The 447,500-nt window shown below is 45.8% G+C and overlaps 20 protein-coding genes across 56 annotated transcripts in view; 6 read left to right on the top strand and 14 right to left on the bottom strand.

Moving 5' to 3' along the window:
• Positions 1-6,033: 6,033 nt before the first annotated feature.
• Positions 6,034-75,812, bottom strand: Prkar2a (protein kinase cAMP-dependent type II regulatory subunit alpha). 4 transcript variants are annotated; one of them, XM_059268702.1, is made up of 11 exons: positions 75,348-75,812; positions 45,304-45,339; positions 41,698-41,750; positions 36,680-36,763; positions 27,961-28,067; positions 25,992-26,145; positions 19,010-19,111; positions 18,785-18,859; positions 13,736-13,801; positions 7,310-7,451; positions 6,034-6,482 (listed from the first exon to the last, which is right to left on the bottom strand). In XM_059268702.1, the coding sequence occupies exons 1-11, from the start codon at positions 75,598-75,600 to the stop codon at positions 6,349-6,351; spliced, it is 1,206 nt and encodes a 401-aa protein (XP_059124685.1). In that variant the 5' UTR covers positions 75,601-75,812; the 3' UTR covers positions 6,034-6,348. The 4 variants fall into 4 exon arrangements, with proteins under 4 accessions (XP_059124685.1, XP_059124684.1, XP_059124686.1 ...); XM_059268701.1 differs by having other exon boundaries at positions 45,304-45,342; positions 75,348-75,811; XM_059268703.1 differs by lacking the exon at positions 75,348-75,812 and adding an exon at positions 65,040-65,219 and having other exon boundaries at positions 45,304-45,342.
• Positions 75,813-83,935: 8,123 nt separating this feature from the next.
• Slc25a20 (solute carrier family 25 member 20) lies at positions 83,936-102,502 on the bottom strand. Its single transcript, XM_059268700.1, has 9 exons — positions 102,230-102,502; positions 97,443-97,535; positions 95,566-95,693; positions 90,798-90,888; positions 88,710-88,827; positions 86,781-86,853; positions 86,330-86,439; positions 85,412-85,536; positions 83,936-84,746 (listed from the first exon to the last, which is right to left on the bottom strand). Exons 1-9 carry the CDS (start codon positions 102,332-102,334, stop codon positions 84,684-84,686), a joined length of 906 nt encoding a protein of 301 aa, XP_059124683.1. The 5' UTR covers positions 102,335-102,502; the 3' UTR covers positions 83,936-84,683.
• A 13,547-nt stretch (positions 102,503-116,049) lies between these two features.
• On the top strand, positions 116,050-168,031 carry Arih2 (ariadne RBR E3 ubiquitin protein ligase 2). 9 transcript variants are annotated; one of them, XM_059268686.1, is made up of 16 exons: positions 116,050-116,214; positions 119,037-119,098; positions 120,646-120,993; positions 150,414-150,481; positions 153,370-153,433; positions 153,979-154,129; positions 155,450-155,571; positions 157,167-157,276; positions 159,267-159,384; positions 160,633-160,683; positions 160,776-160,797; positions 163,748-163,899; positions 164,243-164,386; positions 165,316-165,384; positions 167,191-167,328; positions 167,541-168,031. In XM_059268686.1, exons 3-16 carry the CDS (start codon positions 120,742-120,744, stop codon positions 167,610-167,612), a joined length of 1,533 nt encoding a protein of 510 aa, XP_059124669.1. In that variant the 5' UTR covers positions 116,050-116,214; positions 119,037-119,098; positions 120,646-120,741; the 3' UTR covers positions 167,613-168,031. The 9 variants fall into 9 exon arrangements, with proteins under 9 accessions (XP_059124669.1, XP_059124675.1, XP_059124671.1 ...); XM_059268692.1 differs by having other exon boundaries at positions 116,051-116,214; positions 167,245-167,328; XM_059268688.1 differs by lacking the exon at positions 116,050-116,214 and adding an exon at positions 116,320-116,421.
• A 7,939-nt stretch (positions 168,032-175,970) lies between these two features.
• Positions 175,971-193,481, top strand: P4htm (prolyl 4-hydroxylase, transmembrane). The gene is made up of 9 exons (XM_059268695.1): positions 175,971-176,331; positions 176,554-176,635; positions 187,924-188,114; positions 188,897-188,993; positions 189,987-190,149; positions 191,489-191,674; positions 192,276-192,366; positions 192,540-192,663; positions 193,052-193,481. The coding sequence occupies exons 1-9, from the start codon at positions 175,975-175,977 to the stop codon at positions 193,270-193,272; spliced, it is 1,512 nt and encodes a 503-aa protein (XP_059124678.1). The 5' UTR covers positions 175,971-175,974; the 3' UTR covers positions 193,273-193,481.
• Positions 193,482-193,655: 174 nt separating this feature from the next.
• On the top strand, positions 193,656-200,100 carry Wdr6 (WD repeat domain 6). Of its 2 annotated transcripts, none has more exons than XM_059268673.1 (6): positions 193,656-193,867; positions 195,827-198,308; positions 198,421-198,510; positions 198,593-198,709; positions 198,796-198,914; positions 198,991-200,100. In XM_059268673.1, exons 1-6 carry the CDS (start codon positions 193,768-193,770, stop codon positions 199,452-199,454), a joined length of 3,372 nt encoding a protein of 1,123 aa, XP_059124656.1. In that variant the 5' UTR covers positions 193,656-193,767; the 3' UTR covers positions 199,455-200,100. The 2 variants fall into 2 exon arrangements, with proteins under 2 accessions (XP_059124656.1, XP_059124657.1); XM_059268674.1 differs by lacking the exon at positions 193,656-193,867 and adding an exon at positions 193,913-194,693.
• Positions 199,634-204,910, bottom strand: Dalrd3 (DALR anticodon binding domain containing 3). 4 transcript variants are annotated; one of them, XM_059268685.1, is made up of 12 exons: positions 204,225-204,910; positions 203,803-203,930; positions 201,972-202,267; positions 201,617-201,870; positions 201,462-201,541; positions 201,257-201,385; positions 200,907-200,980; positions 200,748-200,809; positions 200,558-200,640; positions 200,297-200,473; positions 200,111-200,221; positions 199,634-200,020 (listed from the first exon to the last, which is right to left on the bottom strand). In XM_059268685.1, the coding sequence occupies exons 2-12, from the start codon at positions 203,806-203,808 to the stop codon at positions 199,805-199,807; spliced, it is 1,488 nt and encodes a 495-aa protein (XP_059124668.1). In that variant the 5' UTR covers positions 203,809-203,930; positions 204,225-204,910; the 3' UTR covers positions 199,634-199,804. The 4 variants fall into 4 exon arrangements, with proteins under 4 accessions (XP_059124668.1, XP_059124665.1, XP_059124667.1 ...); XM_059268682.1 differs by lacking the exons at positions 203,803-203,930; positions 204,225-204,910 and adding an exon at positions 202,345-202,537 and having other exon boundaries at positions 199,634-199,856; positions 199,952-200,020; XM_059268684.1 differs by lacking the exon at positions 204,225-204,910 and having other exon boundaries at positions 203,803-204,059.
• Positions 204,376-206,615, top strand: Ndufaf3 (NADH:ubiquinone oxidoreductase complex assembly factor 3). The gene is made up of 5 exons (XM_059268696.1): positions 204,376-205,586; positions 205,698-205,893; positions 206,043-206,109; positions 206,182-206,282; positions 206,363-206,615. Exons 1-5 carry the CDS (start codon positions 205,510-205,512, stop codon positions 206,477-206,479), a joined length of 558 nt encoding a protein of 185 aa, XP_059124679.1. The 5' UTR covers positions 204,376-205,509; the 3' UTR covers positions 206,480-206,615.
• A 668-nt stretch (positions 206,616-207,283) lies between these two features.
• Positions 207,284-212,274, bottom strand: Impdh2 (inosine monophosphate dehydrogenase 2). Of its 2 annotated transcripts, XM_059268680.1 has the most exons (15): positions 212,080-212,274; positions 211,623-211,671; positions 210,975-211,076; positions 210,802-210,876; positions 210,352-210,558; positions 209,796-209,883; positions 209,526-209,725; positions 209,358-209,448; positions 209,172-209,267; positions 208,880-208,951; positions 208,087-208,230; positions 207,857-208,001; positions 207,623-207,766; positions 207,455-207,538; positions 207,284-207,365 (listed from the first exon to the last, which is right to left on the bottom strand). In XM_059268680.1, the coding sequence occupies exons 1-15, from the start codon at positions 212,175-212,177 to the stop codon at positions 207,344-207,346; spliced, it is 1,617 nt and encodes a 538-aa protein (XP_059124663.1). In that variant the 5' UTR covers positions 212,178-212,274; the 3' UTR covers positions 207,284-207,343. The 2 variants fall into 2 exon arrangements, with proteins under 2 accessions (XP_059124663.1, XP_059124662.1); XM_059268679.1 differs by lacking the exon at positions 208,880-208,951 and having other exon boundaries at positions 212,080-212,269.
• Positions 212,275-212,717: 443 nt separating this feature from the next.
• On the bottom strand, positions 212,718-252,506 carry Qrich1 (glutamine rich 1). Of its 4 annotated transcripts, none has more exons than XM_059268677.1 (11): positions 252,342-252,506; positions 250,795-250,854; positions 236,683-237,012; positions 233,080-234,111; positions 225,258-225,435; positions 224,537-224,691; positions 222,310-222,424; positions 216,380-216,488; positions 215,879-216,030; positions 215,326-215,416; positions 212,718-213,514 (listed from the first exon to the last, which is right to left on the bottom strand). In XM_059268677.1, exons 3-11 carry the CDS (start codon positions 236,989-236,991, stop codon positions 213,322-213,324), a joined length of 2,334 nt encoding a protein of 777 aa, XP_059124660.1. In that variant the 5' UTR covers positions 236,992-237,012; positions 250,795-250,854; positions 252,342-252,506; the 3' UTR covers positions 212,718-213,321. The 4 variants fall into 4 exon arrangements, with proteins under 4 accessions (XP_059124660.1, XP_059124659.1, XP_059124658.1 ...); XM_059268676.1 differs by lacking the exon at positions 252,342-252,506 and adding an exon at positions 251,621-251,889; XM_059268675.1 differs by lacking the exon at positions 250,795-250,854.
• A 1,090-nt stretch (positions 252,507-253,596) lies between these two features.
• On the bottom strand, positions 253,597-261,290 carry Qars1 (glutaminyl-tRNA synthetase 1). The gene is made up of 24 exons (XM_059268699.1): positions 260,813-261,290; positions 260,474-260,621; positions 260,009-260,118; positions 259,783-259,858; positions 259,495-259,559; positions 258,823-258,876; positions 258,622-258,682; positions 258,212-258,283; positions 258,012-258,097; positions 257,762-257,848; positions 256,828-256,927; positions 256,634-256,712; positions 256,437-256,545; positions 256,208-256,338; positions 255,997-256,089; positions 255,614-255,751; positions 255,441-255,528; positions 255,213-255,356; positions 255,006-255,110; positions 254,733-254,825; positions 254,484-254,611; positions 254,324-254,390; positions 254,125-254,250; positions 253,597-253,739 (listed from the first exon to the last, which is right to left on the bottom strand). The coding sequence occupies exons 1-24, from the start codon at positions 260,966-260,968 to the stop codon at positions 253,689-253,691; spliced, it is 2,367 nt and encodes a 788-aa protein (XP_059124682.1). The 5' UTR covers positions 260,969-261,290; the 3' UTR covers positions 253,597-253,688.
• Positions 261,291-266,240: 4,950 nt separating this feature from the next.
• On the bottom strand, positions 266,241-278,091 carry Usp19 (ubiquitin specific peptidase 19). Of its 10 annotated transcripts, none has more exons than XM_059268668.1 (27): positions 277,934-278,089; positions 276,254-276,513; positions 276,034-276,066; positions 275,765-275,893; positions 275,544-275,677; positions 275,161-275,466; positions 274,818-275,034; positions 274,534-274,690; positions 274,365-274,436; positions 274,128-274,243; positions 273,810-274,030; positions 273,310-273,505; positions 273,098-273,231; positions 272,825-272,983; positions 272,633-272,743; positions 272,047-272,157; positions 271,826-271,927; positions 270,565-270,705; positions 270,358-270,476; positions 269,983-270,120; positions 269,572-269,885; positions 269,366-269,476; positions 269,061-269,277; positions 268,830-268,982; positions 268,579-268,739; positions 268,316-268,494; positions 266,241-266,725 (listed from the first exon to the last, which is right to left on the bottom strand). In XM_059268668.1, the coding sequence occupies exons 2-27, from the start codon at positions 276,375-276,377 to the stop codon at positions 266,609-266,611; spliced, it is 3,972 nt and encodes a 1,323-aa protein (XP_059124651.1). In that variant the 5' UTR covers positions 276,378-276,513; positions 277,934-278,089; the 3' UTR covers positions 266,241-266,608. The 10 variants fall into 10 exon arrangements, with proteins under 10 accessions (XP_059124651.1, XP_059124654.1, XP_059124653.1 ...); XM_059268671.1 differs by having other exon boundaries at positions 273,810-274,024; XM_059268670.1 differs by having other exon boundaries at positions 275,161-275,463.
• A 195-nt stretch (positions 278,092-278,286) lies between these two features.
• Lamb2 (laminin subunit beta 2) lies at positions 278,287-290,507 on the bottom strand. The gene is made up of 33 exons (XM_059268698.1): positions 290,398-290,507; positions 290,209-290,294; positions 289,903-290,075; positions 289,674-289,809; positions 289,518-289,591; positions 288,925-289,113; positions 288,761-288,824; positions 288,325-288,527; positions 288,112-288,232; positions 287,615-287,803; positions 287,262-287,441; positions 287,028-287,140; positions 286,714-286,793; positions 286,502-286,634; positions 286,150-286,308; positions 285,946-286,073; positions 283,637-283,754; positions 283,259-283,451; positions 283,040-283,183; positions 282,636-282,867; positions 282,396-282,559; positions 282,090-282,314; positions 281,784-282,001; positions 281,602-281,698; positions 281,144-281,516; positions 280,685-280,869; positions 280,370-280,611; positions 279,945-280,293; positions 279,444-279,651; positions 279,225-279,366; positions 278,868-279,044; positions 278,615-278,774; positions 278,287-278,537 (listed from the first exon to the last, which is right to left on the bottom strand). The coding sequence occupies exons 2-33, from the start codon at positions 290,291-290,293 to the stop codon at positions 278,401-278,403; spliced, it is 5,391 nt and encodes a 1,796-aa protein (XP_059124681.1). The 5' UTR covers position 290,294; positions 290,398-290,507; the 3' UTR covers positions 278,287-278,400.
• A 20,337-nt stretch (positions 290,508-310,844) lies between these two features.
• Positions 310,845-314,999, bottom strand: Ccdc71 (coiled-coil domain containing 71). Of its 2 annotated transcripts, none has more exons than XM_059267115.1 (2): positions 314,937-314,999; positions 310,845-312,491 (listed from the first exon to the last, which is right to left on the bottom strand). In XM_059267115.1, exon 2 carries the CDS (start codon positions 312,437-312,439, stop codon positions 311,126-311,128), a length of 1,314 nt encoding a protein of 437 aa, XP_059123098.1. In that variant the 5' UTR covers positions 312,440-312,491; positions 314,937-314,999; the 3' UTR covers positions 310,845-311,125. The 2 variants fall into 2 exon arrangements, with proteins under 2 accessions (XP_059123098.1, XP_059123097.1); XM_059267114.1 differs by lacking the exon at positions 314,937-314,999 and adding an exon at positions 313,457-313,810.
• Positions 315,000-321,525: 6,526 nt separating this feature from the next.
• Klhdc8b (kelch domain containing 8B) lies at positions 321,526-327,461 on the top strand. Its single transcript, XM_059268661.1, has 6 exons — positions 321,526-323,084; positions 324,048-324,559; positions 325,635-325,799; positions 326,149-326,373; positions 326,503-326,604; positions 326,970-327,461. Exons 2-6 carry the CDS (start codon positions 324,184-324,186, stop codon positions 327,164-327,166), a joined length of 1,065 nt encoding a protein of 354 aa, XP_059124644.1. The 5' UTR covers positions 321,526-323,084; positions 324,048-324,183; the 3' UTR covers positions 327,167-327,461.
• Positions 327,462-328,538: 1,077 nt separating this feature from the next.
• Positions 328,539-343,807, bottom strand: C7H3orf84 (chromosome 7 C3orf84 homolog). Of its 3 annotated transcripts, XM_059268657.1 has the most exons (4): positions 343,511-343,755; positions 341,612-341,725; positions 329,342-329,398; positions 328,539-328,956 (listed from the first exon to the last, which is right to left on the bottom strand). In XM_059268657.1, the coding sequence occupies exons 1-4, from the start codon at positions 343,535-343,537 to the stop codon at positions 328,546-328,548; spliced, it is 609 nt and encodes a 202-aa protein (XP_059124640.1). In that variant the 5' UTR covers positions 343,538-343,755; the 3' UTR covers positions 328,539-328,545. The 3 variants fall into 3 exon arrangements, with proteins under 3 accessions (XP_059124640.1, XP_059124643.1, XP_059124641.1); XM_059268660.1 differs by lacking the exon at positions 341,612-341,725 and having other exon boundaries at positions 343,511-343,807; XM_059268658.1 differs by lacking the exons at positions 341,612-341,725; positions 343,511-343,755 and adding an exon at positions 340,955-341,543.
• Positions 343,808-352,880: 9,073 nt separating this feature from the next.
• Iho1 (interactor of HORMAD1 1) lies at positions 352,881-375,064 on the top strand. The gene is made up of 8 exons (XM_059267113.1): positions 352,881-352,986; positions 354,697-354,762; positions 358,511-358,685; positions 363,838-364,001; positions 369,282-369,330; positions 369,735-369,822; positions 371,489-371,592; positions 373,137-375,064. Exons 2-8 carry the CDS (start codon positions 354,707-354,709, stop codon positions 374,235-374,237), a joined length of 1,737 nt encoding a protein of 578 aa, XP_059123096.1. The 5' UTR covers positions 352,881-352,986; positions 354,697-354,706; the 3' UTR covers positions 374,238-375,064.
• Positions 375,065-385,528: 10,464 nt separating this feature from the next.
• C7H3orf62 (chromosome 7 C3orf62 homolog) lies at positions 385,529-391,398 on the bottom strand. 4 transcript variants are annotated; one of them, XM_059268656.1, is made up of 4 exons: positions 391,293-391,398; positions 390,095-390,499; positions 388,112-388,203; positions 385,529-386,005 (listed from the first exon to the last, which is right to left on the bottom strand). In XM_059268656.1, the coding sequence occupies exons 2-4, from the start codon at positions 390,493-390,495 to the stop codon at positions 385,740-385,742; spliced, it is 759 nt and encodes a 252-aa protein (XP_059124639.1). In that variant the 5' UTR covers positions 390,496-390,499; positions 391,293-391,398; the 3' UTR covers positions 385,529-385,739. The 4 variants fall into 4 exon arrangements, with proteins under 4 accessions (XP_059124639.1, XP_059124637.1, XP_059124638.1 ...); XM_059268654.1 differs by lacking the exon at positions 391,293-391,398 and adding an exon at positions 390,924-391,020; XM_059268655.1 differs by lacking the exon at positions 391,293-391,398 and adding an exon at positions 390,821-390,901.
• Positions 391,399-391,575: 177 nt separating this feature from the next.
• Usp4 (ubiquitin specific peptidase 4) lies at positions 391,576-429,340 on the bottom strand. 2 transcript variants are annotated; one of them, XM_059268651.1, is made up of 22 exons: positions 429,160-429,340; positions 426,162-426,289; positions 421,913-422,043; positions 419,657-419,783; positions 415,032-415,177; positions 414,841-414,902; positions 411,637-411,777; positions 410,741-410,858; positions 409,503-409,676; positions 406,609-406,767; positions 405,071-405,295; positions 404,127-404,210; positions 403,404-403,498; positions 401,820-402,011; positions 401,066-401,154; positions 398,998-399,222; positions 397,852-397,922; positions 397,145-397,263; positions 396,037-396,186; positions 394,793-394,896; positions 392,814-392,902; positions 391,576-392,183 (listed from the first exon to the last, which is right to left on the bottom strand). In XM_059268651.1, the coding sequence occupies exons 1-22, from the start codon at positions 429,258-429,260 to the stop codon at positions 392,019-392,021; spliced, it is 2,895 nt and encodes a 964-aa protein (XP_059124634.1). In that variant the 5' UTR covers positions 429,261-429,340; the 3' UTR covers positions 391,576-392,018. The 2 variants fall into 2 exon arrangements, with proteins under 2 accessions (XP_059124634.1, XP_059124635.1); XM_059268652.1 differs by lacking the exon at positions 411,637-411,777.
• An 8,159-nt stretch (positions 429,341-437,499) lies between these two features.
• On the bottom strand, positions 437,500-438,608 carry Gpx1 (glutathione peroxidase 1). Its single transcript, XM_059267112.1, has 2 exons — positions 438,288-438,608; positions 437,500-438,065 (listed from the first exon to the last, which is right to left on the bottom strand). The coding sequence occupies exons 1-2, from the start codon at positions 438,531-438,533 to the stop codon at positions 437,706-437,708; spliced, it is 606 nt and encodes a 201-aa protein (XP_059123095.1). The 5' UTR covers positions 438,534-438,608; the 3' UTR covers positions 437,500-437,705.
• Positions 438,609-439,945: 1,337 nt separating this feature from the next.
• Rhoa (ras homolog family member A) overlaps positions 439,946-447,500 on the bottom strand; it is a 32,897-nt gene continuing 25,342 nt past the window's right edge. For both annotated transcript variants that reach the window (XM_059268650.1, XM_059268648.1), the window contains 3 exons: positions 444,957-445,077; positions 442,484-442,614; positions 439,946-441,212 (listed from right to left, as the gene is read on the bottom strand). In XM_059268650.1, the coding sequence (XP_059124633.1) occupies positions 441,039-441,212; positions 442,484-442,614; positions 444,957-445,077 (426 nt within the window). In that variant the 3' untranslated portion in view covers positions 439,946-441,038. The remainder of the gene's footprint in view (positions 441,213-442,483; positions 442,615-444,956; positions 445,078-447,500) is intronic.

Here is a 447,500-nt window from a genome sequence, read left to right as displayed (position 1 = left end):
TTTCACTTGGATCGGCTGCCGTTCTCGGGTTGGAGGCCAAGAGCCCACGGCAGCCCAGGGATAGTCTGACCCCTGCTGACAGAGGTGGGACGCTGCAGCGCTGACGCTGACTTCCCTGATGGCCACACAAAACAGACAGACAGGAAACATTTTCTTGCCACCCCGTCTTAACAGAAGAAACTCAGGCCCAAAACACATCTCTGGCCAACCTTCCCCATGTTTCAAGGGACACGAAGATGAGAATTTCTAGAGCCCATCCTCTCACCAACATAACCTTTTCTTTTGCCTCCCCCGGGAGGCAGCTGAAGCCAGAATCACGTGATATGAGGGAGAAGGAGGGGGCGTTGTATGCGCTGTATCCCTTTGTTTAAAAAGAGGCAAGATGGTCTACATAGCAAGTTCCAGGTCAGTCAGGGTTAGATAGTGAGACCCTATCTCAATAAAGACAGACAGAAAACAGGTAGTTGCTTGGGATGCCCGAGTGCCACCCTGGCCCTGCCCTCTCCTTGCCTCTTCACACTCATACCGTCTTACGTAAATGCGGCCTTGTGTCCACGGGTGGTCAACGATTGTTTTTGTTTTCAAAGCAGCCTGGACTTTCTGTTCCTCCCACTATAATAGTGTTCCCCGAGTGCTGGGGTTATTTACATTCTCATAACTTACTGACTAAAGTGGACTGAAAGAACTAAGTGACCCCTAATTTGAATCTTGCTTCTTTGAGAGGAGCTATTATCTACGCAGTTTTGGGGCAGACAATATGCAATTTCTTGGGTCTCTCAGTCTTGAGTCCTTTAATCCAGGCCTCCCAAATTGCTTCCAGAATGATCTACGGTCTTTCTAAATGTAGCCATGACTTCCTTGCTTCAAAGCATGACTTCTCCTCTTTGCCTATTCAGGTTCCGTGGGCCAAGAAGCTGCACATGAGGTGACTTTGGCTGGTCCTTCAGCTGCACCCGATTTCAACCGTTTACGTGAGCCAGAACAATTATATTAAAAGATATTATATAACAACAACAACAACAAAAAGAATAATAGCTACCGGGCGGTGGTGGCGCGCCTTTAATCCCAGCACTCGGGAGGCAGAGCCACAGATCGAGGCGATCCTGGTCTACAGAGTGAGTTCCAGGGCACCGACTCGGAAAAAGAGAGGAGAGAGAGAGAGGAGAGAGAGAGAGAGAGAGAGAGAGAGAGAGGAGAGAGCAAGTGACTTTGCTTCATGGTCCAAGGCAGTAGACACTAGAAGCATCATCCTTGAAGTGGAAGGCCACAGTTACTGTTCATAGGAGTCCAAAATATAGGCAATGAACTCCAACAGCCCTGGTAGAAAAGTCTACAATCCCACAGTACTGTTGGTTGGAATCCCAAGGGCTGTTAAGGACATCATTCACAATTGGACATTTCAACCCAGATCATGGCAATTTTCATCTGAATTCAGAACTGAATAGCCATTATGTTCATAACATATTCTAAAATGTTGTTATAAAACTCATTAGGATTATTGAGATAGTCAAATTTGATGGGATAAATTTTTAGCCTCTTGGTTCAACATACTAACACAAAAAGCAGAGTCTGAATGTGATATGCTCTCTTCAGGCTGACTGTGGAGATATTGACATCCATCTGAAGCTTCTTGAAACATAGACATCACCACCCAAACCACAAAAATGAAACATTTAATTTTTGACATATCTTTATTATTTGGGAATTTCACATCACTTCCCAGTCCTCCCAGGTCTGCCTCTTACTCTTGTGACCCCCATAAATTTTTTTATTTTTTTGACACAGAGTTTCTCTGTGTAGCCCTGGCTGTTCTGGAACTCACTCTGTAGACCAGGCTGACCTCAAACTCAGAGATCTGCCTGCCTCTGCCTTCCAAGCGTTGAGATTAAGGGCATATGCCACCATTTTATTTTAAAGCCTTGAAACATGGCCATTTTGGCTCTAAGAGGGTCAGCTGTCAGTTCCTCAGGACCTAGATAGGCAATTCATATGTCCCTATCACCAGGCCCTTTTGGTCAGGCATCTAGATCTGTGCATGAAGATGATACCTAGTTAGCTTCCTTCGTTCTCTGGGAAAGACACAAGTACAGTAGACTGTCGCCCTTACTAGTCTAGCTATAGTAGTACAAAGAAGTGAGATCCTGGCAGACAGGAAATGATTCCTGTTATCACTGGTATCTTCTGGGCAAGGGGTGTGATGGGTCCCCTTGCTCTTATCTATAGCAATGAACCCTGTTGTGATGGTTCATTTTATGTGTCCACTTGATTGGGTTATGGGATATTTTGTCAACCATTATTATGGGTGTTCTCATGAGTATTTATGTTTTAGATGAGATTGGCATTTTACTTGGTAAACTGAATAAATCACTTTGACCTGTCTAATGTGGTTAGGCCTTATCTGACCAGTTCAGTTTGAAGGCCTGAGTAAAACAAAAGGGCTGGGCTAGGGATATAGCTCAGTGGTAGAGCATTTTCCTAACACAAACAAGGCTCTGGCTTTGCATCCTTGAAGCAGGAGACCTTTCCTTCTGGCCTTTAACCTGGCACATGGCTCTGCTGTCAGCCTCACACCGACGCATCAGCTTTTCACAGCTCTTGAGCCTGTTGACCTTTAGACAAGAACCATAGCACTGGCTGTCCCTGGTTCTCAGGCCTCTGAACTGAAGACCAGAACTAAACCACATATTCCTCTTGGTCTCCAAGTTGATGACTCATCCTGCAGGTCTTCAGATTTGCCTCAATAATCATGTGAACCAATCCCTTACAGTACCCCCCAGAATCCATCCCTCCCTACCCCCTTACCCACCCCCTACCTTATTGATTGCTTCTGTGTAGAACCTAATAATTACAACAAATGCCCAGGTCTTCTCCCTAGTTTTCAAGGGTCCTATTCATCCCAACAATATATCTGCCAGATAAGTGCTGAGATGGCTTGGGACCCTTAAAAGAGAAGACAAATATGTAACACAAGACCACACCAAAAGTCATCCATGATTTGTCAGCCTTTATTAATCAAGAGAGAAGCCGAGCCCTAGAGTTTCCTTTAAAAAATAAAACAAAACAAAAACCCTCAACCTTGTTTTTAGCAAACAATGATTCTTAGTGGCTTGTAATTTTATGTTCAATACCATAGATCAAGAATTGTTTGCTTTCCAATCACATATATTCTTGAGATTAAAACACAAGTGTAAAACAAATAAGATTCACCCCAACAATTTAAAAAATAATTCCAATTGAAAGACATTTCAAACACCATGTATAGAACTCAGGACCAAAAGATGACCTTAGAATATTTTTACCTTTGAGGTAGCACAATAATGCTTAGTTGGATTTTGTATTACAATGAATTAAAAACCAAACAGCAACAACAAAAAACGGAGGAATCTAACCTTTGCTCAAGGTGGGCTAAACGGTTTTCTGCAAATCCCCCACGAGGTGAGCGAGAGTTTTCATTCTTTTGTTTGTTGAAGTATAAAGATAGCCCTGCAGTGTTAATAGGAAACCCCTGGGAAGGCTACTTCCCATCAAATAGACATTAGAATCACGGAGGAACGTCAGCAGTCAAGACAGGAGGTAATCGGAGCGAAAAATCAAAACAACCTGTAACTTGGTGAGATTGGCTTACAAATGTGTATCAAAAACAAAAATTCCAATATCAACTGACTGAGAAAGATAAAAGATGACATTCATGGGTCCTTTTCTTTCTCTGTGCAAAATGCTTTCATCTTTTTAAAATGAAGGCTGTGACACGCCAAAAAATGCTGTGTGCCCAGGGCACCAGGGTGACAGCGGCACCTAATGGCTCCACCACCATGAGCAGGGAATGCAATGGGGATAAATGCAACCTCTCCAGCTGGAGAGCTTTTTTTTTTTTGCCACTTTGCTGCTGAACTTGCTCACTACACTGCTCAAAAAAAAAAAAAAAAGCCCAATACCAATACCCATTTCTGAGACTCTATATCAGGGACATCAAATTCTTTATGAAGACTGAACTCAGAGGACAAGAACACAAGAGCCCATCCTGCAGAGACAGAAGAGTGAGTGGGCGAGGCTGGAGACAGGAAGGAAGGAGAATCTTGCAGGTGGACCTCAAGGCTCTGAGGACTACTCTATCAGCCAAAGTCAGGGAAGCCAGAGCTCTAATCCTCAGGACAGGTGCAAACAGAGGGATCTGACAGTCTGCCCCCCCCCCCCCCCCCCCCCCCCCCCCCCCCCCGGCTCAACTGTCAGCTGTAGGGGTTGCTGGCACAACAGGAACACTGCGACCTTGAGTAACACCTGGTCTGTCACCTTTGATTCTCTAAGCTGCAGAGAACTGAACACTGTCAGGTCCTGGCACTATGGTAACTGCTCACACTAGCTCCTTTAATGTCTCCTTCTGCAGACTGGATGAATCTCTCCCATGCCCCTGTCACAGGGGGCACACTGCAGTGAGGCTTCAATCAGTAAGTGAGCAGAACTTACACCTGATGACTTCTACTCTGTAAAAGAACAGCCATCAGTGAGGCAGGAAGGGTGATAAGGGGGCTCTGAAGATTAGACTGGGATGTCTGAGGGCAGGCTGAGAAAGCCCACCCCTAGCAGCCTACAGCAATAACTCTGGCATGAGATTCAAGCCAGCCCTAACCCATGCTGGCATGGAGGCTGGAGTGGGGGTTCAGAGTTCTTCTAAGGTCTAGGGGCTGGACTTTTGGGCTACTCCTGAGCCCAATGCACCTCTTACCTTTGCAAGAATCAGGTATTGTTCAGTCAAAGTACAGGTCTGATTTATTTAATAAAGCAATACCGTAGAAAAGGACCTTAGGAAAATTCAGGATCACCACAAGGGTTTTCCAGTGCTAGCTGCCTGCTTTGGAGTAGTAGTTACAACTGTACAATTCCCAGAGCTGTAACCTAGGCTACTTAGGGCGGTCTGAAGAGTCCTGCTTTACTTCATGGAACACAAGAGAGTGAGTAGTTACCAAAATTGTGGTGACTCGTCTACTCTGGACATTTTTGGCTACAGTGACCATGGCAAAAGCTGAGAGAGACAGTTAGAAAGGCCTTCACAGTAAGTCTATGTTTATAAATGGTAACCTTTCTGTGGTGATTACAGTGCTAGAGGTCAAACCCAGGGCCTTGCACATGCTACATAAGAGCTTTGCCCCTGAGCCATGCCCACCCCCTTCCCCAATGATACCAAGTTCTGAAAACAGATATTTAGGACAAATGTCTGAGTCAGCTGACAAACTCCATGTATATGAACATGTCCAAGGTGAATTTCCTAAATAGAGAAATAATTTCCTTAAAAAAAAAATAGCTTCCTTTTTAGGAGTCTAAACTTGGAGGATTACTAGCCCAGCTAGGCAACAGTGCTGAGGCAGGAAGGGCCCTCTGTGCAGCACACCTCCCGTCACCCACTGCCACTAACCAGGCCAGCAACTGCCGACAAGGCATGGTGAGGCTTGCTCAGGAACTATTCAGGTCAGAAAAAGCGATGACACCTCCAGACCCTGGCTCCTTGTATCAGCACCATGCTCTAACCAGCTGACCTAACCAGCTACCCCTGGCTCTTTAGAAATGGACAGCAATTTGTTTATGCAAACTGCACAGAGGTTAAACAAAACAAAACTTACTAAAACAAACAACAAAACCCCTAACCCAAAAATCTTCCTGGCTCTCTACTACCGGCAAGAGTGCTGAGTCCAAGTCTCCTGCTAATGGGAGTCTAAGGAACCAGCCGGTCCGCTTTGCGCAGACCTCCTGGGCCCTCAGTGGGGCTTGTTCTGACATCACTGTGGGCTTGGACACAGCTATATGGGATGGCACAGACCTCCACTCTAACTGCTCCCACCCTCCACTGGGAAAGCAAAAGCAGCAACTGTGAACACACTGGACTTGCTCAAAAGACAAATGAGGAGACTGAAGGCTGTACCATGCCCTCCCTTGAGGAGGACTGTGGAGGTGTCTACAGTTATTCAACAGGTTTCTGCAGACCTTAGGTAACTTTCAGAGCAACATTAGCAGCAAGAGAGAAAAGGAGGATGTTTACACTTTGGACTTTGTATCAGGCACTTCAATTGCTGGAGAGACATGCCATTCTAAACCAAAGATGTGAAAACTGGGTTGAGTAACTGTTACATAAGTGGTCTACTGATGGGCTTTCAGAAGCAAAGTGGAGGTGTGGGCGGAGCCTCTGTCCATCTTTCAGTGCTGACTTTCAAGATTTCTAAATGCCCTTAACCACAGCAATGGCAACGGCGGGGACAACAGCAGGAACGCTTCTGTTGTGTCTGTTTTCTGTGTGTGTTCTGTGGCTGACTGGAAGGTGTTGGTGTCACACTGAGAAGGCTCTGAGATCCATCACATCTACTGCCCAGGGTCCAGCAGATCTAAGTTGGAGCCAAACATCTTCACCAGCTGCTCTTCGTAGTGTGAGATGTTCCTCTTCATGATGTCCATGCACGGTCCCAGAAGCCTCTCAAATGCTTGAACATCCATAACTGCATTGTTAAAAAAAAAAAGGTGTGGGAGAGAATGATTTGCTTACACGAACAATTAAGCACTCTCCTGCATGTCACCCTTTTTCTAAACAAACTATTTACTCATGTTCCAGGAGATGAAATTTTAGGATACTGGAAAGGGATGCTTCTGTATGAATGCAGCAGGACTGCATCTACGTTGAAGATTAACGGTGGGCATATAGCACCTGCCTGTCTTACTCAGGGTTGTACTGACTGCTCAGAACTGACTGCTAGGGTAAAGCTTAGTGGCACAGCATGTGCTAAGAATGTACAAGGTTCTAAGTTTCAATGCCCAACACCTCCCCCACCAAAGAAAGCTTTGTTGTAAGATCTCAATTACACAAACTATCCAACCTAGATCTGAATGGGTCAGCAGAATAAGTCAAGGCTTGTTAACAGAAAAAAAAGAAAAACAACCCTGAAACCCCTGTATATTAGAAAAAAATTAGTAATGCACAAAGAATTTTCATTTTTAAAGTTTTTATTAGCACATATGAATCATACATAATAATGGTTTTCATTATGGCATCTTCAAACTTCTATAACTTTGATCATACTCACCCCACCCTATCTCTTGTCCCACTCACACTTCTACATACCCCTCCTCTTCCCAGCCAGTTCCCTGCTACTCTTCTAATCTCATGCCTTTTTTGGGGGAGAGGGGGAAGATAAAGTTTAATTAGGATTACGTCATGGATAACTTATCAGTGGCTACCTTATGAAGAAAATCTCCCCCTCCCCCAGCAACTATTAACTGTCTAAGGTTGGGGATGGCTTGTAAGCCCTTCACAAAGAACTCTTCTTACCTAAGCATTTGACATCTCCAACCGCATAGGCAGAAGCAGCTCTGGGTTTGTTGGTGACCAGTGCAAGCTCTCCAAAGTACTGCCCCTTATGGCAGTGGGCAATCTCAACCTCCTGGTTCCCACCATTCTTGTTCGTTTTAGTCTACAAGAGGTAAAGAATATGATCCAGGCTGATTCTAAGATCACAGCTGGGCATGTCCAGTTGCACACACTTAAATTCCTTTCTCAGAAAGTTCAACAAAATTACTAAGGCATTCTCTTTGCAGAAACTCTTATCTGTCCCCTGTAAACTCAAGAGACAAAAGTCTGGGGTCTGGTATAACTGAAGGGCTGTTTTACTTGGGGCTCCACCTAAGCCCTAACACATATTAGATAATGGCTAACCATGAGCTGGTCAAGCCCAACATTTTCTGTGGAGACTACAAATTCTTCTGGGAGATGTGACTGAAGCACAGTTGGAATACAACAAGGTCTTCTGCTAATTCTTCCTAATAATGATTCTTCTATTAGTGATGAGCCAAAGTGCAAGACTCTATGTTGGTCGAGACTGTGAGACTGTCTTGTATTGTTCTTTATAGTGACATTTCTTCTAAAGCACTATTTACACTTACAGTAGTACTGCACCTCCATCCTTAAGAAGTTGACTATACCCTTTAAACATGGTGCTATATTGTATTTACTTACTGCCCTGGGTTTCATATTTCTTACAAATCCATCTGATAAATAAGGCAGTAACAATAAATTATGAGAGTCAGTCTCAGTCTCTAAGGACCACTAATGTTACAGGCAGAAAGAGAATTCCCTCACTCTACCCTCGCCTTTTGCTTTTAAGACAGAGTTTCACTTTGTAGCTCTGGCTAACCTGGAACTAGTTATGTAGACCAGGCTGGGCCTGCCTCTGCCTCTTGAGTGCTGGGAATATAGGAGTGTGCTACCATGACTAGATAGTTCTGTTATTTTTTCAAATTATTTATTTATTTATATGTGATGTATGAGTGTTCTGCATGTATACCTGCATGCCACAAGAGGGCATCAGATTCTATTGTAGATGGTTATGAATCACCATGTGGGAATTGAACTCAGGACCTCTGGAGGGGCAGCCAGTGCTCTTAATCACTGAGCCATCTCCCCAGCCTCCTTTGTTATTTTTGAAACAGATTTTCCCCCCAGTTTTTGAAAATACTTTATTTTTATGTGTGTGTGTGTGTGTGTCTGTCTGTCTGTGTGTATGCCATGTAGGTGCATGTGCCCATGAAGTCCAGAAGAGGGTGCCAGATCTCTTGGAGCTGAGTTACAGGAAGTTATGAGCCATCCCAATGTGGGTTCTGGGAACCAAACTTGGGTCCTCTGGAAAAGCAGTATATGCTCTTTAACTGCTGAGCCACCTCTCTGTTCTCTTAAAGGGTGTGTGTTTTGTGTGTGTTTACTTCCTGATTTTGTGTGTGTGTGTGTGTGTGTGTGTGTGTGTGTGTGTGTGTGTGTGTGAACCTGCTGGCTTGTATGTAAGAATGTTCAGGTTCTCATGTAGTCCAGATGTGAGTGAGTGTCAGATCCCCTGGAACTGGAGTTCCAGGTGACTGTGATCTACCTGATATGAGTGCTGGGAACTGATCCTGGGAACTTTCTCAGCAAGAATAATGAACATTCTTAACTGCTGAACCATTACTCCAGCACCTTAAAAAATGTTTGTTGTTGTTGTTTGAGTAGTCCTGGCTGTCCTGGAACTCACTCTGTAGCCCAGGCTGGCCTCAGACTCACAGAGATCTGCCTGCCTCTGCCTCCCAGTGCTGGGATTAAAGGCATGCAATGCACCACCACTGCCTGGAGGATTTTTTTTTTTTTTTTCCGAGACAGGGTTTCTCTGTGTGGCTTTGCGCCTTTCCTGGAACTCACTTGGTAGCCCAGGCTGGCCTCGAACTCACAGAGATCCGCCTGGCTCTGCCTCCTGAGTGCTGGGATTAAAGGCGTGCGCCACCACCGCCTGGCCAGCCTGGAGGATTTTTTAAAAAATGTTATTTTTGGGACTGGGGATTTAGCTCAGTAGTAGAGCACTTGCCTAGCAAGCTCAAGGCCCTGGGTTCGGTCCTCTGCCCCAGCAGTCAGTGCTCCTAATTGCAGATGCATCCCTCCACCCCTAAAGGGAATTTTTGAGTATATCCTTTATTTATGTGTGTATGTGAAGGTATGTGGATCTGTATAGCCTGGTGTTGTGTCCCTGTGTATGCAGCACCCGCTGTCCTTGTCTACCACTTTTACCCATTCCTTTTCTGAAGCAGGGCTTTTCCCTGCACCTGGGGCTTAGTTATTCCCTAGGTTGGAGGAAAATAAGCCTCTGAGACCCTCCTGTCTCTACCCACCTTGGAGCTGTAGCTACAGGCATTTTAGAGGATGCCTGGCTTGTTATGTGGGTGCTGGCATGCAATCTGGTCCTTAGGATTGTAGAACAAGTACTCTTAACTCTTGAGCCATTTCTCTGGCCCCAATTCTTTCTTTAAAAAATTTTACACTCTTTTATTTTTGTGTTTGTATATGTGTGGGCATGCACATGCCACAGCACTGGTGTGGTAGTCAGAGGACTGTTTGTGACAATCAGTTCTTTCTTTCTACCAGGTGGATTCTGGGAATCAAACTCAGGTTATCAGACTATGGAACAATCACCTTGACCCAATAAGCCATCTGGCTGGGTCTTCTTTGTTGGTGGTGTCACTGTTTTTCAAAATACTGTAGTTTTAATTATGTGTATGTGGGCTTGTGCATAGGAATGTAGGTGTCCACAGAGGCCAGAAAGGGAACAGATTCCCTGGAGCTGTCATGAGTGGGTGCTGAAAACCAAACTCAGATCCTTTGCAAGAGCAGTATCTTTAACTGTAGAGCTCATCTCTCCAGCCCTGTGGAAATTAAAAACTGACACTCTTGTGTTTAGCCTTTTCATCCCTCTACACGTCTGCCTTGACCTGTTAGCTTTGAAGCTGGTCTGCTGTTCCAGGTGAACCAATGTAACCTTTCTTATTTATTTTATTGTAATCTTTATTTATTTCAGACAGGGTTTCTCCACATAGACCTGGCTGGATTGGAATGTACTATGTAAACCAGGCTGGCCTTGAACTTAGAGATCTACCTGACTCTGCCTCCCAAGTGCTATGATGAAAAGTGTGTATCACCACCCCCAGCTTTTCTTTTGTTTTTCTTTTTGATACAGAATGTCATGTAGCCAAGGCTGGTCTCAAATTCTTTATGTAGCTGAGGAAGACCTGAACTTCTGATCACTCTGCTCCCACCTCCTAAGTGCTGGGATTACAGGCATGCTCCACACCTGGCTTCTGTTTCCAACTTCTGAAGCATCCTTTGGCACTGCAGACATATTGCTACCCACTTAGTCCTCTCTCCAGGACAGCACTTAGGCACCATCACACACAACAGCTCCCTTACAATGTAAAGTCTGATTTGGTAGGTCTAAGGCAGAGCCCAAGGCTTTGAATTTCTGATAAGCTCCCTGACTCCCCAGGACCACAATGCTGCTGGTCCCACTCATCAAACTATATTGTGATGACAGACAGTGCAGTGAACACTGGAGAAATGGACAAATAGGTATCAGCAGTTCAAAAACTGCAACTAAAAGAATACAGAAGTTTCAAACTACTGTTTTATGTGAAATAATAGCTCTATTTAAAAAAACCTTACTGTGCTACATTATTGTGTGTGTGCCAGAGGCCATTAAGAATATACAGTAGATGACAACTGATATTCACCAAGCCAACCTATCAGATCACTAATTCTCTTATGGGGCGCCCCCACTTGGCAAAGAATATGGGGGTCACTGACTCTGAATCTGTTTGCTTCTGTCTGTAATTTCTCTCATGTACCACTACATTTCTTCCCTAAGAACTGCTATGGGTGTTTTCCCACTGCCTGTGTGTTTATCTCATGTAGATATTCCATCTATTGGGCACACTTATAGCTGTGGATGGTCAGGAAGATGATTTATGCTTAAGCTATATAATTTTGATGAATAAAAATACTAGGATATTTTTCATACTCAGACTGACATAGGAAAATTCTCAACTACAAAGACAGCCTTTTACACATTTAGCTAAGCCTTCAGAACAAATTCAAAACAGACTAGCTTCCCCTGCAGAGAATACACCAGGACAAATTCCCAAGTGTCTGTTGAACCAAGGTCATGCACAGAGCAACTTTAGTAGACATAATTTTCTCAGCAATTGGCTTTCTGCAAGTACTCCTAGGCTCAAGATTCAGCCAACTAACTGTTTATTGCGTAGGTCCTGAATTTCAATGTCACTTTCCATGATATCTCTCAGGCTTACGTGCCTCCCACCTGCTCACCAAGGAGCTTGGCTAATAGCTAAGTGTTGCTGCTCATTCACTGGCTGGTCAGCTTGACCTCCCTAGCCTGAGAGAAACTGTGTGATTCCTTATGTGATTATCAGAATGGCTCTGTCTCTTATTATTTACTCAAGAAATGCTTTGTGACCCTGAAAATGTAACTTATATTTGTCCAGAGTTTTTGCTGTGGAGACAGAGATGTGTATGTAGGGCAGAGAGGTGAGTGAGTGATGTAGAAGAGAAATGCAAGTTATGAGTGAAGAAATGTAACAGGGTGGAGAGAAGTGTGTGTATGAGAGAGCTGTGTGAAAAGAGATGAAACTATGTATAAAGATGTGTGGAGAATGTATCTGTGTGGAAACAGAGATTTTTAGAGAAAAATTTTTCAAGATGAAGTAAAAGAGAAAGTTACCATCAAAAAGCAAATGTTTCCTTATTTTTCCCTCAGATAGAAAAGTCTAGCCATTGCTGCATTTGTGGATTTTTTTTTTTGCATACCCTGGGTGCTGCCTGGAGGCTGGCCCTCCAGCAGAAGTTTCAAACTACTGTTTTATATAAAATGATAGTTCTATTTAAAGAAACCTTACTGTGTTGCATTATTATTATTGTGTGTGCACACATGTTCTACACTGCATATGTGGGATCAGAGGTTGATTTGTAGAAGCTGGTTCTCTCCTTCTACCATGTGGGTCCTGTGGTCAAACTCAGACTGCTAAGTTATCTCAACAGCTGGACAGCTCTATTTTTTTTTTTAAGATTCATTTATTATATATATAGTGTTCTGTCTACATGTATCACCAGAAGAGGGCACCAGATCTCATTGTAGATGGTTGTGAGCCACTATGTGGTTGCTGGGATTTGAACTCAGGACCTCTGGAAGGGCAGCCAGCAGCCAGTGCTCTTAACCTCTGAGCCATCTCTCCAGCTCCTGACAGGTCTATTTTAAATTAAGAATTAAGGTATGATTTAGACAGTAATAAACATAAGTGGTTTGTTTTTCATCTATTAATTGGAAATAGAAGTTTATTTTGTATACTGCATGGCGTCAAGCTGGGCAGTAATAAAAGCACTGCCTTCAGTTTTTTGTTTGTTTGTTTGTTTTGAGGCAGGATCTTACTTACAGTCTAGACTATTGTTGAATTCATGGTCTTTCTGCCTCCACATCCTCCCTGCCAATAGCTTAAACCTTTACTAAATATATTTTGCAATAGATTTCATACTAGATTTAGTATATATATAACTTACTATTTCAACAAATTCATATTCTCAAAAAAAATAAAAAAAGAAATGGATATTTGGTTATGATGGATTTACTGCTAAGAATTACTCCTCCCAGGTTGGAGATGTAGCTTAGCTGCTAGAATGCTTGGAGCCCTTGGTTTTATCCCTGACAGCAGATAAAACTGTGCATGATGGCACATGCCTATAATCATAAGCTTATGCCTATATATGACTATAATCATAAGGGAGGTGGAGTCAAGGGATCACAAGTTCAAAGTCACCCTCAGTTATATACATAGCTGAATTTGAAGCCAGCCCGGACCACATAAAATTGTCTCAAAAAAAAAAAAGAAAGAAAGAAAAGTATTCTTCCCACCTATAGGTCATTAATTATCAACATCTCTCTATCCACAAATGACCTAATAGGAATGTAATGGAAACTTCCTCCAGCAGTTTTTTTTTTTTCCCTTTTCTTTTTTTTTCTTCTTTCTTTTTCTTTCTTTTTTTTTTTTAGACAGGGTTTCTGTGTGTAGTTTTGGTGCCTCTCCTGGATCTCACTCTGTAGACCAGGCTGGCCTTGAACTCACAGAGATCTGCCTGCCTCTGCCTCCCGGACTAAAGGCATGAACCACTGCCTCCCAGCCCCCTAGCAGTGTTCGATGCTTTCTTTACATCCAACCTCATATATACCTATTATACAGTGTTCCTGTATTTATTAGTGTTTTTACATTTTTCTTATTTATAGGTCAATATCCCTCATCTCACTAATTATATGACAGAGACAAAATCAGGATAAGAAAAAATATACTAAATCTTTATTAGTGGTAGTCACACTCCTGGCATAGCACCACCCAAACTCACCTTGCTTTTAATCAAGATGCTCACTTCCCCGGACTCTATAATATAAAAGCTGTCAGCCTTTTCACCCTGAAAAAGAGGAGCTTAGGTCAGAGTCACATATAACACTGAAGACTGTCAGCCCCATCTGACTTCAGGTCTCTATCTCCAACTCAAGAAGTAGATCAATGGCTAACAAATTCATAACAAATTAGAGGATCCTGATCATTAAGGACATTAACCCAATTATGACTGACACATCTCCTACCTCTTAAGTCTTTATATTTATCTCCAAGAATATGACCAGGTCACCAACTACACAGCATTGTTGTTCTGACTGGCTATATCTGTGTGCAAAAACCCATTCCAGGGACCAGTAAACAAGAATACTGCAAATTGTGTCAAGGTAAGTCCTGGAGTGTGAAAATGTGGTAGTTTGAATGTAACTGGCCCCTATAAGCTCATAAGGAATGACACTATTGGGGGGTGTGGCCTTGTTGAAGGAAGTGTGTCATTGTGGAGGAAAGCTTTGAGGTCTCTTGCTTAAGCTTCGCTCATTGTCACAGACCACTTGCTGTAGCCTGCAAGATGTAGGACTCTCAGCTACTTCACCAGCACCATGTCTGCCTGAGTATCATCATGGCTCCCTGCCATGATGGTAATGGACTGAACCTCTGAACTGTAAGTGAGCCACCCCAGTGAAATGCTTTCCTTTATAAGAGCTACCATGGTCATGGTGTCTCTTCACAGCAGTAAAACACAGACTAAGACAGAAGTCTAGGAATACTCTTGATCAACAAACACAGCCTTCAAGAAGAGACTGCGGAGGAAGCTCAAGCATGGCAAGCCAAGCACAACGACCTGAGTTCAATTCTCAGAGCCTGTATTTGAGGTAGGAGGAGCAAGGTGTGGTGTTGCCCATGTGAAAGCTTGGTGCAGGCCAGGCAGACACAGGTAGATCCAGCAAGTCCCAGGCCAGGGAGAGGCCTTGCTTATGTGGTTTGTTTGTTTTTCTGTCGGGTTTTTGTTTTTGTTTTTGTTTTTTTTAATTTTTCAAGACAGAGTTTCTCCATGTAACAGTCCTACCTCGATCTGTAGATCAGGCTGGCCTCGAACTCACAGAGATCCGTTTGTCTCTGCCTCCCAAGTGCTGGGATTAAAGGCGTGCGCCACTACTGCCTGGCTCTGTCTGTTTTTTGAGACAGGTTTCTCTGTGTAGCCTTGATGTCTAGGAACTAGCTTTGTAGAGACCAGGCTGGCCTTGGACTCAGAGATGTGCCTGCCTCTGCCTTCTGAGTGTTAGGATTAAAGGCATGTGTCACCACATCCAGGAAGACCTTGGTGGGTTTTGTTGTTTTATTTTTTTTTCTTTAAAGTAGATTGCATATGATGAATGATACTCGAGGTTGTCCGTCCCCCACAAATACACAAAGGACAGCATGGGTCTCTCTCTGCCTTGACACAGTAGGTGCTTTGACACCATCTTTCTGAACTTTAGGTTTTCCCTTTGCTTGGTTTACTATTAAACTACCTGGCTGAACCACCCATCCAAGTAATTCAACAAATAATGTACTGTGTTCTCACTGTGTGCAGGCATTGTCCTAGGGACATGAGGGACATGTCAGTGGATCAAACAAACTAACCAAGAAATATGATGATCAGTAGATGATACAGCTGTGTTGGAGGATGGCAAGTGCTACAGGAAAGGACAGACGTGAACCATGGGCTTTCAAACACTGGTAGAGGGACTAGCTACTGTGTTCAAACCATGGACAATTGAATAGTAATCATGTGCTATCTATCAGTTGGTTGTTTTGTTTTGAGACCAGTCTGGCTACAGAGATCTGGCTGGCCCAGAACTCATTATGTATGCCAGGTTAGTCTGTCTCAACCTTTCATCAGCCCTCTTTCCTCTGCCTCCCCAGTGCACTACCACACATTCATCTTGGTATGGATTGGACAGACTTCCTAATTCTGACTGACCACTTCACACCCCAAACGGCGGGATAACTTGCCTGTGTTAACCTAGTCCCAGACTGGGCTTGATGGCTCATGCCTATAATCACAGCACTCAGACAGCTGAGGTAGAAGGATTGCTGTGAGTTTGAGGCCAGCTTAGGCTACAGAGCAATACCCTGTCAAAACCTAAAAGAAGAGTGTTGTATTATAGTTTGGATGGAAATGTCTCCCAAAGGCTCACATGTTTGAACACTTGGCCCCCAACTGGTAACACTTTCTTGGGAAGTTACTAGGAGTGGGACTAGGAGAGTTACAGTCCAGCCCTGCTTTCCGTCTGTTCCTTGATTACTGTCTTTACTGTGAGGGACCAGCTACCACAGCCCAACTAGCTCCTTCGCTGTGATGAACTGACACTCCCTGAAACTGTGAGCCAGAATAAACCTCCATTCCCTCTCTTCAGGAAGTTGCTTCCGTCAGAAATTTGGTCACAGAGATGAGCAAGAGAACTAACAATCTGAGCAAAGGAGGCACATGATTATAAGGAAGGAAAGAGAATACCGGTCTGCACACATGCTAGTGGAATTTCAGATACAATTCAACTCCAGGTCAACAGTGTGAGATGAAAGAGATAAGCTCCTAGGGATGAGCCACCATACCCAGCCTCACTGGTTATCATTTTTTTTTCTTGTTTTTTTTTTCAAGACAAGGTTTCTCTGTGTAGCCCTGGTTGTCCTGGAACTCACTCTGTAGACCAGGCTGGCCTCAAACTCAGACATCCACCTGCCTCTGCCTCTGAGATTAAAGGCTTGCATCACTGCCTGGCTCTCGCTAGTATTCTTATGCAGATGGCATGCATGTCATACACTGTAGTGCTGATGTGCAATAATGTGGAGAATGATTTAAATGCTATGCCTCAAGCAGAACAAATGTGTTTTTAATATATATAGTCCCTTGCCTTAATAAGTATGTAATATAAATGTAAGCAAACTTTTACTTTATAAACAACAAAGTAAACATGAACATTTCATGGAGTTTGTATTTTGTACATTCAAGGCAACGACTGAGTTTCAAACAACCTGTAAAAGAAGTTGCACTTACTCTTTAGGCCCAGCGATATTTCCTCTAGGAAATGACATGGTTTAATTACTTCCTTTTCTATACTCTCACTTTTCTCACATGCATTATCACAGAGTTTATCACTCCAGTCTTGTTTATCCTAATCTTAATTATATAAGGGAACCTAGAAAGCAAAGCCATTCAGAGATGTAACCTCGAATGAACATCATACTTCTGTTGGTGTTTTCTCTCTTCTAGTGAGGCTTTCTCCTTCTCTTTCATCCTAAGTTTGACTAGCTCCCAAGCTCTGCTGGGGCCAGTTCTAGGCCTTGGATCCACTCTGATCCAAAACTCCTCCTCAGCCCAGCTGTGTTAGGGCAGACAGCGCCCAGCTCAGCTCAGCCCCTCGGTGCTCTTGTCAGACCCACCGGCAGGGAAGTGTGTGTCTGGAAAAGTTCCTCAGACTGTTTACATGTAATTAAAACACAAATACAGCAGACAGAGGGAATTATCACGTAATATTTTTAAAAGACATTTTAGTTAGACTGTAGTGGCATACATCTTTAAGCCCAGCATTCAGGAAGCAGAAGCAGGTGGATCTCTGAATTCAAAGCCAGCCTGGTCTACAAAACAAGTTCCAGGACAGCCAGAGCTGTTATACAGGGAAACCCTGTCTTGAAAAACCAAGAAATTGCTATGTAGCTGAGAGTGACCCTCAACTCCTGGCCCACTGGCCTCCACTTCCTAAGTGCTGGGACTCCAGGCATGTACCAGTGTGCCCACTTTTCAGTCTTTCTTTAATTATAATGGTCCAGTTCACTGTATGATGATCTTACATTATCCAAAAATAACTGATGAAAAAGATACAAAGGATAAATCAAGACATCGCATAGATCGGATTATCACGAATGCTGAAGATTCTAGTGTCACATCATCAAAAGGCTGCTTTTATGTCAGCAGAGACAACAGAGAGCATAGGCCCCCAGTTTTCTCTGGATTCCTTTTTTTAAAGATTTATTATTTATTATGTATACAGTGTTCTGCCTGCATGTATCCCTGCGGGCCAGAAGAAGGCATCCTATCTCATTAGGGATGGTTGTGAGCTACCATGTGGTTGCTGGGAATTGAACTCAGGACCTCTGGAAGAGCAGCCAGTACTCTTAACTGCTGAGCCATCTCTCCAGCACATGAATTCTTTTTTTAAAAGATTTATTATTTATTATGTATACAGTGTTCTGCCTGCATGTTTGCCTGCAGGCCAGAAGAGGGCGCCAGATCTCATTACAGATGGTTGTGAGCCACTATGTGGGTGCTGGGAATTGAACTCAGGACCTCTGGAAGAGCAGTCAGTGCTCTATAACCTCTGAGCCACCTCTCCAGCCCTTTCTCTGGATTCCAACAAAAGGAATGGAAGTCTGAGCCTGGTGGTACATGCCTGCAATTACAGTGACTCAGGGAGCTTCTGAGTTTAGGACAACTTGATAATACCCTGTCTCGAAACACAAATAGAAAAAGGGCTGAGGATGCAGTTGCAGAAGACTTGCTTAGCAGTTGCAGAAGACTTGCTGAGCGGTGAGTTCAATTCCCAGTACTTCAATGGAAAAAGGGCAAGAGATCTCCATGTATCAGGGAGATAGACATCAAGGAACTTCAGAGGTCTTTGTAGGCAACACAGCTTCCAATAGTGGACGACATGTTTGTTTGCTTTTTTTTTTTTTTTTTTTTTTGGAGATAGGGTTTCTCTACATAGTTCTGATTAACCTGGAACTTTCTATGTAGACCAGATTGCCCTCAAACTCACAGAGCCCTCCTGTCTCTCTTTCCTGAGTACCGGGATTGAAGCTATGTGCCACCACTGCCCAGCTAAGTCTTTGTTTTCTATTGGAGTCAGAGTAATACAATGTGACCCAGGCTGGTCTTGAACTTATGAACCTACTCTTTTGGCCTCTGAAGTACTGTCATTGCAGGTGTGCATTACCATACTCTGCCCACAAGTGATACACTGTTCCTTTAGATGATGACTCCCAGGAAAGGAGCTGTGTGAGACCCCCAACTCACCTGAGTGATTATTCGTTCTCCATCCTTATAGATCTTTTCTCCGATCACATCCACAATCTTCATTCGTTCTGACATCTATATAACACAGTTATATAGTATAAGGAAAAAAACCTTGATTGAATGTCATTGTTACAGAACTAGGTTAGAACGGTATTATTTGAAAACCTAAGAGCAGTTTTAAAGCTTTTCCTAAGTCATATAAACAGACTCTTGCTCAAACTTTACCTCTAGTGATTTAAAGAGTGGCACAGACTCAATAAATGATTCAAACATCTTCCTCTTTTTTGCATTGTTTTTCACTATGATTCTTCTAAAAGTCACCCGATCCTACAAGAAAAAAAAAATAGGGAAATTCTAGTACATGTCTGTGTAAGAAAGTATCTATGGTTTAAATAGCTGAACCACTGCAGACACTAGAGACCTATGGAAGTCAGTGTATCCACAGGGTTTAATAATGCTGGGAAAAAAAAATCTCTAACCTGTGCTAGGCAGAAGCCTCCAAAACTGTGGCTTGTTGTGTTCAGTGAGTGCCATCTATGGGCCATGAATAGAACACAAACAAAACTCCCATTAAATACCTGGTACTCATAGTCATTATTCAATTCCAAAGACACCCTTCAGAAAAGGCAGAAGTAAAAGCAAATAATCAGGTTGTTCTTGCCCTCCAGGGATTTGCAACTGTAATGAGGAGACAACACAAAATATACAGAGCCCATGTCGTAATCAATACTTAGGAGGCTGAGGCAGGAAGCCACTCTGGGCTACATGGTGAGTTCTGGGTCAGCCCGGATGATAGTGAGACCCTATTTCAAACAAAAACAAAAACAAAGTATAAAATATATAAGAATTTTTGCAATTGATATACGCTAGGGGAAATATATATAGGGATTTTAAGTGTTTAGTTCAAGATAGCAATTGACCTGAAATGTACTAGGTCAAAGTACAGAAAGCAAATGCTACAATCATTTCCAGGATGGATTCCAGGCCATGGCAGTGTAAGCCTATGATCTTAGCCACTCAGAAAGGTAAAACAGAAGAGTCTAAAGTACTAGGCCCATCGCAGCAACTTAGTTCTGTCTCACAATAAAATAAAATGGTTTTGGAGTGTGGCTCAGTGATAGAGCACTTGTCTAGAATGCAGGACACCCTCTGTTCAATCTCCAGTGCTATCAAAAAAAAATTTTAAGTCTTTTTTTTTTTTTTCCTTTTTCGAGACAAGGTTTCTCTGTGTAGAGAATGGATGTCCTGGCACTCACTATGTAGACCAGGCTGGCCTTGAACTCAGAGATCCACCTGCCTCTGCCTCTGCCTCTGCCTCCTGAGTGCTGGTATTAAAGGTGTGCACTACCACTGCTTAGCTAAATTTTAAGTCTTAAAAACAGAATTTCTAAGTGGGAAAGAATAATCACAGTAGGTGATGAAAGATAGTTTTGCAGGAAAAATACATATTTGCTAGGGACCTAAGGGAGGGGTAAGAGTTAAATGAATGAAAAGACAGGAGGATAGATAGGTAGGCACTCAAGATGGCAATCGGTATGTAAAAGAGCCGTGGAGGTGGGTGGTGGCGGCATACGCCTTTAGATCTCTGTGAGCTCGGTTTCATTTACCTAATCAGCAGAGTCACTTACACTCCCAGCACGGGGGATGGTGGGCTCTTCATCCTCCACTGCCCTAAACCACAGCATACTATTTTACAGCTCTCTGGCATTTAGTTAAGTTGGTCTCCATTTTCTTCACCACCTGCTTGCTTGACAGGAGCTCCTCAGTCTGACTGCTCTCATGGGTTGTTGCATCATCGGTCACTGATTTCTGAATTCTAAGGTTAAGTAAGAATTTATCACATAATAGGCTACTTTCATACTTTGGAATATTATGCCATTATCTTTGGAATTCAATTTCTGTATATTTTCTGGGCCAATCTAGGCCAAGAATATTGTAGAAAGAGGGCAATTAAGACTGAGAAACTGCTGCCAGGTATGATGGCACATGCCTTTAATCCCAGCACTTGGGAGCCAGAGGCAGATAGATCTCTATGAGTTTGAGACCAGCCAATACTACATAGTGAAATCCTATCGCAAAAGAAAAAAAAAAGACTGAGAAAAATGATAATTATGAAGTTCCCTTCTTTATGTCTGGATGTTGTTTAAAAAACAGCATTTTATAATTACGTATGTTACTAAATCATTACAATTACACAAGTAAACTGTATTTCTAGCTGTTAAGAATTGATACTTTCTTCAGTGATTTATGCATTGTGGTTCCAGTCCCACCAATGTATTTATGTATTTGTTGACAAGGTCTTGTGTAAGCCGGGCTGCTCTTGAACTCACCCTGTGACCCGAGAATGTGCTATTATTACCTGTTTTTTGTGGGTTTTTTTTTGTTGTTGTTGTTGGTTTGGTTTTAAAGAATTAATTAATTTTTGTTTTATGTGCATTGGTGTTTTGCGTGTGTGTGTGTGTGTGTGTGTGTGTGTGTGTGTGTGTGTGTGAAGGTGTCAAAATTCCTGGAGCTGGAATTATAGACAGTTGTGAGCTGCCATGTGGGTGCTGGGAATTGAACTCAGGTCCTCTGGAAGAGCAGCCAGTGTACTTAACCACTGAGTCATCTCTCCAGCCCCACCATGTCTGGTTTTATGCAGTGCTGGGGTCTGAATCCAGGACTCCCTGTATTCCACCAACTAGGCTACATCCCAGCCTAGTCTGATCTTCGATCCTCCGTATATATGCTTTTATACTTCCCATAATTCTCATTTTATGCTGTATAAGGCCAGTTCTTGCGGTTGTGAATAGCATAAAAAACCCCAAGATGCCCACCTAAATTTGAGTAGCAGCCAACAGAACAGTAAAGAGGAAACTCCCACAGGCAGTAAGTGTACAAGAGGGCAAAGAGCCCTGATGTTCAAATGAGAAAAGGAATGTTACTTTCACTCATGATTGCCAGGAATCCATCCTCTGACTAAGTGTGATGGCCAGAGAGACAGTTGCTCATTTAAGCGGGAATGTAGAATCCAAAGGAAGAAACTGTGGCCTTGCTTCATCCTCAGCAGGCATTTAGAAACTCTTGCCTTTGAACCTTCTGAAAGTTCAATTTCTGGAAATAGGACTGAAGCTTCAAGATAGATCCAGCTTGCAAAGTAACCAAATGAAGCAGGAGACAGGCAGAGGCCCAGAGGCATCTTCACAGGTCCCTAGCCCATATCAGGAGAAGAGAATGGAGTGGTCTCAAGCAGGAGGGCAGGGCAGGGATCCTACAGGAGGATGCCTTAGCACCAGAGGTCTGGTGCTGCTCTCTGGGCATCTAACTTGTGCAAGGCTCAGACACAGCCACTTGTCTTACGTCCATAACTCTCATGTCAAACCAAAAGATGGATTATTTTATAGCCCATTATATTTTGAAATAATTTGCATCGAGACTTTCTTTTTCACTTATATTATTTTTAAAATTTATATTACTTATATTAAGAGTGTGTTATGTAATTTTCAAATGTTTGGAGAATTTCATTATCTCTATTATGACTAGAGAATACATACTGATTTCAATATTTGATTTGTTAAGATTAATTTTACATTCCAGGATCAGATCTATTGTGGTGGCCATCCATGTTCTTGAAAAGAATACATAATCTGCTGTGTGTCTTCTATAAATCTTAATTAGATCCTGCTGGTTCATATAGTTAAGCTCTTCTATGTCCTCACTGGTTTTCTGGCAAGTAGTCCTGTCAGTGTTGAGGGCCAGTCTGCATCATTTGTAATGTGGATCTGTCTAGATCTCCTATTAGTTTTACTTACTTGGAAGCTGCTGTTGTTCATTGTACACATATTGAGGAATGCTCTGCCTTCCTGGTAGACTGTACCTTTCATTATTGTGTAGTATTTGCTCTTCTTTGTCCTTGTAATTTTCTTTGTTCTGTTGTCCAATATCAATATGATTATTCCTTTTTTATTGAGATTTACATGATATAAAAAAATATATCTTTCTTTTTTAAAGATTATTTATCATATATACAGTATTTCTGCCTGCATGTATGCCTGCACACCAGAAGAGGGCACCAGATCTCATTATAGATGGTTGTGAGCCACCATGTGGTTGCTGGGAATTGAACTCAGGACCTATGGAAGAGCAGCCTGCTGTGGAATAATCCCTTTGTACACTGTGAAGATTTATTGCTGTGATTGGTTTAATAAAAAAGCTGACTGGCCAATAGCTGGACAGGATAAGGTTAGGTGGGAGAACCAGACTAAGGACACAAGGAAGAAGGGTGGAGTCAGAGCGTTGCCAGCCAGATGCAGAGGAAACAGGAGATGAATATGCCATGCTAATAAAGGTACCGCCACGTGGAAGAGGGTAGATAAGAAATATGGGTTAATTTAAAATGTAAGAGCTAGTTAGTAATAAGCCTGAGCTATTGGCCAAGCATTTGTAATTAATATTAAGTGTATGTGTGTTTATTTGGGAGCCGGCAGTCCCAACAAAAACTCCGTATACAAATTTGGTGCCCAAATGTCCAGCACCTACATCCACATGAGACCTGAGAAAGGTTAAAAAAGAGTTCTAGGACTAGAGAGATGGCTCAGAAGTTAAGAGCACTGGCTGTTCTTCCAGAGGTCCTGAGTTCAATTCCCAGCAACCACATGATGGCTCACAACCATCTGTAACGAGATCTGGCGCCCTCTCCTGGCATGCAGGCATACACGGAGGCAGAATGTTGTATACATAATAAATAAATAAATCTCTTAAAAAATAAAAAATAAAAGGGGGGGGTTCTAAACACACAAAAATGGAGCCAAACTCAGCTTCCTAGTCTCATGTCTCTCATACTAGCAGCAGTACAGAGATGCATCTCCTGGCAGTTGCCAACATACCATAAGCTAAGCCACATAGTGGGTTCCCACAGTCTCTCACATGGGCCACAATACACAGGCATCTCCCAGCCACTGCCTTTGGGCTTGAGACTCCAGAGCAAGCCTTGCCAGCATGCCATAAACTAAGCCTCAGGGTGGGTTTAAGTTTTGCTCATGCAGACAGAAAAGATTATAGATACACAGTAAAGACATATCCAGATGGAAAAAAACAACAACTCTAAACAGGTTATAGTGTGTTTTAAAATGTACATAGGCTTGGAAGAGAAAAGAGAAGGTATAGACAGTCATAGAAAAAGAAAGTTTTAGGGGTTGGGGATTTAGCTCAGTGGTAGAGTGCTTGCCTAGCAAGCTCAAGGCCCTGGGTTCAGTCCTCAGCTCTGGGGCGGGGGTAGGGGGGTGGGGGGGAAGAAAGTTTAACAATAGTAAAATCCTTATAAAAGGAATAAAGTAATGAAAAGGTATAATAAGCCATGTAAAGATGGGAACTACACAGAGAGTCTGGATCCTGTATGTTTTTGTGTTGTCTCTGAATTGTTTGACTGCTGAGGAAGGAGCAATAACTGCTAAGAGGCATTGGATTATGAAAGCTGCTAAATTAAACCAACCTATATATTTTAAAAATATCTTGACTTCAAAATGGAAGTCAAAAGATATGTTGCTTTGGGGGAGAGGTTATGCTTTTATTTCCACAGGAAATGTGAAGCTGTGGATTCATTCTGGGTTAAAGAAAATCAGGTTCGGTCAGGGAAGACCCCCCTGAAATCCTGGCTACCGGCATAAAACAAAACAAAACAAAAACCTAGAAGAACTACAAGACATATAAGGTATATTTTACCTGCTCAAAAAAAAAAAAAAAACAAAAACAAAAACACCCAAAACCAAAAAACAACAAAACAAAAACAAAAACAAAAACAAAACAAACAAAAACAAAAAGTCATCTTTAACTGACTTGTGCTGACTTGTGTACACCACATATTCCATATTTGTAATGCATGTTACCTTTAAAAGTTTATGTAGGGGCTGGAGTGATGGCTCAGTGGTTAAGAGCACCAACTGCTCTACCAGAGGACCCGGGTTCAATTCCCAGCACCCACATGGCAGCTCACAACTGTCTGTAACTCCAAGATCTGACACCCTCACACAGGCATGCATGCATACACCAGTGCACATAAAATAAAGATAAATTATTTAAAAAAAAAAAAAAAAAAGAAAAGTTTATGTATTTTCAGAACAAAGGAACCAAACACCAATAAAAATGGATGGCCCAGCTGACCTAGCATTTCAAAATGTCTCTATTACAGTCTCCTCAAAACTGTGCATCCAAACAGCTTCAAGGCTGCTGGCTGAGATGGTCCAGTCTCAGGGACTACTCCAGTCAGGACTTCACTGTTATCCCAACTTTCTTAAGGTTTCTCCAAAGATACCAGTGCCCCCAGAAAATAGTCTAAAGAACAATGCCCACATTCCCAAAATATTGGCTATGGATATTTGTAATCATTTAAGAGGGGTTGGTTACAAGTTGTTATTGGTAATGGTCAGGAAAAAAAAAAAAAGCTGAACAAAGGAGATTAGATTCAGGGATCTTGTTCTTTAATCCCAGCACTCAGGAGGCAGAGGCAGGCAGATCTCTTGAGTTTGAGGCCAGCCTGGTCTACAGAGTGAGTCCCAGGACAGCCAGGGCTACACAGAGAAACCCTGTCTTGAAAAACAACAACAAAAGTGAAATATGGAATTTGTATTATAAGATATTTGTGAAGGAAGAGTTACAGATTATGGACATGTAACTTAATACAAAGAGAAATGAGATAAACAGTGGATAATATGATATAAGAACCACAGTAGTGTTTTACTTAAAGCAAAATTCCATTTCCCTGAATATGGTCATTAGCATTCCTGAACTAAGTCTATGGGACATGGGCGTAGACAAAACGACAAGTGAGTGACTGACCACAAAGCAAACTGCTATATATCACCAGAGGTGGAAAGTGCTAACTAGCAAAGGGTTTCCTAACACCACCGTCACTGCTACTGCTCCTCCTCTTCCTCCTCTTTTGTGTGTACATGTGAATTAGTGATAGAATCTCACTCTGTAGCCTGCCCTCTTGGACTACTTAATACAGAGTTCTCTCTCTAATTGCCTAATACAAACATGCAAAAATGTAGCAAGAGCTCTGTCACTACAAGGTTACAGACCACTCATATTTCCGTAACTTAAAAGATTTGTTGCCAAGTCATTGAGGAAAATGGAAAAATACATTTACATGAGACCTTTTACGGCATATTTTTCAGATAACTGGCTATAAAAGACAGTTAACACTATACCATGCATTTCTCTCACTCACCAATCCCCAAAGGGAGCCTTCTGAGGTGGCGACAATGGTAGCAGCTCTCGGGGTATTGTACATCAGAGCTAGTTCTCCAAAACTGCCACGGTTGTCATACTGACCAACAGAACGTGTTTGATTATCTTTTGTTACTAAAATGTCATAGGTTCCCCTAGAAGAATGACAAGAAATAATTAATTACTTCTGATCAAGGTTTAAGACTGACTGATACATACAAAACACAAGGGGGCGGGGCAGAGCTGGGGACATTTTGCCTAGCACGCAGGAGGCCCTGAGTTTGATCTCAGATCTAGATAAACCAGGCACAGGGGTGCATGTCTAGAATTAGAGCACTCAGGTGTTAGAGACAGGAGGATCAGAAATTCAAGATCATCCTCAGCGACACAGTGAGTTTAAGGGGATACATAACATCCTGCCTCAAAAGGGAATAACCAACATAATTTCGCGAAAATATACAAATGATTTTTGCATTTGATTTTGTTTTGTTCTTAATTTTATGTGTATGGGTGTTTTGCACCATGTACATGCAGTGCCAAGGAAGCCAGAAGAGGCCGTCCAATTCTTTGGAGTTGGAGTTACAGATGGTTGTGAGTCACCATGTGGGTTTTGGGAATTGAAACCGTACTCTGGAGGAGCAGCCAGTGCTCTTAACTGTTGAGCCATGTCTCCAGCCCTGCATTTCACTTTGTATACTTTTGCCGATTATACTAGCTAGGGCTTCCGGCACAGTACTGACCAGAAATCGAGAGCACAGGTACCCTTCCTCAACATCAGTCTTTCCTGGGCCATGGAGGGAGAATAGGGTCTTTCAGCCTAGCCCAGGCTGGCCTTGAAGTCCTAACCTGTGGCCTTAGGTTCTTGAGTGCTTATAGGGATAAGCCACTATATCTTATCTGATAAACAGTTTATTACAAAAAGATGTTACATTTTATCAAGTATTCTGTGGAAAGTATTGACTGTAAAGTATTTCTTTCATGGTTTGTTGGAAACAAGGATAGAACTGATTAAAATAATGACACAACCTTCTACCTACTAGTTGCAAATTATTGCTCAAGAAAAGTACTCAGAAATGACTAACATTTAGAGAGACAGGCATGCTCAACACACCACAGAAGCAAACAAACTTTTCAGAGTTTCTGTAGACAGCTAACAACACATTAACAAGTGACTTAAAGAGATCATTTGAGGGCTTTGATGACTCAGCTGGTAAAGCCCTTGCATGCTGGGTGATGGTGCATGCCTTTAACCCCAGCACTTTGGAGGCAAAGGTAGGTGGATCTCTGTGAGTTCGAAGCCAGCCTGGTATACAGATCGAGTTCTGGACAGCCAGGGCTACACAGAGAAACCTTGTCTCAACAAACACACAAAAACAAGCAAACATCAGTTAGGGAGGCATGTACTTGGGCAGATCCCCAAACTTGCTGGTTGGCTCTCTTATACTAATCATGGAGCTCCTGACCAATGAGAAGGCCTGTTTCAATTAAATTAGACGGCACCTGAGTAACAGCATTTGAGGTTGTCCTCTTACTTCCGAACACTGGTGCAGCCACACTAAGGTACGTGGAATCACAAACACATATGAATACAGATGCACAAGTAAGTCCCTATGAAACCATTCCAAAAGAGAGAAAGATACTGAAAAGATGTGTGGGGCTACCCATCAGACAACATTAATAACAGCCAAAGTTACAAAAAAACAATTATTCTGGGGCTGGAGAGATGGCTCAGAGGTTCAGAGCACTAGTGGCTCTTCCAGAGGCCCAGGGTTTGCTTCCCAGAACCCACATGGTGACTCAACCATTTGTAACTCCAGTCCCAGGTATCCAATGCCCTCTTCTTGCTTCAATGGGCACTAGGTATACATGTGATGCACAGACATACACACAGGCAAAACACCCATACACATTAAAAAAAAAAAAAAGGAATCCAAGGAAGTGTGGCCAAGTAATCATAAAGCATCTCCTACCGTTCTATGACATAAAAGTTGTCTCCATCATCTCCTTGATCGATGACATGCTCGTCAGGTTTGACTATCTTTTCAAACATGGCATCGAGAACTTCAGAAAGCTGCTCCTAAGGTACACACAAAGAGAACAGATGGCTTTTACATTTACTGAGAAAATGCAATCATCAGCTGGGCATGGTGGTGCACGCCTTTAATGCCGGCACTGGGGAGAAGAAACAATTGCCAAGTCCTTCTCTGTTTTTTTGACAGGGTCTTACTATACAGCCCAGGCGGGCTTGGAACTCTTTTATTTTATTTTTTTGATTTTTCAAGATGGTTTCTCTATGTAGCTCTGGCTGTTCTGGAACTTACTCTGTAGATCAAGCTGACCTTGAACTCATGAGATTTGCCTGCTTCTGCCTCCCAAGTTCTGGAATTAAAGGCATATGTCACCACACCCAGTGAGTTTGGTTGGAATTTTTGATCATTCTGTTAGCCTCTTGAGTCTGGCTTGCCAATTCTTTTGAGTGAGTACTATCTTGAAAAAGCTAACTCATTTGACAGAGAATCAATATCCAAAATATATAGAGAACTTAAAAGAAAAAAAAAAAGAAAGAAAGAAAAACCACCAGGGCTGAGGGCAAAGCTCTGTCACAGATCACTTGCCTAGCATGTGCAAGACCCTAGGTTCAATCCCCTTCATGTCAAAAAAGAAAAATTAAACAAAACAAACAAACAAAACCTCTTAGAAGCCCAAAATTATGTTAAAAAATGAAGAAGGGTAGTTAAGTTTTAAAGAAACAGGTAAATGATCTGAAGAGATATTTATTAAAAGAAGTACAAAGCCAAGTAAAGTTTAACACACCTTTAATCCTAGCACTTGGGAAGCAGAGGCAGAGGCAGGTGGATCTCTTGTGAGTTCTGGACAGCCAGCCAGCCAGCCAGCCAGCCAGTGTTAAGTAATAGAAAAACCCTGTCTCAAAAAAAAAGGGGGAGGGGGAATACAGAGAAGGCTAGGGCTAGGGCTCAGTTGGTAGTGTAATCGCTCCTTTAATTCCAGCTCTGGAGAAAGAGAAACAGAAGTATCAGCAGTTCACCATGATCTAGGCAGAATTCAAGGCCAGACTAAGATATTTGTATGGGATCTTGTCTAAAAAAGAAAAGAAAAAGAAAGAAAAGAAATTGGGAGAGCCTCAATATCAACATCCTTAGTCATCAGGAAAATGCAAACCAAAACCACATTTAGACTTCATGCCATCCTAATTAGAATGGTTATTACAAAAAATGAACAAATGCTGGTGAGGATAGGAAGAAAAAGGAACCCATGAGCACTGGTGGTAGGAATGTAAATTAGTAGAGCCATTATGGAAAACAGTATGTAGGCTCCTCAGAAGACTAAAAATAAAACTGCATATGATCCAGTTATACCACTATTGGGTATTCACCAAAAGGAAATGAAGTCAGCAGACAAAAAAAAATACATATTCATTTTTATGTTACTATTCGTAAGAGCCAAAATATGAAATCAGCATATATGCCTATCAATATGTGAGAGGGAGTAGAAAATATGGAACCTACACAATGAGGTAAATAAAGAAAAATGTAATGTTGTTTGTAGGAAATAGATAGAAATGGACAGTATCATATTAAATGAAGACAGACAGACACAGAAGGACAAGTGGTGGGGTGATATATTGTGTACCCTAATAAAATTTGCCTGAAGATCAGAGAACAGAATAAGCCACTAGATTAAACATAGAGGCCAGGCAGTGGTGGCACACATCTTTAATCCTAGCACTCAGGAGGCGGAGAGCCATCTGGATCTCTGTGAGTTCAAAGCCACCCTGGACTACATGAGATTGACTCAGTCTAGGAGAGAAACAGAGCCAGGCAGTAGTGGTACACAGCTTTAATCCCAGTACTTGGGAGTCACACACCTTTAATCCCAGCACTACAAGTAAGTAATATGGTTGGGCAGAAAAAGGTATATAAAGTATAAGGAGACAGAAACTAAGCCTTTTTTTTTTTCAGGTGAAGCCTTTTTCGGCTGGACCCCTTTTAGCTGAGGACTCAGAGACATTCAGTTAGAGGATTTGTGGAATTGACGAGGTGAGAAGTGGCTGTGGCTTGTTCCTTTTTCTCTCTGATCTTTCAGCATTTATCCCAATATCTGGCTCTGGGTTTTTTATTATAAAACCATTTTAAAATTCACATAACAAAGTGGTCATGTTCTCTCTTACATGTGAAAACTGAACAACAAAAAAGATAACCTGAAAATGAAGAAGGACTATCGACTATTAGGAAAGGAAAAGTTGAACAGCAGAAAGGAGGTTAGGGAAGGTTGGAAGAAACATTTACATATATGGAAATGTCACAGTGAAACCCACTAATTTTCATAATTAACATATGATAATCATTATTTTAAAAATAAAAGGTTTCCAACAACTTTTACAAAAATTGATTATCTAAATCATGGTTCCAGTTTCCCTAGTTGCACCCAAAGTGTCACCTACCTGGATGGCTCCAGTACACTGTATGTAAGACCATGTGCTGTCACTTTCCTAAAGATGTGGACATTCCTAAGATTACCTATTCTAAAGAGCAGACAGCCTTGGAGGTTATCTTGTAGAGTAGTATGTTTACCTCTGAGTAGGCCAGCACAGCACTAACCTCTAAAAAAGGTTTAGTTTCTACCTCATCAATTTTTATAACTAAAGGAGGCAAATCTAAGGAGAACATTTTACCACACAATGTTACTTAAAAAGTGGTATCTAATGGACAGGTAATACAGCTTCACTTACGTGTAACACATGTAAATACATACTTACCAACACTATATGTCATAACCAGAAAGCAATTAAATGAATAAATAAAATAAAAAGGAAACAACGGGCTGGAGAGATTGCTCAGTGGTTAAGAAAAATGGCTGCTCTTCCAGAGGTCCTGAGTTCAATTCCCAGCAACCACATGGTGGCTCACAACCATCTGTAATGAGATCTGGCGCCCTCTTCTGGCCTGTAGGCATACATGCAGACAGAACACTGTGTCCATATTAAGTAAATAAAAACTTTTTTGGAAAAAAGGTAACAACAGTACTAAATTCTGACCAAATACTTTTCTCAGCCTCGAACTGTAGTCCCTCTGTTAGACAGGAAGATTAATATTGGGGCAAGGAGCCGGGCGGTGGTGGCGCACGCCTTTAATCCCAGCACTCGGGAGGCAGAGCCAGGAGGATCTCTGTGAGTTCGAGGCCAGCCTGGTCTACCAAGTGAGTTCCAGGAAAGGCGCAAAGCTACACAGAGAAACCCTGTCTCGAAAAACAAACAAACAAACAAAAAAAAAAAAAAAAATATTGGGGCAAGGAACAAAAAAATACCAGACTTACACTGAGGTTAAAAACAGGGAAATCGGACCAGTGGTGGCGGTGGCGGTGGTGGTGGTGGTGGTGCACGTCTTTAATCCCAGCACTTGGGAGGCAGAGCCAGGCAGATCTCTGTGAGTTCGAGGCCAGCCTGGTCTACAAAGTGAGTTCCAGGACAAGCACCAAAACTACATGGAGAAACCCTGTCTCGAAGAAAAAAACAAACAAATAAAAAACCCCAAAACCCAGGGATATCAGAAATTTAAGGTCATTCTTGGCTACTTAGAGAGCTCAAGGGCAGTCTGGCCTACATGACACCATGTCTCCAAACAAACAAACAAACAAACAAACAAACAAACAAACAAAAAGAGGGTGGGGGGACTGGAGAGATGGCTCAGTCAGCCTGAGTCTTATTCCCAAAAAAACGTATTTAGAAAAAGTACATAGCATCTAAAGAATAACACCTAAAGCTTCCCTCTGGCCTCTACATTCTCATGCATCCCTCCTCAACATGCACGCACACGTGCGCGCGCACGCGCGCCCACACACACACACACACACACACACACACACACACACACACACACACACCAGCTTAGTTAGGTTCAATTCTCAGGACCAGAATGTAAAAAACAAACAAACAAAAAGCACCTTTAACTTAGAATGGAATGATTTTATTTTTGTGAAATTCCATATAATTTCTGTCAGAGTGACTATGCTTCCTAAAATAAAATGCCAAAAGCCATCTTTAATTCTGAAGTTCCATGGCTGTTGAATACCGTACAAACTGACAGAGACTTAAAAAGAATGCTTGCTACTGTGTGCCATCCACTCTCATGTGAAACATAGATCAACATTCCCTGAAATTTTCTGGTTAAATACTGCCAAGAAAAAGGAAAAAAAAATCTCAAAAGAGAGAAAATACTGGCAAAACATTCAAATGTTCACGTATAATCCAAACTAAGGGACATCTTAGGCCTGGTCTGAGGGAGGGTCTTGTTCTGAGCAGCTCCTCTTGGAACCTGCATTCTCTAGAAACTGGAATGAGGTGTCTGGGAAAGGGGACATTTTACACTGGAGGGGACAAAACTAAGGGAACAAAATGACATCACCACAATCAAATACATTATGTGCCTTGACTGAGAAACAGAACCAAGAGCTGGGAATATAGTTTAGTTGTAGAGTGCTTGCCCAGCATGCACTAGGCCATGAGTTCAATCCCCAGTATCACCAAAAGAACATTATTAATTTTTAGGCTGGGTGTGGTGGCATATGCCTGTAATCCCAGCCCTTGAGGTCATTCTCAATTACACAGGGAATCTAAGTCCAGCCTGGGCTACATGAAACCAAAAACCCCACAAAACAAAATAAAAAATGTACAATTAAGGAAATATTTTTGTTCTTGGAAAAAGTACCCCAAATATCATGTAATGGAAAGTCATAAAGTCTTACATATGGATAAAGGGCTCAGAACAAAACTCCCTCTGTCTCCCTCTGTACACAAACCTACACATGAGGAGAACAGTAAATGATGGAACATGGTAACTGGTCAGTACAGTTCAAAGGCATATGGGGGCTGAGTAGTTGGCTCAACAGGTGAGGGTGCTTAGGTGCGCAAACAAGAGGCCTTGAGTTCAAATCCCTAGTCCCTACACAAAAAGCTAAGGGTGAAAGGTGAAAACGGAGAACTTCGGAGGCTTCATGTCAGGCTCCTGAGAGACTAAGTGAGTAAGGCTGAGAGTGACAAGCAGGACACCTAACATCCTCTCTGGTCTCACACGGGCATAAGCTATATGTAGACATCACACACACAGTGTTTTAAAGGTGATTTTATTATAAATTTGAAATTTAAAGAATTGTGTGTACATTTGTACTTGGGAATGTGTGTACATACATGTGGAGGCCAGAGTCTGACACTGAGTGTATATTTTCTCCACTTTTCCTTACTTTATTTTTTGGGTCAGAGTCTCTCACTCAGCCCAGAGCTCACTGATTGGCTAGACTGGGAGGTCAGTGAGCTCTGAGAATCTGAAGGCTTCCACTCCCACTGTGCTTCAGTTATAAATGTATGGAACCATGTTGAGCTTTTTATCTGGGTGCTGGGGATCCAAACTCAGGTCCTCCTATTTGTATAGCTACTAAGTTATCTTCCTGGCAGTAAGTGTGTAAAAATAGGCAATTTGCCAGGCATGGCGGCACATGCCTTTAATCCCAGCACTGGGGAGGCAGAGACAGGCAGAGGCAGGCAGATCTCTGTGAGTTTGAGGCCAGCAAGTCTATATAGTGAGTTCTAGGCCAGCCAGTACTATGTAAAGAGACCCTGTCTCAAAAAACCAAAACAATAATACTAATGTTAATAGTTCATGCTGTAGAATTCTATTTATGTATAATTATAAAATAAATGAAACTAAGCAATTGTGAAATAAATCAAAACAGTAGTTGCCTCCAAAATGGGAAGGGGCAGCATTAATTATGGAAAGACATGAGTAGTACATTTTGAGGTTGAGGACAATGTTATGTATCTGATTAAAGATTACCTGTGCATGCAATCTTATCAGACCTGAATGTATACTTAAGATTAGTGCATTTCACCACCAGGTCTGATAGTGCAGGCCTAAAATCTCAGCTCCTAGGGAGATGAAGGTATGAAGATCCTCAAGGACTACCTGGGCTAGAGGGAGCTCAAGGCCAGCCTGGGCAACAGAGATCCTGTCTCAAAATAAAAAAAATAAGGCTCAAGGATGGGCTTGGCAGTACACACAGAGACATCATGTGTGAGTTTAAGCCTATCCTACTCTACAAATTGAACTTCAGGCCAGTCAGGAAACCTAAAGCACTTCCTAGCATCCTAGCATGTGTGAGGTCCTAGGTTCGACTCCTAGTACTGTGTAAGGAAAACAAATAGACTCGAACCATAAGTTAATGACATGCACATCAGAGCATTCAGGTCAAAGTGTGCTGATGTCAGACAGCAGAGCTAAAGCTGTAACAGAAATGATTACTGTTTGGCTCTTTAGGAAAAATTATGCTGACCCCTTTGGCAAGAGATGGGTAGATATATGTAGCAGAGCAAGTACAGCTAGATATATTTTGTTGTAAGGTTGAATACGGAATATGAATATAAAAATGGGAAAAAATGGGGCTGAGGAAATGGCTCAGTGGGTGTACTATTTTCCCCTCAAGTGTAGAGACCAGCACCCATGTAGAAATGTGAGGTGGGTGTGGCAGCTCACTTATAATCCCAGTGCCCATGAGGCTGAGATAGGGGACCTCTGGGGCAAGCTGAATAGTTACAACAGGCAAACTAGCAAGCTCTGGGTTCAAGTGAGAGACCCCACCTCAATATATAAAGTGGACAGTGACGAGGACAATACCTAGCATCAACCTCTGGCCCACACCAAAACACATGTGAACATGCACACCATGCACACACAACATGCTCAAAAACAAACAACAAAAAAAATTTTAATGTAAGAAAAATATAACAATATAAAATACCAGATTCCTTCTCTTCTTCCTTCCCTCCCTATTCATTTTCTTTCTTTTATTCTTCCAACAGGGTCTTGCTGTGCAGTCCAGATCAGCCTCAAATTTGAGATCCTCCTGTCTCAGGCTCCTGAGTGCTGGCATATGTTCTCGCCATGCCCAGATCAATTATTTTTCAGTAAGAAAATGGTAAAAGTGTTTCTAACACTGGGAAATAAAACTTTGTACAAATGTGCCAGTACAAAATTGACACATGGCTTTATTAACAATAAAAAAGGAAGTCCCCTCTCCACTGACATGGCTGGGTCTTCCAGGGAAAACAGCTATCACCCAACTGTAGTCCACATAAACAAGATGCCCCTTCAGGTCATTGTCTTTGTTTTATTCAATCTTGGACTAATAAGCTCTGAATAAAGTTGTGGGTAATCCTATAAGCCACATGACTACTAACAGACAGGTTGACAAATACCAGAAACGGTTGACTCCCTTTAGTCAGGAGCTCAGGCTGTAGAGATACTCAGTCTTTCCTGAGGGCTCAGTAGTATGGGAATTCTAATCCCAATCTTCCTGCCTCTGAACAGTCTGAGATTCCCAGAAATAGGTCTATTATCTCAGTCATTCATGCTGCTTGGCCCTCAAAGCAGAGGAGAAAGCAGAAACGGAGGATTCCCTACTGCTATAGACAGAATGTTAAAAAATTGGGGCTGTGAAGATGGCTTGGTGGGTAAAGTAGTTGCCACAAAAGCATGAAGACCTGAGTTTGAATCCCCAGCACCTGCATAAAAGCCAGGCACAGAAATGCCTCTATAATCCCAGCAGTAGGTGGGCAGAGACAGGTTGATTCCCAGTACTCACTAGAAGACAGTCTAGCTAATTGATAACCAGTGAATTCCATAAGAAATCTTGTCTCAAAAAATAAAGTGGAGGGCCAATGATATGGCTCAGAAAGTAAGGGCATTTGCTAACAATCTGATGACTTAAATTTGATTCCCAGGATTCCACATTGCAGAAGGAGAGAACTGATTTCTATAAATTGTCCTTTGACCTCCACATGTGTACTATGATACATGTACACACATACACAGAGAAAGAGAGACAGACAGACAGACACTTGGCCACACATCCTGTGTCAAACCCTACAGATACACAAGATACAAGAGGAGTCCCATATGCGAAACATGAGAAACAATCACACACTTGTGTGGATTAGTTGCTATGGTGACAAGAACAACATCGCCGCATCTCTAGGGAAATCAATCCCTTTGTCAAATAAATTCAGACTCTCCAATCAAAGCCAGGGTCATGCTACCTTGGCTTTTCTTGGCAGCATAACTAAATTACATAGTTTCTAAATTACTGGTATTACTAAAGGCATTTAAAAGCCACATCAGTAGGTGTGGTAGTGTATGACTTTAATCTCAGCATTCAGGAGGTGGGAGCAGATGGATCTCTCTGAGTGTGAGGCTAGCCTAGTCTACACAGGGAGTTCCAGTGCTAGCCAAGGCTACATAAAAAAACAAAAACAAAAACATCTTTTTTTTTTTTTTTTTAAGGTTTTTTTGAGACAGGGTTTCTCTATGTAGCTCTGGCTGTTCTGGAACTCTTTCTGTAGACCAGGATGACCTCGAATTCAGAGATCCGCCGGCCTCTGCCTCCTGGGTGCTGGGACTAAAGGCGTGCTCAACCACCTCCCAGCAAGATTCTGTCTTAAAACCGTATCTTCATTATAGTGATCAACAGAATAAAAGCAAATACACAAATTTTGTAAATAGACAAATCTGAAGATACATGCCTAATTGAACTGTGACTAACATGTTAAAAACGGCTTAAATGCCAAATAGGGAAATAGCTAAACTATCATTATAACAAAAATATATTTAAAATCAATGTTACCTGATCAAGGTTTTTGAAAAGAAGAATATCTTTGCAAGCTTCCTGAAGCCTGCATCTCTGCTCATCAGTTTTGGGATGAATCACCTGTCAAATGAAATAAAGCCAAGACAATTATTTGATTCCATTTGAAAATCACCCATTTAAAAATTAATGTATTTCTTTTTCCTAAAAAGTGAGGGGGGAAAAGATGATTAAAAAAAGCAAAATATGTGTGTGTGTGTGTGTGTGTGTGTGTTTTAAACAATTCTAATTTTACAAATCCAGCAAGCAATGTGGGAGGCAATGTGAGAAGCATTGTTGGAGCTACCTGCTGTCTGTGTGGCTGGCAATCATCAGCTATCCCCTGGAAGCCTCCAGATTCTCATCTGGACAGTAGAGGGTTATAAACTGTTCCTTCAATAAATACTGTTCATCTCCTCAGTTCCAGACACTCTCAGCTCTGGAGACAACAGTGAGCACATACTCTAAACACATAAAATACATTGGAGACTGACAAGATTAAGGACAAACAGTAGGCAAGTGAGGTGAGCACGAGAGTCTGTGTAGTCTGGCTCGGCGAGGCCCCCTGAGGAAGTGACAGCTGCACTAAGGCCTCAAGCAGTACAACCTGAGAGAGCAGGTGGCCAGACGGCTGTGGCAGGAGCCAGGACCTTCTGGTGGGAGGAGGAGGAGCAGATGTGACAGCTAACTGGGAGAGATGAGACTGATGCAGACAGGGAAGATCAGGACAGGCCGGTTGCAGGAGGGATGTCCAAACTCAGAGGACACTATACATAGGTCATAGAATAAATGGAACTTTCTCTAACAACTTGGGAGTGGTTTGAGGTTATCAATTCAGGAAGAGATCTAATATTTGAAGGACCACAAGGCTGTTAAATTAGGGTTAGGATTAGGATTACAGTTAGGCCTAGAGGAAGCTGGGAAGCATACAATATTGTTTGGACCAGGTGGTAACTATGAAGTTGGGGGATATTTGATCACACTGTAAACCCCCAGTTTGCATTTGCATTTATTAAATAAAATTAATCTTGGGTCAGGAGGCTGAGTTAACAACTAGCTATCAGAAAGTACTAGTAACCACAGAGCATCAGAAGGCTGAAGAGATAAAGACACACCGGGAGAATGGAGGGGTTTTAAGTGGGGTGGCTTTGGCGGAGTGGAAGGACGGGCTTTTGGGGAGCCACCAGCAAGGAGAGAAGGTCAGCTAGTTGCTACTCAATCTTTCTGAGCTGGCAGGTTTTCACCCCAGCCTTTGGGTCTCAAGTTTTATTTATAAGTAGAACCATAAAGATTTAGTAAAAGCTACCTTTATCGGCAGTGGCAGAAGCAGGCTGGTAACTGTGGAGTCAAAATTGTTGGTTGTAATAGCAGTAGATTAAGGTGCAGCCACTGTGCCCAAGATAAAACAACACCAAGAAGTAGAGAAGTTTGGATAGATTTTGAAGACAGAGTACACTAAACTCACTGAAAAATTAGATGAAGTGATTTAAAAAAAAAAAAAAAAAAGGCAAGAAGAGTTAAGGATGACTCCAAATGAACAATACTGCTCTGATTTACGACGGGAAAAACTGTGGGTAGTAAATATTTTTGAAATTATCTTTATTTTTAATTATGTGTATGTGTGGGTCAGTGTATGGGTGGGTGCATGTGAGCGCAAGTGCCTACAAAGGCCAGAGGTGCCCAATCACCCACAGCTGGAATTATAAGGTGGTGGAGAACCACTTGATGTGGGTTCTGGGAATTGAATGTAGGTTCTCTGCAAGAGCAGCAGGTTCTCTTAACTACTGATCCATCTCTCCAGCCTAGAAAGAGTACTTTCAAAGAAAATAATCAGAGGAGTTCATGCTGTCTACTGACATCTACATAGAGATGGTAGTTAACAACAGCTATATAAGCTACAGTTCACACACCAACAATTAATAACAGTAATAGTGGTATTTACAAACTAGCTGTCATATGAATTAAATAATATATGTAAAGTCTCTAAAACAGTACCTTAAATTCATTTAGTAGGTGCTTTACAACTATTACCATTATTATAGACAAAAATGTTTACTCAACTAAAAAGAAATATTACAACCTAACATTGATATTATGATTGAGAGACCTATTATGCTACTTCCTAAGCATGATTTTTACCAAAAATAAATATATTAAATTTGTAATATGAGGGGATGGTTCAGCAGGTAAAGATGCTTGCTGTGGTAGCCTGGCAATCTGAGTTCAATCTCCAGAACCCACACACAGGTGGAAAGAGGGAACTAATACCATACATTTGCAATAGGAAATTAGAGAAAATGTGTTTAAAATTTGAAAAGTCATCAAGAGTTTTACAATATCCAGAGTTAATTTTTTTTCAAGTCTGCACACCTCTTAATAATCACTCAATGGTAGCACTTTATTTTTATTTTTATTTTTTTATTTTTTATTTATTTATTTATTTATTTTGTTTTTCGAGACAGGGTTTCTCTGTGTAGCTTTGCGCCTTTCCTGGGACTCACTTGGTAGCCCAGGCTGGCCTCGAACTCACAGAGATCCGCCTGCCTCTGCCTCCTGAGTGCTGGGATTAAAGGCGTGCGCCACCACCGCCCAGCTAGCACTTTATTTTTAATTGTTTATTCATTTTTTTTTTTGAGACAAGGTCTCACAATGTATCCTTGACTGGCCTGGAATCTCTTATGTAGGGAAGGCTGGCCTCAAATTCACAGATATCTGACTGTCCCTGCTACCAGAGTTCTGGGATTAAAGGTGTGTGCATCACCACATCTGGCACAAATTATTACAGTGTTTCAGAAATCCTTCATAGGTTACTTATTTTAAAGTATGCATGACCACAGAAGTGTCTTTTATAACCCCACTCATGTAAACACAAAAGCTCATAAATGTTAATTGTTTAAGAATTGTAAGATGGGGGGGGGGCTGCTGGGGCTGGAGAGATGGCTCAGGAGTTAAAAGCACTGGCTATTCTTCCAGAGAATTTGAGTTCAATCCCCAGCACCCACATGGCAACTCAAAACTCCAGTCCTAGGGGATCTGATGCCCTCTTCTGTTCTTTGTTAGCACCAGGCAGACATGTAGTGTACAGACATACATGCAAACTAAACACTCATACATAATTAAAAACAAAACTGGGAGCTGGAGAAATGGGTCCAAGGTTAAGAGCATTTGTTTCTCTTTCAGAGGATCTGGGTTTGGTTCCCAGCACCCACATGGTAGTTCACAACAGCCTGTAATTCCAGTTCCAGGGGATCCAATGCCTTCTTTTGATCTCCACAGGAACCAGGCAGGCATGTGGTATATATATATGAACATTCATATACATAAAAGTAAATAAGTCTAAAAACCTGAACTTTAAATCAATCAACCAGTGGTGGTGCACACCTTTAATCCCAGCACTCGGGAGGCAGAGGCAGGCAGATCTTGAGGCCAGCCTGGTCTACAGAGTGTCAGGTCTACAGAGTGCCAGGACAGCTAGAACTACACAGAGAAACCGTCTCAAAAAACAAACAGAAAACATAGTCAACTAGGATGCTATCACAACCATGGTTACAATCTAGGTTATACTCTTTTAGGTGTAAGTCTCTGCAGAGATATACAAACAGACAAATGCATTAATTATTTTAGTTTACAAAATTAATTATAAAATCAAGAAGCACCTCATTTAAACATATATGCTGTTGTATTTTAAAAACAACCCGGGAAGGAGTCACACCATACAATAGGGCCCACATAGGAGGTTTATGGAGGGGAAGGGGAGAGAGAAGGGGCAGACAAGGGGCAGACAAGGGGCAGGGACCAGTCCCTGGGGACGAGGAAGGAAAAAAGAAAGGAGAGAGAGACAGGAGTGTACAAGACCTGCCTATTATAAGGAAATATAGGGAATGCACACAGGGGGTGCTCTTAGTGGCTGTAGCTGAGGTGTATCCTGTCAGGACCCCAAGGGCAGGCCAGTACAGAGGCCTAAATGTTAACAAATGCAATAGCATTAAATCCTGTTCTATATAGTTCTCTTACTTTGAATATGACATAATTTAGCCGTAGGTGATAATCCTTGATTAAAGAGTCACTTTAGTTTTTTCCATTGTTCACTATTACAACAATGTAATGATCTCCATTTGAATCCTTGGGAAGAATTCTGCCTAGAACCTGCTCTGTCAGGTTCTTCTCACCAAACCCTCAACTGGGGCTAGTTTCAATGTACTGTATAAAAATGACATCCCACAGAAACTATTTTCATTCATCCATCCATCCATCCATTCATTCATTTAGTTTTTTTTTTTTTTTTTTTTTTTTTAAAGATTTATTAATTTATTATGTATATAGTATTCTGCCTGCATGTGTCCCTGCAGGCCAGAAGAGGGCAACAGATCTCATTACAAGTGGTTATGAGCCACCATGTGGTTGCTGGGAATTGAACTCAGGACCTCTGGAAGAGCAGTCAGTGCTCTTAACTACTGAGCCATCTCTCCAGCCCCATTTAGTTTTTTTGAGAAAGGATTTCTCTGTGTAACAGCCCTGGTTGTGCTGGAGCTCACTCTGTAGACCAGGCTGGCCTCACAGATCTGCCTGCCTCTGCCTCCCGAGTGCTGGGATTAAAGGCATGTGCCATCATGCCCAGCTAAAATTTACTTTTATCAGTCACAAAACATCTTTGGTATTTTTCATACAAACTATGTTTTTGTTCTTTCTCTTCCTTCCTCTGCTCGCCAATTCCCCTTTCTTCCCTCCCCCCCACTTGACCTCTGCACCCTCAGTAACCTTTTCGTTTGCATGCCACAGATGTCCTTTTGCCCTCCTTCTTAACCTTTCTCTATACCCCTCACTCCTCATGGTTGCCTGTTTAGCTTTATAGTCTCTACACACATCCACACAGGCATACAGACATTAGAAGTTAGGGTCTGCCTATGAGAGAAATGTAATTCACACATCTTCCACCATCAGTGATGAAGCTGAGGTAGACAGCAGAAGAGCTCAGTAGGAAACACAATTCTACACAACACCTTAGCCTCAGTTCTTACCCTTGGGTCATTGTCTTCCTCCTCTTCATCAGGGTTATAGGCTTCTGCACAGACTAAATTTGGAGAGAGAGAAAAAAGGAAGTTATAAAATATGTGATTTTAGGAAAAAAAGAAGTATGGGGTGTCATGTGTATGCCAGAGAGTGTCTTTCACATCCACTCTACACCTTATTTATCTATTTGTCTATATGTATGTGAGACAGGGTCTCATTATGAAGCTCTGGATGACCTGGACCTCACTATGTAGACCAAGATGGCCTCCTCAGTGCTGGTACTTAAGTCGTGCACCATTACCCCAGGCCTCCACCTGATTTTTTGAAATGGCCTCTAACTGAATCTGGAGCTCACAGACTCAGTTAGGCTGACTGACCAGTGAACTGCATGAGTCCACTTGGCCTCCACCTCTCCCAGCACTGAGATTATAGATGTGTGCTGCTACTCTTAAACTTTTACGTAAGTGCTAGGGATCCTCAAACTTGCATTACAAGCATGTCCCAGGCTAGCCATCTCCCCAACTCTCTTCCTCTTTTTATAAGGTCTTATTTTCTTATGACCTTAATAACCTCTTTAAAGACCATTTTTTCAATGTAATTTTCAATGTAATTTTTTCAGTGTAATCATACTGATATGGCTTCAATGTATAGATTTGGTGGGGAGGCATAATCCAGTTTATCATTGGATTTCTAAATTACATTAAGCAACTGTTAGTGACATTTCAGTTTAAGATAACTATGGGAAAAAATACAGCATACTATTTTAATACACTATAAGCATGTAAGTCTTACAAGGCAGTACCATTTAGTAAAGAGCATTATCACTTAGGAATAAGTGATTGACACAGTACCAGATTCCCAGTAAACTAGCCTGTCATCACCAGTCAGAATACTCACTACACAGACACACAGATTCTAACACAGATTTCTGCTTAATGTACTTTGAAGCTTTAACATACATATAAGAAGTCTAAGTTTTCCCTTTTCCTTTTATTTATTTATTTATTTATTTATTTATTTATTTATTTATTTATTTATTTTTTTCGAGACAGGGTTTCTCTGTGCAGCTTTGCGCCTTTCCTGGAACGCACTTGGTAGTCCAGGCTGGCCTCGAACTCACAGAGATCCACCTGGCTCTGCCTCCCAAGTGCTGGGATTAAAGGCATGCACCGCCGCTGCCACCACCACCACCCGGCTCCTTTTATTTTTGATGAATAAAATTTTGAAACTGGTAGACTTATATATTTCAAAGACAGTTAACATTAATTTTTGCACTCCATCAAGAAAGGAGCACTGTGGTGGAGAGATGGCTCCGCAGTTAGGAGCAATGGCTGCTTTTCCACAGGATCCAGGTTCAATTCCCAGCACCTACATGGCAGCTCACAGCTGTCTGTAACTCCAGTTCCAGGGGAACCAACTCCAAAACACAGATATACATGCAGGCAAAACACGAATGCACATAAAATAAAAATAAATTAAAAGAAAGAAAGAAGCACTTAGAGCAGGTATGGTAGTGTATTCTTACATTTCAGAACCTAGAAGGCTGCCATAAATTCAAGAGCAGCCTAGGCTACATAGCAAGAACCTGTCTCAAAAACAAAACAAAACAGTGCTTTAAAGTTTCATGAATTCTTCCTATGCTACATACTGAGTTCCTGTCTCTATGGTAATATTTTATTTGTGCTGCAATGTGATTTTATTTGTATGTTAATAAAGTTGCCTAGAGATCAGAGGTCATAGCCATTAAGCAGAAGTCCGGCAGTGGTAGCACATGCCCTTAATCCAATCACATGGCAGGCAGAGTCTCTGTGTGGTCAAGGACATAGCCAAGCAAGGTGACCTGAACTTTTAATCCCAGTACCAACTATAGAGACCTGGAGGTCTGTATAGACAGACAGTGATGAGTAAATCATGTGGTTGGGTTTAGAGCCAATGAGAAGGCAGAACAGAAAGGCAATAAGAAGACAAGTCACACAGGAAGAAGCTCTCTCTCTCTCTCTCTCTGGGGGAAGCAACGACAGCAGCTGCGAGGTGGTCAGATAAAGTAGTCGTGGCTCTTGCTCTGATCTCTTGGCTTTTAACTCTGTATTTGGCTCTGTGTTTCTTATTTAATAAGACCGTTTAGAATTTTGTCTACATGTCTCAAATAAATAAAACCAAAGAAAAATACCAGCAACAAAAAACTTATTAAAAAAATAATTTGGGGAGCTGGAGAGATGGCTCAGTAGTTAAATGTACTGGCTGCTCTTCCAGAGGACCCAGGTTCAGTTCCTACCGTCCACATGGCAGCTCACTCACAACTGTCTGTAACTCCAGTTCCAGGGGACCCAACACCCTCTTCTGGCCATCTCAGAAACAGGCGTGCATGTGATTCACAGACATGCATGTGGACAAAACACTCATAAAAATGAAATAAAATAAATAAATAATTCTTTTGGGGTGTGTGTGTGTGTGGAGGAGGGACTGGCTTTCAAGACAGGATTTCTCTGTGAAGCCCTGGCTGTCCTGGAATTCACTGTAGACCAGGCTGGCCTCAGACTAACAGAGATCCACCTACCTCTGCCTCCCAGTGTTGGGATTAAAGGTGTGGGCTAGCACCACCCAACATTAAATATTTTAAAAATAATAACAATTTGGAACTTTGATTTCCAGAATCATACACATCCATCCCATCCCAGCACACCCAAAAAAGTGCCTTGCAGGAGTCTTTCTCTCCAAATGCCTTGCTGTGTGTGGTTCTTCACCTCATAAAAAGTATTTTATATCTGTTGGAAAAAATAATATAACTTGGACCACAATACATAACAAAAAATGTTATCAAGCTAGTCCCATAAAGAAAACAAAAAACTAGAAAGCTGGGGATTTAGCTCAGTTGGTAGAGTACAAAGTTCCATCTCCAACACCAAATAAATGGTAGCACATGCCTATAATCCAAGCACTCTGTATGTGTGAAAGAGGATCCTAAGATCAAGGTCATCCTTGGACACACAGGGTAGTCAAGGGAAGCCTGGGGCATGTAAGACCCTGACTCAAAAAGGGGAGGGGAGGGAATACAAACACAAATAGATTTTCTGTATTCTGAAAGCATTCATTTTTGTGAACGACTACAAGAACATCAAATATAATGAGCTGAAGTTCTATTCTTGAAATCGTACTACAAAAGAGGCATATTCGGGATACCTTGTCCCTGCAGCCTTATCCGTATACGGCCTCTAAAAAGAGAAAAGGCCGAGACAACGTTCAGTCTCTCATCAGAGAACACCACTTTCCACGCTGTAACTAAAGACTATAACTCAAGTGACTCAAAAACTCACGAAAAATTTTAGTGGCAGCATAATTTAGGATGCTAAAAATAGCAACATGAAAAATCACTTTTGGGAATGATTTTTATTTGTAAATATAGAAAAATATTATGACACAGATGCAAAAAGACAAATTATAAGAATATAATACATATTTACTTAAAGAAATCACAGGTAGTTTTACTTTAGTGTAATAAATATATATAATATTGTTAGTTTATCTTTTCAGGTTGGAAATGAATTTATGTTCACTTAAGATATTTCTATCTTAAAATAGAAATTTAGTAGTATGTCATAAAAGAGAGCACATACCTGATACTCGTCTAGTAAACCTGCCAGGAGCCGGAACTGCTAAAAAAAAAAAGAAAGTCAACATTTAGTCATCATCATTGTGTCACATGCCCCCCCCTTTTTTTTTTTTTGCAAAGCCCTCTGATAACAGAACTAACCACCCACAATCACCAGTGGGTTAGTCCATGCTCTTCCATATTTGACCACAAATTATTGTTACTCAACATGATCATATAAAAACAATATAGAAAATACTTCCCCGCTGGCAGTAGCACACACCTTTAATCCCATCACTCAGGAGGCAGAAGCAGGCAGATCACTCTGAGTTCAAGGCCAGCCTGGTCCACAGAGCGAGATCCAGGAAAGCCGGGGCTACACAGAGAAACCCTGTCTCAAAAAAACGAAAACAGAAGAGAAAGGAGAAGGAGGAAAGGGAGGGAAAATACTTCCCTAAAAAGAAAAGCTCCTTATAACTTCAATGCACCAGAGGGCCTGAGTTTGGTTCCCAAAACCCGGGTTAGACAGCTCACAAGACTGTCCTCTTCTGGTTTCTTCCATAGGCACCTATGTATGTATACATAGTAATTGTAGCCAGGGATAAGCTGGAACTTATCCTTACATATACTCACACATAGACACACACATACACATAATTCAAATTTTCTTGAGATTTTACTTTTTATGTGTATAGCTGTTTTGCCTGAATGTATATCATCTATGCATCATGTGGGTACCTGATGGCCACAGAGGCCAGAAGCGGATGACACTGGACCCTCTGGTACTGGAGTTACAGTTTGAGGCATCATTGTGGTTGCTAGGAACTGAACTCAGGTTCTCTGAAAGAGCTGTCAGTGCTCTTAACCACTGTGCCATCTCTCTAGTCCCAATTTAAAATCAATCTCAGTGGGCAAAGGTGTTTGCTACCAAGCCTGATAATCTGAATTCCATTCCTATAACCTATACAGTGGAAAGAGAACTCTTGGAAGTTGTCCTCTGACCTCCATACACATGCTGTGACACGTTTGCCCCCCACTGCTGTGGGATGGTCTGTATGTCAAATGTGTTGCTTTGATTGGTCAATAAATAAAACACTGATTGGCCAGTAGCCAGGCAGGAGGTATAGGCGGGACTAACAGAGAGGAGAATTGAGAGAAGAAGAAGGCGGAGGGAGACACTGCCAGCTGCCACCATGACAAGCAGCATGTGAAGATGCCAGTAAGCCATGAGCCACGTGGCAAGGTATAGATTTATAGAAATGGGTTAATTTAAGATATAAGAATAGTTAGCAAGAAGCCTGCCACGGCCATACAGTTTGTAACCAATGTAAGTCTCTGTGTTTACTTGGTTGGGTCTGAGCGGCTGTGGGACTAGCGGGTGAGAGAGATTTGTCCTGACTGTGGGCCAGACAGGAAAACTCAAGCTACACCCCACAATAGATCTGACACCCTTCTCTGTCCTCTGCAGGCACCAGGTACACATGTGGTACACACACATACAGACAGGCAAAATACCCATACACATAAAATGATTAAAATATACCCTGGTATGGTAGTACATGCATGTAAACCCAGTATTTGAGAAACTGAGGCAGGAGTATTACAAGTTTGAAGCCAGCCTGGGTTATATACCAAGATTCTATCTACAACAACAAAACCAAACAAACAAGGCACAGACCTGTAACTAAGGGGTAGGAGCACTTGTCCTACATCTGTGAAACCCTGAGTTCAATATTTAGCATGAGGGGAAATGGAGGTAAAGAATGGAAAAACACATTAAAAAAACAAATAAAAACCTTCCCATTCTCTAAAAGGAAAAAACTGGGGTCTGGAGATACAGTTTAGCTGGCAGAGTGCTTGTACAGCATGTGTGAAGTCCTAGGTTTGATCAGCAACACCTCCTAAACAGGCATGTACCTCATGCTTATAATTCTAGTATTCAGGAGGATGAGAAGTTCTAGGTTATCCTTAGCTACACATTGAGTTCCAGGACAACTTGAGCTATACTGAGATATCTCATGGATCTTTCTGGCCCACCTCTGCTGCATCGCTGTGGATGAGGATGAGAAGATTGTGGGCTATGTCCTGGCTAAAGTGAAGGAGGACCTGATGCTGTTTCCTCATGGACATATTACCCAATTGATCATAAAGCATTCAGAGATACACTGGCCTGACCCAGAAGCTGATGGACCAGACCTTAGAAGCCACAATTAAAAAATTTAGTGCTAGCACAACAGAGCTGACCCTATTGACAGGGGTATGGGTAAACGTGAGCATGGGAGATCTGGCTGCACCCCTCATCTGCCATATGGTGGTGTGGGTGGAGGAGAGATGCTCCCCGACTCCTATCCCCACCCAGCGCTGCCTGTGACAGGTGGAAGAGCTGGCTGTGCCCCTCACCAGCTGCAGCACTCAGGAGAGTGGCCCCTGCACCTCACCTGGGCAACACAGTACAGCTGGCCCTGATGACCCAGGTGTAGGAGAGCCAATCCTGAGGGCATGAAAGCAGGAGAAGTGGCCCTGCCCCTTGCTCATTGCAGCAAGGGGTGAACTAGCCAGGGCAATGCAGGAGAGCTCACCCTGGTGGTGAGGATGGGAGAGAGCTGGCGGGTTGACCAATCCTGTAACTACCTAGATGTAGTGGGTAGCCATTCCAGCTTTGATCTGGAAGTTCCAACCCTCATTGAGACTTCGGCAACTGTCACGCCTACAAGGCGGGGCCAAGGGAGGCGCCTGGAGACCTGATATCTGGATGGGCTGTGCTCTCGCTCGGTTCCGGGACCTTGGACGGTGAAGGGGGGCCAAGCAGAGCTCCAGAGAACACCGCTAGACTGTGATACACTTTCCCCAAACCCCGCGACCTACCGATCCCTTAACTTGTAAGTTACGCCATTAAATAAATCTCCTTTTAACTACGTGGAGTGGCCTTAATAATTTCACCAATATCACTCTTTAAGATTCCTGCTACACCTAGGCCCAGAACCAGGCTTATGAATTGGCCCACTCTAACATACACCCCATCTATGAACTGCTGGAGCATTTGAAGCATACTGGCTGTTCAAAAACAAACAAAAACCTTCCCCACTCTGTAAAAAGAGAAAAAGGGTCCTGCAGACACAAAGTTGCAGGATCTCCATGACACAGGGCAACAACAGGATATTCAAGAAAAGTCCCAGTGAGGGCCCAGAATCAATAGTGTAGCAGACACCAGAGGCCCTGAACCAGACCAATGGCTCTTTGCAATGAACACTTGCAAGCAAAGATAAACGGACAAAGGGGTTAACTGTGTGACTCATACAGCTTCCATGACGAGATTTTTCCTTCTTTTTTTTTCTCTCTTAAATTTTTTTTTTTTTTTTGGGGGGAGGGAGGGTTGCAAGGGCAGAGGGTGGATATGAAGGGACAGAGAAATGAATGAGATCGTGATGCATGTGTGGAAGACACAAAGAATGAATAAAAAGGTTAAAAAAAAATTAGTGTTGGGCCAGATGTAATGGCATGTACCTTTAGTCCCAACTCTAGGGAATTTGCAGAGGCAGGTAGTTATCTATGAGTTCAAGGCCAGCGGGGTCTGCAAAGTTAGTTCCATGCCATCCAGGGCTACACAGTGAGAGACTGTCTCAAAACAAACAAAAACCTTTAGTGCCAAGTACATATCCTTGCATGTCAGGAATAGCAAACAAGTTTGGCGTCCAACATGGAGGCTTGAATATCCAAACATAGGGCCTGAGAAAGCTAAGAAAAGTTCTGGACAAGGAGCCGGATGTGGATTTCTAGTCCTGCAGTCTCTCAGGCAGGCTGATGTTTGGCTTACAGAGACTCAGCTCCCTTCTGCTGCTTGCAGGCTCGAGCTAGCCAGCACCATGTGCCAGCAGTATGTGCCAGCGCCATGCGCTAAGCTGAGCTGCCCAGTGGCAGTTTAAGATTTGTCTCACTAGGCCAGAGAACACTTCGGATGCTTAGTAAAGCCAGGTCTAGATACCAAAAACCTCTAAAAATGAACAGTATGTTTAAAAATGTGCTTAGATGCTGAAGAAAGAAAAGAAAATGAGTATAGAAAGTCACAGAAAAAAATACTTGAGACTGGACAGATGGCTCAGAGGTTAAGAGGACTGGCTACTCTTCCAGAGGAGCCAGGTTCAATTCCCAGCACCCACATGGCAGCTCATAACTGTCTCTGTAACTCCAGTTCCAGGGGACTTGACATCCATGGCAAAACAGCAATGAAAAAAAAATTTTTTTTTTTAAAGATTTATTTATTTATTATGTTTACAGTGTTCTGTTTGCATGTATCCCTGCAAGCCAGAAGAGGGCACCAGATCTCATTATAGATGGCTGTGAGCCACCATGTGGTTGCTGGGAATTGAACTCAGGACCTCTGAAAGAGCAGCCAGTGCTCTTAACCTCTGAGCCATCTCTCCAGCCCGAAAAAAAATTTTTTTATTAAATTAAAAAAAAAAACAGTATCAGAAAAAAATAGTTTAAAAATAATAAAGTATTTAAAGGCTGGGCAGTAGTGGTGCATGCCTTTAATCCTAGCACTTAGGAGGCAGAGGCAGGTGGATCTCAATGAGTTCAAGGCCAGCCTGGTCTACAAACCGAGTTCCAGGACAGCTAGGACTGTTACACAGAGAAACCCCATCTCAAAAAAAAAAAAAAAAAAATCAATAAAGTATTTCAAGAGAGAGTAAAGTAATAATAATAATTTTTTTAAGCCATATAAAGATGGGAAATACACGGGGTATTTGGATCCTGGCAAAGATAGCCACTAGGTAAGAAACTGCCGTTCCCTCAACTGCTGACAGCATGCTGTCCAAACTGGACAAGGAAGACACAAAAGAAGGCAACTGCCGAACTTTGCCAGGACAAGGCAGGACAGTCCTTCAAAATTCCTGCTTCACAGAAAAGTCTGTCAGATATTCTATGCCCACAGGCTGAAGATGGATGCCCCAGAGTTTCAGAGGAGCCTTGGATGACTGTCCAGGCAGTCAGATGTCTCTGTCGTTTCTATAGTTTTGGAAGTTGTTTGCTCTGCACTTCCTGTTTACTTAAATAATATTGTATCTTTATCGGGTCTCTGATGGGTTGAAGATGAGATAGTTATAATTACAGTTTTCCTTGCTATCAAACTCAGAAAAGAAACTTAGATAAGAGATGTAAATTTTATAAGGTTGAGAAACATAAAAACTTAAGAAAATGTTTTAAGGTCTAAAAGGGTATTTTTTAGGATGGTAATACATTATAATAAAAAATGGTTTAGATATAAAACATTGGATTCATCAAGATAGAATAAGTAATGAGTAATTTCTCCAAATTTACTAAATATAAATGGACTGGACATTGTGAATGTAATCCTTAAAACTTGATAATTCTTACTGTATATACTTTTATTATGTTAGAGTTAAAATCTTTCCTTTTTATTTAGACAAAAAGGAGGAAATATTGTGGGATATTTGTACACTGTGAAGAGGTATTGCTGTGGTTGGTGTAATAAAAAGTTGAATGGCCAATAGCTAGGCAGAAGAGATGGGCGAGACTTCCAGGCAGAGAGAGGAAAAGGATAAATGGAGGCACTCAGGGGACACCAAACAAGTCAGACACACAGAAGGGGAGAGGTAAAAGCCATGTGGTAGAACACAGATTTAAAAATATGGGTTAAGTTACAAGAGCTAGTGAGACAAGGTTAAGCTAAGACCGAGCTTTCATAATTAAAAAGTCTCCTCTTTGTCATTATTTGGGAACTCCCGTCCCAAAGAAAAGTCCCACTACACAAGTGGTCTTGCACTGTATTGGTTTCTTCTCTACTGCTAATGATCAAACACCCTGACAAAACCAACTGTAATGGAGAATGGTTCACTTAGCTACAGTCCCAGGTTACAGTCCATGGTGGTGGAGAAGTCAAGGCAGGAACTTAAAGCAACTAGTCACATCCACAGTCAAGACTGGCGAGTGAGAAACCATGCATGTGTGTATTCAGCTCACTTTCCTCTTCATTTTTAAATACAGTCCAAGATACAAACCCAGGAAATAGTGCAACCCACTTTTAGGCTGGGTCTTCCTACATCAATCAAAGCACTGAGGATTAGTCCCCTGCAGGCCGATATGGTCTAGACAATTCCTCCTTTAGACTCTTCCCAGGTGATTCTTGTTGTCAAGTTGACAATCAAAACAAACCATCACATTCTACACCCTTAACTTTCAGGTGGCAGATAAGCAGATACCAGTAAGTGCTGAAGATGGTAGATATGTGGTGCTCTCCAGAAAGAGTCAGGAGGCCCAGGGCAGGACACTTCTTGCTCAGAAAAGGCTTGTCCACAGGAAATTTGCCAATCCATGAGCCCTGATGTCCAAGATGCTTAAAAGACTTGGATACATGACCTAGAACCTGCTTGAGCATTGAAGGTCCTCCTGTCTCAGCTACATCCTGGCCTGTCTGTTCTGCAGTCTCCACTCTGGGTTCATCTTATCGACCTGAAGGCTGTTCATTCTCAGCCCTCAACAACCACCTTCCCCATGACCTACTGTGATTGTGAAGGAACACCTGGAGACAAGAGCCAAGGAGCTTAAGGCCAGCCATGACAGAGCTTTTCTCAGTCTGTCCACACCATACTGCCACTGAATTTTCTGCACTAGTTCTATGTTGGGTTGTGATTGACCTGAAAGGTTGTCTCCTTCAATGCCAAAGAGGAAGCAAGGAAAATACCAGAAGGTCCCAGCTTTCAGGCTTTGGCATACTCATCTATGTCTTCATCTGTGAGGGACTGTAAGGACCATCAAGTCAGACCTCATGGTCCCTTCTAATTCTTTTCTGGTGAAAATTATCAATTTCTTCTTGCTTTCCCTGCAAACTCTCATTGTATCCTTCTTCCCTACTCAATTGACAAGTATTTTTCCCCTTCTCAGTGGGAGAAGATGGTAAGTTGGTGTTTCTACTCCAAGAGCAGAACTTGTGGAATATCTAATGTCCCTGTTTCTGTCCATTTTCCCCCTGAAATGGAGTAACCTGCCATTTACTGAGGATTGCTAGTGCTCATATGCAATACTATGAGTGTTATTAATAATATACTGAATCAGATGGGCAGTGGTGGCACACACTTTAATCCCAGCACTCAGGAGGCAGAGGCAGGCAAGTCTCTTGAGTTTGAGCCAGCCTGGTCTACAGAGCAAGTTCCAGGATAGCCAAGGCTATACAGAGAAACCCAGTCTCAAAAAAACAAAAACAAATAATAATAATAAATTGAATCCTACTGGTAGCTACCTCTCAGTTAGGCAGTATCATTTTTGTTTCCCAGATGAGGAAACTGACACAAAAAAGCAAAATAAGTACAAGGAACTGTACTCAAGTCTGGCTTGAATTCAAAGCCAAAGCTCTTTTCATTCTCTTATTGCTGTACTGTGCATTTTATTTGCATAACAAAACAAATTTAACAAAAAGAATCAGCAGTTTTAGAATGTTCTGGGTTGGCTTGATATTGAAAGGTGTATGTCAATTGCAAATGTTTACATAAATCTTCAATTTTAATCACCTTTTAGTCTTCTGCCTTCATAAAAAAAAGAGTGCTTGAACCTCTGCAGAAAAAGTCAGATAAATCCAGAACTATCATTATTTACTTTTTGTTGTTGGTTTTTGACCCAGGGTTTCATGTAGCCAAGGCTAGCCTTGAACTCCTGATTTTCCTGCCTCCCCTCCCAAAAATTGGGAATATAGGCATTCACCACTATAACCACCTTTTTTTTTTTTCTTTTCCAAGACAGGGTTTCTCTGTGTAGCCCTGGCTGTCCTGGAACTAGCTCTGTAGACCAAGCTGGCCTTGAGTGCACAGAGATCACCTGCCTCTGTCTCCTGAGTGCCGGGACTAAAGTCTTGCTCCATCACCACCCAGCTATAACCAGCTCTTAGTGTTCACCTATTCACTGAATGTGAATTACCAAAGCACATAACAAATGTTTACATTTTTATGAAAACTAGCTATACATGGACTTAAGTCTAGTCATCTAACATTAACTGTCTGGGGACAAGTGATAACTCTGTGCTCTGTAATCAAAACCAGCCCCACTAATTAAAAATCTACCCCAGCACAGAACCTGGAGAGATGGCTCATAGTTAAGAGTTCTTGCATTTAAAAAAAAAAAAAAAGAAGAAAAGAAAAGAAAGAAAGAAAGGAAAAAGAAAAGAAAAGAAAAAACATACACACACATACAAAGTCAGCCTGGGCTACAGAGTGAGTTCCAGGAAAGGCTCCAAAGCTACACAGAAACTCTGTCGCAAAAAAACAAAAACAGAGCTCTTGCTTTTCTTCCCAGCACCTGGCAGCTCACCCATCTGTAATCCAGTTCCAGAGGATCTGACGCCCTCTTTCAGCTTCCAGAGGCACTGCATGCATGTGGTGCACACACATATACAGGCAAAACACTCATACACATAAAATAAAATTTAAAAATCTACCTGAGCACATTCAAAGAATGTGCTGTCTATTGATAAATGATTGTCTGAGGCCGACAATAGGTTTTCTGAGCCCCTCTCCCCATAATAAGTTTCTCTACCCATGCAGTAAGCCATATCAAGTCAAACTGAAAAAGTCTAACAGGTATCATTGAGTAGAGTGTAACCCCTGGGAGGATTCACTGGTCCCAGAGACGAAGGTCAGAGAAGTCTCCTCCCTGAACTAAGGCAGGGAGATTTTATACACTGTAGGTGAGGGGGGATGACATGTCCTCCACAAGCTGGGTTTGTGCCCAAGTATGGTTAAAAAAAAAAACCAACCTAAGTGCTGTGGGATGTTCTGTATGGCAAATGTGTTGCTGATTGGTCAATAAATAAAACACTGATTGGCCATTGGCTAGGCAGGAAGTATAGGCGGGACAAGGAGGAGAATAAAGCTGGGAAGTGGAAGGCTGAGTCAGAGAGACACTGTCAGCCGCCATGATGAGAAACAGCATGTGAAGATGCCGGTAAGCCACGAGCCATGTGGCAAGGTATAGATTAATGGAAATGGATTAATTTAAGCTGTAAGAACAGTTAGTAAGAGGCCTGCCACAGCCATACAGTTTGTAATCAATGTAAGTCTCTGTGTTTACTTGGTCAGGTCTGAGCGGCTGTGGGACTGGCAGGCGAGAGAGATTTGCCCTGACTGTGGGCCAGGCAGGAAAACTCGAGCTACACCTAAGTATGATCAAATACTGAGCACTTAGGCGGGGACTTGGTGGTTGGCAGCATAAGGGGAGGAAGTTGCAATAGTCACCAAAAATGTGGAACTGGGCCTTTTGGCACCTTTCCTTTGTTTGAAGACTCTCTGTGCAGGCAGGGTTTGGAAAGAGAGAGACAGGAATGGGGTTTCCAGGACAATATAGGGGTTAACCAGATGATCCAACCTAAAGGCTGATATAGGTTTCTTCTCTATTAAGAAGGATTTATCAAAGCTGGGCAGTGGTGGTGAACACCTTTAATCCCAGCACACAGGAGGCAGAGGCAAGAGCCTCAAGGAATAAACAAAAAAGAAGGATTTGTCCTTTTTTTTTTTTTTTTTTTTTTGGTTTTTGAGACAGGGTTTCTCTGTGTAACAGCCCTGGCTGTCCTAGAACTAGCTGTATAGATCAGGCTGGTCTCAAACTAAGTGCTGGGATTAAAGGCTATGCCACCACCACCAGCCAAATCTGAAGCTGTTTTTCTCTATCCCTTCAAGCATGTTTACCTCTTTATTTTAAAATATTAGAGCTTCCTACCAGTCACATCTAAGGCAGTATATAATCTTACTGATGAAACACTCCACCTTTTCCTTGAGCACTACTTTCCTGCTAACAGCTCAGCAGATACAAGTAGAAGCAGCCTCAGCTTACTTGAGTGGTTTTTCTCCAGCATCAGACACATTGCCTCTAGTAGACTAGGCGCAGTAGGAAGAATTTTAGAAATTTCTTTGGTAGTGTTATTTTATAAAACTATTGGCTGCTTTTCTTGTTACTAGGAGACAACAAAATTATAGCAACCTAATTTCAGTTATATCTTTTTAGATAGTGAAAGTAGATCATTGTCAGAAAAAAATTAAATCGCAAACTCTAGCTCATTAATGATTGTTACAAAAAATAAAATTTGAATGTTATTTTCCACGTTTTCATTCATTTACACTACATGGCTGGATTTCCCCCATCTTTGCAGGTTCATTCTCTTCTTATGGTCCTTTGGTGCTGGGTGTTCTAAGAATCATGTCTGTCAGTCAGAGGCCATCTTCTCAGCCCTAGAAGATCTCAATAATGCTCAATTTCAAACACTGGCTCACTCTTATACCTCTCATGTCTGTTATTTTCCACGTTTTCATTCATTTACACTACATGGCTGGATTTCCCCCATCTTTGCAGGTTCATTCTCTTCTTATGGTCCTTTGGTGCTGGGTGTTCTAGGAATCATGTCTGTCAGTCAGAGGCCATCTTCTCAGCCCTAGAAGATCTCAATAATGCTCAATTTCAAACACTGGCTCACTCTTATACCTCTCATGTCTGTCCTGTGAGATCCAGACAAGAATATCCAACTGCTACTCATCATTCTTGTGTATCTCAGAGACCTCAAACCTATATATACATCTACCATCAAACACAGCGTCTCTTTCATCCTTCCTAAGTTGACTTCACATTTTTTTTTTTTTTTTTTTTTTTGGTTTTTCGAGACAGGGTTTCTCTGTGTAGCTTTGCGCCTTTCCTGGGACTCACTTGGTAGCCCAGGCTGGCCTCGAACTCACAGAGATCCGCCTGCCTCTGCCTCCCGAATGCTGGGATTAAAGGCGTGTGCCACCACCGCCCGGCTGACTTCACATTTTTTATTGAAAGAACACAGCTGTCAATCCAAAGCACAAGCTGGGAGTACAAATGTCCTCTTTGATTCCTCTCATATTCACTATCCAATCTGTCCCTAAGACCTGGCCATGTAAGCCTTCTACATCTGCCCTGAAGTCATCACCAATACTCTCTCTTCAAACTCACTCAAACATCAACAACCCTACATTACATCGACAGTCACTAAATGATACATTACCTGCATCTGCTTCTGACTCTCTCTAACCTTTTCCCAGGCAGCTATAAAAGTGATCTTTTCTAACCAGAGTCCTCATCACTTCACATCTTATAATTTAAAATTCTTCAGTAACATTTCCACAGTTCTAAGAATGAAAACAAAACTGCCAATCTTTCCTTCCTCTCTGCATTTGGCAACTGTACTGGCCCTTTTGCCATTTCATCTTGATTCAAGGTCTTCTAGAACGGTTTTCTCACCACTTTGCGGAGTGTCTTAGTCACTGTTCTATTGCTGTGAAGAGACACCAAGTAGACCAAATGAACTCATATTTTTGTTTGTGAGCCTAGCCATTAATGGCTGAGCCATCTCTCCAGCCCTACCAAGTCAACTCTTAAAGGAAAACATTTAAGGGACTTGCTTACAGTTTAAGAGGCTGAGTTCATTATCATCATGACAGGAAGAATAGCAGCACACATGGCACTGGAGGAGTAGCCAAAAGCTATATCCTAATCTGTCAGCTGCAGGAAAGAGAACTGGGCCTGGCATGGGCTTATGAAACCTCAAAACCCACCTCCAGTGAGACACTTTCTCCAACAAGTCCACAGCTCCTCCAACGAGACCACACCTCCTAATCCTTCTCAAACAGTGCCACTCCCTGATGATTAAGCATTCAAATATATGAGCCTATGTGGGACATTCTTATTCAAACTACCACAATGAGTGAACACCTATGGAAGCCTTTGAAACTAAGAGTTTTCTCTATCAGAGTCATTGAAAGGAAGCTTTAACTGACTTTCCAAATGAGGTCATATTCCTGTCATAGGCTCTGAGAAACCAAGTCCTTCCCTTCAGAGCAGTGACCTAAGTCATTTATTTGGTTGATCATGGTCTCCCTTCCTGACTATAATTGCACCGAAGAATGAAATTAGGTCTATCTTTGCTTGCCCATGTAGTCTCAAAGTCTGATACACTATATAAGTTTGTGTGTGTTTGTGTGTATGTGTGTGTTCATGAATGCATATGAGGGGATGGAAAACAAAAATTCTACAGTGTGTGTATGAAGGTCAGAGGACAACTTTGTGGAATTGGTTCTCTGCTTACATCTTTATCTAGGTTCTGAAGATCAAACTGTGGTCACTAGGCTTAATGACAAGCACATTTACCCCTTGAGCCATTGTTACTACACAGCTTTTGTATAGATCTGTTCAATATATTCACAAACATGTATCAAAATATTCATCTTTGGGGTAGGATATGACTTACTATTTCCAACCAAAAGTTAGCTAAACCCATGGATACAGAGGGCTAGCTTTAAAAAGAAGCTAATTTTACTGGGCGTGGTGACTCATGACTTTAATCTCAGGACTCTGGAGGTGATCTCTGTGAGTTCAAGGCCAGCCTGGTCTACAAAGTGATTCCAGGACAGTCAGGGTTACACAGAGAAACCCTGTCTAAAAAAGCCAAAAACAAAACATCAACAACAAAAAAACCAAAAGCATAAAATGTTCTACTTATGTGACAGTAACTATTGGTGTAAAAACCAAAAACAACCAACAGTATGGCTGCTCACTAGTTAAAGATGTGCCTCGGTGTAGAGTGCTTGCCTCATATATATCAGTCTCCAGAACTAAGAAACAACAACAAAAAACTCCACACAAAACCTCCCTATTGGCCTGGTTTAAAGCATTGTTTTCTCTAGTAACCCAATCTGCAGCTGCCACTCTACTATCTGAGGATATTGTTTATAACATTTCTATTTGTAATGTGCTTTTAATACAGAAATCCTCTTTTCTATCCTCAAAAAACGTTTTTTGGTTCTGAAATATACATGAATATTTTAAACTCAGAACATGTAAACACAGCTGTCTTCTATAAAGAGCAAAAAATGTGTCTAATCTTATGCTAGCCATACTGGTCAAACTGGACAAAATACTCTCTGTACACTAAAACACAAAACTAAAGAGACACAGACTAGAAAACTGGAGCTTGGTGGGGTGTAAGACTACAGTCCCATGCATTCAAGATGCTGAGGCAAGAGGATTAGAAGTTCAAACCCTGTTTGGGCTACCAACAGAATACAAGGCCAGTCTGGGCAAGTCAGTAAGATACTATCTCAATATAAAGTGGAAGAGACTGGAACTTGCCAGGCAGAGGTGGTGCACGCCTTTAATCCCAGCACTCGGGAGGCAGAGCCAGGCAGATCTCTGTAAGTTCGAGGCCAGCCTGGTCTACAGAGTGAGCTCCAGGACAGGCACCAAAACTACACAGAGAAATCCTGACTCAGGAAAAGAGGGGGGGGGGGACGACTGGAACTCAGATAACTACCCTTAACATCAAATAACTAGGCAGTAGTCAAGCCAGGACTTATCTGACAACTGAGGAAAAAGTAAGGATATAATTAAATTACATGCTCACATACACATGCATGTGTGTGTTCTGGGTTTTGTTTCTGAGACAGGGTTTCTCTATGTAGTCCTGGCTGTCCTGAAGCTCTCTATGTACACAAGGCTGACCTCAAACTCACAGAAATCCTCCTGCCTATGCCTCTTGAGTGCTGAGATTAAAGGCAGGAGCCATCATGCCCAGATTCATTTCATATTCTTAAATAAAAATAAATTCTACCACTCTATTATTTTAATTATGGATCCAAAGCAAATTAAAATGCCCCCAACTACTTCTGCTTGCTCTCATAGGATGAGACGCTCTCACAGTCAGGAAGGCTCTTGCTCTCTCATGTTCCAGCCCAGTAGAATAAGCATCTGCTCAACTAAAGCAGCTTGTCACAGCAATATGTCTGCCCACCCTGCAGCACCACCCCCTTCCTCTCCTTCAAACTAGACTACTGTGGCTGTGCTGGAGAAGCGACTGCCCTCTCTGTCTTTCAGGCCCCGTGAGTAGTCACTCCCAATGGTGGCTGCCCACTTCTAGCTTAGAGACACGACAGTGCCCACGATCCACACTGGGAAGACTATACACACGGCCACAGTAAGGTAACACTGCAGAATGGGAACCTGACCCAAGCTAAGCCAGTCACAGGTCTGCCCTGGAACATAGCAAGTAGGGGACAGAAAAGCTTGCTCTCCAGCTTGGACCAAAAACTACAAAAAGAGCCGGATCTATGTGAGTTCAGGGCAAGCCTGGTCTACATAGTTGGTTCCAGGACAACCAGGACTACACAGAGAGACCCTGTCTCAAAAACTAAATGTAAAAAACAAAACAAAACAAACAAAAACAAAAAGCACTGAGGAGCAAGTAGAAATTTTCCACAAGGAAGAGAAAGTTCATAAATGTTTATCGCAGAAAGAAAATGCAGTTATAGCATCACTAAGGGAATACAATACCCAGAGGAAAGACCAGTAACATGCTAATGTAACAGCCCTAATAAGACATGAAGAAACAGTTAACAAGACCAGAAAAAAAAGAACACATTAGTAATCATTTGAAGTTCCCCTTTTCAAAGACTGCCCTAAAAAGGAAAACCTTTGTCATCAAATCCCTTCTGTAAAAAAAAAAATAATAATAAATAAGTCCAAAGGAGTTTGGTTCAATGGTTTAGTACTTGCCTAAAATGCACAAGGCCTTGGGTTTAATCCCCAGTGTTGAAAAATACATTTTTAAAATAAAATCTCTTGTGCAGAAATGACTACCATGAACACTTTTTCAAATAGCAAGTATTTGCCAACTACCTAGAAAGGAGTAAGACAAAAGTGGATTTCAGTATGAAGTCTGAGCCATCAGCTTGGGTTCAAATCCCAGAACCACCTCAATTACTTATAGACTGTGGGGAGTGGAGAAAGCCCTGAATGAATGTGTATTGTCAAAGCGGGCTAGGCCATGTCATAGACCAATACCTCAGACCCATGGGAAACTGGTAAAGCCTTCCCCATTCGCCAGGCTCAGAACTGGCAAAGCCTTTCTCTGGTCCAAGTGTGAATGTTGACAGACTGTGCAAACACAAGTGTTTATGAACAACTGATGAGTGTGTGTAAAAACAAGTAAGCGCAGCTTCTTCCTCCTGGATGTCTGCAGCCTGAGACTTCTGGGCTGCAGAGAACAGCTGATGCTCCTGACTGTGCTGCACATCAACCCTGGGGCTCCACCAGTGTGCACAGCACAGCCAGCCCAGCTCTTCTGTCCCTGTGCCTGACTTTCTTCATCCCCTCGTCACCCCCAGTCAGGTCAAGGTGCCAAGCTGTGTGGGTTGTAGAAGCAGACCTTCACGAGTCATTTAACCTCTGAGTCTCAATGTCCTCACCTATAAAAACAGGATAATAATAGCACCTACCTTAGACGGTTGTTGTCTGGCAGAAAAAGGATCTTTGAACTGGTTGATTCATTTAAAAAAAAGGAAAGTCAGAAAGAGAGGAAGAAAGGAAAGCAGCTCACAGAGCAGTAGGAGGGACATGGGAGGGAGAAGGCAGACTTCAAGGACGAAGGATGGGTGTACAGAAAGGCAAAGAAACACGAAAAGACAAGCTTCACACATGACTTCTGTCCTCTTCAGACTCACATTCCCACTGTTGGCTGAATGTCAGCTGCAATTCTAGCCCTGAGAGCTGGGCCTACAATTCAACAAGTCCAGAATAGAACTAATCAACTTTACAACTCCTGATTCTTCTGGTTCCTTTCTGGGGCAGTGCTACCAAAGTCTCCTACCACCGTTTTAATTACCCCTCCTAGCCTCCTAAATGCATGGCCTGTTATGTCACAATGGGTCAGGATGGAGACAGAACACTTCTGGACCTAAGTACAGAACTTGACTCTGTCAGGGCAGAAGCAAGGTGTAGTATGGGCTAGGGGTTAAGTTGGAAGTGAAAACTCTAACTCTAAGAACAAAACTTAGCAGGCTCCAAAGAATCATTTTCTGCTGCAGGGTGAAGACCAACTCTGCATCAGGCTTTCCCACTGCATGGAGAATCTAGGAGAATAACTCTTGTTATCTATTCCCACTCCCTTCTGGCTACTGGTTATTTTGCCGATCCCCACTCTGTTTTGTTTGGTTTGATTTTTTATTCATTTTATATGGATAGGTGTTTTGTCTGCATGTATGTCTATGTACCACATATGTGCCTGGAATTCCAGAACTTAGAAAGTGGAGGCAGGAGGATCAGTAAGTAGTTCAAGGCCAGCCTGGGCTACCTGAGACATGTTGCGGGATATTTGATCACACTGTGTGGAAAAGCGCCTTCTGATTGGTTTAATTGGTTTAATAAAGAGCTGAATGGCCAATAGCTAGTCAGGAAAGAATAGATGGGACTTCTGGGGAGAGAGAGGAACTAGAGATAAATCTAGGCATTTGACAAAAGATGCCAGGCGAGACTCGAAGCAAGTCGGACATACAGAATGGAAGAGAGGTAAAAGCCACATGGCAGAACACAGATAAATATAAACAGGTTAATTTAAGTTATAAGAGCTAGTTGGGAACAAGCTTAAGCTAAAGGCCAAGTTTTCATAATTAATTGTAAGTCTCCGTGTAATGTTCAGGCTGGCAGTCCAAAGAAAATCTCACAAGAAAGCTTACTACAGAGACAATATCTCAAAAAAAAAAAAAAAAAGAATAAAAATAGAGCTGGGAATTGTAACACAGGCCTATACTCACAGCACTTCAGAGGCAAGACAAGCAAATCACCACAAGTTCAAAGCCAGCCTGTCTCCAAAACAAGTTCCAGGCTAGGTCTGCTAGGGCCTGTCTCAAAAAACAAAACAAAATATATAACTGGGAGTGTAGTTCAGTGGTAAGGTATATGCTTAGTGTATGTCAGACTTGGGATTCAATTCCCAACATGAAAACAAAAGAATGAAGTTTGGTGGCTGTGTTAGAGCCAGGATACAAAGCCAGATCTATGTCTTTCTTTTATGTAAGTCAATATTTAGTGATTTTAATTAGTTAGCAGGGTATAAACATATATGTAACTATTAAGTATTTACTTTCTGAGCCAAACTTGGCCTCCAATACTTAGGAGGGCTAAGGGTCGTCTGAGTTGCAGAGTAAAACGATTTTTAAAAAAAAAATCTAAGGTTTGGGGATTTAGCTCAGAGGTAGAGCACTTGCCTAGCAAAAGGTGGTGGCGCACACCTTTAATCCCAGCACTCGTGAGGCAGAGGCAGGCAGATATCTGTGGGTTCAAGGCCAGCCTGGTCTACAAAGTGAGTTCCAGGACAGCCAAGGTTACACAGAGAAACTCTGTCTCAAAAAACTAAAATAAATGAATAAATAAATTTTCACAGGGCTGAAGAGATAGCTCAACAGTCAAAAGCACTTGTTGCTCTTACAGAGGCCTCATGTTCAATTCCCAGCACCCCCATGGAGGGTCACAGCCACCTGTAACTTCAATTTCAGGGGATTTCATGCCCTCTTCTAGCCTCCATAGGCTTGCATGCATGAACATATGTGGTACGGTACATATACATACATGTAGGCAAAACAATCACATACATAAAATAAAAATAAATCTAGCATTATTGTTATATTATTACTATTTTATTATTATTTTGGTTTCTTTGTGTAGCCCTGGCTATTCTGGAACATGCTCTGATGACCAGGCTGGCGTTGAACTCAGAGACCTGCTTGCCTCTGCCTCCCACTGCTAGGATTAAGGGTGTGCAACACCATCACCAGGCATAAAAGTAAATCTTAAGAAAATAGAATTTTATGACAGGAGTGGTGGCACATATCTTTAATCCTAGCACTCTAGAGTGAAGAAGCTGGTGGATCTCTGTGAGTTTGAGGCCAGCCTGGTCTACATAGTAAACTCTAGACCAGCCAAGACTACACAGTGAGATCCCATCTCAAGAATTAAAAGAAAATAAATTTCACATTTTTAAATTAAGGCATGAGTCACATCATATGCACTAGTAATTCAAAGGAAATGACACATCAAGCTAATTAGTAAATCTGAATCATTCAATTACATGCAGGTCCCTAGGCACACATGTATTCACGATACTTCAGTACTCTCAACTTTTAGAATGGTACAAATATGTAGAATGATTTCATTTAAATAACTCAATCACCGCCTTCTTAAAACACCTCTGAGAACTTGTATCACACACTGCTGTTCTCCAGTGGGAGGACGGAGAACTCGGGAGCTTGTTAAATGCATACCGTGTGACAGCCGCTCTTCTCGAGAGGTTGTTCAGGAGTTCCTAGCAGGATACGCCTGGCATTTATAAAAACCAAATAGATTATCTATCATCTTTTTTGCTTTTTAAGGGGAAAAATATACTGTTAAAACTACAACAAGTTACATGTCAGTAGTTCTTAACTTTCTCTGCCCATGACAGTCACAATCAACTAGGAACCTGTAAAGTACACTGATACTTGAGTTTATCCTTTTTCCAATTTCCCCTTTAAACCATGCTTGGATAAGAAGACCAATTCCTTTGTTGTTGTTGTGGATTTTTCAAACAGGATCTCTCTATGTAGCTCTGGCTGTCCTGGAACTCCCTATGTACACCAGGCTGACTTTCAACCCCATAGAGATCTACCTGCTGAGATTAGGCATGCACCATAATGTCTGTTTTTTTGTTCGTTTTGGTTTTTTGTTTTTGTTTTGTATTTGGTTTTGTTTGTTTGCTTTTTTTTTCAAGACAGGGTTTCTCTGTGTAACCCTGGCTGTCCTGGAACTCACTCTGTAGAACAGGCTGGCCTCAAACTCACTCAGATCTGCCTGCTTCTGCCTCCCAAGTGCTAGGATTAAAGGTGTGTGCCACTATCACCCAGATGACTTTTTTTTTAAAGGTCCAAAAACTAAAACCACTGCTATCCATTAGAAAGGTAAGAAATGAAAGTTGTAAGGTAGAAACAGCCAGTCTTCTGTGAATATATCTTGCTCTGTAGATTTGACTTCAGAACCATTTAAATATTTTATACAATTTTAACATTAAATATAAAAATAATCCATAGAGTATTTATAATCCCAGCACTTGAAAGGTAGGGCAGGAGCAGCTTGAGGTCAGACTGGCCTACATAGCCATTTCCAGACCAGCCAGGGCTATATAAGTTTAAAACTCTATCTCCAAAAAACAGAAAACACGGTGGATCTGGGGAAATCAGTAAAGTATTGTGCTCAGGCCTGTGGGTTTTTGATTGTTTGTGTTTTGTCTTTTTGTTTTTTTCAAGACATTTTCTCTATGTAACCTTGGCTATCCTGGAATTCATTATGTAGACAGGCTAGCCTCAGACTCACAGAGATCTACCTGCCTCTGCCTCCCAAGTGCTGGGATTAAAGGAGTCAGCCACGGCCACAGGTTTAAACTGTTTTTTAATCCCACTGTTAAAATTATGACTCTGAGATTGCTATCATGTGACTTAAAATTGTGTGTCACTGCCCTCTCCCCTGCCCTCCTAATCAAGTCTTTTACTGATCCTTTCCTACTCAAGCACACTTGAAGTGAGGATAGTAATAAGTGGGGCTTTGAGCTGCTTAAAAAAAAAGAGCACTTTGGGATGTTGAGGCTTTTTGGAGACTTTTTTGGTGAGGCAGAATGCAGGGCATGGAACCCATGGTTTAGGTGGGCAAGCTAACCCTTAGTCTGTAAGAACACTATACTCTTCAAGTTTGTAAATGGGCCGCAGGAGACCCTGTTTCAAAACAAAACAAAACCAAAAACAACAAAGGCCTATGTCCAAGATGGCGGTGGCAGTATTTGCGTCCCAGGTTTCTGGGCTGTTAGGCCGGTTCCGCCCAGGGTGGAGTGGTCCACGTGGAATGGCGCCCACAGCCGGGAACCTCAGCTTGCCTGTTCAATGTCCTCACCTACATCACGGTGCCCAGTGGGGTGGGAGTGAGTGCGCTCAAAGTTTTCCTGAAGTTGCACCACCATGGAGGGTTTGAAAGATCCAAGTTCATCGCCAACACCCATCTCCACAACAGGACCAAGCCCTTTCTCTGGGGAAATGATAATCATTCCCTCTTCGATAACCCTCAGGTAAATCCGTTTCTAACCGGATATGAGGACAAATCAGGGAACCTGGACCATCACCTAGGCAACAGGGCCACAGCACTGGTTTGTACCATTACTCTGCATGTGGGCCGGAAAAGTGTATGGGACACTCGTGGGTTTTGTTTGTTTTATATCAAATGATGACCATCATAACTATTTTGTATCCTTTTCCTTGTGGGAGGAGTAGCTTAAATAAAAAACTTAAAGTCAAAAAACAAAACACTACTTTTTAAAAAAATTTTAAACAAGTTTATGTAAAGAGGTTTGATTGGAAGAGAAAACTAGGGCTCATTTTCAGAGAAATTTACCCCAACTCAGGAACAAATTGCCCTACATGTAACAGCTATGTCCCCCCCAAAAAAAGGTACAAAATTTTCTTCCTTTTATGATGATAAATGACAAGTGAACATGGTTTATAAAGATTTTTTAGCCGGGCGGTGGTGGCTCAAGCTTTTAACCCCAGCACTCGGGAAGCAGAGGCAGGCGGATCTCTGTGAGTTCGAGGCCAGCTTGGTCTACACAGCAAGTTCCAGGACAGGATCCAAAGCTACACAGAGAAACCCTGTCTCGAGAAAAGAAAAAAAAAAAAAAAAAAAAAGGATTTTTTTTTTTTTAGTTGAACAAAATAACGTAGTGGAATATAAAAAGAACTGACTTAACACTCCACTAATGGAAGAGGAGATCTTTTCAGAGAACTGGTATTTTGCCCCATATCATATCCATTTGATGTCAACCAGACACAACATTGCCCGTGTAATTTTAAAAAAGAAAAGTGGGGCCGGGTGGTGGTGGCGCACGCCTTTAATCCCAGCACTCGGGAGGCAGAGCCAGGCGGATCTCTGTGAGTTCGAGGCCAGCCTGGGCTACCAAGTGAGTTCCAGGAGAGGCACAAAGCTACACAGAGAAACCCTGTCTCGAAAAACCAAAAAAAAAAATAAAATAAAATAAAAATAAAAAAGAAAAGTGGAGAGCTAGTAAGATGGTTCAGCAGGTTAAAAAAAAAAAAATTAAAACCCTGAACAGATACATGGTGGCATGCACTTTTAATGCCAGCTGTCAGAAGGCAGAAGCAGATGAATCTCTGTGAGTTAGAGGCTAGCCTGGTCTACATAGAAAGTTCCAAGATGGCCAGAGCTATTGGTAATAACTGGGGCTTTGTATTGCTAAATTATTAGTGAATCCTTGTCTCAAAAAAGAAAATGCACACACACACACACCCCAAACAAACAAACAAATTAAACAGCTGTGTGTAGTAGCACATGCCTATAATCCCAGTGCTTGGGAGGCAGAAGCAAGAAGATCAAGAATTCAGTGCTAGCTTAGGATACATGAGACTCAGGTTTCAAAACAAAACAAAACCAACAACCTCTCTCCCCTGAATGAATGAATGAATGAATGAATGAATGAATTCAGGTTACTCTAACTAGAATGGACCAAAGGCTATGAATACTGTTCTCTGGTACTATCTATCCTCTTGGCTCACATCTGGACTCCAATTTAATAATCCCTAATTACTATAGGGATTGGAGAGATGGCTCAGCAGTTAAGAGCACTTGTTGCTCTTGCAGAAGACACAGATTTGATTCCCAACACCCATATGGCAGCTCATAACCTTCTATAACTTCAGTTCCAGGGGTTCTGATGCCCTTTTGGTCTCCTTGGGCACTGCATGAATGTTGTACAAAGACATGTAAGTAGGCTAAACACTCATATACATAAACCATTATAGAACATACACACAAACTAAGGGCTGGGAATATAATTTGGTGGTATGGCATTGGCTGGCACACTTGAGGTCCTGAGTTCAATACCCAGCACTGAAAACAACCCCAGTATACCTCAATACAATCCAAGGCTACCTAACCAGTGTTAGCTTCAAACTCAAAGGTATCATGATGGTGAATTTCACTGTCAACCTGACTGGAATGACCTAGAAGACAACTCCAGAGGGGTTTAAGTAAGGAGAAGAGACTTACTCTAAACAGAGGTGGAAGAGTAAATAGACTAGGGCTCCAAAGTGACTAAAGAAAGAAAAAGGAGGGACCCAAATGAGCACCAGCATTCTTCTATTCCTGCTGACTAGGGACAGTGTGACCCCTGCCTTCACCATGATGATGGGCTGTACCCTCAGACTGTGAGCCAACAGACCCTTCCTCCCTTAAGTAGCTTTGTACCATGGTGGTCACCAGGCCACTGAAATGTATTTCAGCTAGACATAAATTCAGAGGTTTCCTGGATCCCTCAAGGACTGATAGTCACAAAGAACTAAAAACAGTGCTGACTTTATAATTAGGATGTTTCGCTTTCTTTTAGTAAAGAATCCAAGTCAAGACTAGCCAAATGAAGGGACACACACTAGAACTGGGAAGGTCTCAAACACAAGCTTCTCTACCCTTTCTGCACAGAGTCAGGGCACATCACCCTCCTGGCACAACAATGTGTTCATCACCAAGGAAGAACCAGAAAAATTTATGTTTAGAGTTTTTTATTGGGTTGTCAATAACTGACTCATTACTGACTTCAATTCCTTTGTTCTACCCAGAATTAGACTACCTAACCTAGACTTGGTAGCACACACTTGTTATTCCAGCATGCTGGCTGAAGCATTGTGGTCATGAGATGGAGGCCAGCCTGAGTTACATACGGAGCTCATTCCAGGGCAGCCTGAACTATATAAAGATAGATGCTAAAAAAAAAAAAAAAAAAAAAAAAGCCGGGCGGTGGTGGCACACGCCTTTAATCCCAGCACTCGGGAGGCAGAGCCAGGCGAATCTCTGTGAGTTCGAGGCCAGCCTGGGCTACCAAGTGAGTTCCAGGAGAGGCACAAAGCTACACAGAGAAACCCTGTCTCGAAAAACAAAAACAAAAACAAAAACAAAAACAAAAACAAAAAGCAACAACGAAGAAGAGAGTGTGGTAATGGTGGTGGGACATTAAGGCTGTCTAAAAAAATCAACTCTCATAGCTAATTTTTCTGGGGCCAAGCCCTTGATCTGAGTAATCTTTATATCATAAATCTTGATATATATCATAAATCAAGATATATGATCTTGGATCATATATCTTGATCCAAGGGCTCAAGAACATTGAACACATCTATAACCATGAAGAAAATTTTGAATTTCAAAAGCAGAATTCTCTTTGAAAGAAAAATAAGAGTGTGTGTCTGTGAACATACCTTATGAGAGAAAGAGAGAGGGCAAAACATTAAGAAGGGCTGAGAATGTAGCTCAGTGGGTAGAGGGCTTGCCTAGCATGAATGACACCTAGCACTGGATGCCCAAGACTGTATAACCAGGAATAGTAGAATACACCCATATTCCAGGCTTTTGGGAGGTGGAGGCAGGAAGATCAGGAGTTCAAGGTCCTCCTCACCTACCTAGTAAGTTTAAGGACTAGATGAGATCCTCGAGCTCCTCAGATAAAACACTTGCTGTAGTTGCTGTGTAGCATGAGGACCTGCATTCAATCACCAGAACCTATGTAGAAAAGTCAGGCCTGGTGTTAAGCACTTGTAGCTGTAGCATTGAAAAGACAGGGACAGACGGATCTCTGGAGCTTGCTGGCCTCACAGACTACCATATATGTGAGCTCTAGGCTAGTAAGAAGCCTTGTTTTAAAAAAAAAAAAAACAACACAGTGGACAGCTCCTAAGGAATAACAAGAGGTTGAGCTCTGTCTTCCACATGTACAGACAGACAGACAGACAGGCAGGCACACACACACACACACACACACACAGAGAGAGAGAGAGAGAGAGAGAGAGAGAGAGAGAGAGAGAGAAAATCATTAAGAAAACTGGAAGTTGGAGGCTCAGCTAAGCAGGCTGATGCAGGAAGCTCTGGAGCTTTCCGTCAGCCAGCCTGGACAACATAATGACAGATCTTTACAAACATAGCCAAGACCAAGCGGGAGAGATGCACAGCAGTTAAGAGCATGCTCTGCTCTTGTAGGAGGAGTTCAGTTCCTAGCACCCACCGACATCAGGGGACTCACAAGCAACTACAACTCCAGCTCCAGCTCCAGGGAGATCCAATGCCTCTGGCCTCGGTGGGCACCTGCACTCATATGCATATAATCATACACAGGCACATACAGGAACATAATTAAAAATAATAAAAATAAATGTTTTTTTAAGAAAAGACAAGTATGTTCATTCATTTTACTAAATTCCATCTCTTCTCTCTCTCTCTTTTGGGACAGGGTCTTATTATGCAGCCTCAGATGGCCTTAGAACTTGCTATGTTGACCTGACTGCCCTCAAATTTATGAAACCCTTTGCTTCTGCCTCCCAAGGGCTGTGATTACAAGTGTACATCACCACATCCAGCCTACAAGCCAATTTGAAAATCTAGTGTGCACTGAAGGTAACCAAACTCAGAATCATTCTAACCACAAGAACCCTGGCATATTGCCAAGCAGGCAATATTTCTGTTTTATAAGCAGTGACACTAAGCATTTAACACTTGGTCTGAAAACAGGAAGACAAATCACATAGTTATTAATGGTCATGGAGTCAACAAACCTGAAGCCTCAATAATCTGCCCCCAAAGAACCCACAAGACTAACAAAAGAGTGGAAAACCAGGTGTAGTGGCTCACACCTGTAATCTAAGCACTCAGGAAGTAGGGGCAGAAGGACCCCAACTTCAAGGTCATCTTTGGCTATACAGTAAATTGAAGGCCAGCCAGGGCTTATATGAGACCCTCTCTCAAAAACAAAACAATATGGGGAAGGGGGTTGATTAGCCCTTCTATTTTTTCCTAAGAGTTATAGTTTCAGATATTGCATCCAGGTCTTCAACACATTTTGAGCTATTTTTCACGTAAGGTGAGATGTTTTTGCAAAAGGATATCCAATTGCTTGAATTACATATATATATATATATATATATATATATATATATATATATATACACACACACACATATATTTATATGCACAAATATATTTATATATATATGTATGTATATATACATACATAAAAGAGAGTCTATCTATGTAGCCAGGTTAGCCAGGTTGACTATAAACTCACAGTCTTGTAGCTAGAGTTTTCCTGCCTGGCCCACAGTCAGGACAAATCTCTCTCACCTGCTAGTCCCACAGCCTCTCAGACCCGACCAAGTAAACACAGACACTTATATTGGTTACAAACTGTATGGCCGTGGCAGGCTTCTTGCTAACTGTTCTTACAGCTTAAATTAATCCATTTCTATAAATTTATACCTTGCCACATGGCTCGTGGCTTACCAGCATCTTCACATGCTGTTTGTCATCGTGGCGACTGGCAGTGTCTCTCTCTCAGCCTTCCACTTCCCAGCTTTATTCTCCTCCTTGTCCCGCCTATACTTCCTGGCTGGCCACTGGCCAATCAGTGATTTATTTATTGACCAATCAGCAATACATTTGCCATACAGACCATCCCACAGCACAATCTTGCCTTGAGTGCTGGGATAACAAGTGTTCATCATCTCTGTTGGCTTCTCTGCACTTTCGACCAAGCATGAAGACCTGGGTTCAACCCATTAGATCCATTTGGTGGGAAGAGAGAACTGACTCCAAAAAGTTGTCCCCTGACCTCCACAGGCCAGCCATAGCATACACATGAATACACACATGTGAGCACATACACATATACATTAAAAATAAATGAATGAGGGGCTGGAGAGATGGCTTAGTGGTTAAGAGCACTGGCTACTCCTCCAGAGGACCCAAGTTCAATTCCCAGCACCCACATGACAGCTCACAACTGTCTGTAACTCATGTTCTAGGGGATTTGACACCCTCACACAGAGAGATGTGTAGGCAAAACACCAATGCACATAAAATAAAAATAAATAAGTCATTTAAAAAATCAAACAAACAAATAAATAAATGTCATAAGAGCTATCAGAATGCTCTCATTCAGTGGGTAAACTCACTTGCTGCCAAGCCTGACAATCTGAGTTTGATCCCTGGTACCCACAAGATGGAAAGAGAGAACCTACTTACACAAGGTATCCTCTGACCTCCACAGTATCAGGAGCTGGGGATATAGTAGTGATATAGTCTGTGTCGGCAGGTATAATGTTTGGAGTTTAAGCCCTACCATTAAAGGGGAGATATCCCAGTGAATCATACATCTGATAGAGGATTGTAACCACTGTAATATAAACAATTCCTAGTACCCCCAAATTTAATTTTTTTTTAATTTAATTTGTTGTTCTTTTTAGACAGTCTCTACATAGCCCTGGCTGTGGTGGAACTCACTCTGTAGGCCAGGCTGGGCTCAAGCTCACCAAGATCTACCTACCTCTGCCTGTGTTGGTATTAAGAGCATGTGCCACCATACCTGGCTTTTAACCCAAAAATTAAAATAAAATAATCCTCCAGACCTACACAAATGACCAACAGTATACAGGAAGGTGCTCAGCAAGCATTATTAGCCATTATTAGGGAAATGCAAATCAGAACCATGATGGATATGGAGGAATTAAGACCCTCAACACACTTGGGGTTGGAATGTAAAATGGTAAACACTTTAGTCTGTTCCACTATGAGGGTGGGGGTGGGCATATCTCAGTGAGTTCAAGGATAGCCTGGTCTACATAAATAACCTTGGCTTGCGGGCCAGCCAAGGTTACACAGTGAGACCCATCTCAGAAAAAAAAAAAAAAAATAGTTTGGCGGTATTTCTCCCTTGAAGCCTTTCTCACTCAAAGTAGTTCCTGTTCATTTTTCCTTAATAAGTCTATTTCCTATAATCTACGTTTGAGTTACTTAAAGAAAGAAAAAGAAAAAAGGAGCCTGGGTCTAGAGTGGTGGTACAAGTCTTCAATCTCAGCACTAGAGAGGCTGAGACAGGAGGACAAAAAGTTCAGGCCTGAGCTCAGTTGCCAAACCCTGTCAAAAAGGGAGGAAGGGTTTGGTATTTCTGGTTACATACTCAAGAGAAATGAAAATATACAGCCACAAGGGTAAACATGTACCAGAGTTAGAGCGGCACATTCACTCTACTTCAAAGTAGAAACACCTAAGTGACCAGAACTGATGATACAATGTGGCAAATCCAAACAGTGTAATGGTAACCAGAAACAGAAGACTACCGACTTCGACAGTCAAAGGCGGCTCAGGAGGGAGGGTCACTTGAACTTAGGAGTTTGCAAACAATCTAGGCGACATAGCAAAACTCAAAAAAGGGGCCAAGAGCTAGATTTAATGATAACCATCAACACCATCCAACTCCAGAATTTTATTATTCCAAGCATAAGTCCTGCACCCACTAATTATAGTACTCTGAAGGGAGGGGTATGGCTCAGTGCACAAGGCCACAGGCTGCTCTTCCAGAGGAAGAGTTCAATACCCAGCACCCACATGGTTGCTCACAACCACTTGTATGTAACTGCAGCTCCAGGGGAAGGGCACACATATGTGCATACACATACATGCAAACACACGCACCTTCTAGGTACCTTCTATAAGTGAAATCCTGTATTTGTCCTTCTATATGTGGCTCACTTCAATCAGCATGTTTTTTTACTTTGGTTTTTTGAGACAGGAATGAGTCACTATGTCCACCTTCATTCAGTGTGTTTTCAACATTGTAACATCATCCACATTGGTAGCCTGCATCAGAATTCCATTTCCTTTTAAGATTAAATAATATTCCATTGTGTGTGTTTGTATACATACTGTTTTATTTGTGGACACTTCAGCCATTTGCCTTTTCACTGCTGTGAATAACACTACAATGAACAGTTATACAAGCATGTGGCCACCACTTTCAGATCTTTTGGCTACATATCCACACTAGAGTAATTCTATGTTTAACTTGCTGAGGACCTACTAAAATGACTTCCATTCAGGCTAGACATTTCACAGTCCCATTTGGGGTTTCAACTTCTTCACAGCCTTTGTTTTGTTTTGTTTTGTTTTAAGATTTATTTATTTATTATGTATCCAGTGTTCTGCCTGCAGGCCAGAAGAGGGAGCCAGATCTCATTAGGTGGTTTTGAGCCACCATGTGGTTGCTGAAAATTGAACTCAGGACCTCTGGAAGTACAGCCAGTGTTCTTAACCTCTGAGCCATCTCTCCAGGCCCCTTGTTTTGGTTTTTATGGTGTTCTATTTTTCATTAATAACCATCCTAGTAAACCGGGCATGGTGGGCAGGAGGTAGAGGCAAGTGGATCTCTGTGGAGTTCAAGGCCAGCCTAATCTAAGAGTGAGTTCCTGGATAGCCAGAGCAACACAGAAACCATGTCTCGAAAACCAAAAAAAAAAAAAAAAAAAAAAAAAAATTTATCTCCAAAAGATGGTTATCATTGTCTTCATTTCTAAGACAACTTAAACTGGTTTGACAACTTTACCATGACCACAGAGCAAACCTGTGGATGTGGAGAATAATTTCTAATTTCTTCAGAAGGCATATTATATGCACTAAGTCAAGGTAAACACAGAATAGCAATGCACTGCGAAGTTTATAGCTCCTACAACAATGACCATTTCCCTGCCAGCTGTTACTTGAACATCTGGCTAGACCACTCAAAACTAGTCTGTATTTTCTTTCTTTTTTTTGAGACAGGGTTTCTCTGTGTAGCCCTGACTATCCTGGATCTCGCTCTGTACACCAGGCTGGCCTTGAACTCACAGAGACCATCTACCTCTGCCTCCCCAGTGCTTGAATTAAAGGCATGTGCCATCATCACCGCCCAGCTAGTCTGTATTTTCTAATGTGATCTAATAATATAAAGCTCAAAACAGTCTCTCAACATGTTTGTTTTGTTCAAAAGGAGGCCAAGTGGTTAGGAACTGCCTTGGCAGTCAAGAATGCTTGCTCCTCTTGCAAAGACCTGAGTGCATTTTCTGTAACCACATCAGACAGCTCACAACTATTTGTAACTCCAGCTCCAGAGGATCTGATGTACTCTTCTGACCTCTGAGAGCACCCAAATACAGCAAATATACACATGCGGCGTACACACTAACACATAATCAAAAGGTGCTGGGCATTGGGATGCATATTTTTAATCCCAGCACCACTCAGGAGACAAAGGCAGGTAGATTTCATGAGGTCAAGGCCAACTTGGTCTACATAATTAGTTGCAGCCATCTAAGACTACATACTAAGCCCTTGTTTCAAAAAAAAAAAAGTAATTAATTAAAATACATTTTAAAAAATTAAAAAGCACGCTAACTCTATTAAGTTAACAAAGCATAAGTAGAAGCAACCAAGGAAATGAAATTGCTCCTTGACATCCTTACTTAAATCAAATGAACAGAATGCTACTTGTACACTTTCCTGCAACCAACACACCAATCAAGGTGTTGATTATGCTCACCAATTTTATTCAATTGTTTCAACCCACACAGAAATTTTAAAGTTTAAATTTCCAAATTTTTAAGCAATTACATTTTAAGAAAAAGAAATGCATAATTAACCAATCAGGTATGAAATGACCTAACGGAAATTTCCTCCAAATACTTACGCAAAGGGAGAGGGGGAAAGGTGAAAAATATTGACAACTGTTGAATGTAACAGCATTGGGAGAGAGGTTCAACTGTTGAGTGTGAGTGACAGCATTCAGAGTGAAAGGTTTTCATCGAGGCAGAGGCAGGAAGATAGTCACAAGTTCGAGGCAGCCTGAACCTACTGAGTTCCTGTTCAATCAAGGCTACTGACCTAGTACTCAAAAAAATAGTTTTCAGCAGTAACTCTTCCGAAATCGAAATCTTTGCAAATAAAGTTATCATCCTGCTTATTCAGGACGAGTTGCCGAGTGCGGATGCTCTAGCCTTCGGAAAGGAAGCAGGCTCTGAGGTCTAAAGCAAAAGGCAAAGAGCTTCTGGCGGGACCGACTTAAGCTCCGCGCCACCACGCCGACCAAAGAACGCGCACGCTTCATTCAAGGCTGAATCTGACAAATCACTCTCTGTGAACGCTCCGGCTCAGAGAACCGCGGAGCTCAATTTGGAATCGGCACACGCCGGGAAACCCAAGCAGCTCGGCTGGAGAGCTCTCGGGTCTCGGCCCAGGGCAAGGCGGGGCACCCGGCCCTCAGCACCGCTGGTCGGCCCTCGGGTCCCTCCCTCGACCCTTCGCTCGGTGCCCACCAAGCACCTCGGCCTTGCCCCGCCCGCCTACCTGCCAGGTCCAGTTCGTCCGAGTCGGAGTCACTCTCCTCGTCCTCCTCGACGGCGACCGCGCTGGACTCTTGCGTGTGAAAGGTCGTCGGGGTGGCGATGAGCGTGTCTGAATCCTGGGCGCGGGCCTCGCGCAGGCGTGTGAAGTACTCCACCGCGAAGTCGACGAGGTCGGGCGGCTGCTGCCGCAGCACCTCCACAGTGTAGCCCTGCAGCAGCTCCGTGAGCCCCGGCGGGATCTGGATGTGGCTCATGCCGGCGACGGCCGAGGGGACCGGCGGGTCGGGGCCGCCGGCGGCCGTAACCTGCGCACTCCCTCACGCCGGCCTGTCACTCGGCGCCCGCGGTCTCCCGCGCGGCCCGCCTCGGCCTTCCTCGCGTCGCGCCTTGTTGCGGCCGGGTCTGCGTTTGTTGTGCGGGCCGCGCGACCCTTCCGCTACCAAGCCAGCCTGGCGCCGCCGCTGCTGTCACCCGGCCGCCGCCGCCGCCGCCGCCGCCGCCGCGGGGACCGACGGGCTGGCGAGCTGGACGGGCGCGGCAGGCGCCCGGGTTGTGACGCACGCGGCCGCGGGCGTGCGCGTCCCCGCCGAGAGCTGGCCCACAGTGCGCGTGCGCCGCTGAGCTGCCCGCTCTTGGAGCAGTCCATGGTCAAGGTGCGGGAGGCCCCAGACATGAGCAAAGAGTGGCCCAGCTGCGAGGCGGGCTGGTTAGTGCGTCTTGCCTGGTCACAAAGACCTTTCACTTAGGCTTTCACTTGAGAGCCTCTCAGCTGAGCGCTAGGGACACTGATGTGACACAGGACCACCTCACCTTGATTCCTGCTCTAATGGACGACCAGAGGGTTCACTCTAAGGAATGACGTTAATGCTGAACTGACTCGCCCAGAGGAAGATCTGGAGGAAAGTCGTCTAATAACACAGTACTGCAAGAACAAAGACCTGGTCAAGTCGGTAACACCTTGACTGACAGGTAGAACAGTGTGCAACTGAATACAAGGCCCTAGGGATTCTAGTATGAAGTCATGAGTTGTCAAAAGGGAAAGGCTTTGTAGGAAGTAAAAGTTTCAGTGAGATAGTCATTTGGAAGCCTCGGGCAGAGAAGTAACCCTGAGAGAGAGAGAGCTCAGGCAAATGTGGCCGGACAATGAGAAAAGGGAACAAGGCCTGGAGCAGGACAGACCTTTGGCCTTGTTCCTCTTTTGGACACTTCCACCTGTTCTTCAGGTCTAGACTGCACCTCTTTCCTCCCCACTCGCAAGCCTGGGCACTGGGTCACATGATCTGATGAAGCTCAGCAGACCGCAGGTCCTGTTGTGTGTCTTTTGCCTCTGGGAAGAGGGCAAAGGTGAATTGGAGAGGCCAGGCTATTACCCAACTTGCTTCCTCCTGTCACCAAACGTAAATAGAACAAAAGAAGATATTCTTCCTGGGATATCCAGCCACAACCTCGGGGCTCGCCAAAGACCCACTGAGAATAAAGTCCTCCCTCTCCCTGCTAGAACCAGCCAGCAACTGATTAGCTGTAGATGTGGAAACCTGAAGGGTATTTGAGACGGTTAAGCACCACCTGGTAATTACCCAGTATTAATTAAGATCTTCACTAGCTCCGCCCACACAGACTTGGCACAAACCCAAGACCTCAGTGCTGCTGTGAACTGAGCTGCCTATACTGACAGTGGAGTACCTCACTGATACTACTCAGTGTAGGGGCCAGCCCAGGCCCTAGGCTAGGTAGATCTGTGATTACAAACAGCTGTGCATCCCTGACTATGTCCTTAGCCCCACAGGAAAGTCTTGGATGTTAAATGGTGGGGACGCCACAGTGTCCAATGTGTTGGCTGGGTGCTTACTGCATACTTGTGAAGACTGAATGAATGAAAGAATGAATGAATGAGCAGAAACTGCTCTCCTGACTTCACAGTCTCGTAACAGGTATCCTGTCCTTCAAAACCATGCTTCTAACCACAGACATGAAAGTCTCATTAAAAACAAGCAGTCTGGAGTCAGGCATGGTGGTAGATAAATGCTTGTAATCCCAGCACTTGGGAGATGGAGGTAACAAGATCAGAGGTCAGTGCCAGCCTCTGCTACATGGTGAGTTCAAGCTAGCCTGGGTTACATGAGACCATCTCAGAAAAAAACAAAAACAAAAAACCCAGCCAAACAAACAAACAAACAAAGACCAGCAGTGGAGATAAGTCTTTTCTGCTCTTGGACAGACTGACCCTGACAAGTTTTCCAAGATCAGACTTTGCCATTAATACCCAGAAAACCCAGGTGTGACTCCCACTGCACCATAATACCTAGGGAATTGCCTCTTCAAGCCAACCTTTTGGAAAGGTAAATTCACAACTCCAAGTCCCGGTTTTCTCACATTATCAGATCTTACATGTTTTAAATGGGGCACAGGCATATGAAGAGTTAGGACTCTGACCCCAATTACAAAAGAGGAGAGAAAGGCTGTTGACAGACTGGGTGTGGACAGGGTCTCCTAGTGCACTGACACCCTACCGGCCTCTGGCCTTCCTGACTTGTTCACAGACGCAGCATTGCTCAAGCATCCACCAACAATCCAGCAAACAGCAATCAAAGGACACCCTAACCTGGTGTAGTGGCACATAACCTTCAGTCCCCATTACTCAGGAGAATGAGGCAGGAGAATCACTTCTGTGCACAGGAGTTTGAGGCCAGCCTAGGCAACACAGGTGGGATCTTTATCTTAAAAAAAAGGAAGGAAGGAAGGAAGGAGGAAAAAGAGCAGGCTGGGACTGGAGAGATGGCTCAGTGGTTAAGAGCCCTTGTTGCTCTTGTACAGGATCTGGGTTGGGTTCCCAGTACCCACATAGCGGCTCACAACTATTCATAACTCCAGTTCCAGGGGATCCAGAGGCCACAGACCTCTGCAGACACACACGGTGCACATAATGCATAGAGGCAAAACACGTACACACATGAATTTAAAAACAGTTGTTTTAAAGAGGAGACTAGGATGTAACTCAGTGAGAGGTTGTACTTAGAACCAGGCCCTACATTCAATACCCAAACCCAACAAAACCCTCCAAGGGCTGAAGTAAACAGAAGTTAGAAACCCTACAGCTGCTCCTCATCTGCCTCCATGTATCAGACTCACAGTGAAGTTAGACAGCTTGAGGTCCAACTTGACTACCTCCCTCCCGACTTGGTCCTCAAAGGGAGGGGTCTATCTCGTCCTTACCCTTTAATAGTAAGTACAGGAGCGAGGGCTGTCATGAATGCCCATTTAAGCTAACTAAAAGGCCTTGTAACAAAAGAGAACATCAAGGACCTGAGCCCTGCATCTTCAACCTTTGTCCTGAATCCATCCTGCCTGCATTCAAGCCTGTCCAGCTACACCACTGACTGTTACCATGGCAACCAAACCCACCACAGCCAATACTGACAAACAGCTGCTAAGAGCAAATGACAATAGTGGGTGGGAAAAGCCTAGGCAGAGACCTTCCGAAGAGCAATTCAGTGGCTGAGGCCCTCTCATCCCATGCTGTCTTCCTCATAACCCCTCAGGTAATGAACATCCTGCACAAACCCTGCCACCAGCCACAGACATAGACATGAATACAATGAGGCTAATTCTCAGAGGTGTTTACCATTGCCAAGGCAGAGTTCGCACAGGTGGGACACATGCTCTTTAGCCCAACAGCAGGGAGGGTCTGGTGAAAGCAAACAGGCAGGGTACCAGCTGCTGTTTCTAGTAAAACAGTGAGTTTCCGATACTCTTAGTAGGTCTACTACTTAAAACCACCACCACCCCCGAAGAGAGATAAGCTAATATTCCTTCAAGTCTGGCCCTTGGCCTGGGTCTCAGCTTATTTCCCTCATACCCCTTACCTACTAAGAGAACTCAGCCCCAGTGGAAACACAACCCACTCACCTGACTAAGAGGCCATCCGATGACCTTAAACTCTTGATTCCCCTGCCTCCTCCACTAGAGAGTTAGGGTTACAGGTGTGTCACCACGCTCAGTGTATTGAGTGTTGAGGATTGCACCAAGGGCCATGGGCATACCTGAGAACACTCTAAGTGGCCCAACATATCCCCAACTCAGCTTCTTTGAGTCCCTCAGTCCCTACCTGTTCACTGGAACCTGCTGGTTTTCTGAGCACATCTGTACGGAATCCCTTACTGACCCATTCCTCTCAGTTCACTTACTACCAACTTTGACTTTTTACCTTAGAAGCCTTCCCGAGCCTCTGATTAGCAGGTGATATAGGAGAGCTCTCCTTTGCCCGTATCCATCTGTCCTTGAGTCTACATAAGGCCTCCCCCAAGAGGCCACAGTCTTTGATCTAGGAGTTCTGATCTATTTTAACAAACATCCACGCTCCAGGGAGCAGTTAATTCCCAGGCCACCTGTTTCTGTACCTGTGAGCCAACCCCTTCTTTGCTGGGACACTGTGTCCCAAGAGAGTGTCAGTGTCTGCAGTAGACCATTGGTCTGCTTTCAAAATACCTTAGGGCAAGGAAAAACCCTGGGAACTACAATACATAAGCCTGAAGGATCAGGACCTCGAAGTACTTACCATCTCAGAGAAAACAGAAAAGGGAGCCCTCAGGGAGCACAGGCCCTGGGGCCTTTTCAATGACTATCAGGACTCTACTTGACACTCTTGGCTTGACTCACAGGCCAGGTACTTGGGCCTTGACCCAGAAATACAGACAGGCCTCCAGCAGCCTGGGTCAAGTTAGCCCCAGGACTTCTGATACCATCACAGAGTTTCTTCAGGCCACCTAGACACAGGGTCCCTACTCTGTCACCAACTTGCTAATGGTCTTTGTAGATCACTTTATCCTGGCTGGGCTTTCTACATCTGAAAGTGAAGGTTAAAAAAAAAAAATCTATCTAATTAAATATTGAGTTCAATGAGGACAGAATTGGGAGAATAGGGGAGGAGTGGGGGGGGGTACAGTTCACTGGCAGACATGTAATCTAATCACTAGCATTGCTTTTTTTTTTTTAAACAGGAAATTGAAGCTAGGGCCTCACATATCTCTTAAGCACTCCTGAGCTATAGTCCCAGACCTTTTATGCTTTTATTTTGAGATAGACTCACAAATGAAGTTGCCCAGGTTGGCCTTGAATTCACTTTGTATCACAACTGGTCTTCAACATGTGATCCTTCTGCCTCAGCCTCCTGAAGAGCTGAAATGATAGACCCTGTACTACCCTAAAATTGACAAAAGAAGAAAAGAAGGAAGGAAAGGTAGAAATGAGAGAATATGAAGAAGACAAAAAGGCAGAGAACTTTGTACACTGGTCCATGTTCTGTCGTCCCAGCACTCGGGAGGCCAAAGCATGAGGATCACTCATCCAAGAGCTGGTTGGGCTACACAGCAAGTTTAAGGTCAGCCTAGGTTACACAATGGGATGGACTCAAAGAAAGAAACTAGTCTGTGTGTTTGGGGTAGATTGTGCTTCTAGCCTCAAAAGGCTATAGTAAACAAAATGCAGGGAGATGCATCCCTTGTATCAGAAATAGTGCTGATGTGCTTCTGAATGGCCACTGCTGCGGCCACCTGCCCTGTCCCTCACCCTTAGCCTAGTTACAACACTTTTTAAATTTCTGATCCAGGCCACTATCCCTGATCAATCACTGTCTGGCTTCCACTTGACTGTGACAGATAAATCATCGGGGAGGGCCCAATTCCCCACTCCTCCCCCACACTCCTGTCAAGAAGAGATATATAAGGAACAGGTGGCATTTCAAAGTACATCATAAAAGCCAGCCCTGGCTGGGAGGGTGTCACTTGCCATCTGCTCGGTCCCTTTCACAAACGTGCCTCCAGGGCCTTCCCTGTTTGACTTCACATCCTATGAAAGTGCAAAGGGATAAAATAATGTCCCCCATCAAGAATATCAAGGAAGCAAAACACTCCATTTCCAAATGGGAAGTATCTTCAGAGGAAAATGATCCTACCCCATGAGAATGGCTGGCATTTTGGCTGAAACGCAAATACTCCAACGGGAGCTTTCAGTCTAGGGATGAGGTTTCCGGACAGGCTCATTTCCTGGGGAGTACTAAGAAGTGCTCCTGGGTGACTTTTGAAGAAAAGCCTGCACCCATGTCCTGGCTGTCGCTCTCCTTTTTCAAAGTGTCTCTCCTCTCTCAAATCCGCACTTAAAATCTAAAGTCTGTACTCTCCATCACCGTAATAAATTCACCGCAACTTTACTTTCTTTTGTTTTTTAGTTTTGAAACAGGGTTTGTCTGTGTTGCCCTGTCTGTCCTGGAACTCACTGTGTAGACCAGGCTGGCCTCGAACTCAGAGATCTGCCAGCCTCTGCCTTTTGAGTGCTGGGATTAAAGACCTGTGCCACCACCACTTGCTAGTTCCAAGACAGCCAGGACTTTTACAAAGAAACCCTGTCTCAAAAAAGAAAAAAAAAAAATTGAATTAACCTTCTCAGGCAAATGCCCCCAATTTTTGTCTTTTTCCTTTTTTGGTAACTAACTTATTTAGGACTGGAGAGATGTCTCAGCAAGTAAAAGCACTTGCTGTACAAGCATGAGGATCTGGCTGGTGGTGGTGGTGGTGGTGGTGGTGGTGGTGGTGGTGGTGGTGGTGGTGGTGGTGCACACCTTTAATCCGAGTGGGCTGAGGAAGAAGGATCTCTGTGAGTTCAAGGCCAGCCTAGTCTATAGAGCTAGTTCCACAACATAGGGTTGTTACACAGAAAAACCCTGTCTCAAAAAAACAAAAAAAACAAACAAAAAAAAAAAAACAAGCATGAGGATCTGAATTCAGATGATCATGTATGTGTGTATGTGTAACCCTAGCCATGTGAGGGGGGTGGAGAGAAGAAGATTACTCAGGTTGGCCCTCAGCCTAGCTCCAGTTCAGTGAAAGACTGTGTCAACGCAGAACACTGAGCTTCTCCTCTGGCCTCAGCAGCCTGTACCTGCACACATACACTCTTGTGCATATACTACACACATATAAATGCTCATTCACACAAATGCATTTGTGAACACACACAGACAAAATGTTATTTTTAACCAGGTAAGAGATACATACCTATAATCCCAGCATTTAGGAGGACCAGGAATTCAAGGTTATCCTCAGTTACATAATGAGTTTGATGCCAGCCTAAGCTACATGACAGACATCCTGTTTCAAAAAGAAAAATAAAAAACAGTCTGGGCAGTGGTGGTGCACACCTTTAATCCCAGAACTTGGGAGGCAGAGCCAGGCCATCTCCATTTTAGGCCAGCCTGGGCTACAGAGAGAGTTCTAGGACAGGCTCCAAAGCTACACAGAGAAACCCTGTCTTGGAAAAAAACAAAAAACAAAACAAAACAAACAAACAATAAACACAAAAGAGGGGTGAGGGTGGGGCTGAAGAGATGGTTTATTGGTTAAGAGCACTTGCGCTCTTCCAGGAGAACCTGAGTTTGATTCCCAGCACCCACACCAGACAGCTGGGACTCCAGCTCCAGGAAATCTGATGCCTCTGGCCTCCTCAAGCACCTGTACTCATGTTCACATACCCACACACAAACACACACACACATATACACGTAATTAAAAATCTTTCAAAAAGATTTCTTTTAAAAAGTAATTTTATTTTTGACTAAGGATATAGCAAAGTTGGTAAAGTGCCTGCCTAGCATGCATAAAGTCCAGGGTTCAGTCCCCAGCACCCCATAAACTGCTTGTGGTGATGCACACTTGTAATCTCAGTACCTGTGAGGGAAGGTAGAAGGATCAGAAGTTCAAGGTCATCCTCCTCAGCTACTCACAGAATCCAAGGCCAGGCTGTAATACATAAGACCCTGTCTCAAACAAACAAATAAGTTACCCTCTGAGCCATCTCGCTGGCCCCCTTACTTGGCCATAATTGTCATGTGATCATTCAGAAATATTCTTCAAATACAGCTTCCTTCCTTGAACTCTCTAATGTCAGCTTCCTGCAAGGTTAGCTACCCACTCCTAACTCCCAAGTGAGGTGTGTCTGTCCCTCTCATGCTCAGAGTGATAGTTCTAAAACCAAAGTCCCAAGAATCTCTTGAGGGCTTCGACAAGGAAGGAAGTACCAGTGGAACAAAGTGTTCTGGCCAGGCAGGACAGTGCCAGAAGAGCCAGGCTCCCTTTAGCAAGCTCTCCTGTCCACTAAGACAAGGACCAAGCAGCTTAGGGCTCCCCGTTCCAACTTGCTCTGGCTACATCAGACCACACAGGCACCCCAAACTCAAACTGCTTTTGTACTTTTTGAACAACTGACTTTCCATTTATAAACACGGAGAGCCATGTGGCTCAGGACAGAAAGGAAAGTGAACGAAAGATGGATTACAAGCCAGGTTTCGGGGTGGCCTGCCTGCCAGATTGACACCAAGGACTATAGGAACAATTACCAATGAAGTTTCCAGCCTTACCCATCCTCCCTGGAATATCAAGGGAACCAGAGAAGTCCAGGCCAGCCAGAACTTCCTCCTTGCCTGCTAGAGGCTCCACCTATGGCTCCCAGGAACAGACACTGATTCCTGACAGCCTCCAGAGGCACAGCCAACCCTGATGAAGTGTCCCTGAATCACAACATAAAATATCACACAATACAAAAATTAGAAACAATATTTATTGTTTCCTGTTAAAATTGGGTGCTCTCACGGAGAAAGAATGTGCAAAAAGAGCCTTCCTACATTATGACTTTCACTTACTCAGGAGGCTGGGGCTGTCTTCACTTGAGTAGGAGAGAAAATTCTCCACCTTCTCCTGGGAATTTAGACAATTCTTGTTTATTTATTTTTTTATTTTCTTGTGTAAAAATATCAAGCAATAGTTAATAGGTGATCTGTTCTTAGGTTTATCTACCTAGTCCATTTATTTGGTAGACAGATGTGGGCTTCAAGTCCACATACATCCCTATGTGCAGGCAAGGAATAGATGGCACCATAGAAATCTGCTGGGTTTTCCTGACTAGTGACTGAAGATCAGGGCCCCTGGTTTAGCTGGTTGAAAACAGGCAAGGGGCAAGTTAGCCATCAGCAATCCAGCGAGGAGTATTTTGAGTGTAGTAGGGCCATCAGTCAACCAGTAGGTGGCAATTTGGCCAAAGGTAGTAAGTCTATAAACTATTTATTCCATCTCCAATTCTCTGGAAATATTCTAAATTCAAGTTTCAAAATGGCATACCAAGTTCTATAAGATAGAGGATATCATTAAGGCAACAGTTTTACCATCATAGCCATGTCCAGAGCTCTGATTCCATCATTCCCCTCCCCTCACTCTTCAGGACTACCTAGTCCTGCCCACTGCTTCTCAGCAACAGTTGTCCAGCATCCAGAAGTCTTGAGCAGTCCTCAGCCTCAAAGGTTGGGGGCAATCCAATTAAGGAACTTCAAGGCAATTTCAAAGCCAAGGAAACAGGCCTAAGAAGAGGTTGGGTGGAAAAGAAAAAACAGCAAGAAAGAGTGACTATTTGTAGATACCACCTCCAGCACCATGCTTGGTTGGCCCTGGCAATATCAGAACCCCTTCCCTACCTAACCCCGTTCCCACCCATCTTAAAGGAGCAAATTAACTGACTTTGGTAACAAACACCTGTCCACCCAATACTCCAGAGGCTAAGTCAGAGAGATCTCAAGTTTGAAACCAACTTGGATTATACAGTAGCACCCTGTCAAAGGAAGAAAGAAGAGATAGGGAAAGGGGAGAAGAGAGGAGAAAAAGGAAGTTATAGTCACTTACTACAATGTGCACGGCCAAGGCTGGGTGTGGTGACACACCCGTACAGTCCTAGCACTTTTACTGGGAGTTTGAAGGCAGCCTGGGCTACATATAGAGAATTTGTTTTTAAAAATATTGGGGGGATGGAGGAGAAGGATGGGGAGAGAAGGAAGAGAGGAAAAAGAGAAAATGCATGTCGTGCAACCACCACTTCTGATAACCAGATCAAGAAATTCAAACCTCTGATTAAAGAGCTCCAAAGGCAAGGCTGGCAGCTGCAGGAAAGCAAGTGGACGAGGGAGCTTTGGCATCCCCAGAGCAAGCAAAAGCCAGTTCCTTGCACCCATAGCTCTTAGCAGATACTCACGGCATTGGCTGGGAAGGCTCGTATCATCACCGCATTGAACCCTTTGTACAAGGAGGTGACTCCTTCATCCCGGATCAGCTCTCTCAGCACATCTCTGAAACCATTTGGATATTTTCCAGGAGGTGCTGTAGGGGAGAACCCAATTTTTTAAGCTCCAGGAAGCTTTGTGACCTGACCACAGCAACCCACCCGGGGACAGTCTAATAATTAAATGTCGGGTCAGAGCTAGCACCAGGGCAAGGACGCCTTGAAGGCCATCTAGAAGTAGTCCACAACTCAGCTGACACTGGGGCAAAGACATACATGTCTGGATTACTGTTGCCAAGGGACTTAAAAAATTGAATTAAATAGCCTCGGGTCATGTTAGAGAGGGAGAAGAGACTCTTTTGATTTGTGTTTAGACTGACGTGAAAGAAATCCTAGTGTTTCTAGAATATACATTGAAGGAGAAGGCTGGTCAGCTATTAAGATTCTGCCATGAAAAAGAGAGAATAAGCCGGGCGGTGGTGGCGCACGCCTTTAATCCCAGCACTCGGGAGGCAGAGGCAGGCGGATCTCTGTGAGTTCGAGGCCAGCCTGGGATACCAAGTGAGTCCCAGGAAAGGCGCAAAGCTACACAGAGAAACCCTGTCTTGAAAAACCAAAAAAAAAAAAAAAGAGAGAGAGAGAATAGAGAATATAGTCTCAGTCTTAAAACCTGAGCACTCACCAGGGATGGTGGTGCACCCCTGCTTATACTCCCAGCACTTGAGTGGTAGATGCAGGAGGAACAAGAATTCAAGATCAGCCTTGGTTATATAGCAAGTTAGAGGCCAGCCTGGGCTACATGAGACCCATTCTCAAACAACAAAAACAAAACCCCTGCACCCCAGAGTAGTCAATGCCAGGGCCCGCTCCCTTCAGATCCACACCACTCACCAGTCTGGAATCGAGATTTGAGCACATCTGGGGGGATGGCCACAACCCAGTTGAAGATCCCCGCAAAGCCTCCAGCCACCAGGACCCGAGGCACACTGAGGTCACTAACACTGCAGAACACCACAGTCCCAGTCAGACACAATCTTGTGATGTTCAGACCAGCCCCTCCACCATACTCAGGGAAGAAGGTACTGAAAGGGCCTTAGGGAGTAGGTTCAAGGTCCATGACCTGGCAGCTGCCACTTTGTTGGAGGAGGTTCCGTGCATTATTTAAAATGCCCTCCACTGAGGAAGGCACAGAGTAAAGGATGTTAGCTGCACCCCAGCAGCTATTAAAGGCAACTACATGGAGCTAAGAACAAGTATCTTGTCTGTTTCAGACCCACTTATGGGAGGAGACAACCTACCCAGAAGTGGGAAAATGGCTTCTACATTCTAATGTTCTTTTCACCTCTTTCCCTCTGGAGTCAAGAAATCTTTAAGCCATTCATATGTCATGAAATACATCCCACTGGCTGGAACATCTGTGAGTGGCAAGAAAGAGATGAATTAAAAAATCAATAAAATCTCCACAGATTGGCACTAGAGTATTCAGAGATTGCTGAGTTCTTTTTAAAAACAATATTTTTTGTTTTTTTTAAGACAAAGTTTCTCTGTGTAGCCCTAGCTGTCCTGGAACTTGATCTGTAGACCAGGCTGGCCTTAAACTCCCAGAGACCCCCTGCATCTGCCTTCCAAGTGCTAGGATTAAAGGTGTGAGCTACCATGGCCCAGCTAATTTTTTCTGAGGTTATAATTAGATCATTTCCCCTTTTCTTTTCTCCCTCTAACCCGCCCCCCATGTACCACCCCTTGCTGTCTTTCAAATTCATGACCTCTTTTTCTTTGTTTTCATATATATATATACACACTATATAAATATATTTATACTACATAAATATATATTTATGTTAAATATATACTGTACATACTATATATGTATATATACACACACATAGATAGTATAAATGCATAAATCCAGCCTTCTTGGTCTGTATAATGTTACTTGTATGCATATATCTTCAGGGCTGACCAATTAGATGTTCTTCTCTGGGGAAGATCCTGAGAAGTTCTTCAGCAGCTACATCCTTTTGTTTTGTTTTGTTTTGTTTTGTTTTGATTTGATTTGTTTTTGAGACAGAGTTTCTCTGTGTAGTCCTGGCTGTCATGGAACTCTCTGTAGACCAGACTGGCCTTGAACTCAGCAATCTGCCTGGCACCCTCTCCCAAGTGCTGGGATTAATTTAAAGGTGTGCTCTACCACCACCCAGCTCATCCTTTTTACTTTTAATTTTTTTACCTTTATTTTTTATTTTATGGGCTAGAGATATGGCTCAGCCATTAAAGGCTAGGCTCACAACCAAAAGAATTTTTTATTTTACTTTATGTGTATGAGAATTTTGTCTGTTTGTATGTCTGTGCACCATATGTGTGCAATGCCCAGAGAGGCCAGAAGAGGGCAACAGATCCTCTAGAACTGGAGTTACAGATAGTGGTAAGCTGTGATGTGGGTGCTGCAAACTGAACCTGAGTACTCTAGCAAAGTAGCCAGTGCTCTTAACCACTAAGCCATCTCTCCAGCTCCTACATCTTTTGTTTGTTTGTTTTTGTTTATTTGAGACAGGGTTTCTCTGTGTAACCTTGGCTGTCCTGGAACTCACTTTGTAGACCAGACCAGCCTAGAACTCAAGACATTCTCCTGCCTGTCTCCCAGAGTGGTGGGATTAAAGGTGTGCTCCACCATGCCAGATACATCCTATTTTTAATAATCACCCTGCAACTATCAGATGCTGCTGAGAGCCAAGCACTAGTGAGTATAAACAAACATGATCTAATGCATCTTCCAAGTCCCTGTAGGTGGTCGTCACAATACACCAACTCTAAGCAGTTACAATTACAGCTAATTGTCTGGCCTTCCTTCAAGCTGCCATCTCAGGGTAAGACTGTCTCTTCCTCAGGAACCCTGCCTGTCAAAACCAAGAGGAGGGCTGGGAGTGTAGCTCAATGGTAAAGCACTGCCTAGCATGCAAAAGCTCCAAAGAGATTCCCACTATTCCTAAGTCTTTCTTTTCCACCTTCTCATCCATTCAGCCATAATTTCTAACTAGTAGCCACTGCCTTCCCATGTCATGACTCCACCCCTGAAGACATTCAGGAAGGATAAACCTCTCCATCCTTCTCTCTGTCCACGCTGGGTGAGAGTGCCCATAAGCAGGACACACACTACAGGTTTGTAAGGGCATGTGTCAACACTGATCTATAGTCCAGGTAAGCGACTCTGTGACAGACTCTTATCCCCTGACCTTCCCAGGTGACCTAGGTGTGGTACTTCAGAGTTTACCTCGTAGGAGGGTAAGCATAGTCCCTTTGTAGAAGGCACGGATCCCATACTCCTGATAGAGCTTCTTTGCACAGTCCAAGGTACCACTGTATTTGTTTTCCCCTGTAGAAACCTGAATCTGGGAGGGATGGAAGGTCATCAAGTCAAAACAGCAATTGATAGACCCAGCAGGTTTGGGGTTCCCTGGCTGGCCACCTAGCTTAATCATTGAGCCTCAGGCTAGTGAGAGACCTTGCCTCAAAAGACAAGGTAGATAGGTGGAGCCTTACAGACAACACCTGTAGCCGAGGCCTGGCCTCCACATGCTCATGTAGATACATACCTGCTCATAAAAAGACAATAAATGCCAACAAGATGCCAGGGGTGTTAGAACTCTGACAAAGATTTATAAAGCAGTCATGATAAAAATCGTTTAATGAAAAAATTTTGAGTATGCTTGAAACATAAAAATAGCCACAGCAAAGAAATGGATAGTTTTAGCAGAGAAATTAGAACATACAAAGAAGAAACAAACAAAATTCCAAAGTGAAAAAGCAAACTGAAACAAAAGCCTCAGTGGCTACCTCTCTCAACAGCAGCAAAGAAGGAAGGGGCACCATCTCTGAAGAAGAAAAGAGACTGGCCAGTGAGCTGGCTCCGTGGACGGACAAGGCGGTGCTGTGCGGGCCTGTGATACACGCGAAGGCGGAAGGAGAGTGCCGCCCCCACAGGTGTCTCTGACAGTCACATATGCACTGTGGCTGTGTTCCCCATCCCAGTAACAGGAAGTCATTTTTAAATTTTCTTTAAAAATAAGTTTGTTTGTTTGTTTGTTTAAACCAAGCATGATGGTGCATGCCTGTAATCCCAGTGGCGGAGAGGAAGAGACAGGAGGACCGGGAGTTCAAGGCTACTATTCTCTACATAGTAAACATGAGGCTACATGAGACTCTGTTTCAAAAACAAACAAACAAAACTCAATAAAACCCAAAGCAAAACAAACATAACTAAAACAATATAGTAAGCGAATAAAATGTCACATGATGCATCCGTTCAGACCTACCTGCCCTTATCAACAGCACTTCAGAAACTGAAAGGTCATTCTTGGGGGACTAAACCTTGGACTTTGCATATGCTAAGCAGATACTCTACCACTGAGCCATATCATCTCTCATCAGAGGCAGGGTTTTTAATGTAGCCTTGGCTGTCCTGGAACTCTATGTAGATCAGGCTGGCCTTGAACTGTCTGCCTCTTCTTCCCAGTGCTGGGATTAAAGGCGTGCGCCACCATGCCTGGCTCATTCTATAATTTTTTAATTTCAAGAACTTCTGAATTTTAGGACTCATGCTTGCAATCCCAGCACTCTGGAAGTACAGGCGGTGTGATCTGATATTCAAGGCCACCCTCAGGTATACAGCCAATTTGAGGGCACCTGTGTTCTTTCTAGTTCAGGGTTATTATAAATAAAGATATCACACACACATTTGCATACAAAGATTTAAGTGTTTATTTCTCTGAGCTCAATGCCCAGCACTCTACAGTTGCTGGGTTGTTGTATAGTAGTTAAATCCTTAGCTGTTGCTTGTTTGGATTTTTGTTTTTGTTTTCATTTTAGCTTTTGGTACTTTGATACAGGGTATCCTTAGGTAGCCCAGGCTGGCCTATAACTCTCTCTATAGCCCAGGATAACAATGAACTTGTAGCAAGCCTCCTGCTTCAGCCTCCTGAGTGCTGGGATTATAGTTCTGTGCCACAACACATGAACATATGCTCCTCCTGCCTCCTCTCCAGCACATGCCTCCTGGAAGGCACCCCAACAGCTGGTATCTAGCTCTTGATTCTTCCATGTTTCTGAAAGCCTTGTTTTGCCCAACTGCTCTAAAGATCTCACAGAGGGTTAAAGTACATAAATACAAATCCAGGCATAGCAGAACATGCCCAAGACCTCAACACTTGCCAAGGATAGGAAGACTGAGGCAGGAGGATCATGAGTTTGAGGCCAGCCTGTGCCACATAGTAAGACTGTGACTCAAAACAACAAACCCACAAAAATACTAATGCACATGCAGAACTGCGTGCTTGCGTCCTCCTCACAGACCACACTTTACCTGCAGTAAGCACTTGATCCTTTCTCCAGGGGTCATGATTCCTGTGGTGAACACACCAGATAACATCCCAGCTGCAAACACCTGCGGGTAGCTGCATTGAACAAAACCAGAAACAATCACCTGTGGTTATCCATTGAGGCTAAGGTGATCCCACCAGAGAACGGTTTTGTCAGGAAAAGCGAGAACATGGACTGGGGAGAAGCACGGCCACAAGTACACCACATTCTACACAAAGACTAGGTTCCTGATAAATTCTAACATCAAATTTACCAAAGCCAGGGGCCCAATGTCAAGAACAGGAGGCCCTTGGTGCCCACATGTAATAGGCACACACTCAGAATCCCCTCCTCCTAGAGAAAAGCTTTATAGTGAGGTGTGGTTTCCACCATGAGCCTGCTGTGCTCAGTAACTCTGGACAAGTTACCAGGTCTCTGCAAGCCTTGATTTCCTAGCTGTAAAATATTGGGTTGCTGTGGGGCAAGGAGAGCCTCTAACCTGAGCTCTAAACCCCAGTGGACCCCAGTTCCCCTCCAATATCACATACCCTGGGCACTAAGGGCCTAGAACATGAAGCCAAGACTCAAGTAGAAAAGCTTCAAGGTCAAGGAGAATGGTTGTGGCCATCCCGCAGGCTGAGGGACAGCCAAGTGCTCTGGTTTCAGTACTGTTGCTGGGATAAAATACCCTGAGCAAAGCAACCTAAGGGAAGATGAGGTTTGTCTCACAATACCCATGGTCACAACCCATCATTTGGGGGCCATGAGACAGGAAGTCAAGCAGCTCGTTATACCACATTTACAGTCAAGGACAGAGGGGAACAAATGCACCCATGCCACCTGCTTTTAGCTTCTCTAGTCTTCAGTCTTATATAGTTCAGAGCCCCTGTTTAGAAAATGACGCCACTCACAATGGCCTAAATCTTTCTACATCAATCAACAATAAGACATGCCCACAAACCAACCAAATAGACGATTACTACAATTGGAATTCTCTTCACAGGTGACTCTAAGTTGTGGCAAAACGACATTTAAAACTAACCTTCAAAAATAAATAAATAAATAAAATTTAAAAAAAAAAAAAACCTAACCTTCAGCCACGCAGTAGTGGTATATGCCTTTAATCCCAGCACTCAGAAGGCAGAGGCAGACAGAGCTCTGTGACTTCAAAGCCAGCCTGGTCTACAGAGTGAGTTCCAAGACAGCTAGGGCTACACAGAGAAACCCTGTCTCGAAAAAAACAAAGTAACAAAAAACAGAAACAGAAACAAAAAAATACCTCCCCTTCATAACAATCCAGTAATGAGGACTGTAATGTAAGTGTTGAGAAAAGCTAAGTCAATGAAGGTACCCAGGAATGATGGGTCCTCACTCTAACTCCCACAGAATAAAGCAGCCTGAGTATGAGAAAGAATTTGAAACTCCTAGTGTCTATCACTAAAGCTGTCTGAGCCACCTCTAGCAAGGCCTTATCTTTCTAGGATTAGTAATACCAGCATGGCCAGATGATGGGACACAAAGTGACATTCAGCACTTCAATAGAGTACTGTTCCCCCCCGCCCCCTGTAATTTACCAAATGTTGCTGAAAATTTGGCCCTTACTGGCCCATACTGGTCCTTGCACAGGCCTCATTAGTCCAAAGCTCTGACAACTGAGCCTTCAGGCCAGAACCACCCCAAAGGAGTCCAAGACAAGGGAAACAGATGCGAAACAGCAATAGGGGAGGGACATCTTGTCCTGGCTGCTTCCCTGTAGGAACAGCAGCAGTTTTGACAACCCAGTTCTTCTATGCACTCACAAAGGCTGACATGTCTACTTCAGACATAGAAGCCAAGCACACAGGCTGACAGCTGAACTGGTGTTTTGTTTCTTTTCATTTCAACAGAGGTCTTATATTGCCCAGGCTGGCCCTGGACTCTTAACAGGGGCCACAGGGCCAACTTACAGGGTATTTGTTTTGTTTTTGAGACAGGATCTCATGTAGCCCAGGTGGGCCTAGATCCCACTATGTAGCTGAGGATGACTTTGAACTCCTGATCCTCTTCCCTCTACTTCCCAAGGATATGCAGAAGTATAGGTATGTGCCACCAAGCCTGGCACAGGGTATTTTTAAATGTGCTGGTGATGTGAAGTCTTCCAAAGTGGCTGCACCAGTTTGTATCAATGTACATATTTTTGGGGCTGGGTGGTGGAGACCTGTAGCCCTAGCTACTTGGGAAGCTGAGACAGGAAGATCTTACAGGTTCAAGGATTGCCTGAGTTACAGAATAAATTGAAAGGCAGTCTAGGCAACATGGTGAGAGGTTGTCTCAAAACTAAAGAGTAAGCACAAATGAATAAAAGAGGGCTGGGCTGGGTATGGTAGTGTACACCTTTAATCCTAGCACCCAGAAGGCAGAGACTGATGGATCTCTAGGAATCTGAGGCTATCCTGGTCTACATAATGAGTTCCCAGCCAGCCAAAGCTGCATATGGTGAGACCCTGTCTCAAAAAAGTAAAATAAAGAGTTTGAAGCCTGGTCTACAGAGCGAGTTCCAGGACAGCTAGGGCTACAGAGAGAAACCCTGTCTTGAAAAACAAACAAACAAAAAAGCAAGTAAAATAAAATAAAAGGCTAGAAATACAGCTCAATGATACAGTGCCTGTCCAGCATGTGTGAAGTCCCAGTTTCAATCCTCAGTGCTGTCATTTTTTTTAAAGTGTAAGCCTATCCAAAGAGCTGTAATCACTGTTTAATTGGCAGATGATTTTCCCCAGAAACAACGCCCACTCGCTGCCTTGTAGGCCCGCCCAGGTGGCACAGACTTCTTACATAGATGCCTAGCTTCACAACCTCCACTCTTCCCAAGGTGCCCAACCTTAGGGACTGTTCCCAAAATAGGATCGTGTGTGCACATAGGACACCATGTGGACACTATGAACACCTGGCCTACTCTGCTACTCCCCACCCCCATTCCAGGAGGTATCTGTGAGTGCTGGGTTTCCATTTCAGCGCTCTGGTAAAACGCCTTTCCCTGCTAAGTGCCTGTAGGGAGGTAATGGCTGCAAGGTAGACCGAATGGTGGGATGGGGTCCTGAGTGTCTCATTCTGCTTCTAGAGGAAGGCTATTTCTCTCATGCTGATGTGACTACATGGGAACAGAGCTTATAAGCATGGTACAGCTGTGAGCTGTCACATCACACAAAGGTGTTCAGAGATGCTATGTATCCTGAGGACCTTGGTCTGCCAGCCATCCAACTGCTTCAAAACAAACCTCACATCTGGGGCCCTGACAGTCTCTACACAATGACTCCAGGAACAGAATCTCACATTACAAACACCTTTATCTGCATCTTAGACCCTTACTCTGTTATAGGCTGAAGCGGGGACAGAAGATGATCATGTGACACCCTGACCTCCTCCCTTGAGCTCCCAGATGAGAGCTTTGCCAGCCTTGGTGGTCCTTGTGTTTCCTGCAGCCTTTCAGGGGTTGTTTCCTGTTGGGCTCAAGACTGGGGACACCTTGTCAAATCAAGCATTTCACTCAGAAGTCCCCAGCATTCTGAGAATGCTTGGACATTAATCTTTTTTTAAATGTTGAGGTATAATTCTGACTCAATTGTCTCCCCCCCCCCCCCCCCCCCCCCCCCCCCGAGATAGGTAGCCCTGGTTGTCCCGAAACTCACTCTGTAGACCAGGCTGGCCTTGAACTCACAGAGATCTGCCAGCCTCTGCCTCCTGAGTGATAGGATTAAGGGCATGTGCCACCACTGCCTGGCTCACTTGATTCTTTAGACCCAAACTGGCACTAAAAATTTACTGAAAGAACATAAAAGGGGCTGAAGAGATGGCTCAGTAGTTAAGAACACTGGCTGCTCTTCCAGAGGACCCAGGGTGGACTCCCAGTACCGACAAGGCAGCTCACAACAGTCTGAAGCATCAGTACCATGAGATCTGACATCTTCTTGGCACTGCACCCATGTGGTACACAGACATACTTGCAGGCAAAACACCCCTACACATAAAATAACAAAATAACTTTTTTTTAAATTTAAAGAATCTACAATAAGGACTGGGAATATACCTCAGTTAGGAGAATGTTTGCATGGACAAAGCCCTGGGTTCCATGCCCGGCACTGCATGAAGCCAGGGGTGGTGGAGCACAACCCTAATCTGAGGACAATAGGTAGAGGAAAGGGGATCAGAAGTTCAAGGTCATCTTGGCTACACTGGGAGTCCTTTTTAAAATTAATTTTATGTGCGTGAATGTTTTACCAGTCTGTATGTATGTACAGCATGAACACACCTGGTGCCTGAGAAGGTCACAAGGATCTGATCCCCAGAACTGGAGTTAACAGAATTTTCAGCCATCATTTGGGTGCTGGGAACCAAACCTAGGCATCTGCAAAAGCAACTAAGCCATCTCTCCAGCTCCTGGAACCTTCTCTTAAGCAGCTAACAGAAAGCAAGTCTACTTCTGTCCTTAATGTGGCACAAGCAGCACCACAGCACTTGACATGCATTTCAGCATTCAGCTCCCCAACAGCAGTGTGCAGTGGGGATTCACTATGGAAAAGAAATCAACAACAACCTGGCGAAGAGGCAGGGAAGGGCTCTTTCCTTCTTTTACCCTTTCATTTCACAGAACAAAGGAAACACAGGTTCTTCCTTCACTCAGAATGCCTACAAGTCAACCCTGGGACCCAGAGGACAGTGTAGTGGTGAAGACTTTCCCTTAGCACATATCACACCACCAAGGGCAGCACCGAGTGCTGCCTGAGAGTACTTACTTAAGTATATCCTCTGGAGATTTCTGCTGTAGTTTCTTCCCCAAACCAAACCCAAAGAAGCACACAGCGAACATAGGGGTGACTCCAATCAAGGGCGCAGCCATGCCCCGGTACAGTCCCGTGATGCCCTGCAAGAGGTCACAGAAACAGAGTCTGCTCAAGATACTACCACTGTATTTGAGTCCTGGGAATCAAACCAAGGGCCCAGCATGAGCTCACCTCTGAACTGTACCCCCAACTCTCTACCACTTCCAAAACAGCGAAGTCACATAGCCTCTAACTCGAGACTTTCTTCTTCACCTTTTTCAAGCACAGAGAGATTTACCTAGCTCCCCCTCCCCGCATTTGTGTGTGTGTGTGTGTGTGTGTGTGTGTGTGTGTGTGTATGCATGTTTAGGTGTACATGTGTGTGCCAGTGCACATGAGTGCATGTGTAGGTCAGAAGTTATCCTTAGGTATCAGTCCATAGGCATCATTCACTTTTTTTGTTTTGATTTGTTTTTTGAGACAGGGTCTCTCTATGTAGTCCTGGCTATCATATGCAGGTTGTATTTTAGTGTAATTGTAATCTTAGCAGAGAGTGAGGTAGAAGGGCTAATGGGAGCTCAAGTATAGTATGGGATGCAGCATGAGACACCATCTCAAAACATCAAAAAAAGAAGACAGGGGACCTGAGAGGTACTCCAATGCTTTAGAGCATTCCTCTTACTGAGGAACTGGCTTTAACTCTTAGCACACACATGGTGGCTCACAACCATCCATAACTCCAGCTCCACAAGATCCCATTCCATTTTCTGAACTATATAGGCACCAGGCACATACATGGACATCCATACTCATAAATAATAATAATTTTAAAAATTACATTCTATTGCCAGGCAGTGGTGGTGCATCCCTTTCATCCCAGCATTCAGGAGGCAGAGGCAGGTGGATTTCTGTGAGTTCAAGGCCAACCTAGTCTACAAAGGGAGTTACAGGACAGCCAGAGCTACACAGAGAAACCCTGTCTTGAAAAACCAAAGGAAAAAAATAAATCACTTTCTATTAAAAATGATATAATCAAATAACCCTAAAACAATTAAATGTTCCTGTCTAGGAGTGTGGAGATTCTGCTGGCCTCTTTTTTTCTCTAGACCTCATATACTTCTTTTTTGATTTTTCTGTTGTTGTTTTTCAGATATTTATTTTATGAGTGTTTTGTCTGAACATATGTGTGTGCACACATGTGTCCCTGGTGCCCTCAGAGGTCAGAATAAGGTGTTGGGTGCACTGGAACTGAGTTATGAATGGTTGTGAGTGCTATAAGAGTGCTGAGTACCACGCCTGGTCGTGTGCAAGAACAGTAAATATTCTCCACTGCTGAACCATTTCTCTAGTCCTGTATTGTTCTTTGATACAGGAGCTCTCCATGTAGTCCAGGCTAACCTTGCACTCAGATCTTTTTATCCCAGCTTTCCAAGTGTTGGAATTACAGGCACATGCCACCACATGGCAAGATGTGAATTTTTACTTTTTTTTTTTTTTTGGTTTTTCAAGACAGGGTTTCTCTGTGTAGTGCTGGTGCCTGTCCTAGATCTCACTCTGCAGACCAGGCTGGCCTCGAACTCACAGAGATCCGCATGGTTCTACCTCCCAAGTGTGCTGGGATTAAAGGCGTGCGCCACTGCTGCCCAGCCAGAGCAAAGCATTTCATTGGCTTCATTCATCTGTATAAATGGTAGCTGGAATTATCAGGCTCCAGAGCAGATGAGGAGAATACGGCTCGGAAGCTACCGCTGTGGCCAGCAGAATCACACAGCTGTCTTCTTCCCCTGGGAGTAGTGCCAACCCCTGAATACAGTCCCCCGAGGAAGGAACGCCCAGCACCCGAAGCACACCTCTTTAATAAGAGTCTTCCGGAAACAGTCGAAGGTCCCGGAGTACATAGGTGGCTGTCCCGGTAAACTTGGTGGTTGTGTCTGCAGTCGGACCTGAAACCGGAAATTACAATAATCACCTTCCAGAATTACCAGCAATGACCCAACTTCCCTCCTCTTCTCTCCCTTCCTCCTCCTCTTCCTCCTCCTCATTTACAGAGCTGAAGATGAAACCTAGAACCCTGTATAAAGCAACTTTCCCACTGAGCTATGTCCTCAGCCCTTCAACTTCATTTAAGCAGGGAAATGTGGGCCTTTGTGGACATCTTCAGCATTTTCTTAATCTGATAGGTAAATTTGATTCACTGTTTCATCAGTACTCATTCTATTTATTTATCTTTGGCTTTGGAGACCAGGCTTCATTCCTTTTATATATATATATATTTTTTGCTTTATGTATATGAGTGTTTTGTCTGACCACATTATACACACCACATGCATTCAGTGCCCGTAGTCTGCCAGAACCTCAGGAACTAGTTATAGTTGTAAAATGCCATGTGGATGCTGGGAACGGAAACAGTCCTATGCAAGAGCAGTAAGTGCTCTTAAGCTGAGCCACAGCCAGCTCTCCATCATCTCATCTTTTGCAAGCACTTTTTATATTTATTCTCTGACAATTTCATACACGTATAAAATGCATCTCATGCATATAATTCATCTCCCTCCTACTTCCTCCACACACACCCACAACAAGTTCATTATTTTTACTGTCAAATATTTCTTTTCTTTTCTTTTTTTTTTTTTTTAGATTTTATTTATTTATTATGTATATAACATTCTGCCTCCATGTATCCTTGCATGCCAGAAGAGGGCACCAGATTTCATTATAGATGGCTGTGAGCCACCATGTGGGTGCTGGGAATTGAACTCATGACCTCTGGAAGATCAGTCAATGCTCTTAACTTCTGAGCCATCTCTCCAGCCCTACTGTCAAATATTTCATTGGACACAAAATTATATATATATACATTCATCAACACTTTGCTTGGTTTTATGTTGCACTGGGGACTGAACCCAGGGCTTCGTGCAGGCTAAGCAAACACTCTACCAGTGACCATGCTACATCCTGAACCATGAGGCATCTTCTTGACTATTTTACAAAAAAAAAACAAAAAACACTGAGCCAAGCTGGGCATGGGAGCACTTAAGACGGGAGAACCAGGAGTTTGTCATCTTTGCCCATATAATGAGTCCAAGGCCAGACTGAGCTACAAGAGAATCTATCTCAAGAAGAAACAGAACTAAGGCAGACCACCCACCCCAAGTGCTCCCCCAAATATGACTCAAAAAGATTATGAGCATTAATGAGTCTTTATTTAGCCCCTTAAGACTTAGGGTAAAGTTCTATATTGTGACAGAAACAGAAACAGCTAGTCCTCCTTAGTCTGCTTCCAGGGTGTTTCCCCTGCTGCTCTCCAAATGCCTCTCAAGGCTGTCCTCACACCAACCTTTCCAAAACCTCATTTCAACATGTTCTTCCTCCACTTCTTTATAAATCTTTATTGTTGCATGTGTATGCAACAACAAAAAAGGAATGCCTTCCTTACTCGGACCTTACATGTCTGAGTAAGGAAGGCATTCACTGGGCAGCAGGAATGACATGCAAATCTGTGGGGTTTACAGGACACAACAGTCATAATGTCCAGTGGTTATCACTGCTTTATATCCCAAGTCCCTTATGTTCACCTTCAGATTCTCCATGGTAGGCATAACCTTCCACAGTAAGCAGGGAAGAGCAGTGGGAAGAACTTCTGATGCAGGGCTGGGGATGTAGCTCAGTGGTAGAGCATTTGTCTAGCATACGTAACGTCCTGGATTTAATCTTTAAAGCGGGGGAGGGGAGAACACAACTTCATTTGGCCAGGCAAGCCTTTAGTCCCAGCACTTGGGAGGCAGAGGCAAGTAGATCTCTGAGTTTAAGGTCGGCCTGGTATCCCAAACTGGCCTCAAATTCAATTTGCAGCAGAAGGTGCCCTTGACCTTCTTAGCCCTCTGCTTCTACTCCCCAAGTGCCAAGTGCCGGTATTAAGGGGCATCCTGCTTAGGTTTTACATGGTGCTGGGTATCAAAACTAAGGTTTTAATGCATGCTAGGCAAGTATTCTCTCAACTGAGCTACACTGCTACCACACTGATTTTTTTTAATGTTCCTTCTATTTATCTCATCATGACATCGGCCATCCCAACTAGTGAGGACCCTCAGCTGACAACACATCTTCACCCCATATCCCAGCTCACACTTGCCTCGCCTTTACTCCTGCCCCAAACTACGTGTTGGAACTTAACCCCAAAATGCAGTAACAGTGCTGGGAGGTCAGACCTGCTGGAAGGTGCTTGTTCTTAGTGGATTAATGTCAACTGAAAAAAGGCCTGAGTTTGATCTCTTGCTTTTCACCATGGCATGACACAGCACAACAGCACTCCCAGCCTCCAGAACTGTAAGGAATAAATCTCTGTCCTTTAGAAACTGCTAGCCTCCAATGTTCCAAGACCTAAGACAGCAGGCAGCTTTTCTTTTCTTTTTTTTTTTTTTTTTTTTTTTTGTTTGCTTTGTTTTTCGGGTTTCTTTTTTTTTTTTTTGTTTGTTTGTTTGTTTGTTTGTTTGTTTGTTTGAGAAAGGTTTTCTCTATGTAACAGCCCTGGCTGGCCTGCAACTCGCTCTGTAGATCAGGCTGGCTTCCTGGAACTCACAGAGATCTGCCTGCCTCTGCTTCCTGAGTGCTGGGATTAAAGGCTTGGGCTGCCACATCCAGCAAAAATCATCCAGTTTTTAAATACCTGCTCCAACCCTACCTTCCATAAAAATTTTCCAAGCCCCAGTTCTGAAGTGTGCCAATTCTCAGTTAACAGGACATGTAGGCCATGACTCAGTCGCCTTGAACCTCTGAAAGATCCTTCAAGTACTTGGGAGGTAGAAGAATAAGTTCAAGGTCATCTTTTTCTACATAATGAGTTTGAGGCCAGCATAAAATACATGAGACCCTTCCTCAAAACCAAAACCAAATCATAAAAGCACCAGGGTTTAGTTGGTGACCACCTAGCTCTCTGAGGTCAAAAGGACAGCAGTCAGCAATCTGTGGTTTTGATTTACACTAAAAGGAAAAGTCTTCTGTTGTCTTCTGTAGTCAACATGCCAGTAAGCATTTTCAGTCATTTATAATTCAGTACAGAGGTCACTGGGGCCTTGCTGGGAGGAACGTCAAGAACAAGAGAATCCGAGATAGGAGCAACATTTACATAAGGAGACAGTAAGGATATGAGACTTTTAAAAGACTCAGGTCAGCCGGGCGGTGGTGGCGCACGTCTTTAATCCCAGCACTTGGGAGGCAGAGCCAGGCGGATCTCTGTGAGTTCGAGGCCAGCCTGGGCTACCAAGTGAGTCCCAGGAAAGGCGCAAAGCTACACAAAGAAACCCTGTCTCGAAAAACCAAAAAAAAAAAAAAAAAAAAAAAAAAAGACTCAGGTCAGGTATGCAGACCAAGATTTCTGCCTCTGTAGAATAAGATTAGGAATAAAAGCCACACACACAGAGCTACTTGAAGGAACCACTTCCTTAGAAGCACCAACACAAGTACAGCCCTCACTGCCTGCCAAGATCTGATTTCAAACTGCAGAACAGTACAGAATCCCCCAGAATGGGCTCTGTCTTTGGTCAGCTTCAATCTTGAACAGAAGCAGCCATCAGGATAGCTGCTGCCCAAGCCTGCCAACAGGAAGAACACTTGGACACTATTTTCTTTCCGAGGAAACTGATATCCTAACAAGCCCCAACACTGGCTACCACCCTCATGGGACTCATGTCTTCTCTGGGTCCCATGCCCCAGCAACACACATCCATACACACAAAAGGCTCATGTCTTCTCCCCACAGGCTCATCCTGGCTGTGACCTATGATTTTCCTTCAAGTCCATGTCCAGGAATGAAGAAAAAAAAAAAAATGAGGCTTCAGGAGCTAAGTCATAGGATGTAGACTTTGGTCTCCAGCAAGACCTTGCTGAGTGCAGCAAGGGGAAGAATGGAGGAGTGAGAAGAGAAAGATCCAGGAGCAAGCTCTGGTGGGTGTCCTCTGTGATCACGATTTCCTGGGCTGAAAGCGGCTAGTCACTGGGTCCACCCTTGCTCCCTATGGGGGTGACTATGCAATGAGTTATGACGCTTAACCTGCAGTGAGTGACTGGCTGAAAATGGTCAATTGCCTCTTCAGGCAAAGAAAACTGCACAAGAGAAGGCCACAGGCACACTGGCCTCACAGGACTGTGTCAAAGGACATCTTTGCCACCTTTGTCCTTTGTTTTTTTGGGGGAGGCTGGGTTTACAGAGATCCTGTTTCAATCTTTATAATAAAATATTAGGATTAACTGGAAACAGGTTTAGAAACAGAGTAAGTTTTTCCTTTTTATCTCAAAAGAAATAGTGTAGGGTCAGAAAAGACGGTCAAACGAAGACCTTGAAACAGCGGCTGCCTGGGCTCTTGGGGCGCGAGGGACAGCCTCTGCCCACTCCTTAGAATGATCCTCGAGATTTTTTTTTTTTCTTTTTGAGGTGCAGGGGGTGTTGCATGCTGAGCCTTTCTCCCTGTTAGGTAGACAGCGCTCTACTTACAAGCTACACACCAACCCTCGGTCAACTTCCCACGGAAGCATCTAACCCGTCCCACTCTTGTCTAGAGGCAGCATCTCACGGGGGACCCTACTTTCCGCGTCGCCTCGGGCGCCCCCCCCATAAGCCCCCAGTCCAGACTCCGCGCACCTTGATCGTGTCCAGGGGGTGCCCCACAAACACCAGGCACATGCCGCCAAAGCCGCCGGCCACGAGGTTCTTTAGCGGACTGATGGGCTTCGGCTCGTCTGCCATGGTCAGTCTTCTGTCAGTCTACCTGGCAGCTCCGGGCGGTCCAGGTCTTGCTCCGCTGCCCCAGCTACACTACAGGTTCCGCCGACCTTTCGCCTACATTAGGGAGGGCGGGGCCTTGGGCAGGTCGGAAGGAGGGTCCAGTTGGCCTAGCATGGCTTCCGCCCGAAGTCTGCTTCCGGCTGCAGCTGCTCCGTAGTGGGCGGGGCTTCCTTAATGCTGTATGGGAGGGGCTTGGGAGTGTCTATCATGGACTTACTCCTCTGGGAAGCTTTCTTGGACTTTTTTCCCCCTCTGGTCCTCTGTGGTCCAGTGTATCTGTGCACTCCACAGAGGTCGCACACCCTTTTATGTGCCAGCCAGCCACTCTTTTTAGGTGCTGAACAACAGCAGAAGTATAGCACTCAGGTCCCTGTCCTTAAAAGTTTGATAAACCATGACAAAGATAAGTGAAAAATGCATAGTACATCTTATGGTAAAAATGTCTCTGTAAGAAAACAAATCTGGGAAGAATTAAACTGTGGGAGACGAATAATTTGTAGTTCTGTTTAGTTAAACAAGAGAAGATCTCATTGGGAAAGTAAAGGATTAAGATCTGAGGTAAGGAAATGAGTCCCATCCATAGATACTGGGTGAAGGACATTTCTGGCAGAAGTAAAAGAAAATGCAAAAACTCTGAGATGGCCGTAACCACAGGGGGGGGGGGGGAGAAGAGAAGAGGAGGAGGAGGAGGAGGAAGAGAAAAGAGAGACAGACAGAAACAGACAGACAGACAGAGGAGGAGCTGATGAGGACAGAGAAGAAATGGAGACTTACCAGAAGCAACTTCATGTGTAACTGTGAGGACATCAGTCTCTTCTGTGAAGGTTTTGGGCAGAGAATAACAATCTGAGCAAGGAGAAAACAAAGAGACTTGAGAAGATTAAATGTCACAAGTAGAGATGTTGGCTTGGACCAGGGCCTAGCAAAGACATTAATGAGTGGTCAGATTGTGAATGTGTCCTAAAGGAAAACTCAAAGGACCAGTTAATGAATGGAAATGCCCTGTATAGGAGCTGGAGAGGCAGCACAGCAGTTTGGAGAACCAGCTGTTTTGCCAGAGTACCCAGGTTCTGTTCCCAGAATCTTAGTGGCAGCTTACAACTGTCTAAAACTACAGTTCCAGGAGATCTCAGGCCCTCTCTTGGCCTCTGTGGCACCAGGCACACATACATTCTTGGAGGCAAAGACTCAAACCCATAAAATAACAAATTAATAAATGTATCTTTTAAAAAAAAACAGGTTTGTGGGAGAGGGCTAGGGGATGATAACGATTTTTGGCCTTAGCAACTAGAGAGGAGGCATCATCTTCATTTGAGGTTGGGGAAGAGAGAGGTAAAATGCAGATTAGAAGATGGTAAAGGACATTTTAGACATAATTAGTTTGAGATGTCTATTAATAGATCTATCCCTTGATCCAGGATTCTGAAGAGAGGCTTGGGCTAGCGGCTAAATTTGGTATTAATCCGTGAAGTTAGATCACCAAGGGAGTGAAAACGCTCAGAGATGGAGCCCTTTCCCTTCCAGCGTTCAGAGTCCAAATAGATGAGGAAAGACCTGGAAAACAAAGAAGTACCCAAGAAGTTAGGAAACCAGAGACTCTGCCGTCACTATGGGAAGGACCTCAGATGGGGCCAAGAGGAGCAAATCTTGTGAGGCAGGGATGGGAAGACCAGAACACTAGAATCAGGAACTGAGGAGGACTAGCTAGTCCCAAAACCCTGATAGAGTGGAGGGCAAGGAGGTTGGAGCAATGCACAAAAGCCTCTTTTCTTTGGAGGGAATGAGGGACTGCGAAAGAATTTCAGACCCAGCAGTGACACAATCAGATTGTTTTTGGAAAATCTCTCTTAATTGAATCAATTTGTGTGGGGCGAAGTGGGGCAGCCGAACCAGCTGAGATAATTATAGCAGTACAGGTCAGTGGCAGTGAAGGCAGCGGTCACAGGCGGAAGAAAAAGAAGTAGGAGCCTGAGGCAATGGGGGAAAAAAATCTACAACACCTTTTAGTTTCGCTGTGCTTCGATGATCTGAGAACATGGCTGGTTGGTAACAACTGTGCTCCTTGGAAACTAGGTTAAAGGTTAGAGATGGCAGTTATGAAGACTCCAGGATAAAGAGTATATATACATAAACCTCAGGAGACTGTCCATTGGGAAGAGTGACAAAGGAATGGCTGTGTGCACCTCTAATTCTAGAACTCTGGAGGATGGATAGTTAAAGGCCAGAGTGGACGGCACAGTGAGCCCCTGTCAAATGTAAGGCTGGGGAAGGAGGCTGGAGGTTTGGCCCAGTGGTTAAGAGAACTTGTTGCACGACCATGAGGCCCTGATTCCAGCAAGGACAGAACCAACTGGGCATGGTTGTGGGATTTCCTGTAACCCCAGCACTGTGTGAGGGGCAGAGATAAGAGGTCACTGGGGCTTGTTAGCTGCCAGCCTAGCAAAAGACTCACATTCCAGGTTCAAGAAGAGTCTTCTCAAAGGAATGAGGGGCTGGAGAGATGGCTCAGAGGTTAAGAACACTGGCTGTTCTTCCAGAGGTCCTGAGTTCAAGTCCCAGCAACCACATGGTGGCTCACAACCATCTGTAATGAGATCTGGCTCCCTCTTCTGGCCTACAGGGATACATGCAAACAGAAACACTGTATACATAATAAGTAAATAAATCTTTAAAAAAAAAAACAAGGAATGAGGTGATAAAGGACTCTGATGCTTCCTCTGGTTTCTATAACTCCTATACACGGGCTCATGCAGCCCCTAATACCACCACTCACTCACACACACACACACACACACACACACACACACACACACACAGACGCAAGAGAGCTAAAAAAAAATGTTAGTCATGGTGGGGCAAGCCTGTCTGCAATGCTAGCACATGAGACATAGAGGCAGAAGGTAAGGCCATTCCTGCCTACATATATGTTCTTGTTTTTCAAACAGGTCGTTTGGTATTTAGTCTTGGTTGGCCTAGAACTAGCTATTTAGACCAGGCTGGGACTTAAACTTGTGCTGATCCTGTTGGACCCCAAAGTTTAGTGTCTCAAGTGGGCGCCCCAAGAACCCAGACTCCAGTCCAGTTGATGCAACAGCACGAGGATTTATTAAGCTTCTATATAGAAGGGCAAACTCTGCTCCTAAGAGCAAGAGCCGCATCTTACTGCAGCCCCATAAGGGCTTTTAAAGGAAAAACCCACAAAACCCACAAGATTACAATTCCCATACAATTTCATGGCCTGATCACAGGGTGATCACAGAGAGGGTACAGTTACGTAAACCTCAAGGCGGGTATCAGGGTGGGAGTGAAGCTTACACACAGGTCACAGTGGGCCTTCCTGGAACACCTGCAACTATCCCAGTCACAGTTGAGCACATCTCTTAACAGAAATCTTTTTACATTGTTATATTGTTACAGGGGTGATTGAGTAGTGGCTGAGTTGCCCTGGGAACTAGATTTTTAGTTTCTCATTTCTTGGTGCTTGAAGTTTCTCTCTTTCTGAGGCTTGGGGGTGTAAGCCTGAAGGGCTAGGGTCTTTGAATCCTTCTGCCTCTGCCTCCCAAGCACTGGGATTACAGGTGTGTCCCATCACTTGTAACTAGTTTTTGGAGACCAGTCCAAGGTAAATGAGACCCTGTCTAAAATAATAATAAAGCTGTAGACAAAATTCTAAACGGTCTTATTAAATAAGAAACACAGAGCTAAATAAAAAGTTAAAAGCCCAAGAGATCAGAGCACTAGCAAATAGCCTTTAGCTTACCACTCACTGCTGTCACTTCCCCAGAGAGAGACTTTCTTCCTGTGTGACTGTCTTTTTACTGCCTTTCTGTTCTGCCTTCTCATTGGCTCTAAATCCAACCACATGACTTCCTTGTCACTGCCTGTCTATATAGACCTCCAGGTCTCTATGGTTGGTACTGGGATTAAAGGTCCGGGTCACCACGCTTGGTTGTGTCCTTGACCACACAGAGTCTCTGCCTGCCAGGTGATTGGATTAAGGGTGTGTGCCACTACCGCCTGGACTTCTGCTAAATGGCTCACTTTTAGCTCTGATCCCCAGGCAACTTTATTAACATACAAATAAAAATCACATTTCAGTACAAATAAAATATCACCGTATAAAGCAAAAAGAGGAAGAAGAAAGAAGAAAAAGGAGGATGTGCTAGCTAGACTTATGTCAATTTGACACAAAATATAGTCATCTGAGAGGGAGCGAGCCTCAGTTAAGAAAATGCCTCCATGAGATCAGTTGTAGGCCAGCCTGTAGAGCACTTTCTTAGTGATTGATGGGGGAAAGCCCAGCACATCGTGGGTGAGGCCATTCCTAGGGTGGTGGTCTTGGGCTCTATAAGAAAGCAGGCTGAGCAAGCCATGAGGAGCAAGCCAGTAACATCCCTCTGTGGCCTCTGCATCAGCTCCTGCCTCCAGGTTCCTGCCCTGTTTGAGTTCCTGTCCTGACTTCATTCGATGATGGATTATGATGTAGAAGTGTAAGCCAAATAAACCCTTTCCTTCTCTGCTTGTTGTTGGTCATAGTGTTTCATCACAGCAATAGAAACCCTAGGACAGAAGATAATTATTAAATATTAGTATTATCATGAAGGAAATAAAGAGTAAGAAATGGGGGCTGGAGAGATGGCTCAGAGAGGTTAAGAGCACTGACTGTTCTTCCAGAGGTCCTGAGTTCAATTCCCAGCAACCACATGGTGGCTCACAACCATCTGTAATAAGATCTGGTGCCCTCTTCTGGCCTGCAGTCATACATGCAGACAGAACATTTGAACCCAAGGGCCCAAAGGCCAAATGGTGGGTGAAGGGAAGAAATTTAAAGTCTTGTTAGATGTAACTCTTAGTTATTGGTAACATCTAGAAGCTCTCCAAAAGTGCTACCAGTGGTAGATTAAAAACCAAACAGCCAGGCTGGATGGACAGCTCAGCAATTAAAAGTATTGGCTGCTCTTCCAGAAGACCCGGATTTGATTCTGATCCCTAGCACCCACAAGTCAGGTCCCAGCCGTCTATAACTCCAGTTCCAGTGGATCCAAAATCGTTCTGGCCTCCCTGGGCACCAAGCACACATTTGGTGTACATACCTACATGCAGGAAAAACACCCTTATACATGAGTGCTGGAGATCAGAATCAAACACGGGTCCTCTGTACAACCAAGCCATCTCTCCAGCTCCATACAAATGAAGTGCGTCTTAAAAACAGCAAGGAACAGGCCAGGAGTTCTGTAGTGCATATTTTTAATCCCAGCAATCAGGAGAACTGAGTTTGAGGCCAGCCTGTCTATATATCAAGTTCCAGGGCAGCTAGGACTACATAGAGATACCCTGTCTCAAACAAACAAACAAACAAACAACCTGAACATCCAGAAAGAGAGACAGGCATGTAGGGTCAGTTGCTAGGGTAAGTTGTTTGGAACAAGGAAACAAAGAGTTCAAGTAGGGTTTATTCCTATAGTTTTTTTTTTTTTTTTTTTTAAAGATTTATTTATTTATTATATATACAATGTAATGTCTGCATGTATCCCTGCAGGCCAGAAGAGGGCACCAGATCTCATTACAGATGGTTTGTGAGCCACCATGTGGTTGCTGGGAATTGAACTCAGGACCTCTGGAAGAACAGCCAGTGCTCTTAACCTCTGAGCCATCTCTCCAGCCCTATTCCTATAGTTTTTAAATGGAGTGGAGGGGGCTTTGTGCACATGAGTGCAGGTCCACCCTGTTTTTCTAATTGGATGCCTTATGATGGTAACTTAGACAGAGGCCAAGACTTCGGCTACTTCCAGTATTGCTGAATCTCCTTCCACTCCTCCTAAGCCTAGGCCAGCCATGTGCATCAGGAGGAGGCATCAGCTGCTTCTGCAGATCATCTTTGAAACTGAGGCCTTCCAACCGGGCATGGTGGTGCATGCCTTTAATCCCAGCACTTGGGAGGCAGAAGCAGGTGGATCTCTGTGAGTTCGAGGCCAACCTGGTCTACAGAGAGAGTTCCAGGACAGCCAGGACTGTTACACAGAGAAACTCTGTCTTGAAAAACAAAAACAAACAAAAAAGAAGTTTTATAAGTTTTATAAGCCAAGTGGTTGTGGCACCATACCTTTAATCCCAGCACTCGGGAGGCAGAGACAAGGGGATCTCAGAGAGTTCGAGGCCAGCCTGGTCTGCAGAGCTTGTTTCAGGACATCCAAGACAACACAAAGAAACCCTCTCTCGAAAACAACACAAAGTTTTATGGGAATGAGGGTTTTGTATGTATATATGTATGTGCATCATGTGTGTGCAGTGCTGGTAAGAAGGCAGAAGACCCCTGGAAAGTGAGTGTTGGGAACCAAACTCAGGTCTTCTACAAGAGCAGCAAATGCTTTTTAAGTTCTGAGCCACTTCTCCTGACCCTAAATTTAGTGTGTGTGTATATATGTGTGTGTGTGTGTGTGTGTGTGTGTGTGTGTGTGTGTAATATGTGTGTATACACATAGTTGGTTTTGAACCTTTAATGAGAAATATGTACACACACCACACACACACTATGGAGTTAAAAAATCCCGTTGCTTGGTGTATCACTGAGAGGAGATCAGGGTCACATGGTATACATCAAATATACATGGTAACAAAATGCCAAAGTGGTGGTTAGCAAGGTTTATGTCTCAGTCTCCATGTCACTCAGCACCATGTTGGGGATTCCAAAGCTGATGGGGGAAAACATGACCAGATTCTGGGCACTGCAGGGTACTCTACAGCACAACCACCTCAAGCAGCATGTGTGCATCTTCCTCAAAAACGTCTCATCATGCTCATAGCCCTCACTCAACTCTGGGTACCTTGGCCAGGTTTAAGGTGTCGCCTACTGCCACCAAACTGGGTTGAACTTCACAATGTTGATTCAGACCCTGGTGGTCTGCAAGGATATCAGGAAGCCATATGTGACCATGCTGTGGCACATGCAAGCCTGGAGATTGTATGTGAGCAGCCTTACGTTGCCATACTGGAGCTTGAGCATGACTCTAAATTTTTAAAAAATATGTGTGAGCCTTTGTGAGTATATGTACACTATAAGTGTGCTTGAGCCCATGGAGGCCAGAGAAAGGTAGTTGTGAACCTCCATGTGGGTGTTGGGAACTGAACTCTGGTCTTCTGCAAGAGCAGAAGTGCTCTTAGTCATTATCAAGTGCATGCGTGTGTCAGGTAGGTGTTGGAATCCCAAGGACAACCATCCCATAGTACCTGCAGGGAAAGGGGGCTGGAATTGGTCCCAAGACTCCAAACTAAAATCCAAGGTCTCATCAAGTCTCTCATATAACATGACACTTGATAGGTGAGCATCTTCATTCTGTAGATTGCCAGTGCAAGACATATATAGAAAGGCTGTTACTCTCCCTTACTCACAGTAGTGGATCTGTTACCAGTAACTCAAAGTAATGGCTGAAATTCATTTGCAGAAAATATAATTTGGATCCTTTTCTGATATCATGATTTACATGGATATGTGTAGCCAGAAGTTTCTCTGGAACGAATCTTGCTTATAAAATAATCACCCAGTGGCTTAATATTAATTACAAACTGTATGGTTTATGGCTCAGGCTCATTATTAACTAGCTCTTACAACGTAATTCAACCCATTCCTATTAATCTCTGTTTTGCCACGTGGCTTTGTGGCATTACCTGTTCTCTCATATCTTGCTTCTCCTGGCAGCAGCTCACAGCATCTGCTGTGACTCCACCCTTCTTAATCTCCATCTTCAGTTTGCATGTACCACCTAACCTTATTCTGCCTCACCATTGGCCAAACAGCTTTACTTATCAACCAATGAGATGTCAGTCCTTCAAATTTCCTACTTCACTAAAAAGTCTGCCAGAGACTCTAAGCCTGTAGGCTGAAGATGGATGCCCCAACGTTGCAGAGGAACTTTGCATGATTGTCCATGTAGCCAGCTGTCTCTGACATTTCGGAAGTTGCTTTCAAAGCACTTCCTGTTTACTTAGGTAATATATCCTTCTGGGGTCTTTGATAAAGCTGAAGACTAGATAGATAGTTATAATTATAGTTTTCCTTAGTCACGATAAAAAATAAATTAGAGGCTGGCAGTGGTGGCACACGTCTTTAATCCCAGCACTCGCGAGGCACAGCCAGGCAGATCTCTGAGTTCGAGGCCAGCCTGGTCCTACAGATGGAGATCCAGGACAGGCACCAAAACTACACAGAAAAACTCTGTCTCAAAAGAAAAAAAAAAAAAAAAAGATCAATTAGATATAAAACTTTAGACTCAAACGTAAGATAGAGTATTTTCTAATTTTGCCAACTACAAATAGAATAGATATTGTAACTGTAATTCTTGCTTGATAACTGTTGTGTTATATGTAATTTTACTATGTTGAAGTAAAAACCTTCCTTTTCCATTTGACAGAAAAGGGGAAGTGCTGTGGGATGGTCTGTCTGTACACTGTGAATATGAGTTGCCACTATTGGTTAATAAAGAAGCTGTATTGGCCTATGGTTAGGAAGGATAAGAGTCAGACGGGAAACTCAAGAGAGGTACAGGGAGAAGAGGGCGGAGTCAGAGCAGATGCCAGCCTGCCACCGAAGGAGCAACATGTCAATAGATGGCCACGTGGCTAAACATATTTTAATAGAAATGAGTTAATTTAAGATGTAAGAGCTAGCTAGTAAGAAGCCTGAGCTTCTTACTAAACAAACATAAATAAAATAAACCAAACAGTTTATAATTAATATTAAGCTTCTGAGTGATCATTTTATAAGCGGCTGTGGGACCGCAGACCAGGCGGGACCAGAGAAACTCCCATCTACAGATAGGTTTTGTCAACTCAATTACCCAAGTTGTTCTAGTTTGCTTTCTATTGCTGTGATAAGGCTGTGACAGCCAGGAGGTGGTGACACTTGCCTTTAATCCCAGTACTCAGGGGCAGAGGCAGGTGGATCTCTCTGAGTTCAAGGCCAGCCTGGTCTACAGAGTACTGAGTTCCAGGACAGCCAAGGCTACACACAGAGAAACCCTGTCTTTTAAAACCAAAAAAGAGAAAAAAAAAAGATCAAGCAACTTGGAGAGGAAAGATTTATCTCCCCTTCCAGTGTATAGTCCATTATGAAAGGAAATTAGAACAAGGACATGAGGCAGGAACCTGGAGTGTGTGGACTGCATGGTGACCACTGCTGCTGGCCAACGTTCCAGCATTTCCACATTGCAAACCACACTTCTCCAGCACCTTTTTACTTTCATTTTTAATGATTCTCAATATTAATGCCTTTCCCTTTGGGAACTCTTGTATGGATTTTGGTAGAGGATAAAAATGTGTACAATGGTAGCCTCTCTAAACAAAATAATTTGGGAAAAAAAAAATCCCAACCACTGTGTTACCAGGAATTCTGATGCGCCCTCTTATTACACCAAGAACAGAAAAGTTAGAGATTTACTAGACATACCTGATCCCAAGGATGAAATGCCTACAATTCAGATTCAGAGCCTGAGGCCATTAAAGGCAAGAATTCAGTTAATAAATACAGAGAAATCAGAATGGTACATTATAATGGGAAAAGAGTAAGATACCAGGACCTTCATTTTTTGGGAGCATTATGAGGGGAACAGGCCCATGGAGTAAGACTAAGAAACTAGTATAGTGTCTGCTCCCCAGAAGTCCTTTTCCCAAGGCCAGGCATTTGGATAAGGGTCTTCATTCCCATGGGAACTTGAGGAAAGTTTCTGCTTGATAAAGCAATCATTCTTCTTATCTCGAGCTCTTGTTAGAACTTGTGGCCCTTCTATTAGCGTGACTGGTGCCTATTGTCAAGGTCAATGCTAGATTCCTCAACCCCTGATCTCAATCCACATCCCAGCTCACACTCACCTTGTCTCCCAATAATCCTATGTGCAACTATACAGTATAAAAAGTGTAATCTTGGCCGGGCTGTGGGGGGTGCACACCTTTAATCCCAGCACTCAGGAGGCAGAGGCAGATGAATCTCTTGTGAGTTCGAGGCCAGCCTGGTCTACAGAGTGAGTTCAAGGACAGTATCAAAAGCTACACAGGGAAACCCTGTCTCGAAAAGGAAAAAAAAAAGTGTAATCTTTTCTCAATTAAAAGCTGCTGGCAGCCATCCCAATTCACCCTCAGAGCCTGTCCTGCCTCTCCGCCCTCCCCCGCACTGCACACGTCCTCATTGGAACCTGAACCCTCCTCCCACCCCGCCAAAGCAGGTAAGAAGGTCTCTGGCACTGAAGGAAGACTGAAGCAAGGGTGAGGGAGGACTATTGCTTATTAGCTTGATCCTCGTTGGGGAGTAGTATTTTAAAGTGTGTTACTTTTGTTTATGTTGCATTTGTTTAACTCTGTGATACTGTGTCTGTCTAAAACACCTGGTGGTCTAATAAAGAACTGAAAGGCCAATAGAGAGGCAGGAGAAAGGATAGATGGGGCTGGCAAGCAGAGAGAATATACAGAAGGAGAAATCTGGGAGAAGAGGAAGGAAAGAGATGGAGTGAAAGGAAGTAGGAGCTAGAGGAGGAAAAGGACTCCAGGGGCCAGCCACCTAGCCACCCAGTCACCCAGCCACCTAGTCACCCAGTCACCCAGTCACCCAGCCACCCAGTCACCCAGCCACCTAGTCACCCAGCCAGCCACGGAGTAAGAGTGAGATTTACAGAAGTAAGGGAACAGGAAAAGCTCAGAGGCAAAAATGTAATCGGGATAATTTGAGAAAAGCTGGCTAGAAACTAAGCCAAGCTATGGCCAGGCATTCATAAGTAATAAGCCTTGGTGTGTGAATTTATTTGGGAGCTGGGTGGCAGGACCCCCAATACACCAAAGACCAACAAACAACAGATCCCCATGGATTCCTAGCCTGACTTTTTTTTTTTTTAATGTGCATTGGTATTTTGCCTGCCTGCATGGCTGTGTGAGGGTGTCAGATGCCCCGGAACTGGAGTTAGAGAATTGTGAGCTGCCATGTGGGTGCTGGGAATTGAACCCAGGTGTTCTTTCTCCAGCCCCACCAGCCTACTTTCTTCTATTACCAGGACCACCTACCAAGGTGTGGCACTGTCCACAGTGGGCTGGGCCCTCCTACATCAATCATTAATCAAGAAAATGGCCCACAGGCTTGCCTACAGGCCAAGCTGATGGAGACATTTTCTCAATTGAGGTTCTCCTCAGAGTGAAATCTACTTTGTAAAAGCAACTAGCACACTGGTTTATAACCTATTTTTTTATTTTTAAAGATAATCTTTGATTATGTACCCTGGCTGTCTGCCTGGCCTGAAACTTTCTATGTAGACCAGGCTGGACTGGAGCTTGCAGTGATTCCTCCCAGCCTTTGCCTCCCAAGTACTATTAATTCTCATTCCAAATTAGAGACTTTCAGCAATTATTACCCCTGATTTTGGTACCTGACCCAAATTTTTATATATTTTAAGTAGGGCATGGGGGGTGGACACAAGTGAGTTAGTGAGTTTAAGGTCTACATAGGGTTTCAGGCTATCTAGGGATACACAGAAACAGTCTATCTTTAAAAAGTATTGTTTGGCTTATATTGAGTCTGAAGAGGTCAGAAGAAGGCTTCAGATCCTCTGGAGCTGGAGTTACATGACATTGTGAGGCCGTTCAGATGTGCATCACAGAGGGAATGAAACTCAGGTCCCCTGAAAGGGCGTAAGAGCTTTTAACGGCCCAGCCAACTTCCCAGTTCTATGTAAGAGTCTGTTATACACAGTTTTCTTTTCTGCCTCAGCCTCCTGAGTGATGTGACTTCAGCATTCACCACTACACCCTGTGGTTGATACATTGTGCACCCCAGTAAACTTACCTGGGGGTCAGAGAACAGAACAGCCACTATATTAAACATAGGTTTAGGCAGTGGGAACACACACCTTTAATCCTAGCATTCAGGAGGCAGAGATCCATCTGGATCTCTGTGAGTTTAAAGCCACACTGGAAACAGCCAGGCATGGTGACACACCTTTAATCCCAGGAAGTGATGACAGAAAGCAGAAAGGTATATAAGGTGTGAGCACGAGGAACTAGAGCCTTTTTAGGCTTTTAGGCTTTTAGCAGCAGTTCAGCTGAGATCCATTCAGATGAGGACTCTGAGGCTTCCAGTCTGAGGAAACAGGATCAGCTGAGGAACTGGCCAGGTGAGGTTGGCTGTGGCTTGTTGTTCTCTGATCTTTCAGCATTCACCCCAATACCTGGCTCCACGTTTGTTTTTGTTAATAAGACCTTTTAAGATTCGTGCTACAACACTCCACTCAGATGAGTGTCTTGAATACCAGTACATACATTCGAGAAAAGATAGAAATAGGTTATCTACAGATTTGCACAGCCAAACATTTACTACCAAGCAACACTGGCTTCACTCTGTCAACACTTGGTGACCAGTCCTAGAATGGACTGGAGTCCTAACGACAGTCTATGTTGTGGTCAGAAATTGTGCAGCACAACACATAAGATGTATGAATCGCTGGGCCTGGTAGTCTAGTAGCAACACAGACCAGCCATGGCTATATATGGTGATATTTTATTTGTATTAAAATGTTATTTCTATGTTAACAAATAAAGTTGCCCTGGGGGTCAGAGCTATTAGCAAGCCATAGGAAAACAGGGCAGTGGTGGCGTACGCTTGTAATCCCAGCACTTGGTAGGCAGAGCTAGGTAAGTCTCTGTGTGTTCAGGGATACAGCCAGTATTGGATACACATGCCTTTAATCTCAATACCAACCATAGAAAACCTGGAGGTCTATACAGACAGGCAGTGACAAGGCGGTCATGTGGTTGGGTTTACAACCAATGAGAAGGCAGAACAGAAACTCTATATAAAGACTTTAACACAGAAAGTAGCTCTGGTTCGGAGAGGTAGGACCACCGCAGGAGGAAGGGTAAGGTTTTAGCTCTTGGCTCTGACCTCTTGGCTTTCTTCTTTGCATTGGTTCTGTGTTTCTTATTTAAAAAGACGGTTGGTTACATCTACAGCTATATACTGAGTCGCTTTTAAAAACAAAACAATAAATATCGGTCGTGCAAGGTGAATGAAAGTAGAAGTGGTTGGCTCGTAAGGTTGTGATGCCAGAAGCCAAAGCCTGATGTCGCAGGCCAAAACTTCCTCCAAACATAGGTAGAAATTCCGAGTATGTCTTGTCAAACCACAGTTGCCCGGAAACTATGATCCTTTCACCCGCTCCATTATCGCCTGAATGTCTTCTCATGCTCTACGTCAGAGTATAAACAGGGAAGTGAGGGGACGGTCAGAAAAAGATAGCTAAAAATATTTCAGCTAAGGGCCTGAGAGATGGCTCCGTGGGTGAAATGAGCTTGCCGCCAAGCCAGACAAGTGTTTGATCCCCGGAACCCACATGTTGGAAGGAGAAAACCTGACTCCCGAAAGTTGTCCTCTGACCTCTATACGCGAGCTGTGGCACACACAAAATAAATGTAAGAAAATATAAAAATATATATCGAATAAAGGCGCTGGTAGGCTAAAGCAGGGGGAAATGTCTAGATCACTTCTTCAAAAGGCGAACTCTCGGCAGTTTCGCCCGGCGCGACTCAACGTTCTCAACATAGCACCGCTAGGAAGCAATTCCTACCACTACGTATTTGTCAGAAGCCTGTTAGCTTCTCCGGCGACCGCGGGCCGACCCCTGCCGGAAGTGACGCGACTGCACAGAACACTTCCGGAGCTGCAGGGACGGCTCCGCCGGAATAGGTAGCGCGGGCCCGACCCGCGTCCGCCCGCCGCCTCCGCTGCCGCTGCGCTCCCGTCAGACTCTTTTGGTCCGGCTTGACCTGGTCTGGCGGATCTGGGCTCTGCGGCCGCAGGGCCGCGGCTCCCGGTAAGTGCGCGGCGGGAGTTGAGGCCTTGTTTACTCTGGCTGGCCGCTGGAGGGGGGGGGGGGTCCCCGCGCGCCTCCCCGGCGCGGTCGGGGCTCCGCCTTCGCCGCCGCCTGCGAGTTCGGGGTGTCCCGGGTCCTGGCGTTCCCTGCTGACTGGGAGATACTCCCGGCGGCGGCGGCGGCGGCGGCCGGTGCCGCTGCGGCCCGGTGCGTCTTCGGGGTTTCTCTTCTTGTCGCCTTCTTAGCTCACCGAGAGGTCGGAGGCCAGCGCCTCTGACTGGCGGGCGCCGGTACACTTGGGCCTGCCCCGCTGGGCGCTCCAGGAAAACGCGCCACCTCCGAGGCTCCCGATTTAGGTCGGGTTTTGGAGCTTTTGCTGCGCCGCCCGGAGTGTTTGTTAACGCTCATCATGGGAAAGGTCCTCCCTGCGCGTGGGTTCCGTGTCCGCGCGGATCTCTGGAAGACCACGGCGCTTCGCAGAGACGTGCGGTCACGCCCGAGGCCACTGGTCTAGACTCGAGGGAGGCGGTAGTGTTCTCGGACGAGTTCGCTTTAGTTCTGATTGTTACTCATAGAACTTTCTGTCACGACGAACACGTTCTAGACCTTTGGTGTTGAGGACGGTAGCCACTCGCCACACATGGCCATGTAGTATTTGACATGTAGTTAGCACGTCTGAGAAACTAAACTTTTCTTACTTTTTAAAGTAAAATTTAAATAGCTCATGTAATTAGTGGCTACGTACCATTATTAGGACAGATACCGTGCCGAGTTTTGTTTTGATTTTAGACGGGGTCTCTCTACATAGTCCTAGCTGTCCTGGAACTCACTATGTAGACCAGGCTGACCACAAACTCACAGGGATGCATCTGCATCTGCTTCTGCCTCCCCAGTGCTGGAATTAAAGGCGTTCACCACCACGCCCGGCGGGTGCGGAGTTTTAAAACAAGTTGCTGATTCATATTTTTCGGCTAAGTAGTTTTTCTTCGAAAATATAGTTAATAAATGACCATTGAGGGCCAAGTATCATAATTGGAGTAAACATGTTAGACTAACCAAATTTCTGTGCTCTTGTCAATTTTAAGAGATCTTTATCCTTATTTGTGGTCATGTCTTAGACGCCAGCTCAGAATGAGTGGCAGGTTTGATGACTTTGGCTCTTGGAAAAACTACTAATTGTGCCATTCTGTCTGAGATATAGGCGTATTTAACATCTTGAATACCTTCTCATATTAAGGAACTGGCACATTGGCCCCTTTGAACAAAGGCAGGACTCGGTTTTCTGTGTGTATTTTGAGACAGTGTCTTGCTGTGTAGCTCAGGCTGCTCTCCAACTTTTGATCCTCCTTCCTAAGCTCCCAAGTTGGGATTCCCAGAATGTGTCACCAAGCTCAGCAAGGCCAGCATTCCTTCAAGAATCTTTTGACAGCCTAATGGTGGCACTCACCTTTAATCTCAGCATTCAGGAGACTATGTTCTGTGTGAGTTTGAGGACAACCAGGTCTATGTAGTGAGACCTTGTCTCGAAAATATGTGTGTTTAAAATATTTTTTTTAAAAACCTTTATTTAAATCTGGACCTAGAACACCAGGAAGTATGAAACAGCCAAGTCTTTGAGAGAACCTGGATTCCCACCTACTTGAATATTTGGTTGGTGAAAAACCTGTAAGCCATCTTCTCACAGATCCTAAGTAGAAATTAGAGATTTTGAAAGCATGCTGTCTTGTTGGTGAGATTTCTGTAGCTTTGAATCAGACTCTTAGACCATCAATCAAATAGAATCCTGATGCTGGCTCTGCCAGTTGGCTTTGTATGATCCTGGGCAAGATACTTAACCTTTGTAAATTCCAGCTTCCTCATTTGTAAACCTTCTGTTTTTATTATATTTTTGAGATAAGATCTCACCATGCAACTCTGGCTGGCCTGAAACTCAGAGATCCACCAGTCTCTGACTTTCCAAGTGCTGGGGTTAAAGGTGTGTTTCCCACCATGCTCAGCCATTGTAAGCTGTTTTTTATGAAGATTATATTAGAATGACTGACCTCACCTTGGTTGTCATTAAACAAAGCTATTATTGGTCCTCACGCCTTATATACCTTTCTGCTTCCTGCCATCACTTCCTGGGATTAAAGGGGTGAGTCACCATGCCTGGCTGTTTCCAGTGTGGCTTTGAACTCATAGAGATCCAGACGGATTTCTGCCTCTGGAATGCTAGGATTAAAAGGTGTGTGTGCCACCATTTTCTGGCCTCTGTCTATCTAGTGGCTGTTCTGTTCTCTGACCCCAGATAAGTTTATGAGGGTGCACAATATATTGGGGGACACAATATCACCACAGGTTCTATTTGCCCTATAGAGGTGTCTTATGTGAAAATACAGGTAAAAAAGAAAAATTTTAAATAGGTCAATTATTCCATTTTATTTTTTGTTTCTTCAAGACATGGTTTCTCTGTGTAGTCCTGGCCACCCAAAACTTACTCTGTAGACTAGGCTGGCCTCAAACTCAGAGATCTGCCTGCCTCTGCCTCTGGAGTGCTGAGATCTGTTAGCACTGACTGACCTGGAACTTAATACATAGACTGGGTTACTCTCAAACTCAAGAGATCCACTTGCTCTGCCTCCCAAGTACCTCACCATGTCTAGCTATTTCTCCATTATTTTGGAAATAATCTTCCATGATAATTGTTTGGACTGCTTCACAGAAAAACCCTGTCTGGAAAATCCCCTCCTCTCCCTTCCCCCCCAAAAAAGAAGCAAAAACAATAAACTTGCAAGAGCAGGATATCAGTTTTAAAACATAAATATTGTCTCTTTTCATTTCAGATGGAAATCATATGAAACACTGTTTGAGTGATACCTTCAGGAAAGATCTTTAAAAAGTGCAGGTGATTTAAACATTAGCTCTTTCCTTAATTTTATTATGTTGATGTGCATGTGTGTGTGTATTGCATGTGGAAGTCAGGGTACAACTTTGGTTGGTTCTCTCCTAATAATGTGGATTTAGGGATTGAACTCTAGTTGCTTGACTTGGTGGCAGGCACCTTTACTCACTTTCAGCCCAAGGTTATTTCTCTCTCTTCTTTTTGTTTTTTTGTTTTTAGAGACAGGGTTTTTCTGTGTAACCCTGGGTATCCTGGAGTTCACTTTGTAGTCCAGGCTGGCTGTGAACTCAGAGATCCACCTACCTCCGCCTCCCAAGTGCTGGGATCAAAGGTGTGTGCAGCCACTGCCCAGCTTTTGCCTCAGCTTTTTAAGGGCAAGTTGTAGACGCGTTCAACCATGCAAGACTTTAGCAGAACCTCCTCCCCCCCCACCCCCCCTTCTAGACAGGGTTTCTCTTTGTAGTTTTGGTGCCTGTCCTGGATCTCGCTCTATAGACTAGGCTGGCCTCCTCGAACTTACAGAGATGATCCACCTAGCTCTGCCTCCCGAGTGCTAGGAATTAAAGGTGTGTGCCAACACCACCTGGGGAGCAGAACTCTTACAATTGGAAAATTAGTTAACTTGGTAGACTAGAGGAAGATGTTGAAGGAGTATGAGACCTTTTTTCCTATCTGTGCACCTGTCTTTCAGATATATGATAGATGATTGTGAAACAGTGGTTTTCTTTCCCTACAAGTCATAGTGAGATAGAATTGTGTCCTTAATCGGGTATTCATTTTGTAATTCCTCCATTTGTACAGCTAGCTATGAAGATAGATTTTTCCCTGAAGGACCTGGCAAAAAAAGGACAAATCCATCGGAATTTTGGAGTCCTTAAAAAAAAAAAAAAAAAAGCAAGCTGCTGCGTGGTGGCAGCGCACGCCTTCAATCCCAGCACTCGGGAGGCAGAGACAGGTGGATCTCTGTGAGTTCAAGGCCAGCCTGGTCTACAGAGTGAATTCCAGGACAGCCAAGGCTGCACAGAGAAACCCTGTCTTGAAAAACCAAAAAAAAAAAAAAAAAAAAAAGCCATTTATTTATTGTATATGTCTGTGTGTGAGTGCTTCTTGTGTAGAGGTCAGGGAACAACTTGAGTCACTTCTGTCCTGTCATTTGGTACCAGGTTTGAAATAATTTCAGCATTGAAGGCAAGTGTCTTTGGAATATGAGTCCTTGCCATAGGAAAGACATTTTTATATTTCATGCCTTTCATGTTTATTTGTCATCATGGGTTCTGTCTCTTAGTGAGGACTTCTCTTTGATAAGCATAGGCCAACTTATCAAATTGATAAGATTGATTGATAGTGAGGTGTTCTCAGTGAAACCAGAATTGAGTGGGGCAGCTGAGCAGGTGGTGGTGTACTCCTTTAATCCCAACACTCTAGAGGCAGGTGGATCTGAGTAAGAGCTGAGATAGGCTATAATAGGAGCAGGGCTAGGGCTGTGTTATTTTGATTCTTGAATAATTTCTCATAGAAAAATAGTAATACTTTTTTTTTTTCTCTCTTAGAAGACAAAAACACTAATGCATTTGAGAAAGCGATAAAGTTGGGGGGAGGGGGAAAAGCAACTGATTTCCTGATCTGCAACTTGGCTGGATGTTAAGATGTCCGTGGACATGAACAGCCAGGGGTCTGACAGCAATGAAGAGGACTATGACCCAAACTGTGAGGAAGAGGAAGAAGAGGAAGAGGACCCTGGGGACATAGAGGACTACTATGTGGGAGTAGCCAGTGATGTGGAGCAGCAGGGGGCTGATGCTTTTGATCCCGAAGAGTACCAGTTCACTTGCTTGACCTATAAGGAGTCTGAGGGTGCCCTTCATGAGCATATGACCAGCTTAGCCTCTGTCTTAAAGGTGAGTAGTGCTGTCAGTTCAGATGTAATCTCCCTGGTTAAATTGAGGGATGATGTGTTGATTAATGACTCTTACATACTGTTTGAATGGTTGTATAGCTAGAAACCCAAACTTATGTATGTATTGCATCATTTAGATATTTTGTCATATTAACTTGTTTTGAAATAATGAACTTGGAAACATGTCCAAGGTCTTCAGGTTAAGAATTACAAAGGAGGCATAGAATAAATTCAAGACAGATCAGAAGTATATGACAGAATTGCCCAGCTTTTACTTGTTTCAGAAAGTGAGTTCTGTGAATCTTGATGAAATGATGTGCATCTGAACCACTGTCTTTTATACAACTGTTTGATAAAGTGTCTTAAAAGTGACCATATCCCCTGGTTTGCCCTGGGATTAGTGCTTTGGGTTGAAGGACTCATTGAATTCAGGTACTGATGATTATTATCTATTTTGAGAGTTTTCATAATAACCTTAAGAAAAACAGTTCTCAGAGCTTGTATTTGGGGGTATCATTACAAGAATTAGCAAGACTGACTGTACTCAGTTATTCCAACAGATGCTGTTTTTGTTTGTTTGTTTGTTTAAATAATTTATTTAACTTTTATGTGCATATGGTGTAAAGGTATCAATCCCCTGGAACTGGAGTTACAGTTGTGAACTGCCATGTGGGTGACGGGAATTGAACCCTGATCCTCTGGAAGAGGAGCTAGTATTCTTAACCACTGAGCTATCTCTCCAGCCCAGATGATTTTTTGTTTTGTTTTGTTTTGTTTTTTTTAAACCAGCGTACTTTTAGAATCTTACATCTTAGGCCAGTTATTGCCCTCTTGATACCCAACATGTTCTTTTAAATGCTTATTTAGGCGTTTTCCCAGCATGCTTTCTTTGCAAGATGTTCTCCAAAATGTGAAAATGAGAACATTTATGTTATTTTACTTTTTTGCTGACTTTCCTTCATGAATTATCCCATGGATTTTGCTGGATCAAATTGAAGGTCAATGGGTCTGGTGAGGTGGCTCAGTAGGTAAAAGCGCTGGTCACATGAGTGAGCCCGACCACCTCGGTTCAATCTCTGGAACCATGTAAAGGTGGCAGAGAGAACTGACTTCTACATATGTGTTGTGTCATGCGTGTACCTCCTTCCTCAAATAAGCTGAATTGAAGGTCAGAGGGCATGATTGGCTGGGCATGGTAACATGTCTGTAATCCCAGCACTGGGGAGGTTACAGTGGAAAGATCATAGTGAGTTCAAAACTGGCTGATGCCACGTGAGACACTGTTTCAAAAAAAAAAAAAAAAAAGACAACCAAATAACCAAATAAAACAAGACATTCCAACCAAACAAATTTTCTTGTAGTTATTTAGAAGGAAATACCAATGTGTGTCATGTATGAATTTCTAGAAAGGATTATTGTATGTAATGTCTGGTGTCCAGCACAATAATGCTATTGGCCTGGGCATGGTCCTGCAGGCCTTTAATCCCAGCACTTGGGGAGGTAAAGGCAGGGGAATCAGGAGTTCAAGGTCCTCCTAAGCTACACAAGGTATTTGAAGCCGGCATTGGCATACATACAGTTCTGACCAACATTTCCCTGGTTCCCTTCAAAAATCCCTCAGAGCTTGGGCATGGTGGTGCACACCTTTAATTAAAGCTCTTGGGAGGCAGAAGCAGCTGGATCTCTGAGTTCTAGGCCAGCCACAGCTACATAGTGAGACCCTTCCTCAAAAAAAAAAAAAAATTCCTTAAATCCCACATACCTGTATTGTTTGACTACAAGTGTGGACTCAACCAGTGCCCTAGGGCACTTTCCAGGAGATTCACTCAGTGAAAGCATAAGTGACAATCTAAAAAAACCCTGAGGACAGAGAAAGGTGATAAGGTCTAGGGAAGGCTTTCCAAGAAACTGACCATGAAAAAGAATAATAAAATGGTATTAGAGCTGGTTATCAGCCTTAAGTGGGACAGAAAAGTTTAAAAACTTAGAAGTCCTTTGCATAAATGGGCACATCCTAATATAACCATGGGCAAATAACCTATCTAGTATAGATCCACAAACTTGACAGTTTCTCTTCTAATTTCTTTTTACTTTTTTTCCTTTTTTGGCTTTTTAAGACAGGGTGTCTCTGTAGTCCTAGCTGTCCTGGAACTCGCTCTGTAGACCAGGCTGGCTTTGAACTCACAGAGATCTACATGCCTCTGCCTTCCGAGTGCTGGACTAAAGGCCTGTGCCACCACTGCCCAGCTCCTCTTCTCATTTTTTTAAAGATGGTATATTATCATTTCTAAAGGTGTGTGTGTGTGTGTGTGTGTTTATATGGCTATGGGCACATGACTTCAGGTGCCTGGGAGGTCAGAGGTGTTGAATCATCCTGGAGCTGGAGTTGCAGGTGGTTGTAAGCTGCCTGATATGGGTCCTGGGACCTGAATATGGGCCCTCTGCAAGAGCACTAAAAACTCTTAACCACTGAGCACCTCTCCAGCCCTCACATCTACCCCTCACCCCCCCCCTTTTTTTTTTTTCTTGAGACAGGGTCTCACTAAGTAATCCTGGCTGTCCTGGATCTAACTATGTAAACCAGGCTACTCTTAAACTAACAGAATTTTGCCTGCCTCTGTCTTCCCACTGCTGACATTAAAGGTGTAGGATACCACAGCTCACTTTTTCAGAGGCTTTTTGCTTAGTTTTTATGGTTTTATTTTATTTATTTATTTATTTTTTATTTTTTATTTTTTTTAAATATTTATTTATTTATTTATTTATTATTTATTTATTTATTTATTTATTGTGTATACAGCATGTATGCCTGCAGGCCAGAAGAGGGCACCAGATCTCATTACAGATGGTTGTGAGCCACCATGTGGTTGCTGGGAATTGAACTCAGGACCTCTGGAAGAGCAGCCAGTGCTCTTAACCTCTGAGCCATCTCTCCAGCCCATTTTTTATTGTTTGAGATAGGGCCTCTCTATGTAGCTCTGGTTGTGCTTGAATTTGACACAAAGACCAGAGTGATCCTGAACTGGATCAAAGCCATGTCTGGGCTTTGGTTTTTTTGTGGGTTTTTTTATGTTGGTTTTTTTGTTTGTTTGTTTTTGAGACAGTGTTGCTGCTATATAGTTCAGGTGGGCCTTGAACTCTGAATACTACTAAGTCAGTCTCCAGAGTTTGGGGACTACAGGTGTTCCTAGTACATCCAGCTCTCCTGTGAGTGTGTGCTTTTTTTGTTGTTGTTTTGTTTCGTTTTGTTTTTAATGATGTACTGCAGTCTTCTGATGGCTTTATGCTTGATCCTTTTGTGCATTTTGGCATCATCTCTTAAACTAGATTGCCAGGTCCTGGCCATCATTGCTGTCATGAGTTTGCATTCACGGAGGATACTAGATAATTTCTTGAATACTTGTGGTTTACTTGGTTGTTGAGCTGTGGCTGCTGCTTTTGATGAGAGTTAAGTTTCCTAGTCTTTGCTGTGCGTCCTTCTAAATTTCCAGGAAAGAAATCATTTTGCCTTCAAGACTAAGAAAAAAAGGAACAAAAAGAACCAAGAACAGAATTGAAAATTAGGAGATGGAGAGTTGAAACAGGTTAAGAAGGAAAAAAGGTTAAGAAGGAAATGAGATAAGAGGAAAATAACCCACAAAAGCATTGTTGCTGGTAGACAAACTTTGATTTTTCTCTCCCTGCAATTCACTAAGAGCATGTTAGCATCATTTTTTTTTTTTTTCCTCCTTCCTGGTTTGGGGCAACATAGGTTGAGATTTAGTTGTCATACATATAGAGGAACTCTGTTTCAGGTGGTTCTACAAGGGTTGGAGAGATGGCTCAGCGGTTTAGAGCACTGGCTGCTCTTCAGAGGACCCAGATTCAATTCCCAGCACAAACATGGCAGCTCACAACTGTCTGTAACTCCAGTTTTTTGACACCCTCATGCATACATGCAGGTAAAACACTAATGCCCATAAACTATAAACTAAAAATAAACCATTATAAAAAAGATGAAGTGGTTCTAGAACTTGGTTGAGGTTGGAGAAAGGTAACAATAATAGGGAAGGGGAAATGGATATGGTATTGTACACTTGTAATACTAGCATTTGGGGGGGCGGGGGTGGAGGTGGCTACATAGTGAGTTTTAGACCTGCCTGGGTTACATGAGATCCTTAGACCTGCCTGGGTTACATGAGATCCTCTTAAAAAGTAAGCAAACAAAAATAAAACAGTATTATACAATAGTGTAGGAGGGAAAAAATAGAATATGAAAGAGGTGCTGGGTATGATGACCATTATTATTACTGGTATCCTCATCAGTCGCTTGCACAACATCAGTCGCTATGACATACTGGGGCATTTAAGTATCTCCTATGATTTAGTTGCTGCTTGGTTCATAGAAAATCTTAGATGTGTAATTTAAAATTAGCCTCATGAACACCTTTCTGTGAACAGAAACTATCTAAGTCTGAGGAATGACATAGAATTTCACTGCTAAATATCTGTTTTATAAAGCATAAGGTTTTAAAAATGTAAATATTTTGGGATTTAAATCTTTATCTTTTTAAAATTGTGGTTCAGGCATGGTGGTACATACTTTTTATCTAGTACTCAGGAGGCAGTAGCTGACTGATCTTTGTGAGTTCCAGGCCAGCCTGGTCTACATAGTGAGTTCTAGTTCAGCCAGGTCTACACAGTGAGACCTTTGGGGGGGGGGAGTATTTGTTTTCCTATGTGCATGTATGCCATGGGGTACCTGTGAAGGTCAAGGGACAACTGGGAGAAGTCAGTTATCTCCTACCATGTGGGTCACAGAGATCACACTCGATCATCAGGCCTAGCGGCAAGTGTCTTTACCCAGTGAGTTATTTCACCAGCCTAGAGTTTGAAATCTTTGGGATACTGGGATTTTAGTTATAGTAGGGTACCAGCATTAGAATGTGGTGGTGCACGCCTTTAATTCTAGCACTCTGGAAGCAAAGGCAGGCAGATCTTTGTTTGAGGCCAACCTTGTCTACAGAGAGAATTCCAGGACAGCCAGGGATATACAGAGAAACCCTGTCCTGGGAAAAAGAAAAAAGGTGAAGCTGAAGGTGACACAAGCCTGTCATTGGTAAGAGAATCAAAAGTTTAAGGCTAGCCTGGGCTATAGAGTGAGAACTTGTATTTAAAAAACAGACAAAAAAACCCACCAAGGATCCAGGCATGTTGGCACACACCTTTAATCCCAGTTCAGGAGGCAGAGACAGGAAGATCTCTGTGAGTTCGAAGCCAGCCTGGTCTACAAAGTGAGTTCCAGGACAGCCAGGGCTACACAGAGGAAAAAACAAAACAAAAAACAAGGGTTGAAAGACAGTTCAGTTTTAGAACTCTTGTCCACTTGTACACTGGTCTGGGTTCTGTTCTTTGTACTGCAAAAAATAAAATGCCATGGCAGTCAAATCAAGAGCTAAGGAAATGTCTGTTAATAAATGAAAACTATAGATATCAGATATTTGTGGGGATGAGACTACTGCAGAGTGCTTCATTATAGAAATGGGGAGAGAGAAAATCTTGTAGGCATAACCTTTTTAGTGATCGTGTAGCAGTATGTAAAGAAAAATTACTCTGGGTATCGTGGCAGGCAGATCTCTGAGTTTAAGGCCAGCCTGGCCTGTGAGAATTTCAGTAGAGTCAGAGATACACAACGGAGAGACCTCGTCTCAAAAAAAGAAAAATAAAAAAGGAAAATTACCTTTGTTACTATATTTTCTTCTTGTGAGTGTTCCTGTACTGGAGGCTTGGGTGTTATTCCTCATGTCCTTTTTTTTTTTTTTTTTGAGACAAGCTGGTCTGGAACTTTTCAAGTAGGCTAGGCTAGCTGGCTAATGAGCCCTGGGAACCCTTATGTTGCTGCCTTCCTGGGTGTGCCTTCACAGTACCTAGCTCTGTCTTCCCCCCTTGTCTTTTGTGTATGTGGTAGTGTGTGCATTCATGCACACATGGAAGTACATGTGTTCTCATGGGGTGTGCATGCCTGTGTGTGGAGGCTGTGGGTTGTCAGGAGTCTTCCTCAATCACTCCCCACCTTATTTTGCATTTATTTATCTGGGAGTGGTTTTCATGTACTGTGGTGTACATGTGGAGGTCAGAGGACAACCTGTAGGAATTGGTTATCTCCTTTTACCAGTTGGTTCAGTGAACTGAACTCAGGTCATCAGCCTTAGTGGCGAGTACCTTTACACATGGAACCATCTCACTGGCCTTCAACCTTATTTAAAACTTAAAAAAATGTTTATATATATGGGTGTTTTGCCAGCATTCCTGTCTATGTAGTACTTGTATGGTTGGTGCTCATGGCAGCCAGAAGAGGGTGTTGCATCCCCTGGAACTAGAGTTACAGATAGTTCTACGTCTCCGTTTGAGTGCTGAGAATCAAGGAAATCAAGAATCAAAGGAAAAATATAATGAGACATAGTGGCACATTCATTTGATCCTAGCACTCAGGAGGCAGAGGCAGGCAGATCTCTTAGTTCTGGGACAGCCAGAGTTACACAGTGAAACCTTGTCTTGAGAAAAACAACAAAAAGTTTTTATTTATGTGTATGTTTATATGATTATATGTTGTGTGTGTGGTTTCCCATGGAAGCCAGAGGAAGGCATTGGATTGCCTGTAGCTGGAGTAACTGGTGGTTGTAAACTGCCTGATAGATGATAAAATAAATATAGATAGATAGATAGATAGATAGATAGATAGATATTTTTTAAGTACTTGCTACTTTTCCAGAGGACCTCAGTTTGGCTCCCAGCACCCATATCAGGTTATATAATCTATGTTTTAGATAGATAGGCAGGCAGACAGACAGACAGACAGATAGATAGGTAGATAATAGAAAGAAAATATGGTGTTTTACCTGCACCAGGTCCATGTCTGATACCCTCTAAGGCCAGAAGATGGCATTGGATAACCTGGAATTGGAGTTACAGTTGTGAGCTGCCATGTGGGTACTGGAAATTGAACCCAGGTCCTCTGGAAGAGCAGGTAATGCTCTTAATTGCTGAGCTATGTCTCCAGCCCCATGATAAACTTTTTATTATAAAATATAGATTAGTTAACCAAGAATTTTGTCATTTAGTACTGTTCTATGAAACTCTTTAAAAAGGTTGTGTGTGTGTTCATGTCTCTGTGTGTTTGTGTATGTGTACATCTGTGTGCAGGTACCCACTAAGGCTAGAGAGAATGTCAGATCACTTGTCAGTGATCTGTCTGACATAGGTGCTGGGATCTGAACTCTGGTCCTCATGATTGATCACTAAGCACTCTTAGCCACTGAGCCATCTTTCCAGTGCCCCCACCTCGCTTTGTTTGAGACAGGATCTCATGTAGCCCAGGCTGCTCTCAGATTTGCTGTGTAGCTCAGATTTTCTGGTCATCTTGTCTATTTCCTGAATGCTGGAATTACAGGTATATAGCAGCACGCCTGGATGTTCTTGAATCATTTGCTAATAGTTTGTTCAGGGAAAGGTGCTCAGGCTTTGGCAGAGCCCCAGATAGGGCCCAGTCAGGGATATGATGGATGATGATGGGTGAATTGCAAAATATACCTCTTTCCTTTTATGTTCTTCTCTTAGCGTCATGTTCAAAGTATGGTCAGAGAAGCAAATATTCAAGGCCCCATCTACCTGCTGCAAGAGAGAAAAGAAATAGTCTACTTGGACTTCGATCTAGTCCAGGAGCCACAGTGAGCTGCCTGAATTTAGTACTGAGACAGGAGAGCCTTAAAAGTGAGGTAGAAAGGAATTGGAGAGATGGCCCAGCAGTTAAGAGCATTGGCTGCTCTTCCAGAGGTCCCGAGTTCAATTCCCAGCAACCACATGGTGGCTCACAACCATCTATAATGAGATCTGATGCCTTCTTCTGGCTGCAGGCATACACTCTGGCATGATACTGTATGCATAATAAATAAATCTTTTTTAAAAAAAAGAAGGCTCAGTAGGTAAAGGAGGTTGCTAACCAAGCCACATGGTCTGAGTTTGATTTCCCCAGGACCCACAGGGAAGGAGAGAACTGACTCCTGCAGATTGTCCTCTGCCCACCCCCTACATAACTGTACTTACATGAATGCACACACATGTATAAACACAAATAAGTAAATGTAATAAAAAAAAAATTCGCCAGGCGGTGGTGGCGCACGCCTTTAATCCCAGCACTCGGGAGGCAGAGCCAGGCGGATCTCTGTGAGTTCGAGGCCAGCCTCGGCTACCAAGTGAGTTCCAGGAGAGGCACAAAGCTACACAGAGAAACCCTGTCTCGAAAAAACAAAAACAAAAACAAAAAAAAAAAAAATTCCATTCAGGTAGAAGGCATTCAGACCCCACAGGGCAGTGATCATGGAAGGTAGAAGATTACCTTCTTTCTGTACTAGCGTGAGACTCTGTAATGTATGGGGAAAAGGAAATAAAATATGGACTATTGTGAAGTGTCTATTACTGGGGTAAAGGAAACTTTGAAAACTTCAGGACTTCAGTGTCAGTGAAGTATGGTGCTCACTTGTCAAGCCTTGTGGATAGGAAAATTAAGCCAGTTGTTATTAATATTTATGGCTCTTCTTACTTCATGAGTTTTTAACTGCAATAGAGCCAGGGAAATGTTCCCTAGTTTCTGTAACTCTCCCTAGATTCTCTCACTCTCTTTTTTAAATATTTATTATGTATACAGTGTTCTGTCTGCATGTCAGAAGAGAGGGAATCAGATCCCATTAGAGATGGTTGTGAGCCACCATGTGGTTGCTGGGAATTGAACTCAGGACCTCTGGAAGAACAGTCAGTGACCTTAGCCACTGAGCCATTGCTCCAGCCCCTCTCTCTTTTGCTTAAATGTATTTTAAAATCTAGTGTTTGCTTTTCGGGAGTATGTAGGTAAAGATCATGTTAAACTCTTCCTCTGGGTCATTTTTTTTTTTCCATTTGTGGGTAAAGGATGAGTTTTTAGGGCTTCTGACTTTATATACAGAAGTCTTTGTAGGGTTGTGTTGAAGACAACCTGGGTCTATGCTTTTGTCGCCCAAGTCATTGATAATTTCTTAGGTGACACCAGATATATGGATAATATCTGAAGACTTAATTACTAAATTGACTTTCTTTTATTCTGGAATAGTTGTATTTTAAGACATTATATTTTTATTATCTTTATACTCATTTTTTTCTTCTGTTATTTTACTTGTTACTGATTGGGAATGTTTTCAACTTGAGCCTGGTAACACTGAATATTCATAGGAAGCCATCTGATTTTTGTTAGACTTGGTATCAGGTTTCTTTGAATGCTTGTATTTAAGTATAGACTATAGAATAAATCTTGTGTTTCAGATAGATGACCAGTATGTTGACTTATTCGTGGTTTTAAGCTGAAAATCTTGTATGTTTTACTGATATATGTATTTTTAAAGGGAGGTGAGAAATGTCCAACATGACATTGGGATTTGCCAAAATGCAACATGTTGGAAGTTGTCACTTTCTTGCTACCTCAGAAAGGTTATTGTAATTGCTGTGTTCCTGGCATCACAGGCCACCATGTTCACTGTCCTTCAGAAAAGAAGCTCTCTATCCCATTGTGGGGCAGCTTCCCGTGTTAGTCTTGTGCTTTTTGTTTGTCTTAGAAACTGGAAACTGTGTGAACAAGGACAACATCCCATGTTCCGATCCTGAACTTGTTTATATACAAAATTTTACTTTTAGGGAATTAACTACAGTATTAAAGAATACTATTCATGATTCCATTAACAAATAACAGTTTTCTTCTTTGCTTGTCATCTCTCAGCTCCTGTTCCATATAGATTACTTTGCTGTAATTCATTTATTCAGCCATTATGTATTTAATACCTGCAGATAGCCCTGAACAAATAGATAAAAATTTCTTGTGGACGTTACATTCTAGAAATCGTATACACACACATGCATTATATGTAAAGGTGTGCTCTGCTTTCTTAGCACACATATTTCAAATGTTTCCATGCTTTTAACTTTGTCCTTACAGTTACTCTAAATGCCTGTATAGCATACTATCTTGTTCTTGAACCATAATTTGCTTCAGATATCCTCCACCAGACATTTGGGTGAGTACTTGGTCTGTTACTGTTTTTAAGAGACTGGTTGTATTGCTGTGAGCATCTTCATGGATGTAGTCTTAAGTCTCTTAGGCTTTGTCCATAGCCTGGGTGAGTGGTCATATGATTGTGTTCTTTTCTGCCATTTACTATAATGTGACCCCACTCAAGTCCCTCAAAATTGCTAAGCTTTAGTTTGTAATAGCTCCTCCACACCATTAAATGTGATTGGCACATAAGTATTTAATAAACATTGCTTTGTCATCAGTGGGGGGTGGGACTGGACCAATGAAAATGTTTGCATGGTGGCTGTGGTTCCGTGAAAATGTATTCTCACAGCATTTCTGAGGCAGAGGCAGTAGGATCTCCGTGAGTTCAAGGCCAACCTGGTCTTCTTAGTGAGCTCCAGGACAGCCAGGGCTACACGAGAAACCCTGTCTCGAGAAAACAAAAAATTGCTGGGCGGCAGTGGCCTATGCCTTTAATCTCCACACTCAAGAGGCAGAGTCAGGCGGATCACTATGAGTTTGAGGACAGCCTGGTCTACAGAGTGAGATCCAGGACAGGTACCAAAACTACACAGAGAAACCCTGTCTCGAAAAACAAAAAAAAGGAAAAAAAAATTAAAACATCCTCAGGATTGTACATGTTGGGGTCCTGTGGTGGGATTACACTGAGATTTCCTGGCAGCATTTGCAGATTGGTGCATCTGATTGTGCAGATGCTGTTGGGTTGTCCCCTTGTAAAGCTAGAACGCCTTGTGCCGCCTTCTGGGGCCCACTAAAACAAAATAAAAACAATTGATTTTTTTTGGGCAGGGGCCAGGAGAGGACAGAGGACAAGGTACCTGTTCCTCGGGGCTTTGATTGACTGTTGTGCTGTTTGTTTGGTCCCCTGCTTCTGTTGACACCACCTGACAAAGTGCTGAGTTCATGTGGGGATCCTTGTTACCAAGACAGACTTGATTTTCTTCTGACGTATGTTCCCGATTGGTTGCTTATATTCTACTTTATCTATTAGTCTAAGAAAAACTTGAGAGATTTAAGTTGTCCATCCAAAAAGAGGAAGAAATAGGAAAGATTGAACAAAGTACAGATTAAAAAAGCAGGACGCTTCTCCTGTTCCTTCTGAACTGCTGTCTTCTGAGCATTACTACTTAAACTGCACAGAGACATGAGGTCTGCCTCTTTTCTGTGAAGTATTACAAATCTTTATAAACACACATCTTTACAGTGATAACCCCATGTTCTAACCTTAGTGGAGAAGTACAAATGGGATAAGAATGTGTGTGGAAATAGAACAGAGCTAGCTGTGTGCAAAATGTCTCTATCTGGGAGAGATGACTAACAAACAACTTCTTTACTCTTTTCTTTCCCTCTCCCTTCTTTTTAAAACAATTGATTATTTAATGTGCATGGGAGTGGGGGGTGCAACATGGTGCTCATGGAAGTCAGTGGACAGCTTTCAGGACAGGTCTCATTTTGAACTCACATCATCAGACTTGGCAGCAGGGGCCTTTACCAGTGGAACTATCATATCAACTGCCTCCCCGCCACCCACACTTCTCATTTATTTACTTATTTATTTGTTTGTTTATTTGTTTTGGTTTCTCGAGACAAGGTTTCTCTGTGTAGTTTGGGTGCCTATCCTGGATCTCGCTCTGTAGACCAGGCTGGCCTCAAATTCACAGAGATCCGCCTGCCCCTGCCTGAGTGCTAGGATTAGCTCTGGGTAGCTTAGAACTTACTATGTAGCTCAGGCCAATCTTGAATTCATGACAATCTTCCCACCTTGATCTCCTAAGTGTAGTTAGTATTATATGCATGAGCCACCACATCTGACTTTGAGTGCATGCATGAAGGGTAGAGGTTAATACTGGGTGTTTCTTTCCACTGTTTTTTGCTTTTTAAGACAGCATCTCACTAGGTCTCTGTCCTAGTTAGGGTTTCTGTTGCTGTAATGTAACACCATGACCAAAAAAATGCAAGTTGGGGAGGAAAGTGTTTATTTGGCTTCTAGTCCGTCATTGAAGGAAGTCAGGACAGGAACCTGAAGGCAGGGGCTGATGCAGACGCCATGAAGAGGTGCTGCTTACTGGCTTGCTCCACCTGCTTTCTAGTAGAACCTAGGACCTTCAGCCCAGGGATGGAACCACCCACAATGGGCTGGGCCCTCTCCCATCGATCACTAATTAAGAAAATGACCTATAGCTCTATCTTATGGAGGCATTTTCTTAATTGATGTTCCCTCCTTTTAGATAACTATCCAGCATAGTTTCACTGTGTAGCCTTGGCTGACCTAGAATTCACTGAATAGATCATGGCCTAAAACTCAGAATTCTGCCTCCTAAGTACTGGGATTAAAGGCCTGCACCACCACCACCACCACCACAGGGCATAAGATCCAGTTTTTCTTTACATGTCAATGCCTAATAAAAATGCCTTTAATCCCAGGACTCCTGAGGCCGAAGCAGGTGGATTTCTGAGTTCCAGGACAGCCAAAGTTACATAGTGAGACTCTGCCTTAAAAATAAATAAATATATAAATAGCTTGGTTGTATTATAGTCTTTTTTTTTTTTTTTTTTTTTTTTTTTTGGTTTTTGGAGACAGGGTTTCTCTGTGTAGCTTTGTGCCTTTCCTAGAACTCACTTGGTAGCCCAGGCTGGCCTCGAACTCACAGAGATCCGCTTGGCTCTACCTCCTGAGTGCTGGGATTAAAGGCGTGCGCCGCCACCACCGCCCGGCTGTATTATAGTCTTTAAGTACAAATATTGCTTATTGATGATACCTATGACTAAGGTTGATAAATGCACAAACTGAAAAATTAAGCTGGGTGTGTGGTACATGCCTTTAATCCCAGTACTTGGGAGGCAGAGGCAAGCGGATCTCTGAGTTTGAAGCCAGCGAGGTCTACAAAATGATTTCCGGACCTCAGTGACTATGTAGAGATACCCTATCCAAAAAACAAAACAAAACAAAAACCAACGAAGTGAAAACATGAAAACACCCAGTGCTGGAAGCTGTACTTTTGTATGTTCTTATTTGTAAACAGAATATACTTGTCAAAAGGTTTGTTTTTGCATAAATCCAGGTGATAGGTAGAGATGATATAACAGACCATGGTTTCCAGCTTATGGTACATATCAGAATTAGTTTTGGCAGTAGGAACTTGAAACTAAAGTCATAATTGAATAGAATCTTCAGGAGTGAGGTCCAGGCCTTATTAATGTTATATTTATGTAAGATTTTTTTTTTTAAGGTGAAATGATTCAAATTACTGGAGTGAGACAGGAGAAGTTGCATGCATTAGCTGCTGAATACGGTATTGTCAGCATTCAGAATGTACAGATTTTGTAGTCAATGGGAGTTTGCTGTGGACTGCACCAATTATTCTTACAAGTTGGCTAGACTTCCTTTAATATTTTGTATTACTTTTGTTTGTGTGTGTGCTCATGACACAGGTATTGAGGTCAGTAGACAAAGAATGGCTTCTTTCTTTCTAATATGTGGGGCCTGGGTATTAAACTCAATTCATCAGGTTTGGTGGAAAGTGCCCTTCACCCACTGAACCATCTTGCTGTCTCGTTTTGTGATATTTTTGATGTCTAAATGTAACTACTTATTACTTTGTCAAGATACAAGTGAGTTCTTTCTTATGTTCTTTTTATAGTAACTGGAAAGATGGCAAATGATACCTGTAGTCAGTAGTTAAGAGCTAGCTAGTACTGTCCTTGCAGAGGGCCCTAGTTCAGGTTCTGGCACCTCCATTAGACAGTTTACAGCCACCTGTAACTCAGGTCCACCTGCACACATATGCACATACATATACATACATATACACACACATACACACATACACGCACATGCACACACCCATATACACATAATTAAAATTAAGAATCTTTTATGTGTTTTGAATCTTTTTTGTTGTTGTTTGAGATAGGGTTTCTCTGTGTAGCCTTGGCTGTCCTGGAACTTACTCTGTAGACCAGAGTGGCCTCGAACTCACAGAGATCTTCCTGCCTCTGCCTCCCAAGTGCTGGGATTAAAGGTGTGGACTACCACCACCTGGCTTCTGTTTTGCATTTTAATGATACTATAATGAAACAACCTACATCTTCGTACTCCTCTTCAGAGACACAGTCTTGTATGAAGCTTTGGCTCAAATTCAAGGTGAGCCTCTTGCCTCAGCTTTCTAAATGCTGAGATCATAGACAAGTGTCATCTAGCCTCCAAATCTTTCCTATAACTGTGTTGACATGGGGTGGGGAGGAAGGTATTCTGTGTGGAGTGTTTGCCTTAGCATGCACAAAGCGCTAGGTTCAGTTCAGTTCAGTCCCCCACACCACATAAAACCAGGGGTTGTGGCACCAGCCTGGATAATTCCAGCACTTAGTAGTGTTGGAAGATCCAGTAGAAACTTTTTTTTTTCTCCTTTTTTTGGTTTTTCAAGACAGGGTTTCTCTGTGTAGCTTTGCGCCTTTCCTGGATCTTGCTCTATAGACCAGGCTGGCCTCGAACTCACAGAGATCCGCCTGCCTCTGCCTCCTGAGTGCTGGGATTAAAGGCGTGCGCCACCACTGCCCGGCCCAATAGAAACTTTTTAAGAATACTCTTTTAAGCCAAGCAGTGGTGGCCCACACCTTTAATCTCAGTACTTGGGAGACAGAGGCAGGCAGATACCTGTGAGTTTGAGGCCAGCCTGGTCTACAGGTTAATTTCCTGGACAACCAGAGCTACACACAGAGAAAACCTGTCTTGAAAAACAAAATAAGAAAAATTTTAATTTTATGTGTCTAGGTGTTTGATTTCCATGTTAAGTATGTGCACTATGTATCTGTTGCCCACGGAGGCCAGAAGAGAGCGTTGAGTTGAGTCTCCTGAGACTGGAGTTAGAGATAGTTGTGAGCCACCATAGGAGTGCTGGGAATCAAAGCTGGGTCTTCTGGAAGAACAGCTAGTGCTCTTACTGCTGATCTGTCACTCCAGCTGTCAGTAGAAACTTCTTTAAGAATAGGAGCAAGGTGGCATCCCATTAAATGAAGAACCTGGCAAACAGGATATGTGAAGTGATCTATGGACTATTACAACAGGGATGTGGGGACAGTTAGACTTCTCATGTAAAGCAGAAAAATTACACATGACCCAAAGTTTGCCATGGTGGCACACATCTGTCATTCCAGCACTTGGGAGGCCATGTTGGTTTGAATAAAAATGGCCTCCATAGGCTTATAGGTAGTGGCATTATTTGAAAGGATTAGGACAGGTGGCCTTATTGGAGGAAGTGTGTTACTGGAGGTGGTCTTTGAGGTTTCAGAAACTTAAGCCAGGCCTACTGGCTTTGTTCTTGCTGCCTGCTGATCCAGAAATAGAGCTCTCCAGTCCCGTGTCTGCCTTTTGTGCTGCCATGCTTCCCATAATAATGACAGTGGACTAAACCTCTTAACTATAAGCCAGCCCCAATAAAATATTTGCCTTTATAAGAGTTGCTGTAGTCATAGTGTCTCTTCACAGCAATAAAAGCCAAACTAAGATAGAACTTGGTGGGCTGGTGAGATGGCTAAGTGGTTAACATCACTGGCTTCTCTTCCAGAGGTCCTGGGTTCAATTTCCAGCAACCACATGGTGGCTCACAGCCATCTATAATGGGATTTGATGCCGTCTTCTGGCATGCAGGTGTATATGCAGATAGAGCACCATATACATAAAATAAATAAATCTTTTAAAAAATTAAATTTAAAAGGCCGGGCAGTGGTGGTGCACACTTTTAATCCCAGCACTTAGGAGGCAGAGCCAGGCAGATCTCTGTGAGTTTGAGGCCAGCCTGGGCTACAGAGTGAGTTCCAGGACAGGCACCAAAGCTACACAGAAACTCTGTCTTGGGGGGGCAGGGATTGGTACCAGGAGCTGGGGAATTGTTGTGATAGGCCTGACCATGTTTTTGCCTGGGGAATATGGAATAATTTGGGACTTTGGACTAGAAAAGAAATTGGAGACTTTAAGTAGGGTTTAATGGACCATACTAGTAGGAACATGGAAGACAGTGGTACTGAGGGTGATTTTGACTGGGGCTGGGCTCAAGAGGTTTCAGAGGAGAATAATATTAATATGTAGCCTAGAGATCATGCCTGGAATATTTGGGAGTTAAGACATCACAAAGATCAGCCACATGGCAGAGAGTTGGGTAAGGCTTGAGAGACGAGTAAGGAAGCCCAAAGTATCATCCTTAGATTTGGCCACCATTTGAAGAAACACAGAAAGAAGAAGAAAAAAAAGTAACATCTTCTGAGTCAAAAAGGGACAGACTCAACTGAACCTCAGGTCTGTTGGTAGTGACTGCCTAAAAAATTTTTCAGTGAACACTTGCTGAATGTCTTTTGTAGGTTTTGTTTTAGGCAGAAGGTCTTGTAGCCCAGGCTGGATTCAAACTTAAGCAGCTACGGTAGTGTTGAACTTCGTATTCTTCTGCCTCTACTTCCCGAATGCTAGAAGTACAGGCGTGTACCGTACCGTACCTGGTATTATGCATGCCTGAGAATTGAACCCAGGGTGTCTAGCACACTAAGCAAGCACTCTACCAACTAAGCTACATTCTTAACCATCTTCTGTTGTTTGAATGTTCAGATAGATGCTGAAAGAGAAGGCAATGGAAATAGTTTGACTTCTACCTTAAGATAATTTCAAGCTTTTAATTCTTTGCCCACTTTCTTTCTTTTTTTAAAAAAAATAGTGAGAGAAGAGGCTTAAATAGTAGTCTTTCTACTTTTGCTTCATATTTCTGGTTAATTTTTTCCAAACATTATATCTTGATCATAATCTTTCCCATATTTCTACTTCTGCAATGGTAGATCCACTGCAAATGCTTCTGATTAACTTATGCTGTTGGAAAATTTAAGTGGCTTTTTTGACTCCAGCCTACATGACTCCTTCCTGTTGTCCTCTCACTGATTTTTGCCTTCTTGAAACTTTCTGGGGTTGTCAGCTCTCCATCTGTCTTAGTTAGGATTACTATTCCTGTGACAAAACACTGACCAAAAAGCAAGTTGGGGAGGAAAGGGTTTATTTGGCCTACACTCACATATCACTGTTCATCATCAAAGGAAGTCAGTAAAGGAATCTGGACGCAGAGCTGATGCAGAAGCCATGGAGGAGTGCTACTTACGAGCTTGCTCCCGCTGCTTTCTCATAAAAGTTAGGACCACCAGCCCAGGGATGGAACCACCCACAATGGGCTGGGCCCTCCCCCATCAATCACTAAGTAAGACTCAAGGTGGCGCATGCCTTTAATCCCAGCACTTGGGAGGCAGAGCCAGGCGGATCTCTGTGAGTTCGAGGCCAGCCTGGTCTACAGAGCGAGATCCAGGACAGGCACCAATACTACACAGAGAAACCCTGTCTCGAAAAACAAAACAAAAAACCAAAAAAAAAAAAAAAAAAAAACAGAAGAAAAGAAAATGTTATACAGCGAGATCTAATGGAGGCATTTTCTTAATTAAAATTACCTCCTTTCAGATAACTCTAGTTTGTGTATCAAGTTGATATTAGACCATCCAGTGCACCGTCCATTCTTACTGTCCTCAGAGGGGCAGTATTTGGTCTCACCAGCTGGGTAACTAAGTGCTGGGAAGGACCTGGAGATTTCTTGCATTCAATAGGATACAGGTTTATAGTTAGTAGAGTTAACCACAACAGGTTGGTGGTAATAGCCTGGGAGCAGTTCTGGCCCCTTGTTGTGGGTGCTTAGGTATGGCAGAAAAGGAAACATTTAAAGAGGGTAGGGGCTACACTGCTTTAAAAGAGCATCAGTTCTGTTTCTTCCTGTTTACAAAGTTTACTGTAACAGTAAAAGATTGTGTGACTTGAGCCTAGCAAAGGAGATTGATTGCTAAGGCAGTAGAATATGTAAGCCTTTGGGCATCCTCTCTGGAGAAGAGGGCAAAGGGATGGTGTGGCTAGCTGGTTAGTATTTGGTATGCTCTACCTTAGCTAGCTGAAAGAGTCATTTTTTGATAAGGTGGATTGTGGTTACAAGAGCAGACTCAAGTGTTTAGTCCTATGTTCGGTTCATTTTCTACAGACACCATGTACAGTTCTTTTTACTGTGGTTGCTGGACATGACCTTCATGTGCTGAAATGGCAGCTGTTGTATATGCTATTCCTCAGAAAGCTGTCAGAATCTTAGAAGGAGCTGCAGCCCACCTTGTACTAAGTTGTCAGGAATTTTTCAGTTGAATGAACCCTAAAAAAATAAACTCATGGGCATTTGTTTCGAAGTAATCTGGAGGGTAGGAGCAGGGTTATAATGGAGACACAGTGGGCCTAGTCACAAGTTGATGATAGAGCAGGGTAATGAATAACTTCAGTGTTCACTTTCGTAAATGTTAGGAATTGTTAATAATTCTAGAAAATGCCCTCAAGGTTAGGGACGTAGTTCAGTTAGTGGACTACTCAGCTGACATGCACAAATCCCTCAATTTGATCCTCAGCATCACATAAACTAGGACTGGTGATGCACACCTATAATCTCAGCACTTGGGCGCTGGAGGCAGGAGTATCAGTAGTTCAAGGTCATCATTGCTATAGAGCAAGAGGCCAGCCTGGGCTACATAAGACCCTGTCTTAAAAAACAAAAATCTCATAGTAAAAGAATAGTAACTTTCCTATTTTCTCATATTTTGCATAAATCTTTTTGAGTGAAATCTTTGGAGGTTTGGTTTGTTTGTTTGTTTTTTGTGTTGATTTAAATGAATAGAGACCATAGTTGTTAGGAATGAATTCGCTTAGACCAGTTAGCAATCTTCAAATTTGTGTGTATTATTGGATTTTGAAAGCATGTTTACATGCGGATGCCCCAGTTAGTTACAAGTTCTCTCGATGGATTTGTAAAGAAAAGTGAATGGGAGCAGTTGTCAGCCTGAGAACTGACCTTTTACCAGCTGAGAGTATGTAGGTGAGCAGTATGGGGGAACTTCAGTAGACTCGTGGCTGAGCCTTGCCTGTAGTCAGTGGGACACCACTGCCACTACTTGTGCGGACTCGCCTTATGCTAGGCTGCTGTTCATTTCCTTTGTCTCTACCTTAACCTTGCTTCTTCTCTTACCCCTTTATTACTTTATCTCCCTCCTGTTTTTCCACTCACCTAAGACCCACGTCCATTCATCTTGATCTTTTAAATTAGTTTTCCCTTTCTACCCCAGGTCCAGAAGCTGGCTCACCTTTTCTTCATCTTGGCTGTTTAGTGACTACTTTTGTTTTGTTAACAAATGTGATTGGACCACAAAGTGGTTTAACTGGATGAGGCATGAAGACCTACTGGTGTAGCCTTAAAAGATTTCAGGCAGTTGGCAAGTAAGAATTTTAAATAAAAATTGAAACTACCACCTGTATTTTTTCAGGCCGTTGATGCTCACTGCCATCGGCTGCATCCTCCCTATGGCACTGGTAAGTGTGGGAAGGGCTGGTGACAGTTATGGTGGGCTGCTGGATTGATCTTTTCTCGGGGAAAATTTTTAATTGCAACTTTTGATGCCTACTTATCTTTGAGGATAGACAGTTAGAACAGGTATAGGTAACTAGGAAAGGAAGAAGCAGCTGATCATGGTCATGGATTTTCTTGAGGTATTGTCAGGAGCAGAAATGACTCAGTGTGTGCCTTGATTCCTCCTTAAAACTAGTATGTTCTATACATTAATACTTTGAATACTAAACATATCCTATCTGAGTGCCCTAGGATGTCAGCTAATACTTCTCAACTTCAAGAATTTCCTTTAAAAATTTATTCCAAAGACACTTGGCTCTTATGAGAGAGGTCTTGAATGTCCTTGTGCTTTCAATTTCCTTAAGGAGCAAGCTTTCTCTTCCTTGGAATTTTTAGTTCATTATAGGCAAGGGATACAGATGTTTACTCAAGGAACTAAAATTTTAATAACGACTTGCTTGAATTTTTGAGGAGGTTGGGACGTGGTGGGAGCTAGGAAAGAAATTTGTGTGTTGTTTACTAACAGACTTGAGGTGGACTTGGAATTTGTGATTGAAAAATAATTTCACTAAAGCATTCTCTCTGTTAAGAACCTAGTGGTAAAAATACAGTGAATAAAATGGAAACCCAGAACAGGGCAGCAAGTCACAGAGTTTCTATGCCCAGAATCCAAATCAACAAAGCTCTGAACTGAAGCTTTGCTGACAGTAGTGTTACTGTCTTAGTCCCTCTTCTATTGCTGGAAGAGACCACATGACTATGTCAACTCCTATAAAAGAAAACATTTAACTGGGGACTGGCTTACAGTTTCAGAGGTTTAGTCCAATTGTCATCAAGGTGGGAAGCATGGCGGTATTCAGGCAGACATGATGCTGGCAGACTAGCCGAGAGTTCTACATCCTGATCCATAGGCCACAGGAAGAGAGACATTTGACTTGGAATGGGCTTTTTGAGAGCACAAAGCCCACTCCCAGTAACAAACTTTCTCCATAAAAGGCCACATTTTATGGTTGGGGGGTCACCACAAATGAGTAACTGTATTAAGGCATCATAGCATTAGGAAGGTTGAGAACCACTGCTCTAGAACATTTTACTAATTATGTTTGGAACCACTTGCTGGTAATAGCAACTGAAGTATTTGTATAGATGTCATTACATCTTAGTGAGGAAATCTTAATGTTATATACCTAAATACTAAATATTGTGGTCTCTGCTCTTTATTCCTTAACCTTGCTTGTGAAGCAGGAATAAAATTGAGTGGCATGTTTACCAGTTCTTTAAAATCAGAATGGAAAACTTGACTCTCCTGTTGCTGGACATAATTGAGCCTGTGTTAAGGAGCTATCCTTTCAATTTCCTTTACAGACACAGAGTATAAAGGATGATAGATGTTTGCCTGTTTCCTTGCTGAAGTACTGATGCTCAGAAACAATCCTTTTTGACATGTGTAGCTATATGTTTTCTGAAATAAAGATCTGGAGATGCTGTATTGGATTGAGGCTATAGGTAATGTAGAGTATTGTGTATGGTAGGTAATGTAGAGTATTGTATATGGTAGGTAATGTAGAGTATTGTGTATGGTAAATGACAACACAAGTGAGCTCACTTCCTTCACACTGGCTGGAAAGGTCCCTATCAATATCTGATCCATCTTGTTATAGTATTGAGGGTCAGCAAAAAAGGGAAGAAAGGCAGGAAAGATGGACTGTACCTGATTTCCGCTCTAACCCCATCTTTGATCCTATAAAAGGTTCTTCAGGTCACCCATAAAATTGAGGGTATATCCACCCTTTTTACATTTTTTTTCTCATTTGTGGTATGTTCATGTATGCATGCATGTTCGAAGTGTATATGGACAGACATGGGTGGGTGTGGGGGTGTGTGTGTGCGCGCACACATTCCTGTGGAGACAAGAGGTCCAGTTATTCTTCCCAATGACTCTACACCTTATATAGGGAGTTAGGGTCTTTGAACCCAGAGTTTGATAGTCAGTGTGCCCTAAGGATACCATCTGTGGGCCTCTTGAGCATGCTGGGAGTACAGGTAGGCTACGAAACCTGCTCTGTGCTTAAAAGGGCGCCGAGGATCCAAGCTCTGGTCTTCATACTTGTTTGGCAAGCACTTTCTCCACTGAACTCTTGCCTATTATAGTGATATATTGTGTACCTTAATAAACTTGCCTAGGGATCAGAGGACAGAGCCAGCCACTAGATTAGACATAGAGGCCCGACAGTGGTGGCATACACCTTTAATCCTATCACTTGGGAAACAGAGATCCATCTGGACCTCTGTGAGTTCAAGGCCACACCGCGCTAGATGAGAGAAACAGCCAGGCAGTGGTGACACATTCCTTTAATCCCAGGAAGTAATATGGCAGGACACAGAAAGGTATATAAGGTGTGAAGAAACAGGAACTCACTCTGTTGAGTCTGAGGATTTCGTAGAGGTAAGAACTAGTGGCTGAACCAGGCAGTGGTGGCGCACGCCTTTAATCCCAGCACGCGGGAGGCAGAGGCAGGCAGATCTCTGAGTTCAAGGCCAGCCTGGGCTACAGAGTGAGTTCCAGGAAAGGCACAAAGCTACACAGAGAAACTCTGTCTCTAAAAACAAAACAAAACAAAACAAAAATAGTTAAAATTCTAGCTAGGTATGGTGGCATACACCTATAATCTAGCACTCACGCGGTAGAGCCAGAAGAATCAACTTACATTCAAGGCCAGCCAGTCTACGTATCAATTTCTAGTCTTGCCATAAGGCAGAACTGTATAACAAATGTTATGTCACAAACAAACAGGGGCTGGAGAGTTGACTCAGTTGTTAAGAGCCCAGGATGCCCTTCTAGAGATCCGGATTGAGTTCTCAACAACCCTTTGTAACTCCAGTTACAAAAAACAGGACTGGCAAGATTGCCATTTTGTAAAGATGCTTAGGTACATGAGCCTGACCACAACCAAAGTTTGATTCCTGGAACTGACTTTAAAGTACAAATAACTGGACTTTCTGGTGCAGCACTTGGAAGGCAGAGGCTGGTGGATCTCTGTGAGAGGCAAACATGTCTACATAGTGAGTTCCAGGATAGTCAGGGCTACGTTGTGAGTCCATGTTTTAAAAAAGAAAGAGAGAGAGAGAAGTAAAAGCAGATAACTGACTTCACAAATTGTCTTCTGACCTCCACGTGTGTGCCAGTTTCCCAAGGGAACTCGAGTTAGAGACAGTTGTGAACCTACCGTGTGGTGCTGTAAATTAAACTTGGGTCCCCTGCTCTTACCCACTGAACCATGTTTCCAGTCCCGGTGGCGGTGGTGGTTGTGGTGGTGGTCGTGGTCGTCAGTTGTGCTTGTCCAGGCCATTGCTCTCCTCCTTGCTATGGCGTCCTGGCTGTCTTGGAACTCAATATGTAGACCAGGTTGGTCACAAACTCAGAGGTCTGTCTCTGCCTGTCCAGTGCAGGGATTGAAGGCATGCACCATCATGCCCAGCCAAACTTTTAGAAAAATAAAAATCAGTGCTTTAAACCAAATTCTGAGGGAGAGTTTGAATTTTGAGGATGCAGTATGAGGTGCCTGTAATACATACCAGTATCTAGAAGGTTGATGGAGAAGCTCCATGAGTTCAAAGGAGCTTTAGAGTAGACACTAAGACTTTGTCTCCAAATAACCAAAACTAGGCCAAGTGTGGTGGCATATACCTTTAATACCAGAGGATCTGGATTCAAGGCCAGTCTGGTCTACATAGACCCTGTCTCAGAAAACCAGACAAATATATAAATTGATAAAGTACATAAATGTATTTTTCTTATCAAGGTATAGAAATGCAAGTTCCTTTTTGAATGCCATGGAAAAGTAAAATGTGTTTGTAATGGTAATTCCGCTTAGCTGTTACTGAGTGGGCCAGGACCACATTTATTGATCCTGGGGGTGATATATGCTCTAATTCTTTGGAATAGTGGATACTCTAGCAAAAATTAAAAAGAATGAACATAGACGTGCATGACAAAGGCAAAGGAGACTTGTATACCGTAGGAACATTTAGATGGAGCCGAATGTAAAAGCAGCCCACTCTGCTTTGATGAGGCTTTCTTTTTCTTTGGTCTACTGTGTGAATGCTGACATTGTCCTCTTAAACAGCAAGCTTGTTTTAGTGGTGGAACGGTTTTATTTAGCCCTGTCTGCATGGGACGATAACCACTGTCTTTGGAGGAAGTCCTAATCTTTCCTTGTATCTGTCCTTGTCTCTGACAACTTCTCTAAAGTGCATGTTGCTGTCTTATCACCTGCAGCTCGAACATTAGCAGTTCCACATACATCATCACTGTAGCCACCCAAGTACCCAGTAAGGCACAGTAGATTTCTGCTGTCTATTCAGTGTAACTAGCCATGATCCTAAAAGTAAGTAGTCATGGGTCTGGAGAGATGGCTCAGGGGTTAAGAGCACTGGCTGCTCTTCCAGAAGTCCTGAGTTCAATTCCCAGCAACCACATGGTGGCTCATGACCATCTTATAATAGGATCTGATGCCCTCTTCTGGCCTGCAGGTATACATGCAAAGCACTCATACATAAAATTTTTTTTTTTTTTTTTTAAAAAGTAAGTAGTCACAGCCAGGTATTAAATTATTAAACATTGGTCAATGGAGGTGGCTCACACCCTTAATCCCAGCACTCGGGAGGCAGAGGCAAACTCAGAGATCTCTGAGTTTGAGGCCAGCCTAGTCTACAGAGTGAGTTCTGGGACAGCCAAGGCTACACAGAGAAACCCTGTCTCAAAAAAAAAGAAAATTATTAAGCAGCTAGACATGGTTCTGTGGGCTGTGCTGTGGGGATGTTTAATATCATGTTCTGAGGTAGCAGCCTGCTGACCAGGTCCTCTTTTTCCTGGATAGGGATTAACAGTAGGAGTAGTTTCTAGTTCCACAGTTGCCAGTAAGGTCCGTCTTCAAACTTCATTTGAGAAATTTGAAGCATGTGGGTTTGTCTTATTCTTTCCCTGAACATCTCTCCCAGTTTTATTTATTATTGTGTGTGAATATGTGTGAGTGTGCCTATGAGATTTGAGGACAGCTTACAAGAGTCAGTTCTTTCTACCATGGTTTCCATGGATTGACTTCAGTTCGTGAAGCTTGCGTCGTGACCAGTCACTTTAAAACACATGTCGGGCTGGAGAGATGGCTCAGAGGTTAAGAGCACTGACTGCTCTTCCAGAGGTCCTGAGTTCAATTCCCAGCAACCACATGGTGGCTCACAACCATCTATAATGAGACCTGGTGCCCTCTTCTGGCCTGCAGTCATACATGCTGTATACATAGTAAATAGTAAATAAATAAATCTTTAAAACACATGTCAGGGGCCCAATCAGGTTTTTTGTTTCCTTGTTTTTTTTTTCCAGACAGGGTTTCTCCATCACTCCAAAAGTTCCTTGTGTCTGCAATCGGTCCCCACATATAGCCCCAAGCAACTGTTTTTCTCTGCAATTTTTGCCTCTTTTTAGAAATTTCATGTAAATCAAATCACATATGTAGTCTTTTGTTACCTGATTCTATCATTGTGGTGTTTTTAAGGTTCGTCTTTTTTATATGCCATTAATGGGTTTCCTTTATTGCTAAATAATGATTTTCATAGTGTAGATAACACATTTTGCTTATGTGTCCATTTATTATTAATTTATAGGCATTTAGGCTGTTTCTGACTTTTGACTTTTATAAACTGTTGCTATAATCATCCATGCACTAGATTTAATGTGGACATTGCTTTCACTTCTCTTGATATAGATATTTAGGGTCAGGATTGCTGGGTCACATGGTAAGTGTATGTTTAACTTTTTATGAAATGGCCAAACTCTTGGTGGCACACTCCTTTAACCTCAGCACTTGAGAGGCAGAGGCAGGTGGATCTCTGGGTTTTGAGGCCCACCTGGTCTACAGAGTTAGTTCCAGTAAAGCCAGGACTACACAGAGAAACCTTGTCTTGAAAAACAAAGTAAATGTGTGGTCTCTCATTTTCTTTCCTTTCATGCTCTCACTATGTAGCCCTGGCTGTTCTAGAACTTGCTATGTAGACTGCCTGGCACTCACAAGAGATCCACCATCATTTGCCCCCAAAGCACTGGGATGAAAGGTGTGTGCCAGCATACCTGGCAAGAGCGCCTCTTCAGCCAAAGAGAGTGAATGTGTACTAGAAGATCTTGGGAGTTGTACAAGTATTGACTACTTTTTTATTTTTAGGTTTTTTTTTTATGTGTGTGCATGTTCTGCCTGTGTGTATGTATATGCACCATATGTGTGTCTGGTTCCCCTAAGAGGTCAGAAGAGGGGGTCAAATCCTCTGGAACTGGAATTATAAGTGGTTGTAAGCCACCATTTATTTGGGTGACAGGAATGGAACCAAGGTCCTCTACGAGAACAAGTGCTCTTAACGGTTGAGTTGTCTCTCCAGCCCCCAGGGGAATTGACTTTTGTTTGTTTGTTTGTTTGTTTGTTTGTTTGTTTTTCGAGACAGGGTTTCTCTGTGTAGTTTTGATGCCTGTCCTAGATCTCGCTTTGTAGACCAGGATGGCTCTGCCTCCCAAGTGCTGGGACTAAAGGTGTGCGCCACCACCGCCTGGCAGGGAATTGACTTTTAAAGGGTTTGGAGTAAATTGCAGCCCTCTTGGAGTACTAAAAAGCAGTGGTATGGATACTAATTGATTCGTGAGAAAATTCACCTGTTTGAACTGAGGCTGCTTTTCATCATTGATATGCCGTAAATTCCTCAACAAGGTTTGTTGCTGGTCAGGAAGTGAAGCTGCCTCAATGAAGGCACCCTTTCCTCTGGGAAAACTGATGTGTGGAGGGAGGGGTTGAAGGAATGAAATCGGTTCATCTTATGACCTTACTCTGTGGAGACTGCCGCCGCCCTCGAGTGCCCCCCCCCCCCAGACTGCCTTTAAAATAGGTTCTCGCAGAGTGCTGCCACTGCTTGTGCTCTTCCATCCCTGTAGTGTTTCCCCACAGGAGTCTTTGACCCCTGGCTTCCTGTAGATCAGAGGTTCTGAACCTGTGGGTTGTGACCACTTAGGATTTCAGTCAGCCCTTTCACAGGAAAACACAGATACTTATGTTATGACTCATAACAGTAGCCAAAGTATAGTTATGAAGTAGCAGCGAAATAATTTTATGGTTGGGGATCACCACAACACGAGGAGCTGTAGTAAAGAGCCCGCAGCATTAGGAAGTGTGTAAACCACTGATCTAGAACCTCTAAGGGCTAAAAAAAAAATGTGTGGCATACCATGGTGGCACATATCCTAAATGTCAGTAATTGGAAGGCAGAGACAGATGGATCTCTGCTTTCTATACATAGAAGATTTTAGGTCAAGCAAGGCTAAATAATGAGACCTTATCTAAAAACGAAATAAAATTTGTACCTAATAGCTGTATTTATGCAGCTGCTCAAATTTAAAATAACTAGTATAGTATATCACTTCATTTTTTGGTAATAGTCTATTGAGATGAATTATAGCAACAGTTAAAAGACACTACTATCCGTGATTTAAGAATCTTGACCTAAAGTCTCCACGGGCCTCAGTAAGAAAATAACAGTGTGCATAGGTTTCCTTTTCACGGAAGGGGTAGTGAGAACCCTACCTCAAGGGAAGTCAGCTATCTTGCATCCTTGGTTTTCTCCAAATGTGTTTGGCCTAAGGGACAAGAAGGCACTCACTAATTGAACGGCCTCGAATAATGATAGTGTTCTAGGATATGCCTTATTTAGTCTCAGGGGTGACTTGAGCTCCAAAGCTGGGGAATCATATGTTGGTGACTGTCTTCCCTACTGAAGTTCTTTGTGAACCAGGTAGGGACTATCTTACAGGTAGCTGCTGCACTCAGCCCCGTATCAGAGTTAGTCTGTATCCTGAGGTATCTACTGGCCGTTCATGTTTTCAGTAGCACCCTCATGCTATCCTGTGCTTCCTCCGGGAAGTCTGATCTAGGCCTCCAAACACATCCCAACCTTTTGGCTCACACCCTAGTCTTGACACTTAAGATGTTTTGCAACTAGTTTACTTTCCACTTAATACGGTATTCTGTCTCCTAACAAGCAAACACTATATTCCGACTTGCTTCTTTAACCTAATAGTGAAATGTAAACTTCTGGGGCAGGCAGTATATATAGCTCTATTGGTTGAGTGCTTGCCTATCATATACAAAGCCATGAGCATAAACTGGACATGGTGTTGCACATCTGTAATCCCAGAACTGAGGAAGTCATTTTAGGATGTGTGAGACACTCTCAAAAAAGAGTAAAACCTTTTCTGTTTCAATAACTATAGTACTCTTTCCACTAACTACATTGTTGTCCATTGCATGGATCTGTTATGTATTATTTATCAAGCTCATTTTCCTCAGACATATAAGTTTTTTGTTGTTGTTTTTGTGGTTTTTCGAGACAAGGTTTCTCCTTGTGGTTTTGGTGCCTGTCTTGGATCTTGCTCTGTAGACCAGGCTGGCCTCAAACTCACAGAGATCCTCCTGGCTCTGCCTCCTGAGTGCTAGGATTAAAGGCGTGCACCACCGCCACCCGGCTAAGTTATTTTTATATATCTTTTACAAATAACGTAGTAGTGCATGTGTCCTCTCTTAATGCCTTGGGAGGAAGGATTTACAGTAGAATTGGTAGCTTTTGTCACCTTTTATGTAGAGGCCAGAAAACGTAGAAGCCAGAATGACTGTCTACAAACTTTTAAAATGTTTTGCAACTGGGGCTTGTTGGATTTTGTGAATCCAGAGATTTAAAAATTACTTTTAGGGGGCTGGAGAGATGGCTCAGAGGTTAAGAGCACTGCTTGTTCTTCCAAAGGTCCTGAGTTCAATTCCCAGCAACCACATGGTGGCTCACAACCATCTGTAATGAGATCTGGTGCCCTCTTCTGGCCTGCAGTCATACATGCTGTGTACATAATAAATAAATAAATCTTTAAAAAAATAAAATAAAAAATAAAAATGACTTTTAAGTTGGGTGTGATTGTTCATGCCTTTAGTCCCAGAATTTAAGAGACAGAGGCAGGTGATCTCGGAGTGTGAGGCCAGCCTGGTCTACAGAGCAAGTTCCAGGGCAGCCAAGTCTAGCTACACAGAGAAGCCGTGTCTTGAAAAACCAAAACAACAGCCATAACAAAACTGGTTTTTAAAATGTTATTTATTTGAGACAGGGTCTCACTGTGTAGCTAGCCTGGTACTTTCTGTATACTAGAGATCTGCCTGCCTCTGCCTCCCAAGTGCTGGGATTAAAGGCATGTGTCACTGCACCTAGCTCAGATAACATGTGGTTTTTTGTTTTGTTTTGTTTGTTTGTTTGAGACAGGGTTTCTCTGTGTAGCTTTGGAGCCTGTCCTGGATCTCACACTCTGTAGACCAGGCTGGCCTTGAACTCACAGAGATCCCCTGCCTCTGCCTCCCGAATGCTGAGATTAAAGGTATGTGCCACCGCTGCCTGGCAGATACTACTTTTTTTTATTATTATTAAGAAATTTTTCTATTCATTTTACATACCAACCACAGATACCCCTCTCCTTCCTCCTCCCATCCCCCAGCCTTCCCTCTGCAACCCACCCCCCATTCCCATCTCTTCCTTAATTACTATATAAAGGATGGTTTTGGTTCAGTATCCAGTGAGAGTTTCTAATTTTTTTTTTTGTAGGAAACATTAATGAAAACAAAGACCAAGAACAAGGGATGTATAAAATAACTAATATAAGAAATTTAACTTAAGACAAAGCATGCAGCTAAGAGGAAGAATATGGACCTAGCATAGTGGTGGATGTATACAGTCTCAAACTATAGTGTACTATGCAAAACTACAGTTAAAATTCGTTTTTTTTGTTGTTGTTGTTGTTTCTTACAGGTATCTCATTCAGTTGCAAAACTTATATTAGTTAATTTCCACTGGCAAGTCTCAGAGATTCTGGACAGGTAAGATGTTCAGGGGAAAGAAGATAAAGTTGCCTGTTGAATCCTTCTTTGCCCACCTGCTGTGATTTTGTTGACATTTTGGAGTGTGTGTGTGTGTGTGTGTGTGTGTGTGTGTGTGTGTGTGTGTGTGTATTGTATTTCTAAAACTCTTGTATGTTAGTTACTTTTCTATTGCTGTGATGAAACACCATAACTGAAAGCAACTTGGAGAGAAAAGGTTTTATTTGGCTACATATCCTGAATCACAGTCCATTGAGGAAAGCCAAGGCAAATATTCATACCTGACAGGGACCTGAAGGCAAGAACTAATGCAGAGGCCACGATGAAGGGGTGTTATTTTCTGGCTTGCTCAGCTTGCTTTCTTGTAGCACCTAGAACCACCAGCTCAGGGGTGGCAACATATACAATGGGCTGGGCCCTCACTGTCACTAATTAAGAAAATGCCCTACAGGCTTGCCTATAGCCTGATCTTTTGTTTTTGTTTTTAGACAACTATTACATAGCTCTGTCTTGGAACTCAATATGTAGACCAGGCTGGCCTTGAACCCAAAGAATCCACCTGTCTCTGCCTCTGAATGCTCAGATCAAGTGTATACTACCATGCCAGGCCTGCAGCCTGATCTTATGGAAGCATTTTCTCAGTTGAGGTTCCCTCCTCTCTGACTCTAGCTTGTGTTAAATTGACATAAAAACTAGTCAGCATGTACCATGGACAGGTAAGATGTTCAGTGGAAAGATGAAATTGCTTCTCTCCAGTGACTCTAGCTTGTGTCAGGTTGATAAAAACTAGCTAGCATAGATCCTGGCCAGATAAGATATTGAGTAAGATGTTAAGATGTTCAATTTCATCTCAGTGAAAGGGAGACGAAGTTGTTCATAGCCTCCTTCAATGTCTGCCAACCCATTGTGATTGGGTGGATAGACATTTTGGAGTATATTCTTTCTGTCTGTCTCTCTCTAATACACACGCACACGCATACTATTACTTCTAAAACACTTGATCATATTGAATATCCTTTTCTTGGAGCATACATACTCTTCTATTTCAGCTTTAACGCTAGCGTATTTTGCTACTATACAGGTGTTTCATATTTTTTTTAATCTTTTTTTTTTTTTTTGAGCAGATTTAGTTCAAATCATCTATCTGTAATGGACCAATTTTTTTCTCCCCAAAAACCTTGAAAAATGGCTGCATGTGATGGCACATGCCTTTAACTTTTTTTTTCTTTTAAGATTTATTCATGTATATGGTGCTCTATCTGCTTATGCACCTGCATGCCAGAAGAGGGCATCAGATCCCATTAGACATGGTTGTGAGCCACCATGTGGGTACTGGGAATTGAACTCAGGACCTCTGGAAGAGCTGCCAGTGCCCTTAACCACTGGGCCATCTCTCCAGCTGCCTTTTACTCTGAACATGCTAGGAAAGTGCTTTCCCACTGAGCTGTATTCCCAGCCCTGTTTTACTCTTTATTTTGAAATAGGATTTTGCTAAGTCCTCTAGGTGCCCTAAGCCACTCTGTAGCCCAGGCTGGCCTTTAACTTGTAATCTGCCTGCCCCCGTGTCTGAAGTACCTGGGAATACAGGTCACTGCCACTAGGCCCAACCGGAGTGGATAGTTATTTGGGGATGTGGTGCTACTGCATGAACTATAGGAAGTTTGTCAGCACCTCTGGGCTTTACCTACTATATAAGTCAGGAGCAGTAAAATCCCCAAGTCCTTGACAATCAAAAATATCTCCTAGGGGCAGGAGGAGGGAGGAGAGGGAGATCTGTGGTTGGCATGTAAAATGAATAGAAAATTTCTTAATAATAATAAAAAAAAGGTAAAAGAAAAAAATCTTCTAGTTGGACATGGTAGCTCCTCTTGTCTCTAGTACTGAAATTACATATATGTGCCACCAAGGTTAATGTAATGCAGGGCGTCAACGCCAGTACCTTGTGTATGCTAAGCAAATACTAACTGAGCTCCATCCTCACCCCATATTTTTATTCTTAAATTGTTTCTTTTTATGATTTTACATCTCTATAAACAAAGTTATGCTGTGCATTATTCAGCTTTGTATTTAATATGGCTGCATTTTATACTATCTACTCATCAGAAGACATTTATCTTTTCTCTGTCAAAAAAAAAAAAACCTTTTTGAGGGATGGAGAGGTGGTTCAGTGGTTAAGAGCACTTTCAGAGGATCTAGATTCAGGGACTCCAACGCCCTCTCTTGGCCTGCATAGCACTAGGCATTCATATGATGTACATACATACATGTAGGCAAAAATTCATACACATAAAATAAATATTAAAAATATTAAAAACCAAACAAGGGCCAGGCAGTGGTCATGCACGCCTTTAATCCCAGCACTTAGGAGGCAGTGCTAGTTAGATCTCTGTGAGTTCTAGGCCAGCCTGGTCTACAGCTCTGGCTGTTGTGGAACACAGAGAAACCTTGTCTCAAAAAACAAACAAAACCAACTGAACATAGTGGCACACCCTTCAGTCTCAGCACTTAGAAGGCAGAGACAGATCTCCATGAGTTCGAAGCCAGCCTGGTCTACATAGTGAGTTCTAGAACAGCCAAAGCTACATAGTGAAACTCTGTCTCCAACCTTCCTGCCCCTGCCCACCCCTTAAAAAGAAAAGAACATTTACATTGAGATAAAAGGAAAACTTGGTTCAATAATGAAACAATTAGCAGTAACCTCAAAACTCACTATGTAAATATGTTGGCTTTGAGCTTGCTGAGTGTTACAATTATAGACGTGGACCGTTGTGCTGACAAGGTAAAAGGCACTTTAATGCAACCACAATATGTGATAGTTGGTTCTGTTATTGAGAGTTAAAATGTCTCCAGCTTCTGATTCTCTGTATTTCTGCCTTTTTGTTTCCTAGGTACAGGTCTAATTCTGCTCAGCTACTTGTTGATTCTCGAGTTCAGCCTAATCCATCAAAACATGTGAGTGTCTCCTGCTTTAGTGAGGCTTCATTGGATGGTCATGGCTTTCTGTGTCTTACAGGATTAGCACCAGCTTTGTTTTGTTTTATATAGTATGCCCAAGATCCTTATTTAGCTCCTAATTGTCCCTTTTTTTTCTTCTTTCTTTTTTTAATCTTATTATTTATTTAGTTTTTTACAGGGTCTTGTTATGTAGACCAGGCTGTCCTTAAACTCATAGAGATCTGCCTGCCTTTGCCTCCCAGTGCTGGGATTAAAGGCGTGTGCCACCTTGCGCATTACATTCATGCCTGATAGGAATGGAGATCAGCAGAGGGCATCAAATCCTCTGAAACTGGAGCTAGAAATGGGTGTGAACTGCCACATGGGTGCTGGGAACCTAATCCAGGTCTTCTGCTAAGTATCAGAGAACCCCAGAAACTAGTCTTGTGATTTGGGCATATTTATATGGAAAATCCACTGCCCTTCACCCACTGCAGTGTGACTGAATTTGATGGTAAGAGTCTTTCTTCGGCGTATGTGGCTGCATCTCGCTCACTCTCTAGGTCCCCACAGCCCATCCCCCTCACCACTGTGCAGTGTGTATGCAGTTGGTGCGGAAGGAAAACCTGCTCTCTCTGGCCTGCCAGCATCAGTTTTGCCGAAGCTGCTGGGAGCAGCATTGCTCAGTGCTTGTCAAGGACGGTGTTGGTGTAGGTGAGTCTGCACTGAACTTAAATATGGCTCCCAAAATAAATCTTCTTTTTTTTAATTTTAATTATATTTATTCATTATGTCATTTGTGTGTAAATGTTTTGTCTGCATGTAGCTCTGTGTAGCATATGTGTGTTTGGTGCCTCTAGAGGTCAGAAGAGGGCATGGGATCCCCGGAACTGGTTTTACAGTTGGTGTGATCATCATCGTGAGGGTTTTTGGATGGAACCTAGTTCCTCTGCAAGAGCAATAAGTACTTTTAACTGCTAAACCATCTCTCCAGTCTTAAAGTATTTGTCTTTCACTCTGTGTTTTTGTATACTTAAGCAAACTTTTCTTCTAAGATTGACAGGTTTTTATAGTTAGATCTGGTGGTTTCTAAATGCATCAATCTAAATAGTAACACAGTTTTCTATAGTCTCCAGCAAAATAAAGAAATGAAAGGTTTTACAGATATTGGTGTGAGTACAAGGTGATCTTCTCACCTTTAAGAGAACTGTCCTTTGAGCTGTCTACCATATCTGGATTCCTTCCCTCTACTGTTTTTTGAACCACATAACCTATATCAGATTTTATTACCAACTACTTGTTTTATTACAGCTATTTGTTGTTCTGTGACTTGATAATAGTAAGACTAATTAGAGCCATGTTGGTTGTTATCTGCAGAATCTCAGTATGTTAACCTGGGCATGGTAGTACAAACCTGTCATCCCAACATTTGGGAGGAAGAAGCAGAAGCATCAAGAGTTCAAGGCCAGCCTCAGCTACATAGCAAGTTTGAGGCTAGCTTGGACTACATGAAATACTCCCCTCCCCACCTTACCTCCCAAAAAAAGAAAACATAAAAATGTCAGTATATTAGTGATAATCACATGTACATGATACAATAAAATCATTCGTCATATTAGCCACTAAGTCTATAATGATTTTTTATTTTTATTTGTTTATTTTTGAGACAGGTCTCGCTGTGTAGCCCTGGCTGGCCTGGATCTCACTATGTCAATCAAGTTGGCCTCAAACTCTTTGAGATGCCTCTGCCTCTGTCTCCCCAATGCTGGGATTAAAGATGTGAGCCACTACATCCAACCCTATGATTTTATTTTGTGGTGCTTGTGCTGATATATGGGTATTTGGGCACAATATTTTTGTTATATTACTATGAAAACATGTTAATTTCTCTCTTTGAAAAAGTTCTTGATAAATATTTTGGACAGAATTCCTATATGAAGTTAGAATGTGTTGGTTGAACGTAGTGGGTAAGTAAGTATATTGTGTTATGTCTTCTGCAGTATGGTTATCCATCACAATACCTTTGTTCAACAGGAGTCTCATGTATGGCTCAGGATTGTCCACTCCGAACACCAGAGGACTTTGTATTTCCCTTGCTTCCCAATGAAGAATTAAGAGATAAATACAGGCGCTACCTCTTTAGGGACTATGTGGAGGTATGAGCGCCCTGTTCTTTTGCCCTCTGTCTTTCTGAGCCTACCTTACACATTACGATCACAGCTGCCATTAGATTGTGGGTGGTGAATCACATAAGTCTTGGGGCTGGAGAAATGGCTCAGAAGTTTAGAATCTTTAAGAGGACCTGAATTAGTTCTCAGCACTTATGTCCCATGTGTAACTCCAGCTCCAGGGGATCTGACACCCTCTTCTACTTCTTTAAAGGCACCTGCACTCATGCACTCATGCATATACCCAACCCACTCCCCACTTATAAACACATAATTTAATATGAAAATATATAATAAAGGCTTTGGGGTCAGAAAAACCACTGTGGAGATGCTAGATATGTTACTTCCTTGTTATGAGACCACTTGCTTTTTAATTTACCCGAATCTTGGTTTTCTTTTTAATTAATTATTTATTTTTATTTTATGTGCATTGGTGTTTTGCCATGGGTATCAGGTCCCCTGGAACTGGAATTACAGACAGTTGTGAGCTGCCATGTGGGTTCTAGGAATTGAATTCAGGACCTCTGGAAGAGCTGTCAGTGCTCTTAACCTCTAAGCCATCTCTCCAGGCCTCAGTCTTGATTTAACAAGCTCAGTCCAGGCTCAGTTGATTTAACAAGCTGAGCAAGCCATCTTCTGTGAGGGGAGTAAGCATAGGTCTGGTATAGCTCAAGAGTTGCTATTCCATTTGGTTCTGTACACTTCATCTGTACACTTCAGCCCAGAGAAGGGCTGTTTTGTTTTGTAGCACTTTGAAAACTTGTTCATGATTCCAGCATGGTTAATTTTAGATTCTTTTCCCTTTTTAGGCTACCTGTTCAGCTTTACAGATTCTGTGCAGCATAATTTTTTATCTTTGTCTTTTATTACTTAGTTTAAAAGCTTATTGGATTGGTTGTTGTCTTGCACACCTGCAGGATAAACACAAAGCTTTATCTTCTTTTTTTTTTTTGGTTTTGATTTTGGTTTCAGAGACAAGGTTTCTCTTTGTAGCCCTGGATTTCCTGGAACTCTAGACGAGGCTGACCTTGAACTCAGAGATCCACCTGCATCTGCCTCCCAAGTACTGGGATTAAAGGCCTGCACCACCACTGTGGCTTGGGCTTATTTCTTTGCATAATTTGTTACCTTGGGTAGATTGTTGGGGATCTTTGAGCCTGTGAGCTGTGAGATGCATAGGTTACTGAGCTGTGTTCTCATGCAGTTCACATCAAAACATTTTTTCCTGAGACATGTTTTCCCTATGTTGGCCTGGCTGGCCTTGACTAAACTACTTGGGCTCAAGCAATCCTTCTGTGTTAGTCTTCCAAGAAGCTAAGTAACTAAAGCTACAGGCACACATGTCTGCTCCCAGCCTACAGGTACCTTCTTGTATAATAACTTTAAATTAGTGGGTACCTGTTTTAAGCTAGACAAAGATTCTCTTCAGTAATTAGTTAATATCAGTTCTTCACAACATCCATCCTAAGTTTAGTCCTTTGGTCCTTTGGTACAAGTTATTAGCTAGAAGAACAGAGGCACTTGAACAGTCTGTTGAGAGGCAACAATTAGAAGGTGTCGTCATCCTTTCCCTGTGTTCACAGAGTCATTACCAGCTCCAGCTGTGCCCTGGTGCAGACTGCCCCATGGTTATTCGGGTACAGGAGCCTAGAGCTCGCCGAGTGCAGTGCAATCGATGCAACGAGGTCTTCTGGTAAGAGGGAGGGAGTGCTGAGAAGTCCTGGGTTCGTGGCCCATCTCCTCCAAAGAGCACTGTTGCTAGCTGGAAGGACAGGGCTGGGAGAGGTGGAATATCTGTCTAGAAGAGTGCTCTGCTCCAAGTGGCCACGTGTGTGCCCTGTGTTTTGTGTTCCGTGGGATATTTTGATAAATGAACAGACTTTGGAGACAAGGAAGTAGTAGGTTCCTGAAGAATATGTTAAGTTTATACTATACTCACAGGCAGAAATGGCCTACCTTTACTGACAATTTACATATGACTTCAGCATTTTCACCTTTCTCTGTTTTGAACTTTTCTTAGCTAACTTTTTAAATTTAAATTTATTTTTATTTTTTAGGCAAGGCCTTGTTTAGCTCAGGCTGACCTCAGATTCACAGTATAGCCAAGGATGGCCTTGAACATCTGATCATCTTCCTTCAGCTGGCCTCTCCATGCCCAGTTTATGTGGTGCTAGGGATTGAACTCAGGCCCATGTGCATGCTAGGCAAGCACTTCACCAGCTGAGCTAGATTCCCCACACCCCTTAAGCTAACTTTTTTTATTTGTCTAGTTTTGTTTTCTTTTGAGACAGAGTCTTGCTATAAAACTTTGGCTATCCTGGATCTTACTTTGTAGACCAGACTGGCCTCAAAGTCATAGAGATCTGTGCCCCCCCCCCCCAGCCTGTATTGACTTTTTGTGCCACCCCACTGGTACTGGCTGACTTATAAAACCGATTCATGAGTGAATTGTACATCTGAGGTATTTCCCATTTTGTAAATTCCATGGGCATAGCCAAAACTTAACAAATTCTTTCCAAGTGGTGAGCATTGGCCAGCCGTTTTCCCTGCATATCACAACTGTGAGATTGCCTCTGTCACCATCCTAGGTGAGGAAATCAAGGTACAAGGTGAATAAACCTACTAGTAAGTAGCAGAGCCACAATTTAAATCCACGTCTGTCCTGATTGCACTTCGCTGGAAGATGGATGGTCTAGCTTCAGAGAAACCTCATGATAGAGGGACAATGAGGGACTCTGTCCCCCAAGAGTTGAGAACCTCACAGTTGCTCTGCACATGAGTCTCACATGAGTAGTTCTTTCCCGAGGCTTGTGTCTGTTCTCCGCCTGTGAACCTTACTCTTGACTGAGACAAAAGGAGATTGGGAACACCACTCCTAGCTCTGTTTTTGTTTTTGTTTTGTTTTAAGCTTCAATTCTTGTCAGATTTTACAAGTTCTGGCATTTGTGCATCCTTATACACATCTAGCCAGAAGGTGTAGAGAAACTCCCAAAACTTTCAGTTCTATTAAACCTGAATGAAGGTATTCTGCAGAGTACCTTCTGAGTACTTGCCTTCCAAAAATCTGAAGGCTAAAGATGTAGCTCAGTTGGTAGAGTTTGTGTTGCACACAAAGCCTTGGATTTGAGCTCCTGCACCACATAAACCAGGCATGTTTGGCTCATGCCTGTAATGCTAGTACTCAGGAAGTAGAAGCAGAAAGATCATGAGTTTAAGGTAATCTTTGGAGGCCAGCCTGAGATATATGAGGCCCTATTGCCAGGAAAAAAAACAAAACAAAAAAAAAAAAAAAAAAAAAAAACAGCACACAAACCTGGCCTCAGGGCAGGGAATGTAGCTTCATAGTAAAGTCCAAGGCCTTGAGTTTAGTCTCCAGTGCCTAAAAGAAAGGTGAGGAGGAAGCTGGGCTCCGTTTGACTCCTTTCAGGAAGGGTTAATACAGTCCAAGATTTTAAGGAGAAACTTCATGTGGGCCTACTGAGCATGTCTCAGGCTCAAGTTAAAAAAAAACATTTATAATGTGTTTCATTATAATTCTGGGTGAGTAAAGTCCCTAAGACCTTAAAAAGTGATTTTTGCCTAGAGCTTTAATTTAGGATCTGTTAGCTCAAACAAGAGGGTAGTTTAAAACATGAAACCCTGACTTGATGACTATTTGAATGTGTTTCTTTTCTAATTTTAAGTTTCAAGTGTCGACAGATGTATCACGCCCCCACAGACTGCGCCACAATCCGGAAATGGCTCACCAAGTGTGCAGATGACTCGGAAACGGCTAACTACATTAGTGCTCACACTAAAGACGTAAGGACTGTGTGTTACCTGTAATGGAACTTCCCTAAGTGATGCTACCCAGGGCTCTGCCCTGATGATTGGCCATCTGAGAGCAGAGACTTTGGACACTCAGCCATCCTTTTTTCTTTTTCAGCCATAGTTTTATCAATTTTTATCCTTGGATTTTTTTTTTTTTTAATTTTTTTAATGCTGGACATAGTTGCCCACACCTTTAATCCTTGCATTGAGACAGAGGCAGATGGATCTCTATAAGATTGAGGCCAGCCTGATCCATATCACAGTTCCAGGACAGCCAGGTCCTAGAACTGAGACCCTATCTCAAAATAAAAACTAATAATAGTATAATAATTTTTTTACTTTATGTGTATGAATGTTCTGCTTGAATACTTGTATGTGCACCACATGCATGCTGGTTGGATACTCTGGAACTGGAATTAGGATGGTTTTGAGCCATTGTGTGGTACTAGAAATTGAACCCAGGTCCTCTGCAAGAGCAACAAGTGCTGTTAATTGCTGAGTCATCTCCAGTCCCAGATGCATTTATTTTAAGAAAATTCCAAAATACTTAGAAAAGTTTGACCCAAAGGAGAACTAATTAGGAAAAAACCCTAATTTTTATTGAATATGTACCAAGCTTTGATAGCCCTGGGAGTGGAGTGGTTAATTTACCTAGCTCATAAATAGCAAGACTGTAGTACTACAAGCCCAGATATTCTCAGTATTCATTAAGTCTTCCCCTGGGAGGATACATTGTTCCCTGTGCAGTCACTCACTGACTTACTCAGAACTATCCATAGACTGCTTCACCCTGATGGGAAGCTCCATGCCAGACTAGTCCTTGGGTTGCCGGCCTTTTTCAAGTGCGAGGAGTTCTGAGATGGTTGCCACACCCTCTCCTAGAAGCCAGGGTCCGAGCAAGCTCACCAGGACTTCGTCTAGGGTGGCCGTTCTCCCAACAAGCAGGCTTTCTGCAGCCTCAGCCTGGGCTTAATCTGAGTGGTGTTATAGCAAGGACAGATGATAGAAGACTTAGTGGGGCTCAGCTGGTACTCAGATTATCTATTTCAGATCTAACTAAACATGCTGACCTCATTTCCTTACATTGCTGTTCCAGCCTCAGTGACCTGCCACATTTAAGGGAGACTCTCCTCCCTAGAAGTGCTTGCTATTGGGCACGGGTGCCTGGAGTTTTGTATAGTTTTTCTTAGAGCTGGGCTGGTGATGTGTGAGCCTAATGGCACCCTTCTGTCTCCTCAGTGTCCCAAGTGCAACATCTGTATTGAGAAGAACGGAGGCTGCAATCACATGGTGAGCAGAAGCATATGGCATTGCATGTGTGACACGGAGCTCTTGGTCAGAGTGTTCTTCCTTAATGTGTTCTCTTCTCTTCTCTCTGACAGCAATGCTCCAAGTGTAAGCACGGTGAGTCCCAGCCTGGTCTCCATTACTTATTAGTGGGTTTAAAATGAAACAGCAAAGCAAAGGGGGGCCTCCCTCACTTACCCTCACTCTAACTTGCATAAGAACAACTTTCAGTTTTTTGCAGGGAGGAGCATTCTTTTTTAATTCCACTGCCATCTTGCTGGTGTGGAGTTAAAAGTCAAGTTTGGTATGACCCTCATGCTCCTCGGTCATTCAATACTTTTTTCCTTATCTTTCTTTTTTGGACAGTGTCTTGCTATGCAGTCCTAGCTGTCCTCCGGTGCCTGTCTCCCAGGTGGTTAGATTACAGGCATGAGCCAACACATTCAAGGTTTTAGTGTGTCTTTATTCTTTTTGCCAAAACATACATATCAAGAGGATTATCTGAGATACTGTAAGAGGTGTCCTTTAGAAACGCTGCTCCAAAACCAGCTCTTCCAAAGCAGTTTCCAGAAGGACTTTTGGTTAGGTCTCCATCCATTGGGACCAGTTTACCCAGCTACAGATTGCTAGTTTCCCTTTCCTTCCTGCCAGGTGAAGTTCCTGCAAATAGAAAATATGTTCAGATAGTCTCCCACACAATTTCTTCAATTCTGACCAGGAGACTCTGACCGATTTTTTCGGGGTGGGGGGCCTTTGTTGTTTGGTTATTTTGGGACCAGCCTTACTATGTAGCCTTAGCTGGCCTGGAATTTTAACTATGTGACCAGGCTGACCTCAAACTCAGCTCTCTCTACCTCTGCCTCCCAAGTGCTGTGATTAAAGGTGAGCACCACCACACACAGTAAATTTCTATTTGTTAGGGCCCATGCTGGTGCTGTTCTGTAACAAGCCTTCTGTAACCCAGGGTATCTGTGATACGGTTATAGACATTTCTAGGACGGCGACTCTGAAGATAAATCAAAGGTTTCTTTGAGGATTTACCACTAATAGGTTCTGGCACATTCCTTTTCTCTGTGCACATATTGGAGGGAGGAGTCTCCCATACACTGAGAGCAGGGCATTGTGCATGTGTGTTGTTTAAAGAAGAATGGTAGTCAGGCTTCCTGCTGTGCTGGCTGCTCTCTGCAGGGTACCAACTAAAATTCTTTTTCTTTTTCTTTTGGTTTTTGAGACAGGGTTTCTCTGTGTAGCTTTGCGCCTTTCCTGGAACTCACTTGGTAGCCCAGGCTGGCCTCGAACTCACAGAGATCTGCCTGGCTCTGCCTCCCAAGTGCTAGAATTAAAGGTGGCCGCGGCCGCCGCCACCACCACCACCACCACCACCCGGCTAAAATTCTTTTTCTTAACAGTTGTGTGTTGGGTGCCCCTATAGTCCCAGCTATATGGGAAACTGGGCAGGAGAATTGGTTGAGCACAGATGTTTGAGGCCAATGTGGGTCTCATAGCAATTATCCTGGTGCATAAAAATGAAAGGAAGAAGGCCTGGTGTAGTAAAGCACACCTTCAATCCCAGCATCTGGGAGGAAGAGACTTGCAGGTCTCTCTGAGTTCGAGGACAGCCAGGGCTACACGGAGAAACCCTGTCTTGAAAACCAGAAAGAAAAGGAAGAAAAGCGCAGAGACTCTATCACACATTTCTAGTGCCTGAGAAGCCTCGTCTCCTTGTCTCTCAGCAGCCAGTTTGCTGTATAATTCTGTCACTTACTAGAGCAACCCTAAGCAACAATCCTAACTGATTAAGGAAGGGACAGTGTAACCCAACTGTGGCTGTCTGTGTTTGACTTTTCCTTCTCCAAAATGTCCTAACAACTCCTTTTGGAAAGTCAGTGCCCAGGATGAAGTGTAAATCCTGTTTCCCAGGTTCTGACAGAAACAGAACAGAGCGTAGACTAGATCTTGGACATCTAACAAAATTGTGGGTAACCTCTCTCCATTAAAGGACAGTTAATATTATTTGAATACATAGCATACTTTATTTTAAGCATAGCATTTAATTAATTATTTTCTTATGCACATTGGTGTTTTACCTGCATGTATGTCTGTCTGTGTGAGGGTGTCAGATCTTGGAGTTACAGTTGTGAGCTGCCATGTGGGTGCTGGATTTTTTCCTGGGTCCTGTGGAAGAGCAGTCGGTGCTCTTAACTGCTGAGCCATCTCTCTAGCCCTACATAGCATACTTTAGATTTTTTTCTTCTTGCCTTCCTCACTTTGAGAATAGAATTGTAATTGCACATATGAACTATTGAGTAGATAGAGATTTTATACTAATGCACACTTTGAGAAGGGTGGGGGAGAGAGCTCAGTAAGTGATGTCCTCCTGCAACACAGATATGATAATCTGACCTCAGTCCTCAGGACCCAAGTAACACAGCTGGGTGTGGTGGCACATCCTTGTAATCCCGATGTTGGAGAGAGACAGGTAATTCCTGGGACTTGCTGGCCAGCCAAACTAGCCAGCTAGTCTAACCTACTTGGGTGAACTCTAGACCTTGTCTCAAAAAAAAAAGGTGGATGAAATAAAATAATAAGTAGCAACTGAGGAAGAACATTCAGAATTGACCTCTGTCCTCTGTGTATGTACATATACATAGATACAGACACACACCAAAAAGGGAAGAAGCTTTTGTTTCCAGTTTTGTATATAAAATCTTAGGATAAGTAGGAATTGTAAGTAATTAGGACAGCAATTTACATGGGCAGCGTGTGTTCTTGATGACCAAGGGGAGCTACTGTGGGTATTTTTTGCTTCTCAAAATGGCATTGACCAAGCTGACCAGTGACTTTGTACCGTCAGCAGTAAGGCACACAGCATGTGTGCTCACGGCCATTGGCTATCCTTACAGGCTATGGGGACAGTCAGTTGTGACAAGATTGAGAATTGCACCTCCCTCTGCAAAGAGGCACCCTTGGGAGTTTCTGCTCGGGTTAACCCTTCATCTTGCTCCTCTGTCTCCTCCTCAGAGGAGTGTCTTGTGAAGGTGAATGACTCGCCCTCTGTTCTGTGCAGACTTCTGCTGGATGTGTCTAGGAGACTGGAAGACACATGGCAGTGAGTACTATGAGTGTAGTCGGTACAAGGAGAATCCCGACATTGTCAACCAGAGCCAGCAAGCCCAGGCCAGGGAGGCCCTCAAGAAGTACTTGTTCTACTTTGAGAGGGTAGGTGTCTTATCGTATACCTGCCCCTCCCTCCAGAGTAGGCTTCTTCCACTTCACCTGCTGAGGTGAGATTGTGGTGATGCTGTGTGCATGTGGAAGTCAGTGAATCGAGCTCCTGCACCTGCCTGAGTGTTGCCTCTTGTCGAATGTGGCTTGTTGGTTGTGCAGGACAGCTGCAGCTGATGGGAAAGGCCCTGGTATTACCTTGGTTGAGTGATGGATTCAGTCAGTCTTTTCCATAAGATAGACTGGTGTGGGCGCGGCCTACCAGCCAGGGTGTTTGCTCTGATCTCTGCGTCTTCCTGGGACTCCTGTATGTTTTCCTTCTTCCTCTGCTCTGTAGTGGGAAAACCACAACAAAAGTTTGCAGCTAGAGGCCCACACATACCATCAGATTCATGAGAAGATTCAAGAGAGGGTTATGAACAATCTGGGAACGTGGATTGACTGGCAGTACCTGCAGAATGCTGCTAAGCTGTTGGCCAAGGTATCTACCCTCTTACTCTTCATCACTAGTCCAGCCTTGTCCCTGTTTGCTGCAAACATCAGGGTGAGGAGCCCCCTCTGCAAGGAGGGTAATTTGGTGCCCTGCATAGTTCTGCATGCACATCTGTGGGTGCCCATTGCCCTGTGATGAAATCCCAGTCCTTTTCTAGCCGTCCAAGGCATTTCTGAGCGGTTTGACTGCCCCCTGCCAACAGTGAAAATTAGTCTTTTCTTCTTTGTCCTATCTCTGGATAACTGAAAGGAAAATAATTGAATGATAAGTATTAAGATGTGTATATTTTGGGGCTGGAGAGATGGCTCTGTGGTTAAGAGCACTGGCTGCTCTTCCAGAGTACCCTGGTTCAATTCCCAGCACCCACATGGCAGCTCACTACTGTCTGTATCTCCTGTTCCAGGGGATCTGATACCCTCATACAGACATGCAGGCAAAGCACCAATGTATATAAAATAAAAATAAATTATTTAGAAATTTTTTTAAGAATCTCCAAAAAAAAAAAAAGCACTGGCTGTTTTTCCAAAGGTCCTGAGTTCAATTCCCAGCAACCACATGGTGGCTCACAACCATCTATAATGAGATCTTGGTGCCCTCTTCTGGCCTGTAGGCAGAACATTATATACATAATAAATAAATCATTTAAAAGAAAGATAAGTATATTTTAATGTTCAACTAAAGATGGGAAAATCATGAGGCAACTGGTGGTGATCAATCAGTTTGAACATGGTGGTTCTGTAGCCATTATTGTTTCAGTTTAACCTATGTCTTCCTGTAGTCCATCATCTCTGTAGTTTGGTCTATTGCTTTAAGATCCACGTCTTGAGTCACCATTTGCATGGTTGAATATGAATTGTAAGAGCCACCTGGGGTGTGGGTCAGAAAGATACAGGTCCTTTTTCCCTTTTCTGTTACAGTGTCGATATACACTGCAATACACCTATCCATATGCATACTACATGGAGTCTGGTCCCAGGAAGAAGCTGGTAAGCTGCCTTTCCACACTTTTCTGCAGCTGTAGAGAGGCCCGTTTTTTACTAGTACTTCGCAAGTGGACAGGGTCCTGATCTGGTCACTGGGAGAACAGAATCAAACTGTGTGCTCTGGGCATCTGTAAAATAGACCTCTGATGCAATTGCCTCCAAGTCTGTGACCACGTGGATAGCCTGTGGCCATACTATGCACATCCTTACATTATACTTGCTGTTTAGTCCTTCAGTTCTTCCTCTTAGATATGGTTGTTTCTGCTGGTGATGAAGTAATCTTTATATATCACTTAAATGTGGAAAACATAGCATTTATATTATTCATTATCCCACCAGGGAAAAAAAAGATCACATTTGGCATTTTCTAGCCTTTAAAATTAATGTTACAGGAGTATGGCTTTGGAAGAGCAACTGCCCAGCTCATGTGACATCCTGGATTCCATCCCAGCATCTGAAAAACCCAGTGTCAGACATGATTGCACACACCTATAATTCTAGCCATACAGACACAGAAGGATTGTGAGTTTTGGTCTAGCCTAGACTTCATAGCAGTACCTTATTTCAAAAAACAAAATCGGGGCTAGAAAGGTGGCTCAGAAGTTAAGAGCACTGGCTGCTCTTCCAGAGGTCCTGAGTTCAATTCCCAGCAACCACATACATGGTGACTCACAACCATCTGTAATGAGATCTGGTGCCCTCTTCTAGTGTGCAGGCTACATGCAGGCAGAACACTGTATACATAATAAATAATAAATCTTTAAAAAAAAAAAAATACGGTCAGGTACAGTGGTGGCACGTGAGACTTTAACCCCAGCACTCAGGAAGCAGAGGCGGGCAGATCTCTGAGTTCCAGGACAGCCAGGGCTGTCATGACAGAGAAACCCTGGCTTGAACAAAGATACATGCATACAGTATTTTATTGTTCCAAGTTTATCATTATTATAGCTGTCACCACTTACCAAATTGATTTTTTTTCATGGCTACATAAATGCTTCGTATATATTGCCTTAATGTATCATCATTTGAGATGACAATTGTTTCCGTTTTCACCGGCACAAATGAGGCTGAGGAAAATCTGTATGCATAACGTTTTATTACTCAGGTATATAGTTCCTAAGTCAAAGAATTTGATTTTTTTTTGAGGTAGGGCCTCAAAAATACACACACACACACACACACACACACACACACACACACACACACACTCATATATATATATATATCCCAAGCACCATGAACTCTTCCTGTCTCTGCCTCTCTGGTTGGGTGGTTGGTTATTTTAGGGTTAGGGTTTCATATAGCTCAGGCTAGCCTCAAACTTGCTAGGTAACCAAGGAGGACCTTGGACTTCTGATACTCCTTATTGTTGGGATTGCAGGCATGAGCCACAATACCTAGTTTATACAGTGCTGGGAACTGACCCCAGGGCTTTGTATATCGTGGGTAGATATTTCACCAACTGAGATACATCCCTAGCCTTGAATTTCAGACTTGATTGGCTAGATGGCTGGGTAAAAGTAAAGTGTTGAGTGAATACAGTGTCTTGAGAATGTCCCTTTTAACTTCACCCTTGCAGCATCTGTGTCCCAATATTTTGGGAACATCTTTTCCTTTGGCTTTAAGTCTCCCACCATCCGTTAGTGGTAGAAGGCAAATGTTGCTTTGCTGTTTGGTCCTCTCTTCTGGAAGCTCTTTGGATGTTGTTTTCTGCTCTGGGCATAGAGTAGTCGGCACACTCTGAGGACAGTGACAGGGTTGTCAGTTGCTAATCGAGCCTGAGGTGCTGCATGTACCCTCCATCTGCAGGCCCTGCCCGGCTACAGCCCCTCTCCTTTTGACCCTCCTGCTCTGCCCATACAGTTTGAATACCAGCAGGCTCAGCTGGAGGCTGAGATTGAAAACCTTTCGTGGAAAGTTGAGCGTGCAGACAGCTATGACAGAGGGGTAAGTAAGGCCTTCTGCCCTCCTGCAGGTAAGGGAAGTGTATCGTATTAATAGGTGGTTGTATTGGGGATGGCACTTAAAGCCGCTGCAGTGGAGGGTGGAAGGTCCATTTTGTTTAGACTCCTTGGAGCCCAATACAGTGGCTGTGGCTGTGGCTCCTCTCTGCTCCTGGCATGGGGACTTGTGAATACCTGTTTTATGTCCTTTGTCAGGACTTGGAAAACCAAATGCACATAGCAGAGCAGCGGAGAAGAACCCTGCTGAAGGATTTTCACGACACCTAAGCAGGGCTGCGGATGTGCCGGGGTGAGGAAGATGTAGCTGTGAGGCCTCCCAGCTACCGTACTGCATGCTGCAGGCTCTGCCTTTCACGACCCCAGGCAACAGCCAGGGCCCCACTCCTGAGAGACACTGGCAACACACCTCTTAGTCAATTTGTTTTCTCCTCATCTTTTTGCTTTTGTTTCTACCAGGGTAGAGGCCATGGTGAACTGGTCTCTAGTAAGGACTTTGAAATTCTCCCTGGATGGTTGTTGGGAGGGAGGGAACTTTTTTTTTTTTTTTTTTTTTTCTGAATGGCTATTAATAGTATTAGATCATTACAACTTATGTAATTTTCAAAGGTTGTACGATTACAAAGAAAAAAAGGCAAACCATAGGATAACACAGCCCTTTTGAAAATAAATTGGCATTGGAGTGTTTACCCTCTAGCTATTTTACTTAGAATGTAACTTGATGCTGCCCACCCACCAAGCCTCAGAGTGTCTGCACTGCCAGGGTCCCTGAGGTGGACTCTGCTTTCCAGCATCATGTTTGACCGTGGCTGGAGTCCCAAAGGAAGAGCATGGGTGGCAGATGGTGGGGTACTGAGTTGGCCTCATACCAGGCATGGAGCCCAGGGAGTCTTGTACCTTCTGCCTTAGCTGGGCAACAAGGGCACAGAGCAGAACAAGGTCTCTCTATGGGCTTGCTTTTATTCTTGAATGTGAGGCTTACCTGAGTTGGGCCGCCACGTCAGAACCCACGTCAGAGCAGAGGTGGGCTTTCGCATCTCCTGACTGGGAGACTGGTTCAGCATGGCGCTTCCTTTTGTCTCGTAAGATAAGAGTCCACCTTTGAAAGGAATCATTCCCTAAACAAGTTTCCTTTTCTTTGGTTGTTCCTTTTGATCCAGTATTCAAGTGGTGTATTCTGACTAGGGTCACATGTGGCCATGTCTGACACTGTTACTGAGTTCTTGTGAACATCAGGGTCAGAGTTTAGCATGGCCCTTCAAGGGCATGGGCCTTGTGGCCCAAGAGCTAGGTTTGCACAAGTTATTTTTATGTTAACCTGGAGTGTGGCCAGAAGCTGCTCTGGGGTGGGGTGTGTTCCCCTTGCCTAGTTGCAGCTGTCAGAGGACCCCATCTCTAGGGTCTGGGAGACTAAGGCCAGGAGAATCCCTGGTTTGTGGTCCCAGTTCCTTTACTAGAAGGGGCTGGCCAGAGGAAAGGACCAGTTCTTGCACAGTCAAGTGCAAGGGAACAGGCAGCTTGCCTGGTGTCCTTCCTGTCTTGAACCTGGTCCTGTGGGCCTTTGAAAAGTTAGATCTGTGATCTCTGGGGTTTCCATGGCTTTGTTCAGTGCCTCCCCTCTGAGACTGGCAGAGCTGTCTATACTTGACAGGGCCTCCTTGAACTCCTAGGAGAGCCTATAGAGAAATCTGTGACTATTATGAAGCAGATTCTTTGATATTCATACATTTTCACCTCCAGTCAGCAATTACCTAGGTACCACGTAAAGCTGTAAAATTAAGTTGTTCTTCAAGATGGTGACAGCTGTGACTCTTGGGGTACTTGGCCAGCTGCACGTTCTTTCACCTCCTCGGATTTTGTCTCTTCATGTTGTCCTGACAAGTGAGAGACTGGGGGGTAGACTGGGAGAAGTACTTTGGTATATAGTGATTGAACCCAAAATAACAGTGGGGGCTAATTGTAAACAAGGAGTGTTCCTGCCCAGGGCCCAGGGGTGGCATGTGAATTCTGTGTTGATACAGACCTCTCCATCAGTGGCACTGCCATGACACAGGACCAGAGTTGCAGCTCTGCAGCTTCAACCCCCTTGGGCACTTCCTCAACTGCACAGCTGCTGGGCTCCTGCTCATAGGCTGTGACCTTGACCGTTGGCACTGAGGGAAGCTCTGTAGCCACTGCTGGTGTACTTCACCGTGGAGACCTTCCTCTGGTGCCCTCAGTGGCTGTCCTTTGCTAAACATTATCAGGGACATCTTAAAGGTCAGGCAGGGGTGTGGTTTGGTTTGGTGTTGGCCCTGCAAAGGGTAGAGAAAGACGTGTTTCCATGAACTGACCAGATCCTTGGTTTTCTTCAAAGAAAAGTTGAGGCGATGTCATCTGCTCAAAGTTGAGTGGTTTATTCAAAATAAACTAAGTTTCTGATTATAAAAATGTGTGGAGTCTTCTTTCAAAGTGTGCAGGTAGCTGCCTTTTGTTCTTGCCCCTCCTCCAGGGGCTGTGAGAGCCCAGCCAGACTGAGCACTGCTTTTCTTCCTGTGGGGAGAAGGCAGCTCTGAGTGCTCCCTGCAGAAGGAAAAGTAGTAACTTGAAAGTCTCCTTTCCTTAGAGACAGATTGAGCCATTCCCTACAGACATCTTGGAATCGAGGGAGGAATGCCCTAAGCCCTGCCATTTAAAGACATCTGTGTTCCTCCAAAACAGATGCAGACCATATGGCAGAGGACATTATGGCTCTTGAAAGTTATAGACAAAACTCAGGTCAAAAACTGGAAATGGGTTTGTGTTCTGGTCTGTGTTGTCAGGTAAGTAAGCAGGCATTATTAGTGCAAGGAGCTGCAGGCTTAGATTGACACCAGCACTGTGGTGGGCTCCAGTCCACACTGCTGTCCTGGCCTCAAGTGTGCTGCCCTTATGCTTAGTACTTGGTACACAGTCAGGTGTGAAGGGACGTGAAGTCCACCCTAGAAGTGCCTCTATTTAGTTCACAAGGGACACAGAAGGATTTGGCCACTTAGTGATGTTTTTATGTGCATGTAGGTATTTTGTGTGCATGTGTACTATGTCTGTATAATCTGTGCACGCCTGGTGCCTGGGAATCAAACCCAGGTCCTCTGCAAGAGTAACAAGTGTTCTTAACACCTGAGCCAACCCTCCAGCCCCCACTAGTGAATTTGTTTACTGGGCAGCAAGCTCTGGGACCAGGTAAGCACAGGGCCATCCTTGAAAATCAGTGGGCATCAAAGTGCGATGTCATTCACACTATTTTTGGTGATCTGTACACAAAGAGCATCCCAGGTAAGATGGTTGAGTGGGTAAAGGCATTTCCCTGACAGCTGAGTGAGATCCTCAGGTTCCATTGGCAGAAGGAGAAAACTCCTGCACGTTGTCTCTGCCCTCCACACACTTGCCACAGCACAAACATACATACATTTAAAGGTTTTTAAAAAAAGTTTTAAGGGGCTAGAGAGTTGGCTCAGCAGTTTAGAGCACTTGTTACTCTTGCAGAGGACCTGGGTTCAATTCCCAGCAGCCACACAGTGACTTACAACTGTCTGTAACTCCAGTTCCAGGAGACCTAACACCCTTTTCTGGCCAGCAAAGGCATGCATATGCACAAATGCAGGCAGGCAGGCAGAACATACAAATTTTTCTAGAAATTTTTAAAAGGCTAGAAGGATATGGTCTGTATATTACTGTCTGAAAGTCACAGTATCTTTGATAAAATTCTAGGGGTAGCACACACACACCTATAATCCCAGAACCTGGGAGTCTGAGACAGGAAGATCACAAATTCAAGGCTAGCCTGGGCTGTTACCTAGTGAGACCTTGTCTCAAAGGGGAGAAGGGGGGAAAAAAAGCCATGCTAAATTGGCGAATCTTTTGCTTGGTGCTCATCAACAGTTGAAAACTATAGTTTCTAGAAATTGTTAATTGTCTGTATTACAATAAGAAATGATGGTGGCGCACGCCTTTATTCCCAGCACTCCGGAGGCAGAGCTAGGTGGATCTCTGTGAGTTTGAGGCCAGCCTGGTCTACAGAACAGGATCCAAGACAGGCTCCAAAACTACACAGAGAAACCCTGTCTCAGAAAAAAAAGAAATGGGTTTCTTGGGGGCCTAGAGAGATGCTCAGCGGTTAAGAGCACTGACTGCTTTTCCAGAGGACCCAGGTTCAATTCCCAGCACCCACGTGGCAGCTCACAACTGTCTTCTGTAACTCCAAGATCTGACACCTTCATACATACATATGCTAGCAAAACACCAATGTACATAAAATAAAAAATTATTTTTTTGAAAAGAGTTTTGGATCTGAGTAGTTCAAAGACAACTACAGGGGGGAAAACTGGAACTTCCTGTGTAGACCAGGCCTTGAACTTGAAGTTCCATGCTCTGAAGTTCTCGACTCAGGTTACAGGCATGTTCTACCACACCCTGCAAAGAAATTTGAATGTTCCTAAATTGGCAGTAAAGTTTTTTTTTTGTTTTTTTTTGGGGGGAGACAGGGTTTCTCTGTGAAACAGTCCTAGCTGTCCTGGAACTCGCTTTTTAGCCCGGGCTGGTTTCGAACTCACAGATGTCTGCCTGCCTTTGCCTCCCAAGTACTGGGATTAAAGGCGTTCACTGATACTGCCCGTTGATTTGTCTGTTTAAACCACAAACTTTTTGAGAGGGTCTTGCCATGTAACCTAGGATGGCCACCTGCTTTCACCTCCTGAGTATTGAGATTACAGATGGGGACCACCCACGCCCAGATTTGAGACTAAAACAGTGTAGCAGCACTTATACTCCTTTTCGTGATTAACTTTAGGCAGCTGGGGAGATGGTTCAGTGGGTAAAGTGATTGTCTCACAAGCTTGAGGTCCCGAGTTCAGGCCCACAGCACCTAAATAAATGTAGCGTAGGCATTGCAGTCTGCCTCTAATCCCAGTACTAAAGTGGGAGACAGGATCCTCAAAGCAAGGAGCTAGCCAGACCAGCTAATTGGTGAGCTCTGGGTTCAAGTCAGAAAGCCTGTTGAGTGAATATGGTGGAGAGAATGGAGGGAGGTATTGGTATCAATCTTAAGCCACTGTGTACACAAACACATGCATACACATTAAAAAATAAATTCTGGCCGGGCGGCGGTGGTGGCGCACGCCTTTAATCCCAGCACTCGGGAGGCAGAGCCAGGCGGATCTCTGTGAGTTCGAGGCCAGCCTGGTCTCCAAAGCGAGTTCCAGGAAAGGCGCAAAGCTACACAGAGAAACCCTGTCTCAAATAAATAAATAAATAAATAAATTCTGGGGGAAGAGGCCATGTCCTTGCCTCTGTGTAGGGACAACCAGGCAAACCAGGCATGCCACCAGAGACCTCTGCTCCCACTCCATATAAAGATGCAGGAACACTGGTGATGACTGGTACCATAGCATCTCTGTTTTTGTAGTAGAAAAATTAGAAGAGCCATTGCACCTGACATTTACTCCAGCGCAATGGCTGTTTAGGCCTTCAAGTATTCTCTTGTAAATAATCAGTGATTGAGCCGAGCGGCGGTGGCGCACACCTTTAATCCCAGTATTCAGAAGGCAGAGCCAGACAGATATCTGTGAGTTTGAGATCCAGGACAGGCACCAAAACTACATGGAGAAACCCTGTTTGGGGGGCGGGGATCAGTGTTTGTTATCTGAGATCTATGGGGTTACTCTTCCTTGGGAATTTCAGAGCCTTAGCATAACAGTCATAAGACATTCTTGGCAAACCTGGAATTCTTACAAATACTGAGATCAGATCTGAGGTTTTGTTGTGCTGGAAATGACTTGGTCTATGTAGCTCCTGGAACTTAGTCTGTAGACCAGGCTGGCCTCACAGAGATCCGCCTGCCCCTGCCTTCTGAGTGCTGGGATTAAAGGTGTGGGCCACCACAGCCATCACCACCCATGTTAAAAGTCCCTTTGTGCAACAATTAATAAAAGGGCTTCTGCAACGCTGTTTAGAGTTGAGTCCATCAGAGGCTGATGCCCTTGCTGCCAAAGAAGCCTTCATACATCCTGTAGTGTCTCAACACCAACAGCCTTCAGCTAAATCATCTTTCTCATTGCTGTCTGTTCCCTTCTGACCTGGAAAAGCCCAGAATCTCCTCTTGTGAGCTAGGAAGATTAACGAAGTTGTCTGAGGTTGACTAGACTAGTTAATAAGCTCTGGCATTTAGGGCACTGATGAAGCCTGCCATGGTAGAATGTTGGAAGTGACCTGTATTTTTTTTTTTTTTTGGCTCTTTTGGGGGGCCTGCCACCCAGCTCCCAAATAAATTACACATGGAGGCTTATTCTTAATTATGAATGCCTGGCCTTAGCTTGGCTTAGTTTCTAGCCAGCTTTCCTTAAACTATCCCATCTGTCTTTTCCCTCTGAGCTTTTCCCTTCTGTAAATCTTACTCTTACTCCGTGGCTTGCTGTGTAGCTGGGTGGCTGGCCCCTAGAGTCCTCCTCGTCTGGCTCCTAAAGCTCACCCTTCTACCAGATTTCTCCTTCTATATATTCTCTCTGCCTGCCAACCCTGCCTATCCTTTCTCCTGCCTTGCTATTGGCTGTTCATTTCTTTTCTTTTTTTTTTTTTTTTTTTTTTTTTTTTTTTTTTTGAGACAGGGTTTCTCTGTGTAGCTTTGCGCCTTTCCTGGGACTCACTTGGTAGCCCAGGCTGGCCTCGAACTCACAGAGATCCACCTGGCTCTGCCTCCCAAGTGCTGGGATTAAAGGCGTGCGCCACCACCGCCCAGCTTGTTCATTTCTTTATTAGACCATTAGGTGCTTTAGACAGGCAAAAAGTATCACAGCTTCACAGAGTTAAACAAATGCAACATAAACAAAAGTAACACACCTTAAAATAATATTCTGTAACAGACATGTCCTGTCTGGGACCAGAAAGTGCAGCCTTAATAGTATAGTTCCTTTTTGTACTGGGAGTGGGAGGTGTCAGCTGCCCTGTGGTGTGTACACCTCCTGAAGGTAACCCAGGAGTGTGTGTGCATGGGGCGGAGAAGTGTCAGCTGCCCTAGGGTGTGTACATCTCCCGAGGGTAACCCATCCTTAGAAAAGCGGGAGTTCGGCCGGGCGGTGGTGGCGCACGCATTTAATCCCAGCACTCGGGAGGCAGAGCCAGGCGGATCTCTGTGAGTTCGAGGCCAGCCTGGGCTACCAAGTGAGTCCCAGGAAAGGCGCAAAGCTACACAGAGAAACCCTGTCTCGGGAAAAAAAAAAAAAAAAAAAGAAAAGCGGGAGTTCAGAAATGCCTTGGCACTCAGCTGCCGCTGCCCTTACAATCTGCGTTTCATTTCTTCTGAGGCCCGGGTGTCCCGATTAGGGAAAAGCCCTCTCTTCCTCCCTCTTCCCACCCAATAGCTTTGAGGCAAGAGTGTTCCCACAAACCGAGCACCTGCTTCATTCTGAGGGCTACTGGGGTGGGGTGGGGGAGCCCAACCTTCCTGATTCTAGGACTCCTCCAGGGAGCTCTGACAGCCCCCGTCTGGATTTCAACAGCCCTGCAGTGCTGCGCATTGGGCAGCTTCCTGTAGCGTGACTTGCAGGACTCTCTTGGTGGTCCAGTCTGACCCCAGAAGGGCCTACAAGAAGGTCGTGGGAACTGCAGGGATCTGGTGTTGCATGCCTGGTAACTCCAGCAATTGAGAGGTGGAGGCAAGGAAATCAGGTCATCCTCAACTGCTGTGAGTTTGATGTGCCAGCCTGAGCTATATGAGACCCTGTCTTGTTTTGGTTAAAAAAAAAAAAAGAGGGAAGAGGGAGAAAGAAGAGAAAGAAAGAAGCCCGGAAAGCTGTTTGGTTAAGAGCACTGAAAGCACAGGTTCGGTTCCCAGCACACACATGGCGACTCACAAACTCACAGACTCACGGCCTGTAACCCCAGCTCCAATGCCTCTTCTGTCCTCCGCAAACAGGCACGCATGGAGTGCACGTACACATATGCAGCCACTCACATACACCTAAATTTTTTTTTTTTTTTTAAGATTTATTTATTATGTACACAGAAGAGGGTGCCAGATCTCATTACAGATGGTTGTGAGCCACCATGTGGATGCTGGGAATTGAACTCAGGACCTCTGGAAGAGCAGTCGGTGCTCTTAACCTCTGAGCCATCTCTCCAGCCCCACACCTAAAATTTTTAAATAAACTCATGCTCTATAACCTAATCATCAGGTGCGCGGTCATTGCCTCAGCAGCACCTTAACTCATAAAGCGCGACCTCCCCTTTCTGTCACTCCCGCCTCCCCTCTCCCAGGAGCGAGAATATGTCCGCTCTACTTTTCTGGAAGGTGGGAAAGGGGCGTCTTCACCTGGGAACCAAAAAACTACTAATAGCAACGGGATCTGTCCTAACGGTGCACCCCTGGTGTGCCTCCACATTCGTGGGGTGGCCTTGGCGATGGGGAGTATGCCGCTCGGGAAGCGACACCCTCGGTGCCAGCGAGGTCCCAGGATCTCAGAGTGGACCGACGAGCGCCGCTGCGTGCAGGCGCAGCATCCCGAGGCTGGGTCTTCTAGTGACCGCGGAGCGCGCTGACTCCGCCGTCCTGGTCCCGGCGGCTGCGCAGCGCGAGCACCCCCGCGGCCCCTCCCCTGGGCGCGCGCGCGACCTGGGCGCCATGGCGGCGGCGGCGGCAACCGTGCAGCGGCCTGAGACCGAGACGGCCGAGGAGGCCTCAAATCCGCAGTGGCCGCTGCCGCCGGAGCATCGCCCTTCCGTGCCAGCGACCCGACCAGGCGATGGCGAAGAGGCACCGGTGCGGCCACTGTGCAAGCCACGGGGCATCTGTTCCCGCGCCTACTTCTTGGTGCTGATGGTGTTCGTGCACCTGTACCTGGGCAACGTACTGGCGCTGCTGCTCTTCGTGCACTACAGCAACGGGGATGAGAGCACAGACTCCAGAGCCCAGCGCCACGAGCAGAGCCCCCAGTCAGTGCCAGCCTTGGGTCCCCTGGCTCGGCTGGAGGGCATCAAGGTAAGAACATCTTCTCCCCGCGCTGCCCCGCGCTCCAGATACTGCCTAGCCAAGCCGGACCGACCATGGCTCAGCTCTGGGCCCCCACGCTGCTCCGTGCATCACTGTGTGCAGGGGTCACGCGCACGCCTACTACTTTCCCACTGTCGCGCCCTGACACGGTACTTTTCTTGAGCAGTGCGGCCTGGCACATCAGCTGCCCTCTGTGTACTTTTCCTTTAGGTGGGGTATGAGCGGAAAGTCCAGCTGGTCGCAGGCAGGGATCACTTCATCCGAACCCTCAGCCTCAAGCCATTGCTCTTTGGTAAGTCCGCAGGACACTTCTGGAAAGAGCCAAGGGCTGCAGTGTCCACCTTGAGGCTTCTTTTGACCACGTGTTTTCTATTTTGAACATTTTGAACATGGCTGCTTTGTACAAGCGCTTTCGCATCCAGAGGATTACTAAAGTAGAGCTCCCTTCTCCATAACAGGACAGAGGTGAGGTGCCCTTTCCACACTCCCCTCCCAGCACCATGCTCCCCTCAGTAGATTCTTCCGTCATGGCTGGGCAGCATGACCCTGGGACAAGTGTCCAAACAGTTTATTGACATTATCTTTGGATGGTCAGTGCTACTAATCTGTCACATTCCAGAATCGGGGCAGGGTGGGAGACTGATAACCAGGTGCCAGCTGACCTGGGGGCCTCTGGGGGAGGGGGGCAATCATTCCTAAAGCTGATCCTGTGGTCTTATGAGAATCAGGCTGTCTAAATTCGAATAAACTGATACCCTCAATCCATCCCCTTTCCCCCCAAATCAGAAGCCCAGCTTCTTGCTTCTAGTATTCGAGAGTCTTAGGATTCTTGTCTTTCACCCTTCATGAGCAGTGCCCTTCAGGGTGACACTATTTAGCTATATCACACACAGCTCCTGCTTTCTGAGTTCTTATTAAATGATAGGCTTTGAATGTTATTTCCTTTAATTCTAATACAAAACTGTGGCGCTGTGAAGACCCTAAAGTCCTCCAAAGATGACCACTGTAAACAAGATCAGGGCACCATGCTCATGGACCTTACCAAGGATACATTTGTGCAGCCCTAGCTGGGCACTGGTGGCACTACCTTTAATGCCAGCACCCAGGAGACAGAGGCAGGTAGATCTCTGAGTTCGAGGCCAGCCTGGTCTACAGAGTGAGTTCCAGGACAGCCAGAGCTACACAGAGAAACCCTGTCTCCAAAAAAAAAAAAAAAAAAAAAAAAAAAATGTCTCTGGGTGGAGGAGATGATGGCTCAGATAAAGGTGCTTGTCACCAAACCTGACAATCCAATTTCCAACCCTGGGACCCACAGGGTGAAAAGGAGGAACCCACTCCCACAAACTGTCCTCTGACCGCCGTGCACGCGCACACATATATACACACAAATACATAAATATAATCTTATCTTCAAAGAAGAAGAGGCCTGGGCAAAGCCGAGTGCATGCCAATGTCACAGAGCTGAGAGGGCTCTGCCTGATGTTATGGACAGGAGCTATAAATAACAATGTCTCATGTGTGCCGTTGTGAGAGGGCTGTACAGGGCTGTGAACTGTTGTTATCAGTATTACTGTTGGATAACACTGAAACCTGTGTAAGGTCCCAATGCAAGTATTAGAAACAGCTTTTTCTGAAAATGGCATTTGAATGTGGAGGGAGCGGGAATAAACAAACCGGATGTGAGGTGGTAACTGTAGCAGAGGCAGAATTTTACCCAGGGCTGAAACTCTTAGCAGAGAAACAAGTGGGCCTCCCCGGAGAAATAGTTGAGCAGGGACATGCAGGACAGAAAAGAGCCAGCCTGTTAGCTCTCATGGAAGGGAGCTCAGGCCTGTGAACAGACCCTTTGTGTTGTATTTCCTGTCGTCAGCCACCCAGCCTGTGTATCTAACTCAAGTTTATGTTAGCATAAGTGAACCATAGGCTAGAGTCCTCTTAATTTGCAGCTTGTCCTATAAAGAAGAATAATTACAGACCCAGATTTGAAGTCCCCAAGAGCAAAGTACAAGCAACAGAAGAAATGTGAGGGCAGTAAACTGCTCTGGGGAGGCCATCAAAACGGGTCCCAGTTTCTGTGGAAACTTTCAAAGGATACAGTTAAGAGACTTGGCAATGTGCTATACTATGTAACTCCTGAACTTGGGAGGAAGAGGCAGGAGGATCCTGAGTCCGTGCCTTGGCTACATACCAGGAGTAGATATCAACAAGCAAACAACACCAGGACAAAAAGGGAGACACTGGAAGCTGTGTGGGTTCCTTTAACTCCAGCACTGGGAGACAGGCAGGTGGACCTTTGAGTTTGAGGCCAGCCTGGTCTACAGAGAATTCCAGGACAGCCAGGACTACAAGAGAAACTCTGTCTCGTAAAACATAAAAATTAATTTTTTTTTAAGAAATCAAGCTTTAAGAAAGCATGGGGGTGGAGGTAGGGATGTGGCCCAATTGGTAGCACACTTGCCTGTCTGTCTTAATGAAGCCCTGGGTTCAATTCCAGCGCCAAACACAACTAGGGGTGGTGATGCAGGCCTGACATCCAAGCACTCTGAAGGCAGAGGAAAGAGGGTCAGGAAGTCAAGGTCATCCTTAGCAAGCCTGAGGCCAGCCTGAGCTACATAAAGCTGTGGTGAGGGGTTGGGAGAAGGAGGTTCAGGCACGTGTAACACCAACTTCCTGTTTGAGTCCTCATTTCCCCCAGATACGTAGTTGTTTACTGGCTGGTGGCAGATAGCTCACGTTTTACTGCGAAAGCCCTGATGAGTGGAGAGGGGTAAGGAGAAAGAGTTAGGGATTGTGCAAGAAGTCCACTTACAGCTGGGAGTGCTAATCCCAGCTCTTGGGAGGTGGATGCAAGAAGATCAGTAGTTCAAAGCCAGCCTTGGTGTCTAGTTACTTTTCTTTTACTGTGAAGAGACACCATGACCAAGGCAACATATAGCAAGAAGAACTTATTGGGACTTAGAGTTTCAGATGGTGAGTCCATGACCATCGCGGTGGGGATTGTGGCAGCAGGCAGGCAGGCAGGCATGGCGATAGAGCAGTAACTGGAGATTACAACAGACCCACAAGCTTAAGGCAGAGAGCTAACTGGGAATTGGCCTGGGCTTTTGAAGCCTCAAAGCCCACCCCCAGTGACACACCTCCAATGAGGCCATAGCTCCTATTCCTTTCCAAACACTTCTATGAATTGGGGACCAAGTATTCAATCATGAGCCTATGGGAGTCATTGTAATTCAAAGCATCGCACTGGGCTACATAAGACCCTGTTTCAATGCCAGGCGGTGGTGTGCTTTTAACCCCAGCACTGGGAGGCAGAAGCAGGTAGATCTCTGAGTTCAATGCCAGCCTAGACTACACAGAGAAACCTTGTCTCAAATAAATATAAATAAATAAATAAATAAATAAATAAATAAATAAATAAATAAAATTTAAAAAAAGACCCTGTTTCAAAAGAAAAAGAAATCTGGTTTTGAAGAAGGGAAGTCACAGGGGAGAGTGGTCCAATGCAGTTCCAGAATGCTATGGTGTTGGGTGATCCAAAGAATACCTCATCCCAGGAAGGAGCAGTGTGTGCCTGTCTTCTGCACTTCCCTGACCACTGTCATCCTTAGGAGGTGGGCAGAGCTGAGGAGAATGGGCCTGCTGTGAGCTCTCCCCTCTCCACTACTGCTCTTAGCCAACCCGTGAAGTACCAGATGCCCAACGGATGTGAACTGGGAGGAGGTGCCTCCATCTCCTTGGGAGGAAAACTCAGTAGAGAGAAGAGTCCACACAACCTCCAGTGTCTCTTTTCATCCTGCTTTTATTTTACTTGTTTGTATCTACTCTTGATATGTAGCCCAGGCATGAGCTTAGAGCTTGCTATGAAACCCAGATTGACCCCAAACCCAGGATTCCTCCTGCCTCTTCCTCCCAAGTTCAGGAGTAACAGGCCTGTATGTTCATGTCCTGTCTCTCTCTTTAGGGAGCACCTCGTTTTCCTGTCTTTGTTCCTAGAGACACTTGGCAAGTGAGACCGAGATGACAAGAGGCCCAGTCTAAGCATTTGACAGATTTCTCTATTACTGGAGTCAGTGTTTCCAAAATATCTGGAACACTGGAGGTCAGCTGCCCTGTGAGTTGAGAAGTCAACCGGACCTTTGATGTTGCTTTGAGGCAGGGGAGTCCTGGCTGTCCTGGAGCTCACTCTGTAGACCAGGCTGGCTTTGAACTCACAGAGATCCACCTGCCTCTGCCTCCAGAGTACTGGGGTTGGAGGCGTGTGCCACCACGTCCTGCTGAGAATGAACTGCTCTGAGTCATGTCACCTCCTTGGGGATCTTGCTTTCCTATAACGACTCTGCTCTGTCTACCTGCCCTTCCCTCTCTACTTTTTGAGACAGGGTCTTCCTGTGTAGCCCTAGCTGACCCGTGACTGGTGACCCCCGTCTGCACCTCAACTGCTGGAGAATCACAGACGTGTACAGCATGTTTGACCTTTTGGGGGGAGGAGGGTAGAATTTTTTTTTTTTAACATAAACTCTCACACTGTAGCTCAGGCTGCTCCAGACTCACTATGAACTCATGATAATCCTCTTGCTTTTCCCTTCCAAAAGCCAGGCTTTCAGGTATGACCTACCATATCTGGCATGTGTATGTGTGTGTACGTGCACATGCACATGTGTATACACAGGTCAACACTACATGTCAGTTTTTATTTGCTATAATTGTATGTGTGCATGAAAGTGAATGCGGGCACACATGCCAGAACACGCATGTGGAGTTGAAAGGCAACTTTCAAGAGTCATTTCTCTCCTTCCACCACGGGCTCCAGGGACTGAACTTAGACCATCGGGCGTTTGTGGCAAGTGCTCATACTGTACCCACTGAGCCACCTCACCAAGCCTGTAACTCGCTCACGCAACCACACTGGCTGGCCGGTGGGTACCTGGGGTCGTCCTTGCCTATCCTTTAACTTGGGTGCTGGAGATCTGAACCCAGGTCCTCTACGCTGTGCATGGTGGCGCACGCCTTTAACTCCAGCCCTTTGGAGGCAGAGGCAGGTGGATCTCTGTGAGTTCCAGGCCAGCCTGAGCTGTTCCAGACAGGGTCTTACTGTCTCCAAGCAAGCAAATAAATAACTAAACAAATGTGACTCAGTTCCTCAAGCTTACAAGGCCAGGGTTTCGCCAACTGAGCCATCTCCCCAGCTCCAATTATCTTGCTTGGAGACAGCATCTCACTCTGTAACCCACTCTGCCCTCAGATTCATAATCTTTGGAGCTGGTGAGATGGTATAGATGGTTAAGACCACTTGCTGCTCTTCCAGAGGACCTGGGTTCAATGCGGCTCACAACCTGCATAGTCCAGTGCCAGGGGTCTGACACCTTCTTTAGCCTCTGCAGACACCAATCGTGCACATAAAATAATAACATTCTTTTCAAAATGGACAATTTCCTGTCTCACTCTTGAGTGCTTGCCCCATACTTTGCAGAATTTCTAGCCCCTATTCTTGGCCCTGGTGATGGCGCTACCCGTGGAGAGCTAGCTGCAGACTTTGATGGCTTCAGCAGAAACTGTAGTTACCAACAGGTGGCCCCCTGCACCTTCCAGCTAACACTTCCTGTATGGGGTCCTGAATGGAGCTTGCACGCTCACGTGGTATCTAGGTGAAGCAGAGTCACATTGTTAGCAACTCTGGTGAGGGCCAAGAACCCACATTCAACAATTCTAGTCATGAGTCCAAATCAGTGTCCTCTGCCAGAGGTTATACGCTGTACCAGTCTGCCCTTTACTGTGGAATGGATCATGGAACTAAGTGACAAGCTAGGGTGGTCTCTAGTGTCGTCCCCCCCAGCCCCTCCACTTAGCTAATTAAGATCTTCCTGTCTGATGCTCTGCCCTTGGAATCAGGCTCCTAGGGACACCATTCTCCTAAAAGAATTTTTGTTTCCTGAGGATCTCATGAAACTCAGGAACTCCCTACGCAGCCAAGGATGACTTATTGTTTGTTTCTATTGATGTTCTAGCATGATTGTAAAGAAATTTATGTATTTTTATTCTAATTACCATAGAATCTGGGTATCCCTCTTACATGTGTCATGGTTCACATACATGTGTATTAGGTGTAAAGGGGGGACTGGAGAGGTGACTCACAAAAATCACAGAACCCACGGAAAAGCTGGGCACAGTAGGACACATCTGTAATTCCAGTATTCTTATGACAAGGTGAGGGGTGGAAACAGGAGAATTCTGGAAGTCTGCAGGACCCCTAGCCTACTGTGTATGCAATCGTGAACAACTAAAAAAGAGGCCTGTCGGTCTGGAGAGATGGCTCAGAGGTTAAGAGCACTGACTGCTCTTCAAGAGGTCCTGAGTTCAATTCCCAGCACCCACATGGTGGCTCACAACCATCTGTAATGAGATCTGGTGCTCTCTTCTGTGTACAAAATAAATAAATAAATCTTTAAAAAAAAAAAAAAAAAAAAAAAGAGGCCTGTCTCGGACAAGACAGAAAGCAAGGACAAAGCCTGAATCTGTCCTCTGTCCCCTGACCTCCATATTCATACACACCCACCCTTATGCAAACACACACACACACACACACACACACACACACACACACACTCAGAACTCTCCAAAGTCACTGATACACATGTCCAGGACCCCTCGGATGAGCCTGCAAGCCCCAGACCCTACAGCTGCCATGCTGCAGGATGTGGGGGAAGGGCACATGTGAGGACGAAGGTCCCGCTGCCCAACCCCCACCTTGGTGCCCTTGTTTTTTTTGAGGCAGCTGCCTGCTGGAGGGGTCTCCTCCCCAACCCGAGTCTAGTTTTCTTGATCCCTTCAGGACTGATTTGAAAGGTGTAGTTTGACCATGGCATTGAGTATAGTGAAGATGAGTGCCAGAACGCACACAGGGTACACTGGGTGGGAGCCCCTGACCACTTCTGTGACACAGGTTGTAGCCCACGGTGAAGTCTCTCTGAGAGATAATTGGTCGAGAAAAGCCACCGCAGGCTATGAGGGCATGCAGCTGGCTTGCCAGACCTGTCACCGGCTGCAGCATGGTAATGGCCCTGTGGTGTGGGAGAAGCAGGGTAATCAAGTAGAGCCTCTCATGCTCCTAGCCCTGCCTTGTAGCAAGGAATACTCTGTGGTTGCTGGGCAACAACACTCTGGTCACCTAGCAACAGCTCTGCAGCCTAGCATTCTGCTTGGGCCACATCTCATACCTCAGCCCTGCCCCCCTCATCTCCTGCCTCCCTCACCCAGGCTTCTTTCCAACCTTCCAGTGCACCTCCCCCACCAGCTTCTTCGTCATCCCCCATCCAGAGAGGGCTGAGGGAGGAGGGCCCTGCACCCTGGCTCCTCACCTCCAACCCAAACGGAGGGAGCACGCAGCACTTCTGCCCCTTCTCCCCTCTGGCCGGGGCAGGAGCTGGCACAGCAAACGGTGTCCTTGCCTTTGAGTTCTGAAAGAATCCATTCTCGCTGCTACTCACAATCCAGAGGCTCCGGCTCCGGGAGGGGTTTTCTCTGCCCAGAAGGAGCTGAGGAAATGCTGTTCAGAGGCAAAGTTAGGCTGGGGTAGAACAATCAGCTTTGTGACCTTTTGGCTTCATCTCTTGCCGGCATCCCTTGGGCAGGCAGAGCTTCTGAGTTTCCACTGCAAAGGAGTCCTGGGTCTCCATTTGACCATGGCCTGCCTCTTGTCCTATCTTGACATTCAAGATACTTTTTTTTTTTTTTTTTTTTTTTTTTTTTTAAAGATTTATTTATTTATTATGTATACAGTATTCTGCCTGTATGTATCTCTGCAGGCCCAAAGAGGGCACCAGATCTCATTACAGATGGTTGTGAGCCACCATGTGGTTGCTGGGAATTGAACTCAGGACCTTTGGAAGAACAGCCAGTGCTCTTAACCTCTGAGCCATCTCTCCAGCCCCAAGATACTTTGATAGTTTGTGGTTACCGACCAAGAACACAAGCCTGGGGCTGGAGAGGTGACTTGGCGGTTAAGAGCCCTGGCTGCTCTTCTAGAAGACCTGGGTTCAATTCCCATCACCCACATGGCGGCTCACATCTGTCTGTAACTCCAGTTCCAGGGCTTCTGACACCCTCACATATACATACACACAGGCAAAACACTAATGCAAATAAAATAAAAATTAAAAAAAAAAACAACCCACAAATCCCATAGGTTCAGCATCAGTGACCTCTGACCTATGCCATCTTTCCCAGGGTACTTACTTCCCTCTGCTAGGAACACTAACAAAAACCAATCTTTATTTCCTCCCTTCCCCACATCAGCATCAGCACCTAATACTGATCGGTGATCAAAGGATTAATGAAGAGCCAGCCTTCCAGAGCAGCCCTGACGGAGGGCACCACATTTACCCACTCTCTGCACCTGGCACACTCTGCCCTTCTTATCAAGACACAAGGGGGCAAAGAGGGAGCAGAGGAAGCCTCACAGGGCATTGGGTGACATCCCTTAGGCAAGCTTGTGCAACTGGGGATCTGCTACTGAATGACCTTGGCTGCTGTGTCATGGGTCAGCAAGTAGGCCGGATGCATCTCTGGGTGCCCTGTGTGCGTGGAGCAGTCCATGGCTTGGGGAATGGTCGTGCACTGTGTTGGGCCCCAGGTGCCATGTCACCACCAATGTCAACAGACACCAGAGCCCCCTCTCATCAGTTCTCTTTGTCCTGGTCTTAATGAGCTGAGGTTAAGAGCTTTCTGTTGTTGTTTTGATTTTTTGAGACAGGGTTTCTTTGTGTAGCTCTGGCTGTCCTGGAACTCGCTTTGTAGACCAGGCTGGCCTCAAACTCACAAAGATCTGCCTGCCTCTGCCTCCCAAGTGATGAGATTAAAGGCGTGCACCACCACTGCCTGGCTGAGGTTAAGGGCTTTTAAGGGCTGTGCCCACCCAGAAAGTTCTGAGGGTATTTGCAAAGCTCACAGATGCCTGCACCTACCTAATTAGGACCCAACATACTGACTTAGTTAGCTGTTTGCTTGTTCTGTTTTGTTTTGTCTGAGACAGGGTCTCATGTAGCTCAGGCTGGCCTTGAACTTGCTATGTGGCAGAAGGTGACCTTGAACTTCAGATCCTCCTCTTCCTCCTCCCAAGGAGTGTAAGTGTGTACCTCCACACCCAGTTTTATGTGGTGCTGGGGATCCAATCCAGTACTTCATTAACAAAGGGGGTGGTGGGCTAGAATTAGCTTCACTGGGCTTGGCTTGCATATTCCTTGTACCTAATAAAGAAATCTGGGCCTGTGTTTTCTACTTCAGGCCCCCTTTTCCTTTTTATTTAAGTTCTCTGTCTTTAGCAACCAACAGGTGATAATTAATAAGCAATTGGGCCTGTCCCACTGTTCAGCAGTACTGTCTCCCAGTGTCTGCTCACGACCCTTCTGGGGTCCTGCAGATTAGAGGGGGGTCTTTGTCCTTTTCTGTCTTCAATGTTACAACATCTGGGGTTTCAACACCAACCCTTGAAAGCTGACTCTGATTGCCAATCTGGTTCTGAGTATAGTATCTGGGGGCCCCCCGCAAAGTGCTTGGGTTCTTCAAGTATTGGAGAGGTAACAGGGCCCGGCTTCTGATATGAGTGGAGAGATTCAAGAGCTGTAAGGAATGCTTAGAGCACTGTTGGCAGAGTGTGATCAGCTGTGGCCATTAGTAAAAATGGCTCCCATCCTTGCTGTAGGCCGGTTTCCTTCTTGGCTATGACTGCTTTGTCATGCTAGAGGTAGGACTGGGAGAAATGGCTAGCTGCTCTCAGGAGGCCGTACAGCTCTTTTCCTGCTGGCTTCCTGTCTCTCAAGGAATTCTTTCCTTTAAAAAAAAGTTGTGGCGGCCGCAGGACTCCTGGAAGCACCTGTGCCGCGAGATGTGGGCGGTCCACATTTGAGGCTGGGGTCTAGCTCTTTCAGGCCACCTGCCAGCTGTGGCTGGTATGTGGACGTGTAACCACAGAGCGAAGTCTCAGGCCAACAGTCTTTCCTCGAGGCATAGAGGACTGGAGCATGCGAAGTGAGCCCCACTCACTTCCCAGTACTGGGTAACTCAGCCTCTGCCATACAGACAGCACTTGTGCGGGAGAACAAGGGGAGGCCCTTGGATCTGCCTAAAGCAGTGGTTCTCAACCCGTAGGTCATGGCCCTTAACCATTAGAAACATCAGATAATTTTATTACTATTCATAAGAGTAGCAAAGTTACAGTTATAAGGAAGAAAGGAAAATAACTTTAGGTTGGGGGATCACCACGACATGAGGAGCTGTATTAAAGGCCACAGCGTTAGGAAGGTTGGGAACCGCTGCCCTAGAGCAGTGCTGAAAGGGAAACTGAAGATAAGAACCACCCGCTGTCTCTCTGACCTTTAAAATATGATACAGCCGGGCGGCGGTGGCACACACCTTTAGTCCCAGCACTCGGGAGACAGAGGCAGGCAGATCTCTGTGAGTTTGAGGCCAGCCTGGTCTACATAACAAGCCAGCTAGGGCTATATAGTGTGGCCATGTCTCAAAAAACCTACTTCCCCTTGTACACATACACCCAGGAAGAAGCCAGGTTAAGTATGGTGATACACACCTGTAATCCTAGCACTTAGGAGGTCAAGACAGAGGGATCAGGAGTTCAAGGACATCCTTGGCTACATAGCAAGTTTAAGGTCATCCTGGACTCAGACCCTGTCTGAAACAATAGCAACCACAACAAAAAAGCTGCCTGGGCTCAAGGGCAGACGACAGGATCGTGGCTAAGTGCGCTGAGAACAACGAAACTTTTGGTAAATATGGGCTGTGCTATGATGCCACTCCAGACAATACTGAAAACATTGAAATCAGCCAGCACCCAAGAATACTTGCTCCTTCTGTGGCACAACCAAGATAAAGAAATGGATGTGGGCATCTGGCACTGTGGTTGCTGCATGGAAACAGTGGCTGGCAGGGCCTTGACCTACATACACCGCCACTTCTTTTGTGGTCCTGTCAGCCACCAGAAGACCAAAGGACTTGAGAGATCAGTAGACATGCTACCATTTGAGACATCCCTAGCCTGCAGTAAATTTATGTTTAAAAAAATCAAAAAAGAGGTCAACCCTCTGCCATTCAGTTCACTCTGTGGCTTTAGGTCTCATGCTGAGGTAGATCAGTTGTCTATCTTAGCCCCAGCTCACTCCTATGAGCCCCCCCTTGAAAAATGTGTGTTGTTACCAATGAGACAGGACAAGAGACCCCTTCATCCCAAACACTAGTAAAAACCTTGCAGGGCAACTCAACCTTAAGATATAGTCTTGCCAGGTGCACATACCTTTAGTCCCAGCACTCGGGAGGCAGAGGCAGGCAGATCTCTGAGTTCGAGGCCAGCCTGGTCTACAGACAGAGTTTCAGGCCTGTTCTCAAAAAAAAAAACAACAGCAAAAGTCCAGGGTGGATGTAAATGGATATGTAAAGTCCTCCAGCTCTGATGGCCACCAAGGGACAGAAATACCCAAGAATCTTGGCGGGGGGTGGGGGGTGGGGGTGGGAGTACTTGGTGCCTAGTACTTCAACTCAGTCATCGGCATCACATACCCCCTCTTCTGACAGAAATCCCGGGCTTCCTGAGTGATGAGGAGTGTCGGCTCATCATCCACCTGGCACAGATGAAGGGCTTACAGCGAAGCCAGATCCTGCCCACTGAAGAGTACGAGGAGGCAATGAGCACCATGCAGCTCAGCCAAATGGACCTCTTCCAGCTGTTGGATCAGAACCATGATGGTCGCCTGCAGCTCCGAGAGGTTAGGAACCCGGGTCTGATGTGTACAGGAGAGAATACCCAGAATTACCTTCCAAGTTGCCATGCCGCTGTGTAGGTTAACGTTGGCCTCTGCAGTCAAATGCTACCCCGGGCTTGCTTGGGCATGCCCAGGCCCCAGGGTCTATCCTCCTTTCTCCTCTGAGAGTCCCTTACTGCCCTAGAGACCCAGGATGGCAAGAACATCCCTTTGTGGGGAGGCATTTATCTATCACTGGTTCTTCGCTACTGTGTCTAAAGATGGCGGTGGGACAGAAGTGCTGAGGTGCCCGTCAGCTTGCATCTCTCCCCCCACACCCTTCAAAGACTTCCGAGAGAAGAGCTTGGCAGAGTGTGGTCCACTTCTCACACTGGACCTGCTTTGCCTGAGGGTCCTGGTAGTTAGGTCCCAGCCGGATGTCCTGCTTCCTGTCCTGTCTTCATAACCAGGCCTTTGCCTCCCCCTGCCCTCCCCTGGAGTGTCTGAGGGTGGCATAGGTCTGCTGTCATTCTGCCCCCAACCACTCAACGGCAGGCCCGGGAATTAGCCCTCCGGCATGTGTGCCTCCTCTCTGGCTTCCTTCAGAGATGTGGTAGGACTTCCACTCACCCTCACCTCTGCACAGAGACCTTGCGTTATCCTGTGTCCTTACCCATGCCCCGTCATTGAAGCCTTTAGCTCTATAACAAGATTCGTAAAGCCTCATCTGTTCTGGTGATCTGTGACTAGTCGGGGAAACCCTACCATTGAAAGTAGGGAAACTGAAGGGCCTTCCTGTGCTTTAGGTCCTAGCCCAGACTCGCCTCGGAAATGGACGCTGGATGACTCCAGAGAACATTCAGGAGATGTACTCTGCAATCAAGGCAGACCCTGATGGTGATGGTGAGCTCACACCCTCCACAGTTCTGTGCTTGTGAGCTGTGTCCTCCTCCCAGGAGCATGCCCCGGAAGGCTTGCCTGCAGGCAGCTTCCACACCCTGCTTTTAAAGTGGACAGAGGTAGGGAGGGGAGGGCCCAGCCTTGCTGTAACCCCTGGGAAGCAGGTGGACAGCCAGACCCCCTCACTCTCCTTGGTGGCAGTCTACATGACAGTCTCCTGGAGACCCTTTTGGCTGTATCAGAAGCGTCTAGCAAACCCAGTGAAGAATTTAGCCGGATCGTGTGGCTGGAGGGCTGCTATACTCTTAAATATGATGTCAGGCTCCCCATCCTCACCTTTAGTGGAATCTGGGTTGTCAGAATAACAGCACAGCCACCAGCTCTTCCAGAGCCCTGGATGAGGTACCCCTGCTTAGGGGGCTGGGCAGGAACAGAGGAGTCTGTTCTCATCTGGGGGGCGGGTCAGGATCTCTTTGCTAGGGTGACTGGTATTGTAGCAGGAAGGACTGGCCAACAGGGTTCCACCCAGGATGGGACTTGAGGGCACCTCTGGGAACTAGCCCTGCTTTCACACTACAGTGTGGAAGGTCCTGGAGGATACTCAGCCCAGGCTATTCTCCCTCCTCGCCCTCTATAGGTTGGAGCATCCTCACACTCCTGCTGGGCAGGCTGCAGAGCCTGGGGCCATCCTGGCCATACGGCTCAAGTGTATTATGGAGACCCTATGCGGGTCTCTAGTAGGGTTGGGCTCCTTCCTTTTCGGGACCAAATCAAGGCTTAAACAGAAAACAAACTTCTCTGGGTCTTCCCTCAGGGCCCGATGTGACAGAAACCAGGTTCATCTGACCCGAGTCCAGGTGGGGACAAGTGCACATGGCCCCCCAGTGCCTGAGGCCAGGGGCTGCTGCTCCCTTTGGGGTAGGTAGGGAGGTGCTGCCTGCTGCTGTGCCCTGCTCCACAGGGCCTGGCAGGCACTGATGAGCTAACCCTGCGCAGGAGTGCTGAGTCTGCAGGAGTTTTCCAACATGGACCTTCGAGACTTCCACAAGTACATGAGGAGCCACAAGGCGGAATCCAACGAGCTGGTGAGGAACAGCCACCACACATGGCTCCACCAGGGAGAGGGTGCTCACCATGTCATGCGTGCCGTCCGCCAGAGGTGAGCATCGGCGATCAGTCTTCCTGGGGCAGGGTCTACACAAGTCCAAAGGAATGGAACTGATGAAGTAAATTAGGATTAAATTCCAATTGTTAGAACAGGAGTCTGACCCACTGAAAAACAGTCGTCTATTGAAGGTACGTTAGCCCTCCTTTGTGGGCAAACGATTGGCATTAGAAATACATCAAATGTTCATTTTCGCCAGGTGGTGGTGGCACACGCCTTTAATCCCAGCACTCGGGAGGCAGAGCCAGGCGGATCTCTGTGATCCAGCCTGGGCTACAGAGTGAGATCCAGGACAGGCGCAAAGCTATACAGAGAAGCCCTGTCTCAAAAAACCAAAACAAAACAAAACAAAAAAAAAAAAAAAAAATTACTTTCTGTTAATTAGGAAAATGAGGAGTTATTTCTGCTCAGAAAAGCCCCCTCCTTGAACAGACAGGCTTCATAAGCCGGGTTGGTGCCTCACACCTGTGGTGCTGCAGTCTGAAGCCAAGGCCTGGACTTAAAGTGAAACTGTCTCAAAAAGCCCAGAAAGATGAGGCTAAGATGGTTGGCCAAGCGCTTGCCAGGAACACAAAAAGGAAAGTTTGGTCCCAGAACTGCATAAAACCAGACATTGCTGTGAATATCTACAATTCCAGAATTTGGGAGGGGGAGGCAGAAGCATCAGGAGCTTAAGATTGTTCTAGGCTACAGAGTTCCAGGCCGACACAGACCCCATCTAAAAAATAACAAAGAAAACAAAAAAATAAAAACAGGTTTTGAATGAACAACCTTATTCTAGGAGGAGAGTTGAGAGTCTGACTTAACAGCCATCTTATTTTCCCTATTAATTGAATATCTCTATGTCTGGCAGCCTGGGATGCTAAGAGCTCATCACCACCACCACAGACCCTTTGTGCGCTCTCTCTCTCTCTCTCTCTCTCTCTCTCTCTCTCTCTGTCTCTCTCTGTGTGTGTGTGTGTGTGTGTGTGTGTGTGTGTGTGTGTGTAGTGTCTCATGTATCCCAGACTCACCTCAAACCATCTATCTAGCCAAGGATAACCTTGAATTTCTGATCTTCCTGCTTACATCTCCCGAATACTGGGGTTACAGGTACACACCACATCCAGTTTGATCCAGTTTGTTTGGTGCTGGGATTGAACCCAAGGCTTGTACAAATTAGGCAATTAAACTACATTCCTAGCTCAGCCTTCCTGTTCTTAGAAGTCCAGTCTAGACTGGCTTATGGGACTTCCAGGGGAGGTGAATAGGGGTAAAGTTCGTGGCTAGCCCAGGATCCCCCTTGGTCAGCTCCTTAAGCTGACCATCTTACTGAATGCCTGCTGCCTACCAGGGTGCTGCGCCTCACTCGCCTCTCACCGGAGATTGTGGAGCTCAGTGAACCACTGCAGGTTGTACGATACAGTGAGGGAGGCCACTACCATGCTCACGTGGACAGCGGACCTGTGTATCCAGAGACCATCTGCTCCCATACCAAGCTGGTAGCCAATGAGTCTGTACCCTTCGAGACCTCCTGTCGGCAAGTACCCCCCCCTCCCCCGGGGGTTGGTTCCAATTCCCAGACTGGTACCTTGAGGACACAGGATTAGCTTGGTATGGGGCCAAGAATATACTGGGCCATCCTGGTCAGCCATGGCCTTACTTTCCCCTCAAGTGTCCCCTTCACTGTTTATGGAGTAGCAGGAAAGTGGGGGCCAGTGGCCGTTGTGTCCACTCAAATGAGAACAGACACTGAAACTTGTCCCCATAAACATTGCTCTTGACTGCACTGCTGGGGATCGCAGCCTCCCGTAGCCGGGTTACCCTCTGCCTGCACAAAGTTAGGGTTCCATGTGGCCATTCTGGCTCAGTCCTTCTAGTTGCAAGGAGACTGCACGTTGTTCCTGCTTCTACTTACCTTTCCCAGCCAGGTCTCTGGTTAAGGTCACACATAACTTACCTAAATACACCTGTGATCTTGGCCACACAAGAAGAATGGGTCTGTGAGGTAAAGGGCTAGAGATGTCTTGGCCGTCCTGGCCTGACCCTGTGGCCCCTGGTAACCTGGACATTTTATCCTGCCCACAAGTGGGAATATCCATGGTTGGGGATCCGCTTAGCAGCGCCCCTCTGCCTTGCAGCTACATGACAGTGCTGTTTTATTTGAACAATGTCACCGGTGGGGGCGAGACTGTCTTTCCTGTAGCAGACAACAGGACCTATGATGAAATGGTAAGGGCCAATGGGCTGTTACTTTTGTGGGTTGGTAGGGCCTTGGGCAAATGTATACACACCCTTCCAGACCTGGGATGAGGGCACTGGTCTGTTTTCCCTCTAGCCAGCTCTGCCTGCCTGATCATATAATGGCAGGCAGTCTGAAAAGGTCATCACCTTGTTGCCCACAGAGTCTAATTCAGGATGATGTTGATCTCCGCGACACTCGAAGGCACTGTGACAAGGGGAACCTTCGTGTCAAGCCCCAGCAAGGAACTGCAGTCTTTTGGTACAACTACCTGCCTGATGGGCAAGGTGAGGGCTTATGGCCAGGTCTTGGGCTCCTCTAAGGGAGCTTATCCTCCTGCCACCCTGGAGGCTGTTTCTGTCTGCCCTTCAAATAGGCTCTGCCACAACCAGTGATTTTGATAGGTCACAGCAGCAGCCAGCCTGTCTTCCTCATGCATCAGCCTTTCTGCTTTCTGGGGCTAGGGAAAGTTCTCTCAACAACCCAGGCTGGGAAGAGCTATGGACAGCCTTGGCACCAGGGACGCTGGTTTCAGAGGACCAGTGTGTTGACCATGCCTTAGTGGGTGAGATGCCTAGTTCTTCCATGGGGATTAGGTGTTTGCACAGCTCAGGCTGGTCCAACCTAGGGGTCCCTCCAACTTGTTCCTTTGTTCACGCCACCTTCTTCCCCTAGGTTGGGTGGGTGAAGTGGACGACTACTCATTGCACGGAGGCTGCCTGGTCACCCGCGGCACCAAATGGATCGCCAACAACTGGATCAATGTGGACCCTAGCCGGGCACGGCAAGCTTTGTTCCAGCAGGAGATGGCTCGTCTGGCGCGGGAAGGTGGTGCCGACTCGCAGCCCGAGTGGGCCTTGGACAGGGCCTACAGTGATGCCCGCGTGGAGCTCTGACGAGGCGAGGCCCAGATGCGAGTCACCCGCTGCCCAGCGTCAAAGACCCTGCAGGTCCTCTGTTCTACTGCAGACTAAAGTTCTGGCCGATCTCTTGCCCTACCCCTCCCTGTCTGCAGCCGCGTTGCAAGGCGCAGTTCCTGCATTCACGTTATTTATTGGTGTACGGCCTCCATGCTGCTCCATCAAATAAAACCGCAGGGCTCCGAGCCGGGGGCAGGCCAGCTAAGCGCCCGCACGGGGGAGGGGAGGCCGCCGCTCTCCCGGCCAGCCTCCGGGAGGGGGGCGGGGCGGCTCCCGGGCTGGGCCAATCGCGAGCGAGCTGGCGTGGGCAGCCGGTCGTCATTGGCCGTCCGCGGCCGAGCGCCGGGGCTCTGCTACCTGTAGCTAGGGGCTCAGGAGCTCCGCAGCGCGGCTCTTCGGTCGGCGGCTTCTCGCGAGAACGCAGCTCTCTTCTTGGCTGTGGCAGCTGCGGCAGCTTGAGGAAGGAACGTCATGGACGCTCTCGGGGACCTCGTCTGGCCGCGGGCGACCTCGGAGCTCATACTCCTCCCGGTCACGGGCCTGGAGTGCGTTGGGGACCGGCTGCTAGCGGGTGAGGCTTGGTCGGCTCTAGTCTTGCTCGCGGGCGAAGAACTAGCCGGTCCCCTGGGCCGGTCGCCTCGGGACAAAGGGATGCCCCAGGGAGGAGGATGGGCAGTGGGCTGGGGACTGGCCGTGGGATAAGGCCGGTTCCAGGGTGGCGGGAACACAGGGTCAGCCCGGGGAGGGCGGGGCCCGAGAGACAAAGTCTGTCGTAGCCGCCGCAGCTCTTCATAAATTGCAGCCAGTGTGGGGAGGGTGGGCGGAGATGCGGCAAGGTGTGTGTGGGGTGCAGTCGTTCCATGTTGGGGGAAGGGCGTGTGCACCCCTAAATGGACTCAGATGATCAAAACCAGTGGGGAGGTAAAGAATGGACAGCCCCAGGGGGCGTGGTAGGAGTTGTGCCTCTGGGGAGGGTGAGGCTCCGCCCCCAAAGATGAGGGGCCTGAAGAGGGTGTGATCGCCATCCGAGACTTCGCTGAGAAGAGCCGTATTGGGAGAGGCCGGGACTGAGGGCCCTCCTGAGGTGGTTGGGGCTCAGGGCCGACTGGGTCAGTAGTCACATGCCCCGGAGTCTGGTGTAAAGGCCTAATACGAAGCCCTAGCCACTGGTGATGGTGGTGGTAGGTTTTATAAGGGTCCCTAGCGCTGACTATTAGGCCTTGGTTCAGCCATCATTAGCCCCTACAGGGTTTTGTATATGTCTATGTGGCAAGGGTATCATCTAGAGTTGATAGGGGTGTGTGTGCAAATATTGGGTTGCTCCAGTGAACTAACCTCATGGGGTGGGGCCAGCAAACTCTTGTGGAAGTGAACTCGAGGATCTGAAGAAAGAGAAGGTATGGAACATTAAGAGAGGAGTGGGCTCGGGGTGGGGATGGGCAGTGGCTGGGAAGAGTTACTGGGATGAAGAATTGAAATGATTTGGGGGGGGGTGAGATAATGGGGGAACAGCAGGATGACTAAAAGGAAGCCGGAGAGTCCAGTTCTGGAAATGTCTGTGTTGATGTGGGTCTGTGGGTTCTACCCACATGTATGGGGTATGAGACTGCCCAGGAAATGTGTGAGTTTGTATGGAGGGAGGCACTGGACAAGCCTCTGAGCATAATTTAGGGACACAGACAACCCAGAATATGCTGTCTAGGTTTAACTCTGTCAAATCATGGGGTTGCAGACAGTTGTGAGCTGCCATATGGGTCCTGGGAATTGAACCTGGGTCCTCTGGAAAAGCAGTCAGTACTCTTAACTGCTGAGCCATCTAGGGACTTGCTAACTGTAGCTCATATCCCTACCTTCCAGGGGTTCTTTGTTGTTGCTGTCTGGTGCTGTTTAGGCCTTCTAAGCCTCAGTCTCATACAAGGGTTCACAGCTGTCCAGTGGTGAGGCCAGACAAGCCTAGCCCCCTGCCTGCAAAATGTGGGCTGCTTCTGCCCCCCACCTCCCACCCCACCATTGCCTCTGAATATGCACAGGGCTGTAGACTAAGGAGGGAGGGTGCTGGTTATAGGCCTAAAGGGTGGGAAGGTTGACACAACCTTTTCCCTGAAGGAGGGAGAATCAGGAAGGATGTATGTAGAGACAGATGAAGCTGGGAATCTGGGGACTAGAGCCGAGGAGGGCTTCCCATCTGAAGTGTGCACCAGGGGAATTCCTAGTGAATATACATTAAGGGTGATTGCTAGCCAGGCACAATGGTACACTGCTGTAATCCCAGCAGTTGGGAGGCGGAGGCAAGAGAATTTTGCATTCAAAGCCAGCGTGGGCTGTATGGGAGAAGCTCACCACAAAAACGAGCGACTGAGAGGCACACACATTTGCAGTAGCAGTCTGGCTGAAGCTGAGGGAAGGACTTGTAGCTTTAGTGGGATTTTGTGTCCTGATATGTTATATGCCAACAAGTGTTCTGCTCCCATCTCTTCATGCATCATGGCGTTAGGTGAGTGGTTCTGATGTGGCGCTTTACTCTGTCTAGGTGAGGGGCCTGATTTACTGGTGTACAACTTGGACTTCGGTGGGCATCTCCGGATGCTGAAGCGAGTACAGAACCTGCTTGGCCACTATCTTATCCATGGGTTCCGAGTGCGACCAGAGCCCAAAGGAGACGTTGACTCTGAGGCCATGATAGCTGTGTTTGGGAGTAAGGGACTCAGAATTGTGAAAATTAGCTGGGGTCCAAGCCATCTTCGAGAGCTCTGGCGCTCTGGCCTGTGGAACATGTCCGACTGGATCTGGGATGTTCGCTGGCTGGAGGGCAATGTGGCCTTGGCCTTGGGCCACAACTCAGTGGTGCTGTATGACCCTGTGACTGGGTGCATGCTGCAGGATGTACCCTGCACAGACAGGTGCACCCTCTCCTCAGCCTGCCTGATTGGAGACACCTGGAAGGAACTGACCATAGTGGCAGGTGCGGTTTCCAACCAGCTCCTGGTCTGGTATCCAGCCACGGCTTTAACAGACAACAAACCTGTGGCACCTGACCGGCGGGTTAGTGGACACGTGGGTGTCATCTTCAGCATGTCATACCTCGAAAGCAAGGGCCTGCTGGCAACTGCCTCAGAAGATCGAAGTGTCCGCATCTGGAAGGTGGGCGACCTCCGGGTGCCTGGGGGTCGGGTGCAGAATATTGGTCACTGCTTTGGACATAGTGCCCGTGTGTGGCAGGTGAGGCTCTTAGAGAATTATCTTATTAGTGCAGGAGAGGACTGTGTCTGCTTGGTTTGGAGCCATGAAGGTGAGATCCTTCAAGCCTTTCGGGGCCACCAGGGCCGCGGGATCCGAGCCATAGCAGCTCATGAGAGGCAAGCCTGGGTGATCACTGGGGGTGACGACTCAGGCATTCGGCTCTGGCATCTGGTAGGTCGTGGGTATCCAGGCTTGGGCGTCTCAGCTCTGTGCTTCAAGTCCCCTAGCCGGCCAGGTGCCCTCAAGGCTGTGACTCTGGCTGGTTCTTGGAGAGTACTGGCAGTGACTGATGCAGGGGCCCTCTACCTCTACGACGTTGAGGTCAAATGCTGGGAGCAGCTGCTGGAGGACAACCGATTTACATCTTACTGTCTGCTGGAAGCAGCTCCAGGGCCTGAGGGCTTTGGACTCTGTGCCTTGGCCAATGGGGAGGGTCTTGTCAAGGTTGTCCCTATCAACACTCCCACTGCTGCTGTGGACCAGAACCTGTTCCAGGGGAAGGTCCACAGCCTGAGTTGGGCCCTCCGTGGCTATGAGGAGCTTCTGTTGCTGGCATCAGGCCCTGGTGGGGTAGTAGTTTGCTTGGAGATCTCAGCTGCACCTACTGGCAAGGCCATCTTTGTCAAGGAACGTTGCCGGTACCTGCTTCCCCCAAGCAAGCAGAGATGGCACACATGTAGTGCCTTCCTGCCCCCAGGTGACTTCCTGGTCTGTGGGGACCGCCGTGGCTCTGTGATGCTGTTCCCTGCCAGACCAAGTCTATTTAAAAATCCTGGGGGTGGAGGCAAGGCTATCACTGAAGCTGAGGCACCTGGAGCTGGTGGTAGCGGTGGTGGGTCTGAGAAGGTTGCAACAGGATTACGCCCAGTATCTTCCCTCCATTCTCTGCATGGGAGACAGGGAGTGACCTCAGTTACCTGTCATGGTGGCTATGTATACAGCACAGGGCGTGATGGCACCTACTACCAGCTCTTCGTACATGGCGGCCAGCTCCAGCCAGTCCTAAGGCAGAAGTCCTGTCGTGGCATGAACTGGATAGCTGGGCTTCGCATGGTGCCTGATGGAAGCATGGTCATCTTGGGCTTCCATGCCAATGAATTTATAGTGTGGAGCCCCCGGTCCCATGAGAAGCTGCATATCGTCAACTGCGGTGGAGGGCACCGCTCCTGGGCCTTTTCTGATACTGAGGCAGCCATGGCCTTTGCCTACCTTAAGGATGGTGATGTCATGCTCTATCGGGCTCTAGGTGGCTGCATTCGTCCAAATGTGATTCTCCGAGAGGGTCTGCATGGCCGTGAAATCACATGTGTAAGGCGCGTAGGGACTGTAACCCTGGGCCCTGAATTTGAGGTACCCAGCTTGGAGCATCCTGACTACCTGGAGCCTGGCAGTGAGGGGCCTGGTCTGATTGACATCGTGATCACATGCAGCGAGGACACTACTGTCTGTGTCCTAGCGCTTCCCACAACCACAGGCTCAGCCCATGCACTCACAGCTGTTTGTAACCATATCTCTTCGGTGCGTGCTCTGGCAGTGTGGGGCATTGGCACTCCAGGTGGCCCACAGGATTCTCGACCAGGTCTCACTGCTCAAGTAGTATCTGCAGGGGGTCGAGCTGAGATGCACTGCTTCAGCATCATGGTCACTCCTGACCCCAGCACCCCAAGCCGCCTTGCCTGCCACGTCATGCACCTTTCATCCCACCGGCTCGATGAGTACTGGGACCGGCATCGTAACCGGCACCGGATGGTCAAGGTGGACCCTGAGACCAGGTAATATGCACTCCCTGTGATGGACATGAAGTGGGATCATTGTAAGGAAACTACAGGCAGGTGTAGTCTCCTGGCTTGCAGACTGTACCCGACAGCTGTGTTTTCCCTGCAGGTACATGTCTCTTGCTATTTGTGAGTTTGACTCGGATAAGCCTGGCTTTGGACCCCTTGTGGCTGCAGCCTGTAGTGATGGAGCAGTAAGGTGAGCACTTAGGGCCAGTGGATGAAGAGACAAAGGGTCTGAGTTCTCCAGGATGGGTTCTGAGATGCCTCTCCGCCCCCAGGCTTTTTCTCTTGCAGGACTCTGGGCGAATTCTGCATCTCCTTGCTGAGACTTTCCACCATAAGCGGTGTGTTCTCAAAGTCCATTCCTTCACTCATGAGGCACCTAACCAGCGGCGGTGAGAGAGGCAGCCCTGTATGGCTTGGGTAGGGGCTCCTGTTGTCTTCCACCCCTTTCATTGATTGGGATGCCTTCTGCTTCCAGGAGGCTGATCCTGTGTAGTGCAGCTACAGACGGCAGCCTGGCCTTCTGGGATCTTACCACTGCGATGGACCGTGGCTCCACTACCCTGGAGTCCCCAGCACACCCTGGGCTTCCCTATCGTAAGTACCGTGACCTCCCTTACCACCTCTCACACAAGTTGAAAGCAGGACCCTAATAGCCACTCTCTTCCTCCAGAGCTGGGCACTCCCTGCTTGACCGTCCAGGCCCATAGCTGTGGTGTCAACAGCCTGCACACCCTGCCTACCCCTGAGGGCCACCATCTTGTGGCCAGTGGCAGTGAGGATGGGTCCCTCCATGTCTTTACCCTTGCTGTGAAGATGCCAGAGCTGAAAGAGGCTGATGGGGAGGCTGAGCTGGTGCCCCAGCTGTCTGTCCTAGAGGAATATTCTGTCCCCTGTGCACACGCTGCCCACGTGACAGGCCTCAAGATCCTAAGTCCCAGCCTCATGGTCTCAGCCTCTATAGACCAACGGCTGACCTTCTGGCGTCTGGGGCATGGTGAGCCCACCTTCATGAACAGCACTGTGTACCACGTACCAGATGTGGCTGACATGGACTGCTGGCCTGTGAGCCCTGAGTTTGGCCATCGCTGTGCTCTTGGGGGTCAGGGACTTGAGGTTTATAACTGGTATGACTGAGTTACCTCAGTTGCTGGAGAACTGAGCATGGGGCCTGCCTGTAGACAGTGGAGCAGGGATCTGCTGTCTCTGCTCATGCTCAGTGTGCTCCGAGGTGAGGCAGTACCATGGGTTCTTAGCTTGGAGTACTCCAGTAGGGTGCCACATAGGTGGGCCAAGAATATGCCTCACTCTCTCTATTGGGATGAACTGTATTTATTTTGGCTTTAAGTGCCCAGCATCTGTGAAGTTTTGTCTTTTTCCCAGTTGATGACTTTGTAAACATTCCCAGCCTTTGGGCCCTTAGATGTGGCTTAGCGGAGGGAGGCCCAGCATAGCCAAGCCTGTGTGGAAGACCTCACGTACTGCTCTCAGAAGCTGTAGGCGGGCAAACATCTGACCAAAGAGGTGTGGCCGAGGTTCCTGAAAGAAAAGGAAGCAGGCTCATCCTCTTGTTTTCCTGTCTTTACCGTGTGCACCCTACATTCCCAACAGACGCTCTTTTGCTGTATGCTTACCCCTAGAATGTGTACTCGGTTATAGTATGAGCTGAAATCCATGCTGAGCTGCACTAGGAACTTGCACACCTAGAGACAGAGGTTGAATCACTGGGCTGTTGTCTTTGTTCTTGTGTGCCAATCCAGAATAAAGAATAGTGTGTAGTGTCTGTGCCTCACCATCTCTGTGCGGACGGGGACGTGGAGCCCTGGGGTGCTGGCCAGGCTCACAGTCTGGCTCAGCAGGTCCAGGAAGGGAAGAACACTGTTGAAAAGCAGCAGCCACTCACCCTGTGGGAGACAAGGGTGCTAGGAATACCAGTCCAAGCCTTCTGCTTGTGGCCATCTCTCAGGAGGAACACTCACCTCATCATGGAGCAGTGAGAAATCCAGACTGCTCACAGGTGGGAAAGTGGGATACAGACCTTGTTCCATGCCATGTTGGTAACCCTCGAAAAGTGTGGCAAGGCGGGCACAGTTGTACATGACAAAAGTGCCACTTTTTGTACCCTTTGTGGAGATGGTGCTGTCGGCCAGGAGGAGCTAGGGAATGGGAATCCAGCTGTAGAGGGCATGGACACTATACCTTCCTCCTCAGTCTTAGTACTGTGAAGCACCCAGGCTTACTTGGTTCTGTGGAGCTGTGCTTAGCATCTCAAATTTGATGGTGGCCACAGAGAGGACATCAAAGGTCTCGGTCCAGGCTGGATCTGGGGGTGAGAGATACAGATTGGTCAGTGTCTGCAGACAAGGAACAAGTACAGGTGTGGATGACCTGCTTGTACTCCAGGGCACAACCAGGGTCTCCCAGGTATACCTTGTGCCAGGTCCCCACCATGCTTCAGTGCTGAGGCCTTACACACCTGAGCATATCTGAACCTAGAAAAGAAAGCCAGTGAGCAAGGTCCCAGTGAAGCCCTGACCCACATCTCAGCTGCCCCTGGCTTTGGGTCGGTGTGCCTGCCAGCTCACTCACTTGTAGTACTCAGGGGCAGTCATCAGAGTGCCAGATACACCAGCTACTTTCACTGGGCCACAGACCAGGTGCTTCTGTGAAAGAGAGCAAGGTCTCAGTCCAGTTGGCACTACCCTCCAGCCTCCAAGGAACCTCCATCTACTTCTCTATCTTGGTTCTCCCAATCTGTAACCACCAGTCTTAATACCTCAAGCCTAGGCCCTCAAGACACAGTCCACCATCACAGGACTTCTGCACCTGCTGCACAGGTCCCTAAGGTCATGTCAGTCTGAACCCATGGTCTAACAGGCCCTTTGGGTTTTCAAGGGCCTTCTGAAAACCTTTAAGGTGGTTTACCTTTGATAACCAACCTGCTTGTCAGGAGCCTGGTCATCCAACTTTTGCCAAAGCAGATCCAACTTTTGTTGCTGGAAGGCTTCCTCACAGCTTACCACGTGCACAACCATGCAGCCATTGACACCAGAGTCTGGATCCTCATCCTGAGTAGAGATAGGACAGTTACTACAAAGATGCAGAAAACCAATTCGGGCAGAGGTCAAGACTGGAGCCACTAACCAGGCCTGGGTAGCTGCCCTCTGGCCAATGGCGCACAGCCTCCTGCAGCTCAGACAGCACAGAGAGCAGATCCTCCGTCACTACAGAAAACAGAGAGGTGATGAAGTGCTCAGCAGTGCAGAGATCCCCCATCCCTGTTTTGGCTTCTGTCCTACCCAAACAGTTGTCTATGCTGGGGTCATAGCCAGCTGCATGTTTCTGTTCTACTAGTTCCTTCAGACACAGTCGGCCTAGGACGCCAGGTGGCAGTGTCTCCTCCTCAGAAACAGAATTAAGTTCTGCAAGCACACAGGTCCTCAGGGCTTCAGTCGAGGTGCTCTTCGAGGCAGCAGGCCAGTCTACCCGAAGTTTCTGCAGGAAAGTTGCCATGTGCGGATCCCGCACCGAGGGCACCGAGCACACACATACTCTACAAAGCAAGAGTGGTTGTCTCAGCCTGCGAACCAGGCTCCCCTGGTCTGTCCCCAAAGGTTCAGTCTTTTGTCCCTGCAGACTGGAGCAGGCGCTTACCCATGAGCGCGTAGCGTCCGCGCTAGGTGATCGGCCACGAGCACTGCACGCAGCTGGCTCAGGCGGAGTGTGTCCGGGTTGCAGCGCAGTGCGGGGCAATGCAGAACAATTTGTGGGCCTGGAGAGGCAGGCTTGGCGGGAATAGCATAGGAGGTCGGGGCACCGAGGACACGCTCGAAGACCACGGGCCGCTGTAGTTGGAGCGATAAACCCGCGGGTGTTGGCGCGCAGCGCAGTACAGGGGCCACCCCCGGACCCTGCAGGCAGGTGACCGCACGGAACACGCACTCGGGCACCTGCGGGCAGATGGGTGTGTAAGTAGACCGTAGTTGGCCTGAAACGGGCTGGAGATCCCCGCCCAGCTCGCACCCACCTGCCCGTCCCTGAAGCGCGCCTGTAGCGCACTTCGCGGCGCCAAGAAGTCTCGGACACGCAGGTGCCGGGCGTGCGTCTCCTTGAACCACACCGGGCTACCCGGCCCCACAGCGGCGTTAAGGGCCTCCAGCGTCTCCCCCACCCCAAGGCGCCCTGTCGCCATGGCGACCGGAAGAGTGAGCGGAACAGGAAGCAAATTATCTGTAGAGCTTCCGGGAGGTCCGTCTGGCTGGGGCGGGGATCCGGCGGTGGACCCTCCTGAGTGGACCAGAGCACTGGATCGTGCCGAGTGAGCTTACTTTCGACCCGCCGCTTCCAGTGTTCCCTCCCGAAGGCCCTTCCTGCATTTGTGAGCCCTAGACCCAAAATCTCGGGGTCATTTTTGCGCCTAGGTTTTTTTTTCATCCTGCATTTTTTTGGTAGTGGGTCTTTGTCATCAAAGTTTCACATCTTTGTGCTTATGTGATGTTTCATTTTTTGCCCCATTCAAACAAGATTAAAATGTCAGACAAATTGTTAATGGAATAAGGCTGTATCATTAAAGACGCTTTATTTATTTGGTTTTTCGAGACAGGGTTTCTCTGTGTAACAGCCTTGGCTGTCCAGGAACTCACTTTGTAGACCAGGCTGGACTGGAACTCAGAGATCTGCCTGCCTCTGCCTCCCAAGTGCTGGAATTAAAATCGTGCACCACCACGCCCATCTTTCATTAAAGACAGTTTACTGCCTACTTAAAAAGCAAGCAAAAAAACCCAAACGAGTTGTTTCCGATCATTTGCTTCACTTTCCTCGTTTGTGGTATGGGACGTCTTTATTCCCAATAAAAGTCCAATCTGATAAAAATTGCACCTCTTGATACCTGAGGAATTATCATAATTTCCAGAATTACCAACCTTTAATGTTTTTCCTTTGACCAGGTGTTACCGGCACTTTGATCTTTTTTTAAATAACTGGCCAATTTGAGACAATTAAATGTGATCATGAGAAGACCCAACTAATCAGAGACCTCAGGTGGAGCACACTGCGGGAAAGCTTTCTTCTGTCCAAACGCTTTCCTTTCAGTGTAACTTAAATCTCCTCCACTTCCCCTAGTAAGGAATGAATCCAACTAGTGAACTTTGCTCCGGAGAAGAGTGAACTCTATGGATAAGAAAAGTCTGGTAAGGCTCCTCTCTGGGCCAGGGCTCTGAGGCCCTGCTTGGGAGGTGCCGAAAGAGCACTGGGCGGACACGACATTCCCGATGGCTTCTTGGGTGCCCACTCAACGGGAGTGATCGTGTCATTCCAAAGCACTTTCCATGCTGTAGGTAAGCTGCTAGCCGGGCTGAGACCCACCGGCAAGTTGGTGATTTCAGCTACTTCTCTCCCTCCATGAAGACGGTTGGGGTGGTTTTTCCCCAGGAAGTGAAGAGCTATCTTTAGCGAGCTGCGGGCTGGGCGGCCCTGTGGGACTCACCGCCATTGCGGCCCTACAGAGAGGACCCAGGACCTCCCTCGTCAGAGTTCTCCGGGGATTCCAGAGAGGGCCATCAGCCTGAGCGCTTTCCGTCGTCTCTGCCTGCCACCATCAGCCTGAGGGTGCACCTGAGAGACGGAGATCAGAATGGCCCACCCAGAGTGTTTCTAAGGGTAGAGACCACCTCATCTGGGCCAGGGCGCTGCTCAGGCAGGAGAGCAGGGAACGAAATCCAAGCGCAGCTGGAATGCTCTGGAGACAACAGCTGCTTTTGGGATTCCGTTGCCCGCTGTCCAGCCGTTGGAGGAGGGCTCCTGCCCCCAGGTCACTCGCCCTGGGGCCAAACCGGAACCCGCCCATCCCTCTCCAGTGGGCAGACAAGCAGGTGGTGTAATCCAGTCTAGTGAGAATGAGGCGCTCACCTGGGCCCCAGAACAATAGGAGAAGGTGGGGGCCTCCCCCGGGACCAGGTCCCGATCCGGATTAGATCAGAAGGGCAGGATTAGCCCTGTGAGTCCCAAGCAGCAGGAGCCACTGGTACGGTGACTGGGCGGGCTTCGGAATCCGCCAAGAGGGAAGCGATCCCGTGGGACCCGAGGGGAAGTAAACCCACGCGTCGACTTCTGGGACACCCCAAGGCTCGGGGCTCTTTGTCCGGTGACGCTGCCAGCTCACGAAGTGCCAGGGGCCAAACCGGCCCACATAGCAGCGGCACGACAGCCTCCCCCAGAACGCATTGCAACCGGCCCTGCAAGAACCCCATAGCCAAGCCCCGATGGTGTCGAGCATCCCACCCGTCTAGTCCAGCGGATGGAAAACGCGACAAAGTTCCCCTGAGACCAGGACAGAACCGGTGTGCAGAGATGCCCAAGCCGCGCGCCGCCAGCGACTCTTGTGCCAGTAGGCCCTAGACTCGGCTCAGGACAGGGGGAGGGAGACGCTCGGTCCGCGCACGCAGAGCGCGCGTGGACAGAGTGATGCTCCAGGCGCTGTCTACTTCACGTCTGCTCCGGTTCGGCCCAGCCAGTCCCACCCGAACAGCTACTCCGGCACAGCTGCGGCGTGCCCTTCCGCTGGCTCTAGCTGTCCGAAGACTTGGAGCCATTTTAAGGAGAAACCATCTGGCCACACCCCCTCGCGCTCCCGGGAAGCCAATCCACGCCCGGCCACGCCTCTCCTGGAGCGCCGCGCCGCCGCCAACGGTCGCACGGGTGACGGTTGGGGAGGGCAGCGATTTCGAGACTCGCTGCGGAAACCTTAGCCATGGGCCCCGCCCACGGAGCCCGGCTCCCCAAAGCCTGGGATTAGGGGCCTGGAGGCTGGCACCACACCTTGGCCAGGTGTTCATAACAGGGCCAGGTGCGCAGCTGCCCCGCCCCGGTCCCCGGGAGCCCTGAATAATGGCTGAGAACCCGAGGAACAGGCCCCAGCTGTGGCCTAAAACAATACCCTGAGGGCACCCGTGCTAGCAGGTGTCCCCCTCCTTAGGGACAGTCGGGAGGCCTGCCTGGGGCGGGGCGGGCAACAGGTCCTGACACAAGAACCGCGCCGGGGGACGGAGTCTACTGAGACAGATGTCAGCGCCCTCTGCGCCGGGCCAGTTGCGCGGTGCCCTCCGGGACGCAGGGGGCGCTGTGGCCGCGCGGAGACAGACAACATTGCGGTCCCATCACCCCTTCGCCCCTGTGTCTAACCCGCCGTGCAGCCATGGCCGCCGCTCTTGGCCTTCGCTGCCTGTCGCGAGCGCAACCTGCGCGGCTCTGTGGGCGCGTGGATCTGCTGCGGTGAGCTCCCCCGCCCCGCCCCGCCCCGCCCCGCCCTGCCCACCGGGCCCCAGGCCTTTCGGTCCGCAGAGTAGTACGGCCTAGCCGCCAGCCCCTGACTCTACTCCGCAGGAGGACCCCGCGGCGGGGCCACCGGCTCTCTCCCGCGGATGATGAGCTGTACCAGCGGACTCGCATCTCTCTGCTGCAGAACGAGTTCCCTCAGGCCGTGTACATTGACGGCTACAATAGCAGAGGCTTCACGATCAACGGAAACCGCGTGCTTGGCCCGTGCGCGCTGCTCCCACAGACGGTGGTCCAGTGGAATGTGAGCCCTACCCTGTAGTGAAATTGAAGTCGAGATCCAAAAACTATTCCCTCCTAGCAAATTTAGCTTTATTTTGTTGCCTCTTTAGTATCGCTGTGGGTAAAGGCTGTGTAGATTTGATGTGTTGAATGGCCTCTGCTCCCATACAGGTGGGATCTCATCAGGATATCACTGAAGAAAGCTTCTCCCTTTTCTGGATGCTGGAGCCTAGAATAGGTATGGGGGCGTGGGTAGATCTGGGTCCTAAGGCTATCTCAAACCCTCAACACTTGGTCCCCTCTTCCTTAGAGATTGTTGTGGTGGGCACTGGAAACAAGACTGAGCGGCTGCACTCCGAAGTACTACAGTCCATGAGGCAACGGGGCATCGCTGTGGAGGTGCAGGATACGGTAGGTCTTCAGACATAGAAATCCCACCTAGTTCAGCCCTACTTAGCCCAGGCATGCTAATTCTGATGTTTTCATTGCAGCCCAATGCTTGTGCCACTTTCAACTTCCTGTGCCATGAAGGTCGAGTGACAGGAGCCGCCCTCATTCCCCCTCCTGGAGAGACTACACTCACTTCTTTGGGTCATTCTGCAGAATGAAACACCAGGAACAGTCAAGGAGGGCACTGGCACCTTGCCAAGTGCAGGGACTCCCATTGTCTTCCTAACCCTCTTGGTACTTTCAACACTTGCCATGCTTACCCAGGATAATAACTCATACTTCTATGTACAAGTATCAGTTGTGTTACTGGGTGTGGTTGCTGACTGGGGGGTTGGAAATTTAAGGGTTACTCATCTTCAGACAGTGTAGGATTCTCTGGGCCTTGAAAGGCTGGGAGGCAGTGTTCACTACATGCTCATATGCAGATGCAAGGGGACCCCAATAGACTTCTTAAAAAAGATTTATTATGTATACAGTGTTCTGCCTGCATGTATCCCTGCACACCAGAAGAGGGCACCAGATCTCATTATAGGTGGTCGTGAGCCACCATGTGGTTGCTGGGAATTGAACTCAGGACCTCTGGAAGAGCAGCCAGTGCTCTTAACCTCGGAGCCAGCTCTCCAGCTCCCTTTTCCTGACTTCTTTAGAGCTAAAACTAACTCCAGGTCCACACAGTGTGTTTATCTCACGGCCCAGTGCTCTGCCAGAAAGGAAAGGACTATATTTTAACATCTGTGATGGTGCAAAGTCCCATGTGCCTACTAAACTTAAAGATCAGGCCGGGCGGTGGTGGTGCACGCCTTTAATCCCAGCACTCGGGAGGCAGAGCCAGGTGGATCTCTGTGAGTTCGAGGCCAGCCTGGGCTACCAAGTGAGTTCCAGGAGAGGCGCAAAGCTACACAGAGAAACCCTGTCTCGAAAAATCAAAAAACAAACAAAACAAAAATAAACTTAAAGATCAGTTGTCACTTTTTTTTCCCAAAACTTTTTATTGAAAAATTCAAGGCATATACTGGATCTCTTCAGAAAAGCCGCTTTTCATACCTGCAGACAGAGACCACCTGTGAGTTCAGGGCAGGAAGGAGGAGGTCTGAGGCTGGCAGAAACTCCCATTCAGGCATAGGGCTACTTACGAATGAAGGCTGTGGACACCACCTTCCACCTGAGCTGAGGATGTTCTCTTCTCAAATTTCAGTTCCCCAGAGTACATCATGGCTCTGTAGAAAGGCAGGTATTAGATGCAGACAGTAGCTGGCCTTTGTACCACTCCCTCTATTCATGGCCCAGCTCCCCAAGCTCACCGGACTTGGGTTAAACTCTTGGCACCAATGTCCTGACAGGAATGCTGGATGCCAGCAATCAAGTAAGGGACGAACTTGTGGATAGACCCTTTGTCCTGCACAGCCCCGGAAACTCCTTGGGCCACTTTGATTTTGTCAGCTTCACTGTTGGAATAGGCAAAGAAATTGGCAAAGTTGCCATAGGGATGGGACTACATGCAGGGCTTGGCAGAGTGACTTGTTTGCCTGTCCTACCTGAAATATCGGTTCTGGCTGCTGAGATGCTTGTCCATGGCATCAAGAGAGCCCATACCACGGTACTTCTTTAGCCGGATCCCATCTGAGAAAAAGTACTCCCCAGGGGCCTCGGTAGTGGCAGCCAAGAGGGAGCCCATCATGACTGCAGAGAGATAAGTAAACTAAGGCAGAATCTGAGCAACACAGAAAAGGGGATACCACCTGGCCCTAAGGTGACTAGGTCTTACCTGTAGAAGCCCCAAGAGCCAAAGCTTTGGCAATATGACCCACATTTTGGATTCCTCCATCAGCAATAACAGGAACACCAAAGCGCCGAGCATACTCAGAAACCTTGTACACGGCTGTTGCTTGGGGCCGCCCACAGGCCAACACTGTTGAGAGATGGAGGAACAGATGGATGTGTGGTATTGGGATGGGATACAAGGGGCCATTCACAGGACCCAGGAGCTCTGAAAGACCTATACCAAGTCAAGAGCTGACGAAGAGATGTGTCTGGGATGGCTCTGCTCATCTGCCTTGAATAATACAAACAGCTGTGCTGGCTTCGCCTCTGCGTGTGCACGTGCATGTGTGCAGGGCTCAGGGCCCAATGCAGCCTCAGGCACATGCAGTTTATAGCAGCCGGGAAGCCCCGCCCAGCTGGTTACAGATGGAGAAAGAAGAATCGTGCAGTTAGTATCCAGAGGCACCAAGTCAGGCCTAGCCCTTCCTGCATAGTGGGCAGTTCAGGCAAGGTCGGGCAATGGTAACATAGGAGAGAGCAGGCTCAAGGACTGGTTGTCGAGCTATGCCTACTGCAGAGGATGTGGGCAGAGCAGGGCCTGCCTCGGGAAGGAGGTCCTGCTCTATGAGCACCCTAGAAAGGAGCTGTAATCTCAAGCAGCCCCCAAACCATGGTCTGTACATCTGTTTGCCCTGCCCACCCAACAGCACCACAAACCCTGGGAGCTACAGCTACAGTCAACCAAGCAGCCGGGCAGTGGGCAGCTGGGCCGGGCCAGTGCGCCGGGCCAGACTTACTATAGCAGCCCGTGACAGTAGAAGGGCATTTGGGGCTGTGGGACTTTATGTCTGGTGGGATCTTGGGAGCCGCTAAATAAAACAAACAGACCAGAGTTTAGAGAGGGCACAGAGCAGGTGCAAGGAGGCCAGGCTAGGCAAGGAGTGGCAGGTGAGGGGTGACAAGAACTTGTCTTGCTTCCAGCCATGTCACCCATCCAAGAGGGCTGTTTGGCCCTAGAGTTGCCCATGTTGGAGGACTCAAGTGTAGTTGCCCTGAGATCTGTCGGCCCCGATCAGAGCCTATTTTTACCTTCCTGGGTAATGCAGATGGAACCACATCCCATGCCGACTCGCAGAGCGTCCACACCTGCATCTATGAGGTTCTTGGCTTGAGCAGCAGTGACTACTACAGTGAAGCAGAAGGGTAATGAGGGAGGGTCCAGGTGCTAAGAAGAGTCAAACATCCTCACCCACCAACCAGTGCGGCTTCTCTTACCATTGCCTCCAATGACTTGGAGATTGGGGTATTTCTCTTTGATGTATTTGATCATATTGATTTGGAAAATGGAGTTTCCCTGGGAAGAATCCTAGGACAGGAAGAAGTTCTATACCATGATATGGCAATCACCCCTTGGGTTCCACCCCAACTTATGTCGTAGCTTACCAAAACCACTACATCCACACCAGCAAGGGCCAGTAAATCCAGCCGATACTTGTCATCCTCATGAGTGCCAATGGCCGCCCCACATAGCAGCTGCTTTTTAGCATCTTTGGAAGCCAGTGGGTAATCTCGGTTCTTCTTCAGGTCTGTCCTGGCAATGATGGCTACTAGCTCGTCATCTTCATTCACAATGGGCAACTTTCCTGAACACAAGACAGGACATGAATGAGGACCCTGAACATTTCTGTGCCCCTTCCCACCTTCAGGACTCACCCTTTTTACTGCGCTGCAGAATTTCATTTGCCTCCTTCAGAGTGATGCCTGCAGGGGCCACCACCAGATCTTCCCTCTTTGTCATGATCTAGATGAACCATGAGGACAGACGAGTCAGACCAGGACCCTCTCTTTCCCACAGGCCACACTATCAAAGGACCACCATGATCACATCCAGGACCCCAACCGTCCCTCTGACAGGCACCCAGTAGTCGTTATACCACTGAAACTAGTGATACTTGAGTAAGAACACAGTACAGGGAGCAGCCTCTCATCGAGAAGGAAAATCCACTCAGGAGCAAAGAGAACCAGAAAGGTCCTTAAGAACTAGCCTCCACCTTAAGCATGGAAAAAATAAAGCGGGAATGCTAGCAGACATTTAGTCACCAGAGTCCCTGCAGGGAGAAGGGATGCAGAAACCCCAGGAAGTAAGAAACACGGCTGGGGGTTTTTGTGGCCAGAAAATGAGGACATCAGTAATTCACACAGGTAAAAGAAAGTGCCTTTCTTCAGCCTGGGTTGTTACACCTTGGTTGCCCCTGCTATGGAGACCTACCTCTTCCAAGAAACGGTCATGCTCTTCCTCCTTGAGAAAATCAATGTCCCTTGAGGAGATGATGCCAACCAATCGACTCCCCATTCGGCCTGTATCTGTGATGGGGATACCACAGAAGCCATGCCTGGCTTTGGCCTCAAAAACATCCCGCACACGATCCTTGGGGCTAAGTACCACAGGATCAGTGATGAATCCCTGTTCGTATTTCTGGAAGAGATGATGAGAAGGTCATTGCATCTTTGACATCACTTTCATCAGCCTCCTGGTCTAAAGCGTACGGGCTGGAAGCACGGTGCACTATCTTATGAAATGGGGTCTTGGGTCTTTCTCCTCAGTAACTCAACCCCACAGTGGGAAGAAAGGACCCTTAGCAGAACAAACCCTCACTCCCACCCCACCCCACCTCTGTGATTCCCAGGAGACCCTGGCCATGACCCTTGCCCTTCTGACCTTCACTTTCCGAACTTCATTGGCCTGGAATTCAGGTGTACAGTTGTGGTGGATGAAACCAATGCCTCCTGTAAGCTACAAGATGAACACATGCCAGTAAGTGATGACTTAGAAGCGCAATATCTGGCAGAGATGGCACCCTGCCTTGTCCTCCCATAACCCTCTGGGCTCACCGCCATTGCGATGGCCATTCCAGCCTCAGTGACAGTGTCCATAGGTGAGGAAACCAATGGGGTCTTCAGTGTGATCTTCTTAGTTAGAGCAGAGGTCAAATCCTGAGGAGATAAAGGACCACTAAAGGAAAAAACAGCTTATTCCTCAGGGTCCATAGAATGGCCCTGGGTGACCTGCATGCTCACCAGAAAGACCATTCCATTGACTCTACCCAACTCCCTAAACCCCATTCTGGTGTAGCTCACATTAACAAACAGCAGCACCAGCTGGGTGTAAGGATGCACACCTTTAAACCCAGCACTCAGGAGGCAGAGGTAGGTAGATCTGAGTTTGAGGCCAACCTGATCTACAAAGAGTTCTAGGACAGTCAGGCTACACAGAGAAAGCTGTTTCGAAAAACCAAAACCAACCAACCAACCAGCAGCCCTTTCCTCCCTCCTAGACTAGACGTTCACAACTCAATTCCTAGAATGGGCATAATGGCACGTGCCTACTGTAATCTCAGCACTCACTCAGAAGCCAGAAGCAAGAGGACCACTAGTTCAGGGTCAGCCTGGTCAACAACTAGTTCCAGACCAGTTACAAAGTTATACAGGGACACAATCTCAAAAAGAAAACAGAAAAACCTAGTCCCTTATTATACTCACCACTTGGTCCGCAGTGAAGTCGATATACCCAGGAAGAATGAGAAAATCGCTGTAGGAGGGAATTAGGCAGGATTCTCAGGCTTATAAAAAGAGACTCCAACTCCATATATCATCCCATAAAGCTTTGAACAGGGAGCTATGCTCAGCCCGTGTGCCACAGGCAAGATGGCACTGGGTGGATTAGAGACAGGGGAGTCTTCTGCCAAGGAACTAGCTGTCATTAGTGCTCCTGCACACTGACAATTCCATGCGTCCAGAGAACAGTCTCAAGATTCAAGTACTACGTACTGTTGAAACGACCCTTTCTATCCCAGCCCTGGCTCCACATCTGTCAAAGTTATTCTCCGTAGATAAGTAATCCCCGGAACCTGTTCCCCATGTCCGCTCCCAGGAAAGCTTCAATGAAGCCCTCATCCGGGCCCCTCGCCTCCCCCAGATGGTTGCCCTAGACCCGCACTTGTAGGTGAGGCCATCCCCGCAGTTGAAGAGCTGCTGTGCGGTGAGTCCGTCGTCTGGCACGTAAGACGTGCCTCCGCTAATCAGGTAGTCCGCCATGACCAACGAGGAGCACGGACGCGCGCCTCCGAGGACCGCGCCGCAGAGGCCTCCGCCGTCTGGACCGCGCCAATATAAACCAGACGATTTCGTCACTACGCCGCGCGCGTCGCTGACGCCAGGGCGTAGGGCGTGAGTATTTGCGCAACGCCCCATAGGGAGGCGTAGTTAGCTGGGAGGGATGAACGCATGCTCATTGCATTCATTGGCCCTCCTGCCGGAAGGGCTGTTTCCTGTCCCACCCCTCCCAGCGCCCCGCCCCTTCACAACGCCCCGCCCCCGAAGGCTCTTGGCCCATTCAATTAAGTTTTGTTTCCACTTTCGCGAAAAGCTCCTCCCCCAAATAAAGACACATTATCCACTGAAGTGTTGAAAAGACGTGCTTGTCATTCTTAATAAACAACTAGAATAAGAATACATAAGAGAAAGAGTGGTATCTTTATATGATACACAAGTGTATGTTACAAGAATTCCATCAGGCACAGGAGCCTCAGGTTTAAGGCCTCAATGTTAGGCCAGAAAAAAAAAAAAAAAGGGCAGGGTAAAGTTTTTAACATCTATGTCACTTGTCATAAAGGAGGGTGCAATAGAAATTGTCTTTAATAAAATCATAATTGAAGTTCCCCTCATTTTTCGTTCATTAAGATCTAAGTTTATGTCTGAGCATGAAGAAAAAATTGTAGCTCCATGTAGTCAGTCAAGCCTGCCAGGCCAAAGTGAAGGTCACGTGGAGATTCCCAGGAGGGTTGATCCATCAGCAGCTCCATCTTCCTTGAGGAAGGGAAGGGCCCATATTTGTCCCATAACAGTCCAAGCCCTTTTCCCATGCCCCAGACAAAAGAAAAAAAGAGAAAGAAAAAGCCAGCCACTTCCTAGGACACCTGACTCTCAGAAAACCCAGAGCCCCATGAACCAAGGGTTCTGCCCAGGTCCATGAAGATGGAAAGGGGCAACGTTGTCTTTTACATTTTTAACAGAAGTAGCCTGAAAAGCATTGTAACTACAATTAGAAAAAAGAAAAAAAAAAAAGGAAGAAAAAAAGGAAGAAAAAAGAAAAAAAAAATGGAGGCCTCTTCTTTAGTGTAAAAGTCTTTGTCTGGTTTTTCCTGGATTTTTTTTTTTTTCCTACTGTGGCTGAGGCACCTCAGTGCATGGTGGTTGCGCTGGCCACGGCAATGGCTTCTTGAATTTCTCGTATAACCAGGATCCGGGTCAGCATCTGTCCCATCTGTTCTCTGCTGATAGGCTGGACTGAGTACCAAATTGGGCTGTTGGGAGCCACCACCGGCTCAGGTGTCAGGTAAAAGGTGTCATTTCGGCCTTTCACACTCTGGGGGCTGAAGAATATTCCAGTAAAAGATGGATAATAGCATAATTTTAACACTTCCAGCTTGAGCCTCCAAAATATGCATTATATGAAGAGCTCTTGAGGCAGCAGATCTGAAGGTAACACAGCTATGGAGTTCCACGGACTCTACACACCATGCCAGGAACTCACCTGGGGCCAGTGTAGATGCCAGTGACAGTTGCCTCTCTCATCCTCTATATAAACACTGTGATCAAATCACTTACTGTCCTTGCCTAGTGTACCTCAGAATGTGCCCCACAAGAAACTAACATTTAAATCTACATAACAATTACAGCAGACTTCACCATCTACAAGATCTAGCTCCAGCTGTTTAATCATACTGTTCTCTACTCCACCAATACATGTGTTACTGGGCTCACTTCCTCTGTAGTCTATACATAGCGCTGAACCTCCTCAGTACTTAGCATACTCCATCATCTCACAAGCATTCATCCAGCAATCCCAAATGTAATGAAGGGCTGTGTGTGCCAGGTCTATATTAGGTACAGATGTTAAAGAAGTGAGCAGGAACAATTATTAGATAGTTCCTAACAAAGTTACACAAATACGTAAGAACTGGTAGCAGTTGAATGCTACAGAGGAACTAGTCGGAGGCAAAGACAGGCGATCTGGAAAGGCTTCCTTGGAGGAGCTGTGTCCAGTCGAGAAGAGAAAGCTTAATGCCCTTGGATGCACAGTATGGTTATGGGCCAAAAGCAGCAGGCATGAACAAGCAATGGGAGTGCACCTAGGTTTTGTTCATCATATAAGGACTATTTGTAGAGTAGTGAGAAACAAGTAAGGGTTTTAATCTAATAGAAATAGAAAAATCGGGGCTGGAGAGATGGCTCAGAGGTGTTCTTCCAAAGGTCCTGAGTTCAATTCCCAGCAACCCACGTGGTGGCTCACAACCATCTGTAATGAGATCTGGTGCCCTCTTCTGGCTTGCAGGGATATGTGCAGACAGAACACTGTAGACATAATAAATAAATAAATCTTAAAAAAAAAAAAAAGAAAGAAAAAAAGAAAGATCCCTAACCACAAAAGCTCCTTTTGACATTAATATGAAGAGAATATACCAAACTGCTGGGACAAAGAAAAAAAAAGTTGAAAGGAACACCCCCCACCTATGTTGATGACAGCAGTAACAAATCTGAGGCAGAATGGTACAGGACCATCTTCATTATGTGATTAAAACAATAGGCTCTGTATTTTTATACCTCCTCTATGAAGAGTCAACGTCAGAGCCTGTCCTTGTGGTGCACACATCTAATCCCAGCCATCTTAGGTCAAAGGCAAAGAGATCTTTTGTAAGTGGGAGACCAGCCTGGCTTACTGAATTCCAGGCTACATAGAGAGACCCTGTCTCCAAATGAGTAGCCGTCAAGAGTTCAGTGATCCCCTTTATATCATAGTACTGTGTATATCACACATTTTGGCAGAGCAAACAAAAAATCCAAACAAACAAAAAGTTATTTCTTTAGTAGTACGGGGGTTCAATTCAGGGCACACTGGACAAGCACTCTAATCCTGGGCAACCCCCGTCCCACTTTCCTTTCAGTATCTGTGTGCATGCTTACTTAGTATGTGCATCTTGTCATAGGGAGGCATTTTGCAGTTTTAATCTGAAAGCAAATCATTTCCAAAAGCCAAATATAAAAGTCAGATTTAGTGGTGCACACCTGTAATTCCAGTGCTTGGAAGGTAGGTGAGTGAGTGAATCCGGAATTCAAGCCCATCCTATCATCAACACACAAACACACACATTCACTTGCATGTTAGTATAGAAGGCCTCCTCACCATTTGAAGAGGTAGAAATCGTATAGCTTGATGGGACACCTCAATGGATTCTCTGGATTCTCTGTCTGTTCTGCATACATGTCATCTGTAACTATTAAATAAACATGAGTTCAATATCCAGGACTCAACAGGAAGAAAGAGAAAACCGATTCCTTCCAAGTTGTGCTTTGACCTCTCGGAAGGTGGCACGTGTGCAAAGACATGCATGTGTGTGGGTGTAAACACACACAAATAACTAAAAACAAACGCATACAGGACAGACCTGGCACTAGTGTATGTAAACCTAGATCAGTAACTTTAAGCATTCAACCACCTCAACAAGGAAATCCTGGGTAAAAAGGAAAGGGAGGAGGCATGGATACTGACTAGGAGGAAACAAGCTATGTTCTCTAGAACATCCCTGATTCTATGAGAAATGTTTGGAGCTTCTGGTCAAGGAGAAGGAAGCAGACAACCTATCCAGACAACTTCAACTTTAGATACATCCCCAGAAGGACAAAGGCAGGCAAGATAAGCAGCACTGGTTGCTGTCATTCCTGTTTCCTTTCACTACCTTTCTGGCCAGTCTGATGGATCCCAAGGGCCTTCAGATAACGGATACTCGTGCTTTTATCCTTAGGATTTGAGGGGTTCTTCTTTGTCTGTCGAAGGACCTTGGAGAAAGCCAGCTTCATGTGCTGATCTACTGTCTTCAACAGGAAGTACCTGGACCACAAGTGCAAGCAAGGCAAAAAGAGGGATGCCGGGAGGATACAATGACTTACCTTTAGCCCATCAGTGACTCAGATAAACCACTCCCTACTCCCAGGATCTGGGCAGGGCCATGTCTAAGCACATTGTCCAGAGAAAGAGCCATGTTAAAATGGACTGAAAGGGTCTGGCAAGGCTTTTGCACCTTACCATTCACTATACAAAAAAGAAGCCAAATGGACCCCAACTAGCTCACAATTTCTGAAATGTGTCAGAGGAATACAGAACTTCCTCCTGGTGTTTCCACTCTCTGCACTAGTTAGATGGCAGTAGTAGCTAAGCATGTAGTTTCCAGAACACTTACTTGGTGTTAAAGAACATGAGGGTGGTCAGCAGTGTGGAAGGGGAATGTGCCCCAAGCTGCTTGCATTCCCACAGCATCTCTTCAGTCACGTGGCTGGGCAGAACATAGCCTAGGTAGAACAGAGCACCACTGCAACAACTGGATGACAGAGGTCCACAAACACTAGGACCAGAAGAGAGAAGGACTACACAGAAACACAGTCTTGTTTTCCCAGACAGCGTTTCTCTGTGTAGCTTTCGGAGCCTGTCCTGGAACTCAACTTTGTAGACCAGGCTGGCCTCTGTACTGGGATTAAAGGTGAGCACCACCACCGCCTGGATAGAAACAAGTCTTAACGGGAAATATCCCTAGGATGTGGTTAAATAATCCAGAGCTAGTTAAAGCAAAGACCCTTGGGTCACAACCAAATTTGTGGGGTAGGAACTGATAATAAAGTTTCAAGGTGGTACCACGGTTGCTGCTGTTCTGAAGAACCACAGGCTTCTGTGGAGAAAAACAGGTTTCTATGACTGTTGATACTTAATCCCTCTACACCCATCAAAGATTATTAGGGCAAAAGGAATGTGCTTAAGGAAAGTAAACTATATAAAGCTATAACCCAAACTCTGCTTATATACTTTAAGAAGCTTAGGTCATGTTTTCTTTTCTTGAGATTTATTTTATGTATATGAGTGTTTTGCTTGTATGTATGTATGTGCACTGTGTGAACTGCCTGGTGCCTGTGAAGATCAGAAAAAGATAATCTGATTGCCCGGATATGGAGTTACAGATGGTTGTGAACCACTATGTGGGTGCTGGGAACTGAACCCAAGTCCTCTGCAAGAGCCTGAATCATCTCTCTAGCCCTTAGATCATATTTTCAGGGTGTTTAGGCATAGAAACTTGGAAAATATATATCCACCATTCCTGGAAAGCAAGGCAATTTCATGAACAAAAGGGAAGGCTACATGTTTCCTCCAAAATACCAGGTATTACTCTCATACCCGAGTAAACATATAGCTACAGGGTTCAAAAGGCCAACAGTTTGAACCTGGATAAACAGTAACATGCCATCTGATTTGACCACTATGGCACCTTCATGTGTTCAAGTCTTTTAAAGATGTGCAAGTATTTGTGTAGTGGGGACATGGCTAGCAGATGAGCTGACACAGCCTACTTCTCCAAGACTTTTAAGATGCCATAGTCAGAAAGTGAAGGTGGCAATTCCTAAGAGGAAGAAAAACCATTCTGCTTGATACAGTCCTCTTTTCTTTTTCTCCCCACCCCCAAAAACAAGGTTTCTCTACTTAATAGCTCTAGCTGTCCTGAAACTCACTTTACAAAGCAGGCTGGCCTTGAACTCACGGAGATCTGCCTGCCTCTGCCTCCCAATACTGGGATTAAAGGTATGCACCGCGCTGCCTGGCCCAACAGTCCTCATTTCTATTACTTAAAGCATTTCCATTTCTTGAAGACATTTCTGGCTTTTTTCTTGTTTTTTTGATTCATTGATCAAGTCTCTCCATGATGCTTAGGCTACCCTGCAATTCAGTATGTACCCCAGGCAGGCCTGGAACTTACAATCTTACCATCTCTGACTCAGGAGTGCAGGAATTGCAGTGTTCAACTATGTCTGCCTCTGGCTTCGCTCTGGTCTATTTACTCTATACATTACAGCAAAGCAGCAATGCCAAGCACTCTCCTCTTTCCATGTATGAAGCCCTACAATACAGGATGACCGGCATAGCAGAGCCCTCTCCTCAAGTAAACCATGGCATATTCTGTTCTTGGTGGATGACTTTGCCACCTGCCTCAACAGTTTACATTTTTTTTCTTTCCTAACTTTATTCTCATCTATGCAATTAAAAGGGATTTTAATAGGCTGGGTGGAGATGGTGCATCCCTTTAATCCCAGAAGCACTCAAATGGCAGAGGCAGGAGGATCTCTATGATCCATGACAGCCTGGTCTACAGAGTGAGTTCCAGGACAGTCAGAGCTACACAGAAAAGCCTTGTGTTGTAAACTAAAAGAGGACTTTAATACCTAAGAACCAGGACTTCTCAGCATTTCTTCTGAGTTCCAGGATAGCCTGGTCTACATAGTGAGCTCCAGGGCATCCAGGGGTACATAGACAAAGAACAACAAGCAAAAAAACAAAGTTCTAAACAAAAAAACAGTTAAATATTACAGAATAAATGAGACCAGAATGAGCTACATACGACCTTGTCTTTTATTTATTTATTTTTATTTTTATTTTATTTTATGTGCATTGATGTTTTGCCTGCATGCATGTCTGTATAAAGATGTCAGATCCCCTGGAATTTGAGTAACAGACAGCTACTCAACTTATAACAGTAAGCTGCCATGTGGGTGCTGGGAATTGGACCCAGGTCCTCTGGAAGAACAGCCAGTGATCTTAACTGCTGAGCCATCTCTCCAGCCCCTAAGACCTTGTCTTAAAGAGACAGTAAAGATGGTTCAGCAGTTAAGAGAACTGGCTGCTTGGCCAGAGGACCCGTGTTCTATTTCCAGAAGTCACATGGTGGCTCACAATCAGCTATAACTCCAGTTCTTCTTGCCTCCGTGGTCATCACACATATACACACAGTACACAAGACATAATACAAAAATAGTATTTAATTAAAAAAATCCAACAGGGTGGTGGCTATAGTTGGTCGAGTGACTGTCTAGTATGCACAAAGGGTACAACTGCCAGCACCATCTACACTAGGGATGACAACACATACCTGTAACCCCAGAGCTTGGTGATGGAGGCAGGAGGATCAGAAACTCAGTCACCCTGCACTATATAGTTTGAGGCCAGTCTGGGATTTGTTAGACTCTGCCTCAAACAAACAAACAACACAAATACACACAGGAGCTTTAAATGCACATTGCTAATTGAAATATGAATCACAAGAAGGATAAGTAAGTCAACCCAATAGAGCCATGATGACATATTGGAGGCAAAAATAGGCAGATATGTGTGTTCCATGGCAATATATGCCCTTAATCCTAGCACTTTGGAGGCAAAGGTGGGTAAATCTCTCAAGTTCCAAGCTAGCCAGGACTCACTAAACAGTGAGACACTGCCAATCAATCAATCAATCAATCAATCAATCAATCAATCAAAGCAGCAGTAGCAGCAGTGGAAGCAGCTATGACATTCTAGGAAAGGCAAAATTATGGAGATATTAGAAAACTATCATTGGTTGCCAAAGGCTTTGGGGAAAGTGATAAATAAATGGGAAACAAATTTTTAGAATAAATATTTTGTAGTGATGGAGAGAGCACAGTGGTTAAAATGCAATCTGTACTTTTGGAAGACTTAAGTTTGTTTCCTAGCAACCAACACCTTAACAATCCAGTTCTAGGGAGGACTGATGCCCTCCTTCTGGTCTCTGCAGAAACCTGCACAGATGTGGTATATACACACAAACATTCTGTACTGATACCATAATGATGAATACATGTATCCATACCTTTACCAAAACCCATTAAAGGTCTAAGAATGAGCCCTACTGTAAAACCATGAGCGTTAGACAATGTGAACTTCCATTTTGGACACAGGGTTTCAAACATATACTGCAAACTGAACTTAAAACTCCAGATCATCCTTGACTCTACCTCCCAAGTGCTGAGATTACATGCATGTACCAGCACACCCAGCTCTTTATAGGAATTGTCTGTAATTCCTCCTCAGTTTTGCTGGACCTCTAAAACTACCCAGGGAAAAATATACGTAAAACAAAAATTAACTAAGATATGCTACTGAAAACTTGCATTATCATTTATTTATTTGTTTGTTTGTTTTCACAACAGGGTTTCTCTATGAAACTGGAAACAGTCCTGGCTGTCCTGGAACTCACTCTGTAGACCAGGCTGGCCTTAAACTCAGAGATCCACCTGCCTCTGCCTCCTGGGATTAGAGACGTGCGCCACCACTGCCCGGCGAAAACTTGTATTCTTTTGACATAAATATTATCCAGGATGCTGGCTTTGGATAAATCCATAGTTATATTCTACAGACACAATGGTTCATAATTTTTCTTTTGAATCAGGGACTTGACATATAGCTTCTGAATGTTGAGAAAGAAATCAGTAGGGCAGTTAAAATTTTTTTTGTTTTGTTTTTGGAACTCACTCTGTAGACTAGGCTGGCATGGAATTCACAGAGATCTGCCTACCTCTGCCTCTGGAGAACTAGGATTAAAGATGTGTGCCCACCACCACCTGGCTTTTTTTTTTTTTTTTTTAAATTAAAACCTATCAGAGTCTCGAAGGCAGGGAAGGATTGAATAGGTCAACAGGATCTGATGTTACAGACAGGGAAGACAGTTTGTTGTTGGAACTCACAGAAATCAGCCTGCCTCTGCCTCCCAGTTGCTAGGATTAAAGAAATGGACTACCATGCCTATCTGAAAAACAAAAACTTAGGGGGTGGAAGAGATGGTTTGATGGTTTAGAGCAGAAGACCTGGAATCAATGTCCAGCACCCACACGGCTGACAACCATTTGTATGTAATTTCAGTTGCTAGGCCAGCAGAAGGCACTGGATTCCCTGGAACTTGAGTTACAGATGGTTGTAAGCTACCATGTGGGTGCCAGGACTTAGAACCTCGGTCCTTTGCAAGAAACAAGTACTCTTAACCACTAAGACATCTCTCTAGCCCCTGAAAAATACATTTTAATAATCAGTAATGATAATTCCAAGTTTGTTTTATTCACTTAGTTTTTTTTCTCATATAATGGTGTCACAATTCTGCCTACACTGGCTTTAAACTTTTTGCTTTTTGATACAAGCAGTCTTCCTGTTTAGCCTTCCTATTAATTGGGACAAGTACATTCTATTACTCCTGGCTATAGTTCTTTTTTTGTTTCTCAAGATAGGGTCTCTCTGTGCAACTGCTGTGGCTGTCCTAGAACTCCCTTTGTAGACCAGGCTGGCCTCGAACTCATGGAGATCTGCCTGCCTGCCTCTGCCTCCCAAGAGCTGGGATTAAAGGCTTGCTCTACCACCATCCAGTTATAATTCTTTCCTTAAGATTTATTTGTTATGTATAGAGTGTTCTGCCTGCATGCCAGAAGAGGGCACCAGATCTCATTACAGGTGGTTGTGAGCCACCATGTGTTGCTGGGAACTGAACTCAGGACCTTCAGAAGAGCAGCCAGAGCTCTTAACCACTGAGCCATCTCTCCAGCCACCCCGCCCCCCATTATGATTCTTATTTTGATTAATAAATTTGGACAAGAAGAAAGGTTGTTAGTAATCACACCAGTTCTGGACGCCCCCAGTTTTACACACTGGGATCAGCAGAACTCTCTGTTGAACAGTGTTCCTTTCTTATTAGGGAAACCATCAGAGACTCAAACTGTTGCTTGTGAATCATAGTCCCTTTCCCCCACATTATAATTGCAGCCAGCCAAAGACGCTACCTATGTTTTTGTTTTGATTGGGTTTTCTTGTAGTTGCTTTTGTTTTTGAGATGCTACCTATGTTTTTGTTTTGATTGGGTTTTCTTATAGTTGCTTTTGTTTTTGAGATAAGATCTATGTAGCCTTGGCTGGCCTGGAACGCAGACAGATCCACCTGTCTCTGCTTCCTGAGTGCTGGTGTTCACCACACCAACTTAGCTACCCATCTTCTTAAAGTCCGAGTGGAGGGTGGGAGACAGGGTTCAGTGGTTAAGAGCATGGACTGCTCTTCTGGAGGACCCAGGTTCAATTTCCAGAACCCACATGACAGCTCACAATTCTCTGCTCACAACATTCTCACACAACAGAAACACATGCAGGCAAAACACCAACATACATTAAAAAGAAAGAAAAAGAGAAAGAGAGAGAGAGAGAGAGAGAGAGAGAGAGAGAGGAGGAGGAGGAGGAGGAGGAGGAGAAAAGGCAGAAATTCAAGTAGAAAAGAAGGAAATTCAAAGACAAGGGAAATTCTTACCAAGCGGAGTGACCCGGGGCTGGACATCCTTCAGAACTTCATGCAACCACTCCGTGAAACGAACATAGTAAAGATCAGAAAATATGTCATCTACTCTTCCATTTTCAAAAAGATACTAAAAGGAAAGTAATTGACAAATGTTACCAGTAGTCTCTTGAGTAAAATCTTTGGAAAAACATTTTTTCACTACTACCAACCACTTCCTTAACCTACTCATTCTCTCCAATAAAAAAAAAGGTATTAGATCAGAATTATCCAGCTGGTGTTATTTCCACAGCATACCTCGAATCACATGAATACATCTTTATGTTTCTGAGAGCTGAATTAATGAGGGATCTTTTGTGAATACTATCCATATAAACAAGGCACTGTAGCAAAAAATCTTGGAGGTGGGAACTGGAGACATGGTTCAGCAGTTAAAAGCACTTACTGCTCTTACAGAGGACCCAGGTTCAGTTCCCAGCATCTACACAGCCCCTACTGCTTACATACAGTGCCCATACATACACAGAGGTACTCACACATACACACGAAATAAAATGACTCTTAAAAATCACGAATAGAATCGGGAACTGGAGATGGCTCAGCTGTTAAGAGGACTGAATGTTCTTCAGGGAACCTGGATTGAATTCCCAGCATCCTCATGGCAACTAATAACTGTCTGTAACTCCAAGATCTAACACCCACACACAAACATACGTGTAGGCAAAACACCAATGCACATAAAATAAATCCAAAAAGAAAAAAAATCACGAATAGAAGCTGGACATGGTAGTGCATTCCTTTAATTGCAGCACTCAGGAGGCAGAGGCAGGTGGATCTCTGTCAGTTTAAGCCTAGCCTGGTCTACAAAGTGAGTTCCAGGACAGCCAGGGCTGTTACAGAGAAACCACATCCCCAAAAATAAATAAATAGATAGATAGATAAATAATTTTAAAGAAAGGACAGAGGTGGGTAGTGGGTAGGCGTGATACCTTCTTATTAAGAGTATTGTGGTAACAAATGCAAATCTTTTTCTGTTTTTTAAAAATTTGGCATAGTTTTTTGAGATAGAGACTGATTCTGTCACCTTGGCTGGCCTACAATTTACAAAGTAGAACATACTGGCCTTGAACTCAGAGATCTATCAGCCTCTGTTCCCCACAACCCTGCTGGGAATTAAAAGCAGATGCTAACATGCCCATCTTAATTCTGTTTAGATTTATGTGTATAAGTGCTTAATCTATACATATTTATGTGTACCACATATATGCCTGGTGCCATCAGGGGTCAGAAGGAAGCATTGGATCTTCTAGAACTGAAGGTAGGGATGGCTGTGAATCACCACGTAGGTGTTGGGAACTGAACACAGTAAGTACTCTTAGCTGCTGAACCATCTCTCCAACACATGTAAGTCTTTTAATTTCCGTTTCTATAAATGGATATTACTACACTAGACTACCTGCTATGACTAGAAGCAGCATATGAGGTAACTCAGGTAGTTATGGGTTAGGACCAGAAGGAAAGGAATAAACTAGAAGGTAACTGTTCTCAGAGCCAGTCAATACAGTGAGCTCCAACAGAAAAACAAGCCTTCTACCATCATACTGTGGAATCCTACTCTGGAATCTTGAGTGGGAAGAAATCTACCTCTGCTCCCCCAAATTGCCAATCTGCAAGTCTCTGCTATTCTGAAAAGCCAGAGGTTTGTATACCATTTTAGCCATACTCCTTCAAACAATTGTTTTGTATTAATGTAAGGTACAATAAAAGCTATACCAGATTGAGTAACTTTATAAAAACTATGCACTTACTTTAAGAAAATATAATAAATAAATGATTTTCACTTAAGAAAAAAAAGTTAATCACTAAACACTTTCCACCATCAATTCTGGGGATGAAATTCAGGTCACTAGGCCTGCACAGCAAGTACTTCCAAGGGCTGAGCCCCTTCACTAGCCCTCATGGTTTCCTAGGTGGTAGAATTATACATACTTATTTGCATATATTCTTTTCTAAAGTGAACACACAAGCATTAAAAAAAAAAAAAAAAAAAAAAAAGGAAAAAAAAGAGGCAGGATCTATGTAGCCTTGGCCAGCAGGAACTCACAAAGACCTCGACTGCTGGGGTTACAGGTGTGCTGCATAGTCCTTTTATCCCTTCTTGTCATTTTCCTAAATTAGAGTAATGTGAAAGCATCCAATAGGAACACAGTTCAAACAAGTTCCTGTCAAGATCGCTTCCTACCTTTTGTATACACAAGAAAATGTAGTAGAGCACGTCTGGGTCATAGGGTTCACCTTCTCCATTTCGAGCTTCCCGTGTCATTAAACAGAGGCCATAATTCAATTCGGCCACAGCAGAGGAGATCAGATCTTCTTGGAATCGTAGCAACTGGCGCCCTGTGACATAAGTCCTAAGGGTGAATGGAGTCCTGGCAATAGTGATGTCTTAATTGGTTGTTCACACTGCTAAAAGGAGGGCTCAGAGACAATATTGCACAACTGGGCCTGAGCTAGGAGTGGCCATTTGCATCTGTAATCAGAACTGTTCTATTAATTCAGTAACATATGCTCTTACACTATTACACCAACAGGTTTCCTTTCGCTAAGGGCCAAGAAATGAAAACAGAAAACCCAGAAACTACACTCTAATATGAGCAAGTAAATCAAGACAAGCTCTAAACACAACTCACTGGCACTTGCCAGTTCTTCCCAAAATTCCTTCTTCCTTGGTCTTTTGTTGACTCTAGAAACCCACATATCTAAAAATCTGGTCTTGGGCAAATCCCACAAATCCTGCTCATTTCACAGGGTGAAGACTACATCCTGTTCATCATAACACAAAAAATACTTCCAAGCATATTCTCTAGTCCTCAGAGCCAGAGATGCTACATGCCTGCCATTCTGTTTTTCTTCTACTTAAACTTTAGACACATCCCAGCCTCCCCTGCCTCCCAAATACTCACTCCCAATGGGGGCCAGTCTGTTTTGAGCATCTTTCTCTAATTCAGCATTCTTGGTCTGAGCCCAGTTTTTCCATACTTCAAGCCCTTCTTCTGGCTTCAAAGAATTTGGAAGCAAAAGTTCTGGTGAAGGCTGTGGTTGTGACTGTGGCTCAACTTCAGCAACCTGTACAGTTTGTGCCTAGGAGACAGAAACCATCAGAACATGTTAACACTGTTTTTCATTAGGTCCTTTAATACAAATGTCAGAAAAATGAATTTTTGTTCTTTCTTTTTTTTGGATTTTTCGAGACAGGGTTTCTCCTTGTAGCTTTAGTGCCTGTCCTGGATCTCACTCTGTAGACCAGGCTGGCCTCAAATTCATCTCTCGAGTGCTGGGAATAAAGGCTTGCGCCACTGACGTCTGGCCAGAAAATGAATCTTTTTTTTTTTTTAAAGATTTATTTATTTTTTATGTATACAGTGTTCTGCTTGCATGTATCCCTTCAGGCTAGAAGAGGGAGCCAGACCTCATTACAGATGGTTTGAGCCACCATGTGGTTGCTGGGAATTGAACTCAGGACCTCTGGAAGAACAGCCAGTGCTCTTAACCTCTGAGCCATCTCTCCAGCCCCCAGCCAGTGCTCTTAACCTCTGAGCCATCTCTCCAGCCCCATGAAAATGAATCTTAACTGCTCGTTCAATTGGGAAAAATAAAAGCTAACTCCTTTTGCTGTCCTATTTTCACACTTTGGAGAGTTTAATCTTACTGCACAAACAGCAATGGCAGCAATATAACTGGGCCAATACAATGTTTCTCAGCTCTGACTACACCAGTTCTCATTTAATATTTTTGTTACATTTTTAAATTGTGTGCATGTGTATGTCTATGTGTGCCCTCAGTGTGCCTGTGAAGGGCAGAAAACAACTGTGGGAGTCAGTTCTCTTTCTCCCATGTGGTTCTAAAAGACTGAATTCAGGATGACAGGCTTGGAGAAAGCACTGTTACCCACTAAGCCATTCTGCTAGCTCTTGATTCTCATTGAAAAACACTAATAAACCAAGCATGGCAATACATGATGTACTACAGAGGCAGGGTTGCAGGGTCACCTCAAGTTTGAAACCAGCCTAGGCTTTATGGCAAATTCAAAGCCAGCTAAGGCTATAAGGAGGACTTGGTCTCCAAAAACCAAACCAAACCAAAAAAAGAAAACTGGGTAGTGATGGGTACACCTTTAATTTCAACACTTGAGGCAAAAGCAGGCAGATCTGATTTCAAGGCCAGCCTGGTCTACAAAGCAAGTTCCAGGACAGCCAAGGAGAAACCTAGAGAAACATACACAGAGAAACTTCTCCCAAAAAAGACAAGAAAAAGAAACATACATGTAAAAGAAAACAACAACAACAAAAAACCCTACAAGGTCAATACCTCAAATTGCCCTAGAATCTCTCCAAAGGGTAGAGTTCAAGTTTCAGTCTTTTATAAACTCCCTAAGGGGCTGGAGAAATGGCTCAGAGGTTAAGAGCACTGGCTGCTCTTCCAGAGGTCCTGAGTTCAATTCCCAGCAACCACATGGTAGCTCACAAATATCTGTAATGAGATCTGGTGCCCTCTTCTGGCGTGCTGGCATACATGCAGGCAGAACACCATATACAAAATAAATAAATCTTTAAAAACTCCCTAAGTAAAGATTTTCAAACACTGCTTTAAAAATTCACTGTGCAAATCAAACACTTAGGCATTTTACTAAAATGTCTATAAAGTGACTGAAAACATCTGGGTTGGGACCTAAGAAGGCCACATATCTAACAAACTCCCATGTAGAAACAAAGTTGTTAAACTGTAGATTACATATCCAATTCCAAATGTGCAGGGTTGGGATTATGAGAATTTAGTTGCAAACCTGCTGGTATAAATCTGGAATTCCAGCAGTTGGAAGACAGGAAAAGAAAGGGGAGGGGGAGATAAAGAGGTCAAGGCGATACATAGCTACATAGTGACTTTAAGGCTAAGTGGGTTAAATAAGACTTTGTTATTAACCAAAAACAAAACAAAAAAACCTCAGTTCTACCTTAAAAATCACCTAAACTGGTAGAAAACACCCATATCTGGGCCCTATTTCCAGACTATAATTTGAGTGGTCTTCAATGATGGACTGGAATCAGCACTGGTGCTTGGTTTACCACTTATGAAACCCTAGAGTCAGTCTTCAGCACTTCAGGAGACAGGGTGTATACAAGTATAATCCCGCCTGTAATCCTACAAGTGTAAAGATACAAGTTCCAGGAAGCCCATCCCTGATGAGATGGGCATGATCCATGCATACGATTCCCAGCATTCAAAGTTTCAGGCCGGCTTCAAACTCTTGATCTTCCTGCTTCAGCTTCCTAAGTACGCTGGAGCTACAGGCATGTGATACCATGCCAGCTTCAAGTTCTACTTTGCATGATTTTTCTCAAATTACATTCTCTCCCCTAAGAATATAATCCATTTTCTTTTTTTTTTTCCCTGTGAGACAGGGTTTCTCTATGTAACTCTGGCTGTCCTGAAACTCGCTATGTAGACCAGGCTGGCCTCAAACTCAGATCCGCCTGCCTCTCCTCCCCAACCCGTCAGTGCTGGGACTAAAGGGATTTGCCACCACTAAAGATAAGAGGCACTATTTTAAAATAATGGGTACATCATCAATGGCTTCGCAGCTAAGTTGTATAAGACAAGTGACATCTGTGTTAGTTACAATTCCCAAAAGGTTAAACAACAGATCCCTAATATAGGTTCTTAGCTGTTATAACATGCTTCCTAAGCAACCCTATCAGACCATTACCCCCAAATACCCCTAAAATCTGAAGAATATCAAGCAATTTCTTTTGTTAAATGATTTATTTTTATTTTATGTTTTGCCTGCATCCATGTCTGTGTGAGGATGCCAGGTCCCCTGGAACTGGAGTTACAAACAGTTGTGAGTGCTGGGAATTGAACCTCAAGTCCCCTGGAAGAGCAGTCAGTGCTCTTTACTGTTGAAACTATCTATCCAGCCCCAAATATCAAGTAATTTCAATTGAAAGCAAAATTGTTTCTACATGCTTGAAAATTTGCTCACACACATAACTTCAACAATATACTTTTTCCTGAGACATGGTTTCACTATGTATCCCTGGTTGTCCTAGAACTCATTCTGTAGACCAGAAGCTAGCCTTGAACTCACAGAGATCTATCTGCCTGTCTCTGCCTCTTGAGTGCTGGGATTAAAGGCGTGCGCCACCGCCAGGCAATGAAATACTTGTAACAGAGAGATAAAACCTAAGTGTTCATGGCATTGTGTTGAGACTCAAAAAAATGTTCCATGTTTGGGTAGGATTCTACCCTAAAGGAAATCTGCATAAATGCCATGATAGAGTACTTGTCTACATTCACAAACCCCTGGGACCAGTCTTTAGCACTACTACTCACCCAAACAAACAAACAAAAAAGTTAAGAGCTGTTTACTATCATGGGAAAACTTAAAATGAGGGGGGAATTGGTTAGGTTAGAAAATTAGACTACACTCATCCAAGTGGACTACATAGGAAATACATATTTACTAAAACTAGAACATTTAATGTTTTACTCACGTAGGTATATAGTTACATATATGAAATAAAGTTAAGAATATAAATATATATGGATAAATATAAAAAATATATATGAAATAGACACAAAAAGGGTTAAGTGTACAAGACAGTCATGGAAATAAACTTGTTTTCTCTCTATTCAAACTATAATAGAGCTAAGTATGTAGCACAGTGGTATGCACATGCTTAACACAAAAAATGAAAAAAAAGTAGTAAGTAGTGATCAATGTTGACTAACTGATAAAATAGTATGTTCTGTATTTTCTTTCTGAGTATTTTTCAAAAGATTTTTTTTTTGGTCTTTCAAGACAGAGTTTCTCTGTGTAGACCAGGCTGTCCTTGAGCTCACAGAGATCTGCCTGCCTCTGCCTCCTGAGTGAGTTCTGGGACTAAATTTGTGCATGACCATGCCTGGCTCAAGAGATTTCTTGCGCGCTCACATGAGTACATACACCTGACACCTGTATGCATACCTCAGCAGGGCAGGGAAGACAAGAGGGTTCTACTCTATCATCTCTCCTAAGTTTCCTCCCTTGAGACAGGTTGTCTCATTGAACTTCAAGTTCATCAGTTTGGACTAGGCTGGTCAGCCAATGAGTTCCTAGAACTCACTTGTCTCCCAGTATTGAAGTTACAGACATTTTGAGATGCCTAGAATTGTATGTGGGTGCTGAGCAATCTCCCTAATCCATCTTTTCTTTTTAATTTAAGTTCTATTTTATGCATATGGGTGCTTTGTCTACATGCATGTCTGCTCACACACTATATGAGTGCCTAGTACCCTTAAGAGGCCTGAGGGAGGCCAGATATGGTGGTGCACACCTTTAATTCTGGCACTCAGAAGGCAGTGGCAGGAAGACCTCTGTGGGTGGAGGTCAGCCTGGTCTATATACTGAGTTCCAGGACAGCCAGACTATCTAGAGACCCTGTCTCAAAAACAAACAAACAAACAAAAAACAAAAACAAGGCTTGGTGGTGGTAGCTCACTAGTCCCAGCACTTGGGAGGCAGAGGCAGGCGGATCTCTGTTGAGTTCAAGGACAGCCTGGTCTACAGATTGAGTTAAAAGACAGGTTCCAAAGCTACAGAAAAATCCTGCCTTTAAAAAAAATAAAAATAGCCGGGTGGTGGTGGCACATGCCTTTAACTCCAGTACTTGGGAGGCAGAGGCAGGCAGATCTCTGAGTTTGAGGCCAGCCTGGACTACAAAGTGAGTTCCAGGAAAGGTGCAAAACTACACAGTGAAACCCTGTCTCGGAAAAAGAAAAAGAAAATAAGGGTGGGGGATGGGGGGCAGAAGGTGGCAACAGATGCCATGGAAGTCAAATTATAGACAGTTGTGAACTACCATGTGGGCACTGAGAATCAAACGCAGATCCTTTAGAAGGGCGGCCAGAGCTCTTAACTACTGAGTCATGTCTCTAGACCTTTTTTAATTAAAAAAAAAAAAAATTATTTGGGGCTGGAAAGATGGCTCAGCGGTTAAGAGCACTGGCTACTCTTCCAGAGGTCCTGAGTTCAATTCCCAACCACATGTTGGCTCACAACCTTTCGTAATGAGATCTGGTGCCCTCTTCTGGCCTGCAGGCAGACATACAGGTAGAACACTATATACATAATAAATACATTTTTTAAAAAAAGATTTATTTATTTACTATGTATAAAGTGTTCTGCCTCCACGCTACTATGTATACAGTGTTCTGCCTGCAGGCCAGAAGAGGGCACCAGATCTCATTACAGATGGTTGTGAGCCCCCATGTGGTTGCTGGGAATTGAACTCAGGTCCTCTGAGCCATTGCTCCAGCCCTAAATAAATAAATCTTAAGGAAAAAAATTATTTATGTGTATATGTCTGTGTATTTATATGTGTGTATGTGTGTAGGTGCCCTTGGAGGCCATAAGAGGGGATCAGTTTCCCTGGACCTGGAGTTACAGTTGTGGGCCATAAAATGTGGGTGCTGGGAATTGAACCTGGGTCCTCTGGAAGAGTAGCCAGTGCTCTTAACTGCTGAGGCATCTCTCTAGCCCAGTCTTCAACACTGACCTTAAACTTAGATTTCTGCCTCTGCTTTACAACACCAACATCCTTTCTGTGTTTTCTTTTTTTTCTCTTTTCTTTTTCAACACCTTTTTCTTTCTAATATAGATATAATATATATATATACATATACATAATATATATATTTTAATATGCATTTGTGTTTTTGCCATGGGTGTCGGGGTTCCCTGAAACTGGAGTTACAGACAGGTGTGAGCTGCCATGGGGGTGCTGGGAATTGAACTCGGGTCCTTTAGAAGAGCAGTCAGTGTTCTTAACCCCTGAGCCATCTCTCCAGCCCCCCTTTCTGTGTTTTCTAACATTTCTGTAATGGAACAATGGTTCACAAATATTCCTTTTATCCCCAATTAAGAACTGTGGAGTCAGACAGTGGTGGCACATGCCTTAATCCCAGCACTGGAGAGGCAGAGACAGGTGGATCGCTAGTGAGTTCAAGGCCAGCCTGGTCTACAAAGTGAGTTCCAGGACAGCCAGAGTTCCACAGAGAAACCTTGTCTCAAAAAAAAAAAAAAAAAAAAAAAAAAGAAACAAGAAAAAGGAAAAAAAACAAAACCCAAAAAACTGTGGAAGGGGGCCTGAAAGATGACTCAGCAATTAACAATTAACAACCATCTGTAACTCCAGTTTCAGGAGATCTTACGCCCTCTTCTGGCTTCCACAGAATCAACAACCATCTATAACTCCAGTTTCAGGAGATCATACAACCTCTTCTGGCTTCCACAGGTAATATACATACATGGTGCAGAGACATACATACTGGCAAAACACCCATATAAATAAAATAATCATCTGTGCCAAAGTGGACCACACCTTTAATCCCAGCACTCAGGAGGCAGAGGCAGGCAGATCGAATTTGAGGCCAGCCTGGTCTAAGAGAAAGTTCTAGGACAGCCAGGGCTAAATAGAGAAACTGTGCCTCAAAAAGACAGAAAAAAAAAAAGTAAAAATTTAGACATGACTTAAGAACAACAAAAACTCACAACTGAAGCCATATGCAGTGGTATACACATCTGGTCTCAACTACTTGAGAGGCTGAGGCAAGAGAACCAGTTAAACCCAGATCAAACAAACCAGCCTATGCAATCAATATTCCTACTCCAAAAGAAATCTGGATAAAACTAGTTCCTACAGATAATGTCTGGAAAGTACTAAGAGTAAAATGGATGTAGAAACAGGTGGAAGTAAAAATGAGGTCAAAGGAGGAAGGTGTCACTATAAAAACAGGAAATATGAAGGCTTTCAGAAAAGGCGTGGTTCTCCCCAGTCCATCGTAACTGTGGAGCTCACCCTTTCTCACCAGCTCTTCTTTAGGTTCAAATTACAGCACTATTGTCTTCCCCATGAGCTATGACATGGGATAAACATGGAAGAAATGGTCTTGTTCTGTTTTAGATGGTCTTGCTATGTGGCCTAGGCTGGCCCTGAACTTGTGATCGTACTGCCTCAGTTTCTGGAGTTCTAGTATTAAACAGGTATGTACAACAGGCCAGTTGCTAATTTTTTTATTTTTGCCATTTTTTTAACCTCCTTTATTTTCTGAGACAAGTTATCATTATGTAGTCCTGGATGGCCTAAAACTTGCTATATAGAACAAGCTGCCCTTGAACTCAGAGATCCACCTGCCTCTGCCTCCTACGTGTCAGCATTACAGATGTGTACCCCTACATCCAGAACCTTTCAAGAGATCTACTAAGAGGTGTTGTGTTTTAGGTCTTTTAACTTATTTATACTATATTCAAAGATAAATAAAGGGAAATTCTATCTCACAAGCTTGTCCACCATGAATTTACTACCTGTGTGCTAAATTAACAGTTCAACGACAGGTGTTAGTTAATATAAGTAACCCAGAGACATATATAACACTTTGGGGTCTTCCATTCATCATAGCATTAACTTTACTCATCATAAAAAGATAATTACAAAGAAATATTATAGGCATCCCATCCCAAATACTCTCTAAAAACTACAAAAGAATTACTGGTCATTTTGTTGAATTCCAAGAATGATAAACTTGTCTGTTTATACAGCCTCATCCACTGCTTTCCTTCCTTCCCCCATATACTATCACTGTCAAGACAAAGAAGACGGAATTAAATAATCCATACACTATAGGTGAGTTCTATGTTACACTGGAAACCAAGGAAACAAAATGCCCTACAGATTAAGTCTCACTTACTGAACAAGTAACCTGGAGCTGCTGCTGCTGTTGGGGTGGTGGTGGTGTCTGTTCTTGTGCAGTTTGCTGTTGTGGCTGCTGCTGTGGGTCCCATATATGTACAGTCTGAGCTGTGTTCTGGTACGTGCCTGCAACGGCCTGCACAGCCACTGGAATATGGATGTTGCCATTCATGAACTGTGCTGGAAAGAGAGAGTTTGCAAGGGTCTGCACTACCTCTTCATGGGAGTTTTTCACTACAGATGTGGCGCCCACCATCTTCTCCTTGTCATCCTCCAGCTTTACAGCTGCTAGGGCTGTGGGTGAGCCACTGACGTGAACTGCGTTGTAGGCTTCCTGGGGAATGGCAATGTGGGTAATGCTCTGCTGCTGAGGGTCCCCCCGGGGCTGGGCAGAATAAACAGGGATGGTCCAAGTTTCTCCTGTAGGGCTAGTTATGGTCCCAGTGGCACTGTACAGGTGGGCACTGTCTACTGTCAGTAAGTCTGGCCTCAAAGACACGTAACTCTGTTGCTGGCCCTGTGGAATGGCCAGCACGGTGGCCACTGGCTGCCCTGAGATGGCGTAGGACACGGTGATGGGCATGTCCACTTTGCGTTTCTTCACTGGCTGAAGGACACTGGCTGAGCCAACCCGCCGTTCCCCTTCCCGGGGTGAGCCCTGCTGGGATGGTGGTGGGGAAAGGGCACCCACGGTCTGGATTTGAATCTGCTGACCCCCAGCAAGAGACTGGCCAGCCACCAGTTGAGCCTGGATTTGTTGATGTGGGATATGCTCCTCTGGGATTTCTGCAGCCTGGATCTGCTGGGCCGCCTGCACGTGCTGCACCTGGATCTGGGCTGCTTGCAGCTGCGAGGGGCTGGGGCTCTGTAGAGATGGGGTCTGGATGGAGGGGGCTGCTGACTGCGGTGGTTGGCCCTGGATCTGCACCTGGACCTGGATGGGTTGCTCAGCAGGCTGGTGAACGGTGAACTGAGGGGAGAGTTGCTGAGCCGAGACCTGCTGTGGAGACTGCTGTACCTGCACCTGTACCTGCAGGAACAAGATTCACCAGTGAGTAAAGCAAGCAACACCCAGCTCCCAGGACCTTCTGTAATGTGACAAGGGGGACTGCATCAGTCATGGCTTCTGCAGTCACAATGCCCCAAAAACCATAGGAAAATTTCTTCAGCATCACACTGATTTACAGTGAGATATACCCATCCCAGGAAATAAGACAGAATGATCAACAGGGATCTAAGAACAAAACATCAGAATTTTGTTCACTTTTAATTTTTTTCTTTGAAAATGTGCTCCTTTGGTTTTTTGCACATTAGTAGAGTGGTATAAGCATATACTTAAGTATATGTTTATATTTTTTATTAGAGTTGGAGTGTTGGCTCAGTGGTTAAAAGTACTGACTGCTCTTTCAAGATCTGAGTTCGAATCCTAGTACCCAGATGGTGGCTCACAACCCTTTATAACTTTAATTCCAAGAGATCTGACGGCCTCTTCTGCACTCCAAGAACACCACACAGACATACATGTAGGCAAAACACCTATACACATAAAATTGAAGTGTCAAATCATACTGATTAAAATTTTTTGTATGGCATGAGAAAAAAAAAATCTAGCAGCATCCAATTATCTGGATCAAATCTAACTCCAGATCTCAGTGAGTTAGAAGGCCAGCCTGATCTACACATGTGTACATATACACACAAACTAATTAATCATGAAAACAGATTCTGCTAAGTGTCATGGTGCACATTTGTAATCTCAGCACTTGGGAAGCTGATACAAAAGGACAATGAGTTTGAGACCTAACCCCAACCAACAATAACAAAAACATACTACAACTGAGTTAAACGTTAAGTTATTTTATAACTATAAAACTACTTTATAAACCCAATTTTATTTTGGGGATGTAGCACAGTTGGTAGACTGCTTGCCTACCATGCACTAAACCCTAGGTTCAATCCCTATTGCAAGATATAAACTGGATAGTGCACACCAGCACTCCCAGCACTTTGTGGAGTAAGAAGGATCAGGAGTCATGACTAATACTGAGTTTTAGGCTAACTTGTGAAACATGAGACCCTGTCTCAAAAACAAAACAATAACCACCACCACAAAGGCTAGAGATATCGCTTAGCTTGTCAGTTGGTAGAGTTCTTGCTTAAAATTTGAGATGAACTGGGTACAGGGGTCTGTGATCCTAGCACGTGGGAGCAGAAGTTTATCCTTGGCTACACAGAGATTGACATCTACCTGAGGTACATGAAACCCTGTCTCAAAAAAGAAAAAAACTAAACTAGTTAGTAACTGAAATACATTTGCTTTGGTAGTCTTTTATGAAAGGGGAAGAATAACTTAAAGGTCAGCTACATTGGGTGTGATTGTTCACACCTAAAATCTTTGCACTTTGCAGAGAGGCAGAGGATATATAGTGAAATCTTATCTCAGTAAACAGCACCACCAAAACGTAGAATCTAGCATGTATAAAATAACTGTTACATTACTAGCCAAAGTCTGAGTCTGATGTCATTCAGAAATATAACTAAATGAAATTATGTTTTCAAGTATTTATATATACAATTTTATTTTATGGTTTTTGTTTTTTGAGACGGGGTTTCTCTGTGTAGCTTTGGAGCCTTTCCTGGAACTCTCTGTAGCCTAGGTTGGCCTTGAACTCAGAGTGCTGGGATTAAAGGTGTGCACCACCATCCCTGGATACAACCTTATTTTAATTTTCAAAAAATTTATTGTCCAGCAGTTGAGAGTCAGAGGAAGGCAAATCTTTGTGAGTTCAAAACCAGCCTGGTCTACAAAGGGAGTTCCAGGACAGTCAGTACTCTTACACAGAGAAATCTGGTGTCAAAAAAACAACAAAAATAAATAAAATTATCATCATGAGTATATGATGTGGGGAAGGGAAGATGCATAAATGCCACGGCACACATCTGAAAGTAGTAGGTCACCAGACCCTAAACTTGTATTTTGTCACAAATCTGTAATCCTAGCTACTCAGGAACCTGAAGTAAGCAGATCCATCCAGCTTGGCCTACAGAAGGAGTTCAAGGCCTGCTCAAGCAATGGAGTGACAGTTTCTCTCAAATTAAAAAGTAAAAAAGGGGGGGCTGGAGAGATGGTTCAGTGGTTAAGAGCACTGACTGTTCTTCCGGAGGACCCAAGTTCAATTCCCAGCATCCACATGGGGGCTCACAACTATTTCTGACTCCAGTTTCAGGGGATCTGACACCCTCACACAGACAAATATGCATCCAAAGTAAAATGAAGCTCAACCACAATACAAAACTAGCGTTCCTGTGCTTTCTGTTCATTCTGTCACAGAAAGGAGTCTCAGTCACATGAAACTGTTACATTCAAATTCAGTACTAGCCTCTACTTTCTGTATTGTTCAAGCTCTTTAAAGCAAACAATAAAGTTTTTATAGTTTACAGCAGCTAGAGATAGTGTCAATCCACATTAAATATGAAAGATTCCCCACCTTGGTAAAATAACTTCCAACATGTCTAACATCTGTATAGGTATATTGTAACTAACCAAACTGTGAGAGAAAATAAAACTTTAGTAACAGGTTCCACCTAAATATTTCCTCACCTGAACCTGCTGAGGCTGCTGAACCTGGATCTGCTGTTCTTGCTGAGTTTGTGGTTGAACACTGGTTGTGACTGGACAAGCAAGTTCAAGCAAAGACCCAGCCACTTCAGTACTGTCTGTGTAAATGCAGTTCCCACCCTGTTGGTACACCATGGTGGTGGTGGCGGTCTGCTGGAACTCCTGAAGAGCTTCTGGTCCCTTAGAAGCCAGTGAGTCCAGAAATTCCTTCATCCTGTGTTGCGGGACAGACCTCGCCTTCACTCGGATGTACTCTTCAAATGAGATGGTGTTCTCCAGAGAATTATTCATATTGCAGAATCCTTAGGGTTCCTAAAATTAAAATAGACAATCAACATTTTGCTATTGTTAGCGTACTGTTTTATTTTTTCATTAATTAATTTATTGAGAGAGGAGCATGCACATGCCAAGGCATGCGTGTGGAGGTCAGAAGACCACCCACTTGAATTGGTTCTCTTTTTCCACCATGTGGGGTCTCAGGGATCAAACTCAGGTCATCAGGCTTGGCAATAGGTGGCTTTATATGTTGAGCCATCTTACCAAGCCTATTGTAAGAGAATGAGAATGGAATATATGTGTGTATACATACATACAAATACACACACACGTATACATACATATTCCAAAGCAAAATTTTATACCATCTTCCCCACCCCCAAAATCAAACTTAGGATTTTTTAAAGATAGGATCTCACTATGAACCCTTGGCTGGCCTGTAACTTGCTATGTTAACCAAGCTGGCTTTAAAACCACAGATATTCACCTGCATATTCAGAGTGCTAAGCCTGGCCTCTGTGAGTTATTTTTGTTTTTAATGTTTAGATTTCTGAGTCTTATTATTAGTAGTATGTGTACAAGATAATGTATGGGCACACGTGCCATGAAAGCATATATAGTCAGAAGACAAATAAGTGTAGTTTGTTCTGTCCTTCTACGTTTACATGGGTTCAGGGGATGAAACTCATAGGCTTACACAGTAAGTGCCTCTCACCTGCTCTGACACCCTGTCCTACAATTCTATGTAGCTCACGATGGCTTTGAACTTGAGGTAATCCCTCTTTCTTCAGGCTCCTGAGTGCTAGGATTTCAAGCATAAACAAATATAATTTGACTACCTTCCTTTTTTTTTTTTTTTTTTTTTTTTTCTTCGAGACAGGGTTTCTCTGTATAGTTTTGGTGCCTGTCCTGGATCTCACTCTGTAGACCAGGCTGGCTTTGAACTCAGAGATCCGCCTGCCTCTGCCTCCGAGTGATGGGATTAAAGGCGTGTGCCACCACTGCCCGGCCCTTCAACATTTCTTAAACCAAACTATCACACTAAACAAAAACCAAACATATTCTTTAAGTACTGGATAGAACAGACTGAAATGACCTTCTCTATTCAGTACCAGGCCAATCACATTCTTTCTATGAAATCAAGCATTAGACAGTCATGTTGCATGCAAAAATCACTCCCATGCCTGGTGGCACATACCTTTCTTTATTTCAGCACTTGGGAGCCATATGAAGGCCAGATACCTAAAAGTTTGAGACCAACCTGCTCTACAAAGCAAATTACAGGCCAATCAGGTCTACAGAGTGAGACCCTGACTCAAAATAAACAAACTGTTCTCTTACCACCTCAAAAGACTACCAAACAAGGAGAGGGAGCAAGGAGCAGACTCCTACCTACTGACATGTTTTTGTTTTTTGAGACGGGGTCTTCACTATGTAACTTTGGCTAGTCACTTGGCCCCTACTGACATGTTTTATTTCCACTACTAGGTATAATCTATAGTACAGAGTTATTTATGTATGCCATCTAGCAAGACCTAAGAGACAGTGGCATATTCTTTATCTCCCATTAGAAACACCAAAAAAAAACACTGGGCAGTAGGGGCACATGCCTTTAATCCCAGCACCCAGGAGGCAGAGGCAGGATCTCTAGTTTGAAGCCAGCCTGGTCTATAGAGCGAGTTCTAGGATAACCAGGACTGTTACACAGAGAAAGTCTGTCTTGAAACAAAGAAACAAACACACAAAACAAACACCAAAAATCTGCTGGATTTAGTTGTACACTCCTTGTTCACCTATACACATGTAATCCCAACACATGGCAGGCTAAGGCAAGAGAATCCCAAGTCAGAGGCCAGTGAAAACTACATGCTACATATACTAAGACACCATTAAGAACAAAGCAAAAGAAAGGAAAAAGGAAAGACCAACAATCTCATTTTGCCATACACTGCTCGCATTCTTTTGCAGTTTGGCTAAAAACCTCATCTCTAGAGCCATATTACTTGATTTCATATTGCACCCTGACGTCAACACTGTGTCAACTCTAGGCAAACTAGTTGACTTCAATTTTCTTCTATTAGCACTTACCTCAGAGTTAACATGAAAGAAAGAATATGTTTGTGTAGTGCTTGGAAAAACACTTGAGAAATAGGCAGTACCATGTAATATTGGCTAATTTTATTAAAATAACTGTAAGTGGGGCTGGTGAGATGGCAAAGTAGTTAAGAGCTGGCTGCTATTGCAGAGAAACGGTTCAATTCCCAGCACACACATGACAGCTCATAAGCACCTGTAACGCCAATCCAGGGGATCTGACCACCTCTTCTGGCCTCTGTGGCAGCAGGCATACATGTGGTACATGTAAACAAAACACCCATATCCACATCAAATAAAAATATATAAATCTAAAATAAATTGGAAGGAACTGAATAACTAAGTCACTACTAAAATTCAGAAATCCATTTTGCATACTTTTTCATCAAGTATCTAAGACAAAAACATGATCTGGGCTCAGGCAAAGCCACAATCCTATAACTCCAGTATTCAGGAAGTCAAATCAGGAGGATCAAGAGTTTAAGGCCAGGATGGGCTACATCATTCGACCTAGCCTCAAAAAACAGAAATAAGGGATGGGGACGTAGTTCAGTTGGTAAAGGGCTTGCTTGCCTAGCATGCACAAAGCCCTGGGTTTAGTCCCCAACACTACAGAAAAATGGCAAGAAGCTGCAGGTCTGTAACTTCAGCACTCAGGAGTCCAGAGAAACAGAAATTCAAGGTCATCTACAAGACCAGCAAAAGCAACTGATAGGCTTCAAAACAAAAGGGCCAATAATGGCTTAAGGGTAAAAACACCTGTGACCTGAGTTCAATCCCCACAACATATATGATGGAAGAAAGGAACTCATTCCCATTAAACTGTCCTGGCATACACACACACAAGCACACAAACATGCAATGAATGAATGAGTGAATGAAAGAAAGTTTAAAAACATGCGAACAAAAACAAAAAGCCCAATGACCTATGGACACTAAGTTGACTGTCAACACTGCCTCTGCAGTATCCTCTTTTAGGCAGCCCCATCTTAAGAACAAAAGCAACCACAGATGAAAGAGTAACACAGGCCGGGCGGTGGTGGCGCACGCCTTTAATCCCAGCACTCGGGAGGCAAAGCCAGGCGGATCTCTGTGAGTTCGAGGCCAGCCTGTGCTACCAAGTGAGTCCCAGGAAAGGCGCAAAGCTACACAGAGAAACCCTGTCTCGAAAAACCAAAAAAAAAAAAAAAAAAAATTGAAAAAAATTGAAAAAAAAATTGAAAAAAAAAAAGAAAGAGTAACACAGACCAAGTGAAGTTTCTTGCCAAAAAGGGCTCTCAGTTGATCTCAAATGTCTGGAAAAGTGATTTGTTCCCCTGAGCCATCAGGCAAGAAACATTAGTCTCTTACTACTGAGATGTTCTACCTTATGCTACAGATTTCAGGTTTGTGGGTAATCATCTATTTTCTTCCATCTGACTCTAAAATTCCTGGCAGACAAAACTTAAATAGTTTGCATATGGCACACGCTTATATACTTTTTACATTTATAATTCAAGGTGTAACAGGAAGAGTTAAGAGTCTTTCTTCCAGGGCTGGAGAGATGACCGAGTGATTAACATAACTTGTTGCTCTTCCTGAGGATGTATATTCAAATCCCAGCACTCATGTCGGGCAGCTTACAACTGCCTGTAACTCCAGCTTCAGGGGATTCAATACCGTCCTTTGACACCCCCACCCCCACTGACACAGGCAGACACATATACACATGAATAAAATTAAAGTTAAAAAGATTCTTTCTTCCTATTACATCTTTAACTCACAACCACAAAATGAACAATCTAGGTGAATACACTAAGAAGTGTACTACTTTTCTCAAACTGTTAGTACACATCTTGGGAGGAATAAAAACTCTACATATACAGTGTCAAACAGTGAAACCAAAGAAAAACAGACAGTCTTATGGCTATTAATTTACTGACATTAACATCTCTGTGGGGTGCTATATAAGTATAATATACAAATTATACTTTCAAACAAAAAAACAATCCAATGACAATTCTTTATAATAATGCATATATTGTGACTACTTTTCTCTACAAATACACAACAACATGGGACTAGAGAGATGACACAGCAGTTAACAGAGGACCTGAATTCAATTTCCACCTGCTTCTGCCCCTTGAGTGTTGGGATTAAAGGCATGGGATACCACGCCCAGCCTGAAATTTATTCTTTTGCCCTTCTAACACATTTTTTGGGTTTTGTTTTTTTTCGAGACAGGGATTCTCTGTGTTGCTCTGGCTGTCCTGGAACTCACTCTGTAGACTAGGCTGGCCTTGAACTCACAGACATCCACCTGTGTCTGCCTCACAAGTGCTATAACCATAATTTTTAAAGACCGTCTTACCTTATAGCCCTGTTGGTTTGGAACTTGCTATATGAACCGGACTGGCCTTGAACTCACAGAGATCCTCAAGCATCTTCCTCCCAAGTGTTGGTATTTAAAAGTGTACCACTCAAAAAAAAAAAAAAAAAAAAAAGTGTACCACCACACCCAGCTTCATTAGATTCAAAGCAGGTTTTCAGTGTGAATGACCCAAAATTACTGACTCACTATAAACACACAGAATGTATCGATCCTGGAACTTTCTTTTCTTTCTTTCTTTTTTTTTTTTTTTTCTTTCCGAGACAGGGTTTCTCTGTGTAGCTTTGCGCCTTTCCTGGAACTCACTTGGTAGCCCAGGCTGGCCCAGGCTGGCCTTGAACTCACAGAGATCCACCTGGCTCTGCCTCCCGAGTGCTGAGATTAAAGGCGTGCACCACCACCGCCCGGCTAAAGATTTTAATTTTTTTTTTTATTATGTATACAGCATATATGACAGCAGGCCAGGAGAGGGCGCCAGATCTCATAGATGGTTGTGAGCCACCATGTGGGTGCTGGGAATTGAACTCAGGACCTCTGGAAGAGCAGTCAGTGCTCTTAACCTCTGAGCCATCTCTCCAGCCCTGATCCTGGAACTTTCTTAAGAAGATGTCCCTCATATTAAAGACCAAATAGTAGGGCTAGGCATGTTGATAAAATGCTACAGGGTTCAATCCCGAAAACTTTATAACTGGACATAGTGGTATATTAGGGAGGTTAAGACAGAAGGAGCAAAAGCACAAGGTCATCCTCAGCTACAAAGAAACTCGGGATACAGGAAACCTTGTCTCAAAAATACTCGGTATCTCACAGCAGTGGCACACACCTTTAGTCCTAGCACTCAGAAGAAGGCAGAGGCAGGCAGATCTCTGTGAGTTCCAGGACAGCCAGGGATACACAGAGAAACCCTGTCTTGAAAAACCAACCAACTGGGCTGGAGAGATGGCTCAGAGGCTAAGAGCTGGCCGCTCTTCCAGAGGTCCTTAGTTCAATTCCCAGCAACCACATGGTGGCTCACAACCGTTTGTGTTCCGGTGCCCTCTTCTGGCCTGCAATATAGACATACATGCAGGCAGAACACTGTATACAGAATAAATAAATCTTACAAAACAAACCAAACAAACAAAAACCCTCAATATTATATAAAGTTCACAACATGTAGGACTCTTGATTTAACAACAAACACCCTTCTGCTCTAAAGGAGACTAAAGTGAGATTATATGAGAACCTATTAACATATCTTCTACAATGCTGGTACATAATTCAGTTTTTCATCTCCATTATAGAGGGGATATAGTTTAAAATAGGATACTTGGTCCCCCAATGATGCAGGGCCAGTAGGATGGCTTAGTAGATAAAGACACTTGCCACCAAGCCTCAACGGTCTGAGTATAAGTCTTCAATCCTTAGGACCTACAAGGTAGGAGAAAAGACCCAACTCCTACAAGTGACCTCAACATGCAAGCTATGGAGCATGGATTCCTGTATCTCACACATACATACACACACACACACACACACACACACACACACACACACACACAGGAAGCTGAAGTTGCTAAAAGGGAGCTGCCTGTAAATGTCAGCACCGAGGTGACAGCACGAGGATGGCTTAGTTTCAGGTCAGCCTAGTCTGTATAGTGAGTTCCAGCCCACCTTGGGCTATGTAACATAGCAAGACCCTGTCTCAAAACACAATGGGTACTGGGGAGTGGTTCAATCAGTAAATACAAATATGAGTACCTGAGTTCAATCCCTAGTCAAGCACTGTAGCATGAGACTGTAACCCAAGCACTGGGGAGGTAGAGACAGGTAGATCCCTGGGGCTTGCAAGACAAACCAAGTGGTTCTCAATCTTCCTAATGCTGTGACCTTTAATACAGTTCCTCATGTTGTGATGACCTCCAACCATAAAATTATTTTCATTGCTACTTTTTAACTGTAATTTTGCTACTATTATGAATCACAATACCATCATATAAATATGTGTTTTCAGATGGTTTTAGGTGACCCCTGAGAAGGGATCATTTGAAACACACACCCTAGGAGTCAAGTTAAATAGATGATTTTCAAGATCAATATGAAAACCTGTCTCAAAAACTAAGTAGTGTTACAAAAAGGTACTTGACGTTAAAATTTGGCCTCCCACAACTACATGAACCGGGACACACATACATGACTATGTACATACACACCAAAACCAACAACAAAAAACGTAAAAAAAAGGCTCAATTATTAAAGAACCTGCTCACAGTAGCCTAGCCAAATCCATGAGTTCCAGGTTCAATGAGAGCTCCTATCTCAAAAAATAAGGTGGAACACTGGGCAGCGGTGGCACACGCCTTTAATCCCAGCACTGGGGAGGCAGAGGCAGGCAGATCTCTATCTACAGAGTGAAATCCAGGACAGGTACCAAAACTACACAAAAAACCCTGTGTGTGTGTGGGGGGGGGGGTGTGTGTGTAAGAGAGTGAGTAAAGAAGACTGTGGTTGATATATTGTGCACCCCAATAAACTTATCTGGGGGTCAGAGAACAGAATAGCCATAATATTAAACATAGAGGTTAGGCAGTGGTAGCACATGCCTTTAATCCTAGCATTCCAGAGGCAGAGATCCATCTGGATCTCTGTGAGTTCAAAGCCACACTGGAAACAGCTAGGCATGGTAACTCACGCCTTTAATCCCAGGAAGTGATGGCAGGAAGCAGAAAGGTATTTAAGGCGTGAGGACGAGGAACTAGGCTTTTAGGCTTCTGAGCAGCACAGTTCAGCTGAGATCCATTTGGATAAGGACTTAGAGGCTTCCAGTCTGAGGAAACAGGATCAGCTGAGGAATTGGCAAGATGAGGTGGCTGTGGCTTGTTCTGCTTCTCTGATCATTCAGCATTCATCCCAATACCTGGCTCCAGGTTTGTTTTTATTAATAAGAACTTTTAAGATTCGTGCTATAGAAGACCACATTAGACCAACCTCTGGTCTACACACACACACACACACACACACACACACACACACACACACACACAGGAATATACACAAAAGCAAATGGAAGCCAGGCATTAATAGTAGTACACATCCATAATCCAAGCATATAAGTAGTATCTGCTATGAGTTTGAAGCCAGCCAGGCTACACAGTAAGACCTTGTTGCAAAGGAACAAAAACAGTAAAAGGAGTCCCTATAACACAAACTGTGTGTCTGAAATATGGTTACAGGTGTTTGCTACAACTCCCTGGTTGTTCTCTGATTCTTTACAAATTTTAAACATTTACCACCTAAGAGCTGAGTCATTTGAGTATCTCCTCATCCTCTAATCAATTATACCAATCACATCTTTAAATTCTGCAATGATCATTTTCATAGCTATAAGCCTCTATATAGACTCATTAACAGCTTTGGTTTTTTTGGATTTTTTTTTTTTTAAAGTTTATTTATGAGGATAGAGAAATGCCTGGTGTCCCTAAAGACCAGAAAAAAGCACCAGATCCCGTGAAACTGGAGACAGCTGTGAGCCACAATGTGGGTGCTGGGAACTGAACCTGGTCTTCTAAAAAAACAACCAATGATTTTCACTGCTAAACCACACATAAAAAAATAAGTATTTTCTAAAGTTAATTTTTTTTAGACTCCACAGTAAAACAATGCAGTAGTCTAAAATTAAAATCAGCTAACCCCATGTGGTGTTTCAAGGAAGAGCCAATGAACATTTGAGAATTAGCTCCCAATGTTCTAGACTAACTCCCTACGGGTCTATAAAAATCAAAGAACCTAGCAGGGCGTGGTGGTGCACATGTTTAATCCCAGAACTCATGAGGCTGAGTCAGGAGGATCTATGAGTTCAAGGCCAGCCTGGTCCAGTTCCAGAACAGTCAGGGCTGCTATACAGAGAAATCCTGTCACACACACGACCCCCCCCCCCAAAAAAAAGCCAGGTGGTGGTGGCACACGCCTTTAATCCCAGCACTTGGGAGGCAGAGGCAGGCGGATCTCTGTGAGTTCGAGTACCCCCCCCCCCCCTACAGAGTGAGTTCCAGGAAAGGTGCAAAGCTACACAGAGAAACCCTGTCTCGGAAAAACAAAACAAAAACCCATTTATTTGTGTGTGTATATATATCCCCATGTGTGTAGAGGTCAGAGGACAATCTATTGGGGTTTGATCTCCATCATTTGGGTTTCTGGGGATTGAACTCAACTGTAGACGATTGGTGACAAGTGCCTGTACTTGTTGAGCCATCCCCAATACAGAAGTTAAAATTTTTACTATAAAAGGTTATTTGAAATAACTTTCCAAACCTGCAAATTTTTACAGAAAACACAGCTAGTTTTCATTTCTTGTCCTTTTAACTAATCTGCAAACTTGCAACTATTCATCACACTACACTATCCCAATAAACAAAAGTTCATCAAACTAGCTTCAACCTGATACACAAACGCTGCTTTGCAAAACAACAAAAAGACAAAACCTTATAGTACATTTTCCCCAAGAGTTCATGTGCTACACACACACAAAAGCTGGAACTCATTATGTACACCAGGCTGGCCATAGAACTCAAAGATCCATCTGTCTCTGCTTCCCAAATGTTGGGAGTGCTGGGAAGCTCTCTCTACCATTAAGTGCAGATAATCACTCACTTGTAATGTTGTCTTCTGTGCATTTTTTTTTTTTTTAAGTGGGGCTGGGAATCAAACCCACAGCCTTGCACATACTAAGTATGTTACTCTACCACTGATACAGCCTTAGCTCCTAGGTGTACTTTAAAACAATACTGTAAGCCAGGCTTAGTGGTGCCCACCTTTAATCCCAACATTTGGGAAGCAGAGAGCAAATGGACCTCTGTGAGTTCCAGGACAGCCAGGGATACACAGATAAACCCTGTCTAAAAGTGTTAAGTTTTCAGTGAGACTCCACTGACCCATCTATATAACCACAATATTTTTCTTTGGTTTGAGACAAGGTTTCTCTGTGTAATAGCCCTGGCTGTTCTGGAACTCAATCTATAGACCAGGCTGGCCTTGAACTTACAGAGATTTGTCTGCCTCTGCCTCCCAAGTGCTGGGATTAAAGGTGTACACTACTACCGCCTGGCTCCACAACTATTTTTGGAAAATACGTTAACCTAGAGACATAGCAAGTTTGAAGCAGGCCTGGGATACACTAGCCTGGCTCAAAAAATATTTTTTTTTATTTAAATTAAACTAAGAATAAGGTATGTCAAAAATGGAATAAGGGAGGTGTTTCTTGCCCCAATGCCACATGCAATTTTGAAAATATTTCATGACACAGAAACATACATTAGATATGTAAATACAAAACAAAACAAAAAGATAGCTAATACAATTTTACTTGTATGTTCCAATAGTGTTTAGTTATACATTAGGAGAAAAAAACAGTCTAAAATATCAGAACACTAACAATTAGCTGATAAATGTAAGTTTATTTCTATGTAATGCTCTACTTTATAAGTTGCATTAACAAGAAAAATAATTAAACAAGTCATCCCCCCCACTCCACCCACCCCCGTGTTATATGCAACAGTAAGACAAACACAATTCTTTTTGTTAGTATGTTTTTCCTAAAAAACTTACTAACAAAATCACCAAACATGAAAAATTTACATAACGAAGGGTGTTAAAATCTTCAAGATGCTACTCACAAGACACAAAAGCTGAGCCTCCATAATAGATAAACCATACACTAAACACTCAGAGACAAAAGACTCCTAATTAGTGCCAAGCCAAAGAAGAGGTGAAAAGCAGGAAAGAAATTAATTATAAGGCTTCTAAAAAAACAAGAAGCTCTGGGAATATGTTGAGTACCCCTAGTACCTGCAAGATCAGGTGAGATTTACAATGGAAAAAGAGAAAACACAGTAAAGCTCCTCGTAGGTAGAGTCTGTAAACAGCTCCCACCAATGGATCCAAGACACTTCCTTTCTCTATGCTGGTTTTCAGCCCCACTCCCCACTCTACCTGGTTTAGTAGAGTTGTTACTAACACAATGCCTGACAGAAATTTAACATACAAACTACTATTTTATTACTAGAATACAATGGTACTCATGGAAAAGACTTCTCAAAAAACATTTCCAAGGGTGCTTTCACTAATTCATTTCTTTTTTTCCATTTAGGTATTAAGAGATGATTCTAGCCAGGTGGTGGTGGTGGCGGCAGCGCACCTGTATCTTTAATCCCAGCACTCAGAAGACAGAGGCAGGCGGATCTCTGTGAGTTTGATGCCAGCCTGTTCTACAGAGTGAGAGTCAGGACAACTAGGGGTGTTACACAGAGAAACCCTGTCTTGAAAAAACAAAAACAAGAGAGAGAGAGAGAGAGAGAGAGAGAGAGAGAGAGAGAGAGAATGATTCTAGTACTCACCACACTCACCCCTTCTTGAGCCATTTATTTCTGCCTATTCGGGTTGGTTTGTTTGACTAGTCAAGTACAGCAGTAAGAGGGGAAAGTGTATATAACAAGGAGTTCAATCTGTGACTGACTGCAACAATCAAGATAACTCGATACCTTTAGATTAGCCAAGTTTTTTTTAACTTTTGAATTTCCAAGAGAAGAGAGCCCGAGCTGCCTCAGTTTCCAAGTTGCCTCTTTCTTGAGACTCAAACCTCTTCCAAAGTACCTATTCTAATAATGGTTCCTCACAGCTTAGTCTGATTTAAAAATTGCATTTTCACATGCTAAAAAAAGACTAATTTTAAGAAGTTAGCCATATTTGCTCTAAATAAGGTAAGCGATTACTATCAAAGCAGAGTGGAAAACCTACTTACAGGTACTAACCCACTACAGTTTGTCAAAAAAAAACTATTGCCTGGGGCCACTCATCCATCCAATACCTTTACTGAGAAACCCCAGATTTAAGAGCATTTTCATCAAAATTATATATAATCAAGGTTATATTTTTTAAACACATTTGCAACCAAAAATTTTAAATCCATATTTTTATCAAATACTGATGGGCTGTAAATTGGTACAACCACTTACATTGACTAGTAAAGTTAAAAAATATCCCTTCCAGCCAGGTGTGGTGGTGCAGGCCTTTGATCCCAGCACTCGGGAGGCAGAGCCAGGTGGATCTCTGTGAGTTCGAGGCCAGCCTGGGCTACAGAGTGAGTTCCAGGAAAGGTGCAAAGCTACATAGAGAAACCCTGTCTTGAAAAAAACAAAAAAAACAACCCCCCCCCCCCAAAAAAAAATCCCTTCCAGCCAGGCAGTGGCAGCACTCAGAAGGCAGAGCCAGGCAGATCTCTTGTGAGTTCAAGGCCAGCCTGGTCTACAGAGCAAGCTCCAGGACAGGAACCAAAACTACTCCCCCGCCAAAAAAAATATTCCTTCCATAAAACCAAGCAACCTTAACCTTAAATGTATATAACAACCAAATACATCCAAATGTTCACAGGAGCACTGATATCTATAAACTAGAAGTAATTTAATGTTTGCCAGCATGGGATATAAAATTATGGAATATCAACAAAACAGTACAGAAATGGACATCAACTACCAGAGCTGCACACATAAAAAACAATGATAAAAGCAGAAGACACAAAGTAAGCTCGGGAGGCAGAGACAAGTGTATCTTTTTCCTGAGTTTGAAGCCAGCATGGTCTACATGGTGAATTCCAGAACAGCCAGAGGTACACAGTGACACCCCGTCATAAAGCAACAGTGAGTGCGTATATACAAGATTAAAAAAAAAACAACTATGTTTAGGGATACAAAGGTGGTAAATATAAAGACAAAAGACAAGATTATCAAGCTGAAGAGACGGTTTCAAAGTAGCTGAAGCATATTGGCTGCTCTTCCAGAGGCCCTGTGTTTGACTCCTGAACCCAAATATCAGCTAACAACTGCCTCGAACTCCAGTCCCAGGGGATCCAACACACTACCCTATTCTGGTTCTGAGGGCACTGCACGCACATAGTGCACAGACATATATATGCAGACAAAACACCCATACACATTTAAAAAAAAATGAGATTGAGTTTAGCTGTTTCCAAGAACTGAGATGCTATGAGGAAGAACAGATACAGGGGTGATGGCATTCTATTTCTTAGACGTAGTTACACTAATCTGATCTGTAAACAGTACATAAATATTTCACAGTCTTAAGGAACGGTGTTGTAGTGTGCTTGTTTAGCCTGTACAAAGCCCAGGGTTTGATCTCCAACCCACATAGCATGGGTTTGATGGCAGCATACTTATAATCCCAGCACCTGGGAGGCAGAGGCATGAGGATCAGAAGTTCAAGATCATGCTCCACAGCAACAGGACAGTCCAAAATTCCTAAAACCTTATCTCAAAGAGAAAAAGATGAGCTTTCTAAGTTAAGTGGGTCCAAAGAACCATTCCTTTTCCCCTTTGAAGAAAGCAAAAATTTACTCCTTTTTCTTCATGCAGCCAAGTCAGTTTAATAAGACAAACCACAACCCAGAGCCAGAGAAGTTAGTTTAGTGGTAAAGTGCATGCTTAGCATGTGCAAGACTCTAGGTTCTAAATAATAAAAATAAAACAAAAACAGAAATCACAATTATAGGGGAAAATATTGAAGCTCAGAGGACTTACATCTGGAACTAAATGCAGGCGGGCAAAGAAAAGTTGTTGAGTAACACCTCATTCTGAGGCCAACTCAGAAACAGTCACAGATAAAGCATGGCCATTTAAAAAGCAGAGAAGTAAGAAGCATGGCACATCAAGTACAAACCTCTACTGACTACAAGCATGCAAGCTTACAGGAAGACATCCTTGATTTTGAAGCTGCTATAAAGGAGGACAGCCACACCCAAGTCCCTAACTGGGCTTTGATTTGTGTTGTTTTTACTTTTTCAAGTAACTCAAATTCACAGCAAAAGTCAACCACTTTTTGAGCTTTTGTTTGGAGACACAACATCAACATAAGCTTTTTCAAGGAGATATGGAACTGTGTAAGTTCTTAGAGTAGAAAAATATCCCAAAGGACTGAAAGTTATCTACCAGGTAAATATTAGTTGATGGAAACATTGTTAAAGAAAAAAAAATAAAAAAAAAAAAGATAATCCAGAATAAGCAAGCTTAAAAGGTATAAAAAGTTTATAAATAAACTCAATAAGCCTGACAGTTTTTGTTTTTATTTTTAAACCATTTAGGTTCTTAGCTGACGCTTTGCAATGTTGATCCTGCACGTTGGGGTGACTTAGATTTTAAGGGACCACTGTCCAAGCAACAGCTTCCCACCTGCAGTTTTCTAGTAGCTAGCGTTTCTAGCAGACAACACCAAGAATGAATGACAGGATTTGTAAAGTTTCGATATTACTGAGGGGGAAGGGGATAACGGACTGCACACATACTTCCAGCATATGAATGATTTTAACTCACCAGTCACCATGTTGCATGTATGTCTGCTGCTTGTCCTGAGTTCTTAAGACTTCTAACATTCTGAAGAAGATAGAACAAAGAAGTTCCTTCCATCCTCAGCCTCTTTTTAAGTTTTAACTTTGTTCTTAAAAAAATACAGTGTATTAAAAAAAAAACATTACTATCAAATTTGATTTCCACTATTACTCCTTTTAGCTTGCTTTTCCTCAACCTTGATGGACCGAAACTGTATAATAAACTAGCAGATGTTTTGTGTTAAAAAAAAAAAAAGAGGTACATATTTCTCCTTCACAAACCTAGAATTTCCTTGACACCAGATCACAGCGCTGGGACAAAAAAAAAAAAGCTGAGAAGGACTTAGGTCACTTGGTTCTTATAGTGACACGGGCAGATTTTAGAAATGTCTGCTGAATACTTTAGAAATTACAAAGAAAAAAGCAAATCATTGATCAAGTTTATCAACGTTAAGAACTGGTCCTTATTCGGAACAGAAAAGCAAGTCCCTCCCACCCATGCAGGGGCGGGAGGGGGGGGGCCGCCTACATTTAAGGATTTAAAGCGGAATTTTAAAGCTCGGAGAGTTTGGTGCTATACACATTTGAAGATCTCTTTCCGGAGCGCAGCGGTGACGTGTATCAACTGCGCTTATGGACGAATTGGTTTCTGATGAAAGAAAAGCAGGCACTAACGAAGGGCCTTGTAATGTTAACCTCTCCTCGGCACAAAGCACCGGTACAAGGTGAAAAAACCCAAGGGAACCCAATGCCCTCTCTGGCCAACAGAACTCGGTTTCCGAAGCAAGGTAGCACCCTCCCCAAGCACCCACCCAGTACACGGGCCTCGCTTAAACAACAGCATTCTTCAGTTAGTACGAGCAATTTGTGTCTGCCTCACAGAAGAGCGGAGCCGCAAGCCAGACAGCAAAGCCGCTAGGTTTCTCTGCAGACCTAGGCCACCGCGGCCCCGGACGTCACCAGGGCAGGAAGGGCCCAACCACCCTCAACGTTCCCCCTCGAAGCAGGTCGGTCGTCCGCCGGGCTGCCGGCCCTCCGCTCAGAAGGGGCGTCTGCGCGCACTCGGGACAGCACGACCCACCAACAGCAGGGCGCGCGCCGCAAAACCGGGGGTCGCGGACATGCGCGCGCCCCGGAAGCCGCTCTAGCCCACGGGCCACAGCTGAGCGCCAACGGGAACGCGCACGTCGAGCGGCTACGCGCAATGGGAGGACCGCACAGCGCGCGCGTTACCGCGGGGTTAAAAAAAAAAAAAAAAAAAAACACACACACACGCTCGTGCGCGCGCCCGCCGCCGCGCGCACTCGTGCGCCGCGCCCACCCAGAGCCCAGGCCCGCCCCTCCCCCACCCGCGGGGCGGAGGCGCGCGAGCCGAGGGACGCTCTCCGTTCCCAAGCCGCCCCGAGGTCGCCTGGGCCCAGCGGCAGCGGTCCGCCCGCCCCCGCCCGCCCGCCCGCCCGCCGTTGTGTGGAGTGGGCCTGTTGCCCGAGTCCCACAGCCTTGCTGCGTTCCCGCCCCCACCGGAGCCCTCACCCGGCGACGCCACCGCCGCCGCTGCCTCCGCTCTGCCCGCCGGCCCCGCTTCACCGCCCGGGGCCTCGGTTCTGCCGTCGCTGCTCCAAGACCGACAGGATTTTCTCCTCACAGCTCCCTGGGCGCCATCTTACATTCAACCCTCACAGCCAATGGGAGCCGAGTGCCCCTCTCGCGAGAATCGAAGCGTCGGATCCCGCGAGAGCTGCCGGTCTGGCTTAAAGGGAACGCTTCTGACTGAAAGGGAGGCTGGTGGAACTGAAGAGTGGATCCCTGGTTGTTGAAAGGAGCGCCACGCCCATGGACGCCCCTCCGCGGCGGGGAGGAGCTTAGGCCTGGAGTTCGATACCCCGGGGTTATTTTGCTCCTGCCCGAGGTCTGGAGGCGTGCTTCTTAAACCCACCTACGGCGTCCCGCTTGCGCCTCCCCTAGCTGCATAGCTCTTCGCGAGGCGGGGCCCGGCCTACCTCGGCCTCGTGGTTAAGGTGGCCCCCCCAGACCCCTAAGCTGGGCCCAGACTTCACATTGGTACCACATCTGGGGAATGCTCGGAGTTGCTGAGACTCTGGAGAAAACCGCTTCTGGAATGCTCACCATCAGCCACCACCAGAGATCAGCTACCAGTCAGGTCCACCTTAAAGCGGGCCTTGGGTAGTGGAGTGTTTGTATACAGGGACAATGTGGAAGGCTTTAAAGCTGCAGGCACTCACCTACAGCCTCGGCAGCAGCTCACATCAACCCAGGGAGCCATCAGCCTGGTCGGGCTTTCTGCCTTGTGCACGTGTTCTTGTCCTGGCAAACTGTCCAGTCTCCAGACTCCTCAGAAGTCATTTTCTGAGATGGGGTCAACCTAAAGTGCAGCTTGGACAGGAACCTCAGCACTGTAGGCATCCAGGGAGACTGCTTGGGTTTCTAAGCTTAAAGCCACAACAGCATTTGTCTCACTTTGCTTGAGCAGTAGACAGGTTTGTTGTTTTTGGTTTTTTTTTCTGATCATACTGGGGATCATGCCTCTCTTGATCTGCCTGGCCCCACAGACACAAACCTAAACCTCTCCATAGGCCTGGTAACTGGCATCTCCAGGGCCCTTAGATCTAATCCCAGCCATGGGCCTGCCTTTGAGAACCAAGAAGTACACTAGTGGTTTTGTCCCTACCCCTGTTCTGGGGAAGCCCATTCTTCCAGACTACGAGTGTCACACAGCATGTCTTCAGGGTGCTGAAAGACTAGAAAAGCAAACAACACAGACTCCATGGAGATTTAGTTATTCTTTATTGAAATGGAGTATGGGGTGGTGGTGAGGGTACCCCCAGCCTCCAGGATGAGGTAGGTCCACATGTTTTCAGTTCACACTTTTCCTGGATCTTCCTTCAGTGTGACAGTTCGGTTGAAGATAAGCTGAAAGGCAAGAAAAATGACCAACAGCCCAGAACCATGCCCCTTCCTCTCCCTCCCACCAAGGAGGTCATCAAGGGACAGAACATCATGGTTCTCATAACTCTGTAATATTGGATATGGGAGTAGATGACTGTGCTGTGTCTTAGTTTCATGAGGATTATGACAACCTCTAAGCATACATGCTACTTTGAAGAGTAAAAAAATTAGGATCTCTATATTGTGTGCTTGGACCTAACCCTAACCCTCTGAACCAGTGTCCTCAAAAGTAATCCATGAATACCCATCCCTTAACTGGTGAAAGCTAAGGGAAAGTAGGGAGTGTTTATTAGTGAACAGCTGCCAACATCAGTACTGCAGAAAGGTGTAGCTGGGTCAAGTTAAGCACCTGTCCTTGTTGGCTGTCTGGATCAACAGAGAAGTATCCAAGGCGCTCAAACTGAAACTTGTCCAAGGGCTTTGCCAAAGCCACAGAGCAGTCCACTAATGCTCCTTCCACCACTTGTAGCGATGCCTGCAGACAGAGAATTCAAGTAGCTATACAGCTCAGAGGCCCACCACCCTCGACTCACACTCCATGAGCCTACCGGGTTCAGGTCACTTAGGAATCCACCAGGCACTTCAACAGGGTCTTCGGGGTTCTTGTGCTGGAATCTGTGACCAGAGTGAAAGTCAGGCCCCAGCTGGAGAGCCACAGCATGCTGTTTCCACCTTGTGACTGCCCCAGTGCCAGTTATGTTCACTCACAGTCGCTCATAGAGGCGAATCTCACACACCAGAGGCTGGGACACCCAGTGAATAAAGGCCTTGGGCTTCTCTCCAGAATCAGCTCTTCTACAAGTTACCTCCAAGCATTCCACGCAGCCACTAGAGCCCTAGAAGGGAGGAAGATGCAACCAGCCCAGGGAACCAACACTAAGACTGTTGGCTACGCACAGTACACACAGGGCTTGGCCCGAGCAGGCACTGTCCGGAAAGACTGCAGCTGCCTCTTACCTTGACAACACGCTGCAGTTCGATGACGTAGCCAGTATGTCTCAGGCCCACGGGCTGGCCCAAGGCCAGGCGCTTATAGCCTGGTTCTGACTCCTAGAGAAAAGGAGCATGGAAGTTACAGAAGCTGTAAACATCAGGCAATGCAAGGCTTCTCCCAACCCCATGTCTGTCAGGGACTGGTTCACGGTAAAGCAGGAAGGACATGGACGTACAGAAAGGATGAGGGTACTAAAAGATACCTCAAAACAGACATGCTAGTAAACCCCTATTTACCTCCTTAAAGTCAGTTCTCTCAATGAAGATAGTGGAAGCAAAAGGAACCTGGTGGAAGCCCTTGGTCTCATCAGCTGGGAAATTTGGCACTTGGATGTCCAAGGGCTGTAGCAGGAGATAGGTATCTGAGTCATCCCAGCTACTGGGCCCCCCATGCCCAGGCATGTATGTACCCGTGCACTCACACACACACTGAGGTAGGCCCACCTTAGGAGCAGGAAAGTTAGTGATGACAACTTGTAGCGGCTCCAGCACAGCCATGGCTCGTGGAGCTGTGTCATTCAGTACATCACGCACGCAGGCTTCCAGAAGATGTGGTTCCATTGTGGTCTGTGCCACTGTCACCCCCACCTGTCAGGAAAACTCATCAGTCATAGGCACAACCACAAAGCCACACTTGGCCTGTTTCTGCCCACTCAGTCTACTGGATTATACCCGAGCACAGAAGTTATTGATGGCCTCAGGTGGAAAACCTCGGCGTCGTAGGGCTGTAAGTGTGAAGAGCCGTGGATCGTCCCAGTCCCTGTGAATAAGAGGATGGTCAAAAGACCTTAAACAGCACAAGCCACTAGGCCTACAACCTTAGTGAACCCAGGGTCCATACCTACCGAACGGCACCAGCTGCTACAAGCTGGAGAATCTTCCGCTTTGAGACAACAGCATAGTGCAAGTTGAGACGGCCATATTCCCACTGAACAGGGCAATAGACATCCAGCGCATTACATAACCAAAAGTAGGAAGACCGTCTAGGATGGAAGAGTAGGGTTAGAACTGGCCACCTGTGCGGCCAGGGAGAGACCACAGAAAAGGCACTAGAGGCAATCGAGAGGGAGCAGCGGGGAGAGACACTTAATGCCAAGTCTGAAGAGCCGAGTTGTATCCCTGGAACCTACTTAGTGAAAGGAGCACACACTCACTCACATGCATAGACACACTCTAAACAAAAAGGAATCCCCCGACCCTACCCACCCCATAACCTCAGCCTCCTCACCGAGCCTGGAATTCCTTGGTACACAGTGAGTGGGTGATGTGCTCAATGGAGTCACAAAGACAGTGTGTGTAGTCGTAGGTGGGATAGATGCACCTGTGGGACATAGGCAGTAGACCCCACCAGCCAGTCCCTCTGCCCTATCCCATTGGCTATTGCTCTAATCCACAGCCCTCCTACCTCACCACCCCTCCCCATGCCAATACGTACGTACCATTTGTCCCCTGTGCGATGGTGTGGTGTATACTTGACTCGATAAGCCACAGGGTCCATCTTGCCATCCTCCATCACCAACTTCATTCGAAGTGTGGCCTCACCTTCTGCAAATTTGCCCTTGCGCATTGCCTGAGGAGAACAAGAGCTCAGCCTCGCTCTAAACACAAGAGCATCTCATCCTTAGCACACTGGCCGACCCAAACCAAGCCGCCCTTCTGAGATGTCACCTCAAAGAGCAGCAGTGACTCCTCAATAGGCCGCTCCCTCCATGGTGAAGGTAAAGAGTTGTGGCCTTTGAGCTCCTCTACTCTCTGGTGACACACATAAGCTTGACCCCTGTGAAAAAGGGATATGAATGTGCAGGTGGCCTATGACCTAGTAGTCAGCTTACCTGGCTCAACATTATGGGTGGGCCTGGCCTCACCTGTGGATGAGTTCCACAGCCCAGGCATACAGCTGGTCAAAATAGTCAGAGGCATACGTCACTTTGTAAGGTGTATAACCTGGGGCAGTAGAGACATAGTATGAGCAGCCAGCAAGAAACACTAACTGGCAAAGCCATGGCCCACAGAGAGGTCCACTCACCACCAGCCCTGCCCAGGCCTCACCAATCCATACCCAGCCAAGTCACCATGTCATAAATAGCAGTGAAGAATTTTGCTTCTTCCTTCTCAGGGTTGGTGTCATCAAAGCGCAGAAAACAGATACCATTGTTGGCCTGGAAGAGTGGGAGCATTTGTGAGCTCCTACATATCCATCAGCCCTATAGTCCACATCATCAAACTCAGACATTGTCAGAGCTCAAGCTTATCGAAATATAAAGTATAGCCAGGGAGATAGTTCAGCAGATAAAAGCAGTTGCTACACAAGCCTTAGGACCTGAGTGTGATCTGAAAAACCATGATGGAAAGAACCAACTCTCAGTTTTTTCTTTGACGTCCACCAATGTGCAACAGCATGAGTGTGCATGAGTGCATGCACAAGTGCAGGTGTGTGTATACACATCCACAATTGCCCTGGCTGTCCTGGAAGCATGCATAACTGCAGGTGTGTGTACACACATTCGCAATTGCCCTGGCTGTCCTGGAACTCACTCTGTAGACCAGGCTGGCCTCAAACTCAGAGATCTGCCTTCCTCTGCCTCCTGAGTGCTGGGGTGAAAGGTGTGTGCCACCACCTCCCGCCCAAAGAATATTTTTTTTTAATTAATGTCTTCTTTTGATGGCCAACACTAAAAAATTTAAAAGTTAAATAAAAGTTATTCAAGAAATTCATCATTCACAGGACATAGTGGTACATACCTTTAATCCTAGCACTTGAGAAGCAGAGGCAGGCAATCTCTATGATTTCAAAGCCAGCCAGAATATATAGTAAACCCCTATCTAAAGAACCATTTTAGTTCACCATTTCCTGAGGATAACTGTTACATATGGTTTCCCTCTATGGCCTCTGTCATCAGCTATAAAAGGCAAAACAGAACTATATCTTTCTGGAATCCAGTCATGGGAGCAGCCAATGATCATATTTGCCAGAGACAGAGACACATACTTACCTTGGCATAGCCAAAGTTGAAATTGATGGCTTTGGCATGTCCAATATGCAGGATTCCATTGGGCTCTGGGGGGAACCGTGTTCGTACCTGAGTGAAGGGAATGGGATAGCGGAAATGAGATCAGAGCTCAGACCACCCTGCAGAAACAGATGCTCTTTCCTAAGGAGGTCACGGTGATAGGTGAGATGAGGCAGGAGAGAGGCGGCTTAGGCACATAAGCCAGTGTTTGCTTGGCCCCATCCCTACACACCTGTCCTCCAGTGATCTCTAGGTGCTGCTTCAGCAGATCCATAGTATGTGGAGTGGTCACATAGCCTGGAGTCTTGTAGTTTTCACCTGCCAGGAGCAGAACAAATCTGATGACCAGGCTGGCAGCCAAGGATCCTGACTACAGACCTGGCTGTAATGCTAATCACCAGCCCACCCCAGAGTTTCAAGGTACTCCCTTACCTGGTTTATGAAACTTAAGGGCCTCCCCCCGGAGCTGCTCCATTAGAGACAGGGTCTGGCCAGCAGCCTCACCTACAGGGAAGAAATCAAGAACCCTGCCTACTAGATATAACTACCATACCCAACTCAGAAAAATATCCACGGCTGCTATCAACACCCTGAAACCAGATCTGAACAGGCCCCTCTTCTCCAATTCCCAGAGACAAGAGCTATAGAGCCAAACTCCTCAGGTCTCTAAGGCCAATCTCTGGGCAAAGGGAACAAAGGAAACTCCAGGAATCCCAGTCTTGAGAAAAAAGAGGTAGATAAGTAAGATGAGGGCCTGAGAAGCCTGTGCTGTAAGGTCCCTCAGACAGAATGTCCGGAAGTCAGAAGCTGAATCTACCAGGAGCCTTGCTCCGGCTTCTCACCATTCTCCACCACAACTTTTGCTGTCTTCCGGTCTGTTTCTTCCAGCCGGGCCTTTGCCACCTAAGAGAAGCATAGAAATCGCATCAGGTCTTTTGGGCAAGACCTGCTGATGAACAGATTCAGGCACCCCCTTCTCCAGCCGTAGGTCTCACAATATTTCTACTTCACCCACAGGGATCCTGAGCAGCGCCCAGCCTCACCTTGGGCTTCTTCTCCAGATCGGCTTCCATCTTGGGTCCCAGAAGGTGGAGGACCTGAGCAGATATCACAGAGTCAAGAGTAACCAGTGTCCTCTCTCAAGAACCTCCTGATGGAGCCCTTCCTGCCTCCCTGCCAGCACCACAAGAGCCTATCTAGCCCACCTCACCTTATCTCTTCATGTGTTTCTTGTTGTTTGAGACAGGGTCTCACTATGTAGCCTTAGCTAGCCTGGAACTCACTATGTAGACCAGGTTATCCCTGAACTCATAAAGACCTGCCTGCCTCTGCCCACGAGGCTTCCTCGTGCGTTTCTACTGGTCTTGAATGCTTTTCCTTTCTGAGGGCTTATCCTGGGCCCAGGTAACAAATGTTGCCATCTACAGAGAAATAATGTGGGCCCAGCATCAAGAAAAACAGTCTACCTCAGTCGTCATCATCTTGTGATACTTTGCCAGCGTAACAAGATGAAGGCCACATCACCCATTTGTGGGAAGAGGAAACCGAGCTTAAACCGAGCTTCACAGAAAGTTATTCATCCTAACTCTGAGGCCCAAGGCAGGTACTACCCCCCACTCCACACTAGGCTCTACTATCTCTGTCAGATTAAGAACAGGGTCTCCTTCCTCTTTGGCCCTCAGTGGGTTCTAGCTTCAGCTTAGGGAGGTACCCACCTGCATATCCACTTCGTGCTTGATCATTTTGCCATCTGCCCATCTGAGTGCTGCCCGAGCCTCTCCTAAGAGGATGAGCACAAGAAGCTGCAGGGAGGCAAAAGGGGCTACTTCTTCCCCTCCTCCTCAAGAAGTCCTAGCTGACACAGGCATCAGAACCTTGGCCCAGTCAGAACATTTAAGGTGTTCCTTGCTCACCCTCCCACCTCCCTCTCATAAATGTACAGATTAGAAGGCACAACCAGAACGGTCAACCTCTAAGGAACTCCCTGCCCAGATTCCACTCACCCATCAACAGCCCCATGTTGAAACGGTATCGCTCCACCAGGAGCTGGGAACGATGCCTATTTATGGTGGCCTCCACCTGCAGAAAGCCAAACCATATGGTTCAGGAATGCCTCTTCCGAAACATTCTGGATTCCCGCACTCTTGCTCTAGGTCTGGGTAGAGAAGCTACAGCACTTTTCCAGGGCCACAACTAGGAGACATCTGAAGCCTGGGGGAAAGAACTTACAGCTTCCTCAATCTGTTCTGGTGTCACCACCACACCCACACCACATTCCTGCTCGAAGTCCTCAGTATCAATGGGATCCAGGGGATGACTCCGCACATATTCAAGAGCAGCTGAAAAAGGAAAGGCAATTGGACATCTCAGCTCCAAGAAGTGGATAAATACATAGGGCCTTAATGCCATGTAACTTCAACTATTTTGGCTACATGGATGCCTAAGAGGTTAAGCCATGGCACCATTGGAAAGAAGTCCTGAGGCTACAGGAAAGAGAGGCATGTGTTCTGAAGCAGGCCTCTCGTTGTGATAATTCTCCTAGCAATACCAAGGGTCTCCCCCTCCATGCCCCAGTGCCTGTCCAGAACCTGATGTCCAGAAAGCAACTGGGGAACTTGACAGAAAAAACAAACAGGAGTCTTGGCTGAAGGGAGGGATGGAAGGTGGAACTGGTAATACAGGCAGGGGTCTCACCGCTCAGCTGGAGCTCAGTGTGGATCTTCTTATTGGCTATATAGCTCACAAGGAAAGAAAGACGCCGGGTATCCCTGAGTCGGGAGGCCAAGCCATACAGCAGAGTCCCGGTAGCCTTGTCAATGGCAGAGCCCAGAGTCCGCTGCGCCTGGAGTCAGAGGGATCAGGGAAAAAGCCCCATGCTCAAGCGAGTTAGGATGAATCACTTTACTGTGAAGCTTAGTTTCCTCTTCCCACAAGCAACAGCGGGAAACCCGGAGCAAATCAAGATCTGGACCCAGTCCCACGTTGCTTTGGAGCACGAGAGGCAGCTGAGGTCATGGGGAAAGGGACTCGCACCTGGGTCGCCGCCTCCCGCAGCTGAGTGCTCAGAGCCGCGTTCTTGAGCGTCTCGCGCGCCTTGTTTTCGCTCAGGCCGAGGCCGGTGAACAACGTCAGGGAATCCGGAGTAGCCATAGCAGAGACACCGGAACCAAAAGAAACTTTAGGCCGCATCTGCACAGCGACCTTCCCTCACTAACCAATCAGAATAAGAAGCCTGGAAGAGACCCAATAGTGGCCTTTCTCAGAGAGAGGGGCGGGGCCCGCCAGCTAGTCAACGCCATTTAAGAGCCGGAGAGCGCCCGGACCGGCTTTTCCGGGCAGTTGGTTCCCACCTCTCTGGCTGTAGGCAGCTGGCAGGGTGGAGTCCATGCGACTTTAGAAATGTGCCTCGGGCGTGTACAGTGAAAGTGTTTAGAAACAAAGCAGACTCAGCCTTAGCCACTTCTCACTCAGCCCTAGAAATCCAACCCCATCCTGTTGTCGGAGAGCAAAAATGAGTTCCGGTCGCGTTTTTCAACGTCACAGCTTTTGAGTTGTCATGGAAACAGATGACAAAATGAATTCCAGATTTTCCCGGTCCAGATCACTGCAGAAAATGTGTAAAATGGCCTATTTGGGGCCACATAACCTGGCACTTTTTAGGTGCCTACTTGGACAAAGCAAGGAGAGGGAAGGGAAAGAAAGACCAGGCGCGACTTCATAGAAAGTTCTGTGATTGCTTTAAAATCTCATGCCAACGAAACATGCCACAGGCAGCACTGATTGAATCAAGTGGGTTACCAAAACAACAAAGGTGTTGAGGTTCCTAAGGATAATAAAAGGAGGGAGTGGGATACATTGTTGCTGGGAGAGGCCGCATACACCTTTAATCCCAGGAGCAGAGGCAGGTGGATTCCGAGTGAGTTCAAGGCCAAGCAGGGCTACATAGTTGAAACTGTCTCAAAAAAAAAAAAAGAGAAAACAAAAAAGACACATTGTTTATATATATGAAATTGTCAAGGAATGAATAAAAGATATTCTGGGAGCTGGGTACTCTTAACTGTCTCAGCAGTTAAGAAGAGCACTGGCTGTTCTTCAAAAAAAACCCTGGGTTCAGTTCCCAGCACCCACATAACTGTTCAACCATCTGTGTCTCCAGTTGCAGGGGATCTAAAGCCCTCTTCCGACCTCCACAGGCACCAGCACGTAAGTGGTGGGCAGATACACATACATAAAATAAAATTTTAAATGAAAAACATAATATTAAAAATAAAAGACTAGGGCTGGAGAGATGGCTCAGCGGTTAAGAGCACTGACTGTTCTTCCAGAGGTCCTGAGTTCAATTCCCAGCAACCATATGGTGGCTCACAACCATCTGTAATGAGATCTGGTGCCCTCTTCTGGCCTGCAGGGATATGTGCAGACAGAACACTGTATACATAATAAATAAATAAATCTTTAAAAAAAAAATAAAAAATAAAAATAAAAGACTATTTTAAAAAGAAAGAAAGAAAGAAAGAAAGAAAGAAAGAAAGAAAGAAAGAAAGAAAGAAAGAAAAGAAAGAAATCTTGTGCCAGGTCCAGTGCAATGGCCTACACTTATAATCTAAGCTTCCCCTGAAAACTAAGGCAAGGATAGTAACTTAAAGGCCAGCCTGGGCAACACAGGGTTGTTTTTTAAACTAAAATCTTAAACTAAACCAAACTTTAAAGTCTAGTGCCACACTTAACCATTTCAGAGCAGGCAAATATCACACAAAGGCAAACAAACAAACCACAACGCACAAGATTTTTTTTTTTTTTTTTTTTTTTTTTTTTGAGACAGGGTTTCTCTGTAGCCTTGGCTGTCCTGGAACTCGCTCTGTAGACCAGGCTGGCCTTGAACTCATTGAATTCTGCCTGGCTCTGCCTCCCAGTGCTGGGATTAAAGGCGTGTGCCACCACACTTCTGGCTTCCTTAGGACTTTTAATGTAGGGACAGTGTAAAACAGAGGGGCTAATCCTGGTTCTGGCTATAGTGCTTGCAGTTCTCCAGTCTTCTAACTTCCAAGATTTGCTGACTAAGATAAAACACACAAGCAGTTCTTCATGCTGCTGTTAGTAGAATGGTAAAGAAATTCCCCAGCTGGGCAGTGGTCGTGGTGCACGCCTTTAATCCCAGCACTCAGGAGGCAGAGCCAGGCGGATCTCTGTGAGTTCAAGGCCAGCTTGGGCTACAGAGTGAGTTCCAGGAAAGGAGCAAAGCTACACAGAGGGAAAAAAAAGAAATTCCCAAAATCAGAACTGGAGTTCAGGCTATTGGAAGCCTTGATGTTCTTCTGGACTAAGCAGGAGTCTAACAAGGCTGTAACCATATCCTGTGACCTGCTTTGTGCTGACATCCCACCAATGACCAAGTTTCATGTCTGAGTTTACATATGGGTCTCATATAATGACTATCTTGCTAGGTTCTCTCCAGAGCCACATGTTAAACCACTATCCAGATTCAATCCTGTATCTTGAGGCCGCTACCTCCCCCTACAGTGCATTCACGTGGAAGGGCAGGTTTGGGAGTTGGAGAAATGATGCAGGACAGTGGCACCATAGGCAGGCTCCAGCACTGTAACTAGTCTGCAGCTGCAGAATCCCAGCCAACACAACACAAAGGTGCCCACAGTGAGCAGAGCCACACCTTGCCAAGTATGGTAGTATATGCCAGTCATCGTAGCATTTAAGAGGCTGAGGCAGAATTGCCATGAGTTTGAGGCCAGCCTCAACTGCACAGCAAGACCCTGTCTCAAAACAAAAACAAAACAAAACAAAAACAAAAAAAACAAGGGGTTGGGGATTTAGCTCAGTGGTAGAGCGCTTGCCTAGCAAGCACAAGCCCTGGGTTCAGTCCTCAGCTCTGAAAAAAAAAAAAAAAAAAAAAAAATAACCTGCCACTGCTACTGTTTCTTCAGTAGCTGATGCCACCCTGAGGATTATCATTACAACTCAGTTGTCACCATCACTGAGCCCTGCAGGTCTGGCAATGGCCTCCTGAATAGGGTCAAGACGTGCACTCCTTTACCTAGACTCCTCATGACACCCTGTGGGTTCAACAGTTTAGTGTAACAGCATGAGATATTAGCTCTGCCAGTGCCATGTCACAAGTGACAGGTGACAACAGGATGTTTAATCAGGATCTCAGGAACCATGACTTAGGACAAACATGAGAAGCAGTTATATTGCCCTAGACTATATGGTACCCTCCCTCAGGAGTACCTCATCCAAGAAAAATAACCAAGTAGAAAAGCTAGGTAGGGGCTGGAGAGATTTCTCAGTAGTTAGGATCACTGCTGCTCTTCCAGAGGACCTGGGTTCAATTCCCAGCACCCACATAGCAGCTCACAACTGTCTGTAGCTCCTGTTCCAGGGGATCCTTTGACACCCTCATTTAGATATACACGAAGGCAAAACACCAATGTACATAAAATAAAAATAAATAATTAAAAAAAAAAAGAAAAGCTAGGTAGTAGCCAGCAAAACCCATCAGAGCACGGGGGGCAGCCGAGGCCATAAACAAGTCTAAATGGCATAGACTGAGAGCATACAGGTATCAGAGGCCACAGAATGGCAGCGTCATGGGCTCCACACTAACAGTGCTGCACACACTTAAGACCTAACACAATCCTGTTTAGTCCATACCTACCAGGGCCTCCAGCAGTCACGGCTGACAGGACCAACACAGTTTAGCATTTCCATTTCTACTAGGTCCCTCACCCAGCCAACAAAGCCAACACCACCACATGGCCTTTTCATAGTGTGTACCCACTGGAAAAAGCCAATAGTGAGCATGTGGTTAGGGTTCTTGGGTAGCTCCCTGCTACCCCTAACTCCCGACTCTGAAGGGGAGGACTAGTGAGATCTGCATGCTGAGTTTCACGTAATTGGCTCTGTGGGCCTGAAGATGCTGCCGGGTCCATCCACTGTTGGCCTCTGTCTTTCTACTTCTGGTTTCTCGAGGTGTAACTGCATGCAGGGTTGGGGGTGGAAAGTGGGAATGCAGGTGACCAAGCAGGACAGAGGGTCAGATTCTCTGAGCTGCCTAACACCTGGGTGTTGGGATCAAACTCGATCCTCTGAAAGCCTGGCAAGCAAGCACTTAACCACTGAGCCATCTCCCCAGCCTTGCTCCCCACCATTCCCTAAAAAGGCCTATTCTACTCTCAAGTCATCGGAGGTTACAGAGGGGCTGTGCGATCCAGACAGAAGCAAGGTTCCTTGTGTTTGTACAGGAGTTGTGACTTAGCTCAGTGGTAGAGCACTTGACTACACAAATCCCTGGTACTGGAAGAAACTGTACAAGGGTGCAGAGACCCTGAAGCTAGGTATGCCTGCTGACCTATGGGTGAGTAGCCTTGGGCAACTGCCAAAAGCCATGGCCTGAGAGCCCAGAACCCCTCCAGAGTGGGAAGCTGAGTAAGATTGTCCCAGGCCCTTTTTTCAGAGCAGGACCTTTTTTTTTTTTTGGAGCTGAGGATCGAACCCAGTACCACTGAGTTAGTTAAATCCCCAACCCTCAGAGCAGGATCTTTTCTCTCACGGGATTCGGGTGTTTTTAAACTGCAGAGGCTTGGGAAGAAAAAAGGGAGAGCTCCCCAGGGACTTTCCTTCCCTGCAGGCAGTCTCTACCCTGCTGCCTAGTTATCCCCAGGCTGCTCTGGGGTTTGCACTTTTTTGCTTGTTGTTGTTTTTTTGAGACAGGGTTTCCCTGTGTAGCCCTGGCTGTTCTGGAATTCACTCTGTAGACCAGGCTGGCCTCGAACTCACAGAGATCTGCCTGCCTCTGCCTCCTGAGTGCTGGATTAAAGGTGATTGCCTCCACTGCCCGACTGGGTTTTCACCTTTTAACCCATGTTATCAGCTCTAGAGTTTCATGGGTACTACTCTCTCCTTGGATGCCCTACAATCTTAACTAATGCCAATCACAGCCACTTCAACATGGGAGCCAGAACCAATGGATTGTCAGGTAGCAGGCAGCCTCCAGGGAGATGATGGGGCGGGGGACCTTCATGATTGTGATGGTTAACACTGTCAACTGGGCACACCTGGAATCTAGAATCACCTAGGAGACTCACCTAAGTGCGGACAGCACCATTCATCCCCTAGACTAGCGTCTGAATAAAAGGAAGAGTGTGCTGAGCTGCCGGCATTCCCTGCTCCCTGCTTCCTCACTTCAGAGGCAGTGAAACCAATTGCATCATGCCGTTTCTGCCATGACAACGGCGCCCTCCAACTACGAACCTGAACAAACCCTGTCTTTCTGAAGCTGCTTTGGCAGGCAGTCTATCATAGCAACCATTAAAGTTCTATAATGACCCAGAGAAAATGAGCTGTGACCCTATCTCCCCTCAGAGCGGAGAACTTCAGGATCTTTAACAAACACACACATATACCAGATCATTGAGGGGGGGGGAGGGGAGCCACAACATGTTGTGGATCAGTCACTAAGTCTGCTTATTTATTATTTATTTTTAAAATATATTTAAACAGCAGCAATCACTTCCAAAATGCAAAAAAATTACAATTTTTAGAATAAAATTATAATGTTTATAATGCAGGTCAGAAAGGATCAAAGGTACAACTGAGAAACGCAGCACGGAGGGCAGCGGAGACGCCAAGGCCCACTGACCTGGGGACCAAGGTGACACGAGGTCATAATTTGTGAGGCTCCCACCCCCAAATCATGCCCCCCAACTTCCCATTGGTGGAACCAGTGTCCTCTGAGTGACAGAAGGAAAAGTGGCAAAGAGATGGCCTTCTGAAGGGGATCTCCCAAACCCAGTCCCTCCATCAGCCAGGGACCTGCTAATCGACCTCCTCCATGTTGCTGTACGTGGGGGCTGGGCGGTCCACAGGGGGGGCGAAGCGTTCAGGGGCTGTCCGCGTGGGGGCCACCTCGGGGGCCTGGCCAGGGCCTAGTCCCTGCAACAGAATACGAGGACAGGGTTTGGGGGTTGCCCAGCATACTGCCTGGCATCCCGGGGGTGCTGGCTCTGAGCCCGGGCACCCAAGGGAGGGCCCCTAGGCAGGCGCAGACAGCAGCGGCGTTTAGACAGAGAGACGAGATCGGGCCTGAATACTCACTTTATTAACACTTTAAATACAGGAAATAGTGCCAGCAGGGCCAAGCCCTAGGACAAGGGTCAGAGAAACAGGAGGAACAGACAACTGGATGGACACATACCCTAGGATACTCTGCCCCTGCAGAGGCTGCAGTCCCCACAAGTCTCCCACCCAATACATACACTGAGGCCCAGAGCCCAGAGTTATTCCCACCACAAAGGTAGGCATGGCCTGGTGAGCAGGCAGGTAGGCCAGCTCACAGGAGGTGCCTGCAGGTGAGCTCATCTCCAGCGACTCTGAGACACCAGAGGATAGAATACGTTGAGCACAAGGGCCACCAAAGCCGCCACGGTACCCAGGACAAAGTATCGGAGGCAGCCCTCGTCTGATGTGGTAGGGCCACGTGGCGGGGGCCCCACCCAGTCTTGGGGCCCCCAAGGACCCAGAGGCCCAGGCCCCTCGGGCACCATCTCCTCCTCGGCCTCGAGCTCCTGCCAAATCCGGGAAGCCTATGGTATGTGGAAAGGGCCATCAGCACCCGAGGATGGGGAGGCCCCAGGTTCCCTGAGACCCCTAGGCAAGACAGTCACATCAAGGTGACTGGGCCTAAGCCCCCACATTCCAGATCAAGCAGCAGGGAAGTAGGTAGGTAGCCAGTATCGAGGTTTCTAAACTGAGAGCTTAGGGTACGAGAATCCTGACAGCCTTTGACTTCCTCAGACAGCTTTTAATCCACGTTTAGCTTCTCACAGGCAAGGAAGTGGAGTTACCTGGTCAGATTTTAGTCCAGACCTTCCACAGAAGGGACCAGCTCACAGAGGATAAGTAGGCAACCCCATGGCAATCTCCTCAAGATTACCCATGTCCAGATCCTGACCACTGTGTTGTGTCTCTGAGCCTGACAGAGATGTCTTAAGGGAGTATAGGTAACAGAAAGGAGATTGGTCTAGAGAGCAAAGTCACTGTGCTCATGGACCTACGGAACACTGTCAGCAAATGAGGCAGAAGAGCCTGAAGGTTCAGTAGGGATAGTTGCTCACCACAGAAAGTGTGACAGCCACTGGAGGGGACAGCCATCTCTGACAGGGATATCTTGAGTACACACCAGAACACGAGGGTGATCACAAATGAGGGTCTCTAGGCTGGCATATGGAGAATGTGGGGGAGAGCTGGGAGAAGTCAGGTTTAGTCTGCGTATAGTACCATGCCCGCTGAGGTTCAGGACAGTTCTCTGACCTGTACTTTTGTACACACTGGTGGTAGCATGTGTATATACGTACACCTTTGACTGTGTTCCTGGGGTATCTTCCAGGATGCCCCAGATGAGGCCCGAATCAAGGAACCCCATCTCTAAATTCTGCAGGCTTGAAGGGCTTAGGACTAGAAAGAAAGCTGCGTTCCCCCAGCCGTGTCCCCCAACTAGCCTGGACGGTCTCCCCCATGCCTCACCTGGCTGGCAGCAGCATCAGCTGCAGGGCCTAGGTCTGGGTGGTGTTCGGAGTGGCCTGCCCTGGGGGGTCTCTCCACGGGAGAGTTCCGCCGACGGTAGAAGAGCACATAGGCGTACCGGGTCACCACCTGGCTCTCGTCCACGGTTGTCACTGTGCTGTCATCGAACAAGCGCCAGCCTACAGCAGGGCGGGAAGAGGATGAGCGCAGCCTGGACCACCACCCCACCACCTAGGCTGCTGCTTGCGTGTGCGTGCCCTCACCCACGTCACTGCGCTGGCTACTGCGATCGTTGGGCAGGCGGGCACAGGCGGTATAGTGGCCACCGATCATGCCTCCGTAATGGTTGATGACAGCATACAGGTCATAGCTAGGCAACTGCTCCTCTTTCTGGCCGATACAGAACTTGCTCAAGTCCAGGTTCCTGTAGTCCCAGTCAGAGAAGGGTGAGGCAGTTAGAATGGCCCCTGATCCCTGTGCCCTGTCCAGTCACCGGGGCTCACTCGTTGCTCACCGAACAGGAAACTCCACCAAGTCATTGATCTTGTCACGCCAAATGAAACTACGAAAGGAGAAGCGCTTGAGCTGCACAATGAGCACATTCGGCAGGCGCCAGAGCAGCAGCTGTTTGGAGGCCTCCCGGTGCTGTCCGCACTGTGGGCAGTACCTGGTAGAGGACAGGAAGAGTCAGAAGCACAAGTCCCCTCCATCCTGCCCCGCTACCTGCTTGCTGCCCCACGCTCACCAGGCCTCCTCGGGTGCCAGCACTTCAGGCCGAGTAAAGAGGTTGAGGCACTGGTCCAGGGTAAAGTGGCCAGCACGGGCAGCCTCACCAGCAGAGCCTGGGTCTTCAGCACACTCCAGCTCCTTGGAGGCTACTAACACAAACTCCTGTAGGCGCTCATTGTTCCGCCACACCAGAGCCAGGCTACAGTCATCACCGAGCTCCAATGGTGTCTCCCCTGGAGATGGGCAGAGACAGCTGTTACGCAGCTGTGCACAGCAGCCAGCTCAAGCTACCCTACAACTTCCACCCACAGCATCAGACACCTTTGTCCTCAAGCCGCTGCTCTCGGTTTGATGCGTCAATTTTATAGATGAAAAACTGGGGGGTGTGGGTATTCATGGCTTCACTTGAGTGCTGGTACCCAGGCACTGCAGCTAAGACAAAGCAAGATAATCAGTGCTTACCTACCCACTGTGGTCTAAACAACCTTCCCCAACTGCAGCACCCAAAGCATTTCAGCAGATCTTACCTTCAGGCCGGGACACCCTCTCACTAGCAAGCAACGAACAACCTTCAATAGGCCCACTGGCCAACATCTCAGAAGAAATTCCACTGGTGCTAGGTACAGGACCCCGATCAGGGGGTGCCCACACACGGGGAGCCCCTGTATCCCCCTCAGCCACAGGCGTCACCAACTGGAGCTCAGAAGGCTGAATGGGTTCTCTCTCACTATCCCCAGCCTCCAGGGAGCTAGCTGAAAGCAATGTGGTACAGCCAGGGCTCTGGGATTCCAAGGCCATCCGGCCAGGCTGGAAGGGTGGTTGGAATACACTCACGGAGTATCTGGCAGCAGACAACAAGGCAAATAAGAATTCTGACCTGCTGGTCTGACACCAGAGTATCTCTGCTCCCCACCCATACTAGTCCTCAGAGCTCTTACCGGGCATAACCTTCTAGTAGCTGAGCAAGACGGGCATAAGTGAGACGTGAGGCGGGCACACTGACCAGGAAGGGGTAGCCAATGTTCTCAGGGCGGCAGAGGCCTTTGTGGTCAGGCCAATGGGTTTTCTGGCAGAACCTGGAGGGAAGGAGAAGGTAAAACCAGAGCCTTACCCCTAAGTGCTATAATTATAAATTAGGGGCTTGCTCCAAGGCCTGGGGACTAGGTATGCCAGCCCTGCCTCCCCCAAGGCCTGATCAAACGAACAAGTGGGTGGAGGGCTTAAAGTATGTGCCTCTGTGTGGAGAGGTGGACAGGATGGCAAGTGGCAGGTGGAGAGGAGAAAATGGGAGGGGAGGCCACGGGGTTCCTCACTGGTTGCAGTAGCCAACACGGTAGCAACGGGTACAACGCTTCAGTTTTTCATCCTCTGACTGCTGCTTCCGCTGGCAGGCTGCACACTTGGAGATAGGGATGCTGGGTACCTGGGGGCGCTAGGGTGGGTCATCTGGCTCAGCAAAGCCAGGTAGGAATGACCAGCCCCCACCAGGGCCCTATGGCATCAGGTTGGCCCCCACTCACCTGCTGCACCTCTAGCACCACTACCCGCTCCTTAGCCAGCTCTGGGGATAACAGCTCAAAGCAGAGCAGCACGTCAGTTGGGGACACAGCATCCAGCGAGTGGGAGGGCAAGAAAACACGATGGAAACGATTCTTAATGACCTAGAGATAAAGAACACACAGATGCCACGTGGTAAGCTCTTTCTCTAGGCCTGACCACAACACCAAGATGGGCTTAGTCCTGCATTGGAGTCTTCTGGGATGGGGAAGAACAGGATCTGTGGCCTAAAAGGGAAGTATGCTTGCCCAGTGGCAGAAGATACATTGGAGTACCTGAGAGACAAAGCCTGGGACCCTCCATACTAAGGGCCTCTACCCCTATGATAAATAGCAAGTCGGTGCTAAGACTACAAGGTGTTATCAGGGTAGGTCCACATTCAAAGAGCCTCTTCCACACTCACACTCCAAGAAAAAAGGGGAACTGTTGAATTAACAGGGTAAGAACTTTCGAGGAAGGCTAGCATGCAGATCTGGGATAAAATGAGAGAAAACAGGACAGAGAAAGAATAGAGAAAAGAAGCCGAACAGTGGTGGCATACGCCTTTAATCCCAGCACTCAGAAGGCAGAGGCAGGCATATCTCTGTGAGTTCGAGGCCAGCTGGTCTACAAAGCGAGTTCCAGGACAGACAAGGCTACACAAAAAAGGAAACCCTGTCTCACAGGCAAGCTCCTGGCAAGCTCCAGCTCTGCCAAAGCTCCTTATCCACAGGGAAAGGCAGTTACAATTCACCTTCAAAGGGGGAGTAAACTAAGTGGTGGCTGAGAACTCAGGGAATTTATGTTACATAGTCCAATGCCTAGTTTCAATAATGTCTCAAACAAAAACATACAATCTAAGTTTCTGCAGAAGCATTTATATTCATGTACATGTGTTTAGATGCTATTAATGGTACGTGTCTGTCTGTGCTTCAATACATACGTGGGGCTGGAGAAATGGCTCAGCAGTTAAGAGCACTGGCTGCTCTTCAAAAAAAACTGGCGGGGGGGGGGGGATGGGGATGGGGGGGGTTTCACTCCCAGTATATACATGGCAGCTCATGACCATCCATAATTCCAGTTCCAAGGGGTCCAATACCCTGTCTCCTGGCCTCTATGGGCACCAGGCACACAGCATGGTACACATACATACACACACACAAACAGGCAAAACACTCATAAAATAAAACATTAAAAAAAAAAAAACTTTATGTGCACACATGCAGAAACTTGGTAGAGATATACCTCAGTCAGGCGTAGGTTTTCAGGCTTCACATGGACACTCTGAGAGAGGGAATCCAAAACTTCACTTGCGCTGGAGTTCTCCTTGCTAACACTCACCAGAAACTTTGGCAACAAAGGTAAAGTCAGCGTGTCAGCGTGCGGGAAGGAGACACGGTCACGTTTTTTCTAGGATTCTAGGATAACCCGGGGGGGTGGGGGTGGGGTGGGGTGTCGTTACTCACCTTGATGGGTTTGCTGTGAGGCTCCCGAGCAAAATAAAAGATGGGGAGAACCTTTTGCTTTTGTGGCAAGGGCACAGGCAGGTAAAGAAATGGGTCAAAGGTGATGGAGACCTGTGGAGGCAAGGGTGACACTAGAGTGACACACAGGATCCAGATGCTCTTAGGAGAGCCACTGCAGGCTCTCTGATGGCTGGCAGGGCTCTCAGTCCTAGAGCACTAGACAGACCGAGAGAACCCACCAGGACCCACCAATGCCCATTCTCGGGCACACTTCTTTTCTGACAGCTTAGCGTCTTTTCCAAGTTTCCCTTCCTCTGCACCCCGTGTGCCTTTCCAACCCGACACACAACTCTGGCACACCTTATTTATCTTTGCAACACCGTACCTCTCCGTCCACATACCCCCGACTTCAGCCAGGAAGCCTCCCATGCCCAATTTCTCCAGACCACACAGAACCTCAGGCCTCTCTGCCACTTTCCTTCCCCAAATTTTGCCCTGCACTCCCTGAAAATGCACATGCTTCAACTTAATCTGACCAAACCAGCCTACAGCAACTGGGCCTCCTCTCTAGGAGAGTCCACCGCACCTTGGCACACACAGGGCACACCAGCTTTGACTTGTACTGGCCCTGAAACAGGTCCACAATGAAGGAGTCATTCCTCATCTTGTGCCGCTGCCAGGCTTCCTCAGCCACCACCTGAGGAAAAATGGTGAGAACTGAGGAGACCTAAGAGCTGGGACACACAAAACCCCACTCTACAATCCCACCCTGACTGACCTCGTCAGGACGTCCATCTGAGTCCACAGTCTCTGTGTAGGGCTTGTTTTGGATCCGATTCAGGTCCTCATGCAGCCCATCCAACAAGAAAGCCATGAACTCTTGGGCATCATGCTGTGCATAGCCCGTGAACTGGCTGGCTTTGCTTGCCACAATGGCCTGAATGGGGAGGTCAAAGTGTTAACGAGAAATTTTAGCACCCATTCACCAGGCCCCTCACTAGCTAGTCCTCCCAACCCTCTCTAAACAAGGGTGGGGGTAATCACAGATCACCTTTAGCTTGGAGGGCTGAAAGGCTTGATGGGTGCCCTTCCACAGAGCCCGGAGGAGCACAGCAAAGCCAATGGCCAGTCGCCCACCAGTCCCCAGTGGGTTGTTGTAGTTAATCTCAGCTTCAAAGGATCGGTCTAGAACAGTCAAGAAAAGGTGTGAGAGACAAAGGTACCCCTTCTGCCTGTGCCCCGGGCTCCTGGCCATGACCTCACCATGGAAGAAGTCACGAAGTTCCCGAGTGTTGGACAGAGACTGAATGACACTATTCATGAAGCAGGTGTTCCCTAAATTGACAAGGCCAGTAAAGCCTGGCAGACACACCTTCTTCTCTTCCTCTTCCTCCTCCTCCACACTATCTCCACTCACCGGACTATGAGGCATTGGAGGCACCATACACGTGGGTTTGGGCTGTGGGAACAAAAGGAACATGACAGAGCAGCCCTAAGGCTCTCTAGTCTCATTATTTTTATTATTACTACTATGAGTATTATTACTATTATCATTATTATTTTGGTTTTTCGAGACAGGATTTCTCTGTGTAACAGCCCTGGCTGTCCTGGAAAACGCTTTGTGGACCAGGCTGGCCTCGAACTCACAGAGATCACCTGCCTCTGTCTCCTGAGTGCTGGGATTAAAGGCGTGTACCACCACCACCACCACCACTACCGGCTTCCAGCCTCATTTCTGGCCCTTCCCAACCTAGGATTCTCACCGAGGCCAAGTGTGGTTCTGGCTTTGGAGCTACATGCTCCAAAGGGGTGCGGGCCACCACACCATCCAGCCCTGTGTCCTCAGATCGAGCCTTGGGTTTTTCCTTCTCCACAGCCCTGGCTTCCTCCTGGCCTGTCAGGGGGTGGGGGGCACCTCCTGGAGGGGTTGAATCCAAAGGGGTTGGACCTGTCGGCACGGCAACCTTTGCACCACCCACTGCACCTTAAAAAGGGGGAAGGAGAGGGCTGGTGGTTAGCAGCATGTGTGACGGGGGTCCTCAGTGGCAGGCAGGGGCAGCGAAGGGAGCTCGTGTGCAGACCTCGTGTAGCTGGGGCCTCCAGTCCTCCCCAGCGCTGACTCTGCCGCTTCCGGAGGCAGATATCTATGCGAGAGGCCGTGAAACAGAATGTACACTGCTCTGGCTCAATCAAGTTCCTGTCAGGGAAAAGCTGCGTTCAGAGATTTCAGATGGAGCAGGTGTCAAGCTAAACAAGCCAGAGAAATGGAAACCCGAGAGAGAGAGAGAGAAGCGGTAACGGTGCTGGGCACCACCAACCTGAGCTTCACCTGCCAGCGGAAGACGGTGTGGGGCCCACAGCCCGGATGCAGCCTCAGGAAGTTTCCGTCCCTGCAGAGGCAGAGCAGGGAAGGGAAAGGACAAAAGAAAAAGCTTGAAACACATCCCCGTCTACGGCACACCGTCTGTCCCAGCTCCAGCCACACACCTGGTCTGGAAGATGAGCGTGAAGTCCTGCTCTCGGAAAAGTACTCGAGAGGTGTCCCTGCAGATCTCCTTCACATACACGTGCACCACCACTGAATCCGGCCCCTTCTCATATGAGTCATTCTTGACAAATGCCAGGTTCACCATGGACTCTGGTTCTATGTGGAGACCATGGCTCAGCGCCACCAACCAGGACAAATTCTAGCCTGGTACTATACTCCTCCCTACCCACCCATCAATCCTGCAACCCAACCTGGGGGTCTGCCTGGCCAATCCCCATTTTACCATCCACCAAAGTTGCAGAGTCTGCTCCTACGGCCATCTCCTCTTTGACGCGGTCCTCTTTCTCAGGGTCTCTGTCCCGGACCATGACCGCGGGGACTGAGTCACTCCTGGGAGACACTGTCTTCTCTCCTGTCAAAAGGGCTAAATTCTTCTCTGAGCCCAGGAGACTCGTTTGAGGGTTCAGTGGTGGTACATGGAGCTGCTCCTCAACCTCAACCTAATCACACACAAAAGGGGAAAAAAAAAAAGGCAAGATTAAGCCCTGGGTCCGACAGGTGGCACCCACTCTATTCCACAGTCCCTCCCCAGCCTCCAAATACCCAAACAGACATCTAACTCTCACCTGGGTGGCTGAGTCAGAAGACAGAAAGGGAGGAGCATCACCCTGGGGGCCAGGGCCATCCCTAGACCCTTCTCCTTCTGGCCCTCTGCGGAGATGCACGGCCCTCTTGGCGCTGGGCCCTGCCTGTGCCCCAGGGCCAGCCCCTGAGCCTACCTCACCACGGCCCTGCGCCCGCTTCTGGTTTCGGGCTTCCTGTTTAGCTCTGCGGGGCTCAGAGCCTAGTTCCAGGGCAATGGGAGACAGATCTTGCCCATTCTCCTGGCACCGCAACCCTGGCACCAGCTCTTGGGTCCCTAGAGGTTTCTTCTGCCAAAGATACAACAGTTAGGTCCTGTTGAAAAGACTGGGTATCCCCACCTCCCATGCCCTCAATTGGAACTCACCAGGAGAGAGGGCCAGGTGAGCAGAGGCACCTTCTTGGGTAGGGCCAACTGTAGAAGACCACCCTTATGAGCCTGCACTTTGGTACAAGAACTTTGTATTTCAGCAAAGAAGACACCGCCCCATTGCCGACCGTCTGGAGAAAGAGTGGTAACAGTGATCTGAAGTGGGGCGATACTAGACAACTCAAAGGTAGCACTGCACACTGGGTAGATGAACACACCTGGAAACCTCACCACACAGTCTGTGTCTGTGAAAGCAGCATCTACTTCCTCCAGACGCAGGGGCCCTGCTCCTACCCGCAGCTTGACAATCACCTCATCTGCACTCTGTCCCCAATCATACAGCAATTCTACACGGAGAACGGCAAAGAGATCAGAAGAGTCACTGCTAACGGTAACAGACAGGTAACAGAGCCAAACCTACGGCTCCGGTGGGAGCTAAATTCAACTCTCTCTCAAGCAGCACTCAAAAGCCCCGTTCATTACTCACCCTCTTTGGTCTGCTCCTTTCGAGGAGTGGACGCTGGCAACAAAAGGGAAAACAGAGAATAATGAGCAGCCAGATTCCCTGACCCCACCATCTGGATCTTAGCCAAGGGTCTTTTTCTCAGCATCAAACCATGATAAAGGAGGGGAAACAGACTCCTAAATTGCATGTCCAGAGACAATGGAAGCAGCAGCCCTGAGAACTCTGGAAATGCCGCTCCTACCTCTCCCGGGGCCTCCATCTCTGCTTTCCTGGTTTGCTCGATCCTTCTGTTTCTTCTTACTAGCAGCTTCCTCCATTCCTGGGGGTCCTCTCCTTGGGCCTGTAGCACTGGTCCCACCAGACATCTTGAGCCGCTTGCTAGCCAGCCAGAGTGCCCCAGGGTCGGCAACAGCGTCTGGGTCAGGGCTGCGGCGCTTTCTTCCTGGCCCAGCTATCTTGGCAACTCTGTGTAGCCAAATTCTTCAACAAGGAACCAACAGCCTAATGAAAATAGACCACGACTCACTGCCAAAGCCAAACAATTTGCTCCCTGCCTACAACCAGCGCTCAGCAACTCAGGGCACTCTTGACCCTAAAGGGCGGCATCTCGCCACCATCTGAGGCAGCCATCCATACTGAGGCTACGCTATGAGGAAATAAATAATTCAAGTAGCAGCAACCGCTTCAGGCCACACCTCCTGGGTGTCTACCAAAGACCCACAATGCTGGAAGCTGCAGGAACGAAGTGCTAGGTCAAGGCAGTCATGGCCTAGGCCCAGGCTCACCCTCTGGACAGCAGCCATGGCTCCAACCCACAGGACTGGCACCCTGAGTGCTCCCATCCTTCACTCTCACTGGCTGCTTAGTCACCACCAGACAAGCAAAAGGTGCCCGGGGAAGGCAGGCGAGGCGGCGCCAATCAAGCAGTTGTAGAAAGACCGGACTCTATAGCTGATAATGGACCTCCCCAGGTGCTGCCACTGCCCAGAAACGGTCCTGGTACTTAGGCGTCTAATCGGCTTCCTGCCGGCTCCCATTCTCGTCATAAGCCTGCTCCTGAAACTACTTGGTCTTTTTGTCTCCATCTAAAGAGGACATTTCTCTCCCCAGCTCCACAGAAGAGTGAACTCGAGTGTTGAGACATGGTGGTGGGCATCCAGCCGGACACTCAAACAGGTATCACCCTATTTCCAGGTTCCCTCATTCATCAGCTTTGATTCACCGAGGCCTAATCAGTTTCCCACCTGTGTGTGGACTCTGGCTCTCTCCATCCAAAATGAAGTTCTTAAAACCAGACAGTGAAGCGAGAGTTGAGATGGAATGTAGACCTGGGACCCTAGCAGCCTCAAGCCCGGCTCGCACAGCCAGAAGAGATATGACTAGTCTATGTTCCCCTGGGGGAGATGGGGTGATAAAAATACCCTTGTATGGTCAGAGAGATGAGCTGAATCTTTAGTGACAGCCTGTCCAGGCCTGAGGGCAGAACACCCGCTGTTTCCTCCTTACACCTAGGCCCTATTCACACGTTGAGTCCCTCCCCCGGGGCTCCGAGGACGACGAAGCCGGAGAGAGACGATCCAGAGATACCAGCTGATCCCAGCTGGTCGGAAGGGCTGCGCAGAGTTACTGACCACAGACCAACGCCCCAGCTAGGCTGCTACCCGACTCCAACCTCCGAATCCCAGGCCTGCCACCGCCTCCTCCAGGAAGCCACCCTCGCTCGCCGCTAGTCCTCTTAAAAACAGAGAGGCCGGCCACAGGTGTAGCATAACGGCTCGGTCGGCATCGATGGGCCCCGCACACCGTGGGGCTCGAGATGTCGGGGCTGGCACGGCCCGTGACCTTGAACAGGCCGCCGCAGGCCAACGCCGCGGCCTGCCCGCTGCGGCCAAACCGGCGACTTGCGGCCCGCAGCACTCACCGAGCGAGACCGCCGCCACCAGCCCTCTTCGGGCCCTGGCAACCCGCTCTCGATTCCGGTTCCGGCGTCGGATCGGTTCCGGTTCCGGCGCGCCCCTCCCCCGTCCCGGCTCCGCCACCGCCGCTTCAGCCGCTTGTTTTGTTTCGACTTCTAGATACGGCTCTGGGAGGCGGAGCGGGGAGCTGATGACGCACTTCCGGCAAGAGTGGGGGGGGGGGGTGTGATGAAGGGCAGCACTGGGGAGGGCCGGAAAGAAAGAAGAGGGGTTCCGGTGCTTTGGCCTTTGCTAAAATCCTACTGGTGGCAATGTATAGCAGCCTTTTGCCCCTCCCATTAAAGTCCAGACAACACAGTGGAGGCTCACACCGGTTTATTGAAAACACCTGCTAGCCAAAAGCTTTTGCATGTGTGGACAAACACGCATGTGCAACAGTGCTTAGGGACAAAGCTAGGCCCTGGGGAGTGGGTCACTGGCAGGTGTTGTAGATCTGGACCTGCAGATTGATGGCCTGAAGCACACTGCGCATCCTGGCTTCCAGCCCATCCAGCTGGGCCGCCTTGCCCTCCAGCTCACGTTCATTCTCTTCATAGGTGCCCTCCAGTTCTAGAAGGATCAAGGCATAGTTTAGTTCTTTCTCTCACAATCCCTCCGCTCTAGCTCCGGCCCACCACGGTCCTCACCCTGTAGCCGCTGCAGCTTGTCCTGAGCAGCTTGCAACAGGCCCCGGGCCTCATCGCGCAGCTGTTCTGCCCTGGCTTGTGCAGCCAGCACACCCTCAGCCTTCCTTTCAGCCAGTGCCTTCACAGTTTGGTACCGGTCACCTACTTGTTCCCGAAGCTGCTGCAGGTTTAAAAGGTAGGGTCAGTATGCTAGTGCAGTAGAGTCCTAACTACACTGCCCCTGCTCCCTCGGGATGGCTTTGCCTCAGCTTACCTTCTCTGCCTCCCTGGCACGGCTCTGAGCACGCCCAGCTGTTTCCTCGGCTGTAGATGCTGCCAGGCTGTTTCCTGCCCGTTTCAGTTTCAGGGCCTCCAAGAGAGCGTCCAGTTGCCGAGCCCTCTCACTTGCCGAGTCCAGAGACTTCTCTGCACCTGCCATCCTTTCCTGTACCTGCCACAGAGAGGCCCAGGTTTAAACAGATCTACCTTTAGTCCCAGCAGTTGAGAGGGAGCGACAGGTTGATCTCTGTGAGTTCTGGGTCAGCCAGGACCACATGGTGAGACCCTGTCCCAAACAAAACAGATCCATAGTACATGCCCATGTCCCACCGGTGTTCTAGGGAGACCACACCTGGTGCAGCGTCTGTTCTGTGTTCTGTGTGTCGGCCACCGCTCCCCGGATGGCACCCTGAGCAGCACCTTGTGCCCTCTGAGCCTCCTCCAGTGCCGCCTGTACTGTCTCTGCCTTCTGTTTCTCACCCTCAGCCCGGTTCCTGAGGAAAAGGGGAGGTCAGAGCCTGCGGGTATCAGGACCAGGTTTCCGGAATGGGGGCCAGGGTTGGGGTCAGACCGTGCCCGCTGTGCATCTTGTAGTAGCTGCTCAGCCCGACGCACATCGCCCATAGTATGTGCCAGGATTGTGTCCACATCTGCCAGGCTTCGGACACGTTCTGCAATCTCACTCGCTAGGTGCTGGATCTGTTCAGGTGAGGCTGGGATGGAGAGCTCTAGCACCCGTGTGGCTACCATTTCAATACTGTCAGGATCAGCTCCCTCCTCTACGGAGACACAGGCAAAGGCTTAAGAACAGTCTCCAGCATCGGCTTGGGAACATAATCTTGATATGTGGGTTCTCAGACTGCACATGCCAGAGGAGTTTGCTCAAAGGCATAAGGATGTAAACAAAGAACAGGGACTATATAAGGGGCAGAGACTTAAGGACACTGACTGGACAAGGACTCAGGGGCCAGACATCGGGTCATAAACACAAGTCCACTGCAGACCCTGAGACTCAAGGACACATAGACACAAGGGAAACGACCACATGGCCTGGGCCACGTGGGAGGCTCACGGCTGAGGAAGTCCTTCACGCTCTGGATAAGTTCTCGAAGCTCATGGTTGGCCTGCTCCACTTGGCCCCTAGAAGCATTAGCCTTGTCCAGGGCTGCCTGGGCCCGCTGCTGCGCCTCCTCTGCCTGCCGACGAGTCTCGGACATGCGGCTGAGGATGCCACCACCTTCGACCAGTGCCCGCTGCAGCTCTGCCTGTGTGTGCCGAGCCCGGCCCAGTGCGAGATCTGCTGTGGCTGCTGCCCCACTGCAACCGAGGCCACCACAGCGGGGCTGCCCATCCTCATCCCGACATCCGGCACCCCCACAAGGGCTGGTAGCACAGGGTGCGTCTCCGGGCGCCCCACACACCTGCGAGGCACAAAACAATCAAGGTTCTGTGGGAAGACTCCACACCTACCTATCCCACTCCATACTTGCACCTCACCAGTTCATTTATGCCTGTCAGGCTCAGGGTTTGGGTATGTGCAGACAGCTGTCCCAGTGCCTCCTGGTTGGCTAAGTGTCTACGGCTGAAGCTTTCTTTTTGGGCAGCCATGAGCACTTCTGTCCGACGCCGGGTATCTGCTGAGTTGCTCACTGGGCTGGGTACTGCAAGGGTGGAGGTGTTGGCACGGCGTTCTGCTTCTGTAGACTGGCTGTGGGCATGTCGGATGCTGTCATAGGCACCTAAGTTGGGTCAGAGGGGTCAGTCGGCTGAACATTGGCCCTGGCCCACCTGCCTAGTTAACGAACAACTCACCTAAGAAATTGGAATGTTTGAGGAGATCCAGATGTTGGTCAAGCTGCCTCAGTGTCAGATTAAGCGCAAGCCCATCTCTCTCCAGACCACTGAGTGCGTGGTTGGCATTGAAGTTCTCATCCTGAACATCTGTTAGCTCTGCTTCTAACTGAGTCAGGCGCTCAGTGGTCTTCCCAATTTCATGGCTACATCAATAGGGGACATGTTTAGAGAGGCTTCAGTCCAGACCTTTTGGGCCTTTGCTCCACCCCACCATATTTGTTTTATCTTTTTTTTTTTTTTTTTTTTTTTTGGTTTTCCGAGACAGGGTTTCTCTGTGTAACAGCCCTGGCTGTCCTGGAACTAACTCTGTAGACCAGGCTAGCCCTGAACTCACAGAACTCTGCCTCCTGAGTGCTGGGATTAAAGGCATGTGCCACTACCACCCAGCCCTACCATATTATTTAGTCCCATCCGTACCGCAGTCCCTCTGTGGCCTCCACGAGCTTTGCAGTAGAGGCAGCTGAGGCATTTCGGGCACCCACGATGGCCTGCACCATGCCCAGCTTCCCTTGCATGTTCAAAAAGCTGCTCTCAAAGGCCCCCAGCACACCCGTCTGCTGCAACTCCTGCGCCCACTGCTCCAGGCGTCGCGTCCGAGCAGCCAAGTCCTGCACTACACGATCCCAATCTCCAAAGCACGCATGGCAAGGGTGACATGCAGGAAAGACACCTGAGAAGCCGCGAGCACACTGGTCACAGCGCACACCGGACACGCCTGGACGGCAGCTACAGTGGCCCGTGGCACGGTGACACTGAGGCTTGTCTATTCCTCTGGGGTCACAATCACAGGCTGCAGAAAAAGACAGCCACAGCATTAGGGCCCCTGTGATGCATCCTGAGACAGTCTTTATCCACCGTCTCTCCAGATGTCTCACCACGGCACTGTAAGCCAGGGTCTCCCCAGTGGAGCTCTTGGCACTCGGAACAAGTCCTCCCACCAAAGCCGGCATGACAGTGGCACTGCCCTGTGAACTAGGGTACAAACAGAGCAAACGTTGAGCCTGTGAGGCAGATCGCTGGCTCCCTCTACCCAGATAGCTTACCCAGGATTCCGTACCTCGTTGCAGGTGGGGCCTCTGGCCCTGGTTGGGTGGCAAGCACAAGGCTGGCAGCCACGGCCACTGGTGAAGTTCCAAAAGTTGGGGGCACAATGGTCACAACTAAGGCCTTGGACATGAGGGAGGCATGGGCACTGCCCACTGCTTGGATCACAGTAGCATTGGTCAGTAGATGGGCACTGCTGGGGATTTGTGCCCAGAGGATTACAGGTACAGCCTGGGCAAGCCAAGAAAGACACAACAATCAAGAGGCTCTCTCTCCAGCGGAACCCACCCCAACCATCTCTTCCCATATCCATACTCACGGTGACAACTCTGTCGGGCGGCTTGCCCATGGTAGCCAGGCTTGCAATGGCCACAGCGGGGCCCCTCTGTGTGGTGTAAACAGCGCAAGCATTGCCCCGTGTGGGGATCACAGGCATCAGGGTCCGTGGGGTCGATGTTTCCACTGCACTCACACAGTTGGCACCTGCCACCTGGCTTTGATGGGTCTCCAAAGTGCCCAGGGGCACAAGCTTCACACCGAAGCCCTGTCCACAGTCAAGAGGGAACTATGAGTGCTGAGATTAGCCACCTCACCCTGACCCCATACCTGTGCCCTACCCACTCGCCTGTGTAACCAGGTCGGCAGTGGCACACAATTTGCTGTGAGTATCCATCCCGGTGGCAAGAAGTAGCAAAGTGCCGCTGGCTTCCAGGGCCTTCGGGGCAGGGGCAGGGTCGGCACTGGCCTCCATATGTCAGCCGTGGGTCCCCATGAAAACCAGCAATGCACCTGCAGGGAAATGAAGAAGTGGTATCTACAGGCAGCCCGCCCAGCCGCCAACCACTCACAGCTCCTCGAGGCTCACCTTTCACAGTGCTCGCCCCCTGTGTAGTCACGGCAGCCCAGGCAAGCGCCTGTGTGGGTATCACATTCATCTGCACGCCCATTGCAGACACACGGCCGGCAGTTAGGGAAGCCCCACTGGCCACGCTGACAGTGGTCACAGCGAAGACCAAAGGCACCAGTTCGGCAGGGACATTGCCCACTAGTCCCTTCACATAGGGCACTGAGTGCCCCATCAGGGCTACACTGGCAGGCTGGGGATAAGATAGAGACAGTCAGGGTGGGAAGGTTGAGGGATGATAGAAAACTAAGAGTCTATGTAGGATCCACGGCGGAGTCGAAGAAGGAAGAAGCAAAGCCAGGGAGAAGAGGGAGCCTTGAAGTGGGAAAGAAGAGAACAGGGGAGACTAAGAGACAGACAAATACCTTGACAACCTGCAGGGCCAAAGCCATAATAGCCAGTGGCGCAGGCGTCACAGCGACGTCCAACCACTCCAGGTTTGCACAGGCACTGGCCCCCGTGAGGGCTGCACTCGGAACTCAGTGAGCCTTGAGGGTCACACTGACATGCTGTGAGGAGAAGAGGAAGAGCAGATTAGGCTAGGTCCCCACCTCCGCCTACCAATTCATATCAGGAGTACTTACGCAAGGCACCATTGTAGATCAAGGAGGACAGACTGATGAGGAGAGCAGCACAGGCCTCAGATACAGGGGTCTTGCTGGGCATCAGACCCTCCTCGTGGCAACGGTAGCGTTCAAAGGTGGTACGGCGCTCCAGGGCAGCAGCATCACCCCCACTAAACATCTCTAGCACCAAGACATGGGGCTGCAGCACCAGCTGAGGAGATGTGCAAGAGTGCAGCTCACACAGGACCACATCAGTACTGCCAGAGTACCTCCTTGGCACGGCCATTGGCCTGCCTTTTCTCTCACAGACCCCCCCCCTAATCATCACCACCAGCATAATCTCCACCCCACAGGCCCTGCCATCTTGGCTGATATGAGCAAGAGGGGCTTATTCACCGAGTCAATGAGCAGTCCACTTTCAGGATGGGCACGTCCTCCTGTTCGAATCAGTTTCAGATTCAGTTTGTAGGAGACACCAGGCTCAAGGCAGACGGGTCTGGGAAACACCAAAAACCTGGGGGTGGGGAGGAGAGAGACAGCACAGGATGACACTCAGGGTCAGTGAACCCGTCATCCTGCGCCTTTTACTTATTTTTGTTGTTGTTTTCGATTTTTTGTTTTTTCAAGTCAGGTGTCTCTGTGTAACAGCCCTGGGTATCCTGGAACTCGTTCTGCAGACTAGGCTGGCCTCAAACTCACAGAGATCCCATCCTGGGCCTTTTCCACAGCTGCTCATAGCAATCAAACCTATTACCAAGGCAGGGACTGCAGCCAAGCCAGACTCAGCCCACATACACCTGCTGAGGCCCTGACAGGGCATCTGAACAGAAGAGTCTCATAAATGTGGCTTTCTAGAATCATACACCCATACAGACCAATATCACTGAAAACACAGAGCCTAGCAACCGTGTGTTTCCTGACATTACAATTGTCAGGTGTTCTTTACATTAGTGACTAAGTATTTATTTATTCTGTAATCCCAGGAACTGACTCTACAGCTTTGTAGCGGCTAGTTAAGAAGGTGTCACCGAGCCGGACGGCAGTGCACACCTTTAATCCCAGCACCCAGGAGGCAGAGGCAGGAGGATCTCTGTGAGTTTGAGGCCAGCCTGTTCTACAGAGCGAGTTCCAGGATAGGCTCCAAAGCTACAAAGAGACCCTGTCTCAGGAAGAAGAAAAAAAAAAAAAAAGGCATCACTGAACTACATCCCCAGACCTTTGTTTCTTCTCTCTTGAGACAATAATCCTGTCTCTCTGTCCCCTAGGTGATTTGTCCCGTAAACCCAGACATGATCTTTCATTCCACTCCCAAACCTCCTTCAATCCCTGAGTCTTCCCCTAGCAGCTACTTCATTTTTGCTTCCCCGCCCAATAATTCCACAGAGACCCCTGTAGTCACTAACAGCTAGCCTTCTGCTGCAGTGGGACTCTGGCCCACTTGGTGTCAAGGTCACCAATGACCTCCATGTAGCTAAACACAGCGGCCACTTTTCTGTTCTCATCTGGCTCAAGCATTCAGCAGCATGCCATGAGTTCCCGTACCTCCCTCTTCGCTCTTTTCGCTTAGCCTCTGGGCCCCTGTCCTCGTCCCTAGTTTTTCCCTCTGCCCACTCATCTCTCCCTTTTTGAGGCAAGCTCTTATTTGTTCCAGGCAGACATTGAATTTGCTGTGTAGCCAAGAATACCTTGAACTTCTGATCCTCCTACCTCTGCCTCCTAAGTGCTAGGATTAAAGGCACGAGGTACTACAACCAGCTCATGGGAACCAAATTTTTACTCCAACATTGCTCCCCCCAGTAATCCCAGACACAGAAACCTAGCCACTTACTGGCCTTATCCCTCAAGTCAAAGAATCTCAGACTGTTCCTTCTTAGCCAGGCATGGTGGTATGTCCCTTTAATGACAGCACTTGAGATGCTAAGGCAAGAAAATCACAAGTTTCAGGCTAGCCAGGGACATATTATAATAAGATCCTGAATCTAAGCCAGGTGGTGGTGGTGCATGCCTTTAATCCCAGCACTCGGTAGGCAGAGGCAGGCAGCTCTGTGAGTTCAAGGCCAGCCTGGTCTATAGATCAAGTTCCAGGACAGCCAAGGCTACTACACAGAGAAACTCTGTCTTGAAAAACCAGAAAAAAAAAAAGGGAAGGAGGCCAGGGTGGCCAACAGAGTAATGAAAAAGATACGGGAAACAGGGCTGGAGAGATGGCTCAGAGGTTAAGAGCACAGGCTACCCTTCCAGAGGTCCTGAGTTTGGTTTCCAGCAACCACATGGTGGCTCACAACCATCTATAATGAAATCTGGTGCCCTCTTCTGGCCTGCAGGCAGAACACTGTATACATAATAAATAAATCTTTAAAAAAAAAAATACAGAAAACAAAAACTTCCAAAATGTAACAAACTTTAAAACCAGTCACATCCCTTCTCTGATGCCACTGCCTTACAACCGTCACCATCGTAGGTCCTTTGTGGAGTGACAGAGGATGGCTTCCCATCAATTAATGCCTTGGCCTCTGCAACTCACACCCTTGAGAAGCAGGCCCTGTTTTATCTATGACTTTCCTGTGAGCACAGCCATGGACCTGGTAAGCAGCACCCAGGAGGACGTACTTGAAAGAAGGAACAGATGAAAAAGTAATGTGGTCTTTCAGGTAATCTGCGTGGAATAAGGGCTGGCCCTCCAAGCCTTACCACTGTGCCCTCACCTGGTGTTTGGTTGAAGCATCCCCTGAATTCGGTCATCCTTGGGCAGCACGTGCCCACAGGGACCGTGGGCAGACACTGGCCCTGGGCGATGCACAGTCAGTTCCAGCTCTGCCCACTGCTCAGGAACCTGGGGGAAGAGGACAGTGGAGAGGATTCTTCCACATCCAGAATGTCAGCACAGGTCAGCTGTCACAGGGTCTAACCTGGGGCTCCAAGCGCAGTAGCAGGTCATAGTCCATGGCCCTTGGCAAAGAGGTCACCAGGAACTCCACTTCCTGACCTTCCCGCAGCCGCACAAAGCCTGGGCCCGTCCAGGATGGAGTTTCTGGGTTGGTCACCAGACGCTCTACCACCTCAAGCACCTGAGAGTCAACACGGTCAATGCAGGGATGAGAACAGAGGTGAAGTACTATCTCTGCTCCCACAGCCAGCCCCAAACGCCATTTCCCCTGCTAGGACCTCCCCTAAGACTGGATGGTACCCCAGTCCCTCCAAGACACCACCCACAACCCCTCCTCTCTAGCCATCCCACCCACATCTTGTGAGTGCTCCCACCTGTCCTCGGCCATCCTCAGCCTCCCAAGTTAAATGGTCTAGGAAAGGCCGGAAGTAGCCAGGCTGTACTTGTTCACAGCGCCGCCCAATCATGTGCGGGCGGCAGCGGCACTGACCGGTGGCCTCATCACACCTGAGGAATGCTGTGGTTACTAAAGGACCACCCCCTTTGCCTTCCCAACCACCTCCCAAGTCCCTGTTACACCACTCACTGAGGATCTAAGGCACCACCAATGTCGCAGTCACAGGGGCGGCAACCAAGCAGGTCATGGCTCAGGCCCCAGTGGCCAGGCTAGGAAAAAGAGATTGCTGGGAAGCCAGAAACCGACTTCCTTGCCACCCATCAGTGAGTCCAGTCACACTTGAAGCCTCCTACCACTGATTGGTGAACACAAAGTCCCCAGACCACTGGCCTATACCTTTGGCCTCCCAAGGACTGGACCCTAAGTCCTCAGCACCCACCCACTGGACTTTGCCCCCAGCCATGTGCTTGGAGACCCTGGAACCCCAGATTCCTCAGTCGCACCAGGCAGCGGTCACAGCCACGTCCAGTCACGAGACGCTTGCAGAAGCAGGTTCCACTGCTGGAGTCACAGGGAGTGCCCCCAGGCACTGTGCCCCGGGAGTTACACTGACAGCCTGCAGAGAAAGAGGCCCATTAGCACTGTAGGAAGTAGAGCAGTGCTCAGGTTCATCTGCTTCAGGAGTAAGAGGCCAGGGGTTAAAGGTCAGCATAGGAGTTAGGGCACAAAGCACATACGCTGGCATCCTCGAGGGTCACTGGCACTGAGTCCAAAGAAGCCATCACGGCATTGCTGGCAGCGAGTGCCAGCCACATGTTCTTTGCAGCGACACTGGCCCGAGACCAGTCCTAGCACAGGGTCATCATGGGAATCACAACGACCACCGTCTTGAGACCCCATAGGGTCACAGTCACAGGCTGAGAACAAAAGAGAGTATAAAGTCACCCCATCCCAATGGCAGAACATCCGTCCTAAGCCTTCCCCTATTCCTGTTCTGGTTCTACCCCAAGCCCTTACCACACAAATCCTGGCTTCCTAGTTTCTGACTCAGGCTCAGCTTTCTCTCCCTCATCCCCAATCCCAGCCTTACGACGGCACACAGCTGGATCCCGAATGTCCTTGGTTGGGTCACGGTAGAAGAAGGGCCGGCAAAGCTCACAGTGGCGTCCAGCTGTGTTGTGCTGACATCCATCACACACGCCTCCACTCACATTTCCAGATGCCAGGTATACAGCCATGTCAAAGTGGCAGCTATGAGTATGCCCATTGCACTCACACTCTGGGGGAAGACAAAGGCCAAATGAGAAACAGGTCCTCAGGATAAGGGGCACAGGGAGGGGGGCTAGTGTTGTCACTTTACATCAGTACCATAGGCCAGAATTTATAGGGGGCAGCTTAAGGACTTCAAGGCTTCAGAATCCTATGGGACTGGTAGCCAGAGCAGATTATAGAGGAGAGTTGAGGGTCATCAGGGATATCAAGGCCTGAATACCCTTTAGACACAGCCTAGGTATTTGGGGATTGACCAACTAGCGTTTGGTTCGAACCAGGGCAGCGCCAGGCTACAGAGATCTGTGTCTTACTCACTCCGACAGGCATGAGTATGGCCGTCCTCAGCAGGATGCCAGGGAAGGTCCTGATAGAAATCCTGACACTGTTCACAGTTGAGACCACGGGTGTTGTGTTTGCAGATACAAGCCCCGTGTACCTGTGAAGATACACAGGAGGTTGACAGGAAGCACTATCTAGCCATGCCCACCCCTCTCCATAACCCTGTTCCAGCCATCTGAAGGCCCTTACCATGCCCTCAGCATGGGCTGGTGCCCCTGGTGCAGGGGCACACTGCGAGGCGTGTCCATAACAGAAGCAGTTGCCACGGACAACAAGCTCATAGAGGGCATAATAGTATTTCTCCCGGATCTCCCGCCGTGGGTCAAGCAAGTTGTCTCCCAGCGTGTGAAGCCGAGTCAAGTTCACTCGTAGGTTGGTGATCTTCAACAGGTCTAAGAAGGGGAAGAAGGTTTCGTCCAACTAGATGGGCAAGCTCTGGTTGCCTCATACCCACCCAGGGGTTGCAGCTGCCAAGGTCACCTTGGGAGGCATCTTTTCTATTGCTACCAGAGCTAAACTGGGCTTGGCATCTGCCCTAGGAAGCACCCAAAATAGTTACTGAGGCCCCAAATAGTCCCCATCCGGACATTGGGACTGTGCCAGTCTCAACGGGTAGAGTACTCACTCTGAATCCGTGAGCTGTAGGGGTCTGGAATAGGGATAGCAGGGTCCAGCACACGATAGATGACCTGGCATGGCAGGAAGCCCACAGAGATATCAGACCTTGCTTCAGGTGCATCACAAAACCCATAGATCCCTTCCTATCCTCCGCCCAGATCCTACCCTTACCTCGCCTTCAGTGGATGGCTCGATTTCTGAGTAGCGAGACTCACAAACCACATCATCCCAGTGCCGTGGGGGGGCCAGTGGAATGCCTGGGAAGTCGGCCCCGCAGTCATAGGAAAAATATCGGTACACATGCCAGGTGCGGCCAAAGTCTGCAGAGCGTTCCACCAGCATGGCAGCAGGACGAAAAGTCTGGTTGGGGAAGGGGACATGTCTGATTAGCAAGAACCAGGACCTCAGCCCAACCTAAGCTGCTTAGTCATGATCACTGCCAATCACTCACAGACAAGCGGGAGTGACTATGAAAACCAAGTAATGATCAGACCAGGGATGACAGCCACCTCTAACGGGTAGGTTAAAAGATCAGAAGGCCCAGGGAGACCATATCTGATCTAGTCTAGGAATGCAGCACAGGAGGGCATGTGCAAAGGCCTAGAGAGCGTTCCAGCAATGGAAGCTATGCAAAAAATGACCACGTTTCATATGGAGTCAAAACACAACACATGAGCACAGGGAAGCTGGGTTGTGGAGCTCTGTCCAGGGGCATGGGGGACCAAAGCAGGGCAATTCGGGCAGGTTCACTGACATGCAGGCACCTTGAAAGTCATAATGAGGTGGGTGAAATGGAATTCAGCTTCCAGGTCCAGCTGGATGGTGACCTTTGAAATACCTGCAGCAGGAAGCAGAGTCAAGACTTTGAGGTTACTGGTGTAGAAGCCCCGATCACGCCGATGACCTACCCACGGGCTTACCATTCTCTGACTGCCACCAGGCTGTCCGGCGTTGTGGTGCGAAGCTGGTGACCACATTCTGGATGCGATGGCTGTTGGGGTTGTCTCGAGCAGAGAAGGGGCGCCGGGAGTCACACAGGAAACACTTTTTCTCATCCTGGATTGGGTGGAGGTTAGCAGCAGCAGCAGCAGCACCTTAGGGGTGCCACCCCCACCCTGACCCAGCCTCTCCTCCAGTCCCCAGCAGCACCTGCAGGTGACTGACAATGCAGTAGGGCTGAGGGCTGTGCAAGCCACATGTGGATGAAGCAGTCAGTCTGTCCGCACGGCCCACCAACAGGTCACCAGTGGCTGGGTAGCAGCTTCCCCGAGAACAACCAGGTACATCCAAGGAAGGGACCTGGGCCAATGTGGCAGCCAGCACTGCGGGCAGTGGGTTAACCAGTTCAACAGTGATTCTATTAGGTAGCCCCATCCCTTGGGCCCCTGGGACAGCCAGCCACCCCTGGACCTACCATCACATCCCATAACCTTAGGCCTCACCAGGCCCCCTCACCACTTAAAAGTAGGCCCAAGCGAAGTTCCCAAGGCAGAGGCAGTCCCTGCCGGCCCCTCCCTGGTTCTCCTGAGGCCCACTCCATCCTGAAGAGAAGTAAAATAGAGATGGGGGCGGGGGGGGGGGGGGGGGTAGATGAAGACTCCAAAGACGAAACCCACCACCACCTCCCTTGGGGTTAATGCTGACCCTGACCGTGTAGGTACTGGGCTGGTTTCCCTCCAGGCCCTCAGTCTGTCCCAGGGTCTGTCCAGCAGTCACTCCTCCACAATCTGAGAGTCTGACGACTTTGAGTAAAGTTGGAAAGCAGGGAAGGAAGGAAAACATGGAGTGGATCTAAGACAGGATTATAATTTAGGATAGAACCCCAGGGCTCTACCATGTCCCCGTGCTCCGCAAACAACCCTCATCCCAAGAACCAGACACTGGCCACTTCACCCACAATTTTTTTAAGGTGAGATTTATTTAGAAGAGTAGCAGAGGTGTATTTAGCAAAGAAGCAGGTTAGTTAGAGGCACTAAATAAGGGAGGACTCCAAGGGGAAATCGGAGTAGGCTGCTCAAAAACAGAGAGCAACCTTGTCCGCTTACCTTCAATGTATCCCTAAAGTCGGGATTGTACAGAGACGGGGTGAAGATGGAGAGCGGATACAGGAAGGGGATTTACGGAACGGGGGGAGTGGAAGAGTTCAATAGGAGGGCTGTGATCTTTGAGATCTGGAAGGCAGATCTGAGGATCTTATGGCCTTTTTGTCCTTGGTGTCACTATGGAAACCACTGTCAAATCATCCTCTGGCTCCCAGGGTTACAGCATCTGCAGGAAGATGAAATAGGTGCAAACTAGAACTCTATTGGACCTGTGGGAAGGTTTATGACGACCCAAAGGACAGAACAGGATTGAGCTCTGGGAGCCACTGGATAGACCATCCAATGCCTGAAGCACAACTCTGAGGAACTCGACCGTCCATAGTCACTATAGCAAATGGGTTGCAAGAAGCATTGCCTGTTCCCTGATTAAAATGGGCTGTGGCTACTCAGCTACCCCGGTATGGGATCTGCGTGACAGACCCTGGACCCTGGCAGCAGCGAGTGAATCCGAATCTTATGGCTATTTATCCATTCCGGACTTTCCAGTCCTCTGGCAGCCCGGGAGCGTAGAGTTGGAATGCGCGCACCCACTAGGCGCGTGCCCCACCCAGACCCCTGGGACTTCAGGCGGGAAGAGGGTGGGTCCAGAGTCTGTAAGGTTTGCTTTGAGTGCCACAGCTATGAACAGACTGCTGCAGATCAAGCAAAGATTACTGGAAGCTGCAGGTGCCCGTAGGAAAGCTGAGAGTTCTTCAGAGGAAACTTTCCGCTGCACAAAGGAGAATGGGGGCGGGGCAGTCAATCTGTTGGATTTTCTCTGTCACTCTGCAGTCACCTAGAGGGTCCTGTGGGTAACCTAGGGGAGCTCTGGGATACTAGAGGTGATCAGTCAGAATTTTAGATCAGGCTGTCCCCGGTGCTTTGACTGGCTCTTGGGAACCTATTCCTCGGGCTGGATGGCCTTGCCCAGCCTGAATACAGGGGGGAGGTGCTTAGTCGTATGGCAGTTTGGTATGCCAAGCTTTGCAGAAGCCCATGGAAGGCTTGCCCTTTTCTGAGCGATTACGGAGGAGGGGTGGGTTAAGCGGGGGGGGGGGGGGGGGGGGGGGGGGGGGGAGTGGGCAGGGAGTGGGAGGAGATGTGAGCTGCTGTAAAGTTCAGAACCGGGTCAAGTGTTGATTCGGGTTAAGGCTGAGGTCACAGTTGTGATGGAGATTTGGGCCACAGTCAGAAGTTACATCCCTGACTCCGATGACCTGATCTCCAGAGGTGGTGTACTGACTGGCACAGAATGACCAGGTCCTGGGCAAGAAGGCAGCCAATCTGCAGAGGAAGGAGGGGAGCCTGTGGTCAGGATGTAAAATATGTAAATAAATAATTTACAAAAGATCATGTGGTAGGAAAAAAAAAAGAAAGAATTTAGATAACTCAGAGGTAGAGGTGGGGGTGGGGTGGGGTTGAGGCATTAGAGGGTGTCAAGGGGGGGGTTACATGATAGCTCTATTCACAAGGTTAGAGGGCCAATGAGGGACATCAGAGTCACATTTAGGACAGAGGGTACTCAGTGAGATCTCTGGTGTCTCAAGATCAAGATGAGATTTCTTGGTCACTATCTGTAACTCAGGTGGTTTCAGGGTCCCCTTTTTTTCAAAACAGGGTGTCTCTGTGTAGCCTTGCCTGTCTTGAAACTCACTCTGTAGACCAGGCTGGCTTCGAACTCAGAGAGATCCACCTGCCTCTGCCTCCCCAGTGCTGGGATTAAAGGTATGTGCCACCACACCTCTGCTCAGGGTCCTTTCTTTATTTTTATTTTAAGTGCATAAATGCTTTGTCTGCATGCATACCTGTGAACCACTTCCATGTCTGGTGCCCAAAGAGGCCAGAAAAGGGCATTGGATCCCTTGGAACTGGAGTTATCAGGTGGCTGTCAGCTGTCGTGTGGGTGCTGGGTGCTGGAAATAGAGCCCAAGTCCTCTGGAGGAGCAGCCAGTGCACTTAACCGCTTAATTTCTCCAGTGTGACAGGTTCCCTTTTAGCTGGCATCCATAGATGGTGAACGGCTTCTGGTATGGCTGTGACAAATATGCTCTTAAAGTGTTGCTGCTTTGGGGCCTGCAGATTGGCTGCCTTCTTGCCCAGGACCTGGTCATTCTGTGCCAGTCAGTACACCAACTCTGGAGATCAGGTCATTGGAGTCAGGGATGTAACTTCTGACTGTGGCCCAAATCTCCATCACAACTGTGACCCCAGCCTTAACAACACCTGACCCGGTTCTGAACTTTACTCCAGCTCACATCTCCATAGAAGTTTGAATCTGATAACGACCTAAGTCCTGGCCCACACATTTTTGTTCTAGCTTCCACCTTCTTTTCTGATTTAATCCCACCATGAGCCGGTCCCACTAAGGCCCAGTCACATCTCTCTAGGTGGCTCCAGATGCTCTACCTTTCACCACAGTTCTTGGCCCTTAGCTTCTGCCTGTACCAGCTCTTCTGCAACATGGCTACCGGGCTGCATTTGCCCTTTTACAGCTCTACCAAACTTGTTCGGCCATCTGCAACTGCTAGAGCAATGTTGAGCATCATATCCTGCCCAGATTCTAGGAACCTGAGTAAATCACTGCTCAAGGCTGCTGGGAGGCAGGAAGTTTAGAACTGGGCCTCTGTGCTTTAGCCCCATATAGCTCAGCCCCAGCCTGTACCCTACTTCCTACTGTTCTAGAAGTGTCCTTCAGACCCTAATACCCCATTTCAACTAGCCTAGATTTCTAGATATGCCCATGGCTCATGTTGCCTGCTCTGCCACCTGGGCCTGCTGCTAACTTGCGGCAAAAAAAAAGTCTTGAGATCCTCAGCTCCATTGGACACATGCTCCATGACAGGGCCCTATCAGCTAGTAGCTGAAAATCCTGTCACTTGGGTCAAAAGACTTGGGGTTGTAGAGAAATCACAGCAAGGTAGGAACTAGGTTCAGTATTCATCTCATATGGGTAATTAGTACATGGTGGAGAATCCCAGGAGAGAATGGGGATCACAGTAGGATTTTTGTTTGTTTGTTTGTTTGGTGTTTTCTCTGTGTAGCCAGTCCTGGCTGTCCTGAAACTCGCTCTGTAGACCACGCTGGCCATGAACTCAGAGATCCACCGGCCTCTACCTCCTGAGTGCTGGGATTAAAGTTGTGCTCCACCACTGCCTAGCAAGTAGGGTTTTGTAAAGGGGTGTGTGTGTGTGTGTGTGTGTGTGTGTGTGTGTGTGTGTGTGTGTAATGTATCCTGCAGGTGCCTGTGTCGTTCAGGTGATACAGTGCTGGATCCTTTGGAACTGGATTTACAGGCAGTTTTGAGCTGCCAAATGTGGGTTCTGGGAACTGAACTCTGGTTCTCTGCAAGGGCAGTATGTACCTATGAGCCTTCTCTCCAGCCCCTCAGTAGCCTTTGACTAGATAAAAGGACATTGAGGTGGAGAAGCACGGTACGTGCCCCATCATAAGGAAGAGGCAAAGTCTACCCTACAACACTAGGTCCACACTTGGAACATCTTTGAGAAGGCTGTAGAGATCACAGACCTACGTAAGAACCTTGACTGATAACCTAATGTACCTTCGTTCTAACCTTTCACAGACCCTTCACCTGCCTCTAACAATTGCTCAGTGGTATGAGGTTTACAAGAACCAATTGTTAGAGCCAGGCCTTGTAATCCCAAAACTCAGGGGCAAGGAGGATCACCATGAGTCCAAGGCCAGCCTGGACTACATCGTAAGACCAATAGAAGTAAGACTAAAAGAAAACACAATTAGGAACATGCAGAAACCTTGCAAATTCATTGTTAAGATAGTCTGTATACTGAAAGCAACCACCGTAGTTTACACCGAGAAAATGGCCACAGGCTCCGAACCAGTGCCCGCCCCCGTTTTTATTATTATTATTTTTTCCCGAGACAGGGTTTTTCTGTGTAGCTTTGGAGCCTGTCTTGGAACTTGCTCTGTAGACCAGGCTGACCTTGAACTCACAGAGATCCACCTGCCTCTGCCTCCTGAGTGCTGCGATGCTGTGGCATGGTCTTTCTGTACACTGTGAATATGTGTTGCTACTATTGGTTAATAAAGAAGCTGTTTCAGCCTATGGTAAGGAAGGATAAGAGCCAGGCGGGAAATCCAAGAGAGGTACAGGGAGAAGAGGGCGGAGTCAGGGCAGATGTCAGCCTGCCACCCAAGGAACAACATGCCAGCAGACTGGTAATGCCATGCCACATGGCAAAACATAAATTAATAGAAATGGGTTAATTTAAGATGAAAGAGCTAGGTAGCAAGAAACCTGAGTCATAGACCAAACCGTTTGTAATTAATATTAAGCCACTGACTGGATACTTGGGTACTGGCGGGCGGGAAAGATTTATCTGGCTACACTGGGATTAAAGGCATGTGCCACCACCACCCAGTTCCAAATCAATCCCCTTAACTACCAGACAATTTCTTTCTGTTTTTGATTTTTGAGACAGAAGCTCCTGTTTCTGGGGCTACCCTTGAACTCACTCTCCTGCTTCTTTTTGAGTAACAGGCATGTGCCACTACATCTGAATAATGTACCCATTCCTGGTACTGCTCCACATTTATGCCTGCTATGTCCAGGTGACAGGACATAACCTGGGGGAGGCAATCGGAGGCCCCTGTGCAGTAGACAGGGTTCAAGGGCAAGGAAGGATCTTAGGATTTCTATTGCTGTGAGGAAACACCATATCCAAAATGCAAGTTGGGGAGAAAAGGGTTTATTTGGCTCACACTTCCACCTTACTATTCATCACTGAAGGAAGTCAGGACAGGAATTCAAACAGGGCAGCATCCTGGAGGCAGGAGCTGATGCAGAGGCCATGGAGGGGTGCTGATTACTGGCTTGCTTCCCATGGCTTACTCATCCTGCTTTCTCATAGAACCCAGGACCACAGCTCAGGGATGACACTGCCCACCACAAGCTGGGCCCTCCTGCATTGATCACTAATTGAGAAGATGTCTTACATGGTATCTCATGGAGGCTCCTTCCTCTCTGATGACTCCAGCTCGTATCAAGTTGACACACAAAACCAGCCAATACAGGAGGGAATCCCATGGAAAATGGAAACATGGGCTACCAAGTCCCTGGTCCTATATTACTGCAAACAAGATGGACAACATACTGACGAATGTATGTCTCAGGTATGCTGTCCTACCCCCAGCTTACCCCAGGAGAGAGTACTCCCAAGGTAACATCCCTCACAGTCATCCACATTTCCATCCACTCTCCAGTTCTGACTAGGGGCCCCAGAGGATATGAGTACAGCCTCAGGTACATAAGTGGGTACATCTATTGACCAATTCCTTTTCACTTCCCACTGAGCTGCCCCTGTGGGCTGACCAGTTCCCCAAAGCAGGTGCTCTGTCCGTCAACAGGCCTCTTAGGCTTGCACCAGGATGCTCTTTAGTCTTCTGAGTGTTCTATGTCCTGGACTCTGAGCATGGCATCCCTCAAATCCTGAGCCTGGATCTCGATATCTGTGGGGGATGGGACAGGTGGATAGAGGAGTACTCAGTGCTCCTTGTCCTGTGGTAAGCTCAATTTACCTGGACTCTCAAGATGCATAGTACATAGCTATATATCTTCCTCCTGTCACATCCTAGCCCTTCCTTTACCCGTTGTCCACACATGTGCCTACTTGGCCTCACCTTGCACTATTATGGCCCTCTTAGGTCAAGCTGTTGGCCTGGTCTAGTTCCCAGTATAATACTTTGAGGTACCCTGTTCATGGCACATAGTGTCCAGGACAGCATAGTCAGTTCCTGCCTACAGGGAGAGTCAGCATTAGCCTCGCTGGAGATAGCCTCTGCTCCATGACGACTACCTTTCAAACTCAGGCAGGCCAATTGCAACCCTATGTATCTGGACTCTGGGAAGCTGACTAGAAATTCCATTTCTCCTGATTCCAGATTCCTTGCCTGAATCCCTGTCTACTTTATAGGTTGCTGCATCGTCCCCACAGAGACAGGAGACTGTCTGTTAGTAACCGCACCTGATGCAATATCTTCTGTAGGACATGCAAATATCAACTTCATAGAGCTCTCCAGGCGGTGGTGGCACATGCCTTTAATCCCAGCACTCAAGTAGAGGCAGTCAGATCTCTGTGAGTTCAAGGCCAGCCAGGTCTACAGAGCTAGTTCCAGGATAGCCAAGGTCACACAGAGAAACCCTGTCTTTTAAAAAAAAAAAAAAAAAAAAAGCCGGGCGGTGGTGGCGCACACCTTTAATCCCAGCACTTGGGAGGCAGAGGCAGGCGGATCTCTGAGTTCAAGGCCAGCCTGGTCTACAGAGTGAGTTCCAGGAAAGGCGCCAAAACTACACAGAGAAACCCTGTCTCGAAAAACCAAAAAAAAAATAAAAATAAATAAATGTCACAGACCTCCTTGTACAGGTAGCCATGTCCTGGGCTGCAGCTGCAGGAGAATCAGGCATTGTCCCAGGCAGTAAAGCAGCAGGGCAGGCACGCAGTGTGGAAGCTGCAGCATGGGGCACATATCTGGCACCAACATTGGAGGTGTCCTTTCTGTGTGGTTGGTACCTGTTCGATAGTCACAGCTTGTAAAGATGGAGCCTTGGGACTGGAGAGAGGGCTTAATGGTTAAGAGCACTGATTGATTTTCCTGAGGACCTGGGTCCAATTCCCAGCACCATCACGGTGGCTAACAATGGTCTGTAACCCAAGTTCCAACAGGCTTCCATACTCTGTGTACACAGACATTCATGCAGGCAAAATATGAAACACATATGAAATAAATAAGTATGGAGCCTTGTGGGTCACAGGTATAGGCCGTCGGAGAGAAACTGGGTCAGGACAGCACACAGTACTAGCCCTAGCTTCAGGAATGGTGCTGTGTGAGCCAGGTATGGTGGTACCCGCCTGTAATCCCAAGATTTGGGATGTGGAGTTAGGAAGATTAGCTCAAGGACAGTTCCAGCTACACGGCAACTTCAAGGACAGCTGAGCTAAAAACATCTCTCTCAAAATACAACAACAACAAAATAACTTTAAAAAACCAGGTTTGAACAGAAGCATAGAAGCTATATATATAGCATGGAGGACTCTAGGATGATTGTGGCTTATAATAAGTTTTGGTTTTACTCAATTACTGAGCAAGCCTCAATGAAACATTCACTATTAAGATAAGAATTTATACTGTATCAAGCTGATAGTAGAAAAATAAATTAATTAATTAATTTTAAAAAATAAAAAAATAAAAAAGAAAAGAAAAAATGAACTATTAAAAAAAACCAAACAAGCCGGGCGGTGGTGGCGCACACCTTTAATCCCAGCACTCGGGAGGCAGAGCTAGGTGGATCTCTGTGAGTTCGAGGCCAGCCTGGGCTACCAAGTGAGTTCCAGGACAGGCGCAAAGCTACATAGAGAAACCCTGTCTCAAAAAACCAAAAAAAAAAACAAAACAAAAAACAAAAAACAAAAAAACAAACATATTTTACTAAAGTAAAAAAAGGGAGAACTAGGGACTCATCATTCCTCTCCACATTCTATTCTTTCCCTTGTTTTATATATTTTAAATTTTTTATCAGTGGATTCTACTGGAGTATCCGCTGCAGATAAGCACTGGAGGGCTCCTGTTGCAAATCACCCTCTGGAGCGATGGAAGGATCTTTCTACTGGCACTTGGAGGAGACCTGATCTGGTGATGGTGTGGGCCCGGGGTTCTGTTTATGTCTTTCCTCAGGACAATGAGGTTCCTCTTTGGATTCCTGAGCATTGTGTGTGCCCTGTGGCTGCTGCTGAAGCCCAACATGGCAGAGACCTATTGGGCCTTTGTGAAAAACTCTCCCCTTCTGATGCCAATGGGGATTGAGAGCCCAATATGGCCAGCTTTGGTAAGCATTAACGTAAGCCTAGGAACTGTAGCCATGCTTTTGGATTCTCCAGAAGGTGATGTATGGTAACTGCTTTTTCAAGTATGTTTGAGAACGTGTTACCCAGACACCTTGGAGATTAAGAATAACCCTGAAGGTCACTGACCTCCATTTGTTAACAGTAGCATGCCAGCTAAGCCTTTTCATTTTCACAATCCTCTACAAGCTGGTGTAGTACCTACTTTTCAGGAGTGGCTCTGTGCAACATTTATTGGCCCCCTGAAATTCATTTAGCCCCCCCTTTGAAGATACCTTAAAATTCATGAGCCTGAATGTAGCCATTATGAGACCATTAGTTCTGTTCCTTGTGAGCTGCCTGTTTTTCTTTATGGTTCTTAGTTGTTCTTTTGCAGAGCTGACAGCTTAAGTCGTGCTGGGATCAAGAAAAATGGGCCTTGGCAGTTCATGTTCCTGAAGTTGTATCCATGCCAGTGGATGCTCACACGCTCCAGAAGAGAATTTGACATTGCTGCTGCTGTTGTTGCTGTTATAGCAGTGGCGGCCACCGCTGCTACTGTTTCTGGGATTACCATTTCATAATTGGTTACTACAGCTAGCACAGTGGAGACCCTGGCAGCAAAAGTAGCTACCACAGTTAGTTAATCTTTCATTCTATTGGGCATGATAAATTTAATTCAATAGTTATATACATGTTGATTGGCTTTGAAAATTATAAATTTATAAACTCAAGTTCCATTTGCTTTTGGGATACCATCTTACAAAGACTCCAATTTGCAGTAAGGCTCGTTAAGGAAGGGAATGGCTCAGCTGCCTTTAGCCTACTGGCTATGGGTGGATTAGGACTTCTGTTGGTCTTTTCTGTGTCGAACACACAGATTGCAAGCCCAGCACCACTTTGAGATCTTTGGCAGCAGTTAACTCTGCAGCTCACACACGATTGAGCCTGTATGATAATGAGTATTCAGAGATGGGTAATGCCTGGGGGGGGGGTGCTCACCAACCTAAGACAGAGCGCCTGTGAGGCCTGGGCAGGCATCTCCATGATGGGTAAGGTGACCTGCTGATGTCCCATGCAACCTAAGTCAGAAGCTCATTTATTAGTAAAATGGGGACCTGTGGGGGCCCTGGTACCTGTTTTGGGTAACTGTTGCCTTGCTTGCTGACCTTGACCTTGATATCCTCCCTATGCTAATTCCCTGCCAGGTTCCACCCTCCTGAATGCTTAAGGGAAGATCCTTGTCTGTGTATCCTGCATAATGGGCGTTAACAGCTTAGATGCAAGGTTGTAAAACATGATATCAAACTTCTGCCCTCCAGGGTTCTCCCATTGTGCTGTAAGCCTGTATTTAAGACCTCTTCCCTCCTTCAATAAACGGCATTCAGCAACAACAAAAAATTATACTGTATCAAGCTGATAATAGAAAAAAACAAAAACCAGGTTTGATATACGCTTATAGCCTTAGTATTCCAGAGGCCTCTGGGGAAGGGTCACTGTGAGTTCAAAGTCAGCCTGGGATATATAACAATTACTAAGCCAGTCAAGGCTATATATAACAAAATCTAATATGAAAAGATTGAAAAGCAAAACAACACACACATACGTGGTCCTGTTTAAGTGTAAATGTGCACGCCAGCCTTACCTGCTTAGAACCAACATGGGTACTGGCATCTACCCTCACAGACAGGCCATATCACACAGCAGCCCTTGGGTAGAAATGCACAGGTCTCAGAGGTTCTAGTAATCTGTCAGATTCAACCAGGGTCAAAGGCTTACAGACAAGGTTAAGAAAAAGCTACCCAAGGTCTCCTCTCTGCAAGGAACCACTGCTTAGATTTATTAACTATTTCCCTCCATCTCTTCACAAGTATTTCTTAAGTCTTCTGTTTGTTTGGTTTGATTGTGGGTGAAACAATAAATGTACTGTGCCCTCCTTCAAGAAGCCATCACCTGCTCACTTGTCCCATATGTGGTGACCACATCGGGGACCATGTAAGTGCCCGTTCGCTTCTTCATTCCTACTCTGAATAGCCCTTCTATTCTGTCCCAAAATCTGGCCGGCAGGGGCACATGTTTATGTGAGAGTCAGCAGTGGCAAACTCCTTCCCTCTGCCATCTACACCACCAGCCCTTGTCTTCCCTAGATCCGCTGAGTTCTCACTTCCTGACCTTCTGCTTCCTCATGTCCTACCGAGTCCTCAGGCCTCCCTCACCCCTTGACTTGGTTTATTTTATTTTATTTTACTTTATTTTATTTTATGTGTATTGGTGTGAAGGTGTCAGATCCCCTGGAACTGGAGTTACAGACAGTTGTGAGCTGCCATGTGGGTGCTGGGAATTGAACCTGGGTCCTCTGGAAGAGCAGCCAGTGTTCTTAACTACTCTCCAGCCCCTGTTTTTTGGTTTTCAAGACAGTGTTTATTTGTGTAGACCTGGCTGTCCTGGAACTCACTCTGTAGACCAGGCTGGCCTCGAACTCACAGAGGTCCTCCTGCTTCTGCCTCCAGAGTACTGGGATTAAATATGTGTGCCACCACTGCCCAACTCACCCCTTGACTCTGACTTCCACTCCTACGTCACCAAGGAGACAAAACATGCTTAAGGCTTCATCCCATTCAGTCACTGATCATGTACTTCCTAGAAACACTTGCTTCCTGGGGATCTGCCTGTACCAGTTCTCCCTCCTAAACCCCACCTGTGCCTCTTCAGGCCGTTCTCAGCCTCACCCACCCAGCCCATCATACTCACTGCTTGCCATGACCCACTCATAACAGTCTGTCCATACAATAATGCATAGCTGTACATATGACTGGGCACATGCACCCTCAGACAAAAAGACTCTTACAATGTTTGTAACCACATACACTAGTACCAGTGATCAGATGGCCACTAATACCAGCTATTAGTCACATACCATCATAGGCAGGCATGTGTCCCGTCAAAACTGGTTAATGTCGCATGACAGAGGCTCACATACTGCATGACACGTTGGTTGCAAAATGTCTTGGGCATTTCAGCTGCCAAATTTGCAGCCCTGGGGTCCTCCAAGTTTCCAGAAGAGAGAGGAAAAATAACTAATGCCTCAGGGTGTGGGTGTGGCAGGAGGACGGCTTGCTGGTTTGGTTGCAGAAACAGGTTTTAATTTCAGATGGATACCACATAGGGACAGGGCCCAGGGGTCACAGCTACAGTGTAAAGAGAAGAAAGATTTGCAGTATGTATGGAAGGAGACCACATCCAACTGTGTGAGGTGTCCTCATTCCCTCTGTGTGCATGTTCACACTGCCAGCATCCAGGGCACAGGTACTGCCATGCAGCCAGGTCTGCAGGAGGCAGAGCGAGGGCCATGGCTAGCATGCAAATAATGCTGGCAGCACCCACTCAGTGGGATCACAGCCCAGGGGGTCTTGAGAATCAATATCGCTATTGCACTGGCGGGGTCAGCATGGACTCTTCCTGGGGTCTTCTCATAACTAACGGTACCCAAGGTAGCAAGAGGAGCAGAGGTCTGGGCAGGGTTGACATATATGTGCGTTGTCCTGGGTATCTTGTATCTTTAGGGCCTGTGGAGTCTACATACACAGTCAGCAAGTGGAAGTCTGGCTGGGAGGGGAGAAGACACAGCAATTACAACACCCACCTTCCTGGCTTTTCCGGCTGCGCGTATTACCCCCTCTATTTGGCCCTCCTTTCCCACAGCAGGTACTCTATAAAGATAGATGTCTAGGGCAGCACAATGGCTCAGTGAGCAAAGGCACTTGCTGGCCAAGCCTAGCAATCTGAGGTCAATTCTTGGAACTCATACAAAGACAGGAAAGAACCAAGTCACTGACCCCATACACACAATAAATAAGAACTTTACTGGAAAAAAACAAACAAAAAAAAAACCCTTTAAAATAAAAAATAAAAAGAGCAGCCAGGCATGGTAGTGCATGTCTTTAAGCCCAGCCCACTCTGGAGACAAAGACAGAGAGATCTCTGTGAATTCGAGGTTAGCCTAATCTACATAGTAATTTCCAGGACAGCCAAAGCTATGTAGAGAGACAGTCTCAAAACAAACAAACTAATAAAGAGAGCTGGAGAGATGGCCCAGCAGTTAAGAGCACTTTTTCCTCTTGCAGAAGACCCAGGTTCGATTCCAGTACCCACATGGTAGCTCACAACCGTCTTAAACTCCAGTATACCATCTTCTGATCTCAGTGGACACCAGGCCTAGACATAAGGCACATATAAACATGCAGGCAAAACACTCCTACACAAAATAATCAAATAATTTTTTGGAATTTTTTTTTTTTTTTTTTGGAGACAGGGTTTCTCTGTGTACCCACAGCTGTCCTGGAACTCACTCTGTAGACCAGGCTGGCCTCTGAACTCACAGAGATCCACTTGCCTCTGCCTCCTGAGTGCCGGGATTAAAAGTTTGTGCTATCATCACTAGGCAAAATAATTTTTTTTTTTGGTGTTTTGAGACAGGGTTTCTTTGTGTAGTTTTGGTGCCTGTCCTGGATCTCCCTCTGTAGACCAGGCTGGCCTTGAACTCACAGAGATCTGCCTGGCTCTGCCTCCCGAGTGCTGGGATTAAAGGCATGTGCCACTACTGCCTGGCCAGGCAAAATAATTTTTAAATTAAAAAAATGTGTCCAAGACAGGAGGTGGCGAATGCCTTTACCCTCAGCACTCGGGAGGCAGAGCCAGGCAGATCTCTGTGAGTTCAAGGCCAGCCTGGTCTACAGAGCTAGTTCCAGGACAGCCAGCGCTACACAGAGAAATCCTGTCTCTAAAAACTAAAAAACAAAAACAAACAAACAAAAAAAAAACATGTCCAGGATGCAGGTAGGATGGGCAAAAGTTTGTCATGTAGCCTTGATGGAATTGGGATTGTCAACAAAATGACTATGTCTGTGGGTTTGCCATTGCAAAGCATGCCTCACCTTTACATCCAGGTGCCAGAAGCACAAGATGTACTCCTTCATGCTACCCACATGACAAGAACTCCCACAGCAGGGGCCAGAGTCAAGGTACTCAAGTCGGAGGAAGGGCTGCTGCTGCTGGTCCAAGCCCAGGAGGGGGTCTCCATAGTAACTACACAAGCATCTAAAGGCAGGGGCATACTGAACTGTCTGGAAGTGCTCTCCTTTCACAGTACAAACCCATAGTGCCCTCCTCCTCCCCGCTATGACTGGCAGACACTTGCAAGTAGGAGGCACAGTACAGGAGGCCCCACTAGCTAGGGAAGCAACAGTCACATTCTTGCCTACACATGTACTGCCCCCTCACAGAGCTATAAATAGCACAGGTGGGTAGCACCCTTGGTATGACAGTGTTTGAGAGTTTCTTGCTGAAAGACTACACTTCCCAGTGTTCCTTACAGATTACAGAAGTCCCATGAGGGGCCACATCCCATCTTCCTTAGTAGGCATTTTGTCCATGTGCACATGTGGATGACAAAATGCTCCCTCGCCATGAATAAATACTGTCCCGTTGAAGGTCAGACCAAGCCTGTCTTATTCCCATTGGCTGAGAAGAAGACCACTATCACAATTTTTTTAGCCAAATCTGAAGCAAACTGTGGTGGTATTGTGTTCCCCAAAATATTGTACACCCTAATAAACTTATCTGGGGTCAGAGACAGAACAGCCACAATATTAAACATAGAAGTTAGGCAGTGGTAGCACACACCTTTATTCCTAGCAATCCAGAGGCAGAAATCCATCTGTTCAAGGATACAGCCAAGCATGGTGACTCACGCCTTTAATCCCAGAAAGTGAGCCTTTAATCCCAGGGAGTGATGGTAGAAAGCAGAAAGGTATATAAGGCATGAGGACCAGAAACTAGAAGTATTTGGCTGGTTAAAGCATTTGGCTGGTTAAGCTTTTAGGTTTCGAGCAGCAGTTCAGCTGAGAGCCATTGGGATGAGGACACAGAAGCTTCCAGTCTGAGGAAACAAGACCAGCTGAGAAGTTGGCCAGGTGAGGTTAGCTGTGGCTTGTTCTGTCTCTCTGATCTTCCAGTTCATCCCAATACTTGGCTCCAGGTTTGCTTTATTAATAACGACTCTTTAAGATTCATGCTACAGCAAACTTTATTAAATACTGACCAGGACAATGGACAATGGTCAGGTCCATACCTGGGATTCCTAGAAAATGGCCATGAATTATGTTAGTCACGTGTTTGCTGTGGGATAGCTTTCTATAGTCTGTGAAAATGTGTTGCTCTGATTGGTTGATAAATAAAGGCATTTGGCCTATGGCAAGTCAGGTTATAGCTAGGCGGTAAACTGGAAAAAGAGACAGGAAGAAAGAGCCAGAGATGCCATCCTGCCGTCCAGGGAGCAGCATGCATGGCACACAGGTAAAGCCATGGAACACGTGGTGACATATAGATTAGTAGAAATGGGCTGAGTTTAGTTATGAGAACTAGCTAGCAAGAAGCTTGAGCCATAGGCCATGGCCATATAATTGGTAATTAATATTAAGTTTCTGAATGATTGTTTTATAAGCAGCTGTGGGACCATGGGACTGGGCTCAGAAAAACCTCTGACTACAGGTGCTTATAAAAGCAAAACCCACAAGACTACATACTTCTGCTTTTGTCCAATCAGAGGCAAGCACACATCCTGATGTACTTCCTGCCTATGTACCTCCCACTACATGTGATCCAGCATGTCCTGTGCAGTTGGGGCAACCAACCTTGTTTACAGAAGTGAAAACACGTGACTAGTTATCTTCCATGAACAGCCCCATGGCATTCTAGGAAGTTGCCTTTAAGTAATCTATCAGTGTTCTGTGTGACACTATTCCTGGGGATTGAACATTTTCTGCACCCTGATAAGTTCCTCTGCTGACGCAGTAATCAAAATCAGACCAAATCAGACAGTATTAGAAAAAGCCCCAGTTTAATGGGTAAAGCACTCCTGGATGATTTTCTGCCCCCCCCCCACACCCGCCGAGGAAATGGGAAAGAGAGACTGAAAAACCACATGTCTGTTTTCTGGGGTGCAGTTTAAATACCCTGTGGGAGTGGTCTTGAGCAACTCTGGGGCAGGAGCAATGTTTGGTGGGCAGGGTTTGGGAAAAGAGAGATGGGGCAGGGGAATTGAGGTGGAGCTTCCACCAGAACATTCCGGACTCTTTGGGTATATGGGTGCCAGGGGCTGAGGTGAAGCTTCCACTGGAACATTCCGGACTCTTTGGGTATATGGGTGTCAGGGGCTGAGTAGAGCTTCCATCAGAACAGTTATATGTTAGCAAAAGTCTACTCACTCTAGGCAAGGAAAAAAGGACAGAACAAAGTACAGATACCACCAAAGTCCAACTTGGAGAACCAATGAGTTTTATTGGGGTTACTTACAGGAGCAGAAATGACCCAAAGACAACTGTATCACCAAAGCCTATCCCAGCATCGGTGACAGACCATGAAAGCTGGAAACCTGGAGCACAATGCACAGGCTGCAGGCTGCACAGCAGGTTAGAAATCAGCCGGTCTAACCTCTTCCAGGCAGCTTTCTTATCTCTGCTACTTCTAGGTGGCTTGGCAGATCTATTTCTTCCGGACAGCCTAGCTAGTGTGAGCCTAGCTGGTCAGCTTAACTTGTCTGGGAGTGTCTCTAAGCTTCTTTACTACTTATATACCTTTAGGAAGGGAGGGGCCTAGTGAAGCTTATCAGTTTCAAGGATATCCTGATTTCCTGAGCTTAATGAGCTTCCCTGCAGAATGGAATGTTTCGCTTTCCCTTAGAATACCTTGTATCTTTTTTGTTGTTTTCGAGACAAAGTTTCTGGGTGTAACAGTTCTGTCCTGGAACTCACTGTGTAGACCAGGCTGGCCTCAAACTCAGAGATCCACTTGCCTCTGCTGGGATTAACAGCGCGTGCCACCACCACCTGGCAGAATATTTTGTATTTTGTGGAGCCTCCCTGAAGGATGGAACGTTTCACTTCCCATTAGAACATCCTGTGTCTTAAGGAGTCTCCCTGAAGAATGGAATGTTTCTGCCTCCCTTTAGATTCTAAAGTTTAGAACATCCAGTGTCTTAGGGAGCTTCCCTCCAAAATGGATGATTTTATCTCAGTGAAAATTGCTACACAATACACTGTGGCACCCTGGGCAGAGTGATAAGAAAATTAAATCATTCAGATAAAGGAGATGGTTGGCCCTCAACCTCAAACCTACTGGCCCTAGAAACTTATCACTGCAGATACTAGTTCAAAAAGCATCCATTCCAGGCATGGTGGTCGTAGGTATTGATCAATGATTTGGGGACAGTGGGGGCACTGTCCATTCAAGACACACTTAGTGGTCAGTGAACCATAGGGGTGGCCCCCAGGATTGAGTCTCAGCCACAGTAAGCCTTTATTGTTTTCAGGAAATCTGCTGGGAACTCCTGCAAATGTGTGTTGTGTGGTCCCAGCATCTAAGACTTTAGCTCAGGTGGCACCTTTATCAGCCACAGGAGCATCATTTAGCAGGAGGGCAGACAGCGCTGGTGGGATCAGTAAGCCCACCCCTCCTCACCTGGGTCCTCACAGCTCACTCGTGCCCCCTTTCTGTTTCCTAATATCTTCTGAATCTTTCCCTGCTCTCTCCCCAAAGGTCCAAGTTTATTCCAGACAATCCAACTCTCACTCAGAACCATTTAAGCAGCCTCCACTAGGCTTTCCTTCCAAACAACCCACTTTCCTGCTCAAATCTTTTCCATGGTTCATGTCTTCTGGTCTTGTAAACTCCAGTCCCACCCTAGTCTCACTTTTCACCTTTTCCATATACTATTCTTCCTATTCTCCACTGCTAGGTGTCAATCCTCTTGTTACAGTTCCAGATCTGTGCTCTCCTGAATAACTGGCAGCTTCACTGCATAAATCCTGTCCTACCATAATTTGTTTCCACCAGAGGTAGGGTAGAGCACCAAGAACTTCACAGAATCCAGAAAGATGGGGGTCTGCATAGGCCACTGTACTCCCTTTATTCTCTAAACCATCAATGTCTTGAGTGGTTTGTTCCTGGTTCAAAGCAGAAGGATCTGGATAGAACCACTTGGTGCGTGGAAAGGCAGGTAAGGGTATCATGATCACTTGGTTCCAAGGATGCCTTCCCTCCCCCCATGCCCACCCCCTTTTTTGGTTTTTCTTTTCTGACACAAGAGTCTTGTGTAGCCCAGGCTGCTTTCAAACTTGAGGTTCTCTTGCTTCAGCCTCCCTAGTTCTGGGATTACATGCGTGCATCAATACATGTGACTCGGGATGCCTTCTCTCTCCCTCCTCCCTTCTTTCTGGCTTGGTCTTGTGTGTGTGTGTGTGTGTGTGTGTGTGTGTGTGTGTGTGTGTGTGTGTCTGTGATACAGGCATTCTTGCCTATGCAGGTGCACATGAAAAGTTGATAGGATGCTTTCCTCAATTGCTTCTCCATCTTATTTTTTTAAGATATATATGTGTTTGTTTTGAGACAGGGTTTCTCTGTGTAGCTTTGGAGCCTGTCCTGGAAGATTTATATATTTTTATTTTGCCTGCATGTATGGCTGCATACCATGTCCTTGCAGTGCCCTTGGAGGCCAGAAGAGGGCAAAAATCCACTCAAACTGGAGTCACAGGTGGTTGTGAGCTACCCTGTGGATGCTGGGAAGCTAACCCTGGTCCTTAACAACAGCAACCAGTGCTCTTAACAACTGAGCCATCTCTCTAGTTCCCAATCTTATGTTTATTATTTTATGCTGGGCAGTGGTGCATGCCTTTAATCCTGGCACTCAGGAGACAGATCTCTGAGTTTAAGGCCAGCCTGGTCTACAGAGTGAGTTCCAGGACAGACATGGCTACACAGAGAAACACTGTCTCAAAAAAACAAACAAAAAAATTATTTTGGGCATGGTGGCGCATGCCTTTAATCCCAGCACTCAGGAGGCTGAGGCAGGTGATCTCTAGGAGCTCAAGACTAGTCTGGTCTACTTAGCAAGTGCCAGGTCCCTCAAAGCTATAGTAAGACCCTGTCTTCAAGACAGAGACAGAGACTTCTTTCAACGGTCTCTCTACATAGCCCTGACTATCCTGGAACTGGCTAAGTAGACCAGGTTGGCCCTGGAGCTGTGTGTGAGAACAGTACACGCTCTTAACCTCTGAGGCGCCTCTTTAGCCTCCACCTTTTTCCCCCCCAAGACAGGGTTTCTCTGTGTAGTTTTTTAGCACCTTTCCTGGATCTTTCTCTGTAGACCAGGCTGGCCTCGGACTCACAGAGATCTGCCTGCCTCTGCCTCCCGAGTGCTGGGATTAAAGGTGTGCGCCACCACCGCCCGGCCTCCATCTTATTTTTTGAGATCTGGTCTTTCATTGACTCTAGATTTTGTCATTTTGGCCACACTGGCTGGCTCTGCCCCGACTCATTGCCGGTGTTCAGGCACACACCCGGCTTTTACTGGAGTTCTCGGGATCTAAACTTATGTCCTCCCGCTTGCACAGAAAGCGCTTCACCAACTACACTGTCCCTCGGCCCTGGCTTGCTGTTATTAACATCATTCTTGTTGTTGTAAAGACAATACATTTATTTTCTTACTTATTTCTATGTGTATAGGTGTTTTACCTGCATGCATGTCTGCACTATGTGTCTGCCTAGTGCCCAGTGAAACCAGAGGGTGTCAGGTCCCCTGGAACTGGAATTAAGACAGCTGTGAGCTGCCAGGTAGGTCCTGGGAACTGAACCTGGGTTTTATGAAAGAGCAACCAGTGCTCTTAACCTCTGAGGCATCTCTCCAGCCCAGCCAGTAAGTTTTTATTTAAGGGATTTCACACCATTCCTTTGCTTATCAACATCACTAAAGTTTAAGATTCCCAAGATAGCCTTTTCCCAAGGAAAATGATGCTTTATCCAGTTGTGCCATTAAAAAATAAAAAATTGTGTGTCTTTCTGCCTGTGACTGTGGAAGCAAGAAAAGAGTGTGGGGTTCCTGGGAGCTGAACACAAGTGTTTGTGAGCTGCCTTGTTGTGGGAGCCAAACTTGGTCCTCTGGCAGAGCAATTAAATCCTCTTAATCACTAAGCCATCTCTCCTGTAGTCCCCTGGCTTGGTCTGGTGGCACACACCTTTATTCCCAGCAGGTGGACCTCTGAGTTTGAGGCCAGCATGATAATGATCTACAAAAGGAGTTAGTTCTAGGACAGCCAGGGCTATACAGAGAAACCCTGTCTCAAAAAACAAACACACACACACACACACAGAGAAGGGGAGAGAGGGAGAGGGAGAGAGGGAGGGAGGGAGGGAGAGGGAGAGAGAGAGAGAGAGAGAGAGAGAGAGAGAGAGAGAGAGAGAGGAGGAGGAGTTTCCTCAGTATGTAGTTGACGCTGACCTCAAACTCACACTCAAATCCCCAAGTGCAGGGGCTGCAGGGTCCCCACCTCCTAGCCACTGCCTTCTAGCCTGAGTGGCTACCAGTAAACTACAGATGGGCACAGCAGCTGCTTCCACTCAGGACCCAGCTCTTCTCCAAAGCAGAAGGTACCAACAATGTCCAAAGCACACAGGTCATGTGAGGAGTCACAGTGAGGCTGGACCCAAGTAAGATGGAGCATGTGGAATCCGGTCAGAAAGCACTGCTGAGTACAGGTAGAAGTCTTCCTAGATCCACCAGAGAGAAAATTCTTTGGATAGTAAGGGCACGTTTTGTGGTCCAGATTCAAAGCCCAGCCTCTCGGGAAACTGAGGCTAGTCACTTTCAGCAGAGAAGCAGCACTTCAAGCCTCTTAAGCCTGTCCCCTCCCACTAGACAAGCCCAGGCAAAGCCTTAAAGCTTGGCCCCTAGAGAGCAGTACCACAAAGGCTTCTTCCCTGGCCTAAAAACCTGTGAGCTGCAGGATTTCCCAGAGTGACTCACAATCTTGAATGGGGCCCTCTGGTTCAGAACTGGGACACTCGAGGTGAGGTGCCCTACTTTATAGCGGCTCTGCCCCTCCTCAGGATCTCTCACACATCTACAGAAGCCAGCACCTGAATTCCCCGCCTCTCTTCAGAAGCCTGGGAGCTTTGCCCTTCCATAATATCACCCTGTCACTCATATTGATGACCTGCTTCAAGCTACCAGGGCTACTTCTAGCAGACTCCTGCAGCAGCCCCCACACACCAAAATCATTCAATAAATAAGACCATGGAGGGTGAGCAGGGAGACCGCAGGGTGGAAAGGTATAAAACATGATAGATGGAACGTCAGACGTACAACTTAAAGAACAAGTCACAGTGCATTGAGCCATGAGAACACCCTCCCGCTGCCCACCCCATCCCAAATCCTCAGTTTCTCAAAGGAGGTTGGTGACCCAGAGTCCTGAGGTACCTGGAGGTACCCAGAGTCTGGAAAGCTGCAGAGTCCACGAGCACGGCACACTGCTGCTGGTCACACGGAGAGCTCAGCTGTTTTCCCAAGCCGTGATGCAAGGATGACTCGGGATGCTGAGTATGGAGTCAAGATGGCACCAGCGGCTGGAGCCACACTACTGGGGAGAGGTTCACACGGAGGAGCTGCTGGGCCCACTGTCGGACCTCATCATCTGAAGACTTCCTGTCTACCTTTATAGTCTGGGACTTGCAAGGTTTTGTTCCAGGCCCCAGGCACGCCTTAGGGGATGGGAGCACAAGGCGTGCTCTCTTCTTAGGAGGAAGGCCCTTTGCCTCCTCAGCCTTCTTCCTCTTCTTCCCCGCAGTCTCAGAGCGGCTCTTCAGGCTTGTCCTTCCGGTTCTGGTCTTAGCAGATCCCTTTGGCCTTCCCCTGTGCTTGGTCCGAGACGCTTTGGCCTTGGCCTTGACTGCCTTGGCTTTAGCCTTGTCCCTCACTACAGTGGCCTTGGCCTTGGCCTTGGCTCCGACTGCCCTGGGCTTGGCCTTTGTTGCCTTGGCCCTCACCCTTACTGTCTTGTTCTGGGTTCGAGCTCCACTGGCATGGGCACGAGCAGCTTTGGTCTGTGTTCGAGATGCCTTGGTCTGGACTGTTTTGGTGCCCAAGGAAGAACACCCTTTCATGCGTATGCCACTGCTCTGGGTCCCAGCACCTCGTTGGTCAGCCCCAGGACCTTTCCTACTCAGGCATTTGAGGCCCTTGCTTGTGATTTTTCTGGATGCTTTGGACTGTGGGTTCCCCGAACCTTTCCTCAGTTTCAGGGAAGAGTTTGCAAGGGACAGCTGCAGTGACTGTGCCCCGTGCTTAGCACCCAAGCAAGGAGTCTTGAGTGGGACCAGTGCTTCAAGGACCACAGAGAGCCGCATGGCAGGGTAGACCCCTGGATAGAGGTGGGCAGGGAAGCCTACTGTTGTACCACTGGTGTGGCTGGCATTTGACTCCTTCAGGGAGCTCAGCAGCAGGTTAGTGGTCGCATGCTTGGCAAGGGCTGGTGTGGACCCCTTAGCCAGCCTGCCAGACAGTGGCACAGGGAGCAGTGTGTCCTTTCTTGCAGGTAAGGACACAGCAGTTTGGGGAGCCCTGGCTGGAAGGGATGTGGCAGATGGGTTGGTGGTGCGAGCTTGTAGCTTTGTCTGGCTGGGGGGGTTGGCTGTGCACGAGCTATAGCCATAGACATCACCACTTCGCAGAATGGTCGGCTGGAAGCCATCATCTCGCAGGCCCTGTAGGAAGGCCACAAGCTGGGCCTCTGTGGCACTGAGATCCTGGCTCATGGGGTTAAACACCAGCAGCGCCTCTTCCAGGGCTTTCTTCCCTGCTGTGGAGATGCGTGACCAGGAGTGCACAGCTTTCTCCTCCACATGCTGCACTACCATGCTCATGGCATCAGGCTCTGCGGATCTGCCTGCGTATCCACAAACCAGTACTTGGCACCTCCAAAGCAAAAAGAAAAGAATCGATAAGAATGGTACCAGGGAGCCGGGCAGTGGTGGCGCACACCTTTAATCCCAGCACTTGGGAGGCAGAGCCAGGGCAGCCTGGGCTACAGAGTGAGTTCCAGGATAGGTGCAAAGCTATACAGAGAAACCCTGTCTGGAAAGACAAAAACAAAAACAAACAAAAAAAAGAATGGTACCAAGGTATGGAGCTAGAACAGGCTGGCAAGTCAAGCAAAGCTCCCACTCTATGATAGAAGGGCCTGGCCAGGATAAATCATTCTCTAGGGTCACTTGACCCTCTGTGTTGGTGTGTTTCTTAAGGATACACGCTCAGTAGCACCTAAGAGCCATTGAACCTACTGCTGGGCTTCTGGGAAGATTTAAATCTGGCTCATTTTAATTCAATGGCATCTTTCTTTTCTTGCTTTAAGACAAGGTCTCACATAGGCTAGCCTGCTCTTGAACCCTGATCCCTCTGCCACTAGCTTTCAAGTGCTGGGATTACAGGCAAGCACTACCATACTCTGTTGTTGGGCACATAAGGTCTCACTATGTAGCTCTGGCTGTTCTGGAGCTTGCTATATAGTCCAAACTGGCCTCAAATTGGTAATTGTGCAGCAGCCTCCTAAGTGCTAGGATTCCAAGTGTGTGTCAAGAGCTCAGCTAGATTCTGCATTTTGTCTAGTCTCTGAAATGGAGCTCCCTATGTTGCCACGCTGGTCTTGAACTGGTTGGTGCAAGTGATCCTCCCACTCAGGTTCCTGAGCGGCTAGGTCCACATGCTTGTACTACTATGCCGCCGTCTGCACCACCCCACCGCCCGCCCCCCATGCCAAATATCTAGACCAGTCCCAGGATACAGGAAAATCTCTCTAGCCTCAAAGAGCCCAGTCCTGAAGTCAAGACACAGCCACCACTAAGTTTCCTGGGAGTATACGGTGTTACCCAGGTCATACTTACTAGTAAGTATGGTTAGGGAAGGACTCCTGGGAGCGGTAACTCTAGACAAATGACAAAAAGAAGAACAGCAGGGCACAAACGGAGCAAAAAAGGTAACAGCTTTTCAAGTGGCTGTGAAGAAAGAGTAAGGAAGACATGTGGGATGGTGGGGGTCTACCTGAAAAAAAAACAGATTGAGGGCTTCGAACACAGGCCCAAAGGCCCGACTTACACTTGATGTCCACCCCGGCATGTTCATCCAGCTGCCAGTGTTCCAGTGCAGGGGATGGTTGATCTCCCTGCCTACTAGAGACTCTACTTTCAGGGTCTGTGGACAGGCTACTCCAAACCCAATTTCTCACTCTAGTCTTGGAGCTCAACCCCAATGAAAGAGCCAGACTCTCAAAAAAAAAAAAAAAAAAAAAAAAAAGGCTGTTGAATAACAAGCAACATCTCTAAGGCAAAGCAGGGGGCCAGACAGCTAGATCAAAGAGTCCAAGGTTCCATCTAAGAAGGTATGTCAAGCGGCCATTAAAGTCTGAGCTGTCCTAACTGGACTTAGGGTAGCAGATCTCAGTACAGCACAGATGCCGTTGTCTGGGAACCCTCAGATTGCCTCTCATCCCCTTAAAGAAACGATGCCGTCAATCATGAGTTACATCTAGCATCCCTCGAAGCATTTCAGGGCTTCTAGAGGTAAACTCCCCAGGGCACTGGAGCATTAAAAGATCAGCTGGGATGAGACAGATCCCTGGGGCCTCGAGGTCCGTCTGTGCTGCCGCTCTGCTCAGCTCTAATGGAGCAGATCTACAGTCTTGAGATTTCCCCAGAGAAAGTGCCCTGGGGCTCTTTGTTTGGAAACATTCTTGGATCCTCAGGTGTCTGAGGCACTTCCCCTCCCCCAGAGGATGCTCTCCAAGCACAATCCTTGCGCATGACTTCAGTATTTTATTTATTGTTTGAAGGGGTAGGCTGTGAATTGTATAACAGAGAGGGACCTACTCCCCACCCCAAACCTCAAGCGCTGATACTGGGCGGCGGGGGCCTAGGTCGGTCTGAACCCTTGGGAGGGTGTTTCTTGGCTTTCAAGCAGCTTTGTAAAGAGACGCTGCAGCCAGGCACACCTGCCTGCACACATTCCTTTGGGGCCAGCCAGCACAGGAAGTTGACCGAAGACTGGGGGTGGGAGAAGTACTAATCAGGCAGCCCGGGGTGGGGGCAGATCCGGGCCCTCGGGCTGGAAGACCGCGTCCCCGGGGCCCGAACGGCGACAGGGAGTCGAGGTCACGGCGACTGCGAAATGCTGTAAGGTGGACAGTGGTAACCCGACAGGATCCGCACAGCCCCAGGGTGGGGTCCTGGGTGGGGGTGGGGTGTCTCGGCCAAGCCCGGGGAGGAGGAGGATCCGGGAGGGTCGGCCACCCAGTCCCTTCGCCCTGCCGCCCTGCGGCCTCACGGGCCGCCGCTTCACAGCACCGTTAGACCCGCGGCTACAACCTACCGGCGCCGCCGCGGGGACCCAGGACGCACCTCTGCGCCGCCTCCGCCGCTCCAACATGGCCGCCTGCTGCGCGCCGGAAGTGCACTGCGCTTCCGCTTCCGGGACCTGGCCCGCCTGGTGACCCTTGACCTCTAGCACTTCCCCCCCAAGTCTGGGGGCGGAGCAGGTTGAGTACCAGGGAGGGCTGCCTGGAGGTGGTGGCCACAAAGACAAGTACAAACCCATCTGATCCAGTGTGGGAGACTAAGAGTCACAGGTGCCCAGTTAGGATTGGACTAGGGGCTATTTAACATTTCTCTAAAATGACCTGGTTTATAGTACAGGACATCAGGGGGGCTCCTGGCAAGGTCTAGGCCATTCAACACCCCAGGGCCTGCTTCTCTCTCTGGCAACTGATCAGAAGGTCAAAAAGAGTACGCCTGATAGGGAATGTCTCAGGATAGTCCTCTTGTTTCCCCACAAACGTATCTCCTGTAAGGACAGTAGGCCCTCTTCTCTTCCGAGAATGGAGCCTACCCCTGGCATACTGCATGAAAGGCTGGTATATACATGTGGTACAAGTGATACACAGAAGCCTGGGGCTCTAGGTGGCCACTCTGTAAGTCATAGTACATCAGTGTGGGCCTGAATATACTTGCCCAGGTATGTGTGCACAGATATAGTACCAAGATCTGGCTCAGGCAATGCACTTCAATGGCACAAAGTCCCACTTTCAGTCTTAACATTGCCCAGAATCCCCATCCCATGGCCGGGGAGACTGCAAACGCAGTCCTTCTGCCTACGTTCCCTAGGCAACAGAGGGTGGTTAGTGCCTACTGCAGCACACAGGACACAGGTCAAAACTAACCCTAGGAATCTGAGATCTCAGGTGAACAGCAAAATGGTTTCCAAAACTCAAAATGGTTTCCAAAACTTTTTTTTTTTTTTTAAGGTATCTCTCTGCATAGCCCTGGAGGCTGGGATCAAAGGCATGCACCACCATGCCTGGCTCTTAACAAAGAACCCACTTGACAGCGGCTTCCTGGTCCACGTTGGGAGTCATCAGCAAACCTTGGGTTTCATGGGTGAGGTAGTGGAGGCGTTTGGCCCTTTCACAGAACCTGAGCCAGAAGATAGAAATATTGCTACAGCTCTGTTCCCAGGCCCTCACAATGGTGCTACCTTTGGAGTTTGGGATAGATGAAGAGAGTGGCTGGGATGCTTCATGTAGGGCTGGATGTTAGCTTTCTTCCTTTTTCATAGGACCCCAAGATCCTTTAGCTGCTTTCTATTTCCCAGCCTGTATAGAGATATCCAGGCATCCCTAAAGGGAATTATCCATTCAATTCAGCAGTGCCCAAGTGTAGCATGAATCTTAAATGGTCTTATTAATAAAAACAAACCTGGAGTCAGGTATTAGGTTAAAGCTGGAAGATCAGAGAAGCAGAACTAGTCACAGCCACTTCACCTCGTCAATTCCTCAGCTGATCCTGTTTCCTCAGACTGGAAGCCTCTGTGTCCTCATATCCGAATTGATCTCAGCTGAACTGCTTCTTGAAAGCCTAAAGCTTAACCAGCTCTAGTTCCTCGTCCTCATGCCTTAAATACCTTTCTGCTTCTGCTATCACTTCCTGGGATTAAAGGCTCACTTCCTGGGATTAAAGGCGTGAATCATCATGCCTGGCTGTTTCCAGTGTGGCCTTGAACTCACAGAGATCTGGATGGATCTCTACCTCCCAAGTGATAGGATTAAAGGCGTGTGCTACCATTTTCTGGCCTCTATATCTAGTGGCTGTTCTGTTCTCTGAGCCCAGATAAGTTTATTAGGGTATAAAATATTTTGGGGAACACAATATCACCACACCCGAGGTCTCACTTCTCAGGGCCTTAACATTGATGGGAGAGTCCTGAGTGTCTTCAAGGGTAGCCAAGGCATCCAACAGGAACCCCAAAATCGCCTGATAGTCTGGGATCAGTGCTTCTAACCGTTTGTCTTGGTACAGAAAAAGAAAGGGCCTTATGGGCCTACATCAGGAATTTCCAACATCTCCATTTCTCAATTATGGGTGAGCTCTACCTCTGTCCTTGTCCTTGTTGGGGGTCAGGGTTGTCTTTTCACTCCTGGGACCAATCTAACTTCACTTTCCAGCACAATTGTCTTCCAAAGCAGATGAGCCCTGGCTATGCAAACAGAAGGCACTTTCATGAAAAGGCAGAGCTTGGTGCCTCCAGGGATGACAGTGGCCCAGGTGTGTCCTAGAAGGAGATTCCTCTCTGGCATTGTCCGGTCCAGAGGTCAGAGCAAAATGGAGGACAAGAAGGCCAGGTCCATTCTGTCTCTGTCCCTTCTCTCTGTGGTTACTGAAGGAATGGTGAATTAGGGGTACCCAGCTATCCAAGGGGTGTCCTGGTCCTAAGCCTGAGGTGCAACTCTCAGGAAACAGTCATCAGAGAACAGTTATCACTTGACCTTTGACCTTTGACCTTTGACCTTGGTCTTTGATAGCAGTGGACTCTACATAGGCATGGCCCAGGTGAGATGAGCATGAGGTGGGGAGAGACACAAGGTGTTTCGGTGATCCCTCCCTTAGTCTCCATCTGACATCTGACAGAGTTGTTAGTGAGGTCAACCCACATCCACCTGAGCAGAGACAACTGGTGATCTGGTGGAGAAGGTTGCATCTTGGGAAAGGTTTGCCCAAGAGGTTCTAAGTTTGCTACTTTGGAAAGCCAGAGCCAAGTCCGTTTGGGGGCATGGGGTCTGGTGAGTGAACCTAGGTCCCATGCATGCTAGTCAAGTAAATACTGCCCTTAGTCCTCTTTCTGTGTGTGTGTGTGTGTGTGTGTGTGTCTACATGTGTTTGTGTGTGTCTACGTGTGTTTGTGTAGGCAAGGAGACAAATTTAGGTGTCAGTGTTACTCAGGAGCAACATTGTCTTTGTTGTTGTTTTTTGTTTTTTGTTTTTCGAGACAGGGTTTCTCTGTGTAGTTTTGGTGCCTGTCCTGGATCTCACTCTGTAGACCAGGCTGGCCTCGAACTCACAGAAATCTATCTGGCTCTGCCTCCCAAGTGCTGGGATTAAAGGCATGCACCACCACCACCCGGCTGTTTAGGATTCTAATGTGGACTGAAGACTAGTGGTTTCTCCAGAAAATTTCCAGGCCTTCAGTGCTAGATTGGGACTGCCGAGGTGCCCAGATTCCAGGACTAATTCACTACTGGGTCCTTAGCCTGTCCAGTACCAGGATAGCCACTCTTGCACTGCCCAGACCATATAGTTTAAGCCAGTCTAGTAAATCCCCGTTTTTTTCTTAATTTTTTTTTTTTTTTTTTTTTTTTTTTTTTTTTTTTTTTTTTTTTTTTAAGAAATATGTGAGTCAGGCGGTGGTGGCGCACGCCTTTAATCCCAGCACTCGGGAGGCAGAGCCAGGCGGATCTCTGTGAGTTTGAGGCCAGCCTGGACTACCAAGTGAGTTCCAGGAAAGGCACAAAGCTACACAGAGAAACCCTGTCTCGAAAAACGGAAAAAAAAAAAAAAAAGAAATATGTGTATGAATGTTTTGCCTGTATGTATACATATGTATCATGTGCATGCCTGGTGCCTGCAGAGATTACTAGGGGGTGTCAGATCACCACAGATGGTTATGAGCTGCCATGTGGGTGCTGGGAACCAAACCCAGGCCCTCTATAAGAGTGCTCTTAACTTCTGAACCATCTATCTGTTGTCTAAATCTCATTTTTGTTTTGTTTTTATTGAGACAGGGTTTCTCTGTGTAGCCCCAGCTGTCCTAGAACTAGCTCTGTAGACCAGGCTAGCCTCAAACTCACAGAAATCCACCTGTCTCTGCCTCCCGAGTACTGGGATTAAAGGTGTGCACCATCACCTAAGTCCCTTGTAGTATGTATTCATTCTATTGGTTTTGTTTCCCTAGAGAATTTTGACTAATACACATGGTGACTTCTCAAAAGCAATTTTGGAGGCAGGAGATCCAGTTCAGTTGGCAGAGTGCTGGTTAGCATGCAGAAAGCCCTGGGTTTACTCCTCATCACTGGACAAACTGCGCAAGGTGGTATGCCTGTAATCCCAGCATTTGGGAGAAGGAGATGAGAATCAGAAATTCAAAGTCGTCCTTGGCTATATAGCGAGTTCAAGACCAGTCTGAGTGCTATGGGATGTTCTGTATGTCAAATATGTTGCTCTGATTGGTTAGTAAATAAAACACTGATTGGCCAGTAGCCAGGCAGGAAGGATAGGCGGGACAAGCAGAGAAGAGAATTCTGGGAAGTGGAAGGCTGAGTGGGAGACACTGCCAGCCGCTGCCATGACAAGCCGTATGTGAAGATGCCGGTAAGCCACGAGCCACGTGGCAAGGTATAGATTTATGGAAATGGATTAATTTAAGCTATAAGAACAGTTAGCAAGAAGCCTGCCATGGCCATACAGTTTGTAAGCAATATAAGTCTCTGTGTTTACTTGGTTGGGTCTGAGCGGCTGTGGGACTGGCGGGTGACAAAGATTTGTCCTGACTATGGGCCAGGCAGGAAAATTCTAGCTACAAATGGCACCCAACGTGTTGGCAAGTTTCCACCTAAAACTTGAGAAAAAAGATTCTAAAACAGAGCTAAAAACAGTTCCTAGTTGTCTCTCTCAAGTTAGCTGCAGCCTGAGTGTTTGAGCTACTATGACGGGTTCCTGGCGTGCACGCTTGACCTGCAGTATGGCGGGAATGAGGCCTCTGCAAGTGGCATATTAAGCTGCGTGGTGGATTTAGCCTTTGCTAGTACAAAATTTTAAAAAAAGAGAGATTTCTGGGCTACACGCTGCTTTGATAGAAGCATAGACCCACTATTTCTGAGAGTTGATAGCTCCCAGAGCTGGCAGAAAATGTACCACCACCATGTTGGGAAGCCAAAGTGGGCAGAGCCAGCAGCCACAGCGCCATTTCAGGCTTAGAAGGCTGCAGTTTAAAGTAATAGCTTCACAATAAGACTGATTCAGATAAAATAGTTTACAATGTATGTAAGAATGTACGTAGGCTTAAAAGAGAGGAAAAAAGGAAAATATACAGTTATATAAACAAATAGTTTTTAAAAATAATGTCTTTAAAGAAACATTAAAGGTAATAAGCCACATAAAGATGGCTATCACACAGAGAATCTGGATTATGTTGTCTTTGATATTCATAACTGAAGAAAAACATTTGATTGTAAAAGCTGTTGAGTTATGACAAGACCTCCTGAAAGGTCTCCGATGACACCATGGCCCAGATGATCCAACATCCAGAATGGTTTCAAGGCAACTGGCTCAGACGATACAGCCTCATGGATACTCCATGATCCTAAAATTTTCTTTGTGTCCCCATAATATACAGCACCCCCCTCCAGCAGGAAGTAGTAAGAGAAGCTACGCCCAAATTCCCAAATTATATGTAATTTTACTAGGTTAAGGTTAAAACCTTCCTTTTTGGAAAAAAGAAAAGGGGAAGTGCTGTGGGATGTTCTGTATATCAAATATGTTGCTCTGATTGGTTAATAAATAAAACACTGATTGGCCAGTAGCCAGGCAGGAAGGATAGGCGGGACAAGCAGAGAAGAGAATTCTGGGAAGTGGAAGGCTGAGTGGGAGACACTGCCAGCCGCCGCCATGACAAGCAGCATGTGAAGATGCCAGTAAGCCATGAGCCACGTGGCAAGGTGTAGATTTATGGAAATGGATTAATTTAAGCTATAAGAACAGTTAGCAAGAAGCCTGCCATGGCCATACAGTTTGTAAGCAATATAAGTCTCTGTGTTTACTTGGTTGGGTCTGAGCGGCTGTGGCACTGGCGGGTGACAGAGATTTGTCCTGACTGTGGGCCAGGCAGGAAAACTCTAGCTACAGTCTGAGCTACGGGAGACATTGTCTCAAAGCAGCAAAAAAAAATTTTTAATTTATTTTTATTTTATGTGCAGTGGTGTTTTGCCTATATGTGTGTCTATGTGAGTGTGTCAGGTCCCCTGGAACTGGAGTTACAGACAGTTGTGAGCTGCCTTATGGGTGCTGGGAATTGAACCCAGGTCCTCTGGAAGAGCAGCCAGTGCTCTTAACGACTTTTCCGTTTCTTCAGCCCCCCCAAAACCAACGGTTTCAAAAGCCCTTTGGAGGAAGAAGTGGCAGCAGACTGAGGTGGCAGACAACAAGAGGGTAGAGTCTGCGGGGACAGATGGCTTCAGAATTTGGAGGGAGCAAGAAGAGATGACCTTGACTTAGAGCTGGGAGGCATTTAAAAGCAGCTAGCTTGTAAATGGTTAAGAGCTGGGAAGAAAAGGGAAGGGGCTTAGGAAGAAAGGGGACAGTGGTGACTAGGAGGGTGTATGTGTGGCAGGGGTAGATACCAGTGTCCCGAGAGAGGAGCAACCTGGTGAGTGGGAGAGGTGCCCGGAGAACAGAGGGCTTTCATTCTGCGGTGTGCAGGCAGTCTGCACCAGCACTTCTGTGCATGGCCTCCACCTCAAACCGCCAACTTCGGAAAGAGCTCTAGGCCCCAAGGATTCATGAGGAAGGGTTCACCCACATTCTGCACAGGCAGAAAGTCCAGCAGGGAAGACATTAATGCCCCAAACAGCCCTCAACATATGATTAATGGGTGTGAAGATGAATTCCTTAGTTCCCCTAGCCCTTGGGAGTAGTAACAATGTGAGACCTGTAGTGTGAATTCTAATTGGTCTTAATAATAAAAACCCAGAGTCAGATATCGGGGTGAACGCTGAAAGATCAGAGATGTAAAGGAGCAGCCAACGTCACCTCTTACCTCCACAAGTCCTCAGACGGAAAAGGGGAGAGATCCTGTCTCCGCCTGCTTATATTTCTCTCTCTGCCTAGCCATATCACTTCCTGTCTCTTGTCTATACAGACCTCCAGACCTCTATGGTTAACTAGTGGCTAGCTCTGCCCTCTGATCTCCAGACCAGCTTTATTTGTCAGAACACGAACAAAATATACGAAAGAGACCCATGCTCCCAATCAGCTCCCAGAATCCTCGGAAGGATTTGGTCCCAGTCACCCACAGTGGTGACTTGTATGACGGCACCTCCTTTGTTGGCTTTCTTTGGTCTTCCTCTGCTACTCCTCTGCTGGTGCCTCCTGGGTCTACCTCCCACACTAACTACGTGCACTGTGTTACTGTCTCTAGATCTGCTTTGGGAAATTCAGATAAACACTGTCCATGAAAGGGGAAGGAAGCGGGGAGCTCTTCACCCAGGGTTCTGAATACTCCTAGGATGGGCGGGGCCAAGGTTTGAATCAAAGGTAGGTGGGTCTTTGTCACATCAGTTTGCTATCAACATGACCACAGAGTTGGCTAGAGGCAAGCCCTGTACTCTAAAGATGGATAGCCACCCAGGCCTCAGAGTAGCCCCAGTCTCAGGATTTATAGGGTTAGGCAGAGACCCCGGCCTCTGGCTGATTAACTCATCTGCTCAGATCTAACCAAGAATAGCCTAGCTCTCTGTAAAGAGGGGCCAGATAGGTCCTAACACTAGTACAGTCGGGTCCTCCACCCCACCTGCTGTAGTCTCAGTGTACAATGTACCATCTATTCTGCGGCTGGCTTTGTGTCATGGTTGTGTCCTGGTTAGGACAAGGCAGCTGGGCTCCCCAACCAGAGGCCCAGGCTACAGCCCTAGTGGCCTCCAGGGGGCGCCGCAGCAAAGCTGGTGGTTGGGCACCTCCAGGCTCAGTTGTGATGGGCGGGCTCCGACCCCTTAAGGCCTCAGGTTCCACTGGCTAGCTCCTGCTGAATGCACCCAGGGTGAATCCGACTCAGAGACACCCGCCTCCGATCTCACCGTACCGGTGTTGTGCTGCTCACTGCTGCCTTATTTCTATCATCGCCCCAGGTAGAACCCAGATGCTAGCCGGCCGGATGTCCATATGCCTGTCTGTTCATTTTGGGTGATCGTGGGTCGGTGCGCCCTACTCCTGCTGTGGCATGTGCAGAGTTAAGGCGGGAGGAGGTTTCCCCGAATCTGGGGAGGGGGGAGCGAGGGGCGGACCTGGACCAGCCCCGCCCCACGCCGGAGCGGTGCGGGAGCCCCACCAGAGCCCAGCTTCAGCCCTAGCCAGAGCCAGCGTCATCCGGAGGCGGAACAGCGGACCCCGTGCCCTGGCGACAGCAGAGATCCAGCGGGTGAGTCCCGCGGGAGGCTCGCTCAGGGGAAGTTTGGGGCATGAAGCTTAGAGCCTTAATTAAGCCCACTAGCCAGACCCGCCCCCCACTCTCCTTTGAGTTGGAAGTTTGGGGCCAGGAGGCCGTCCTGCCAAATCCGGGACTGAGAATGGAGACCCCCAACAGAGAGAAAGAGATAGACACACACACACACACACACACACACACACACACACACACACACACACAGACACACACACACAGCAAAAGGGGGGGGTAAGGAATGTGATCTTAGGGGGCTCAGGAATCCAGCTGTTTATTCCTACGCGAAAAGTCCTGGACTCAGGGACCTTCAAATCCTGTACTCATGAGATTCCCCACACCAGTCCCCTCATCCCTCCTCAGCTGGGAATCTGCAGGCATTGCCACACCCCTGAGGATGGACTTCAAAGGGATTGTGGAATCCTGAGGTCTGTCCCTTTGAATCCCTCACACCTAAGATTGGCTGTTTGCTGACATAAATGGTTGTACTTGTAGAACGGGACGCTCCTTGTTGTAAGGACTGCAGGTGAGGAACCCTAATAGTTTGTTCAAGGGACACTAGATGCCAGTGTGCAGAGGGTCCAGGACTCCTCTCCTGGAAAACCAGGCTAGTCTTATTGGGAAGGAAGGGCACTAAGATGGAGCATTGGGGTCTCGCCACTTGACTCCCCTTCCACTCTAAGTGATGAAGCTTCTAGTTGCTAGTTCTTGGGGTTGGGGATGGGGAGAGTGCTTCATGCCCTTATGGGAAGTGAGAAAGCTGTCTGGGTATCTGGAGTCTATTCTCCTTCCCACCACAGAAGGATCTTCACCAGCAGAGTACTAGTCAAAAGGGGCGGGTCCTTCCCACCAGTGATTGGGGCCTGGCCTGCCTTTAGCTACAAGTTATTCATCTGGTTCTTGACAGTGGCCCTGATCCTTTGTTCTCCATCTCTCCTCCAGGTGAAGGCAAGGTCCCTTGGACTGGTCAGACACACCTTTACAGCCCTGGCAGAATCAAGATGAGGCCCTATTGTGCCCCCCCAGTGAGGCCCACAGCCTGAGCAAATAGCATGGCCTGCCACCGGCACTGAGCAACATGGCTGCGGGAGGTGGCCGGGCCTTTGCTTGGCAGGTGTTCCCCCCCATGCCCACTTGCCGGGTATATGGCACAGTGGCACACCAGGATGGGCACCTGCTGGTGTTGGGGGGCTGTGGCCGGGCTGGGTTACCTCTGGACACTGCTGAGACACTGGACATGGCCTCACACACATGGCTAGCATTAGCACCCCTGCCCACTGCCCGGGCTGGTGCAGCTGCTGTGGTTCTGGGTAAGCAGGTGCTAGTGGTGGGTGGCGTGGATGAAGTCCAGAGCCCAGTAGCTGCTGTGGAGGCCTTCTTGGCTGATGAAGGCCGCTGGGAGCGTCGGGCTACCCTCCCGCAAGCAGCCATGGGGGTTGCGACTGTGGAGAGAGGTGAGTGGCTCATCAAGGAAGGTCCCTCAGGTGCCCCAACAGTCTTCATTTTCTCTTCTCCTGACCGAGTCTGTTTCCTCAGGGACTGGATAGGTATTGCCTTGGACATGGTTTTGTCTCCTGTCTCCTCCCTTACCTAGGCTTTCTGCAATTTGCTGTTAATTGCCTTTTCTGGGCTATGAGGTGGGGGTCAGAGCCCAGAAGACCCCCAGAAAGATAGGAGACCCCAGCCACTAACCCTGTCCTATTCTTTGTTACTAAGAGACAGTGGGGGGTGTGGCCTAATGACTCCCATAGTTATAAATAGTCTGGGGTGGGGGAGGGGAGCAAGGCCTTGGCTCTGAGCCCAGCAAGTGCTTAAGTGCTTAGACCTCCCCCCACCACACACACACCAGGGATCCTGATGTGGACAAAGGCCAAGCCGACCTGGAGATGGTTGCCATGGAAGCCCCCAGCTGCCTGACACATCACCCAAAGGCCTGTCGATGTGCCCCTAGCTGACTCTGAGCACCTAACAGAAGGCAAGAACCTATTCCAGTGAAACAGCATGCTGCCGTGGTGCTGACCAGATGCAGGCACTCAAGGCTGTGTCCTACAGGCCCAGGCTCATCTCCCAGCCCTAGGCCTCCCCCCAGTTGATCCCCTTAGTTCCCTTCCCAGACTGAGCTTCATGTAGGGCAAATCTCTTCATCCCTCTACCACTGTCTTAATCTACCCTCCTCTCCCGTTAGGGGAGCCCCCCTTACACACACACACAAACACGCACACCTTGTGGCCTCCAGGTCTGACCACCACTCCAGGCTAGCCTGTTTAGATGCCAGATTTGGTTGCCATAGCGTCTCCAAGGAGACTGTGCTGGATTATAATTAGATCGGCTGCCTCCTGCTCTTCACTTGGAGGGGCCTAGGCCAAAGCTGGAATCCCAGGTCTCCTAGCTCCCACTTGAGATGGGCAACAAAGTTTTTGACAAACACATGGGTCTCCATCCACCCCTGGGCCTGACCAAGGGAGCTGTCGGGGCCGGAATCGCCAGCCAGACATGGTTGGGAGCTCCGAACCACTCTTTTCTGTGCAGATGGTATGGTGTATGCTCTGGGGGGAATGGGTCCTGACACGGCCCCCCAGGCCCAGGTACGGGTGTATGAGCCCCGCCGGGACTGCTGGCTCTCGCTACCTTCAATGCCCACACCCTGCTACGGGGCCTCCACCTTCCTGCACGGGAACAAGATCTATGTCCTGGGTAAGGGCTGAAGCATGTGGGAAAGAGGGGGGTGGGGGGAAGAGTCCAGATGTCTCCTTCCCCGCAGGTTGTCTGGATTAGGAATCAATCTTAGCCTGAGATGTTAGGATTTGAGAAGTTTTGTTGGGGGTAATCCAGACCTATTCTAAGGCCTCCTTCGTGGGGCCCAACAGGGGTTAGAAAATCAAATTCAGTGCCTGAGGGCCTATGTGGTCTCACAAGTGACCCAGAGTCAGATGTGTACACAGCTGGGTGTACTAGTCGGGGATGGACAGACAGTTCAGCCACCCGGTAAGGATGCCACCAAGTCGTCTGGGCTCTGTCCCAGGAGCTTCAATTCCTTTGACAGGAGGCCGCCAGGGCAAGCTCCCAGTGACTGCTTTTGAAGCTTTCGATCTGGAGACCTGTACGTGGACCCGACACCCAAGCCTGCCCAGCCGGCGAGCCTTTGCGGGCTGTGCTATGGCTGAGGGCAGTGTCTTTAGCCTGGGTGGACTACAGCAGCCTGGGCCCCACAACTTCTACTCCCGCCCACACTTCGTCAACACTGTGGAGATGTTTGACCTGGAGCATGGTGAGTGACACAAGGGCGTTTGTGTGTGCGTCTGTGTGCGCGCGCGCACGGCTGTGTGTGTTGTCTGTGTGCACGCGCACGCCTGTGTATGTCGTCTGTGTGCGTACATCTTAGCCTTCTCTCCTTCAGGGTCCTGGACTAAGCTGCCTCGTAGCCTGCGAATGAGGGATAAGAGGGCCGACTTTGTGGTTGGCTCCCTTGGGGGCAACATTGTGGCTATTGGGGGCCTTGGTAAGTCTCTGTGGAGCTGAGGAAGAGGCATAAAGCAGAAAAGAGTATCTTCCTAGCAGGACCACCTTCTCTAGACTCTGGGGTCAGAGCTTCGTGAGCACTTTGCTCATCTGTAGACCAGGGAGCTTGCGATTGTTCCAGCTCTCAGGGTGTCCCCCAGTGCCTGACTGGGGGCCCTAACAGAAGCAGACCAGATGATTGAAAGGGACCCAACCGATGGTCAAAGCGTGAATGAACAAAGATGAACTGGGCAAGGAAGAGCAAAGCTCTGATAGCTCGTGCTGGGGTGGTACTTACGGGGCCATTGTTTGGGAAAGGGAGCAAAAGGGTCTTCAGCCCCTCATCACCATCTCTCCTTCCTCCAGGGAACCAGCCATGCCCTCTGGCCTCCGTGGAGAGCTTCAGTCTTGCCCGGCGACGCTGGGAGGTACTACCTGCCATGCCTACAGCCCGATGCTCCTGTTCCAGCCTGCAGGCTGGGCCCCGGCTGTTCGTGATTGGGGGTGTGGCCCAGGGTCCTAGCCAAGCTGTGGAGGCACTGTGTCTGCGTGACGGGGTCTGAAGGCCTGGGGAGACCTGTCTACCAGAGCAGCTCAGTAGAGAGACAGATTGGGCTCCTTTTCACTGCTGAGGGGGCTCCCCATGGCTCTGTAGGATGAGGGAGGCACAGGAAAGGGTACCCGAGTTACCGCCTTAGGGACTGGGGTTGGAGAACCTTTGTCTTTAGCACAGGACACACATGCTTACACCTATTTTTACCAACATCTACTCACAAACCATAGCTAGCTCTACCCATGCCCTAGCACTTACTAGGCCCTTGGTCAACTCTGAAGTGTGACAAGGAGAGTGTTGGCCTCGCAGGAATTGACCGGGCCTTCTCCAGTGGCCGTTCTGGAAAAGTCTGAGCTTCCAGCCTTCCCTGAGGGTCCCTGTGGACCCCAGGAGTATTCTGAGGATGGAGATCACAGAAGAAACAGAGGAGAGGATATGGGGAATGCTGGAGGGCCAGAGGCTGCTGGCTTGAGCCCTCCATACTGATGGTTGTATGACCTGGGGCAAGATGTCTCACCTCTCTGTGCCTGGGCATCCTCATTTGTAAATGGGGATCTCTGAAACTTTCCCACCCCACCTACCTCACAGGGCTGTTGTGAGGACCCAGGGAGTTTTGATGTAGAAATAAAACTACTGATAAAATCTGGTGTGTGGCTTCTGAGCAGACTCTCATGCTTTTCTTTCTGCCCTCCTCTCCTTTGAAGGCCTCAACTCTCCCTGGGATGAGAGTCCACAGGGAGCCTCTTAAGCCTTATAACCATACCTAAAGTGCCCTGGTGTCTCAACTCCACCTAAGCATCAGCTTTGTATTAGGTAACATAAAGTGTCTTGGGTATGGGGGGGGGGGGGGACTTGGTAGGATGACCAGAGAACTCCCAAAAACAATAAAATTTCACAAGGTTAGGATGACCTTCAGATCCAGGTCACATGGGGTCCCCTCAAGGGTTCTGCACAACCACAAGGGGAGCGGTGGCATAGTGGTATGGTGGCTGGGGCAGTCTCCTTGTCGGGAGGCATCTCTTGGGCAGGACTGGGGGGCTGAGTGGCCAAACCCTTCAAGGCACCTGGCTCCTGGAGGGAGCTGCCAGCCCTTGCTTCTCCCTCAGCCTTGGCTGCTCACTAGTAGGATCCTCAGGTTCTGTGTTCCTGTAGCTACGCTGAGTACAAGAGGTTACTCAAGTTACTGGGTTCCTAGAATCCACCCGGGGTCAAGGCAACCGTCTTGGACTCTTGAGTCTTGTCTGTTGCAGGCCCTATCCTTTCTCACTCAGTGGCAGGGATCCCCGGGCAGCCTCTCCCCAGCCACGGGAGCCAGACACAGGACCTGGTAGAGAGCTGGTCGCAGGCCCCTCAGACATCTTGGGCTGTCAGTACAAACAGGCTGCTGTGTCAGCTTTTTAATGCTTGGGACCAGTTTAAACACTCAGAAACTCCAGCGTGAAGGTAGTGCTGCAGCAATTTGGGCTTCGGGATCCCCGGGAGGTCAGGCAGGGGTTCCGCGACTGGCTCTTGGGGCTTTACCTTGGCGCTGTCGCAGCGACCGTCCCAGGCTGGCCGGCAGAAGTTGTGCTGGTAAGTGGTGCTGGCATAGGGGGGCTGGACCTGCACGAAGTGGACAAGGCGCTGGGGGAGCCTACTGAGTCCTGTGCCTGACCGGAAATCAGTCTGGTAGGAAGATTCCAGAGGTGGCTGCTGGCTCAGTTCCAGCTCGCAGGGCGCCCAGCGCAGGAAGGTGTGCCTCTTCCACAGGCGTTCCAGGTCTTTGCGTCTTCCGATCCCCTGCAGCAGGCAGTAGGGGCCCTCCTCAACGGTACGGGCCCTTGGCCCACAGTCTCGGCGTCCAGGATTTGCTTGGACCCCATCTAATCCCACGTCAGCTCGGTAAGGATGGGGTTGCGCCTGGCCTCCCTAGCCTATACCCTGCCTTCTCAGTGTATCATCCGTTTTAGCATGAAGCCCCTGAGTGGTCCCCTGGGATATTTGTACACCGCTGGGCAAACTAGTCAAGAAAACCAAGGCAGAGTTGCCCCTGTCTGGGGGATGGAATATTTAGCCGTGGGAAAGGTTAGGGGAAATAGATGCTTATTTGAGAAACTTTTGCTCTCCTAAAGGTTTTATCTCTACCCTACCGGCTCCATCCTCTGTCAGCCAGGGGCTCCTCCCCCTTCCTCTTTCCAGCACTCACTTTGTCGTAGGAAGTGCGGTTGTCGTGCTTGGAGAAGTAGTGTTGCTTTGCTGGCTCCTGAAAGATGACAAGAAGGAAGGTAAGGGAAGGGGGCGTGCTTACCTGCTCCTGCAGACACTGTCTCAGGGCCCATAACTGGGGCAAGTTGCAGGAGCCATGACTTCTAAATTGCTAAAGTGCTAACACCCTGAGAGGGTGGAGAGGAATGAAAGCAATACCTCACCCCACCCCTGTGCTCTCTTGTCCTGAGCTTGCCCGAAATAGAAGCTTTGGGACATCCTGTCATCAGTGGAGGGCTTTAAATCCAAATTCCCTGGGAGTGGCCTTCAGTCTTATCCCTCCAACCAAAATCACTCCCTAACAGCATAGCCATGCTCTGAGCCTTAAAAGACATCTGGAAATAAATACGTCTGTCTCCATCTGAGGGCGTCTGCTGGATCCCAGAATCAATAGCCAACTGCCTACTTCACATCTTTGTGGCAAGGCATGGCAAGGCATCTCTAAACACGTCACTGATAAAGGAATCACTCTTGGACCCATTTTGCCTACAGCTGAGGCCATGGCAGCTGACAGCTAGATCCAAATACCTGAGTCTTCTCTATTTTTGTTTATTGTTTTGAATTTTTTTAAAAAATTTATTTAATTTATATTTTATGTATGAGTGTTCTGCATATATACCTGCATGCTAGAAGAGGGCATCAGATCTTATCACAGATGGCTATGAGCCACCATGTGGTTGCTGGGAATTGAACTCAGGACCTCTGGAAGAGCAGCCAGTGCTCTTAACTACTGAGGTATCTCTCCAGCCCCTGTTTGTTGTTTTGAACACAGAGTCTTGCTACGTAGCCCAAGCTGAGTTGGAATTGACTATACAGCCCAGGTTAGACTTGAAGATCCTCTGCCTCAGCCTCCCAGATGCTGGAAGGTTGCACCTGGCTTGTCCTGGTGGAAACCACCGACCTCTGTTGCCTGGAGTATTGTGAGAGCTTCCCATCTGTGTCTGTACTTTCGAGATCCTCACTCCCAGTGTGGTGTCCTCTCAGTAGCCAGAAAGTCCTTAAGTACATAAACCGGAGCACATCTTGTTTGTCAAAAATCTGCAAAAGGCTTTTCATGTTTGTAACAACCAAAGTCATAATAGTGGTCCATGAGAGCCATATGACACAGATCCTCTGACTCTACCTTCCACCACACTAGTCTTCTCTCTAAACACACCAGCAGCTCCTTCCTTAGACCTGATCTGGTGAGATCTGCCATGGATGGGGTGGTATCAGCAATGGCTGACAACAAGCTCAGATAAAATGCAGAATTTGGGGCATCTCAGAAGTAAAGTGTTAGCACAGCTGGTTTGAGGCTCTGGGTTTTTACCCCCAGAACCGGGGGGCCTGGGGGAAGAAAAGAAAAAGAAAGGAAAGAAACTAGTTCCATCAAAGATTGACGATTCTGTTAAAATCAAGTCTGCGGTATATCTTTAACAGTCTACCCTTTTGGCACTTCCTCAATCAGCTATGACATATCTGGAAGTGATCTTCAAACAGCATGATAACTCAATGAAGACAGGAAGCTGGCCGGAGTTTCTTATACAGAAGGTGACACACTGGCACTAAAATCCCAGGGCTCTTGGGTTTAGCTCAGTGGTGAGAGTGGGTTTTGCATGTTGCAAGGCCCTGGGTTCAACACACACACACACACACACACACACACACACACACACACACACACGAATCAACTGATAATCAACCAACCAAGCCTGTTTAGTTTTAGGTTTTTTTTTTTTGTTTGTTTGTTTTTTTGAAACAGGGTCTCTCTGTGTAGTTTTGGTGGCTGTCCTGGATCTTGCTCTGTAGACCAGGCTGGCCTCTAACTCACAGAGATCCGCCTGGCTCTGCCTCCTGAGTGCTGGGATTAAAGGTGTGCCCGACTCAAGGCTATTTAGAAGAAAAAAAAATAGAAGAAACTCTTCAGAATCTAGAGCAGGCAAAGGAATCTTAGACTTGACACTAAAATCAAAGCCAAAAAAGAAAAAGTAAGCCAGGTATGGTGGGCCATGCTGTAATCCCAGTATTAGGGAGGTGGGACCAGGCAGATCGGTAGGCGGTGGTGCACACCTTTAATCCCAGCACACAGGAGGCTGAGGCAGGCAGATCTCTGTGAGTTTGAAGTCAGCCTGGTCTACAAAGAGAGTTCCAGGGCAGCTAGAGATACACAAAGAAACCCTGTCTTGAAAACTCAAAACCAACCAACCACACAAACAAACAAACTAGACCTTATCAGATCTTAAAATATTTCTGTTCTTGGGAACTACAGAGATGTCTCAGTGGTTAGGGTCTTTACTGCTCTTGCAGAGGATCCAGACTCAGTTACCACATCCCTATCAGGTGGCTCACAACCACCTGTAATTCCAGGTCCAGGCATGAACACCTTTGGCCTCTTCTAGCACCTGCACACACTTGGTGCACACAAAATCATGCAGGCACACACATACACATATAAGGATAAATAAATCTTTTTAAAAGTTGTGCCAGGCGTGACTGCCATGTCTACAATCCCAGCATTTAGGAGGCTGAGATGGGAGGTTTGTCACCAGTTCAAGGCCAGCCTGGGCCACACAAGGAGGCCCTATCTCCCAAAAAGATTTTCCTATGAAAATCCATAAGAAGAGGATGAAAACAAGCTACAGACTGGGGGAAAATAAACTTGCAAACCACATATTCAACAAGGACTAGAATCTAGCATGTATAATGATATCATTGCAATAGTAAATAACAAACAATCCAATAAGAAATGGACAAATAACATGAAGATGTTTCACAAAAAAGGATACTCAGATGGTAAATAACATGAAAATATGCTTAACGTTATTAAATACTAGAGAAATGCAGATCAACATCACAATGAAATCTTATCACCCGTGTATCAGAATGGTTCAAACTAAAAATAGAGACAATGCCAAGTGTTAGTGAAAAAGCAGAGAAACTGGATCATTCATGCACTGCTGGTGGGAATGTAAAATGGCAAGGCTACAATGCAAAGCAGCTTGACAGTTTCTTAAAAACTAAACATGCAACTACCATATGATCCAGCAACGGAGCTTCTGGGCATTTATCCCAGAAAAAAGAAAACTTATGTTCACCCAAAGATCTGCACAAATGTTCATAGCAGCTTTATTTATAAGAGCCAAAACTGGAATCAGCTCAGATACCCTTTAATAAAGCGAATGCTCAAACAATCCAATACATACAAACCATAGAACGCTACTTAGTAATGAAAAGAAACAAGCTATTTATAGCCACACCACTTGGATGACTCTCCAGGAAATTACACTGAGCCAGAAAAACCAACCTCCAAGGTTGTGTACTGTATTATTACACTTGTATGGCAGTTTTTCCCTTTAAATCATTGATTTGTGGAGACAGGATTTCACATGGCAGCCCAAACTGTCCCGGGCTCACTAGCTTAGGCTAGTTTCAAACTTGTAGCCATCTTCCTACCTCAGTCTCCCAAGTGCTGGGATTATAGAAGTGGGCCACAATGCCTGTCTAATTTTTTTTTCTTTTGAGACAAGGTTTCCCAGTGTAGGCCTGGCTGGCCTGGAATTCTAAGGCTTCCTGCTTTCTGCCTTTTTAGTATCAGAAGTATTATAAGTGTTAACCTTTACACTTGACCCAACATTCTCAAGTGACAGAATTGTAGAAGTTAAGGCAGTTTGGTAGGAACTGGGAAGGAATAGAGGCACAGGAGGCAGGCAGGTATGCTGGTAAAAGGCTAACACCAAGGTTCTTGGTGATGTTGGGTAGAAAGTTAACTCTGCAGGTGGCTATGTGAACCTGAACTGGATAGCATCCTATAGAGCTTAGTACATATACACCAATACAACTATGGCGATTTGAATGAAATTGGTAAATTGCAATCATGTCAATTTTTATAGTTTTGTAAAATGTTGCTGTTAAAGAAAACTGGGCAAAATGCAGAAGGGTTCTCTAATATTTCTTCTAAGCATTTATTAATGTATAATCATTTCAGTGAAAAAAGTCTGAGGCCTGTAAGATGAAAGGTGTGCACATGTGTGAAGTAAATAAATAAATGTAACCAAGCATTATTGTACACCCCTGTAATCCCAAAACAAAGGAATGGAGGCAGCTGGATCAGAAGTTCAAGGCTGAATGAGGAGGAATGCAGTTCAGTTAGTAGAGTGTGTGCCCATCATTCATGAAGTCCTGGGGCTGGTCTCAACAGTACGCAAAGTGAAATGTTGTGAGATATTTGTAAGCTGAGTGAAGATGTATTGCTGTGATTGTTGTAATAAAAAGCTGAACAGCCAATAGCTAGGCAGGAAGTATAGGCAGGATTTCCAGGGAGAGAAAGGGAGAGGAGAAGGAATGTAGGCATGCAGGAGATGCCAGGAGACACAGAGTAGAAGCAGGAGGTACAAATGGGAGAGGTAATGCCATGTGATAGAACATAAATGAATATAAATGGGTTAATTTAAGTTATAAGAGCTAGTTTGGAACAAGCCTAAGCTATAGGCCAACCTTTCATAATAAGAAGTCTCTGTGTCATTGTTTGGGAGCTGGCTGGTAGGACAGAAAAAGACTTGTTACATAAGGTGTCCAATGTAGGGGCACATATTTCCATATAGAACCTGAGAAAGCTTAAAAAAAAAGTTCCAAACACACAAACACAGAGCCAGACACGGCTTTCTAGTCCCACAGTCTCTCAGCCTGCCGTAGCATACAGAGATGTGCTCCTGGCCACTGCCTGCAGGCTTAAGCCATCCAGTGCAGGCTTGAGCCATCCAGTGCCATGTGCAGAGCCAAGCAGCAGGTTTAAGGCTTGCTTCATGAGGTCAGAGAAGGCTGCAGGTGCACAGTAAAGTGGTCCAGATCGAGAAAGCCTTTAAACACATACAGTAAAAAATGGGTCTAGACAGTCATAGAAAAAAAAAAAATAGTGGCCAGGCAGTGGTGGTGCACTCCTTTAATCCCAGCACTCAGGAGGCAGAGGCAGAGGAAGGGGGATCTTTTTGAGTTCGAGGCCAGCCTGGTCTACAAAACGAGTTCCAGGACAGCCAGCACTGCACAGAGAAACCCTGTTTTGAAAAACAAAAAAAACAAAATAAAAAGTTTAAAAATAATAAAATATTTAAAGAGAGAATAAAGTAATATAAAAGAAAAAAGCCAAGTAAAGCTGGGAAATACACAGGGAGTCTAGATCCTGCATGATGCTTTGTTGACTTTGAATTTTTTGAATGCTGATAAGCAAACAGCAGCTGCCTAGAGACACTGGATTATGGAAGGGACTGCTGAATTAAACCAGCCTATATACTTTAGAGATGTCTTGGCTTCAAAACGGAAGTCGGGAAATGTGTGTTGGGGAAGAGGTTATGCCTTTGTTTCCAAGGGAAACAAAAAGTTATGGTTCTCTTCAAAATTAATGAAGATCAAGTTTGATTGGTGGAGACCTGAAAATCTTGACTACAGACATGAAAAAGAAACCAAGAAAGACTTCAGGACAGGTCATGTATATACTGATCCCTCTACATGAGGACAGCTCTCAGACTGGATGAGACATGATAAATCTTGTTGGCTACAGAGTCCTCATAACTTATTATTACATGCCTTCCTTTCCTATGGCGTGGATAGAGGTTTGGTTATACAGTCTAAATGGACTTATAAAGTTGACAGATGTCTTTTACTTGCTCAAACATAAAACAAAAACAAAAACAAAATCATCTTTTTTTTTTCTTTTTTGGTTTTTCGAGACAGAGTTTCTCTGTATAGTTTTGTATAGACCAGGCTGGCCTCGAAATCACAGAGATCTGCCTGGCTCTGCCTTCCAAGTGCTGGGATTAAAGGCATGCGCTACTGCTGCCTGGCAAAAAATCGTCTTTAACTGACTTGTACACTCTGCACATTCCAGACTTGTGTTAATGCAGATATACATGCTACCTTTAAAAGTTTGTGTTTTTGGGGAAAAAAAAAGGACCAGACACTAATAAAGGCAAGTAGCCTAGGTGATCCAGCCTCTCAGAATGCCTCTGTTGCAGTTTCCTCAAAATTCTACATCTAGAACAATTTCAAAGCTGCTAGCTGAGATGGTCCAGCCTCATAGATTGCATAGCCAAAACTTCTCATAAGCTCTACATTTTCCCATCACACAGAGACTAAACAAAAAATAATATAGCTAGCTCTCTCAGAACTTGATCATTATCCCAATTTTTTCAGGGTCCCTTAAAGATGTTGTCACCTCTCCCACCTCCCCACAACAGGAAGCAGTCTAAGGAACACAACACCCACGTTCCCAAGAGGTGGGGTGGGTAGTTTTTGGTCATTTGGTGGAGTATGGATAATTGTCATCATTTAGGGGGGGTTGGTTACAAATTGTTACAGGTAGTGGTCAGGGAAAGAGCTGAACAAAGGAGATTAGATTCAGGGGTCTCTTTCTAAAGGGAAAAAGGGGGTTATAGTATAGAAATGATGTGATGAAAGATAAATTGTTAAGTCTAGTTTTGAACAACCACTAGTTTCAAATATTTTACAATTTGGATATTGATACAAATTTAAGGTTATTTTTGTTATACTGTATATATATTTCTACTCTTGTTTAAGGTATTGTACCTATGCAGCTCATTTAAAAATACAATGTAAAGCCAGGTGGTTGTGGCACATGCCTTTAATCCCAGCATTCACTCAGGAGGCAGAGGCAGGCAGATCTCTGTGAGTTTGAGGCCAGCCTGGGCTACAGAGTGAGTTCCAGGAAAGGCACAAAGCTACACAGAGAAACCCTGTCTCGAAAAACAAAACAAACAAAAAAAAACTGAGGTTTGGGATTTAGCTCAGTGGTAGAGCGCTTGCCTAGCAAGCGCAAGGCCCTGGGTTGGTCCTCAGCTCTGAAAAAAAAAAGGCTAGCCTAGTCTACAGAGCGAGTTCCAGGACAAGCTCCAAAGCTATACAGAGAAACCCTGTCTCAAAAAAACAAAAAACAAAAAATTAGTCCTTGAAAGAAATTTAGGGTAATAAAGAAAAACAGGTTAGTAGTTAGTCATCTATGACAATCAAACTTAGAGTCATGTTAGACTATAAAGTCAAATAGAGATATATTCTAAATAGACAGATGGTCTTCAAACACTTCAGAGACCTACAGAATATGGCACTTAAGATGTTTTAATAACATAAGGCTTTCATGACAGTGAGATGTGTCTGCTCCTGGCAGTGCCAATCTGCTTCAAACAAGAATGATGGGCGTCACATAATCTCCATATGGAGTTTGCTTTCACTGTCAAAGTCAGCCACTGGGCAAGAAACTGCCCTTGCCTCCACTGCTGACAGTGTGCTGTCTAAACCGGACAAGCAGGACACAAAAGCAAGTGCATGTCAAACTTCGCCAAGACAGTCCTTCAGAATTCCTGCTTCACAGGAAAGCCTGCCACATGTTCTAGGCCTGTAGCCTGAAGATGGATGCCCCAATGTTGCAGAGGGACCTTGAGTGATTGTCCAGGCAGTCAGATGTCTCTGTCATTTCTTGCTCTGCACTTCCTGTTTAATCAGGTAATGTTATACTCTCCTCGAGTCTCTGATTGAAGATTAGATACTTATAGTTACAGTTTTCCTTAGTTTTAAGAGAAAGTAAATCAAGTATAAAACTTTGAACTCATCAAGATAGGATAGATAATGGAGTATTTTCTTTTTTTAATTTGCCAATACTAACAGACAGGTGCTGTGGGATGTACTGTATGTTAAATGTATTGCTCTGATTGGTTAGTAAATAAAATACTGATTGGCCAGTAGCCAGGCAGAAAGTATAGGCAGGACAAACAGAGAAGAGAATTCTGGAAAGTGGAAGGCTGAGGCAGAGAGACGCTGCTAGCCACCATGAAAAGCGAGATGTAAGATACCGGTAAGCCACGAGCAACGTGGCAACTTATAGAATAATAGAAATGGGTTAACTTAAGATAGAAGAACTAGATAACAAGAAGCCTGCTGCAGCCATACAGTTTGTAAGCAATATAAGTCTCTGTGAGTTTACTTGGTTGGGTCTGAGCAGCTGCGGGACTGGCGGGTGAGAGAGATTTGTCCTGACCGTGGGCCAGGCAGGACCAGAAAAACTCTAGCTACAGACAGGACATTGTGAATGTAATTCTTACCTGATAATTGTTCTTTTTGTTGTTGTTGTTGTTTTCAAGACAGCGTTTCTCTGTGTAGTTTTGGTGCCTGTCCTAGATCTTGCTTTGTAGACCAGGCTGGCCTCGAACTCACAGAGATCCACCTGCCTCTGCCTCCCAAGTGCTGGGATTAAAGGCGTGCACCACCACCGCCCAGCTCTGATAATTGTTTTTATTGTATATAGTTTTACTATATTAGAGTTAAAACCCTGTTTATTTAGACAGAAAGGTGGAAATGTAGTAGGATATTTGTACACTGTGTGAAGATGTATTGCTGTGATTGTTATGATAAAAAGGTGAATGGCCAACAGACAGGAGGTATAGGTGCGATTTCCAGGGAGAGAAAGGAGGAGGAGGAGGAGGAGGAGGAGGAGAAGGAGGAATCTAGGTGTGCAGGAGAAGCCAGGAGACATAGAGAGGAAACAGGAGGTGCAGGATGGAAGAGAGGTAATGTCATGTGACAGAACGTAGATTAATATAAATGGGTTAATTTGTTATAAGAGCTAGTCAGGAATAAGTTTAAGCGATAGGCTGAGTTTTCATAATTAATAAGAAGTCTCTGTGTCATTATTTGGGAGCTGGCTGGTGGGACAGAAAACAACTCGTTTCAGTGGAAGTGAGGGCACCTTCTCTGATCTCAGCAGTTGGGAGGTAGAGGCAAGATGGTCAGAAATTCAAGGCCATTTTCAGTTCCAAATGATTAAACATCCTCTCTCCAAAACAAGAAGAACAAAGTCCAAGTTCATCCACAGCTACACAGAAAGTTCAAAGCCAGCTTGGTCCAGTCTCAACAAAAATAAATAAATAAAAAGGTGTGGGGGAGTAGATTCTGCGAAGCTAGGTCAGTCTTCAAAGTGCGTGTTCTACAAACACAAGGATCTAGGTTCCATCCCCAGAACCCACATAAAAAGCTGGAATGGTGGTATGGTGGTGCACCCCTGCAACCAGAGGGCTGGGGAAGTAAAGACAGAAAGATTCCTGGGGACTTGTTGGCCAGCCAGGTTAGCTGAATTAGCAAAGCCCTGGTCCCAGTAAAAACCCCTGTCTCAAGGTGGATAGCTGTCCTGAGGAACAACAGTCAAGGTTGACCTCCGACCTCTATGTACACATGCACATATGCACACAAATACACACACACAAAAATTAAAATCTGAAAGCCAAGGGCAAGTTCCAACTGACCTCCAGGTTTCTCCCATCTCTATTCTCAGGGGCAGAGTCATATACAGCCTAGAATGAACGTCTCTGTTGCTGGAGACAGCTCTGACTCTGGAAACTAATTATTCCTACAGTGGCAGGATAATCTATCAACTCCCCCTGATTCCAGTTTTGCTCTCTCACAACTGTGGGAGCCTGGTGAGGAGGAGTCATTTCCTCTCCGCAGTTCCAGGCAGTTCTGGGGATGCTCGTCCTTCAGAAGAAGTATCAGCTGCATGTTTTGTCTCTCAACCATTTAGGCTTCTCTTCTATTGAGGTACCCATGGTATCTGAGCAGATGGGACTAGAGACATGATTCTTGATTAAGAGGCCTTGGGGAGAAAGAGAGGTTCTGCTGGGAAGAGGCAGTGTCTACATGTGGGAGAGCTAAGGGTCCTGGGAAAGCTGCACAGTGTCAAATCATGTGGTTCTGAGGGAGGAGCCTCTGTGTTGGAGACATGGGGTGCAACGGGGTGGGGGGAGTACCCAGCACCACAGCCAAAGGACTCCATCCAAGAGTACCTATGACTCCTCTGTCTGACTTTAGGAACAAACAGGACTGATATTATAGTTCCCAAGGGCCAGGCAGGTAAAGGCTAGAATAAATCCACCTGGTTTCAAAGAAAAATGAAAGAAGAAAAAAAGAATTTTTCCCATATCCAAATGTCATAGATGAAATTTTCACCAGCTCTAAACCAGAGAAAAGTGTTGCAGTGCTTCAGGAAAGCTTTTAAACAACAATAGCTACAATCAGCCAGCTGCAGCTGGTGCCGCTCAGCCAATGGGAAGTAAAATAAGCACCTTCCCTGCGCAGCCCTATTAATTAAATAGGCTTAGGCTGAGAAAGAGCCATGAGACTTGACATTTATTCAACCCAGATCCAATACATACAGACCAAGCTGTTTGGGGCATTTGATAATGCAAGAAAATGCCTCAAGTCTTCAATTGGATCATCAGCCAAAACATGTCTCCTGTATGTCTGTTCCTGAGGAGTGGGTTTAATAAATCAAGAGGATGTTTTCTCTCTGGGATGAGAGCTGCCTGAAGGATATTGTAAAAATCCAGCTGCAAGCTTCTGGACTGCTTCTGCCTCTGTACTACTAACTGTCAGTTTTCCTTTCTCTGGTTAGTTTAGGACAAGATGACCTTGGACACATTATGTAGCAAGGCTGTCTTTGAACTCTTGACCTCCCTGACTTCACCTCCCAACTGCTGGACTGGCAGGTGTAAGCCACCACACTGGGCTTACACTCTTTGGAAAGGAAGGAGGGTGCCGATGGGCAATCTGGAGCTGCATTTGGGCCTGGTTTTGTAAGCATGGCCAATAAGTCCTTCCAACTGGAAATGCTAAGAATGCTAAGAAATATGGCAGCCTCCAAGACCCTGCTGTTAGGCGGGAAAGCAGTTCCTGAAGAACCCGGATGGCAGACCCCAGAGGACCTGGTAAAGGGCTAGGGAAGAAGCTGCAGTGGGTGGAGTGTTTCTCTGGCTTTCCTCCTCCCTGGCCTTGTTTAGAAGGCAGATTGAGTACATATGTCACTATGACGGCTGGGAAGCCCTGGGAGGAGACAGGACAATAGGGAGATGTTTCTTACCCCCTTCTGTTCTCTGCTGACTGTTTCTGTTCCTAGCAGCATTGATTCTTTCAGGGCTCTTCCCTGCACACCTATCTTTCTCTTCTGGATTCTAGCAGCCATGCTGCCCCTGTCCCTTTGGGCTCTTCTGGGATAACAGTAAAGACCATTTGCCAACGTTTTATTTGTTTGCTCAGTTTTGTTTTTGAGAGAGAGTCTCATGTACCCTAGGCTGGACTCAAGCATACTATCAAGTCGAGGAAACTTTTAAATATATGATCCTCCTGTGTGCTGGGATTATAGGCATGCGCCTTGTTTATTCAAAGCTCTGGATCAAATCCATGGCTTCATGCTCACTAGTCAGGCACTCTACCAGCTGAGCTACACTCCCAACCTGTGTGTTTGAGACAGGGTCTTACTATGTGGCTAAGATTACAGACATGTACAACCAAGCCCAGACACTTGGCTGTTAAGCAGTGGCACTAGCTGGATGTGGTAGCTCATAGGTATAATCTAGAACTTGAGAAGTTGGAACAGGATGGTTATTATGTATTCAAGGCCAGCCTGATATACAAGATGAGTTAGGCCAGCCTGGGCTTCAGAATGAGACCTTGTTTCAAATCTTATCATCCCTCCAAAACATACAAAATCTTGTCAGACTGTCTTTTCCTGAGGCTTCCATACCTGCTGTTTTTGTAAGCAAATACTCCTGTGTTTTCCTGTTTTGAGCATACTTTTCAATGCTGTGACTCTGACTGGTGTATACACCTCGGCATAAAAATGGTGGAGGGCTGGGCCTGCGTCCTCCTCCTATGCTCCTGAACCCTGTTTCTGCTCTTCTGACCCACCTATGCTCCCTGTCCTCCCCAGTCCTCCCTGGGCAGGTATTTGGGCTGGAACCAGCCACCACCTGCCCAACTAAGAGGAGGCTTCCTACTCATGCCCAAATCCTAGAACTGGGAGGCTGATTGTGGATTTTTGTGGCCTCAAAGAATCTGAAATTAAGGGAAGTTCAGCAAAATTCAAGGTTTGCTTCCTCAGTTTTGAAGGCTCTATTCCCCATTGTTACCCAACAACCTACCTTGGCTTAGAACCTTCTCCCATCCTGAAGGATCCATAAACAAAACTGTCCGCCTTGGTGTCTGATCTTCTCTAACCTTTTGGTAGAGATCTCTGATCTCAAGGACAAGGTTCCAGACCTCCTGCTGTCCCAGGGGGAGGCTATTCCCAGGTGCCTGTCTTGTCAGTCTCTCTCTGCAAGGGCTGAGATGGCTCTCTTGGGGCCTCATAAGAGGCAGGGACAGCCCTTTCCACCCCACTGCCCTCAGGGATGCTTTGTACCTCACATCTCTGCAGGAACACTGCTGGAGGGGGAGGCTTGGCTGCAAAGCGATATTCTCCAGCACTCTCACTCTTGACTTGACCTCGGAAGTGCCCGTAGAAGCCACTGTTGTGCTGTGACAAGGCAGGTGGGAATGGTAGGAAAGCCCACTTAAACCCCTGCCCCAGGCTTCCAAGAAATAAGGAGCTCCTCCTCAGAGTTTCTGACAACAGAGCTTGAAGAGAGCAATACTCCTGGTCTGGGGACAGCACAGTTGTCCCCATCATTCATTGGGACAAGTGGTCTCAAGGTGTGCTCTATTCGTGCTGTGTGTGTGGAGGGGAAGGGCATCTAGTCAGAACATACTTCTGTAGGCAGCCGCTGCTGAGTGGGGCGGTGCTTCCTCGAGATCTGAGAGTAAGTCCCCTTTCTTTCTCCCCCACAATATTAATAGTGGATCAAGGGCTCCCAAGAACCAAGAACCCGACAGATATTCCTTTTGAACCTATTGGCAAGGTTGTGAACATTCATTTACCATACACTCTGGTATTCTGGGGTAAAAATAGGCACCTCTGGACATGGGGCACTCGAACAAGACATAAAACTTCCCAACAGAGGAAATAACTGATAGAGAACCTTCCAGATATAAGTCAGAGGAAGGTACTGGCAAAACCCAGAAATCAGCACTTGTCAGCCAGGCATGGTGGCTCATGCCTGTAATCTGAGCAGTGGGTAGAGCTGAGGTGGGAGGATACTGTGAATTCAGGGCTGGCCTGAGCTACATAGAGAGTGCTGGGTCAGCCTGAGCTACAGCTGAAGACTGTATCTCAAAAAAAAAAAAAGAAAAGAAAAAGAAAAAAGAAAGTAGGAGAAGCCATGTTAGAAATAGAAGGGGTTCAGGAGTAGTCAAAGTGGGATGGGAGAGGGTAAGTGGGGGGAGGAAAATGACCAAATACATTTACATACATGTAGTAGATGGCCAAAGAATAATATATTTAATAAATAATAAAATATATATGTATATATACATATATGTGTATATATATATATACATATACATATATATTTAGGGCTGGAGAGATGGTTCAGCAGTTAAGAACACTGATTGCTCTTCCAGAGGACCTGAGCTTGATCCCCAGCACCCAAATGGTATTTCACAACCATCTATATTTTTAGTTTTAGGGAATCTGATGCCATCTTGTGGCCTCCTTGGACATCAAGCACGCAGGCATACATAAAGAAAAACCATTTATACATATAAAATAACAAAAAAATTTAAAAATTTTTCATACACATAAAATAGTAAAAAAGAAAACATTCATAAACATAGAATTAAAAAATGTTAGGTGGACACACTATGGCCCAGTCCTTTTGTACTGAGTGCTTTTGAAGATGGAAGTCCCCCGTCATCATAACTCTAAGCGGAGGGGCTTGGCTTGAGGCTGGCCTTGAACCGCAACAGCAGGCACTTTGACATCTCCCTCCATTTCACTGAAGACTGCACCTTAACTGTCTACCTGTTCCTGTACTATTTGTGGACACCCTCTCACTCCTTAGTTAAGTTTAACAACATTTGAGTTTAACAGCATTCACTGTGTTCCAGACATGGGGGAATGGGCCCAGGAAATAAATAAAAATATTGATATCCTGATTTGCCAAATTAGAGAGCAGTTAGGTTGGATGAGGCTTGGGAGGACCAATGAAGATCTAGATGCTAGAAGACTAAGAGCCTCAACTGGCTAGCAGGAGAGCAGGGGGCAAAGCAACCTTCGGGGGTGTGGAGGTATGCAGGAGGAGGAGGGCAGCTCAAAGGCCTCTGCCCATGGATGCGGATGCAGATGCGGATGGATGATACCTCACTTTGTCCTCATGACTCACAAAGACTACACGCTGGTCAAAGGGTCAGGATTAACTCTTACCCAGGAGCCTATTAAAGTACTTTGCATCTTTCCAGGAAGGGAGCCAAAAAGGCAAACTGTCCTCTTGTCTTTTTGGTGCTACATCTGAGGAGAGAATTTCAAGAGGTCAGCTTCTCGTTGCTTAGTAACAAAAGGAGGCTGTGACTGCACAATGCTGCTGTCGAGGGGGGACCCAGCCTCTTGCCCTCTTGTCCTTGCTGCTCTGTTTCTTCTGCATGAGAGAAGAACTTCAGCTCTTGTGATGCTGGGCCTAGCAGAATCTTTATATGAACATGCAGAGTTCCACAGTAGAGTCTGATAAACTCACGGCCAAAGAAATACTAACGAGCACTGTAGAGGAATACTGTGTCTTAAAAACTCTGGGACAGTACCGCTAGGGACATAAATAGAAAGCATTCTATGAATTCAGAGGAAATGTCAAAAAGGTTGGTTGCTCTTAGGAAAAATCGCTACTTCACTATCAAGCTCTGCCTCCCTATGCTGGATTTTGTGTGACTAGGAATGCCTTTTTTTTTTTTTTTTTTTTGTCTTGTTTTGTTTTGTTTTTCGAGACAGATTCTCTGAGTGTAGTCTGGCTGTCCTGGAACTCGCTCTGTAGATCAGGCTGGCCTTGAACTCACAGAGATCTGCCTGCCTCTGCCTCCCCACTCCTATCCCCAATGCTGGGATTAAAGTCATTCACCACCACTAACGGCTAGGAATGCCAGTTTTTTCAGGTGAATGCCATAGGGCTTATGTCAGGGAGAAGAGATTTGGCATTATGGTCTAATTCTGAGTAATTTTGAGCCAATTGTATACTCTTCATTTTATCTATAACAGAGACATGAGCAGTTCATACTTTTTACCAAAACAAGCTGGCTCTCCAGAAAGCTTCCAATGGAAGCTCAACTCCAAGGTCAGAGAAGGAAAAATGCTATGTAAGGTAGGATAGAAAGAGAAAAAAAAAAGATTATTTTACTTGTATGAGTGCTTGTCTTCATGTGTGTGCATGAGCACCACATGTGTGCAATACTAATAGACACCAGAAGAGAGTGTCAAATTCCCTGGAACTGGAGTTACAGAAAGTTATGATTTTCCATGTGGGCGCTGGGAACTGAACCTGGGTCCTCTGGAAGAGCAGTCAGTGCTCTTAACTGCTGAGCCATCTCTCCAGCCTCAAATTCAAACAAACAAACAAACACCAAAAAACAAGTCCAAAAACAGAAAACAGGCTGCTGGTGTCAGCAGCAGGAAGTCTGTCCGAGTGTAACCTGCACATGCTCACATCAGTATAGAAGGATGCATAGTAACTGTACACATTTCTAACCTGCACAGGCACACATCAGTATAGAAGGATGCATAGTAACTGTACACATTTCTAACCTGCACAGGCACACATCAGTATAGAAGGATGCATAGTAACTGTACACATTTCTATCCTGCACATGCTCACATCAGTATAGAAGGATGCATAGTAACTGTACACATTTCTAACCTGCACAGGCACACATCAGTATAGAAGGATGCATAGTAACTGTACACATTTCCTATCCTTTACTGGAAATACTGGGGCCCGAAATGTTTCAGGACTGTTTTCAGATTTGGGGATGATCTTGGTTAATTTCCTGTTGCTTTGATAAAATAGGCTGACTGGGGGGCTGGAGAGATGGCTCAGAGGCTAAGAGCACTGGCTGCTCTTCCAAAGGTCCTGAGTTCATTCCCAGCAACCATATGGTGGCTCACAACCATCTGTAATGAGATCTGGTGCCCTCTTCTGTCATGCAGGTATATATGCAGGCAGAACACTATATACATAATAAATATTTTTTAAAAAATAGCCTGACTGAAGGGAGAATGGGTCTATTTTGTCTCACAATTCGTCACAACTAGGAAGTCACAACAGCAGGGGCTTTCGGTAGCTGATGATTTTACATCCAGACAAGAAGCAGAAACTGGGGCTGGAGAGATGGCTCAGTAGTTAAGAGCACCAGCTGCTCTTACAGAGGACCCAGGTTCAATTCCCAGCACCCACATGAAGGCTCACAACCATCTTTAACTCCAGTTACAGGTAGTCAGATGCCCTCCTGGCCTCTGTGGGCTTTGCATGCACGTGGTACAAAGACATACAGTCAGGCACTTCTACATATAGAATAAAAATATATAAAATATCGCAAATTTTTAAGAAGCAGAAAGCCACACTGGTGAGATGACCCAGTGGGTAAAGATGCTTTCTGGCAAGCCTGAACCCTGAGTTCAATCCCAGGGACCCATGCGGTGGAAGGAGAGAAACAACTCCTGTGGATTGTCCTCAAATCTCCCCAGCACAGTATGCGTAACTCCCTACCTAACACTAAATAAATAGTTAGAAAAAAGAGCACAGGAGGAGGAAGAGAGAACGTGGCAATGAATTCTGTGCTCAGTTTATTTTCCCCTTTTTATACTGTTTAGGATGCCGGCCCAGGGAACTGTCCTGCGGTGTACAGGTCTTCCCACCTCAATTAATCTAATCAAGATAATCTCCTAGCAGGGCAGTGGTGGCACACGCTTTTAATCCCAGCACTGGGAGGCAGAGCCAGGCGGATCTCTGTGAGTTCGAGGCCAGCCTGGTCTACAAAGCGAATTCCAGGAAAGGCGCAAAGCTACACAGAGAAACCCTGTCTCGAAGGAAAAAAAAAAAAAGGTAATCTCTCCTACAGGCATTGCCCAGAGACTTGTGTCTGGGTGATGCTAGATCTCATGGAATTGACAGTTGAGCTTAACTATCATAAACATATAAATGGGAATCTTAAGCCAAGTGGCACATTTGTAATTCCAGCTGGGGAAGTGGAGGTAGGAGAACCAGAGGTTTAAAGCCAGTCTTGGCTACAAAGTGAAGTTGAGGCTAGCCTGGGCTACACAGTGAGCTGCTGCCTCTAACAATGCCACATATTACTCATGGACAAATGTAGGATCAAAATACAAAACATGTATAAGACTGATAATTAACAAGTTCAGAACAGAAGTAACTTGGAGAGGAATGATATCAGGGATGGAGGAGTAGGACTTCAAATCTGTAATTTGTTGTTTCTTTTTGAGATAGTCTCATATAGCCTAGGCTGGTACTAACCTTGTTAGTAGCTGAGACTGTCTAACCAAGCTATTTCTTTTAGGGCCACCAACCAGCTCCCAAATCATGACACAGAGACTTATCAGTTTTGAATGCTTGGCCTAGCTTAGGCTTGTTTCTGGCTAGCTTTTTTTTTGGGGGGGGGTAGGGGAGGTTGTTTGTTTTTTCAGAGACAGGGTTTCTCTGTGTAACAGCCCTGGCTATCCTGGAACTCGCTCTGTAGACCAGGCTTGCCTTGAACTCACTGAGATCCACCTGCCTCTGCCTCCCAAGTGCTGGGGGCAAAAGTGTCCCCCCTCCCCCCCCCGTAGCTTTTTTTAACTTAACGTAACCTGTTTCTCTTTATTTAACTTAACATAACCTGTTTCTCTTTATTTAACTTAACGTAACCTGTTTCTCTTTATCTACTTTTTGTCTCCGGGCTTTTTACTTTTCTTTCCTTCTGTATATCTTACTTTCACTTCTTCTCATGTCTGGCTGGCTTGTGGTTCCCTGGCCTCTGGCCCTGGGTGTCTCCTTGTTCTTTCTTCTTTTGTTCTTCTGGAGCCTAGATTCCTCCTCCTATTTATTCTCTCTGCCCACCAGCCCTGCCTATCCTTTCTCCTGACCAGCTATTGGCCATTCTGCTTCTTAAAAAAAAATTTTAATTTTTTTTATTATTAAGAAATTTTCTATTCATTTTATATACCAACCACAGATCCCCCTCTCCTCCCTCTTCCTGCCTCCCAGCCTTTCCCCACTAACCCACCCCCTCATTCCCACCTCCTCCAAGGGTCTCCCATGGGGAGTCAGCAGAGCCTGGTACACTCAGTTGAGGCAGGTCCAAGCCCCTCCTCCCTGCACCAAGGCTGCACAAGGTGTCCCACCATAGGCACTGGACTCCAAAAAGCCGGCTCATTCACCAGGGATGGATCCCGATCCCACTACCTGGGGGCTCCCTAAACAGTTCAAGCTAAACAACTGTCTCGCCTATCCAGAGGGCCTAGACCAGTACCATGGGGGCTCCACAGTTCATGAGTTTCCACTAGTTTGGCTAATTGTCCCTGTACATTTTCCCACTATGTTCTCGATGTCCCTTGCTCATAGAATCCCTCCTCTCTCTCATTGATTGGACTCCTGGAGCTTGGGCTGGTGCTCAGCCATGGATTTCCACTTTTTATTAGAGTAATCAGGTGCCTTCGGCAGGAAAGGTGAAATAAATACAACACACCTTTACATAATTAAACACACGTTGTTACATCATTAAACAAATGCAGCATAAACAAATGTAACACACCTCTGCCTAGCTAAATTATTTTCCAAAACAAAGATGACCTTAACATTCTGATTCCCTTATCTTTGCCTCCTGGGAGCTGGAATTTTTGACATGTATCACCATGCTTCTATCTGTAATGATCCCTACCATTTTATCAACATCATCCTTATTTGTGGGAATCAAACACAGGTCTCACTGTATGCTAAGCAAGCACTCTTCTACTAAACTACACCTTAGCTCTTTTATTTTTATCTGTGACAGTCACACTAAGTTACTCAGGCATATCTTCAACATAATTTGCGTCACATAGAAGTCCTTGTGATGCCTGAACCACCAGACCAGCTTTACCTTTTTTTTTAAATTTTCAATCTTTTTTTGGTTTTTAGGTTCTCGATCTGTAGCCCAGATTGGTTTGGAACTCACAGCAAAATATTACTGCCTCAGCGTCCCAAGCCCTGGAACTATACTTTCCAGTTATTAGGTCCAACTATCTCTTTTCTGAGACAGGGTTTTTCCATTCTGTGTTTCAGACTTCCCAGAAACTGGCTACATAGCCCAGGCTGATCTCCAATTCCTGATCCACTTCCCTTAGATTTCCAGGTCCTAGGACATCAGGTCTCACCACACTTGCCTATGGTTTTTTTTTTTTTTTTTTTTTTTTTTTTTGCTGTATCAATGATGGAACCCAGGGCCTTCCATATGTTACATATGCTGCTAAGACATAGTCCCCAACAAGGTTCTGGGGTTTTGCTTGTGTTTTGAGATGGGATCTTACTGTGTGGTCCTGGATAAGCCAGAACCCGTTATGTAGGCCAGGATGGCTTGAAATTTGCAGTGATTTTCCTACCTACTCAAATGCTGGAAAATGTTAGTAAGTTGGTTGCAGAATGTGAGTTTTGCAACTCTGTGGGTTTGGTGTCCTGACTACCTGGGGAGTCGGGCAACACCTTGAGCTGTGTAGCACAGCTGTGATGGCTGAAACCACAAGGAGACAGTTCAGGCCTGGAGGGCGAGGTATCCCGGACACCTCTAGCTGCTTAGAACAGCTCTGCCCTGAAGGTGTCCCGAACACCTAGAGCTGTGTAGCACAGCACTGACAGCTGGGACTGCAAAGAAACAGCCCAACCCTGGAAGGGAAATTTTGCTGACTTCTCTAGAGAGTCAGGCCTGGAACTGCTTCAGCAGGGAAGGGTATCCTGACTCTTTGGGAAAGTCAGGATATACCTGGTGTGATGGGGGATGGTCTCCCCGCAGGACACAGCAATCCTGCTCCTCTCCTGGAGAGCCACAATCTCAGTCTCCGTGTTACCAGCTCTCTCTTGCGCAGTCCACTATGGGACGTCTTAGCAAGGGTCTTCTGTTCAGCTCCCCCTTGCTCAATCCACTATGAGACGTCCCAGCAAGGTTCTTCTGTGCACCAGTGAATGAGAGTCTTCACCCAAAACTCTTTTGAGAAAGAGATTTATTTGGGAAGGAGGAGTCCAGGAGAGTAGCTGCCTCTACCAGGGTGGAGAGAACAGCTCACAACTGACTGGGCAGGGGCGTTTATATAGGATGTCCAGGGGGCAGAGTCAACTGTAATTGGTTAGTTTTTTTCTACCCAGGGATTGGCCAGTTTTGTGGGCAAAGGGCAGAGATGGCCCTGATTTCAGGGCCAAACTGTGTTTCTTTCACTGGCCTTTCTTGGCTTTTTGACACTACCTCTAAGGCCAGGGCACATTTCTTTCACTGACTCTGATTCTAGGGGCCAAGAGTGTTATTTTGGTACTAGTTTCAGAGTCAGGGCATATTTCCTGGGTTCTGGGTTTGGGGATAAAGTGTTCATTTCTCTGGCTCAGGTCCCAAACACAGGCTGTGTTTCTTTCCCTGGTCCTGGGCCCCAGGGCCAGGATTCTACTGTCCTGCTCTGTGATTGGTTGGTTTCACAAGTCAGTTGGACAGGGCCAGAGACGGTTCTGATCTGAGCCAAACTATGTTTCTCTCACTGGCTTTATCTGAGCCATCCTTCCCGAATTCTGGGCTCCAGGGTCAGGGTGGGTTTCCTTAGCCAGCCCCTCTTCCCTACAGGGATTACAGGCATGTACCACCATGCCTGACTTCCAACTGTTACTTTATTTGAGGCAGGGTCTCATGTATCCCAGTCTGGCCCCAAACTTGCTCTATAGCCAAAACAACCTTAAACTTCTGATTCTCTTGCCTCCACCCAGAGTGCTGGGATTACAAGTGTACACCACAACTGGCCCCATTGTGTTTTCACTACAGATACATTTGCATTTTTTAGAATTTTATATAAATAGAACTACACAGTATGTGCTCTTTTGTGTCTGACTTTTACTTAGTATAATTACTTTGAGGATTATGGGTACTGCTATAATAATTGTTCTGTCATTTTTATTACTTGGGTTTACTTTTGTTGTTTTGTTTTTGTTTATGCTGTTTTTTCGAGACAGGGTTTCTCTGTGTAGCTTTGGAGCCTGTCCTGGAACTCACTTTGCAGTCCAGGCTGGCCTCGAACTCAGAGATCTGCCTGCCTCTGTGCCCCCCCCCCCCCAGTGCAGGGATTAAAGGCCACCATTGCCAGGCTGTTTTGTTTTTAATAAGGTCTCACAGCTGGGGGTTGGTGTTGGTGCACGCCTTTAATTCCAGAACTCAAGAGGCAGAGATCTCTGTGAGTTTGAGGCCAGCCTGGTCTACAGAGTGAGTTCCAGGACTACCAAGGTGGTTATACAGAGAAATCTTGTCTTAAAAAACAAAGACAAACAAAACAAAACGAAAAATCTCAGTATGTAGCCCTGGCTGTCCTGGAACTCATTCTGTAGACCAGATTGACCTTGAACGCACAGAGATCCACCTGCCTCTGCCTTCCGAGTGCTAAGATTAAAGGTGAGTGGCACAATCACTATTTTTTTTAAACCTTTGTTTCTGTGTATTCATGCTGAAGCCACTTCACAAACATAGAGGTCGAAGTGGGGACAGCTTTCGGGCATCTTAGAACTCAGTTCTCTCCTTGTGGGTCCTGAGGGTCAAACCCTGGTCTTTGGCTTAGTGGCAAGGGTCTTGACCTGCTCAGTCATCTTGCCAGCCCTTGAGTTTGCTATTGTGTCTGAACGGATAGTAATCACTCGAGCATGTGGCTCTGGCAGGCCTTGCCCTTCTCCCCCAGCCCCTTTGCTTTGCTAAAAAACCGTTAGATTACATTCCTAAAGCTAGCCATCAAGATCTATTCTCTTATTTGGCCACTTCCTCCTCCTGAGGCTGACTCCCAAGGTCCAGCTATCAAAAGTCTCCTTTGGTTCATCTAATGAACGTGCCAGTTAAAATTAATGCCGGGTGGTGGTGGTCAGTGGCGCACGCCTTTCATCCCAGCCCTTGGGAGGCAGAGGCAGGAGGATCTCTGTGAGTTCAAAAGCACAAAGCTACACAGAGAAAAAACCCTGTCTCGAAAAACCAGACCAAACCAAAACAAACAAAAAAATAAAATTAAACACCTCGTCCTAACGCGCGGTTTCCCCTTTTCCCTTAAAAACTGGCATTTGCCTATGTGCCACGTCTGTCTCTTCTCTATCCAGAGACAGACCTTTGTCCCTCTGGGGCCAATACTCCTGTCTCTTTTCTTGTTCCCTTCCCCTTCTCCCTCATCCCCTGCCTCCTTTACCATTGCATCCTAGCCCATTCTAACACAGACCTCCCCTTTTCTTAAGAATGACACCTGCAGGGTCATTTGCTGCTGTTTTCTGCCTGAGTCAGGAAGCAGCCACTTTAACTTTTCTTCCCTGCTTAATAAAGGCTCTCTCGCCGGGCGGTGGTAGCGCACGCCTTTAACCCCAGCACTCGGGAGGCAGAGCCAGGCGGATCTCTGTGAGTTCGAGGCCAGCCTGGTCTACAGAGTGAGTTCCAGGACAGGCACAGCTACACAGAGAAACCCTGTCTCGAAAAACCAAATAAATAAATAAATAAAGGCTCTCTCGGTGAAAACAGGAGTTTGGGTGTGGTTTGCGCCTAATCCGGGTCGGGGAGGACCCCCCCCCCCACACACACACACTGTTGGGGGTCTCCTTCAGTACGGGTACGGCAAATCTCTTCCCGGGCTCCGGGTGCTCCGGGTGCTCCGCCCTGGCTGCCCACACCCGAATCCCTTCCGTGCACCCTCTCGCTGCCCGCACAGGCGGCCTCGGGCATTCCGAGGTTCCCGCCTCCACTTTTCAGGTGAGAAGTGGGGGGCGGAGGGCTCGGGAGGGTCCAGCCCCGTGGGGTTTGAGCTAGCTGTGGCTCAAGGTGCCTCGTGACACGTCGGAAACCGTTGGGCCCCGACGGTAAAACCGTTAGGGCGACCGTTAAAACCGTTAAAGGCCTTCGGCCTCGTGCGGCCGCGGGGCGGGGCCACGGGGCGGCATCCCCATTGGTCAGCGCTCCCCGGGGGCGGGGCCTCACTCGGTGGGGTTTCCCCCTGGCACGCGTCTGTCGGCGGCGAAGCCTGACGTGTGCGCGTGTGGTGCGGGCGCCGGAGGTGAGGGCACGAGCGGCGCGGGCCGCGGGTGGGCGTGAGGAGTGGGGAGGGGTGGGAGGGCCCCTGGAAGCCTGGCCCGAGGCGCTCCTCCTCACGGCACCGAGGCTTCCTCCCTTCCGGGGAGACGAGTCAGGGAAGGGAATCGGAGCCCGCCGGACTTGTCCTCACTGTTGGAACAAACCCAACAGACAAAGCTTCCCATGGGAAGCACACAGGGAGTAAGGGTCCAGGAGCCTGGAGGGCCGCTTAAAACATGGCGTTCATTATACTTACTGGCAGGGAGTCGCGTGAAGGTCAGGGAGCAACTCGGAAGAATTGGGTCTCGCCTTCCGTCATGTGGGTCTTGGGGATCGAACCTGTGCTCTCGGGGTCGGCAGCGAGCACCTTTGCCCGCTGAGCTATCTCTTTAGCCCTTGGAGAGAGATTCTTTTTTTCTCTTGCTGTGTTTAATATGAAACAGGAGAATAGACAAAAAAAACTAAGTAAACTAGTGTATAAAACAACAGGGGTTAATTATGCTTAAATCAGAACTCTCTGCTCCAAGCTTTTCAGCTAATTGGAGGACTCCTCCAGACACCGACATGGCCGTAGCAACTTGAATTCAGCCCAGGAAAACGCTGGAAGCCAAGGTACAGGGTGGAGAGAGATTCTTGACCAGACACTATGAGAATTAACAATTCCTCCTGGCGATTATGTGGAAGAGGACCAGAAGTCTGAGGAAGAGCCTGGCTTTTTCTGCGTTAAAGGAGGGGAGGTGTGAGGGGATATAGAGGACATAGGACAGAGGGTGTGGAGGGAGGTGCTGGAAGGATTTGCAGAGCTGGGACAGGAGAATGGCAAATTCTAGGACAGCCTGAGCTCTATAGAGAGTTTCAGGTCTATCTCTTGTTAAGTAGTGGAACCCTACCCCCCCACACACACACACCCGGTCCCCCAAATTAAGCTGGAAGCCAGACGGTGGAGGCACAAGCCTTTAATCCCAGCACTTGGGAGGCAGAGGCAGGCAGAGTTCTAGGACAATCAGGGCTACATGGAGAAACCCTGTCTCGAAAAGAAAAAAAAAATCTCAGAGGAGTCAGTCTGATGGCTAGGACCACCTTCTCTTCACACACATTCTTTATTCATCCAGAGCTTTTCTTGTAGAGATAGTGGCTTCACTTTATTCTTTCATACTTTTACTAAAGATAGGTTGATAAATGAACAGGGAACCCTGCACTTGAAAGGTTCAAATCTGTGCATTTAAGGTGTCATTTACCTTGATGGATAGGCATATTGGAATGGCTTATCTTGTATTTTTTTTTTTTTTTTTTTTTGGTTTTTCGAGACACCCTCTGTGTAGCTTTGCGCCCTTCCTGGGACTCACTTGGTAGCCCAGGCTATCCTTGAACTCACAGAGATCCGCCTGGCTCTGCCTCCCGAGTGCTGGAATTAAAGGCGTGCGCCACCACCGCCCGGCTTATCTTGTATTCTTGTCTGGTAGAATCATTAAGGAAAGGGCTTTGGCTGTTCTGTGGAAAGTTAAAAGCTCATTTAGCTAACAGGAAACAAGTAAAAGCACAAAGGACAAGCTGAGGCTGAGGACATTAGCCCATGTGGGCCTTAGACATACTCAAGAGAATAATAAGAATATACCCTTGCCCTTTGTTGGAGACAGCCTCTAGGTAGGTAGTCCATAGTGCCCTTGAACTCTCTGTCCTCTGCCTTGGTTTCTCTAGTGCTGAAATTATGGATGTGCCCCACTACGATTGGCATTATCACAAGTTTTTCAAAATATATTTTATCTGTATGGATGTTTTGCCTACATATTTGTCTGTATACCACATGCATACAGTGCCTGAGGCGGCCAGAAGAGGGTGTCGGGGCCATCAGGACTCAAGTTAACAGATGGTTGTGATCTGCCAGCCATGTAGGTGCTAGGAATCAAACCTGGGTCCTTTGGAAAAGCAGCCAGTACTGTTAACCACTGAGCCATCCCTCCAGCCCCTATCACAGGGTAGCACTATGTAGCTCTAGCTGGCCTGGAATTCACTATGTAGATAAGGCTGGCTTCAAATTTACAGAGTTCTGCCAGACTCCCTATGAAGCTTAGGTTGCCATTAAACTTGTCCCAGTCTTCCTGCTTCCACCTCCTAGAGTTAAGATTACAGGTGTGTAACCAACACATCTGGCTCATTGTGCAATTTGATAGCAGGTAGGGTCTTACTTGGGGCACATTAAGTAGTGGAATTTTTCACCAGTTGGATCAGAACAGAACTGCTGAAATGTTCTTACATGTAATTAGTACATTTGGAAATGTTATACTGTATTAATGTTCTGGATATTTCTCTGTTCTCTAATAGAAGTATTAAAATGAATTTTAATGTCTGGAATATCAAAGAGATGCTCAGTATTCCCTCAGGCTCTGGGTAAGTTTCCTAGGTTTTTTTTGTTTTGTTTTGTTTTGTTTTGTTTTGATATTTAAGTCCTGTGGTTTTATTGATTTCCTAGGAAATCTCATTCCTATAGCTGGAGTGGCTGTTGAATAATGCTAGAGTTTCTATATTGCCTCTCTTTTTCTTCTCCTCCATTACTGCTATTACTTTTTATGCTTGTCCTTTTCCTCTCACTTATTTTCTGATTGGAAAAGTGATGTCAGTTTAGGGGAGATAGCCGAGGGTAAAGTGTTTGCCTGTCAAGTGTGAAGACTTGAGTTTGAATCCCCAAACCCATATAAAAAGTTGGGCACAGTGACATATGCCTGATATCCCATCCATGATGATTTGGGAGATAGAGACAGCTCTGGAAGCTCACAGGCTAGCCAGCTTGGTCTGTGTGGCAAAGTTCCAGTGAGAGACCTTGTCTCCAACAAAAGATGGAAGGCACCTAAGGACAAGCAAGCACCCAGTGTTGTCCTTTGATTTCCATACAGATGTTGTTCATACATGCACGCACCCATGCGCGCACCCACCCACCCACCCACCCACCCATAGTACACCTGCATCCACATGACTATGCATTTGAACATTTACACAGACACACCTGTAGATAGTATCAGTGCAGCTCTGTATATCAGCTCTGTATACAACATTCAGTCTTGGGACTGGATCTGTGAGAATCAGATATAGAGCCCCAAATCTTGAAACTGACCTGAATTAAGCAATGCTTTTGGAATAGAAAGAAATAAAATAAGTACAGTGTTCAATGTTTGTTTGTTTGTGTAATGTAATTTGTAGCTGCTCTGAAGAGAAGAGCCACTCCAGCTACCAGCAAGACCAGTGGGATACTGTGCATGCTGTGTCCACTGTCCACTGAGGATTTAGACTAGTGTCTACCAGGCAGCAATAAACCTACCTTTTCTAAACTGGAGGGAGGACTCTCTGAAAAGGGATTTAAATTGTTTTTTGCATGCCTTCATCACTGGATAGTTTCTTTTTTTCCTAACACTTTCCCAAAGAAACTTGCCAATTTGATTTAAAAAAAAAAAGAAAAACCTAGGGTCTGGAGTGATGGCTCCAGTTAAGAGCACTTACTGCTTTTGCAGAAGACCCAGGTTCATTTCCCAGTGCCCGTGTGGTGGTTTGCAGCCATCTATAACTCCAGTTCCAAGGGATCTGACACCCTTACCTCCTTGGGCACTAAATACATGGTACATGGTATATATACATACATGCAGGCACATCCACATAAAATTAAGTAAATATTATTTTAAAACCCACTCTTCTTTTTATTTCTCCAAAAGGGCTTGCTGTTTATATAAAGTAGAGAAAACTTTGTTTAATTCTGTCATTTCTATCATTGCTTTAAGGCACAATCCTATGTCAGGCTGGGCAGTGGTGTCTCATGCCTTTAATCCCAGCACTTGGGAGGCATAGGCAGATAGATCTCTTGAGTTCCAGCCCAGCCTGGTCTACAGAGTGAGTTCCAGGACAGCCAGGGCTATACAGAGAAACCCTGTCTTAAAAAAACCAAAAAAAAAAAAAAAAAGAAAAAGAAAAAGAAAAAAAAACTTTCAGAGATATAAGCATTTAGTCATAGTAAGGCTTAATTTGTAGTTAAATTTTTCTACATTTATTGTGGTGTGTGTGTGTGTGTGTGTGTGTGTGAGCATGCACATGCTATAGAATGTATGTAGAGATCAGAGGACATGTGGGAGTTAGTTCTTTCCACATGTGAGCCTCAGGGATTGAATTTAGGGGCAAGCACTTTTACCCACTGAGCCATCTTGCTGGCCCCATTTCTATGTTTGTCTAGACAGGGTTTTGAAATGCATGTGCAACTACCACTTGGCCCATTTCTAGTTTGGGTTTTTTTTTTTTGTTTTGTTTTTTTTGTTTGTTTGTTTTTTGAGACAAGGTTTCTCTGTGTAACAGCTCTGGCTATTCTGGAACTCACTTTGTAGACCAGGCTGGCCCTGAACTCACTGAGATACGCCTGTCTCTGCCTCCTGAATGCTGCCTCCAAGTGCATGGGCCACCACCCCCCGGCTGTGTTAAGGTCTTACATAGCACACGCTGCCTTTGAACTCCTTATGTTCCTGCCCCCATCTCCCAAGTGCCAGCATTACAGTAGGAATTGTAGGAGCCACCATACCAGGCTTGGTGGATGTTTTGTTTTGTTTTTGGAGACAGGGTTTCTCTGTGTAGCCTTGGTGCCTGTCCTGGATCTCGCTCTGTAGAACAGGCTGGCCTCGAACTCACAGAGATCCGCTTGGCTCTGCCTCCCCTCCCCCCCAGTGCTGGGATTAAAGGCATGTGCCACCACCGCCCGGCTTGTTTTGTTTTTGAGGCAGTTTCTATACATAGCCCTGGCAGTTCTGTAACTCACTATGTAGACCAGGCCAGCCTTTAACTCACAGAGATCTGCCTGCCTCTGCTTGTGAGTTTCTGGGATTAAAGGCTTGTAACAGAGTTAAAGCCACCCCCAGCTCAGGCTCTTGTGTTTGTATTGTTACAACTCCTTCTCTCTCCAGTCTTGTTCCCCTTCCTTCGCTTTTCAAATGTTAGGTTAAAAATATGTATTTTTATAGGTTTAAAAATTCACAAAAATGGCCAGGCAGTGGTGGCACACACCTTTGATCCCAGCACTCAGGAGGCAGAGCCAGGCGGATCTCTGTGAGTTCGAGGCCAACCTGGTCTACAGAGTGAGATCCTGGATAGGCACCAAAGTTACACAGAGAAACCCTGTCTTAGAAAAAAAAAAAAAAAATTCACAAAAATGATATGTAATAGAGTTCACTTTAAGTAAAGTTCTACTTTTTAAATTTATTTTTTTTGTGTGTTTGGGGGATGGTACACATGCTATGGTATGTGTATGAAATTCAGAGGAGATGATTCTCATCTCCTGCCTTTATGAGTTCCAGGTTGTCAGCTTACCAGGCTTGTGTGGCAAGTGCCTCTACCTGTTGAGCAGTCTTTCCCTAACAGTTTTTACATTTTTGTACTCAAAATTATTTTTGGCCAGGCATGATGGTGCATACTTTTAGTCCCTACACTTGGGAGTCAGAAGTAGGCGGATCTATGTGAGTTTGAGGCCAGCCTGGTCTACAAAACAAGTTCCAGATTGTCCAGGATTACACAGAGAAACGCTGTCTCAAAAAAACAATAAAACAACAACGAAATTATTTTTGTTTTGGTTTGCTTTGGTTTGGTTTTTTTTTTTTCGAGACAGGGTTTCTCTGTGTAACTTTGGTGCCTGTCCTGGATCTCACTCTGTAGACCAGGCTGGCCTCGAACTCACAGAGATCCGCCTGGCTCTGCCTCCCGAGTGCTGGGATTAAAGGCGTGCACCACTGCTGCCCGGCACAAATTCGTTTTTTTAAAAAGAAGTCCCTTAATCCCTAAAAGTTTTATAAACTTTCGTCTAAAAAAATAGTGTTATAGCTCAAAATGCTGTGATACCGGAATAGTTGTGTCCATCCTTTCTGTTGAATTTCCATTTGCTTGTTCTCCAGTTGGCAGAATCCAAATGTGGGCATTCATAATTTCCTTGTGGTTCTGTAGAGGTCATCGAGGCAGTGTAGAGAGCACTTAGAGGTCAACACAGACACACCCAGAGCTACAGAACAGAGAGACCCTGTCTCAACAGCAAAGCAAAATACTCTGAAGTAGTGGCTGTGAGTTATGATTTCATTTGTTCAGGATGTTTGTTTACTTAATGTTTCTTGCTTCATTTCAGGATCACTAAACCATCTAACTGGAATAGTAATCAGACTGATTGTTCTTCTCTCAGTGATTCCCAGTTCCTCTTTGGATCTCAGTTTTGTCCAGAAAATTCAGAGATTCTGTCCACATCCTTGGATGTTGGTGCCTACTCAAGACATCCAAAACAGACACAACAGAATTCTGTAGATGTGAGTCTGATTTCCAGCTAGTTAAATTTTTCTTTTTGATACAGAATCTTGCTGTGAAGGCCAGTCTAAACTTCATCCTCCTGTCTCAGCCTCCTGGTTATTGGGGTTATAGGTATAAGCCACCATCCTAACTGATTTCTGGAATTTCTCTGCATATATTTCATAGTTCTTATGGAGATAAGCTAAAAAGAGAATTATTCTATTGGAATATGAACATACCTTAGAATTGTACTCTGAAGATTTACTATCCTAAATGGATTAGTGCTTGATTGATGACATTTGGTTTGGTTTAGCTTGGTTTTTGAGTCAGGGTCTCACTATGTAGCCTTGGCTGTCCTGGAACCCTTTATATAGACCCGATTATATATATATCAAGGTATATAGCCTTGAATTAGAGATCTGCCTGCCTCCTCCTGAGTATTGGGATTAAAGCATCCACTACCATTCCCAGCTGATTCATGACTGACTTAATGAACCTAGAAATCTGAAATTTAAAACACTTCTATGGCCAGGCAGTGGTGACCCAACACTAGGGAGGCAGAGGCAGGCAGATCTCTGTTAGTTCAAGGCCTGCCTGGTCTACAAAGTAAGTTCTAGGACAGCCAGAGCTACTACACAGAGAAACCCTATCTTGAAAAAAAAAAAAAAAAAACCAAACAGAAACTACTTATATGTATAGTTTCTTTTATTGCCAAAACAACATAGAGTAGTGTCAATCCCTTGACCATTTGTTTTTTGGGAGAGGCAAATATTCATATTTCCTAGCCTAATCATATACTATTATGAAAATTCATAAGAAACAATGGCTTTTTTTTTTTTTTTTTTTTTTTTTTGGTTTTTTGAGACAGGGTTTCTCTGTGTAGCTTTGCGCCTTTCCTGGAACTCACTTGGTAGCCCAGGCTGGCCTCAAACTCACAGAGATCCGCCTGGCTCTGCCTCTGGAGTGCTGGGATTAAAGGCGCGCGCCATCACCACCCGGCTGAAACAGTGGCTTTTTAAGATGAATTTATTTGTTTGTTTTCTTAGACAAAGCCTAGAACTAACTATGTAGACCAGGCTGGCCATGAACTCACAGAGATCCGCCTGCCTCTTGCTTGAGAATCCTGGGATTCAAGGCATGCACCATCATACTTGACGCTTTTGTAATGAAGGGGGTTAGAACAATGACTCAGTGGGACAAGGGCTTGCTTATAGACTTGAAGACCTGAGTTAGAATTCCTAGAGCTCATGTAGAATTCAAGCTTGGCAGCACATATCTGTAACTTTGCACTCATTCAAGAAGATGGGAGAGAGAGACAGGAGTCCAGCTGTTGTGGCTACATTGCAAGACCCCCGAGCAGGACCACCACAGAGCCAATATGTGATGCAAAACACAAAGGGGTTTATGACAAACAAGCAAACCCGGGCCTGGTCAGCGTCCAACATCTGACACAGCAGGTGGAGGAGGACGGCCCTGAGCTCTCAGAATGAGGGGTTTTTAAAGGGAAAAACCACAAACAGGGTGGTACAAGCCTTGGCGGGTGAAGGTGTGTAACCTTTGAATTTACTAGTTGGGGGTTACAGTTTTCATTTTTGGGCAGGCCTGGACAAGTCCCAGGCTTTGTCCTTGAGCTGCCATGGAGACTATCTGGCTTCACACGTTCACGTTGACCCATGCATGTAGCTCGAAGTTGGTCAGTGGTCCCAGACAGTAAACAATTGACTGAACATTGAGTAGTCAGAGTACGTGCAGAAAGGGAGCTACTGCAAGGACTATGTCTTTTGTTCATGGCCCAGAAACTGCTTGCTCAAGTCTCAGGAAACTGAAATTGAGGCCTGATCTCTGAGAGAAGACTGAGCAGCCTGTTATGGCATCTACTCGGTCCTTGCACAAAAGGCCAGCTAGCCTGTCATATACAGCAGTGAAAAACAAAGACCAACTCTTCTTCCAACACCTGAGGTTGTCCTCTGACCTCCACACATGTGCCATGGCACACACATGCCCACAGTCACAGACACACACAAACACACAGACACACACACACACACACACACACACACACACGATTAAATAAGTAAAAATCAGCCCCTTGACTTAAAGAAAAGGAATAAAGTGACAAATTTTATTTTTTCAGTCTGTTGCTGGAACCTAGGGCCTAGTAGGGCAAGTGTTTTACCAATGAGCTATAGGCACAGCTCTCTAATTTTTTTTTTTTTTCCGGAGCTGAGGATCAAACCCAGGGCCTTGGTGCTTGCTAAGCAAGCGCTCTACCACTGAGCTAAATCCCCAACCCCCAGCTCTCTAATTTTTAAAACATTTATTCGTGGGGCTGGAGAGATGGCTCAGCAGTTGAGATCACTGGCTGCTCTTCCAGAGGACCCGGTTCAGTTCCCAGCATCCACATGGCAGCTCACAATTTTCTGTAACTCCAGTTCCAGGGGATCCAATACCTTCACACAAACATACATGCAGGCAAAACACCATAAAAAGAAATAATTAAAACATTTGTTCTTTGACAAATTCATATATGTATGATGTACTTTGGTTCCCATTATCTTCTCTCATCTGCTCCTCCATCCCAATAAATCCCTTCTTCCCAGCAAATTTCCCACTGCTTTCCTGTGTTGTTTTATGGCCCATTACAATTGCTTCTTATTGTGTCTTTGCTTCTGAGACAGTCTCATATTGTCTTGGCTAGCCTCAGACTCACTGAATAGCCAAACTAACTCTGTAGCCAAAGATGACCATGAACTTCTTTATTATTATTAATTTTACATGTATTTATTTATTTATTTTTTATTGTTTGGGCACAGAGGACACCTTGGTGGAGATGGTTCTGTCATTCTACTTTGTGAATTCCAGGAATGGAGCACAGGTTGGCAGGCTTGGTGGCAAGCATCTTTACCAGCTGAGCCATCTCCTAGGTGTGACTTTGAACTTTTGAACCTCCTGGCTTGCACCACTACTTAGTTATCTTTTTATGAAAACTAATTACATTTATTTATTTATTTGTGGAGGTTGAGTACTGTCTTACTCAATGTTCTATTGCTGTGAAGAGACACTATGACCAAGACAACTCTTATAAGAGAAAGCATCAACTGGGGGCTTGCTTTTAGTTTCAGAGATTTGATACATTATCATCATGGTGGGGAGAATGGCAGCATGCAGGCAGATGCTGGAACAGGAGCTGAGAGCTACATCCTGATTTGTAGGCAGGCTTTGTAAGCTTGGCATGGCTTTTGAAACCTCAAAGCCCAGCCTCAGTGACATACTTCTTCCAACAGGGCCACACCTCCTAAGCCTTCTAATCCTTTTAAATAGTGCCACTCCCTGGTGACTAAGCATTCAAATATATGAGCCTTTGTGGTCATTCTTATTCAAACAACCATAAGCACTGAAGTCAGAGAACTTGTGGAAATCAGGTCTCTCCCAAGTTCCCGGAAACAAATTTAGGTAGTCAGGCTTGGCAGCAGGTGCCTTTACCTAAACCATCTCCCCAGCCTATTAAAAATGGGATGAATTGTGCCAGGCATGGTGGTGCACACTTTAATCCCAGCATTTGAGAGGCAGAGGCACGTAGATCTCTGTGAGTTGGAAGCCAGCCTGGTCTTCAGAGTAAAGTTCAGGACAGCCAGGAACTACACAGTGAAACCTTGTTCAAAAAAGTCAAAATCGCTGGGCGGTGGTGGCGCACGCCTTTAATCCCAGCACTTGGGAGGCAGAGGCAGGCGGATCTCTGTGAGTTCGAGGCCAGCCTGGGCTACCAAGTGAGTTCCAGGAAAGGCGCAAAGCTACACAGAGAAACTCTGTCTCGTAAAACAAACAAACAAAAAAAAAAAAAAAAAAAAAAAAGTCAAAATCAGGACCTAGAGAGATGGCTCAGTGGTTAAGAGCACTGACTGTTCTTCCAGATAACTCTTGAGTTCAATTCCCAGGACCCACATGGCAGCTCACAACCAACTGTAATTCTAGTTCTAGGGGACTGGACACCCATGGCAAAACACCAATGCACATAAAATAAAAATAAATTCAAACAAACAAAGAAAAAAGCCAAAACCAAAAAATAATTGATGCTAGTGATATAAGGCATAAATTGACTTCCTGAATATTTAGAACACATTTTTCCTAAGAAATAAAGGAAATGGCTCTTCGTACTACAGCTTGTGCACTTTATAAGCCTTGTGGAAGTTATCAACAGATACTGAGTTCAACAGAAGCTAAAAATAGCTAAAAAATACATATTTTTTAAATTTTAAAAAATTTTTTTATTATTTTTTTTAGTGCCGAATGCCGTTTATTGAAGAAGGGAGGAGGTCGTAAATACAGGCTTACAGCACAATGGGAGAACCCCGAAGGGCAGAAGTTCACTACTGATGTTTTACAATCTTGCATCTAAGCTGTTAACGCCCATTATGCAGGATACACAGACAAGGAACTTCCCTTAAGCATTCAGGAGGGTGGAACCTGGCAGGGAATTAGCATAAAGAGGATATCAAGGTCAAGGTCAGCAAGCAAGGCAACAGTTACCCAAAACGGGGGCCAGGGACCTACAGGTCCCCACTTTTACTAAAAAATGAGCTTCTGACTTAGGTTTCGTGGGACGTCAGCAGGTCACCTTACCCCTCATGGAGACATCTGCCCAGGCCACACAGGCGTTCTGTCTTAGGTTGGTGAGCGCCCCCCCCCCCAGGCATTACCTGTCTCTGAATACTCATTACCATACAGGCTCAATCGTGAGCTAAAAATATATTAATGTGAAACTTTTTTTTTTTTTTTTTTTGAGACAGGGTTTCTCTGTGTAGCTTTTCACCTTTCCTGGAACTTGCTTTGTAGACCAGGCTGGCCTCGAACTCACAGAGATTCGCCTGCCTCTGCCTCCCAAGTGCTTTAATACCACTTCTCAGAGACAGAGTAAATCATTTTCTGTTTTTTCCTATAAATGTATTCAGTTGGTTTTGAACCATTTTAGCTAAAATTTTAATATTTCTGTGCTGATAAGGCAGAAATTGTATTAACTTAGTTTCTTTATTATAATTTCCTGGTAGATACAAATAATGGAGCTCTGTGCTTTATTTTCAACCATATGCTTGGTACTTAAATGCCATTAAATTCTGCATTGTACAGAAAAGAGTGTGTGGAATTTGATGTTGATTTTTTTTTTCCGTTTAACAGAATGAACCTAGTATTTTCACAAAATACCAGACAAAGCCCCAGTTGTTTGGAGGCGATACAAAGGATGAAGGCTTGTTTTCTCTTCCTTTGCCAGTTGGAAAATCAAAAGGACTCTTGAAACAGTTTGAGGAAAAAAAACAAAGGACAACGGACAAATGTGACAGGTACACACACCTTTTAAGAGGACGAGAAAGCTCATGTTTTCTGAAGAAAACAAATGTACTATCAATAATCAAATAATTCAATTTCAGCCAGGCGGTGGTGGCACATGCCTTTAACCCCTGCATTTGGGAGGCAGAGCCAGGCAGATCTCTGAGTTCAAGGCCAGCCTGGTCTACAGAGCAAGATCCAGGACAGGCACCAAAGTTACACAGAGAAACCGTGTCTCGGAAAAAAAAAATTTCAATTTCAGTATAATAGCATGTATTAGGGTTGTGCATAGGAAACAGAAACAGAATCAGTATTACACATACAGTGTGGGTATCAATGACAGAGAAAGATAAAGAATCTGATTTATTATGGAAATCCCGTAAATCTGTCATATGCAAGCTAGAGAACCAGGGAAGCCAGTGATGTAAGTATGAATCAGAGGGAGGGCCGTAGAAGGCAGGTGAGAGATGGCTGCTCATCAAGTCTTGAAGTTTGACCTAGGAGCTCCAGTGTTTGGGAGCAGAGAAACCAGATGTCACAACCCAGGAGGGGAGTCTTCCTTCTTTTGTCTCTGGTCAGGTCATCATTATTTTGGGTAATGTACCTGCACATTGATAAAGATTAACTTGGGTTTTTTTGTTTTAAGGGTATCATGTAGCCCGCCCACCCTATGTATATCAGCAGTAGTGCTTACTTAGCATGACAGGACTCTAGGCTTATTCTCTATCTCCATAAAATAAACAAACATTAAATGAAAAAAAAGGAGGACAACATTGGAAGCTGAATGTTGGGGTTCGCACCTGTAATCCCAGCTTTTAATTGGCAGAAGCAGGAGGGTCAGGAGTTAAAGGTCATCTTTGGCAACACAGTGAGTTCTATTTGCAGGTCAGTTTGGACCAACTACTGCAGACTTTATCTCCAAACAAAAATTGCAAAGCACTCTTGCTTTACTTTGCTTGTGTATTAGTTTCATTTTTGTTGCTGCCTATTATAAAATACCCAGACAAAAGCAACCTGAAGATGAAAGAGTTCACTGGGCTCACAAGTTCAGGTTACAGTCCGTCTTTGTAGAGAAGTCAAGACAGCAGGAACGTAAAGCAGCTGGTGGCAGCGCATCCCCAGTTGGAGAGCAGAGAAGAATGCATAAATGCATGTCCTCTTCCCTTCTTACACAGTCCAGGACCCACACCTAGAGAATGATGCTGCCCACTTTTAGGCTGAGTCTTCCCATGTCAATTAATGTAATCAAGACAATCACCAAGAAGCATACCCACAGACTATCTTAATCTGGATAATTCTTGCTGAGATTCCTTTCTCAGGTGATTCTACATTGTGTCAAGTTGACAATTAAAACTAGCCATCACAGTGTGTGTGTGTGTGTGTGTGTGTGTGTGTGTGTGTGTGTGTGTGTGTGTCTGTGTGTCCGTGTCTGTCTATGGAGACCAGAGGTGAGCTTCAGATGTTTTCCTTTATCATTCTCCACCTTTTTTCTTTTCCACGTAATTTTTTGTCTTGGTAAACTTTGATCTCATGGATTCATCTTACACTAGATAGCTAGCAAGTCCCAAGGATCTTGTTTCTGTCTCCCCAGCACTGGAATTAGAGACATGCATCACCATGCTTGACTTTATGTACATGCTGGGGCTCCAAACAGCAAATATTCTACCCACTAAGCTGTTTTCCCACCCACTCCGCCTTGGTTTTTGAGGCAAGGTCTCTCACCGGGACCTGCAGCTCACTAATTAGGCTAGCTTAGCTGGCTGTTGAGACCCTGCAATTAAAAGAGTATGGCCTAGCTTTTTACATGGGTGCTTGGGATAGATCTCAAGACCTCATGTTTACGTAGTAAGTACTTACCCACTGAGCTGATTTCCCAATACTCAAACTCTAGCCTTTTAATTTTTTCTAATATGCTTTTGTTTGTTTGAGACAGGACCTCACTGTATAGCCCAGACTGGCTTTAAATTTGTAGTGATCCTTCTGCCTTAGCTTCTCAAGTGCTGGGGTTATAGGCATGAGCCACTAACACTCAGCTAGTAATTCCTCTTTGCTTTCCTCAGTGTGACTTGTAGATTTGACTGTAGCTTTTTGTCTCTGGAAAACAAAAACTCTATTTAAAAAAATGCAAAATTCAACTAATATTATATTGCTTCTGCCTAAATTTCTGCCTGCTAATTTAATTTTTATCTTTCCAGATCATCTAGCATAGGATATTAGATGACATTTATTATTATTATTATTATTATTATTATTATTATTATTATTATTTTGGTTTTTTAAGACAAGATTTCTCTGTGTGGCCCCTGTCTGTCCTAGAATTCACTATGTAGACCAGGCTGGCCTCGAACTCACAGAGATCTGCCTGCCTCTGCTTCCTGAGTGCTAGGATTAAAGGCATGCACCACTATCATCACCAGGCTAGATGTGTCTGTGGTACATGATTTTTGTCTTGTGTAATGCTGGTAATTGAACATAGGGCTTCTCAAACATTAGGCAAATGACCACTGAATGATACTCTCAATCCAGTGTAATAGATGAATTCTTAAGTCCAAGTTTAAGACTTATTTTCTCACTTTTTTTAGATAGGGTCTCACTATATAGAGCAGGCTGACTTTGAAACTGCCAGGTATTCAACTACCTCTTCCACCCGTCCCCTCTCCCAGTGCAGGTACTAAAGGAATGAGTCACCATGCACAGCTGGATGTGGACAGAATTTCTTTTTCTTTTCTTTTTTTTCTTTGAGACAAGGTTTCTCTGTGTAGCCCTGGCTGTCCTGGAACTTGCTCTGGCCTTGAACTCACAGAGATCTGAGATCTGCCTGCTTCTGCTTCCCTAGTGCTGTTCTATATGAATTTTCTTATTCAGTTGATTAAGAAATAACCCCCTAGGATTATTAGGGGGGCTATTACTGCACTTCCCAAGGAGCTGGGTTCAATTCTCAGCACCAACATGGTCGTTCACAACCACCTGTAACTTCAGTTCCAGAGAACCTGATGTCCTCTTCTGGACTCTGGGGACACCAAGCACACACGTGATGTACATACATATATGTAGGCAAAGCACTCATACATGTAAAATACAAATTAAATTTAAGCCAGGCGTAATGGCATATTCCTTTATCTCAGCATTTGAGCAGAGGTAGGTAAATCTCTGTGAATTCAAGGCCTGGTTTCCAAATTTAGTTCCAGGACAGCCAGAGCTACATAGTGAACGGTCTTGAAAAAAATGAATGAAACAAAAATTTAAACCGGATGTAGTAGTGCATGTCTTCAGAAAGCAGAGGCAGGCAGATTATTAATGTTCAATACCAGGCTGGTCTACATAAAGTTCCAGGCCAATGAGGGCTACCTAATGAGACCTTATCTTAAAAGTGGAAAAGAAGCCCAGTGGTGGTGCACGCCTTTAATCCCAGCACTGAGGAGGCAGAGACAGGTGGGTCTCTGAGTTCAAGGCCAGCCTGGTCTACAGAGCAAGTTCCAGGATAGCCAGGGCTACACAGAAACCCTGTCATGGGTGGAGACGGGAGGGGGGGGGGAAGAAAAGAAATATATCTCTCAGCTGGGACCAACAAGATGGTGCTTCCTGCTAGGCCTAACAGTGAGCTGAGTTCAATCCCTAGAGCCCACATGGCAGAAAGAGAGAGCGGGCTCTTAAAAGTTGTCCTCTGACCTCCACACATACTGTACACACACACACACACACACACACACACACACACACACACACACACACATACACAACACACACACACACACACACACACACACACATAAATACACAAATGAGAAGAAAAGAAAGGATATCGGAAGCCAAGCATGGTGGTTTTTTCTCTAAATTCTCAGCATTTAGAAGGTTGAGGCAGGAGCATTACCAGGAATTGCAGGCAAGACTGGACTAATATGTAATCCTACGTTAAAAACACTGACTGAGGGACTGGAGAGAAGGCTCAGCAGCTAAGAGCATTTGCTGCTCTTGTAGAGGACCCAGGTTCAGTTCTCAGCACTCATGACAGCTCATGACTGTAACTCCACTTCCAGGGGATCTGGTGCTCTCTTCTGGCCTCCAATAAATATGTACTTACAGACTGCTCATGCACATAAAATTATAAATATTTAGAATAAAACCTGAAAATACATTGAATGGGTAAAGGAACTTGCTACAGAACCTGATGACTTGATTTTAATGCCTGGGACCCACAAGGTGAAAAGAAAGAACTAACGCTCACAAGTTGTTCTCTGACCCCCATGTCTACAATACACACATACACTCTAAATGAATGTAATAAAAAAGGCAGGGGGCCAGTTGGTGGCTAAGCCTCAACGGTAAAAATACTTATTGACAATCTGACTTTAATCCCCGGAATCTGTGGCTGAAGGAGAGCACCAGCTCCCTCAAGTTTTTCTCTAGCCTCCGCGTGGGTGCTGTGCATTTGTGTGCGCACACACACAAGAAATAAATGTAAATTTAAAATTTAAGAAATGCACAAAATGTGTAATTTAAAAAACTATTTGTGTGCATGGTTTTGTTTGCTTGTTATTTTGAAACACAGTCTCACTATATAGCTATGGTTGGCCAGGAGCTCTCTATGTAGGCTGGCCTTGAACTCACAGAAATCCACCTGCTTCTAAAATTAGGAAAAAGAACTGGAGACATGGCTCAGCACTAATTGCTCTTGTAGAGAACTTAGGTTTGGTTCTCAGCACCCACATGGTGGTTCACAAACATCCTTAACTCCAGTTCCAGAAGATCCAACAACCTCTTCTGACCTCCTTAGACATCAGGCATGCATATGGTGCTCAGAGACACACAATGCAGACAAAACACTCACACAAAATAAATAAATCTGGGCTGGATGGCTGAGATGGCTCAGAGGTTAAGAACACTGGCTGTTCTTCCAGAGGTCCTGAGTTCAATTCCCAGCACCCATATGGTGGCTCACAACCATCTGTAATGAGATCTGTCTCCCTCTTCTGGCCTGCAGGGATACATGCAAACAGAACACTGTATACATAATAAGTAAATAAATCTTTAAAAAATAATAAATAAATAAATCTAAAAAAATAGGAATAAAAGGAAAATAAAGAAGCAGCAGAATGTAAAGAAGAAAAATGTGATGATTTGCACATTGGAACTCAGTTGATTTTTGGCTGGATAACTGAGATTTCTCAGGTAGAGTTTCCAACTCTGATCAAGCAATGTTTTGATGCTAGATGAACACCTGCCATAATCAGATGTTATATGCTATTTCAATATGGCACAAAGATTTATTCTCCCCCTTTTTTTCTTAACTACAGTGAGATGCTGTACAACTTTGTTTCTCATTTTCAAGAAGTCATTCACAAGGTAAGTAGAGCTAAGTTGCAGCGAATTGGAGCATTGTGTATCTTAGGAATGGTAATCATTGTAGTGACGTCAGCAAATGTGGACTAGCAGCATGTTTACCATTTCATGATTCGATGACAAGACAACAGTTTGTGCTTTTTTTGTCTTTTTCTCTTTTTAAAATTTATATTTATTTCATGTGTTTGGGTGTTTTGCCTGCATATATGTTTGTACACCATGCATGTGCAGTGCCCTTGGAGGCCAGAAGAAGGCATTGTATCCCCTGGAATTAGAATTATAGACAGTTGTGAGCCACCATGTACTGGGAATCAAACCCTGGTCTTCTGGAAGAGCAGACAGTACTCCCAACCTGAGCCACTTCTCCAGTCCCCATGTGATTTCTTTCTTAATTTTGGGTTTCTTAGCTGCAGACATCTGTGGAAAAGTCTGAGGAACATCTCAGTTCAAGAAGCCAGTCTATTTTGGATTCTTTGGAGACTATAGCCAAGACAAGTGAGTGTCCCAGGTTTATTTTTGTTTGGTTCTATTTGTAAATTTTTGTTAGCCTCTTAAGGTTGATGTTAGCAGCAGAGGGCACTAGTGAGCCATGAGTGTGACCCTTCTGACCTTAGCCAGGTTCCCAGGGTGTGATTCTATACTGTTTAAGATGAGAGGATAGGTGTATAAAGTTGGGCCTAGATAGTGGACCCTACTGCTATGTGACAACACTTTTTTGTTTGTTTTTATTTTGTTTTGTTTTGTGACAGGGTATCTTTCTACATAGCCCTGGCTGACTTGGAACTTATTACCAGGCTGTCCTGGAACTCACAGAGATCTGCCTACCCCTGCTTCCCAGGTTCTGGGATTAAAGGCTTGTAAACCTTTGTGCTTTTTTTTTTTTTTTTTGAGAAAAGTCTGTGTAGGCCTGGCTGGTCTGGAACAGCTGAGTTATAAAAGTATATATTAGAGAACATCACTTAGATATTTCAGACTTTAGAATGTAGATGTATCCCCTATAACTAGAGTTACAGTTGTAAACCTCCACAATGTGTAAGTGCTGGGAATCGAACCCAGGTCCTCAGGAAGAGCAGGAGTGCTCTTAACCACTAAGCCATCTCTCCAGCCCATGCTAACATTTTTAATCCCATGGTGGCTTTTGTGTTGTACTACTCCTCTACTCAATAATCTTGCTGTCTTAGGGTGTGGTAGTTCTGCCAGCCTTCATACCTCATGCCTAAAATGAATCAGCAGCTTCCCTAGTCTCACATGGCTTGCCCGCTGTGCTGTCTATGGACATACTCCCCCTTAGGAGTTAGAAATATTCCAGTCACCTGTGTTCTTCTCATGCCTTGGTTTCAGTGAGAGTTGTTTTGTGGTGAATCAGTCCTGGTCTCAATGTCAGTTATAATGTGAGGTTTGTAAAATCCCCTCCCCCACCAATTAAGTGTTTTTACATGTAGATGAACGCCCTTATAAACAGTCAACGCACAATTCTCCTTAGCTAAATACTACTGTAGAATTTTCTAAGAAAAATAGATGATTATGCATCTGTACTTGTTTGCATTTTGTTTATTTTTTATTTTAAACTAATTCAAGTCAGCTTATTCAAATGCCAAGGGATGAATTACTCACGATTTACAAAAAATCAATGCCTTTGAGTAGCTCATAAAATAATTCCCATCTGTCTGAAAAGAAGCACTGTACTGTTTATCTACTGATTTCCAACCTTGGCTACACACAGGGCAACTGTCCATCTGTTTAGAGATGTTAGAACTAGAACTGTTGCCCTCATAAGAATTAGCAGTGCTGAGAACAGAGGCAAATGAGGCTGTTCCCTTGTACAATGTGATAGGGTGACTCAGTTGTCAGTGCTCCAGTCAAGCTTTCTATTGCCATGACAAAAGAAGAGGTAAAGGAGTGCTAGGTGGTGGCACACACCTTTAGTCCCAGCACTCGGGAAGCAGAGGCAGGAGGCTGTCTCTGAACCTGAGTCGAGCCTGGTTACAGAGTAAGTTCGCTGCCCAGCTTGTCATTTGTTTATTATTTATTGTTTATTTTTCTTTCTGCATCAGGCATTTCACACAAAGTATTTTATATAATCCTGAAAGGTATAGGTGCTTCTCTTTGTACTTATGGGAAAACAATTTATTAGGAAAAACTGTCCTTGTTTTGTATTTAGTTCAAGAGACTGCACAGGTCCAGCGTGACTTGATGTTTGAGGCAGTACGAGACAAAGGCAATATGGAACAGGCCATCCTTGAGATACAGAAGAGATTTGAAACTGTAAGTATAAATGCAAGCTCTTGCTTTGCCTTGCCTTGTTATCCAGGCTTATCTTGAGGTACTGCACCCAAGTGATCTTGCCCCAGCCTTCCGAGTAGCTGAGGCTAAAGATACATGCTATGCCTGGTGTGCTTTTGACTTTGTCTCTAAGACCAAGAGAGACACTTAGTGTGTGAGAAATTTTCATCCAAGACCAGAAACCAGGATGGTTCTTTTTAGTAAGTCAGGATACAGCCTACCCTCGGGATTCCCTGGCAACATGTGTACTCAGGCCTTGCTCACAGTGTAGCTATGCTTACTCTGTGAGAGACAAGCTAATAGGTTTTCTGTCCCCTGACAATAGGTTTCTCTGCCAACATAATAAGCCAAGCTGGGAGGTGGTGGCACAGGCCTTTAATCCCAGCACTTGGGAGGCAGAGGCAGGCGGATCTCTGTGAATTCAAGGCCAGCCTGGTCTATAAAGCGAGTTCCAGGACAGCCAGAGAACTGTTACACAGAGAAACCCTGTCTTGAAAAATAAAACAAACAAACAAACACAGTAAGCCAGATCAAGTCGAACTGAAAAAGTATAACAGGTTTATTTGAGCAAAGAACCAGAGAAGACATACCCTGGAACTAAAGCAGGGGATTATATAGTTTGTAGGTGCAGGGTGATGATGTGTTCGCCACAAGCTGCTCTAGTATGGTCTAGGCGGGGGTCTTGGGCTGCTATCAGCAACAGCAGAGGAAGTTGCAATAGTTACCAAGAATGTGGAACAGGGCTTTTGGCCCTTTTTCTTTGTTGGAGATTCTCTGAGAGGGCAGGGTTTGGAGAGAGAAAATGGGACTTTCTGGATCAAGCAGGAGTAAGGTGGAGGTTCCAACCAAACACAAAACTTGGTCCACTGTTTGGTTCTCTTAGTTTTTTGTTTTTATATTTTGAGACAGGGTCTCTCTCCTGTAGCTCAGGCTGTTTAGAAGCTACTATGTAGCTCAAGCTAGCCTCAGATTCAGCTAATCCTCTTTTTAGTTTATATTTTAAAATTAACTTGTTTTATTTTTTTTATATATAAGTGCTTTGCCTACATATATGTCTCTGTACTGTGTTTGTGCCTTGTTCTCATGGAAGTCAGAAGAGGGCATTAGATCCCCTGGAACTGGAGTTAGAGATGGTTGTAAGCCATCATGTGGGTGCTGGGAACTGAACCTGGGTCCTCTTGCAGAGTGCTTTTAACCTGTGCTCTAAATCACTGAACCATCTTTCCAGCCCCATCATGCTAGTCCTTTTGACTCTAAGTGCTGGGATTAGGGTATGAGCTCCCATACCCACATCTGCTCTGCTGTCACTTTTTTTGTTTTGTTTTGTTTTTTGAGACAGGGTTTCTCTGTAGCTTTGCGCCTTTCCTGGAACTCACTTGGTAGCCCAGGCTGGGCTCGAACTCACAGAGATCCGCCTGGCTCTGCCTCCCGAGTGCTGGGATTAAAGGCGTGCGCCTCCACCGCCCGGCTCTGCTGTCACATTTTATTGTGACCGTCACTCTCCTTTTTCTCACTTCCTTTCCCAGAGACAAACTGAGTTTATGGAGATGAAATCCAACCTGAAGAACCTTGAAGTTTTAGTTGCCCAGCAGAGTAAGGACTTCCAGCAGCTTTGTGAGAAGCTGGGCCAGTTCAGTGTGCCTGGTGTAGAAGAGCTGAAAAAACTCATCTCTGCACCTCAGGTAGCTGGGCGTCTGAAAGACAGCACCTCCCAGACCTCACCAGCTCAGGCCCAGAGCCTTCATTTTACCAGGCAGGAAAAATACACCTCTGAGGAGCCAGCTGCTCAGCAGGCCCAGATGTCTCCTGCAGGGAATCCCAGTAGGAGTTCCCAGAGGCCTAGGGAGTTTGGCATCTTGGATGAAGGAGCAGAGAGTGATGTTTTTCAAAAGGCTGCATTGCCAACAGATGGGCTCCATAGAGGAAATGAGCGTTTGAAGAACAAGACCATGCAGACTTACTGCAAGAACTGGGTTATCACCACCAGAAGCCTCAGTAACCACTGCTCTAGCCTCCCAAGCCAGAAGGCTGGCAGTGACCAGGAACTAACTGCCCAAGAAGCCTCACAGCTGGACTTAAATAAGTTTGAATCCCGAGTGAAGAATGTCTGCCCCAAATATGAAGCCCAAAGCATGTGTTCTGACTCGTTTGAACAGTCAGCAACTGAGCAGAAAGGCAGGACCCGAGGAAAGGGGAGGAAAGGCAAGAAGCAGCAACCCAGGAAATCACAGAGAGGCAGGCTTCTAGCTAGGAAGCGAGAACAAACCCCAAGGAAGGCCTGTGCTTTCATCTCTAAGCATGCAAGTCCCCAGTCTCCAGTTTCTAGCCTACAGGGGCCCCTCATCAGTTGGCGGGCTCCAAGAAGCTCCACAAAGTCAGCCCGTCATATTCTGGGAGGAAGAGTAAGGACCAGTAAGACAGCAAGGGAAGCACACGGGGGAACCCTGCAGTCTACCCAGCGCTCCTCCCCGGACCAGGAGTGCTTATCCAGCAGTTCCCAGGGGGATCAGCAGATAAATTGGTTCAGTGACCTCAGCCTTGAAAACCCAGAGCCTCATCTCTGTAAGAAGGGAGGGAAGAATTTGCTCTGTGATCCTGATTTTGACAGCAGTGATGATAACTTCTAAAGCTGCCAACAGTGACTTCAGCTGATGGTTCGTTGATCTCAGAAAGACAAAGTATGGAACATTTGGACTGGGCAGTAGCATACAGTATCTGAAGCTGGCTTATCCAGCCTCAGAGTCAGAGGCCCTGGCTGATGGTGGTCACTAGGAGGTGGGTGAGAATCCAGTATTATGGGCCACTCATGACAAGGATATAGAAGTAAGTACATCCTTAGTTAAGAGAAAGAAATGTGTGGAGACAGTGAGAAGCTGACAAGCTCAGTTAGTTAGCTGTGGTGAGGCATCAGGAAGGCAGTTGTGTGTCTCTGGTGAAAGGAAGGGGCCTAGCTTCCTTATGAATACAATCTAGAAGAACTCTCAGAATTCTCGTGGCTGCATGACTAGCTCTTGAAACAGTCCCTACACCTGATGGATACCTTTCCGAACCTCAGAATTTTATTATTATTTTTCAATCTAGTTATACTGTCAAAGAGTTTTGTCTTTTGCATAAGAGGACATATTACAGGACACACTATTAGACAGGAGTTCATTGTGTAGGCTTGGCTGGCCTTGTATTTACAATCCTCCTGCCTCAGCCTCCAGTGCAGGTACTACAAGCATGTCTCAATTCTCAGCTGTAAATCAGTCTACTTAAGAACAGAGTGTTAGCTGGGCAGTGGTGGAGCACTTTAATTTCAGCACTTGGGAGGCAGAGGCAGGTGGATCTCTGTGAGTTCAAGGCCAGCCTTATCTGGTCTACAGTGCTAGTTCCAGGACAGCCAAGGCTACACAGGGAAACCCCGTCTTGATAAAACCAAAACCAAAAATGGAACAAAAAAAAAAAAAAAAAAAAAAAAGGAGATGCCTGTGACAGTTGGACATGGTGGTTTATAACCTGTAATCCCAACATTCAGGAAGCAGAGACCAGAATTGCTTCAGATTTGAGGCTAGCCTGGTTTACATAGGGTGTTCTAGACCCATTATGGCTACATTATGAGATCCAGGAGTGGGGGTGGGGGTGGGGGCTGACTTTGAGAGGTGATATAGACCAAACTTCATAGCACTGGGACTCCTAAGCCAAGTGAGTGTATTATTTTTTCCCTGGCTGTTTTTCTCCGTTCAGTTTTTCAATTACTTTTGTCGTTGTTATTTGTTACTAAGTCACACATAACCCATACTGGCTAGCCTCAAACTCATTATTGTAACCAAAGGTGACCTTGAACTACTTCTGATCCTCTTGCCTCTACACCTGGCTTCAATCACTTTTTTTTTTTTCCTTCCTAGGGTTCAAACCTAGGACCTTGTGCATTGTATGGAAGTATTTTACCACCAAACTATAGCCCTTCAATCACTCTTTTGAACTAACTGGTCTTTGTTTTTTGTTTTTTTTTTTTTTTTTTTTGGTTTTTCGAGACAGGGTTTCTCTGTGTAGTTTTGCGCCTTTCCTGAGACTCACTTGGTAGCCTAGGCTGGCCTCGAACTCACAGAGATCCGCCTGCCTCTGCCTCCCGAGTGCTGGGATTAAAGGCGTGCGCCACCACCGCCCGGCTAACTGGTCTTTGTTTAAAAATGACATAATAATATCTAATACCTAGTATGCTAATTAAAAATAAATTGGGCTGGAAAGATGGCTTGGCAGTTAAAAGTATATACTCTTGCCAAGGAGCAGAGTTCTGTGCCCAGCACCTACAAAAGGCAGCTCACAACTGCCTGACTCCAACTCCAGGTCATCTGATGCCCTCTTCTGTCTTCCTTGGGCACCTACACACACACACACACACACACACACACACACACACACACACACACACACCTACCTACACCTGTTGTTTACACACAGAGAGACACACACATACACATTACGAAGAATCAATCTTTCTTGAGATTTGTCAGGCTATCCTATAACTCAGAGATCTGCCTACCTCTGCCCCTAGAGTGATGGGATTAAAAGTGTGCACCACCAAGCCTGGCAAAATTAAACTTTTTAGAAAAATAATTCAAAAAACATCTCAGGGTCCCAAATTTCCCACAGAGTTCTAAATAAAATGCAAAAACAAGACCAAAATAATCAAAACTAATATATTTGTAGACCTTCCTATATTGTTAGAAAGCAGTAGACTTTTTTTTTTTTTTTTTAAATTTCAAGACAGGGTTTCTCTGTATAGCCTGTGTCCTGGAACTTGCTCTGTAGACCAGGCTAGCCTCAAATTTATAGTGATCTGCCTGCCCCTGCCTCCCAAGCGCTGAGATTAATGGCGTGGGCACCGACCCCTGGCCAAGCAATAGGCTTTTATATTAGACTTTGACATCATTTATATCTTGTTGATGGTTTTTGTTATTTTTGTTTTTGAAGACACTGATTACATGGAATTCATTATAAAGTCCAGACTAGGCTCAAACTCATGGCAATCCCCTTTCTTCAGCCTCTCAAATACTGGGGTTATAGGCATAAAACACCATGACTAACTTTGAAATTTTTTTTTTTTTTTTTTTGGTTTTTCGAGACAGGGTTTCTCTGTGTAGCTTTGCGCCTTTCCTGGAACTCACTTGGTAGCCCAGGCTGGCCTCGAACTCACAGAGATCCGCCTGGCTCTGCCTCCCGAGTGCTGGGATTAAAGGCGTGGGCCACCACCGCCCGGCTGAAATTTTTTAATTTTTGCAACACATACATATTTCTTTGTAATTAAAAAAAACACTAAAACCAAAAATGGGCTGGAAGATGGCTCAGCAATTAAAGCACTTGCCATACAAAAGTTCAGATCCCTAGAAATCCACATAAAAATGCTGTGTAGGTGAGTCAGCCCATCTGTAATTCCAGCCTTGGAAGGTGGAGACAGAACAAGCTGGCTAACAAAACTAGCCGTATCTGTGAGTTCTGTTTAAGAGATCCTACCTCAATAAATAGGTGATTGATTGAGGATGACTCCTAAAATCAACTTCAGCTTCCACATGCATGTACACCCACACCCACATGTGCAAAGTGGAAAAAGAAAAACAACAAACAACAACTAAACCTCTGGGTGTGGTGGCACATGATTGTAATTCACGGGGGTTGGGACAATAGGACCCAGGGTCAATGCCAGCCCAGGCTACACAGTGATACTGCATCTCACAAGAGAGAGGGGGGCAGGGGGAGAGGAAGAAGGGGAGGAGAAGAGAAGGGAAGGCAGGAAGGAACAGAAAAGGGGTAGTGAAGGAAGTCAGTTGGGGAGAAGCTTCATGGAATGAGTGGTTTCCTGGAATTGCCCGTTTCTAAGCCAGTTTCTAGCCACCGGAGACTAAACTGTTATAGAAAGAAGTGACTCTTGATTCCTTTCTTTTAGGAGTGTGTTCCCATATAATTCTGTAGGACTTGAATCTACCTATGATACCATTGGCAGAGTGCCAGACCGTTCTCTTATTTCCAGACCAAGGGCCTTTGTAGCCTGGACCTCCCACATACGTGGACAATCACAGCCGTCTTCTCTTAGGCCAACGTAGTTCCAGCCTGGATTCTGCCTCAGGCTGTGCTGGCCTCTTCTTCCTGTGGACCACATAGGCTGGCTGTTTACTCTCCCTCTGCAGCCTTCATTGCAGCCCCCGCTGGGCTCCATTGCCTGTGCACAGAGGTATGAGAAGCTGCAGCCCCACTACCCAAAAGGCTCCTTCCAGCCCTTCCCAGACTACTGTTGCTCACTGTGCCATCGGAAGGAAGCTTCGAGACCAAAGGACCTTATTTCTGGTGAACAATGTAGTAGTGGTTATACTTTATTTTTATCTTTGTTGATGTTTGTTGTTTTAATATTTTATTCAAAGTTGAGATCCTGTGAATTTACAGTGTTTTTCAATTAATGTTAATGACTGAGCCCTTTTTGAACCATCTAACTGTAAAATGCCAGAGATGCCCTAGTCTTCAGCAGTCCTTCACTTTGTGTGATTCAGTGTTCCATGAGCGGGCTGGATTATAGACGTAAGTGGGTAACTCAAGACACTGCCTGTCTCTGGCAGTCAAGGGTACTCTGTTTCTTCGTTTATTCCTGTGGCTTTTTACTTTTTTTTTTTTTTTTTTTTTTTTTTTTTTTTTTTTTTTTTTTTTTGCTGCCAGACTTGGTGAGCATGACACAGTCTCAAGCACGTCCCTGGAAAACACATTTTTGGCTCTTCAGATGCTCCTAGAGCTGTATGTAGCTACAGAGGGGCGGATGTAGTGGGAGGTCTAGGGGTGGGAGGACGGAGAGCCTGCTGAGTGCTCCACCCTCTGTTACTCCAGGATGGAAATGAAGCTCACAACAGCACTTAATTGCCTGACAGTCCAGCATCAATTTACATATCACCCATATCGCTGGCAAAATGGCCCTTTTGCTTTGAGAGAGAGAGAGAGAGAGAGAGAGAGAGAGAGAGAGAGAGAGAGAGAGAGAGAGCGCGCGAGAGAGAGCGAGCCAGAGCCCAAGCGCTGGTCCTCACCTGCCAGAACCATGTGGGTTCTGAGGACCATTCACTCTCTTGCTCTGTTTTATCTCACACTGATGTAGCTGAGTTAGTGTTCGTATTTCACTTGCCTTGATTAGAATTATAGACTCCAGAAGTAAGAGCAACACATACCTTGTCCTTGCTGTGTACCCAGCACACAAAGTGTCTGATTTGGTACTTACTGGGGTAGAGGCTGCATTTTTAGGCAAATAGCTTTTTTAAAAACCCCATCTCAAGCCAGGTGTGGTGATGCACGCCTTTCATCCCAGCACTAGGAGGCAGAGGCAGGTGCATCTCTGGGTTCAAGGCCAGCCTGGTCTACAGATTGAGTTCCAGGAGAGCCAGGGCTACACAGAGAAATTCTGTCTTGAAAAACCAAAATCAAACACCCCCCACCCCCACCCCCCGCCACACACAAAAGCCCTGTCTTGAGATTTGAGCCTTCCAGAGATCCTTTTGCCGCCTTCCTCCTGTTGCTTCAGAAGCTCCAAGAGGCTCCTGCTCTTGCCCACTTCTCTCTCTCAGACAGTTCCTAGCAGCTCTTCCTTCACCCAGTGTGCCCAGAAAACAGTTGCTGGATAGGTTTGTAATTTAGATTTTTTTTAAGTCAGTCATAGGCCAAAACTCTTTACCATACATTTTCCAAACAGCCTAGGGCAGAGAGTTTCCACACTAGGACTTGGATCCGTTGTCAAATACATTTCCTGAGTAAAACTTTGTTCCTTCTATAAATACTTAATTGGAACCTAAAGTATTAATGTTCTCCCACACCAAGGAGAAAAATTGCCAACCTTAGAAGATCTGGGGATGACAGTCTTTTCAGCAATTCTCAGCTATCAGGCAATTGGGTAAATGGCTTCTGAAGCCTCCCTATTTCCAGGACTCTTACCTTTTTCCCCTGCAGTATTAAGCTTATGTGCCTCAGAGAAGTACCCTGTGGGTCCTAGATGAGCCCTCTTCACAAATCTCCATCAGTCTTCCTTGAACATTACGATCTTACAGTGACATCTGTGTCAGGATGGCCTTAACATCCTCCTAGCTTGTTTCTGGGTGTAAACGTGAAGTACACCCACCCCACCCCAGCCAAACTGCCTGTTTCCTTCTTGTTCTCTTGATTCTTCTGGAATCTTCTCTGAGGTTGAAAGGGGAAAGCCCAAGAGAAGGCCAAGGAGTTAGGGAAAGTAGGACAAGAAGTCACTGTCCTGTTCCCTAAGTTGGGGGAATTCTGAGTGTTAAGCATTGCAGCTTGGATGGAAAGAGATCCTGAGTCGGAAGCCGAGGAACACCACAAAGTCACCTTAAATGTAGCAGTTTACACCTGATAGTAGTGGCGCACGCCTTTAATCCCAGCACTCGGGAGGCAGAGGCAGGCGATCTCTGAGTTCGAGGCCAGCCTAGTCTACAGAGTGAGTTGCAGGAAAGGCGCCAAAACTACATGGAGAAACCCTGTCTCTAAAAACAAACAAACAAACAAACAAACAAATAAATAAATAAATAAATAAATAAATAAATAAATAAATAAATAAATGTAGCAGCTTACAGCCCTGCTCCAGGGAAAGGTTTCCCCAATGTAACAACTCTGCTCCAGCAGGGTAGGGTTTCCCCAGAGAAGTTGTTACAGTTATGCTTCGGTCCTGAAGGGGAGGGTTTCCCCAGTGAAAGTGTTAAGTTTCTTCTTTGCTCCGCTCTGCTCTATTCTGGTGAAAGAAGGTCTCACCCAAACCTCATTCAAGACATTTACTGGGAGGGAAGAATCCAGGATGACAGCCGCTCTGCCAGGGTGGAAAAAGGCCACAGCAAACTGAACAGGCACAGGGCTTATGTATAGGCCTTCTTAGGGGCAGAGTTTTTCCAGGGTGGAGATTTTCAGGGTGGGAATTGGTTGGATTTCAATCCCTGAGCTTGGACAAGCTTAGAGATTGGCTGGATTTTGTGATCAGGGATTGGTTGGTTTTGTGTTCAGGAATTCGTAGGTTTTCCTGCTCTGGGATGGGTTGGTTTTTGTACTGTGTTGGTCGGACAGAGAGTATTTCTTTGGCTGGCCCTTTTACCCTACACTGAGAGCTAGAAATGATAAGACAGGTTTCAAGTGCCTGATGGAACTCCCTCCCTGGCACAGGTACAAAGGCATGCTCATAGGAGTGCCCTGACACACATGGGTAGGCGTCAAGTGCAGGGTCTTGAACTAGATCTCGGTAGCCAGGGCCAGCCGTGGTTGAGTGTGGGGAGCACTGCCATGCAGTTGGCCTGAGGGCGGTGTCAGCATTTCAGCTCTGACAACAGCAGCTCTGCCTCTGCCTGGCCCACCTTCCCCTGCTGTGTAGCCTAAGTCTCCAGCCTTTTCTTCTAGGAACATCTGCAGACTAGCTCTTGCCTGACTGTCTCAGATTCCACCAGTCTACTTCCAAAGCTTCGGCTTTAGCATCTTAGTGGGACGCAGCCTTAGAACCTGAAATCCTAAGGGTGATGACCTAGCTTCTCATACGTCTTATGCTGTGATTTGGATTTGCAGTTTGCAGCCAGCAGGTTCCACTGCTATTTATTCTTGAATTTGCCTTGTTTCTATTTTGATTCTGGTAATCCAAATTGCAGTTTGGTGTTTCCACGGAAACAATTCAGCGATTGTTTGGCGTGCCAAGATGAACTGCGGGGGATGGAACTGAATGACGTCAAACATTTTCAAGTTTCTCCGACATGACCAGGGTCAAGTGTCACTCATCATGAATGCCTTTGGACCCTGAAAGCCTTTAGTTTTATGAAATGCTATGTTCTAGGCTCCTATATCCTCTCCAGCAAATTCCTGAAAAACAATTCCTCCTCCTCCCCATGGAGCCCAGCAGAGGACAGAGGCAGGAAGGGCTGTTAAGGGCACATCAGTGAGCAGGGGAAGTAAACAGGTGAGGAGGTCTGTGTGCCCACCTGAGTAATCTGGGGCTGGCCTGTCAAAGACTTGGGGCTTGCCTACTTTGCCAAGCATCTGTTTCTACTAGTGAGGAAGAATAGCTCTCATTTAGATGATATTTTTACACACACAAAGCCTTGGCTAAAACAAAACCAAAATGTACCTCCCTGTCTCGCCAGAGTGAGCCTGAATTAATCTATCCTTATCTATCCTCTCCTTGTATTGGGCCCACATTCCCTAGGGCTAATCTCCACCATAAGCAAAAACAAAAACAAACCTGTGACTTCAAAGGGTTCCATAGTTAGGGTTCTGTCCTCATTCACTGCAGCCACCTCCCCTCCAAAGCCCTGCATGCAGCTACACACTGACCAGGGAATTCAACTGGGATCCTGTTTTGTGAGACATAGGACAACCAGCCTGAGTATCCAGTACTCTCAGGACAGGGGTCCTACAGGAGTCTTGTGTGGCCCTAGAATCCATCCTTTCAGCTCTCACAAACTGTGACCGTTGGTGACAGATAGGCACCTGGTGACAGATACCTATGGTTCACTGATGGAGACGGGGATTCAGAATAGACATGTCTTAGGGCTGGAGGTGAAGCTCTGAGAAATGCTTGCCTAGTGTGTCTGAGCTGGGGTTGATGTGCAGACACACACACACTTTGATTTCTCTGTGTAGCCCTGGCTGCCCTGGAACTCAATATGTAGACCAGGCTGGCCTCGAACTCACAGAGATCCACCTGTGTCTGCCTCCTGAGTGCTGGGATTAAAGACATGCGCCACCGTTGTCTGGCAGAATATAAAATATTATTTAAAACCACTGTAATCCCCTTTGATGCTTCCCTACAATTTTTTTCTTTTCTTTTTTTTTTTTTTTGGATTTTTGAGACAGGGGTTCTTTGTGAACCCTGGCTGTCCTGGAACTCACTGTGTAGACCAGGCTGGACAAATTTAGCTTATACATTTAAAAAAAGCTGGGAGTTTATTGCATTTTTCAAAAAATTATTTATATTTTATGTGAGAGTGCTCTGCATATATACCTGCACACCAGAAAAGGTCATCAGATCCTATTACACATGTTATGAGAGCCACCATGTGGTTGCTGGGAATTAACTCAGGACCTCTGGAAGAGCAGCCACTGCTTTTAACCATCTCTCCAGCCCCAGTTAATTGCATTCTTAAATGTTAAATTTTGGAATAACTTTAGATTTACACAAAACTTCAAATATAGTAAGCATGTGTAACCCTGCCCAGCTTTCCCAGTGTTGGCATATAACTGAAATATTTGTCAAAGCCAGGAAACTAGTACCAATACATTAAACACCAGCCTTCATATAGATTTCACTCATGTAAACACCCCTTACTGCTCGAGCCTACAGTCCAGGGTTCACATGCTTCTTAGGCACTGTTTCTTCTTAGTCCTGTTGGTGAGAGGTTTTGAATCTTTAGTTTTTCATGACCTTGACAATCCTAAAATTCTGGCCAGGGATCCTAGAATATCCTGTCTGGGTTTGTCTAACATTGCCTCATGGTTATAGACTGATGACTTTGGATTTTGTAAGCATATCACAGATAGGAAGCACTTTTTTTCCGGTTGGCCTTGAACACACTATGGCAGTGGTTTTCAACCTTCCTAATACTGTGACCTTTTAATACAGTTCATGTTGTGATGATCCCCAACCATAAAATTACTTTGTTGCTACTTCATAACTGTAATTTTGCTACTGTTATGAATTGTAATGTAAATATCTGTATTTTCTGGTGGTCTTCGGCAACCCCTGTGAAAGGGTCCTTTGACCCCAAAGGGTGGAACCCACAGGTTGAGAACCACTGCATTGTGATGTAGTCGAGGATGATTGTGAACTTCTGATCCTCTTGCTTCATCTCCCAAGTGCTAGAATTACAGGCATTAGCCACCACATCTACATTTTAAGATTTTACATTTGTTTTATTTGAAGGATCTTGGTTTTTATATGTATGTATGTCTATTCGAGTGTATGTCACATAAGTACAAGTGCCAGAGGAAACCAGAAGAGGGCGTTGGATCCCCCGGAGCTGGAGGTGTAGCAGTTGTGAGCTTCTCTTCATGGGTGCTGAGAGCAAAACTGAGGCCCTCTGGAAAGGGTGAGTACTCTCAACATCGCTCCAGCCCTCCTCCTCTTCACTCTTTGAGAAAGGGCCTCGCCCTATAAACCAGGCTGGTCTCTGAACTTGCCATTCTCCTGCCTTGGTCTCCTAAGTTCTGTGAGTACTGGGTGTGCACCATCACCTGTGGTCTTGTTCTGACGTCCACATGGCATTGCTGGGGATGAGAAGTCTCCTGATTTGTCAGGTCTACAGGTTTCTCCTCTCCACATTTACAGCTTTTCTTAGTTTTTAGATAAGAGTAACCAAGTCTGGCTGGCTGGTGTTGGCACTTGCCTTTAATCCCAGCACTCACGATTAAATAACTAATTAATCCCCGCAGGCAGATCTCTGTTAGTTTAGGCCAGCCTGGTCTACAGAGCATGTTACAGGACAGACAGAGCAACACAGAAACAAACAAAAGTCTTAAAAAGAAGAGTAACTGAGTCTAGTTCATCCTTGAGAGTGATGATGGGGTGAGAGGTAAGGCAGGGGTTAAGTTCTGCCTCTGTATCTGCGGGGCCTGCTGGTGCACACCGTTGTGAGACAGGGGGACAGCCAGGCATATTCTCCCCCCCCCCAAAAAAAAATAAAAAATAAAAAACTAAAAAAAAAAAATGAAGTCCACTTCCACATACTGTTAAACAATATGCTGGCTTGAGACATATTTTATAAACATGAATAGCAAGTAGGCTGACATCCCTCCATCCAGAACAACCTGAGCAGAGGCAGCCAAGTGAGCATTCAAAGTCTGACCTCTAACTCCACAGGCTACATTTGCTAAATATGCTCCCTCCTGCAGGGATTAAATGGCAGCCAGCCAAGAAGAGCCACTGGTTAGACTTGCTTTTCTCTTGCCTCAGGCAGGCAACGACAATGACCATCCCTGATGGAAACCAGTGAACACTCACCACGGGGTTCATTTGACAAAGTGGCTAGGTGTGTTGAGAGATTGCCAGGTGATGGCATGAATGATAAGTGATATGTTACCGCTACTGCATATACCAGTCGAATACCACTGAGCCAAATCCCAAAATTAAAATAATTGAATGAGGGCTGTAGAGGTGGCTCAGTGGTTAGAAGCACTGGCTGCTCTTCCAGAGGTCCTGAGTTCAATTCCCAGCAACCACATGGTGGCTCACAACCATCTACAATGAGATCTGGTGCCCTCTTCTGGTGTGCAGACCTACGGGAAGACAGAACAATCATATCCATAAATAAATCTTTTTAAAAAATAACTGAATGATACACTCTGAGTCATCTTGCCTGCTACTGTGCTTTTGTGCCTTTTTTTTTTTTTTTTTTTTTTGGCTATGCTGACCTCAGGAGGGCAACGGCCTGGTCCCTCCTCTGTCTTGGCTCAGCATGGTCTTTGCTATAGAACTACTTACGGTGGGATGATGTGGTTCAGGTGTGATGATGGATAGGTAAACCTGTACTGACTCTCCCCTACCTGCTGCCCTCAGCAGGGGTCCACATGTCTGTGGAGGATATATTAGGTCCTAAATGAGACAGCCTGGAGTCCTACCAGAAACTGATTCAAGCAGATCTGCACAGAGAGGCATTGCCCTGGGTAGGGTAGGAATAGGGAATTAAGGGAGGTAAATCAGGACATGAAGAAAACATGGACACAGGAGACAGGGATCCCTGTGTGTAAAGTGTGTGAGGAGAGCAGAGCACACAGGTAGCAGAGGGCAAAGCCAAACTTCAGTTTGAGCCTGACTCTTCTGAATTAAGCTTACTTGTGGTGGGCTAGTCTCAGGTGACAGGTCCATCCTGGTTACAGTCCCCATACTGTTCCAGGGATAAGTGTAAAAGAATATGAGGAGAAAGAGCAGAGGCACAAGCTACCAAGGTTTGTATTGTATATATTGAACACCAACCAAAAACACACTTTAAAAAACGTCAAGTCAAAAAACTCCAAACATTTCAAAATAACAGAATATTAAAGATTCAGCAGGAACTAAACAGGATGTGGCAATTCAGGATCTGCCAACCCCTGGTAAAGACTGGCTTCTGATAACCATTGTGGTTGCTGACAGTCAACTCTCCTTACTCTATTTGGTATTTAAAAGATGTCATCAAGTTGTAGTCCTCCTCCAGGTCCAGAACAGTCTCAACAATATTTTGGTCATCAAAAGCCTGCTTGAGGCTACCAGGGTCAGCATCCAAAGCCTTCCGAGGGCTCTCGTCCACAAGCAGGGCCCAGGCCTCCTCCTTGAGGGGTGAATCTTGGCAGCGTCCACACACACGATTCAATTCGTTTTCAAATTCTAGTTTTCCAGCCAGTTCTTCAATAGTTCGGATACTTGTATGGTCTTAAAACAACAACAAAAGGACATTTAGCTTTATAGTTCTTTATAGACATTTCTGAGAACATTTCAGGCATAAGTTTAAAAACCGTAAAACTAATGTAACTCGTAAAAGAACCTTTGTCTAGCTTGATACCTACTACCACAAGCTAGCAAGCAAGTAGACACAAACCATAAATGGTAAACATTTCAGAGGCTGTGCAGAACTTGTGTGTGTCCTGTCGCACACACACAAGTGAGCAGCAGTGTAAGGTGGGCCTGATACCCTTCCTTTTACACCCCACAATTCGTCCAGCCCCGATCATCCTCCATCCCAAGGGTGGTATGAGTGGAACATGCTGGGTCAGGCTCGCAGAACTCCCTGACCTGTGGGGATGACAGATGGTCTAAAAAGCAGGTTCCTTAGTGTAATCAGAACACTGACTGGTGATGGGCAGAAGTAGCGATGACTACAGTTTATCTCCTGGGGCTATCAGAGGACAGTCAGTCCTCCAAAGTTCCAGAGAGGTGTGGGGGCCCAACTTGAGTACCATTCTTCATTAGCTCTCCCTCAAGTCCTTTCTGACCTGGAGATTCTTCCAGTCAACAGTTTCTGGCAATGCCTGAGGCTATGTAGCCCTTAACCAGGAGCTGCTGGTCCACTGTGCAATAGGACTTATTTAGAAATAGGACACACAGTTCAGAGAACATACAGATACAGAATGTGTGTAGGATAAACGTCTAACTGCTGGGTGTGGTGGTACATGCTTATCATCCCAGTACTCAGAAGGGTCAAGCAGGAAGATTACAAGTTTGAGATCAGCTTGGCCTACCCAGCCAGAGTCTGAAAAAGAAAAAGTTTGGCATAGCCCTAGGGAGTCTCCAAAACAAAACAAAACAAAAATAACAAGAATGGGGTGAGGTGGGTAGGTGCTGGAAGAGAGAGCTCAGTTGTTAAAAGGACTTGCTGTTCTTTGTAGAAGAAAGACACGGTTTGGTTCCCAGCACCCACATGGTGGCTCACAACTCTGGAATTCCAGTTCCAGGGAATGCTAACACCCTCTTCTGGCCTCTGTGGGCACAAGGCATACACACAAGGTGCACATATATAAATGCAGGCAAAACACTCATACACATAATCTTTAAATTGTGCCTAGACTAAGAAAAAAAAATTTTTTTAAGAAAAATGGAGCTGGGTGGTGGTGGCACACACCTTTAGTCCCAGCACTTGGGAGGCAGAGGCAGGTGGATCTCTGTAAGTTCGAGGCCAGCCTGATCTACAGAGCGAGTTCTAAGACAGGCTCCAAAGCTACACATAGAAACCTTGTCTTGAAAACACCAAAAAAAAAAAAAAAAAAGAGAGAGAGAGAGAGAAGAAAAATGGAAGGGGGATTGAGAGATGCCTCAGCAGTTAAAAGCACTTACTGCTCTTGCAAAGGACCCAGTTTTAGTTCCTGGTACCCATGCCTGGTGATTCACAACCACTTGTAATTCTAGCCCCAGAGGGAGGGAGGCCTTTGAGGGGACCCACACTCATATGCACATACCCACACTTAAGATACACAAAGCCATATGCATAACTAAAAATAATAAAAATATTTGAAAAGGAAAACTAATGGGACATATAGTACTATGCTAAATGGCTGCTTCTAGAGAGATATATTTTATTCTTTTCGACAGTGTCTCATTCTGTAGCCTTGGCTGGCCTCAAATTCATACAAATCTGCATGCCTCTGCCTTTCAAGTGCTGAAATTAAAGGTAGGTGCCACTCCACTCAGCTACAAGAAAGATTCCTTCCACTATTGTGTTTCCCACTCTGGGTAGAATTTATCCTCTCTTCTTCCTTAGGCCTGTACCCCATTTCCTTCAGCTCTACATTCAAGCACTAAGGCTTGGAGGCTGTTATCTCTTCCTTCAGGGACCCCAGATCCTTAGAAGATACCTAGGTAATGATCTGTTTGACCTGTGACCTCACGAGGTTAGCTGTTCATTGAAGAAAGGGGCAGTACAGATTATTTCACTGTTCTCTACAGAGTCTGCTGCTGTGAGCAAACTAAATTTACCAAACGAGATGTGTGGACTGCTGGCCTGTGTGAAGGACCAAGGAAAGGATGGCCCAGCTCTCTACTTACCAATCATATCTAGCAGATCCTTTGTGACCTCTTGGCTAGAATTGCTGAGCAGCATATTTGAGTCAACTTTTAAGTCTCTCTCCATATCCTTCCTGCAGTCCAGATTGGGTGTGGAGGAGGGGGAAGAAGATGGGGAATTAGACATTCTTTCAGGAAATATTAAAAAATTCCAGATAATCTCAAATGCAACTGGTTTGGTGTTTTCTTGTTGTTTTTGTTTTTAAGATTTATTATGTATAGTGTGATGTCTGCGTGTTTGCCTGCAGGCCAGAAGAGGGCACCAGATCTCATTACAGATGGTTGTGAGCCACCATGTGGGTGCTGGGAATTGAACTCAGGACCCCTAAAAGAGCAGTCAATGCTTTTAACCTCTGAGTCATCTCTTCAGCTCCTGTTGTTTTAAGACTGTGTAGCCCTGGCTGGCCTGGAACTTACTATATAAACTGGGGTCGCCTCAAATTCAGAGATCCCCCTGCTTCTAGCTCTTGAGTGCTTGGGATTCAGGACATGCCACCATGCCCAGCTAAGAGTAAAATTTACTGGTGACTACATTTTATGCTATGAGAATAACCAGAAACTGCTAACTAAATCAGTGGAAACCAATAGCAACATCATAATGACCCATTCCACTATAGGCTGCATTAATGTTTATGAAACCATCACATATATTTGCAGTTAAATGGCTTCTCAATTCCTTAACTTTGGGACAGGCAAGATGGCCACACATCCAACTCATATCACATACAATCAGCCCAGCTCTAAGTCAAGGTACCTGGGGTGAGGCAGTTTGTAGTTACTTAGTAGGTCTAAAGGAGATAGTCAAAAGTCATTTTGGTTTGGTTTTTCGAGACAGAATTTCTCTGTGTGCCCCTGGCTGTCCTGGAACTGGCTCTGTAGACCATGCTGGCCTCAAACTCACAGAGATCCGCCTGCCTTTGCCACCACAGCCTGGCTGAAACAAATATAAAGATAAACCAGGGCCTAGCCATGGATCTAAGTGTGGGCAAAGAAAGGTAAAGGCTAGTGCCCTGGCTCTGAATACAGAAGACTGTTTCTGCAGCCCAAGGTTGTGTTTGGGTTTAGATCTGATCACTCAGGACTGGTAGCTCATGCCTGTAATCCCTGCACTTGAGACTTAGAGATCTGAGTTCAAAGTCACCCTCAGTACACAGGAGTTGAAAGCCAGATGGTCTACTTTAGACTGTCTTAAAAAAAGCAAAAATAGGCTGGCAAAATGACTCAGTAATGCAAATGGAAGCGTGACAACTTGAGTTGGAGAATCAGCTCCTGAAGTTTTTCCTTTGACTTCCATAGGCATACTGTGGTATACCTATGCCTACACTCAAACCACATATAAGCATCTACATACTAAAAATTTTTTAAAAATAGAAAAAAAAAAATCGACGTCTGGAGATGCTCATCAGTTAAGAGCACTGTCTGCTCTTCCAGATATACAGCACCTACATGGCAGCTAACTGTCAGTAACTCTAGTTCCAGGGGATACAATGCCGTAGCTTTCTGGCCTCTGCAGGCACTAGGGGAATGCATGTGGTACATATAGACATGCTTGCAGGCAAAACATCCACACGTATAAAATACAAATTAGGAAAACCCTCGATGTATAAGAAAAACATTGCTAAGGCTTGTAGATCAGTGGTAGAGTTTGCCTGGCGTAGCATGCATGAGGCCTTTGGTTCAGTCCTCAACACCACCCACAAATTTAAAAAGAATTATTTAACACTGATTACCCTTTGGTTTTCATGAGTGTTTGGATATCTAGGGTTATCAACCACACTTTTAACCCAAACACAACAAAACATAACTGTTGGGTCAGATTCTGATGAACATAATTTCCTGTACATTCTTAGCACTTCTAAGAGAAGGCTAGCTTAGCAATGAATCAAATCCGTGATGTTCAACTTTTTTTTTTTTAAGAAACAATTCTTCCTAATTGATGCTCTTAAGCTATCAAACTAGAATCACCTTAAACTTTCTCTTCTCCAGTTTTCCCCATCTCCCGCAGCTCTCCAAAACTGTCTTTCACGTGCCAAAATGGAAGAGTGCATCAACACATTTTCCTTGCTGGTCAGAGGTTTTCTTTTGGGGTATAAAGGAAGGGGTTTTGTATTAACTGGGACATGGTGTGGCGCAAAGACGGGATTCTCATTCTCAGGAGAACATGAGGCGCCAGCGCAGGGGGCAGCCGAGGAACAAGCAGCCAGTGGGTTTCTGCAGGGCAGTCTGTGCACCGGCAGGGAGGCGAGCGAGGACGAGGCGTCCGACCTCTGCCGGCCTGTACACTCCTGGGAATGCCTGACTCCTTCAAAGGCTCGGTCTATGGCTGCAGTCAGCTCCTTCCTGCATCTTCGTAGTTTCTCAGACATTTCCCTAAAAGCGACCATGCCTTTTATTATTTAGTAATTGGAAACGCACAGAGCAACGCGACAATGGTGCTATACAAAGGCTGAGATTCAACCCCGATTTCGAGTTTGATCTACCCTTACACCACTTCACCCTTCTTTTCCTCCGAGGGGATTGATTATTGCCCGCCATTCTCAGAGGACCCCAGATCGCGCCGCCCCACCCCCTGGAGCTTCCTTAGCTGGTTGCCGGCCAGGCCTTTCCCACCGTCCCCCACTGCGACCCAGTTGTTGTCTGGGTCCCCAAACTATGGCCAGTTTAGGCCGGAAGGGCCCCCGCTGTCCTCACCCAGCCGTGGCCGCACAACAGTGCCCAACGGTCACTGCGCTCACGTGCCAAGACCAGCAACCCCAACCCTCCCGGACTAGGTCAAAGGTCGGTCGAGACTCACATGACCACAGGGCAACCAAGGCCCGGGGAGGGGGCTATCAGCAGACGGGGAGTAACGTGTAACACGACTGGGGAGTAGCGGGGCAGGATAAGGGAGAGAACCGGATCTGGAAGGATCTATTACTGAAACGTATTGGGGGCTGGGTGGGCGGGCGCGGGGTTGTTTCCCGAGACAGGGTCTCTCTGTGTAGCCCTGGCTGTCCCGGAACTCACTCTGTAGACCAGGCTGGCCTGGAACACAGAGATCCTCCTGCCTCTGCCTCCCGAGTGCTAAGTAAGATTAAAGGTGTGGCTCATCACCACCGGGCCAGAAACAGTATTTTCTTAAACCTCATTAACTAGAGTGTGTGAAGACCTGACGAACACCCACCGTGTTCTTCTGAGGCCACACGGACAAACAATGCCACACTGCTCCCAGTTTTATGAATGGACTTATTTTAAGGGAGAGCTACTGAAAGTTCCACATAGAATCTGTCTGTTTATCGAGGGCAGTGGAGTCAGAACTTCAAGGTTCCATGAGAAACTGAAAACAAGACCCCCAATAACCGGGAAATTCTGAGAGAACACAGACTAGAAACGGTTCCGGTGGCTAATGTTTATAAACTATAAACCCATCTCAGTGAACGGCAAAGAACTCGAGGACAACATCGACATTACTGCAGGCTTGGTTTACTGTGGCCAGACTACTGGGGTGACCAGTGTGGGCACCAGAACCCAAAACCCAGGAGTTCAGAGCAGCCCTGCATGGTTCTTCATGGCTGCACCATACACAACTACAGGGTGTTCTTCTCCATTCTTTGGAATCCATGAGACACACACCACTGTGCACCAAACCCCACCCCACATTTCAGCTCCACACGTTTTATATCACCACCTGTTTAAAAGAAAAAATAATTCAGCCTCTTAACATAACCCTTCTGAGAGAGCAGGGTCTTTTTTTGTTGTTTTTGTTTTTTTTTTCTTTTTCCTCTTCTCATAAAAGAAGGTCATTTCCTCATCTGGTTTTTAGATTGACATGAGCAGTCTTCAAGAGTTCCAGAGACATTCTTCTGGGGTGACATCGGTGCTGTGCGGTGGCAGAGTCACTGAATCAGCATCAGTTGGTGTCCATGTTGGAAGCCTCGTCGTCGTCCGCCAAGCCCTGCTGTGAGCTGCCCAGCCTCATCCCTCCGTCCGAAGAACCCGGGAAAGTGGTGAGCGGAGGCGCACTGTGGCACTCCTCATCCCGACGCTGATAGAACAACACGTAGGCCGCTTTGGTCTAAAACACAGGAAGGGGAGGGCGTCCATCACTGGGAACAAGCTCGCCTGTCCCTCTTTTCCTCAGTCACACGACTAAACTCATCATGGTAGCTCTTGCCTAGAATCCCAGCAAGGGGAGGAAGAGCCTGAGAGAGGAGGATTTTTTTTCCAAATTCAAAGCCAGCCTGGGCTTCAGAGTGAAACCCTGTTTCAAAAAAATCAATCTTAAACTGGATGTGGTACACACACCTGTCCCAGCACTCAGGAAGCAGCGGCAGGAGAATTACCTTAAGTTTGAGGCCAGCCTAACATACAAAGTGAGTTTATAGTCAGTAATATATAGGAAGGCACAGTCTCACTAAACAAGCACTTTCGGGAATCCGACATCTCGTCTTGCATATCCACACCTAGGAGCAGCCATAAAGGCCTTTACTAGCTGCCTCCTGATGATCCTGCCATGGCTGTGGGGAAATGCAGGGTTACCTCAAGGAAAACTGAGCTTCTTCATTAGGAAAGATCTAGAATAATGGCAGTCCATTAACTCCACCCAGAGCCTCTCCAGCTAATGAAGTAACCATCTCGCCTAAGAGGACCTTTCTGGCTTTTACTTGATAGGGTAACGGGGAGAAGTAGGTGCCTGGGTACTCACCACTATCTGATCCTCAGAAGCCAGGGACACGTTGCTATCATCAAAGTAATACCACTTCCCATTCAGTTTGTTCTTCGCATATGCAGTGTCTGCCAAGTTACAAACAAAATGCTCTAATGGCCACCAGAAAAAATTAATCAGATTATTTTATCAGGCTAACATTAAATACAAGCACAAGTTCATACCGAAAAATATTAACACTAAAATGAAGAATAATGTATAACCAGTGTGAGTCCCTCAGGGAGTAGAGACAAGAGTACTGTCCCCAGCACAAGGCCAGCCTGGCCGAGTCTAGGCAGGGTTGTATAATGAGACCATGTCTCAAACAGAAAAACCACCACCACCAAATCATATAACAACTAATATGTACATATATATAAGTAACAATACTTTTGTTTATTTCTCTGTGTGGCCCTGGCTGTCCAGGAACTCACTCTGTAGACCAGGCTGACCTCAAACTCAGAGATTCACCTCCTGAATGCTGGCATTAAAGGTGTGGGCCACTACCACCCCCAGCTCTGTCTACTTTAATAAAGATCTATGATTTAATTACATGGCGGGTGGTGGGTATGAGCACAGGTGCCGAGTGCCCATAAGGCAGCGCTGTGCTTGCTCCCTGGGGGTACAGGCAGCTGTGAGCCTCCTGACATGGTGCTGGGAACTGCACTCAGGTCCTCTGGAAGAGCAGTGTTCTCCACTCCTGAGTATCTCTCCAGCTACCCAGTGTCTAGTTAATGGCTGTGATCAGTGCTGGAGACAGTGCAATGATAGAGCACTTGCCTGAGATTTCCATCAAACAAAAATGGCCTTGAGTAGAATCCAGAGCCACAGAGAAAACTGGAACAGCTATAACTGAAACGCAGGTGGAAGTCTAAGCTAAGGATTAACTTAAGGATTCTGACAGCCAGAGCCACATAGTAAGATCTCGTCTCAACAAAAAACACAAAAAGGTTTCCATTAAAAAGTGAACTTAAATGTCAGAAATTCTGGGAAATAGGGCAAAAGAAAGAAATGGCTACTTTTTGCTGGGTATGGTAGTGTACATGCATCATCTCAGCACGTAAACAGGAGGGTGGAAAGGACAGGCGTTGAAGGCCATCAAGGGCTACCGGGCAGGTTACAAGCCAGCCTGGGCTATACAGTGAGCTCCTGTCTCAAAACCAAACCAAACCAAAAGTGAACTAATTTTGGCATCTCTCACTCCAGGGCTCTGTACCCCTTGTATTTTCTCTGCTTCTTGATTTTGCAGAGCTGGGACACTACTTCTGTACTGACACTGATTTTCCGTAGTCTTTTCCATTAGTCACTGTGAATGACTAACGACTACTCTCTGATCAAGGCCCTCAACAACAGTGACAGCTGTGCTCCCAAATGCTGTTGCTAACACCACTGTTAGAAAAGGTCAGTGAGTCGGTTCAGCGGCCCACACCTTTAATCCAGCACTTGGGAGGCAGAGGCAGGCAGATTTCTGAGCTGGAGGCCAGCCTGGTCTACAATCTACACAGCTAGTTCCAGGACAGCCAGGGCTGCACACAAGAGAAACCCTTACTTGAAAAATCAAAATAAACCAAGAGGCAAATGGTTTGTGCACAAAGTTTTGTCATGTCATTGTCTTAGGAGAGAACCCCAGGTGATCCAGAGACTGGGTGAGAGGCTACGGCAGAAGGACCGCCAGGAGCCCTAGGTCACCCTGGCTGGACTACATGATGAGTCCCAGGCCAGCATCAGCTAGTCAGTGGGACGGTCTTGAAAAACAAAACAAAACAACTCACAAAGTTAGCACTACTGAATTAAAGAATATGAAAATTTAGAAAGGAGAAAGGAAGCGGGTAGGAGGGTGGAGAGACTGAGAAAGTCCACAGCCTGAGACCATAAACAAGCCAGGGGCTTATGGCAGTGCCTGGCATCAAGGAAGAGGCTGAGAGAACACCAGGTAGGGCACTTCTACCCCTCAGAAGGAAGCAGATGCCAATACTTACAGTGACCAACCCCCATGGCTCCATAGTGATTGGACACAGCAATTAGGTCATAAACATAAGGCCTTGCTGACCGGTCACAGACAAACTCGGACATGTTCAGAGCTCTGAGTAAAAAACATAATAGCCCACAAATATGTTAAAGTCTGTAACCCAACAACCCTTTCCATCCAACAGAGCAGAGTATACGGAGACACTCTAACGATGGGAGTAGAGACACACCAGGGCGGAGTGACTGACCATCTGTCAGACCAGGAACTGGGAGAGATCCAAGGTGTGCTGTTACCACACCATGTAGGTTTCAGGAGGGGTAAGGAGATGCCAAAGAGGGCTTCAGCTCCTGAGTGGGGGAGGCTGTTCCTAACAGAACTACAACCACCCAAGGCTATAATTATTTAAATGTCAGAACAGGCCCTGGGAAGCTTTACTATATTTGAAATTTTCTTTGTTATTATTACTGTGTATGTGTATGATGTGTTTGAGTGAGTACTGGGTGCGGCCATTAATGCCACATCACAGGTATGGAGGACTGAGGATAACTGGTTCCCTCCTTCTACCATGGATTCTAGGAACCAAACGCAGGCCATGAGGCTTATGTGGCAAGTGCTTTTCCTCGCTGAGCTGTCTCACTGGCCCACTTTGAAATTTTCAAAAATACAAAAAAGGTAAAAGTGAGGCGGTGGTGACACACGCTTTAACCCCAGCACTCGGGAGGCAGAGACAGGCGGAGCTCTGTGAGTTTGAGGCCAGCCTGGGCTACAGAGTGAATTCCAGGACAGCCAGGGCTACAGAGAGAAACCCTGTCTGGAAAAAACAAAAGGAAAACGGAAAAAAAGGTAAAAGAATTTTTAACTACCAGGGTGGCCTTGAATTTGCAATCAATGATCCTCCTGCCTCAGCCAAGGATTACAAGCATGCACAACCATACTCGTCTAAGGGCCCCTTCCCTCGGGTAGGCTACTCTGGCCACCATGTTCCTGTTAGTGAGAAGCAGCACCGAGCCTGTGCTGCCCTGGCTGAGGCCAGGTTCCGACACCAATGATGGACCAGCCACACGGGCCACAGATTGGTGGCCCAGAAATCCTCAGGACTGTTCTCGTAGGGATTTCCCCTATTAGTGGGGGAGGAAGGATGGCTCCACAAGTCAACCTCCCAGAGCCAAGTAATACCAACCTAACTCAAGTACCCTCACCCCGGCAGCACATGGATCCCCGCCCACCTCCAGCACTGCACCTGCTGACACCCACCTGACCGGGAACTCCACGACTGTGTCAAGTTTATCCCGCCAGTATCTGTTATAGGAGAACCGTTTGAGATGAACCACCAGGATCTTGGGCAGAGACCACAAGTCAAACTTCTTTGTTGCCTGTTGGTGCTTCTTACAGGTAGGGCAGTACCTGAGGAGAGCAGATAAGGTCAGCAGGAAGCCACGTGGTGTGCTTATGTGGGGACATAGCCACTCTGTCACAAGAGCTATCCTTTTAGACAGGACTCAACTCTAGTTTTGTTTTGTTTAAGATTTTTCTTTTTTCTTTTTTTTTTTTTTAAAGATTTATTTATTTATTATGTATACAGCATATATGGCTGCCGGCCAGAAGAGGGCGCCAGATCTCATTACGGATGGTTGTGAGCCACCATGTGGTTGCTGGGAATTGAACTCAGGACCTCTGGAAAAGCAGTCAGTGCTCTTAACCTCTGAGCCATCTCTCCAGCCCCTAAGATTTTTCTATGCTGGGTGTAATGGTGCACTCTAATCCCAGCACTCAAGAGGCAGAGGCAGGCAGATCTCTGTGAGTTCAAGGCCAGCCTGGTCTACAGAACGAGGACAGCCAAGACTAATACACAGAAAAACTCTTCTGGACAAAAAAAAAAAATTGTAATTTTAGCATTGGTGTTTTGTCTGCATTCATGTCTGCATGAGGTGTTAGATCCCTGGAGCTGTAGTTACAGACAGTTGTGAGCTGCTATGTGGGTCCTGGGAATTGAACCTGTCAACCCTAGTTCTTATGAGCAAGGCAACAGGACAATGGTTTTTTTTAGTCCAGAAAACACAGTCCACACACACACACACAAACGTATTATAGGCTGGGTAGCGGTGGTGGCGCATGCCCTTAATCCCAGCACTCGGGAGGCACAGCCAGGAGGATCTCTGTGACTTCGAGGCCAGCCTGGTCTACAGAGTAAGTTCCAGGACAGGCACCAAAACTACACAGAGAAACACTGTCTCAAAAACAAACGAACAACGAATGTATTATAGGCCTGGTATAGTAAGGGTTTCTGTGCATACAGATGGTCCCAGCAACCCTAAGACCTTATGGCCTATGGATCCTCTGCTCAGAGTCTGGGTATGCATACCAGGGGTCATGTTCCCCCAAGGTCTCCATGGTCGTAAAGAGCTCAATACACTCTCTCAGGGCTACTGCAGTCTTCTTCTTCTTCTGAGGCTGTGACATGCTCACGTGCTTCTCACAGGCCTGCAAGAAATAAGTGCTGAGTTCTGGTGGAGAACGATCCTACCAGCTTAAGATACTGAGGCTCTCAGCCAGAAAGTGGTGGCACACACCTTTAATCCCAGCACTCAGGAGACAGAGGCTGGTGGATCTCTGAGTTCGAGGCCAACCTGGTCTACAGAGTGAGTTCCAGGACAACCAGAGCTACACAGAGAAACCCTGTCTCTCTTTTTTTTTTTTTTTTTGGTTTTTCGAGACAGGGTTTCTCTGTGTAGCTTTGTGCCTTTCCTGGAACTCACTTGGTAGTCCAGGCTGGCCTCGAACTCACAGAGATCCACCTGGCTCTGCCTCCCGAGTGCTGGGATTAAAGGCGTATGCCACCACCGCCCGGCGAGAAACCCTGTCTCAAGAAAAAGGAAAAAGCTACAGGGCTCTCTGCCTGGAATCCACTATATTATCTGGAGTCTCTGAATACAAAATGACAAAGTCTTGGGTGCTTTTCATTTTAGTTCTTAAGGAAAACACTGTTGTCCAATCAGTAGGAGGACTGTTACTGTATCTCCAGAGCAGAAACCAGCACAGAGCACTGACCACAAACCCTGAATGACCTACCTCAGATTCCTGCTCATCGTAGTAAAGGCTTCGGGTCTCACTGTCCCAGTCAATGGCCAGTGTGGATCGAGCTGTGGAGGGGACCAGAGCATCACTCGTCATAGATGACCAGCAAAAAGAGAGGCTCTCCAAGTGACCAGAGTAAGAGGGGCCACACTTAGGCAGTACCATCACACCTGCTCACCCCCCACCAGCCACCAAGGAGAGCAATGCTAGGCCTTATTAGGCAGCCATTTTGAACCCCAACCTCCCAAATCTTTTGACAAAGACTTCCTTAATGCTACACAGATAAACTCCAATACCCAGAATTCTGACAGGACACATGCAGAGTCAAGATGGAGTGACTGGGAACAGACTTAACCTCTTGCCTGAACCACAAGAACATCTGACACGACAGATAAAGTAACTGTTTTCGAACTGGTTCCCGGACAGACGCCAAGTAACACAAAGATAGACAGACAGAAAATGAAACAAGCCCTACACTATCTCCGCTCACCACCATAAAGCACCCCAGGGCACTGAATGGTCAAGAGAGACAGCAAGGGAGACTGAATTAAGGAAGCAAAGTTAAATCTGAGAGCAGGATGTAGTTCCCACTTGTGATCTCAGCCTTTAGAAAGCAGAAGCAGGGTCAGGAGCTCAAGACTGTCCTCAGCTACAGAGTAAACTCAAGACCAGTTAGTCTGGCTACATAAGACCCTGTGTCTCAAAAACAAAGGAGGCCAGGAGTGGTGATGCACGCCTTTAATCCCAGTACTAGGGAGGCAGAGGCAGGTGGATCTCTGAGTTTGAGATCAGCCTGGGCTACAAAGTGAGTTCCAGGTCATCCAGGGCTAAATAGAGAAAAACATGTTTCAAAAAACAAAATGAGAGAGAGACAGAGAGAGAGAGAGAGAGAGAGAGAGAGCGCGAGCGAGCACATGCTTGTCTCAAACTTGTCACCCCCACTACCAAAAGGAACAAGGTGAAAATCCTTTGAAGGATGAAGAGTATATGTGCCCTCAATCATTCTCCAAGGGACACATGTCTGGTCCCAGAGCTACATCAAAACAGTTAAAACTTGATGGAGTGAGTGTCAGGTGAAGTGACTTTCAAATGGATCCTGAGGGTTCCAAGTCTAGCTGAACGGCTCGAGAAAGAACTCACAGTTGAGTTTGAGTAGTTTCCCGTCCGTTGCAAGCGAATTGATGTCGGCAGTTCCGTAGGAGTTCACAAGACTGAAGGTGAAGAGCCTCCTGTGCCTCGGCTGGCCTTTCCCCTTCTGGGAGGCCTCACTAGGGTCGTCTCCCTGCTCGTCCTCACCACTGCCTTCTGTTTCTGAAAGCTGCTCTTTCCCCTCCTCTTGATGATCCATTTCTTCATCGTCGTCTCCTGACACACATGAGAAACAATCTGTATTAAGTCCCATATTTCAATATTACCATTTTTATTTAGCCAGGTATGGTGATGTCCCAGCACTTAGGAGGCTGAGGCAGGATAGTGAGCTCAAGGCCAGCCACAAAGCACACTGCAAGTTTGAGGCTGGCCTGGGCTACATGAGATTGTCTCGAAACAACAAAACCCACAAATAAACCATAAAACGTTTATTTAATACTTAAGTGTTTTATTATTTTCCTCCATGTTTTGTTGTGTATGTTAAAGTGCATCTACCCCTATCCATCTCTACAGTATTATGCACTTGATTTAACATGTGACAGTCTCCAAGGGGCAGACAAGGTGTGCTATTCCATGATGAGGAAGCAGAGACCCTGAGAATTTAAATGAGCGTTTTAGAAGTAGTTCCTCACATCACATGGTCTTACTACTCTTGCCTTCATTAGATTCAGAGAAAAACACACTAAAATGAAACACTCAAGAAAACAGTTTTGTAAGAAACAAAATTTAAAAGTCATATTTAAACTCCTGCAATCCCAGTGCTTGGGAGAGCCAAGCATGAGGACTGGGAACTAAAGGCAAGCATAGGCTATACAGTGAATTCTAGCCCAGCCTGGGTTACAGAGACAAAAAAAGGGCCGTCAAGATCAATCAGCAGATAAAGGCATTTGCTGCATGAGCCTGGTGATCTGAGTTTGTGCCCCAGAACCTGCATGAAGGTGGATGGAGAGAACTGACTCTAAAATATTACCCTCAAACACTTACACATGCCCACACACATACCACACACACACAGACACAATAGCAATGAATAAAAAATTTAAAAATCTCTGGGGGGAGAGGGGGTGGCACATGCCTGTAATCCCAGCACCTGGGAGGCAGAGGCAGGCAGATCCCTGTAAGTCCGAGGCCAGCCTGGTCTACAGACTGAGTTCCAGGACAGCCAGGGCTGTTACACAAAGAAACCATGTCTTGAAAAACAAAAACAACCAAAAAATCAAAAATCCACCAAAACCAAAGAATTTGGAGGTCATTCATGGGTTATAGGAGGCATAAAGGCACATGATCACCAAAGTGTTCAAAAGAAGAGTAACATTGCCTGGGGTCTGCAATGAACCCACTATACTGTTTTTCCCAACATTGACTTCCTTCCCTTCCATAACCTAAAGTCAGCCATGACTACAGCTTCCTAGGAAGATAGAAATGCCCAAGATAGCCAGCCTCAACCTTCTGATTAGCTGGCCAGGACATCTGTCCTCCTTGGGCACTAAAGGCTCACCAGCCATTCTGGATGGTTTGCACAAGTACGTGCTAGCTAAGTACCAACTAGACAATGATAACAGAGGAGCATTAAATTCTGATTCTGGAGGCCTGGGGAGGTAGCACAGTGGTCAGTGACTGTGTGAGGCTCGATTCCCTAAATCGAAAAACTGCAAAACCAAACACTGCAAAACCAAACAAATCGTTTTTTTTAAGACAGGGTTTCTCTGTGTAGCCCCTAGCTGTCTTGGAACTCACAGAGATCCACCTACCTCTTCCTCCCAAGTGCTGGGATAAAAGGCATGTGCCACTACTGCATGGCAACCAAACAAATCCTGACTCTGCTTCATAACCTTAGCCTTGTCACCCAATCCCTCTAGGCTCAGTGTGTCTGACATGAAACCAAATGTGTACAAGCAAGGATCTAAGAAGATTCTACAAGTACAGACGTTAACAATGGACTGAGAGACCCTACCTTCTACCAGCCCAGACTCAAATACTTCCATGTATTTAACACCTTCCAAGAAGAGGGAAGTCAAGAACAACGTGGTCACCACAACCCCACAGCAGGAATGCTCACCTTCATAGATGCCCCTGGAGCCATTGCAGGCCCCAGGCTCCAAGGGTGAGCTGAGAAACTCATCAGGCAAAGGCTGTTTTATATAGCGGCTTAAAGAAACAAAAGACTATTAGTGTTAACTTTTAACTGTTTCTCCACTATGCAGCTATGAAGCAGTACCTAATTTACAATCAGTCACTAACAAATGTAATGTAACAGCTCAGGATGCAACTAAGAGATCACATGTTAACTTAATAAGCCAATAAAGACACAGAAAGGCTGGTTTCAAGTCTTCTAGGAATGTCATGTGCATTATTTTATTTTATTGGAAGCAGGGTTTCATATATCCTAGGCTGGCCTCAAATTTGCTTTATATTTAAGAATAACCTTTAACTTCTGATCCACCTGCCTCCACTCTCAACTGCTAAAATTCACGTGTGCACTATACCCAGGCCCGGCTGGCTTATGGGGTTGTGGAGACTGAACATAGATAAGGCTTTGTGCATGCTAGGCAAGCACTCTTCCAACTGGATGCCATCTAAGCATACTTGATATGATTCTAGGAATCGGAGGTTTGAACAAACCCTGGCTCATGGTTCTTAACATGTGCCACTTACTCTATCCCATTAGCCTCTACCTTGACCCTCCCAGGGGCTGGCACAATGCCATTTTTCACAAAGATGAGAACATGGGATCAACAGAGATATTGCAAAGGACTAAAGTTGCTGGATCCATTAATCTCAGATAGTAACCAAATTGCACTTCTGGCACCAACCTGATGCGATCACAAACAGCCTGATACAAAGACTCGAGGGTCAGCTTGTGCTTAGGGACAGAAACGAGAAGGGGCTGTCCATACAGCACAGCCCCAGAAGAAGTACTTGATGGCCTGGACTTCTTCTCTCTGAAGTAGACTGGAAGAGTGATACATTCCGAGCCGTCCATGGAAGTGCTGTAGACCTCATACCTGCGTGAGTCACAGAAGAAGGTCACAGCAGGTCCCCAGCAGCACTAGATTTAAGCTGCAAGGTGGTGAGGAGTGAGATTATAACAGACAGAGTACATTTAGCAAACGAGAGATAAGCCATTTCCAAGGTGATTACAGATTGATCACTGTCAACACATGAGTCTACACAGCCCAGACTCTTGCTTCTTAGCCCCAAAAGACTTCAACTGCGGGCTGTTCTCTGATTATCAACAGAAATAAGGGCCAGCATCTGGACCAATGTGGCGAAGTCATCTACCAACTTTTCTCACCACAAAGCTTAATTTTTAAAAATCAACCAATTTTTAGTCTCTTTCTTCTTCCTTTCCTATTCTAGGCAAGTTTCAAATTTACTATGTAACTAAGGAGGACCTTCAGACTTCTAATCCTCTACCTCTACCTCCCAGGTGCTAGGATTACAGACATACCTGGTTTATTTGAAGACAAGGATCAAACCCAGTACTTGGTGTACACTAGGCAAACACTCTTACCAACTAAATTGTTTATTTTTGAGAGGGTCTTGTTAGGTAGCCCAGACTGTCCTAGACCTACTATATATCCCAGGCTGGCCTTGAACTCACAGAAACGTTTCTGCCTGAATCTTTCCAATGCTGGGATTATAGAAGTTACCACAGGCCAGTAGTAAAGTTCCCTTGAGCAAGTGGTTGGCTGAAAGCTGCCACAAAGTTTAAGTCCATTTCAACATCTGTACCCAAGTAGACAACACATACCGTTTCCCAAGTGGCCACAAAGCAGCACTTTGGATTGTCTTCATGGTGATGAGAAAACTGAATCTCAGAGATCTGCAGAATGCCTGAGCTGCCAACAGCTAGTCTTTTCTGAGATGGAGACCTTGGCCCTATGACACTGCTTCAGAATCAAGTGACGGAGGCAGAGAACCCAAATCTCTCTATACCACAGCCCTTTGTTTGCCCTAGTCTCGCACACGGCTGTGATTTTTTTTTTGGTGGGGAGGAGACAGGATTTCTCTGTGTAACCCTGGCTGTCCTGGAACTCACTCTGTAGACCAGGTTGGCCTCAAACCCAGAGATCTGCCTGCCTCTGCCTCTCGAGTGCTAAGATTAAAGGTGTGTGCCCCGACATCACCTGGCATATCTATGAGTCTTGTTGAGCAAGGAACCTCTGAGAGCAGAACCACTGAACTAGTCCTCTTAGCAAATAGAAATTACTGACCAAAGCTGTGTCTATGCAGGGCTCTGTGGGGGCAGAAGGGTCTTAGTACTGACAGATGCTCAGTTTCCTGAACACACATTTCCTTTGGCCAGGTACTAGGACCAGCCCTGGAAACACAAACAAGGCAAAGCCTCTACAACAATTCCTCTGGTCAATTATCAGGAACTGCTAAGTACTTACACAAAAATGTCATCTCGAGGCATGATGTGGCTTAAACCTTCATCCATTTGGAAAATCTTATGGAACCGGTGATTATATACGTCTGTGACCACCATCTAAAGAGTACAGAAACATGACAGAATGGCTCCCAGAGCTCCTCCTCACTGATGCAAACCCAGGAACGAAGGGCGGAAACACCCTGCTGTAGTGTTGCCTGTAGAGAACACCAGGGAGTAGCCCCAGGGCGAGGACCAGGCCTGAAAGGAGTCACATGGCTGTCAGCAGTGCTGCTGACATCTGCCCTCAAGTGGTAGGAATGGTGAGAAGTGAGTGCTGACCAGAGACTGGTCATTGTCTAGAAACATGCTCAGTTCCCTGAACACACATTTCCTTTGGCCAGGTACTAGGACAGGTACATCAGGAGCACTGATGTCAGCCCTAGTGGCTTTCCAGAGCCAATCTCCACATCCCACAGCACACAACGATGGAAGCAGAGCCCTACTCTCGTCCCTCTGACAATTGGTAACATCACTGCAATGGAGGAAAAAGGGCGTTTCCCTGTGCTGGAAGGGATAATGGTCAAGGCCAGGAGCCATGAGGTATCCAAGATATACACCAATGATCACATTAGTGCTGTCCATTAACAACAGCCTTTCAAAAGTGACCAAAAGCTTGAAAGTAAACTCCAAAGGCCAGACAGGGACTTAGCCAAGGTAAGGGCCACTAAGGGCTCCTACTACTCACACTTTCTGCAGCGATGCCTGACAGCTTGGAGAGTGCTTCACACAGGTCGGAAATGGCCCCCATCAACGGCACAGTCACACGGTACTGCAAAGGAGAAACAGTCAAGGTGACAGGAGTCCTCCAAAAGGGCAGGAAATGGCCTGGGAGAAGCACACATCATGGGGACATAGGACTCTTCCAGAGGCAGAGCATGGCCCAGATGAGTCAAGGAAACAGCTGACAGCGCCGTCTTTGGTGTGAGCAAAGCTGCAACACTCAGGCAGCAGCCTCCTTCCATCCCAAATATGTTTTTGTTTATACTTTACTTTTTGGATTGGGTCAATATTTCCTTTAAAGAATTGTTAAAAACATAAATTGCCATTTGATACTATGTATCACCTTTCTTTTTCTTTTTGAGACAGAGCCTCACTGTGTATCCCTGGCTGGCCTGAAATCCATTACAAAGACCAAGCTGGCTTCACCTTCAGAGCTCTCTTCCACCTGCCTCTGCATCCCTTCAGTGCCAGAGGGAAACGGATGTGCCATCACACCCAGCAGGTATCACCTTTGTTTAGAAATTTAAAAAAGAAAGAAAAAAGTCCTGAAGACTAGGGGATAAATGACACTAAGAGCCACCAGCAGAAGTGGACACGCCAACACTGGCCATATCTCTCCTCTGGCTTGCTCTCCTACCTGATTTAAAGACAAACTTAAGGAAACTCTACCGCATGCTCCCAACATTCAAGGACCATTAGCAGGTAAACCAGGTTACTCCAGTTGCACGAATGGAATGATGAGAGTGACCTTTACAAAGGTCTGATGGAGGACAAAGGTGCATACACAGTCTAAGGCCAAGGGGACCCAGGGACAGTTGGTGGAGCTTCCCACGCAGCAGATAGAAAGCAGTCCATCAGGGACTAGAGTCTACTCAGCAAGTGGTACTATGAAGGTAAGGATTCTGTTACCTGAATAGGTCTGCACTGAGGGTCAGCAGGAACCAGGAAGACCTCCATAACTCGATCCTTCTTCAAAGGCAGTGGGAGAGTTAAATAGCAAAATGGGTCAAAAGTCACAGAAACTTTAGCACATTCTGGGCAAACCAAAGTAGATTTGAAAAGGCCATGGAAAGTATCCACAATCACAGAATCATTCCTCAGCCTGTGATTTTCCCAGGCTTCCTTTGCTACCACCTGGATAAAAAAAAAGAAGGATTAAGTAGGAGATTCTCAACATCTGTCCTTCTCCCCTGCACCCAGAATGCTCATAACAAGCAGTGAGATGGACTAAAATGTAGACCATGAGCTGCCAAGAGCTTGTAGTGTACCATACTCCCACCACAGGCCAGCTCTGTACCCACAATCATACCTACTAAGATGCCAACAGAGAATCTACAGAGAATAAGGGTTCCTGAGAGCACCATAGACACATAGATCCAACTGGGGATAGACCAATCCTTTTGTGTTTTTAATGATCGAAAGGCCCTTAGAAGAGATTTTTTTGGTTTTGGTTTTGGAGACAGGGTTTTTCTGTGTAACACAGCCCTGGCTGTCCTGGAACTCACTCTGTAGACCAGGCTAGCCTTGAATTCAGAAGTCCACCTGCCTCTGCCTCCTGAGTGCTGGAATCAGATTTTTAATCAACAGTATATTTAAGCTAACTCCTGGTTTTTTAGTTAAGATTTGAGTGCTATTTTAAAGTATTTATATCAATTATTTCAATGCCACAGGGTCTCTAAAATAAATTCCCCTTTCACATACCAGAAAAATCAAGGCAACAAGTATGTATGTCCTAAATTTAGGGGTTTTTTTTTTCTTCCCTAAGGCAGGGTTTCTCTGTGTATCCCTGTCCTGGCACTCGCTCTGTAAACCAGGCTAGCCTCAAGTCACAGAGATCCACCTGCCTCTGCCTCCACGTGCTGGGATTGAAGGTGTGGGCCACCAACTCCCAGCTCTAAATTTAGTCTTAATGAGATATTTTAATAATCAAGGAGAAAAGAGGCTAGTTTAGTACTCTGGAGGCAAAAGACTCAAAATTTCTAGGCCACACTCGGCTACATAGTCTGACAATGAGATCCAGCGCTTGCCCAACAGGAGTGAAGGTCTTATCACCAGTGCCACAAGTAAATATACAGGACGAACTGTAAAGAGCACACAGTCAACATTTAGAGTTTTGAGAGCTCTTTAGTTCCTGGCTTGCAAACACAATACTAAACAAACGAGCTAACTTGAAGAAACCCACAAGAAGTGTCAGGAGTAACAGAGCTGGGCTGGGATGTAGCTCAGTGATGTAGTATGAGTACTCAGAAGGCTCTGAGCACTGGGAAAGAAAGAAAGGGAAAAAGGCAACTGCAGTTAGCTCCTTTCTGACTAAGAACCCATCCCTGTCATGAGAAATAGTGAGAAGCAACCAGGGCTCGCACTAACCCCAACACCAGAAGGCAGCTCCCATGCTGCCAATAGAGGGCAATCTCTTTGGGACACTGCAGACAGCTTCAATATCATACCGCATCTGGTCGTCCGTTGGCATCCTTTGGCTCCAGGTAGGGCTTCTTCTTTACTCGGTTCAGGTCTTCATGCAATCCGTCTAGAATAAAGGCTAACAGCTCCTGAGAGTCTTGTTGTTGGTAGCCAGAAAACTGAGGGGCGAAGCGTCCCACTTGCGTCTACAACAAAAGCAACTCTATCAGGAGTATGATAACGAAGCCGTGAAGAAGGAAAAGCAAGCAAGTGACGTCAGAGGGCAGAGGTTACAGTCCACTGGAACACGAGAAACCTCCCCTGAGCCAACAGTCCAACTAACTCTTCAGGAGCCGTTCTGAGGCCAGTGGGCCCAGAGAGACAGCTCAGGTCAGAGAGCCAGGAAAACACAGGCCTGAAATCAGGCCATTATCGAGACAGGCATAGGGAAGGCACTCTCAGTTGAGATATCCAAGATCTGATGTCCCACTCCAATGTCCTTGCGTGGTTCAGTGTTAAATTATAGAAATGACCAGGTGGATCTCTGTGAGTTCAAGGCCAGCCTGGTCTACAGAGCGAGATCCAGGACAGGCACCAAAACTACACAGAGAAACCCTGTCTTGAAAAGCCCCCCCCCCCCAAAGCAACAACAACCAAACAACTTCCTAGTCACCCAGCACTTAGGAGGCAGAGCCAGGCAGATCTCTGTTAAGTTTGAGGTACCAAAACTACACAGAGAAACCCTGTCTCAAAAACAAAACAAAAAACCAAAACAACAACAACAACAAAAAAAAAAAACCACAGTTTTTCAAAAAACTTTTTTTAAAAAACTTTTTTAAAACTTTTTTTAAAAACCACTTTTTTTAAAAAAGAAAATTGAGATTCTTTTTTAAAATTATTACTTCATGTGTATGGATATTTTGCCTGTATGTTTTTTGTGCAGTGTGCCTAGGTGGTATCCGTGGAGACTAAAAGAAGGCTTTGGATCCACCGGAACTGGAGTTACAAACGGTTGTGAGCCACTATGTAGGTGCAGGAATCAAATCTAGACCCTCTAGAAGAGTAGCCAGTTCTCTTACCTGCTAAGCCATTTCTTCAGCCCCCGCAAGCTCAGATTCTTGGTCATACTAACCACAATACAAGTGCTCAGCAGCACTGGCCCTGGTGGCCACAACCAGACAGTGCAGACATCAACCATGGTCATCAGTAAAGTGAAGAAGCACTATACTAGCCCTAAACGCTATCTGTAAATTGTTCACACTGGAGTGAACCCAGTTAGCTGCCATCCAATTCTAGTATTGTTTTATGAATTACTAAAGAAACAGTAATTTACTTGTATTTCTCAGGGATCAATGTGACCAAGAAGATGAAAGAGAGTCTTCAATATTAACTAACCACTTGAGATTTCCTCGCTGAGGGAAAAGATCTGAATAAGAATTGCCTTTCGCCGGGCGGTGGTGGCGCACGCCTTTAATCCCAGCACTCGGGAGGCAGAGCCAGGCGGATCTCTGTGAGTTCGAGGCCAGCCTGGGCTACCAAGTGAGTCCCAGGAAAGGCGCAAAGCTACACAGAGAAACCCTGTCTCGAAAAACCAAAAAAAAAAAAAAAAAAAAAAAAAGAATTGCCTTTCATTAACCAGGCATTGTGGCATATGTCTTTAGTGCCAGCACTCAGGAGCCAGAGGCAGGCAGATCTCTGGGAGTTGGAGACCAGCCTGGAGTCTACAAAGCAAGTTCCAGGACAGCCAGGGCTGTTACTCAGAGAAATCCTGTCTTAAAGAAAAAACAAACAGTCAGGTGGTGATGGTGCGCACCTTTAACCCCAGCACTCAGGAGGCAGAGGCAGATGAATCTCTGTGAGTTCAAGGCCAGCCTGGGCTACAGAGTGAGTTCCAGGACAGCCAACGCTACACAGAAAAACTGTCTTAAACGACCGCCCCCCCCCCCCCAAAAGAAACAAACAAAAAACCCACAGTACCGAGACAGGCATGGTGGCACACGTCTTTAATTCTAGTACTTGGGAGTTAAAGGTAGCTGAATTATGAGTTTGCGGACATCCTAGTTGGTATAATGAGTTCCAAGATAGCCAGGGCTACACAGTGAGACTCACCCATGCCTCCCCATCCCTGTCTTAAAAAAATTGAAAAAAATCCAAAGCTAACAAAGCAAATAAAAACCACAGCTCTGGCTGGGCAGTGGTGGCACAAGCCTTTAATCCCAGCACTTAGGAGGCAGAGCCAGGCAGATCTCTGTTAAGTTCGAAGTACCAAAACTACACAGAGAAACCCTGTCTCAAAAACAAAACAAAAAACCAAAACAACAACAACAACATAAAAAACCCACAGCTCTGAATGACAGAAAAGAAGAGTCTAATGACATGAACTTCCAGTCTTAGATTCTACTTTTTGGTTTGTTTGTTGTGTTTTTGAGACAGGGTTTCTCTGTATGGTCCTGGCTGTCCTGGAACTCACTCTGTAGAGCAGGCTGACCTCTACTGAAAGATCCGCCTGCCTCTGCCTCCTAAACGCTGGGATTAAAGGTGTATGCCACCACCGCCCAGTTGTTTTTTGTTTTTGAATGTATGATGATCTCTGTAAGTTTGAAGCTAGCCTGGTCTACAGAGCAAATTCCAGCACAGTCAAGGCTACAGAGAGAAACCCTGTCTTGAAAAACTTTAAAAAAAAAAAAAAAAAAAGACAAGGGAATCGAACAGGCAGATTCAGCAAATCAAGATGCTTGCCACCAAGCCTGACTATCTGAGTTTGATCCCAGGATCTACATGGTAGAGAGAACCAACTCCTGTAAGTTGTCCTCTAACTTCTACACTTGTGTTATGGTGCACATACGTGTACAGGAGCGCATCAGAGTATGCACACACACACACACATAACGTAAAAACAATCTTTTCTTTTGAGGAAAAAGGGTAATACATCTCAACCTACTTTGAACATTCGAGGTGCCACATGAGTGTCCCTTCCAGACCACATCTGCTTGATGAGCTCCGCATAGGCCTCTGCAATCTCCCCTTTCATTCCCAGAGGGTTGTCTCTGTTGATCTCGGCTTCATACTCATCTTTGAGAAAGTACTCAGTCAGCGGAGCGGTATTGCTCAGGCACTGAAACAGGACAAAATCAGAGCTTACAACTCTTCCAGACAGCGAGAAGACAGAAAAGACAAGCCAAGTTCTTTTTGTTTGAAACATTCTTAGACCAGGCTGATTTCAATCTCATCAATCCTCCTGCCACAGCCTTCCAAGCACTTAGATTGCAGGTATAGAGACCCAGACAGAGCTCTGCATTTGGAACCCGCCCCTCTGGACATTCTGTTTGCTTTTTTCCTTGGCTAACTTTAATCTATATCCTTTCCTCAAAATAAACCATCATCATGAAACAACTATGATAGCTTTAAGTAAATCCCCAAGTCCTTCTAGCAAATTATCAAAGTTGAGAGTGCCCTTAGAAATCCTGAACTTGCAATTGTTTTGTTTTGTTGTTGCTGTTTTTCGGAGAGACAGGGTGTCTCTGTGTAGTTTTGGTGCTTGTCCTGGATCTCACTCTGTAGCCCTGGCTGGCCTCAAAACTCACAGAGATCTGCCTGGCTCTGCCTCCCGAGTGTTGGGATCAAAGGTATGCACCACTGTCGCTCGGCTACAGTTGGACTCTTAATCCCTTGCATCCCATGTCTATCACAATCCTATTACATAGTATCTACCCAATAAATGCTTGATGAAGGAATAAAGATAGATTTTGAGATAAGACCTCCCTCTCTAGCCTAGGCCTTGAACTTGCTATCTTCCTGAGGTCCTGGAATTACAGTCATAAAGCACTGTGCTAACACTGGGTTTTGTTTGTTTGTGTGGTAGCATTGCTAGGGATTTAACCCAGCACTGAGAATGCTAGGCAAGACCTCTATCATTGGGTTATATCCCTAGTCTTTTTCTCCTTTTTCTTTTGAGAGAAGATAAAAATCCATGTCTCAAAAACATAACACCAAACAACTAAGCAAACAACAGTGTTAGAACTACAAACACTGATGAAGCCATTCTGAACTAGCTGGTAGGAGGTATCCTGGCAGACTTCTAAAAGGAGGTGAATTCGGGTGTGACCTAAGAGAAGACCCATTCTTCACTTAACAAACTCCCACCTTCAGTTTTATTTAGTTGGCAACTTTCCCCTCTACCTGCAAAGCAGAGTTCATGAAGCAGGTGTTCCCCAGGTTTCCAAGTCCACAGAGGCCAGGCTGTGTATGAGGCGATGGGGGCTCCTGGCAATTATACGAAGCAGAGAAGCCAGATCCACTGAAAAACACAATCCGCATCAGCAATAAAAGCAAGTGCTGTACATATGCTTAGGATGACTTTTGGAGCTCTGCTTGGGCCTCTACAACTTGTGCCTGGTTGTAGTCTCATAATGGAAATGCTCTCTACCTCCTCTGGTCCTCCACATTTACTTGACATGCTAGCAGACAGTAAGTACAGGGAGAAATGCCATTTGAATTTTCTTTTAGATTTTGATGACTAATTTTATATCATTCTAAGAGGCTATCAGATGATTTCAGGAAAGACTATTTTGAGTACCAAGATCAAGGGCTTACATGTGCCACCATCCACTAGGCCACATGAGCCTTGAACGGACCTGAGTGTTCACACACTCTTTCTTGTCTCACTCTCTCCCACCCTGCCTATGCTTTGAGGCGTATGCTAACATGTATGGAGAAAGGAACACACTGCTAAGAGGAGAAAGAGGGTTCTGCCAGAACTGACAACTGTCCTCTTTACAGCTGCCATGTGACCAGCCCATCCCTTCCCAAATGTTGTGATCTCCCGACACCAGCCACCCTGCCCTCAAGATTATCCTAGCTTAGACTGGAGAAAAAGGACTAGAGGCAAAAGGACAAGTAACAAAAGTCAGAACTAGGAGGCATGCTTTCCTGCAGGTAGGAAATGGAGTGAAAAAGCACATGCAGCATGTTCTCCCAGGAAGCTCTAATCCCACAAGGTTTATCTCTGCAGCAGCAGAAGAGCATTCCAGACACTCGTAGGGGTAAAAAAGCAAAGTAAAAGGGCCTGTTCTTACCCCCTGCTGACACCGGAGCTGTGCATCCCAGAGGTGTTAGTGCTATCACCATTTGCAATGAGAGAGGCAGACACCGAGGAATAAGGACTTGCAGATGGTTTTGGAGAGGTAGTAAAGTTCCTGCTAGGTGCAGTGCTTGATCTGAGAGAGAAGCAAAAACACCACCACTGACTTGTTGCAAAGTCCAGGCCCCATTCAATGCCTTAGGTTTCTTCTCAATAAACAACCATCCTTAGGTGTGCTTCTCGGCTCATACCTGGACCCCAGAACTCAGAAAGCTGAGGTAGGAGTATGAGCTTGAGGCCAGTCTGTTCTACACAGAAAGAAAGGGAGTGGGGGGAAGCAGTCTCCATTCTCAGTTACTTAGACTACAAAACCCTATCTTCACACTACCAGGAATTAAGAGTGGAAATAGAGAACTGCCGGAAGCCAGGCTCAGATTAACTACGTTGGAGTAGGCAGCAGCAAACAACAAGAGATCCCTGTCTCGAAGTAGGTGGAAGGCAAGGCTGATATCTGAAATTGATCTCTGACTTCCACAAGCATGCTCTGACACATGTGTGCCTGCATTTATACATTTGGCAGACACACACATACTTTCTCCCCTTGTGCCCTTAAGGGCCAGTGTGATAGTTCAGCAGGTTAAATCTGACCCACCCCAAACCCTAGGACTTGATAATTTCTCCCTGAGTTTTGCCTATATTGCTTATAAATCAGTGAGCATATGTGCTTTTCTTACTGATCTCATTTCCTGACCCAACACACTGTCTACTTTATGGCTGTACCCTCATGTACAACATTACATGACACTGCCCTGGAGATCAAGAAAGAGAAAGTGCCTCAGGAATACCATTCTATGCTTACTCTAGACCAACCACACCTTAGTAAGAGACTCTAACCTTCAGGGAATCTTAAAGCGCTCTGCTCTTCCCTATCTCCCTTCATGGAAATTCTTAGGCTGCAGAGGGGGAAGAATAGGGAGAAGCAAAGGAGGTATAAGTGAAGCAGCCTAAAGGCCAGGAGAGTCACCTGCCTCTGCTCGGAGTTACCAACTGTACTTCACAGGCTGCAAGCCAACCACCCGGAGGGTTTCCCTAGAGCAGTGGTTCTCACCCTTCCTAAGGTCGCAACCTAAAGATACAGTTCTTCAAGTGGACCCCACAGGAGTTGACCCAGAGGCTGAGTTTAGGGGTCAGCTTCCCTATGTCCTGTAGCACTTTTGGTTATGAAGGGAGTTGTCTAGTCTGAACTTTTCTGTTTGTTTCCCTTCTGTGGCTGTCACAAATTTCTACAAACTCAAGGGCTTTCAAGACAACACAAATGTGTATTATCATGAAATTACTGAAAGTTAAAAGTCTAAAGGAGGGGCTGGAGAGATGGCCCAGAGAGAGGATTAAGAGTGCTTGTTGCTTTTGCAAAGGACCCAGGTTCCCAGCATCCATATGGTGATCACAACCACCTGTAACTCCAGTCCCAGGGAGTCCAACTTCCTCTTCTAGCATCCACTGGCACCAGGCACATACATAATATACAGACAGACATACAAGCAAAATGCCCATACACATAAAATACATAATTAAGCCGGGAGTGGTGGTGCAAGCCTTTAATCCCAGTACTCGGGAGGCAGAGGCAGGCGGATCTCTGTGAGTTCGAGGCCAGCCTGGTCTACAGAGCGAGTTCCAGAACAGCCAGTACTGTTACACAGAGAAACCCTGTCTCAAAAAACCAAAATGAATGAATGAATGAATGAATAAATGAATGAATGAAAAAAAAGTCTAAAGGAGTTCTGAGTTTAGTCAAGGTGTCCAAGTTATAGTCCTCTGTAGAGATTTTAGGTTCTTGTAGAGCTTTTCTCCTATTTCAGGCTTTTCCTCTGCTTCTGATCTCACACCACTCTGACTCTCCAGCCTCCCTTTCACTTACAGGGAGCCTTGTGGTTACACTGGGTCCACCTGAAGAGTCTCCCCATTTCAACATTATTATAATCACACCTGCAAAACATATTCATAGTTCTTGTGACAGGAGACTGGCACTTTGTGGTTACACTGGGTCCACCTGAAGAGTCTCCCCATTTCAACATTATTATAATCACATCTGCAGAACATATTCATGGCTCTTGTGACAGGAGACTGGCACTTTGTGGCAACAGGGTTCGATTTTCAGCTTTTCTTTTGCATATGCATATATGGCATGTACGTGTGGGAAACGTACATATGTGCATTCATACGTGTCGAGGCTGAGGTTGACGTTAGGTGTCTTCCTTGATTGCTCTTCACCTTACATACTGAGGCAAGGTCTCTCACTGAACCCAGAGCTCACCATGTTGTCTAGTCTGGCTAGTCAGCTTGCTCCAGAGACTGCCTGTCTCCATCTCCTGTGCACGAGGATTATGGCAGGCTCAACACCCACCCCACACAGGGATCTGGGAAGGAGAGCTCTGCTCTTCATGTGTGCATGACAGGCAGTTTCCTTGCTGATCCATCACCACAGCCACAGGATTCTTTTGTTCATCTGTTTTTGTAGACACAATCTCACAGTCTCGTAGACCAGGTTAGCCTAGAATTCACTATGTACCCCAGGATGACCTTGAACTCCTTCCTCCTCCTCCTCCCTCCACCTCCACCAAATGTTCTCATAGGCTGAGATTACAGGCATATGTCACAACACCTGGATCTCTTTGTGTCATCAGATAAGGAAATAGTAATGTTATTTCCCTGCACGACATCACAGAGAAGAGCTATCACTTCTTTGTGCAACCTTCTAAGGGTGTGCACAATTCCACAAGTCACAGGACTAGCTTCTGACGGAACTGTGCTTGGAATCCACTTTTAGTAGCTGAACAGGCCACAGAGACAAGGTAAGTGGGAGCAAGACATCATCCTTAAGTCATACAAGACCTCATCCTAACCCTCCTCTTCCTTTCTCAGAGCCTCTAAACTACAAGTAGAGAAGTAAAGGAGCTTAACAAACACAAAGTCACTTGGAAAGTAGCCATATCAGCTCTGACCTTCCACTCCCCCCCACCTCCCGTCCTTACATCTCTTACACTATATCAAGCAAGCTACTTACCAAGGACTGGCACTTCAAACACTATGCAATCTGGATGAGAAACTGCTGTTTCCATCTAATTCAGAACAACCCTCTCCGTCTTCCCCTTTCTCTGACCCTGTGAGCCCAGACACAGGGGAGAGAAGGTACACTTACTTTGACTGCAGGGTCTGCCTGGGCCATGTGCCATCTTCATTTTGGGGCTCAATTACTAGCACCTAAGCAAAAGGGGAAACCAAATGAACATAGTGCAACACACCCACTTTGGACATGCTTATTGCCAGAAGACTTGTTGACACACACCCTGGTCAGAGCTGCCTGTCTGGGCATGGCCTGGGCCCTCCTACCTGACCCTGGTACAGCCCAGCATCCTGGATAGTGTTGTCTAGCTTGCTCAACTGCTCATAGGTGTTGCTCATGTATTTGTTCCAAAGCCGAGTTTCACGCTCTGCAGGGATATTGAACAGCTTCCTCATTTCCTTCTCGATGGTTGCTAGGAATAGGCAAAAACATCATTCAGGGCTGTCTCCAGAGATAAAGACAGCCAAGGCAAACCAATCTTCACCCTGCTTCCTTCTCAAACGTTAATGGAAGACCTGGAGCAAATATGTTCACAGACCTTAACTTGTTTGTGCTCCTAAGGCCAATCATCTTTCAGAGCCCTCCTTGTAAGCAGCAGCTCACTATGCTTCTCTGATAATGCAGGTCTTTACAGAGCACAGTAACATAGACCTCAGGTGTAGCGGCTCACGCCTATAATCCCAACACTCAGGAGACTGAGGTGGAAGGCTCCAACAAGTTCAAAGCTACTAGAAAGTTTTAGGTCAACCTGAGCTTTAGTATGAAAACCGATTCAAAAACAAAACAACAGAAAAAAGACAAGGAAGAGGAGAAAGGATGAAAGAAAGGCAACACAGAAAGTTAGGAACTAACAGCTGGACGGTGGTGGCGCACACCTTTCATACCAGCACTTGGGAGGCAAAGACAGAAGAATCTCTGGGTTTGAGGCCAGCCTGGTCTATAGAGGGAGTTCCAGGACAGCCAGGGCTACACACAGAAATCCTGTCTCAAAAAACCAAACAAACAAGACAAGAAAAAGCTGGATTGGGGGGGGGGGGGTGCGGGGAGGGCAGGGGAATCCGTGGCTGATATGTAAAATTAAATTAATTATAAAATTAAAATAAATAAATAAAATACCAGTTTATCATATCAATCGATAGAAAAAAGAAAAAGAAAGAAAGAAAGAAAGAAAAGAAAAAGCTGGACGGTAGTGGTGTACACCTTTCACTCAGCACTTGGGAGGTAGGAGCAGGCAGATCTCTGAGTTCAAGGCCAGCCTGGGTTTTTTGTTTGTTTGTTTGTTTGGTTGGTTGGTTTTTTGAGACAGGGTTTCTCTGTGTAATAGTTCTGTCTATCCTAGAACTCACTTTGTAGACCAGGCTGGCCTCGAACTCACTGAGATCCACCTGCCTCTGACTCCTGAGTGCTGGGGTTAAAGGTGTGCGCCACCACTGCCCAGGTGGCCAGCCTGGTTTAAAGAGCTAATTCCAGGACAGCAAGAACAACACAGAGAGACCCTGTCTTGAAATAACCCCCTTATCCCCAAAAAGAAAAACAGCTAGCTCTATGATCATTATTGTTAGATGCACAAACAAAAAATGAGGCCTTCTGAGTTCATTTGGCCACCAATTTTAGGGGGGGAGGCACAGGAGAGATTTGAGGAAGGGAATACAGGAGGGGCTGGAGGAAGGAGAGGGAAGGGAAGGGATATAATCAAATTTTAATTAAAATTTTTATGAAAAAAAAAAGGGCTCTCAGCCAGGTATGGTGACATCACCTGTAATTTAGCAATGGAGACGCTGACGCAGAAGGATCATGAGTTTGAGGCCATCTAGGCCACACAGCAAGACTCCACCTCAAACAAAGGGGAGTTTAGTTAAAGTAGACTCTGGATGTGGCTCAGGGGTAGAGTGTCTGCTCAGTGTTAATAAAAGGTCCTGAGATTGAGGCCCACTCTACCAAAACCACACAAAACCCACAAAACACGACCTGCCATTTTTTCCCCGAGAATGTGGGAGTTGTTTTTTTAACTAATAAACTTTTATGTGTATGGATTTTTTTTTTTGCCTGCATGTATGTACGTCATGTGTGTCTAGGACCCTCAAGAGACCAGAGGATGGTGTGGATCTATGGAATTAATAATTAAAGAGCTCCGGTGGTTAGAATGAGTGTGGCCCCTCGGCTCTCATGTTTGAATGCTCGCCACCAGTTCGTGAACTATTTGGAAAGAATTAGGAAGCATGGCCTTGTTGGAGAAGGTGGACCTCTGGAGGTTTCAAAAGCCCATGCTAGGCCCAGCGCTGTGCTCTCTTTCGCTCACTCTCTCCCGCTTCGGATCAGAAGGTAAAGCTCAGCTACTGTTCCAGCACCATGCTTGTCTGTTTTCTGCCATGATGGCCATGGACTAACCCTCTAAAACTGTATGCAAGCCCCAATTAAATGCTTTCTTTATGATTGCCTTGGTCATGGTGTCACAAGAACTAAACACTAAGATGTTGGAAACCGAACCCTGGTCCTCTGGAAGAGCATCAGTACTCTTAATTGCCGAGCCATCTCTCCGGTCACTGTTGTTTTCCGTGTGTGGTTTATGTACTGATTAGTGTGGGTATGGAGGGTGTGCGTGTGGGGACCAGAGGCCGTCTTAGGTATCTTTCCATCACTTTCCATCTTTTATTTTTTGAGACAGGGTCTCCTGTATTGATTTACCTGGAGTAGCTGACCAATGAGCTTCAGGGATCTGCCTGCTTGTCTCACCTCCCCCAGTGCTGAGGTTAAAAGGACAGACCACACCTGGTTTTCTTTTTTTCCTTCTTTTTTGGTTTTTCGAGACAGGGTTTCTCTGTGTAGTTTTGTGCCTGTCCTGAGTCTCACTCTGTAGACCAGGCTGGGCTTGAACTCACAGAGATCCGCCTGCCTCTGCCTCCCAAGTGCCGGGATTAAAGGCGTGCGCTACCACCGCCCGGCCCTGGTTTTCTTATGTAGGTGCTAGGGAGGTGAACTCAGGTCCTCATGCCTACACGGCAGGCACTCACCCATAAAGCCATCTCCTTAGCCTTGTTTTCTTTCTTTGAAACAGGGTCTCACAGTAGACCACCCTGGCCTCAAACTCTGGGCAAATCCTCATGTCTCTGCATTCGAAGTGCTGGGATTACTTACAAGTGTTAGCTACTATGCTCAGCTCAAGTAGTAGAGATTGTTTTATTTTTCGTTTATTTTTATTTATTTACCTGTGTTTGTTTATTATGTATTCATGTATGCATGCATGCCAGAAGAGGGCACCAGATCTCATTATCTCATTATAAGATGGTTGTGAGCCACCAAGTGGTTGCTGGGAATTGAACTCAGAACCTCTAGAAGAGCAACCAGTGCTCTGGTTGCTCTGAACCACTGAGCCATCTCTCCAACATTTTTTTGTTGTTTACTTTTATTTTGGGTTCTGAAGTTCTGTGAGGTTGTACAAGGTCCTCATACAAGTAACTGTCACTGAGCTACCCTCTAGATCCCAGCTGAGACTTTTGGTGAGCTCCTTTTGAGCTGCTCTGCCTCTATAGTCCTTCCTCCTTTCTAGAAGACAAATGAGTAAGAACCAGGCTTGGCATTACACAGCACAGTGTTAAAACCATGTGAGATCATGGAACTGAATGTGTGGGGAATGGGGCGGGGGGTGGGGGGGGGGGGGGGTGGGGGGTGGGGGGGGGGTGGGGGGGTGACAATAAGCTGGGTGTGGTGTGCACACGTTTAACTCCAAAACTCATGAGGGAGAGGCAGATGAATCTCTGAGTTTGAGGCCAGCCTGGTTTACATAATGAGTTCCAGGACAGCCAGAGCTACATAATAGAGAGACTTTGTCTCAACACAAACACACACACACACACACACACACACACACACACACACACACACTCAGAAAAAAACATATAAGTGGCAATGATAAAAGGTTTCTGAACATGCAACAACCAAAATGAACTCAGAATCTAACACCCAGAGCTAGCTGAGTATAGTGACCACTTAGGCAGTGGAGGCAGGAGGATCAGGAGCTCAAGGCTAGACTGGGTCAGAGAAGTTGAGACCAGCTTAGTTTACATAAGCCCCTCTCTCAAGGGAAAGAAAATCAAACAGGTAAAGAGTCTGAGGTGCTTCTGGTGCCACATCACTGCAGCCATACTTCTCAACACACAATAGGCATACTCTGCTTTACACACGCGACCAGACCATGCAGTATCAGACCAATACAGTGCCTTAAACAACATAGCTCAGATTCAGGACTACTGTATGTAACGTTTTTACTGTATACATATAGTTTTCTGTCTCTAAAAACATAAGGGTTTGGGTTGGTGATGTGGCTCAGCAGGTAGAATGATTGCCTAGCATACATGTACCATAAATACAATCCCTAGAATCATATAAACCAGCACTTCAGGAAATGGAGACAGGAGGATCAGGAATACAATGGGTTTTTGGTTTTGTTTTTTTTTTTGTTTTGTTTTTTTGGTTTTTTGAGACAGGGTTTCTCTGTGTAGCTTTGCACCTTTCCTGGAACTCAGTCTGTAGCCCAGGCTGGCCTCGAACTCACAGAGATCCACCTCCGCCTCTGCCTCTGCCTCTGCCTCCTGAGTGTTGGGATTAAAGGCATGTGCCACCACTGCCTGGCAGGAATACAATGTTATCCATGGCTATATACTGAGTTCAAGTTCAAGCCTGCTTGAGCTACTCTGGTGGCCCAAGTCCTGTTCTACAGAACAGTTTCCAGGTCTGGTTCTTCACAACAATTCCTCTGGAAAAGACTTCCAAGTCAGGACTGACAACCCCAGTTGGGTAACAAGCCTTGAGAGAGCACCCCAGCTTCCCTCCCATCAATTACAGTACCCTGTGTTCTCTCAAAAGACAGCCAGAACCCTGGCCAGCTGCTTACCAATGGTGTCTGCTTTGCTAAAATGGCAACTTAGTACATTGGTGGGGTCACTGTTCTCACAGAGCTTCAATTCCAGCAAATACACCTCCACTTTGCAGTGCTTGACAAACAAGCCATGCTCCACAACCTGTAAACAAGAGGTAAGGGTGAATGAGCTGTGAATGACACCTGGGCAGTCTTGGAAGCGACATGCCTCAGCAGCAGTGGCAGCAAAAGACTAAAACCTCTCAAAAAAAAGTTTCCTGTCAGGAGGTGGTGGCACATGCCTTTAATCCCAGCACTCAGAGGCAGAGGCAGATGGATCTCTGTGAGTTCAAGGCCAGCCTGGTCTACAGAGCAAGATCCAGGACAGGCACCAAAAAAAAAAAAAAAAAAAAAAAAAACAAAACAAAACAAAAAAACAAACAAACAACTATACAGAGAAACTCTGTCTCAAAAAACCAAAAAAATAAAAAAATAAAGAGCTAGGCGGTGGTGGCGCACACCTTTAATCCCCCGCACTCAGGAGGCAGAGGCAGGTGGATCTCTGTGAGTTCGAGGCCAGCCTGGTCTGCAGAGTGTGTTCCAGGAAAGGTTCCAAAGCTACACAGAGAAACCCTGTCTCAAAAAAAAAATTTATATGATAAAAGGGCTGGAGAGATAGCTCACAGGTTAAGAGCCCCGGCTGCTCTTTCAGAGGTCCTGAGTTCAATTCCTAGCAACCACATGGTGGCTCACAACCATCTGTAATGAGATCTGGTGCCCTCTTCTGGCCTGCAGGCATGCAGGCAGAACACTGTACACATAAATAAATAAATCTTTAGAAAAATAAATAAATAAATAAAATAAAAATTTAATTCATCAGCATATATCCCAGGAGTTACAATCCTCCCCCCCCCCCCCCCGCCCCCCATAATGAAGAACCAAGTACATCTTCATGGAACCAGAGATCTGTGTGGATAAACACCAAGCCCTATAGGCAGGTCTCAGAAGGTCAACTTTGAAGAAAAAAATTCTTGTTTTGGCCCTTGTAGGGTTTGTCAAAGTAAAGGGCTATAAAATAGACGTAAAACCTTAGAAGGGGAGGAAAAAAGCAGGGTGGCATCAGTGCAGCCTTTAATCCCAGCACTCAGGAGGCAGAAGCAGGAGGATCTCTGAGTTCCCAGGCCAGCCTGGTCTACAGAGAGTTCCAGGACAGCCAGGGCTACACAGAGAAACCCTGTCTCAAAAAAACAGACAAAAAATATCCAAACAAAGACAAAACACACCAAAGTCATTAGGTGAGCATGGTGGCTCACATTTGTGATCTCAACACCCAGGAGGCTCAAAGAAAACACTCAACTGTCCCAGTTCAAGGCCTACCTGAGCTACAAGTGAGTTCACGTTAGCTTGGTAACTTAGTAAGACTCTGTCTCAAAGAAAAAAAAGAGGGCTGGAGATATAGCTCAGTGCTAGAACAGTTATTAGCATATGTGGGGAGAAAGGGAGAGCAGCAATACTCATTAGTTCATGTCCACAGGGCCCAACTGAATAATATCCCATAACGTGCTCTAAACACTACGGACATCCTGAACTACCAGGCAGCTCTGGTATTTGGAGACCACTTAGTAACATCCTGAGTTACTCACAACCATTTTATTTCCTAAAGAGAACTAGAAACAACCTAGAAATAGTCTCTCAGGTCAGAATTCCAGCACTCAAGGATTTGAGGGAGGAGATGACCAGTAAAAAAAGGCCAGCCTGGGCTACACAGAGATCCTCTCTCAGGAAACAAAAACAAAGTCTCAAGACATGGTGGTTAAGGTTTTTTTTTTTTTTTTTTTAAAGATTTATTTATTGTGTATGCAGTGTTCTGCCTGCATGTATGCCTGCAGGCCAGAAGAGGGAGCCAGATCTCACTACAGATGGTTGTGAGCCACCATGTGGTTGCTGGGAATTGAACTCAGGACCTCTGGAAAAGCAGTCAGTGTTCTTAACCTCTGAGCCATCTCTCCAGCCCCGGTGGTTAAGGTTTTAATCCTAGCACTTGGGAAGAAAAGGCAGGAGAATCTCTGAGTTTGAGGACAGTCTGGTCTACAGAACAAGTTCCAGGACAGCAAGGGCTATGCAGAAAAACCTTGTCTCTCTCAAACAAACAAACAAACAAACAAACAAACAAACTCTCAATACTTGCTTTCAATCACTTAACTACACTTATGTTCTCAAGAAATCAACAGAAGTCAGCGCACTCGGAGAACTTACGGACACACTAGCCGGTGGAAGAACTCAGGTACTCACTTTTCTGACAATGGGCTGCTGGCCTTCCACACAGCCGTACCAATTTAGCAATTTATTCCAGGCTTCGGTTGGGACCAACACATAGTCCAGCTCATCAATTAAGTGTTCCTTCAAGGTCTGACTTTCAGGATCTGAAAAGGAAATTAGCAGAGATCTCATTTTTCTTTCTTTTCCCCAGAATTTTTAATTTTTACAAGATTCTTAGGGACTTTTCATGAGAAAAGACTCCACAGGAGAAAGCACAATAATCCAAAATTCTGTCCCTGGCCATTCATTATCCTTAGTCACATTTTTTGTTTTGTTTTGCTTTTTTCAAGACAAGGTTTCTCTGTGTAGTTTTGGTGCCTGTCCTGGAACTCCTTCTGTAGCCCAGGCTGGCCTCGAACTCAGAGATCCTCCTGGCTCTGCCCTCCCAGTGCTAGGATTAGAGGCGTGCGCCACCACTGCCCAGTCTTAGTCACATTTTTGAGGCACTTATCTCTCTCCTATAATTAGAAAAAGTAATCTCAAAAACAAATAAACAAAAACCACAAAACAAAACAAAAAAAGAAGAAAAAGAACAATAAAATGGTTAATTATGAATACTTACAATAATAATCCTATCAATAGTGCTTGAACTCAGACATCTACACATGAAACATCTGCTGAGACGGCAAATAATGAGGCCCTGAGGGTTGGGGGTGTGTTCTTACCAAGCAATCATGCCGAGCCCTCAGTTCAGTTCCCAGCATGGCAGAAAAAAAAGGAGGGGGAAGGGATGGGAGGGACCACAGACCACTGCTGTGAAATAACAAACAAGAAAACAAATAATTTCCTTTCAGCTAGGTGTTATGGTGCACATCTGTAATCGCAGAACTCAGGATCAGGACTGTAACTTCAAGATTTACTTGGGGTACATAGGTAGTTCTGAGACAGACTGGGCTACATAATTGCTATGTAGCTAAGTTATATATTAAGACCCTGCCTCAAAATAAACAAGTAAATAAATAGAATTCTCTTTCTGAGCATTTGGGAGGTAGATTCAAGAAGTACATGAGTTCAAGGTCATCATCCTCAGATACATTGCTAGATTAAGGCCAGCCTGAACTACACAGTGGTGGCGCATGCCTTTAATCCCAGGACTTGGAAGGCAGAGGCAGGTAGATCTCTGAGGTTCAAGGCCAGCTTGGTCTACAGATCAAGTTCCAGGACAACCAGGAATACACACAGAGAAACCCTGTCTCCAAAAACAAAAACCAAAAAAAAAAAAAAAAAACAAAAACAAAAACAAAAAAACCAAGACAAACAAAAACTACAAACAAACAAAAACCCACAAAAAAAGGGCTGGAGAGATGGCTCAGGGGATAAGAGTGCTGACTCTTCTACCAGAGGACCTGAGTTCAATTCCCAGCACCCACATGGCAGCTCACACCTGTCTGTAACTCCAGTTTCAGGGGACCCCGACACCCATGGCAAAAACACAAATGCATATAAAAATAAAGTATATTAAAAAAACAAAAACAAAAGGCCTGGCAGTGGTGGTGCACGCCTTTAATCCTAGCACGTGAAAGGCAGATCTCTATGAGTTCGAGGCCAGAAAGGTCTACAGAGTGAGTTTCAGGACAGCCAGGGCTACACAGAGAAGCCTTGTTTTGAAAAAGAAAAAAAAAAAACAAAAAAAATCAGAACAAAAAAACTAGGCCAGGTATAGTAGAGCATAGAGCATGGCTTTAATCTCAGCACTGAGGAGGCAGAAGCAGGACCAACCTGATCTACATAGTGAGCCCGTATCTAAAATTGAAAACAAACCACCCGAGATGGTGGAACACACCTGCAATCCTGTCACTTCAGACAAAGAAGATCACAAATCTGAGCCAACCTCAGATCCATGAGCTCCCTCTTGAACAGCAAAGGGCTGGTGAGACAGCTCACAGGGAACGACACTGCCACGGAGCCTGACAAGCTGTACCTAACCTCCACACTGCACTATGCCATGCACTCACCCGACCTGCCTCACACGCACACAAAACTTTAACCTAAAAAATACAAAGCAAATTAAAAATCTGAAAGCCAGACTCAATGGCACAAGACTGTAATTCCAGTACTTCGGAGGCTAAGGCAGGAAAGCAGTGATTTTTGAGGCCAGCTTAGGCTACATAGCAAGTTTGAGCCCAGCAATGAACATAGCAAAGCCCTATCTGTAAAACAAAAATAAGAGTATATTTATAGTGGCACACTCCTGCAAACCCAGCACAAAGGAGGCAATGGCAGGAGGCCTAACTCAGTGCAAGGCCAGCCAGAGCTACCCAGTGAGCCACCGCCTCAGCAAACTGAACAGCAAAAATCCAGGGAGCCGGAGACGGCTCCACAGATATGGGTATTTGCTGCCAAGCCTGAGGACATGAGTCAGTCCCTTGAACCCACATAGTAGGAGGAAAGAACCAACTTCCATAACCAACACACACACACACACACACACACACACACACACACAAATGTAAAGATACAAAGAACAAAACCAGGTTGATATTAGATATATGTGTAAGTTATCATAGCTACCTACCTGCCTGCCTGTCTTCTGAAGATTCTGGACACAGGTGAGAGATCATCTGGAAAAGCTAACCATGCCACCTCCATGCAGTCACAGAAATAAACCATGCATCACTTTTGCTACAACACTTAATAGGATATGATGACGTCAGAGGTCACAACTCTACTGACCTTCCACCTCTCTTTACACTATTTCTATGACAAAAACAGTACAGAGATGCTTGATGACCTTTAATATACCTACAATTTGATCTACTTCACAAATACCAAGAATCTGTGGATACAGCTTAGCGTGGTGACACACACCTTTAATCCCAGTAATCAGGAGACAGAGGCAGGCAGATCTGTGAATTCAAGGCTAGCTTGGTCTACATAGTGAATTCCAGGATATAGAGAGAACCTGTCTCAAAAACAAACAAAAACCAACAACACTCAAACCAATTACTGGATATTACTTGCTTAGCATACTGAATGTGATCCAGAGCATTCAAAGAAAAAGGTGGGAGGCGTGGTTCCCAACTTTTGGATTGCAGGTGCAATTTAAAATGATTTTTATTCTTTCAATTTACATACAAGTCCAAAATCTAAAAAAGGAAAAGATGATTAAGGAGATGGAGAGATAGTGCAGTGGCTAAGAACACTTACTGCTCTTGCAGAGGACTCAACTCTAGTCCAAGCACCATTGTTGGGCAGCTTACGACCTACTCTAACTTCAGTTCCAGGGGATCCAAAACTCCCTTCTGGGGTCCTCAGGCACTGCACTCACATGCATAGATTCATTCACAAGTACACATGCATACACACAATTAAAAATAAAAATAAGCAAGACAGTTGTGGCACAGGCCTTTAATCCCAGCACTCGGGAGCAGAGGCAGGTGCATCTCTGTGATTTCAAGGCCAGCCTGGTCTACAAAGAGTATTCCAGGACAGCCAGGACTACTACACAGAGAAACCTTGTCTCAAAAATTAATAAACTGATTAATTAAAATAAATAAATACATAAATAAATAAAGATAAAAGCAAAACATTACCAAGTGGGCAAGCAAGATATCTTTAGCTTTGCTTGCCTAAAAACCCAACTGCATAAAGCTGTCCTCTGGCCTTAGTATACACTGTGTCTCACCTACACATACATATCATGCATGTGTGCACACATACAATAAAAATAAAACAAAAATGTAAAAAAAAAAAAGTTTAAATGTTACAAAGTATGGCAGTTGAATGAGAATGGACCCTATAGGCTCAGATGTTTGAATCTTTGGTCCCTGGATAGTAGCACTATTTGGGAAGGATTAGGAGGTGTGGCCTTGCTGGAGGAGATGTGTCACTGAAGAGTGGCTCTGAGGTTTCAAAAGCCCACATCTGATCAGGATGTAAAGCTCTCAGCTACTTCTGCAGCACCATGCCTACCTGCCTGCTGCCGTACTACCCACCATGATGATGCTGGACTAACCCTTTGAAACTGTAAGCAAGCCCCGAGTTAAATGACTCCTTTTATAAGCTGCCTTGGTCATGGTGTCCGTCACAGCAACGCAACAGTGAGACATAAAGCGTGCTCTATTGTCAGAAGTAGTTATTTAGGGAAAAAGTACTTCTCTGTAAGACTCTGCAAAGACTTCTACTACAGATGTAAACAAGCATTTCCATCTCTTCACATTATGAGAATTATAAATTCACAGTGTCCACAGTATAGATACACACCAAAATTAGGATACTGCACCTGAAAAGAGTCCAGAGTTGTCAATGGGTCCAGGAAACAGATTATGTTCACCCACATTGTACATATCCCAGCTATCAAAGCCCACATACTTCTTCCACTGCTTGAACCACCGGCTGTCAATAAGATACCTAGAGAGAAACAAAACAGTTTCATATAAAATCCAAAGTTCTCTGTTTCTGCATCTCTCCTTTAATTTTGTTCTCTGGACGCCTACTCTTAACTTTTCAGTGCTGCTTCCTCCTGAAGGAGCATCCTTCTGTCAGCCTTGCTTTTCCGCCTGTGGGCTGACAAAGGACAGTACTCTTAACTTTTTATGGTCTTTTCACCAAGGTAATTCCCACTAAAATCACACTTTTTTTTTTTTTTTTTTTTTTTTGAGACAGGGTTTCTTTGTATAGTCCTGACTGTCCCAGAACTTCCTCTAAAGACCAGGCTAGCCTTGAAATCAGAGATCAAACCTGCCTCTGCCTCCTGAGTGCTGAGTGCTGGGATTAAAGACATGAGCCACCACCACCTGGCTAAAAATCACACTCTTAACATCAGGACCAGAGGTCAGTCCCATATAGCAGAAAAGGCCTAGTCTAGGCCAGATAGTCACTTAAAGAAATGATTGCTAAAAGAATAAGTAAAGGGAACTAGCTGTGGTAGTCCATATCTGTGATTCCCGCATTTGAAAGGGGAAGGCAGAAATGTCTGTCTCCACTGCATAGTAAGTTTGAGGTCACTTATCTACAAGAGACCATATCTGTAAAAAACAAAACAAAGCAAGGCATGGTGGTGTACACCTTTAGGTCTGAGGCTTTTGGATCTCTACAAGTTCCAGGCCAATTTGGTTTACATAGTGAATTCCAGACCCCAACTAAGGCTACATAATGAGACCCTGTCTGAAAAAAACAAAGTACTAGAAAGATAATTTAGGCTGGACAGCGGTGGCGTACGCCTTTAATCCCATCACTCGGGAGGCAGAGGCAGGTGGATCTCTGTGAGTTGGAGGCCAGCCTGGTCTACAGAGTGAGATCCAGGACAGGTACCAAAACTACACAGAGAAACCCTGTCTCAAAAAAAAAAAAAAAAAAAAAAAAAAAAAAGAAAAGAAAAGAAAAAGAAAGAGAGAGAGAGAGAACTTAGAGGTTAAGAGAGCTCGGTGCTCTGCCAAAGGACTCAAGCTTGGCTCCCAGCACCCATGTCTGGGAGTGCACACCTCTAGCTCCAGGGAGTCCATCACCCTCTTCCAGTCTGCACAGGCACCTGCGTGCACAGGGTGTGCCACACATACACCCAATCACACTTATCCAACATAAAGCCAGGTGTGGGATCACTCATCTAGAATGCCATCACACAGGAGGCAGTAGAAGCCTGACTACAAGTTTGAGGCCAGCCTGGCATACATTTCAAGTTCCAAACCAGCAAGGGCCACACAGTGTCTCAAACAATTTCTGAAAGATTTTTAAATTTAATTTTTGAGATTGGGTCTCAGTATGTAGCCCCAGAAAGTCTTGAACTCATAGAGATTCACCTGCCTCTGCCTCCCAAAAGCTGAGATTAAAGCTGTATGCTACTACGCCTAGTTAGGATTTTACTTTGAATTATGCACTTGTGTCTGTGCATGATACAGGTGCCCACGGAGGCCAGGAGAGCCAGATATCCTAGAACTTGAGTTATAGACAGCCGGGAGCCACCCAGCATGGGTGCTGGGATTCAAACCCAGGTCCTCTCCAAGAACAATATGAGTTCTTAACTGCTGAGCTATCTCTCCAGCCAAAGAGCAATCATTTAATATGGACTCTTTCTAGAAGTAAAACTATGCTTACTAAGTTATTAAGTACATTCTCGACAACCCCTTCATTTATTTGTTTATTTATTTATTTTAGGCAGAGCCTTACTACGTCACTCAGGCTGGCCCTGAAACTTGACAGCAGTACACCTCTCTAGTGCTAAGATTACAAGTATGTACTTCCACACCAATCTGAGTATTCTTAAATGTGCCATCCCTTGCAGAATAATTTCTAAAGTACCTCTATTTGTCTGGCTTTTCACTAGCTCAATCTAAACACTGTATAACTATAGCTGAAAGGCATCCTCCCCACATACACACAATTTATATGTCTTCTATAATCCTCAGAGTGGTCACAATCAGTGGAAAACCTACTAGTGTTTTTGACTCCTACACAGTAACACCAGGGGCATTTCTCCACTACTGCTGAGTACTATCCCTCCTAGTAAACAATCTATTGAATCTGCTCTTCTAAATCCTGGGCATTTTTTTTTTTTTTTTGAGAGGTCATGCTCACTGTGCAAACTGCAGCAATCCTCCAGCCTCTGCCCCTGCAAAACAGTAAAGCATTTGCCACCGTGCCTGGCAAAATCTTGGAACTTTCAATCTATTTTGCTCCTCCGGGATTCAAGTTCTGCTCCTCTCCCACTCCTAGAACTAACTACTGCCACAATTGTTCCTGACATCTGACAATCTGGGTCCGGAGACATTCATTCAGCTTCTGGCCTTGAATCTGTTCCGTACTTTACAAGTTACAAAGTGTCTACATCTGATCTTCTCTCAACCCCCTGAGCGCCATAAGCCACAAATTGCTACCCTGGTTTTAATTGTTAAGGAACCGAGGTCTGTAAGGTATGGATGGACACCTTCCCCCAAGGTCACCATCAAGTGCCCAAGTCTTCGGGAGTTAAGTGCTCTCCCCTCTCCCCGCCCCCGGCGACCCGAGCACTCCCCTTTTCCCACATTCTACATCCCCTGTCCCCGCCGGCCCAAGACCCTTGGGAGTACGAATGGGCCAAGACACAGCCCAGACCTGTCAGCGCTGGGCCCCAGCTGATCTCGGGGTTTCTTTCATGAGCGGCGGCTGTCAAGCTACACTCTTTCAGAGACTCCAGGCACCGCCCCCGGCCAGCCTCTACCCAAAGCTGAGGAAAGGGGCCCGGCCTGAGGGCCAGCGACCCGGCCCGAGTCTCTGCGCGGTGGAAGGGCAGCCCGGACGCTCACCACTGCGCCCCACGTTGGAGCGTGGTCCCCATCAAGGCTCCGAGCTCCGTCTTCTGGGTCTCCACATCCGGTCGCTCACGGCTGCCTCGGCCTTCCGCCATCTCGTCCGCCGCCCCGGCCCAGCCGGCCCGGACATCCGCCTAGCGCACGGCGTGCTGTGGGCCGCGCCCACGCCGGCACGTAAGCACGCACGTGCGCGCGCCCGGTGCCGCCGTCAGCTTCCGCCTCTTCTCCCCGCCCCCACGAGCGGTCCCCACCCCAGCCCCACCCCCACCTCCCGGAGCTGGGTCGGACGGAAGAGGGCTGGCCGCGCCGAGGCGGGGGCCGCATCCACCCGAGTGCGCGCGGCTTCTTCGGGAAGAACGCCCGCAGCTCTGCGACGACGTCCAGAGGTCTGACGACAGGCCGGCCCTCGGCCCCTCAGGCACTCGCTCCGTCCTGGTCTGTGGGGTTATCCTGGTGCTAAATCTGAGTGCGAGAAGCCCGCCACTAGCTCTTCTTGTTCCACGCGGTGCCATTCCGCTTTCAGCAAGACCGCCCAAATGCGAGATTGCATCTACTGCCTCGGCAGCCGCTGTAACCAGGTGCACAGACACGTTGGGATCTGGAATGTCCGGTGTGGTCCAGCCATTAACAATTGTCTCAAACAAGGGCCGGCGAGATGGCTCTGTGGGTAGTGCTTGCCATGCAAGCGTGAAGACTAGGTTTGATCTCCTGAACCCATGTAAAGGTGGAAGAAAAGAATTGGCTCCTTAAAATTGTCCTTTGTTCCCGACACAGGCACTGTGGCATGAGTTCACTTTATAGTCATACGACAGTGAAACTTGCCTGTTTGAGACAGGGTCTCTTGTAATCCTGGCTGCCCTGGAAGTCCCTATATATACACCAGGCTGGTCTCGAACCCAGATCCAATCTGCCTCTGCCTCCGGAGTGCTGAGATTAAAAGTGTAAACCACCACACCTGGCAATAAATAAATAGTCAGAATTAGACCCTGTCTCAAAAAATCAAAGTTGTCTTTAAGCAACCTAGTGGCCAGAATTCTGTCAGCCCTCCACGTCAAGGAGAGTGGCAGCCGGAGGGTTGACAGCAACTGAGGAAGGGATGAGGTCTGGGCATTTTAGTTTTTCCCTGGAACAAAGATTGTGTGTCCTGAAAACCTTTCTCCAATGGCTTCTGCACAGGTTCAGAAGCTCAGATCTTCTGGAGGAAAAAGTAGGCCTCCATCAGCACAGGGAAGCTGGTGAGTCTCCACTTCTCAAGCAAATCCTGTCTTGAACAATAAGGAAAATAAGACAATTCTTGGGGATGGGCGTAGGCGGGGCTCAGTTGGAGAACCATAGGCAAGCATGTGCAGGCCCTTGGTTCCTAGCAGCCCTCAAAAAACAAAAAAAAACAAAAAAAACACCCAATTCCCTTACTTTCCTACAATCTGTTATAATACAGATCTTTTAAAAAAGATATATTTATTTTATGTGTAAGTGTGTGCGCCCCTGCATAAGTTTATGTGCTCCACCTGCATGCAGGTACCCTCCAAGGTTAGAGGGCATTGTATCCCCTAGATTCTAGGGCCTAGACGTAGTTACAGTTATGAGCTGCCTAACAGGAGTGTGGAGCTATCCTTGGGTTCCCTGTTACCCACGGAGCCATCTCATCAGCCCCTGTGTGTGAAACCTTGTAAGTTCGTTAACTTTGATTCACTCTGACTTGTCTTGAAATTGTTCCCTATGTATAGGATCCAGCTTACATCAGTGGAGTTTCCCAGAGAGAAAGGGAACTCCTCAGGCATCGTGTTTTGGGGCTATGTCTCTCTTGTACTGTTGATTGTTATGCCCAGATCTCAGGGACACCCCAAAAGACCACCCGTATGTAAAAGCAAAGAGCCTTTATCCTCTTCAAGCTCTGAGCTTGGTCTCTCTCTGTCCTATGCAGAGGTGAGAGCAGAGAGCTTAGGTGGGGTGGGGATTTTAACCATAGAAGAGGTTGAGATGAGGGGATTTCTAGGCTCTAGGATCCTGATTGGCTGACGAAAATAGGTGTGTGCTAGACTCAAAAACATTTGGCCACCTTATCTAATGGTTGGAATGTTTGGGATGTCAGGTATTTCCTCATCCCTGGGTGGATCCCTGGGTGGTATCAGCTTAAGATGGGTTTTCCTGGATCTAGGTGTTGCCTGCCAGTAAGCCTGTCACAGAAGCTGTATCTAGGCCCCTAAGCTTATCATGGCTGCTGTGTGGTCAAGCTGTTTTGGGGCCCCTCCACATTGATAAGACCTTGTCTCCGAGCAAGGGGTGGAAAGACACCTCAGGGTAGAGTACTTTTGCCCTCCCAGAGGACCCAGATTCCTAAGTCAGATATCTTATAACTGCCTGTAACTACAGCACCAGAGGATCTGATGTTCCCCTCTGGCGCCCGTGGGCAGCTACACAGAAGTAGAAGACACACACACACACACACACACACACACACACACACAAGCACGCACACATATACTTGAATAAAAAAATAAATCTTAAAAAAAATAAAAGTAGCAAAACAAAAGGTCTTTCATAAACCACTCCCATGGGAAATTGTGTGATGGGAGTCTTTAAAGGGTGTAAACCACAGTCTGTAGGAAAGCCAGACAATGTAAAAAAAAAGATGACTTTGACTTGGTAGCATTTGAGTATGGTCCCCAAGAAATTGCTGGAAGGAAGCACAGCTATGAGGGAATCTTTCTGATGTATGCAATTCAGGATCAAAGAGTGGGGATTAGGCCAGAGGGACAGCCCTGACTGTTAAAAGACCTTAATGAGATCAAAACCAGAACGGAAGCGAGTGGGGCCTGAGGCTTGCCTTAATGGCAGGTGCGCATTGGCGGTTTTGGAGCGAAGTGAAATGCCTGAGGGTGTTTCACAGCAGAGATGCATCCAGGACGTAGACCCATTAGGAACCCATTAGTGTGGCTTTGGGAGAGGAAACTGATTAGTGTCGGAATAGGAAAAGGGCACTATCACTGTTCAGTGACAGTGAAAACATTAACTGTTTTTAATGTTGAGTTTTAGCTAATTGACATAATTTACTCTGCATTGGGACGTCTGTCCTAGACTTATAAAAGAGATGTTGGGAAAAGTTAAATGTGTACTTGAAACAACCTTGAAGCTAAGAGTGCTACCCCATGCTAGTCTGTTATACCACCTTACAGAAGGAAGTTGAGGCTGAAGGATCTCAAATTCCAGACCAGTGTGACTGCATAGTAAGATCCTGAAAAAGGGGGGAAAGAAAAAAAAAAAAAAGCCAAGGGTCTGAAAGGTGGTGCTCATCTGCTGCCAAGCTTGGTGACATGAAGTCTGTCTCGGGGATTCACATCGTGGCAGGAGAGGACTGACTCCCAATTGACTTCAGAGACAGTCTTCTGGCCTACACACACAAACACACACAAAATGAATAACTAACTAATTCAGTGGGAGAGGCAATGAGATAGGTCTGTGAGTAAAGGTGCCTGCCACAAGCTGACACCAGAGCTTGATCCCTGAAACCCACATGGTGGAAAGAGGGAGCTCATTCTTGTCTCCTGACACGCGCACACACACATAGTAACTAAATAAAATGTAACAAAAAAGAAAAGAAAAAAGTAACAAAGTAGCCTGTAATCCCACTATTGATGAAGTGGAGGCGGAAGGATTAGGAGTCAAAGGTACATAGCAAGCTAGAGGGCAGTCTGGGTTCCAGGGGATCCTGCCTCAACAAAAATAAAAGTATAAAAAAAAATAAAAATAAAAAAAAATAAATAAAAGTATAAGTAAATGTGAGACAGCCTGATAATTCTGTACTCTGTTTGGGAAGCCAACCTGGCAGTTCCTTCTATAATAGTTCTTTGAAGGGGAGGGGCCGGAGAGGTGGCTCAGCAGTTAAGAGCACCTGTTTTTTGAGGAGGACCTGGGTTTGATTCCCACTACCCTTGTGAAGGCTCACAATTGTTGATAACTACAGTCCAAAGGATCCAAAACTGTCTTCTGACCTCCATGGACACCAGGCATGCTCATGCATCCAGGCAAAATACCCATGCACATAAATAAAATAAATCTCACTCTTTTTTTTTTTTTTTTTTTTTTTTTTTTGGTTTTTCGAAACAGGGTTTCTCCGTGTAGCTTTGCGCCTTTCCTGGATCTCGCTCTGTAGCCCAGGCTGGCCTCAAACTCACAGAGATCCACCTGCCTCTTGCCTCCCGAGTGCTGGAATTAAAGGTGTGTGCCACCACCGCACAGCATTAAATATTACTCTTATACATAAAAATAAATCCTCTTTAAAACAAAAAATAAAGTGCATTGAGAATGTTAGAACTGGGACTGTGATACTCAATACTCAGGAAGCTAAAAGTTCAAGGCCAAACTGAACTACAGAGTGAATTCAATCAAGGCCGACCTGGGCAATTTAAAAAGGTCCTGTCTCAAAAGCAGCTGAAGATTTGGTTCACTAGTACAGTGCCAAACATTCTGAAGTCCCTGGATTCAATTCCCACTACCACACATATACAAGTAAATGAATCTGAATATGGTACACATGCCCATCATACCAGTTATTTGTGAAGCTACGCAAGAGGATTATCAGTTCAAATCCATCCTGAGCTATATAGAAGGTCCCAGGCTAGTCTGTGCTATAGAATGGGACCCTGTCTCAAAGAAGAAAAACAAAGAGTGAAAAAAGAGCCTGGGATAGCCAGGCGGTAGTGGCGCACACCTTTAATCCCAGCAGAGCCAGGCGGATCTCTGTGAGTTCAGGCCAGCCTGGGCTACAGATCGAGATCCAGAATGGGCACCAAAACTACACAGAGAAACCCTGTCTCGGAAAAAAAAATCCAAAAAACAAAAAACAGGGCTGGAGAAATGGCTCAGTGGTTAAGAGCACTGGCTGCTCTTCCTGAGGACCTGAGTTCAATTCCCAGCAACCACATGGTGGCTCACAACCATCTATAATGGGGTCTGATATCGTCTTCTGGCATAAAGATGTACATGCAGATAGAGCACTCACATATAATAAATAAATAAATATTTTAAAAAAGAGCAGGGGCGGTGGTACATGTAGATAGAGCACTCACATAAAATAAATAAATATTAAAAAAAAAAAGGGGGCTGGAGAGATGGCTCAGAGGTTAAGAGCACCGACTGCTCTTCCAGAGGTCCTGAGTTCAATTCCCAGCACCCACATGGTGGCTCATAACATCTCATCTGTAATGAGATCTGGCGCCCTCTTCTGTATACATAATAAATAAATAAATCTTAAAAAAAATAAAATAAAATAAAAAAATAAATAAATAAAAAAAAAAGCAGGGCGGTGGTGGCGCACGCCTTTAATCCCAGCACTCGGGAGGCAGAGCCAGGCGGATCTTTGTGAGTTCGAGGCCAGCCTGGTCTACAGAGTGAGGTCCAGGAAAGGTGCAAAGCTACACAGAGAAACCCTGTCTCGGAAAACAAAACAAAACAAAAAAAGAAAGAGCTGAGCCTGGGATATAGTTCAGTGGCAGAGTAGTACATCTCTAGTATACACCAAGTCCTGGGCTCCATCTCTAGTACCACAGAATGAAAGACTTTAAAAATGTTTTGAATTGCAAAACATTACCATTAATCTTGTTATTTATGGAAAAAGAAAGCCGTTGGTGACATTAGTTTAGAACCTACATTAGAGGGTGGCAGCTTCTCTCTTCTTTTTTTAGTGTTTTCTCCTACACCATTTATGGTAGTTTTAAGGAAGTAGGGCATGTCCCCAGAACCAATAGAGAGGGAGAACCTCACTTTTGTAAAAATGAGTAATTTGTTGTTTGCGGAACTACATTGGGATAGAAGACATTTGAGCAAAGACTAATTTTACCAGAAGTATCTGACCTCATTTGATCAATTTGTCATTTTAGCAGACAAATGAAAGCAGCACTTTTGTTAGAATTGCTAAAATGGAAGTTTTTGAACCTGATTAAGTAACCACAGGGCTCACTGGCTTCTCAGAAGGTCTATGACCTAATGCTGCTGCTTCGAGTTCCCAGAGCAAACAGTGCCCTGCAGTCTTGTCGGCCAGAGGTCATGGTCCTCCAAGAGCTCAGTGCAATGCTTGTTTCAACTGCTGAATCAGGAGATTTGGTGGGCACAGGGCAAGGCTAGAAGCAGTTACAGGGTGGAGTGTGTGTGTGTGTGTGTGTGTGTGTGTGTGTGTGTGTGTTGAGGAGAAGTGTTTGACTGCTTGGAAAAATACTGAAGTGGTAGTGGGCAGTATTCTGATTGTCTCTGAAGACGGGGTGGAAAAAGAGTTTCCTTTGAGTGAGAATGCTCCCACCCAGGATCAGCCATGTTAGGAGGTTAGAACTTCCCTGTCCTGGCAGCCCAAGGCATTAACTAAGAGGGAAAGCAGTGGGTGAGGGAGGGTGAGTCACCACCCAGCCTGAGGGAAGAGGCTGAAACCTTTAAGTTCTGGGCTCCCATCCCTTCGGTGAGAATGGTTCAGCATACTGGTCTTGTAAGGGTAAGGAGAGAGTGGAAAGCCTATTCTTCAGTCTGGATGAGAGATCACTGAGAAGAGCAGACTTTCCAGTTAAGTAGCTTTGGAGGGCTGTAGAACATGTTAAAAACATATTTAAAACATTAGAACATGTTTAAAAAATTATTTTAAAAAGTCTCCTTTAATCCCAGTGCTCAGAAGCAGGAGCCTGTGAGGCTAGCTTGATCTATAGAATGAGTTCTAGGACAGCCAGATCTATATAAAGTGTTTCAAAAAAAAAAAGTGTATATATTTTTGTGTGTACTAGGCATGATGGTACATGTCCATAATCCCAGGATTTAGGAAATGGGCCGACAAGTCCATCAGGGATTTGAGAACAGACCTGGTCTCAAAAAGAAACAGAAGTAGACTGCACCATGGGACGCAGTGGTTCTCACCTGTAATCCCAGCATTTGGTAGAGTTTAGGAAGATGGTATTACAGGGTAGCCAGACATGTGGCAGTCAATAATCTTTTTTTTTTTTTTTTTGGTTTTTCGAGACAGGGTTTCTCTGTGTAGCTTTGTGCCTTTCCTGGAACTCACTCTGTAGCCCAGGCTGGCCTCGAACTCACAGAGATCCGCCTGGCTCTGCCTCCCGAGTGCTGGGATTAAAGGCCTGCACCACCACTGCCCGGCAAGCAGTCAATAATCTTAGCACTCAGGAGACAGAACCAGAATTGCTGGGAGTTGGGGGTCACCTTGGGCTACATAGTCTTTTTATTTTTGACGACATAGTCTTAAAACAACAAAAAGGGCTGGGAATATGGCTCAGTGGTGAGAACATTGTGTAGTAGTATGAGGCTTTAGGTTTAATCCCTGCCTAAATGCATACACACATTTCTTTAGAACCAGGAGAGATGTTTTTTAGTTGGTTCAGGTGTAGGAAGGCCCTTAAAGCCACCAGTTAGGCACACATACCAGGGTGGCAATAACTTTTGGCCCACACTGTGGATTACTTGATACTGCCCACAAATCTCTAGGTTCATGGTCCCAAGAAAAAGCTGAACTTGGTTACTGCAGAGTCCCTAGGAGGCTGTGATAAGAAACAGCTCCAGGTGTCTTGAGATAATAAAGGGGTGGGACCTGAGGAACAGCTGGTCTTTCAGATACGTCCTATTCTAGGCCTAAATGTGGAAGTGTACCCCAGTGCTAAGTACTACATCTCCACACAAAACAGTACAGTGTAAACTCCACATGTTTTGTCAAAATTCCCCCCCCAGTAGTCCAGGTTGGCCTCAAATCTTCCTCCCCACTGTGGGTACGCTCACCATCTTTCTTCACTCTGAATCCATCAACACCTCGCAGAACTTAAAAGCACTGGGTAGCAGTATAGAAAGATACAGCAGAGAAGCTGGTAACGTTCTACAAGGCTGTGGTAGCTGTGCAGAACAGACTCATGTGGGCCTTAACACTTGGGCAAAGATCTAGACTCTAGAGGTTTTTTCATTTTTGGTTTTTCTCCCAGAGCTGAGGGCCGAGCCCAAGGTCTTTTCACTTGCGCTCTCTACCATTGAGCTAAATCCCCAACCCGATTTGAGTCTTAAGGTAACAAGGGGCACATGGTCGTTTCCGAATCCAACAAAACTCAGAAAGGAGAAGTTGACTCTTGGTGTTAGGGTGGCCCTAACCATTAGACAGCCCTACCCTACTGCCTTCCTCTTTCTGGAGTAAGGACTCTGCTGTAACAGGGACTCCACACCACCCTTAAGCATGTCCTGGTAGAGGGAGAAAGAAAAGCACAAGATGCAGTCAAAAGGGAAGTTGAGACTTGGGGACTAAGTCCTTATCCCGACAATGAGGTTATAAAACAAGGTGACATTGACACAGGACACATACAGTTCTTGACATTCAGCTCTTTATTAGTGGTGAAAATCACCTTTGTTTAGGCAGAAAGGCAGCGGGGATGGACAAGACCAGCGCCCATCCGAGGGGATTTCCCTGGAAATCAGGTGTTTCTCCATGCATATTTAGAGATAACACCATCATGGAAGAACTCCCCCCAGAGTGCAGCCAGTGATCACCAAACCCGGATGCCAGGAACGCCTTAGGAGCTGCTGGGCTGCGGGGCCAGCAGGGCTTCTATGTCAGGTTCGATGTCGATGGTTCGAAAGCGGCGGCTGTACCTGCGCACTGGAACACCGTCGGGGCCCACCAGGAACTTCTCAAAGTTCCAGGCAATGTCGTTGCGGCACACCGGAGACCAAATGATGTATTTGGGGTCGGTCATGAGCGCAGTGGGATCGTCACTGGGTGCTGGCAAGGACTCCCGCAGGAAAGTAAAGAGCGGGTGAGCCTTCTCACCGTTCACCTCGCACTTCTCGAACAATGTAAAGTTGGGTTCGAACCCCCCACCAGGTCGGATATACTTGAGGGAATTCAGAATCTCTTCGTTCTTGGCATTCTCCTAGGGGGAACAAAGGCGTTTATGGCTTAGGATGTCAAAAAAACATGGACCTTCTAACTGCAAACCAGGAGTTCCCCGTGAGTCACCAGGAAGTTGCCCTCCTTACACAACCCCCAGGACAGGCCTGAATTCCAACTGCTACCAGCACCCAGAGGGAAAGTGAGCGGGTGTCCAGCTTCTGGGGACCTTTGGGCCCATGTCCGCCCCACCCTGCCCGCACACCTGATGTCCGAACTGATTGCACGGGAAACCGAGCACCATCAGGCCACGAGGCCCGAGGCGTCTCTGCAGATCGTTCATCTCGGTGTAGTCCCGGGTCGTTGTGCCTCAGAGGGACGCGACATTCTCGATGAGCAGCACCTTGCCCCGCAGGGAGCCCAGGCTCACAGGCTCCCCGCCCGCCAGCGGGCGTGCGGAAAAGGCATACACGGTGGCCTGAGCCGCCGCGGAGAGCCGAGCTGCACACATACTGCAAGAGTTGCGGAGCCCCAAACAGAATCCAGACTAACGCGGTCTGGGTCCAGCACCTCCCTTTAACTGGTTGATGCTGGGGTCACGTGGCATCCGCTTTTTCCGGCCCATAGCCCGCTCTAGGTCCCAGGGTTCCGCCTCATCCGGCCTCTACCCTCCCCCAGCTAAGGACAGGCCAGAGGGTGCGGCCGGGCTGAAGCGCCTGGCAGAGCCTTGGGCACGTCTGGTCTAGCTCAGGCGATGTATCACTAATTTTGAGGCAGCCGCCTAGGCTCCCGCCAAGGCCGGGAGCCTCCAGCTCTGGCTGACTTCTCGACGGTTTCTTAATTAGTCTAGGGTCCCACCTAGGGAGCTGGCCGCTGTATCAGCAGTTGAAGCAGCTCACGCACAGCGCCTCCCTTATATTGTGCAACTTTACCCTTCCAGTCATAAGGTTGTACAGGGTGGGGTGCTTTTTTTTTTTTTTTTTTTTTAATGTGCATTGGTGTTTCGCCTGCATGTATGTGTGTGAGGGTGTTGGATCCTAGAGTTACAGACAGTTGTGAGCCGCCATGTGGGTGCTAGGAATCAAGCCTGAGTTCTCTAGAAGAGCAGTCAGTGCTCTTAGACTGCTGAGCCATTTCTCGCCCAAAAGTTGTACAGCTTTAAAACCAGAAAAAGCTGGCCTGGAACTCAGAAATCCACCTGCTTCTGCCTCCCAAATGCAGGGATTAAAGGCATGTGTAGTGCTTTTTGTGGAGGGTAAAGGGGCCTGGAAACAGGGTTTGTCACCTTGGCTGTCTTGGAACTGGATCTGTAGACCAGGCTGGCCTTGAAATCAGACTCCTGCCTCTGCCTCCTGTGTGCTAGGACTAAAGAACTAAGGTTTGTACCACCAGGCCTGGCTCTGTGGTGTTTGTTTTTCGAGACAGTGTTTCTCTATGTAATCTTGTCCTGGAGCTAGCGCTTGGACCAGGTTGATGTCGAACTCGCAGAGATCTATCCGCCTGCCTCTGCTTTCCAAGTGCTGGGATTAAAGGTGTGCACCATCACTGCCCAGCTGTGTAGTGTTTTTAATAGCACTGAAGACTGACTGTCAGGGTGAGTTCTTGTGGCTGTTTCAGAGAGTAAACTGGAGGCTAGACAAGAGAGGCACTCAGTTCCAAGGCAGCCCTTCTCGGTACCCTGCAAAAGAGCACTCTTAACTCTATTTTTCTGCCCCCAGGTCCCTCCATCTCCTCTTCAGATTCGAATGTGTACAGGATAGTCATTGTATGTTCTTGGGAGGAGCCAGGTTACTGAGTGTGAGAATGGAAGGAGCTGGTGTGACGAAAGGAACCTCTCCAGGGAGAGGTGGCCAGTGAGGCTATCTTCCCATCTTCCTGCCCCTAGCCCAGTGGAAAGCAAAACACACACCCGGATACAGGAAGTTTAGAAAACTGCCTTTATTCTATTAGTTGGAAAAATTAACTGGTACAGAAAAAAAGTTTAGTCAGCTGGAGAGAAGAGAAGACCTCCCTTGCCACCCTTAAGAACTGGTGGCTCCTCTGGGAGGCAACTTGGATACAGTGTGGATAAAGGAGCACTGTGACTTAGAGAGAGCCAGACCCTGCAGTCAGGTGAGAAAGGCCATGCCACCTCCAAGGAGTAACTGCCTCAGGCGTGAAACCAAAGTCCTATTTACTTAGTCCAGTTTGGAAAGGGGTACTGGGATGATATATAGGGTTGAATAGGAAAGATATGGCCATATCTTATTAGAGTGAAAAAATGGGAATTTAAAAAATGAAATTTCCATCTGACTTTATTTCCAAATACACTTTCTTAAAAAAAAAAAAAAAAAAAAAGAAAAGAAAAGAAAACAATACACTTTCTGTGGGAATGACAAATATCAGTATTAGGAAATCCAATTATACAAAAAATACTACATCTAGTCTGGGGTAGATATATTTATTTTTGGTAACATACATCGAGTGGCACTAATTACACAGTAACTATAAGGTAACTAACATGAGACCACAGAACTGTAACTCTGCCACAGCTGTGTGGACTTGGGCCTTTCTGGCTGAGCAAGTTTTCAAAAAGCTGGATGCCTTCCCCAGAGCTCTGCCAATGGGATCTGTTAGGAGGAAAGCTCTGAAGTAGTGACTCACCAGAGTTCCTTGCAGCTGACAGATGAGAGGCAGGACATGTTAGTTATAAAGTAGTTACAGCCTAATTCACAAAAGTTACCAACTGTTTCTTTCTAGAAAGAAGCAAGAAGTTAAGAACTTCTTTGCCTTAGCGCCTGGTGTCAGGTGGAGAGCAGAGAGGGCTGTTAGAGCAGTGTCAGAAAGACCCTGGCTGGGCAGACAGGTCGGACATCATTAATAATCATGGCTGGCTTCTAAATACTGGTAGCAAGATGACTTCTGATTTGTAATCTTAGGTAAATTATAGATAAATGAAAAGGCCAGTAATCATACACTAAGATTAATAAACAGCACTTCAAAATTAACCGCATGAGGGCTGTGCTTGCACAAGGCTTCACAAAATGAGGCACCCAGATTTTTTCTTCCCACGTCTGGCTTGCAGAGCAGCTCTCGTGGCCATTTCAAAAACCTCTCTCACTCCATCTTTGGTCTTTGCTGAACACTCCATGTACCCAAAAGCGCCAATCCTGTTTGCCATATCTCTGCCTTCTTCAGGTTTTACCGGCTCCTAGTAGAGAGAGAAGAGTGCTTCAGCTAAGTCTTACTCACAGAGATATACAGCATTTAAGATTGTTTTCCCAACTGTTTTGTTTGAGACAGGGTATCACTATGTTGCTGAGGATGACCTGCCTCAACCTCCTAAAGAGCTGGGACTACAGGTACATGGCACCACTCTTGGCTGAAAAAATTCAAGCGACCCAGATTTTTAAGCTCTTTTATAAAATTCTCAAACTTATATGCATACCCAGAAACTATTATGTCTATTAAACCTGCTTTTTTTTTTTGGGGGGGGGGGGGTGTTCAAGACAGGGTTTCTCTGTGTAGCTTTGCGCCTTTCCTGGAACTCGCTTTGTAGACCAGGCTGGCCTCGAACTCACAGAGACCCTCCTGCCTCTGCCTCCCGAGGGCTGGGATTAAAGGCGCACACCACCATCGCCCAGCTAAACCTGTTCTTTTATTATAGGCAGAGAGAGGTCACGGAAACTGGGAAACTGTAAGGAATCCAGAGCAAGCTGTAACCTTTTTTGTTATACACTGGTGCTAGGCAAGCCATTGAGCTGTACTCCAGCCCAAGAATAGTTTATTGAGTACAGTGTAAGGGAGCAACAAGTTAGATGATAATAATGAGAGCACTTACTGCCTGTGTCTAGTTTTATAGAGACCAAACACCCACAAATGGCTAGTGCCTGGCTGTGACACTGAGGTGAGGAGTGCGTTTCTGTGGGTTGAAGACATTAACACTCCTTCTCCAGGAAGCTCTGACATTAGAGCACCTGGTATCTGAGAGGATGAGATTTATTTATCACAATGGAATTTGGACCTTCTGTCTGGACTAACTACCTTTAGGATTTCCTGATCCTTTGGCCACTGGACAGGGAAAGGAGGTGTCTGCATCTAAAGCAGAACTACTACTGGGGTGGTTTGTTTCCAGGGTGGCACTTCTTAGGAGCAGGGCTAACTCCTACGAGACACCCCATCTCAGTGAATAAGGAGCCTTAGGGAATCCCCTTGGTCAGGCTCCAGCCAGGAAAGGCTGCGTGGGCAGAGAACGACTTCTGGGATTCTAAAACAGTATGGTTTGTGAGGGTTTCTTTTGGGTGATAACGTTTAAGACTACTATAGGAAAGCTAGGTGTGGTGGTGCAGGCCTTTAATCTCAGCCCTCATGAGGCAGAGAGTAAGCAGGTCTCCGAGTTCCAGGCCGGCCAAGGCTACACATGTGAGACCCTACTCACGTGAGACCCTGCTCACTCCAGCTCCTCCTACCCCCACACCATACCTGCTTCATTTTGGCTAACTCCCGTCTTGTGTGCTCATCATTCCGAAGATCCTTTTTGTTCCCAACCAGGATGATGGGCACATTGGGACAGAAATGCTTGACTTCAGGAGTCCATTTTTCTGGGATGTTTTCTGAAAGAAAAAATGTCCAGAATTTGAGAATAAATTCTAATCCCATTTTGAAGACCTCCAAGAACCCTAGGTTAAACTATCAGGGCATTTTCTTTTCCACTGTTGTTTCAAAAGCACATTGGAGGCTGGCAAGATCACTTAGCAGGTAAAGGTGCTTGCCACAACTGGGACCCAAGTGTTTAGAAGACAACTGTCTTCTTACTTATTATTGTCTTCCGACCTTCATGTGTGTCATGGCATGTATGCACGCACGCACGCACGCACGCACGCACGCACACACACAATTTGGGGCCCTAGCTGGGTGGCAGTGACACACACCTTCAATCCCAGCACTCGGGAGGCAGAGCCAGGCAGATCTCTGTGAGTTCGAGGCCAGCCTGGTCTACAGTGTGAGATCCAGGATAGGCACCAAAACTACACAAAGAAACCCTGTCTCAGAAAAACAAAACAAAACAAACAACAAAAAAAATTGGGGCCCTATATAATAATAATAATAATCCATTAACCTCAAAATCATAGAAAAAGGCAAAATCAGCTGGGTGGTGGCCAGTACACATTTTTAATCCCAGCACTCAGGAAGCAGAGGTCATCCTGGTCTACAGAGCCCAAAAGCCAGGGCTACACAGAAAAACCCTGTCTCAAAAAAACAAGAGTGTTGCTAAGCTTCTCAGGGGTTGGGACCCAAATCAGAGCTCTGGATTCTGTCCCACAGAGAGAGGCTAACCACAGGCCATGTCTGTCCTTGCTGCCAAGGTCATGTTCTCTTTTTACCTTGCTCTTATTCCTGAGGTGGTTTGAATTAAGAATGGACCCCACAGACTCATGAGTTTGAATGTTTGGCCCATAGGGAGTGGCACTACTAGGAGGTATGGCATTGTTGGAGTAGTGTGCATCATGGTGGAGGTGGGCTTTTATATGCTCAAGCTAGGCCTAGTATGGCAGTCTCCTGATGCTGCCTGCAGACCGCCATGATTCATTCCTGCCATGACATACTATAATGGACTAAACCTCTGAAACTGTAAGCCAGCCCCAATTAAATGTTTTCCTTTAAAAGAGTTGCCATGGCCACTGTGTGGTAACGAGGCACGCCTTTATTCCCGGCACTCAGGCGACAGAGGCAGATGGATCTCTGTAAGAGGCCAGCCTGGTCTACAAATTGAGTTCCAGGATAGTCAGAGCTGTCTCAAAAAACTCAAAAGAAGAAGAAAAAAAAAAAAAAAAAAAAAAAAAAGGCAGGCAGCCAATTTTGGTCCTAGATACACCACTGCATTAGAGACCTTTTCCATTTAGTTATCATGTGTGCATTTGTCTGTCACTGTGTCACTGTGTGTCGCGATCAGAGGACAACTTGCAGGTGTGCTGCTTCTATCATTTTGAAGTCCCAGGGACTGAACTCGGGTCCTCAGGCTGGGGGACAAGCACTTCTACCCTCTGTGCAGTCTCACCAGGCCCAAATTACACATTTACACACAGCACTACACCTAGAAGGAATGGCAGGGCAATTTCTAAGCATGTGGGAGACCCTGAGATTTAATTTCAGCAGTGTGAAAACACTTTTAAAACTCTCTCACTCATTACTATTCTCAAATCTATTACTCACTTACTAGTGTGTACCGGGATGGGCACACACGTGCAACACAGTGCATCTGTGGAGGTCAGAAAACAATTTGCAAGAGTCATTTCTCTCTTATTGTGGAGGTGCTGGGGACCAAATTCAGGTCATCAGGTTTGGTGACAGACGACTCTTTACCTGTTGAGCCACCTCACTAGTCCCCCCCATGTGAACACACACAAGCCAAGAGAGACCTAGAATGAAAGGAAACCCACAGGCTCACGCTCCAATCAAAAGGCTCCAGAACCCTGAGCACCATAATTCCTTCTCTGTATTTGTTTCTTTCCTTTCTTTTAAAAGATTTATTTATTTATTATGTACACAGAAGAGGGCGCCAGATCTCATTACAGATGGTTGTGAGCTGCCATGTGGGTGCTGGGAATTGAACTCAGGACCTCTGGAAGAGCAGTCAGTGCTCTTAACTGCTGAGCCATCTCTCCAGCCCCTGTATTTGTTTCTTGAGACAGGGTTTCTCTGTGTAGCCCTGGCTATCCTGGATATCCTGGAACTCTGTAGACCAGGCTGGCCTCAAACTCACAGAGATCCACCTGCCTCTGCCTCCCAAGTGCCATGACTAAAGGCATTGCCACCACTACCCGGCATGATTCATTTTCTGAAAGAATGTCAGAATATATGTTTTTCAACCACTTGATACCCAAAAGGACCCAAAAAGCAGATCTTTCCCATCTAAACAGACAGTGACAACCAACCAGCCTGCAAGGCTACTCACCTAAACTATCAGGGCTGTCGATGGAGAAACACATCAGTATAACATCAGTGTCTGGATAGGAGAGAGGCCTCAGGCGATCATAATCTTCCTGTCCAGCTGTGTCCCACAAAGCCAACTCTACCTGTGACAGGAAAAACAACCACAGAAGTGCAATGTTATTATTACTACCCATTTTTCAAAAAAGGGTCACTCACTATATACATTCAAACAGAAGACTTAAAACAGCTATTCATCTTTCTGAGAATCAAATCTAAATACAGGGTATTTAAACAGTATTATTTTATCAAAATAGCAAATTTACAAACAGAACAAAGTGCTACAATTCAAAATGTCCAGTTAATAAAACACTGTAGTTTATAAAACCCTGCACGAAGAACTAAGGACAACTCCAGTTGAGAGCTGGAGAAGCAGCCTTCCCCAGAAAAGAGTACACCAACTAGTTATCAATTCCAAACAGGCAGCTCTGAAAAACAAAGTTAACATTATACAGACTGAGTATGTCGTACTCATGTAATTAGAAATACACATGCACACACAATGAAAAGAGGTCATGAACTGGAAGAGAAAGAAGGGGTATATGGGAGGGTTTAGCAGCAAGTCTCAACCAGGGGGTCAAATGACCCTTTCACAGAGGTCATGTATCAGATATTTTACAGATCAGATATTTACATTATGATTCATAACTAGCAAAATTACAGTTATGAAGTAGCAACAAAATTTTATGGTCACACAACGAGGAACTGTTAAGGGTCACAGCATTAGGAAGGTTTAGAAGGAGGAAAGGGAAGGGAGAAATAATATTATAATTTCAAAAAACTAAAGGACATAATTTTACAAAAGCATTTACTAGATTCACATTATGCTATGAAAGAACGAGGACACTCAAGAAGGTAAATCAATCTTGGACTAAGTAATTTTTCTCATTCAGTGCCTCCTGAGTCACTCGGAACCACAGGACCTATGGATACATTTTTAGATCAAACTCCCTTATTTCAGAGGCCTCTTATTGAACTCTCCTGTCTTTCTTGGGTAAGTCATGTTCAAGGTTAACAGGACAGGAAAGGTAATTATGGACCACTACTCAAAGACTTTAGTAAAAAGTGCTAATTTATATTTCTTTTTTTTTTATAAAGTGCATGCATGCTAGGTAAAAACTCTACCAAATGAGATACATATTCAATCTCATCAATAAATTTCCTATGGGGAAGATCCTGGTTAATTTAAGATATCCAGGCTAAGATAATACGTCAAAGAGAACATATTGTTGGCCCCCAAAACTATCTTTTTAGTGGACAGTTATAAAAATACAATACCTGACAGTTACTTTATACAAATAGAATGTCATAACAAAATCAGTAATATTCACTAGGCCTTTGAGAAATAAGCTTCAAAAATACTAACCTAACCATACTTTCTTCAAATCAGTGTATATATGTATGTTATACTAATCCTAGATAAGAAGGGTATTATATGACAGCAGTCAGTCAAAAAGATCTCATCAAGTTCCCACCTAGTTTATCACAAACGGGGCACTGTATGTGACACCTGCCAAACACCAGTTTCCTTGGCCAGGTGGTGGTAGCTCACTCCTTATATCCCAGCACTTGCGAGGCAGAGGCAGGCTGATCTCTGTGAGTTCGAGGCCAGACTGGTCTACAGAGTGAGTTCCAGGATGGTCAGACTACACAGAGAAACCCAGTCTCGAAACACAAACAAAATCAGCCTACTTATCAGGGTCCACAGAAAAACTTGCTTCCAAGCATCCATGCAGATTGAGGTGGCAATATGCTGCAATAGTGGTCACCCTCAAAGAATATACTGGTTCTCACAGTCCCCACAGCACGGAGCCTCAGGCATGTTAGGCAAGTACTATACCATTGGGCTACATAACCAGTCTCCCATGTGCATGTGCTGTTTTTCCCTGAGATGTCTAAGTTGTCAAGCTGGCCTTGATTGCAAGGCCTCTGTCCCAACCTTCTGACAACTACAGGCCTGTACCACCAGGATTACTTCATTCTAGGTGGCAGGGTTTTATTATGTAGCCCACTCTGGCCTCTAACTTGCAATCTACCTGCCTCATGCTAGGGTTATGTGTGTGTGTGTGTGTGCCATGTGCTAGACTGGAAAACCTTTATATTTTGTTTTGCTGTAGGTGTAAGTTCTCGAATACTTCAAGCTAGCCTCAAACTTGTTAATAGCTGAGAATGACCTTAAACTTCTGATTTTCCTGACTCTACCTGGTAAGCACCAGGACTAGAAACAAACGTGTGCCACCACATCTGGTTATGTGGGGCTGGAGGATGAACAGAAGGTATTCATTCTATCAGCTGAGCTGTATCTCCAGTTCCATTTACCCACCTATTTATTCATTCATTTATTTATTCATTTATTTATTTAATGGGCAACCTCTTACTCTCTAGCTGAGGTGGATCTGCAACTTAAAAATACTCATTTTTGCCGGGCAGTGGTGGCCTTTAATCCCAGCACTTGGGAGGCAGAGGAAGGAGGATCTCTGTGAGTTCGAGGCCAGCTTGGTGTATAGAA

This window comes from Peromyscus eremicus, chromosome 7 (assembly GCF_949786415.1).
Source record: "Peromyscus eremicus chromosome 7, PerEre_H2_v1, whole genome shotgun sequence".
Classification (NCBI taxonomy): domain Eukaryota; kingdom Metazoa; phylum Chordata; class Mammalia; order Rodentia; family Cricetidae; genus Peromyscus; species Peromyscus eremicus.
This window is presented reverse-complemented; position numbering and strand designations above follow the sequence as displayed.

Coding starts and splice junctions, on each gene's coding strand:
- Prkar2a (XM_059268701.1), bottom strand. CDS start 75,600: ATGAGCCACATCCAGATCCCGCCGGGGCTCACGGAGCTGCTGCAGGGC. Junction 36,764..41,697: donor AGGAAGACAATGACCCAAGG/GTAAGAACTGAG, acceptor TTCATTTGACAG/GTGATTCATCCCAAAACTGA. Junction 6,483..7,309: donor TGGAGATGTCAAATGCTTAG/GTAAGAAGAGTT, acceptor TTAACAATGCAG/TTATGGATGTTCAAGCATTT.
- Slc25a20 (XM_059268700.1), bottom strand. CDS start 102,334: ATGGCAGACGAGCCGAAGCCCATCAGTCCGCTAAAGAACCTCGTGGCC. Junction 86,854..88,709: donor TATGCTTACCCTCCTACGAG/GTAAACTCTGAA, acceptor TGCCACTCACAG/ATGTTCCAGCCAGTGGGATG. Junction 84,747..85,411: donor GAGCCTTCCCAGCCAATGCC/GTGAGTATCTGC, acceptor ACCTCTTCTTAG/GCCTGTTTCCTTGGCTTTGA.
- Arih2 (XM_059268686.1), top strand. CDS start 120,742: ATGTCCGTGGACATGAACAGCCAGGGGTCTGACAGCAATGAAGAGGAC. Junction 155,572..157,166: donor TCTTTAGGGACTATGTGGAG/GTATGAGCGCCC, acceptor CTGTGTTCACAG/AGTCATTACCAGCTCCAGCT. Junction 164,387..165,315: donor CTGCTAAGCTGTTGGCCAAG/GTATCTACCCTC, acceptor TTTCTGTTACAG/TGTCGATATACACTGCAATA.
- P4htm (XM_059268695.1), top strand. CDS start 175,975: ATGGCGGCGGCGGCGGCAACCGTGCAGCGGCCTGAGACCGAGACGGCC. Junction 191,675..192,275: donor CCCTTCGAGACCTCCTGTCG/GCAAGTACCCCC, acceptor TCTGCCTTGCAG/CTACATGACAGTGCTGTTTT. Junction 192,664..193,051: donor CTACCTGCCTGATGGGCAAG/GTGAGGGCTTAT, acceptor TTCTTCCCCTAG/GTTGGGTGGGTGAAGTGGAC.
- Wdr6 (XM_059268673.1), top strand. CDS start 193,768: ATGGACGCTCTCGGGGACCTCGTCTGGCCGCGGGCGACCTCGGAGCTC. Junction 198,511..198,592: donor TGTAGTGATGGAGCAGTAAG/GTGAGCACTTAG, acceptor CTCCGCCCCCAG/GCTTTTTCTCTTGCAGGACT. Junction 198,915..198,990: donor ACACCCTGGGCTTCCCTATC/GTAAGTACCGTG, acceptor CTCTTCCTCCAG/AGCTGGGCACTCCCTGCTTG.
- Dalrd3 (XM_059268681.1), bottom strand. CDS start 202,509: ATGGCGACAGGGCGCCTTGGGGTGGGGGAGACGCTGGAGGCCCTTAAC. Junction 201,386..201,461: donor AGGGCAGCTACCCAGGCCTG/GTTAGTGGCTCC, acceptor ATCTCTACTCAG/GATGAGGATCCAGACTCTGG. Junction 200,222..200,296: donor TCTCACTGCTCCATGATGAG/GTGAGTGTTCCT, acceptor TGTCTCCCACAG/GGTGAGTGGCTGCTGCTTTT.
- Ndufaf3 (XM_059268696.1), top strand. CDS start 205,510: ATGGCCGCCGCTCTTGGCCTTCGCTGCCTGTCGCGAGCGCAACCTGCG. Junction 205,587..205,697: donor GGGCGCGTGGATCTGCTGCG/GTGAGCTCCCCC, acceptor TCTACTCCGCAG/GAGGACCCCGCGGCGGGGCC. Junction 205,894..206,042: donor AGACGGTGGTCCAGTGGAAT/GTGAGCCCTACC, acceptor GCTCCCATACAG/GTGGGATCTCATCAGGATAT.
- Impdh2 (XM_059268680.1), bottom strand. CDS start 212,177: ATGGCGGACTACCTGATTAGCGGAGGCACGTCTTACGTGCCAGACGAC. Junction 208,002..208,086: donor GGCTCTTGGGGCTTCTACAG/GTAAGACCTAGT, acceptor ATCTCTCTGCAG/TCATGATGGGCTCCCTCTTG. Junction 207,539..207,622: donor AAGAGTTTAACCCAAGTCCG/GTGAGCTTGGGG, acceptor GCCTTTCTACAG/AGCCATGATGTACTCTGGGG.
- Qrich1 (XM_059268677.1), bottom strand. CDS start 236,991: ATGAATAATTCTCTGGAGAACACCATCTCATTTGAAGAGTACATCCGA. Junction 225,436..233,079: donor AGCTCCAGGTTACTTGTTCA/GTAAGTGAGACT, acceptor TCTGTCTCCTAG/GCACAAACTGTACAGGTTGC. Junction 216,031..216,379: donor CTCATGTTCTTTAACACCAA/GTAAGTGTTCTG, acceptor CTTGTGGTCCAG/GTACTTCCTGTTGAAGACAG.
- Qars1 (XM_059268699.1), bottom strand. CDS start 260,968: ATGCGGCCTAAAGTTTCTTTTGGTTCCGGTGTCTCTGCTATGGCTACT. Junction 259,859..260,008: donor CAGAACAGATTGAGGAAGCT/GTAAGTTCTTTC, acceptor GGCTTTCTGCAG/GTGGAGGCCACCATAAATAG. Junction 256,090..256,207: donor CATCGCACAGGGGACAAATG/GTACGTACGTAT, acceptor TATGTCCCACAG/GTGCATCTATCCCACCTACG.
- Usp19 (XM_059268662.1), bottom strand. CDS start 276,377: ATGTCTGGTGGGACCAGTGCTACAGGCCCAAGGAGAGGACCCCCAGGA. Junction 276,067..276,253: donor AGATGGAGGCCCCGGGAGAG/GTAGGAGCGGCA, acceptor TTTTGTTGCCAG/CGTCCACTCCTCGAAAGGAG. Junction 274,437..274,533: donor ACGCTCATCTTCCAGACCAG/GTGTGTGGCTGG, acceptor CTGCCTCTGCAG/GGACGGAAACTTCCTGAGGC.
- Lamb2 (XM_059268698.1), bottom strand. CDS start 290,293: ATGGAGTGGGCCTCAGGAGAACCAGGGAGGGGCCGGCAGGGACTGCCT. Junction 282,315..282,395: donor CTGCCGACCTGGTTACACAG/GCGAGTGGGTAG, acceptor GACTGTGGACAG/GGCTTCGGTGTGAAGCTTGT. Junction 279,367..279,443: donor CAAGATGCACAGCGGGCACG/GTCTGACCCCAA, acceptor CCTTTTCCTCAG/GAACCGGGCTGAGGGTGAGA.
- Ccdc71 (XM_059267115.1), bottom strand. CDS start 312,439: ATGAGCATGGTAGTGCAGCATGTGGAGGAGAAAGCTGTGCACTCCTGG.
- Klhdc8b (XM_059268661.1), top strand. CDS start 324,184: ATGGCTGCGGGAGGTGGCCGGGCCTTTGCTTGGCAGGTGTTCCCCCCC. Junction 324,560..325,634: donor GGTTGCGACTGTGGAGAGAG/GTGAGTGGCTCA, acceptor TTTTCTGTGCAG/ATGGTATGGTGTATGCTCTG. Junction 326,374..326,502: donor GATGTTTGACCTGGAGCATG/GTGAGTGACACA, acceptor TCTCTCCTTCAG/GGTCCTGGACTAAGCTGCCT.
- C7H3orf84 (XM_059268657.1), bottom strand. CDS start 343,537: ATGCAAAGTACTTTAATAGGCTCCTGG. Junction 329,399..341,611: donor TGTTCCTGCAGAGATGTGAG/GTACAAAGCATC, acceptor GTCATCTTTCAG/GAGCCAGCAAAGCAACACTA. Junction 328,957..329,341: donor ACCGCACTTCCTACGACAAA/GTGAGTGCTGGA, acceptor ACCGTTGAGGAG/GGCCCCTACTGCCTGCTGCA.
- Iho1 (XM_059267113.1), top strand. CDS start 354,707: ATGAATTTTAATGTCTGGAATATCAAAGAGATGCTCAGTATTCCCTCA. Junction 358,686..363,837: donor CACAACAGAATTCTGTAGAT/GTGAGTCTGATT, acceptor TCCGTTTAACAG/AATGAACCTAGTATTTTCAC. Junction 369,331..369,734: donor TTCAAGAAGTCATTCACAAG/GTAAGTAGAGCT, acceptor TGGGTTTCTTAG/CTGCAGACATCTGTGGAAAA.
- C7H3orf62 (XM_059268653.1), bottom strand. CDS start 390,513: ATGGTCGCTTTTAGGGAAATGTCTGAGAAACTACGAAGATGCAGGAAG. Junction 388,204..390,094: donor TGGAGAAGAGAAAGTTTAAG/GTGATTCTAGTT, acceptor TCTGGACTGCAG/GAAGGATATGGAGAGAGACT. Junction 386,006..388,111: donor GGATCTGCTAGATATGATTG/GTAAGTAGAGAG, acceptor TGTTGTTTTAAG/ACCATACAAGTATCCGAACT.
- Usp4 (XM_059268651.1), bottom strand. CDS start 429,260: ATGGCGGAAGGCCGAGGCAGCCGTGAGCGACCGGATGTGGAGACCCAG. Junction 422,044..426,161: donor CAACTCTGGACTCTTTTCAG/GTGCAGTATCCT, acceptor TTTCCTTTTCAG/ATCCTGAAAGTCAGACCTTG. Junction 392,184..392,813: donor CTTCTGAGGATCAGATAGTG/GTGAGTACCCAG, acceptor CCTGTGTTTTAG/ACCAAAGCGGCCTACGTGTT.